The 569161-nt window shown below is 39.0% G+C and overlaps 1 protein-coding gene, 2 long non-coding RNA genes and 1 other non-coding gene across 10 annotated transcripts; 2 read left to right on the top strand and 2 right to left on the bottom strand.

Moving 5' to 3' along the window:
• The first annotated feature begins 225306 nt into the window (after positions 1 to 225306).
• Positions 225307 to 479810, top strand: APP (amyloid beta precursor protein). 7 transcript variants are annotated; one of them, XM_003364172.5, is made up of 18 exons: positions 225307 to 225898; positions 284556 to 284723; positions 303783 to 303912; positions 333952 to 334064; positions 336770 to 336963; positions 364808 to 365010; positions 381602 to 381769; positions 384090 to 384146; positions 396345 to 396478; positions 402764 to 402838; positions 403531 to 403689; positions 419568 to 419696; positions 420589 to 420688; positions 452737 to 452958; positions 460796 to 460849; positions 466803 to 466903; positions 469662 to 469808; positions 478855 to 479810. In XM_003364172.5, the coding sequence occupies exons 1-18, from the start codon at positions 225842 to 225844 to the stop codon at positions 478954 to 478956; spliced, it is 2313 nt and encodes a 770-aa protein (XP_003364220.1). In that variant the 5' UTR covers positions 225307 to 225841; the 3' UTR covers positions 478957 to 479810. The 7 variants fall into 7 exon arrangements, with proteins under 7 accessions (XP_003364220.1, XP_001499900.2, XP_003364222.1 ...); XM_070252098.1 differs by having other exon boundaries at positions 225705 to 225898; positions 284556 to 284744; positions 303649 to 303912; XM_001499850.6 differs by lacking the exon at positions 384090 to 384146.
• On the bottom strand, positions 265151 to 292647 carry LOC138920854 (uncharacterized). Its single transcript, XR_011432784.1, has 3 exons — positions 292537 to 292647; positions 271901 to 272023; positions 265151 to 265834 (listed from the first exon to the last, which is right to left on the bottom strand). It is a non-coding gene; the product is annotated as an uncharacterized lncRNA (long non-coding RNA).
• On the top strand, positions 431373 to 431476 carry LOC111770860 (U6 spliceosomal RNA). The gene has a single exon (XR_002804296.1). It is a non-coding gene; the product is annotated as a U6 spliceosomal RNA (small nuclear RNA).
• A 39999-nt stretch (positions 479811 to 519809) lies between the features above and the next one.
• On the bottom strand, positions 519810 to 521315 carry LOC138920939 (uncharacterized). Its single transcript, XR_011433000.1, has 2 exons — positions 521066 to 521315; positions 519810 to 519952 (listed from the first exon to the last, which is right to left on the bottom strand). It is a non-coding gene; the product is annotated as an uncharacterized lncRNA (long non-coding RNA).
• Between the last annotated feature and the right edge of the window lie 47846 nt (positions 521316 to 569161).

Here is a 569161-nt window from a genome sequence, read left to right as displayed (position 1 = left end):
TAAGATGCAACATTGAAGTGTACTCTTCCATTATTTCACAATCTTCTTCCCACCGTCAAATGAAAGCAGCACTCACCACCCATTCACACCCGCCACTCATCCACTCTACTCCCAACCTGTCCTTTTTTAGCTAAACCTATTTTACCAGCTTATGGCTATAGATGTGGTAGGGTGCAGCACACATCAGACTGTATATTGAGCCCATCAAAGAGTGGAGCTCTGGGTGCTATTTTATTTTTAACTTAGCTAAAACAACCCAACACCAGAATGCCAAAGTCACATGATCACCTTCCTCAATACCCATGGAGGCTTCTAAGGACTACCCGATTCTCAACCAGAACCTGCTTGACATGTGCAATTTTTATTTTCTGATTACAGGCCCAAACTACAAGGAATATGGCTGAACTTGTGTTAAGTTCAGTGCTGTTTTGGTGAAACTCCACTGTGTGCTGTGGTTCAGTCCAAACTGTCAGGACCTCCAGAAAGGAAAGTGACATAACTAGCTTTAAAAAGATCTCCAGGTGATTCTGATTTCCCCCCCAGCCCCCACCCCAACCTCATGCTTGCCTCTTCTGACCCATTAATGCGGAGGAAGGAACCAAGGCTTCAGAGGAAGAGTTCCTTTGGTTTCTCTCTCATTTCTGTCATCTTCTAGCTATGTGTTCTGAGCCAAGTAACTAAGCTCCCATAACCTCAGTTTTGGCCAAAATATATGAATAACGCTACCTTTCCCAGGTTGTTGCAGTGATTATAAACAGTGTATGGAGACCATCTGTCACAAAGATCCTATCTGGGTTGGTGACTCAGACAGACACAAATGAATATACCCATTCTCTTTCCAACCTTTGTGCTCCCACTAGCAAGCCTTACCACTTCTATAAGTAGGTGTATTAGTTATCCATTGCTGTGTAACAAATACCTGAAAACTTAGTGGCTTGAAACATTTATTATCTTGATTTCTATAGGTCTGGAATCTGAGCATGGCTTAGCTGGGTCCTCCAGCTCAGCAACTTTCACAGGCTGTAGTCATCTCAGTGAGCAACTGAAGGAAAATCTGCCTTCAAGCTCACTGGCGTGCATGGTTGTTGACGGGATTCCATTCCTTGCAGGCATTTGGACTGAGGGCCTCATTTACTCACTGGCTGTCGGCCAATTCCTTACCATATGGGCCTCCCCATAGGGCAACTTGAAATATGTCATCTTCCTTCCCCAGAGCAAGGAGAGCCATAGAGTGAGAGAGCAGGTTAGCAAAAGATAGTGCTGGCAAGAGGGGAGTCACAGACTTTTAAAACCTAGTCTTGGAAGTGACATCCCCTCACTTTTGCCATATCCCATTCCTTAGAATCAGATTACTAGGTCCAGCTGCACAAAAGAGGAAGGGATTACAGGAGGGCACAAATACCAGGAGGCAAAGAGCATTAGGAGCTATCTTAGTAATCAGCCTATCATAGCAGGGATATTTCATCTCATCCTCCTTAAGTTCATTATTTGGAGTTTAGGCAATTTTCCCTCTAACAGGAATGTACCAGTTCAATAGCTGAAAGATCCCAGGGCCGTGCTTGGCTATGATCAAATCGCTTTTAGCGAACAGACAGGAGTAGAATGGAGCCAGCAACTTTCCGAGGGCTGTGCTAACGGCGTAAGAGCTGCATTCCTAAGGAATATGGTAGTGAGACATACAACGTTTGTGTTTCTCATGAACTTCATTTATGAGCTTCACTAAAGCACATCTCATTTGGGCAGGAAATGAAGTATAGCACATGCCACATACCTTATAGACAAGTCTTAACATGGCCCCAGTTCTACCCTTTGTTTCAACTTCGGCCAAGAAATTTAATCTTCATCAGAAAAGAATTCCAAGACAAGTTTCCAGGTGAGTGTTCAGTGGATCAAGTTGCTACCTCACCTAATCCCGAATACCTTCACTAAAAATGGAAAACAAATCCAACGAAATGTTGGTAACTGCAGAAACATGTACTGGAATGTTTGCTTGCTCTAGAGACTTTAGGGGATAATTGGTTTAAAAAAGTTGTTTACAGTTAGACTCTTTGATGCCTATTTCTGCTCTGCTTCCCATCTTCTAGCCCAGTCAGGAGCAGTTTCTAAGTGTGTGCCACCTGCCATTTCTTAGTGTGAGGAGAAGACGTGGGAATCATTTTCTGAATCCCATTTGGTCGTGGGCGACAAGTGATTAAGACATCTCATATTGATTCCATGGCCTAAAAGATGGATAATTTAATTTTTTTCTGACTACCATCCAAAAAGAACCAAGTGATCTGATTTTCCCACTTTTGTATTTTATTATAAGTAAATGTCTCCATTATCACACATCTTGTGCATTAACTTCTCTGTTGACTCAGAACAACTTAAAAGCAGTTGAAGATTAAGGAGTCGGTGTTCCATTCTTTCTGTTTTGCCTGTGAAAATGCCTTTGGAGACCCACAACCTGGGTCTGTCACCACCACCTGAACACACAACACAAACTCCCTCATCTCCTTGCCTGGGGATGGGTGTCTTGCTTCTATGGATCTTCTGCTCATCTTTCCAGATGTAGGTAAAGGGCATGTACTCTGAGGAGGGGTCTGATAATTTCTCCAGCCAGAATTCATTTCTTCCCACCTCTGCCATTTTTGGTATCTATTTTGTACTCCTATCATATCCCTTGTCACAGATTTGTTAAATGTCTGTCAACCCCAGAAGACTGTGTAAGCTCTTTGAGAGCAAGGACAGCCTCTGGGACATTTGTAGTCCCCAGGAGGTATCTATATGATATTGGGCACATGAAACAAATGATTGAATATATTAAGTCAGCAAATCATATTTGACATTAAAGAATGTTAAAATAACTTTAAGAATTAGAGGAAGGGAGTTTATGATGAGGAGCATATTCTTAGTGGGGTCCATAATCCAAGATATGGGTCAGAGAACTGGAAAAAAGGCTATCGTTTCATAGTTTTTAACTGATGATTTATTCAGTCCAGATACAGTTGGATCGTGTCATTAAGCACAGGATTAACACATGTCCATTCAAGAAAATGAGCCTGCTCATCCTGACTGACTCAGTGGGAATGAGACAAGGTGCCGGTTCGGGAGAGGCACTTTTATAATTCTTCAGATTAAAATTGAGCTTCTCGTTTTTTACATAAAAAGAATACCAAGCAAATATCAGAAAAGAATTGCCTCATAAATCACATTTCCATAGAATGAATTCTAATGTAATTTAGACTTCAAAAGCTGTGTCCAAAGGATTCACTAAAGACCGTTTGACTGAAATAAGATGCCGCAGTTTGCACGTTATCATTTCTTCAGGGTGTGTTGAAAAACCACTGCGTATCCTGAAATGAAACAGAAAAGACTAAAACTGCTGGAAATGGATAACAAAATGGCTACCAGCTTTTGTGCTATTATTATTTAATATGTACAGAGAGCAATAGTGCATTTATCCAAGTTCTGAAAAGCAGTAATACCATTGTAAAAAAAATTGATTCTCAATGAAATATCCCTAGAAATATATTACTTTAAATCATAATAATAACAACAATAGTTTGGGGCGTTTGTTGGTGCCAGGCACTAGTCTAAGAACTTTACGTTTATTTACCCATTCCATGGTGTAGGTATTATTATTATCACCATTTTGAAGGTTTAGAAATTGTAAATGTATCACTTCGTAGTCCTAGAAAAATATCTTTCAGTGAGAATAAACTGCTCATGCTGCAAAGAAATATATCCATATTTACTCTTTACTTGTAAGAGCTACCTATGGCGATCTTGGGACTGATTCTAGAAGCTGCCTTTCCATGGCTTGAGTTCCAAGTGGATGATTATACGTGTTTGAACAATCTTAATGACTCATATCCTTCATTTTGTCCTTTTGCTGCAATTCGTCATCCAGCCTCCACCAGTTCCAGTTTTTATGTACACCGTGGATGACAGAGAGTGAAAGGACCCTTTTATCTCTGATCCAGCACCTGGGCTCTGCAGACACGTTCACCTGATTGTCTCCCAGGTCATGACTTCACCTATACAGAAACCACATTGAATTTTCCACGGATGCCCTCTATGTCCTTTTGATCAGGACAAAAGAATGAGTCAATATTTATGGAACAGGGATGAGGAAGGAGACATATGCTAACTGTTGTGAACTTTTAACTAATTTTGAAGGGACAGTCATGAATGTTGGTAAGTATGAATGAGAACTGTAAAAATTGGTGTCTACTTTGTACATACCTCAATATCCCCGTGGAATTGGTTGTTGGTTTTCTGTTACACGTTTTTGTAGAAGCTCAAGATCTCTGCAGAATTTTAAAATAAAAATACGTATAAGCAATAAAATATTAAACTAGACAATAATCATATGTTAGAATAGTTAGGGAAGAATTTTAACATGAGAAAAAGGCAATAATAGTCTTCCTGATGATTCTGCATAAATAGCAGAGTTCTATAGTAATCAAGGAATAAAATAGTTTTTGCCCAGCACAAAGTTATATATGCATGAATGTCAAAATTAAAATATTTATGAAGTCTGTGTTTCTGCAGGTCACAACAATCTAATAAATGATATTTCTCCATCTTGGGGCTCATTTGCTACTGTAGGATTTCTAGACTTCTGCAAAGTAAAATCTATTACATTTGGGTGTCCTCAGAGGTTTTTTTTTTTTTTTTTTTTGGTGAAGAAGATTGGCCTGGAGCTAACATCTGTTGCCAGTCTTCCTCTTTTTGCTTGCGGAAGAGTGTCACTGAGTTAACATCCATGCCAATCTTGCTCTATTTTGTATGTGGGATGTCGCCACAGCATGGGTTGATGAGTGATATGTAGGTCCACGCCCAGGATCTGAACCTGCAAACCCCAAGCTGCCAAAACGGAGCAGGCAAACTTAACCCTTATGTCACCGGGATGGCCCCATCAGAGGGTATTTTTATGGCCTCTCAGTTAGCAGGTTGCATCTTCTAGTTTCTTTCTCTCCAGCTCCTCTTTAGTGATGTTATTGGTTGGACATTTGCCAACCACTAGATTGCATGAGCATCATTTGGCATGCCATGCTGCTGAGGTCCACTTGAAGATCTCTAAATTGGTTTGCTGTGCCCAGCCACCAATATCGCTGCTATGGCAGGGGGTTGTAGGTTGCAGCATCACTGCCTACTATTGCAGTGGCAGCAATAGTATCACGGAGAATGATCATGGTGCTGTGTCTGCCTCTGGCTGTTGTTGGAAGCTGTTGGCCCCAGATGCCATCAGAGTTAGGACACACACACCCTGAGGCCTGAGCCACTGAAAGGGTAGAGTCTCCAATATACTGGAGCTTCCCATAGTCTCTCCATCCCTCAACAAGCTAAGAAAATGTTGCATTCTGAGCTAAATGGAAAAATGCCTCTTTTTCTTTTACTGAAGGCATTAGGCTTAAAGCAGCAATACTTTATGTTCCCAAAATCTCAGGGGCTATTTTGTATAAACAGTTCTTCCAACTTTGACCTAATAGCCTCTCCTCTCCCTCAAACTTAGACATGGATCTATAAGGAAAGCACATTAGCCAAATTCTAGTGATAGACATTGTGCTTTTATTATTAAATATATATATTACTCTCCACTGAAGACTGGGATATTTTTATGGGAACATAATTCTGGCTGTTTCCTCCCTTCGGATGAACCTTGCTCAGGAGACTTCATAGTCCCTCATGCAAATAAAATCTTGGTGGACCTGCTCCATCACTCAGTCTTTTGGAAATGCCAGGAGTGAATATTTTAAGCTCAACATGGGCACTGCTTTCTGCACTACATACAAAATACAATGATTTCAATGACTAACCCATTTCTCCCAGTAAAGAATAAGCAGCTGTAAGGTAGTACTTAGCTGAAACTATTGTTAGCCAAATTCAAATGAATTAAGAGAATAACTTATCAAACTCTTTAGATAAACTCATTATTTATTTGAATTTTTGTGTGAATTGACTGTCATTTTGGCCATCTGTAGACAAATTCTTAAAGATATGTCAGTAGAAGTCAAAATAAAGGCTGATTGTCTCAAATGATTTTTGAGTAAATATATGGCATGACATAAGATACCTAAAAGTGTTGGATGATGCCTGGGCACTGCAGGCGCTCAGTGAAAGTAAATATTGAATTTGTTGTTGAATGTGTTTTACAGAGCTACAAACTAGGGCATAAGATGTAGTCATTCGAATTCTCTAATAAGAGAAGAGTAAAGTTAGATTTAAGCCCAAAGTTCTTAAATTCGACATGATCATCTCAAGAAACTATCTCCCTCGCCCTCTACTGCTTTCCTATACTGCCTTCACTAACAGGCATGATTCACAATGAGAAGTGGTACCCCCACCACCACCCAGGCCAGGGGGGTCTTTGGAACAGTGTGGTAGCATTTTGGTTGACACAATGCCTAAGAAGATGCTACTAGCATTTAGTGCACCACAAAAGACAATCATGTAAAGTACAGAATTTTCCTGCCCAAATTGCCACATGGGCCAACATTTTCCCCAAGATTTTGCTCCTTTAAGTACCTCAGAGTCAATCCAAAAGATAAAAATCCATAATTAAAGGAAGGCATTAATTTTGAAATGCTTCCAATATTTAATGACCCTAACACATGCCATTAGCCATGAATGGCTCAGCCGACTGCACTGGTCGGAGGAACAAGGGAGTATTCATAAATGTTCCACCTCCATTCTCTTTTTTGAACATCAGAGGCCAGTGCTTAAATAGCAATAATATCTCAAGGAGTGTTTTGGCCTCTCTCGCTGCGGTTTTGCTTCGACAGCTATGTTTTACCCAAATAATGGCCACGTGTCACTGCCTCCCCGGGATGGATGCAAATATCCATTGTTCAAATCAGGATATATTTTTACCTGACAGCAACCTGCATTCTATTCAGAGCGAAGCTGCATTTTATTGTTGGTGAAGAGGCAAGTGGTAACTTGTGGACACACAAGTTGTTGGTGTATGAATAATTGATATTGAACATAAGTCCGTTTTATGGTCTCCATTCTGTAGGAGAAAATCCAATCAGGCAGCACTGTTTTCATGTCACCAGGCTTGAAGTATGTCTTTGGAAATAAAAACATTGGCTTTTTACACGTCCTGAGCATGGATTTAAGTAAGTCAGGCCCTGTAACTGGGAGATAACACTAAAATTAAAATATTAGAGGCAACATTTCTACTTATATTAAGGAAAATAAAACAGAAAATTACTAAAATGGGCCAATTGATATAATGACATCTCCGGGCTTAAGTTTAAAAAATAAAATAAGTTTGGTAGAAAGGAGATGATAACCTCTTCCTGGAAGTTACCAGAAATTAGGCCTGATACATTTGGAGACACAGTCTTTAGAATCATTTTCATTCACTTATTCATTTGTGCATTATGGCTTTTATTCAATAAACAGATTTTTATTGAGGACCTATTTTGTAGTCAGGCACTAAATGCTGGTTTGATAGCAATGAACAAAATGGACATGCTCCCTTGACTCAGAGACTACAGTAATCTCTATATAGGATACATGAAAAATAAAAACTCACTACAAAATTAATTGATAGAATTCAGTTGTAGGAAGAGCTACGAAGACATGTCACTTCAAAATGCAACCTTAGAGGTCATTAAGCTTGATTTTCTTACCTCAACGGTGGGAATACTGAATGGTGAGAAGTGAAGGGACTGAGCCGAACATAGACAGAGGAAGCAGCAGGCCTGGGACTCAGACCAGTTAACATAGATGAAATAAATGGGATCTTCATCTACACACATAAGGTTGACAGGACTACAAAAAGGCAAAATACAGCTGTGTATGTGCTTTAGCGAAAATCAGACTCATAGCTCATGTCATCTAAAGATTCTTCCTTAAGAACAATTGTCTTCTAAACCTGAGAGTTCTCCTTTTTCATTGTTTTAATGTGACCAACATTGACTGTTTTCATTCGGTTTTATTTACTAAGCTTATTGCTCATGTATCTATGGTTTGTTTGGGTGGTTGGTTTCAGCAAGGCTCAACTACTTTACAGTTGTAAAAAGCCCTTTAGAGAAGCCAATCTGAAAAGGCTGCACTCTCTATGTATCCAACTATATGACATTATGGAAAAGGCAAAACTATGGAGATACTGAAAGAATCAGTGGTTGCCAGAGGTCAGGAGGGAGGGAGAGATGAATAGGCTGAGCCCAGGATTTTTAGGGCAGTGAAACTACCCTGTATGGCAGTATAATGGTGGATTGAAGGCATTATACATCTGTCCAAACCCACAGAACGTACAGCACGAAAAGTGAACCCTAATGTGAACTATGGGTGATAATGAACTGGGTGATAATGATGTGTCAATGTAGGTTCATCAATTGCAACAGATGTACCACTCTGGTGCAGGATTTTGACAGCGGGAGAGGTTATGCATGTGTGGGGGTAGGCGGCAAATGGGAAATCTCTGTACCTTCAGCTCAATTTTTCTGTGAACCTAAAACTGCTCTGAAAAATAAAGTCTGTTTTTTAAAAAGCCTTTGTAAAGACATAAACATCAGTTTAGTAAACAAGCAGGAGACGAGTAGTGCCCCCTCGTCCTGCTTCTGCTAATATTCCTTCGTTCGTCCAACAGATATTGACTGTGTAGCCACTACGCGTCAGTCATGATTCTAGGTGTTAGAATTTACCAGGGACAAAAACTCCCTGGAGCTTCATTCTAATGTGGGAGAAAGACAGAAAATAAAAACAAATCCATAGTGTATCAATTGTAGGAAAGCTCTGAAAAAAATAAGGAAGGTAAAAAGATAGAGGATGACAGATTTGGAGAATGAAGGGCTTTGTGTTTGATAGGAAGATGAGGGGTATCTTGATTCAGTGCCAAGAAAACTTAAAGCATAGAGGGGTGAGGCTTGCAAATATCTAGGCAAGAGTGTACCAGGAAGAGGGAACAGAGAAAGTTAAAAGCATGAGATGGGAGAACACTCAATCTATTTGAGGAAGAGCTAGGAGGCCATTGTAGCTGAAGCAGAGGGAGCGAACGGAAGATTAGGTCGCGTGAGTACCAGAATAGATAGGGTAAAGTCTTGTAAGCCATGGTAAGGATTTTGGGTCTCATTCTGAGAGAAATGGGGAGTCACTGGAAGACTGTGAGGCAGACATATACATAGTGGCACTATAATGTAAACGTTTAACTCAAATGGCAAAATTGTGTAATACATATCCGTTCACTGTAGTATTTAACACTTGCATATTACTCTTTGGATTTCAAAGCGCTTTCATCCATGTCATGGCATTTTTATCCTCACAGGGATGCTTAGTGGTGCAGTGTGACGGAGAGCTGTGAAACAGAGACATACGGGTTAAGGCAAACACGCAAATATGCAGCCCGAGACCATTTCAGATTAAGCCACAGTTATCTGACCCTTCATAGAAGCATTAGTTTATCAGCACAGGGCTTCATCTAGCACATCTCTAATGAATATTCAAAGCCTGTAGAAGAAATAGAAAATTTTGGAAATTGGGTCACTGCCGTGGATCTCGAGGAAGCTGGAGCAAAGTTGGGTTGTTGGGTAGCAACTCTTGTAGAGAGGTGGTACTGGAATAAAATTAGGAGTACTTCAAAGTGGGGAGTTATGGTTCCCTGAAGCTTTTTTGTACTTCAAAATGTCCCCTAATGCCTGGAGAACACTGGTCAAGACCTATCCAGCCCTTCTAGCCTGCCCAGCAGAGGCACACTCAGAAATAAAACTTCCCATCTCAAGATTGGGTCTCAAAAACTCACTCTCATTTTAAAAAGCCCTTCGTTCTTCCCTCTGAAATATTCTGCTACCCTATTTGTTGTTTCCTGGACTGGAGAATTAGGTTCTTTGTGTGGTTCTGTCTGTGCTTCTGAATGTTTATCCCTATAATACTACACAAAAATACACAGTCAATTTTATTCATTTTATGGCCAGTGGATAGAGACAAGAATGGTTGTGTCAGATAACTAAAAGTGTATGAGGACTGCTAAGTCCTTGGTTCTTAGGAATGTTCTTATGGAATGTTTTACCACTTTTCTGCCAGAACTGACATGTAACATGGGGCCTTTTGCTTCCTAAAGGTAATGCAATTTGTGGGGTATATTTAATATCCTTTGTGCCTGCCTTTGGGCAGATATAAAGTAAAAATGGGAAATATTATTTTACTATTCTTTCCCTTTAAAATGAATTTAAGGAGGGTGTACACTTCCAAAAGTAGAAATTTTTAGTGTCTTGCTATGAATTTCCAATAGTCTCTACATTTCCAATGATGAGCAGCTTGGTGTGTGTGTCTGATGTTCATTTAAGCATTCACAATAGCAGATGGATGTGGAGGTGCTGTCAAAATCTAGAGAACTCATCATATATTTATGAATATAAATCATTGTTCATCCCCAAATTAGTCAATTACAAAATAAAATTTACAAACCAATCAAATGTCTCATGTCAATTACCAGATTTTAATCCCATATCTACATAAAACATTCAAAGGAAGACCTCAAATTTGAAAATAGACACAGTGTTTCTCGTTATAAGATTAGCATTTTCCCTGACTGAATAATTCATGGCATTTTCCAGCTTTCTCTCAAAGCTATCCGTATAAGATGAGTCAAAGGAAAGGAGATAAATGTGGACATTTTAAAGAAAACTGCTATCTGTGTAATCAAACCTCTTTTTCTGAAATAACAATGCGGTCTCGTAACTCAGAGCCAAAACATGATAATTTAGGGGTTGAATGATTATATTCTAATGAAGTAATGCCATTTGATTTCTGACTTTTTAAATTTCCCATTTTATATTTCTGAGTGGCATGACGGAATACACAAGCTCTTCAATATATAGAGAATGAAAATTAGTTGAACTCAATATTGAAATTACCAAATCACCCAATTTCCTAAGATGTAGCTGATGAAAAATAGAATATTGTAATTTTCCTGAAAAGAGGGAAGAGGGTAAGAAAGGCATCTGAAAAGCTCTGAAATGCCATATATATATATATAAAGCTCTAACGTCTATAACAAATTACACACACATCTCTCTATATATAGATATGTATATTTATATACACACACACATCCTATGGTTCTGTTTTCTGGAAAACCCTCACCAATATATTATTTCATGTTGTTGTTAGGAGGATGAAAGGAGAAGTTCCATACACTGCTAAAATATTGTAAGTGTTCAACAAATTTTGGGTTCTTACTCCATTACCTCCACCTCAAAAAAGTTACAGGGAGTCCACTCATGGGGCAGTTCTAAAAGCAAATTGGCTTTGTCCCTTGGGGCTTTGTAGGTGAATCAGGGAAGTGGGTAGAAGGAGAGAAAGTCACAAGGGATGGACACTCCTACAGGAGCTGCCTGGGACAAAAAAATTAAAGTCTGGTGTATCATTAGCTGTCATTCGGCCCAGATCCAATCCAAAGCTGGGTCTCACTCCACCAGAGGAGAGGGCCCTATGCCCAGCTAAAGTCATTATCTTTTAAATGAGAGCTGTGGGCCTGGTTTCTGGAAACCATCTCACATCAAACCCGGAATCAAACTGTGTTTCGCTTGGGCTTGGGCCTCTAAAAAGCAAGTGGAGAAAAAGGATTCAAAAATAACTCCATCAGAAGAAGCACTATAAAGTGAGGCTAAGGTTTTTCTTTGTCACTGAATGTGATAAAAAATAATGCAATACCTTAATACCATCACTGCTTTTTATCAGAATTTCTAAGGGAGAAGCTTAAACCAAAATCAGTCAGCAACAGAGTTGACCTATTCTCATAAGGTAAATTGATAGAGTCTTATTTCTCAATGACCAACACACATTTCACTCTCTCATCTCTCTCTGGAACCCCCGACAACCTTCTATTATGGGCTAAACTGATTTCACCTGGGAAGATGCTGAATTTTATGATCACTGCTTAATAAAACACAATCACAAACTTCCACAGTCAAATTAAACCAATTCAAGATTTCAGAATTGTGGTGGCTTTCTTAATGTGTTGCAAATCTACTTCCAAAGATATGATCGTAGTAAAGATGTAGGGTATATTTGCATTCGTGCCTTATTAGGATGTAAATTGGGCAGATCTTCCTAGAGAGCAGTTTGGCAACATATGCCAAAATGCAAAATATGTATGTCTTTTGACTCCATGTTTTCACTCTGAGGAAATGATCTAAAAGATATAATAGGACAAATGTACAAAGATGCATGCATGAGAATCATAACTGCAGCGATGAATATAACATATAATAACATGACTATAATTATACATCAATAAGGCTAAATGCATAAGGATCATCCACACAATGAAATACTCTGCAGCCACAAGTGAATCACGCAAAACTATTTCACGTTCATGGTATGTTAAGCAGAAAAAGGAAGATTTAGAGTGTGTTTCCATTTTGCTTTTAACAAAAATATTATCTATATATAAAATCCAGAAGAATATATACAAAAGATTAAAAATTGTTATCTCTGAGTTGTTAGATGAAAGAGTATTATTATTTCTTTTTCTTTTATTACTTTCAGGATAAATAGTCCATTGATTTTTATAATCAGGAAACTAGTAATTTAAATTTTTAGCTATAGATAAACTAATAAATACTTTAATTAATAAATTAAATAAGAATTTGTTAACTAATTCACTTGTTTATTAAATAACAATTTAATAAATAAATTTGTTAAATTAATAAAATATTTGTTTTCACACATTTAAGGAAATTTTTTGATGTTCAGAGCTTCAGAAAATTGCTCAATAATTCTTAATGTAAGGCATAAGCAGAAGGGGTTTTTTTTCAGATTCAAACAAAACAGAATTCTCTGAAATTCATGGAACCCACAAGAAAATATTAAATAATGCTCAATAATCCTGCAAATAAGAATGTAGGCTGAGATCTGTGGTAACTACTGAATAAATACATTTGTCAGTGTCTGTAAATCTGTGGAGAAGCATGCGCAGTTTGTCAATGAATGACAAGTATCCTGCGAATGGATTCCAAGGACCATCTATCATTGACTCTATTGTGTGCAAGTTGTTGTCTCAGCTGGAGTTATTTTTACATTGTAAGTTTGCATAGCAATTCCTGAGTATTTTTCCATTGATACTCAAAACAAGCCCATCTTAAAACTAAACTCCAGGGGCTGGCCCCGTGGCCGAGTGGTTAAGTCCGTGCGCTCCGCTACAGGCGGCCCAGTGTTTCGTTGGTTCGAATCCTGGGCGCGGACATGACACTGCTCATTAGACCACGCTGAGGCAGCGTCCCACATGCCACAACTAGAAGAACCCACAACGAAGAATACACAACTATGTACCGGGGGGATTTGGGGAGAAAAAGGAAAAAATAAAATCTTTAAAAAAAAACTAAACTCCAGCCAAAATATGGTTTAACATGTGATTGGTGGTAAGAAGAGCTCAGTCATTTTTGAAGAGGGATGATGTGTAGAACAGAGAAATATATTGTGTTTGTCTATCAAGACAACAAACTAAAGAAAGTAACCCGACTTTCTAGTCTAGGACTCAACGGTGAATTGAGAGGTGTGATGGGCCTAGTTGCTCCTAAGTTGTATGAAGGGGTGACAACAAAAGAAATATAAATAATAATAGACAGATAATAAAATTTAACAATAGATAAGGCAGATCCTGGAGTCCCCTCGCTACACGAGGTTTAATCCTTGAGCTTCTACATAATGGAGAAGTGGGAAATGGGTCATGCGGAGGAGACAGAGAGTGGGAAAAGAATTCGGAGGACTCAGAACAGCATCTATGTAGCAACTGGTATAAATTATGTCCATATTTTAACAATGCTACAGCCGTAAGTTTCTCTGATTTACGCAACTGGCATCGAGACCAGCTCCAGAAACCATGCCCTAAATAGGGTTTCCCTTAAGCCTGCGCTTCTAAAAAATGTGGGCATTTTTGCCTCCCAAAGGACATTTGGCAAGATCTGGAGACATTTTTGGTTGTGACAACTTGGGGAGGAGCTACTGGCATCCAGAGGGTAGAGGCCAGGATGCTAAACATCCTACAGCTCCCACAATAAAGAATTATCTGGCATAAAATGTCGATAGTGCCAAAGTTGAGAAACACTGCCTTAAGCACTGTTTATAAAAGTTATATTAAGGTCTTCTAATAATATGCCTTGACAGAATTCATTGATACTTTAATGGCCAAAATAAAGACTCTAATCCAACAAGACATAATACCGAAATAACTTGGGAGCTACTAATGTCTGTGCTCCTCATAACATGAAGCCTATTATTTCCCTAGCTCTTTTGTAAAAACATAGCAAATCTCAGACACAGTAACGTCCTCAGATTAGTTCAGACATGACAAAGGCATTGAATAATTATATTTATGTTCTATTTGCATAGTCAAAACTACCAAGCACAGGTTCTTCAAGAAAGGCCGCATGTTCAGAAAACATGGTAGCAAGTTATTTCCCCAAAGAACTCAGAAGATTCGACTATTAACATAAGCATGTGAGATGAGTAAAATTTTGTCATAAGCAAAATTCCCAAGACAAAATGCTTTAAGAACTGCTATAGACTGAATGTTTGTGTTCCCCCAAAATTCAGATGTTGAAATGTAAATCCCAGTGTGACGGTATCTAGTGGTGGGGTCTTCGGGAGGTGATTAAGTCATGAGCATGGAGCTCTCATAAAAAAGATTAATGCCCTTATAAAAGGGATGCCAGAGAGCAACCTGGCCTCTTCCACTGTGTGAGGACACAGTGAAAAGGCAGCCGTCTATGAACCAGGAAGCAAGCTCTCACCAGACATCGAATCTGCTGGTGCCTTGATCTTGGACTTCCCAGCCTCCAGGATTGTGAGAAATAAGTTTCTATTGTTTGTAAGCCACTCAGTCTATGGTATTCTGCTATAGCAGCCTAAACGAACTAAGATAGGAACCTTCAATTTTACCCCAATTCTCATAAATTGTTGTGCATGCAAAATGGATAAATGTCTTATTTATAATGAGAAAAGATATTTGACAAATATTTTCTGTCAAGACCCTTGACCAGTGGTTCGTATGTGTGAATGTGTGCTTGTACGCATGCCTGTGTGCGTACGTCTACCAACAATCACAGACTCGACTACTGAAATAAGAGTTTACAAATGTGTAGTGTGGCACCGTTAGAAACAAGCTTCATCTATCCTGGTGCAAGGAAGGCTCAGATACGTCTTGAAAGGAAAATGCTTCACATTCTTGGAATTTATTCGAGAAAGTATTCACGGCACTCGACATAGCCGATTATTGGAAACCATCTAGATATTTTCCCAAGGCATGTTTTAACTTTAAAGGAGAAAAACAGTGCCCAAACTCACTTAAAGGTCGAAAGATACATCTTTTCTAAGATTTATATAATCAAAAGACACACCTTATCTCTACCAGTCATCATCAACACAATCCAAAGTTGGTGTAGTAGTTCATAAAGAGTTTATCCAAGGCCAACTCCTGTCATGGATCAACCAACCACTCTTTTGGCTTAAGAGAAAGATCTTCGCACAGTCTGGTGTTGCCAAGGCCTACCAACTACCAATAATGAGTGTCCAGACACTTCAAAAAAATGGTCTTCTCAAAACAATGAGTAAAATAATGGTCATTTTAAGCCATTTTTGCTCCTGGAATTTTTCAGCCACTTCTGGAGTTTCAGAATTCCAGACACAACACAGTGATTTTTCATGGCATTGGATCTGCAGAAGGCAAATTCACAGAAAGGCTTCAAAGTCATATGTTTTTCTCTTATATTGGGGCTCTAAGTAAAAAAATAAGGCATAAAACAGCAACTTTCAATATGAGTAAAAATTTGAAAATTTCTACCATGCATTTCTTCTACAAAAGCCTACCAGGTTGCACAACACTGTGAATATACTTAATGCTGCTGAACTGTACACTTAAAAATGGCTAAAAAGATAAATTTTTTTTTAAAGATTTTATTTTTTTCTTTTTTCTCCCCAAAGCCCCCCAGTACATAGTTGTATATTCTTCATTGTGGGTCCTTCTAGTTGTGGCATGTGGGACGCTGCCTCAGCGTGGTTTGATGAGCAGTACCATGTCTGCGCCCAGGATTCGAACCAACGAAACACTGGGCCACCTGCAGCGGGGCATGCGAACTTAACCACTCGGCCACGGGGCCAGCCTCTAAAATGATAAATTTTATATTATGTATATTTTACCAAAAAAAAAGCCTACTAGGAAAGCCTAGCATGAAAAGCCAATCCATGGAGAGAAAATTCTCAAGATGAGTCTCTTTCTAGAATTATAGGAATTTATTAAAATCTGAGTTTGTGCTAGAATCTGAGTACCAACCATTGTTTCTGCCCTCTCTTTAATTTCGATGGTCTGGGCATACTCATACCAAAAGGTCTATGTGTTGGACATCTCTTGTACATTTTCTCACGTCCTCTAGGCTCAGCTTGTTTACTAAGCTGTCACTCAAGAGCCACATCAGTACAAGTGTAGCTTTGTGGCCCTTCTCCTCGGCTGTACCACCCACCTACCACTTTCTGCCCCAGGGCTTCCCTGTTGCTACTGCCTGGGACACCTGTGGACCACGGAGCCATTCTGATGCATGCACAGTCTGGAAGTACAAGGGAGTTAGCACCCTATGGGAAACCAGGCAACTGTCAGGCACATTCTACATGGCTCATTAGAGGATCCCCAGCATACAGTATGTCTATATCTATAGATGTGTAGTTTTGTATATGCAGCGTAGAATCTCTGGAAGGATCCCCAGGGAATTAGTGACGTTGTTGTCTCCAGGAAGTGAAACTGGGTGGCTGAAAGGCATGGATGAAGAAAGGATTTTCAGTGAATGTTCTTTTATGCCTTTTGAATTTTGAACCTTGTGAATATATTGCCTATTTAAAAATTAAATAAAATTAAAATTGAAATAAATAAAATTATCCTTCATTAATGTTAGAACATCTTGTTTGATGCAAGAAGACCTAAATATTCAAGCTGATTCCAGTCATACAAATTGGGGAGAAAAAATAATAAATTAGGTATGACAGAGTTGTCGCTTTGAGAAATTGCCTTAAAAAGTCAAGCTTGTCACAGATTATCTGCCCATAAAGGATGCTTTTTATAGAGGAAATAGCATTAGTAGATCAGAAAGTGATCATCATACTATCTCGGTCTCATTTTAGACTGTGCATGTCGGAAATGTTGGAATGAAACTGTTGGTTAGAAGCTATTTCTGGTGACCTTAAATTGATTATATATCAAAAGTAGTGGAAAGGTGTGCACCGTATATCAGACTACTCAACTAACTGACAAAGGCATTTTACTTCTCTGTTAAATTTTATGCAGAAGCCTTGGTCTAGAAGCACATTCAAGTGAATCTGACAAATTTTGTGAAATCATTTCAGAGGAAGAATTCCTTTATTTTGGTCAACTTCTTCTCAAAATGGCCCCAAGTACTTATGGTTAAACTTTGGCTATAAAACAGATTTTCATATCACAAAATATAGAGACTCTATATACCCTCATTAAGTCTACTGCTTTATTGATGGTCTCTGCTATGCCCGAAGCAAGCATGAGATATGAAAATCTGTTCTATAGGAAGATTAATCAATGAAGTTTCAAATAATCAGTTCACCTAGTGAATTAAATTTTCTATTCGCATAATGTAGATTTAAATGAAAACTTTTGGGAATCTTTTTGTGCATAAAACCTGGCCATAATATTTTACATTACTTTAGGCAGTTTTCCTGCTTTTTTTTTTTTTTGAGCATTCTTCTAAAAGTAGCATTAACTACAGTTTTTCCACTATTATACATGGGAAAACTGAGGCTAAAGGATGGGTGCGGCTTACCTGTCCCACACAGTGTGACAGTACAAGAACATATGTAAAAGTTTCCAAGCTTCATTGTGTCCACAAAAGAAGGTGCTGCCCATTTGCACATGGCCAAACCATGGGATGTGTTCTCCCTACTTTCTGTGTTTTACTGATTAGATAGGAATTTATTCTTGATAAAATTACAGAATCAAATTTGGGTTGAATCAAATTAAGGAAAATGATAACAATAGGCATTCTTTTTTTTTTTTTTTTTGAGGAAGATTAGCCGTAAGCTAACATTTGCCACCAATCCTCCTCTTTTTGCTGAGGAAGATTGGCCCTGAGCTGACATTCATGCCCATCTTCCTCTATCTTTATATGTGGGACGCCTGCCACAGCATGGCTTGATAAGTGGTGTGTAGGTCCGCACCCGGGATCCAGCAAACCCCAAGCCTCCAAAGCAGAACGTGTGAACTTAACCACCCTGTCACCAGGCTGGCCCCAACAGTAGGCATTCTTAAGCACAAAAGAAAAGCAAAAGAACCATCACACAATGAGACTATACTAAAAATTACACTATTGATTGCCGTCCCAAGTATTTGCCCACAATAATTCATGGCAAATATTATCACATGCTGGAAGAAAGCATAATTAGGTTTCCCTGCTGGCATTGCCCTACATAATATAACCTGTTTGTTCAGAAGCTCCACTTTGTCTTCCAAAGGTTGATTCAGGAGCTTCTTAACCTGACAAGATATGTTTTATTATGTTTTCTTCCAGAATGAATATTGGAATAGTTAATGTAGGGACTGATTATTTATTGAAAACAATATATTATAGAGAAAAACTCTCACTCTGAGTAAGCAATCTCCTAGTTCCAACGTGGGTTTATTTACCATCTAAATTTGATCTTCTCGTGAAGCTAATTTTTAACTGTCTTCGACGAGTACGTGCAAAATCTTTTACACCAGAAAACAAAGGTGACTATTTTAAGCTAAACATTTATTAAGTAGCAAATGCAACAAACCTCACTTCATTTGTATTTAATAGGCTTTATATTTACTGAAGCCTGAAGATCTTGGCAATTACCAATTATATAACATTGAACTTGGTGCTTATGTAAAAGCATGACAGTGGTGACACCAACCAAATTAAAAGGAAGAAAACTCCTATGAGAGATTATCTACTGGTCCTCATGGGACATTTTAGAACTACCTGGAGATTTGCAATACTAAGGTAAACTTCCAGGTTGGTTTAGAAAAATATCCCCCAGAATTCTAGGAATGAACCATTCAATTTTGAAACATCAATTTCCCTTTCTATGACTCAATGCTATTATGGAGGAATACATTTTTAGTCCCAGATATGTTGTTTCTGGACCTCTGGCAACAACCATTTTCTTCCTTCAATATTCCAAAAATGCGTATTTTTCCTGAGACCAATGAGAAGTTTTTTTCACAAAAATAGTATCTACTCAATTCCAAAATAGTCAGGGCATTTTTTAAGCAAATAAGTCAGCCAGTTCAACCAAATTAAATCTGTGATGTATAAACAAAAACAAAATCATTGATGATGATATGTAATTATTTAACCTGATATTTAATTTTTTTTTCTTTTTCTGAGAAGGTTAGCCCTGAGCTAACATCTGTGTCAACTTCCTCCATTTTATATGTGAGTTGTTGCCACAGTATGGCTCATGAGTGATGTAGGTCCATGCCCAGGATCTGAACCTGCAAACCCAGGCCACCAAAGCAGAACATGCCAAACTTAATGACTATGCTACAGGGGCCCCCTGATATTTAATTATTTAAGCTGTCATTTGGTAATGTTATAGGTCAAAATATGAATTTATATTTTCAAATTTTAACTCAGATCAAATTTATTCTTAATCCAGCCTTGAAGAGGGCCAGATGAAATACCAAGAAACTATTTCAAAGATAGTCTTCTAGAGTAAATTTCAAGGAGTGAAGAATCTGGACTGTTTTTTTCTCCAGAACTCACCTGAAGCACGTTTAAAGCATGAATGTATCTTATCCCTGGACCTCTTCAAAACATTCTTCTATTTGTGACTCTCAGTAGCAGACCATCCCCTAGGAGCTTCTCTGGGTATGTTAGACATGATGGATCTGACAATATACGGAATGAAAAATGACAGGCTGACCCTCCAGTTGAAATCGATCTTTTCCTTTAAACTTTGAGGCTTAAAGAGTTATTTGTCATTTTCACTCAGTCTGCGGGTATGGAATTCTCTTGTAACAGTTTACAGGGTCAAATCTATGGTCACTGGGCAGTACTCTATTTCTTTTCCTACTGCAGGGATGCAAGGCCTGAACATGACTGACAGCTCAGGCAGTAACCAAAACGACAACATGTAGGAAAGAGTAAATTGACTGACCCCAGAGCTAAGTATCCATCTCAGAGATTTACAGTAGAGCCCATGAAGAGATATCTAGCAGCTAAAAACTATTGTTAGGCTCCTTGAATTCTCAGTGTTCTTCATTTCAACCCACCTAAGAAATTGGGGTTGAAACTAACATTGCCTCCTGTTCCCTTCATACTACAGTAATGGTGGCAACGGAAGGCATGCTATTAGTAGTAACAGTAATGATTATCATAGAAACATTACAAACTGGTATCTGTAGAGTTCTATGGTAGATTTTAGTATAACATTCTGAAGGAGGCTGACTGAATCTAACTGAAAAAAAGAACAACTAGCCTTTATGTGGCAAAGGCTCTTTTCTTTCTTTTCTCAAGTTTTATTGAGATATAATTTTTTTCAGAATTTTTTTATTGCGGTAACATTGGTTTATAACATTATATAAATTTCAGGTATACATCATTATATTTTGATTCCTGTGTGGGTTACATCATCTTCACCACCCAAAGACTAATTACCATCCATCACCACACAATGTGCCTAATTACCGCTTACACTCTCAGCCCTCTCCCCTTCCCCTGTGGTAGCCACCAATCCAATTATTGAGATATGATTGACACACAGCACTGTGTAATTTTAAGGTGTACAGCATAATGACTTAACTTTCATATAGTGTGAAATAATTACCACAATAAGTTTAGTTAACATCCATCATCTCATACAGATACAAAAAAGAAAATAATGGGTTTTTCCTTGTAATGAGAACTCTTAGGATCTACTCTCTTAAAAGCTCTCACCAAGAAGGAAAAAGAAGAAACTTTAGGTGACGCAGAAAAAATTGATGTGGCCAAGCAAAGAATTTGGACTCAAGAAATTATGCCCTTAAGTAGCTACCCAAACTTGAATTGTTTGTCTAATCTCCCTGGCTCTCAGTTATATCATTCATACAGTGAAAGATGAAATGATATCTAATTTCCATCTCAATTCTGAAGTTCTAAGAGTCTATGATGAAATATGTCAGTAAAAAGTAAGGGACTATTAGTTTCTCACCAAAATCACTACCAAACCCACATTTTGTATAAACATAAAGAGGTGGGTTTTTTTCATATTTAGCCCTGAGCAACACTTGAGGAAGCATTTGACCAAGACTGTCAAATACATTTCATCATGGAGTGACCAGCAGTTAAAACAGGACTGTCTCAGTCTTACAACTCAGAGGCCTGTGTCCCGGGAATCCCCTTAGTCCCAGGTGAACCAGGGAGGCTGGTCACCCTGTCTCACCACAGCACTACACCAGTCCCCGCTTCCACAGCTCCCACAGCTCCCTTCTCCTGCAGGAATTAGTTCCTTCAACCAGAAGATTCAGTTCCACCCACTTACTGATTCAATCTCAATCAAGAAAGACCTTATATAAGGAACTATAATCGAGAATTGTCTTGATTCCACTTCTCAGCTGCTATCTCATGGACCAGCTGTTTGCCCACTGAGAATTTATTTCTGTACTCTTCTGAAATCTTGCTATAACACCCTTATCTCTTGTGTATGGCCTTGACACCTTGCTATGCCCTTCCCCTATTCTCGCGTGGGAGCTGGAGCTGTGCCTGCCATTCGTATTCTTTGATGAAGGCCAGAGTCCTCTTTTGAACCAACTCAGCTCTCCACCTGATAGTGAGTGCCACTACTCCTTTCATTTCTGTGCAAAAACTCCCAGACTGGACTGTCCTCCCCTTGTTCCAACCCCCGTCCACTCCTGAAAGAGAATCTAGGCCAGCCCAGATCACTCTGAGATGGCCATATCCCTTTGAGCACCATAATTTGTGCCAACATCTGCCTTGGCAACCATCCCTGGTTCCTTTTAATCCTGGCTTCCCCATTCTCCCACTAGCTTACATTGTTGGAGATTCCAGTATGAGGTACGGGGTTCCAGCACAACTTATGGTCAAGCTCACTCACATTGGGGTATGGCCCCATCTTCCTAAACATGGCATTTCTCATATTCAACTCCTTCAGCTTTAATTTACTGCTGAAACCTGTTGTGGGACAGGTGGTGCTAATGCGTGAGGCTCTGCTTCTCTCCCACACTGGTACCAGCTGTCTCAACATTGCTGGAGCACGGCTACAGAAAGGATTGCTAACCCATCTAATTCTCTTCGAATACTTGAGGGGGAACCAGAATTTCATGCAATTTTTTTAATGTCCCTGGATTATATTATTTTAACATGGAAAAAGTGTTCTGGTGAGGAGTCAGGATCCTCACCTTCAAATGATGTCTTCAGAGCATATTGGTTAGGAATCAGATCTGCTGTCAGTTGTCAGTCAACAGTCCAACCAGGAGTTTTCTGTGAATCTAATGCACGCTTCCTGGTGGAGCTCTTGGATCCTTAATAGCAAGCCCCAGGAATAATCAGCAGAAGCCCTGTGAAGAGCTAAGACCTTCCCCATTCAGAAGGTTAAGCTGGTGGCCATGCTGCAACCTTGAGGAAAGTTAAGATCCTCACTCTAAACTAAGACATGGACCTCACAAAAGGCACAGTTATATGTGGGGAGTAGAGGAAAAGCACAATAATTAAGTACTGTCCACTGGCCCTTTCATCATGAGCAGTTTCAGACAATAGGATTCAACTGCCTCAAAAAAGGGGCAAATCTGAGTTAAACAGAGCAAAAATACCTGTACTTGTTACTTGCTAGATAGGAAATGCCATATGGACTGGGAAATCTGGGGTGGAACAGAAGACAGAAACAGAGGCAAATTAAGTAGCAGAAGAGAGATGAGTGGTCATGGGGCAAGAAGCCAAGAGCTGCTGGAGCTAGAAACTGCTGAAGAGGCAGGGTTGGCAGCAGCTCTGGAAAAGGGCAGCAGAGCAGAAGCGAGAGACAAAGAGAACCAATCAAGCCAGAGCAGCAGCCAGCTGAGTCAGGGAGAAGCTGAGCTCCGTCTGGACAAGCCAAAGCCAGACTGGGACTCAAAGAAGTGTCATAGAGGTGACTCACTAATGCGACAGGTGAGAAATGATGGAGATGGGGAATGAGTGGGTCTGCTTTTCCGTTATGACTTCATGCTTACAACTCTTGACAAAAGGCACACATTGTTAAGTTCTTGTTCCAGCTTTTCTTCACTGTCATCATCACTTTCCAAGTGCCAGAAGAATCAGTATGTGAAACCACCCCAGTGACCAACTAAATATTTAAATAGTAAACTAATGTATGTCAAAGACTTGGACAGTCAGGGACAATGGAGGAGAGAAGTGGTGACAGCAACCTGCACCTGCTGAAAATTTATGCAGAGTCTGATGGTGTTGGAATTTGGTCAAACTCACTATGTACCATAGTTCTCACCACTGCCATTGAGTTTCAGGTGTGTGAGATGGAGTATAGGAGAAGCAACCAGCTTAGAAAAGGACAGCGTCTTTCTCTACTAATCCTTCTTTTTGCCACGCACCCCCCCCCAATAAAAAAACCACACTGAAATAAGAAACCCTGAATAAGAGTTAAGAAACCAAAGGTCAAGATAAGGACACGCCACTCATAAATTGTAAAATCTTAGACGTTACCTAGATGTTCAGGGACTCACTTCCTTTATCTGTAAAGTAAGGAGGATGACCTTGCCTTCTCAGTCGTATCATAAATATATATTAAGAAAGTGAAGATGGTAAGGTGTTACAAATGTACATTACAATTATTACTATATAAGGATAAGATGAGACACTTTTCATTTCTATTTTATTTCCATTTAATTTCATTTCTTCGTTTCTCTTTTTATTTGTCTATCTAAACATCCAGGGAATATGCTACTTTCAGATTGAACAGCTTTCCAATCATGGTAAAATATGGTGAAGTACAGAGAAGCCAAAGGGATTTGGAACATCAGGCTCATCAGAAATGTTATTTATTAAGAGCAGTTGTTAGATAATGTCTGCATACTGATCATTCACAGGAGATTAGCATCCACTCAATAGCACTAAGACGTTACCAACAGCCCTTCCTCTCTATTTTCCTTCTCACATTGTACCTTTTACTTTGTTCTCCCTCCAAATTGGTGTCATTTTCCTGATTTTCAGCCAAGTAAGTCTTCTTGTCCTTGTGTACAGAATTTAAAGGCACTTGATTATACATTGAAACACTATTAAAATAAACCTTATTTTAAAATATCTAATACAGTGACAACATCTATTATTTGTCAAAGTCTCTAGCTAATGGAGACAAATTCTGAAGCCACTGTTCTGGCCTTATGGCTTTCTTTACATTATAAGAAAAGGAAAGGGAATGCGGAAAGGGAATTCGAGAGAAATTGCAAGGTTGGGAATATTGGCAATATTTTAATTTAAAATTCTAAGTTGTCCTGTGCTATGCATCAAATATTTGTTTACCCCCAAAATTCATATGTTCAAATCTAATTCCAAATATGATGGTATTTGGAGGTGGGGCCCTTAGGAGGTGATTAGGTCATGAGGGTGGAGCCCTCATGAATAGGATTAGTGCCCTTATGAAAGAGGCCACAGAGAGAGCTCTTGCCTTTTCACCATGTGGGGACACAGCAAGAATGTGCTGTCCATGAACTGGGAACCAGGCACTCACCAGACACTGAATATGCTAGCACTTTCATCTTGGACTTGTCAGCCTCCAGAACTGTGAATAATAAATTCCTGCTGTTTATAAGCCACCCAGTCTGTGATATTTTGTTGTTTCAGCCCAAACAAACATTCTGGAATCCCTCCTCCTCTCCAGCCCCTATATCCAATTGATCAGTAAGCCTATCTTTTAAATATATTTCCATTCTGGCTCCTCCCTCTGTCACTGTCATATCCCTATTCCAAATTCTCATAATTTGAAATCTTACAATACCTCTTTAACTGATTCCTTCTTTCAGTCCTTCACTCCTCCAGTCCAGCTTCCGTCTGTCCTCAGGCTTCTCTCTTTAAAAGCCTCTGATGGTTCCCTGATACATGGACATCAAATCTCCAGAGCCCCATCCCAGATCACACATCCAGTAGACCACATCTTAACCTGTTTTCACCATGCATCCTTCTCTTCAATCAGAGTGAACTATTTGTAAATTATCACCAGGATGTGGGGTTTTTTCAAAATGAGAGCTCATAAAAAATCATTTTTGAATGATTATATAGTTTGAGCTCCAAAGATAAGCCTTTCCTTTAAAAGATCCTTCTGCTCAGGAAATTACCATTGCCCTCATAACACTTAGAGTTGCAGAGAAAAACTTTACCAAATCTAAGTTCTAACGTACTGATGTGGTTGCTGTTTTCTTTTATTCTTTCAACAAATGTTTATAGAGTATCCATCATGTGTTCTCCGTATTGCTTGGTGCAGTAGACCAAGTGAATGATCATTGTCATCTGGGATTATTAAGGAATGTTTTGTAGGAGAAATAGAAAACCATTTAAGGCCCTGTAGATAGCAGGGACAAGGACATTCCAAATGAAAAAGTCACAAGTGCATACCAGTATAGTGGATGGGTTGAAAAATGACATGATTATAATGAGCATAGTGTATTGGAGAACATAAAATCAATATACAACGCTAAGATCTTGTGGCACCTCAATGTTTAGGAATTGTTATAGAAACTTCTGGAGATAAGAGTCATTATTACCTAAATGGAAGTTGACCAAAGTTAAGGATAAGTTTCATGGTATATCATAAATATTTAATGGATCACTTTCAGCACCTAGACATGACAGGTGTTGTACAGAGGATTTTTGGTAAAGCACAAGAATGGAGAAGGATGAAGCAAAAGGAAGGAGTTTCCCAGAAATGGGGTATATGTCAACATTTTAAAGTATTTGGATCTCTTACAGTAGGCAAAATGGCTCCATTGACTGGCCCCTTTGATGGGATCATTTGTTATCTCTGCAATGAGGTGTGTTTATAATACGAATTTTTTGTGATTGGCTGACTTACTGGGTCAAACCATATCACTTCTTTTAGGATTGGAGTTCAGTCTCAATAATAATTTATTTGGATAACATCCTAATTATTTATTCTCACGTTACTCTTCCAGAAGCAGAACATATAGTGTCTCAAATAGTTGAGAAACAGAATAGAGAGTCCAGAAATAGACTCATACATCTATAATCAGTTGAGTTGCAGCCACTTGGAGAAAGAAGAGTAGAATACTACTTAATAAAAAGGACTGAACTACTGACACACTCAAAAACATGAATAAATCTGAAAAATAGTATGATGAGTAAAAGAAACCAGACACAAAAGAGAACATACTATATGATCCCATTTATATGAAGTTTGAGAACAGTCAAACTAACCTATAGTGATAGAAGTCAGTTCAGTGTTTTGCCTGGAGTAGGGGGTGGAGACTGACTACGAGAGACACCAGAGAACCTTCTGGAGTGATGGGAAATTCTCCATCTTATTTGGAGTGATGGTTACATGAGATATTAGTTTCCTAGGGCCGCCATAACAAAGTATCACAAACCAAGTGGCTTAAACAATAGAAATTTATTGTCTCACAATTCTGGAGGCCATAATATGGGATCAAGGTGTCAGCAGGGCTTTGCTGCCACTGAAGACACTAGAGAAGAATCTGATCAGGCCTCTCTCCCAGCTTCTGATAGTTGCTTGGCTTGTGGAAGCATAACTCCAGTGTTCATATGGCAATCTCCCTGTGTGCATGTCTCTGTGTCCAAATTTCCTCTTTTTAGAAGGAAGCCAATCATATTGGATTAGAGCCTGCCCTAGTGACCTCAATTTAATTTGGTTACCTCTGTAAAGAGCTTTTCTCCAAATAAGGTCACCTTCTGAGATTCTAGGGGTTAGGACTCCAACGTATCTTTTTTCGGAGGGGACACAATTCAACTCACGACACATGGCTCATACATTTATCACAACTCATAGAATTGTACACTTAAAGTATGTGCATTATATTATATATCATTGTACTTCAATAAAGTCGATTTTAGAAAAGTTGGACATCTATGGAAATTTTGACACATAAAACATATTATAAAATAAAACTCATGCCCTTCTCTGGGTACAAGACTGTGCTATAAGGAGAAACCCTGATTTTGTCCTATATTCTTCCCAACCATATTAAATCCAGCATATTAAATTCAGCAAAAAGACACCATTTGTCCAATTCATCCTCATGCATAAAATTAACTAACTCTTGTCGAATGTTGCTTATATCTTATATAAGCCAAGTGATTTCCTGATAAGAACTGACTTTTTTTTGGTAATACAAGGATATGAATACAGTTAATGTGAAGATAACGAAAAAAATAGTTAAAATTTAGGATTCCAAGTGATTTTAAACCTCTTTACTTTGGTCTCATCAGTGGAGTGCCAACGTTGAAGGGGAGTGACTTTCATTGGGAAAAAAAATCTCACCCTGGAATGAATTGTTGGGAACACCATAAATCCAGAGACTTTTAGAGCAAAAACCCATTTTAGAGGCCAAGAATACCCTCTTTTTAGAGACATAGAGAGGTTAAGTGCTTTGCCCAAGGTCATGTGGCTAAGGAGAAGGTAAAACAGGGACTGAAAATCATGTTTCCTGACAACTTAACCCATGCTCTTTCAAAACCCACACTCTGTTGTTGCTACACTCTGCATAAAATGCGAAGGAGAGAAAGAAGAGATGAACACAATCACCACAGAAAGGGAAGGACAGAAGTTCATGTCCAAGAATGTCAAACTTTAATGTCTTTGTATGACAAAAATGTAAGAATGGAAGACTACACCCATCCAAAATTGAATGAATTGTATTACTTATATTTCGATACATCTTTATTGTGGATATGTGGTTTTTCAAGAAATTTCTGTCGTGTTGAATTGATGTGTGAAAGCTTGAAAAACACAGATAATTTTTGTCTTGAATGGTTCTCAGACTACAATTTAAGTATACTTTTAAAAGTTCATATCTTTGGTTAATTAAAATACTCTCATATTTTTCTTTCAATTATAGAAAGTTCTTTGCCTTTAAACCCAGCTAAACCATAGAGAATGTCACAATTATTCTAATACTCACATAAAGCAAAGTGAAATGTATTTTATTTGCCTCATTAAGTTATATTCTTAACAATAGAGGCACAGTTGTTGCAAAATAAGAAATTATCTGAAGATCTAGTAATTTGTAACATGATCTCTGTGTATCTCACATATATATACTTATATTCATCCCCTCCTTTAATTCATTTAGCAAGCAAAAATTTGTTGAGCACTTATTACAGGCCTGGCTCACCACCATAAGGTTTACAACATAAAAATATAAATTATTTAAAATGTTCTTTCTGTTTCCTTATCAGAAATATCCACTTAGACCATAATACCTGTTAGAACAAGATAACTCCAGACCATTGGTCAAATGTTTATTATCAAAACTCTCCCTGGAGGAAGCTGTAATTGTGGCTCACCTCACCAGCAGCAATTTAATTTTTCCTAGGTTCTAAGGGTTCTAGTTGCCCCAGACACAACAGAGGAATAAAATAAAGTCCTTGAACCCAGGAAGCTTATATTCCATTGGAAGAAACAAAAATAAACATATAATATAATGGATAATATAATATCAGGCAGTACAGAATTCAAAGAAGAATGATAAAGATAGCAAGTAATATGAGTGAGGAGTTAACCATTCAAATAAAATGGTCCAGAAAGTCGTCTCTGAGTGGATGACACATGCGCAGAGACAGCAATAAAATAATAAAGCAAGCCTGTGTATATATTGGGGGAAAGCATTGTATCCAAAGGAAATAGAAAATATTTAGGTAGAAATATTTAGCACATTCAAGGAACAGCAAGGAGACCAGTGTGGCAGGGTACATGGGAAAGGGGGAGCATGATAGAAATGTAGAACCTTGTCCTCATCTTTTATAGTCAATGTGATGCAAAGTCCTTTGGAGGGTTCTGAGATAGGAAAGGATGTAATCTGATTGGCATTTCTGAAAAGGTCACTTTGTTTTCTGTATGCAAATTAGACTCTAGGAGAACAAGAGTAGAAGGCAAGTTATAAGGCTTTGGGTGGCAGTCCAGGTAAAGGTTTTGACAAGGGCAATAATGATGAAGAGCTTAGAAGTAGTTGGATTTTAGACATATTTCAGAGATGCAGCCAAAGGACTTATAAATGTATTTTGGCTACAAGGAATAGAACCACAGTGGTTGGGCCTGACCGACCAGGTAAGTGGCAGTACCGTTCACTGAAATGGGGAAGGCTGGAGAGAGGAAGATATCAGTGTTCATTCTGGTGGCCTGGTAAGTTTGAGATGCCCACTAGTCATCTACAGAGATGTCAAATAATTGAATACTTGAGTCTGGAGTTCAGCGAGAGCTCATGGCTAGAAAGAAAGATTCAGAAAATACCATCCTATTGATAATTTTTAAAACCAGAGGACTGGATGAGAGCACCTGAGAAATGAGTGTCAATTAAGAAAGAGGAGGGTCAAAGACTGAATGCTCAACATCTTACGGATCTGAAAGAGAAGAAGGAGCCAGCAAAGGAGTCTGATGAGGAATGGCCAGGTGAGAAGCAGAAAATCCTGGAGAATGTGGGATCCAGGAAGGCAGTAGAAGAAAATATTTCAAGATGGAAAAAGTTATCAACCGAGTCAAATGTGGTGAGAGAAGGAGATGAGGGCTAACCATTGACCACATGGAGATCAAGATGGAGGCTTAAAATTGACAACCCAGAGACTGTTAGTGATCTCCATGAACAGCATAAGGAGAACATCTTAACAGAGTGGGTGTGAGAGAGCATAGAAGGTAACGGTAATGTAGCTAACAGGTATAAAAACATTTTCCAGGAATTTGGCTATAAAGAACAGAGATATTGGCAGTAGCTGGGGAAGAAGCCTGGTTATATATCCTAGATTTTCTGGTTGCAACTATAGTTTCTGCCCTATAATCAATTGAATATTCATAGGTGGGGGTTTCTAAATGCACAAGCCTTTTCTTAAATTGTAAATTTTAATGTCAATAATAGCCATAATAAAACAAATTTAAGCTCAGGATGCACTTTTGATATTATCTGGAAATATTCAGCAGAAAAAAATGCTGAGAAATGCAAAGCGATAGTTTCATTTAAGCTAGCAAGCATCTTAGAGCTCTTCCACCTCTCCCAGAGGACAAAAACTACTGTGCACACAAAAACATTTGATAAATACAAGTTGGATTGAATTTTATGCCCCCAAATCCAGAGAAATTATAGTTTAAAGAAACATCAAAACAAAATATTTGAGGTTGCCTACAGATCAGGGTTCTGCCAAGAAATCTTAATGGCCGTGTTCACAAAGTGTAGTACAAAGCAACTACATGGGCAATTTAGATGAGAAATATTTTTTTTTAATTTTGGAAAAGCTAGAAAAATGAAAACAAATTAACCAACTAAGAGATAGATAGTGGGAATTCTGCTACAACTTTATTTCATTGTTTATGTTTTATATACCAGAAATAAGAAGTGAGTCTTCTCCAAAATGTTCCATCAATTCTCCATTTAATCATTTGAGTTTCTTTTCCTCTGAGCCTGCAACATTTACAAGATCTTTTCCTTTAATGAAAACAATTTTGGCTGTGCACTCTGAGTTAAACATCCTCTCTCCATACACTCAAGACTCCATTTCCAGGAGACAGGAGAGAGCCTCATGTCCTCAGAGAAAGACCACCCCTCCCTGGCCTCCACACATCACTCAGAAGCCGTGAAGGGGGTGTCCTCACTACCTCTCAATAGTCAAAGACTCAACAACACTCTCTGCTTTGATGCCACCAGGATTCACCAAATTATGGCCCTTTCCACTATTTATATGAGTCATCCCAAGAAACTCCAACTCTCAGGTGACACTTCATCTTCTCTAATCTCCCACCTCTCCCCGCATCCCTGAGACTGTCTCAATCCCTGATATCGCCCCACTGAAACTCTTCCACTGTGCCCTCTGGACCTCAGGTTAGACATCCCCAAAACATCCAACTACCTCAACCTCTCCTCTTGGGCTTTACTGTTCTTAATCTAACAGATATCTGGATCTCCCTGAGGGTATGCTGCCGCTCAAACCCTCTCAAGAGGTTGTTGTTTGCTCCCACAACCCCGTATCCTGAATGGGGAGCTTGGGAAATGTCCTCCTTGCCTCTCATTGCCACTTCCACATCATTCTATTCTTCTTAAAAAAACAACTTTGAATCCCTCTTGTTTCTCAAAAACCTTAGCATCCAGTTTAGTGTTACTCTGTTTCCAAAACTACTTCTGTCTTCAATCCTAGTGATTTCAATATTCCTATAAATGATTTTCCCAACATCCCAGACTCTTGGATCATTAAACACCTCTCCTCCATAATCTTGATCTGAACAATTCCTCAACCACAAACTCCCATGGTCTTAACTCAGGCCTTGTCATAGTAAATAAATTCAACTCCTCCTTAACCTCAAATTCAAAAATTCTATTCTCTAACATACAACAATCCTGGTCCAATAAAATCTTCACTCCTGTGATCTTTCACCCTTTCCATTCATTCTCCTAATGTCTTTCTTTTCTTCCTTACCCAAACTTAAATTCCATTTCAATCATTATAAATCCTCCCATGTGAGCACACTCAACCCCTTGGTCCTCTCTCACTTTGTAATATACTTTTAGCAAAACTTGAACACTGGTCAAATTCATCTCCCTACTTTCTCTACCCTTCATCTATGCAACTAAGAGTGGCTAGAATCAAATGAATAGACATGCTGGTTGGTCTTATTTTAAATTACTGACTTCCAACTTCAAGTGGACTCTATTGTTGCCTGAAAATTGTGCTACATTTCCTTAGACCACTCACACTCCCATTTATTAAATGATTATAAGATACTTCTCGTCTCTCCTTTAACCCCCAACACCTTCCCTCTCTTTCATACTCTCAAATTATGATCTTGCTTTCCACTTCACTGAGAATAATTAAATAATCAGAAGAGAACTTCCTCAAGTTCTGGCCACCACTACATTGACCTATGTACAAGCATTGGCCCCCATACACTATAACTTTGCTCCTATTACTAAACATCAGTGATCCTTAATGAGTTGTCCCTAGCCCAGCAGCATCAGTATCACTTGGGATATTAGAAATGCAAATTCTCAGATAGACTCAGACCTACTGAATCAGAAACTCTGGGGTGAGGTCCAGCAATCTGCATTTTACCAAGTGCTCTAAGTGATTTTGGTACATGCCAAAACTTGAAAGCCATCAGGGAAACATTTTTCAAAACTGTGTTGGGTCCTCTCCCAGACACAGTGTCTTAATTTTTAGGGGATATCAGGAGTTTTAAGAGCTCCCCAGGTGATTCTAATATGCAAGTTTGAAATCCATTGCTATGAATGAACTGTCCATGTTCATATCTAAGGACAACTTCTCAATCTGATTATTAACTTTCATCCCCTCTTGCTAACTCAAAGCCATTGCTCCGCAATTCTCTTCTCTCCTCTGTCTCTCTTGCTTGCATCTTCAATTTTTCTTCTTCACTACATCATTCCCATTTTTTAAAACATGCTGCTCTAGTTCTTGTTAAAAAAAATCCCTCTTGACTGCACCTCTCTCCAGTTACAGCCCTATTTTTCTACTCACCTTTCCAGCAAAAACACTCTCTTTTTTTGAGTATTATCTTTTTTGATACAAAACACTTAAGAGAAATCTCTATTGCTCATTTCCAATGCATATCTTTCCATCCCCATTCTCATTAAACCCACTGTAATCAACTTTCCCCCAACTAGTCTATGAAATCTGGACTTGTCAAGGACACTAATGACTCCATGCTGCTAAATCCAATGGTTAAGTCTCAGTTCTCATTATACTTGATTTATCAGCAATAGTTGACACTGTTGATCACTCACTTCTCCTGGAAACACTTTCTTCACTTTGTTTTCAGGAAACCACCTTGTCTTCTTTTTAATTCTTTCTCCCACTGGCAGCAACATCTCTGACTCCTTTGTTAATTTCTCCTTCGTATTAGAATGCTCCATGCCCCAGTCCTTGGTCCCCCTCTCATTTCTCTCCACACTAGGTCCCTTGGTGATTTTATCACATTTGATGACTTTAAATACCATATGACATGAACATTTGCAAAATTTCTATCTCTCAGTAAGACTTTCCTCTTAAACTCAAGACTCATAAAGCCAACTGTGTATTCACCATGTCCCAACAGACACTCAAACTCAACGTGTCCAAAACTAATTGCTGAGCTTTCCTCAAAAGCAGTGCTCCTTCCAGTCTTCCCAAAATCAATCAATGGCAATCTATCCTTCCAACTTGGAGTCATCCTCGATTCCTTGACTCCTCTCTTTCTCTCTCAAACACACACTCCAATCAGTCTGCCAGCAAATCCTGTTGGCTCTACATTTAAAATTTACTCAGAAACCCACCATTTCTAACAGCGTCCTCTGCATCTATCTTTAAACAACCACCTCTATTGCCTGAAATAGGCAAACAGCATCCTCACTGATCTCGCGATTCCACCCTTGTCTTACCACAGCAGACAGATTTTAACTCAGCAGCCAGATATGTCAGCTAATGTCATCTTTTCACACAGAACTCTCCAGTAGCTCCCTGTTTCACTCATAGTAAGAGCTAAAGACTTCACAGTCCCTGACAATGCCCAGCAAATTCTAGTCAGCTATTTCTCTGATCACATTTCCTAGTTCTCTTCCACTCAATAGCTCCTCTACAATCACAGCGATATCCTTGCTATGTCTCTTCATGGCAGCCATGATTTCACTTCAGAGCTTGTGCCATGTCTTCAGTCTGCCCCTCCAGACCTACTCTCCACTCTTCTCAATCCTGCTATGTTCCCTGGAAGGATGAACTCTATGATGGACCACAATGGTCTCCCTGCTTCCAGGTGGATTTGGCCAATGGAGAGCCCAGCAGAAGAACTGAAGGAAGGATGGGAGTGAGGTTAGAGTCTTTCCTTTCCTCTTCTTTCCAGTGCTTCCTTCCTGTAGTGTTGGTGCAGGTGCTGCATCTCTCAACCTAAGGTCACAGCCCCTGTCAGGCAGACTCTCAACACAGCTGTCTCTGACTCCAAGTCCCATTAACCACTTACCAGTCACCCACTCAAGCCTAGTGATGATTATAGTGTCCCACTGTCTCTAGCTTTGGAACACTATACTGTCCCTTGTCATTTCCCCACCACCTGCCAGCATCTTTGTAAATGATCACTTTTTTCAACTCTCCTCAGAATATCCAGTCTGATGGTGTCATCGGTCTTCTGCTCTGACTGATGCAGGTCCTTTGCACTTGTTCTTGCCTCTACCTGTAGCACCCTTTCCCAGGATGTGATGCCCATCACTCACTCCCAAGCTTCTTTCAAGTCTCTGCTCAAATGTCACCTTCTCAGCAAGGCCTTCCCTGTTCTACCCATTCAAAATTGCACCTCAATGATGTCTCAATAAAAAAAATGAAAAATAAAATTGCACTTCTCCTTGTTCTCTTTTCCTGTACATCTTTCCTACTTCTTTATTTTCCATGGCATTTCTCATCCTTTAATATACAACTTATTCACTTACTTGTTTTGTTTATTGCTTATCTCCCCCTCCCCCCACTAGAAGCTAAATGCCTGGAGGACAGGAATTTTTATTTGGTTTTATTCACTGCCATATCATGAGTACTTAGAACAGTGCTTAGCTGCATGTGGCCAGCATGTAATAAATGTTTCTGGAACGCACGCAAAACAAAAACAAAAATAGAACAAATGAAAAAACCCTCCTAGACTTTCTCAAAAAATTAAAAATACAAATATCATATAATCCAGCAATTCTATTTCTGGGTATTTATCCAAAGAACATGAAATAAAAAATACAAAGAGATGAATGCACCCCTATGTTCTATGCAGCATTATTCACAATAGCCAAGACTTGGAAGCAACCCAAGTGTCCATCAAGGGATTAAGGGATATATATATACAATGGAGTACTACTCAGGCACAAAAAAAGACAAAATCATTCCATTTGCCACAGTATGGATGGACCTTGAGGGTATTATGCTAAGCAAAATAAGCCAGAGAGAGAAAGACAAATACCTTATGATTTCACTCATATGTGGAAGATAAAGAAACAAACAAACACATAGGTAAGGAGAACAGATTGGTAGTTACCAGAGGGAGAAGGGGTGGCAAATGGGGTAAAGGGGCACATATGTATGGTGACAAACTAGATATTGTTCATCATTGGTGAGCACAATGCAGTCTATACCAAAGCTGAAAGGTAACAATGTACACCTGAAATTTACACAATGTTATAAACCAATGTGACCTCAATAAAATAAGTTTTTAAATAAATAATTTGTTTTAAAGACCTCCTAAACCCCTCGAAGGTTAAGAGAGCTTGACAATCTTGCCAAGTTTTAGTGAATTACTCTGTGATCAGTTTAGCCTTATCCAAACCCAGGCAAATTGTTATCTAGAGATTTTATTGAGTCTCACCACTGGTGACTGAAGATTCCTATTTGAACAGGTAAAGTCTAGGAAGACAGATATGCCCTTCAAAATTCCACTTTTAAAGTAAATGTTAAAGTCCATAAATCATTTCAGTTGCTTAATTAAACATAAAGCTGGGTCTCAGAAGTGTACTACAGGAACAGCTTTATTTTGATGTGTGTTATTATTCAGTGTTATCTATCTCCTGGCAGTTTATTGATCCCTATTTTGTGAGTTCACAGGAGAAAGTAATTTTTTACTCAAATAATTTTCTATGGATGAATTCCCAACACCCAACGTACTTGTTCCTGAGAGATGTACAAAAGCCAACAGCCCCGCATTTCTCTCAGCCTTTGGGTCTCTAATTCTCTTGCTCCCTCAGTTCATCTTCCACTCATTGAAATTAGGAAATTTTTGTTCTTTTGTGAATGAAGCCCTCTTGACACCAACCTACCTGGGATGCGGGTGCGTAATCCATAAATAATTTAAAGTTAAAAGAGCCGTCACTCTGATGATTTCACTTGCATCTTGTTCTTAGAAGCTTCCTTTCATGTGAGGATCTGACAACTTTTAACAGCATTATTGGATAATGATAGCTGTCTTCCTGCTTCCATCTTTGCCTGCTCTGGAAGTCTCCACCATTGCCTTAAGCCTGCTATAAGAACTCTATTGTTTCAACCGAATTAAGATGATGCTTTCCAAGGTTTGTGTATTGTGGTTAAAACATCTTTGCAATGATCCATCCGACTGCCTTTTACACTCTGTTAGAGACATAGGACAAAACTAAAGTAGGCAATATCTAAAGGTGATGGCCCTTTCATATACCAATATCAAAGCAACAAACATCAACTAATAAAGCAGAACAATCATTTTCTTTCAGCTTCACAGGAGGATTCGTAACCCCTTGATTTATGATGATGAAATGTGTTTACTTGGTAGGATTCTGCATGTAATAATCTGCAATGGATATTTCATAAGTAAGTAATTGCTCAACAGTTATGATTATTGGTTTCCATGTATTATAATAACATTCTTTTGTATTAGAAACTCACTTTTATTCATTGTTAGAAATGTGGAATACACAGAAATGCAAACTAAAGGAAAATAAAACTTACCCTTATTCCCGTGAGGCAGAAATGGAGATTCATCACTCATTCTTGTTCAAAGAAGGAATCACTGGCCAGCTTCGAGGAGTGTGCCTGGCTGACAGCCTCCAACTGTTAACTCCTTCAGCATCTGCTTCAGCTCTCAAGCTGAGGTCCCGCTCATCTCAGGGCAGCCTGCAAACAATGACTGAGTGAGGCCATGTTCGTCAAAGTCATGGTAACCAAAATCAAGAAAGTGATGCGAAGACCTAGCTATCTCCACACACTGTGGCCCCTTTTAATGGGCAATCTTTGCTCCTGAGCGCCTATGGGCCTAGTTGAGACTGTCAGGTCTACATCGAAATCTGATAGTTGCCCTGCCTAATCCTCCTTCCTCCCCTTTTCTTTCATGGGTGGTACTCTCCAGTAATCCTTTTTGGTTTTCTTGGTTTTTTGGGGGGGTTTTGGTGAGGAAGATTTGCCCTGAGCTAACATCTGTTGCCGGTCTTCCTCTTTTTGCTTGAGGAAGATTGTCCCTGAGCTAACATCTGTGCCAGTCTTCTTCTATTTTGTATGTGGGATGCCGCCACAGCATGGCTTGATGAGCAGCGTCTAAGTCTACACCTGGGATCCAAATCCACAACCCCAGGCTGCCAAAGCAGAGCCTATGAACTTAACCACTATGTCATCAGGCTGGCCCCTCCTTTTGTGTTTTATTGTGGTAAAATAAATATAACATAAAATTTACCTTATTAATCATGTTTAAGTACATAATTCAGTAGTGTTAAGTACATTCACATTGTTGAGCAACCAATCTCCAGAACTTTTTCATTTTGCAAAATTGAAACTCTGTACCCATTAAACAACAATTCCCCATTCTCCTCTTCCCCAGCCCCTGGCCACATCCATTCTACTTTCTGTGCCTAAGAATTTGACTATCTAGATAGCTCATGTAAGTGGAATCATACAGTATTTATCTTTTTGTGACTAGCTTATTTCACTTAGTATTATGTCCTCAAGGTTCATGCATGTTGTAGTATGTGTCAGAATTTTTTCTTTTTAAGGCTGAATAATATTCCATTGTATGTATACACCACATTTTAATTATACATTCATCTGTCCATAGACACCTGGGTTACTTCTACTTTATGGCTATCATGAATAATGCTGCTCTGAACATAGGTATGCAAATAACTCTTTGAAATGCTGCTTTCAATACTTTGGGATATATATTCAGAAATGGAATTCCTACATCATATGGCAAAAATATTTTTAATTTTTGAAGAACAGCCATATTGTTTTCCATAATGACTGCACCATTTTGCATTCCAACCGATGGTGTGCAAGTATTTTATTTTCTTCACATCCTCAGCAATACTTATTTTTTGGTTTTTTTCATAGCAGCCATCCTAATGGATGTGAGGTAGTATCTCATTGTGGTCTTGATTTGCATTTCCTAGTGATTAGTGATGCTGAGCATCTTTTCATATGCTTCTTGGCCATTTGTATATCTTCTTCCAGAAACGTCTATTCAAGTCCTTTGCCCATGTTTTATTATTTATTTATTTATTTTTGGTGAGGAAGATTGTCCCTAAACTAACTGCCTCTATTTTGTACATGGGTCGCCTCCACAGCATGGCTTGATGAGTGGTGTAGGTCTGCGCCCAAGGTCTGAACCTGCGAATCCCAGGCCACCGAAGCAGAGTGCACGAACTTAACCACTATGAAACTGGGCCGGCCCCGTTTGCCCATTTTGTAATTAGATTATTTTTTTTTCTATTGTAGTTGAATTGTTTATATATTTTAGATATTAACCTCATCAAATATATTATTTGCAAATACTTTCTCCCATTCTATAGATTGCCTTTTTGCTCTGTTGACTGTGTCTTTTGATGCACAGAAGCTTTTAATTTTGATATAGTTCAATTTACCTATTTTTACTTTTGTTTCCTGTGCTTTTGGTGTCACAGCCAAGAAATCATTGTCAAATCCAATGTTACCACACACTTTTCTCCTGTTTTCTTCTAAGAGTTTTATGGTTTTAAGTCTTATACTTAAGTTTTTGATCATTTTGAGTTAATTTTTGTATATGGTATCAAGTAAGGGTCCAACTTCATTCTTTTGCATGTGAATATCCAGTTTTCCCAACACCATTTGTTGAATCTCCAATAATCCTTTTACACAACTCTGTCACAGCGTCTGCTTCCCAGCACATCCCTGAACCAGAGGTGGCAACTGCTAAGATTCTCTATCTATCGTCCCAGTACTGTGCCTTTCTCTCTCCCTCTCTCCTTTCGTAAATACACACACACACGCACACTGCTGTATATATTGCTTTTTTAACATAACAATATATTGTGTATGTGTTTCTTTTTCATTAGATATTTTCAGCACCATCAAGTTTAAAAATGGGTTATCTCTGTGGTAACCCATTGTGTGTAAATACCATTATTTACTTAACCAATACATTATTTTTAATGACCATATATTAAAATATTACTTCATTTTTGAAAAATCCTGTTTCCTTTAGAAGATTGACCTACAAAAAATTCTATGCTTGAATTATAGAAAAAGCTTTATTGGTAACATATTGGTTATTGTTCCAATTATTGTTATTTTTATTCTTCCTTTACACACTTTTGTATAAAATATGCAAAAGGAAATATTTAGGCTTCTATGCCTTATATAAAAATACAATTTTCCAGACCTTCATATGATGCTCCATGAGACCTAAAAATGCACTTTATCCAAGTCTAGCTGGAGCTGATGGGGTTTTAATTCCTACAGGCACAAGATGCCCTGGGATGGCAAAGATACTTAATGTTACTCTTATTGCATTTGACCTCAAGGCTGAACAATGCCCAGAAACCCATTCTCCAGCAGCCTCCAAGCTCTTTTGGCCCTAGAACTTCTAACCCTGGAAACCTACTGACTTCAAAGACTGCTAAGACTCTAAAAGATTCCTGACACCAGGGCAGAAGCAACTACAGGCAGAGCAAAACCATGGAAGACAGGACATCAGGTTCCCCCTGGCCTCCTACTGCCTCTGTGACTTTAGTTACAGCACTTATGCATTCAGAGCCTTGCTTTCCTCATCTCTAAATTAGCAATAGTAATTGCCTTCTGCTCAACGTTGTTATGAACTTCAAATCAGGTAACATGTGGGAAAGCAATTTATAAATAGAAGGCATAATACACATTTCAGTTATCATTCTTAATAATTAGTGAGTGTGCTGCAAGTGTGCAAGTAACCAGTGACTTCAGTGCCCTAGCCTTCTTGGGAAAGCAGGAGGGTAGTCAAACATCAATTCTCACATGTAACAATTTAACTCACCGCAGCTGGTCACACTTTTGCCAAGTTGTGCTAAGGCTCCCAAACACTGCTCATTGATTGACTGACCTGAAGCTTTCAGCCTAGTCAGCAGCAGCTTTTCAACTTCTGCTGAGTAGCCACAGCAGCCAGTGTTGGAGATTTTGTTGAGTCCTTAGACATTCAATGGTGCCCAGCTGGTCTAAGTCCTCTTTATCAGAACAACCATAGATTCCAGGTAGAGTTGGCATGATCCGCTGGCAGAATAGGCAAATGCTTTTGGTTCCGGGCCATTTGATATTGCCCAAGAGTGAAGTCACTGGCACTTGGATGTGAAGAAAGTACAGATTGCCTCACCTATCCCTGGGAAAATTTAAAGTCTACGTACAAGTACCAAAGAGCAGAGCCAACTGGGAATTCCATCCTCCAGCATCCTCAGTCTCTGAGGTATAAAAAACAACTCCATCTGAGGAAGTTTCCCTACCCGTCTTACCCCCACTATATCCGCGCCCTCCTCCATCCACCCCCACCGCTGTCAAACCCTTCTGAAATCAATGAACCGAACTTTATTTAAAGTCTTTACTTTGGAACATAAATATGAAGAGAATGTTCATCATGGCCCCTCTATATGATTATAAACACCTGTGCCTCTGCTCTAGTTAAGAAACTGAGACGTTGTTTTCTGATTCTTTTATCAAAACACCTGAAACATTACATGGTTTAGTCTTTCAGTCAAAGGAATCTAAAGCTGAAATGGGAGATCCAGCCTGCTTCTAAGGGAAAGATCAAGACGTAAGGAAATAGAAAGTTGGTTTGACATTGTTGCTAACTCTGGATACAGCACTGTGTCCAACAGGCAGCCTAACCCAGCTCAAAATCTTCCCCTGGCAGCAGTATAGTAGGGACTGTTTATATTAACTTACCGAAAGAAAAAAATTACTGGCAGTGAATTAAAATCAGAACTTCTCTTCTCCAAGCACCTGCGCTTCAATAGGTAGAAAAAGAGGTAAAGATGGAGGAAAGAAAGGAAAGAAACTAGTTTATACATAAAGAGGCAACAGTATTTATGCAGGTTGCACGCCTGGATAAAGCTAAAAGGACATGTAAAAATAGTATCTCTCCTCCTCTACCTCACACGCACATTTGAAACAAGTCAAAAATCTATTTCTGAGGTCTCTCAACATAATTGTTATTCAAAAAACTCTTTCCAACATGTCCTTGGATTCTATCCCCTCCCAGATCACTTATGCAGCCCCTCCACAAAATCCTTTCCCAGACTCCCATGCTGTTCCAGCCACCGTCCCACACCTCCCTTAGGCTTCACTTTGGCTGCTCCAATCCCTTGCTTTCCATGTAATCCTCCATCCACCACGTGGGTCCACCTTCCTTAACACTGAGTAGATTTCTTTTCATAGGTTGAACAATGACCCTGATATTGTCAAATAAAATAGACATAGTTCTGTTCCTACCTTACTTGTCAATATTGTGATATTTTTCATTTGACCATCACCTCGCTCTGGAATGCCCTCCCCTCAGTGTCTGAGATCTCTCTCTCCTGGCTTTACTCCTATTTCTCCTTCTGTTCCCTTTCACACTCCTTTTGCAGATTTCCTTCTCTTGGTAATCTACTAAATGTTTAGGTTTCCACAGCTCTATCCTAAGCCCTCTGCTCTAATCAGTCTACCAACCATCCCTTGGCCAGCTAATCCATGTTTATGTGCTCATGGTTGTCCTCTACTGGGCTTCAATCCTGTGTATCCAACTGCCCATGTCCCACAGTGCCCTCAAAGTCAACACAACTGAACCCTTCCAAGCCTCATCTTCCTATATTTCTGTGAATGGCTCCCCTTTCCCCCCAGTAACCATGGCCATAAACCTCACAGACATTCCAAACACTCTTTTTTTTTTTACTTGCTATTCCATGTCCAGTTAGTCACCATCCTACAAATTCTATCTGCTTCAGTTGTCTCAAAATCATCTTTTCCCTCGATCTCCACTGCCATTGTTTTAGTTCACACTCTCACTTCACTCCAGGTTTAATGAAATAGCAAACTAACTAATAGAAAGAGATAAATAATGATGTCTTCCTGTGTCAGCAATGCCACTCTCCACCTTCAACCTCTATTCTAGCCAACATCTATTATAATAGTGATTAAGAATTTCAAGATTTTGGAGAGGATGTGGAGAATAGGGAACTCTTATACACTGCTGGTGGTAACGTAAACTGGTGCAGCCACTGTGAATAACAGTTTGGAGATTCCTCAAAAAATTAAGAAGAGAAATACCATATGATCCAGCTATTCCACTTCTGGGTATTTATCCAAAGAACATGAAAACACTAAGTCAAAAAGATATTCACACCCCCATTGTTCATTGCAGCATTATTCACAACAGCCAAAGCTTGAAAACAGCTTAAGCGCCCTCGATGGATGAATGGATAAAGAAGATGTGGTATATATACACAATGGAATACTACTCGGCCATAAAAAAGATGAAATCTTGCCATTTGTGACAACATGGATGGACCTTGAGGGTATTATGCCAAGAGAAATAAACCAGACCAAGTCAAATACTGTATGATTTCACTCATAAGTAGAAGATAAAAACAACAACAACAACAAACAAATACATAGGTATAGAGATTAGATTGATGGTTACCAGAGGGAAAACAGGGAGGAAGGATCGCAAAAGGGGTAATAGGGCACAAGTGTATGGTGATGGATGGTAATTAGTCTTTGGGTGGTGAACATGATGTAGTCTACACAGAAATTGAAATATAATGATGTACACCTGAAATTTATATAATGTTATAAACCAATGTTACCTCAATTTAAAAACAAAAAAAGAATTTCAGGATTTAGAGGTAGAGAGCTGAGAATTCTGATCACATACTAGCCATAACCCTAGGGCAAAGTTCTCTAAACTTCTATTTTCTTCACTCTAGAAGTCTAAAAATACTTTTTTCAAAGATTTGTTAGAAGAATTAATGAGATACTATATAAGTAGCTCTTAAGCATTGCCTGGCACATAAAAAAATCCTCAGTCAATAAAGAAAACCTACAAAGGTTTACCTTTTAATGTTACCTTACCACAACAAAAATCTGATTAGTTATTTTACTTTCCTGTTTATAATCCTAAAATTACTTTCCAGAGCATCGAGAATAAGTTCAGACCCCTCGTTTTAGTCTCTATGAACCTCATCATTTGGCTTCTGCCTATCTTTAGCTCCACCTCCTCAATCACCCTCATATGCCATCTCTTCCCTAGACACATGAGACAATTGTAGTTTCCAAAACATACCCTGTTGTACCCTCAGCAGATCCACATTGCTATCACTTTTATGTAAAATGCCTTTCTCCTTTTTATCAGCTAGAAGATTCCTATTCATTCTTTAAAACTCAGAGCAAATCTCAAAATCTCCTGGGAAATGTCCTATTTCTCCACAGTTTCATTTGGAGGCTCTTCCATGTAAACAGGAATAACAACTTGGGTACCTACATCTTGATGTAACTACATCAAAGCTTGTATCACCTTGTTCTGTTCGTGCTTCCTAACTTGACTGTCCTCTCCAACCCCCCTATCCAGTACCATGAACTCCACAGGTACAAGGATCTTGTCTGCGTCTTCACCTCCTCATTTGCCTGGTACATAGTGAGTGTTCAATACAAGTAGATGAAGGAAACAATGGAGCAAACAGGAAGGTAAGAATGAATAGATGAAAGAAGGAAAAACAAAGCTACTTCTTACTATGCTGAAGTCCTGGGGTATTATTTCTTCAGCTTCTGAAAGCTCAGAAACGCCCATTTTCCTGCAGCAAGAGGCGTTATAATCTCCCACGTAGAGAGTCTGGCCTTCCTCTCCCTGCAAACTATCTCCCAGGCAGCTCTGCTTCTGTGCTTTCTATTCAACTGAATCCCTGCCTCCAGCCCCTTTTCATCCACTGTGATCTGCAGATCCTCATCCTAACAAATGATCCTTTATTAATTCTGGAGAGATTTATCCCTTTGACTTTTTATAGCTTCCTTACAATGAAAGCAAATAAAAAGACAACCTGTGAAAGAAGCTAGCGAGAGGAATTTGTGCTTTCCTTGTATTACTCCCTGGTAACTCAGGGATTCATTGAACAAATATATATTGAGCACCCACTCTTTGCCTGACAGTGCATTATGCACAGGAAATATAAAAGTTGATAACCCAAGGTCCTGGATTGGTAATGAGCTCATAGATTAGTAAACTCTTTCAACTAAATTGTTTTGCGTGTGTCCTGTGTGCCAGGCACTACACTAGGTGCTGGGAAAATAGCAGTAAACAAAACAGAAAAAGTTCCTGCTTTCATGGCGGTGATACTCCAGTAAGGAAAGCAGACCCTAAACACTTGGGCTGCTTTAAGGATAAAAGAATGAAGAGGAGCAAAGGTGAACACTGGGAGATCAGTTATCCACTTGAAGTTGTCCAGTCAAGAGGTGACTGGACATTTCCTGGAATAGGGTGGTAAGAGTGGTAAAAATTATTGAATTCTGTAGAGCCAGTTGGATCTGCTGACATATTAGATGTGAGTTATTAAAAAGAAGAATGAGGGGCTGGTCCTGTGGCTGAGTGGTTAAGTTCGTGCGCTCTGCTGCAGGCGGCCCAGTGTTTCGTTAGTTCGAATCCTGGGCGCGGACATGGCACTGCTCATCAAACCATGCTGAGGCAGCGTCCCACATGCCACAACTAGACGGACCCACAACGAAGAACGTACAACTACGTACTGGGGGGGCTTTGGGGAGAAAAAGGAAAAAAATTAAAATCTTAAAAAAAAATAAATAAATAAAAAGAAGAATGAGTCAATCCTGATGACAAGTATTTTGGTCTATATAACTGGGAGGAAAGAGTTGCCTTTGCATGAGTTGGAAAAGTCAACAAGAAGAGTAGGTTTTTCTCAGTGAAATAAGAAGCAAGATCAAGATCTGAGAGTAAAGAATGGAGAGGAGATGTTGGAGGTTGAGAAGAGAGGAGAATTAAATGCCTAGGAAAGTATTTAATTGTCTATACTCTGTGGTTTGAAGGTGAGAGGAAGATGAAAGATAAAATGTTTAATTTTAGATGTGGTATGTCTGAGATGCCTAGAAATAATGACAGCAAACATTTATATTGTAATCACTATAAGATGTAATCACTAAAAACTGTATGGTGTGAATTTTTTGTTTTTTGAGGAAGATTAGCCCTGAGCTAACATCCATGCCCATCTTCCTCTACTTTATATATGGGAGCCTGCCACAGCATGGCTTGACAAGTGGTGCCATGTCCACCCCTGGGATCCCAACCCACGAACCCCAGACTGGAAGCAGAATGTGCGAACTTAACCGCTCTGCCACAGGGCTGACCTCTGGTGTGAACTTAAATTAGGATGTGTTGTGTTGGTGGACCAGTAACAGCAATATAACATCATAAAGTAGATGTTCAGGACATCATTCTCCTTCATTAGAGTTAAGACAGGGGAACATTCTGTATTTTAGAAAATAATTGCTTTATTCTTTGTGGACTAGGATAAAGGACCACCAATCCTTTAAGAGTATGATGCTTCTTCATGGCAACAGGAGTTACCGATCATGAGTAATGGTTTATGTGGTAGAAATAAATGAATATTCACAGATGGCAAAGAAAAGTTAACTCCTCTCTGAAGGGACATTGGCCTCTTGTACATCCAGCTTCAGGAAGTATTTAGCCTCAGTTATAAAAACTGTGGAAAGTACAACTCTCAGTTCATATATCAGAAGAAACAGAATGCATCTCAAATGTTTATCATCCGTATTTTGACCAAGGAGCATTTAGCGGATTTTAGTAGTGCTTAATGTAGAATATGTGTTGAGTTCTTTTTTCTTTTCTTTTCTTTCTTTTTTTTTCTTTTGGTGAGGAAGATTGGCCCTGAGGTAACATCTGTGCCAATCTTCCTCTATTTTTTGTTTGTGGGATGCCACCACAGCATGGCTTGATGCTGGGATCCAAACCCGTGAACCCTGGGCTGCCAAAGTTCTGGGAGCACACAAACTTAACCACTACACCTCCAGGCCAGACCTAGTTCTTACATTTTAACTGACAAAATATATTCCCTGTTTAGACAGTTTAAAAAAAAGCATCTTAAGGAGGAAGAAATGATCAATTGTGACAAATGCTGCTGAAGGTTAAAGTAAAATAAAGACTAAAATTTACCTTTGAATTTGACAACTTTAAGTCACTGGTGACCATGATGAGAGTAGTTTTTGAGAAATAGTGAGGAAGAAAGTCTGACAGGAGGACGTGTAAGAAGAATGAAAGGAGAGTAACCAGAAACATTGAATATAGGTAACTCTTCTAAGGGGTTTTTCCAAGAAGGGCAGAGAGACGAAGTCACAGCTGGAGGAACATGTGAGTCAAAGGAGGATTTTTAAAATGGAAGATTTTATGGTTCACTTGTATGCTGACGGAAATGACACAGTTAGAGGGCAAACTGATGATGCAGGAGAAGAGAAGTCCTGGAGTAGTAGAGAGAAAAATGGGAACTGATGATGAAGTAGAGGAAGTGGCTTTGGAGAGAATGATGGAGGGCAGATCAACCGTGGTTAATGGAGCTTAAGGCAAAGAAAAGGTGTAAGTATTGGATTTACTAATGGAACATGTCAAGTTCTCTTTTGATTGCTTTTACTTTTCAGTGAAATAAAAAGCAAAGTTGAGACTGAGACATGGAGAGGTTATGTTGGAGGCTTTAGAAGAGAGCAGAAGTGTGAACGAGTTGCCTGGGAAAGTTTTTAATTATCTATGCCCTCTGTGGAAGGTTTACTGCAGAAACCGCCTATCAAAACCATATGACCCTTTGTTATGGCTACAGGTCATGATGGGAACAGTGAGATCTTGTTATAAATTTGGTTAATCCTGTCTTCTCTAAAACCTCAACCTTCTGGATAAGTCTAGGAGAAAGGACCTCACACAAGATGGGTGAATACTGATTCCTTCCATGTATCCTTAATACTATTCCTGTGCCCCTTTTTGTTCAACAAAGCATGCCTTCATTTTCTATCACATGCAGCTGTAAGATTCCAAAATAATCCACCCCCCACCATGGCTGGCTTTGTGAACAGACACCAACAAATATGAAGTGAGGGATTCAGGAAAGCGAAACTTCTTGAGCAAAGCATCTTCCTTGATTCACCAGCTGTGGTTTATAAAATTCCACAGTGAGGTAGAAGGGAATCACCATTTACAAAGTCACTCCTAGATGTCTATAGTATGTAAAAATATTATCTCATTTAGATAGTCAGAACTTTGACACTGGAGAGAAGCTTATTCTTCCAGAACCCATGGAAGAAGTGTCTCTTCCCCAAAATACATACATATATGTCCAAAATATTATTGTATATACCTTTGCTCCAGTGTTAGGTGGAAGTAACATTAATTATAAATATGATATTTAGAAATATTAAAATCATGATTGAATAAGAAATAAATGCTGCAAGAAAATGTGAATACTTGAACTCGGGACCAAGATACAGGAAATAAGACTGGGGACAGAGGACAGAGGGCAGGGAGTGAAGTGGAAGTCACAAATAGTACAATAGCAGACAGGAGTAAATCAGGATAAAAAGAAAAGCTGTAGGCAGCTGTTGAAAGAAACATGTCCAGACAGATAAAAAATGTCTGGGAAAGAGAGATGGGTTCATGAAAATACCTATTAAGGGAATCAGTTATTGCTCAATCTGTCATATGGGCATTCTCAACTGGATTATAAGGTTTGAAGAGATTACACAGAAAGGAAAAAACATCCTTAGTTATCGGAAGTTCAAAAAAGAAAGATCTGCCGAGATTCAGACCAGAAGTCAGTGGAGAAGAAGAATGTGATCCAGAAAATACTAAATGTCTATAAAAGCCATCTCTCTATTCTTTGGAAAGCTTTTTATTTCCAGTTAGAATAAATAAAAGGATGTTGTACTTACTGTAATTTAGCTACCAAAACAGAGAGATCTCTAACACATATATGTTTATATAATATATATAATATATATTGGATAGCTCTCTGATTTGGAAGCTAAGTTACAAATATATAAATACAAATACAAATACAAATATATATATAAAATGTTCTACCAAACATATTATTAAGGAAAGATTATGGGGAGGGTTCAAGGTCAGGGTGACAAGGTTGTCCTTTGGGGTGGAGAAATCCTTAGCCGTGACTTCAGTGCAGTTGTAAGGGTCAATCGTAGACTCCTGACTCACACTCACTCTACTTTTGGAACCAAGAACTCTACCCAACACTTAGCTAAATTCTCTGCTCTACAATTTTTCTTTTCCAGCATTCAGGGCCTGCTGCAGGATAGCTGCTTACAATCTGTGAAGCGTTCATCCAATTATCTGAAATCCAACTCTCCCTTCCCCCTTTTCTTTCCCTATCTGAGTCTTATTTGAGAGATCTTCCCTTGAGCAATTCTCTAATCAGGGAATGGGGGTAAAAAACATTTCTGAGCAAAAAGAATTGTAACACTGGGGCCAGCCCCTGTGGCTGAGTGGTTAAGTTCATGCACTTTGCTTCAGTGGCCTGGGGTTCACCGGTTCGAATCCTGGGTGTGGACCTATACGACACTCACCAAGCCATGCTGTGGCAGCATCCCATGTAGCAGAACCAGAAGGACATATAACTAGGATATACAACTACATACTGCAGCTTTGGGGAAAAAAGAGGGAGACTGGCAACAGATGTTAGCCCAAGGCCAATCTTTCTCACCAAAAGAAAAAGAACGGATACTTTAAAAAAATAGAAAATCTATTACAAAAATTGTAATTCTTTTCAAAATAGCATATTCACACGTGATTTGAAATGAATAACACAAAACTTCAAAATGTTGACCATCATCACAGACACATAGAATGCTAGATCTGGAAAGGAATTTAGAGGTCATTTGGTATAAAATGCTCATTTTGTTCATAAATAAGCCAAGGCCCAGATAGCTAAAGAGATGGGATCAAGGCCACACTGATCAGATCACACAGCTGGAAGGAGATCAGAGGTGTTCCACTCCCAGCCCCAGCTTCTTTTGAAATATACCTTCTGGGGCTTTTTAAGAACTTGCGTAAACTCCTGACAGCATCTGAATCCAGACATTAATAGCTAATATAAAGAAGATCACTAAAAAGACAATTAACTACTTCTAGAATCTCAACAGCACATACCCTATTTGTGAATGAAACTAAGCAATTCAGCAAAAATTGGAAGGGGAGGGAAAATTGCAAATAGTAAAAATAATGCTCTAGAAAGTTACCCATGTACCATATAGATGATTACCATAAAGTTACCCCAAATCATATTCACTATAAGTTCACCAAAAATAACTCTGGAAAAAAAGACGCTAGACTCCTGGAAGGAGTGGTTACAGGCAGAGGGTATCCAACTGAGGGCGTCCTGGTCCTTTTCCATCAAAAGTGTTGGCAGCGGAGCACAACATGTCTTCATCCAAGAAGAGAGCTGAGAAAATACTAGGCTAGTGGGACAGGTATGGCAGAACTGTGAACTTGCTCTATTAAATTCAGAAACTATTCTAAAGAGAAAAGAAGGTTTGTTAAACATGAGAATGGAGGCATTGACTAAACAGACAAGTGAAGGAGGTTTCACTGAAGCTACTAAAGATTCAGGGGTGGCAGTCATTCCAGTCCAGCTCCAGCCCCTCCTCCCCCAAGACAGGGCAGTAGTCAGAGATGGAAGATGTCACTTGACTGGAGTGAGGTCCAGAAACTTAGGGGAGGTCTTTTCCAGGGCAGTTAAGGAGGGGTGGAGAGATAGGAAGCTCAGTGTAGGAAAAAAGGTATAAGATGAACCCTGTGGGAATACGGGGGAAATGGGAATAAAGTTGAATCAGGCACCAACAGGGACTGGTGTCTAGAAGCTGATCAAGGACACAGTTGGATGAGTGGGCTAATGGGTCATCAACAGCTCTTCCCAGTGGGCAAGAGACCCAGCGAGGTTCAGGCAGCCATCTGGGTTGTCTTAAAGGACCCTTTGATGAGTCAACCTGGGGCCTTAACTTAACCCAGACCACCAGTGACTATGAATCATGTGTTCTAACATTAGGCCATTTTAATATAATGCTAAATGAAACTAAAGAAAACAGGATGCCTGCCCAAAGAAGCAGAAATGATGGACCTGCTTTCCCTTTGGTGTATTAACCTTCAGGGAAGAAAACAGCTTTCAGGACAGAGGAAGCAGCCTCTTCTCCGGCATTAAGAAGATTAAGGGAAACAGTATTGGACTGGAGCAGAGAGGAAATTATTTGTCTGTCTCAGAGAGGACGTTTCTGTTGTTATTGCCCCTATAAACTATCTTCACCCTCAGTTCCAAATCGGGCAGGGCTGATGGGATTTTTTGAGGCAATATATCAAATTAGTCCTGCTAAGGAAACTCCAGAGGGAGGCCTGGAACCAAGGAGTGCCCTAAAATGTATCTAAGTGACAGGACACTTGCAGGAGCAAAGGGAGCCCCCAGCTTGCCACTGTGGACACCACAGCCAAAATGATGCTAATTCGAGGAAGGCCTTCGCCTTCAGTTCCAGGGAAGAAAGGAAGATTTGAAGAGTAAACTAATGACCACCTAAAGTCTTTATTATCAGGCTTGAACTTGGGAAAAAATGAAAGAAAATGTCATGAGCATAATCAGAAGTTCAGAGATTTCCAGCCATGTTAGGAGAATACATGAAAGCTATGATGATGCACACCTGTCCCATTTGTTGGATTAAGAATGATCAAGATCACACAAATATTACAAAAGCCAGCAAAGTGTCTACTTAGCTTTAGAGGAAGAGGATGTGGAAAGATATTCAGCAGGTGAGTGAACCCTAAGAGGCCTCAAGAGGTCCTGAGGAGCCCCCTCCAGCCTGTGCAGCTTCCCTTTTATCATCCCAAGGGCATAGGAGCCATAAATGGTGCTCAGCAAAGCCACAAGACACATCCAAACATTCTCTGTGTAGTGCAGTCACCTTGAACAGGTCACAGCCAAACACATTCTACTTATTTCTGTTCTTGAGGGTTCATAGAGCGTTTGTCTTCTTTGCAAAGACGAATAAGCCCTCCCTCCCTGCCACCCCCCACCAACCTCCTCTGTCTCAGGTTGGGTACTGCAGGAAGCAGATTCATTAAACAGAGTGTAATGTACAAGATGTTTACATAGGAGAGCCCTGCGTCCCCCAACACCTAAGGAAGGAAAATAAAGCAGAAGTCGATTCATGAGGCAGTCTCATGACAGCCTCAATCATCTTCATGGGCAGCTCTGATGGAAGACACCTCTTCAAAGTTGTCCTGAATTGAGCCATGATGGCTGGGACTTTCAACACTCGCTGATCAGTCACTGGATGTGGGCCACTGCGGGAAAGGGTGTAACCCTTGAACAAGGCAGCTCACTGTAGCTCAGGCAGTCCCTGAAGAGCTGAGAGCTGAAGGCATCCCAGCAGCATCCCAACAGCTGGAGCAACAAATCCTTCCTTAAAAGAGGATCTGGACTGCACATCACAGTGTCTACCACATGCTCTCCACGTATTTTCTAAATATGCACAAAACTCCAGGAAGTGAACATGAAATTGAGACTTGAACCTCCTAACCTTTTTCAACACAGAAACTGTAGAAGGGAAAGAAAAATTGCTAAGCGTGAAAAATGCTTTGATGCCAAGCACCCTGAAGAATTAAAGGAACAACAGCCTCTGGTACTGCAATTGTGAGACAAAGATAGAAAAGTTGCTCTGCTTTAAAACAATGTCCTCTCTTTGTCTCTTTCTAAGAAATGTTTATGAGTTTCATTCACTCGGTGACTTCTTACTGAGGGTGTGCTATGTGCTCAGCATTACACTAGCTCTAGCTGAGGAAGATGCCAGAGAAATACACAATATGGTCTCTAACTTTGAGGACGTTATGGTCTAGATGGGAAGGAAAATAAACACACAAGAGCAAAGGAAAGAATATTTTTGCTTAACTGCATGCTCCTGGGCGGTCAAGGTAGCATAGTATAGCAAATTTTTACTTATTTACTGGACACGGTTGGTCACCTTATCGACATGAGGCTGGTCAAGATACCTATATCTCTGAGGATTCATTTTCTCCTTTTTAAAGTGGATCTGCCATACCTAACTTACAGGTGTGTTGTGAAAATTAAACAAGGCAAGTGTTGTAAACACGCTTAGTAAATTACAAGGAACAATGCAAATGTTTGCTGCTGTTTTTGTACCTGACTCTTAGTGTGTCAGAGAAGACAGAGAAAAACTGATGAGAGTTGGAGAAGTCAGAGATTTCAGAGGAGGGGTCTTGAAGTTTTGAGCAAGGGCTGCGAGCTGGCGATGCTCTACTGGCCCAGCATGCTCGTAGCCTCTGCGAAGTGTCCTGCACAATGTTACACTTTGAAGATTTCTTGTATTATTATTGTATATGGAATATTATTGCATTATTTGAATAATATTTGTGTTATTTTGAATACCTTTTGAAGGAGGACATCTTTTTGAACATATTCTAGTGTTAAAGCCAGGCACGCCATTCCTACTGTCTGTAGAGCCCCCTGATGAAAGAGCGTTGGGTACAGAGCTGGGTCAAAGAGTCCCCCTTATTGAACTTGCTTCTGCATCACAGGAGACCACATGCCCGAGAAACCTCGGCATCTCAGGGCAGTCAGAGGAGTTAGGAGGAGCTTCTTACAGGATGTGGAGCTGTGTGGAGAATTCCAAAGAGGATTTAAGGAAGCCAGACCAGATGCGGATTGGAGACTGTCAGGAAGTGGGGCTTTTCATGACTGGTGAGCTTGTTAATTTTTATCTGGGAGGCAGGAGGGATAAATCAAGATTTGGAGTTATGTGTAGAGTAGCAGACAGAAGAGGGGGGATCTTTAGTCATTCTTCTGTTTGCAGCATGGCCTTGTTTCTGTCTTGTCCCAAACACAGTCGTGGTGTAGCCCTGTCTGAACAATGTGCATATTCTGTGAACGTGATTGTGACCCATTGGGAAGGTCGTGACCTAGCTGCCAGCGTGGACATTTTTGATTTTTCATGCCGTACACGTTACCAAATGCATACATTTGTATAACTCTCCAGGCCCCTTTAGATATCTGAGTTTGCTGCTCTTATGGGCTGAACTGTGCCCCCCTAAAATTCATATGTTGAAACCCTAACCTAGTACCTCAGGATGTGACTATTTGGAGATAGGGCCTTTAGAGAGGTGATTGAGTTAAAATGAGGCCATTAGGGTGGGCCCTAATCCAATCTGACTGTGTCCTTATAAGAAGAGAAGATGAAGACATACAGACAGACATCACAGATGCATGTGCACAGAGTGAAGACCATGTGAGAACGCAGCAAGAAGGCGGCCATCAGCAAGCCAAGTAGGTGGGCCTCAGGAGAAACCAAACCTGCTGAACTTTGATGGTGGGCTTCCAGCCTCCAGAACTGGGAGAAAATAAACATCTGGTGTTTAAGCCTCCCTGTCTGTGGTACTTTGTTATGGCAGCCCAAGAAAACTAATACAGCTCCCCTGCCTTATCTGAGGTAGGGCATCTTGTGAGTGAGAGTACAGGCTGAGAGAAGCCTAACTCTGGCAGAGGGAAGCTTCCATGGAACAGGTGATATGGAGAGGAGTCTTGAAGGATGTGTTAGAATGTGGCAAAGTAGAAAAGGAGGAAAGGGCATTCTCTACAGTAGAGATTCTGGAAGTGTGGTCTCTGGACCAGTAGCATCAGCCTCACATGGGAACTTATTAGAAATGCAAATTATCGGGCCCCTTCTCACACCTACTGAATGAGAAAACTCTGGAGTAGGGCCCAGACATCTGTGTTTAACAAGCCCTCCTCCAGGGGATGCTGATGCAGCTAGAGTGTGAGAAGCACAGCCCTGCGATAGATAAGAAGGCATACAAGTGTCCTCATGAGTAGCTCAGTGTGGCTAATAAATACAAAAAAAGGGAAGGTTTACAGGGGGAAGTGGGAGTTGAGTTGGGCCTTGAAAGAGGTGGAAAAGTGAGTGGGTGTGAGGAGGAGAGGCAGTTGGAGATAGGGAAACAAGAGTGGAGGCTCCTGCCCCTGGCCTAATCCTTAGCTTGGGACTTGAGGTCCAAACATCGCAGTGCACTAAGGTCAAAACAACCTAAAAAATAAAATGCTTAAGACTAATGGCACATTATTCTGGATTTTCTACCAAAAGAAAGTCTTGATGAAGTACTTTCTCAACATTAATCTGAAGCAGTGAAAAACACTTAAAATAGCTCATCCGGAAAAGTTAAAAGTTATCAGAGAATTATGATCATTGAAAGAGATATTTTAGAGCCAAATTGAAGAGGATGTAAAAGTTACATTAATCGTCCAGAAGACATCCTCTGTGTTGAATATGAGAGTGCAACCTCAGCCATAGGCTTTTAGTGAAATTAAATCTCTTCACACCTCGCCCAACTTGTGACTTTCCTGGATGAGGGACTGGAGCCCACCTCCCGGAAAAGGATCGCCAGAACGCTCACCTGCCAACGCCTAACCAGAGGGGGATGTGATGCAGAAGCTGAAAAAGACCAAAGACCATGATCCCTGAGAAGAAAAGACAATCTCCATCATGATACTTTCTACTGAATAAAATTCTGTTAGCAAATTGAGTCATTCAAATCTAAGATTGGAAAGGTTTAACTAGTCTTTCATTCATGCTGGGTTGGTTTCATTTTCCATTTTTACAGAATTGCTCAAGTTGCTTTTGCCTTTCCACACCACATGAATGCACCTGACCGATTATTCAGCCTTTCTACCCCTTTGACAGGGATAAGTTTGTGTTCTGTAAATTACCACCTTCGTCAGCTTATTTGCTTGGAACTTAGACTTCTGCATTGACAGTGTGTGACTAATTTGCATGCTTCTATCTCCTCCCTTTCTCCATACCTCACACAGATGTTATCATTTATGCTTTAGCTTTTTCATATCCCTTTATAGCATGAACCAGTTTCTTCATGTGCATTTAACTGCACCCTGAGAAATTATCTATCTACATACTCAGTGGCAAAAGACAATAGCAGATGGCTCTAGAACTGAAATAGGAGTTCTTCTGGAAACTTAAAGGGAAAGACTGTGTTCAGAGACTGAATTATGTGCATTTCGTGTTTCCATAAAAAAGTTGACTTCCTCAAATCAGATATAGATTTGACAAAACCATTTCTTCAGCAATGGTTGACTTGCCCTTCTTCAACAGTGATATAAAATGGCTGGCTTCAGAGAAATACAGCATTTTCCTTCCTCACTGATAAGAAAAGTATTCAAATGAACTGTCATAACATTTATTTAGTTAGGCTGCTGAAATCTTCCAGTGGAGAAATAAATGCAATTCTTTACTCTTTTCTCTTTCGACCTATAAAATAAAGCTGACTTCCAGTACTATAATATTTTAGTGTGATTGCAGTCTTCCAAAAGATGAAATTTGGAAAATACAAACTTAAAAGAAGTCTCATATAAAATGTACTGTTATTTTAATCAACACTTCTATTCATTTTCCTTTTTTTACTTACCAGCTTTCCTTTTGATTGTATCATAATAACTGTCTAGACTCTGTTCTCAACTGTGATGGATTTTAGGAGACTTCATACAAATGATGCCAAAAAAAAAAATAAATTAGCAGTGCTGTGCATTAAAGTGCCATGGCTTAAAAAGTTCTGAATAGAAAAATCATTGACTACTTGCATACTACCCAAGATAGCCTGTTATCTATTCATTTCCTCAAGGTTATAGCTTGCGATTAGAAAGTTCTTATCCACCGTGCTGTCAAAATGTATAATAAATAATGATCTACAGCAAAAGGTAGGTTTCCATGTTCCTATTTAATATTTTGTTTTATACTAGATGCAAAAGTTTCATGGGAATTTTGATTTGGGGCTAAGTTACAGCTATCATTATAATTGTATTGGAGACTGGTCTTAGGAGTTTCTGGGATTTGAGGGTCTGCCATAAGGTTCAAAGCCACAGTAAAGAAGGTTTTCCTTAAAGCAACACAACAATTACAACAACAACAAATAATATCAGAAACAACTCTCCTCAGCTGAAATATGGTCAGCAGGAAGTAGTATAGCCATATGAAATACTTCCCAGCAGGTTGAAAATCAGCTTATGCCCTGAGCATCCCTCAACCCAGTGTCCCACCACTCCACCTTTGCTGCCTCAGCCCCTCCTCCAGCAACTCCATCTCTTAATGACTCAACAACTGAAGGTTAACACCTGGCCCAGTACAGAAGCTCCATCCATGGTATGTGCCAATTGGCTACTATTGATTGATAAGCATATATGCCACAAATATTTTTGATGTCATTCTTGATTAAATCTTTTCCATTACCATTTTAGCTATCTCGGCATCCAGTAAAGCCAGATAGGAATGGGTCTTAGAACAACTCCTGGATGTGTGAAGTGAAAAAGAAGGAGGTAGAGGAAGTCCTGAAGGGGCAAAAGAGAGGATAGATAGGTAGAGGACTTCTGACGGGAAGCTTCCAAAGTCTGTTCTACTTACAGGCAAACCTCTAGTTCACAATTTTCTTTCAAGTCAACTTTATCTATGCTATTTATTTAATTGCTCTATAGGATTTTCTCAGCAACAAGATGATTTACTGTGTTGTGCAATGTGATAAGACACATATTCAACCCCTGAAGTTAGAACTTGGGAATATTCATAGGTGGGAAGGATTCCGCTACAAGCTCACATCTACCTAGTAGATGTTGTGCTCCACCCAGATCTCCATTACTGGGCCAGTGCACCCATCCCCCAGCTGCTGGTGTTGGTTTCTAGTGGCTCACAGACGCACCCTCTTCTGAATAACTTCCATTAGCCAAGAAGAGCCCCCTTGCCTGGGGATACCTGGGAGACGAAGGATGGCCTTCATCCTTAACCCCCACCACCTGATCCAGTTCCTGGCAGTTCTGACTGTGCTATGCATATTGTTGAATGACTAAAAAAAAGCTTCCGCCATCACCAGAATAAGCTGCTCCTAAAGACTAAATCTATGCCTAGCCTTGTAGGAGAGTTTTGTGATCCCTCATACTCTTTGGCTCCCATGGAATCATACTGAGGCCTCGTAGCTTTAACCATATCTTTGTTTAGCTTCTTCCCCTGCACTATCCTGCTTTATTCATGTCCTTGAAGATTTGTCCTGAAAGCACTTCCTAAAAGAATCCCTGGATCAGATTCCAGTTTTAGAGAATCCAATGCATTTTTTTGAAGACTTTCTCTCTCTAAATATAAATGGCAAAAAATCACATGAACAATTTTTAGACCTTTTATCAAATGAATTTGAGGGCCATTAATACTGTTTAACTTTGATTTTCTACAAATTATACCATTAGGAATCTAAAATAGATTGTACTGTTTTTCTTTTCTGTTGCAATACTTTTTTTCTTTCTGTTGGACTTCTGATTATATTTCTGATTATTCTGTATATATAGAGATATGAAGGAAAGTGTCGACACTTTGTAGACCACAATTAGCCACCTAAGCTAATAGAGAAGGCATCTGGGTATTTTTGGTTTGCCCCTCCCAACCCACCCTCCATCCTTCTCCACTCTGCTCTGAGCCCCGAGACTTTAAGCTCTAGGGACTGTACCAACAGGCTTCCTTGCCCTCTACCTTCCACTTGAGCCAGTGGAAGACATTTGCCAAGATATTGAAAGATTAGTGGAGAATGAGACAAGCATTTTTATTCCAACAGCAACCTCTCTGCCAGATCATCACAAGTCAGTTTTGACTCTCTGCCCAAAGCCACAATTCCTATTTGGGCAGCCCTCTCCAAACAGCTACTCTCTCTATATTCCAGTAACTAACTTCTCTGGGCTTCCCACAGCAGCCCCCTCAGAATGCCAGCTTTTGCTGGCTCTAGGGTACTGCACTATCCTTTGTTGTGACAATACACTTACTCATGCCCCATCATTGTAAGCACACCTTTCATTAAACTCTCTTCAATGTCCTCTTTGAGTATGTTGTTTCCTGCCTGGACACTGGGCCAAACAATAGGATATCCTAAACTGGCTAATACTGGAACTGAAAATATTTCTTACTTGGAAAACATATGCAATCTGGTAAAGAATATTTAAGTTATTCCTACAGTATCTGATTATCTGCAATTTCTATACTCATTATTGCCCATTGATTTTTGAGTTATAGTCATTCACTCATCCCTCCATTCAATTATTACCCAGCCAGTTTTTTTTTTTTTTTTTTTTTTAAACATTTTTTTTTATTATTTCCTTTTTCTCCCCAAAGCCCCCCGGTACATAGTTGTGTATTCTTCGTTGTGGGTCCTTCTAGTTGTGGCATGTGGGACGCTGCCTCAGCGTGGTCTGATGAGCAGTGCCATGTCCGCGCCCAGGATTCGAACTGACGAAACACTGGGCCGCCTGCAGCGGAGCGCGCGAACTTAACCACTCGGCCACGGGGCCAGCCCCTACCCAGCCAGTTTTTGATCACCAACTAGGACTGATGCTCTGTGAGCTCTGGTAACCATGCAGGGCACAGGATTATAGTGTTGTGCACTACATTGTAAGTTTCTTCCTGTGAACAATTTCCAGGTTACCTTTGAACAGTGACTGTAGGCAAATAAAAATGCTAAAGAATGGAAGGAAAACTTTCTGACCTCTGATTGGGATGGAAATGAGAAAACCCATGGATTAAAGGAATAAAAGTGACTTGTAAGACCATTTCTCTTACAATAACCAACTGAAGTACCACTCTGAAGAGGACTCAATGGATAAAGAAGGTGACCAGCTCTTTGGAAAAGTCTGTGCCCTAAAAGATGCCTGGGAGCTTAGTGGATGGGTCTTGAAGCTGTGCTGAAAACTGGGGTGAAAAAAGCCATGAGTCCCAAATGCTTCAGAAACAATTTCCCAGACTGTCCTACCTAAGGGGTACATCATTCAATGGTGACTAAACAGTCAATTTAGTGAAAAGCAGTCAAATAAACTGCTTGATATTCCCAAGACTACAAAACCAATTGTGTGACTGAATTTTTCATTTTTCAAGGCAGTCATTGTAGAGAGAATCTAAATTTTGCAGATGATTGCTTTTGGAACAACACTGATGTTTAATCTCCGAGTCATTCTTTCTGCTACAGACATCTTGAAACAGAGGAAATAAATGCTGCAGAATAAAAAAAGGTCCTCAGGGCAAAAACCCAGTTTAAGGCACCACTTACAAAATATCTCTAAACTTTAGCTCATGTTGCTATATTACTGAATCATAACTAAAAATTTATTCTAAATGTTTTTCTTTAAGTGAAAGGAGCTGAGAAAATGCTGATATAATCAGGAAAAAGTATTGAGCTTAACAAAACAATGAAGATTGGCCTTCATCCTTAACCCCCATCACCTGGTCCAGTTCCTGGCAGTTCGGATTGTGCTATGCAGACTGTTGGATGACTAAACAAGAGCAAAAGTTACTTGTAGATGGGAGTACTCCCATCTGTCTTAGAAGATGAAGAGAACTTTGACAAAGATATTGACCAGTATAACAAATATTTAGGATCCACGTTCTATAAATTTGCTTGAAATCATATTATGTGGACGTCTGTAAGCCCGTATTGAAATACAAAGATTTGCTGATATTTTTGTGAAATACAGTCTTATTTGTAGCATATGCTGATACTCATCACACCTGCTATATGCATTCTGAAGACATTGATGGGAAATTGAAAGTATTTACTGTTCCAGGTGCAAATTTATCTTCAAGAGAAACGAGACTGATGAACATGGCCTTGGCTAAATATTCAAACGCAGAACACTGTTGGCTAGCCAATCGCTGTTAAATTCAAGGGTTCCCTCAAAGGGTAAGAAGTTTGGGAATGAAGTAGATTGTCAGCACAGGGCTTATGAGTACCTTGGGAGCCAGATAATAAGCCATTTATCTTGATATCCCAAAACCTAGGTCAGTGCTTGGTGTATACTAGACACGTGTATTTAAACATTGGTTGTAAACATTTGTGGAGTGAATCAGTGCATTTTGAGTTTTAGCAAAGGGTAATGTTCACTGCAGCTCTCTAAGGGATGAAGGTGTCAAGATAATGAATGACCTCATTTAGCAGGGTAGGAAACAGATAGATTATGCGGACAATTTGACATAAAGTAACTTTGTAGGAGATAAACACAATAAGTGTGATGTATTTATCTTCCTAGGAAACCAACGGCTTCCATTCACATTCAAACAGAATGGTTTGGTTCTTTATGTATAATCCTCAATGGTCCTCTGTGGTAGAGATGAATTTAATCTACACTAACTGGAAGAAATACAACATCTTTATTTCCTTAAATCAACTTAATTCAACTGTGACCCACCCCATTGGAATTCCCACTCATGCTTGGCCACATCCTCCAACCCCCACCCACACGCACACACACACCCACACACACACACACACACACACAGAATCATGGACAAGTGTTTGATGAGCAAAGATAGGAATAAAATGAAGTTCTAGTCTTTGGAAAGGTCCTTCTAAGATCCTGTGATTCTCACTCTACTTCTAAGTATGCTTATCATGGGATCTTTTTGTCTTGTAACCCAGCCCCTGGTCACACTTAGGGCATAGGGGTTTGTGTGAGTCTTGAAAAACAGAACCACTCCTTTTGAAGATTCCTCATTCTCCCTGGTGCTGCCAGACTACAGGGCTTGAGTCCACAACACAATAAGCAGCTCGAGTCCTTTCTCCCCTTCCCATTCTGACTTAGTTCTTTCCTTGCTTTCAAATCCTCTTCCCCCTTCCTCGCCAACTGTGAGACTCCATCTCTTCTACAGAGCTGAGATTTTCAAATAAAACAAAAAAGAAGCTTTGGATTTGGGATTGCTTATGTTTTCTGCCTGGCTAATATCATCCATGCAGCAAGGAATTTCAAAGCCTGGATTCTGCCTTGAAATAGAGCAAGGAAAAAGCAGAGGTAGAACAAATACAATTTAATGCCTTAAACTGTCTGCTGCAACACAAAATCAGTGTTTGGGTGAAATTTCAGGGGAGAGTAAATGGATATCTGTCATACCAAAGTTGGCTGAAAATACAGGCTCATGAAAGATGAATTTAAAAACCCTATTTTAGGAATTGTTTATTAATTAATCATTATGATTTTGAAAGAATCACTTTCATGCTACATTTTTACTCATTTCACTTGAAATTCTAGTAGACTATCGAGTTGTGGGATTACCCTCAGTGTGGTCTGTGAGGGAGGATCTGTGTGTTTCCTTATAAACACTTACCTTGTAGTATAATTTCTCTCCCAGGAGCTTAGCTGCTTTGAGAAATAAATTTAGAACTCAGGTGGGATGTCTTTTAAATAAAACTACAGAAGGCCTGGGAAACATTTTTTTCTAATACTGGAATCGATCGCCAATTGGCACGATTAACCAGAACGTTATTTTGACTTTGACTCAAGCTCTCCATACATATTTTGCATATGTGTCATATTTTGTCAGACATTTTCTTCTAAATAAAAAGAAAATTTCTTTGTGAAAAAATATATGAAATCTTTTTTCTAGCTGAGATTTTGCTTTAAAGCAATTTTTAAAACGAATATAGAATTCCTTATTCTTTTTACAAAATCACTAAGATTAATCTTTTCTTAAGAAAGAAAAAAGGAATGTTTGTAGGAGGTAGTAAGAAAATGGATGGATAGATGCATTTTGCATTAGGAAAGAGTAATAAATATTCAAGACCCACAGGCATATCACTAAGCTATGCTACGTGAGTTTGTGTGGAGTATTTTCCTAAAATTTTCATCACCCACCATTTTTTGAGAAAAAGGTCCAGGTAATGAGGTCACTAAACAGACAATTAGATATCTGTTTTCATGGATAATTACACATATGGTATGTTGCACATGTTTGTCAAATTTTTCCAAAATGCTTTGGAACCAAACACACTCTAGGAATACCAGAGTATGACTCTCAAAAATGTCAAGGGCTCTACAGTTCCCAGTAATAATCTGAATCACAGGCCATTCCTGCATCCCCAGCTTGGCTCAACATCTGTTCTGAATATGTATTTACTGGTGAACACGTTAAGAATTGAGAGACTAATCTGGAAGGACCAGATCAACTTGACCTGTGTTTTAACATTCCTGTGTTTAATGTGAAATGTGTTTAAACTCTTTTTGTTGTATCTTGACACTTTTTCCTTGAAGTTTCTGTCTGCTATTGAAGAGAAAAGGTATGGGAGGATCCTTTTTTTTATTATTTGTTTTATTTGCTTAACATATCTAGTTTCACAAAGAGTAAGGAAACTTCATAGGTGAAAACGGTCTCAGATGTGGGCTCTTTCCTTGGCTCTACAAACTTTATCACTGCTTCTAAAATGGACTCTCAACCTGTTATAGGCAAATATATGTTACTACATGACATAATGAGGAGTGTTGGTTGTCTTCAGGGCTTTTATTTGGCTGGTATCGCTGGTTATTAAAATACTGAAGTCCTTGTGTATACTTAGAAGTAATCCAAAACTCACTTGCCCATCACTCCTTCCATCACCAGTAGGTCCTTCTGACCTCCCCATAATCTGGCAAATACTCTAGCTCTATGACTGTCTGTTCTGATTGCTTGGTGGCCATTCCATCTAGCTGTTAAATATTTTTCACATTATCTAGTTTCTCTTCATTATACTTGCTCATCTGTGCTTGGAGATAGTAAGTCAGATTGATGGTAAGGTTACCAGAATATTCTTTGTTGAGTGAGCCATTTTCCATTGTGAAGTGACCCTTTTAATTCAAGCAGTGTGTTACTTTGGAAACCCTACTAGCATTATCAGTAGAGCAGGCAGGAGTTGGAAATTAGATCATGTACCCAGTGCCCCTCCACCCCTAGGTTCTCATGATGACCCGTGGAGCTGGCACTCTCACCTCTCTTGTTCAGTGTGTGTGTCTTCTGCCCATTCCACCCCCCATATGCCTCATACTCAAATTAGTTTTCCTTGTTTAACTTGCCTTACCCGGGACATCCCATGTTCACCTTCATAAATTCCTCCCATCCTTCTTACATACTCCCTCCATCCATACGGCTCTATGTTCTCATCCTTAGGACTCTGCTTTTGGCATTCAAAGCAGTCAGTTAGCTAAATACTTCACTGCTGTTGTGATCATTACTATTACCATGAGAAGGAAGGACTTGTACCTAATAAACTGTGTTCTAATTGTGACATTCTGAAGGCAGGGTCCTCATTTTTCCTTTGTTAGCTAACCCAAAGGACACTCTCAATCAGTGAGTCCTACCCCTGGAGAGGGATGCTGACTCATAAGAAGCTAGCTGAACCGTGTGGGGTCACCATTACTCATGTCTCCTTCCCATCTGTGCAAACCTTTCTAGGAGAATGAGTGTTTTCCAAAATTGTACTTATACAGCCCAAATGAAGCAGAGTTTTTTACACCATTATTTAGTGAGTTTAAGAGACTGTTCACACTGCCTGCCTGCTTGGGTCAAACAAGGAAGAATAAATCTGTCTGCTTTAATTTTTCAGAATGGCTGGATTGGATCCCAGATAATCAAGTTGTTATGGCACCTTCGTCTTGTTTCAGCTCTGGAGTCACTGCTGGGGAATACTCTCTATCCCAGTTTCACTCATTCTTCTGTCAAGTCCTCTTGAGTTCACTAAGGATAAACATTACTCAATGGTATATTACTTTAAAAAAATGTTTCAAACACCATGAATATGAAACTATTTCCTCTAGCAAAATCCATTAGCCATCTCTCACTGCTTGATACTTCATATCTCAAATGTTTAAAATCTATTCTCTATTTGCTCATTCTAATTCATCTAAGAATCCATCGTGCCAAACAAAATTTAGCTCATCTTATGGGTTTTCTGTGCTAGAGTCCTAATATTCTGCCTCTGTCTATATTCTACAAGGGTATTCATGAAGTACACTGCTCCTGTTCTGATATTTAAGAAAAATCATCAGAATATACAGGTTTGCTAAAAATGACCCAAACCACTTGAAGGAGAAACAGTAGCCAAGAGCATGGGGGTGGAAATGGCAAAGATGTTGCTAGTTTTCAGAAATATCAAGACCATCTGCTATGTCAACAACATTTCTGCCACAGTCAAAACCAGCTGGTAAGAATACAGTCTCAGCAGGATGGCAGCCCCTGAGATGAGAGAGGATGGCCCTCCTGACAGAGGAGAGCTTGCTTTGGAAGGAGTTTGACAGTTAGTTAAGGGAGACAGTCAGTGGGGAGCTGCAGGCCACAACAAGGTCTGTGTTTGCAAACAAAGCCTAGATCACACTACTGATGAGGGCTACTTTGTCCTGGGCACATCTCAAGAACACATTAGTTACCCATTTGGCATTTATAGAAGTGAGGCACTAAATTACTCACTGGAACTCCATGTCCACACCTTGACTGGAGACCTTATGGGGCATCAATAAATTTGATTCTCTACTCTTCTTGTAGTTGTCCTAAGAGAGCATGAGAAAGGAGCAAAAGGAGGCCAGGCACGATAGAGTAGGAGACTGTCTTAAGAATATTCCAAGCAGTGGTGCATTAGCATACATAAAGAAGTAGTGGGTCAGATGACTGACTAGGAGAAAGGAAGAGCACTTTCCCAAGAGAACACTCCTCTAAGCTATGTTTATGCAGAAAACAAGTCATTCTTGCCACCTGTTATTCCCTTCTGGCCCCAAATATCCATCTACTTATCACCAAAAGGTCATGATTTGGGTTAATCTAATGGCTTAATAAAGAATACCACCATCATTTCAGACACACTCAATGTAATTTGATAAAAAGTATAATAAAGACCTGCATTAGATCATGTAGGTATATCATTAACGTCTGATAAATAAAATGGAAAAGATGTGAAATAGTGTAGAAAGCTGGTGTTGGTGTGATCTCATCATTTATAGGTCTAACCTTTTACATCATAATAGTAGTTACCTGTAGCCTCTTTCAAACATCTATAAATATAATAATTAGGAATATGTTGTGGAGGCTTTACGTGTGTGTGTGTATGTGTGACTTTGTGTGTGTGTGTGTGTGTAAATGTTCCTTGGGTTTTGAATCCAACTATTGCCTGGTACTGTTTTGTTGTACTGTACTATGGCAATGATTTTTCAAGAAAATAAGTGGTTGGTGTCAAGACGTCAGTGTAGGCAGACTCTGAACTCACTTCCTCCCATGGACTCAACAAATTTGCAACTACTTTTGGAACAAGCACCCCTGAGAGAGAACTGATAACTGAATAAAAACAACCCCTGCAACAAGGGACCGTCCTGACTGAGGTGGAAGAGGCAGAAATTCCTTTCTGGAGAGAAAACAATGCCACCTTCCCAAGCCATGGCACTTCATGGTTGGTGGGGAGTAATCCTAAGGTATGCAGCCTTCCCTGGAGGAGTGGGGGATCTGAGTGGAACAGAATTACCACAATAAGCAGCTGTTGGACTCAGAACAACCAAGGCGAATGTCAGAATATCTGGCTTTCCCAGTTACTAACAACAACAGGGAATAACTCCAGAAAAGCTATTGGACATAAGAAAAAAGAGGCCTGCTCTTAAAGGCCCATGCACAAAATCACTCATTTCAGAAAGCAACCTAAAATCACCAGAAAGAAAGATGCACAGTCCTTTGGTGAAGACACTCACCTAATAGGCTCTGGGTGCATCTCAGTGAGAGGTGAGACCACTCCAGGGACTGAGACACTGGCAGCAGCCATTATTGTGACCACTATCAGTGTGCTGACACAGACACTGGTGGAAGCCATTGGAGTTCTTCTGCTGATCTGTTAGCCCAGGGCCTGCCCCACCTACCAGACCACTGATTTAATCCAGCTCACCCCAGGGCAGGCAGCCTGCCCTAGGGATGGGCCCCACCCAAGAGCAAGCCCTGAGGGAACTTATGGGCCTACATAGGTAAGGTGCCTGGATCCTCTGCAGCTTGGCTAGTGGGTCCACATCTGCAGGACAGGCTGTGCACAAGGAGCAGGTGGAGTGTGTGGGGCATTGGTGGAGGCTGTGGGGCCCATTTCAAGGGGTCAGGGCATGCACATGGGGCAGGAGTGTGTTGACAGTGGGTGTGGACTTGTGAGCAGTGGGGCTTGTCAAGTGCAGCAGACTTCTGCTTCTCAAACAGCCAGAGAAGGGATCAGCCCCACCTTCCAAAGCCTGAAACAATTGGGTGCTCCTGTGCATGGGCCAGCCCCACTCAGCTGCAATCCTGAGAGAGCTGACAACTGCCTTGCAGGCTAGAGGCCAACAGCAATTGTAAGGCCCTGAGCCTAGAAACCAGCCACACTAGAGGCCTACTCACTTAACAAAAAAAATGCAATAGGAATGTGCTATTAGACCTTTCATCCAACTGGCTGGGGCTCCCCACACCCAAAAAACGTGACAGAAGTGTCCTTAGCAGCCCCACACAGCTGTTCATTACAACCAGCCTGCCAGGGGGGTCGTCTAGCCTCCACAGGCACCTGCAGCAAGAGAAACATTGTCACAACAGAAGGACACATGTAGCCCACCCAGAAAACACTCCTGGAACATTTGGAACTGGTGGCAAGACGGAAACACACTGCTGGGCCTTATAAGGTATCTCCTACATAAGGCCACCTCTCCAAGATCAGGAGACATAGCTGAACTACCTAATACATATTTATAAGCTCAGAGAAAGAGGCAAAATGAGGAGGGAAAGGAATAAGTTTCAAGTAAGGGAAGAGAACAAAACCCCTGAAAAAGAACTAAATGAAACAAAAATAAACAATCTACCTGACAGAGAGTTCAAACAAAAGAAAATATATATATATAAAAAAAAACAATCAGACATGAGAATACAATACCAGAAATGGAAAATTCACTCAAGGGAGTCAATAGCAGAGTAGATGATAGAGAAGAATGGATCAGCCATCTGGACAAAAGACTAGAGGAAATCACCCAAGCTGAACAGATAAAAGAAAAAAGGTTTAAAAAGAAGAAGAACAGTCTAAGTGACCTCTGGGACAATATCAAGCACACTAACATTCATATTATAGGTGTCTCAGGAAGAAGAGAGAGACAAAGGGGCAGAGAATCTATTTGAAGAAATAATAGCTGAAAACTTTCCTAACCTAAGGAAGGAAACAGACATCTGGATACAGGAAGCAAAGAGAGCACCAAAAAAGATAAACACAAAGAGGCCCACACCAAGCCTTATTATAATTAAAATGTCAAGAAGTAAAGATAAAGAGAGAATCCTAAAAGCTCCAAGAGAAAGGCAACAAGTTACATACAAAGGAAACCCCATAAAGCTATCAGGTGACTTCTCAGCAGAAACCTTATGGGCTAGAAGGGAGTGGCATGATATACTTCAAGTGAAAGGATAAACCTACAGCCAAGAATACTCTACCCAGCAAGGATATCATTCAGAATGGAAGGAGAGATAAAGAGTCTCCCAGAATAAAAACTAAAGGAGTTTATCACCAAGAAACCAGCCTTACAAGAAATGCTCAAGGGACTTATTTAAGTGGGAAAGAGAAGACCACAAATAGGAATAAGAAAATTATTTTTAAAAAAAGCAATAAAATTATTGGTGAACACAAAAATACAGTAAAGGTATCAGATCAACTACCTACGAAGGTCAAAAGACAAAAGCACTAAAATTACCTACTTCCATGATAAGAGGGAAACAGATACACAAACACACAAAAAAGAGGGTAGATGTGATATCAACAACATACAATGTGGGACGAGAGGAGTAAAAGAGTAGAGCTTTTAGCAAGAAGTCTAACTAAAGAGACCATCAACTTAATATAGATTGCTATATACATGGTTATTATATATGAACCTCATGGTAATCGCAAACCAGAAACCTAACAATAAATGCACAAAAAATTAAGAGAAAGGAACCCAAACATAATATCAAAGAAAGTCATCAAACCACAAGGGAAGAGAGTAAGGGGAGAAGAAAGGAATAGAGAAGAACTACTAAAAAACCCAGAAAAAAAGTAACAAAATGGCAATAAGTACTTACTTATCAATAGCTACTTTAAATGTCAATGGACTAAATGCTCCAATCAAAAGGCACAGGGTGGCCAATTGGATAAAAAAAACAAGACCTATATATATGCTGCATACAAGAGACACCCTTCAGACCTAAAGACACTCACAAACTGAAAGTGAAGGGATGGAAAAAGATATTCCATGCAAGTGGCAATGAAAAGAAAGCTGGGGTAGCAATGCTTATATCAGACAAAACAGACTTTCCAACAAAAACTGTAGCAAGAGACAAAGAAGGGCACTACATAATGACAAAGGGAACAATCCAACAAGAGGATATAACACTTGTAAATATCTATACGCCTAACATAGGAGCACTTAAATATATAAAACAATTATTCACAAACATAAAAGGAGAAACAGACAGCAACACAATACTAGTAGGGGACCTTAACATTCCACTTACACCAATGGATAGATCATCCGAACAGAAGATGGCTAAGGGAACACTGGCCTTAAATGACACATTAGACCAGATGGACCTAGTAGATACATGCAGAATATTCCAACCAAAAACCACAGAATACACATTCTTTTCAAATGCACGTGGAACAGTCCCCAAGATAGAGCACATATTATGCCACAAAACAAATCTCAATAAATTCAAGAAGATTGAAATAATGCCAAGCATCTTTTCTGAACACAAAAGTATAAAACTAGAAATCAACTACACAAAGAAAATCAGAAAAGCCATAAATATGTGGAGATTAAACAAAATGCTACTGAACAATGACTAGGTCAATGAAGAAATCAAAGGAGAAATCAAAAAATTCTTGGAGACAAATGAAAACGAAAATACAACATGCCAAAATCTATGGGATACAGCAAAAGCAATTCTAAGATGGAAGTTTATAGCAATACAGGCCTACCTCAACTAACAAGAAAAATCTCAAATAAACAATCTAACAGTGCACGTAAAGGAAGTAGAAAAAGAAGAACAAAGCCCAAAACCAGTAGAAGGAAGGAAATAATAAAAATCACAGCAGAAGAAATCAAATAGAGACTAAAAAACAACAGAAAAAGTCAATGAAATTAAGACCTGGTTCTTTGAAAAGATAAACAAAATTGATAAAACCTTAGCTAGACTCATTAAAGAAAAGAGAGAAAACTCAAATAAATAAAATCAGAAATGAAAGAGGGGAAATTACAATGGACACCTCAGAAATACAAAAGATTATAAGAGATTACTATGAAAAGCCATATACCAACAAACTGGATAATCTAGAGGAAATGGATAAAATTCATAGAAGCAGACAACCTTCCAAAACTGAATCAAAAAGAAATAGACAATTTGAATTGACCAATCACCAGTAAGGAAATCAAAACAGTAATCAAAAATCTCCCATAAAATAAAAGTCCAGGACTGGACAGCTTCCCTCGTGAATTCTACCAAACATTCAAAGAAGACTTAATACCTATCCTTCTCAAACTCTTCCAAAAAATTGAAGAGGAAAGGAAGCTTCCTCATGCTATGAAGCCAACATTACCTTGGTACCAAAACCAGAGAAGGATAACACACAAAAAAGGAAATTACAGGCCAATATCACTGATGAACACTGATGCAAAAATCTTCAACAAAATACTGGCAAATCAAATACAACAATACATTAAAAAGATCATACACCATGATCAAGCAAAATGAGGAAGATTGGCAACAGATGTGAGCTCAGGGCGAAGCTTCCTCATACACAGACAAAAAACAGAATAAAATTCCTATGAGGAAACTTAACCAAAGAGGTGAAAGATCTGTGCACTGAAAACTATAAATCATTGTTGAAAGAAATAGAAGAAGACACAAAGAAATGGAAAGATATTCCATGATCTTGGATTGATAGAATTAACATAGTTAAAACGTCCATACTTCCTAAAGCAATCTATAGATTCAACACAATCCCCATCAAAGTTCCAACAACATTTTTCATAGAAATAGAACAAAGAATCCTAAAATTTATATAGTACAACAAAAGACCCCAAATAGCCAAAGGAATCCTGAGAAAAAAGAACAAAGCTGCAGGTATCACACTCCCTGATTTCAGAATATACTACAAAGGTATAGTAACAAAAATAGCATGGTACTGACACAAAAACAGACACACAGATCAACAGAACAGAATCAAGAGCCCAGAAATAAACCCAGACATCTATGGACAGCTAATGTTCAACAAGAGAGCCAAGAACATATAATGGGAAAAGGAAAGTCTCTTCAATAAATAGTGTTGGGAAAGCTGGACAGCCACATGCAAAAGAACGAAAGTAGACCATTGTCTCATAACTCAAAATGGATTAAAGGCTTGAATGTAAGACCTGAAACCATGAAAGTTCTAGAAGGAAACATAGGCTTGATCTTCAACATTGGCCTTGGTAGCATATTTTCAAGTACCATGTCTGACCAGTCAAGAGAAACTATAGAAAAAATTTAAAAATGGGACCACATCAAACTAAAAAGCTTCTTCACAGCAAAGAAAACCATCCACAAATAGAAAAGACAATCCAACGATTGGGAGAAGTTCTTTGGAAACCATATATTGGATAAGGAGTTAATATCCAAAATATATAAAGAACAACAAAAAAGCTAACAGTTAAAAAATGGGTGAAAGATCTGAGCAGACGTTTCTCCAGAGAAGATATACAGATGGCTAACAGACTCATAAAAAGATGTTCAACATCATTAACTATCAGGGAAATGCAAATCAAAACTATGATAAGATATCAACTTCTCCTGTCAGAATGGCTATAGTTAAGAAGACAGGAAACACAAATGTTGGAGAGGATGTGGAGAGAAGGGAATTCTCATAAACTGCTGGTAGGAATGCAAACTGGTGCAGCCACTATGGAAAGCAGTATGGAGATTCCTCAAAAAATTAAGACTAGAACTACCATATGATCCAGCTATTCCACTGCTGAGTATTCATCCAAACAACATGAAAAAATAAAATAAAATAAAAAATGAATGTGTAAAGATATATGCACCCCTATGTTCATTGCAGCCTTATTCACAATAGCTTGGAAGCAACCTAGGTGCCCATCAAGGGACAAATGGATAAAGAAGATGTGGTATATATACACAATGGAATACTACTCAGCCATAAAAATACAATGAAATCCAGCCATTTGTGACAACATGAACAGACCTTGAGGCATTACACTAAGTGAAACAAATCAGAGGAAGAAAGTAAAATACTGTATGATCTCGCTCATAAGTAGAAGATAAAACCAACAATAAACAATCACATAGAGACAGAGATTAGATTGTTGGTTACCAGAGGGGAAGGGAGCAGGGAGGAGGATGAAGGGGGTGATCAGGCACATACATGGTGATGGATTGTAGTCTTTGGATGGTAAACATGACATAATTTACACGAATCGAAATATAATGATGTACACCTGAAATTTATATAACTTTATAAACTAATGTTACTTCAATAAAAAAAATAAATGAAAAAGAAAATAAGCAATAATCTCCATTTTAGTATATCTTGAATAACCTCCTAAAAACTAAATTGACTTTTCCTATGTAAAAAGAGAATGGTCTCCCCTCCCCATTTGACATTATTTACATAGGTAATTCTCAGAATCACCACAGTAGCCAGTTCCCAAGACAGTTCCTTTGAATAATCCATAAAACCACCTTGATTGCACTGTAGTCCAAATGTGAATCTTGCTGAGACTTTTTTCATGGCAGTTCATAAATATTCTACTTCCTTTTAAGCTAAACTTGTCACTAACAAAGCACTTACAGTCAGCATTTGCAAGGTGGCTATCAAGACTTCGTTCTGTTTCTCCATACCAAAAATATTTATGTACTTACAAAAACAACTACTCAGGTTCATTAAGACAGCTAGAAATCTTTCTCCTAAAATGGTGATTCTGCTCTCTCCAGGTCTCTGAGGTAAGTATGGTGCTAACTATACAATAGGATGATGTTTAGCCTGCAGGCAGATTGCTACTGAGACATCATGGTCTGCTAGATGGAGTGTGAAAATAATCCACTCCTCCATTTGGCCCTGAGGTCCCAGGCGACCTTGAGCAAGTCATTTGGCCTTTTCTTTGCACTTCAGAGTTTCTTTCTACAACAATGGAAAAATCCTTGTGTCATTTCTCTTTTCAGGGATCATTGTAATATCGCCTTAATTTCTTCCTACTTTATACATGCTTTTTAACATTGTTTTTCTATTTAATATCCCTTATGGTATGACCATCTGACATTTGTGGGTAGCTGTGTGGCTATGTCAGAGTCAGAGGAAATTTTTGCTTTGGGCAGAAAGTTGAGTTAGAATGATTAGGTAACTGTTAAGGCTTATGATTTTCCTTCATTTCTCATTCTTTACTGAAATCTTATGTACTATGAGCTATATTTTCTTCATTGTCTTTTTTTAATATCTGCTTCATGCCCCTTCCTCAATCCTCTTTTATATATTCCACATTTGTTTTTAACATTCCAAACTTCCTAAACAAAGGAAAGGGCTATATATTACCGAGTTCTAGTGTATGGGAGATGATTTATTCATTCTGCAAGCATATCATCAATAATAAAGTTGAAGGACCGTCAGACAAAAACAGAACAAAGTTAGGAGAGTTTCAAAGAAATAAATTTTGACTCAACATAAATGTTTTTCTTCCCATGTAGACTTTCTTAAATGTGAGACACGTAGGATGTAGAGAATTGCATTACTAGAAGAATGACATGTGCTGAAAAGGAAAGGAAATCTGGTCACCACAAAGAGCTGCTTTCAACTACCCAAGTTGCACGGCTGGGCCAGCAGAATCACTGGCTTATCCAATGGGATTGTTGGAACAGGCTTGATGGAAGTGTGGGGGATCAGAACTGGCCATCTCAAAATGTGCCTCTTTGGCTTGAATATTTTTAAGAACAAAAGACTCTGAAAGAAACTTTGACCTTCCCTCTAAATGCCTAAAAGTACTTAGATAAAAGTCCCCAGGACAGGCTAACTCTGGGTATCAGTAGCCTGTGAGGGTCCTTGCTAACCACATCCTTATCAAAGTTCTGTCTACCAAACATTTGCTTTTCCATCTCCATGTGAATTGCCTTCCTCCCCTTTGAAGCCCCAACCCACTATACCCAACACCCTCCTCTGTCTTTAGCTGAAGATAGTATTTAAGGGAACAGCCTCCGCCTTTTTGGAAAGTTGCTAGTTTTTCCTGAGTGTCTCCCATGTATACACATTATAAAGCTTTGTTTGATTTTCTCCTGTTATTCTGTCTCATGTCAATTTAATTCATAGCCCAGCCAGAAGGACCCAGAGTGGGTAGACGATTTGTCTTCCTCCCCTACAGAAGCAAGAGGTAATACCAGTGGACCCAGTTCAGTTATTAGGATGGAAGCTTGACAAGGAGGAGCCAAGGTGTCAGGCTATGCTGTGAAGTCAGATTTCAAGATTTCAGAACATTACCCCATCCTCAGCAGCACCACAACCAGTGGTAGAGAACCACCACCACCACCACCATTACTACACTCACTCTCAGTAAAAGGAACTGCCTAGAAATAGACATAGTATTCACCCCTACATACCTGGGTCTGACAGTGCCCTAGTTTTAGAAGGAAACTGAGATTCTAGGCAGTATAACCATGCAGACTACCATGAAAGGAAAGAGAAAAAAATAGCCCCTGACATCCAGAAGCTGACCTCACATGCACAGCAAGGCCATGTTACTCTCCTGTTGGACATAAACCATCTCACAGAAAACAAGGTTATTGTGTGACTAGGATAAAGTGAGACAAAACAAGTCTACTTCATCATTTTCTCTAAGCACAGATAAAACCAAAGTCACTGTGCCACCATAAAATATCCAAAACCCCCTCTCTTAGCCAAAATGAGTGAGTACTACTTCTTTACTAGGGTGCCCTCTATATAGATACGATTTATTGACACCCAATCACAGAATTGCCTCTGCTTTCTAACAGCATCCAATCTAGAGTAAACTCCTGCTTTCTTAGATCCTCCCCCATGTCATTCAACTAAACCCCAAATATCATAAGAAGGTCTTTCTGATACCCTCTTCCGGTAACACCTCATGGTCTCCTATGCTGTGTGCTCCCCCTTGCTGGAACAAGTAATAAACCCAACATGTTCAATTATTCATGTGTTCCTGGTGATCCTTGGCTGGAGGGTATTGCCACTGCAAAGTTGGATTCAAGAAAGAAGCCCAGTTCTAAGGAATGGGCCAGCATTTAGGGGATGAGCACTTATTAAAGCTGCAACAAGTTAGGAGTTACACAGGCAGCCGAGACTTGTCTCAGGGCCCTGGATCTTGCAACCAGTTCTCACCACAAGGTAATTCCAAACCACTGCAGAAAGAGCTGATGTCACAGTTCTGGCTGAAAGTGGGATCTTTAGGGCAATAGGAAACACTTGGGCCTACAGTAGGGAGGTAGGGAAAGAAGCAAAGAGGGAAGGCAGCAGCAATTAGGGAGCTGAGCCATTTTTATAAAGCTCTAAAAGCTCTGCAACATTATACACCAAGACCTTTGTGATCACAACTGTCAAATCTGTCAATCACCCAGAGACACAGTAAAGAAAACCGAAGTTACTAGAATCCAGGAAAACCTTAAAGAAGTCTAGCTATGAGGCCGTTTATACCATCTCCTTTTTATTTAGTTCATGCTGCCTCTCTCTCTCACATACACACACATGCACACATCTTGTTATCAATATATCTTTATTCTTTTCTATTTCCAAGCCTTTTATACTTATTCCCAAGGCTAGATGTTCTAACTTGTTTTATTCTCTGCTTAAAGCAGTGGTTCTCAACTTTGGCTGCACATTAAAATCTCCTGGGGAGCACTAAACAAAGAAAAATTCAGCGTCCAGGATATACCCCAGACCAATTCAATTAGAATCTCTGGAGTAAGACTCTGATATCATTTTTGTTTGTTTGGTTGGTTGGCTCATTTTTTGTCTTTTTCCTTATGTTCAGATGACTCCGATACGCAGCCAAGACTGAAATCCACTGGCTTAGCATTTCTTCCTTAGCTTTGACAAGAGTCTTGTTATTTAACTGGTGAATTTCTTTCCAAAGAACAGGCCATACCCTTCTGCTATGTCCCTCTAGCACAATAGTTCTTAACCTGCCTACAGATCTCACTGGAGGGGTCTTAATTTGAGAGTTCTGGGGTAGGCTCAGTCACCTGTAATGATTCTAAAGAATAACAGAAGTTTGAGAACCACTGCTCTTCCAGCAGGTGCACAGGAATAATACTTAAAATAAGAAGAGGTTGGCACGAACCAATCAGAATAGGCGATGGTGATGGTAGTTGTGCTGAGTTAGGGGGTGGAGGGTCAGAGAGACCTCCAACTGTGCCAAATGTCAAATCTTAATTGCTGAATGAAGGTGAGACACAGGGGATCCTAAAAAGGGATCTGGGAAGCCAGGGCAGTGAAGAGTCATTCAAGGGAGCTGCAACAATGACCGTCGACCAGTAAAGAAGTATTTTAATGTTTTAACATCTGGTGCAGGCTTTCCTGAGAGGCCCACCAGAATATCAGCTCTCCATGAGCCTGCAGCTAGGGTAGCACCTATCATCTTGTATTGCGACTATATATTTGCATATTCGCTATTCGAGAACACATATCATGTGCTCAACAAATGCCTGATATATGAATCAATGAATTATGTCTAATGCAGAGAGCCCATTTAGTCTTTCTCACAACCTGTAAAAATATCTTCTCTTCCAGACCATAGCCACCATCTTAGTGTCTTTATAATTGCGAAGACTGTGAAGAGTTTCATAACTGCATGTTTTCCAGTATTGAGCATACTGTGCACTTACCATAATGTTAAGTATTATAAGGAATAGAAGAAAGTATGAGATGAGATTTCTGAGTACCAGGTGCTTATGGACACCTGTGCCTCCAGGTTAGACCCTGGTGCCATTTCATCTTGTGGTCCTACCAGGCCCTATGGAATCAGCACCCAGAGGAAGTATCTACAATGACAGCATCTCAGGTACAAGTCTGGTTACTGGAGAAGGACATTTGAGGGCATGAAGGGTTTTACCCTATTCCTTACAAATAGCTTCCTACTCATAGGCATAAGAGATCAAATTTTATGATCCATATAAAGCTATATGTTGCTTGATGTATATTATTGTAAGAGATGCCTCTTGGTCTAAATACTTAAAACTACAGTGGGAGCCAAAGTTAAAATATTCAACTCTCCTAACTCTAGTATATCACTGCTTCACATTCTTTCTCATGTCTCCCTCTTGAAGAAAATTAAACCACTAACCACCAGCAGGTAATGGAGCAGAAAGAAGAAATGAATTTTATGTCATAGACAGAGCCCATAGTGGACAATGAGCATATATTTTAGCATTTTAGAAATCTTAATGTGGTTTATTGATTCCAAAAATGTCCTAATTTAAAAGAATCTAGGCATATAAATTTTCTTTATATTTTTAAGTCTATAGCTTAATATTTCACTTGGTTTAAATATTTGATATCCTCACAATGATTCAACAGCATGCATGCATTTTCATCAGTCTTGAGAATTAATAATGATTATGCTCGTTATCATAAAATATCCACCCAAAGGTGCTCTTGTGGGCATACAGTGTCAGAAACAAGTGTGCCTCTTGGCTAGGACTGTAACTTTAAAAACTACTTTCCTGGTCTTTCTCCAAATGGTGCTTCTATAGATAGAATGACTATCTTGACTTTTGGTACAATGCACCATCTGTGTCCTGCTACCTTAACTCCAATCTGGCTATGGGTTTTCTCCTCTCTTTATCTTAGGGTGCTTTGTTGCTACAATGCCATTAATAATTTTCACAATTAGTTAATAATTAATATAGATCTATGAAGATAAATACTGGCCTATCCTATCAGTGACCAAAATAAATTATTCAGTTTTCAACTCCACAGGAAAAGCCCATTTCATCTCGGGAACAGAATGAAGGACCATAATTTAATCATGTCCCTACAGAGTATTATAGTAGGCAGCTCTTATCATTCAGGGACTTAATTTGACAGTCGGTATTCTTTATGATAAATGTCTGCATAATATTAGGTTTTTACTTCAGTTATTTGAATACCCAATAGAGTCAACCTTCTCAAAATAAGCTGTGTTTTAAATTCTTTTAATGTATTCTATCTTTGGTATCTCTCTGCATTTGATTTCTACGAACACCTGTTTCCATAGGAGATGGTTGGATGAATTTGCAGTTGGAATAATGCACAAGCAGGAAACTATACTTGGAAGAGATGAAGATGAAGAGATGGAGAGGAGAAGCTTTGAATGAAAGGCGTAGCTAGTACTGAAGTAGGTGAATTTGAGAAATGCTAACTCACAGAAGGAGAACTGACTCCATGCAGAAGGAAAAAACATTTAAGTAAAAAGGACATGGAGTAAATTCAAGCACAGACCCAGCCAACCCCATTATTGAAGGGGTCTGAATAGAGGAATCAAGATGGAATGAGGCACTGAGAGTTGTCTGCAATGCTAGCTGTCAACCAGTCAAGTGAGACCAGGGGATTTGCAATTGGAGGCAAGGCACAGCAGGCCAAAAGCAAATACCCAGAAATCTGAGGTATGGATTAGGATGAAATGAAAATAGTAGTCTCCCCAGCCCACCAGCTGAGACATCAGAGTTAGCACTGCTGCCCACACCCCACCCAAACCCCAGATGGGTCACACAGAAAGGGCAGTCACTGATGGAGTTGGAACCAGATGCTCTTGTCTGGCCTATAAGGTTTCATTTACCTCCAGAACACTGAAACGTCAGGAATGGCAGCACAATGAATATTTCCAGACTCCTTTGGCTAATGATTGAGGGAAAAGCCAAAAGATACGTATAAGAAATAAGTTATGAAAGGGGAATGGACAGGGTGGTAACAGGAATAATGCAAGGTCCCAGGACTTACTGTTTTTTGTCTACTATTAGTAAGTCAGATCAGTTCTAGAGCATATTTGCACTCCATCAAGGCCAAGTTTTCAAGTGGAAATTAGCTTTCAATAAAATTAAGCCATACTCAAAATAAATCAGACTTAAGATGACAAAATTTTTTAATTAAAAAAATTGAATGATACAACTAGATGCAATGCCATTCCAGCTCACTGCTCTCAGATGCATTAACTCATTAATTTATTCATTGAGCAAACATTTGTGAGCAAATAACATGTGACTAGCATTGTTCTAAGCACTGGTGGATAAGACACACAGAGCTGTTCTAATTGGATGGGGGCCATAGAACATTAACAAGGAAAATACAAAATAATCCCAGATACTGATTGTCACAGGATGGGAATAAAGCGGGTCCATAAGATAGAGATTGCCTCCAGAGGGGGAGTGAGGGGACTTCTTTAAACAGAGTGGTCAGGGAAGGCCTTTCCTATAAGGGGCAGTTTTTAACAGAGACCTGATGGTGGAAAGAGACTAGCAGAGGAACAGAGTTTCAAGCAGAGAGTTAAGTGGCATCTGCTGCTAGGGATCAAGCACGTCTGGGCATGTGTGATGAACTGGTTTCCAGGACCAAGAGATCTAAGTTTCTATGATTTAATTTGCCCACAGGCCTTTCTGTTTGTCTAAAAGAGACAAAACAGTGTTGTTATCCAGCCTGGATCCAAAGACCACACCTGAGATGAATGAAAAGAGCTGTTCCAGGCAAAAGATGGAAGAAGGTGTTGTTTCCTAAAAGGGTCCAGGGGACAAAGATACAAGGGTCCAGAGTAGAGGAGGGGCATTTCTTTGGGAAGCTTAGTATGATTCAGGCTTGTTGTGGACAAATGGAAGAACAACATCATGTTGATACCTTGAGGGTTGCAGAAAGTGCAGATATCAGCATACTCATAGAGGGTACCACCATTGAGATGGTGGCAAGTGCAACATTCAAGGAACCCTGGGAAAGAGGAGACTCCTAGAATGAGCTAGGGTAGAAGAGCATGAGAGGACTGCTCACAAACACATATATGATATCCTGATTCCTAGAAGTATGCAGGGTCTAGAAGAGAAGCAGGGCTCTAAGTTAGTAAAGCATGAGGTATGTTACCATATCCCCTAGAACTTCACCCTCTTCTCTGAATTTCCTTTCACTTCTTTTTGTACCCCTGAGGATACAGTTTTCCCTGCTGCCCTCTCTAGGGGTGGCCTTGATAATATTGGGTCTAGAGGTAGGGTAGGTGTTCTCATTGTTTTTTGATGCCCCTTTCAGGCAATTTTCACATCATTTTCCTTAAACTCCCTCTCTAGCTTCAAAGCTCACTTTGTCAGTGCTATGTGCTGAATTCTGTCCCCTAAATTCATATGTTGAAATCCATACCCCCAGTACCTCAGATTGTGACTGTATTTGGAGACAGGCTCTTTAAGGAGGTAATTAAGGTTAAATGATGTCTTTGGGATGAGTCCTAATTCAGCATGACTGGTGTCATTATAAGAAGGGGAAATTTGGACACACACACACACAGAGTAAGACCATGCAAAGACAAAAGGGAAAAGACAGGCAACTAAAAGTCGAGGAGAGAGGCTTCAGAAGAAACCAACTATGACAACATCTTGATCTCAGACATCTAGCCTCCAGAACCGTGAGACAATAAATGTCTGTTGTTTAAGCCAGCCAGCCTGTGGTATTTGCTATGGCAACCCCAGTCGACGAATACAATCAGATACCCATCTTCCTTGCTGCTGTTATCTGCAGCCCTCTTTGAAGATTTTCACTCTGGGTTTAGTCTTGTTCCTCTCTCCTATATAACCTCTGTCATAATCCTTGATGATTTCTATGACTATGTACACAATCCTTCCAACACCTTGGCCTCTCAGGTCCTTGTTCCTCACTCTGCCCCAGCCACTCATTCCAACAGTCATATCATCGATCAAAACTCCCAAGTAGTGAGCTACTCAGCTGTCACAGAGGTTGAGAAGGGTGCAAGCTTTCAAAGCTCCCAGCCAATCACTACTGGCCTCTGGCACTCTCCTACAATTACTATACACATATGCTCTAAACTGTTATCATTTTCTATGTGTACCACAGCAGAAAAAACATTGAAGGCACTGCCCTAGATATTATAATTTCCAACAACAGCACCCCATTCACAACCTCACTTCAACAATGACACTTTTCCCAATCACTGTCTCCCATTGTTCCAGCCTCCCTTCTCTAGTTGTCTGAATCCAGAGATTTTTGACCCCATTAAGACCTACACACCATTGAGCCTTCCAAAATAAGTATTTGTTGACTAAATGAATCAATACATGAATTTTCTTTAGCACCTTGCCACCCCCCCCTTTAACCTTTCTTTTCCCAAAAATTCACAAGATTAGGGCAGGGCTATTCATATTTCACTGAAGAAAATGTGACTTTCCTGATATACAAAGGACAAAGAAATTATTTTCCAATTAAAATCATAGTCTGACCCAGTCTGAGAGCTAGTAGCCCCCACACCACCTCATATCACACTCCTCATCAAGAAGGCATGGGAGTTTGTTTTTAAGGTTCTGAATTTTTTTTAGATGTTGTTCATCACAGCTGTCAACCAAAGCAAGTATTTATGCACTTGTCTTCAAGGACAGTGTGAAGCAACTGCTGATATTCTGCAGAGGGTTGTCTATGTTTTATTTAAGGATTAGATGTGACAGTCTATTTTGAAAAAAAATGCACTCAATGTGGATAGGGAAACATTCAATAGTCTACAGAAAATGTCACAATCTGCTCAGAAGTCCTATTATTACTTATCTATTATCCTCAAAAATGTATAACTTCTCTCTTGTAAAGGTTTCTATTTGTATCTTCACACTCTCCTGCTCAACTGATTCCACTGAGCCATGAAATTATAACTGTCGGAAAGACCATGAGACTTCACAATGCCTGCATCTTCCCTTCCAAGATCAATGCTCTCTGTCTTCCGGTTGCCATTGACTAGAAGCTTTTCACCCACATGGCCACATAAAATTCTATCTTTAATTACCTTCATCTTATCTCCACCTCTTCCAGGTTACAGAGATGTCTCTATTCTTCTTTTTCTCATTGCTCCATTCTCATAACTATTTTACTTTTAATTCTCGAGTCTAGACAATATATGCCTTGTAGAGAGGATATGTTCCAAAAATACTAAAAAGCTTTACTGTATATTATTTTTTAACCTACTGGGGTTTTTTAAAAAAGAAATTTAATGTGTAGTCATGTCTCAGAGCTATGTCTATATATAGCTAAAACTACATATGGTTTTACGGCTGTTACTAGCACTTTGTTCTTACTTTACAACACTTATTATTGTATATTATGGGTAACCATTTAGGTATGTTTCCCCAACTAAACAATTAGTTCTTCAAGAGCAAGTAGCAGATCTCATTTATATTTATATCCCCAGAATCTTGCCAAGGGTCAGCCACTTAAAATAAGTTGAATAACTTTCAAGTGGAAAAAGATGAAATGAATTTATTTAATTTTGTGTGCATGTTTATGGGGAAAACAAAAAGCTGGCTGTTGAGTTCTACCTACAAGAACACAAATAAATAAATAGGATAAAATTTTCTTTTAGGAATTTTTGAAAGAGACCTACAACTAAACATATTTCATTGCAAAAACAGAGAAGCTATCATGTATGTATGTATCAGTCACTCTTTTTTTTTCTTTGCTTTTTGCTAAGGAAGATTTGCCCTGAGCTAACATGTGTTGCCAATCTTCCTCTTTTTGCAGGTGAGCCACTGCCACAGCACGGCCACTGATAGATGAGTGGTGTAAGTCTGCACCCAGGAACCAAATCCAGGCCGCCAATGTGGAACACACTGAAACTAATCACTGGGGCTGGCCCTATCAGTCATTCTTAAAGCTGCTTTGGATCCTGAGCTTTGATATCATTGACAAAACTGCATTACCACCAAGAATAGAACAAGAGATCTGAAGTTGCCAGAAGAGCATAATGTACAATTAATGTTTGAATCACTATTCTTGAAGTCAAAACATTTCTTTTCTAGTTTACTATACATATATATGTGTTTGTGTGCTATATACATGCTTCACACACACACACACACACACACACACACGCTCTCCTAATTCCAAGTCCAGCCTTCATGTCAGTCACAAAAATTATGCCCAACTATCCCAAGTCCCTTTGGGAAGAAAAATAATTGATTACATTAGTCAAACAACTGACTATTTTAATAGCCAACTGATTCTAATCAATTTATGAATAACCACTTATCTATTGTAATGAACTGTTTAGACAAATTCAGCAATTTTGATTTTATTTTTATGGAGTTTATCTGGGAAGAGTTTTATTGCTTCTCCCCCCAATCATAACTGATCCTGTCTTATGGATTATTTGTCATTTACCAGACACCATCTGAGAGAATTGAGGACTGACAACAAATTCAAACCTTACAGTGACTATACAGAAAAGAGATTTGCTAAATAAAAACACAGTCTCCTACAGGAAAAAAGCATTAATAAAATGAGATTGGTTCTCTTCAATTTTGATGGTGAAGGCATGCACATAAACCCACATGGAGCATTTATTAGCAATTGTCAGATACTAAGACATCTTGATGAGAAATCCAAAAGTCTACTATGAAGCTGCCCCACATGTCATCTTAGGGTAAAGAATATTTAGATTGCTTGTTTTGAGCAAGAACACGCACATGAGGTCTACATGGAAACGCAAATATTTAAAGTGTCCAAAACCAGTGAAGAGATCAGCTGTAATGAATGGAATTTTGGAGAAGAAATTAAGTAAAACATTTTGATATTTTAAAATAATCTTTTTTATAATGCATTGTTCAGATAGTCCTTTTCATTGTTTCCAAAATGCGATTTAAATTTAAACATATTAGAGTTTGAAATAGATGGAGCTTAATTTAGTTAAAAATGACATAACTTATTCAATTTACATATAGCGATTTAGAGTACAGAAATATTTACAAATATTACTGCTTTAAGAGACAAGATATGTTTTAAAAGTATAACCTAAGAATAAGATATAATTGGACATTTTATTATTAAATGGGACAGACAGTTTATGGGAGATATCTGTGGAGATGACCCAGTTAAATATATTCTCCTGTAAAGACCAGCTAGATATACTAGTATGACATAATCTAAGAAGTCCATACATATTTAACACAAAAATAAGCATGACCAATGCCAAAAAAAATTTACTTTATCCAGAAGTAACCCAGTAAAAACTATTCATATCTTAGGAAAGGGTTACTTCAGGCCAGACAGACCTTAAACAAAAGCAGATTTTTCGGGCACAAAACTTGAGACTTTGGAACACACATTCTAAAGAGAAAAATAATATTTTTCTCCAGACTTAAGTGGGTTGTGAGTCAAGTCACACACTGGCTTTCCCTATGCCCAAAGAAGCACTGGTATCTATGTGCAATTTGGGTCAACCTGTAAGACTTCCATCTTGAATATACTTCTCTTTTATAGTCTCCTTAGTGAAACCTGAGTTGGGGGAAGTGCCACCTCGAGACTTGTTTTTCTCCCCGACATTTCTTGCTAGAATGAATCATTGAGGCAATAGAATGTTAGCAAGAAAGTTTTTCTTTTGGTGTTTTGGCTCCTTCAAATGATTATGACTGATTCCACTGCTTTTGAACTGATAGTCTTGCTTCTCTGTTTCCTAAGAGGTGGCTATGTTCAATGCATTCATTTTGTGAGAGACTTTCCCTCCCCCAGAACATTTTTCAGTTCTGGCAACTTTCCTGGAAGCTGGAGAATTCACAAGAAGTAGGTTTTCTCAGTAGCTTAATCACAGCCTGGAAAGAAATATGCTAATGTTTTCACATGCTTTATCTACCTCACACAACATTACACAGATTGATTTTAGTAGGAAAATCACCCCAAAAATGGAGTTGGAAATGGAGTTAGGAAAACAAGTGGGTTTTTTCTTCACTCTTTAATGTCTTCATTGATATGATCCCCCCACATTCCAAAAGGAAGGTGTAGGAGAAACATTAAATTCCATCTTTATACTTAGCAAATACCCCTAATTTTTTAAAAAATGCTGCCACTTTATACTCTGGAATTTTCATTAATAATTAAAAGTATTATATTTTGCATTTTTGTAGTACACTGTATTATTCCAATCTATTATCTCGATTGATTCTCACAACAAACTACTGAAAAGACTAAGTCAAATATTTCTATTTATATTCATAAATTAGAAGTTTAAACAATCTCTCAAGTTCACAGTTCTTACTAGAGTAAAACCAGAACCTGGAGCCATGGTCCTTAAAATATTTATTCTACACCACCAAGGTTCATTGTTATTGGGACAAATATTTAACTAATATTAACTTATCATCTCCAGAGAAAACAATAGGCAATGCAGTAAGTGCAAACACACAGTATTTTGAAAATATACATGTTCATATATTTATTCATATTTCTTCTGAGACCTTTAAAGTCTAAGAGATTCATCTTTTCCATATGACATAAAATCAACCATCAAGCCATACAGATGGCAAGCATACTTTTTTGAGCATTGCATAAGGCTTTATGAAAATATTATCGTAATTATAGACATCTTTAAAAATACATAACACATATTCAAGAGAAGAAATTCAGAGAAATGTGTTAAGTTCTAATGGTAGTACTAATAGTAGAATTTGACCTGGAAGGAAGTAAGGAAGAGGAGGGAGGGAGGATATCTAATCCACTGGACTTTTTCCAACATCCTAGAGTTAGAGAAAGTGGAACTCTGAATTGAACTCAGTCTGGAATAGATGGAGTGAAGAATATATCAGTGAAATATATTAGACTGTGAATAGCAGAAAACCCAATATGTGGTTGTTTAAATAATTTACTTTTATCCCACAGAAGAGGATGCTCCAGAGCTAGTGTATTTGTTCAATAATGTCATCAAGGAACTAGACTCCTCCTAAATGCCAGCTCTGCCATCTTTAGTGTGTGACTGTTGTCTTCAGGGTCACAAAGTGGCTTCTCAACCTACTAGTATCATTTGTACATTCCAAGGAGAAAGAAGGAGTGGGAAAAGAAGGCAAACAGCTTCTCTTAGAGTGACTTTCCTCTATATCTCATTAGTCCTCACTTTGCCACATCACCACTTCTAGCTGTAAGGGAAACTGACTATTCCAGTATTCCTCTTTGAGGCCTCTATAGAATAGAAAGGCAATGAGGAGGGTGCTGTTGGATGAGTCAAGCCACAGCATCTACCACAGAATGTTAGACTGCATAGTCTTTCCAGAAGAGGAGCACTCTGAAACACATCCTGAAAAATGTCTAGAATTTAGTGAGAGCAGGGAAATCAAGAAAGAAAGAAGCACACAATGAAAATTCTACAGGGTGAGAGTTGTTTTTCTCTTTGCCCTTGTAAAATGTTACAAGTTAAAACGGACCCAGGTAACATTCAAAGTCAGGAACTCTCTAACAAACCCATCCAAGTGCATATTATGTCCTTGATAAATGCTTATTGAGCAATTGAATAGATGAATTGTAGTCTTGCTTCTTCTTTTACAAATGTCAAATGCTTGTTTAAGGCTTTTGTTATTTTGTTCACGTTTGGAAGCGAATCCTTTGAGTTCAGCCCTCTCTGGTAAAGGTAAAAGCTTGATAGCATGCTTTTGATATGATCACTAGAATTAAATCTGAAATATATTCTTACAAAAGCCATTAGTTTTAGCATTTGACGTCTAGAGAGAAATATATTGTTTGCTTGTTTTACTCCTTGATGAAACATTTGTAGAAAATACTTGGTCACAAAATCATCATTACTTGCATCAATCTTCGCTTTATTTTTTAATCTTCTTTAAAGTAACTTCATAATGTATCAAGTAAAAAAGTAAATTTGAGCTTTTGCAATGAACTGGACAAACCAGTGGTTTTTGGGGAGGGACTTCATCCCAACGATCTCACTTGAGCTGTAGAAAATAAAGATAGACAATATAAAGCACAAGACAGAGATTCACACTTTTTCACAGGAAAAAAATCATAGGTTTGGGCTCAAGCAGCAATCTGAACAAGATGGAAAATTTTCTTGCTAAAAAATATGAAAGAGGGCCAGCCCTTATGGCCTAGTGGTTAAAGTTCAGCACACTCCACTTCAGCGGCCCAGGTTAGTTTCCCAAGTGTGGAACCACACCACTTGTCTGTCAGTAGCCATGCTGTGGTGACAGCTCACCTAGAAGAACTAGAAGGACTTACAACTAGAATATACAACTATGTACTAGGGTTTGGGGGAAGAAAAATAAAATAAAATAAAATAAGAAAGAGAAGTTGTGAGTACACAATACTATTTATTTCTCAAGATGAAGAAAACAGCACCAACTACATAACATTCTTCATTTCAGGAAACTATCGTCCTAGAAGATGGATTTTGAGTGCTGACCAGGAATATGCAATGATGTAATTCCACGTAATCTGCATCTATTGGGTCCCCACTTTGTGGCTACAAATTTTCATAGGCCCAGGGGAGCAGACATGAAATTGTTTGACCTCTGCCTCTACCTTATATATAATCTTGTGAAGAAGGCAGATATATACAACAAACACACAAACAAAATGCAGAATGTTATAAGGGCTTTCACGGAGGCATCAGAAAGATAAATATAAACAAATCTGCCTTGGGAGACAGGAGAAGATCACAGAAAAGTCAATGGCCCTTGGCACAATCTGGACTCCTGGCATTCAAGTTCTTGTATAGTTTCCTTCCACACTGATTCATGGCTGAACTTGGTGACCAATAGACTACTGAGGAAGTGACGATGTGTAGGGTCCAATATTAGGTCATAAAAGGTATTTCCACTTCTGCCTTTCTCTCTCTTGAATCACCTACTCTGGAGGAAGCCAACCTCTGTGTTGTAAGAATACTCAAACAACCCTAAGAAGTAGTCTACAAGCCAAGGAACTGACCTCCTGTCAACAATCAACACCAACTTGCTAGTCATGTGAGTGAGCAATCCTGGAAGCAGAACCACCAGCTCTAAGCCTTCAAATTGACTACCTCTTGAAACAGTTGTGTCAGAGACCCCCAACCAGAACCACCCAGCTAAGCCAATCCCAAATTCCTGAACTGTCTGTGAGATAAATGTTTATTATTGTTTTATGTCACTAATTTGGGGGTTAATTTGCTGTGCAACAATAGATAACTAATACAGGTCTTAGCGAATCACCTGGAATGAGCTAGATAGAGGAGTGGTAAAATTCATTCTAAGAATAAGAAACAGAATATGCAAAGGCACAAAGATAAAACCGTATGATATCTCAATAGATGCAGAAAAATCATTGGAAAAAATTTAACACCCATTCATGATAAAATCTCTCAACAAAATAGGTATAGCTAGAACTTTACTTGACACAATAAAAGCCATGTATGAAAAGCCCTCAGCTAATATAGTCAATGGGGAAAAACTGAAAGCTTTTTCTCTAACATCTGTACAAGACAAGGATGCCCATTCTCATCACTTCTATTTAATGTAGTTCTGGAAGTCCTAACCAGAGAAATTAGACAAGAAAGAGGAATAAAAGGTACCCAAATCAGGAAGAAAGAAGTAAAATTATCTCTGTTTGAAGATGACATAATCTTATATATAGAAAATCCTAAAGATTCAACAAAAACAACAAAATGTTAGAACTAATAAATGAATTCAGCAAACTTGCAGAATATAAAATCAACTTACAAATATCAGTGACATTTCTATACACTAACAGCAAACTATCCTAAAAGGAAATTAAGAAAACAATTTCATTTATGATAGCAACAAAAACAATAAAATATTTAGGAATAAACTTAACCAAAGAGGTGAAAGACTTGTATGCTTAAAACTATAAAATAATGATGAAGGAAATTAAAGAAGACATGAATACATGGAAAGACATCCTGTGCTCATGGATTGGAAGAATTAATATTGTTAGAAGGTCTATTCTACACAAAGTGATCTACAGATTCAATGCAATCTCTATCAAAATCCCAAAGGCACTCTTTGCAGGACAAATAGCCAAAGTGATGTAAGCAAGAAGAACGAAACTGGAAGGACCACAATCCCTGATGTCAAAATATATTATAAACTACAGGAATCAAAACAGTATAGTACTGGCATGAAAACAAATATATAGAATAATGGGAACATAACAGAGAGCCCAGAAATAAATCTACATGTTTATGATCAACTGATCTTCAACAATGGAGTTAAGAACGCACAATGGGGGAAGGATAGTCTCTTTAATAAACGGTGTTTGGAAAACTGGATATCCACATGCAGAAGAATGCAAATAGAGTAAATAGAGTTTTACTGCATATCCTATGCAAAAATTAACTCAAAATGGATTAAACACTTAAAGGTAGAACCTGAAACTGTAAAACTGCTTGAAGAAAACACAAGGGAAAATCTTCTTGACAGTGGTCTTGGCAATGATTTTCCAGTTATGAAACCAAATGCACAGGCAACAAAAGCAAAAATAGACAAGGGGATTACATTAAACTAAAAAGCTTCTGCATGGCGAAGGAAACAATCAACAAAATGAAAAGGCAAGCTACAGAATGAGAGAAAATATTTGCAACTATATATCTGAAAAAGGGTTAATACAAAAAATATGTAATTCATAGAACTCAACACCAAAAAACACACAAATAAACCAATTTAAAAATGGGCAAATAACCTGAATGGACATTTCTCAAAAGAAGACACACAAATGGCCAAAAGTACATGAAAAGGTGCTCAACACCACACTAATCACCAGGAAAAAGCAAATCAAAACCACAAGGAGATATCACCTCACTCCTCTTAGAATGGCTATTGTCAAAAAGACAAAATATAAGTGTTGGTGAGGATGTAGAGAAAAGAGAACCCTTGTGCACTGTTGGTGGGAATGTAAATTGGTACAGCCATTATGGAAAACAGAACTACTATATGATCCAGAAATTTCACTTCTGGGTATATATCTAAGGGAATATATACCTGGAAGAGAATCTTGCAGAATCTTGAAGAGATATCTTCACTCCCATGTTTATTGTGGCATTATTCACCATAGCCAAGATATGGAAACAACTTAAACGTCTGTGGACAGATATAGGGATAAAGAAAATGTGGTATAGGTGTATATATATGTATATATATGAATATTATTCAGCCATGAAAAAAGAAGGAAATCCTGCCATTTGTGACAACAAGGATGAACCTGAAGAACATTATGCCAACTGAAATAAGCTAGATACAGAAAGACCAAAACTCCACAATCTCTTTTATGTGTGGAATCTAAAATAGTCGTACTCTTAAAAGCAGAGAGTAGAACCGTGGTTGCCAGGGGCAGGGCGTGGAGGGGGAAATGAAGAGATGTTGATCAAAGGGTACAAAATTTCAGTTACACAAGATGAGTGAGTTCCGGAGGTCTATCCTACAGCATGGTGCCTACAGTTAACAATACAATTGTACACTTGAAATTTGCTAAGTGGGTAAATCTTGATTGTTCTCAGCACAAAAAAAAAAAAAGAGAGAGAAAGAAAATGGTAACTATGTGAGGTGATGGATATGTTAATTAGCTTGATCGTGGTCATCATTTCACAATGTGTACATATATCGAAATATGTAGTTGTACATCTAGAATTCCTGTGTGTTAATTATACTCCAATAAAGGTGAAAAAAAGACCAAGCCGTGTATGAGCCTAGAAGTCCCTGCCCACATCAATCTTAGTCAGTTTGGTAGGGTAAAATGAACTGATAGAAGAGTAGAATCAAATATTGCATACAGAATAACTCTATATAAGATGGGTAACCATTTTGGTATGTACAGTTAACAGCCAATCTGCAGGTTTATCACTTAACCAAACACTGAATCATACTGATAATGGCAAATATTTATTGAACGTTTGCTATTGTTATAATGATTAATGGATGTAACCATAACCAACAGTCACATAGAGAAAATCTGGTTTATCACAAGAAGACTTCTCTCAATGATATTTTTAGGGTGGCTATAAAATGATCACATGACCTCACTTTTCTTTTCTGCAGAGATTCTCAGGGAAAACTCCCTCTCTAAATGGAGGCTGTGATTTTTGTCACCTTCCCACTGGGAATTCTCAGTATCTTTGTTTTTATTTCACAAGATGCTTTAAACTCCCAGGGGGAAAAGGTGTTGTGATGTTACTATTATTAGCCAACTCCTGTTTCCCTCTGTACTTACTTCTCTGCTAAGTCCTATTTGTGCTTTCTGTAAGAGCCAAACACAGAATGTTACTTTGGGGTGTTAACGAACCATTAAAAATCAGCCAGAATTGCTTCTGAAGTGAAAGTCAAGCACAGCAAAAAGACCACCTAGAAAGAAAATCAGATTGAATACACTCATCATTTAAAGATACGCATCCTTTTAACTTTCTCCCAAGATGTTTTTAAATAATCAGCTAAAGACTTACTTTATCATATTGATAGTGAGGTTCCATCAAAAACCACTCCATCTTAGTTGCACCATCTTATAGAAAAGAATATGAATAGAGCCAGCACTAGCCGTCTGAGGTAGCTCGGTTCTCAACAACGAGGTTTATTATCAGTTTAAGTTCTTAACTCCCTCCTCCACTTGCCCACACACTGTTTACATACCTTATTACAGCACTTATAATTTTGCATTGTGATTGATTCTGTTCTTGTCTGTTCTACATACTTCTCCTTAAATTCATAAGAATCTAACTAACTCTGATTCATTTTGAATCACTAAAGTACATAGCAGAGTTTACAATAAAAGAGAAGTAAATGTTAAACTAAATTACTCAATTGATCAATTCTACTCAAAGATCAGTATGATTGCCTACCATATGTCAGCTCTATCTTTTATTGAAAACTGTCTTTCTAAAACATGAAAGGCCAAAGTCAAAATTAAAGTGAAAAGAAGTGTTAAATAGAAAAGAGTCTGAGCGAGCAGAGCCTGGAATATGCTAACAGGAGCCTGAAACCCACTGATGGGTCAAGACTCCTTCGTCTCATTTCCTCTATGTTAGCATGTTCCATATTATATTGGATATGCTAATTTGTGCTGCACTAGATTAAAAGTTTCTTGAGGCCAGCCCGGTGGCGTAGTGGTTGAGTTTGTGCACTCCATTTCAGTGGCCAGGGTTCACAGGTTCTGATTCCAAGTGTGGACCTACCGCTCATCAAGCCATGCTGCAAGGGCATCCCACATACAAAATAGAGGAAGATTGGCACAGATGTTAGCTCAAGACCAATCTTCCTCATCAAAAAAAAAAAAAATGTTTCCTGTGCCTTATTCATCTTTGTACCCCAAGTGCCTAGCAGAGTGCTCGAAATGTGTCTAATAAAATTAAACTATTAAAATTTCAAGCCCTGAGACTTAACTGTCTGAGAAAAATAAAGCTCTGAACACTAAAATAGATGAGATTTACATATTTTGATCCATCTTTAAAGAAATAACTTTCCTTCTCTGATTCTCTCCTCTTGAGTTTAATAAACTCATTCAAGTTTCTGTTGAATTCTCACCTGCTCCAAGAGGGCATCCCTGACTACTTTTTCTAAAGTAGTTCCCCTTGGTACCTCCCTATCTTTTCCCACAATTTCTGTCCTTTCTGTTGAACTTAGCGCTATGTGACTTCATCCTATCCAGCTGTTTATGGTCCTCCTTTTTCACCCCAAAAGGTAAGTTTCCTGAGAGCAAGGCCATCATCAGTATAGTTTGCCACTGTATCCAGCATCTAGAACAACTATGCTCAAATCTGCTCTATACTGGAAACACAGAGGAGCTTTTAAACATACACGCCCAGGCCCAATCCAGAACAATTAGACTCTCTGAGGCAAGAGACTCAAGCATCACTGTTTCATCTTGTTTTAAGACTAGTGAGTAATTGTAATTTGCAGCCAAGTTTGAGACCTAGAACATATTAGATGATTAATAAGTTAAATGAGTGAGTGAATAAATGAAAGAACAATTGACTACCACTCAGTGCTCATTGCTTGCTATCTGATTTTTTTCTTTTTTTTTTTTTGAGGAAGATTAGCCCTGAGCTGACTACTGCCAATCTTCCACTTCTTGCTGAGGAAGACTGGCCCTGAGCTAACATCCATGCCCATCTTCCTCTATTTTATACATGGGACGCCTACCACAGCATGGCTTTTTGCCAAGTTGTGCCATGTCCCCACCCGGGATCCAAACCTGTGAACCCCAGCCACCAAGAAGCAGAACAAGCAAGCTTAACTGCTGTGCCACCAGGCCAGCCCCACTTGGTATCTGATTTTTATATAGGAAATGTCCCTTTACTTTGTTTCAAAGTCACAGCTGTAACCCTAAATAGCTGGCTTGGAAATGATGGCTTTTGATTTAAGCATCTTCCTTTTACCGCTACTGGAAACGCTATTAGTAGTGGGTCAGTAGCAAATTCTCTGTTTATTGAGGGCAATGCATTATGGAACCAGAACGAGTAAAGGGACTCCTGGAAAAATCTGAAGATAAGCAATCCTGTACATGACAAATGGATAGATGTGATAAGGGAATTGATTAGCACAAACCAAGCCATACACAGATTTTGAAAACTGGGAGATGTCAGCTTTCCACACAAAATATATATACAATATCCAAAAGTACTATACTGTGAAATCTTTTGAAAATATTCTTGGAAAATATTTATTTTACTCTGCCTTCTCTCAATCAATAAACTCCTCATGCAGTTCTCAGAGGAGGAGATATTCACAATTATATCTTGGCCTTCGGTGAGCTTCTTGGACTAGGTGGGTTTATTCCTGCATCATGTAAGTTATTCAATCACCAGTAACACTCGCCTCAGCCAGTAGAAAAGAAAACATTATAAATCCTATCACTCCTGACCCCTTTTAACAGTCATGATTCTCTCTTTGGGCAATCCACCTTTTTCCTTAGTCCTTCCCATCAGCCATGGAATAGCCAAGCAATAAGCTGTTTGAAAAGATTTAACCAACTTACTGGAGGGGAACCTTTTCTTTTCTTTAAAAAACTCTATTCTTCAAGTACGTGGTGCCAGGCCATATGGATTTTGGCAAGGATCATTTTATCTGATTTCCAAATTGTTAAGGTTCCACAAGTAACCACTAGGAATGGTAGTTATTTAATAGAACCAATAATTCATCAGGGTGGATACAAACATGGAATTAACTTTGGGTTAAATATTATTGACTAAACTATTTCTTTCTAAAGTGAGAATGATTTACCTGACTCTAGGTAACACTCAAGAAAATAAAAGAGATAGAAAGGAATCCTATAGTTTAAAAGAGATACCAACAAATTGCAACATATGGATCTTAGTTAGAACCCAATCCAAATTAACTAAAAAATAATTATAAAGTTCTAAAGGACAATTGGGGAAATGTGAACACTGACAATATATTTGATGATACTAAGCAAATATCAACAATTTTTGTGATAATGGTATTATGGTGTGGCACATTTTAAGAGTTCTTTTGTTTTAGATATACATACTGAAATATTAACAATGAGATGATATGTCTGGGAGTTGCTTCTAAATAATCTAAAAGTAGGAATAGGTGGGAGTATTGATGAAACAAAAATGGCCATCTATTAATAAGTGCTGAAGCTAGATAATTAGTATGTAGGGTTTATTTTACCCCTCTCTCTCTGTATATTTATATGTATATATGTGTATATATATATGTAGATATATATATGTATCTATACTTTTTTATTATTGGAATTGAGTATACACATATTTGAAAATTTATGTACTGGATATATATATTTGAAAATTCCCATAATAAAAGTGTAAATAACAACAACAAAAACTCCAGATAATAGTAAGGCCAATGATTACAACAATTAGATACTTCTTGGTCTGACAATGCCAGAAGAAAATAGTAAATACAGAAATGTATATAATAAACTTTTATATACTTACACCCCACTTTCCTATCATTGAATGAAGAGTAGACATCAGTCCAGAACAATTCTATCTAGAACTCTATCCAAGGACATTTAATTCTGAAAGTAACGGAGTCTTCTTATGTAAGCTAGCCCCTCACATAGACTAGAGAGTGAGGCTCTAAGGTACTTTGTTTAAATGTTATGCTGCCTATTTAAATAAATATCCCTTTATCATTCATCCCTTCAGTGAATGTCTTCATGGTCTGCTATGTCCCAGAGATTGTTCTAGGCGCCAAGGAGGCAACAATGAATTATATGGTCTCTGTCCTGTGGGAGCTTACAGACTATTGTATAAAATCTATTGAACAGATAATCAAACAAATATATATCATTGGATTTGTGATAAGTGCTATAAAGTAGTAATCACAGGGTAAAATGGGAACATATAACAAGGCCTTTAGGAGCCTTTAGGGGGTGGTGATGAGTGGCAAGGGGTTCATAGAGGAAAATTCCTTGAGTCTTGCTCCTAACAGGAATAGGAAGCAATTGCAAGGTTTTAAGCAAATACGACATGACCGGTTTTTCATGTTTATAAACAACTACAGTATGCCAGTAGAGGATAGACAGTAAGTACATGACAAGCCCCGGTTTTGCACTTACTAGCTATGTCACCTTCAGTGTCCAAATCTTTAAAGCAGTAAAAGAATCATCCCTCCTCTGAGGATTGTGTCAAGGATTAAAAGAGACAATCCATAGCAAGCACTCAAAAGTATTACCAATTTTTAACAGAAGAGAAAGAAGAAGGAACTTGGATCAGTCTGGGAAATTCCAAGGGTTGGATTTGATGATGAAAGAAAAAACACATTTCCTTGCCATTAAGTATGCCTTTTTTAAAATCAATAATTGCCTTTTGAAAGTCTGTAAAATTATAACCAATTTTTCAAAATAAAAATAGTCAATTTTCAAACTGGCGATTAATGGAGAATATTCCCGTGTTAAAAGATTAATAACACTTCTAAAGAATCTATCTTATGTTCATATCCTACACTCATTGCTCATTTACAAGAAAATCAATTCTTCTAAAGTGCGTTAATAACACCAAAGTATTCAACCACAGCAACATTTTCCTAACTTCATCATCAGGCTGTGTCATGTCCACAGCCATGAAAATTACAGCTTGGCTAAGCTAGGAATTAGCTTGCATTTTATAACTCCTACTTAAATATCTCATCTTAAATCATTCAAACAATTTCATATTGTTATAAATCCCCAGATTTTTCACATATTCTATCATCACTACCACTGTAAACACACACACGCGCATGCCTACTGTTCTTTGTTCAGCGACAACCTTCTTCAGGCAAAAAGAGGAAGGTTGGCAACAGACATTAGCTCAGGACCAATCTTCCTCACCAAAAAAAAAAAAAAGACAAAAGTTAAAATTGCTCTTCTAATAACAGCTATGTTTAGAATTCTGTTTCTCTATTTTTGTTTTTCTTGTGTAATAAGTTTCAGTGCTTGTCTAGTCACATATGTATCTAAAAATGAAGGGAAAGAGGAACCATTCCAGTCCCTACTGTCTGCCACTTTCACTACACTACACATCAGGATCATTCCCATAGCAGAGGCTACTTCGAAAAGAGAACTGTGCAGAAAGTGAAGGCAGATGGCTTCCAGGGGCCTGACTTTGAAATTGTTAGCTCTGCAGTTTTGGCAAACTTTTCACTGATGATGGGACTCTGGTCCTATCCGGAAAATAAAGGCAATTGACTACATTGGTGATTACAAATTGGGTGTCTACGGACCAGATTTCACTGAAGCCAAATCTGTTTTTTTTTTCAGCCTGTAGAATGCTATACAGGTGGGATATTTACTTTCTAGTACACCATAGCCTACTCCTTTTCTTTAATCTTTTTTAAATTAATAGACTTCATTTTTTGAGCTGTTTCAGTTTACAGAAAAATGGACCAGACAGTACAGAGTTCTCATATATCCCCTGCACATAGTTTTCCCTGTTATTATCCTCTTATATTAGTGGGATACATTTGTTACAAGTAATGAACCAATATTGATACATGATTACTAACTGAAGTCCATAGTTTGCTCGAATTTCCATACTTGTTGCCTAATGTCCTTTTTCTGTTCCAGGCCCCCATCCATGATACCACAACACATTTAGTCATCAAGTCACCTTAGGCTCCTTTGGGCTGTGACAGTTTCTCATATTTTCTTTGTTTTTGATGACCTTGACAGTTTTGAGGAGTACTGGTCAGGTATTTTGTAGGCTGCTCATCTGCTGGAATCTGTATGATATTTTTGTCATAAGTAGACTGGGGTTGTGGGTTTGAGGGAGGAAGACCACAGGCGTAAATTGCCTTCTCATCACATCCCATCAAGGGTACACACTATCAACATCATTTATGACTATTGATGTTGACCCGATCACCTGGCTGAAGTAGCGTTTGTCAGGCTTTTTCACTGTAAAGTTACTCTTTTTCCCCTCTTCACACTGTATACTTTAGAAGGAAGCAAGTATGTGCAGCCCACACTAAAGGAGTGGGTCATCATGCTCCTGTTCCTCAAGGCAGAGTATCTATATAAATTATTCGGAATTCTTCTCTGTGGGAGATTTGTCTCTTCTCCCCCTTTATTTAGCTATTCCATCAATTGTACCAGTATGGACTCATGGTTATTTTATACTTTGGGTGCTAATCCAACACTATTTTATTGCTCAATTGTTCTAGTGTTTGCTATTTGAAGCTTTTGCAGTTGGCTCCTATTCTCCTTTGACGTACTCCCTTCGATGTGGAGTTTGGGGGAGGGGCAGTTAGCTCCTTTATACTTTCTGGCACTATATGATGCTCTGGATTCATATTTTATATTTCCTGCCCCAGTCCTATAATCATCCGTTTCTCCAAGAGCCCTTATTCCTTTTACTGGATAATGGTATTAGAAACCAAGATATAGGTGGTAGGCATGCTCATTGCTACGGGCGTGTTGTTTCTTTTAGGTCGTCTCAGATGTCCTCCCTTTAATTTTACACCTGATCAAAGTCACATATTTAGTTACTAGTCTGACCATCAAAGATATTTGAGTTTTCCTGACCCAGGATCTAGTTTACCTTTAAGGTTCCTTCCAACTCTGATATCCTTATTAGGATGTGATCATGCAAAGAAAGGATGGCCAATTATGAGCCCAAATTGAAATGCAAGAAATGAAGATGGGGAAATTTCAGGACAAGCTTTTTATGGGCTCTACCCAATCAGGCACATACTCCCAAGGGCTCATTCTTTTCAGTGACTCTGATATGTGTTCCTTCTTTTATTTACATTTCACCCTAGTCCAGGTCTACCTCCTCTCCACACAACTTCCTAATGGAGGATTTCTTAATGTGAGCACTATTGACATTTGGGGCTGGATCGTTCTTTGTTGTGAGGGGCTGTCCTGTGCAATGTACGATGTGCATTCACAGGGTCTACCCACTAGATACCAGTAGAAACACCATCCATTTTGGTGTGACAACCAAAATTATCTCCACTGACAATCTCAACATTGTCAAATGTTCTCTACAGGGCCAAATCAGCCTGGGTTGAGAACCACTGCCATAATGTGGAAAGTTAAATTTTCAACACCTGCTGCCAAAACCTTCTGACACCACAGTCCACCTGCCTACCTGGACAGACATGTTCCCTGAGACTGGAGATAGTACCACAATCAGTACTATACTAAACTAGCTCCAACCGCCTGCCTTGTCCTGTGATCACGGGGTTCTGGTTTTCATACGCTATGTTGGCCAATGACTGAAGGAGCTCTGGCTGTGAACAGCTCATTGCCTTTATCCTCTTAGTGTTTGTAACCATAGAACCTTATTCTATTATGTCTGGACATGAATGCTTCTATCTCTACATCTAAACAGTAAACACTTCAAAGTCAATGACTGTAATTTGAGCTTCTCTTTATCTCCTACATGTCTAGAAATGGCTACAATATATAATTATTGGTCTACTGAAACTTTCTCTTTATTATTATTATTATTATTTTATCCTGGTAACATTGGTTTATAAGATTATATAAATTTCATGTGTACATCATTATATTTTAATTTCTGTATAGATTACATCATGTTCACCACCCAAGGACTAATAATCCATCACCACACACATGTGCCAGAGCACCCATTTTGCCCTCCTCCCTCCCTACTCCCCCTCTAGCGCCACCAATCCAATCTCTGTCTCTATGTGTTTGTTTGTATCTTCTACTTATGAGTGAGATCATACAGTATTTTACTTTGTCCCTCTGACTTACTTCACTTAGCATAATGCCACAAAGTCCATCCATGTTGTCACAAATGGCCAGATTTCATCATTTTTATGGGTGAGTAATATTCCATTGTGTATATATACCATATCTTCTTTATCCATTTGTACCTTGATGGGCACCTAGGTTGCCTCCAAGTCTTTACTATTGTGAATAAGGATGCAATGAACATAGCGGTGCATGTATCTTTACACATTCATATTTTCATGTTCTTTGGATGAATACCAGCAATGGAATAGCTGGATTGTATGGTAGTTCTATTCTTAATTTTTTGAGGAATCTCCATACTGCTTTCCATAGTGGCTGCACCAGTTTGCACTCCCACCATCAGTGTATGAGAGTTCCCTTCTCTCCACATCCTTTCCAACACGCATTGTTTCCTGTTTGTTAATTATAGTCATTCTAATAGAAGGTGATATCTCATTGTAGTTTTGATTTGCATTTCCCTGATAGTTAATGATGTTGAACACCTTTTCATGAATCTGTTAGCCATCTGTATATCTTCTTTAGAGAAATGTCTGTTCAGATCTTTTGCCCATTTTTTAATTGGATTGTTAGTTTTGTTGTTGTTGAGATGTATGTGCTTTTTATATATTTTGGATATTAACCCCTTCTCTGATATATGGTTTCCAAATATCTTCTCCTAGTTGCTAGGTTGTCTTTTCAATTTGTAGATGGTTTCCTTTGCTGTGTAGAAGCTTTTTAGTTTGATGTGGTGACATTTGCTTATTTTTTCTATTGTTTCCCTTGCCCATTCAGACATGGTACTTGAAAATATACTGCTAAGACCAATGTCGAAGAGGGTACTGCCTGTTTTCTTCTAGAAGTTTCACAGTTTGAGGTCTTACATTCAAGTCTTTAATCCATTTGGAGTTAATTTTTGCCTATGGTATAAGATAATGATCTACTTTCATTCTTTTGCATGTGGCTTTCCAGCTTTCCCAATGTCATTTATTGAAGAGACTTTCCTTTCTCCATTGTATATTCTTGGCTCTCTTGTCAAAAATCAGCTGCCCATACATGTGTGGGTTTATTTTTGGGCTCTCCATTCTGTTGCATTGATCTGTGTGTCTGTTTTTGTGCCAGTACCATGCTATTTTGGTTACTATATCTTTGTGCTATATTTTGAACATAGGTTTAAATTTATTCCTATGTATTTCATTCCTTTTGTTGCAGTTGCAAACGGGATTGTATTCTTAATTTCTCTTTTCGCTGTTTTCTTATTGGTGTATAGAAACGCAACTGATTTTTGTATGCTGATTTTGTATCCTGCAACTATACCGTATTCATTTATTATTTCTAAAAGTTTCGGGGTGGGTGGATTCTTTAGGGTTTTCTATATATAAAATCATGTCATCTACAAATACTGACAGTTTCACTTCTTCCTTTCCAATTTGGATGCGTTTTACTTCTTTTTCATGACCAATTGCTCTGGCTAGGACTTCCAATGCTATGTTAAGTAAGAGTAGTGAAAGGGGGCATCCTTGTCTGGTTCCTGTTCTTAGAGGGATAGCTTTCAGTTTTTCTCCATTGAGAATGATATTAGCTGTGGGTTTGTCTGTCATACATGGCCTTTATTATGTTGAGGTACTTTCCTTCTATATACATTTTATGCAGAGTTTTTATCGGAAATGGATGCTGTAGCTTGTCTCTGCATCTATTGAGATGATCATGTGATTTTTATTCTTCATTTTGTTAACATGGTGTATCGTGTTTATTGATTTGTGGATGTTGAACCATCTCTGCATCACTAGGATAAATCCCACTTGATCATGGTGTATGATCTTTTTAACATATAGTTGTATTCTATTTGCTAGTATTTTCTTGAGCATTTTTGCATTGATGTTCATCAGTGATATTGGCCTATAAATTTCTGTGAGCATGCTGTCCTTGTCTGGTTTTGGTATCAGGGTAATGTTGGCTTTGTAGAATGAGTTAAGAAGCTTCCCCTCCTCTTTAATTTTTTGGAAGAGTTTGAGAAAGATAGGTATTAAGTCTTCTTTGAATATTTGGTAGAATTCATCAGGAAAGCCATCTGGTCCTGAACTTTTATTTTTTAAGAGGTTTTTGATTACTGTTTCAATCTCCTTACTGGTGACTGGCCTATTCAAATTCTCTATTTCCTCTTGATTCAGTTTTGGAAGGTTGCATGATGCTAAGAACTTATCCGTTTCTTCCTGATTCTCCAATGTGTTGGCATATAGTTTTTGTAGTATTATCTTATAATATTTTGTATTTCTGAGGTGTCCACTGTAATTTCTCCTCCTTCATTTCAGATTTTATTTATTTGAGGCTCCTCTCTTTTTTTCTCAATGAGTCTAGCTAAAGGTTTGTCAGTTTGGTTTATCTTTTCAAAGAACTAGCTCTTAGTTTCCTTGATTTTTTCTATTGTTTTTTCAGTGTATTTCATTTATTTCTGCTTTGATTTTTATTATTTCCTGCCTTCTGCTGATTTAGGGCTTTGTTTGTTCTTCTTCTTACAGTTCCTCTAGATGCACTGTTAGACTGTTTATTTGGGATTTTTCTTCTTTGTTGCGGTAGGCCTGTATTGCTATAAATTTCCCTCTTAGAATCACTTTTGCTGTATCCCACAAATTTTGGCGTGTCGTATTTTCATTTTCATTTGTCTCCAGGTATTCTTTGATGTCTCCTTTGATTTCTTCTTTGCCCTAATCATTGCTCAGTAGCATTTTGATTAATCTCCATATATTTATGGCTTTTCTGATTTTCTTCCTATAGTTGATTGTTAGTTTCATACCATTGTGGTCAGAAAAGATGCTTGGTATTATTTCAGTTTTCTTAAATTTATTGAAACTTGTTTTGTGCCCTAATATGTGATCTATCCTGGAGAATGTTCCACGTGCATTTGAAAAGAATGTGTATTCTGTGGTTTGGGGATGGAATGTTCTGTGTATATCTACTAAATCCATCTACTCTCATATGTAATTTAAGGCCAATGTTTCTTATCAAACTTCTGTTTGGATGATCTATCCACTGGTGTAAGTGGAGTGTTAAAGTCCCCTACTATTATTGTGTTGCTGTCTGTTTCCCCTTTTATGCCTGTTAATAATTGCTTCACATATTTAGATGCTGCTATGTTGGGTACATAGATGTTTACAAGTGTTATATCCTCTTGTTGGATTGTTCCCTTTGTCATTATGTAGTGCCTTTCTTTGTCTCTTGTTCCAGTTTTTCTTTGAAAGTCTATTTTGCCTGATAAAAGTATTGCTACCCCAGCTTTCTTTTCATTGCTGTTTGCATGGAGTATCTTTCTCCATCCCTTCACTTTAAGTTGTGAGTGTCTTTAGGTTTGAAGGGTGTCTCTTGTATGCAGCATATACATGGGTCTTGTGTTTTTTATCCAATTGGCCACCCTATGCCTTTTGATTGGAGCATTTAGTCCATTGACACTTAAAGTAGCCATTGATAAATATGTACTTATTGCCATTTTGTTGCTTTTTTCTGGGCATTTTAGTAGTTCTTCTCTTGATGTCTTCCCCTGTGATTTGATGGCTTTCTATAGTATTATGTCTGGGTTCCTGTCTCTTAATTTTTTGTGTATTTACCATAGGTTTCTGGTTTGTGATTGCCGTGAGGTTCATATATAATAACCTACATATATAGCAATCTATATTAAGCTGATGGTCTCTTTATTTTGACCTCTTGCTAAAAACTCTACTCTTTTACTCTGCTCCTCCCATATTTTATGTTTTTTATACCTTATCTAACCTCTTTTTGTGTATGTGTATCCATTACCCACTTATCATAGAAATAGGTAATTTTAGTATTTTTGTCTTTTGTCCTTCATATTATCTTCATAGGTAGTTAATCTGCTACTTTTACTGTATTTTTGCCTTTACCAGTGATTTTATTGTTTGTGTGGGGGTTTTTTTTTGATAATTTTCTTATTCCTATTTGTGATCTTCTCTTTTCCACTTAAGTTTCTTTAACATTCCTTGTAAGGCTGGTTTCTTGGTGATAAACTCCTTTACTTTTTGCTTGTCTGGGAAACTCTTTATCTTTCCTTCCATTCTGAATAATAACCTTGCCACGTTGAGTATTCTTGGCTTTAGGTTTTTTCCTTTCACTTTAAATATATCATGCCACACCCATCTAGCCTATAAGGTTTCTGCTGAGAAGTCACCTGATAGCTTTATGGGGTTTCCTTTGTATGTAACTTGTTGCCTTTCTCTTGGAGCTTTTAGGATTCTCTCTTTATCTTTACTTCTTGACATTTTAATTACAATAAGGCTTGGTGTGGGCCTCTTTGTGTTTATCTTGTTTGCTGTTCTCCGTGCTTCCTGTACCCAGATGTCTGTTTCCTCCCTTAGGCTAGGAAAGTTTTCAGCTATTATTTCTTTAAATAGATTCTCTGCCACTTTGTCTCTCTCTTCTCACTGGGATATCTATAATATGGATGTTAGTGCACTTTATGTTGTCCCAGAGTTTCCTTAGACTGTCCTCATTCTTTGTTATTCTTTTTTCTTTTATCTGTTCAGTTGGGTGATTTCCTCTAGTCTTTCATCCACCTCACTGATCTGTTCTTCTATATCATCTACTCTGCTATTGAGTCCATCTAGTGAATTTTTCATTTCCAGTATTGTATTCTCATTTCTGATTGGTCCTTTAGTATATTTTCCAGTTTTTTGTTAAAGTTCTCACTGAGTTCATCCATTCTTCTCTCAAGTTCAGTGAGCATCCTTGTGACTATTAATTTGTACACTTTGTCAGGTAAATTCTTTACCTATGTTTCATTTAGGTCTTTTTATGGGATTCTGTCGTGTTCCCTTATTGAGAATGTATTCCTTTGTCTCCTCATTTTGCCTCTTTCTCTGTGCTTATATATATATGTATTAGGTAGGTCAGGTATGTCTTCCAATCTTGGAGAGGTGGCCTTATGTAAGAGATGCCTTATAAGGCCCAGCAGTGTGCTTCCTTCTCGCCACCAGTTCCAAATGTTCCAGGAGTGTTTTCTGGGTGGGCTACATCTGTCCTTCTATTATGGCAGGGTTGCTGTTGCTGTAGGTTCCTGGAGAGGCTAGGCTGTCCCCTTGGATGGCTGGTTGTAATGTTCACCTGGGTGTGACTGCTATGGTCTCTTTAGTCACTTTATTGGGCATGGGGAGCCTCAGCACAGTTGGCTACAAGGTCTAATAGCACATAACTGTTACAGTTTCTCTGTTAAGTGAGTAGGCCCCCAGAATGTCTAGTTGCTAGGCTCAGGGGCTTACAAGTGCTGTAGGCCTCTAGCCTGCAAGGCAGTTGTCAGCTCTCTCAGGATTGCAGCTGAGATGGGCTGGACCCAAGTATGGGAGCACCCAGTTGTTTCAGGCTTTGGAAGGTGGTTCTGAGCCCCTATGTGGCTGTTTGAGAAGCACAAGTCTTCTGCAACTGACAATCCCCATAGCCCACAAGGCCACATACCCTGTCAATACAGTCCTGCCCCATGCACACACTCTTACACTTTTAAGCTGACCCAGCTGCCCTGCTGCAGAATCCCCAGATACTCCACCAATAAAGACTTACCCCTGCACAGGCCCTGCCCCACAGAGGCAAGCTCATTGCCTGGCTTCAGAGGTTCCAGGCATCCCATTTATGTGGGCCCACAAGTTGCCTGTGGGTTTGCTGCTGGGTTGGGCCAGTCCATAAGGTGGGCTGCCTGCCCTGGCTGAGATGTATTACATCACTGCTGTAGTTGGTGGGGCAGATCCCTGTGCTAACAGGGCAGGGGAAGAACTCCACTGGCATCTTCCAGCATCTGGTCAGCAACTCTATACTAGGTCACAATAATGGCTGCTGCCAATGTCTCCGTCCCTGGGTAGGTGGTCCTGGCCTGGGGAGGTCTCACTTCTCACCGAGATGTGTCCACAGCCTATCAAATAAGTCTCTTTTCACCAAACGACTGTGCACCTCTCTTTCTGGTGATTTTAGGTTGCTTTCTGAAGTGGGTGAATTTGTGCATGGGCCTTTTATGAGCAGGGGTTTTTTCCCCTTATGTCTGACAGCTTTTCTGTGGGTGTTCCTCACTGTAGTTAATATCCAGGAAAGTCAGATATTAAGACACTTGTCTCAGTTGTGCTGAGTCCAAAAGCTGCTTATTGTAGTAATGCTCCCCTGCTCAGATCCCCACACCTCCAGAGAAGTCTTCGTATGTTGAGATTGCTCCCAGCTGGCCATGAAGTGCTGCGCTAGAAGATGGCTTTTTCCTCTCCAGAAAGTAATTTCTGCCTCTTCCACCTCAGTCAGCACTGTCCCTTGTTACGGAAGTACTTTTTATGCAGTTTTCAGTTCTCTCTCAGGGGTAATTGTAGAGTAGTTGTAAATTTGTTGAGTCTGTGGGAGGAGGTGAGTTCAGAGTCCACCTACACCACCATCTTGACACCATCTTCTCCACTGATCCTTTTTCAACTCTCTACACTAAGAAAGCTCAGTACATCAAAAGTGTTTTTGAAAAAAATCAATAATAATTGGGAACAAGAGTAAAGCAAGTTTAAGTTATCTTCTTTGCCAAGTTAACAATATTACTTTAATGGAGTAATAAGCTTTTATTGTTCTAGATCCTTATGCAAAGGTTTATATTGGGCATTTGGGGAATTGCTTTTCCCCTAAATTGATTTTTTAACTCCTCTGAAACCTTTGTTCCTTGATTGTGACAAAGATTTTTTGTGTAACTGTGGGACTAGAGGAGCAAAATCTTAAACAAAGAGAGAAAAATTCATCCTTTTTTTTTTTAAAGATTGGCACCTGAGCCCACAACTGTTGCCAATCTTCTTTTTTTTTTTCTGCTTTTTCTCCCAAAATCCCCCCAGTACATAGTTGGGTATTTTAGTTGTGGGTCCTTCCAGTTGTGGCATGTGGGATGCCACCTCAGCATGGCCTGACAAGTGGTGCCATATCCGCGCTGAGGATCCAAACCAGTGAAACCCTGGGCCACTGAAGTGGAGCATGTGAACTTAACCACTTAGCCACAGGGCTGGCCCCAAAAATTCACCTTTTTATATTGTCTCTTTATACTCTTGGCTATGACATTTCAGTGACAACATCTCTACACACAGTGGGCATCTTTTCTGGTCTTCCCAGGACCTGTACAAAATTCTAGCAACAGCATCCTCTGCCCTCCTTTAGGGAAATACTCCTCCCCTACTGAAGACATGATTATGGATGAGCTGAAATCTCAGTGTTCTTCTTTTAACCATGTAAAACGGACATATGGATATGACCAGTCAGCCACGTTACTGTAAAGCAAAAACTCCTTCTAACAAATCAGTCTGTCAGGGATGTTCAAAACTAATCCCTGGAGAGAAGTCCTCCTGCTTTTTGTTGCTAATTAGGGGAGTGTAAACCTAAGATTGCTGTTGACTTCCTCCTACGTTCCACATTTGGAAAGAATACAGCTAAAACAGAGAGAAGCAGAGATGGTTACAATTGTGCCCCCATTTCTAGGCATCTCCCCATCTTCATTGATCTTTCTTATCATCCATGGTAGATTCTACTATTATTCACACTGATCTGTTGTCCTCTCTGTAAGAGGACTCTACGTCCCTCCTATGGTCTTGTCACTTGCAGTACCTCCCTGTGGGAGGTGATAGTTTCCTCACCCATTGACATCAGGCTTGGCCATATGGCTTGCTTTAACTGATATAACATGAGCAGAAGTAATTTTTCATACACCCGAGCAGAAACTTTAAAAGTCACCTCCTGGCTATGTGACTATGTTTTTTCTTCTTCTTCCTAAAGACTGAGATAGGGGCTGCTCCTTCAGCCCAGGTCGCAGAATGAGGAAGTATGTGGCGCAGAGCCACAACCAGAATGTAACATAAACAAGAACAAAGCTTTTGTTATTTTGTTATTGTACAACAAAATCTCCTTCTAACAAACCAATTTCTCTCTCTCTCTCACTCTCTCTCTCTCTCTCTCTCTCTCTTTCAATCTCTCCCAGAAGATGGTTTCACATAGGTTTCTATCCCTGTAACTGGAAGCACTCTGACTAATTATCTTATGATTAATATATTTTTTATTCCATTACTAATACATACAATTCAGTAACACATTTACAAAGTAAATTACCAAGGTCAACACGTATGAACAAGTATACATTGAACTAGCCTATCCCAGAAATGGTTATTTTAATGTCTAATAAGAAATTATCTTCAACATTAAGCATATGCTCAGAGATGCTAAACAAGGTTTCACACTAACACTAATTTGTTCTAACACTCATATTTACATTAAAGCTAATGTTTGTTTTAAGCCTCTTATTATCAAATGCAATAATTATAATTTCAACATCCTTTAATAATTCTTTCAATGTATTTTACTATATATGTTTCTTTTTATAACTTGATAAAATTTAATTAGCTCTTAAGAATTGTTCAATTTACTTTGAACATGCAATATTATTTGTTTTATGTTAAAGTTGAAGAATATTAACATTTTCATATATGTTTTGATATACAAGCAGTAAAATGATGAAATTTCTCCACTTCCATTAGCTAACACATTACAGACTACTAGTGCATATCTATAGCTGGTTCTCCTCTCCTTTGTATAAACACAAGAAGACCATTTTTCCCCAACAATCTTGCAGTTAGAGCTAAATGACTAGTTCTAGTTTAGTGATTTTCAACCAAGAGCAATTTCTCCTCTCCCCCACCACCAAGGGACGTTTATTAGTGTCTGGAGACATTTTTGGTTATCACAGCTGTAGGCGGTGCTTCTGGCATCTGGTGTGAAGAGGCCAGGGATGCTGCTACACATCCTACCAAGCACAGGACAGCCTGCCAACAACAAAGGATTATTCAGCCCAAAATGCCAATAGTGCAAACATTGAGAAACCCTGTTCTAAGCAATAAGATTTAAGTGGAAGTAATGAAGGTCACTTCCAAACTGTGGCCTTCAAGAGCCTATGTTCTCTTTAGGAAGCAACTGTGGAAGCCGTATGTTGAAATGGAGGTAACCACAAGAAGCGAATGGCCTGGGTTCCTGAGTCATCACATAGAAAGGAGCTACCCTGGAGGCTTGCCTGAGCCTTAACAGTCTTTACATAATCATTACATAAATCTCTTTTTATCTTTAACCTTTGTTGTATGTCTTAAGCCAGATTTCAAGGCTAATGTGTTACTGCAGCATAATCCATCCTATCCTTACTAATACAGCTAGTTTTACAAATTTTCATTTTTGTCATGTAAATATACTACATTTTTATAATGCCAACTCATATCAAATGCAGCATTAAGTAGCTTTGAAATATAACTTATTTTTCAGACAACTATCTTTTATTATTCCAGTCATTAATATATGCTGAAGATAGGGATGACATTATTCAAGCAAGAACAGGATTTGAGAATGTATTTTAAAGAGCAGTTGGCAATACACTCAATAATCTTCAGAATGTAGAACATAATTGTATTTGCATGAGAAGATGAGATCACCCAGGTCTGAAAATGAAACTAAGAAACTATAACTTCCAGGCAGTGTAGAATGTTTTTGTCCAAAAGTCATAAGAATATAAAGTAAGAGGTTTGAAAACTATTTTTTTCTTCAGCAGAGTGGATATGATGCTGCATTTCACAGCTGCCTAGCTACAGTGAGTGATGTATGTTCATAACACAGTGGATGGTGGCAAAAATCTATGCTGGAGCCAACAATAAAATCTGAGGAAAATGCCTTTAGTTAATCAACCTAATCACTCCTCCTGTGTGCCAGAGAAGGGCTCACTTTGAACTCAGTCTTACTATAGATTGTTTAAATTAGCTATAAGCAGCACTATAAGGCTAAGGCGCCCCCAAATTTTACGTTAAAGGCAAGAGTTATCTATTTTTTTTATGCTTTCCCTTTTTCCCTTCTCAGTTAAGAGCATAATAATAATTTGTAAAGCCTTCAATTTATGCCTCAATCTTTAATGACCATCTTATTATGAGACGTAAAGTTATTTGAAAAGAAACAGAAAGGAAATAAGAAATGTGAGTTCTACTGTAAGGACTCAGTGTGCAAAATATTGATGAGGTCCAAAATGGCACTACCTGCAGCAACTGTGTATTTCACTTCAGATTTTCCCAGTGGGAGCATTTTATTGACAAGGGGGCAAATAAAACTAGAACTTATCTATACTATTTTTTAAATCTGAAATTAATTCTATATGAGCATGTCTCATGGCTTGAGACCTTTTGGTTGTAAGCAAAGGAAAAAAATTCCTTGTCCAATAATTTTGACCTTGTGACATTGCTCACTTCTTTAATACAGTCCTGTGGAAGTAACACTGTATATTTGGGGAGGTGCACTTGACTGGTAGCTCTGGGATTCAAATTCTGATAATAAAGAACTTTTAAAACTTCAGACTATCATGCAAATATTGCTGAATCTCAGACAAGCTCCACCACAAAACACTAGGATCTCACTATCACCTAGAGAGGGTAAGACGAAAAGTCCACATTTGAGATCACTGGATACTCAACTCTGTTGTAGGAGTAGCCAAGAAATTAATATATTTTGCTCAGTGTCATGTAGGGAAGTCAGCCTGGTTCACACAGGTATGACTACTCAAGAAAGTCCAATTCAAAGGATAGGATGGACCAATAGGAGCGCATGTGACAAGACTGGCTCCCAATGATACTCAGAGAGGCATGACAATCAAGTAGCTGGTACTACAGGAAGAATGACATAGAATCACAGGGGAAACATAAGGTCCTTGGCCTCATAGATTGGAATTCAGGGCTGGGTTCCAAGTGCTACTGGAAACTGGAGTGCTAAAGACACATATGCAAACCCAAACCCACAACCGGGGCTACCTCAACTGTGGGATGCACAAGTTGCCCAAGCACAAAGCTTACCAGGACAATGTCTATAATAATTATATCACATTCTTTCTCCTGGTGGAACTAAAATTCTCAATTTATTCCTTACCTTAGTCAGAACTGGTGTCAATACCAGAAGTAAAGGTTGTTTATTGCTGCTCACTTCAGAGTCAGGGAAAGGCAATGACTGAAAAAAAACATAAAGAATGACTAAATTTAGCTCCCGAAATGTTTTTGTTTATCTTACATTTAAAAAATGCTTCTGTACTTTCCTTGGAAGTACTAAGGTAATCTCCTTTTGATTCAAATGCTATTCAATATATAAACACTCAAACTGGGCATAAATGGAGCCAGTGTTATAATTTTTCATTGACAGTACATAAGAAATTAGAAACTCAAGGATTAATATTAAAAGAAAACACTCAGTTGTTTAGAATTGTTACATAATTAGAAATCAAAATAAATACTGAAATCAGTTTGTTCAAAGTATAGAATAATTTATCTTTGTATGAAACACGTTACATTACATGACCTTTATTTTCTGCCTGTATTTAAATTGCATCCACCAGGGCCTTCACTAGACTGTGAAGATGGATAATGCATATTGTTCATCTTTATAACTCTTACAGTTACGTGACTCATAGTAGGTACCCCTTTGATTAATATTCTCCAAAGGAATAGGTTCAAAGCAAGGCTATGACACTGATGAAAGACATGAGTTTTATGATGTCAATGTTGACAGTAGGTTTACTGCACTGAAACTATGGCTATTCTACCCACATCGTTGATCAATAAAGCAATAACATTTTAAACAAGTACAAAACCCCTTGAGATTTCATGCATTCAGTTCTAATTTTGTCAGTAGGGAAAGTCATGGTGATTATAGCTCTAAAGTACAATTAGCAAATTGCAGCAACAGACCTCCATGCAATTGATCGGAGTTGGGTAATAGCTCCCCCTTTAACCAAGCATGAGCTCTCTGGCTTCTCATAGTCACAGCTATTTTTGACTCTAAGATCTGTGTTATTTGCTATTTGTCACTCAATTTGAGTTTTTAAATTCAGCCTGCCCAGTTCCTTGGGCATTTGAGTTTGCCCCTGCTGTTTAGCCTTGACCAAAGAAAGATCCTGCTTTATCTTGCAAGTGTACTCTCATAGCTCCTGATATCTCTCTTATCTCTTGCAAAGCTTTGGAAAGGACACTTGGAGCTATGATGAAGGCAGAGAACACTCACATAGCAGCCAGACCAACTGTCTCAACCCACACTATCAATGGGAACAACTATTACACTTAAGATCATGCTCCATGTGCAAATATACATGAAGTCAATATCCTACTTTTAAATGCCTAGCAAGAGCGATTTCCACTATGTATTTATAAAATGTCAAATGTATCAAGAACCAGTTATTCTATTGTTTTGTATTCCAACAATTTTTAAAGGCAAAACTTAAAGAAGTTTTCTTGGTATCATGATGTTATCATTATTTATCACAACTTCACAGGCTAGGTATGGAATTGCCCAATAAAACTCAAAAGATGAGGTCCTCATAAAATAAAGAAAGATAACGGGCCATTGAGGATATATTATTTTGCTGAAGGTCCTTAGTCATCCACTAGGTTCATTTTTCTGAATGCCTACTTTTCTACTTCAGTGGCTTTGATTAAAATTCAGGAAATAGATGCAACTCTCTGGCAACATAGCAGGCACAATGTAAAGCAGACCATGTTAATTTGTCACTAAGCTTTAAATATTCCTTCTCTTGTCTCGTCCAAAACGAGCCTCATCTATCATATATTTTCATTCCTCTAGCTCCTTCAGGATTATTGATCTTTGTGTTATTTTGGCAAGCATATATGTAGAAAGGTTTTATTACATGTATGAATTAAATTTTTGATGCATAGAGGCTGCTTTACTCAGCTGACTATGTCTTTAATACACTTCAAAGTGAATCTTTTAAAAAAAAATCTTCATTAAGAGCTGTTTCCCATTTTAACTTCTAAAGTTACCTGATAGCCTTGTGCAGTTTTACAACATGCACTAAATATAAATGAAGAGCAAATAAAAATAAATATTACACATCAGGAGTGCTCATAAAACCACTGTGTAATTGTTCTGTCCTCTAACCAAGCCCAAGAAAGTAGCACCTAAAATCCTATTTTTAATGTTCTGTACTGACAGCTCCCAAGGTAAGGCCATGTGCTTAAAACAACATTAGGCAATTTTTCTTTTTCTCCTCATTAAAATAACAAAACAACACAAAAAATTCGAGAAGCTAAGCAAATCTTAGCTTTAACTTTTTAGTATCGACTTTTTTTAATTAGGAAGATAAAGCATTTTAATATTAAAAGCAAATTATTTATTCTCCAGGGATTTATTTTTCTATAATGTGTAATACTAAATGTTCTAAAAACATTATTTTAAATAGTGGATGAGTCTCTTGGCTCTGGGGCATAAATGTACCCCATGATGTTCTAACAACAAGAAACAGTTTATGCTCTTAATCACTTACAATGGTTTTATTATCTAGTAACATTTATGATGTGTTAAGAAAATAAATCAAGAACAATTTAAAAGTAGAAAAATATGGTACAGTCTCTATAGAGGTCACAAAATATAGCTGAATGAAAAATGGAAATCTGAGTAGTTGGGGGCTCTTTTACCAATTTTGGGTGTCCAACTTGATATAAATCAATTATTCCCTCATTAATTAATATTATTATTAATATTCTCGATAGATAATATTCTTAATAGAATATTAAGAATAATATAGTAATTACATTAGCATAAATTAATATTTAATTAATAATAAATCTGTAGGAATATGTAATTTGTATACCCATCCAGAAGATTGTGCCTTTTCATAGCAGACAATATCAATAGCTTTGTATTCAGAAAGCATTTTGGGGGCTAAAATTTAGATAGGAAAACTAAAGAAGCAGAATCAAAATTCACAGTGGATACAAAGGTGAACAAAAAATGCAGCAAAGTTGAAAGCTCTTTGGAAATATATCAATGCACAGAAAAATTAAATTTTTCCTATGAAGGAGTGACTGACTATTTCTGCCCTCATTTACCCAAGTAAATATAGAAGGGAATTTTTGATAAAAAAAGGAAAAAAAATTTTTAAAGGGCAAAAGACTTGAACGGGCATTTTATGAAAGAGACTATCCAAATAGCCGATAAGCATATGAAAAGATGCTCAACACCATTACTCAATAGGGAAGTAAAAATTAAAACCCATAATAAAACAGCACTAAACATCTGCTTGAATGGCTAAAACTAAAAATGCTAACAATTCCAAGTGTTGACAAGGACATGGAGCAAGTGGGACTCTCATACATTGTTGGTGAGAATGTGAATTGATAAAATAACTTTGGAATACTATTTGATAGTACTCATTAAAACTAAACATGTGCCTACTATGACCAAATAATTACACTTACCCAAGAGATGTGAATGCATATGTCCACTAAAAAACAAGACAAGAATACTTAGAAACTTTCTTCATAACACCAAAAACTAACAACCCAAATGTCTATTAACAGTAGAATGAATAAATAAATATTCTATGGAATATTCATCTACCTAGCAGTTAAAAATAAAAAGAACTATTGCCTAACTCAATTAACATAAATGATTTTTATAAACATAATCCTGAGCAAAACAACAGAAAGGAGTACAACCTGTATTCCCTCCCCAAAGGGAGGGGATTGTGGATAGATTGGTTTTGATAGTGTGCGTGCGCACGAGTGTGTGTGTGTAGAAATTCAAAACACATTCATACATAAACACACATGCAAAAATCATCACTTAAGATTTGTGTACTTTACAGGGTGTGTGCGATACCTCAATAAAAAACTATTAACTAAAGATTTTACATCTTGGTAGCAGAGGTAGGTATAAGTCTTAGAGTTCTCCTTTCAGTGGAGCGCACAAGAGATGAACATTCCTGGTGACTTTCATAATAAGACTCCATATAATAAAAAAAAGATTTGCTGTGGTAACCAGAATATATACACTCATCACCTCGTCATTTATTTAACCAATGGGAACCCTACTAGAGGGGTACGGTGTTGAAAGTTTTAGCTTTAATTTATAGGAAAGAATTGGTTTGAGTTAATTTTACAGAAGGGGAGTATGACATTTAAGTTCTAACTCACCAACTAAGGAAAGGGTTCAAAATTACTTCAACAATAACACCTTATGGAATGTGACGGCGTGTCATAGATGACAAAATTCTTCATGTACAACTTCCTAAGACACAAGTTGAACACTACATAGAAATGTTTGACTAAAAATATAAAGCGGATCTTTAACTAAAGCTAAGAAGCTCTGTTTTCTTCTTCTATGTTTACTACCTTTTGCCACCTTAAGCCATAATGCCACATTATTTCCTGTAATTCAATACATTTATTTTTTAAATACAAAACATTATATTTACAATTCTAGACACATCACTGTCTTTCACAAACATGCAAGATTTATTTTCTTCTCAAAATTGTTATAACTATGTATACTTACATATGTACTATATACGTTCCTTTTTTAAACAAATTCGCTACTGTAATTAAGTCACTGGATTCATATCAGTGAATATTGAGCAATTATTTATCTAAAACAAACGTTTTACTAACAGAAAAGTGTCCTATAAGTAATGTACGGGTATTGTATATTTAAAATGTAATTCTACTTACAAAAATCTGACTTTCATACAACTATTTATCTATGCATAGAATGAGACTCATCTGTGTTACTTATTTAAAATGCAGTGGTTATTGCATAATAAAATACAACCTTCGCTTTCACCAACAGTGTAAATGATTATCTCAAATCAAATATCCTTAACTACTCTTTTGTTCTCTGAAACTTAAAAAGGGAATTTCAATTTGCTAAATAGCTCCAAGGAAATGGAGAATTGCCTTTTATTATTGTACAAAAAACAAGATTCTATGAAAACTGCTAAGAAGCATTTCTCTGCAATAGCATATTATGAGGTGTGGACTTAAAAGCATTTTCCTATTACCAATATTGCAATTGGGCAGATGTCTGCTGCATATACCATGTCTGCATTAAGAGCCAGATTTTCCTAAGAGTTGATTATTGGAAGCATTTTAGATTATAGCAGAAAATGCTTGTTGATTATTTTGCAAATGAAAATTTTAGTCCCTCTGACAATTTTTCAGGTATTTTAGAAGATAGCCTTTAAAATAGAAAAATAGGCAGCAGGACAAAACGTAGCAAGCCAGATACAAGAATAAAGGAGAAGAGCAGAAGCTGAGGTCTAGACCTTTTACAGGAGCCAGTGGTTGTGTCCTATCATGGAGGCATTTTCCACGAGAAATGCTGGGATTCCAAATGGTCTGGCAAGATCTGGAAGGATGCTGGAAACTCCTACCTGGGTTATGAAGGACGACTTGGTTACAGATACAAGCTAGGGGAGAAGAGCTAACAGTATAGCCTAATGGCTAAGGTGTGCTTAAGTTTCAGGCATACCCAAATTCAAGTTCTATGTCAGCCATTTAATAGTTGTGTGACTAGTCCCTAATCTACTCTAACATCCTAAGACTCAGTTTTCTTATCTGAAAAAATAGGGATAGAAGTAGTATCTACCTTGGAGAGTTATGATTGGCACTTAGTGAATAGTCAATAAATGGTATTATCTTTCTTACCATTATCACTATTATTTTTTATTGCATAGGGAGGGCTGCATAGAATTTGTCCCACAATATCAAGAGGGACAGACTCTGCTGCAGACAGGTTGTTATGAACTAAATTATGTCACTCCAAAAATTCATATGTTGACGTCATGACCCCACTGAAGTAAGACTCAATTTTAGTTGTTAGAATTTGATTAGCATCTGAGCAGTGATTTTGTTGCACAAACAGCAGTTTCAGGAAGATGGTGTTGCTTGTTACCACATCAGTGGTAAAGCTGGTCACCCGTTTTGGTATGAGACCTCAGATAACACTTAGCAGTAGGGGAAATATTGGTATTTAATGAAAGATATGTATCAGAATCTCATCTGTAGTGTTTTTTGTTTGTCTGTTTCAATAAAAGTACATCTTTTCTATTCCTTCTTTTCTGAAGCAGCTCAATAGGGATTTTCTTTTTTTTTGAGGAAGATTAGCCCTGAGCTAACTACTGCCAGTCCTCCTCTTTTTGCTGAGGAAGCCTGGCCCTGAGCTAACATCCATGCCCATCTTCCTCTACTTTATATGTGGGACGCCTACCACAGCATGGCTTGCCAAGTGGTGCCATGTCTGCACCCAGGATCCAAACCGGAGAACCCCAGACCGCCGAGAAGCAGAATGTGTGAACTTAACTGCTGCGCCACCAGACCAGCCCAATCAATAGGAATTCTGATGCTCAATCCCAGAAGAGCCTCCACCCAAAGGAAAGAAGACTATCAAGAGCTAAGCAGAATATCCAGTCACCACCCATGCAGATTAAGGTACAGGGCAATTAGAATACTCACTGAGAAACCAATGGAAAGAACTAGACATGCAGATTTGGGGAATTCAGTGGAAATTTGAGAAGATCCCGCCTCTGTGGACATGTTGTCGGTGTTGCAATCTAATGCACACATCAGGATAGATGCGGAGAGGGCTGATGGCCACTCTGAGTTTATTATAACCAGCATTTCAATATATACATAGCTTACATCTGTTAAACATACACAGGTGTTCTGGACAATGTAATTAGCGAATGCCAAGAATTCTTAGTGATTTCTCGAGGAACCCTCCCTTGGCCTCTGTTTTGATATTATCATGTTATTGCTATGCTCATATATTTTTATCTCGGAGCATGCAAGGCCTCCTAGGCAACGGACGCACCTGCTCCTGATATTGTGTCTCTATCTGTGCCCCCAGGTGACCGTGCCTGGCTTAGGTTGCCTCCCCCTGGAGATCTTACCCATCATTGGCTAACTGGCCTTCTCACCTCTGGGTCACAGTTTGTTGGCAAGCCTTTTCCAGTGATTACTAACCCTTCCTGTGTCAGGGGCGGCTACACATGTGAGTCTTAGAGTCTCAGCCCAGATCCACTTGCTTAGGTAAACCTCTCATGCTGATGGGGCTATGACCCTTATTCTATCTCAAGGCTTGTTTAGAATTGGTTCCACGAAATCAAGGGGACAGACTTTGCTGGAGACTGGTTGGTATAGGCCAAATTGTGTCCCCTACCAAATTCATATGTTGAAGTCTTAACCTCTAGTACCTCAGAATGTGACCATATTTGGAGATAGGGTCTTTAAAGAGGTAATAAAATCAAAATGGGGCCATTTGGGAAGACTCTAATCCAATATGACTGGTGTCCTTATGAAAAAAGGAAACAATCCTCTAAGTACAGCCTTATAAGTATGTGACCACAGTCACATACAGAGGGAAGATGGTGTGAAGACACAGAGAAAAGACAGCCATCAACAAGTCAAAGGAGAGAGGCCTGGAGCAGATTCTTCCTTCACGGCCCATAAGAAGAAACCAAACCTGCAGACCGCTTATCAAACTTCTAGCCTCCAGAACTGTGAAAAAATAGTTTCTATGTTTAAGTTACTCAGCTTGTGGTACTTTGTCTTGGCAGCCCTCACAAACAAATACACAGGCTGTCGTGGGCTCAAGAGGTACTCACAGGCAGGGAAAATGGAAGTGTTTCTAGTTGGAAGACAGTGACTTCTGGTCATGAGTTCTTGACAGAAATAAAACTTAGGGATCGAAAGAAACAAATGACCTCTTAAAAGGGGAAATTCCAGGAAGAAATGTAAAGCAAAACTATGGTCTCAGGTTGCCAAGGCTGCTGGGGACGTTCGTTCCCAGCCCTCCTGTGAGGCGTCCTTGAGCCACCACCCAGCATCTGGTATTATTTGGGCACTATTGACCAGATAATGTCAGCAATCTCAGATCAAAGTTAAGACAAAATTAAGACTAAGAAAAAATATCACCTAAGTTGCTTTTTGACACTTATCTGCATTCATAAAGAGGACACTAGACCTAAAATGATTGGCTTTAAAAAATTGCGAGGTATTTTTGACGTGATTTTCTTTTTTCTTGAGAAAAAAGGATGACTGGGTTTTTCTAATGTTTTCTTTTTTTTTTTTTTTTTACTGGGGAGCTAACATCGGATGCCAATCTTCCTCTTTTTTTTTTTTCTCCCCAAAGCCCCAATGCATGGTTGTATATCATAGTTTTAGGTCATTCTAGTTCTTTTACATGAGCTGCTGCCAGAGCATGGCAACTGATAGATGGGTGGTGTGCTTCCATGACAAGGAAACAAACCCGGGCCGCCAAAGCAGTGAGAGCACTGAACCGTAACCACTAGGCCATCAGAGCTGGCTCCCTAATGTTTTCTTATTGCAGCCTTTTCACCTGTCTTCACACAATCTTGATGATGCAAACACACCCACACAAACACATCCTCACAAGTTAGCCCATATGATGGAGCAGTATTTTATTGAGTAGATTCTGAGTTACAGAGTTTCCACAGAATCAGGAAAGTTTGCTGTGACCATACATCAATGACCATGAGTCCCAGGTATTTGTTTCCCAGGCATGAATGTTTTAGAGCCATCTGCACTTCTGATTCTGATCCTCTAACCCCCATCACTACCAAAAAGTTAATGTTACTTCTAATTAACTAGGTGTGTTTTCAAGGTACTTTTGGGTGGGGCCTCAAGCAGACATGCAACTGTCTATTTTTAGCCAGAATGAAAAACAATATTGCTTATTTCTTTTCTTTTACAACCATGAGATTAAAAAAAGATGAGTTGGGTTATTAAGACACATGATTCTTAAATGGAAGTGTTTAAATTATGGTGATTCTTCCTTCATACAACACACATGCCATTATAGGAACTGTGCTGGGCATCATGAGTACCACTATGAACAGGACTGATGTGGTCCTTGCTGTTAAGGAGTTTACATTCAGGTAAAGTAGACAGGAAAATAAACAAATAAACAAGCAAAGTGTCAAATAATTAAATAACTATGAATAGTGGTAGCTGCGTGAAAGAAACTAACAAGAGACTGAGCTGGAGAATGATAGGGGAGAGTAGCTATATTAAAGGATGGTCTGGACAGACCTCTCTGCTGACGTGGCATTTCTTTCTCTCTTGACACTTGGGCCATAACCATGGTAAATTCTGTTCCATGATCAGAATCTGAACACTTTAGCCTTAAGGACAGTGCAAAAATCACAAACCTCTTCGACCAAACCAAAGTTACATGTCTCCTGTCCCTTTAAAAGCATTAAGATCCCTTGGACACTAAAAATGTCATGCCAAAAAGAAAAAGATACTTGAGCAGACTCTGGTGCATTGTCTTCTAGTTTTATGGGATTCCAAACTCACTGTAAACAGCTTACAGAAATAGGAAGTTCATTGAGTTCAGTCCCTGACAAGATTTAGCACACAGCACTTAATCCCAACCAGAGCACTCTTGTACATTCAAGTCTACAAGAGAAATATATCTCAGCATTCAATTATCAGCTTAGTCACAGTAAATAGAAAAAGAAAAAGATGTATTTACCCAATGTAAGAGTAACTTGCATACTCAAGCACGTTAGCTGCTTTAGTAAGTTTTAATAAATTACTAAGTACGTTAGCCAATGGGATAGCCAAGTTTTCAATGATTTCAATCTGCGCTAATTTTGAAATGTTCTTATTAAACAAGCTGTAAATGTTTATTGTAGAAAGATCTTAAAATGCAGAATGGTAGAAAATGAAGAAATAAGAAAAATTACCCCTGTGGTAGATCAGAAGTGATAATGGCCCCAGTCTGTCACTCCTCCTTATCTCTATAACCTTTGTCTGTAACTCTACAGTGCTCTCCCACCCTGTGCTCAGCTATTTGACTTGCTGTAGGCCATTGAGATTCTGAGCGGTGTGACACAAGCAGAGGCGCAAAAGGCATGGGCAAGATTGAGCTTACTTGCTCCTACTCTCTGCCACTGCCATGAAAAGGGCATACCCAAGCTGGTCCTCCTGTGCCAGGAGGAGAATGAGAGACACAAGGACCAGAGCTGACTTGTCCCAGTCATCCCAGCCAAGGCCATCTAGAAGCCACCCAGACTTGTAAGAGAGCCTAGCCCAAATCAGCAGAGCCACCTACCAACCTGCAGCTGACAACAAAGACATGGGATGAGCCAAATCCAGCCCCAACTGGCTGAACCCTGTGGACTTGGAAGTTAAATAAACACTATTGTTGTATCCCGTTGAGATTGTGATTGTTTATTAGGGAGAATTATTGTGACAATCAATTTCTGATACACACACAACCTTGAAATTAGATGTTGCTCTAATTTTACTTTCACATTTTGTCTAATTTATGGACTTTTTAAAGGTTAAAGATAGCTCTCTACATCAACATAGAGCAGGATGTTTGGGTTCTAGTTTCCTGGATTTAATCATCACGTGGAGCTAGAAGAGAGACTAGGAGAAAAAAAATCCAGCTGAAGTTCTGATAATGAAAGTTCACTGTAGTAATCAGAGCAATTTCTGATTTGCCAACCAGGCTACCAGCAAGAAAAAATTATAGGGGGGAGAAAAGGACACTATCCCACCCAACTCAGGAAAGTAAAATAGAGTAAGTGAGGGAAATAAAGCTAGAAGTAGGGTTGGGTTGGAGGGAGGCATTCTAAACGGAAGGAACAGTGTGACACTTAGGGCTCTTTCCTTGCAGGCAACTCTGGCCCATTTAGGTAAACAAATTACTTATCAGAAAGATTCTGGGTAGCTCACAGAATCAAAAAGAAAGCCAACCTAGCAAGCTTAAGTAAGGATAGGAAAAGTGTACCTCTAGAGAACTCAGTAGCAGTGTCATGTCTGTTTTGGATGCTTCCTCTAGAACAAGTCAGTTTTAATCACCTTTAGCCTAAATTGTTACTCTGCTCAGAGTCAAAGACCTAGCAAAGATTATCCAAATGGGCGAGGGTCACACATGCCCTCTCCCCGGCTTAGTGAGCTGAGGAAGGAGGGCGGGGCTCTGTGATTGACAGCTACCCCAGATCCGTGGAGTGAGTAGGAGAAATATCCATAAAGCAGGAGGAAGTGTTTCAAGACAGGCAAAACCAATAAACTTCTACTAGAAACAAGAAGAGCAAGTGAACAAATGTTCCAGTTTATGTGAGACAATAAAAGGGAATCATCTACCTACTTTAGATTGGCCTCCAGCCGAGAAGGGAAATGGTCCATTTGCATTAAAAGACAGATCTCTCCAGGAAGGTCTCTCCATCCAAAGAGGGGCTGCTTCAACTGACTCGAGTGGGTAGAAATGAATATGACCATAATTCTTAAGAAGAAATTCTGTATGCCCCATTATTTTTCTCTAGACTAAGTAGACTTAAGTATAACATGAAAAAATTGAATTTCAAAACTTCAGTTGGGAAAAATTTTACTTTACAAGGTGTGCCAAAGTGACCCTTGTGCAATGCAAAATTTACTGCAGAATTTATCTAGAAATGATCCAACAGGGATAGGTGACCAGCCCCAGCCGCCTGCCACATTTGTGGGGCTCAGGGCAAGAGTGCAAACAGAGGCCCATATTCCACCCGTCTGAAGAGTTAAAAAGATTAAAAGCAAGCTCATAAACTGTTAAATGAAATAGATTCTGCTCTTCTGCCCTGAGAAATATCCGTACATAACAACCTGGGAGGCCAGGTTCGAATTTAGCATTCTCTGGACCTTTGGGGTTCCGTGCCAGAACACAGAATGCAGGGAGAGCCCACCTGCAGCCTCTGGCCTGAGGCCTGCTCCACTTTTCTTCCTACCCCAGCTCCAGCCTGCACCTCAAAGGCCAACATGAACACATATATGGAAATTCCAGCTCATGAATTGAAGCTCATCCTCAATGTCCCACATCCCACAATCAGCCTCCCCTTAGCCACACTTGTGAGCAAGGGTACGTGTACCAGAGAAGTTGTCTCCTTTTATGATGACAGACCCCAGGAAGGCATCTGTTGAAGTGAGCCCTGTGATGTGACACCAAGATCCCCCTCAACGAAAGGCTTCTTGCCTATCTTATGGGAGCACTGTTTGCTGATAGATAGTTTTTAGTCATTAGCCCCTTTAAGACGGCTTCAGCTGCAGAAAGCTGCCTCACCCAAGGTCAGGCTCATTCCAGGGGCAAAACACATTCAGTGACCAATTTATGTGAAACTGTAAAGCCCTGCCCACCTTGGCCCAATCTGGGACAACTCAAAAATGTCATTCTAGTTCCAGAGCTCCCAGGCAGTGAGCAAGACCTCCAGTCAGCAAGACATTCGCTGGACCTGCATCATAGCTCAACTTCACCTCTGCTCAATCCTGCTTCCTTCCCTGAGCTTCCCAGGTGTCCATCTCAAGGTCATTCCTTTCTAAACATGCTACATGCTAAACTTCTCAGAGTCTGCTTCCCGGGGAATCCAACCTGAGCATCCACAGAAATATTGGAAGCAGGGTCAGTGCTATATGAGCAGGAATTTCAGGATGCTGTGATCCAAAAAGTCATGGAATAGGCTCAGATGGGCATATCCCTTCCACCCAAAGACCTTCATCCTATGGTGAGAGGTCCTCCAGGGTAGGGCCTCTAAAGAGTGGGGTCTAGATTAGGGGTCCTCTTGATTGGATCCAAGTGCACACTAATCAGCTCTACTTTTTTTTTTTTTTTTTTGATGAGGAAGACTAGCCCTGAGCTAACATCTGTGCCAATCTTCCCCTATTTTATGTGAGATGACACTGCAGCTTGGCTTGATGAGTGGTGCTAGGTCCATACTTGGGATCCAAACCTGCAAACCCCGGGCCACTGAAGCAGACTGCATGAACCCAACTACTACACCATGAGGCCAGCTCCCAGCTCTACTGCTTTTTAAAGTACTCTACGGTTTTCCCCTTATGTCATCATATTAGCTGTATCAAATGGTCACAAATCTAATGGTTCAAAAGAACATAGTTCTGGAGGTCAGAAGCCCAAAATTGGGTTTTAAAGAACTAAAATCAAGGTATCAGCAGGGCTGCAATCCTTCTGGAAGCTTTAGGAGAGAATCATTTCCTTGCGTTTTCCAACTTCTAGAGATGTCACCTTCCTTGATTCATGGTCCTTTCCTCCAACTTCAAAACCAGCAGTGTAGGATCTTCAAATCTCTCTTTGACTTTGACATTCCTGCCTCTCTCTTATAAAGAGATTTGTGATTAGGGCCACCCAAACAATCCAGGATAATCTCCCCATTTCAAGACCCTTAATTTAATCACATCTGCGAAGTCCCTTTTGTCATGTAACGTGACATAGTCACAGTTTTGGGGTATTAGGACACAGACATTGGGGGAGGACATTACTCTGCCTACCACACCATCTTAGAGTGGGAAGTGTAAATTTTAATTAATTTTGTGAGTTTTGCTCCATGTTCCAACACTTCAGTGAATTCACCAGCATGCCCATCTCCATTCATAAGGCTTGAGGTCAAAGCTACAGCATGATGTCCCTAAACAACGTTTTAAAAAAATCTTTGTAAGTTGCCTTTATTTCCTCCCTCTGATTTCTCTTTCCTTCCTTTATTTAATCTTGAACCCACTCCCATCAAGTTCTCATCCTCATCTCTTAAAGTAACCAACCAATGATCTCCACATTTCTATATTCTATATTCATCCTCAGTCTTCATCTTACTTAACCTATCAACAGTCTTTGCCATAATTGATCACTTTCTCCTCTTTCCATGTCCTCCAACTTTCTTTACTTCATATGATATCTTCTATTTTTTCTCTATCCTTTCCATCTAGTCTTGTTTACCCATTGGTTCTCATCTCCCCACCATCCTAACTTCAGAATGTCCCAGATACCCACCTGTTATGGGCTGAATTGTATCCCCCCCAAAATTTGTATGTTGAAGGCCTACCTCCTAGTGTCTTAGAATGTGACTGTATTTGGACATAGGGCCTTTAAAGAGGTAATTAAGGTTAAAAGAGGTTGTAAGTGTGGAGCCATAATCCAATATGAGTGATGTCCTTATAAGAAGAGGAAGAGACGCCAGGGATGCACACACACAGAGAAGAGGCCATGTGAGGACACAGAGAGAAGGCGGCCATCTGCAAGTCAAAGAAAGAGGCCTCAGGAGAAACCAACTCTGTGAACATTTTGACCTGGCACTTCCAGACTCCAAAACTGTGAGAAAATAAATTTTTGTTGTTAAAGCCAGCCAGACTGTTGTATTTTCTTTTGGCAGCCCTAGCAGACTAACATACCATCCTTGGATCTCTTTTCTATCTATACATACTCCCTTGGAAATCTCATTCAAAAGGGTTCAAGTGATCATATATGTACCAGTGATTCCCTAATTTATATCTGCAATTCTGACCTTGTTTCTTAAATCCAGACTCATATATGCAGCCACCTATTTTCCTTGACATTCCCCATGGGGGCATCTCATACTTAATATGCGAAAAATTGAGCTCCTCATAGAGCCCTTCAAACCTTCCCTTCTCATTCACTTCTCCAACTCAGTAAATGGCAAACTCAATTCTTAAAGTTTTTCAGCTCAAACATATTGTGACTATCCATGACTCTTCATCTCTCTCACACCTCACATCCCAACCATCAATTAGCAAATTCTATCAAGTCCAGCTTCAGAATATACCCAGAATTAAACATTTCTCCTCACCTCCACCGCTAAGACTCAGCTCCAAGCCACAATCATCTTTCTTCTAGATTATCTCAATAATCTCCTGTTTGGTCTCTCTTTCCACCCTTGTCCTCCTAAAGATTATTCTCAGTACAGCAGCCAGAACAATTCGTTAGACCATGAGATTTTTATGCTCAAAACTCTCCAGTAATTTCCCATCAAACTCAAGACAAACACCAAAGACCTTCAAGTTCCTATGTGATCTAGCATCCTGTTGCCTCTCTGACAATGGTCCACCACCTCTCCTCCATCACCCTGCTTTAGCCACTCTGCCCTCCCCAATACTCCTTCATGTTCCAGGCATGCTACCACCTTAGGACCCATGTACTTGCTATTTCTTCAGATGGAGTAATTTTTCCTACAGATACTGGCATGACTCACTCCCTCACCTTCTTCAGATTTTTATTCAGATAAGACCTTCTCAATAAGGCCATACTATCTCAAATTACAACCTACCCCTTCCCCCAGACATTTCCTATCTCCTTTATTTTTTTTCTCCTTGGTACTTATGAAGTCTATTATCTCATTTATTGTGTTCATTTTCTGCCTGCTTCACTAGAATGTAGTTCCCTCATGGCCAGAATCTGAGTCTGTATCCCCATCCCTTGCAACAGTACTGCCTGGTACATGTCAGCACTCAATACATGATGGCTGAGTTAGTTAACTGAGTGTTCTACAGGGGAAGGGGAAGAGCTCAGCATTACTGGGGAAGAAGGAAGAAGGATGATGTCTCAGCTATGGTTCCTTTAAGAGGAAGGCCAAGAATAAGGACATTGTTACAGTTAGTTTATTTGGAAGCTGATCCTAGGAAGCAGGAGTGAGGGAGGAAAGAGAGCCAAAGAAGGAGGAAAGCCATTGTATGGTGCTGTACTGAGGTCTCCGCTATAGTCATCAGGAGCGGGATTCTGCCAGAACCTGAGAAGCATACATAGTATGCTTCCCATATTGATCACCTGAAAGATGAGAGACTGGAACATTTTTCCACTGATTCCCATCTCCCTTTGGTTGAGGGCTCCCCCTGGACATGAATCCCTCCTCCATCCCTGCACCATTGGGCTGTCCAATGTGCGCCTCCTGGGAGACTGATACGTTGGAGAAGGCTCTGAGGAAAACTGCAGAGACAGATGCAAGTGCTTGCAGCAAGATCCTGGCAGGGAGAGAAGAGTCTGAGCTCTCATGGTCTGTCCACCACAGCTGTAGCTAAAATCAGAAGAGAGCTGAACAACTGCAATGTGGGCACTAAGGGCCTCTGTTTCAGATGAGGACAACAAAGCATGGGGCACATTATTTGCAATTGATTATCACTTAATGAAGATTTTTCATTCTTGCCTTAATGGCTTAAAAACAATAATTCCTAATATTTACATAGCTCTTTCATATATATTTGTGTTTCTCAATTTCCCCATGGGGCACGTATTATCGTTATTTTTCAAGGCTAAAAGAGGGAAAAGAAAAAGAATATTTCTTATGGAGCTACCAATATGGCAATTAGAGATAAAAATGATTAAAACAATCAGAGACAATCTTGCTCAGCAACTTGGCAAAGTTGTTTTTGGCATTATATTCCCAAGCATCAATGAGAATACAATGAAATAGCATGCTTGTACATGATGAAGGGAGAAACTGATACATCTCTTCAGAGGAAAATTTGAAAGTATGCACCAAACATCATTTAAAAGTAGTCATTCATGACCTTTGGCCCAGTAATTCCCTCAAAGGTGAGTAGAAAACTTATACACAAAAATATTGTTTCTAATCTTATTATTTAATAACAAACAATTGGAAATATCTGAAATGCCCAACATCATTGGATGGTAAAATAAAATATGGCGCATCCACATGCTCTGATACTCCAGATGCTTGAAAATTCATGTTTTTGAGGAACGCTCAATGACAAATTTTTAGGTGACAAAACATCACTTAAAACTCCTTATCCAGCATACTACAAATTTGGTTTAGATATAAACATATGCATGTATACTTATATATACATATATTAGCGCATATTTATATTCATATATGCACTAATTTATCTGAATAGAAAAAACACTAGAAGGAAGGAGAGCAATATACAAATAGTGGATAATTTGAATAGTTATCAGAGCAGTTATATGAGTAGTAGTAGATACATCAAGGCACTTTTTATTTTGTTTTTATACTGTTCAATGTGTTCTAAATTTTTAGGCATAAAATTCAGAAATGGTTGTTTTTCCTTAAATATATAAGAGAATCGGTACCAGCTTTCCCAAAACGTATAACCTAAGGGAAAAATCAAGATAGAATTACCATATCTTTAAAAATCCTAAAAGTGCTGTCAGAAATTTATACATAAATTATTACACCTTAATGTCAATGATTCATGGGTTCTTTGTTTAAAGAAAGAGGATGCTAAGTTTCTGTAGATAAATAAGATACCAAATAATCTGTATTCCTTTAATTTGGACCCCTTGCATTTTTAATTGACTGTTCTTGCTGTATTTGAAAAGACTAAGGACTAACTTCTCTCTGCTAAAACTAGAATTTTAAATAAATAAATGTTAAGGAAGCAAAGTGTTCTACTGAGTCCTTTTGGGGAAAAGGACTATAGGTTATATTGATTGTGAAAATTCTTAAGGGCAAATGAAAGGCAAGGCAGCCAACTTTATATTAGTACAGATTCTTGCCTCTAGCTCTAATATAGAGTTATCCAAGCTACTTCACTTCAGCAAGATCACGGGGGAGTCTGTCTGCAGAATTCCTCTAAGGTCGGGAGCGGTCATTTAATCTACCTGGGTTATAGAATAAGAGTTAGCCTTAAGCAAAATTAGGAAAACAACAAATTTTGTCTTCTGTACTGTGTGTCACACACATGTGGGCAAACCTATCCTTCTTTGGAGTTCCTCCTTCCACTCTATGCCTGCAAAGTCCCCCTGTCCTGTATCTGAACACACGCTCACTCTCTCCCCAGCTATCGGAGTTGATCCATCACAATTGACTTCCTAGTAGTAGTTCAAGCTACGTGACTTTTCCCACTCCTTCCTTTGTCTGTTCCCAATCTCCAATCCATCTGGAGAACTACCTTGCCCTTTAAAAAAATTTTAATAGCTGATGGGACACGAAAATTAGTTACGGGCTTTCCTTCTTTTGGGCAGCAGACTCAGATAAACAAGACCCATCCAGAGGTCATGAATAAGACAGAAGAATGGCTGCAATAGTGAGGACTGCAGACACTGCTGTCTGACCAGTGGTAGAAATAGTCTGGGACAGACTAGCCTTCTGAGTCACACCATACCAACAGCCACCCATTCTGACTGGTAGTGCCAAGCCCTGATCAGTGGAGTAAATGCTGACAACTACAAAATTAGTTAAGCAGCATTTTTTTGGTGTGAGTGGGAGCAGTAAAAAGGGAAGAAAAAAGAAAGAGGAGAAATGGGGCAGAAGTCTAGAATAAGAGCTGACGGAAGTGCCCAAGGGGCTCCATGGAAACAGAAAGATGAATATTCAACGCAACAGGTCATCTGCTGTAAAGCTGAGATGTAACCTCCCTTTCCATTACCCATGTCTTCAGTAAAGTCAGCAACTCACACAAATGCCTGTGTGCTGACTGGTCCTCAGTGGAGGCAACTAGATGAGGAAAGGGATCACAATTCTCAAAAGGACTAGATGAGCCGTTTCCTGAATTTCTTCAGCAAAATCAGAGTCTCTGAGACAAAAAAGATTAAGAAAAACATGAGCCAGCTTCCCCCTGGGATTCCTGTATGCTGCTCAGTCTCCCGGTCTTCCACCACCATTGCAAGGGGTTCTAGCCAATTTCATCTGATTCTCAAAGGTCTCAAATGACATCTGAGTTACAGAAGCTAAGTTAAAACACGTGACACCAGTGCCACCGCATAGTCTAAGAACATGGCCAAGATACTGGACCATGTATTGCCTATGAAAGTTACTGAGCGAAAGCTAAGAAGTCCTGAGTTTCTTTGTTCTCTGTAATTTCACTTAGGTTTTCCTGGACTAGAAGTTCTACCAAGATGTGTCTGAGCAAAAGTCTCCTAGAAATGGTGAACCCAGGGCAAGCTGGTTAGTACCTGTTGTCTAATTACTTGAGATAATTTGTGCAACTGATCATTATGCTGCTGCTTCATGTTCATAATGAAGCTAGAGAAAACAATCACTCAGCTTGCTACTTGTTGGTTGGTTCAAACAGACAGCATCAGCTGGTAGCACACTAATATCTTTAACTCTTCCCCAGTCAGCTGCCTTTCCTCTCTCTTCCCTCTCCCCTCAATCCAAATAAAAGTTATCATTTTCCTGAATCTCTCAATCCAAATGTCACCCCCTTAACTCACGAATGATTCACTTGCAACATAAGTAATAGAGTTTATATATGCGTCTCTCCTACTTCTCCAAAATGCCTTGTTAGATCAAGGACATGACTTTTACATTTGACACTAAGCTTGGCATGTAGGAAATGCCCAGTAATACCTGGCAAATAAATGAAAGGTTCCTTCCCCCTTCAGGGGTTTTGCTCTTCCCCAGGAATTCATCTCTCATGGCTTTTTGGATATCTAGCACAGTCTTAGGCTTAGTTCTTTGACTCAACTATAACTTCTTATTGACTCATTACTTTCTGTAAAGCAGGCTTCTGTCCTGGTTACTCTCTTAGGCATCACCTTGCTGATTTCCTTCATAGCAACGGTCACAGTTTGTAATTCTTATTTCTGTCTGTGCTTTTTCATTAATATCTGTCTTATAAGTTATCTGAGAGAAGGAGGTTTGTGTGTGCTATTTACAGCTTTCTCCTTAACACCTAGAACATAGAAGGCATCAAATTGCTGTTGAAGGATGATTATAAGGTTTGGGTTGACAACAGAGTTCTGTATTGGAGCTTTCGGCCCAGGACACAAACTAAGAAATACCAGATACCCTGGCAGTAGTTTCTGAGTGTGAATGTTTTCACTTATGTGCTAGATTTGCACTTACTTGTGAGGCCTGTGAGGTGTGACACTGGATACAACAGTATGAATCTTACCCGCTTATTCATGCAGATGTCTATACACAGAGCACCGTTGCCAATGGCAAGCCATTGGCAGAGGTCCAAATTCATGTTAGAGCTCTTTACCAGCCAAGTGCTACAACGCTGCAAAAGAATGCAGAAGATTTTTCTCTTACACACATATAAATCTTTTGTGGTCTTTGGCTTTCCTTTGTTCTGATATATCCAAGCTTTTTCCCATTTTTTCTAGGAGGGCAGGAGGATTTTGTTATTCAATCAAAAATATTTCTAAGTCTTAAATTAAAATTAATTTAATCTTGTTCCATACTTTCACAAAAACAGTGATTTCTTGGGAATGAAACTTATATTCACATGTGACAATTACTTCCCACTGTACATATTTGAATAAATTTGCCTCTAAAGCTCTTCATGTACACATAAGAGCCTTTGAATAGCTAGAGAAGCACATTCCTTTTTCCTTTTTAGAAAATTCAATTTATCTCATTCTACATGCTTTGATTTTTCCTAATCATGGCAAATCTTTTATGATGTAATTAAAATTCCAGATAATGTGATCATGGAAAAACTGGCATTCTTCAAATTCTCTTTAGGACAGAATTATGGTTTTGAAATATATGTTCATTTCCCTTAAGAGTATAACATTTCTTGAAAAAAGAGAAATTTTTTTTCCATGAAAATATCCTGCTGCTTCAACTATGTATAAAGTATTTGAATAATCCACGACAATTTTCTGTCAAAAGCTAATGTGGGAAAAATATTTTGTTTTAATTATTTTTATTTAATAAAAACATTTAATAAAAAATAAAAATAAAATTTTATTTTATTTCATTTTATTTTCATTTTATTTTACTCTTTGTGTGCAAATGTCACGAAATTGGCCAGTCAGGAGAAGTAAATTTGTGAGTATTTTTAAAATAAACCATTATCTTCTTGGAAGTAAAAAGCAAATTACAGGGCTGGGGGGAGATGAAAAGCTATGTCATCTAATATAAAATAAAATTTAAAGTAAACATTTTTTTTGGTGAGGATCGGCCCTGAGCTAACATCTGTTGCCAATCCCCCTCTTTTTTCTTGAGGAAGAGTGTGGCTGAGCTAGCGTCTGTACCAATCTTCCTCTATTTTGTATATGGGACACCACCACAACATGGCTTGATGAGCAATGTGTAGGTCCACTCCCAGGATCCAAACCCCTGACCCCTGGGCTGCTGAAGCGGAGCTCACGAATGTAACCACTACATAACCTTTTGTCAGTAAACATACCACATCAAGTAGATATTTTTGACTGATATATTTTTGTTAATCAAGTTCAGTACTTGTATCAAAACCAATTCACAATTCTACTCACCAATGAGAGAGAAACCATTCATGATAAAGTCTCTCAACCACTCTCCTTTCTACATCTCATTCTCTTCCTTTCCCATAAAGTAAGGACCCCTCAGCCTGGCATCCAACGTCTTTACACTCCAGTGCCTGGGTCCTCTCACACCTCTTTCCCACACCTTATTTTCCAGGCATACTAGGTTATTCTCTATCCTCAGACCATTGGCATGAACATTCAGACTTCTGTGCTTTTCTACACGATGTTTCCTCTTTATCCTTCCCAACCATCCAGGCTGGAGAAACAGTTAATTCCTCTGTGTTCCCATACAACTTGATATATCTATAGTTATTAAGTTAATTGTTCAGACATCTGTCTCCCCATCTTCCCACCTCCCCAACTCCTTCAAAACAGAAATAGTTTCTTATTCATTTTTGTATTCCTAGTACAGAGCATCATGCTAGCATACTCTGGCCTACATAAACACTCAAAGGTTGTCTCAACTTTGTTAATTATTTAAATCTGTGTGTATATATTTCTGCTTAAGTCTGATTTTTCCAACTATTACCAAAAAAAAGTTACAGTTAATAAAAATATTGTGAGTTAATTTTTGGTGATTTAAATAATGGTCAAAGAAAATGGTAGAATTTATAGTGCTACATATTTAAAAGAAAATCCTATTGGCAGACTCTTATATAATATTATCTGAGTGAGCTGTTCCATTGAATATCCACATCTTCCATCTTCTCTTTAAAACAGAGGGGAAATTATGTGCATTATTCTGAGAACTAGGGGGAAATGTCAAGATTACTTACTCTTTAATAATTCTTACTAATTTAAATAATTCATATTATGTGATTAAGTCACAGAACCACAAGTATACTGGGATAGCAAATGAAGAAGAGCATATTTGCTGAAAGCCCTGATGAAAACGTTAGAAAAAGGATAAATCTACACCAAGAAATGATGTGCCTATTATTAGCAATCTATTTTATATCAAAACAAAATCACCAATCATATCAGCTGTCTCTGTCAATCTCCCAACATAAATTACCTTTCCATCTTTGTTGAAAATAAAATTTTTGCTTTTCTGATGCAAATGGAGAATTGCATACAATCCAGCTCTTTTTGCTGTAGTCAGATATATTAATATATATAGAAGTGATTGTTTTTTATGACCATACCTTCATCTTTGACTTCATTGGATTATAGTGACACTGGTGAAAACACTAAGGCTGAGGGTTTGGCAGTGGTGTGGAAAGTGAGGTTCTTTGAGGCCATGTGAAGAGATTGTCTTTACAGCCAGTGTAATTATAACTGAAGGTCACTCTGAGACTACCATTACTATGTGTTTTCCAGCACTGTCATATTTACTGAACACACAAAATACTAGAACTCTTATTCTCTACACATGTGAATGTGTACCAAGATTCCTTTTGCTAAACGTCTGTTGAAAGAATAAGTTGCATGACTCCACCAAACTCTGAAAACTCTCCTACTATGACATTGTGTGCATCCTTAAATTAAACCCAATCTTTAAAACTTGGCTTTAATCAAAGAGAAGTCTTAAAGAAAACAGTGAAGAGTTAGATCACACTAATGCCTGACAGGATCTTTTTCCCATTATGGAACCAACAAATTAGGGAGTTCCTTTCAGCAAAAATTATACAGATATGTGCATACAAATACAGACACTGACACGTATGTGCGCACACATACACATACAGGTATAACATAATGCCCTTCTTTTAAAAAATAGTTTAAAATTATAGGGGCAGGCCCCATGGCCGAGTGGTTAAGTTCACGCATTTCACTTCAGCAGCCCAGGCTTTTGCTGGTTCAGATCCTGGACACGGACGTAGCACTACTCATCAGGCCATGCTGAGGCTGCGTCCCACATAGCACAGCCAGAAGGACCTACAACTAGAATATACGACTATGTATTGTGGGGCTTTGGGGAGAAGAAGGAGAACAAGAAAAAGAAGACGAGGAAAAAAAGAAAGATTGGCAACAGGTGTTAACTCAGGTGCCAACTCAGGTTTAGATCCTGCCTCTTCCATTAAAGGTGTATGAAATTGGGAAACATCTAACTTCTCAATTTCTCAGTTTTCTCACATGTAAAATGAGGATAACATCTACTTCATATAACTGTTGAGAAGTAGCACATGAAATATGAAAAACTCAGCACACAAATATTAGTATTTTAATTAAAGTAACACCTTTAGTTCTGCTCTAAAATATTGTTCTTCCAGTTTTCTTGAGATACAATTTTCATATAGTATTACGTAAGTCTAAGATTTAAAAAAATGACTTGACTTACAAATATTGTAAAATGATCACCACAATAAGTTTAGTTACCATCCAACATCTCATACAAATACAAAAAGAAAAAGAAAAACAATATTTTTTCCCTTGTGATGAGAACTCAGGATTTACTCTCTTAACAACTTTCAAGCATACCATACAGCAGTGCTAACGAGAGTCATCATGCTGTACATTATATCTCTAGTACTTATTTATCTCATAAGTGGAAGTTTGAACCTTTTGACCACTTTCATCCAATCCCGCTTCCTCCAACCCCAGCCTCTGATAACCACAAATCTTATCTCTTTTTCTGTTTGGTTGGTTTGGTTTTTTTTTTAGATTCCACATATAAATGAGAACGTACAGTATTTGTCTTTCTCTTTCTACCTTATTTCACTTAGTGTAATGCTGTCAAGGTCCATCTATGTTGTTGCAAGTGACAGAATTTCCTTCTTTTTAATGGCTGAATAATATTCTATTGTATATATATACCACAAATTCTGTGTCCATTAATTTTAGGTTGCTTCCATGTCTCGGTTATTGTAAATAATGCTGCTATGAACATAGGGGTACAGATATATCTCTTCAACATAGTATTTTCATTTCCTTCAGATATTCCCAGAAGTGGGATTGCTGGATCAAATGATAGTTCTATTTTTAATTTTTTAATCGATTTCAAGTTAATTTTTGTGAATGGTAAAAGATAGGGGTCTAGTTTCATTCTTTTGCATGTGAATATCCAATTTTCCCAGCACCATTTATTGAAAAGACTGTCTTTTCTCCATTGAGTATCTTGGCTCCCTTGTCAAATATTAATTGATCATATATGTACAAGCTTATTTCTGGGCTCTCGTTTCTGGTCCATTGGTTTATGTGTCTGTTTTTATGCCAGTACAATACTGTTTTGATGTCTAATAGCTTTATAATATAGCTTGAAATCAGAAAGTTTGATGCCTCCTTCTTTGCTTTTCTTTCTCAAGATTGCTTTGGCTATTTGTGGTCTTTTATTGTTCTATATAAATTCTAGGATTATTTGTTCTATTTCTGTGAAAAACGCCATTGAAATCTCTATAGGGATTACATTAGATATATAGATGGCTTTGTGTAGTATGGACATTTTAACAATATTAGTTCTTCTAATGCATGAACATGGGATACCTTTCCATTTATTTGTATCTTCAATTTCGTTCATCAATTGCTTGTAATTTTCAGTCTAGATACCTTTCACCTCCTTGGTTTAATTTATTCCTAAGTATTTTATTGTTTTTAATGCCATTACAAATGGGATAATTTTCTTTATATTTTCAGACAATTCATTGCTAGTGTATAGAAACATTACTGCTTTTTGTATGTTTATTTTGTATCCTGCAACTTTACTGAATTGTCGATTAGATCTAACAATTTTTTGGTGGAGTCTTTAGGATTTCTGTATATAAAATAATGTCATCTGCAAATACAGACAATTTTACTTCTTCTTTTCCAATTTCAATGCCTTTTATTTTTTTTTCTTGTCTGATTGCTCTGGCTAGTACTTCCAGTACTATGTTGAACAGGAGTTTTGAGAGTGGACACTCTTGTCTTGTTCCTGATCTCAGAGGAAACATTTTCAGCCTTTCACCATTGACTATGAAGTTAGCTGTGGGCTTGTTATATATGGTCTTTATTATGTTGAGGTACTTCCTTTTATACCTAATTTTTTAAGAGCTTTTATCATGAACAGATGTTGAATTTTGTCAAATGCTTTTTCTGCATCTATTGAGATGATCAAATGATTTTTTTCTTTCATTCTGTTAATGTGATATATCACATTTATTTATTTGAATATGTTAATCCATCCTAGCATCCTAGGGATAAATCCCACTTGATCATGGTGAATGATGCTTTTCATGTGCTGCTGGAATCAGTTTGCTAGTATTTTATTGAAACTTTTGCATCTATATTCATCAGGGATATTGGTTTGTGTTTTCTTTTCTCATAGTGTCCTTTTCTGGCTTTGAGATCAGGGTAATATTGGCCTCATAAAAAGTTTGAGAGTGCTTCCTCTTCTTCAATTTTTTGGGAGAGTTTGAAAAGGATTGGCATTATTTCTTTAAGTATTTGGTAAAACTAGTGAAGCCACCTGGTCCTGAGATTTTCCTTGCTGGGAGATTTTTGATTACTGTAATCTCCTTACTCATAAGTGGTCTGTTCAGATTTTCTATTTCTTCCTGATTCAGTTGTAGTAGGTTGTATATTCCTAAGAAATATTCCATTTCTTCCAGGTTGTCCAGTTTGTTGGTGTATAGCTATCATAGTAGCCTCTTATGATCTATTGTATTTCTGGGGTATCAGTTGTAATGTCTCCTTTTTAATTTATAATTTTGTTGATTTGTGTCCTCTCTTTTTTCCTTGGTTAGTCTAGCTACAGATTTGTCAAGTTTATCTTTTCCAAGAAACAATTCTTAGTTTTGTTAATCTTTTCTGTTGTTTTCCCATTCTCCATTTCATTTATTTCTGCTTTAATTTTTATGATTTCCTTCCTTCTGCTAACTTTGGGCTTAGTTTGATCTTATTTTTCTTATTCCTTGAGGCATGGAGTTGGGTTATTTATTGAGATCTTTCTTGTATCTTAATGTAGGCATTTATTGCCATGAACTTTCCTCTTGGAATTGCTTTTGCTATATCCCAAAAGTTTTGGTATGTTGTATTTTCTTTTTTATTTGTCTCAAGATAATTTTTCATTTCCCCTTTAATTCTAAAATGTTGTTAGAAATTAAATGGTAGAAAAAATTTTCATTAATTATGTAAAAAAGCACAGCTGGGTTATTTTCTTTTTCCAGAAACTAAGTTGATAAGTTGTATTAGAAGTGATGTTTTCTGTAAACAAGTTTGGTCTGTCACTTATTTTATATGTTCAATGCTTGCTAATTTATTCATTTATTAACTTATTTGGAGAGGAAAAAATCTCTACAAATAAAATTTTAATTTAATTTTATCTTCACAAATATGCTCAATATTAATAAATCTCAACTCCATACACATCAATTTTAAAACATAACATCATTTCTAAAATAGCTACATTGTAATTAAACTTTAGAATAAAATATGCTATCTTTCCTTCATAACTTACCAGTTATTCATATGTTGAGTAATATCTTTCTAAAACATAAAAAAATTTTAAGGATGTCTGCATTACATTGTTAGTCAACAATTCAGGTTTTCTTTAATCAATCATTTTAGGATCTATATGGTAATAAGTTGTCTAAATTCCACTTGAAGTAGAAAATATTGGTTCTAAGTAGACTGTGAAAAGTTAAATATGTATATTGTAATCCTTAGAGCGGCCACTAAATAAACTATATAAAGAAGTATGATTGACACTATAAATCAACAATAGGAGGAAAGCTGGAAAATTTACAAGCACGTGGAAACCAAACAACACACTTCTGAACAGAAAATCGGTCGAGGAAGAAATCAAAAAGGAAATCAAAAAATATCTCAAAACAAACGAAAACGGAAACACAACACACCAAAACCTATGGGATGCTGCAAAAAGCAGTTCTGAGAGAGTTTATAGAAATAAATGTATACATTAAGAAAATAGAAAGATCTCAAATAAACAGCCTAACTTTATACCACAAGTAACTAGAAGAAGAAGAGCAAACTGAGCCCAAAGTTAGCAGAAGGAAGGAGATGATAAAGACCAGAGCAGAAATACATCAAATAAAGACCAGAAAAATAATAGACAAGATCAACAAAACTAAGAGCTGGTTCTGTTGTTGACAAGAACAATAGATTCCAGGTATTAAGTACATGCTATGTACTATGCATTGAGCTAGAACAATAGATTCCAGGTATTAAGTACATGCTATGTACTATGCATTGAGCTAACTGCTTCATAATCATTTTCCTGTTTCATCTTGAAAGGAACATATTACTATGTTACCACCTTACAGATGATAAAATCCAAGGGCCAAGAGAAGCTAATTGTCTTGGCCAAGGTCCCACACAGCTAGAAAGTTCTATGATAAGCATGTAGAACCCAAATAAAACACAATTATATTGTGGGGGCCAGCCCTGTGGTGTAGTGGTTAAGTCCAGTGCACTTCGTTTTGGCAGCCTGGATTCACAGGTTTGGATCCCAGGCACAGACCTACACCATTCATCAGCCATGCTGTTGTGGTGACCCACATACAAAATAGAGGAAGATTGGCACAGATGTTAGTTCATAGCTAATCTTCCTTGAGGCCAAAAAAAAGACAAGAGGAAAATTGGCAACAGATGTTAGCTCAAAGTGAATCTTCCTCACCAAAAAAAAAAAAAAAAAAAAAATAACCATATTGCATCATGCATTTAACCTACTAAAATGAATATGCCAGCTATAATAGCAATTAACAAGCCATTTAATTACCAATAATTTAGCTCTCCTTTAAACTTGTAGGAACTTTTTTATGATGATTTGGATGGATCATTTCAACAAAATTATACAATAAAATTTCAAGCCACAACTTATTTTATTGAGTTTTCCAGTAAAATTCTCTGAGGCAAAGCAAAACGTTTACTTCAAAGCCTCTCTCAAGGTAAAAATAAATAAATAAACACAGCTCAGTATCATATTAAATTATGTCAATTTTTTGTTTTGATATTATACTACAGTTATATAAGATATCACTCACCATGGGAAGCTGGGGGAAGGGCTCTAAGGATTCTGTACTACTTTTATAATTTCTTATAAGTCTATAATCATTTCAAAATAAAAAGTTAAAATAAATAAACTTTGCTGCATCCAAATATTGAACGTTTTACAAAGCTAAGATATGAAGTAGGGAGAATTTCCTTCACCCTTAATCTTCCCTATATCCCAAATCACAACTTAGAAACAGCTTTGGAAAAGAAAAGAAGTCTCATATGGGTGTTTGTGTGTGAGAAAGAGTAGACCAAAGACCAGTAAGAGTCCTTGGCCTTGGTGCTGTTGAGTTGTTGGAGCTCTTAGGATGATTCTATTTGCAAGCAATAGAGGACTCAATACAAACTGGCTTTAACTAGAATGCACTGGCACATGCAGTCCAGAGGACATTCAGGCTTCTGGGATGGTTGGATAAGGACTCCAGTCCGTTTCTCTGTAATTCACTGAACTCTGTCCACCCTGGTACTTCAGCTTTATCCTGAGATTGGTCTGCCTCATGGTAACAAAGTATCTGTAGTATTTCCAGGCCTCACATTAACATGCCACATCATCCAGAGGGAGAGAGAACTTCTTTTCTCCCAAGCTTTGAATAAATGCCAGGGGCTTCACTCTGATTGGAACAACCCACATCATGTGACACTGCTGAACCAATCACTGTGACCAGGGAGATGGGATTGTACTATGGGCCAAGCCAAGCAGAGTCTACTTCTGAAGCTGGAGCCCATGTCGGTTATCCAGATCAGTGGCTACTCTTTAATAAGGGAGGGATGGAATTGATGCTGGAGAAGCAACAATAATGTCCACTGCAGACAAACTCACACTTAAATAACAGTGCCTGCCTAACAACCATTTGAACAGTATCAATAAGAAAGCTCTGTTCCTTCTTTCAAATAACAGATTCGTTTAATCCAGGATGCAGGGTGAAAGATATTTTTTGCTTAATTGGTCAGTCAGTCTTTTTAAAAAAATTATTAGAGAATTGGATCATTATTTCACTACTTTAAGATGATGCCTTGATAGAGTGGGTATCCAAGTATTGGTTAAATTTATATGAGTGTGTATTCAGACTGTGTTTACACAGGTCTAGTGCTTTCAAGGATTTTACTGCCAATTTAAAAAATCGATTAATTAAAGCAACCAAGTAACTTACTCTTTTTAAGAGGATTAATCAATAACCAAGTACTAACACAATCACATTTTTTCTGCACAATATAAATTCAACCAGTTGAAAAGTTGAGGAGATCTGGGGAGTAAGTAAGTATTTTCTTTCCTCTGCAAGTTGACATATAACTTATTACTCCTTTCTCCTCCACACCCAAATATACTTGTAATTTTATCAGATCAACTAGTTGTTTTGGCACCACAAAGCCACAATATATATCCAAGTTGTTTGCCCAGTAAATTTACTACAATATTATGGAAGCATTTTTCAAATGGAAATGGGCACTATGAGATCCCCAAATCGAAAACCAACAGCAGTTTGCTCTAAAATTTGAAAATTAACTCTTAAAATTGGTTTTCTTTAATTATCTGGTCATAGTACTACATAACTTAGCAGAAAAATTGTTTCACATGTTTCCTGGCTTGTAAGAGTTTAAATTTCTATTTTTAGTATTTTTCATTAATCTTGTATTCAAAGGAACAGGTAGAGAGGACTAATATTAGCATATCTACTAGGTAAAGCTCTGACAACTATTGCGTATATATACTATTTTTGATCTTCTGGAATTGTTCTTTTTCTCATATTCTCACTCAATATTTCACTCTTATTCTTGTCTAACCACATAGTCCTTTTTTTAAAAAAATGGTTTTATACCTAAAAAAATATATTTCCATTCTTTTGCTTGATCTTCTTATCGTGACTGATCCATGGTCATCCCTCTCTTTTATTTTAATTATACTGTGTCATCCTCTACTGATTCTCTTTATCCTACTAAGTACAAAGGACCAGGCATATCCACTGAGTCTCTTTTATTTACTTATTTATTTATTTATTTTTTAAGATTGGCACCTAGGCTAACAACTGTTGCCAATCTTTTTTTTTTTTTTCTGCTTTATCTCCTCAAAGCCCCCCTGTATACAGTTGTATATCTTAGTTGCAGGTCCTTCTAGTTGTGGGATGTGGGACGCTGCCTCAACGTGGCCTCACGAGCGATGCCATGTCTGCACCCAGGATCCGAACCCTAGGCCGCCACAGCGGAGCGCGTGAACTTAATCACTTGGCCACAGAGCCGGCCCCCCTTTTATTTTTAAAACACAATATAAACATTATTTCTTCCATGATTTCTAGATCAATGCATTTTTAAATACTCGAATGCTCTTCTTCATAAATTCCCAAAAAGAAATTTTGCTCTTCTGTTTCTCTCAAGATTTAGTCCTCAGGGATAACTTTGAGACTTCCTGGAAGAGAAAAAAGATCCAAAGCCACTTTATAGAAGAAAAAAGTCTGTTAACTGAGGAACTGTAAGAAGAACTGACCAAATGTAAGATTTTAGAAATTTCAAAACCCATATTTATCTTTTTCACTCTGATCTGAATGTAGTTTTATTCCATATTATAGTTTTAAAAAATGCAAGCTAATTTCCTAAATCAACATAACATTCTGCAGCAGAAAAGATTAGAAGCAGGTCTTCAAGAAGACGATTTTCACCACCAAAGCTATTTCCTTTGGCTATTTCTTCTTCTTTCTCCAAATATCCATGAGAGAACTACAAAACAAGATGTCTTGAAACAAAAATATATTGATTCCCTGTGGCCTCTGGCAAACATTAACACCTTTTCTTACTTATATAACTTAATCTTAACCAGCAAAAAAGAAGAGAAAAATGCTGTTTTGCAAGGATACAAGGATAGCTTTGTCTTATATTCTTGGGGAGACATACACCAACAATTTAATAATTAGTGACCTGAGAAATTTTCATACTTTTTGTTCTACTGAAATAACTAACTAACTAACCCAAAGATAAATGGTCCCAGAGAAGGCAAAGCGAATGGTTCTGCTGTCATGAACTGACGCCAGGAGAAACACCTTTGCAGCTGGTCACAGTGAGGAAAAGACTCTGGCTATCAGTATTCTGCCCACACATCGTCCAACTTCAATTGCACTGCAGGGCACCACCAATCCACCCCACCTCTGACCCAGCACTGCAGTGACATGCAATAATTTAATAATAGTTCAATACAGAGAAAGCTAGTTCCTACTTATATTTTTCTTCAAAAACACACAACTGAACATTGTAATAGCTATCATCTATAAGGCACTTCCTCTCTGCCATGTTCACATATTAGTCATTTAATCTTTAAAACCCTCACACAATTATTATCATTATACTCATTTTAGAGATGAGAAAATTGAGTAATAGAGAACTTAATTGTACCAGGGGCACCAAGCAAAAGAATGGTAGAGCTGTGCTCTGAACCAAGCAGCATCTAAGCTTTTAACTACTACCTATTGCCTCCCCATGGATGAGATTCTGTGATTGGGCCATTCTGATGTCATTAATGCCTAGCACTTGTTTCCTACAGGATGTAAACCAGCTCTTTCCTAGGAGACATCTGTGATGCCCTTCTTGAGATGGCAAGTTGCAAATTTTCTATTCAAAGTACATAAAACAGTACATTTACAACACAGCTGTTTAGCTCTAGGCCCTCACAATTGGGCCTTGAGCCACAGGACAAAGGGCCTTGAAAATAAACATCTTTGATGATTTAAACTATCTTTATGGTTATTAACAAAATCATCCAGAATGCCTTCATTTTCCTCTTGCACTCACCATTTAGCATGAGAACTGTTGCAAATCTGCAGAAACTTGAAGCATTTTTCAAGGAAACTTCTGGAAACACTACAAATCTAACATGTTACTGCCAAGTAACTAATTAATATCACCTGGTGATGAGAACTAGTCTGAGGGATCTTGGGCTTAATTATGATGGCTTTTGAATGGCAATTTATTCCCTCAAAATAAAGCTTCCTTCATCATCTATATTTGATAACCTAGGTTCTATGGTGATCATGGTGTGTCCCTCAGCAGCTCAAAATCTTTTTTGTTGTGGATGCCGTGGTGCACCACCTTCAGACCTGAAACACTTATTCCCCTAGCTGCTGCAAACATCAATTGCCGAGTCTCTCTCCAGGAAGTGTTTGTGTCTAAGGAGAGTCACTTCACCCAAAGTTCTGGCCCCTCCTCTGGGTCAGCCCATATCCACTGATGGCTAACATTGGGATATAAGGCCCTTGCCCTTTGCATCTGTTTGATATACTCTAGGGCATCCCAGCTCCACCACACCGCATGGGTCGGCTGAGGCTTTTGTTGGAACTGCATCAAAGTCCAACTTCACTCTGCCCAATCCTACTTCCTTCATTCTCCCAAAGCTATTGACCCCAAGAACACTCCCCACTTAAACCTCCTGCCACAAACCTGTTTCAGAGTCTCTTTCTTAGGAAGCTGTCCTGCAAGAATTGTTCAACAAAAGAAGTCTATATATTTTCCGGGGCAAATATTTCCTGCCTTCTGCAGACCACACTGGCCTCCTTCTCTGCCTTCATATGATGAATAATATTTGTATTCTGTGATATACCGGCACAGTGTTTCCAGCAAGGACATTTTCTCAGGTCAATATAATTATGAAAATTACTTCAGTCAAGGGCTTTCATGGAAGGACTTTATTGTAAATTCAACGCACAAGTTAATCCCATAGCACCATCTAAGAATTCCTTAAAATTTAATGTTGAAACAGCACAGTTTGCAAAATAGGCAGTAATAACTTTACTGGACAGCTGACTCAAACTGTGAAATTCAAATCTCTTAACAATGGCCAACAGTCCAGGTGAAAATTATGATTTCAATGATCATAAAATTTCATAAACCACTCACCACAGGAGAATATTAGAATAAATAGGGAGAATATTCAGGGTTGGGCCCATGGCTGAGTGGTTAAGTTTGCACACTCCACTTCAGTGGCCCAGGGTTTCCCTGGTTCAGAGCCTGGGTGCAGACATGGCACCGCTTATCAAGCCATGCTGAGGTGGTGTCCTACACAGCACAACTAGAAGGACCTACAGCTAGAATATACAACTATGTACAGGGGGTCTTTGGGGAGAAGAAGAAGAAGAAAAAAGGAAGATTGGCAGCAGATGTTAGCTCAAGTGCCAATCTTAAAAAAGAAAGAGAGAATATTCTTTTGGAAAATGCTACTTTCCCCCAATTTTTCAGGAGTATACATGCATCTCTTCAGAGTTCCCCATTTTGTTTACTCAAGATTGAGAAGTTTTCACTGTAACAAATGGAGAGAGATCATATCAAAGCAAGGTGTGCTCCACAGCAGGGAGCTTTTTCCAATTACCAACAAATACCAAAGTGTCTTCTTTACATACTATGATCTTGTCTAGTTTTTTTCTCAACAGATAGATTTCATAAACAGAGGGAGAAAAAACTTTCTGTCAGACTACAGCTTAAAAACAGGCAAAAGAAAATTAGCATCTCACTAACAACAAAGCCTTTTTTTTTTACAAAATTACTCTGGGTTTAGGGCACCCTACTGGCAACTATAAAATCTTAAATCAACCTATACATTTGGGATGTCCGTGAACCTAAACAATTTTCCCAAGAATCTAAAATCTGAATCTAAGACTAAGATTCATATATTATTATTGTATTTACCAGCCAAGTTTCCTAGAATCTGTAACTTTTCACCCACTGATTATTTTTTATTAACTTAACATTATCTCTATATTTAGAGATATTTTTACATAAATGCTATATTCATTTAGAGTTTTATCTCTGGTTCAAAAAAGAGAAGTGATTTAACCCCAAATTTGTATTGATTTACTCTTGTTTTACTTAAAGCCGACCATGTTTTCCAAATATGGCTACAACAATAGCTCCCATCCTACTTGTTTTTTGTTCAATGTGATCTTGACACCCTTCTCTGAAGTTGTAGTGCCTATGTCATCCTTTCTTTGAAACTTATGACTTGTGACTTGTGACTGCCTTATTTAAAAGTATGGCAGAAGTGAGGCAATGTGATTTTCAAGGCTGGATCATAAAATGTCATGCACTTTGGCTTTAGTCTCTTGGGATTTGGCTCTTAAACCCAGTTGCCATGCTGTAAGGAAGCCCAAGCAACCTGAGCAAAGGCATCTCTTCATAGGAAAAACTCTCTTTGAAGGCCAAAATTGGGTTAGGATCTCCCTTAAACACTTTCATAATACTGTGTATTTTTCCTACAAATCCATTAAAACAATAGTAATTAATTAATTACTTGAATATTTATTCATTTACAGACATCTTCTCCCACTAGAATTTAATTCCAGGAGGACATCAACTGCATCTTATTCTTGTCTCCCTTATGTCTAGAATGCCTGCCATATAATGGACAGTCAAAAATGTCAACTGAAATAAAGAAGGAATAAAACTGTCACGCAATTGGCAATACCTTACATCAGGTATTTGACCTTAAGGATGAGGTACAGCTCTTACAGAGGATTTGAAAGCTTACAAAGGGACCATGACTATTAACTAAAAGTTATACGCTGATAAAGCTTAAATCTGAACAAAGCTAGATATGCAGGAGACGCTTACATGCACCCCATGTTTTCCCAGACCACAATTATCTGGCTCCACACCTCTCTTTCTTGGCGGGAATACCTTCCCTTTGAAGCTTTCTCTCAAAACTCTGGAGTCCCCATCAGGATGTTGCACATGTGCCTATGGAACAGATTATCTCATTGCCCAGAGACACCTCCATTTTTCTCACATTTTGTTGGAAACCACTGTAGTGATATAGTCATAGATGCGAGTTAGTCATAGATCTTTGCACTATTGACATTTTGGACCAGATAATTCTTTGTTTTGTGGGGGAGGAGGAGACTGTCCTGAGTATTGTGGGATATATAGCAACATCCCTGGCTCCACCCACCAGACGACAGTAGCAACACCTCCACACCCTCCACCTCACCCCCCTGAGTTGTAATGACTAAAAATATCTCTGGACATTGCCAGATGTCCCCTGGCAGGAGAAAATGCATCTAGTTGAGAATCACGAGTCACAGAGAAAACACAGAGAAGCTGCCAGGCAGCCATCAAGGTTCTGACTAAGATCAGTGCCATTCGTGTCGACATCAAGGGTGTCAGTGCCCACACAGTGTGGCTGATGGCCTTTCGAGCTTCCCATCATAGCCAGGTCCAGGCAGTTCTGGACTGATGCTATCTCATCTCATTTTGTACTGTATAGTGCTTGTGTGCCTAATGACCCTCAATAGGCAAGTATTCTTCACCATCCTCTAAGGCTATACTCTGCAACAAAAGCCTCAGAGGAATGCTATTGTACATTAAACACCTTCCAGAAGTTTTAGACAAACAACTCCCATATATGTATTCTATCTTCTATCATAATCCCTCTTCATAGGGTCTGAGATAAAGCTAAATGGCCCATCCAGAGTACAAGTGATAGACACAGGCTATACCGAGGACCACCTTACCTTCTCAAAGGGCTCCTTCAGGACTCTGTTTACACCCTAACATATAAAAATCTAAAGATGAGCATGGCTGAGACTCAGCCTGGTGCCTTTACCATAATCGTGTATGAAATAAGTAATGCTCATACAGGATGGAGCAATAAATAAATATGCTGAGTTTCTGTTCACATTTCTAATCCCAAATCCTGTTGGAAAAAATTAGCTAAAAACCATTCACTAACATTTGCTTTATAAAAATGATGTTCACTCATGGGAATACCAGGCAAGTGAGTGTCATGAAATGAGTATCCCTCCACATTCCTTAAAGTAGCCAAGCTTTTCCAATGGTCATGTTCCAAATGAGATTCCCTTAAAGACAGTTCCACATTTCAATGCATTAAAATTGACATTGTCTCCCAAGTCCCAGGCAATAGAGATGCGATAACTCACATGGCTTTCTGCTTTCCTACTGGTCTTTTTATAGAGGAGACAGCCTTCTTACAAATGGTGGAAACAGAAAATCAGATAATGACATGTTTTGAGAACAGCCACAGAAATATTGCTTGTGCTCACTCCCTCTTGTGTTTCAGGGCTGTCTATATTCTCTGGCTGAGAGTTCTAGTTTAATGGGTGTGATGCAGCTGTGTCCCAGCCCCACATAGCTCTTTTTAAAAAGCATAGAGGGCCCTACCCTCATACACTGCTGGTAGGAATGCAAACTGGTGCAGCCACTATGGAAAACAGTATGGAGATTTGTTAAAATATTAAAAATAGAACTACCAGATGACCCAGGTATCCCACTACTGGGTATTTATCCAAAGAACTTGAAATTGAAATTGAACTTTGAAATCAACAATTCAAAGAGATTTATGCACCCCTATGTTCACTGCAGCATTATTCACAATAGCCAAGATGTGGAAGCAACCCAAGTGCCTATCAACTGGTGATTGAATAAAGAAGATAAGGTATATATATGTATATATATATATATATATACAAGGGAATACTACTCAGCCATAAAAAAGACAAAATCGTCCCATTCACAACAACATAGGTGGACCTTGAGAGTATTATGTTAAGTGAAATAAACCAGACAGAGAAAGACAAACACCATATGATTTCATTCATATGTGAAAGAAAAATAAACACATGGACAAAGAGAATAGATTAGTGGTTACCAGAGGGGGGTGGGCACAAAGGGTAAAACAGCACATTTATATGGTGACTGACAAATAATAATGTACAATTGAAATTTCACAATGTTATAAACTGTTATGACCTCAATACAATAAAAATAAACAAATAAATAAAAAGCAGGGATCCCTCTGCAGAATATGGACAATCCCAGGAAACATGTGGAGGCCACCATCTATGACTTTAAAGCTTATGATTACAAATATTGTCACCTAAGATTGAAAAGTTAGAAGGAGGAGAATTCATCTTCCTTCTCAATATCGCCCAGTGCCCTGAAGATGAATTTAAAGATGGCTTTCAAGACTGATTGGATCACTACCTCTTGCTTCAGTTTCTATGTGGAATGTTTGAAAATTATTTAACGTAGTTTAGAAGTTCAGAAAACTCTTTACCTTCAATGGAGTGACGCAACGTTGGAAATCATTTTTTTGGCAGCTAGAAATTGAAAGTGAAATTTGAGGCTATTTTCCACTACAGAAAATAGGCGTATGTGTTGTTCTTATTGAATCCGTGAATAGGAAGGTTCTAGAATCTCAAGTAGTCTAGGACATGAATATTCAGGTTTTTTACGGTGAAACAGAACTCATCATTCACATAGATGCCAATGACTCTGACCTACCTGGACTGAATAAGAGGGAACCTGTCAGTGAAGCATTTGGGATGCAGAGCACGTGCTACAGAGGGTGATGCAGCTGAGCAGAGCAAAGCCCCAAGCAGGAAGAGCACTCTGTGCCTTCCCAAAGGGGACAACTGAATGGGGAGTCACAGGTCACTGGCCAACAGTCTTTAAGAAGTGCCTGTATCATAAACAGCGTCAGGCTCATCAGCTTTCATTTTAAGCAATTATTTCTGTCAACCAATTAAAATCCCAATCCAATGGGAAAACTATTTCAGGCAATAGTGTTCTTTGATTTATCAAAAGAAAAGAAATGGCACATTAAAAATAAAAGATCATGACAGACCATGACCTTACCATAATTTTGAACGGAAGAAAATATCATCAAATATAATAAAATATATAATATATTTTATATTTTATATAAGTATTTTTTATATAGCATATGTATTTTATATGATATAATAAAATATCATCAAAACTGCATAATCAATCGGCAGAGCAGATTCTAAGCCAGCTCAACTAGAGCTTTCATTTGGGATGAAACTTAACAGCTTCTCTGTCTTATCCATTAGACTTTCTGTGTACTTGACAGCGGATGTTAGTTTTTGTTTCAAGACTCTCTAGGGCAAGAATTGCTGACATTTTCCACCTAGACTCTGTCCTGAGAACCAAAGCAGGTAAGCCTCATTAGGAAGATAAGGGAGAGAAAATGCAATGCAGAAGTCATGGTATTTGAAATCACTAACCCACGCTTGGGAAAGCATTTGGGGTAGATTTCGGAGCTCTTCTGCTTCTATTTATATTGTCAGCTAACTGCAGAAAAGGTAAATGTGGTGGAACAAATGAAGTAAAAATGACAGAGAAAGGAAATTAAATAAGCATATTCCGAAATACTCTCAGGACAACAGGAGCCATGCCAAATAATAAGCATAAACAAAAGGTTAAACTAAATGTGGTTAAAACTGTCAGAACTTTCAATATTTATTTTAAGGTCCCATTTTACCATTGCTGTGACCAGTGTTGGAATGTCTTTGTTGCTACTTGGAAATATCTAGTCTGTGAAGTGAAAATTGACATGCAAGAGAAGAAAATGTTCAAATTCTATTGTTCAGATGTGTCCCTTCTAGCTCATCTTATGCATTCTCAGTAAGACATTAATCTCAAGACAGCATTTTGGCTATAGCGCTGTGGTGCTCTGTCCAGAGCCTCTTTTGAAGGTGGTGAACCCAACTCCCAGTTGCTGAGGGCTCACAGCTGTACCCCACACTGGGAATTGCCCCTGCCACTGAGAACTGCCTTGCCCAAGGTCACACCACCTGGGAAGGGTGGTCCCACAGCTAATGACTCGCTGCCTTGGAGATATAAAGGCCAAGCCCCCTTGTCTTAATTTGCGAGAACTTAAAGGACCATCCCAGATCTAGAACTCCCCTTGGGATCAGCTGAAGTCTCATTTGCAACTGTATGGGAGGGCAGCTTCTTGGTCTTCTCAATTCTACCCCTCTGACTTCCTTACCAGTGGATTTCCCAAGAACGCTCCCCAACAAACCTTCTACTTCTGCCTGAAACTCCTTATCTCAGAATCTCTTTCCAAGGAACCTAATCTAAGTGAATTGATGCCAGGAATTGTTCCAGGAAGAAGACCTTAAATTAGGATTTTGGAATTGAACCACTTGCCAGCTGGCTGGCGATGAGGATCCCACCACTAGGGGAAGGTGGATTATAAATAGTATCTGGCATGCTATAGCAGTGCAATTGTTAAAACTTTGCAATGGATGTGAGACCGGTGGAAGGGAAAGCACTAGCTAATGCAATGTATCTGATGTTTGAGAGATACGAGGGAAAAGGAAATTATAAGGGTGGAATTGGGTGGCTGTTGAGTGCCAATGATTCATAAAAAGAAGTAATGACTGACTAAGGGTGACTAAGCACCAATTCAAGGCAATAGTAAAAGCACGTACAGTGTGCAGGATCTGGCTAACATATACTACCAGGAACATGGAAAGTATGCTGTGAATATGGATTCTAAGAGAATGTTGGATCAAGGGGGAAAGCAGAGGAATGTGAAGTTGGATTGGTTGTTGTTAGTGCCGTGGAGTGGATTCCGACTCCTAGTGGAAGCCTGCTGGGTCTTTTTGTGCCATCCTCTCACCTTCCAGTGCTGTATCAGACAATGCTCTGCTGCCATTCATAGGGTTTGCAGAGCCAATTTTTTTGGAAGTGGGTGGTCAGTTCCTTCTTCCTAGTCTGTCTTAGTTTAGAAGCTCTGCTGAAGCTTGTCCACCATGGATGACCCTGCTGGTATTGGAAATCTTGGTGGCATAGCTTTCAGCATCACAGCAACACACAGTCACCACAATAAGACAACCAACAGATAGGTGGTATGGTTCCCTGAGAGGAAACAAAACTAGGCAGTGTCCGTGAAAGCACCAAATCTTAACCACTGGACTACCAAGCCTGGATTTGAAGTTGGATTAGGGACAGTTTACTAATATGGGAACATTGTCTCAGAATGCAAATTTAACACTCTGGCAAGGACCCTGGGAAATGATGCCTATACACTGTTAGGATGGCTCTTGGAAGCTTAGACAGAACAATAGGCCACACCAAGTAAAGTATAAATGCCAGAACCAATATAATAGTGGGTAGGATAAGGAAACAAAAGACTCAGAAAGGTAGGCATGGTAAAGTGGATAGACTACCATGTAAAGCCTACTATTTTCTCCAAGGAGGCACACACAACATTCCCTTTGCTGATGCAATAAGAATGCACAGGTGAGAAGGACACCAGCACCACGGAGAAGCTCAGTAGTGGCCATCCTCTGAAGAGCAGGGCCAGGATCAGCAACATAATTTGCAGGGGCAGTGCAAAATGAAAATGCAGAGTTCCTTACTTAAAAAAGAATTTCAAAACTGCAACAGCAGAGCGTTAAACAAAGTTCAGGGCCCTTCCAAGTGTACAGCTCTGTGTGACAGCGCAGGACACATGTCCATGAAGCCAGTCATGAGTAGGTTAATGGTAAAACTTGTTGTTGCAGAACTGGGCTCCCTCATGACAATGGGGATGACAGAATCCTGAAATAATGAGACCACATGGCAGCACTTAACCCTCAGAAGCAAGTGAGCACAATTATCACCATAAGAAGCAAGGCTGGAATAGCAGCCAGGAAGCCTGACTCTCACAGAACGATGAAAATGGTCAATGGAAGACAGTGTTCCTAGAGGCAGGATAGACAGGCAGCAAATGAGAGTAGTTCTTGACTTAAATACTAAGATGATCAGGAAGCTGAGAGCAGCCACCTCAATAAAAACAGGGTATCCCTTGCCCAATTTCAAGACATGACCCTGTTCCGAGGTCCAAACCCATTGATTAAAGGAGAGACCAATTTCCTTTGAAGAAAGATTCTGAAACACCAAAGTTAATATAGTCAGTAGCTAGTTCCCAAGTCCTTCTTCAAAGGGGCCTAATGCCCTTAAGTAACTTAAGTAACCATCTGTTGAGGACAAGGGAATGCTCAGACCTTTCAAGAAATGAAAGAATCTAAATTGGCCCTAATACCCAGGAACTCAAAGCACCACCATGGTCGCCTATGTTGGGGCACATAAAGACCAGTAACAAATCGAGTCCTAGCCTAGCTTTATCTCACAGTTCATTCACTAGGTCCATGAACCCACCCAGTGGTCATTTCTATCAGACTCCAAATACATCATTGGAAATAAGATGATAGTTGCTAGCGGACAAAATCCTCACATTGTTTCCTTAATACGTGGTGTAAGAGTTGTCATAGTAAAGTCAGACAAGTGAAAGCTCTGAAACGGCTCAACCTTGACCAAGATAGTAAATCAAACCAAAAGCACACGGGGGTGGGGTGGCAGTGCCACCTTCACAAACTTAAAAAAAGCAGAGATGGTGGTCTCTCTGATTTCCCAACTTAATTACCAGTCAGTTTCCTCCAACACCAAATGGACTGTGGTAGAGGATATGGAACTGCCTCCAAATTAACCAAGTATTAGCCCAACTGCAGCTGCTGTGCTAGATAGGGTGACTTTGCTATAACAAGTTAACACGGCTTCCAGCACAGGGCAGTCTACCATTACTCTGGCAATTTTGCATTCTTTTCTCTCCCTATCATAAAGAGGATCAGAAGTATTTTGCATTCACATAGAACAGAAAACAGTATACAGTCATGCGTCACTTAACATTCTGAGATTAAGCGTTTTTAATCTCAGTTCTGAGAAATGCATTGCTCTGGAATGGATGTGTTCTAAGAAATGCATCGTTAGGTGATTTCATCGTTCTGAAAACATCATAGAGTATACTGAAAGGGAACAAAGTTTGTCACCTTCAAACATGTCTCTTTAACATGAGGATTATTTTCGGCTGATATTTTTAAGAAACAAAAGATTCAGAAGGTTTATCTTGTTACTTCCTCCTTAACTGTCTAAAAGAATTCGGATTTAAAAACTTGTCTCAGGAAGCAAGCTATTACATTAGCATAGAACCACATGATAGACAGGGAGGAACCTAGAAAAGCCTGTTTGTTGGGCTCCCCTCTGTGTTCTTCTGTTTCTATGTGGCCAAGCAAACACTTGTTCTCCAAACATTTGCTCCTTTTCACCTACCTGTGAATTGCCTCTCTTCCCTTTGAAGTCTCTGACACTCCCTACCCACAACACCTCCTTTTGTCTTTAGCTTAGAATGGTATTTAAGGTGAAGCCTCCTGCCATTTTGGTGAGTTACTCAGTTTCCCCAGGTTTCTCCCATGTATATATGTTATTAAACTTTTGCTTGTTCTTCTCCTGTTAATCTGTCTTGTGTCAATTTAATTCTTAGACTAGCCAAAAGAACCTAGAAGGGTAGAGGAAAATGTCTTCTCTCCCATAGTACTTACACAAACCTAGATGCTATAGCCTACTACACACCTAGGCTATATGGTACTAACCTCGTGGGACCACCGTCATGTATGTGGTACATGAATGTACATCTATGATTTGCCCCAGGGCTATATTAACTCTCTCATTCTTGTTATAATATGGTCTGAAGGGACCTGGACTATCTTTTTGCAGAACATCACATTGGTCCACTATATTAATGACTTTATATTATCAAACCAGATGAACAAGAAATGGCACATACTTTAGAGGCCTTGGTAAGGCATGTGTGTACCAAAGCATGGAACATAAATACTATGAAGTCTCATGAGGCCACCATATCAGTGATGTTTCCAGGAGTCCAGGAGTCTAGGGTTTGCCAGGACATCTTCTCTGAAGTTAAGAGCAAATTATTACAATTGTTGAATCTCCTAAGACAGAAGCATGTTGCCTTACAAGACTTTTCAGGTTCTAGAGGCAGAACATTTCCCTATTTGGGAATACTATTTTGACCTATTTGGCAGATGACATGGAAGGCTGGTATTTTTTAGAGAAGCCAAGAGCAAGTCCAGTCTGTGGTTCATATAGTCCTGTCTCTTAGGTCACACAACTTGGCAGACCCTATGGTCCTAGAGGTATGTGTGGTGGGAAAAGAAAACATGTAGAGTTTATGGCAGTTCTGAATAGGAGAATCACAGTGTCAGCCCATGGAGTTCTAAAGAAAGCCATGCAGTCTGAGGTAAAGAACTATACACTATTCAAAAAGCAGCTTCTAGCATGCTATTGGGCCCTAGTACTGTCGACCATGGGACCTCAAGTGATCGTGTAGCTGGACCATCAAAAACCGAGTTCTATCACATCCACCAATTTAAAAAGTTAGGCAGGTCCAGCAGGAGTCCACTGTAAAACGGAAATGGTAAATCCTGGATTGGACGCAAGCTAGGGCAGCAAACACAAGTAAGCTGCCGAATCAGGTGACCTGGACTCCTATGTAATCCACAATTACTACTCCATCACCTCTCCCTCAGCTCACACCTTTAGTCACGTGGAGAGGTCCATTATGACCAGATGATAAGGGAGGAAAATGGCCAAGCCTGTTTCTTGGACAAACCAACTCAGTAGGTTGACTTTTATGTTGGCTCCATGTTGTTCCATATGATCTCACTCAATCCTCATGACTAGATTGATTGAAAGCTTCATGAGGTCAGAAAATTTGTTTGTCTTGGGCCCAGTACAGTGTCAATATGGTAGATATTCTTTCAACAAATATTTATTAATCTCAAAATACATATATGCCAGGTCCTGTGCTGTGTACTAGGGATACACCAGTAAACACAACAGAATTTATTAAGTTATAGTAGATTCAACAAATATTTATTGAAGAATAAAAGAACAACAACCTTTTATCATCCAGGGTCCTGCCAGGAATCAGAATCCAATTCAAATGGCTAAAAATTTGTCAGAGACCAGAAATAGTGAGAAGCCTTTATCACCCCTAGGCCTAAAAGCATGAGAGGTGGGGATGGCATTAAGAGTTAGATTTAGAAATACAGGGGCCGGCTCAGTGGCCGAGTGGTTAAGTTTGCGTGCTCCACTGCGGCAGCCCAGGGTTCGGATCCTGGGGGCAGACATGGCACCGCTCGTCAGGCCACGTTGAGGCAGTGTCCCACATCACACAACTAGAGGGACGTGCAACTAAGATATACAACTGTGTACAGGGGGGGTTTGGGGAGATAAAGCAGAAAAAAAAAAAAAAAAGATTGGCAACAGTTGTTAGCCCAGGTGCCAATCTTAAAAAAAAAAGGAATATGAAGCCAGGACCATGAACAGAAGCTGGAGTTGAGGGACCCAGACATTGCATAAAATATGGCCCTCAGCAGGAAGAGGGCCTGGAAGAGACACCCCACCTCTCTCTTCCTTTACCCTCTGATCTCCAGTGGTGTCTCTCTTTGGCAACAACCAGAAGCCAACTAACTGGTAAAGAAACCCTGGTGATGTGGCCTGCAGGAATCTGCCTCCCAGAGAATTGATCAGAGGAGAGCAGATGAAGCAATGGATATGGGATTGGGGGAAAGAGGGCAAATGGAGAAAACAGAATAAACACTTTGAGAGAGGTATCCTTTTCCCCATTTTAACAGATGAGAAAACTGAGGCTACCTCTGACCACACAAATAAAATTGCAGAGACAGTATTCAAACCGAGGGCAAATGATTCCAAAGTCATGGATTTCTGGAAAACTTGAATCTGCATAGTTTGCATAAATTACATTTTATATTCCCACAAGCATCTACAAATTAGAGTCTCGGTAAATGTTAACTGATAAGATAATGACATCCTAATGACATACCTGGGAATTTGATCATAGAAAGTCATGTAATGGCCAACTCATTTCAAAGGAGAGTATGCACTATGTCTGGGGGTTGCTGACCCTTACAAAGGACAGTCCTTGCCGTACTGGCCTTCTTGATTAGCTTGGCATGAAATGGCAATGGAGTGTATCATACTTCCTGCCTGTCCTCTGCATCTGGATTGTATACTCCTTGGCAGAGACGTGAAGACTTCCCAACAAATACGCATCATGGTGGTTTTAAGTGAATCCATTTCAAGATCCTCCACTTCCACATGTACGCTTTCTGCAATAAGTTTGCCCAATAACGTGCCTGCAGGCTGCTAGTTCTCCTCTACCACTTCTCATCTCATAATCATTGTTCTTCCACTTTATAAAAGAAAGGCATCCCTCTCACTCAGCCTGAGACCTACCATGGTCCCTTGCCCCATAGTCTACTAGCCTCCCTGGCACCAAACCAAAGAACAATTGGAGAACACATCGCTCTTGAGGGCCAATCTTTTAAGAACAAATTAATAAGTACAGGCAAGCTCCCTGCTTTAGTTAGCTAGCTAAATAGTTTTCTGTTAGACAATCACCGTTAGCTAACTAATCAGTAGGGTGATTAACTAATCACCTTAGCATTAGTACTCCAAAATGAAATAGTTGTCAACAGGTTTCACGTTAACAAATTTATTTAAATAAAAAAATAAAGTCAAACTTTTCTGCTGAAAAATGTCTGATTTGACTGACTGACTTAACAATGAGAACTGGCTTTGTTAATCAAATGATGCGGTGACATGTACCATAAACTGAATAAACTGAAATCCACAGCTCCACAGTTTTGATAAAAATGTATTAAAATCCCTCATCTGATAGACAATATGCTGGAAACTACACCCTTTGAAACTACACCCTTTGAAACTAAACTTATGACATATGGACTTTAAAAAGGGGGGGTATGTGCTTGTTTAAAATTCCTTTAGGGAGTACATGAGCAAAACCGTTGGAGGATACTATTCTAGATCCTGTAGTAGAGCAAATTTTAGATCTGGAAGGGATCTGGTTATTTGGTACAACTTTCTTTATAGAGAAGCAAACAAAAGAGAGAAATTAAACGACCTGTGACACAGCTGGGATTAGAACCCGTTTCCTGGTCCCTAAGGAGTGTTTCCACTTGACACACTTCTCTCCTAGAAGTCTGCCCTCTACCCCACCCCCACCGGGCCATCAAGAAGCCCCTAATGCAGAAAGCAGACATTAGTTAAATAAATGAACAATTCCCTTCAGAATAGAAGTGCCAAAGTAGGCAGAATCTGCTCGATTGCTTACCCTTAATGGACTTTAGCTGTGACACCAATGGGAAGAAGTGGGATGAAATCCCTGGAGTCTGAAGGATTAGCATGAGTCACAAAAACATCTTGATTGGCCACAGGTTATTTGACAGTCCCGGGCCAGCCATTGAACTGGAAGATCAATTTCATCCGAGCCTCACACAGTGATCACATCTGTCTTCTGAAATGTGTGTTCCTTGAGCTTACCCAACTCCTCTTCCTCTACTGCCAGACCCCAGCCTGACGCCTGGTAGCTTCCCAACATGTCTCCCTTTCAGATTTAATTAGCATGATGTTCTAGGGGAGCCCGTCACAGAGGTCCAGTAGACCATGTCCCTGAGCACATTTGATCACGATTTTGCCTCACAGGGAGTGAAATTATATCCCCCGTTGATCCAATCATAACTTCTCTATGACATACTTCATGTTCTCTGCTTTACTTTCCTGATTTTGATTTTTGTGCATGTGTATGTGTGTGCTATTTCAGAGAATTTCTATTTTTCTCTTCAGCTTAACTGAAGGTGTTTACCTGCTTTGGGCTCAGAGGAATGAGGGGATATAAATTATCTCTGGGAGCAAGTGAGGGAAGGCATTCAAGTTTGTAAGATTCTACTGAATTTTTGCCATGACTATTAGTGCTAACTAGACTAAAATCAAAAACTGTATATTAATAGCAAAAGAATCGTCCATGTTAACTGGGCATACAATTACAGTAGAACATTTAATAAGCAAAGTTCAAGAGCCAAGAGCGTTCACAATAAAAATCATTGCAAGAAGTTCAGTGACCATTGATTTTGAAGGGACGGCATTAATATATGAGCAATCAATACTCTTTTAATTGGAATTTTGCCGTCTCTGGGTACATACACAGTACAGTCTATTAAAGCAAATGATAAGTTCTCTTTGTTTCAGAGCTTACAGCAGGGAATTGCAGATGAGATCTTGGATAGAGCCTTATTCCACTTGCTAGTATCATTTAGCTATGAAATAAAATCAAAGAAGCAGCTCTATTTACACCAGAGACTTCAAATCTAAAGAGGCATTCTCTCCGTCTGTATATATAAAGATGGCTGCTCAGTCCCCACCCTGCCTCCTTACTATCCACTATTTCAGAGAAAGCAAGGTCATGTACTTTAGAGATGGGGTTTTTTCTGCTAGGGAAATTAGATACTAGAAAAATCTATAGACCAGACTGAGAGCTCCAGATTTCATTCAGATGCCATCACTTATCACATGTGCAACTTCTCTGAGCTTTAGTTGCATCATCTATAAAATAAGGATAATAATATTTACTTCCTCAAGAAAAAGTTAAGGATTAAAGGGCAGAAGCACTATACTATGTCAGTCGGTGTGATGGCATCTGCAAACGAACGTCTCTGGATGAGTATTCCATTTGCGAGGTTAAATGGTCACCCGCTATTCAAAACAGAAAAGTGCCCAAGATTCTAGGAGACCAGGTGTTTCCACGGACAGTGCAGCACGATCACTTACATATCATATTTTCCTGCCTTCTCTGCACCTTCAAAATTCACATCATTCCACAGGCCATTCCCAGAAAAAAACAACTGGCTTCTGAGCTGGTCTGACCTAAGCTTGTCGACTAATGTCAAATCGTCTGCCAATTTCAGACAAACTGAAGGACAGGTGGGCTGTTGCCCTCAAAAGGAGAGAGAGGAGTGAAGGAAAATGCTAGAGGCCTTTGCCGTCTTGACTGTCCTGATTCCAAGAAAGTCAGTCCTGAGAGGACATTTTAAACATAATCTCTCCCCTCTCACGACTAATGTTCAATGGAGAAATATGTGAGAGGAAAAGCCCCTTAAAAGGATAAGTCGCAGCAAAATTCTAAAAGCCTTGAAAATGAGGGAGAAAACTGCCATAAGAAGAAACTAGGAGCGTGTTATACCCAAATGCATCATCTGTTCTGACAGGCGAATTTCACAAGGAGCCAAAACTTGACAATTCCCCACCCCTGTTTTTTAAAAACTGCTTCCCTGGCAACCCCTTACTAAGCTGTGGCAGTCACGCTACACTGCAGGTGCACACTTTGCTGTCATCTCCCTCTCCGTGAGGCTAATTTATTCAGATGAATGGCGCAGGTGGAGGGTGAGGGGGTGGGCAGAAGACGGGAGCCGCCGCACGACTCTACTGTCCCCCAGGATGAGTCCTAGGCTTTGGGGTAAGACAGCACATCTCCCCCTTGCTCGGCTCTCATAATTTATCAATTTTCCATCTCTGAAATGCGATTGAGGGGTAACAAGTTAGATTATTTGTTTGGGGGCATTTGTTTTATTTCTTTGATAGTACGTATGAGAGCAAAACAATGCCAAGTCACCATAGGGTGTGGACATATTTTATAAACATCACAGAACAGCTAGCAACACAATGGCAGTGTCTCGCACAGTGAGGGTTTTGTATATTCAAATTGTGCTAGTGGGAGGGAATAAAGAGGAAGGTTCAAAATAAGTAAACAAAAACTATATTACAAGCGTGGCCGAGATGACTGTATAAGATGTGAAGTGCACGCGCGCACACACACACACACGCGCGTACATACAACTAAGTTTAGCAAATAGTAGAACACCACAGAGAAGGGACTTTATCCTTAAAATCTAGTATTTTAGCAGAAAAGAGATAGAGCTCTGAGACATTTTAATAAATATTGAGTTAATGTGGCTATCTGAGGTCAAAAGAGTGAAAGCAACAGGAAGTTTGCCTTTGGGCATGGCTGAAATACTACAGGCAGGTGCGAATTCCATTTTCCTGGACATTTGCCCCAATAATAGAAGATATACCTCTCCACTGACCTATGTGTTTCTATTTTCAGCTCTAAACTATCTCCATTGTCTTGACCCAGAGGTGATTTGGGAAGTTGAACCAGAATATCCCACAGAACTGTATCAGTCCTTGAACCTCTTAAACTAGCTTGCTATCTGTCTCAAACGATAACTCTTTTCTTAAAAGGACAAATGCTAGATTGATGTGTTTACCTGATAAATTCAAGTAAGTTACATCTTTTGCTCCAAATCCCAATTCCTCTCCCCAGGATGGCTCACTTAGTCCAGAAACATTTATTTACCATTCCAGACCAAGATGGTGAAATAGGAGGCTCCTGAATTTCCCTCCTCCCTCGGATGCACCAAAGGTACAGCTCCTCACAGAGCAATTCACCCTGAGAGAAATTCTGAAACTAGCTGAGTGACTCTTACACTTGGGGTGACTGAGAAAATACCCACAGGGAAACAGGTAGGATGGGCTGGGATCCCTCCTCTCCATAAACCCCAGCCCAGCACAGCAACAAACAGTCAGGCAGGGTCTCCAAACTCCCAACTTCTCCTCGCGGAGAAAGGGGTTTGGACCCCACATCTACCTCCCCAACTTTTAAGATTCTCACTAGATGGACGAGTCTCCAAGTCACCAAGCTCTCACAGCCAGTGCGGCTTTCATTCATCAGTCCCACAGGACTATAGCAAACCAAGAAGCGGCTATCGGCAGAAGGGAGTGGGAACTCACGGCAGCTCTCACAGCCTCAGGGCCCAGTGCAGAGGAAGCAGGCAAAAACGTCCATCTCCCAGTCCTTCCCTGAAATCAGTTTGACGGCATACTTTACAAGCTGCTGCCTGAGAGTCTGGCTGCTAATTAGCACGCACCTAGGTGATGACCACAATCCTCCCCAGAGCCTGAACGAGCTGGTGAGCGCTTCCCCATCCTTCTCCCTCTGGCTCACTCCAACAATAAAACTAAGTCCCCAGTATCTCCCTGGAAGGAGCTTGTCCATATATCCAGTGCTCCAACTTGTACAGAAGCCCCCTGAGGGCCTGGTCTCAAAATGACCCAGCTCTGATAGCCAACAGGGCATGCATTCACAAGTCCCACAGGACTATAGCAAAGAAGCAGCTTTTAAACAGGTGCAGGAGCACACACATACCCCAGTGGCTATACCCCTGGCTCGGCACAGAGAGAGCAAGCAAAAGTGCCCACCTCTCAGTTTCTCCCTGGAAAGAGACAGACTACATCCTTTCCTGGCTACTGCCCAAGGGTCCAGCTTCTACTCAGCCTGCATCATCAAGGAAATGCAAATCAAAACCACCATAAGATATCACCTCGCACCTGTTGGGATTTCTATTATCAAAAAGACAAGGGCTAATAAGGGTTGGGGAGGATATGGAGAAAAGGGAATGCTTTTACACTGTTGGTGGGAATGTAAATAGATACAGCACCATGGAAAATGGCATGGAAGTTCCTCAAGAAATTAAAAATAGAACTACCTTGTGATCCAGCTATCCCACTCCTGGGGATATATCCAAAGGAAACAAAATCACCATCTCAGAGATATCTGCATTCCCATATTCACTGCAGCATTATTCACAATAGCCAAGGTATGGCAACAACGTAAATGTCCTTGATGGATGAATGGATAAAGAAAGTGTGAAACATAGATAGATAGATAGATATACACATATATAGTGGAATATTATTCAGCCTTTAAAAAGAGGGAAATCCTGATGTTTGTGACAACATGGATGAAACTGGAGGACATTATGCTAAATGAAATAATCCAGACAGAGAAAGATAAATACTACATGGTATCACATACATTTGCATTCTAAAAATAAAAATCAGACTCATAGAAACAGAGAGTAGAATGGTGGTTGCTGGGGGGGTGGGGGAAATAGGGAGAGGATGGTAACAGGGTGCAAACATTCACTTATATGATAAGATCTGAGTATCTAATATATAACATGGTGACTATAGTTGATAATACTGTATGGTATCATTGAAATTTGTTAAGAGAGTAGATCACAAGTATTCTCGCCAAAAAAAAAAAGAAAGGTAAAAATGTGAGGTGATGGATGTGTTAATTAACTCAATAGTGGGAATCTTTTCACAATACATATGTATATCAAATCATCATGTTGTACACTTTAAGTATATTGCAATTTTATTTGTCTATTATACCTCAATAAAGCTGAAAAAAACCCCACTTATTTACTGAGCTTCTGCTATGTGCAAGACATTGAAAAGCTACGTGAAAATTTAAAAACCCAGAACTTGTCCTTAAGGAAATTTCTATTTATTAAAAAAGTTAAGACAGTCAATGAATTGTTATAATTCCAGATTGAAAATAATACACAAAGCAAAAATGTAATAATAAAGTACTATAATCATCAGAGAGAAGAAAGACTATTTTGCTGAAGTTAACAGGAAGAATTTTGCGAAAGAAATGACATTTAAACTGGATTTTGAAGAAAGATAAAAGTTGGACATTTAAATCTGGAAAAGCAATTGAAGAAAGGCAAAAGCTTGCGTAAGGTAGAGAACAGTAGAGAACTGTGTTAAATATGAGGATAACAACTAGTTCAGTCTGGCTGGAATATAGATTTCAGAAAGAGACAGAGAGAAATAAAGTTGGAAGACTGTGGAAGGCCCTAAATGCCAGGATAAGGATTTTGAGTGAAGACTCTGTAAGGTACTTTGAGCAACAGTGTGGCGTCATCAAATGCTCTGGAATGATTGATGCGGCAGCCATGAGTCAGACAGATTGGTGTAGAGAGAAAGGAACCAATTGAAATTGTTTAAGTAAGCAGTCATAAAGAGCCAAAGTAAGGCAACGAGAATGGGAATGGACAGAGGGGAAGAGAAGCGCGATCTAAGAAAGCAGAATGGACAGGAGTTGGCATCAACTGGAGGGAGAGAGAAATTAACAAGGCTCATGAGTTTTAGAGCCCATGTGATTAGAAACACCACAGCATCTTTGAAAGAAGACAGAGAAGAGATACTGAGACATGATTCCATCTGGAAGACACTGGCACGAATAAGTGACGTCAGTGATAACCACTGCCAGGCTTCACTGATGGCTGCCTGTGGGGAGAGGGTTATAAGGCCACTGAAAGCAGAAATAGCAATTCTTTACACATAAATATGTACACGTATACACAAGGAGCCATGGTCAGGTGGAGGTAGGTATTCACATGACGGTCACAGTTTGCTTTCAGGAAGAAACGGTGGAGCTTTCCTGCTGGGGACCAGTCAAAATGTGTCAAGGGGATCACAGAGAACAGACTGAACAACGTTAACACGCTTTACTACCTGGTGGGAATGCATATTGATCCAACCCTTTGGAAAGCATTTTGGTACAATATCCGTTAAAAATTTCATAAAATGAGGCCACAATTTTTCACTTCCAGGAGCATCACCTAAGCCAATAATCCAAATACAGGAGAGCTTCTTATAGATATTCATCACCACATTATTAAAACGAGTCAAGTAAATATTCTATATCTGGTCGGGGCCGTGGTTACTTGAATGTAAACATTTATCAAAACTCATAAAATTATCTACGATCTGTAGATTTCACTATAAACTTCACCTCAAAAAATTAAATAATAAATACATATAAATAAAATTTCCTTCTTAAAAATAAAAGAGCCAAATACCAAATTAACCCAAATGACCCATCACAGGGAAATATTACCCTTGGAGAATCTATTGGATTATATCTTATGATATTATTAAGGTAAGGATTTAATCATGAGTGTTTCTAACAACATAGGAAATGTGTTAAGATGTAAATTGAAAAATAAATACAAAATGCTATAAAGAACACAATCACAAGAATGTTAAAATATGCATAAGGAGAAGGCTGAAAGCAAATACATCTAAATACTAATGGTAATCATCATAATAGGATTATGAATGATTCTTTTCTTCTTTTTATTTTTCTGTATTTTCTGCATGTTATCTAAAGAAACTTATAATAAGAAAAAACATCATTTTAAATAGTGAATAAGGTGCTGCTCCCGGTCACTCCCTGTCCCCTCTCCACTCAATTCTTGAGCAAATCAGCAGACTTGGATGGCACCATCCCTAAACAAGGATAAGAATTAATCAAAAAGGATCTCACACAGGCAGGCCCAGTGGCAGCTTGGTGGTTAAGTTCGTGTGCTCCAATAGGCAGCCTGGGGTTCACAGGTTCAGATTCGGGGTGCAGACCTAGCACCACTCATCAAGCCATGCTGTGGCGGCATCCCACATAAAATAGAGGAAGATTGGCACAGATGTCAGCTCAGCCACAATCTTCCTCAAGCAGGAAGAGGAAGATTGGCAACAGATGTTAGCAGTTCAGGGCCAATCTTCCCCCCCACACACACACAAAAATCTCATAAGAAGTCTGTACATAAATACAATCCAACGCCCCTCCAAAAAGGAAAGAAGTTAGCAAATTTATAACAACATTGGGAACAAGGTACCAGCAGGCCAGAACAATGAGGGGTTTCTCGAAGTGATAGAGCAATCACAAATAGACCAGCAATATATCCCAAAAGAACTGAGGAAACTCTCTCAGTGGACAATTGAAACACCCCCAAACAATGCTCTTTCCCAGCAGAACTCCAGAATGACGCCACAGTCAGAGGCAGTTGAGGCAGGAAAGAGAAGTTTGAGGTAAATAACTGAGGAGTGGCACAGATAAGACAGCAGCCCCCCATTCCCTCACCTAGTGTATTTGACCCCAGGTCAGAGTTATGAGTCCCCTCTCCTGAGAACTCTGACATGTGGGACTACCAGGGTGGCTGTTGAGCAAAAGAAAGGGAGAGTTGCCGTCTGCCAGGAGATACCAGGAGCCTCGTTCCTGGAAGTCAAGCCTCCTTGACACCTTCCTAGATGAGCTTGGTCCTCTTCTCCCGCAGACTCACAGAGGTGACTAGAGTTTCATCAACTGCCAGACAAACGAGGATCCTCCTTAGGCTGAGAAAAAACGTTCGAAAAGCAATGAACTGCCCAGTCTAGAACCTCAACCACAAATAAGAGCAAACAAGAAACACTAAGTGTTTAAGGAATTTAACACTACAAAAGAGACATCTAAACTCAATAAATACTTATTACAGGAAAAACGTATTTTGCTGAAAAAAAGTTAAAATATTAGGAGAAAAAATAGGCATAAACATTGGAAAGGAAAAGACAAAACTATTACTATAATCAAACAATGTGAGTGTCCATCCAGAGCACCCAAGAGATTCAACTAATAAAATTTTAGAATTGAGGATTTTGTTAGGTGGATACAAGATCAACATATAAGAATTAATAGTAGCTTTTTTATGCTGAAATAACCAATTAGAATGTGTTTAATGATCCCGTTATAACATCACAGATGACAACATATTCATAATTAAATCCAATGAGATGTACATTTATGAAGAATGCTGTAAAATTTTACTGAAGAAAGTAAAAGAAGCTCTAAATTGATAGAAGGACAAACTGTTTCTGGATGGGAAGACTCAATATTAAAACATACCAAATCTCTCCAAATTTATATATAGATGTGAATAAATTCCCAATCAAAATTCTCAAAGGATGTCTTATGAAATGAAATAGCCAGTGCAATTCTCAAAAGAATAATATGGAGGGCCATTCTGAATCTGAAGAACAGTGTGGCATTGTTCCAAGAACACACAAATAGATCAATATGAAAAGATAAAGCATGCGATATTTCAAATCAGGAGAGAAAAGACTAACAATCCAAAAAATGATATCGGAATAACAGGCTACCTATTTACAGACAGATTAAAAACTAAGCTCAAAAAAAGCATTAAAAGTGTTAAAAATGATATAAGTATTAGTAAAAATATAGGAGAACTTCATGTCTTAATCTTAAAGTGGAGAATAATCTCACAAGCAAAGACACAAAAGTCATAAAATTAGAAGATTTCATTATAGAAAAATTCAAATATTTTAAATAATGTAAAGATTATAAATAAAATTCAAAGATAATATACTGACTGGGAGAAAATATTTCAAACATCTTAAATAAGTATTAATAACTAACATAAAGAACCCCTAGAAGTAAATAAAAACTGAAAAAAAAACCTACTAAAAGCAAAGAAATTCACAGAAGAAATGTGTCTTATGAATATTTTTAAAATATGCTGAAATTTCACCGTCATTTGGAATATGCAAATTTTTAAAATAAGTTAAAATCTTTAACTTATTTAATGGGCAAAAACAAAAAAGCAGAATAATATTCTATTTTGACAAGGGTGTGTGTAAGGAAACAGACCCTCATTAGTGAAACAGTAAACTGGAACAGACTTTTTAGAGCTTTTACACTCAGAAAAGCTGTAAGTACTAACCAAAGTAAATAAATAAATTGGTCATTGAAAGTAAATGTACACTTGATGGTAGTGTGAGCACTCTTTGTGTGGCTGAGCTTATTCAGGCAGGTGGGGAGGGGTCTTACCACTTAGACCAGCCTTGTTAGCTTTTTTCACACTCAGTCTCTTTTTCCTACCAGTCCAGGAAGTCACATCCTAGCACCAATCCCTACCTTACACAATGGGGCACGCCCTTGTCTCTCCCGCCATCTAGATCCATTCTTCCTATTATTGATGGCAGATTGCTAGCTCTCCCATCTAAGGATTGCTGTCAAGGTTGCACAAAGACTTTCCAAGCAGCAGACCTGGTCATGGTATACCAAAGCATATATAATTTACCACTTGTATAACTCTTGAACAAAAGGGAAAAATGCTTCAATAGAATATACATCAGAAGAATCACCACAGGAAACAGAAAAAAAAAAAACTTAGACAAATAATTCTCTGTATTTTCAAAGAAAATAAACAAGGAAAAGAACTCTCTGAAAAGGAGAGCTTTGTGAGGAGGGATATGAAATTCAAGAGGAAATAATAAAAGTGGTGAACAGGAGCCACTGTGAGCTCAGGAAAGATACCAAAATTAACAACGCAAACACCATAGAGATAAAAATGATACAGAAACATAAAAACAACATGATAAACACTATGTTTGAAAAGAAAGGGAAACATAGAAAAATGGATTATAAAAGTCAAAAAACATAAATAGGAAAGGACAAAAAAAACAAAGATAAGTAGGAAGATAGATATGAAAGAGAGACCAAACATGGCCAATATAAGCTTGACCAATGATGAAAGTCAAACAAATGGATCCAAAAGTAATACTCAAATGTTAAATAGAACACATTTCTGAAATAAAGGGAGACCTGAATCTTAGGATATTGGGTTCCATACCATGTTCTGGGGAAAAGTGATTCGTTCCAGTAATCAATGATATATTCTGGTGAGACTGCTTACCTTTAAGAACAAAAAACAGGGGCCGGCCGGTGGCGCTGCGGTTAAGTGTGCACATTCTGCTGTGGTAGGCGTCCCATGTATGAAGTAGATGTTAGCTCAGGGCCAGTCTTCCTCAAAAAAAAAAAAAAAAGAATGAAAAACAGAATTACATGAGCATTCAGTGAGAAAAAACAATTTACCTACCAAGGAGGAAAATCAGATTTCTTCACAGCAACAGTTAGTACCAAAAAAAATTGTGAGCAAGAAGTTTATAGACAGCCCTTCTTGGGGAATGAAAAACTACTTGATAAATCCTCAGCAAACAAGTGCTGTGGTGAAAAGCGCTGAGAAAGGAAGAATGAATGACATAAAAGTATTGTGATTTGCACTGAATTGATTAGAACAAAGACGTAAGGCTGAAAAATTATGCAAATTTATAAACATAGAAATGTATATGTAAGAGTATAGCTAAGAAAAAATGGGCAATGGCAGAAAAAGAGGATCAGAGAAAAAGAAGAAATATGCTAATTTCCAAATCTTTCATGTCAGGAGTTAAAAGATATTATTTATTCCTGATGTTCCAAATTTCCTTCTGATATTTCCCTTCTGTCTGAAAAAGTTCCTTAAGCAATTCTTCAGCAGTAATGTAAAGTTGGCTTAATATTAGGAAAAAAATGAGTCATCACATATTCATAGACCAAAAATGAACAACCATATGATCCTCTCAATAGATGCAGGAAAGAGTATTTTACAAACTTGACCACCCATTTGTGATAGAAACACTTGCAGCAAGCTAGGAATAAAACAGAACCTCTTCCATCCAGTAAAAAGGCATCTATTAAAAAATCTAGAAACAGAGAACTACTGAATATTACTGAGAGGAATTAAAGAAGACTAGGTAACTGGAGAGATAGACTGTGTTCATGAATCAAAAACTGTAAAATTGTTAAAATAAGATATCAGGTCTCCTCAAATTGATCTGCAGAGTTGACACAATTCCAACAGTGTTTTTTTTTTGTGGAAATTACAGGTAGATTCTAAAATGCATATGGAAATGCAAAACATCTAAAATAGCCAAAGTGAAAGAAAAGGAAAAGTTGGTAGACTTTTGAAGCAGAAAAACAAAGTTGGAAGTCTTAAACTCTTGCTTAGTATAAAGCTTAGACTTGGAATAAAGCTACAGTAATCAAGTTAGTCTGGTATTGACATATCAATCAATGGAACAGAATAGTGACCTACACACATACGTAGTTCATTAATTACCAACAAAGGTGTCAATGTATTTCAGTGTGGAAAGGATATTCTTTCCAAGAAATGGTGCTAGAAAACTAGACATTAACATGCAAACAGCAATACAGGGAACCTCAACTCTCATCTTCACATCACATCCACAATTTAACTCAAAAGGGATCATAGACCTAAATGGAAAACTTGAAAACACCCAGAGAAAAATATAGAAGAAATATTTTGTTACCTTTAGGTACACTAGATCTCTCTAAAAGCATAAACCACAAGAGAAAAAATGAGCAAATTGGACTTCAAAAATTAAAAAGTTTGCTCTTCAAAAGCTACTGTTAAGAAAAGAAAAAGGCAAGTCATAGACTGGGATAAAACATTTGCAAAACAGCTAGTAAAGGATTTGCTTCAAGAATGTATAAAGAAATCTTACAACTCGATAAGACGAACAATCCAATAAAAAAATTGGGAAAAAATTTTGAAAAGACACTTCAACAAGTAAGAATGATAAATGGTAAGTGAGCATATACAAAGATGCTCAACATTATTACTCATCAGGAAAATGCAAATTAAAATCACACTGACACACCACAAAACACTTGCTAGAATTTAAAAAAAAAAAGAAAGTAACTTACAATACCAAATGTGGGTGAGAACGTGGAGCAACCGGATCCTTCATATGTTGCTGGTGGAAATGCAAAATAGTATAGCCACACGCAAAAAAGTTTCTCAGTTTCTTATACTCTTACCATACAACTCATCTCACTCCAAATATTTACCCCAGAGAAATGACAGCGTATGCCAAAATAAGACATGTATTTGAATGTTAACTTTTTTCGTTAATAACTGAACATTTGCAAACAGCCCAAATGTCCATCAACTAATGAATATAAACAAATTGTTGTATATCCATATAATGAAATACTAAGTGAAAAAATCCAGACACAAAAAACTGCATATTATATGACTCCATTTACACAAAATTCTAGAAAGGGCAAAATTACGATGACAAAAAGCCATTTCGTGGTTGCCAGGGGCCAGGCATAGGGAGAGCAATTGACCCGAAAGGAGCAGGAGGGAACTTTCTGGAATGAGGGACATGTTCTATATTATCATTGTGGTGGTAATTACACAACTGTAATATAAACCGTATTTTTCTGTAATTACAAATACAGTTTGTAGCACAAAATACAACTGTATAAATTGTCAAAACTCAGAATTGCAAACTTAAAATTAGTAAATTTTGATGTATGTGTATTTACTTCATTAAAGGTGCTATTTTTAAAAGCAGGAAATTAGAAAGAAGGTGATATTCTGCAATAAAATATATTCCATAATTAAAGTCTAATTTCATAGGATGCTTTATATCATTGGTAATAATTATCATAAACTTGAAAAACCCAGAAGAATCCTCCAAAAATTAACAGAAATAATATGAGATTCAGGAAGATGATTAGCTATGAAATTAATACACAGAGATTTTGAACTTTCCTATAAGCAAATAATTGGCAGTAAAAAGCTGTAAGGGGAGAAACGTCCCATTTAAAAGTTCATAAATATATAAAACACATATGCAACACCCATCTGAAGAAAGTTTTAAATAACTCCTGAGGAAGAAAGAAAAACTGACTAATCATAAAGATGTTCTCTGTTCTTGGTTAGAAAAACTTTATATTGAAAGTCTTTTTCTCCCCAGTTAAGCTATAAATTAATTTCAATCTTAATCAATGGAATGGAGTCTAGAAATAATCCCAAATATACATTCTAATTTTGAATAGGATTAATGAGTTACTTAAAATGATTAGAGAAAAGACAGATTATTTACTAAATGAAATTGGGATAATTTTAAGCTTTTGGAAAATATACATTTACATGCATACTTCACTCCTTAAGGAACAATAAATTCTGTTTACATCAGATATTTATATGCTAAGAATAAAACTATAAAGTTCAGGAGGAAATATGAGTATTTTTTTAATTACTCTAGGGTTGAGAAGGTCTATCTAAGCTTACATAAAATACAAAATTCAGAAAGATAAAAACTAATAAATTTAACTGCATAAAAATTTTAACTGTGATGCCAAAATTTACTGTAACTAAATTCAGATGATCAATGACAAACTGGGTAAAAACAAATTGGCAACCAAATGACAAAGGGCTAATTTCTTTAAAATTAAAATTGCTCTTACAAGTTAATAAAGAAGAGACAACCAACCAATACAAAATATGGCAAAGATCATAAAGAAGTAGTAAGTAAAGGAGAAAAAGTGCAAATGGCCTACAAAATGAAAAACATGCTCAACTTCACTTAAAATTGAAAAATGAATATTAAATAGCAATGAGGTGCCATTTTTCAGAAAGACAGGAAGCCAAAATTTTGTTACTATTTGGCAATGTCCACTGTATGCTTCTTTATGCAATAGGAAATAGGACACAGAGCTTAATAACTATGGGGCAACAGGAGTCACCTTTTATGGGAGTAATTACTCCACTGAGTGCCAGTGTGGCCCCTGCCCCATCCAAATGGTATGAGATGCAGAGAGTTGCAGCCCTGGGCACCTTCAGCCTGAACCAGAGAATTCCAGGTTCACCTCCAAGAGGCATAAAGAAGGCATTGGGAAACTGCATTCCCACTTTTTTTTTTTTTTTTTTTTTGAGGAAGATTAGCCCTGAGCTAACATCTGCTGCCAATCCCCCTCTTTTTGCTGAGGAAGACTGGCCCTGAGCTCACATCCATGCCCATCTTCCTCTACTTTATATATGGGACACCTACCACAGCATGGCTTGCCAAGAGGCGCCATGTCCACACCCGGGATCCAAACCCACCAACCCCGGGCCACCAGAGTGGAAGGTGCACATTTAACCACTGCGCCACTGGGCCAGCCCTGAGTTCTCACTTGTATTAAGGCTTATTGCATGGCTCTCAAACTTTGGTGAGCATCAGAATCACCTGGAAGGCTTGTTAAAACACAGATTGCTGGGCCCTACCATAAGAATTTATGATTCAGAGGTCTAGGGTGGAACCTGAGAACTTGCATTTGTAACAAGCTCCTAGGTGGCGCTGATGCTCCTGAACCACGGACCACACTTTGAGAACGTCTGCTCTAGTGAATACCCATTGCCCTGCTTGCTGTTTCAGTGGTAAACTGAAGTAAAAGCAACATTGATCAGAATCCCATTCTTCCATGCGATCTTCAAAGCCAGACCCGCCCTCTGTGGCTTGGCTTAGCTTACCAATGGGTAAAGACGTGAATAATAAAATACTTTCCCACAGCACTAGTGAGAGAATAAACATATGCAGCCCTTTTCAATTTGGCAACGTTATTGAAAATTCATATGCATATATCCTTGGCCCAGAAATTTCACTTCTAGGTATTTATCCCGTATGTATGCTCCACCCAAAATGCAAAAAGATTATATGTACAAAGATGTTTATTGTAGAATATTGATAATAGCTGAAAATTGGAAACAATTTAAATGTCAGTCAATCAGGAATTGTTTAAATCAATTAGGGTACATCTCAAGGGAATCCTTTGCAGCCATCAGGATGAATGTGGTAGATTTATCATAGTGAAATGGAAATGTGCCCACAATGTATAATTAAGTGCAAAAGATAAGTTGCAGAATAGTACATAGAATGTGATCCATTTTTGTCAAAATTTAAAAGATACATCTTATATATGATATGACATATATATGTATAATGTGATATATATGAAGATATGATTGGTACCTATGCACAGTGTATGTATACACGTGAGCATATGCACACGTGTGAACATGCAAAGGTTTCTGAAAAGCTCCTTACAGACCTAGCCTAGGGACAGTGAGCTGGACCCTCAAAGGAAGTGACACTGCATAGCTAGGGGGAGAGCAGGGATAACACTGAAAGACATTTAATTTAAAATTTTCCTGTTTCAATTATTTTACAACAAGCACATACACCTTGTTTAATTTATTTTTAAAACTATTTTTTAAAAGTCAAAGCAAGAGGGGCCGACCTGGTGGCGTAGTGGTTAAGTCTACATGCTCTGTTTCAGCAGCCCAGGGTTCATGGGTTTGGATCCTGAGCACAGACCTAAACACTACTCATCAAGCCATGCTGTGGTGGTGTCCCACATACAAAAAAATGAGGAAGAAGTTTGGCAACAGATATTGACTCAGGGCCAATCTTCCTCACCAAAAAAACAAACAAATAAAAGTCAAAGCAAGAGCAATAACTTTACACCTCTGATGCCTCAGTGTTAAACAATGTTTATCTATTGATTATAGATGATTTGCCAGGGCCTCTAATTGGGAAACTTTTTTTTTTGCCTCACTTTTAATCACTGTGTAGAACTGAAATTAATAAAACAAAGCCACATGAAGAAGATAAAAATAAGATAGGAAATAAATAAGACACACTACAAACAGAGAGGGACCCAGCAGGGCTACACTTCTGCCATGCCCTGTCCTTTGTTCCCGTTTTAATTCTCTCTCTCCAAAGTCTTGAAGAAAATTTAGCATCATTACATAATTGAAAATGTAAATGTTTATCTTAAGCATCTGCAATTTCTCTGTTGACTCAATAGTTGCTTCAATAACCATGAATTGAGTTGGTATGACTCCTGCCTACTTTATGTGGTTGCCATTTCCATGAGTTCTGGAAAAGCAACAGTAGTGACAGCATATGACGCCAGTATATGATGACAATATATACACTAGGATATGCTAAAAATACTGGGGACCTGGAGTATCCTCCTGGCAAAAGAGTACCTGAAATTACTGTTCCTTAGGAGAAGAACAGGAAATCAGCAACTTCTAAAGAGAAATTAACGAATTCTGTTGTGGGCCTGACATTCAGGCCTTTGAGGCAGCTAGGTCAAGCTGGCATTTCAATATGCAAACCTACTGCTCTAAGGCATAAGGCCAGCTCTCAGGGGAGAGAGAGCAGGACGAGAGGTACAATCCAATCTTAAACTTCTCTTTAGAGTCATGAAAGCTTAAGCCTTGAGATAAATATTTATATGCTCTGGATTTGTAAAATAAAAAAATTCAAAAAGCCATAATGGAGCAGTATCTCACATTATTCCTCAACCTGAAAGAATAAAATAAGATTTGGAATTCCAAAGACTCACGCATTTTCTGATTCTCCCAAAAGCATATGGAGGAGGCCCAGATGCACTCTGTCATAAAGAGGCGCTGATATTGTCTGTAAAGGTTGTATCTTTTGGTGGAAAATTCTGTAAAAATGGATCACTGACATCAAAAGACACCCAAAATTGTATGTAACAAACAATATGAGCTAAGAAATTTCTTTTTCTTTTTCTTTTCCTTCCCTTCTTCTTCTCCCCAAAGCAGCCCCAGTACATAGTTGTGTATTCTAGTTGTGAGTGCCTCTGGTTGTGCTATGTGGGACACTGCCTCAGCATGGCTTGATGAGTGGTGCCATGTCTGCGTCCAGGATCTGAACTGGCGAAAACCCTGGGCAGCTTAAGTGGTGCGCGCGAAATTAACCACTTGGCCATGAGGCCGGTCCTGCAGAAATTTCTTTACATGCTGGAACCAGCTGTCCTTTTTCTTTGGCATGACAAAAACATCATGTGCTATACGTCATATGTCACGTGCCAATGGACACAACATTTTGGGTATGTAACTGTTTCGGTCATTCACTAATAATCTTTCTCCACTCAAACCACCTGTTTTCCTTAGTCACCTAAAACAGACTCACAATCCTCTAACTCTTCTAACTGTTTACATCTACCCAACAGGTTAATTTGATCAACGCACCATCTTTTGGGATACATGATAGAATATCATTGCACCCTTGCAATTGTGTAAAGAGAACTAGGCTGGAATTGCAAAAGCCGCAGGAAAGCAGTTGAATTACAAATAGGAACTGGAGACTCAACCAATGAAAAAAAGGCTTTCTAATAATCCCAGTTAAATCTTTTGTTCCTGGCTTTCTCTAAGGAACCCCAAGTGCTTTATAGCAATTATCAAATGAATCACCCAAACATCCTTGCACATCAGCAGGGAGAATGTACTGTAACGGTCACTTAATGGATTGGAAAAATTGCACGGCAGAAAGGTTAAGTGATTTACCAAATATTACAAAATGTGTCACGATTAGAATAGAAAACAGTCCTCAATGGCCCCAATCTGGTCATCGGTCCTAGTTGAAGAAGCACCTTTGTTTGTCTGTTTTAACTTTCTCCATGTGATAGTGACTCGCAAAGGATTTAATCTTCTCCCTATTGACTGCTATTTGTTGGTCCTCTTTTGTTCCTCTTTATTTTTACTCCATAGCAATGGAAATGATGCTAGTAATATTTGAAAAACATCATATCTCACAAAATGATTTTACATTCATCATCCCCTCTAACCAAGCAAACAACATCTCTACATTCGGCATTTCTCCAATCCCGGACACAAGCAGACTTGAAATCGCCAAAAGACACCATATATGGAACTCAGTAGGGAGCAAACATTCATTGGGCATCACTGTATGTGAGACAATGCTAAGTACTAAGGATCTGAAGATAATTAAGATAGTCCTTAAATGAAGGAGTTTATGGTCTAAACATGGCAGTAATTTATAAATATAATATCACAGGTGCCTTAGTGGAGCATGAATAAAATGTTCTTGGAATATCAATGTGGGAGAAATGAGTTCTGCTTGGGAGAATCAGAAAAGGCTGCTGTGCTGGATTGTCTTCATTTGTCCCACCTCCTCCCCATATCTTCTCTCCACCTGCTCTGTACTCCAGGAAGCTAACCGTTGTGAATAGCATTGCCATGCTCCCTTGCTTGCCCTCTAGCTTTTGGTGCACTTTGTCAATGGACGATTCTAGCAAGAGATCAGAGGACATGCACAGACAGGTTGGGTGTCCATTTTCCCAGATCTCTCCCTGCCTAGTTACAGTCTGGCAGTGGATGTATTCCTCTATCAAAGGCCAGTACTCTTGTCCTAAAGTCACAAGTCACTCTGGGTCACTGTTCCCTTACTTGCTTCCTCAGGCCTGGGGTGGTAGGCTGCCATCCTTCTTCAGCCCCAGGGAGCTTCACCATCTTTGTATTATCTTAACCCTTGGTAAATAATTTCTACATTAACATTTTTAAGCAGGAGAAAGAGTTTAGAGTAGGGAGTTATTAAGTAAGAAAGACCCTGGAAGCAGGGGTAGTGATTCGAAAGCTGCTGGGATCTTGAATTCATGCTAGAACGTGAATTAAGGCAAGGCAATGGTCTCTCAAGGTGGAAAGGAGATAAACGACTTGCAAGATATTTTTGGAAGTTGAATTGCTAAGTGAGGTGACCAAGTGGACACTGAGGAGAGGAAGGGAATGAGTGAAGCTGAAGATAGCATCCAGGCTATTAAAAAACAATAAGTTCCTTAAAAAAATTTGTAAACTATGTGGTGCTACTTGTGATATATTTTTAATTAAAGATCATTTGGCAAAAACACTGCTATTTATTAAGCGTCCTGCCCTTGCACTTGGTGTGCAATCAGTAGTCACCTTCAAGAGGGCTTGCACAGCACACTGTGCAACCTGATCTCATGGATCCTTCTCAGGTGCTTCCTCCCCCTATTGCGCTTGGATGCAAGCTCCAGGGCCTCTCGTGGAGGACTGATAGCCACGCAAAGCCATGTAGGAGAGCACAGAAGATCACTCGCCTTTGGAGGCCAATCTTTACACGAACATTGAAGTCAATATCTTTTGACAATGTGGACACTGAAATTATCCCTCAGTCTAACTACACTGGAATGTGGATGAGAGCATGCCACATTCTAACATTCCTCTGAATGGCAGTAAGCCTGGTGTTATTATGCTAATTGAAATAAGCCAGACAGAGAAAGACAAATACCATATGATCTCACTTATAAGTGGAATCTAAAATAACCAAACTCATAGAGACAGAGACCAGATTTGTGGGTAACAGAGGGGGCAGGGGGCTGGAGGAACTGGGTAAAAGTGGTCAAAAGGTACAAATTTCCACTTATGAGATAAACAAGGTCTGGGGATGAATTGTACCATATAATGACTATTGTTAACACTATATTGTATATTTGAAGGTTGCTAAGAGAGTAGGTCGTGAAAGTTCTTATCACAAGGGAAAAAATTGTAACTATGTGATTTGATGAATGTTAACTAAACTTATTATGGTATTCATTTCACAATATACATATATCAAATCATTATGTCATATACCTTAAACTTATACAATGTTATATGTCAATAAAATTGGAAAAAAACTCCACCTGGTTTTATTGTTACTTTCTCTCCAGGGCTCTGCTGCTATTGGAGGAGGTCATTAAGAGGACATGTGACCCAAGAGCTGGCCCTGGGCAATAGGAGTCTCCTTATCCCTCCCCCATCCTTAGAATGTACATTCTGCCGACCATTCCCATAGCTGGAACCATTTCAAGGACATAGCCTTGAGAAAGCACTGTGCTGTTGAGACCATCTGGACTGAATACATGACTAAGCCCTATTCAGGTCTCTATATAAACTTTTAAGATTCTGGCAGGTGGGTGTGGAGATCTACTTGTCTTGCAGCCACCCAAGACCAGCCTCCTATGTAGACTCCCTTGCTTATTAAAACTGCCACCTGCCAATCTGGAGTGGTCTGCCTCTCTCTTCAGTCTCTCCTTGCACCTTGTGTATGGGAACCAGTTTCAGCCAGGAAGCTCCCGAGGGCTCGAAGCAAAAGCTGCCCATTTGTACTTCAAATTTCCATTAACTTTAAAAGCACAAAGTGCAAATGAAGCCTTCTTTAATTTTGTCGTCAGACTACTTCCACATGGTCGAAATTCCTACAGAAATACTTGTAAAATATATACTTATAAATGGGTATAGACCTGGGTAAGGTGAAATCCCAGGTCATCAAAAATACCTCCTTCTTTCTGGGATATCAATAATTAGATATTACAACCATATTGTAAACACCCTCCAATTCTATCAAAGATGGAAACTGAAACTTAACAATATTCATACTCAAATAAAAACAGGTTCAAGTGATCTTAATATTCCATCCATTTATGAAATCAGCGAGAAAGAATTTGTTAAGTCTCTATAGGGAAATCCTTTTCTTCAAACAAGATCATGCTAAGTCCAAGGAAGCAGCAACTTTTCTGGAGATACTCTGGCACAATGCAACATTTAAAATGTGCATGGAAAAAAAGATGACTAATGTGCAAAAATGCATGTACAAGGATATTAATGGCATCATTCATAATGGCTAAAACCACATGCATTAATGTTCAACAATACAGAATTGGTTTTGTACATCTCCTTGGACATCTCCAAGGACATAGTTCTTTTCTTCAACCCTTAATCCAGCAGCACAGGTACAACACTGGGTCACTGGTACAGTATCTTCTCAAGGTGAACTCTCTGGAGTTCTTGATGTTCTTTCTCATCTGCAGCCCTTGATCATTGCAAAGTTTCCTTAACACCAAATTTTGAAATAAAAGATCAGTGTCTCTTCCAGAAGGCACTGGGGCTTCTTATGCAAATTATCCCCCACCACTACCACCTAAATCTGCATACTAAGAGAAAGGGCAGACTTGAAAAGTGACACTGTCCTTTAAAAGTGGTTCAGAAGGAAAACATGTGTTTATGTCTCTGTTCTCTCTTAAAACACTGCTAAAATGATGATTTAAAAAAAAAAAATTTCACCTGCGAAAACAAGGAGATGAGGAGAGGAGAAAATAGTAATCAAGCCTGGATGCCAGAAGGTAGATGGCAAAGCTGTAACTTAAAGAGAAAAAATAGGTCATATCCACAGGTCAGGAATCGGAGGGGCATCTGCCTTCTTAGCAGAAGCCCTGGATGCCAGAATACAATAAGGCAACGTCTTCAAATCCCTGAGGGAAAGTGACTTCCAGCTGGGAATTCTATATTGAGCTGTCACACTCTCATTAGAATATGAGGGTAGGATAAAGATTTTTCCAGACATTCGAAATTTCAAAATATTTTACCTCCTTCACAGCTTTACTCAGGAAGCTACCAGAAGAATAAGGTAGCTTATTCTCCCTCCATGAAATGAGAGGGCTTACCAAGAAAGCAAAAAATGGAAACCAAGGGGTTCATTCAGGACCAGGCACATAATTTGTGGGGCCCAGTACAAAATGAGAACTCAAGGCCCCTTGTTCAAAATCTATCAAGAATTTCAAGATGGTGACAGTAGAGCAATAAACCAAATTCAGAGCCCTGCTAAGTAGAACTGCACAGGATACAGACTCCATGAAACCAGCCCTGGGTCCAATCCAAGAGAGGAAAGAGGGAATTCCTGGGATTATGGTGAAGGGAGACTGCAGGACAACAGCTGTACAGCAACTCGAGACAATCACTAGTCCACACTGGAGCTAAAAAACAGAGTGATCCGAGGATATCTTCAAGGAAAAGAATGGAATACAGAGATTACCTGATGTGTTTTAATGGATTGAGACGACATTTCTACTTCTTGGGAAAAGCACATGAAAGAATTAGTGATGGGTACAGTTAAAGCAACTTTCCAGACAAAGCAATTACTGGCAAGTGTCAATCATTTATGACAATCTTGCTGCAAAAACAAAAGCACAGTGCTCTGGAACTACGAAGACGTAGAAGCAAGAAACTGACCTCCAGGCAGCCACACAGTCTTGGGAGACATGGATGTGAATGAAAGCCAGTCTTGACAGAACAGTGGGACTTTTCTAGGAATTCCAGGTGGAGAGAGGCCTTCTGGCCAATTACAGAGCAACATGCACAAAGGCATGACAGAACACAAACAATTCTGAACAAGCCTGGAGGAACTGAACCCTCTTAGCTGATGATCACTGTCAGAATGGGGAAATGTTCTAGATTCCTCTCTCATCATTCCCCACAAATTTCCATTCAAAGACCGATGTGCTAGAAACATATGCTAGTAAATGGTTTCTATTTGAGATCCTTTTACGACCTGTAAAACAAGCACATTTTGTTTTGTGCATATTGATTCCAGCGTATTGATTTTAATTTATTTGCTGTAATTAAACTTGTGTAATTATTGCAAGGAAATTCAATGAAAACAGGCTCAGGCATTTCTGGTACACCAACTCTCTGTATTGCTAGAGTTTAATGGGATTCTCTTACACCGTGAAGGCAGGAATTCAGGGTCAAAGTGGTATGCTCTTCAATATTAAGGGGAGAGAGAAACAGGCACAGGTCAGAGAAGAATTAATTCTCCTTTGAAAGCAGCTTTATTGCTGTTCTTGTGATACATGCTGATTTTTTTGGAAGTTTTAATAGTAAAGACAATCTCAAAGGAGAAACAAAAAAGTAATCTCAAATCCCACGACTTAGAAGTAAGCACTGTTCACTCTTACATCGTCCTGCTGGATATCTCCCTATGTACATAAATACACAGAGAGAAGAAGGTAAACATTTTCACACAAATGGTAAAATGGCACGTTACTCTGAGATCCACTTTGTTCATTCAACTATATATCATGAGTACTTTATATGCCAAAATATTTATTTCTACATCATTTTTAATAGCGACATACTAGACCATCTTTGGTATACTAATACTTCTTTTAAAAACTTCTATGCTAAATGTATTTCCAATTTTTCTTTATTGTAAAAACAATCTGCAATAACTTGAGCACACATTATTTCATACTTCTGTAATTATCTCCTAAGGGAAATTCCTATAAGTGGGTTTCTTGGCTCAAAAACAACAAATTGCCAAGCTGTCCTCCAGAGTTGGTTATTTTTAATCAACTTACACTTCCACTAACAGTTTAAGAATATTCAAATGACCAAGAAGCACATGAAAATGTTTTAGGCATCATTAGCCATCAGGGAAAAGCAAATCAAAACCACAATGTGATATCACTTCCCACTCACTAGCACAACTATAGTCAAAAGGATAGACAGTAGCAAGTATTGCTGAGGCTATGAAGAAATTGGAACCCTCTTCCAGTACGAGTGGGAAGGCAAATTGGTGCAGCCACTTTGGAAAAACAGTCTGGCAGTTCTTCAGAGTTATCATATGACCCCAGAATTCCACTCCTAGGTATACACCCAAAAGAACTGAAATCAGGGACTCACACAGATACTTGTATGTCAATGTTCACTGCAGCATTATTCACAATAGCTAAAAAGTAGAAACAACCCAACTGTCCTTCAACAGATAAATGGATAGACAAAATGTGGTATATTCATACAATGGAATATTACTCATCCATAAAAAAGAATGAAGTTCTGATGCATGCTGCAACATGAACCTTGAAAACATTATGCTGGGCGCAATGAACCAGACACAGACAGACAAATATTGTATGAGTCCACTCATTTTAAATATCTAGAATAGGCAAATTCACAGAGACAGAAAGGAGATTAGAGGTTATCCCAGAGGGGGGATAAAGAGTTATTGCATAATGGTCACAGTTTCTGTTTGAGGTGATGAAAAGTTTTGGAAATAGTTAATGGTGATTACTGCAGGACATTGTGGGTGTAATTGGTGCCACTAAATTGTACGTTTAAAAATGGTTAAAATGGCAAATTTCATGTTATATGTATTTTACCACAAGAAAAAATAATAAGTTCTAAAGTTAAAAAAAAAACTGACACGGGCTGCAATATGGATAAACCTCGAAAATATTTTGCTAAGTGAAATAAGCCAGTCACAAAAGACAACACATTGTATGATTCCAATCTATTGGATTCTAAAAGGTCCAGAACTGACAAATCTATAGAGACAGGAAGTAAATTAGTGGTTGCCTAGGGCAGGAGGCCAGGGGTAAGGTGGGCTGAAAAGAAGAGTGGCTACTAAAGGGTGTGGGGTTTTTATGGTGCGGATTAATATGTTCTAAAATTAATTGTGGCAATGGTTGTACAACTTTGTGAATATACTAAAAACCATTGAAACATACACTTTAAATGGGTGAATTACCTGTTATGTGAATTAAATCTCAAGAAAGCTGGGATTTTTTAATTGTATATTTTTCTGATGGACGAGTTGGACCATTTTTCCATATTTATTGACCATTTGTGTTTATTGTGTTATAAATGGTTTGTTCATGTTCTTTGCTCTGGTTGTCTTGCTGGCTTTGTTTTTAATAATGCAAAGATCCATTCAGAGTCTACATTGACAAGTATTTTATAAGTACATTATGTTCTTGAAGTTGATGCAGATACTGCAGGTGGCATGACTCGAGCCAAAAGAGAAGGTCAGTTCTGAAGATGCTGACACTCTAACAGGTTGAATTAATTTTACTTGTCACAGAGTAAACACAGCATAGAAAGGCAGTGCAAAGAGAATACTCCTTGAGTTTTCAGCACCATACTAGGCGCTTTACAAATACGATCTCCTGTAATCCATCACACCCATTTGTAAAGGAGAGAGGTCAAGTTCCTCACAGTTACACAGGCAGCTGTTGCAACTGGAATTTGACCCTAGTTCTCTCCACCTCTAAAGTGCTAGTCCATCTTAAGTGCCCTCTGAAGAGTATTGATCACATATGCATGACCAGGAGGAGCTATGATGATGCCCTTGTTCCTGTATGAGTTCCAGACCCCTATGATTAGGATAATGCTGAGCAGCCACTGGCATTATGAAGTTGGAGCTGTCAGAATATACATTTCCTTCATTGCTCCCCAGGAGGCCATGTAGAGAAATTTACCAACACAAACATAAATTCTTTGAGATCCCTTGAATGTCCCTGGGAGAAATTATGAGCCTCCCTGGGTCATAAGGATTGCACTTGGACATCTCTGCTCAGCCAAAGCTCTGACTCAGGATGCAGTAGTAATAGGTCACATGTCACATGTCACATGTCACACAGACCAGGAAATGTCAAAGGCACACAACAAACAAACAGCCATCAAAATAGTTAATGAATATCATACTTGGGAAATTAATTTGTAGATTCCACAGAATTAGATTACACATCTGCGTAATTTTGGATAGTGTCAAACGAGGATTATATATTTTTTATTTGAATGAGATCTTAGATTTTATCTATTCAAACCTGTTACTTTACTGATATAGAAACTGAGATTCTGAGATTTTAATTAACTATTTTACTTAGAAAAATGTCAGTAGGGGAAAACAGCATGATTTCTGCTGACTCTAAACTCTAGATTTCTTGCTCTTCCTCCTCGCTCTGAAAAACCTCCAAAGTCAGTTTTCAGTGACAAAACCTTAGCCTGTGAATTTAATATTTTCTAGCTCTCTGTGCTGCACTGGGAATTGTTCAACTCAAACTCCCCTAGCTATGAAGACTGGAAGAAAATATAATTCTCAACACTGCTCATGTTTTCAAGTCATGTGTCCTCAGGTTCCTAAAAATTTCTAGTCCGTGAAACATGAAATAAAATGCCAGGATGCTATTTTTGATTGACACCAAACTCAAGGAAGCAGACTTCTATCCACTGGCAAAATCTTATGCTGATAGGGAGAAATCACTGATGATGAGATATATTTCCACAGTGCATTGATGAAGATTCTATTTTCCTATTGACTGAGATAAGAGTGCTGCCCTTTGGCCTTCGCTTACTAATATTCCAAAATTAGACATTGAATTTCATTTTTAAATTTATTGTAAATGTAATTGTATCATAAGCGTCATTCAGCAAGAAAGAGTAAAAAGAACCACAAATGGAGCTCAGGAAACACTTGTTTTTTGTCATCTTCCATTTTACCTATGTTTTCCTTCACTTGGAAATTAATTGTTTTAGTATAAGTTAATTTTTAAAAATACTTCTATAAATGGGTATGCTCAGAAAATTTATGTGAATTAGTTTTTCAAGTAGACGTTACAAAGCCTAATTCAATAACTAAATCTGCTTTTTAATCTCTTTATATAATCTAGGACAGTAGAATGGGTTGCTCTAAAAGACAGAAAGTGTTCATTTAACTTTTTAAACAATATTTCCCATATATTTTGGTATCAGCCAACCCTGTGCCACAGTAGAAGGCAATTCAAGATAAGCACACTTAAAATATAAGGAAAGTTGGGGCTGGCCCCGTGGCCAAGTGGTTAAGTTCGAGCGCTCCGCTGCAGGCGGCCCAGTGTTTCGTTGGTTCGAATCCTGGGCGCGGACATGGCACTGCTCATCAAACCACGCTGAGGCAGCATCCCACATGCCACAACTAGAAGGACACACAACAAAGAATATACAACTATGTACCGGGGGGGCTTTGGGGAGAAAAAGGAAAAAATAAAATCTTTAAAAAAAAAAAAAATATAAGGAAAGTACTTAAGATGTCGATGTCTGTGGCACACTTACACAGCAATATAGAATTCTGCTTCACTCTTTAGTTAATGGACGTAATGGTCAGACTTAAGTACAAATATTTAATATATATGAATCTCTAACATTTATATAATATTAAATAATATATATATTTAATATATTAAATAAATATTTGAGAATGTAATGCAATTGGAATCAATTGGAAAGTTCAAAATATAATTCTGTGTATATATATATAGTGAATTAAATATATATTATATATACAAATACATATCAATAGAAAATTTATATATACATCAAACAAAAAGCTGACACCTTCCTTTTTTCCATCCGATTAACCAATTGGTCACTTATTTTCATAGCATGTATATATCCGTACAAACAAGGATAGGTACTTATAGAGCCAAGAAACAACCTGTACTAGTGTCTTGTTATTTTAACTCTTCTTTTATTGTCCCTCATTTCCTAAGGGATTTGACTACTTCCAGACTTCAGTGTTTTTATGGTAGTTTTTACCAAGTTGATTTTGCTTTACTCTTTAAGTTCATGCTCTTGTTTGCTGACATAGTGAAATACGATTTACAGCACAAAAACCAGTCCACTGGAGAACATATAATCTGGAAACTGGGAATGCAAGCAGTAAAGAATTTCAGGATCTACTAAAAATAGAAAATTTCATACTTCCAGTTTAGTCATCTTTGTTTGGTATAAAAATCTCTTACTTAACCTCATCGTGAGTTTTGGGGGTTTTTTTTAAAAGCATAGTAGAGGGAACAATTCAATGTGAAAGTTATTTTTCAAAAACTGTGTTTTTAGCCCATCAAATTTCAGTATACGTGGTTAATAACCACTTCAAATTGCTATGCCAGGAGAAACTACTCTTACCTAATTGCCTGCCAAGGCTCGTAAAGTGCCTCTGAGTCATTGGCAATATTTGGTCTATTGATGTCATAACTCATATTGATATTTTCTGGCTCTCATTTTTCACTCACACTGATGCTCACCTCCTTTGATTTTTTTATGTCCAGTAGTTACAAAATTAAGGAAAATGCCTTGGCTAAACAATTTTTAGTAGGTTCTATACAAGTTCTCCTAAGTGGATTTTCTCTTTCTCTATACCCCATGCATGCACGCACACACACATACTTTAAATGCTTGAATATATTCTCCTTCAAGTGGAATTTTTTCATTAGACTGAAACATTTCATTTTCATATGGGTCTACAGTGCCTTTTAAAGCTACTCCAAAGCCTCCTTATGTGAAATACTGGTGATCAAAACACTTTATCTCAAGATGCCAGAATTTTTACAAGATCACAGCTAATGAGTTCATTTCCAGCACGGTATCATAAGGCTCAGTTCCGAGAACCAATCATATCTGTCAGTCCTTTTCACAGTAGTGCACATTTTCTCTGTTGGTCTAGTGTCACGCAGTGGCCAGCACAGAGCGAGGGGAAACAGCTCATATCAGGACATCTCCGTCATTTTCCCCTACATGACTCTGCCCGATGTGAAGAAAGAATGCTCACACCTGCCAATTCTGCCAAATTTCATCCTCTCGTGTCACACACCAATTAGTTTTATATTCTCTCGGGGATGGCGAGAGTGAGAAAAGCTGTCTATGGCAACGACATGACTGTCCTCCACAACCTCCTAGGAGGGTAGCGTTCATCTTCACTTGTAGAATGGTGAAAAGTTTAAGATGCGATGGGAAATTGTTCCTGTAGGGAGGAAAGTTTCCTTTGATGTGTCAATTCACTGTTAGCTTAGTAAACATGGCAACTCAGCTCCAGGTGAGTCAAACTCTTCATTCCTCTCAACACCACTTCCTGGGTCATTAAATGACCCAAGCTAAGGCTGGAAATTTGGTCCATGAGGGCTGTCTAACCCAAGGCTGGCCAGGTGAAATGACACAAGAAAATTAGAAAATTGTACAGAAAACAGTCCACTTCAGCCATTGGGCTGCCACATCAACCACAGCTCACAATTCCGATTGAAAAATGTACATTTGGATCATTTTCCAGAAAGTGTCTAAGACATTACACATCAATTGCACTTCCCTTTGAAAAAAATTAGTCCAATATTTTTTAAACTGTACAGGTTACAACGATGAGCTATTGAATTTATTGCCTACATCTACCTCACAGATGTTAAAGTAACTCAATAGAGCCACTTGAACTACTAAATAGTAATCAAAGAACAGTTTGAAAATCATTTTTACCATCAAAAGTCATCTCCTCAACCCAGTTCCTCCCTGGATTTTTCAGCCAGGACTGCTACTACTTCTGCCACATTTTCTCTGACAGTTGAGTGAATTTTTTTTTTATTTTTCTAGTTGTTGCTTCATTAAGGGTCATATTCTTGAAAATTCCAAAAGAAACATTATTGCTGTCAAGCCAGCACTCAGCATTCGTGTAAGTGATGTTGTGATATCCTGATTTATAATAAGAAGTACATATTTGGTTTTCCTCCCCATTTCTGGTACACAGCTCCTAAAACTCTGGGAATTTTCTAAAGGTATCTTTTGTTATGTCAATGAGGTGACTTTCCAAAAGCACTTGAGGATGGGGGGTGGTTGCCAGGGGAACCAACCAGGTGACAGAGGGCTGGAATTCCCAGTCTCATCTCCCCCATGTCCAGGGAGGGAAGAAGGGCAAGAGATTGAGTTCAGTCGCCAATGGCCAATCAGTGATTTAATCAATCATGCCTACGTAAGGAAGCCTCCATAAAAACCCAAAAGAACAGGGTTCGGAGAGCTTCCAGGTTGGTGAACATGTGGAGATTTGGGGAGGGTATCACACTGGTAGAGAGCATGGAAGCTTCTTGCTCCTTCCCCATGCCTTGCCTTATTCATCTCTTCCATCTGGCTGGAAATCAGTAATTCAGTAAGTAAAATGTTTCTCTGAGTTCTGTGAGCTGCCCTAGCAAATTAAGTGAACCCAAGGAGGGGATCATTAGAACCTCCTATCTATAGCTGATCAGTCAGAAGCACAAGTGATAAACTGGACTTGCAATTGGCATCTGAAGTGGGGGGTTGGGGGGTCAGTCTTGTAGGACTGAGCCCTTAACCTGTGGAATCTTCACTCCCTCTGGGTAGATAGCGTGAGAATTGAGTTGAATTGTACGATACTCAGCTGGTTTCAGAGACTTGCACACACATACACCTTGAAATCAGATGCGGAATCAGAGATGTGCCCCAAGGGAAGAAGAATCTGAGACCTAAAACTTGTGAGCTTTTCTGTATGGGAATGTGAGCAGTGGAGGATGAATATAAGCGTGGTGGGAGGGCATGGGGAAAAGAAAACATGAGTGAAAACAATCTGTGATGAAGGGCCAAGCTTTCCTCCGATTTGTATTTAAAAATAAAATAAAATAAAAATAAAATCTAAAAACTCCAAGACATATACAATATAAGCCCACTGATTCCACACATAGATGTCATAGCAATGCTAAATTACTATCATGTTTTCTCAATGTTTACTCTCAATTACTTGCCTAGGACCTAAGAAGCAATTCACAGGCCAAAGTCCTCAGCTTGCCAGTGAAATCGGCAGCCAATTCCCTTTGGCCTGCTGGTTTGAAAGGTCTGGCAGAATTTTAGGATCTGAGTTTTCAGTCTTCTCACCCGCTGTGGCCCTGAGAGAGCCACTCCTTTGCTCTGGGTTGCCGCATTTCAGCTGCGCAGCTGCTCTAGCCCTCTGAGGAGTCCTGAACCACTGAACTTCCAATGAGAAAGCCTTTCCCAATCTTTGTCTACCTCTCTTTCACTCATTTAGAGATCTCTGTGGTCCTGGGGCCCTCAGCTGTGTCCTCTCCTCCTGGCTAGTGCAGCTTCCTAAAATATGCGCTTTCTCTGTTAACGGTTGCTTTCACTGCTTGGAGAAGCTCAACTTCTTCCCTATGCTTTTGGACACACTGAAATGCCCATTTTATGTGGAATAAGATGATAGACTCCATGATCTTAATTCCTTCCTCTCCCTTTATGCCTTAGACACATTCTAGAGCCTGCTCCAGGGCCCACTTTGATCCTACTGCTCGTTGTGAGTTTTCAGTCTGAGAAATCCAAGCTATCCACAGCTTATTTGCAGAGTTTAGGTTATTTACATACACCAGACAGATCAATGCTGGCCTTTACCAGTCCCAATCTCTAATTTCACTCCTAACTGCTAACGCTTGCCACCCATGATCTTGGCACACAAATTTGACATCAAAAGCCCTCGCCACGCATTCAGGAATGCTGGCACTTGTCAAAACAGGAGAGCTATTCTCTTACATCTGTTTAGGAAGGAAAATGGAAGATTTATGGACCTTCAGTGGGATTTTTCCTGAGTCTTAGTGATTGGCTAGACAGAAACAGGGAAGATTTATTTTCTGACTGGCCCTCAAATATGCAAGCTCAGTCATCTGCAACCCAGCTAATTAAAAAGGTCAGTGGTACCTTTTGAGCAAAGCAGAGAAATAGACCTGAGCCAAACTGCAAATGTACATATTACTGATGACTGTGCCACAGTGGGAGGCTAAGAATAATGCTCATGCCTAGTGGAGAACCTTTGTGGGAAATTTTTTAAGGCAAAGGAGTGATTGTTACTGCTGGAGAGGTCACTATCAGCAGGCTCTGTGCAAAAATTGATAACATAGCATCATTGGTACTGTGTTTCTTTGTTCCCGTCGAAGGGAGTGGCTGCATTATGAATAAAGAAAAATTATAAGGATAAGAAAGAAAAGACGAAATAGGAAATATTCCCAGCTCAATAACAGAGCATAGCTGAGCATAAAGAAGCTACAAAATGTCACCTAACTCCTTCCCGGAGTGCAATGAAGGGCACTGTATTTCTTAAGCATCTGGTATATTCCAGACACTGTAGTAAGGTCATTTTCTTTATTATAGAAGTAATATACTATTGTACTCTTCTTACAGTTGAGAAAGCAGAGACTCAGAGAAGTTAAATAATATGTCCAAGGTCAAATGACCTGCAAGTGGAAAAGCGGGGACCAATTTCTGTCTGAATCCAAAGCACCTCCTCTATGTACCAGTCGCCACCCGAAAGCAGATGGGTAAAACGTCTTTGATATCAGACCACTAGAAACACCATTGCTACTTCAATTCTACTCTTCTGTCAAAATTCAATAATAGCATGGGGCTGGCCTGGTGGCATAGTGGTTAAGTTTGTACGCTCTGCTTTGGTGGCCTGGGGTTTGTGGGTTTGGATTCCGTGCGCAGACTTGCACACTGCTCATCAAGCCATGCTGTGGCAGCATCCCACATACAAAATAGAGGAAGACTGGCACAGATGTTAGCTCAGGGCCAATCTTCCTCACAAAAACAAAATAATAATAACAACAATAGTGTGAATTAATGTTACATTACATTATATTTAAAGCACTAAGACAGTGTCTAGCCCATGTTTGTTAAATAATATGACATCGAAATAATATGCAAAACTTGAACCTGGAAAACTTAGTATATAAGTACACGGACAGAAATCCACTTGTCCTACTATGTTATCCAAACAGCTCAATGAAGTTTTATTCTATTAGATTACATTTCAATGCAAGAACTACAAGTACACAAGTGCCTCAGCACATTTATTTATCTGAGAGAACTTGAAGAAAAAGTGAAATTTTTCTAGAATGTGTCAGAATTTGAGAACAACAGGAAATTATGCCACTCATGGAGGCTGGAATATTTTAGGAAGCCCTTTGCTACTGATGTGACTATTGTTTTATTTATAATAGGAAGCTCTACGAAAAATACCCCATCCCATTTGAGCTGTGGTCTCAAAGTTCTACCTTCATTCCCAAGTGGCGGGTTTCATATACCCCCAGGGATAAGTGTCTGCCCTCAGTGCGAATAAGCACTTTCTAGTATGTTTGTGAACATGTAGATTCTTAGATCTCACCTCATAAAACTTTAGCTCCTGTCAGCCTGACATCGGGCCCAGGAATGTGCATTTTAACGTACGTCAATTTCTGACACAGATGATCTAATGCCTATTGATTGAGAATCACTGGACATGAGGATCCTTCACGCCAGTCTGGAATGAGTCCCTCAGGTTCATGTTTGTACTCACAGTAAGGCTGTCATAAGGTTTTTCCAGCTATATCCAAGGTGTTCGAGGTTTTCTCAGATTCCCAAACTCCTACACTACCCCTCAACTAAATGGAGTCTACGTATGACAAATCTCAAGGACATACCTGCATGAGACTGGCCTTTACAAGCAGGATTGTTTAAGTTCTGTTCAGATAAGAATTTACTTCCTTTTATCTGCTCTGAGCTGCTCGCAAAACAAAGCTATGAACAAGAAGAATTTGGCCTTTGTATCCTACTTCCTGTGCCTTTGTCACTTCTAGCTTCAATATCCAAACCAGATGTAGGAAAGTACAGCTTCTTGCTACTCAAGGTCATCAACTGGGGCATCTAACCAAAGCAGCCTGGCCCTCCTTCCCATGCTCTGGATTTCTATTTCCTCCATCAAAATATACTCCATCCATTTCCTATCCGGCCAGGATTCTAGCATCAGCACAGTGACAAGTCTTTAACACGAAACACTAAAATCATCTAACGGATTAATTCTTTATTTGAGAGCCAACTAGAACTAAGAGAGGCAAATTTTATCTTGGGTCTCACACATTGCAAAATATAGTTAATGAATAAAGTCAGAAGGGTGGTGTCAGGTGATATGGAAATGCAAAGACATTCCTTCGTCCACTTTTCTGTTAGAATAAAAACATACTTAATTTATCAGTAATCTGCTACTCCTTTTGACAATTCAACAAGATCACAGAAAGACTTAGCCAATTAATAGGACTTGAAATTCAACATGACAAAACCTGAACTCTAAATAAGTTTTAATTTTTTACACAGGGAAATTCAATATAATTTATTAGAATACAAAATATAATCAAAATCAATGATAAGGATCATATACCAAAAATCACTTAGTTACACATCAGTTTCCATGGCAGTGTGCAAAATCACAGTTCCAACCTGACACCGACTACTGTAGCATTAGGACAGACACAACAGCTGAGCAAAAGTCTCAGGGGAAAGCAGAGACGAAGATCAATTCTCCTATAAAGCTCTGAAAAGGAATCAAAGTCTTACTCTATTTTAAACCATCTTTGATGACCTCAGAGTATCTGGCATGATTCACACTTAAATATATCATGAAATGGTAGCCGTCTAGGATAAGATAAAGGAGAAGAAGGGAAGATCCCATAATTTATTGATATTTTTGCATCACTAGAATCATTTGAACTTTGGCTCTGTCCTCAGATTCAGACATACCTAGAAGCCTTTGGCTTCTTAGTAATAAGTCAGTTAGCCATAACTTTTAAACTTCAAGATTATAATTAACACTAAGCCTTAATGGATGCTAATAGGTTACTTTTTTAGGTAGCATGTTATTTTAATATGGGCTTTTTACATACAAGTCCTTACAATTCCAAGGAATGACTCCATGAGGAGAAACTGCAGGCACTGTAATAATATAGGAGGAAAGATATCAGGGAGGGAAGTAAGTGGTCATGTAACCTCTAAAATAAATAATTCCACATTGTTACCTATTATCCCCAATGTATACAAAAAAACTCTTGCTTTATTACAGGGCTTACTACATCGTCCAATTTCAGCACCAATCTCTATGGTGGAGAGTAGAAATATGATTCATATTGAAAAAGAGATCCATCAGGAGATAAAGCGTAAATCTACCTCAAATGAGCAGAATTCTTAACATCATCAATACCTTTAGGGCAATTCATTTTGCTTTGCCTTGGAAATCTCTCCTTTGGACTGAGCTGCAGATCTCTGATGAGATCTTGGTTGGCTTTGGAGAGCAGAAGAAACACAGAGAGCCCTCCACATAACCTCACTTCCTGGATTAAGTGAGGTCCTGGGAAGTTGGTATGTCTGGATTGTATATCTTCTATACATGAGCACATATCTGGGGCTCAAAACTGACACAATGATAGTAATAAATGGTCCTTGCTGCCCTTGACTTACAGCCAAGCTCTGCACTCAATTCGTCACTGCGTCAATGCAGTGCAACTCTGTGTTTCTCTCAGCCTTTGCTTCCACCTCCAGACAATGGATATGAAAATCATACAGATCTACAAAGATACAGTGAGATGAAATGAGATTGCAAGTAAAACCACTTGACAAACACTCAAGCACTGTGCAATTCATAAACAATTGTGATACAAATTCAGCAGCTTCCCTCTTCTATGCATATCTTTCCATAAGTGAGTAATGACCCTACCCAAATACAGAGAAGCCTTAAGAGGAACAAACAACTAGAATTCTAACACTGGCTCTAGGGTTTGGAATTCAGCATGACAAAACCTGAACTCTAAATATGTTTTAATTTTTTATACAGGGAAATTCAGAATAATTTATAAAACAAAATAGAATCAAAATCAGTAATAAGGATCATATACAAAAGATCGCTTTGTCTAACACTCTTTAGAAGAGCTTCTGGCAAATACAATTGGCAGAATTATCAAATGTGTTTTAGAGACTTGTGAGAAATTTTGGTGCAATCGAGGTGGAGAATGGCTGAAGAGCCAACATCCCTGGCTCTTCATCTGCTGAAGAACTGATATGAAGTGGTTAATTCCCCAGTGTCATCCCTCTCTCCTGGTGTTCCCAGCCATATTGACCTTGTGTGCCCTGGTGCCAAATATGCCCTCACTTCACTTAGGTAATATCTCAGTTCAAGGTCATTTTCTCAGGGAAAAGTGAACCATTGACTCTATTCCAATCTAAGTCAGACCCTTCTGTTATACCCTCCCACATTTAGTGTTTTCCTTCTTAGCACTTGGCATGGTTCGTGAATAACGCTGATTTATGTGATTCTTTGATTAATGTCTGCCTCTTTGCAAGTATAAGCTCATTAGGGTAGAAAGTATGACTGTTGAACTCACTATTCTATCAGCCCAGAGCCTTGTGCAGGGTCCGGGACATGGCAGGAGTTACAGAAATATTTGGTGCTTTAATGGAAAGTGAAGACTTGAAGCCAGATCCTGTGACACCAAAGCCAGGGTTCATTTACTACCAAAGAAATGGCTCTATCTAAGTATTACCTGGGGAGTCCAGTAAAACACAGATTCCCAGGCCTCGCTCCAACCCTGTAGAATCAGAAACTCCCTGGGTCAAAAGAATCTGTGTTTTCTGTGGATGCAGCCAGTTCATGGACCAGCTGTAGGAACTACTGCACTACACCCACACACGCATCAGCTATAACCCCAAACAGTGTGCTCACAAATGGAGGATCCAGAATCCTGGTATTTTCATTTCCTACCTTCTGCTCAGTGCTGGAAGGGAAAGCCCTCCAATCTGCCCCATGTTGCGTCAAGGAAGCCAAGAAATATCAAAAGCAGCATGTTCTCACATGGAACATGCACTGTGTAACCCTTTCCATTAACTATAAGTCACATGCATTTTAAAAAGTGCAACTTCAAAGTATATTGCTAAGGGAAAGAAACCAGTCTGAAAAGCTACATATTATATAATTCCAACTATACGACATTTTGGAAAAGGCAAAACTATAGAGACAATGAAATGACCTGTGGTTGCCAGGGCCTTTCGGGGAGGGACAGAGTGATGAATAGGAGGAGCAAAGGGGATTTTTAGGAGGGTGAAATTGTTCTGTTTGAAACTGTAATGATGGATACATGACATCGTGCATTTGCCAAAACCCATGAAACTATATAACACAAAGAGTGAACCCTAATGTAAACTATGGGCTACAATTAATAATAACGTATAAATACTGGCTCATTAATTGTAATAAAGGAACCACACTAATGCAAGATATTAAGAATAGGGGAAATAATGGGGGAAATGGGAGGGTGGGAGTGGGTGGGTCTGTGGAGTGCTAAGTACTATCTGTTCGATTACTCTGTAAATCTAAAACTATATTTTTTTAGCATAAAAAATCAAAACATACAAAAAATGATTGTGGGAACGGATCACAATAGGAATCATTGAATTCATATTTACTGGGTGATCATTGTGTGAGGAGCACCAAGCTAAAAATTTTCTGAAAATGGCCTCATTTAACCACAACACCACTGCTCTAAGGTAGCTAATATCAATATCATCACATGCACTTGAGGGTTGAGGGAACTGAGAGGAAGTCAGTTAAGTCCTTGCCCAAGGGGACACAGCCAGCGAATGTCACCAGCTTTCAAACTCAGGTCCAGGCTGCCCCAAAGCCCACACTTTAACCCACTGTGGGAACCTGCTTCAATTTACTGACTTGTCCTTGCTTTTGCCCATGCAGAAAACAAGTGGGTTACTATGAAGCTGAATCAATAACTCTAAGCCAAAATGACTACTTGGAATATTATAACACAGAGTCATATGAAAAGATTCTCAACAATCAAGCAATGCCCACTGATAAGCCAGGGACACACACACAGAAAAACACACACGGCCCTCCAGGAGCATGGGATGGTGGAAAAGCAGGTGTGGTGAGCAATGGCATAACGGCATCAGCACAAAATCATATTTCAAATATTGAGATAACTTCCTAGGCCCACGGTGGAGCCACTCTTGCTCAGCCTGCACATAGGCAAATGGAAACTTAGAAAACGTTTGTGTCCTCGTAAATGTTCCACTTGACCAGAAACAAAGTATCTCTTGTCCACCAATCCCCAAACGCCAAGCCAACTCTGGGCTCCATACTTATTTTCTTGTTCCTTCTCACAAACAAGGTTGACCTTGTGACCACAGCCAATCAGGTATTTTCTATTTGTCTCTTCCTTGTTCTTTATTCTTTCTCCTGTAGAAGCTTCCTGCCTTCTACCCCATTTTGCAGTTCTCCAAAAGGAGACTGTCCGCTTCAGGAAGTGTTAGGTAAAGTTTGTGTATAGCATCTAAATTGTCTTCGCCAATCGCGATAACAACGATGTATAAACTTAAATGACAGTGTTCTGCTTAAAACCTATTGTTTAATAAGAACAATAACAAAAAGGCCAGGAAAAAAGAAAAAGAAAGACTGGGAACCATCACGGATTAAAATAGACTTAAGGGCCATATCAGCCTAATACAATGTGTAAGTCTCATATGGATCTTTATTCAAACAAACCGACTATGGCGAAATTAGTAAAATCCGAAAACAGATTAGACATTAGCTGATGCTAAGGAATTGTGAAGTTTTAGGTGCAATAATTGTATTAAATTAGATTTTCTTTAAAAAGCTATTCAAACCATTAAAGATAAATCTAATATAGATGAAGTATTATGTCTGGGATTTGCTTCAAAATAATTTGAGGATGGATGAAGAGTGGGTACAGGTCAAACAAAATTGGCTGTGAACTGATAATTGTATAATTGTTGGAGCAGTGATGGGTACATGGGGTTCATTATACTGGTCTCTCTCTTTGAATACATTTGAAATTTTCCATTATGAAAGGGTTTTTTTCTTTTTTATTGAGGTAACACAATTTTTTTTTTCTTTTAAGTTTATCATCAAGCATTAGTTCTGGCACTTATCAACTTTGTGCATTGTTTCACTCAATAAAAATAGGAACATTAATTATAAAAATAATAATTGAAATTAAAACAGAGAGTACCATATACAAGCATTTTCATTCAGATTGTTTTAATAAATCATGCCCTACAGTTTCTGTTAATCTTTCCAGGAAACAGTCCACATCAGTTTCATTGTTTTCGTGGTCCCTCTGTCCTGGGCCTCCCATGATCCATTTCCCATAAGTGCCTGTGACCAGAAAAGGGCACTCCTGGCAAAAGGAATGAGTCCAAGGGGTGATGTTACCTGATATTTTCCCCTCAAGAGGAGGCCAGAATGAACTCTCAGGGCTGCTTACTGCTCCTCTGAATTCAGTCGCAGGTCTCCTTCATGCCTGGGCATCACCTACTGCCACAGACACCCATCAATGGACCTAGGTGATCTAGAGCATCTAAAGGGAGTCTGTATCATCCCCCCCGACTTTGGATTAGTTTTTCACTTGCAGTACCCAGGAAGGATGATTCCAAGGACTCTGAGTGATTCATAGGAGATGAATAAAGGAAAATGAGGTTCTATCTCCTTCCCAAACAGTGCAGGAAAAGCCCTTGGCTAGCCACAGGGAGACATTAGCCTGGGGCTGGTGCCAAACAGGAGGAAACAGCGGAAATTCCATTACCCCATCAACAGGAGGAAAAGCCAAAGTCATGAAGCATCTTTGTGAAACCCAGTTACAAAGGTTGAAATTATTTTGTTGCAGAAATGTCTTTGAAAGTCATGCTCTAGGCCTTCACGGACATGGGATGACCACAGTAGTCTAGACCCCACATCCTGGACCCCTTTGGATGATAAAGTTGAGTTTTGTGTCATGTATGAATAAATATGCACCACATTCTGTTTCCAGCGGTGACAAGAGATGACTGTGCTTTCCTGTTACCCTCTCTTTTCCAAGTTCTCCCTCACTTTGAAGAAGAAAAATTCCACAGACAAATCAAATGAACCTTTCAACTTGGTTGATTTATTCAGCCAGCTGTTAAAGTATTCTTTTTAAACTCTTGTCATTTACTTTTGCAGTTTTGGCTTTTGGTATTCAAAACATTCCAAATGCCTGCATTCATATGCCTTCCCACAAGTTTTTAAAGGTGTCTGGGGAATACCACTAAGCCCAGTGATTTAAAATTCTAAAGGTCAGGAAGTGTATCACTCGCACTGAAACAATGACCCCGCGAGGTACAAAAGTGAAATATTGATTATGCAAATTGACAAGTGGATATTATCCATGGTGCCATTGTAGAATATTGAACTGAATTCTAGGAGGGGTAGGTTCTAGTCCCAGCCTGTGCACTCAAAAACAATTTGATGTCAGGTAAATTATTAAATTCCTATGAGCCTCTGGAAAGTAAGCAACGCAGATTAGATGGGGGTTGATGATCATTCAAAAATCTCCAATTCAATGAAATGCTTATTACCCTAATAACCCTACAATTTACAACTATGTGGTTTTCTCAGAGATGATAAGAATTTGAAACATGCTAATCAGCCCCCGGGAGACTGCCTCAAACCAGAACTCCAATATGCTATTCTACGTATTGGGAGCTTTATCTGAAAAATGGCCATTTGCACAGGACACTCCCTTCCTGAGGGTAGGTCCATCTGGAACACCAAATTACAGATCAGATGTGGCTTAATGAATTTAGGAGGAGAACATACGACATTGTGTTTCTGAAAACCTGCTTCCTTCAAACGAAAATAGTTTGTTAGACTTTAGGCATTATAGAAATATATCAGTTTAGATACTCTGCATTAATCATGAGAATCACAGAATTCTCTCTTCCGATGAATACTAGAGAAATGCCTTTAACACTCAATTTCCACTCCATATAGCCTGTGACCGTGCAACTACGACATTACCTCACTTCTATTATAAATAATTAGATAATGGCTTCTCTATACTATTTTCTTTTTCTTCTTTGTAGAAGAAACTTGTAGTGCCTCGGCCACATCCCTTGACCCTACGGATTTCAGCACAGCTGTGAAGGACAATTCTGTGCAAAGGACCAGCATTCCACCTCAAGCCATGCTGTAGGGCCTCTCAGATTTAGGACTTTCTTTGAAGTCACTGAAGGCAGCTCAGCCCACAACACTTTCACACAGACACAGCTTGGAGGTGCGTGGTAGAAAAGTGCCTCTAAGGGCAACCGTCAACCAATAGGAGACAGGAATCAGTGGATGGGTGTACCAGCCTCCCTCTCCTTTACTGAAACATCTCTGAGGTGAATTCTACAAAGTTCCTTAAAAGGGCTCCAACAGAACTGATCACCAATTATCCAAAGAGGTACCCAGCTCAACCACATGCCATTTCCCCCACTTCGTGTCTCACTCCCTGTCTAGCTTACTTCTGTTCCCTGGGATTAACTCTCAAGTAAACTACATGAGCCCACATCTTTGTCTCAGGCCTGCTTCCAGGGAGAATCAAGCTAAGTTAATCTTGACGACAACTGGAAGACACTTGCCTCTCAAGAGCAAGACCCCAAGGGCATGGAGCCTTAAGGGAAACATTTTATGAACCTTTCCCCCAACTTTGGAATTGCCTCCTGTGTGGTACATGCATCCCCCTGAAAGGTATGCCAAAATATGCCTCTTTGGCATAAGGGTTACTTTGAGCTGGTAATTTGAGGAACAGCAGACATAGAAGAAGCTCTGAAAACAGAGTAGAAGTTACCCTTTTGTAAGAGACATTTACATTTATAAAGGAAATGTCCATTCGTAAAGATCTCTTCCTCTCTGTAACAGGAAGAGAAGAATGGCTATAAATCTCCAGAAACTCTCATCAATGGAGAAGGCAACGATTTAACTCTGTATAACAAACCTTACCCTTAGTTACCATGCTTTTCCTGGTACCCTCCCATAACTGGCCTACTCCCTCAACATCTTGCTTTTGCCCTTAGCTGAAGATGGTATTTAAGGTGGTGGCTTGGGTTTTAGAAAGTTACTCATTTTCCCTGGATATATCCCATGCATACATAAGGTATACATGTTAATATTAACTTTTATTTTTCTCTTATGTCTCTTATTATGGGAGTCAGCTAAGAATTTAGAAGGGTAAGAGGAAAAATTATTTTTCCTCTCCTACACCCCCTATGCAATTCCAAATATTTCATGACCTTTTCAACAGCATCTCATTATCTGACTACCTAATATGACTGTATGATTTCAACAAAATGGTCAGTTGTTAAATTGCTAAAAGCCAAAACTAGATTATAGGGCTATATTCCCATGCACCTAAGGAGAGGTCTGCTGCTGGGTTTTCAAAGTGAATGCCAAGATTCAATACAACTTTTTTTCATATATATTTCATATCATAAATATAATGATATTTAACAGGGGAATTAAAAAGACTTTGCTAGGACTTCGAACTGTTTCAACAGGATTTTTTTAAATAGAAAAATCAGTATTAATTTCCAATTGTAAGACATAAGCATTTAAATATAATGGGCAATTGTTTCAAGGAAAATTAAAAAGAGATAATATAGAAGATAGTGAAATTTTTACAACTGTAGGGGAGGAAGAACTATTCTACCCTCCAGGTCCTTCTGGCTAGTCTAAGAATTAAATTGACATGACACAGAACAATAGGAGGAAATCAAACAATGTTCTGTTTATTTGTTTGTTTGGTGAGGAAGATTGGCCCTGAGCTAACGTCTGTTGCCAATATTTCTCTTTTTTTCCCTCCCCAAAGCTCCAGTACATAGTTGTATATTCTAGTTGTAAGTCATTATAGGTCTTCTATGTGAGATGCTGCCACAGCATGGCTTGATGAGCGGTACTAGGTCTGCGTCCAGGATCCCAGCTGGCAAACCCCAGACTGCCAAAGTGGAGCGCGCAAACTCAACCACCTGCCACACAGCTGGCCCCCAAACAAACTTTAATAACATGTATACATGGGAGAAACCCAAGAGAACCAAGTAACTCACCAAAATGGTCAAAGCCACTACCTTAAATACCATCTTCAGCTAAAGACAAAGGAGGATGTTGGGGGTAGTAGTATGGGATGTCAAAGGGGAGGAAGACAACTTACATGGAGATGGAAAAGCAAGTGTTTCATAAACAAATGTTTGCTGGACCATCTATAGGCAACGTGACCTCAGAGAGAACTTTGATAAAATGGACCTACCAAAGATCCTCCCAGTCTATTACACCTAGAGTTATCTATGGTGATAGATCCTTCTTGGGACAGGCCTTCTATCTTAAATTCTTTTAGGCAGTTAGGGGAGAAGTCAAAGTTTCTTTCTGGATCTTTTGTTCTTAAAAATATTCAAGCCAGAGAGACACATTTTGTAGTGGCAAATTCTTATCCCCCACACAACAAATATATATATTTTTAATCTTGAACTTTAAATTGCAACCAATTAATAAAAACGGTTCTATTTTAATTTAAAAAATCATCATTTAAAAAATATTTAATTTTTTAAATTGTTTTGATTATTTAGCATGATGGCAATCAAAATACTTCTTCCCTTTGTCTTAAATACCATGTTTGTTTGTGGGAGATAAATGTCTTCCAGTCTGCTGGGGCCAGCACTGTTTTCCTAAGATGGAGAATTTTAACACATTTTTAAGTTAGCACTGACTGAAAGAGTTGCAATTTGGCCCTTTTTATGGTAATATCTGATTGTGTCTTCTGGGGTCTCTAAATCACTGTTCCTTATTTTCATTGTCTAAGAATAGATGCTGGCTGACTTGGAATCAGCTGTTCAATTCATTTTGAATAAGATTTAACACCTCCCCTTATATTAATAGACTCTTAAGATTTATTGCTTAGAAATGGTTTGGGGAATGAACAGCTATATAGTCCTTGAAATTAAACTTACTTTGAAAACAAGACAAAGACTTTTTGGAATTAACATTTTAAAAACTTGCTGGAACATATGATAACTACTTAAACATTAAAAGAGTAAATCTATTTGCATTTATTAAGTTCAAAAACAAATTTTCACTTGCAAAACCAAAATTCTCTCAACAGTTCTTAAGATAATTTTATTTATTACTTTGCTTTCATTTGGATTTTTTCTTGATGAATTGCTTTACCTTTAAAGAAGCGGCTTTTTACAAAACACGAATAGTGCCCTATATTTGCATGGTGCTTTCAAGCATTGGAATGACTTTAACTTGAATTTTTTTTAACTAAGGCTCAGAAAAAACTCTGTGAGATAATGTTAACACCCAGTTTTACAAATAAGGAAACTGAGGCCATGTTGCTGAAAAGTAGCAGTGTCAGCATTCACATCTAGGACTCCAAGTTCAATAACTAGCTATTTGTCTCATGAGTATTAACATTTCCATGAAGAATGACTTAAAAATCACTTCAAGCATTTCATAGCGTGAAATAGAAGCACACTTCCCTGCATGGTATTTGAAAAAAAGTCAAAAAGTGAGGTCTTTCCATTGGAAGAATGGAAATGAACAACAGAAGGGAATAGAATGAACAACAGAAACAAGTAGCTACACCAGTTCGTCAATAAGACACACTGGTCACTTCCGAGCTATCTGGATTCTAGGAAAGACAGTTTCACCAAGCGTGCAACCCTGATAAAACCAGCAGCCTGATAAAACATGAGAACTTTAAAGGATCCATTTTGATTTATCAAATCAATGATCCACAAATTCAAAAGTCTCTCTGAAGTCAAACTCGACATAATACACTGTAACATCCCTGTGGGAACTGTTAGGGTTGATCACGTTAATGGCATTCTGCATTTGCCTGATAGACTAGAGCAAATCTTAGAGACATGTTGATGCTCAGGAAAGACGCAGCCGCTGATGAATGACATGATGTGGTAGGCTGTTAACGCTGGAGCCCTAGACAAAAGCCCCCTGTGGTTTTAGCTGGATACCCCATGACCTGCTTCTGTGTGGTGATGTCAACTTTGCTATGCTCCTGTCTTACTCTCTAGCAGTTATATTTTGAGGAAGTGGATTCCCATCCCTCATATAAAATGCGTTAGGTACTCTGTGACTTCGTAAAGTAACAAATGACTTAACACCTCCAAGAAAATATTATTTAAGAGTGTTAACGTTGATGGTACAGAAAGATAAATCCCTCGCAATTACAAAACCCAGGACCATTTCTCAGTAGCAAAGAAATACGAAAAAGTGTGATTAAATGAATCTTGACTGAAGGAAGGGAAATGGGTCCTAAAGCTTCATCTTTGGTAGAAATTATATTTGGTCACTCATCTCCACTACCTTTAAGCCACTAATCAAGGCTTTCTCTTCCACAGTGCTGCAATTAACTTTGTGAGCAAAGCTTATTCTTCATCCAGCCCTTTTTTTTATAAACTGAAAGGAAAAAAAAAAATTCCAGAAATCCACTCTATCCTTCTCCTTTTTTTTTTCTTGGTGAGGAAGATTGACCCTGAGCTAACACCTGTTGCCAATCTTCCTTTTTTGCTTGAGAAAGATTGTCCCTGAGCCAACATCTGTGCCAGTCTTCCTCTATTTTGTATGTGGGACTCTGCCACAGCATGGCTTCATGAGTGGTGTATAGGTGTATAGGTCTGCAGCCAGGATCCAAACCTGCAAACCCCGGTCTGCCAAAGCAGAGCATGTGAACTTAACCACTACGCCATCAGGCTGGCCCCCCTCTCCTTTAATAATATACTGAGTTGCTTAAATATTTTAGAAGTTTGGAATTTAATTTTAAAGCCTAATGAGCTGTTGTCTCCTTTCCCTTCCTTTTCTTCCTGAACAATTTAATCATAAATCCAATAAAGTAGGCAAAGAGACCAGCAGGGCTTGGGGTATGGGGAGCTGTATGGCCCAGCTCAGGATACCAGAAACTGAGGGGAGTGAGAAGGACATCTGTGTAGGAAGGCCACCCAGAGTTGGGTGTCAGAGCCTAGAAGAGTGAGAGGTCATCCTCATGGGAGAGTGGTCTGCACCGGCAGAGTGAGGAGAGCATCCATGTAGAGCAGGGAATGGGAGGGGCAATGGAAGCCTGGCTACATACAGGGGGTATCAAATAAGTACATATGATCAGTACAATTGGAGCCAACACTGTCAGAGAAGGAAGGTACAAATATTGAAATGGAAAAAAAATGGAAAGAACTCAATGGTATTGGATTGAAATTGAACGTATTGGTATGAACTCATGGATTTCAATATATATTTCTATCTAGATATAGAAATATATCTAAATAGCTAGATAGATAAAGTAATAAATAAATACATGTATGTACATGTACATAATGTGTGTATGTGTACATATTATCAGATATACCTTAGTTTTCCCCTCTAAGACAATCTGGGAGCAGTCATCCTCAAATAGCAATGAGCACGTCAAGCACCCAAATCTTGGCTTCTAAATACTATTCTCACTAAAAGGAAACAGGACTCCTTAGAAAAATCACCAACTCTAGGGTGACAGGAAAAGTATAAGATGAGCCTACAGTGTTTTGTTGTGCCAGAAAGTAAAGCAATGCTCAAAGAATAATAGAACAAAGAAACATAGAAAAAAAAAGAACATAGAAACAATCAAAGTGTCACCTACAATAATTTTAGCATGAAAATAAATAATGATAGCAGTGGATTTTAGTCCATTAAATAAAATAGTAGACTAAAGTCTATAAAGACATTAACAAATAAATGAATAATTTGAAACTTTGAAGAAGAATGAGATGTTTGGTTTTTTTAAAGTACCTCATTATGAAATACTTATTATTTACAAAGGAAGAAAAAGTAACTTTACTGTGAAGAAACCTGGCAGACGTCTAGGTTATTTAGATACCTTAACCTATGTATCAAAATGAACATCATCAATAACTGGACAAGTCGCAATACTGTGCCACAGACAGGATTCAAAAGAAGAAAGCAGGATCACTTTTGCAATATTCCTGCCAAAGATGCATGAATTTAATCATGAGGTAAAATCTGAAAAATCCAAATCGAAAGACATTCCATAAAATAACTGGCCCATAAGCTTCGAAAGGCAAATTTATGAAATTCAAGGAAAGACTGAGGACTTTCCTAAACCTACAGAAGCGAAAGAGATATGGCAACTAAATGCAGTGCATTATTCTCAACTGGATCTTTCTGTTCTAAAGGACTTAATTGGGACAACTGGCGAAACTTAAAAGGGATTGAGGATTAGATGATAGTACTATATTCATGCTGATTTCCTGATTTTGATGGCTATATTACGGTTCTGTGATAGAGTGTCTTGGTTTGTAGTCTATTGAATTATTCTGGGATCACAGCACATCATGTCAGCAACTTGCTTGCAAATGGATTTGGGGGGGTCAAAACTGCTTCATACTATTCTTCCATCTTCCTGTAATTTCAAAAAAATTTTTAAGCCTAAGGAGTTGTTGTAAATATTTGATATATATTAATGAGAATACAAAATACATGAACTTTAATTTTCATAAAATAAAATAAATATGTAATACCTGCAAGAGACCCCACACCTTAAACAATGTTCTCATTCTAAACCCTATCCTGAGTTTAGATTAAAACAAATAGAAAATGGATTAATTTATTATAAATATAAATAATAAAGAGAAAGGGGAGGAATTAAACAAATTAAATTTGACTCAGCTATTTTCTATCCTTCAACCCACACTCACCGAAGAAGTTGAGGATATCATTCAATCAAATAAATACAGTTCTATGTAGCTTCAAAGCTTTGCAAAGTAAGATCCATTAAATTCCTTGTTTTGACCTCTCTGGGTTACTTATACACAAATTTGACAATGAAACAAGCTAGTCTCACATCATATCAAAAGGATGAAGGAGAGAATTTTATGGCTGAAGAAAATACAACCCCTTTCCCTTGTATAAGATTTAAACGTGTATAATTTTCAAAAATTTGATTCAATAATTAAATTTCACTGGTAGCATTTGCCTCATTATACCAGTGACTGATAACCAGTAAAAATAAAGTTGCAGATTGTCATTCCAGCTTGCCAAGTCTGAGATGGATGTTCCAGAATGGTGTTTCCTCTCCCAAAGAGTCTTGAATATACTAATGTTATTTCAGGCCGTATGTGATTACAGTTCACGATTTTTTCAATTGTTTTTTCTTAATCCATATAATTAAGTGGCATAGGTCCATCTGTCATAGAAGGCAGTGTCGTGCAATGAAAAGGAGACTGTACAACCGTCAGGAGTCAGCTCTGCAGAGTCTAACCAGGACTTTAGATAAATCACTTAACCTCAATATGTCTGTTTCCATTCCCACAAAATTAGAGTACCAAATAAGACAATTTGGACTTGTCTTATGTTTTCTTCATTTGCATTCAAGATATTATGTTAATTAAATTGCAAATGACCAACTCTAATTTCTTTTTCATTTTTTCACCATGCTTAGTGTAGTTTTTTGCTTGGTTTTTGATTTTTGTTTTGTTTTTTGCTTATCACAGGCCCTCATACGTGTCAACAAACTTTCAGTATCTTGTCTTAAATTTGTAGAAACTTTTTACAGAAAAGTGCAGCAATTATCTACTGTCAGCAAACATGTGATTTCAGTGTTGTTTCAATTTAACGGCTCCAATTTTGCACCTGCTAAGAAAATGTATCTTTTATTGGGAGTGAGAAAAGCCTGCTAAATTTCAACCATCTCTGTGTTTGTCTTCTGATATGCATACCTGAGGACCAGCGCAATAATATGAATCATGTTAAAAATTCAAGCCTGGTGGCGGAGCAGTTAAGTTCGCATGTTCCACTTCCGTGGCCCGGGGTTCACCGGTTCAGATCCTGGGTGCAGACATATGCACTGCTTGGCAAGCCATGGTGTGGTAGGCGTCCCACGTATAAAGTAGTGGAAGATGGGCATGGATCTTAGCTCAGGGCCAGTCTTCCTCAGCAAAAAGAGGAGGATTGGCAGCAGATGTTAGCTCAAGGTTAATCTTCCTCAAAAAAAAAAAAAATCCAAGCTATTTATAGGATACCAATGAATCAGTAAACACAGTAGAAATGGATGTAGTGTAGAAGTCATGAATGCAATCTATAAAATGGAGAGTTTCTATAAAACATACCTTTACTACTTCAATATACTCCTAAATTACTTTGCTTATTAAGGCTTTTCTCAGAAAAAAAACACTTCTCTTAGAAATTAACAACTTAAGTATTGATTTAGAACAAATGAGCTATGAACTGGGCTATAACTATTTGAATTTTTAATGTTTCTTTCTTTTTTTTTTTTGAGGAAGTTTAGCCCTGAGCTAACTGCTGCCAATCCTCCTCTTTTTGCTGAGGAAGACTGGCCCTGAGCTAACATCCATGCCCATCTTCCTCTACTTTGTATGTGGGATGCCTACCACAGCATGGCTTGCCAAGCAGTGCCATGTCCGCACCCAGGATCTGACCCAGCGAACCCCGGGCTGCGGAAACAGAACATGCACATTCAACCACTGCGCCACCGGGCCGGCCTTAATGTTTCTTAACGTATATAATTTACACCCATTGTTTCATTATGTGAAGTGTTTGCAGAATATAAGCTTTTAACAATGTGGTGAAATGAATAGAAGATTGCTAAGTAATATAATTTATTCCTCCTCATAAATTAACTTTCTCAGAGATTGAATGTTGAAATGAAGAACTCTTTGTAACATCAGAGAAAATATTGCTTTTCTTTTTAATTAGGTATCTACTCTTCTATAGAGAATCTACTTGATTCAAATGGATTTTTTAAAATTCAACAACACATAAAGTCCAAGAGGCTCTATGAGCATTAAGTTAACAAGGCACAAATGCACTGGTAAGATTCCAGTGATGAAGATAATTAGTATAAAGAATTTGTTTATACACTAAATTAAGGCACAATAGTGCAGAAGTTCTTCTCAGTGTGGTTTGACAAAAAGGAAGACACTTGTGGAAATTCAAAGTACTTGGTTTTCAAAGTCCAAATTTCATTTACATATTTCTACTTAAGAATTAAGATACAAAATCCTTACAATCATTAAGAGAAAAATAACACTCTTCCATTAACAGATGAAAGAACCATCATAAATAATTTTCTTTAAAGTACCTGGGAAATTTATTCCTATCAATTGATCTCAGAATTTAGTAAAAACACTCATCAAAAAATGTAACAAGTCTACATTAGCACAATAAATAAACTCCTGTTCTCTAGGAGGTTACATTCCAGCTACTTAGTCAGAATCCTAACTGCTGTACTCAGCAAAACTACACACAGTTAATATATTTCATTTACTAAAATAAAATCTTCAAAGTTGTGACAAATCAGATGTAATGAAAAGATATTCATTGGGGGCCGGCCCAGTGGCGCAGCGGTTAAATTAATACATTCCGCTTCTCAGCGGCTTGGGGTTCGCCGGTGCAGATCCCAGGTGTGGACATGGCACCACTTGGCACGCCATGCTGTGGTAGGCATCCCACGTATAAAACAGAGGACGATGGGCACGATCTTAGCTCAGGGCCAGTCTTCCTCAGCAAAAAAGTGGAGGACTGGCAGTAGTTAGTTCAGGGCTAATCTTCCTCAAAAAGAAAAAAAAGAAAAGAAAAGATATTCACAAAAACTAGTCTCTAGGATGACCGAAATACACACGGGTTGGGGACTGAACAGAATAAATAAGTTAAGACACTAAACTCTAACGCATGATGCAAGATGTACTCATCTCTCAGATGTGGCGCTTCCTGGGTCCAAAAGTCTTAAAAAATTTTACAACTTGGATGCTAACACTCAGCATAAGGTTCCCAGAGATATAAGTAGCATTTTCATTTTTTCAGGGAAAAATAATTAAGATATAGAATGTTTAATGAAGAATATTTACTGATAAAATTATCACTCTAGGATTGTTGGGGGTGGACAGGAGGAGCTCCATTTTTCTCTGTGACAATTCTGGAATAGTAATTAATTGAAGAGTTTAAGGCAATGGGGCAAAGCTTAGACATTGTTAAATATCTGAAATCCCTAGGAAACCACACAAATGTAGACAGAGCCTATAAACTCCAGAAGTCATTTGCAAAAGTATAGTCAGACCAGGAATGATTCCAATACAGCAGACTTGGCTTGGGAGGTCATTTCTGCCTTTTCATGTCTGTAACCACAGCAACAAGCACAGGAACTCAGCGCAGAAGCGGTGCTCTCTAAATATTGGCTGAATCAATAAACGAATGAGCCTCAATCTCAAATCTGATCTCAAATCTGTAGTCTTTTTCTTTTGAAAAATCAGAACAGAACTTCTTGTCCAGTGTCTGACTCAGCATTTGGCATTTCTGTTTCTGCTCATTTCTGAGTTTTGTGTTTTTCTAGACTTACATAAATTCCCCTGGCCATACCAGCCACGTAAGTAGAATATGATGGAGAGATGTACATTCTACCCCCTGATCATTTATGGTAAAATATGATTGTTCTGGTTTTGCTGCCCTTTGGGAACCCTATTTAAAACATTTGTAATCTTTGTCCTCTCCAAACCAACAGTTTTTAGTCAACACTTAATAAAATGTGTTAAAGATTGTTTTTACATGATTCATAATGCTAATGAATTCATCAATCCCATTATCACACATCTTTCTGAAAATGTCAAACAGGACGTAGCTGACAAGGTCATGACCATTAAATATAAGTTCATGGACGTCCACATTTGTTTTTGTCAGGAGTCATCTATGGCTGACCTTTGACTTTCAATGCCTCTATTACTTGAATGTCAATAATTATATACAATTTGCACATTACTCTGTCATCATATGTCAAAATTTCCAAACATCCATGCATATTTTTATATATTTAAATGAATATCCTTTATTACTTTGTCAATGTCCGTTTTCTGAAAATGGTTTACATCACTTTAACATTTTTCAATATTTATCCTCGTTTGGGACTAACAAGCATTTTCACACAGGCTTAGTTGGGGTTTCCTAGAAGCTGAGCCCAAGATAGGGATTCTTTCGCAAGTGATTTATTAAGGGAGTGTTTCAGAAGAAACTTGTAAGGACTTGAAGGAAGCAAGATAGGGCAGGGACGAAGCGAAGCAAAGATGTGCTTTCGGCTGAAGTCTAATCTCAACCAGGTCCCATGGGAAGTGTGGGAACAAGACTGACACCACAAAAATGGTCCTACCTTGAGGTAAAGGAATCAATTGCGAGTGTGCTGCCCCTTGTTGGGGGTGGGGTATATCTGCCAAGCAACTTCCGGTGGGGTTTCCCCATCTGTTGAGGTCAGTTCTCCAGCAAATGGGGCAGCCATGGCCTTTAGCAGCTAACACTCACAGTGTCTCCGGGGCGGGCACACAGGCCTTCCAGAGGGTTTCTTTACTGATATATAATTTTACAATAGAAAAATAGAACTTTCTATGGATTGATGGTTTAGCTTTATTGTCTTAGTAATAGATGCATGAATCATGTATTCAATAGGTAAACATTTTACTTAAGACAATAAAACTGCAGTGATTTGGTAACCCATCACTGAACAACTAAAGAATTAGGAAGCAGATGAAAACAGAACGCTTCAGTGGTGCTTGTAATAGTAGCATCTTAAATTTCAACCATGGCCTTATCCTAGGAATTGATTTTTGGAAATTGCAGTCCATGAACAATAGTCATGGTGCCAATTCCAGTACATTATGAAACTTTCAAATTGTGATGTCACACTTGGTGTTAAGTTAGGAAATTTCTGTACCAAATAAGTCAGCAGCAGCTTTACCAGTACTGGTGGAAGTTTTACTTTCACAAGGGTAAGGTCTCCCTTCATTAACGACAGTGGCCCACTTGAGCAATGGCCCTTCTGAAGGAGCACCATAATGGAGAATGCATTTCTATATGGTCCTAGAGCAACTTGAGAATATAGGCTTTAGTTACTTAATTTAATCCTGTTCTCTGATATCGTAGCGTGCCTCCATTTTTTTCTTTCCAAGCCCCTTACATTTAGCATCTTGCAGGTTCCATCATGCCTCCTTCTCTCTTCATTTCCCATGCTATCGATGGCTTGTTATTGTTTCACAAGGATGACTACAAAAGAAGCAAGACAACCTCCCAGGTGGATCAAGTGGGCAGAAGAATCAGAAACAGCCCTGCCTCTTTCCCTCTTGTGCTTGGCTCTATGGATGACTGAGCCCATCATTTGGGGACGGTAATGGGTGGGCCTCAAGGCTACTCCCTGGTCTTCCTTATTGATTTATCCATATGACGTAATGAAGGAAATCAAAGGCTCTGGAGGCTGGCACATGCCCAACCTCAAAGGTCGCTGTGGTGCTAGAACTAACAGGCTCTTTCCATTCTATTTGCTTGTGTATGGCTGCCTTGAGCTAGAGGCAGTAAATGAAGATCAAGGATGAGATGTATAGCTCCCAAAAAGGAAGAGGGAAACCAGTGACCACTGCTAGTAAACATCTAAGAATAAAATGTGATGCAGTTCCTGCAGAGCCTCCTGTATGACATGAAAGACTAGGAAATATCCACGTTTGACAGGAGAACATAGCAACCACTTTCTCTATGAAGAAATGAGTACAATGGGATATCTACATAGGCTTAGAACATTATAAACAACCAAGAATCTGTAGAGACACATTCAATGTTCCAAAACAACTATTAGGAGAGGATTTGAAGTCAGATCCAAGGTGTGTTCTTTTCATGAATCACGGAGGGTGGAGTTGGGGAAGGATGAGTGCAGACTTGAACTTGGGGTTTGGGAATTTTCTATGCTATGCAATCAGCATCACTGGGCCACCAAACCAGGTTCGAAATTCATCTGCTTCTTTTTTTTTTCAGAGTTCTTCACTTCAATCTGTTTAATCTGGAATTTAATCTATGACATGTCTCCTTCATCTTATATAGTTTTATCTGTCCAAGCCTTGGCTATATTTGAGACAACATTAGAAAGTTTTTTATGGCTTTAATTTAATTTTATTTTTTAGCAATTTGTGTGTTACTTTAGAAAGCAGATACTCATGAAGTCTATTTCCCACTCAACATTTGATGACAAATGAGGCACAGAGAGGTTAATGGCTTATCTGATGTCACAAAACTATTTAGTAGGCAGTTGTAAATCATTGCATTGCATAATCTTTCTTCTCTTAATCATTAATCCCCACAGGCAGGCTACATATTAAGCAATTATATTTCCCCTTTGAAGATTCTTTATCCCAGAAGCACTTTATGACACAGAAATACTAAACTGCTTGTACTATGATATTGCCTTCTTTTATGTCTGTTTACACTGTTCCCTCTTTCTGGAAAGTTCTCTACCCCCACACCAGTCTGTCTCTATACTCACACTCTACGTTTCTACCTTTCAGGAAGCCTTCTCCAGTGACCCTAAGATGGGTTAGGAACATCTCATCAATACCATATCGTATTATAACAACCTATTTTGTATATTTCTCTCCAACAAGAAGTGCATGTCCTATATATCTTTATATCCACCAAGTCTAGTACAGTGATAGACAGAGTGTAGGTGCTTAATAAATTTGTATAGAATGAATGGATGAGCAGATTAATGAATATAAATACGAATGCATAAATAAGCAGTGTGAACAAGAAGCTTCTGTGAGAGACTATGGACAGTGTTTATAAGAGAAGCTAATAAATGATGATAGTTTATTTAGATAACCAAGAAAGATGCAGGTTAAGTGCTATTTTTGTTTTCCTGCAAAAGGTAGACTATAATTATGTCTGCTACAGATAAAAGCAGTTACGCTACTGTCAGGTTCCATCTAGATCGTGAAGAGACTAGAACCCAAAATGCCCACTGAAGTTGCCCAGGGCTTAGAACATTACCCAATTTGCAGTAATTGCTCAGTGATTATTTACTAAGTGAATAAAATCCAGAAAATGCAGGATTATCCCAGGAAAGTGTTTTAGGGAGGTGAGGGGAAAATCAGTAACTCTTGATCTTTACCATGATAAGAGCATCTAGAGAGGCAGGTATCCAGAAATTCCACTCCTAAGTACATACCCAAGAGAAATAAAAACCGATGTCCACACAAAAAACTGGACACTAATGTTCATAGCAGCATTACTCATAATGGACAAGAGGGAAGAGACAACTCAAATGTCCACCACTGACACATGGATAAACATATCTACATAATGGAATATTTGGCCATAAAAAGGAATGGAGTACTGACACATGCTACCACATGAACGAATCTTGAAAATATGATGCTAAGTGAAAGAAGCCCATTACAGAAGACCACATATTGTATAATTCCATTCGTATGAACTGTCCAGAACAGGCAAATCCATAAAGATAGAAAGTAGATTAGCAGCTGCTTAGGGCTGGAGGGAGGGAGAGACGGGGGTGAAAGCTAAAGGATACGGCATTTCTTTTAGAGGTGATGAAAATGTTCTAAAATTGACAATGGTGATGGTTGCACATATCTGTGAATATACTAATAACCACTGATTGTAGGTTTTAAATGGGTAAATTATATAGTATGTGAGTTATACCTCAATAAAGTTGTTTAAAAGTGAGAGAGAGAGAGAGAGAAGGTTGAAAACATCTCATACTAAAAGCTGTCCATCAGAATCCTCAGTATGTTAACAAGCTTCGTTTCCGGCTTTTGCTGAAGATGTCCCAGGCTGGGCCCTCATTCCTGCCTTGCGGATTTCTGAGGCCCCGACCAGAGCTCATTAATACTTAGCCTGTTTTAGCTGACTATCGCATTGCGAACTCTCCTTTTTTGTTGTTGTGTATAATAACCAACTGAACCAAATAAAAAGTCCTTGTCCAAGCCACATCCATAGTTTCAATACCAAACTGACATTTACTGAATGCCCATTATGTGCCAAGCACTTAGCATATATCATCTCTAAGCCACGTAATCATCTCAGGGAGTAGGCTGTTTTATTTCATTTTATAAAGAAAGCTATGATGAGCCGAGCTTAGTTAATTGCCATGGTGTCAGTGGGAACTGATAAACCCAGGTTAGGCAGCAGGCCTGGTGGCACAGCGGTTAAGTTCGCACGTTCCGCATCTCGGCGACCTGGGGTTCGTCGTTCGGATCCCGGGTGCGGACATGGCACCGCTTGGCATGCCATGCTGTGGTAGGCAACCCACTTATAAAGTAGATGAAGATGGGCATGGATGTTAGCTCAGGGCCAGGCTTCCTCAGCAAAAAAGAGGAGGACTGGCAGTAGTTAGCTCAGGGCTAATCTTCCTCAAAAACAGAAAAAAAAAAAAAAACCCAGGTATGTGTGTGATTCACAATATCTGTGCTGTATTCACTTGTGCCCTCAAAGTCTAGAATGGTGGACAGGAATGCATAAAAGCAGTACAAGACAGGGAGAATGAGAGTATGGAATGTCTGATAAAAATAAATAACCCGATTCGGCGTTCCAGTGTGGAACAGTGATGTGAGAATCCTGTTTTAAAATCCTGCCCTAACGGCCTGGGGGCAGTGACAAAGAGTTCTCCTGGGTCCGGGACTTCTCGAGCTGTCTGCATGAAGAGGGAGCTTTTAAATCGTGTTCTAGCTGAGTAAGCAATAGCAGACTCCCAGGTCAGTTTCTTTTGAAAAAGACCTATGCTTTTGTTCCTAATTCTAGTTGGCAGTCCAATTCTCCCAACACTTGGTGCCATCCCTAAAGCCATATTTACTTCCCTCTGTTCAAATATCAGATTGCATATGTCATACACCATGAGCGTTGGTACACAGACATCAGAGACATCGCTCCAGTTTTATTCCTGAATCTCCATCCTGTGATTTTTATGTGAGGATGTCTGAGGACACCTTTTTTCCTGCTGCTTCTTTCTCTCTGTCACACCCCTTTGTCATCCTCCTTGGTGCACTATTATCTAAACGTTATCTTCCACCCACTCCCTGTTGGCAATTTTGAAAGTAGACTGGCCAATTTTCTTGTCATTTGATCCTCCATGAAATGCAAACTCCTTCTTGATTGTAGTATTCTAGAATACTAAGATAGGGCCCAATAAATCAAATCCAGCTTTGCTACCACCTATATGGCAAGTGGTTGCTCACCTTCTCATCTTCCTTTCTCCTCCAAAATCAGTAACTTCAACTCTCAGAGAATAAGAAAAGACTACCTCCACACAAATGAGGGTAAGCATGTAGATTAGGTTACTAAAAGATTGGCATAAGGACACACGGAAAAAGAAGCAGGGATCTCTGGAAGCTGAAGCTGGCACCGATTCGCCAGGAAATGCATGCCAGACCAACAGCTATTAGATAAGTGTGGCTGGCAATGAATTTTTGGACTTTAACAGAGCATATGACTAAGAGTCTCATGATCCTTTTATGGATAGGCTATGTTGGGTTAGATAAGAACATAGATACAATCATACCTGGCTGGACAATCATCTTAAAAACATTATAACTGGATGGATACTCATTAGTCCTGCCTTCACAAACTTACAAAAAGATGTCCAAGGTAAGCATATCAAATTTGGGGACGACTGCAAAGAATACTGTACATGAAGTAAGATTTTCAAAGCATCTTAGTAGAATGGATAATAACAATGTTATTAGCAAAATAATTTTAAAATTGGTTATATTTTATATGTCAAGTGAACGAAGGGTTATAAATATATATATTTAAGATCGAATAGATTACGATATGTTTGTGTTCTGAAAAGAATGTCCCATAGAAATCACGCAACATTTACATCCTCATCATTACCATCCAGACCCACACTGTCCACTATGGTAGCCACCAGCTACATGTGGCTATTGAGCACTTGAAATGTGTCCACTCTGAATTGACATGCACTTTAAGAGTAAAATATAAACCAAACTTTGAAGACAAAGTATAAAAAAAAAGGATGTCAAATATCTCATTAATAACTTTTATACTGATTATATGCTGAAATAATATTTTATATATATTAAGTAACAGAAAATATATTATTAAAATTAAATTCACTTGTTTCTTTTTCTTTTTTTTTAACATGGCTACAAAAAAACTTAAAATTGCCTGTGTGGTTTACGTTATATTCCTGTTGACTGCCCTGATTTACACCAGCACTGGCAAATCTCACTGTGCTCTTGACCTTGTTTGTATTAGTCACCCAAGAAATCCTGGATTCCCAGCTCATCCCTCGTCACCCAACACCCTTGAACACCCCCAAATCTGATCCCATCTCCCATCCTCCACGAATCCTGAATCCCTTTCATTGCACCTTGTGGAAGCCATGGTCCACCATTAGCCAATTTCCCCTATTCCCCATGTCTTCTCTGCACATTTCCTTTATCTTCATGTTCTAACTCAGTGGTTCCCAAACACATCTAGGCATTAGAATCATTTTGGGAGCCTTAAATAGATCAATGCCCAAGTACCATTTTCAAAATGTTTAATCAGAGCCTCTGCTATGGCGATAAGGCTCCTGAATTTTTTAACAGCTCACCTGGATGACTATAATGTGCTGCTGGGACTGAGAACCACTCATTAAACCAGCTTCCATTTTCTACCTCCTCCAACACTGCATCTGTGCTAGTGAACACGGCTGGAGAACAATACACAGTCTCCTTAAATTAAAGACCACTAATCTAAAGTGGATCTTTAAAGCTGTCCATCTTTTCCTTGTCCATTCACTATCTTTATCTCCTAGAGAAACATCGTTCTCCTCCATCCTTACTCTCAGCCAATGACCTTGCTTCCTATTTAAGTGAGAAAATAGAAGAAATTAGTAAAGATCTTCCACAAGCTCCCTTCACCATATCCACCCACCTGTCTGCTGATGTGTCCATGCATATATCTGCCTTCCCCCATCACAGTCACGTGCCGCGTAACTACATTTCCACCACTGATGGACTGCCTACATGACGGTGGTCCCACAAGATTAGCACCACACAGCTAGGTGTGTGGTAAGCTATACCATCTAGGTTTGTGTAAGTATACTCTATGATGTTCACACAATGACAAAATCACCTAATCATGCCTTTCTCAGACTGTATCTCCGTCATTAAGTGACACATGACTGTATGATAGCTCAGCTTGTCCAATAGAACTTTCTGTGATGATTGAAATGTTCTATGTTGGTGCTGTCCAGTACTGTAGTCACTAGTCACACGTGGCTATAAGCCTAGCATAAACTAAGGAAGTCAATTTTAAATTTTATTTAATTTTGAATTTAAATGTATAGCCACATGTAGCTAGTGGCTACTGTAGAGCAAGTAGCTATATAGTAACTCTGTCACTTGTATTCTGTATGCTGGTCCCTCTTATTTACTCTAGGACATTGTTTCAGCAATTACCCCTTTTCTGCTGCATCATCAATTTTCCTTTGTTCCTGGATCATTCCCCTCAGTATAATATATTGTAATATCTTCTACTAAAAAAAAATCCCTCTTTTGGTATTCCCCTTTACTACCACACAATTTCTTTGCCCCTTTTACAGCAAAAGTTCTCAAAAAAATATTTGTGTAATTGCTGACTCAAAGTCCTCTTCCCGACTCTCTCTTGAGCCCATGCCAACCATACTTCTGTCTCCATCACTTCCTAAATCAGTTCTTGGCAATGTCACCAGTGACCTCTCCATCACCGTTGGTTCCTAACCTCAGGAGCTCCCTGGCTTAAATCTGAAACTGGCCCCCATAAACGAAGAGCAAGGAGAGGCTGAAGAAAGAGGCAGCTCATTCTAGATTGGTAGGCGGAAGGTTTGATAAGCAAGGGAACTTACATACAAGGCCTGTCTTGGGTAGTTGCGAGATGAGTAGATCTCTGCACCCGCTCACCTCAATCTCAAAAGTTTATAGCGAGGGCTTAACAGGGTTCAGTCACGTATTCAGTCGAGATGGTCTCAACAGTACCTTACTCTCTCTAGGCTACATCCTTTAAGCAGCTCCAGCTATGGGAACGGTGGGCAGAAAGTGCATTTCGAGGACAAGGGAGGGGGTGAAGAGACTCTGATTACCCAAGACCAGCTCGCAGGTCAACTGGTAGTCATGTCCTCTTGATGACCTCCTCCAACAATCACTAAATCCAATAGGGTCCTTGTCTTACTTGATGTATCTGCAGCATTTATCCCAGTAATCATTGTCTCCTCATGAAACACTTTCTTGACTTGGGTTCTTGAAAAGCACTCTCCCATTCTCCCCCTACTTCACTTGCTCTTTTTTCTTTGCATACTTTCCTAGTTCCTGCTCATCTTACCAACCTTGGAATTTCCGAGTACACTAGGGCTTAATACCAAATGCTCTCTTTTTGCCCTCATTACACCCTAACTGATCTCATTAGTACCATCTATATCTTTACCCTAACCATTCCTCTGAGTTCTCAATTCATATATCCTAGTCAGTATTTCAAACTCCAAGATGAGTAGGCATCTTAAAATTAATGTGTCCAAAATTGAACTTCTGGTCCTCCCCATTAAAACCTGTCCTCCCCACTGAACCTTTCTACTCCTACAGTCTTTCCCATCTCAGTGCATATTAACTCCATTCTTCCAGTTGCTATGGCCAATAGCCTTGGGTCATTCACCTTAGACTCCTTTCTCTCTCCCATCCCAAATCCAATTCATCAGAAAATCTTTTGGCTTGAACTTCAAAATATATTCCAAAACTTCTCTCTTCTCACCACCTCCATTCTCATATAAATTTCTGCAATAGCCTCCTGACTGGCTTTCCTTCTGGGATTGCCTCTTTATGGACTACTTTCAATACAGAAGCTAGAGTGACTCTTTTGAAACATAAGCCAAATTATGCTCTTACTCTGCTCAAACCCCACATTGGCTCCTATTGCACTAAAAGTACTTAAAATGATTTTCAAGGTCTTACATTATGTGACTCTTTTCACCTCTGTATTAGTTTGCTAGGGCTGTCATAACAAAGTACTACAGATTGGGTGGCTTAAACAATGGATATTTATTTCCTCACAACTCTGGAGGCTAGAAGTCCAAGATCAAAGTGTCAGCAGGGTTGGTTTCTTCTGAGGCCTCTCTCCTCGGCCTGAAGATGGCTGCCTTATTGTGTCCACATATGGTCTTCCCTCTGTGAGTGTCTGTGTCCTAATCTCCTCTTCTTATAAGGATACTGGTCATATTGGATTAGGGCCCACCCTAAAGACCTCATCTTAACTTAATTACCTCTTTAAAGACTCTGTCTCCAAACATATTCACATTCTGAGGTACTGAAGGTTAGTAGTTCAACATATTAATTTTGGGGGAGTGGAGACACAATTCAGCCCATAACAACATCCCTGACCTCACTATTCACCTCATTCCTTCCACTGGAGCCTCTAGGGCCATGTGGCTCTTCTTTAAACATCAGGCTTATTCTGGCCTCTATGTCTGCATCTGCTTACCCCAAACAGTTGCAACCCTCCCCTCGTTTCCTTTATATATTTACTCGAATGTCGCCTTATCAGTGAGTCTATTTCTGATCATTCTAAGTATAATAGCAAGCCTCAGACCTCCTGACCATACACATAATCTCATCTCTCCTTACCCTGCTTAATTTTGCTCCATAGCCTATATCATTATGTACCACACTATATTTTTTCTCATTTACTTGCTTTTCTGTTTTTTTTAAATGTCCCTCAACTTAGTAGATGCTCATTGAATATTTGTTGAATGAGTGGACAAATAGAATATATTCATTTGAAGAAAGGAATACACCCAAAGTTCTACATCATGAGGGATCTGGCAACTATATCCTATAAGCCACAGTTTAGATAACAAGATGTTTAGCTTTGAGAAGAGAAAAGAGGCCTAAGGGAACACTGGATAAATGTTTTAAAACTTCTGAAGGAGTGTCCTGTGGATGAAAACAAAGTCACTCTTTGCATTTAACCTTACGCCACATGGCAGAATTGGGACTAAAGGAGAGAAGTGAAGAGAAGGTAAATTTTAGCTCACTATAACAACAAAAACATTCCAGTGAAATGTTTATGTTTCCTAAAGATGGCTCCCAATAATAGAAAATAAGGAAACAGAAGCCACATTATTGTCTTGAGAATATTGCAGGTAAGACACTCACATTCATGGGAGATCAAGCAGGTGATTTCCAAGTTGGGTTCCAAATCCAACTTTCTAGAAAGATAAACCAACTTTAGATGACGAAAAATAGCACCACTTCATAAAGTATGGCTGATCTCCATGCCCACTGTTTTCATGAGTCAGGTCTGCTGAGATTGCCAGATCTGGGAAGTATCAGAAGATGAAATGAGAATGGGAAGTCAGCGCCAAGCTTTGCTAATCAAATAGTCATATGACCATATGCAAGTAACACTAATTCTCTGGGTCACCAATGAGTCCTTCTTCAATGAAAGGCTTGGTCTCAATGAGCTCTACATCCACTTCAGTTCTAAACATTGTAATTCTAGGTTCTTTTTCAATTGACAGGAACTGGGAGAGAGCTGGAGATGAAAGAGTTCAGGCAATCACAGGGTATTGTGGGGTGGAGGAGGAGGCACCTGGCATGTTTAGAGCAAAGGAAACCATGTTAAATCGAATTCTTCCTTACCAGAGGAGTTCAGAAATGAAAGAAGTTCCTCTGGGCCAGCCATCCAACATCTTCTCTTCAAGTGTGTGAAAGGTGAGAGAACTCTAAGCTTGAAAAATCAGGATGAAACTGCTACTTATACAGAGAGCTGCTTCTTACTCCCAAGGGACTAATAAAGCTCTAGGTTGTGTTTGGTGCATGGAGACTAAATGTTATACTGAATGATTACCACTGAAGACTAATTCCAAAAAGCAGTAAGCCTGTGCACGGATGCACATCACTGTGCTTGCCTAAACTTCTTCATCTTGGTTGAAAAATGTCTCTTGTGGATGTTATCTAGGCATTCAATTATAGAGACAAATCAGATAGCATTAAAGACTTGAGTTATTCTAGCTATTTCTAATCTCTTGGTCTACCTTCTTCTAGACACAATCTACACATGGCTTTTGGCGTTGTTTAGAGATTTTGGTGGAAAAACACCAAACAATGTTGATAGAGCCTGATCAAAAAAAATTTCCCAGTAGCTCCCAAGTAGTGGAGGCTGAAATGGTACAACTGAGTTTAACCAAATCTATGACCTGTTTTCTTACATAGGCCAAAAATTAGTACTGAATTTGATATTTTCCAAGATTTAAGCCAACGTTGACGCTAGAGCTCTAGAATTATCTGAAAACCAAGACTTGTGTGTTCATCATTTTTCCAGTTTATTTCCATCTCATTTTACCCGTCCTCTGCAAAAGGAAATGGACCTGCCTGGTTCCTATTTTTATTTAGTCAGTTTCTCTTATCAGGCCTCACAAACTCACCAGAACAAGGTGGTTATTTGGACCCTTGGCCCTGTGAGTTTGGATAACAGAATCTGTTTCACTGATAGTTGGAAAACAGAAATGACAACATTCCTTTCCAGACTAGGCTCCCTAAACGTTTGCCTTAGTTTTCTTTGTGGTACAATAATGGGGGCTGACAGGGCAGCTTGATGCCATTAGCAGTAAATGAATTTTTCAATGAAGACTAACAGAGAAAAACTATGGAAACACAGATTTATTTTTTTGACACAGAGAGTTCTATATCCCTCACCCCTGCCTTCCACGCACACTTTATGAGAAATTTCAGCAAAGACTTCTTCAAACGAATCCAATAACTGTCTCCTTCAATTCTCCTTCCCGGAACTCCTCCCTCATCTCAGTGGAGGTCCAGGCTACTTCTTGAGGGCCCGTGTCCCGGAAGATTAAAGGCAGTGCAGTGAACTCAAGTCTTACGCGGAGGTTTATCTTTGTAAACTTAGCAACACTTCTTCGTTTTTACACAGGAAAATTTAAAGAGAAGCAGTCTCAAATGTGAGTTAGAATCTGTCCCATTTCTCCCCCAAACTGGGAAGAAGCTGGTCATATACTTGCACATTTGTATGATAAATATTCAAAGACTCTAATCCAGTATCTTCCATATAACACACATTTTAACTCCTATTTTAAACTTTCAGAATGCTTTTTATGGCATCTGTTATGCCCTACTTTAAAATGTCTGTCAGCCTAATATTTCTACTTTCTTCTTTTACTAATTTATCTTCAAGGTCATGCATGGAAACACCTTTCAGTGGAAAGAACCCATCTGCTTTGACAAAAATGTACACTATAAACCTTCATTTCTACCAGGGTTTGAAAAAAGAAATCCAAGAGTCCATTGGAATGGATACCTTCAAAACAGAGTTCCCTAAACTTTGCTTTGTGAAACGCTGGTCCCAGGATTTGATGCAGTAAACAAAAACAAAAGCAATACAGGAGAGAGAGAGGGATGCTACATAAAGAGCCACCATCTTTAAAATTCAAAATGCATGTCAGCATTTTAAAGGGTTGTAAGCATTCTAAAATAAAGATGTTTGTTTAATTTTAACTGTTTACTTCTCAAACTTATTTGATTACACAACTCTTTTCACGTAACTATGTAATACTTAATAACATACTGTTGAATTAGGGTTCCACAGTAGGCAGTTTGGAAATTGTACTAGAAGACGTTATTCTTCATTTTTCAAAAATTATCATTCTCATGCACACAAGTACTGTAAAATAACCTTGAAATATAAATATAACTCACTTCTTACTCATTGTATTTACAGGGGTGTTTAGAGTTCATCTCACAAATACTAAATCTCCAAGTGACTATTTGGTTCTTATAAGTAAACACAAAACATATCTGCCTTTTCGTAACATCATGTTAACTTCCTTTGAATAGTTTTCTGCTCATCTGTTGGGGATACATCATCGATTATCACAGAAAACCACTGCAGCCACATCTCTAACATTCATCCCTCATTCGCCTTCCATTCAGTCTTCACTCACCATAATCAAGTTGCTTCCTATTGTATGTACTTCTCATCCCTAAATACAAACTAAAAGTCAAGCTTATTATTTCTCTCATTTAAAAAATCACAATTAATGGTGCCCAGTGGAGACAGAACCGGGCACAAGTGCTCCCTGCTCCACCCTTTCCTGGCTGAGTTACTGTCTCTCATCTCATTTGTGGCACACAGCAATCCTTGGTCTTATTAGTAAGAAAGTGTCCTACCATGACTTTGTCACAAACTTTTTACTCATCCCATCTATGATCATCCCTGGAGCCTCTGGCATACCCTTCTCCCGCTTCTTCCTGATCCCAACTTTTTCATCCTCCAAGTTTCCCTACACCTTCCCCACGGTGAGACCTTTCTCTAGGAAAGTTAGACCATGTCAGTGTGATTAGGAAACCTGCAGTGAGTGGTAGCCCACTGCTGCCCATTCCATCTGACCTGAATTCCTCAGCTTCTTAAACATTAACACGTCCCCCACAGCTAACTCCCACATACCAGCACCACCACGAACATTCTTGATGTATTTACCTGGTCCTTCCCTAGAACATCCTCCTTCTCACCCTCTTTCTTTTCTCTTTAAGGTTGCTAAAAAATCCCCTGCAAAAACCCTCTTCCTGACATCCCTAATTTATTCATCCCAGTGCTACAGGTGTAACTCTAATTTTCTTCTGACGAATTTACAAATAAACACACAATACTTTAGACCAAATTGTACTCACTGATACATGCTTTTTCACTGTCTTTTTTTCCCAGATATTTTTTCTCGCATAAACATAAGCTTTTTTAACAGGAGTGAATGTATTAGTTTTTTACCCTGCCTGCAGTGAAGTGTAAAAATTTTGATTGATCCATCAATACTAAACACTTCCATTCCTAAAATTCATACTTTAACTGCAATAAATTACACATAGGACAAAAAATGTTAATTGAGGGACATGGCAAAGTTGGGTGTTTGCTTAGGGACAAAAGTTGTATACTGAATGACTATGGAGCTTTTATTTATTTGTTCGTTGGTTTGTGTGTTTGTTGTGTCATTTAGGATATTTATTTGTAAAATATGTTTATGAATGCTCAAGGCTTATCTGCTTGGAATCTTCGCATTAATTTTAGGTTTTAGGTTACACTTCTCTGCCTATAGCCTTCACTCGGATTTTGAAGGTTGAGTTACTCATCAAACACTCTAGAATTTCTCTCTTCTTAAAGAGGAGAACGTAAAGGACAATCGCTAAGTATGGGATGTGTGGAGACAAAGAGGTCTAGTTACCTTGGAGCATGACATCCCTCAGCCTCAATATTTGTCAACAGTGTTGAGTGCTGGCAGTGGCCCCAGGGCACAGCATCTCCTGGTGAGAGCCGTGGCTTCCTGCAGCTGTTCTGGGGAGTGACTCTTCTTGACCACGTGATGTGGTCCTCCATTCTGCAGGAAGTGGCCAGCCCCATGTAATCTTCTAAGCATCTCTGGCAAGCAGCCTTTCCAAGGACTGTGCTACCTGCAAACAGGAAGCGTATCTTTCATATACCTGGCACACGCCCCCAGGAGTGGTCAGGGTTTTGCCTAATTCTACAGCTCCATCCCTTTCTCTCTCATTCAAGACAGCATATTGGCATACAAATGAATAGTCTGATATAAGGATAATCTTCAGGTTGCTCTCATTTATGTTTAAAAAAAAGTAAATCATTCACAAATTTGGAACTTTTATTGGAAGCATATTACTTAAGGATCCACCTAAGCAACACTGGTTTGACAGCCAACATGACAAGTGGCAGTCCCTGGCAAGGGCAAAGTCAGGACTCTACTGCTCACTTGAGTGACAGCTATTGTGGGTTCCTGTTCTCGCAAGAAAAGAGAATTGACTTCTACTGTAAATTAGTCACTGTGCTAGGTACCTTCTCAGTTTGTCACCAAACGATCTGATGACGGGAGCATTTTCAGAAATGGAGGCTGAAGCTGGGTATCTGAGGACTACTATAAATATTCAGTGAGAACATGATTACCCTTTGACCTTGTTCCCAACACAGTCACAGACGAAAAGAAGCTAATCTTGTTAATTTACTCTTTCCTTGTTTAACCTGAGAGGTGACTCAAGGATTTATGAGCTTGCTTTGCAGAAGAAAAAGAATGCCTTTAAGGAAGATACCATCCCCAGATAACCAGCCACCTGCTGTTCTTGATGTCCACAACTCTGATTGCCCAAGGGCTTATGTGGAGGGAAAGAAACACAGATTTCCCCTCTGTTTCTCCAAAACTCCTCCTGCCAAGTCCCTTAGCTCTATGAAACTCCTTGCTTTCTTCTTTTGTTAAGGCAGATTTGAGAGAACCTATCCTCCCCCTTCTTGTTTTGGCCAATTTGAATAAATCTTTCTCCATCTCCAAGCACCAATGTCTCAGGGATTGGCTTATTGAGTTTATTGTGCATGGGCACACAAATTTGAGATTAAGAGGTTTGGTATCAAGGCTCTGGTAGGTTCCATAACTATTTCCACACTGATACGTAGTAGTGAAGCTTTCTCAAAGCCTGAGTTCTTTTCTACCATTGCATACTGCTGCCTTATTACTAAACTTTTCTAAAGAAGCAAACCTGTAAAATGCCCATATGCCTCCATTAAATCTTCCTGCTGCTGGATTGATTTTCACACTTCCTAACTCTGAGGTTGGCATGTATGGCCTATTTCTTTCTCCTTTCTTGTTCTTCCTTTTTATCCCATAAAATGTAGAAATATTCTTTTAAATTAGTCCTTGCGGCAACCTTGGAATTGCCATCATTCTTCAAACAAGTTATGTAAGCCAGCTGCCAACAGTGCTCCCTGGTTAAACATTTAATTTTGCTGTCCCATAAAGTTGCTACTGAAATACATTTAGCCCATTTGTAAAACTATTATTTACTTGAATCTGAAGGATGTCTTTGAAGTAGTTATGTGTAATGACTGCAGAGAAGGACTAATTTTTAAAGTATGTATTGTTTGAAAATAAATTAACACTTCGTAGACACACTACTGGAGTAAAGACCCATGCATGAAGCAGTAACTTAAGAAAACAGACAAGTAAAATGTCACATCTTCTGTCTACATGCAGGTCTATTAGAAACGTGTGGTTAAATGTAGGTATGTTAAGTGCTAATTATTAATTTCAATGTTTCTTTGTGTCTATTCATTACAAAGAAAGAAAAAAAGTCTTATGTGAAAAACTGTGCCCGTCATTGGAGAAAGGATTTTATTATAAAAAGCCTGAATGCTATTTACAGTTTAGACTTTTATATCTATTGAAAGCTGCAGATGAGATAAAGAAAATAATAATTCCCTTCTGTCTTAGAGAAGGTAGAATGAGAAGAAAGAGAATGCAACTCAGGATCTACTTCTGGTCTAAAATGAGGAATCGGCATGATGTTCTCAAAGGAAGGACAAGTTAAGAAGCAGGTGAAACTCTCCAATATGGTGCTGTGTCTGCCATTACAGCTAATACTCAGCAAGGTAGCACCTCTATAGAAGGTACCATAATTCTCAACACTATTGGAAGTGTGGAGTCACCAAGTAATGCAAATATCCAACCAGGAGGCAGCTAAAGAAACCACTCTGGGTACCTAGAGGTATTCTGGTTTCAAAAGGATATGAATAAAAGGTGGAGAGAATCCACTCTGAAGGATGGATATGAGGGAAGCTTAAAATGTAAAAATAATTTTAGGGGTTCTGTATCGGACTGAACAGTGTTCCTCCAAAATTCTTCTGTTGAAGCCTCACTCCCAGTACCTCAGAACGTGGCTGTATTTGGGGATAGGACTTTCACAGAGGCAATTAAGTTAAAATGAAGTCACCAGGGTGGACCCTAATCCAATCTCACCAGTGTCCTTATAAGAACAGGAGATTAGGATAAAGAAAGAGACGCCAAGGCTGCAGGCTCGTGGAGGAAAGACCAAGTGAGGACACAGTAGGAGGGCTGCCATCTGCAAGCCAAGTAAAGAGGCCTCAGAGGAACCAACCCTGCCAGCACCTTGATCTTAGACTTCTACTTTCTGGAACTGTGAGAAAATAAATTTGTGTTGTTGAAGCCACCCAGTCTGTGATATTTTCTTATGGCAGCTCTAGCAAACTAACTCAGATTTTAAATGTCAACACAAGTTCAAGTTTTGATAAAATTTTCTAAGGAAAAATGTAATGGACCATGTTATTTATTTTCAGTGCTGGATGATCTTGAGAGGGATAAGCTAGCTGTTGGGGAGTGTCATGCTGTGGTGATGCATGACAGAGAGAAAGAACTCTTCCATTTCTATTTTTTTCTGTTGAGCTGAATGATCGTCCGACTGAGAAGGGCAGAAGAACCATTGGTCATTGGTCATAAAGGTCAGAGATTAGCAGAGAATAAGTCCGAGCTGCTCCAAATGAGGCCCTGTTATGGGCTGAACTGGGTTCCTCTCCCAGATCCATATGTTGAAATTCACAGTTGAAATCCTAATCCTTGAGACCTCAGACTATAACTATATTTGGAGACAGGGTCTCTAAAGAGGTAATAAGTTAAAATGAAGTCATTAGGGTGGACCCTAATCCAATATGACTGGTGTCCTTATAAAAGGAGATTAGGACACAGACACACACTGAAGGACAATGACCATGTGAAGACACAAGGAGAAGACAGCTATCTGCAAGGCAAGGGGAGAAGCCTCAGAAGAAATCAACCCTACTGATGCCTTGATCTTGGAAGTCTAGCTTCTAGAATTGGGAGAAAATAAATTTCTGTCGTTTAAGCCACTCAGTCTGTGATACTTTGTCATGGCAGCCCTAGCAGACTAATACAGGGCCCAGCTCATGGCTGAGATTAACATTGCTTTTGGTGACATTTGCGCGGCACAGATAACACCTAAACCCAAAATAACAGAGATGTGGCTCACAGCGCTAGGCATAAAATAGATTTGGGAGAACTGGTAGCGAGTGTGACCAGTCTGAGTCCACAAGGTCAAATGCAACGTTAGGCATTTGAGGTGGGCAATAGATTACTCCACACTGCAGTGGTCAGAGCACTCTTAGGATACTGTAAACACATACAGACAAACTAGAACACGTTTGGAGGAGAATGGTCAGGGTGTGGAAGGAACCAGAAACCGTGCCATTTGCACAACTGTTGAAGGAAGTGCTGTTTCCTTGAGAAGCAAGGACTGGAGGCAGAAGCAGCATGAAAAGTGCTGACAAATACATGAAGATGTGTGGTGTGGAAAAGACCTGATCTGCGTGGTCATAGGGGTACAACAAGGACACGTGAGTGGGAGGTTAAAGGAAAGTGATGTGGGTTTAAATGGGCTAGGAACTTTCTGGTAACCAGAACAGCTCAAAGACAGAATGCACGGTTTAAGGGCTAGTGAACATCTCACAAGTTGAGGTATTAAAGCCGAGGCTGGAATGCCTGGAGATTCCAGCCGGTGGGTGGTCGGTCCGTTCCCCAGCGTTGCAGGATTCTAACAAGGGATGTAACTGTATTTCCTGCTTGGGGATCCAGAAGATACCTCAGGGCAGGCAATGGTATTAAATGCAGAACAGAGATAGCAGCTGAGAAGTACAAGCCATCAGGATCCCTGAGTGGTGATAGAACAGGCGGAAATGTAAAGAGTGTCCATCAATCTGACACAGCAGCTAATCATCTTCCCCCAGGGAACATCTTGTCCAGGGAATGCATGAGTGTGGTGGATTTCAGGAGTAGAAAGGGAACCTGCTAAATTGAAGAACCTTTATTTTACAGATTATAACCTCACCTCTGTATTTTTTAATTTTGCGCTCAATAAAAGTTCTTTACTCTTAAAAACACCTTCCTCCTTCCTAAGACTGGTTTCATGGGCAGGCAACTGTGCAGTCACACAGGGCCCTGTGCTCAGAAGGGCCCCACGGTTGGTTTAATATTCTGCTGTCGCCAACTTAATATTCTTAATTTTGAAACAAAGGGCCCCACTTTTGCATTTTGTATGGGGCCCGCAAAATTTGTACCTGTTCCTGCTCTCTCCCCATCTTCGAGTCATCCTCCCTGCATTCAGATGCCTTCAATTGCTCACACAAACCTAGGATGCACAGGGAATTATGGTGGTGGGTAAATGGATTTGGGAAGCAACTGGTTTTGCTGCCACTTAGGATTTTCCTACAGTCCCAACTTCATGTCACTTACTTGTCGTCAGATTTCGAAGAAGTTCCTCAGCTTCCATTTCCTGACTTATAAATGGGAATAATAATACTAAGGGCCGCACTGGCTTTTGTAGGAAGTAAATGACGGATAGCATGTACAGAAATACCGCATGAGAACAAATATTTGTTCTTATTTGTTGAGGACTTTCCAAGGACATTCAGAGGAAAAAGTAATCCAAGGACCAGGATTGGATGCCCAGAAGGGGAAAAGATAGAGGAGAACATTTAGGGGAGCTGGCAGATAAAGGCGGACTTCTCAGGAAGGTAGTGCACATCCCCCTGGCTGGGCCATGGTCCCACCACCAGAGTCCCTGGCTTCACTCCCTCCCACCAGCCCCACTGTCGACTGAGGCTCCGTGCCTGGTGCTCCTTCAGGTCAAGAGCAGAGGATACATCTGAGCGGCTCTAGACCGTTCTAGACTAAGTGGACACTACCTGGGCACTGGAGGATTTGTGTTTAATCTAGGAGAAGGTGGCTTCGCAGCAGGTTCATTTCTGTAATTTAGGACAGACACAACGAAGAACAAGGACAGAGTTTGAGGTCAGGAGTTCTTAGTTCTGGGGGCCAAATAAGAACCCTCTCTCCAGATCCTTTGCCTCTTAACTTTCACTTCGCCCTCAGCTCAGATGGATGTTACATCCCTGCCTGATAAAAACCCCATTGACTCCTTTCTAAAAAAAACCCCACCCCACAATAAATAAACAAAAAACAAAAAATCCTTCTTTCAAGGAGAAGTAAATGGGTCGCCAGCTTCTTCGCTAGGTCCAGTGCCTTTTTCCTTCGGTTCATTCTAAAGATAGAAATTGCTGGCTGCTCGTGGCTGCTTTTGACTGGAAAAAATGAGGCTTTTTCTCTCTCAACAAGCAAACAAATCCTATTTCCTTTAAGCTTGTCGTGTTCCCATTCTCTACCAGAAACGCCTCCCCCACCGCTCCAAACCCAGACAAAAAACGAAATGCGGATAAAAACGCATCCCAGCAGCAGCCTTTTATACGACATCCCTGAGAGGCCTGCGGGGTCGGATGAGTCAAGCTCACGGGAACGAGCGGAGAGCGCTCTCGACTTTTCTGGAGCCCGGACGTCCTACGACTCACCTTTCCCTGAGCCTGCACCGTCCCGCTCCTCGCCCCAGCCTCTCCCTCCTGCTGCTCGCGGAGCCCAGGTGGCCGGCGGCCGGGGTGGCTCGGGGGACTGCAGGAGCCGGGGGCGCTGCACCTGCGGGCACCGGGGCGCGGGCCCCTGCCGGGCCGAGCGCGCGCAGCTCCCCAGCGGCGCCGCTAGGGGTCTCTCTCGGGTGCCTAGCGGGGTGGGCCGGATCAGCTGACTGGTCGAGCTCCGAGCCCCGCCGCCGCGCTCCTGCTCCGTCAGTTTCCTCGGCAGCGGTGGCAGAGAGCACCCGGAGCAGCGCGAGCGTGGGGGCCACCAGAGGCGGCGGCGGCGACGGCGGTGGCGGCACGGACAGAGCAAGGGCGCGGCGGATCCCCCTCGCACAGCAGCACACTCGGCGCCCCGCGCAGGGTCGCGATGCTGCCCGGTTTGGCACTGGTCCTGCTGGCCGCCTGGACGGCTCGGGCGCTGGAGGTGGGTGCTGCGCCTCAGAATTGGGGACGGGGGGCACGCTGGGGACCCGTTCCTCCCAAGACTTTAATCCCGAGAAGCCGGGGGCAGTCAAGGCGACCCCTCTCCCCTCAGCGCCCTACGCCCCCGCTTGCAGGCGCCCTGCGCATCCCCGCCTCCGGCCCAGCCCTGCCCCGGGGACGCGCGCTCCGGCCCGCGGAGAGGCAGAGGGCGAGGCGTCCGGTTCCCTGGTCCGCGCCAGTCGGGGGCGAGAAGAGGAGGAGGCGATCCTGAGCTTAGACCCTGACTCAGTTCCTCCTGCGGGGGCCGGGGGCCGAGGGAGGCGAGAGACATCCAAATGGGGGGAAGGGGGAGGGAGCACGTGGGGAAAACTGAAAATGCAGCGTCCCTGGATCCTGTCCCCAGCTCTTAATCGCTGTCCTTCCCTTTCTCTCAGGCCCTGGGGAGAAGGAGTCGGGACAGTTCGGGAAGCTGGGCGTCCCCCCTCCCCCGCTTCCCTTTGCCTTTTCTGCCCCGTTTCACCTTCACTTCGCATTCCCAGCGCCCCTTCCCCGCCCGACCTCCTCCTCCTTTCTCTTGGCCGCTGCTCGCGGCGGCCTCCGGAGGGCGACCCCAAGCAGGGTCGCGCACTACCTTTCGCAGGCAAACTTTGTACATTTCTGCGTCTCCCTTTTGTGTAAGTTGCGAGAGATGGGAGGGGTTGGAGACCCGCAGCCACCGCGCTCCTTCCCCAAGCCTGGACGCCCCTGCCGTTCACTCGCACCTTTAGCTAATCCCGGGGAGGGAGAAGGTCCCCGGGAACAAAAGCCGCGACACCCCGCCCTCGCCAGCCCGGGGCGCGGTGGCTGAGCCGCGTTAGTCTGCGCCACCGAGGTTCCCGCCCGACTCCCTTCCCGGCGCTGCGCGTCTCTCCCGGAGGGGGCCAGAGCGGAGCCTCGGGGCCCCTCAGCGTCCCACCCCCATCACCTCCGAGGCTTGTTAATTCTATGCTGGGATGTAAAGTCCTTGGGGAGAAATACGCGAAGAGTAGGGCGTGCATTGGAAAGGGCAGTGGCGGGTGGTGGGGAGGCACGAGCTCTCCCCTCCTGTGCATCAAAGGAGGTGTTTGTCTGATTAAGGCGCGGCCTCTTCCTGGCGGAGCTGGGCACTCTGGTTTAGCCCTCCCTGGGGGCGCGGGCTGCTGGGGAGGGTCTTCAGGGTTTTCTTTTTAGGGTGCAGATAAAAGGATTGAATTGAGTGAAGATTAAGACGGAGAAGATGGCGCCTCTGCAGTGCAGCAAAGAAAAGCTGTGTGGAGGCTGCAGCCTGGTGAAATCCACCCACCGCTAGGTGTATATAACAAGTCTTCCCCATTCATCCAACTCTCGAACATTCAGCCAACGCCTGTGCAAAATGACTATTTTTCTTTTTTATCTAAAGATGCTTAGAAGTTGTTTGCGTGACGGTTGGGCCAGAGGAGGTTGTATTTCGCATCTTTTGGGTTCCCATTCTGCATCTTACTATTTGCAACCTCCCCTTCCCTTTTTTTTCCCTCTCATTTTCCCCCTACCTCATGGTAATTTTCCAAAACGATTTCCGGACAACTGTTTTCCTGTAATTCCGCTGAGGTTATCACAACATTACAGTTTTTTAGTTCCTAATTTACAAGGTCATTGAACTTTTTTCCCTTGTGGTTTTTACCTACAAGTGTGGCTTAGGAATCACCTTAGGGCTAGTTAAAACAGATTGTTTTAAGAGTTAAAGAATTCAGTTTTCCATATTTTTAAAAAATGCATTTAATTAAGGGAACTCTAATTTTTCTGATGACTTACATTTACTCCCACCATTATTTCAGTTTTTCTGATTATCTTACCCCACATTGAAAAACACAAATTAAGTTATTAAAAGCAAATCATAACCTTTATTTGAAGTGTTCATCAAAACGTAAATATTTAACTTTTTTGAGCAATATTTTTTTCTGTATGAAAAGAGGCAGCATATAGGCAAATATGATTCAGATTTATTTTTTGGCCTGTTTGGTTGCATTTCTTTGCTCTATCTGTCATCCTTTTGGACATTTTCACTGGTTATTGGCACCTCCTTCAAAGGATGGAGGTGAGATTTGCATTGGTCCGTTTTGCAAGGTGTTGGTGGAAGGATAGGCAAATTCACTCTAATGAGGTTTGAGGGGGGTTTATCCAGCTCTATCTGTGTCCACTGAAAAGATGTAATTGTGAGTTGACTGCCTTTTGTAGGGCTTAGAAAATAGGTCTGCTGCAGGTGGCTCTCAAAAAGAAATGAATAAGGGCAGTGATGACGGGGCCTCGGCTTGGGGGAAGTGAGGTTACCTGAGTTGGTGATTTTGCCTGGTGTATTGATAGATTATGAGTTTAAAAGACCCTGACATTTATGTATTTAAACTCACTTCCTCTTAAGTTTTATTTTCCTCCATGGAGGAGGGCTTAACCTAATCACGATTATCTGCTTTGATGGTGGTGCTCATTCACAGATTATCTGTACCTACTTGTACTGACTAGTACTGCCCTAATGGTAGACACTGGCGCACAGAGTAGTGAAGCTCAGACTTGCTAGGGATCTGTAAGGACTCACTGTTTCTTGCTAATTAGTGGGAAGCCATGATAACTGGCAGGGCACAGAAGCTTCTGTCTTGTCACCCTAACCAGCAGAGGCGCCTGACGGCGTTGGGAGGCTGTTAGTACCGCAGGAAAGTACTCCAGATAGAATTAGGATCCCTGGTGCTGACTGGGGAAATGAAAGGAATGTGCAACTTAAATAGATGACAAGGTTAAATGCGGAATGACTGAAAAAAATGAAAAAGAAAGAATGTGGTCCATTGAACGTGGGTTTGAAGGAAAATGGGAAGGTTGTCTCTATGGATAAGGCTTTTCTCCATGCTGCTAGAGCATCCGTGTTTCACCGTTTATGGCATCCTCGTGACTTGTATACAGATATTTGTATGACGATGAAGGTTGTCAGGCATTCTAGAAATAAGCATAGCTATTATGTGCCTTTCACTGAAGAAGTGTAATAAAATTCAGTGGAAATGTACATTCTGTTTCTGCAAATTGGATCTAGGTAGGGACTTGTATTACCTTAAGAGACTTACAAGGCATCTATCATCAGTATATTTCTTCTTTAATCTCTGCCTCGTTATATCAGTTACAAATGCAAAGGTAAACCTTATAAATGTACTTTAAATGTAAAGCTCCAGCATGTAAGGTTTAGTTTGGCTGTATCCACCTCATTGCCTCCCACCCCTACTCCTCTGCTCCCAGGAAGTTTGCAGAGTAAATAAGACAGGCGCATGCTTTTGAAAGAAAATAGAAAGTGTTAAGTACCAAGAGGAAAGTACAGATTAACTGGTATAATGAATAAAAGCCTTACAGTGTAAACATCTATATTTAAAGAAGAAAGGAACAATGGGATGAGATACTGCTGGAGAACTTCCGGGGAGTTCGTTTCAGCCAGATTTGGATCCCAGGTCTGGGAAGGGGAGGTTAAGTCTTTGCATTTACAGTATTTGTTTGCATGCCTCTCCCCAGCTTTTCCCTTCGAGACAGACAGACACACGCACACCTGAGGGTGTGGGTGGTGCATTTGTGGCGTTTAATTTTCGTAATCTTTCCGTGTCTTCATTTGGGACACTTTTATTGATTCCCTTTTTGGGCCAACCTCTGTTCGCAGCTCTGAAGATATTGTGGTGAACAAAACAGTCTTTTCCTTCGTGAAGATTCCAGTCTAGTGAGGAAGACAAATAATAAACAGATCATTAGGGGCTGGCCCGGTGGCGTACTGGTTAAGTTCACATGTTCTGCTTCTGTGGCCCCGGGTTTGCAGGTTCGGATCCTGGGTGCAGACCTATGCACCACTCCTCAAGCACTGCTGTGGCAGCATCCTACATACAAAATAGAGGAAGATGGGCACGGATGTTAGCTCAGGGCCAGTCTTCCTCAGCTAAAAGTGGAAGACTGGCAACAGATGTTGGTTCAGGGCCAGTCTTCCTCACCAAAAAAAAGTTCTAAAAAATAAAATAAATCATTATAAATGCAAATTCATGAACTGTGACGGATGCGACGAAAAGGACAGGTGCAGGGTACACTCTGGAGAGGAGGAGGGAATTCGGAATAAGGAGTTGAGAGGCTGAAGGTAAGGGCCTGAAAGAAGGATCTGAGAGTTCTGATATGATTTCTTCAGTAGGACCTTGACTGAGGGAGTGAGTATGCGACAAAAAAATGTGATTCGCTGAGCTACAACGAGGAAGGTGGGGAAGATGTTTCCTTTGTGTTTTGGTTTTTTGCTGGTAGCTTTTTACCTCTCTGTATTCTACTTGACTGTGAGGTGGCATCCTTTCCTAGGGGGATCCCAGATACAGATGTACTGAGTGGGGATTGATGCTCAATACCATCTTCTTCAAGTCTTTGGAAACTCTGTCACCCTGTGTCACCCAGCCAATATACAGATACACCCTCATGAGGGGCTGGAGGAAGCTAAGGTGAAGGAATGAGGACACCCCTGGGAAGAAAAGAAAGTTTAAACAAGAAAATATCTTATTTCTTAATTTTTTTGTTGTGCATGAAAAGAAAAGCAAATAGTACCTGAACCCTCAAAGCTGAATTTGCAAATGAAAACCGTAGTGAAGGGGAGAATGTTATGTAACTGTTTGTTCAGTTTAATGTGGATAGCTTAAGAAATAGCCATTTCAGTCAAGCTGCTGGTGTTTTTCTTTGGAAAAAAAATCTGGTGAATTTTTCCCTGCAGATTAATCCTGATTAGTAGATATGCTTTACTGCTACCTTTGTCGAAGTGGAAATCCACCAAAAACTGGATGAGAAGGCTGCTTTAGGAATAAAGTAATTCATTAAAAAAAAAGTCTGGACATGTTCATCAGTTAATGTTTCTATGAAAAAGTGGTGCTTGATAAGTTAGTTAGCTGCCTGTTCAAAGTGGGATGGAGGGGCCGGCCCGGTGGTACAGCGGTTAAGTGCGCACGTTCTGCTTCAGTGGCCTGGGGTTCGCTGTTTCGGATCCCGGGTGTGGACATGGCACCGCTTGGCAAGCCATGCTGTGGCAGGCATCCCACATATAAAGTGGAGGAAGATGGGCACGAGTGTTAGCTCAGGGCCAGTCTTCCTCAGCAAAAGGAGGAGGATTGGCAGCAGATGTGAGCTCAGGGCTAATCTTCCTCAAAACCAAAACAAAAAAAAAACAAAGTGGGATGGATACAGACAACTCAGGATCACATGTGTGAAGTCTTAGCTACAATAGGGAACTCAGAGCCCATTTTATTTAGATTTAGTTTGTGTGGCTACATTTTGAAGAAACATGTAATACGGATTTAGCTTGAACTTTGCTAGGATTATAGTGTTTTGTGAAAGAAGGTAGTGATTGAAATGGGGAAGATGAGAGGTTTGTAAAAGCCCAGCTCTATTGGGGCTGGCCCCGTGGCCAAGTGGTTAAGTTCGCACACTCCGCTGCAGGCAGGCAGCCCGGTGTTTCATTGGTTCGAATCCTGGGCGTGGACATGGCGCTGCTCATCAAACCACGCTGAGGCAGTGTCCCACATGCCACAACTAGAAGGACCCACAACAAAGAATATACAACTATGTACCGGGGGGCTTTGGGAAGGAAAAAAATAAAATCTTTAACAACAACAACAACAAAAAACGCCCAGCTCTATGGAAAGTAGTGGAATTGTTCCTGTATTTATATTGTTGATTTCCACATCAGCGTGAGGTTAGGCCCGCAACACCCAGTCATTGAGTTTCTCACATGCTCAGGGAAGGCAGGACCATACTGATCAAGAGCCTGCATGGGGGCAAGATGGCCTGGCCTTAAATCCTGGCTCTGTCCGTTTTGAGCTGTTGACAGTGGCTAGCTCCACGCCTCAGTTTTTTCCTTTGTAAAATGGGGATAATAATGTTATGGTTGTTGAGGATCAAGTGAGTTAGTATATACGTAAAATGTTGGAAACACTATATGAATTAATATATATGTATATAACATAATGACATCTTATTAGCATTATGTGTTAATTTTGTTGTTGGTGCCGTCCAGTCAATTGCGACTCCTGGTGGTCCTGTGGACAGGAAAGCAGAACCCTGCTCAGTCTTTTTGTGCTATCCTCTCACCTTCCGGCGCTATATCAGATGATGCTCCATTGCTGTTCATAGGGTTTTCATGGCCTATTTTTTCGCAAGTGTGTGGCCAGGTCCTTCTTCCTAGTCTGTCTGAGTCTGGAAGCTCCACTGAAGCCTATTCACCATGGGTGACCCTGCTAGTATTTGAAATGCCGGTGGCATAGCTTTCAGCATCACAGCGACACGCAACCACCACCGTGTGACAACTGACAGACAGACAGGTGGTGTGGTTCTGTGACCAGGAATGAACCTGGGTCTTGGCATTGAAAGCACCAAATCTTAACCGCTAGACCCCCATGTATTAGTGTTACTACTACTGTATATGAGGATGATAATGTAAAATGATACATTTAGGTCTCGCACATAGTTGAAAGTTAAAAAAAAAATCTCTGTGATGTTTCATTTACTGACTAATGTGCTCACTGACCAGCTAAGACTATTGCAGGAAACAGGCAGTTTGTTCTCTATAAGAATGAATGAATTTGATCTAAATTAAAAAAGGACATTGCAGATAAAATTTTTAGAATAATACATTTCATTTATTAAATATTTAGATGTATTTTATATTTCAATTGGCTTTTGGGAAAACATTAAAATAATTCATGCTCATTGAAAAATTTAGACAGTATAGAAATGTGTAAAAAGTATAAGCAGTTTTTACATAAGTAGGAAAGACCTGTTTTAAATGTGTGCACACTGGCAGCTTGCCACACTTGTCTAATACTGTGCAAGTGTGTACGCTGGCTCGATTATTAACTTAGCTATTAGTTGACGATCAGCTATGTGTACGGAGCTGTGAACAAGCTTGGTTTAGTTTTCAGCAAAACCTTTTCTAGAAAATGAATAAGCAAGTTTTGCCAATCTAGACAGAAATGGAAGATTTCAAATTCCAGCAAAAGAATTTCGGTCCTGTGAAATTATGGTCCTAGGCAGAATGGAAACTTGAAATGATCTTCACCAGAGGAGGAAACCAAAAAGCAGACTACTTGAGAACGCAGCATTTCTGTAAGAAATCAATTTTCAAAATAAAATGAATTATATTACCAGCCAGAGTGTGGTAAACTTTATAGTGATCTACTGCTTAATTAAAAGCATACATTTTTTTAATCAGCGTATTTTGCTCTTTACAAAATAAAATAGTTTTGATCTCAATTTCAAAATTAGGCTTAGATTATTGGAGAGTATGTGAAATTAGTGATACTGTGGTTAAAGTGTGATTAACACATTGAAGAATCAATAGGCAAAGTCCCAAGAAATCTATGTGGATTTTTGTTACACCACTTCATGGATTGATCATTGTCTTACTCAATCAAAAAAAGTGGGTTCAAGAAGGAGGATGTGATTATTGTAGCCATGTTTGGAATAAACATTCTGCTCAGAGTAGATAACAGTGAGGAATGAATGAGATGGTACCACAACCACGTATGTAGGGTCAATGAGCAGTGACAAGGAATAAGCAAGATTAACCTTACAGACAGGGAAAAGAACAAGTCTGTTTTGTAGATGAGCAAATTCTAGAATTCTTAAGGTCTTCTTAGTGAGAGACCCCCAAGTAGTGTTTGTATTTCCTAATTTCCAGATGGTCTCTCAATTTTTCTTTTTCCCCCCAAGTTCAGATGACTTTTAGCTGAGAAATTTGATTGAGCAAGAAAAGTTACCCTTTTTTTGGTAACTTACTTTGTCGCTGTGAAATTGTTCTTTGCCTGATTCTTTCTTAGAGAATCTAATAATTTGTCTCATGCTCTCAATTCTCTTCCACAGAAACCCACATACTATCTTTAGTGAAGAATGACAGGCATCCCTGATGATAGAGACTGATAAATTACTTTTCAGCCTTAGATATTTATGAGAATAGAGATCTGCAGGATCAAGAAAATCATTTGTATTAAGTGAAGAAATGCATGATTACTCTTATTGCTTTGTGAAATTTCAGAGCTGTAATGACTGTAATATATTTTGACCCCACAGAGGCATTTTACAGGAAGAAAAACAAGAGGTTCAATCCCACCCTTGAGATACATTTGTGTACTTTAGACCTGACCCCTTATTCCCAGTTACCACAAACTCATTTGTTTAGTTTTTTTCCATGTCTGCACATGCTTGATTGCAATAAAAATAATAAGGCAACATAATTCTTATTTTGAATCAAAAACAAAGAAAATAGAATTGTCTATTAAGGCTTGGTTAGTCCAAAAAAGGATTTTTATATGTGCTCTTCCTATTGGATGAATTTTCAAAAGCATAATTACTGTTTTGTAAATAACGCTACTCAGTTATTTTGTAGTGGAATTAATAGGCATACATGATAAAGATAGATATCCACTATTTTTTAGCCTTATGTATTGACTTTTTTTATCTTTCAGAAAAAAAGAATTTTTATCTACTCTGAAGGTTGAGCCTTTAAAACTGAGGCAGTTTTTTTGAAATCTTAGCTTAACTCTTCAGAGACTAACATTAAAACCTGTCATATGAAAAGTAATAGTCAAGAACAAATATTCCTCATACTGATCCTCTTAATTGCTTATTATGGTTTTTTTTAAAACAAATATAAGAGGCTGGCCTGGTGGCGTAGTGGTTAAGTTTGCGAGCTCCACTTTGGCGGCTTGGGGTTAACAGGTTTGGATCCTGGGCACCGACCTAGCACCACTCATCAAGCCATGCTGTGGTGGCATCCCACATGAAATAGAGGAAGATTGGCACAGATGTTAGTTCAGCGACAATCTTCCTCAGGCAAAAAGAGGAAGACTGGCAACAGATGTTAACTCAGGGCCAATCTTCCTCTCACAGACACACACACGCACACCCAAGTTTTAGGGTGACTCAAAAATAAAACCCACCCATAAAAATTAAATAAATAAAACAAATATTTTTGTCATTGCTGTATATTGCTTTGAAGATAGAACTGATGAGTTCTTAAACTCCCACAGAAACTAGCAAATATGCAGACTAATCATTCTAAGAATAATTTATCCGCAGATACTTACATATTAAATCAGTTAGCAATTTAAAATTAAAATAAAATTTCTATAGAAAAGTGGTTAGCTTATTTTCATACACAGAGAAACCTAGATTTTTATGGGCACACCCAGAAAGGGAAAATGCGCTCCTTCATTTAACAAATATTTCTGAGGTCCCTGCCCGCAAGAGGAGCTTACAGTATAGTGAGGGTAGACAGAAGAAACAGGAAGTAGTCAGGTACTTACAAAAAATTAAGTTGGGTAAAGGGGATAGGGGAATGCCATGTGGAGGTGTGTTGTGGGTGTGACACTTTATGTGTTATTATCAGGAAAGGTCTCTGATCTGGTCACTACCCAAAATGTAAACTTAGATATCTGGAGGAGGGAACTATATGTTCACTATGATGTAAAAGAACTGTGGCCAGGGGATCTGCTTAGAGCGGTTAAATATTAAAACCAAAAATGGTGGTGGAGAGAAGTTAATGTTGATTGTGATCACAAACTGTTTCTTGTAGTTTGTTCCATCACTCACCAAAATGCCTTCCATCTGGTATTTACTAAATATTTGATAGATATTTTCAGTGAGTACTCTAGAAATTTTGTATTGTGGTGATAAAGAGTTATGTGTTTGATTCTTGACAGTTGAATTAACTTCTCTTAAGTTTAGAAAATTGTGAATGACACCTCACTCCAAGCGTTGAGAGCAAAATTAAAGCCTTTTAAATAAGATTTATTTTGCCCCCTTTTTTAGAACATTTTATTGTGAAAAGCTTTCATAAGTGCTGTCAATAACTTAAAAATGTTCAGTTATTTGCAACTCTTTATTTCAGAAATTCAGTTGGCCAGTAAAAATTACCTCATTCTTAAAATTTTTCATCAGTTGTCTAATTGAGACCCTTTCACTTGAGGGTGCCTAGAAATGATTTTGTTTAAATGAGATAGTGGAGCTTAGAAAGAAAATGTGTATTGGAATTAAATTGAGTGGCCATCCAAATGAACATTTCATCAGCATTGTCGTTTTTCAGTTTACTACTTTTTTTGCCATTTTACAGCTCATATTAACTTATTACCTTAGTGTGAACCAAAATCAAAATTGGCCTTTTAAGAAAAAAATTGAATTGTTATTTCTATTCTCTTAAAAAAAATTGTACTTTTCAAGTTCAAGGGCTTGAAGCCAATCCCACTTTATGCTATTAACTTGACAGGCATGGAAAATCTAATTGAGGTCATTATGATTAGCTTTGTATCTGGCTAGTGTTTTCTCAGGCTTGTTTTTAGTGCTTTGTGTCAAGTATTAAATCCTCTTACACCACAGACTCAAGAAAATGTAAGTCTAATAAAAGTAAACTGAATTTTAAAATCCTGTAGTTGTTTTGTGTGGGGGAGGTTCTTGGCTAGCTGAGAGGACGTTCAAACGTGAAAGCAACTTTCGCATTGCTGGTAGTTTGAGGATTTGTGAAGGGATCCACTTTCAAGAGGACATTTGTGACAAAATTGCAGTTTTTGGAATCGCTGCATACTTGTTCAGTGGGATATGAGAGGAGAGAGTCCTCTGAGGGAAGCCATGTGACCAGATGGCTGAAACTGTAGAAGCAAAGGCTGCTGGATAGAGATGTCATTCAGACAGTGCAAGTCCCGGGAACTGGGGGGTGAATAATTTATCAGCACGGCCTTTGGAGATACCCAAGACAAAGATAATGAACATTCCCAGGCAGGGAGGACATCCTTCAATAAACAAGATAGGAAGCCGACCCACCTTGTTTCCAGGCAATTCTTTTTCTTGTCTGTATTTGCCATGTGACTATTTCACTTTACTTTTGTGAGCTGGACTCAAAGGTTAAATGTGTATCATTGTCAATTTTCTGGGTCGTGTTGAAAGGACACAGATGGGAATTATTCAGTTCATTGCAGTATATCTTGTTAGTTGTATTTATTGATTTCATAAATAGCCAATAAAGAGATAAGAAAAAAATTTCAGTGTAAGTTTTTTTTCCTGGAGGAAAAAAAGACTTCGGTTAAGACATCATTCTAAGGGTTTATTACTGTTGTTAAATTATTTATGCTTTAAAAAATTTGGACATGTGATTTCATTGCTTGTTTGCTCATTCATCTCAGAATTGGAACACATGAAATGCTACCTGGGCCCATCGATCAATTCTTCTGTTAGCAGATGAGGGAAAGTTTTAATGCAGGATGTTTAATTGGATATTTGGATTATGTGCTCACCTGTTTGTCTCTATTCCAAATTTTCTCAAGACTTGAGATTGACTTATGTGATATTGACACTGACCTGGAGTTACGTTTTTTATTATTACTTATTCATTATCTTACTGCATTGTTCTTCCCCTTACTTTGAATTTTTTTTCTCAAGGAAGATTGGCCCTGAGCTAATATCCATGCCCATCTTCCTCTACTTTATGTGTGGGACACCTGCCACAGCCTGGCCTGATAAGGAGTGCATAGGTCTGTGCCTGGGATCTGAACCGGCAAACCCTGGGCCGCTGAAACAGAGTGTACAAACTTAACAGCTACACCACTGGGCCAGCCCCCGCTTACCTTGGATTTTTAAAAACATTCATTTTATGGGCATATACTGGATGTATTCTGTGTTTTGGTCATGACAGGAGCCCTAGTGTCTTTGTGGGGCTGTGCATAAACAGAGAAGTAACTCAGTTTGTGTCTTGAAGGGTTTTGCAGCCTGATGGGGAAAGAAAGAAATGCAGAAATAATTAGGCACGGTGTGCCAAAGGCTACAATGGAAGAACGAATAAAGTCTTCATAGAGAAGGCAGAATTTGAACTTGGTTTCAAGGGCAAGTGGAGGTTAACTGAGGCATGGTAGGGCTTTCCAGATAGAAAGAACAGCAAGGGTGTAGAGGTTCAAAAGAGGAAGGCATGGGAATGTGGGTAGGGGATTAAGAGCTTTGGATGCCTTGATGAGTTTGAACTTCTTCTCAGCAATAGGGTGCTCTTAGATGTTCCTAAAATGAGGGTGTCCATTGATACTGTGGTTCAGTTAGGTTTAGGAGCCTTTGCAGAAGTCCTTATCAATGTCTGCTTAATCTCGTTAGCCAGATGGTAGCACCTAGCTGCAAGGGAGGCTGGTACACATGATCCATTACCTGGGAGTATTCCCACCAGGAATACATTGCAGTTTCTCTTAAGGAGTAGGGAGAGGCAGCATACTGGGTGGCAACTGGCATTGTGGGATGCAGAGTAAATACAATACGAAGGAATGTAGAAGAAAATGGGTAGATTGATTAATAAATTAATAAAATTCTGATCCAAACCAAAGGAAAGATTCTCCATGAGCAGTTGGAGTAGGTTTTTGGGATTTGCCCACTTCTTATTTGCTCATTAACCACATAGGAAGCACATCTTTTGGGAGTGATGGAGGAGGTGATAGGGAATGCTTTTTTATTTTTATGGCAGGAACACCCAAGAGCTGAGCCTTCACTCTGGCTGATTGTACGTAAGATGATTTAGACTGTTGTTCCTGGAAAGTCCTTCCAATCAGAGTGATGGAAAAAGATATAGTTCTAGTGGCTCTGTGGATAATAATGGCAGTGTCAGTTCACTCTCCCTATTGGTAAACTAATGTTCATTTGATCTCGAGACTTCCCTAAAGCAATTTTATTGTACTTGTTCTTTGAAAGGAATAGCAGATAAAACAAGCTTGGAGGTTTTTAGAAAAGAGCATGATACTGAGAACCTCTTTTGCGCTACATTTGCCTACCATGTTCAGCTTCTTTTCCATTGCTACACAGCCATTCAGATCTGTTTATTGCACCTGTGTTATTAAAATAGAATGGAAGGGAGATGGCCCTGTGGCCCAGTGGTTAAGTTTGCACGCTCCCCTTTGGTGGCCGGGGTTTCGCCGGTTGGGATCCTGGGCGTGGACATGGCATTGCTCATCAGGCCATGCTGAGGCGGCATCCCACATGACACAGCCGGATGCACTCACAACTAGAATATACGACTATGTACTGCGGGGCTTTGGGGAGAAGGAAAAAAAATAGAATGGAAAGATCTATGGAAAAGAAGAAAACAAACCTTAATATATTTATATCCATAAAAATAGGGCTGCCATTTTAAAGTTCATCTTAGTTACTTATCTGTTTTCTTACTCATTTCAATTATTGTAGAAGTGGTCAAATGAAGATATTTACCAGAAAGTATGTGATGAAATAGAGATGTGGGAAAAACCTAGAGTCCTGAGCAGGCTTGATATAATCATCAACATTAGGAAGTGTTTGGCGTTTTACAGTAGGCATTTTATCAGCCCCTGAAGATTTATTTAGATATGTCCCAGTAGTTTGACGTATTATACATGGTTCTATCTTAAGGAAATGTCTAAAATATCAAGGTTCCTTGAAAACTACTCTTGGTTTTATTTTCTGCATTATTTCTTTTTGAACCCGTGGTTCTCTTTAAGAGTAATCAAAAGCGTAGTTCAAGTTTGATCATCTTAAATCTTGGCATTTCTTTTCTTTTTTTATTTTGAAGTATCTATCAAGGAAATATGACTTCTAGATACTGCCTTCAGAAAAATAGATGACGATTTGTCTGTGTATGGAATAGTTGTTGATTGATAATGAGAATCAGAAAGAGTAGCCAACATGTGTCTGAATGTATATTTCTCTCATATTACCTTGGCCCTATTTTGAAATTATACTTTTTTTCTCTACAAAAAGAGTAGGTGGTAATTTACATCATGTAAATTTGAAAATTTGTTTTACTTCTATTAGATAGAATTTGAAAATATAAAGAAAATCTTGTTCTTTAATTTCTGTGTAATTTTCTAATGGCTGTATAGTTTATATAATTTCAGAAACTTTATTATTGTTATTTTTTTTGGTGAGGAAGCTTGGCTCTGAGCTAACATCTGTTGCCACTCTTCCTCTTTTTGCTTGAGGAACATTGTCGCTGAGCTAACATCTGTGCCACTGTGCCTCTGTTTTATGTGGGATGCACCCACAGCATGGTCCGACAAGTGATGCTAGGTTCGTGCCTGGGATGTGAACCCATGAACCCTGGGTTGCAAACCCATGAACCCTGGGCCACCGAAGTGAAGTGTGCAAACCCAACCACTACACCACCAGCTGGTCCCCAAAACTTTATTTTTTTTAATTTCTCCAAAGAACTTATATTTTATTCTGAATTCTGTTGTGCTTTCATATATCTGAAAATATTTGACATAATTACTCCTCACAATTTAAGCGCCCCCTGAAATGGGTATGCCCTAGTTGGCCCTGGATTGCAGAGTTGGGGACATTGCTTGCTTTACTGACTTTAAATAATTGGTAGTTGATCTTGCAGGCAGTTAGATGTATGCCTTTGTTTAAGATCACCTAGTTGGAAAAGTTGGCAGTCCAAGAATGTGTTGAGAAGAATACTTGAGCATTCCTTCTCGGCTTACTTGAATCTTACAAGTATTTTGTTGGTTTTGTTCATAATCTGATGTATTTCTAAGTAAACAAACTCTCCAGAAACAATCTCTGCTTCTCTGATCGTTTAAAATACATTAAATAGATGCACACTGCAAAAATTAGTGGAAAAATTTCTAGTTAGACCTCAATGACATGTGGTCCATCCATGCAAGTTCATTTTAGTTCTTATTAAATTCAAACATGAATTTTAAAAAAAAGAAGATTGTGATCATCTTTATGAGGTAAACTAAATTATTACTTTAAATATATATTCACTTCAAAGGAAACTGAAAACAGGCTATAAGTGCCTGTGTAAAGATGCATCCATTTAGGATTATGCTTAAAGCCTACAGTTCATAAATACGATTTAGCCTTAGAGTAAAGGAAGTGATATTGGTTATTTTTGGGTCCAGTGTTATTTGCTATTGATTCATTGTTGGTGAACAAAATAAGAGAACAAAAGCATGACTTTAAAACAGCCATTTATAAGTATTATATGTAAATTATAAGCTCCAAGTCCTAATGGTGAGGAGCTTGGGATTGGTAGCGTTCCTTTCAGATGCTCTCCTGGTGTCATTTCATCTCAGAATTCCTCTGGCCTTCACTTAATGCCCAGACCTAACTCTAACGCAGTGCTGTCCAGTAAGAGTATAATGAGTATAAAGTATTAAAAGTAATTTAAAATTTTCTGGTAGCCACATAAAAGGGTAAAAGAAAACGATGAAGCAGACTTTAATGTGTTTTATTTCACCCAATAAATCCAAGTATTCAACATGTGGTCAGTATAAAAATTAATGAAATATATTACATTCTTTTTTTTCATTTTATGTCTTCAAAATTTTACTCATAGAGCATATTTTAATTCGGACCAGCCACCTTTCCAAGTACTCAATAGCCATGTGTGTCTAGTGGCTACCATATTAGATGCTGCAGCTGTCTAGGAAAAGAATCATCGGTTTTGGAACAGGTAGTAGCCATAAGACCTTTCTAAGCCCCCTCGTTTTACAAATAAAGAAACTAGGATCTGGAGACATTGAGCTGCCAGTATCACTCACGTATGAAGGGTCAAAGCCCAGTCCTGTCCTCTGAGTTCTAGTCTCTTTCTTCATCACCCTGGTTCTTCCTTTTTCTGTTGCATGTTGCTCTGTCCCCTTCAATATGTACTAATGGTAGGTGGTTGCTATCAGTGAAGTATGGAGCCAGGAACCTTAAGAAAATCTGGCCTTCTTGAGAAGGCCGGGCCTGATCTGGACAAAACTCTCCTTTGGGGCAGGGTAAATAAAATCACCGGGCATATCTAGAATCTTTCTGCAGGATGGTAATAGGAGATGGTCAGTTTGTCTTTTTTTGGCGTGGGCACTGTCGGAGTAGGAATTGAGGGGACTGTTAGGACCCAGGAGATGTGACTCTGAACACTGGTTGAGATGTCAACTGTGCAATGAAAGGAAAGATTGACAAGGCATTTCTATACACATTTTGTTGTGTGTATGGGGTCTGTTCCTGGAAACACTGATGTTAAGCTTTTTTTTTCTTTCAGCTTTTGGAAGACTGCTTGTGTATGTCCATAGTTCTTACCCAATTAAACTTAAAGCATGATATTTTTTGACAACTTAAGCCCAGTGCAGTCCTGGCCTGTTATTTTCAAAATGTAAGCAAATGTGGAAAGCTGTCCACATGGCACGGTGGTTTGGTAAAGGCAGACGATTGGTATGCTCCTGGGATCATTGCTGTAAAGTATTTGTTTTACAGTGTGAAAATGCCTGATGGGTGAGCTTTCAGAGTTGGAAGTTGTTTTTCATTTCATTGCTAAAATATTTATCAGCCTGGGTGTTGTAGGTCGTGTAAGAGTGCTTTGGAGAGAGTTTAAGTTTATTCATGTGACTTAGGTTTAGTGAGTTTAGATTTAGTGTTAAACGTAACCATTTTTCTATTTGAACCTTAGGACTTCTCATCTTTGGCTAGGCTTTAGCCACAACGACACTGTTGATCTTTAAGTTAAGGATGCGCTGTATTTTCTTCATATTGTATGATGAAAATCATTGTGTTTTGCAAATGCTGATGTGTAGGACAATACTTAGAGTATTCACAGCTTGCAGGAATGAATTAAAAGCCCAGGGACATCCATATTTCCTTTGGCAGTTGTCTATTAAACTTAAAAAAATTGTCTTTAAACTTAAAAAAGCCACCATATATCTTTAGCAGTTTTCCCTATATTTTTCATGGTAAATATAGCCAAGAGGAACAGAAGTTCAGAACTTTAAAATGTTCGGGGGAGTCATAGTTTTTTATTATGTTTAAGTAAGATTTTTTGAATTAGAAAAGTATTATAAATACATTGTCGGTAACTTAGAGAAAATTTAAAAACATGCATAATCCTACCCCCCACCAATGTCTGTTTTACGTCAATTTTTAAAACATTTTTGAGATCATTTTATATCCTGCATTTTATTCCTTAACATTAAATCTCATGCCATTATTGGCTCTTTGTAAATATAATGTTGAATGGATGTCTGAATCTGTTTAGGGTGACAGGAGCTATAGAATTGTGGATGTGTGCTTTGTGATTTGGCATTTCCAACCCGAAGTTAGGCTGGAAGTAATGATGTAAGGAAGGATCATGTGCCAAATCCCTATGAATATTTTAAGTATTTATTGAGTGATCTACATTGCTGCTCTCAAGTAGCATTCAACATGGTGGTCCTTCAACTGTAATGTAGTACTTTGTAGGGGAGGAAGACATTTCCTCTACCTGCTCTGGGTCCTTCTGGCTGGAGAATGAATTAAATTCACATGAGATGGGATAACAGGAGAAAATTAAACAAAGCTTTATAACATGTATACATGGGAGAGGCTCAGGCAAACTGAGCAACTTGCCAAAATGGCTGAAGCCACCACCTTAAATAGCATCTTCAGCTAAAGGCAAAGGAGGATGTCGGGGGTGGGGGGAGTCAGTTACGGGAGGTTACCAGACAAGTACAGTAAACAAAAGTAAGATTATTATGCAGATGTAAATCCTTGCCTTCCTCATTGGTTAAGAGTTTCTAGAGATAAGGTCATCCCCCCTTCTTCCTGGTACAGAGAGGGAGACACCCTTACAGATGGAGATTTCCTTTACAAATGTAAATGGTTCTTAGCAAAGGGTAAGTAAATTCTGCTTTTCAGAGTTTCTTTCCTGTCTGCAGTTTTTTTAAAAGTAACCAGCCCCAAATAATCCTCATGCCAAAGAGGCATATCTTGGGGTGGCCAATTCCAGTCCCCCACAACTTAAAGAAAATGAGATGAACCAAAACCATGGAGATTCACAAAGATATAGAAATAAAGAGGGGGCTGGCCTCATGGCTGAGTGGTTAAGTTCGCATGCTCTGCTTCGGTAGGCTGGGGTTTGCTGGTTCAGATTCTGAGTGTGGACCTACACACTGCTCATCAAGCCATGCTGTGGTGGCATCCTATATAGAAGAGCTAGAATCACTTGCAACTAGGATATACAACTATGTGCTGGGGCTTTGGGGAGGAAAAAAAGAGGAAGATTGGCAACAGATGTTCGCTCAATGCCAATCTTCCTCATCGAAAAAAAAGCAAAGAAAGAAAGAAGGAAAACTTGACCTAGTAATTCAAACAGGCTCTTATTTAATGGTTTCGTGATCACTTGTGTTGGCAGAAGTTTGACTGTAAGAAGGTGTTAGACTTAGGCAATCATAGCCAGGGCTCGAATGTAGACATCAGTGAAATTGTGGTTTTGGTTTACTAAGGCCATTCATTGGGAGCATTAATTGGGTTAGATCCTCCTTCCTATTTCCCTACTTTTAAGTCTTTCCTGATTTTATGTTGTTAAAAAATAAGTCAGAAACATTTATTCTATGAAGTTCTCAAGAGTAAGAATCTTTAGCCACAAAACAGAACTAGATTTGTCTTCAAATTTAATAATGTGTGATGAGATGCTGCTTCCTGAGAACCCTTTGTAGGGTTATGGAGCCCTTTCAGCCAGAACCATATAATCTGATTGTTAACTGCTATTTACATGGTCGGTTAATCAGTTTTATATTATTATATTTCATATTGTAGGTTTTTAGAGGAAGGACTATGTCATTTATTTATTCTGTACTTATTATTTATTTTTTTTGAGGAAGATTAGCCCTGAGCTAACTACTGCCAATTCTCCTCTTTTTGCTGAGGAAGACTGGCCCTGAGCTAACATCGTGCCCATCTTCCTCTACTTTATACGTGGGATGCCTACCACAGCGTGGCTTTTTTGCCAAGCGGTGCCATGTCCGCTCCCGGGATCCGAACCAATGAACTTCGGGCTGCCAGAAGCGCAATTTGCGAACTTAACTGCTGCGCCACTGGGCCAGCCCCTATTCTTTACTTATTTTAAATAAATACAATACTGTATATATATATAGTGAATAAATGTCACGCGCTGAAGCCCAGACCTCTTCTCCTTTGTCGTGTCATGTCTCCACAATTTACTGCTCTTTGTTAAAATGCAATATAAGCCCTCAGGCCTAACTCCTCCTTTGGGGCTTTCACTTCTTTTCTCTGAAGCTCCTCCCAACCCCATGTAAAAATACTAATTAACATCAAATAACATTTCTATGCTTTTTCTCCTGTGGACCTTTTCTCAGTTTAATTTGCAAGGCCCTAGTTACTGAGCCTAAGATGGTAGAGAACAAACATTTTTTCCTCTCCTTTAAGTATTCAAGCTCGAAGGAACAGTAAATTGAAGTGGGGTGGGAAAATTCCCACCAATTATGTGTATACCATTTATCGGTGACAGTTCACATTGATGAATCATGTATAAAAACTAATGGGAAGTATCTTCCATGCTGAATTTACTCAGTCTTGGAGAAGAATGTATGTTTTAATCAGGAGGAATTTATGGAAGACATTTTGTATTCTAAACATTTAAAAGAGCTCTTAGAGTATATAATAATTCATCTTTGCCTCTGTATGTTAAAAATTTAAGACAGGAAGAAATACTGTCTCATAGTTATTTTAGGTTTGTTGCTTTTTGGGTTTTTTTTTTTTAGTCCCAACCAAAAGAACTTGCATTAGAAACTTGGCAGTCAGTCACGTCATATCGTCGTGATTTATTAGTTCTGGAATAAACATCTCTATTTCAGGCATCTGTAAAAATAGATGCTTCCTTGGCTTTTATAATAATAATAATAATGATAAACAGGTATGTAGCTCTTTCTATGATCCAGCCATTGGTGGAAGTGCTTTTCATGTAATCCTTAACACCAGCCTATGAGATATCCTCATTTCATCTATCAAGCTGGTCAAGTATAAGCTGGGAGGGAGCTCACAAACCCGGTTCAATGGCTATACTCCCAACCACTTCTCTCTCCTGCCTCCAGCAAAATGAAATGATGGGTGGAGTTCACCCATGTTTCCTGTTAAACTAGGCAATTCACTCCTTGAGGAAACAAGCCATTACAGTAGCTGCTTGATAAGGAATAAGACTAAACTGTTCGGGCTTCACTTCCTGGCTGCTTCCCTTCCTTCCAGCCTCACCTGCGTGAACTTGTGAGCACTGGTGTCTCTACATGGCATCTTCCCCCGATCCTACTACACTCCTTCCATGCCAATCCTATTCCTTTTTTTTCTCTCAACCTCAAATAAGATTGTCCAGACTGTAGATATTGGAGTCATTCACACCTTGGATTTGAGTCACAGCTCTTTGAATTACTAGGATTACGAGTGCAGGAAAATTATTTTCCCTAACCCTAAATTTCCACCTCTACAAAGTATCTGGAAATAGTTTGGTCTGGAGAAAAATTGAATTAAGAATAAGGTACAAAGCCCAGAGCCTGGCCAATAGTAGGCCCTGAATGAATAATGGCTCTGATTTTCATTTTAAGCCCCTTTGTAATATCTCCTCTTCTTGGACCCTTCGGAACAGTCCTTGATGTTCAGGTCGGCCACCCTTTACCCCTATGAAAATGCAGAGACTGGGGAAGAGGCCCCGTTGCCAAGGGAATGGCACCACTTAGCTTCACATTACCATGCTATCAAATGGCTGGAAGCCTTTGGCATCTCAACATTTCATTGATAACATTTTTGATATCTGAAAACAGAAATGACACTTAAATTCTGCGTAAACTTTGTGGTCAGGTTGTTAGAGTTTGAAATGCCTGTGAACCCAGCAGAGAAGCCACTTGGACAGGAATCTAAGGAATGCTTGTCCAGGATGCAGCTCTCCTGCCCGTCCACTTTCCTGCCCCTCCTTGGCATTTTCAGCAGTGACCCTGCACAAATGACAGCCTTGAGTGCCTGGACCAGCTGGAGACAGCCAGGGAATTCCTGGCTGCTATCTTTCAAAGATCTCTGCTAACCCCTTTGAAAACAAAGGGATTGTTTACCACACATCAAAGGGGACTGAGAAGGAGATAATGGAGAGAGCTTTCTGAAGGGACTTGTGGCTTCTAGCACCTGCAGAAGCTTCTTGAAATGGTAGGTAGAGCTCATTCCTTAGGTGGAATCAACTTCATCTCCTGGAGACCTGCTCACGCATAGCATTGACTGTGTGTTAGAAATGTGCTTCTCTATTCAATTTTATTCATGTATTTCTGTGCTCTTGTCATGCACACATTAGATTTAGGGAGAAAATCACCATGTACCTTTAGTGGTTTCAGATGACTCTTGAATGTCATTAATTCACAAAATGAGAATTGAATGGATCAGTCTGCTTTTTGTATTTGGGAGGTTTTATTTTAGGGTCAGGAGTTCATCTGGATGGGAGGGGGATTAAAGTTTTCAAGACAAACCCAAAAGACTCTGGGGCGGGGACTCGATGTTTTGATTCTAGAAGGATAGACTTGCCCTCCTCCCCATTTCTTCCTTCTGACCTGGCATGAGTAAGCGCCTATCAGCTGTTAGTCTGTGCGATCCTCTTAGACTCAGATCCTGTAGCTGCATCCGGTGCTTTGAGGCCAATTTAACATGGATCAATTTAACTGTTGCTCTGTGAAAACAGATGCTCTTTTCTACTTATTGCTAATCAATTGATCAAGCCATAAAAAGATACTTTTCGCCTTTAAGTCGTCACATCTTCCCTATGAAACTATAAACCAGTAAAGTAAAACTAAAATGCTTATGACTAGAATTAGTGGATTATATTTAAAACCCTTTGCCTCAGACTGATGATGACATGCTCCTTTATTGAGTTTCTAGTCAGGTGCTTATTTATAAAAATAAGACTTATATAAATGGGAGTGCTCAAATGTTACACCAGTCTGTTTTGGCAGTTTGACCTTTCACAGTAGCTAAATAAATAGTTTTTACACTGAGAAAGGAATTATTTAACATTTGTTTACTAGTGATACATCAAATGAATTCAGAGTCTGAATGCAACAGATGAGACCCTGGATAGAAACACGAAAGCATACTGATGTAAAACAGAAAATCATGCTATGTTGTGTTAGAGAGGCTGCTCTGCGCGAAGGGATGTTTATAAGAATAATAGACCCTTAGGAAAATTAACACGATTATTCTCAAAGTCATCTGGGAAAATCATTAGGATTAGGTAAGAATAACCAGAAAAAAAATCCAAAGAAAAATGTGAAGTTATAGAAATTAAAACTGCGTGGCACCTGGAAAGGCAAGTCAATGGGACAAAAAGGAAGTCTAGAAATGAACTTTATGTATATTGGAAATTGGTTCAGGATAAAGATGGCTTTCCACATAGAGGGGAATAAATGATGTTGGGATATCTGTCCATAGAGAGAAAGAAGCTGGGTGATTGTTGATAGTGTCTGTAACAAAGGGCAAGTTTGTTTATTTCACAAAGCGTTCTTACAAATCACTTAGAAATATTAAACGTGAATGTATTAAGAGGAATATGAGCAAAGCATTTTAGAAAACTTTTATTATAAGAAAATTAAAACAAACCAAAGAGAATATGATGGATACCCAGCTACCTGTTACCAAGGCTCAGAAATTATAAACTTACTACCATCTTTATTATCTACCTTGTTTTATCTGTAACTCCCCCCATTCTCCTTTTCCTCACTGGGTTATTTTGTAATAAATTCAGTCTTATAGTTCTATCCATATGTATTTCAGTATGAACCTCTAAAAGAATTTTTTTGTTTTTTTGAGGAAGATTAGCCCTGAGCTAACATCTGCTGCCAATCCTCCTCTTTTTGCTGGGGGAGACTGGCCCTGAGCTAACATCCATGCCCATCTTCCTCTACCTTGCATGTGGGATGCCTACCTCAGCATGGCTTGCCAAGCGGTGCCGTGTCCGCACACGGGATCCGAACCGTGGAACCCCGGGCTGCTGAAGCAGAATGTGTGAACTTAACCGCTGCGCCACAGGGCCAGCCCTAGAACCTCTAAAAGAATTTAAAAGAAATAGATGCCCCCCCCCCCCAAAAAAGCAAATAATTTAACAGATCATATTCAGGAAAAAAATAGGCATAGCCAATAAACTTAGGAAGGTATGCTCAGTCTTATTAGTAGTTAGGGAATTGCAAATTAAAGCAGTGAGATAACTTTATTTTTTAACCATGTGATTGGCAGATACTAAATAAACAGTCTTGCCAGAGTTGGCAAGAATGTGAAGAACCACATTTTTTTCTACCGTGAGTGGTACGAAAGTTTTCAAGAAGAGTTATTCAAAACTTTGTGCATATCCCTCAATTTAGCAATTCTAGGAATTAGTAACATGATAATTGAAAAAGCGCCCACAGGTGAGAACATCATTGGAGCATTACTTGAATCGATTAAACAAGTCTGCTTTTTACTTTGTTGTACCAAACTGGAATATTATGCCGTCATAAAATAAAAATAATGTTAAGTGAAAAAAGGTTTTGAAGAAAGCAGGCATAGTGAATAATTACGTTAAGTAAAATTTTATATATGAAACAAAATTTATGCATATAGAATATATCTGAAAGATTCAGGTAAATCTAACAAAATTTGACTCTGGATGGGGGTGGTAGAATGGAAAGGTAGTCCATATTTACTTTTTATATTATCAGCTTCTATATTATTTGAACTTCTTAACTACAAGCAGATAGCTTACATGTGTCCCACGACAATGGCCCCCCCATGTAGGAGGTGTAACTCCCTGGGTGTGTCATTCCTCGTAGGCCATCAGCCAGCTTCTAACAGTTGGTCCCAGGTAATTCTTTCCACAGGCAAGCTCTCCCATCCCATTCAAAACATCTCTAATTTTAGGGAGATGTGTAGTTTGATGTATTATCTAGAATCCTTCCAGTTGTTCTTCTATGGAATGCTAGTTTTATAAAGTTGAGAATAGCAAGTTTTATTGTCTCATAAAATGAGGTCATTTCAGTGAATTTCATCTATTTATTTTCATGGGTAACTGACTCATATCAAAACTCGCTTTTGAAACTACTGGAAATGTAAATTATTACTTCAGGATCATTTGCTCTACATTGAAATTCAAGAACTCCTTCAATCCAAAATTTCTCGTGTTGGTTCTTGTAATATCGTTTCTCAAATTGACACTAATGCTAGCTATGGGATTCTCATGCTAAGGCAGAAGGAAACAATTTAATGGAGGTATTCTCTCCCATTGAATTCTCCCCACTGAATTTTATACTGAGATTTGTTATATTGTCTGCATTTTAACCCAGAAAGCTATTGGAAAGAACTGACTATGATAAAATATTTCTTCATCTTATTTTTATATTTTCTTTACAAGTGGAAACAATAACTGATTTTTTTTTTTTTTTGAGGAAGGTTAGCCTTGAGCAAACATCCGCCACCAATCCTCCTCGTTTTGCTGAGGAAGATTGGCCCTGATCTAACATCCATGCCTGTCTTCCTCTATTTTATATGTGTGATGTTGTCACAGCATGGCTAGATAAGCTGTTCTAAGTCCACGCCCAGGATCCGAACCTGCGAACCCTGGGCCACCGAACTGGAACATGCAAAACTTAACTGCTACACCACTGGGACGGCCCCTATAACTGACTTTTTAATTTAAGGTTGGGTGTAGGACCTCTTAACTCAATAAAGAATCTTTTAATGACTCCTTTGTGTATGGGAAATTATAATAAAAAGCACTTTGTGTAAGGTAAAAATATTTGTGTGGTAACACATTAAAACAAATCGAGATTGTATCAGGGATAATGTAAACCAAATTTGAAACATGGAGAACATTCTTTCCAACTTAGCAAGATGTTTGTATTACAAAGATTTGTTGACTAATTTGATATTCTTAATAGCTTCATAAGAAAGGAGGAGGGGACAAATGCTATCTCAAAATGAAATTTGAACAAAATTAGATTCAGTGAGGCTGCATAATTTGCCCCAGATGGCAGTAAACAATAGGGCTGAAGTTGGAACCCACTCCAAGTGACCTAACCATGGCATCTATCTGTAGTTCTTAAAGTCAAAAAGGACAGTAACCAATAACTTCTGATTTTTAAAACTTAATTATTTTTGAAGGCATCTTCATTACTCATCTTTTTTTGGTTTAAATATTTAACACAAGCATTTTTTTAATCTTACATTGAGTTTCCCACTCATTTTATGGATCAACACTATTATCAGAACCCATTTCTATTCCACATTGGTTATAAAAGTTGGAGGTTGTGGCAAGTAAAGTGATACTATATTTTCTAAAGTTGTCTTTGACCTTGAATAAAGATTTTTAAATTTCTTATAATTTCAGTCTTTTTAAAAAAAAATTCAACCTCTTTTAATAAAAATCTAGTATTGACTATTTCTTTATAAATTTTGCCTTAATTAATGAAATATAGGTAGGATTTATTTTATTAATTTTCTTAAGTGATGCTGAGTGACATTTTCTTAATTTTGAATAGGGAATGTCTAACAGTAGTGAAATAGTCCTGCGGAAAAGTGGTTATGAAGCTTAGTGAAAACAGAGCACACGATGCACCCATCTTGGAGAAGCATTAGTTACTGCAGTCAACTGGCAGCGACATTCTTAGCAAAGCCCATTGGAGGCATCAAGCTAGGACTGGGCGTGGTTGTGCAGCTTCTTCAATTTCCCTGGTTTCTCAACACTCTCAGCTTGGTTGCCAAGATATTCCACCTGTCCAGGATGGGTCTCTCCAGCTTTAAGGAAGCCCCAGAGGGTATTTACCAAGCCACTTATACCCGCTAACGTGTTACAATGAAACCCCAGCATAATCATCTGATGGTTGCAAAAACTCCCTTTGCAGCATCCCATCATTGGGACCTAACATCTGGATTCTGGTCCCATTTCTTATCCTTCCATCTTGCAGCCTTGTCCGTAGGTTACATAGTGTCACCAGGCATCACACATGTGCAGCCATACACAGGTGACCTAACTGGGCATGCACAATGAGTTATCTATGAGGTGTTGGACATCTGTGCAGGTCAGAGACCTTCCACAGTTCCAGCAAAGCAGTTCATTGCCTTTCTTAATTCTTGAGTGCTTTGTGAAACTCTTGATATAATAACTTTATATATATATGTTTTTCTTTTGAAAAGTTTCCTTGCTCTTCTCAGTTTCTTTATCTGTAAAGTAGAACTAATTAGAAAAGCACCTAACTTCTAGGGTTGTTGTGAGGACTGAAAGAAATGATGCAGCCTGTAGGACATAATATATGCTCAGTAAATATTTATTATTATTGCTACTGCTGTAAGCCAGCATTGAGGATTGGCTCATGACATTTGCCAGACATTTCCCGTGGCTTTGCTCATGTACACACCCATGTTGATAAGGGACAACATGTACTCTTAACCCATTGCCGTGTCTCCAACATAAAAAAGAACTCAATCATCCACAACCCTCTCTTGCAAATGTATTTTTCAGTAAAAAATTAAAAGCAGGTCTATTATCTTTGCTTTGGTTTTGTTGCTTTCTTTCCTCTTGTAACGTGACCGTGTCCAAAATGAAGGTAAAACCAGGAAATTGTAAAATAAACTATCAGGCTATTCATAAAATATGAAGTAACGTTCAGGTTAATTTGTGGCTTTTACAAACTTTGGAGTCTCATGTAATGGACAAGTATCACGTAATTTTATGAAAGGTTTAGATTCTTTGTGTTGGTATTTGCAACTTCAGATTTCCTTTTCATCATTAGCATCCTTATTTTTGCTTCATAAGCCATCTACATGCTCATTTAAATTCGTACTCTGTTCCTATGATGTGGGTACCATTTTATTCCCTAATTTGCAGATGAGGAGCCCAAATTATAGCCTTTCAGTTAGGTGTTAGAATTGCAGCCTATAGAATCTCATTCCAAATCTGCTATCTTTTCTATTCTAGAATGTCTATGTAAATAAGTTGTTTTCTTAGACTTGTAGCTAAGAGTTAAAGCTAGAAAGGAATTTGAGAACCTCTGCCCCAACCAGGCCCCATGATGTTTGCAATAATTATTGCCATTCTTTCAATAGATAATTTATTTGAATTTAAACTAAGAGAATGTATAAATTTATACCAGCACCAAAATGCCAGTGAGAAGATAATGAAGGCTATCACTTTTTTTTTTAAGCCAGGTTCTTTTAATTGATGTCATAATAGTTTATAACATTCTGAAATTTCAGTTGTACATTATTATTTGTCAGTCACCATATATATATGTGCCCCTTTACCCCTTATGCCCACCCCCCAACCCCCTCCTCCTCTGGTAACCACTAATCTCTTCTCTTTGTCCATGTGTTTGTTTATCATCCACATATGAGTAAAATCGTACAGTGTTTATCTTCTTTGTCTGGTTTATTTTGCTTAACATAATATCGTCAAGGTCCATCCATGTTGTTGTGAATGGGACAATTTTGTCTTTTTTATGGCTACATAGTATTCCATTGTATATATATACCACATCTTCCTTATCCAGTCATCAGTTGATGGGCACTTGGGATGCTTCCACTTCTTGGCTATTGTGAATAATGCTGCAGTGAACATAGGGGTGCATAAGTTTCTTTGAATTGTTGTTTTCAAGTTCTTTGAATAAATACCCATTAGTGGGGTAGCTGGGTTGTATGGTATTTCTATTTTTAATTTTTTGAAAAGTTGCCATACTGTTTTCCATATTGGCTGCACCAGTTTGCATTCCCCCCAGTAGTGTATGAGGGTTTCCTTTTCTCCACATCCTCTCCAAGATTTGTTATTTTTTGTCTTGGTTATTATAGCCATTTTAAAGGGTATAAGGTGATATCTTAATGTAGATTTAATTTGCATTTCCCTGATGATTAGTGATGTTGAGCATTTTTTCAGGTGCCTCTTGGCCATCTGTATATCTTCTTTGGAAAAATGTCTATTCAGATCTTTTGCCCATTTTTTGATTGTCTTGTTTGTTTTTTTGTTGTTGAGTTATGTAAGCTCTTTGTATATTTTGGAGATTAACCCCTGTTGGATATATGATTTGCAAATATTTTCTTCCATTTGGTGGGTTGTCTTTTCCTATTGTTCCTGCTTTCCTTTGCCTTGTAGAAGCTCTTTAGTCTGATGAACCCGTTTGTTTATTTTTTCTTTTGTTTCCCTTGCCCAAGTAGACATGGTATTCAAAAAGATCCTTCTAAAACCAATGTCAAAGCATGTACTGCGTATATTTTCTTCTAGGAGTTTTATGGTTTCACGTCTTACCTTCAAGTCTTTAATCCATTTTGAGTTAATTTTTGTGTATGGCTAAAGATAATGGTCTACTTTCATTCTTTTGCATGTGGCTGCCCAGTTTTCCCACGACCATTTATTGACAGACTTTCCTTTCTTCAATATATGTTCCTAGCTCCTTTGTCAAAGATTAGCTGTCCATAGATGTGTGGTTTTATTTCTGGGCTTTCAATTCTGTTCCATTGATCTGTGTGTCTGTTTTTGTGCCAGTACCATGCTATTTTGATTACTGTAGCTTTGTAATATATTTTGAAGTCAGGGATTGTGATGCCTCCAGCTTTGTTCTTTTTTCTCAGGATTACTTTAGCTATTCAGGGTGTTTTCTTGCCCCATACGAATCTTAGGATTCTTTGTTCTATTTCTGTGACAAATGTCATTGGGATTCTGATTGGGATTGCATTGAATCTGTAGATTGCTTTAGGTAATATGGACATTTTAATTATATTTATTCTTCTAGTCCATGTGCATGGAATATCTTTCCATTTCTTTGTGTCATCATCAGTTTCTTTCAATAACATCTTATAGTTTCAGTGTATGTTCTTTCACCTTCTTGGTTAAATTTATTGCTAGATATTTTATTCTTTTTGTTGTGATTGTAAATGGGATTGTATTCTTGGGTTCTCTTTCTCTTAGTTCGTTATTAGAGTATAGAAATGCAACTGATTTTTGTCACTTGATTTTGTGCCCTGCAATTTTGCTGTAGTTGTTGATTATTTCTAATAGTTTTCTGATGGATTCTTTAGGGTTTTCTATATATAGAATTATGTCGTTTGCAAACAGCAGGAGTTTCACTTCTTCCTTGCCAATTTGGACCTTTTATTTCTTTTTCTTGCCTAATGGCTCTGGCCCAAACCTCCAGTACTATATTAAATAAGAGGGGCGAGAGTTGTGAGCCAGATTTTTGAAGGTGTTAATTCAGCTATCTTCTACCTAACAGATTTCCTATATTGACTAGCTTAAACTATTCTCATTCTGGTGCAGCTGCAATAGACTTTGAATTTGTTGAAATCCAAGTTGTCATCTTGACTCCAGCTGTTTCTTAGAGGCCTGATTTGGAGGAAGCAGTTAGTGGGGATTAAATCACTGGTAAACCTTCGATGGAGTTTTGGCCAGCAGTTCTTTAGGATTCTGTTCCTCCTTCCCCACTCTGACACTGGGCTGTATGTTAAGAAATTTACAAAAGGAAATTGATTTGTTATACCCAAGCTGCAGTTGTCCATTGTTGGCTCTGCATCACCTCTTCACTTGGCTCCAGTGCCTGTATCCACACCTACACAGCACGGCCTTGCTGTGCCTAATGGAAATGGGGTTAGTTCTGATGCTCAGCTGACTCACCTTGTGGTCACAGCAGCAGCAGTTTGTTGATCTCAGGGAGCATTCCACAGCTGCCGATGCGATTGAAGATGATTGGAGCCAGCTCTCCTTCAGATCCAAAGGGACCAATGAGGCACTGAGTGTACCAGCTGTTAAAGTGAGTTTTGTGAAGGAGGCATTGTTTGAAGACTGTCTTTGGATAAGATGAACCTCTGTTCTCAGATCTTAGTATCTTTTTGTAAATTACAACATTATAAACATTTACAACTACCAGAGTAGGGATGAGGTTTACAAACTATTTGGTACCTGTTCAATTTGTTAGTCCTTGAAATGCAATTCTCTAACCAGGGTGATAATTCTCTTTGTAAAACATTCTTACTCTGCCTGAAAATTCTGTTTAATAAAATGCTTCTTGTAGAATGTGTACTGAGTTTTTAAAAATCGTGTCTGCTTTTAAAAAAAGTGGTAATTTGCAGGTATTGATCATGACATAAGTCCATAGTTCTCAAAGTGTGGCCTGGGGGTGGGCCCCACAGTCTATTTAACACATCCCTCCAGTTGATTCTGATGGAAGCTAAAGTTGAGAACCTCTTAGGTAAACTTAACGTAGAATCACAAAATGTTGACCAGATTTGGAGCTTCTAGAAGAAACAACCCCTTGTCTCTTTCACAAGGTAAAGGATGATTTTTATACAATTATTTGATAATAAGTTAGCTTTGAAATTAAGGTATGTCTACAGGATAAAATGCATTCTTCTCAAGGTCAAGGGGGATGCATCTTTGGCTCTTCTGTCCTTTTCTTTCCAATTATTTGGTTTTGTGCATTAACATATCATCTCCCCTTACTTATTTCTCATCTCTTGCTTACGTTGCATTACAGTGTTTCTTGTTGGCCCTCTAGTTCAAGACATTGGTCAGCCTTTTCTACTGTATTAAAGTGTACAGACTCCATCTAAAATCATGGTTCAGAATAATGCGATATATACAAAAGTATAAGAAAGGATGTCACAGTCTTTTCTCCCAGTCTTCATAAAATTGCAAACACCTTATTCCTTTCCAAGAAAGTAGGCAATAATGTTGAAGAAAGTCTTCCTTTTCCATTCCTTTGACCAAATAGCAAGCAAACAAACATCAATTTGCTTTTCTGAGTCACTTAGACTTCTACTTTGTGTTTCCATTGGATAAATATTGAGTGACATACTGTATTGTTGTATCCATTGGAAACCATCACCTGGCAAATTATTTGTGAAATTGAGAGAACGAGGTTTTATAAATTCTTTTAATCCTTTGGTTTAACCCCATATTTTGATCCTGTGACATGTATGATATTTGTGTATAGTTTAAATAATTTGCCAACTTTCTAAAAGGATTTTTGAAAACTTTTTATTATGGAAAAATTCAAACATGTATCTCATCCAGCTTCAACAATTGACCACCTTTTACAGTTGCTGTTTTAGCACCCCCCCCACAGTTCTTTTGTTTTCTGTAGTATTTTAAAGTAAGTCCCAAGCATCATATCATTTTACCTGTAAATGCGTCTGTCCACAGGTTTCTAAAAGAATTTGATGCAAGATTTTATAGTTAGAACAGTATAGACCAGAAAAAGGCCACCAGATATTAGTACGTTTGAGTATTAATTTAGCCAATCTTCATAAAATACATTAAAAGTCTTAGAAGTTTTCTAAAATACTCATTAAAGCCACAAAAAATACCTATCTGACAACTCTCACTGAAGAGGAAGATGGGTTCCCTAGGGAAGCCTTTTGTTTATAGAACAAATGTGTATTTTGTTTCATTGTAAAATCCTAGGGACAGCCATGACTCATGCCCACTGAGTGGAGAAACAGAAATAGGACCCCCCCTGTCTTTTTATTTATCCCTGGCATGGGTGACCAGAATATTTTTACATTTATCGCTAAGTAATTTTTTTAAAACTCTAATTTATATTATTTGAATTTTAGAAATATGTTTAGAGGTTGTTTTGTTTTTTTAATTCTTTCCAGAGTTTCTAAATGAGAGGTTGAAGCTCCTAAAATTTGTCTGATTTTGGTGTCCTGCTTTCTGCTCTCACCCTTTACAGTTTCAGTAATTCCCAGTAGGGAAGGGGTCCTGCTGGGAGTGTTTCCTTCTTAGGAACAACACCCTCCTCCCCCGCCTGCTCATCCCCCACCTACTTGTTTTGTAACAGTGGAAATTATCTTATACTTATAGCAACTTGAAATCTTGTGAGTTCTACTTCTAATTGTAACATTTTTAGTTAAATTATAGGGCACAAGTTTTCACCTGGATTAGAAAAAAGGCAGCACAACCCATTTTTTCAAATAAAAATATACTTTGTGTAGGATCTTAATCTATAAAATAGGTTTAAAAAATCCCACTTGCTTTCACTGAAAACTTAAAGTTACCCCTTCCCTTATTTGGCTTCCTCTCAAATACTGAGGCTCCTCTAGGAATCTTAGGGTTCCTCAGAGCACAGTTTGAAAACGAAGGATCTATGGCAGCTAGTTTGTGGTTTCTCAGGGGAAGTCGTTCTAGTCTATAGATACAGTAGGGGAAGACAAATTTGCCTTGGAGGCAGGGCCAAGGCTTGAACCTAGGTTAGAAACCAGCTTTGTTTTTTCAGAAAACAGCTGCCCTGTGTTCTGAGTCCAATGTCTGCTTTATAGATTGCCCAAAGCTTAGATACAATAGCAGTCCTGAAAAAATACGTTAGGTGGACTGAGGAAAACAAACTGCTCTTTAAAAACCTACATTTTGGGGCCAGTCCCAGTGGCCTAGTGGTTAAATTCAGCAGCCCAGGCTTGGTTCCCCGGGCACAGACCTACACCAGTCTATTAGCAGCCATGCTGTGCTGGTGGCCCACATAACTAAACAATAGAGGAAGATTGGCATGGATGTTAGCTCAGGGCAAATCTTTCTCAGCAAAACAAAAAGACAAAAAAACAAAAAAACCCACTATATTTTGAAATTATTTATGAGTCAAATTGGTGTAGCTGCCGAAGATAAATTGTAGAAGTCAGACTTCTCTCTTAAAATACAAATTTCAGTTTTTCTTAGGGGGCAAAACATTGCAGTAACCTGACTGATAGCCTAAACAAGCTTGTGCACATTTAGAAAATTATAATCCCTAGAGCCTGATGGCTCCAGGATGGAGTAGAATCATCAGATCAACTATTTGTATTTTAAAGATTTACCGTGACTGCCTCTCGATTGCATATTACATGTGTGAGGTTCGTGTGTAGTAGAGGTGTGGTGTGTATGTGGGGGTACGGTGTGTTCTCATTCAGAGAGGCAGTGGGGTGCAGGATGGGAGGATCATGGATGTGTATGTGACAAAACTATTTCTAAAAGACAATTTGAGATATTCCTATCAAGGATCTCTTTTATTCCTCCTGAGTAATATGCAAAACACTCCTGGTTTAATGAAGTTGGGAAGTTGGAAGTCTGGGATGAAAAAGAGGGAAAGGCAGATAGGACTCATAGTTCCAGTATCTTCCAGGTGGGGTTTGCATTTATTTTAACTTCTGATGGAGGACTCACCATTTGGCAAATGAAGATACTTACTTAAGAATGAGTTTGAGATAATAACCCAACTTCTCTAAGTTGTTTGCATTTTTCCTGATAACATGTCTAAGGAAACTGAAAACGAAAATTTGAGATGGTTAAAGTGAAAGAGGTCTTGTGTATGAAATAATAGGATTGAATTTGCACCAAATTACAGTGAAAGCTTTTATTTTGCATGTTTTTCATGTTTCTATGTTTACTAGTTAGGAAGTGGTATAAAATTAAATTATTTATGTTTGATATGTACTTGAATGTCTTTACGTTACAGAAGTCATGCGTGTGGTGTGGCTTGTTTTCAACCCTAGCTTTCTGATTAATTGCAAAGGTCTTGAATTCTGGGGTGAGGAAAGTCTGGTGCAGCTGTCCAGGTAATCATGTTCACCAGCTTTACCTTCTTGATAAGCTAGGAATTTAAGAAGGTAATTCTAATCCTGGCTTTGTCTTTGGCTTGCTATCTGATTATGCACACAGCGTAATTATAATAAGGGATAATATCTCTTGTGGTCTTTTCACTAGCAATCGTTTGAGCGCAGGGCTCTTTAAAAATATTAGGATATGGGCACCATTGTTTATTCGGAGAGCTGTGATGAAATGGTAAAACGGTGGAAGATTTTGAGTGAGAATCTTATTGAAATTGGAGTGGTGAAGATTTTATTTTTAATCTTGTGGATACCTTAGATATTTGGAAACATATAGATTATAAGAAATAGTAAATTACTCCAAGAAAATAGTCAGCAGTGTTTTTTAGGGGGCAGTTTTTATAAATCTTGTGTTAAAACATACAGTCTCATTCTGAATTTTGACTTATTCACAATAGATTTTACAAAGTAATCATGGAAAATTATTATCACTGTTCTGGGGAGGGGGTTGAAGGGAGCAAATGAGATGCTCTGTGTTTTCACCTAGAATCACACTTAGAAAATTGCTGTGAAAAGCAAATTGTTTTTAAAAGAAAAGCATTCATACTTTGTGTTAACTAACAAGGGCTGAAAATTCTCAAAGAATTTCAAGAGTGGATGAGCCTATTTTTTTTAATTCTGCTTTGGAAAATGGCCTTGATCTTATAAGTCCATGTTGCTTGATTATCTGTTTAAATTAATTATATGCTTTTTTAAGCTGGCTTTTAATTGATTTGCAGCCGTGGCTGTCTTATTTGCAGATATTAATAATAGTGATGGTTTCATATTTATTGTTCTCGGTAATTTTCTTTGCGTGTATATCAGGATGATGCTTCTTAGATTGTGTAAAATATGGGCAGACCCTGAAGCAAATAAATAATAATCATAAGTGGGCAAAACATTGCTTTTCCTCTAAATGCTGTACTTCTTGAACATCTTCGGAAATTCCTGCAAAGGCATTGCAACATCAGAGAAGTCAGTATAAAAGGCCGAATGTCATTTTGTAGATGTCTGAAATTAAACCAAGTTAAGTTCTAGGTCAGAGCCAGAAAGAGGGATTTATTATCCAGTCAATTGTAAACAGATCTCTATTTTGCTGGAGGAAAATTTTATTCTATTGCTTCTGATTGGTTTGGTTTTCAAAGGGGAGTATTTTCCTTTATCCTAATTGTTAAATCAGCCAAAAAGAAATGTGGAACAAGATTGTGCACCTAATCCATAGTCTAGTGATTGGTCTCCCTAGTAATTGTAATGAATTATTAAGACATTCAAACTTAATTTGGCTCTAACATCACACAATTGTTAGGCCAGTCCTAAAATCAAGATGGTGGCAAGGGTGTTAATAAAAATTGGCATATTCAATATTAATAGGTTCCTTCAATTACTCAGGAACTATTAGATTTTTTATCTTCTCTTTGACCTTGACTGTCAGCAATGAAGTATATATAGTGAACTTCGAGTGTAGAACGCATGAACGAGGAAGACCACTTACCCATTTTTTCACTTTTTTATGTCAAATAAAGCCAGTTCTTAATTCATTTTGACCTTTGGGGTCTTTGCACTTAGAATTTAACAAAGGCACTAAAGAAAGGTTCTGTTGTGAGTCAGCACAGATTATTTTCCTTACAAATGGTTTTAAAACTCAAAATACTATATTCTGTAACATAATTTACTAGTGTTTTTTAAAAACTAAGTTGAAATAACCAAATATTTCTGTGTTCTTTGGGCAAGCACCATGTCAGCGGATTCAGGACTTGTGGAGGTAAATACATGCTGTAGATGCTAAACAAATATCCAGGTAATAAGGCAGATAGCATGTACTGCACAGTGCAGGTATAAAGTTCTGTGGTAGTTCAGGAGTAGGAGAGATTTTTTTTTTAATGTGGGGGAAAATTAAATTAATTTCTTAAAGAAGAGTGACTGTCTTATATATTGGACTTTAAAAGTCTAATTCAGTGCACTGGGCCTCGTTCTTTTTGTAGATTCGGTTGGAATGAGCTTTACTTTGCTGACTTACCTAGTGGGTGCAAGGTGCAGATTTAATTATGAGGCTGCAATCTGAATTCAGGCAATGGCATATATAACATCGATGTAATGTTATTCCCCTAAACTGGGTCATTTCTGATGAGCCTCAGATGCCATATATGAGGCATCACTTCCAACTATGGCAAGGCAATTTTATCTTGAGTTTGTTTAACTGTCTCTGTTTACAGAATTAATCCTTTGTCTAGTGGCAGAGCTAGGTGGATCAGTTGTCATCTAAAAATTAGATGGGCACCTTGTTTATTTATAGCTATTTCATATGGTAAGGAGTTTGTTGTTGTAGTTTTTTTCCCCTTGTTTTACAAAATAAGATCTGGGTGGACAAGCTTATTATCCCCTGGGAAGTAGAGACCCATCTGTATAAATTGGTTGTCAGCTCTGAGTTTCATGGTTTATCATTCTGAATATTGAGACCCTAGATGATGCTATCTTTCAACCGTATGGTGTTATATATAGCATATTATGTAATATTTCTCATTGATGAGGACAATTGGGTGGATCTCTTGGATGACTTACAGTAGGCATTAGCTCACGTCAGCTGTCAATAATTGGGTTCTAATTCAGAGGAGCTTGTTACGATTGGGTATTTTTCTCAATTATTACTGAGTAGCTCATTTTGGCTATAAAATAGTGTCCTTCAATGCTTATGTCTTACTTGGGACAGTAGGCGTTTTCTTATTTCCCTTACTATTTGGAGATGCCTCCGTTGCGCAGTTGATGTCTCTGCAAGAGCTGAATAATCTTTGTTTTGGCTTAGTAAAAGGAACCAACAAATATTTTGAGAGACTGGCTGAGTATATTGCTCTAGACTCAATTGTTTTTAGGAAAAAAAACCTTTATAGAACCACTGTGAACTATAAAATGGTTACATTTGGCTAGAAAAGCCTTCGTGCTCCGGTAAATAATGAAATGTTTTATTTTATGGGCCTTTTCACTACTTTATTGATGACATAAATTTATATTACTCAGGAATAGGTATACTCAAAGGAAAATAGTAGAATTTATTCTTAGTCATGAACGCCCATCTAAAAGATGGTTTGGCAGTTTAAGTAGAATTTTTTTCCCTGCTTTGTTCTTTTCTTTGTTCTTTTCTGGTGAGGGAGGAAGGAAGGGGAGACTTACTGCTAAAAATATGAATTGCTAAATAGAAGTCAAGTCTCAGTTTGCGCGTTGAAGCTCACATGTTGTTGCTGTCCAGACCTGACACATTTAGAAACAGGAATTTGCCTTCAACATAATCTTAGCCGAACAGTTGAGTCATTTCTAAGTATTTTAATGTTAAGGAATGTTTTATGGAATATTCTGGATATCTAAAATAGGTTTTCTTGAGGATTTCATGTAAAATATGGAGAGGTACTTGATTCTCAGAGCTTGCACCTAAAATTCAAAGACAGTTGTTAGTTGGTGTGCTTTTCAGCTGTAAGCCACCACCGTCATGGTCAATCACGTCCCCCTGTGAAGAGTCCCTGTTCTTTTCTGCCGAGATTTTCTTGTCTCTTGAAAAGGCAATGCAATGCTACCTCCAGAGAACACTAAGAAACTTGGTGGTCTTCAAGCAGGAATTTAAAACAAGAAAAGTTTTCTTTCGTAGATGTTTTAAAACTGTTGGCTAAATCTAATCTGTGAGTAACTATGAAGCGCCTAATTAATAGCATTCATTTTTAAGAACAATAGAAATTCTGCTGTCTTCAACATTACAGAGTGGTGCTCTCTGTCTAGCCTTGTTTGTGAATGTAACCTTCATATGAATTACAGTCTATTTGTTTCTTTTTATTTCTATTTTTTATTATGTTTTTATTTTATTGAAGTCACATTGGTTTATAACATTATGTAAATTTCAGGTGTCCATCATTAGATTTTGGCTTCTGTATCAGTCTGTTCATTTCTAATTGGAAGCTTGACCAGTCTGGCTTTTATGTAATGTTGAACACTTTGTAACTTCATAGTGAAAATTAGCACAACTTTTCAATATAAGATCTGAGAAAAACTTTATTTAACAAACAGGGAGGTTCTGGGTATATGTTACTTACTTTTTACTTATCTAGTCGTTTTTACTTGGCATCATAGATGAGCTCCCCAATGTCAGAAAAGTGTGAAGGTCTGTAAAAATGTTCTAAAGGTCTTCCCTTTATAGAAAGGGAAATTGAAGAGTTGGGCTGACCTCTCTCTCACTTGTTTGAAAACGGGAAAATTAGAAGTAATTTGTATTCTCTATTGTGAAATCGGTAGTAACTGATTCTGTGTATTGTGGAAACAAGAGCACTGATTCTTTCTCCTTTTCAATGTGTGCTTCAGTTCAGAGTTATAACATCTATGTCTGCCTTTTCCTTTTTTAGTTCTTAGTCACCAACTGTTTTTGCTTAGTATCGCTTTATTGAATTTTACAAATGTGATTTTGAAATTCAGGGATATGATATAAGTACCTGCACCTGGCTTTGTCATATTTGTTTCACTCAAGGAAAATCTAACTTTTCTTTTCACAAACCAGCTTGATTCAATTTACCTGTATAGTTTAAAAAGGCAGAAGACCTGGAATTTTGCACTGTATTGGGACCTTGTAAACGTCTTGATTTTCACTTCTTGGCGTATTTCTGAACGCTCATGATTTGCTTTTGAAGTATTTTGGGCATTTGGGAATACATCGTCATTCTCATTGCTTTTCTTGCTCTGCATTCTACATGTCATATAATTATTTTGCCTAGAGCCAAATCTGAAGCTTTATTATAATCAGTTCTGCAGGCCCCTGGTCACACTGCTCTTCTTCCCTCTAAGACTTCTTTTTGGTTTTATTTATTTTGTTTTACTCAAAATGACTGGTTAAATTTTGCTTGATCATCCATTTCAGATCTTCAGATTTTGTTCCAGATGTGTTAAATGTGCCACAATGGCAGGGTCCCACGGCCAATATGTTTGGGAAAACTTGGTATAAAAAAGAGTTAAATTGGCTTCATTGTTGTAGGATTTTCTCAAAGCCTCCAATATCCATCTTGAATGATCCATTTCCCCTATGTGTTTGACAACGGAATTCCCCCTCTCCACCCATAACTGTTATCATCCTTTGGAAACTGTTTTTGAGAACTCTGATTGAGGAATGGGGTGACGTGTACATTTATACTTGAACACGTCTTAAACTCCATTGGGCCATTTTGAGTATACACTATTAGTGATATATTTAATAATTTATTGGTATGAGCTTGCAACAAAAAATTTCGTGTGTAAAAAGAGCTCTATAAAAAGTGAATTTACTAAGTGCCCATGAACTGATGATTGGATAAAGAAGATATGGTGTATATATATATATACAATGGAACACTACTCATCCATTAAAAAGGATAAAATCGTCCCATTCACAACCACATGGATGGACCTTGAGGGTATTATGTTAAGTGAAATAAGCCAGATAGAGAAAGATGCACTCTGTATGACTCCACTCATAGGTGGAAGTTAAACATGTAGACAAAGAGATCCGGTTGGTGGTTACCAGGGGAAACAGGGTCGGGGGTGGGCACAATGGGTGAAGTGCTGCACCTACAACATGACTGACAGTAATGTACAACTGAAATTTCACAAGGTTGTAAACTATCATAATCTTAATAAGAAGTGAAAAAAAAAATGAATTTAGGGTGCCAGCCCCGTGGCCGAGTGGTTAAGTTTGCGCGCTCCACTGCAGTGGCCCAGGGTTTCGCCAGTTCAAATCCTGGGTGTGGACATGGCACCGCTCATCAGGCCATGCTGAGGTGGCGTCCCACATGCCACAACTAGAAGGACCCACAACTAAAAATACACAGCCATGTATCAGGGGGCTTTGGGGAGAAAAAGGAAAAATAAAATCTTAAAAGAAAAATGAATTTAATACTGTGGCTAAACAAATAAACCAAAATTTCTTAACGTCTTGAAATTTGCTCCAGCTCCTTCACTGTTTAGAGTTGTGATTCGCTCATAGTAAACTGTCAGAGTGGACTTCATGAACCTTGTATTAGACATTGTGAAAAGAGCTACAATTGCCATTAAGCTGTGTGAATTAAAATATCGTAGATGGTTTAAAAATACTGTGAAGATTTGGTGAGTCAGGTCTGCCACGTTGAGCTTACAGGTGGCGGCTGAGACTGGGTTACAGTGTCATTCCTAGTCCGCAGGCAGACATCTGGCAGGTAAATGAGGAAAGATTCTCTATTTCAAGTGGCCTAAGGCATTCTTTAAACCAGTATATCATATCTGGTTATGTAGTCAGCATCTGCTTTAGAGCAGGAAATCCTCTCTCAGGACTCCTGAATAAACAGCAGACATCTTTGAAGGGACTCTCAGGAGATTTCAAGTGCTCTGTATTCGTTAGTTCAGTCTCCAGATGTCTCGAGAAGTTTCTCATTCTGGAATTACTTCTTTTCTTTCTTCTTGCTACATAGAACCTGAGTCAATATAGCTAGCTCTTAAAACAAATTGCTTACTATCCATTTTATGTATATTTTTGAATTTTAATCCTCATCGTAACTTGTGAGGTGAAGTGTTAATATATCCACTATAGGGAGAAAAGAAATCAAGAGTTAGTTAAGAAATTCCCCCAAACAGCTGGTAAATGCTAAACACAGAACTTGACTTTTTCCTTTTGATTCCGAGGTTCATATTGGTACCTTCAGGTAGGGGTTCCCTCAGCCAGTTTCCCCTACAGGTACCCTGAACCAGCTGTAAGTCCACTGAGGTCTCTAGAGCTCCAGGAAGTGATGGATTAGACCAGGTTCATAGTGGCAGGTACAGGACATAAAGAAGTTTCTGGAAACGAATTTTTTTGTCATGTCTTTACATAGAGTTTTTGATTTATGTGACCTGTTGGCATACACTTGTTATTCTAGTAGAGTTAATTATTCAAAGAGATTCCAGTGGTTTATCTTACTCTCCCTTTCTCTAACTTGTTCATTATGAAGTCACTGGCTAGAATTAGAAAGTCTTTACCCAGAGAGATGATCTGGCCAGATTGCTTAGTCTTGAAACCCTAATTATGAGTATGTGATCCTGCTTTTGTGTGAATTTTGCTCAGAAGTAGTTACCACCCCTTTTGTGTGTGTGTGTGTGTGTGTGTGTAGGTTGGATAATTAATCCTCAAGACTTCTTAACTGATAGATTACTGTTGTAGATCTACCCACAGGAAGTTAATACAATAAAGTCATTTTTTATTATTGTATACAAAATAATTATAGGCCAGTCTTGAGCGGAGGGGTTATTCTGCTTAATGTTTAATAACTTTTGATATCCCAAGTACCTTTAAAAATTAACATAGATGTATATATTTTTGCATCTGTGGAAGGCAAGCTGTATTTTGTCAGATTTACGTAGTTACGCTGTTTACATTATTTCTGCTAGATTATTTCAGTGTGTTCTGGAAGGATATCTATTTGGTTCAACCAATATTTGAGTGCCAATATTCTTCTGAATATTTTCCTAGAAATATAGAAATAAGTAAGATGTAACTCTTTCCCCTTAAGGAAAAAGCTTAGGTCAGAGCTTTCAGCCTAGGCACTATTGACATTTTGAGCCAGATAATTCTTGATTGGGTGTGAGGCCGTCCTGTGCATCGTAGGATATTTAGTAACATCCCTCGCCTCCACCTACCAATAGCACCACCCAAGTTGTGACAGTCAACTTTCCCAAGAACCTTGAGCCTCCACCTAAAAACAATTCATGGTGCTCAAAAAGCAAGGTGGGGGCCGGCCCGGTGACACAGCTGTTAAGTTCACACAGTCGGCTATGGCTGCCTGAGGTTCGCTGGTTTGGATCCTGGGTGCCGACATGGCTCTGCTTAACAAGCCATGCTGTGGCAGGCATCCCACATATAAAAGTAGAGGAAGATGGGCACAGATGTTAGCCCAGGGCCAGTCTTCCTCAGCAAAAAGAGGAGGATTGGCAGCAGATGTTAGCTCAGGGCTCAGGGCTAATCTTCCTCAAAAAAAAAAAAAAAGAAAAAGCAAGGTGGCTTGTGATCCATGTGGGTTAACAAGCTTTCCCTGGTGGATAATCACTGCATAGCTAAACATCACAGGCAAGACTAGTGCCACGGTAAAGCAGCTCTTTACTAAAGATCTGCCATGCTTATAAAAGAAAGTGAGAGCATGTGGACATTTGAGAGTTTACCTTCATTGGTTAGGCCAGAATAGTTTAGTGTTAGGTGTACGCCCACATCATTCCCTCTTTAGAAAAATGCTATGCCTATAAAACACCTTTGAGCAAATCTGAAAAGGTACCTCCATTCCAGTTACTTAAAATTCTTACTGCTTAGGGTTGTATACCATGAGCACTTGCAGTAAGGTAGGAAGCCTGAATCCACATACTGTCTTTTGCATGTGTGTGTCTGTGTGATCACAGCTGTGTACTTCTCTTGGTTTATTTGAACAAGTTTGTTTAAAACATTTTGCTTACGTAATCACTCCGTGGTTAGCTTTCTTGGTAGAACTTAAATTCCAACACAACATCATGCCTCTCTTCCTCAAGGGAGGATAAAGATTGTAGTACATGTTCTATCTCTATTTTAGGGTTTATTTCTCTGTAGACATATCAGTAAGACATCCCTGCAGATCAGGATCGGATTAGCAATGCAAGATTCCAGATCATTCTTTCCCCAGGTTACATGGGAACAGTGTGCAAAGGCAGAATGGCAGCCCTGCACAGCTCTGTTAAACATCTGCTCGTTTTCAAAATTAAAATAATTTCCCATCACTCAAGGCAATGAAATGTAAATGGATTGATCTACCAGATTGACTTTGAGAACTCCTGGGTGTGATCTGGGGTGCATAACGATAGTGGTGGAACAGGATGTTGACTAATAAATCAGGGAAGTAGTGACTAGTACCACTTGTTTCCTTCTTTCTTCCACCCCTTTGGGACAAACTCACTTCTCTAGCAAGACAACTATTGTTGCTAGCCGAGAAGGCGTTGCAAACTCATATCCCGCTGCCACCACCACCCCGTGTGGTCTCATCCTTGAAATTTACAAGCCTCAGAATCTTCTCCACCTCCACTTCCATGTTCTCCCTCACTGCTCTTGTTCTGATTCTGGTGCTTTAGCTCATGCTCTGGTCTTGGCTGTGCACTTCTCCCTTTTCTCTACGCCCCAGGGCCAACTTCTATATTATGCATAGTAGGCACAGTGCCTTGGCTTATGATACTATGATACCTTTAGGAGCCCATGAAAATGTTTCAATCTTAATTTCTTTTGAAATCAGAAGAAAAAAATCAGCCATAACAATATATAATAATGAATCCAGCTTGAATTACAGTCATCTTTATATCAACTCAGCCCTAAAATGTAACTTTTAATATATTCTTAGTGAGGAAGGGACCCATGAAAGAGTCGTGCACCCATGCATCCCCCTCATGCACAGATGAGTTTCGGCTCTTGCTCTCTTTGAACTGCGGCAGTTACTCCCTGTGTCTTCAGACGTATATTACAAATTCAAGGTCATTCACACCTAACCCTATCCTGCCTTTCACCCCGCCTCTTCCCACACTCATCCAATGTCCATTCTCTGCTCCAGTCTTCGGTCTGCCTAGCGCACACTCCAGCCTCCAGCCTCCTCCAGGTCAAACCAGTCTGCTTTATCACTCAGCACCTTTTATTAGTGAGTGGGGCCACCTCATTTTTGTCTCCACCACTATATGTCCGTTGAAGTCAAGGATGTTCAGGTCACCCCACGACCCCCAGCCTTGAATGTGTTCGGTACTTGGGAAATGTTTATCTTACTATTAGGCATTAAGCCAGAGCTTTGCTGAAACTTAACCCAGGAATCAAACAGCTCTGAAACCTTGTCTGTTTGAAGTGGGAAGGACAAGTATTTGATAACTATCGGCATATGCTGTTTGGCTTAGCTGTTCAACAATCAGTTTCTGTCTCTTCTCCATAGTATTTTCAGGTGTATTTTTTTTACACTAGCCTTCACTTTAGGTGTTAGGTTACACTGAAATCTCTGAGAATCTGTTCCCTGCTGCTGAGGGCTTTTAGCTGCAGGAATTTTTTAAATGGTTGATTGGATGCCTTATTAAAGGAGTCTGGCTGCCTACACTGTTTGTGCAGTTCTAGGAGTCTAGTCGGATAATCTGATTTTTTTTTGACTCTGCTTGAATTACAGAATGATGCTCTGCTCAGGAATGTGTTAGCAAAGAGTCAGGAAATTAACATGGAAGCTGATTGAGCCACATAGATCATAAGCCACCTTGCTTTTTGTGCCCTTTTGTTTTTATTCTAAGAGGAGGCTGAGGTTTGTGAACAAGTTGAACTGTAGCTGGTGTTTGGGAGTTGGTAAAGATAAGGGCTCGGGTGCTGCCCTTTCTGTTCTCCATATTAGGAAATGACTCTCCTCGTGCCACCATCAAAAGTCTCATAGGTATCTACATTGGAATTATTGTTCCACGCCTTTATCAATAATTACGTTTTCTACATTCTAGTTTATTATACTTGTTATTTTTCATGCCAGGCATTCCTTAATGCTTTCCATAAATATTTATTGAGTGCTTGTATGTGGGAGAGAGAGCTGACTGGTGAAGAGTAAGGAGGATCTTGGGCAAACAGTGAAGTAATAACTCTCATCTTGTTTGCATTTACATAAAAAAGGGACTAGGAATGCTTGTTCCACACACTTGAAATGTTTAGACATTATCCTCTTCTACTGTAACAGATAAAGCTTAGATGAACACTTACAGGTGGTCCCATCAGCTGCATCCTCATAGTGGTAGCCCCCCACATTCTTCTACCATTGTCGCTTTGAAATTGCCTTCATGTAGGTCATATGTGGGCCCCCAAACACCAGTTTGGTTCTATCCTCACTTAGAGATAAAGAAGCTAAGACTCAGTTGTTGTGTCATTAACACTGGCATTAGAAGTAAGCAGAAGAGTAATTTTTACTTCTTGGTCTTCTATTGTTTCTGCAACAATATATTTTTGTAGCCAAGAAAAGAGAGAGAGAGTCTTCATTTTTACCTCCCCTTCAGAATTATTTTCTCCTAGTATTGTAGTTCCTAATAGTCTTCCTTCTGATAGGAAAGGCAATTTGAAAAATTCTTATTGTGAGTCTTAGGGCTGTAGAGAGGGAAAGCTTCTTTGAGAAGTGCCTTGGGGCCTTATTTAAGAAGGATAATCTATCCGTGCTTATCAAGCAAATAGCCTGAAACTTGAACCTGGAGTGTTCTTCAGTGTTGTAACGCTGGAAGAGGAGACATAATCTTGGCTTACACTAAAATTGATACGTTAACAGAATACAGTTTGAACAGTGAACAGGAATGCTGTTTGAAAGTTAGTGTAGATTTCTCACATCAACTTAATACTCTCTCTGAATTTCTATTATGTTTGCAAAGCAGTTTTCACCTTTACCGGAAGTGCTAGTTATAAAAACACGATTGTGTGAGTGTTTAATGCAGGCCAAGAAAGGTAGATAATTAAATATTATGGAACTTTGAACAGATATAATGTAAATAATCCTTTCTGCTTATCAAAAACAAAGTACCTCTTGTTCTCTTCCTGAAATAGTTCGTAAATATTCTAAAAATAGAGAAGTGAAGTTCTAAGACCATGAATTCTTTGATGCCACTTGACTTATAGATATTTGAACTCTTCTCCCATATAATGTACTTATTTATACTTTTTCTTATTCCAACAGAATCTAGGTGGCTTTTCACTATATACATAAATGTGGACATGTGTATGTATGAAGAGATAAGAACAGATGTAAATGGTAAATATCTGCCTCTGTCTCAATTACTTTTCATGGAGTAAATTCTTTTATTCCCTCTTTTCCCCCTTCCCATTCACCTGATCTCCTCTAATATGACTAGCTTTAAAGACTTTTCAGAAACTTTTTCATAAAGTTTGTTAATTATCATTCTTCGCTTATGATCTTCCTCATACTGTTGACTGGAAGCCATCTATTAATGGCGAGGACTGGTTGGTACCATTTTATAAAACACAAGTTCATGGGCCCATGCTAAAACATACAGGTGCCTTAAATTTGGCACTGATAATGACATGCCAACTGACTCTCAGAGTGTTCTGAACTGTCTGCCTCAGGCTGGTAGGAAGTCAGAGGGCAATGACTTCCTGGGGAGAGTTTATTAGGGTTCTGAGGTTGATGTGTGCGTCCCTCATCCCCCTGAGAGCTGCTCTGAGATTTTAATATGCACTGAAGGACAGTATTATATCTTCACTTACCTGGAAAAAGAGCATCTTTGTAAGGCTTTTCAACCTTGCTAGTATTTTTGTACCATTTTGGTACTAGAAATTATAAAGATATGAAAGGATATAGACATTCTGGAATGTACCAGGCCTTGATATGGGTGCTGACTCCCTCACTGAGTCCAAGACTAGGAATCCCGTTAACCACCTCTCCCCATTCTAGTCCTAATTGTCTCTCCCCCTACATTGATTTCACAGTGGCCTGAGGCCTGAGACCAGGTAGAGGCTGTTAGGGAAATAGGAATGAATTTCTGGGCTGACAAAGGGCAGACAAATACACCCTTTTTTCCCCCTTGTCCAAGTAGTATGGACTCTTGGACAGAAGTGTGTTCTAATTAAATGATAAACTGGCTCCATTTACAAACCCATTACCTCTTCTGGAAGCTTGTTTTCCATTTTTTTTCCCCACTTGCAGCTTGTTCAAAGACTTCTTGTTCTCTAACGATCCCTTAGTGCTCTATTTCTTCTCTGCTATACATTCTGAATGGGCCAACGCTGCAGTGGGTAAATGAGAAGAAATAAAGAGAAAAAAGTAAGAACTAAAAACCTTTTAAATTTGCACTTATTTATACCCTAGGAATATTAGCAAAAGCCTTACACTCTAGAAAATCTATTGTAGTGCTATGGCTAAAGTGCTGTTGATAAAAGTCTATTTTAGAGCTGTGTCATTAGTATATAGTGCTGAATGACATTGCATATCTTTTATGACATTGCATAAAAGATACGTGCATCTGCCTAGTGATGAGTAGGGTACCACAAATATCCTGGCAAAATGCAAAGCCTCATGTTCCGAAGAGAAACGACCCAGCGAACGGTCATAATGAGTTAGCTTGCAAATTACATGGGGATAATATTTTCCAAGGCAAACAAAATAAGTTTTATCTAGAACTCATTCCTCTTCCACTTGCTTGGCTCTGTCTATGTGCTAAACCCAGGTGATGTTGAGGCTGTAACTCTGGGATTTGTTTCGTGCCACATGGGTGAAGTCTGGTATGATCTCAATGTGTGGTATCAAGTGACGGAGTGCTTGACCCAACATTCCGGAACTCCGCGCGTCCCCATTTGTCACCCCACCTTCTTTTGTGCACACCAGAGGGCTGGGCCAAGCCTATGTGTGGCAAGAACCCTCATTGCTTGTGTTACATGGATTTCAACAAGCGCATACTGCTTAGTGGACTGTGATCTTAGTAGCATGAGTATTTGCTAATGTAATTTGCATGTCCTTGGCTGGGAGAAGTGTAATTAGAATAAGATTTTATATGCACACAGCCACATGTAAAATGTGAGCCAGAAGGATGGCCTATTTAATAGTATTAGACTGTTTTCAGATTTCAAATATTTCCTTTTAAAAACATATCGAGTGAAAACAAAATACATTTCATTAAAAAAATGAAGCCTGTGTATTTAAATAGGTTGTCATTTACGGAGGTATAAAGAGAAAGGAAAAGTAGTTAAGTCCACAAAATCAGTCAGATTTAAAGATCACAACAATTGATTGCCATCTCCTTAAAAGCTTCAGTGCCTGTGTTTGGAGCATCATCTAATTTCCCGCTGATCTAATCCTTCGCTTCCAGTCCTAGGAGATAAAACCAAGAGAGTATTGATCATATACCATAGCTGAGCCATTTTCTTATCTGATCCCTACTTCATATAATATATTAAATATCAAATATTTATCAGGTTTCTGGATATAAATGTGCTGGTCTATGCCAATTAAACTAGATAACATCCTCACTTTCCAAGAATTGATAAAAAAGACCATGAGACCACGATATGCATGCCATAAGATTAATAAAAGACAAACGGGCCACTTGTTGACGTGAACTTAATTTATTATTGTGTTGTAAATTTTGTACTGGCTTATGTCTGGCATGTTTAGGGCAGCACTGTTCAATGGAAATAAAATGTAAGCCACGTATGTAGTTAAAAGTTTTCCTGGAGACATATTAAAAAAGAGTAAAAAGAAACAGTTGGAATTAATTTATTTAACACAATTATTATTTCAGCATATAAAATTATTATGGGGTATTTTACAACATATTTTTCATACTAAGTCATCAAAATCTCAATTGGGACGCTGAATTTTCATTGGAAAAATTTCATAGAGTTCATAAAATTTACAGTCAAAAAGCAGATTTGCTTACCCAAGTTGTTCTAAACATGCTTAAAAGTTTCTCAGTAGTAGGATTGAGTAATTGAAATTTACATTAATTACAGTTAAATCAAATGAAATATTCAGCTCCTCAGTTGAACTAGCTACTGCTCACCTTTCCCAGACAGTCCAGGTTCAGGGTACTCAACAGTATAGTCATTTTCTGGAGAACTACGTAAGGGAGCAGAGTTTTCAAGAATGCAGGAACCGAAAGAGCAAAGGCTTTTGAGGGTGCAGAGTAGTAAGGCCCATAAGCTAACAATAGAAAAGGGAGTAGAAAAATAAATTTTCAGGGAGACCATTGCTTCAGAAGCTGTGTGAGGCTGAAATCCAGCTTCCGAGGAGCTAAGTGCCCAGCTGTGAGGATTTCACACAAAATTTTATTTGAACACAAGGTCCTACTGCTTACAAACTTTTGAAAACTGTTAACCTCATCTAACTTCTCACACATTTCAGCGACCTCTTCTGAAACTGTAATGGACGGGTATCCATTTAAGTGGCCCCTTGATGAGGGGCACACCATCTGATGATGTTCCTTCAACACCACTCTCCATCACTGTTGGTCATATTTATAGGCTCTTCCTTGTGATTTTTCCTTCAGTTGTTTTCTTCCACCCTTATTTTTTCCTGTTTTCTTAAAAGTACCCTGATAAAATTTTGTTTTCCTCCAAGGTAGCCTTTCTTTAACGTTTTAGTGTTTAGCTAAAAATGTGAATACATCATTCTAGATGGGATTTGACACAGCAAGATTTCTCATGATCATCTGGGGCCCTGTATTTGTAAAGCATAAGAGTGCATTAGCTTTTCATTTTCTTTCATTTTCATTGCTTAAAGCCTTTGGGACTTTTTCTTATGGAGCTGCTACCCAGCTATGCCTTTCCTGTCCTTGACTACTTCAAAGAATTATTTCAGGCAAAATACACGTGCTTGTATGTACTTAAAAAATTCAATTAGAAAAAGTTTCTACCTTCTGAAATAATTTTGAGCCCTGATTCTATCACTTAGTATTTTAGTTATTCCTATCAAATATATGCCTGTATTAGTTCTCTTGCTGCAATGATGCTGCAGAGCTACAACCCACCCCAAAATTCAATTAAAATAATAACTTATTATAGCTCTTAGGCCTATGGGGTCAGCTGATCTTGGCTGAGCGTGGCCAGATTTAAAAGAAAGCAGTAAAACTTCAGAAATTGAACATCTATAGAATATCTCTTGTATCTACAATGGAGAGGAGTAATAGAATTTGATTTTTCTGTGTTGCATTATGTGCTACATGCTAATCGGCCCTAGCTGTCAGAACAGTGGAAATCATACTGGAAAACTGTACATTTGTTGCCATCAAATTTCTTTAAAATGACTGCCATTCAGACCAACATTTCTGAGGAGCCCAATTTCCAACTCCTCCAGCTTGTTAGCAACATGACTTAAATGCAGTAACTCTAGAATGAGATTTCAGCAAAGCACTGCCATTTGAGAGTTGGTCTAATTGATCTCTCCCAGTAAACTGTGTGTGTGCATATTACTACCACTTGCACCACCAGTACATACTATACAGATAGCCACATAGTAGGTATGTATACTGGGATATACATATGCAGGTATATGCTCACTGTTGAAAAATTAGAACATACAGCTTAAGTAAAGTAATGGTTGGTGAAAATGCATTAACAGTTGGGATGTTGGGGGTTTTGGACCCCTACTTTGCAGATTCAGGTGACTGCTTCTGATTTAAGGAAAGAACTAATTTAGGAGAAACTTTTGCATTTGCATGTTAGGGGCAGAAAGCTACCAAAAGTTAGTAGATATTGACATTTAGTGATTTAAATTTAAGGAATGCAAATTAAACATTTATTTTATTTTATTTTTTGCTGAGGAAGATTTGCTCTGAGCTAACATCTGTTGCCAGTCTTCCCTGTTTTATTTATTTATTTTTTTGTATGTGAGCCTCCACCACAACATGGCCACCAACAGAGGCATGGTGTAGGTCTGCGCCCGGGAACCAAACCCAGGCTGCTGAAGTGGAGCAGGCCAAACCTAACCACTAGGCCATTGGGGCTGGCGCAGATTAAACATTTAAACTCAATTTGCACCCCCTTTTACTTGCTCTAAAATTAATTTTTTTTTAAGCCAGTAACAAAGAACTGCAAAATACTACTACCATAGGGGGAAAAAAGTTATTTGAAAATAATATTCAAGATTTAAAAATAAGAAAGCTTGAGAACTAGTAGCAGGAATGCCAGCTGGCTTAATATGAAAAAAGCACACATGGACTATGGAGTAAACAGCCACCTAGGCAAGTTTTGAGCCCTTCTGATTATCTAAGTAGATGTGGAAGTAACTTATCTTGTTTCTTTTAAGAGTCAAATGAGGTAATGAAGGGAACGGCCTAAGTAGATGCTTTGATTTTTGCCTTAGTTCTTTTCCTATCTCCATGTTCACAAGGTCAAGGCTGATAAGATAATAGCAATATTGAGAGAGTCAAATAGTATAAAGATCATGATACTGTATATTTTTGTATATTAGCTATATGACACGTCAGTAAAACTTATGATTAAAGACAAAATTAAAGAGATAAACTATTTCTTCCTCAAAATGATGTTGAAAAGAATTTGACTGTTACCAATGCAAGAGCACATTAGACACAATTACGCGTGGTACAGTATATATATATTTATATGCATGCAGTTAAAATATAGAACATTCACTGTTTAGAAACTAAACGGGCATTAATTGGATAGGAGACTATTTTTTAGGCAAATAGTGTGTTTGCCATACATGAGGCTCTGTTTTTTAAAATTCTGGTTTTATGTCTGTTCTAGGCAGTGGACATCCCTCTTTCTTGGGCCTGCCTAATCTTCATGCTTTAGACGTCGTAATAAATTTCGTGGGTGTTGAATAACAAAGCTTTCTATTGTAAGAACTACTTGATTTCCTACTGGGCACCAGCAGCAAGAATTATTTACCAGCCTGGTTATGAGATGGAAGGACTTTTGGGTCCACTTTAGAATATCTGTCCTTTGAGTACAAACAAAAGCTTGCTATTGTCAATGGCAAAATTAAAACAATTTAGCAATGAGTTTGATGTCCTTTATTCGAGGGATAACAATCTAGGGATTGGGGGAGTCCAGGGCCTCACAATCAGTGGAGCTCTGTTCCTGAGGGGTTTGGGGCAAGAAGGAGTTGTATACAGCGGTAGAAGAGGTGACATGGGAACAGGGCGTGGTTGGCTAAGAGGTCAGAGATTTCCTTATGAGGCCAAGGAGGTCCTGTTTTCCAGGATCAGGTAAACTAGCTAAAACTGAATTGGTGGAGTCTGACTGGTGTATGTCAAGTTTCCTTGACAGCTGTCAAGGTTTCCGTTCAGTGCAGGTTGACTAAGAGTTAGATTTGTGATGTGGGCTGCACCACTGGGGCGGCCTCCATTTTGTGGGTCAGTATCCGAATTAACTTTATCAACAAAGGCCATGTATTTATCCAGGAGCAATAACTTGTAATTTGAAGCCAGGTCAACAGTGCCCCCAAAAGAGTGTCAAATTTCAAGCAGTGAAATACGTGGATTAGTTTTCTCAAAGGAGTTTTTTCTCTCTTTGCTCACTTTTGTGGGAAATTTTTAGCCTGAAACTCGAGCTCTGAAATAATTGTACGGCAAAGAGTGGATGGGAGGAATGTGGCCGCCTCTCCACACAGGTAAACTGAAGCCGTGTACAGTTTCAGGAACCACATTTCATTTTTCTGTATGCTTTAATTAGCTTCTCCATTCTGTCTCACCACAAATATATGCAGGCACACACGGGGCAAAACCTTCGAAAATTGCAATTTTCCGTTTTAATTTGAGAGTCGGCCTGGTCACATTGATGAAAGCCTTGATGGAGTAGGTCCAACTCCCATCTCTGCTTCTTCGTAATTCTGTGGCCTTGGACAAGTCCTTATGAGAACCTTTTCCTTCTGCTTAGAGTTGGGGTGAATGATTTTCCCGATTCTTCCAGTTTTGTGATTCTAATTTTAGTTTCACTTTTCCTCTGCTAGAGATAAAATGGGCAATTGCAGATGTTCTGGTTCTGTTTATGATTTTTTGGGGGGGGGGGCATTTAAAGGAAAACCTCACAGATAGTCTTTTCCTTTGGAGAATGAAAATTTGCTTATGTTAAGCATTAAGCGATATATTTAATTCCCCTTTAAAAGGAGTTCACTCTCAAATCTCTACGTTATGATTTTGGAGAACAGTTAATTACATTCAAAATGGAAAATTTGAATGTTTTAAAAGTAAAGGCATTTTTGTGGGACATAATTGAATTATGCCCAAGTTAAGGGAAAACTGTATTTACGTGAGGAAACCGCGGATGTGATAGAAATAGTATCACTGTGTGCTTTTAAAAAGATACTTACTATACAAGAATCTGACCCTGAGGAAATTGGGAACTGATTAAATAGTACCAACTACTCCACTATATGAAACCAGCTATTCAGACCAGTGAGAAGTCCGTTTCAATGCAGAAACCAGATGGTTTTCATTAGCCACAAACCTTCAAATTACATAAATCCACGGATGCAGCTAAGCTATGGATCTGTGCCCTCGCCTTGCCAAGCAGGACTTTTCAGCCAGTGAAACAGAGAGTCCCTTGTTCCTTTCCCCTTTAGCTGGGGCTCTGTGGGGAGGAATCCTGCCAAGCCTGCTCTATAAGGAATTTTGATCTCCTTGATGATAATAGAGAGAAACTTTTTGGGGAGAGGGAACACCCAGTTTGAAAGACAGCAGGAGAGCTTGTTAGGAAGTTCTAGAAGCCAGTTTTGCACTTGTAAACTGGATTGATTCTAGGTGGAGGGCTCCAGGTTCACCTCCAAAGATTGGCCCAGATTAGGTATATATTTTTCTATTTGTTTACTTTAACTTCTCCTTAAGCCCTTTTAAAGCCGTTTGCTAGCAAACTTGCTTTGGAAAGTCCATTTTCACTTTTACTTTGTATGCTAAGACCCTGAAATATTTTTCTGGCAGCAAAGGATCATTTCTAAAGGATTTGCAGCATGTTTAGGTGTCTGTAGCTCAGAGCGCTCTGTAAATAGCCTCTAGCTTTTGAGACAGTGTGTGGATGCTCCATTGTTTCAGCCAGTTGTTTTGTTCATTGTCACTGAACACTGTTTTCCCATGGGAAAACATCTCTGATCTTATGATGTCAGTGGAAAGTCATTCCATTTACAAGAATTATCTTCATCTTTAGTCTCGCAGAAATGCACAGACCATGAATGGCCAGCGATACCAGGCTTCCAATCTTTTAGGTGTTGTCTTGGATTTCTGCAAAGTAACCTTAAGTTATCTTAGATCATGTTAAGATGAAAACAAAATCAAAATGTAATAGTTATTTAAGTGGTTATATTTCCCATCTACTAAAGCTTTTGTGTTTTCTATTAAAAAGAGAAATATTTATAAAAAGTTAGGGCTAATGATCTTTAGGATGACTTGGGCAGAGTATGCATTTTCGCTGGCAGCAAATAACTTACTCTAGGACCCAAAGATTCCAGTTTTAAGAGGGTCCATGTTAGCAGGTCCTGAAAATAAGCCATTTCTTTGACGCTTCATTCAGAAGAAGGGATTTGAGTAAACCTGTTGTGCCCTTGGAAGATTAAGTATTATCTCCTGTGTGGCCACCTTGGCTGGTAATGGTTTCCTTCTGGCTGAATGTCAGTGGGCTGCTGCTAGCAACCACGTTTTGTTTCTTAAATGGGTTATTTGATGCAGGTAAGGATCCTGTAGGTTGTTTGTCTTGTTTTAATTAACTGAGCCAGGATATGTTACTTAAAATGTGAAATTATTTACAGGTGGGCTTCAGTAAGACTAGAAAAGCTTCTTGTTCAGTTTGTGTCTCCCAGCCCTTTGCTCCAATCTTTGTGTACACACCTGGTGTTGGTTTGGGAAAGAATTTTACCGAGATGTGGTTTTGTGATCTAAGTATTTATTTGTGAAGGGCCTCAGATGTATACATACAGCCAATTTTACAATTTCTAGTATAATAATTTGCCCTAATTATTAAGGAGTCAAAGTTTGAACTATTATACAATCTCCACTCTAAGAAAATGGGGCCTGTTATTGACTGTGACTCTCTATACTTATTTTTTAGAGTTAATATTGGATCTCATCTGGTGGAAAATCCAAAAGGAACTGAAGCATGTGCATTCTCATATTAACTCCTATTAAGAGATCATTAGGCAATTAAACATGTTTTCCAGTAATATGATAGACCATAATCATTCATTTAAAGAGATCTGAGGGCCGGCCCAGTGGTGCAGTGGTTAAGTTCACATGTTCCACTTTGGTAGCCTGGGGGGTCACTGGTTTGGATCCCCGGTGTGGACCTATGTACTGCTTGGCAAGTGGCAAGCATCCCACATATAAAGTGGAGGAAGATGGGCATGGATGTTACTTCAGGGCCAGTCTTCCTCAGCAAAAAGGGGAGGATGGGCAACAGCTATTAGCTCAGGGCTAATCTTCCTCAAAATAATTAATTAATTAATTAAAGAGATGTGAGAAAGATCCACCACCATGTGGTAGTTGGATATACAAACATACAAACAGATGGCATCAAAATAACTGTAAAGTCAAGAAAAGGGAAGGATGACAAAGTGAAGAGTAGAAGAAATAAAAAGAAATTAAGAAGTCAAGATAGGAAAAAATGAAGAAGCATTTAGAGTAGGGTGACCTACCCTAGGTGATCCTAAATGGTAGGTGATCCAAAAAAGGCAGGGTGATCAGTAGGGTGACCAGTTTCTCAGCTTGCCAGGGACTTTCCCAGTTTTAGCACTAAAGGGCTCACATCCTGGAAAGCCCTCAGTCCCAGGCCAACTGGGATGATTGGTCATCCTGCTGTCAGGGCAAAGACTTGGCCTGATTTACTGCTTTGTCCCCAAAATGACATCAGTGCCCAGCATGTGTTATATACTCAAACTTTGGAATGAAGAAAGAAATGTTAGCTGCTGCCATTTATTATTGTTGTTGTTATCTTGGAGTTGCCTCTCTGCAGCTAAGGGTTGAAAGAGTGAGAACACCAAGACTTTTTAAAGTAGGTAAATGGGAATCAATGGCCCCATTTTTAGGAATGTCCTATGCTGTGGAATAGAAGGATTGTGAGTTAGTAGTTAGAGAAGTAACGAGAGCCAGGATAGTTCATTGCGACAGAAGACAGATGCCAAGGGAAAAGACTTGCAAGGAAGATTCTGCATGGCAAAGTTGAAGAAGGACACAGATAGTGAAGAAAAAGCATATGTAGTTTCTCAGGAGGTTATGTGGAACCTTTGAGAAAGCAGTTTGAATCAAGTGGTGGGAATGGAAACCAGATTACAGGGGGCTTAAGAAGCAGGGGAGAAGGTGGTTATCAGTGAGTGTTTATTAATTCACCAGCTGGGGCCAGTACTGGTTGGGTTTGCGTGCTCTGCTTCAGCTGCCTGGGGTTCGCAGGTTAGGATCCCAGGTGCAGACTTAGCATCGCTCATCAAGCCACACTGTGGCGGCACCCCACATAAAATAGAGGAAAACTGGCACAGATGTTAGCTCAGTGACAATCTTCCTCAAGCAAAAAGAGGGAGATTGGCAACATAGATGTTAGTTAAGGGCTCATCTTCCTCACCAAAAAAAAAAAAAAAAAAAAAAATAGAATTCCCCCCACCCTCAAGATAAATAAATAAATCACTGGCTGATTTAATTGATTTAATTTGTTGCCAGAAATGGGAAGAGGATAGTTCCTCTAGAGCAGGGATAGGCAAACCGTGGCTCACTGGCCAAATCTGGCTTACTGCCCGTTTTGTAAATAAAATTTTATTGTAAAACAGCCACATCCATTTTGCATGTTGTCTGAGGCTGCTTTTGCATTACAGCAGAGCTGAGTAGTCACAACAGAGACTGTTTGGCTCATAAAACCTCAAATATTCATCTGGTCCTTGACAGCAAAAATTTGCTGACCCCCTGCTCTAGAGGATAATACAATGGAGGGCAGTATTTTTTATGTATTTACTTTTCTCAGTTGAGGAGATCAAAGGCTATTTGTGGCTGTATTATGGAGCTGGAGAAAAGGAGGAGCGTATTAGGTATCTGTTGCTGTGTAACAGTTTACCCCAAACTTAATGGTTTAAAACAGCAGACATTTATTATCTCAGATTCTGTTGGTCAAGAATTTGGGAGTGTCTTCTGGGTGGTTTTGGCTCTAGGTCTCTGAGGGCTTCCAAGGATGTTTCCAGGCTCCTTCACCATGCAGTTGACAGGAAACCTGGTTCCTCAGGATCGGGGCCTCTCCATAAGGCTGCTTTAGCATCCCCACAACATGGCAGCTGACCTCGCCCACAGGGAGTGATCCCAGAGAGCAAGGACAAAGCCGTGGTGCTATTTATGACTTTGCCTTTGAAGTCACCTATCCTTTTGGCTATATTACAAGCCCTGATACATTATGGGATGGCGCTGACAGTGACAAGAGTGTGAATCCCAGGAGGCTGGGATCCCTGGGGGCCTTCTTAGAGGCTCTCTACCACTGGGAGAGAAATTGGCATGTAAGTGTTCCTTAGGGGAGGATATGGAATAAAGGGTATTTGTATTGACAAGGAAATAGACACTGTAAGGAACAGAGGTACAGAGATCATAACTCTGTTCTGTTAGGGGTAAAGTGCCAGGATTCTGCTAAGACTGGAAATCTCTAGGACAAGAGTGAGTTTGAGCAGAATGAAGTACCGTAGGGAATACAATGGTGATTCCATTACTGGGTTGTAAATTCCTTGAAGGCATGGCCCATATTTTATAAATAAGTAAATTTATATATTTATGTAATAAATATATTTCATATCCTCCATCGCATCTAATATAGGGCCTTATCTGTGGGTATCAGATTATTATTTGACTTCCTTGCAGTGTTATTATCTTACTACTTATTTCAATAAAATTGACAAAATTTGTATTCTGATTTTTAGGATCCAGGCATTGAATTTCCTCTTGCTTGCTCAGGAGAGCTGTGAAACTTATGTTTATAGAGCACTCCCCTCAGGTTGCTTCTTTGCATCCATTGGAGAATGAGCCCCTCAGTCTCTGGCTTGGAAGTTGTAGGAGGTGGCAAGGGACCCAAACTGGGGAGTTGAGGGGTCCCAGCTGTTCCTGCTGACCATCTGATGCTGTGGCCTCAACTGCTGTTTGTTACATCTGGCAGTGTAGACGTAGAATTTTGTTAATTAAATATACCTTACAAAGTCAAACTAGAAATGTAGGAAATGTTACTCGAGACAGGGTTTTAGAGATTTTGCCAGGAGCTTTTGCATCCAGTTCTGTGATAGGTCTCAGCTGGCTTCAGTGCAAAATTTTTTGTTTTTTGGTGAGGAACATTGCCGCTGAGCTAACATCTGTGCCAGTCTTCCTCTATTTTGTATGTGGGATGCCACCACAGCATGGCTTGATGAGTGGTGTGTAGGTCGTGCCTATGATCTGAACCAGTGAACTCTGGGCTGCTCATTCAGAGTGCATGAACTAAACTACTACGCCACTGGGCCAGCCTCAAGATTTTTTTTTAGTTTTTAAAGGACATAAATCCACTGTTGTGGTTGGACAAAATATATATGAATATGACTAGAATGGACAGATGTTTGATCTATTTTTTATGTTTCCGTGGGAAGAAGTGTCAGGAAGCTATTTCTTTAACTCAGCTGTCTCAGTGCAATTTTAGTGTTTGTTGTTTTTTCGGCTGTGAACACTTTTTAGAAATGATACAAGTTATTATAGAATCACCCAGTTCTCGACTGCGTGAATAGCTTCTGTTGGAAATGAACTTTTGGCATCGATATCACAGATTTCCTCAGCAGCTGGGATTTAACAAGGGAGGAATTATTTTGCTTAATGTGTCTTTTGATTCCTTGGTTTCCAATCACAGTTTTACTCCTCTGGATTTAATTTTCATCTCTTGATGATTTTTTGTTTTCCTTTTTTGAGATAAAAGAACCTGTTTCAGTGAGGTAGTGTACGTATTTCAGAACTTCCATTTTCCCTTTTAAAAATATTGATGTGAAGGTAATACCTGTGCACAGAAGGGTTTGGAAATACAGAAGGGCACCTTGTCAAAGTTATTTTCATGGAATGGTGTATTGCCTGCGGTGGGAATAGCTAAGACCTATGGAGAGCTTCTTACATGGCACGGACTCTGCTCGGCTCTGAGTGAGTCCTTGTTGCCTCCTGGCAGTGTGGTTGGGGAGACGGGACACCAGCACCCTTACCATACTCTTCAGAGCTGAGAGATACTGGAGAATGTTCTGGCAAAAACTGGTGGAACAGACAACATATTTCAGTCACATTTGTGCCTGGTAAATTCTTCAGTAATTTTTCTGTTCAAAAAATCGTAATGCAGTCACTTGCTAACTAATGCACACTAGCATCGTGCCCTCAGCCCTAGGAGGTGACACACAACATCACTCCCAGACCTGGTCATCATGCAGGAACTTGGCGTTGTCCTTTGTGTGAGTCAGATGGAGTTATTATGAGAATGTGGTTTCCTCCAGAGCGATTATATTTATTTTAGAAAAGCATCTTATTTTATTTTCAGAACCTTTCAGCAGGCACTACAAAATCTGCCATGGGGAAATGTATAAGCTTTGCAATGAATAAGTTCTTCTCAATATTACTAATTTCTTCGTTTCAGTGTGAAAAAACATACTGTGTTATGGGTGGTTGGAGACGTATGTGGCATACATAATATTTAACTCAAAGGAATGCTGAAGGCAGGGCTAATTCATAATTGAGAATTAGCAGGAATACAACTATTTTGGGTTTTGCTCTGTGCCATGTTCCTCTTTACAGCCTTTCCCCCAATCTCTGCCTCAGCGCTATGGATTTCTATAACTAACCGAAACTTCTTTTTTTAGGTGCCCACGGATGGCAATGCTGGCCTGCTTGCAGAACCCCAGATCGCCATGTTCTGTGGCAAACTGAACATGCACATGAATGTGCAGAATGGGAAGTGGGAGTCAGATCCATCAGGGACCAAGACCTGCATTGGCACCAAGGAGGGCATCCTGCAGTACTGCCAAGAAGTAAGTCCCCTCTGGTGGCCGGTGGTTCCTGTTGGATCACACGCATTTATTTATTTTTTTTAATTTAACTGCTTATTCATTTCCATTTTATCTCTTGCAGTGAAAATCTTGGTCCCTAATGCTTCACCATACCATTAATATATTTGCTTGCTTTACCCTACAATGTTTTTTAAAATTATGATGTCTTATTCCAACCGTCAATAAACCAACTGGGTTAAGTTGAAGGAATCTTGGCGCTTCTTTTTATCTTTAGATTATATCTCACCATGGCTGTATGGTCAAGGTATTGTGTTTGAAAGTGACTACAATTAATTTTTTCTATTTATGTTACCAGTTTGATATAGATTAGTTCATTTATTTGTATTCAATTTTAGCTTTTCTCTCCTTATTAATTTTAGTTTTTGAAAATGTAAAACATTTAAATTGTTAAAACATTGAACCTTTGTAAAAAGTTGCACTCAGAAATCTCACTTGTCACCCGTCTTCTCTTGATAAACATTTCCATTGTTCTTTATTTATCCTTCTTGCAAAAGAGAAGGTATTTGTCCATGGGTATCCGTGGGAGTTTGGTTCCAGGACCCCCATGCTCAAGTCCTTTATATGAAATGGTCTAATGTTTGCATATAACCTATGCACCTCCTCTTTTATACTTTAAATCATCTCTAGATTACTTATAATACCTAATACAATGTAAATGCTATGTAAATAGTTGTTATCCTGTATCGTTAGGGAATAATGACAAGAAAAAGTAGTCTGCACATGTTCATTACAGACACAACCATCTAGACCTTTCCATCCAGAGTTGGTTGACTCTGTACATGCAGAACTCATGGATGCAGAGGGACACCTGTTATTTTTTCTTTTTTTTTTTTCTGAGAAAGATTAGCCCTAAGCTAACATCTGTTGCCAGTCTTCCTCATTTTTTACTTGAGGAAGATTAGCCCTGAGCTAATGTCCATGCTGGTCTTTCTCTGCTGTATATGTGGGTCGCCGCCACAGCATGGCTGATGAGTGGTGTAGGTCCACGCCTGGAATCTGAATGGGTGAACCCGGGCTGCCAAAATGGAGCGTGCTGAACTTAGCCCATAGGCCACCAGGGCTGGCCTGCTTTTCTTCTTTTTCTTATAAAAAGTGTGTAGCTTACAGTAAGCACTGTTCTGCACTTTGCTTTTTTAAATTTTATATTCTGGAAATCATGCCCTCACCATTTATAGAGATTGTCATCCTTTGTGCATTTTTTCCTTGTTTCTTTTTTTTTTATATTTTCATAAAAATGTTATTATTTCATAGATTATTTCTTCCTTATTAATTCAGTTTAAAATAACTGGGTCCAAGACATTTTATCCACACTTCTAGGCAGTGATCTATTCCAGGATATGTGGCTGTTTGTGTTTTAAAAATGTTTAAAGCAATTAGTCTTATGCCTGTTGGTAAAGTGAAAATTCCTCACTCTGTATAAAAGACAGATAACCTGGCATCATTTTCTTTGTTGTAATCTTTTATGTACTAGAAAATTTCCTTTAACCTTTTTGAATCCAAAATTCGCATTTAATGAATTATATATTATATAAAACATATACATACACACATATGTATGATATTTTTTTGGGTAGCACTCTAAGAAAGGACAATCTCTAAATATCGGCTTTTGTGTTTTGAGGAGCAAAAAGGCAACCACATTATCATGATATATTTTTATCTCGCAGGAGTATGAACCACGTTGTGAAAAAATTCTTCATATTTAAGTAGAATTCACTAGTATTTGTCTGTGATATTTTTATTTAAAAACACTTATTAAATAGGATTGATAATAAACTTACTTTTGCCGAGCTATGACATTTCTAAAAGATGCATTTTGGAAATAATATTCACATCGTACTAAACAGCTCTTCTAGTACAATTCTGCAGATATGTTATAAGTTCAGTAAAATTGAACTCTGCCTACTTATAGGTTTTTGATACCTGGATTTCACTTTTCTGGATATGCATGCGGATTACGCATTCTGAATATTAAACAAAATATTTTTTGGAAAAGGCCAGAACTCCTAGTTCATTAATGATATTGACCATGTCCTCCTTCCCTGTCAAGCGGCTATTGTGATATGTGTATCATAGTTTGCATCTAAGTTTTTCCTCCCTTAGTTTCACTTATGAATAAGCAGATGTTTTTGCATTTGTATGATGACCTTATAAAAAATTCCTTTTCTCGACCCTGAGAACAACCCTTATTCCCACTCCACTTAGAGATCCCACTAATTTCTGAGTGGCTTCACCTCCTGTTTTAGTCTGTTTTTGTCCTGGAGCTGAGCCACAGAGTGGTTCTTCCAGGTCCCAGACTTTGCCAGATTGTTGGTGGCCATGAGGTGGGAGGGGAAGAGAGTAAACCCCTAGCAATTCTGGTATTATTTGTCTGTCTCAGCTCGCCATCCACAGAAGTCTTATAGATAATGCATACAGGCCAGAGTCTTACATGGGTTAGAAAAACACTGGACTGGAGAAGTCAGAAAAGCCCAGACCATCAGGCCTTGTGAGCCCTTTTAATAAATTTGGTCATTATTCTATAACAACAGGAAGTCATTGAAAGTGTTTGTTTTTTTTTTTTTTTTTAAAGAAAGACAATGACTGTAGATTTGCATTTCATAAAGTCCCCCTCTTGCTTTGTCACTTTGACCTCATATCTACCTTCTGGGTTCCCTGGGGACCTACTCTGCTGGAGCCTCTACTCCTGTCTGTCCGGCACACTAGCCACATATGGGTATTGAGCACTTGCAGTGTGGCTAGTCCAAATTAATGTGTGCTGTAAGATAAGTACCATATTTCAAGGATTTACATGAAAAAAGAATGTAAAATATCACGTTAATAATTTTTATATTGATTTCATATTGAAATAATATTTTGTATATACTGTTTTAAACATCATGTATATGTTACTAATGTGAGTATGTATGTCATTAAAATGAATTTCACCTATTTCTTTTTACTTTTTAATGTGGCTACTATGGAATTTAAAATTACATAGGTATTATATTTCCATTGAACAGTGTTGCTCTCTCCCTCTGCTCCATGCCACGCGTGACTCTGGCCTATAAGGGTGTTAGATCCCATGATGTGGCAAGTGGGAGAAGGAAGCAGAAGTGAGGAGGGCCCCCAGACCTTCCACCGGAATTTTACTGGTGGTTGGGAGTCAGGGAAGAAGTCTTGTTTGGGACTCTCTTAGTACATCTTTTGTTAAAAATATTTTAGTGCTCACAGCACAACCGAAAGGACCTGCAACTAGAATATACAACTATGTACTGGGGGGCTTTGGGGAGAAGAAGAAGAAGAAGAAAAAATTTAGTGCAAGATGATTACATGAACACCTTCCTAGAGCCCAGTGGTTCTTTCTTCCTTCCTCAAACATATATCTTGGGTGCTAAGGATGCAGTGATGAGAAGACAGGACCTATTGTTAAAGGTCAATCTAAGGGGAGAGAAAGGTGTCAGGGCAAGGGAAAATCCCCTTTCTTCCCTTCTTGTGTTCTTATGGCTGGACTAATAATAACATTGACGCAAGACCAGATTAACAAGAGAAAACCCCAGTTTAATGCGTACTTCTTGGAGATCTTCAAGAAATGATGCTCAGAGAGTGAACAAAGCAGTCAGTATATTTATCTTTTGCACAAAGAAACAATATATTCGTGAGGAATGGCAGGACAAGGAAACTTAGATTTGAGGTATATAAATAGGAATTTAAGCAGAGTTTAGACTTGAGGTGGTAAATTAGCAAGGTTTGTTGCTGTGGCTTCTCGGCCCTGAATTCCTAGCTCTGGTGGTTGGGATGCAGGAGAGCACCTTTCACATGAGAGATTTATTTCCTGCTTTCAGGAGGAACAGAAACAGGAGGCTCAGAATGCCCTTTCTGCTTCTCAAGTAACTTTACTTCAAAATAATCAGTATGCTATTGTGGGATAGTTTGGGGTAGCCTACCCTAGGCCCCAACAAAGGCTTATAAAATAACTTTAGCAACATAAAAACTGATGCTGGTGATGATGGTGCATGGCGATGCTGCTGCTGCTGCTGCTGCTGCTGCTAATGCCAGCTTACTTTTATTGAACATTAACAAAGTGCCAACTACCTTGACAAAACATTCTTCTAATTTGGCAAATAAAAGGTCATTGTTCATCTTTGGGATAGCAGTTTCAATGGAATAGGAGTCAAATTGCAGTAGGTTACAGGAAGAAGAACATGAAAGGATGGTGAAGACATCTGTGGACTTTTTGAGCAAAGACCTAGAGGCAGAGAGCTTGAGGGCAATTCAAGGAAAAGAGAAAGGCTTTGTTTTTTGTTGTGTGTTTGTTTTTTAAAGGGAAGGAACTCAAGCTAAACTGTGGGAAGGGTAGGTGTCCGTCATTAGAAAACTAGGCTCTGGTATCTGTCAGAACTAGGGAGAAATGTGATCCAAGGCATAAGTGAAGGAGAGGAAAAGATGGGAAATAGTAGTAGGGGTTGGTTAATTAGGCAGTTTCTCTTGCCAGGTGACAGAAACCCACTAAACAACTTACACATGGAGAATATTTTCTCCCACAAGTAGGAAGGATCTTGGGGTGCGAGTAACTTACAGCATTTTAATAAAGGCATCCAGAACTGGACCCTCAGATATTGGAACTGAGACTCAGTGCTTCCTGGAATTTCTCTGCTGTGGTCTTAGCCATTCGCCTATCTGTTCACCTCATTTTCTTCTGCTAAGATGGGCTTCCTCTAGGAGACCAGGGAAGATGGCAGCCAGAAGCTATGGCAGTATGTCATCCCAGCTTCATCCTGCCAGTGTGCATTATAATTTCAAGGAGGGATTCTGGCTGGCTGTGCTTTTGATCACATATCTACCTTTGGACTGTCACCATATCCACAAGGACTCTGTACTGGGGCTGGCTGGCCTTGGCCATGAGGGTGTGTGGCCTGTTTGACAGCTAACCAGAGCCGTGTGGTCTGGGGAGAGGGACCCTAGCCAGAAAAGGGATGAAGAGTGGCATGGGGTGACATAGGATAGTGACCACAGCTCAACACAATGGACTTAGAAACACTCAGTGGATTAGAAATTTTTATAGTTCGGAGAGTGGGTAGCTGAGGGAATTTATAGAGCTTCGTGACTCTAAACCAGCTTTTGGAAAGGTATGGGGAGCAGAGTGATGTTCACGCAGAACTTATGTGTTTGACATTTTCTATTGAATGGTGCATCTTGAACTATCTAGAACATTCCTTATTGATATTTTAGGGTCTTCTTGCCTTTTCTCACTTTGTAGGTATTCTGGTATTTTTCTTTTATAATTATAAATAATGAGTACTTTTTATTTGTAGAACTGAATTTTATGTGTGTGTTGTTGGAAAATGTCTATTTTCCTTTATTTTTTTTTAACTCCATGTTTTTAATTTAGACAGTATTGATTAATTTCCTGCTAGGAAAGCCAAGGAAAATAATATTCACAATTTTTCCACCTCCCCTTCTCACAGATTTTATAAGTTATATAAATATATTTTCAACATTGTTATATTACGGTCTATTCTGTTGCCAGAATTCTCATAGTTGTAGGTTCTGTCTTTAACTGGATTCATCGTTTACAGCCAATCCTTTCACTAAAGCATCTCTATTCCTATAAGTATTATTTATTTAGATTCTACCTTTTTTTTTTGGATGGCTCTCATCTTAGTTATTTCCACAAGTTTTCTTCTTATTGAACGATGGCTTCAGTGTAGCATTCCAGGTTGACAAGCATATTTTTTCAGTGCCATGAAGATATTTATCCGCTATATTCTGTGATCTATCATTGTGCTAAGTCCTTTTTAAAAAATTGATATAGAAATTATTACTGTTAGTTACCATGTACAGTGCTTCTCATTTACCGATTATTTTTCTCCCAATAGTGATGAATAATTTTTTTCTTTATGTGCTCACTCACTGCGTCTTGTAACCAAAACACAGATGTTTTAGAGAGGCTGGCTGAGTCAGAGAGGCAGCTGTTAGCAGCCTGTGGTCCTGGGACAGAAGGAAGCCGGCTAAACTCATGACTGTGACCTCATTTTGACCTTTTGCTAACCAGTGTAACACACTTGTTAAATTTGTTTTTCCAAAAGATTGCCTCGTATTATAGCTGCACATTGTATCTGTTGGTGCTTAACTTAATATGTGTCAAATGTTATTATTTTGATGGTAATTTATCTCGTCCCTGTCTTTTGTAATGTCATGTTCCTCTCAATTTGTATTCCTTGTTATTGGTTGTTTTGTTGTTATTATTATGAATATTGTCATTCTTTTGCCGTGTGATTTCTTCTGTCCTATCCTTGGTCAAGGGCAAGGTTAGAGAGAAAAAGTAAAAATTGAGTCTTTTATCTTTGTTCCTGGTTTAAGCCCTTATAAAGTTTGATTTGAAACATAGGCTGAAACTTACGGTTTAACTTGAGTATTTGTATAATCTGCATTTTATCCCAAATCATCCAAATTCTTGGTGCCCATAAATTCCCTTCTCTTCCGCAATCATATTAGTTATGCTTCTGCCTAGTCATCATTCAAATACTTGTCTTTCTTTGCATTTTTCTTTTTTTTATTAACACAGCACCATTTGAGGATTTCCTTTCATTCTTCATCAAATATGTTTTGAGGACTGCTGTGGACTGAATGCTTGTGTCCTCCCCAAATTCCTGTGTTGAAGCCCTAAACCCCGACGTGATGGTATTTGGAGGTGGGGCTTTTGAGAGGTAATTAAGGTTAGATGAGGTCATGAGGGTGGGGCCCTCGTGATGGGATTAGTGCCCTTATGAGAAGAGACACCGGAGAGCTTACAGAGAGTTCATTCTTTCAAAGAGGCCATGTGAGGACACAGGGAGAAGGTGGTCATCTGCAAGCCAGGAAGAGAGCTCTCACCAGAACCTGATCATGCTGACATCCTGATCTTGGACTTACAGCCTCCAGGATTGTGAGAAGACAAATTTCTGTTGTTTAAGCCTCCCAGTCTATGGTAATTTGTTATTGCAGTCTGAGCTAAGACTAAGTCTTGCTAGAGTAGGATTTACTGTGGCTCCTGCGGGCAGAAGGATTACAGGCCCAAGGTGTCGCTAAGAATTCTCGTTTCTCAGGATCACGCCTTACAACACATTTTATCCAGCGCTTAGCTCTGACCCAGAGTACGCTAGTAGTCATTTTAGTAACTGCTTGTGGATGGCTTGTTGGCATGGGGATTAGAGCAGTATAGGCAGGGTTTCTGCATTCTTCTCTGCACTGAGAGAGCATACCCTCGAATGGAGCTTGTGGTTTTCTTTTGCAGAGACTGTTTCTTCTCACTGATAGAATTCTAGAGAGATTTTTAGGCAAGAGTTGGGGTAATGTTGGCCCATAGTCCAGATTTGGCCTCAGTTTATTTTTACCTAGTTAAGATGTGAATGCCATGATACACACTGAGCGGTAGAGGGACAAACATATAGCACGACTTTAGATATACTAAATGATCACTAAGTACACTTCCTGAAAACGTTAAGCAAATCAAATCCCTACATTGTTCTTTCCGTGTTCCATTGTTGCTGTTGATGCGTTATGCCTTCCGGTAGTTACCCTCCCTCGGAATCTTGGTTGGACCTGAGACTTGCTTTAACCAGTAGAGTAGAATGGAAGTGACGCTGGTCTAGTTCTGCGTCTAAGCCTCAAGAAGGCCTTTTGTGCTCTGGGAAGGCAGCTGCTGTGTAGGAAGTCAGACAAACCTGAGGCTCCCAGGCTCTGAGAAAACCCGAGCAGTCCTGTGGAGAAGCCCAAGTGGAAGAGAATGGAGGCTGTCACTCAATAGTCATACCTGAGCTTCCGGCCAAGCTGCCAGCACCAGCTGCCAGCCCTGTATGCACAGCCAGGTTGGAGTCTTCCTTGCAGTACTCTGGTTGACACCACCATGTGAAGAATTGCCCAGTCGACTCACGGAATTGTGAGAAATTCTAATCATTATGTGGTAGCTAGCCTCCAAGCCAGCCCTGGTGGTCTAGTTGTTAAGATTCAGCATTCTCACCGCTATGGCCTGGGTTCACATCCCAGTCAGGGAACTACACCACCCACCTGTCGGTTGTCATACTGTGGCAGCTGCATGTTACAGTGATACCGTAAGCTATGCCACCAGTATTTACCAACAGGGTCACCCATGGTGGACAGGTTTCAGCGGAGCTTCTAAACTAAGACACACTAGGAAGAAGGACCTGGCCACACAATTCCGAAAAATTCGCTGTGAAAACCCAAGAATAGCAGCGGAGCATCGTCTGATATAGTGCCAGAAGGTGAGAGGATGGTGCACAAAGACCTGGCAGGGCTCTGCTCTGCATAAAAGACATGTGGTTTCTACCTTACATACTTTTGCTATGGTGGAAGCCAGCTGCCATGTCCTGAGGACACTCAAGGAGCCCTGTGGGGATATGCATGTGGTGAGGAACTGAATGCTCTGCCAGCAGCCACTGGCAGTTCATTCACACCACTTGAAAGTAGATCCTGTGGCCTAGTCAAGCGTTTGTGTGATCACCCCTAACATCTTGACTGCCCCTTTGTAAGAGTCAGGATCACTCAGCTAAGCCGCTTCAGACTCCTGACTTGCAGAAACTTTGTGAAATAATAAATGTTTATTGTTTGAAGCTACTAAGATTGGGGATAGTTTGTATATAATAATAGATAACCACAACAGACACATCCTCAATTATTATTGTCCTCTTTTGTCCTTTGATAGAAAACACTTCCTTTCCTTCATTCTATACCACATTCAGAAAGTGCTGCCATCACAGAAACAACCTGAAAACAACTATACAAATTATGCATTATTTAACAGCCTAAAGTGGCCACTCGCTTTAATGAACTCTTACGTCACCCAAACATTGGCCTAAGGAACGTAGGAGTCTTATAAATAGAACGAAAGTAAGATAATATTGCCCTTGAAATGTATTAAAGCCTAGGAAGAAAAGTGAGAATTTTCAGATTTTGTTATCTTCTTTTTTTTGAGTGAAATGAGATTTAAAAAAATACTCTTCTATTTAAACCAAAGGATTTGGGGTCAGAGAAGGAAAAATTGGAAGTGCATTTCAATTCTTTGTCTAAAGAATCTTGTTCCTTCCCAAATATAATTCAGGCCAATTTAGCAAATAGTTATTGAGCATGGTTCAGGATAGGATTTTGTGTCACATGTTGCTGAGTGGCAAGACACCATTCTTGCTTCATAAGGAGCTTATAAATATACAATTAGATAAATTGAGAAGAGAATTTAAAAAATTGAAAAGGTGGCATGAGGCTGTAAAGTAGAGGGTCTTGACTGTGAATCTAGGGATTTTGGGTCTAATTCTGGAGGATAGGTAAGAGCTATGGGATTGGTTTTTAGCATGTGTGTTTTCTGGTCATGACCCTTTTAGAAAAATGAGTCTGTATCCAAGGATAGGGTGGAGTGGGGAAAGAAATGAATTCAAATCTCAGAATGCTAGTGTGAAAAGGGATGTGAAAGATCATCCTGCTCATCCTCATTGTATAGAGGAGGGCGTACGTGATACCCCAAGATGCTGTGATAAGGGAGCCCTTGGGGTTAACAGCAATGAAGGGGGAGTATGGGTTTCCCTATGAAACAGACCTCTGTTCAAATCCAGCCTTTGCTCTTTGAGATCTGAGAAATCCAGAAAGGCTGCCCAACCAGTCTTACACCATGTCCACCTTTTATGCTAGGAACACACAGGTGTGAGCTGTAAAAGTTAAATATTGCCAATTAAATGAGAAATTAAGTCCCAGCACCGTTCTTCCTCCTCTTTGGAGAAGAGAACTGAAAACACAGGCTCCGCCTCCCTCTGCATCCCTAACATGCAGAGCGCCTCGGGTGAGGTAGGGGCTTAGAGCAGGCGTTGATGGCTCCACTAACTCTCACTGAGGAGCAGGTCTCTGGAGGGAGTTTTGAACAGGTTAAGCCTCAGACGCTGGCAGAGATTTCCAGCTGAGAAAGTTAGACTGGGGAATGTGGCTTTGCGTCTCATCTCTTCTCTTCGGTTATGGGTATATTCTCTTTTTCCAAAGTGTTTTTCCCACAGCTGGCAATACGTGTTCCCTGTTTTTTTAACCTTCTTGCTCTAAATGAACGGTGGTTTTGTCTGTGATTCACAGGGTCACCGAACAAAGCATGTCAGTGCCTGAGCCAAACAAAAACGGCCTGTTTGATGGCTTGAACTAAGCCACTTCCTTTGCCCAGTTTTCTGCTCTAAAATATATAACTGAATGTGGGATTCCCAGGCGAGAATTGTTTCTCAACCTTGATGTTTTCATTCCACAGTAATGTGAAATTAAAAAAAAGAAACAACACGCGGTCTTTTTAATCCAAAACCAACTTTGAGAGTACACTGTATCCACGGTGCTGGGGTAGAAGCCTGGTACATTCTTGGCCATTGTTATTTTGCTGTTTGCACTGTCCACTGTTGTAGGCTTAAAATTAACCCACAAATTACAGGCACCTATTGCCGTCTGGTTTTAATATTTGAAAGATCCAAAAATTCAGATTACATGAAACAAATTTTGAGTAGAGGTATCGGCTCCCTATATATGAATACGGATATATTTTATGAATTAATAGTCTGTGTACTCAGAAGGGTTGCTTGCATAAACCATAGCATTTAGAACTCAAAGAGATGAAAACAGTTTGGATATATATTTTTTCATATAATTATCATTTAATCAAATTAATGTTTGATTTAACATTTGACCTTGTTACTGTCTAGCTCTTTCCTAAATGCATACTCAATTTTATGTATTTGCAGTAATACTGTGGACTTTGGTATTTCACTGTTTATTTATTTAAAAATTTTTTTCCTGTAATATATTTTCTTTTTTAGCTTTATTGAGGTATAATTGACAAATAAAATTATACAGATTGAATATTTTAAAAATAAGAAAATTAGCCATAAATTGACAGAGGGAATGAGAATCTAGGGTAAATGTGTACACATGTTGTATCTTCACATTTGTGTCCTGTCCTATTTATTTTGGTGTTCCCTCCCCCTCCATTTGTTTTTATATTCAGCTCTTTGGTATAAGAGTGACTTATACATCAAACAAGATTCTTGGACAATATTTTCCAACTCTGATTATGAAAATATGTAGATAACAATATATTTATAGACAATGTCAGAAACAGACTGGGGCCAAATTATTGGGAAATATGCTAATGCCCTGCAGCCTTTTACATCCCTTGCTCTTATGTAAGGTCATCATTGTGAAAACATAACCCTGCTCATACTTCCCATTATTGCAGTTGTGTTTCATCAGCTGTGTATTGCTTCTCAGCACCTCATTAAATTGTAAGCAGAGAACATTTTTTGGTTTCCAGATCTCTTTCTCAATTAAATTATTCTGTTTCCAATATCCCTCATTATTAAAAGAATTTATATTGACAACAGCTTGAGCTAGGATTTTTCCATATATTCAGAAAATTTTAAAGGAGAAAGAATGTTGTTTCAATCCAAAAACAGAAATATATTCTCTAGGACATGCTCTGTTTTGGTTTAGGCACTGAAGTCGAAGTCGTTTAAAACTTGTAGTTAATACTCTGAATGTTCAGAAATGACACCGACTTTAGTTATGTTTTAGCTTCATCAATTTCATCTTCTATGAACATATCCCATGATTAGGCTAACGCTATACCATTCTACTACTGAGTTTTGATGTTTTTTGTTTCATGTGTATGTTATACATGCTACTTACACTTATGTGTGTATAGTTAGGGTCTTGATTTGTTTATGTGTTAGTTTTTTCTTTGTAAATTAAGAAATCTGCCTTTGTTTCCGCTGGACTCATCTTTTTAACTTTCTTTTTAATTCAAAATTTCAAGAAAATGTAAAAGTAGAAAAAATAGTATAATGAACACCTCATATACCTATCATTCCAATATTTATAAAATCTAGTTACTCTTGTTTGTAGAATGTAAGTTCTCTGTCTTGCCTCCTTCAGAGTCTGCATTATTTCCGCCAGGCTGCTTGTGCAGATATGTTTCTCATCCCTTTTGAAAAGCTGTAAGTTGATTAAGACAAACTAAAGCATCATATGTTATTTATTGACTTCTGACTTTATAGGTTGACTTTATGTATTGACTTCATGTGTTTAAAACACCTTTTTATTAATACTCTGTAATTTCTAGCCTATTTTTCCAAAAAGAAATATCCTTGAGAATTTGCTTAAAAATTGATTTCAAAAGTGAAAGACTAGAACAGTAAGCAAATTATTTTCAGATTTAGTAGCAGTTCCCATTACTCTGACCGTTAACCTTGTTTCCTGGCCGCATTTGACTTGGTGTTCATGAAATATCCTTGGTCATTTGGAATTTGTGTAAATGAGACTTTTGGCATTAGTCACTCGTCCCAGGTGGCCTGATTACAAAAGGGCTTCGAGGGCTCCCCTATTTGCCCTTAATGTTGAGAACAGAGGAAAGTTTCTGTAGGACTCTGACAACATATGTCTTAAAGAAATATTTTTATATTTCTGTAGATGTAACTACGTGTTCTTGGCCTTCTCAAATACCAATGTCTTTTCTAGCTTTGCGTATTTAGCAACTTAAATGTCATCTTGTCTGAGATTAATATATTTCTAATTTGGATAGACAGAGAGAAAGAAAGAGAGACTTTAAATTTTTTAAATTTAGAATGAAAATGTTCTGATGCTGACCAAGTTTTAAGATATTTTGCTGTAGTGAGAAAAACCACTTAGGCTACCAACTAGAACCTTCTAATATGGATGTAAGATTGTTTCTACTCTGCCACTCTCCTGGCTGTTAGTTCTTTGGAATTGCTTCAGCTCTTTTTTTTTTTTTTTTTTAAAGTTAAATTTATGTACTAATACATTAGCTTTTAAAGATAAAACGTGTTTCTATGGCTAGAAGAGTAGGCTCGTTTTCATATTTCTAGAACAGCCAGATGGGCTTTCTTAGCCTCAGTGAGAGCCTGGCTCTTAATCCTTCCTAAGCATCTTCCTTATACTAACATGTTTTTAACCTTAATCTATGGCTTCTTATATAAGATGCTATTATTTGTAAAAGATGCCATTATTTGCCACATCCTACTTGGAAGAATAATACTAGAAGTCATTGAGATGCTTATTTTTCTCAAAAACTCATCATCCAACTATATTATTATACTATGTAGGTCATGCTATTTAAGAGATACATTGATAATGCCCAGTGGGAGCATCACATCTACTGAATTTCCTTGCAATTAGTGGATTCTGATCTTAACCAGAAATATTCATTAATATTTATCAGGCACTTATTGTGCTGTCACGGTGTTACAGACCGTTGTTGAGGGAACACAAACATGAGTCATATGGTCCCTTCCTTCAAGGAATGTGTATTCTAGTAGGTGGGAAGACACTTCAATGATAGAAGGTAGAAAGTGGTCGGATAAAATGCTTTGGATTCAGAGATTGAAGGGATCGGGGAGAGAGTATTAGTGAACTGACATTTAAGATGGGCCTTTTTCTCGGGTTTTGTTCAATTGGAAGGAAAATAAAGCTACCAAAGTAGCTTATGTTTAAAAAGGGGCTTATTCAAGGGACACGCCAGGCCTTACTAGAATTATGGGTAATCAGCCGTCCCTGTCTGATCCTCTGTCTTGTCTGTCTGTTTTTGTCTAGAGTACACAGCTCTCTCATCTTCGCTTCTCTCTCTGCACATCTTCCTCTTTTCCTCCCTAGACCAGCTGCGTCTTCCAGATGCTTAGTTCCCGTTCATGCGTCGGTTTTGACAGACACCATCTCTGGCTGTGACTTATCCTGCCTACCAGTCGGGTGTCCCCCTCATCTAGCTAGAGCCTGTATGTGTTGGTTCAGAACTCTTGAGGAAGAGGATGCGATTTATAGTTTGTTTCCTCTGGCTTTAATCAGCTATAGGGACAGAACTGCAGAGTTAAAATATGGTCACTAATGAGGACTCCTTCAGAGGGCTGGGGGCCACAGGACTGCAGAGAGGGTAGGGGGTTGGCAGCCTCCTGACAGCATTAAACCAAAGACAATGAACGTGGAGTGCCATGGGGAGGCCACAGGGTGCCAGATTGTGTTTCCTGCTGTCTAGGAAAGTGCATTTTCACTGGGAAGGCGGTGCACATATGTACTTAATAGAAATGTGAGGCACACTGTGATAAATACCATAAAGCATTCCTAAAGTAGGAGAGAGGGATTAACATTATATTACACTGTGAGTGGAGGGGGCTTGTCGATGCTGGGGGACCCTAATGGGCTTGGGCATTTGATGTATTTGGTATAAGGGTCTTATGTAAGAGTGTGTTTGAAGCACAGTGTATGTATTTGTACAGTGGCTGCTCTGTGTAGCTGTAATTTAGAAAGGGTTGTAGGAACTGAGGACAATTTGCTTTTCAAGTAACTGACACAGGCCTGGATTTGCTTATTTAAGTATTTAATAATATAACTATAGTTGTCAAAAGTCTTTTTATAAAAATAATCAAGAAAAGAGTTACTCGTAATTGGGGTTCACATAGGAAACATGCTGGAAAGGAGGGGACGATATAAGAGTTGGGATTTGCTACTGCTTGCTATATTAGCAAATTATTGGCAATACTTATGTTAGTAATACATATATTACGTGTGTTGGAAAAGATGCAAATGAAATAGCTAAAGGAACTCCAGATGTGTTTATTTCCTATGTTAAGATTTGAGATCCCACAAAGAAAATACAAAACCTTGAACTGATGCTTGTAATTAATTATGGTGAAGAGTCAGGGAGTTAACTAGCCCCGAGGACATTTGCATGGCTAATTATTTTAATTTTTATTCTTGCCTAAAACTATGAGCCATGCTGTGTTTTCAACATAAAATGCTCTTTTGTCTCCAGTCATATACTGGAACTGCTTCATAAAAAATACTAGGTATGGTCCTCAGAATTTTTATCAGAAAGATTAATATGTTTTTTCTTGGGTTTTTTGTCTTTTTGCTTTCTGAGTGGAGGGTTGCTTGTGTATGTGGTAGTCACTGTGATTAACTGGGACTTGCTGTGCTTGGAAGAAATTTTGTTACCTTGATTGTTGGTGTTCCTCACCCTTATTAAATAAACTGCCTAACTGATTGATTGATGATTGATTTTAAGGAAGATTGGCCCTGAGCTAACATCTGTGCCAATCATCTTCCTCTATTTCGTATGTGGGATGCCACCACAGCATGGCTTAATGAGTAGTGCATAGGTCCGCACCTGGGATCTGAACCTGCAACCCCCAGGCTGCTGAAGTGGAACAAGCAAACTTAACCACCATGCCACCGGGCCGGCCCCAACCTCCTGTTTTTAGAACAGCAAAATTTTATCAACTTTGACAAATCCAAATTAATAACCCCTTGTCTCTGAATAAAAGTAGGTGAATCAGGTTGAAGTTACTGCTTCCATTTTCATGGGTTGGGCATGGGCAAACTCTGCATGGGATTTACGGGGTTCAGATTTCATAATCTCCTCATCCATCTGCATATTAACAATCGTCATGGTCAGCATTCTGGAGAGAGAAGTTGAAGAGGAGATGACCCGTACGATGTAGATTTCACGGTGGGAACTGAAAGTAAATTCTGTGTTTGGTTGATCACTTTTTGAAGCTCTCGTGCTCTTTAGGGGAGAAGCCCTGTCTTCTCTGATGTTTATTTGTCAGTATGCGCTTCTGTCTGCTGGAAAATTACCAACTGGATAAGTTACTGCTCTGTTGCATTGCGCCAGATAGTGCCATAGGAAACTGAAGGTGGTACATGATGTGAACTAGAGATCATTTTTTCCTACTTATCAGTTTGCACCCTACAAACAGTTTTCTGGTTTTGAATTGAAAAGAAAAATGTGTGACTTGACTGTGGCTGCCACAAGGTTTATAGAAAACTGAACGCTCCTGAGAAAATTCTCAGCAGGGTAGTATTTCTGTGAAGTGGCAGCTAGAACCCCTTTAGAAAAATGCTGTAACTCACACTTTACTGCACATAAAGTCGCGTCCCTCAGGGCAAGCTCTCTAGTGTCATCGAGTTTATGACTCATGTGTGCTGTACTTTTGTGATGTAATAAACAAGGAAAGGTGGTGGGAGAATTATATTCCTGCACAAAGAGCCACTTTACCTTTCATTATATAGAAAAAAGCCATGGATATTAAACTTTTAGAGTCATTTTCAAGTTGAGCATTGTCTGTGACTGAAATGCATGCACGAAGGTGTTAAGATACTTAAGAACAAAATAACATAAAGTGAAGGTAGCTGTTCCCATTTGGAGCTAAGTTACTGGCAGTGTTTTTGAAGAATAACCCACTCTAGGATTCTGATTTATTCTTTTTCTGTGTTCTCATAGCGTATACCTCCACCACTGAATTTACCCCACACTATACTGATCAGTGCCTTATCTTTTTTGTTTAAAAAAAAATACACTAATTTTTAGAGCAGTTTTACATTCACAGCAAAATTGAGAGAACAGTACAGAGATTTCCTATATTCGCCCTTCCCCATCATATGCATAGTCCCCCCCCATTATCAACATCCTCCATCAGAGTAGTACATTTGTTACAATTGATGAACTACATTGACACACCATTATCCCCCAAAGTTTATAACTTCCATTAGGATTCACTCTTGGTGTTGTACATTCTACGGGTTTGGACAAATGTATAATGACATGTATTCACCATTATGGTATCATATAGAATAATTTCACTGCCCTAAAAATCCTCTGTGCTCCTCCTGTTTATCTCTCCTTCCCTCTCACCCCTGGTAACTACTGATATTTTTACTGTCACCATAGTTTTGGCTTTTCCAGAATGTCATATAGTTGGAATCATCAGTAGGGAGCCTTTTCAGATTGGCTTCTTTCACTTCGCAACATGCATTTAAAGTTACTCCATGTCTTTCCATGGCTTGATAGCTCATTTCTTTTTAGTGCTGAATAGTCCATGGTCTGGATGTACCTTTTTTCTTTTCTTTTGCTGAGGAAGATTAGCCCTGAGCTAAGACCTTTTGCCAATCTTCCTCTTTTTTTTTTTCGCTTGAGGAAGATTGTCCCTGAGCTAACGTCTGTGCCAGTCTTCCTCTATTTTATATGTGGGTCATTGCCACAGCATGGCTGTCAAGTTGTAGGTCTGTGCCCAGGATCTGAATCCTTGAACCTGGGCTGCCAAAGTGCAGTGTGCTGAAGTTAACCACTACACCACAGAGCTGGCTGGCCCCGTCTACATTTTTCATTCGTTCTCAGTGCCTTATTTTTTTTAACTGATTTATGTCAGGGCTGGGACTAGATGAGTGATGCACTCACGAATCAGGATAAATAATATTGTAATGCAATATTTAAAAAATCAAAGTGCCAAAAAATCCACCATGTGCAAAATATCAACATTTTAAATAAAGACAGGATCATGGCAAGCCCTCTCTGCACATCACTGACAACCATACGCAAACTTCCCTGAATCCGTAACCCCCACTGGACATTATCATCTTGCTCTGAAACCTGGTTCTCCCTCAGAGGCACTGTTTCACCTGCCGCCTTCTTTGGTAGAAATTCTGTTCTCACAATCCTGTTAGCATTGTGCCTCGAGGTGACGATGTCCTCCCTCATTTTCACTTCCAAATCATTCTTCCCTTCTCCTCCCTAAACTGCCCCTCATCGCAACTGTGGAATATACCCTCTTGAACTAGGTCACCTGTCTCCTCTACCTTCTGGGGCCATCTGTAGACCTCTTTCCACCCCAGTGGCAAACCCGCTCAATCTTTGAAGATTTTAGCTTCCCACAATCTTGGAAGGTTTTACCTACTGGCTTTCTGTCATCCAGACAACTGCTCCTTTCATGATTCTTAAGTGGTTTTAATATCTACTGTGAGGATCCTTCCAGTATTTCACTTTCTCAGTTCCTTGAGTTTTATTCCTCCAATAATCTTGCCTTCATCATTCTTCGTCAGCCAGTCTCTTCATTGGTCATATTTTAGTCCTTTCAATTACCAATGACTGTAACTCCTCCACAATCTTAATTTCAACTCTTACCTTCCAAGTACTACTTCTCACCTCCTCACTTTCTGTGATAACCTTTATGCCAAAATTCTGGAGCCCATAGCAGGACTCTTTGATATTACAGCCTCTTAACTGTGCTTCACTCCCTTTCATGTTCTCACTTCGTTCCCGTTTAGATTTCATGGCCCATCATTAGAACCATTCCTTTGCCTACACTCTCAATTCTTTTAAATGCCTCTCTCTTCATTATCTGGTAACCCAGTAACTCTGTGAAATGCAAGATTTATGCAAAGGAAAGCCCATTTTAGAAATAAATTTTTATGTTTATATTTTTGTTTCAAATCTCTACTCGTTACTAATCATTAGAAGTGATTTGGTATTTCACACATATATTTTGGTTGATCCAGTTTCACATTTCATTCCAAGTGCTCAGTAAACACCATGATTTACTGAGAACAGTAATCACAGCAAAGGGCTCTAGTTAGTTACCAGGGGAAGAGATTCATGCATACAGATTTTTTATCTAAATGACACTCGTAATAGTGGTTGGATAATTTATTCTTATGTAAATTACTTTGAATAAAGAGAAGGGTTTTTATATAGAAAGCTTCTATGTGTCGTATCCTGTATGTAAAATGTTTACCTAATTGGTGAGATAGGGACGTGTTGAATTTAAGTAAAGGTAATATTATAAGTAATTAAGTAAGTAAAGGTATATCTACTAGAACATTTATTTAGGACATTACAGAATATCGTCCTCGCGCCAGTTTACTTTGCATTGAAAATGACCCTTTGCTTGTAAGAGGGCCCCCTTCTTCTTATCTATTTTACCTCCCCTGAAAAAATAAACAAACCTGAATGGATGCTTTAAAATAAGATAAAAGTCACGTCACTTAATGTTCTGAATGATTGATTAGGTACTTGTCACTTGCAGCTTTTTGTTGACCCTGAGTTTCTCAGGCTTGATCCAAATCAGCAGGCTTGAGGGTTGGGGGGATAGCAGGACTTAGGATAACAGCAGTGGTAGATCAGGTGCTGGCACATGCCAGCCCCTGCCGCACATAACAGTTTATCCTTTTTGTGTGCTCTCCCAGGTCTACCCTGAACTGCAGATCACCAACGTGGTGGAAGCCAACCAACCAGTGACCATCCAGAACTGGTGCAAGAGGGGCCGCAAGCAGTGCAAGACCCACGCGCACATTGTGATTCCCTACCGCTGCTTAGGTGAGCCGGCCAGCCGCGGCCAACCGTGTAGCTGGCACTGATGCCCTGGCCTTTGGGGATGAAAAGAAAGGATGCTCTAATTAGGTCAAATACAGTCATGTGCCGCATAAGGACATTTTGGTCAATAATGGACCACATATACATCCGTGGTCCCGTGAGATTAGTACCATATAACGTAGGTGGGTAGTAGGCTGTACCATCTAGGTTTGTCTAAGTACACTCTATGTTGTTTGCACAACAAGGAAATTGCCTAACGACACCTTTCTCAGCACACATCCCGTCATTAAGCGATGCATGACTGTATACAGGCTCCTCTGTCACTACATTGCTACTCTGTGCTGGACTCTATTTTGGACTGTTAAGGTGGCCTGTGTTCTGATAGTACAGGAGTAGTATTTCTGAATTTCCTGGCTCAGAATGAATTTACCCAGTGTGTGTGCTAAAATTACAAATTCTTGGACCAATCCCAGGACTGCTGAATGAAAATGACTAGTGGTGGGGCCCAGGAGTCCTAATTTTATCAAATTCCATAGGTGATTCTCATGTACGCTAACTATCTGGACTTGTAGAATTAGGGCCTTGTGTGTTTCTTCACACAGACATTGTAAAAGAAGGAACCTAATGTGGAGCTCCAACATTTTGCTGATTTTTTAAAAATCTCTTTCTGAAACAACTGGCTACTCTATTTGGCGAGAGTTGGGGTATTGGAGTTGGTGAATTTATTTTTCCTGCTTAATTAAACTGGAAGAAACAGTTTGATTTCTAATGTTTAAATGTATGTTTCTCTCATAGCCCTCAAATTTTACTTTTTTATTTTAACAATTGAGTTTTATGTGGTATCATACTTTCTTCCTCTGGAAACAGTGTCATACTCCGTATTTAATCTGACTTGGTTATTAGTCTCTTCCTAGTTGATATTTTTATCTGACCAGGCTTTGTGGATATTGGCAATCATTGATTGGATAGCTATCATCTACATGTTTTCCATAAGTTTATTCGTCAGTAAGATGGTTGTAAATAAGGACATAGAGATCCATGTATGGAGGCTGTGGACAAATGTTGATGTATATTCCAATGACTTCTTGTAAAAACTAAAAGGGATCTTTTAAAAAAGTTCCCAATAGCAAACTGAGAAAGTAAGGGTAATGAGGATTCTAGAGATCTGTATAATGCTTGCTCAAACATGTATGTCATAGAGCAAACTGATTACTCTTCATGCATGCACGTAATTTGAGACATTGATAGAAAGCACTGGGCATTGGAATGAAGATTTCCTCTGTGGACTTACTGCTCACAATGTCATTGATAGAGAGAGTGGAAAATCAGATTCATAAACTTTTGATAATTCAAGAGTTTCCTTGTTCCTCCTTATTCCTTATTCCTAAATACTTTACAAAGCCTCTCACCCTTTTCTGTCTGACTGGTCAAGAAGTGAAGATTTAATAAGATGAAAATAAATAATGTTTAAATACTAGATACAAAGCTCTGACTTCAAGAAAATATAGGGATCAGCTGTCTGCAGGAACTGCGTATTTCAAACCAACTTAGTCGCTACACCAAGAGACCATATAATTCAGTACAAATAGGAAGTAGGTCACAAATCAGTTAATCAAGTGGGCCAGGCCTTGTTAATGATTTGTGTCTTTAGTTCTCACTTGCCCACTCTATGAAATGTTTCAAATACATTTTCTTTAGAATCTAAGCTCGCTGGAAACTGGTACTAGATCTTTGGATGAGCATTATTGCTAATGACACCTGATATGACAGTCATAACACCTCATTTTGCTTAGATCCTCCAGCTTCATAAATCTATTTCAGAAGTGTGAGAATTGACTAAAAGGTAGAATCCCCATTAAGACTGTAATTCGTTCCCATAGCACCACTTAGTTGTGTCAGTTTTCCTTTGACCCCAGATCACTTGGATCCCTTCTGCCAGCCACTCTCCCTGCCCCTACTCCACGCCTCCCCATCTCTGAAAAGTACATCCCCGTCTACTCCTGTGGCAAGAGTGAGTTGAAACTCCCAGGGAAAAACCACTGCGAAAAGGAACAAGAAATGTATCTGATGTCTTTAGATCTAAATATGAAGTCTGAAGATTTTATGCTAATGCTATGATTAACTGTCAAAATATTTGGTTTTATCGTGATAAACTGCTTTATGGAACCATTTGGGAAAATTCCATTCTAAGCAGTCTCACTTCACGGGCACCAATATTGAGAGTCAGCGAGGTTGGATGTAACTCACACAGGGACTTAGTAGTAGAATCAGGACCGAAGCCCAAGATCTTTCGATTCTCAATCCAGTGCTCCTTACGGTATTAACGAAAAGTTGTTTTAGAGCAAATAACCACGTGATTTACAAAATCGAATCACAGAGGAAAGACTGTGAACTGGAGGCAATCAATAACACCTTTTTAAAAACTCACAGTAGGGTCCTGCCTGGTGGCGTACTGGTTAAGTTTACATGTTCTGCTTCAGCGGCCGGGGTTTGCGAGTTCAGATCCCACGTGCGGACCTACACTGTCAGGCCCCACTGTGGCAGCATCCCACATACAAAAAACAGAGGGAGATTAGCATGGATGTTAGCTTAGGGCCAATCTTCCTCGCACTCACACCCACACACAAACTCACAGCAGATGTTGTGTTCATAAAGGAGACAACCATGACCCTGAAACAGGATAAATCTCCATGTGACAACATTTTCTACTTTATGGTAGTAATAGGCAGCGTTCTTATATATTACTTGCTGCTCGAACTGAAAATTACTGTTTAGCATTGCCACGAATACCCTCTGACCTCTCTGGCTGTATCCAAATATATCCTTTACACAAAAGAGATTATTTTCCTGAAGATAATTCTCAGAAAGGAGATACCTAGAAAGCAAAATAAGCTTATCTTAGACATTAAGCATATTAAAATTCAAAATAGAGCTTGAAGAGAGAAAAATGCCTGTTATGTCTAGCATGCAATCTTCTTGTCTTTTCTGTCAGATGCAGGATCCGGTGTTACACTGGGTTATTTTCTCTAAATCGTGTATTTACGTTGGGCATACTTGCTCTACAGTATCTTGCATTCCTTGTCTAGATGGAGAAAGTATATTAGGTTACTGTTGAGACTTTCTTCCCATGGAGCGGATGATTTCCCTTGAGAGCGAGTTGGTTTTCTCATTTCACCCTTTGCTTTTGATTGTGCCTCTGGAACCACAGTGTAAGATTTGTCTTAATCATATGAACATTTTATTAATTATCGCATTTGCGATTCAAGCACCTCATTATCCTTGCTCAAAGAGAATATTTTCTTTGCAAAGCTTTGACTCCTTTCTTGCAAGGGAGTTGAAACTCCTTTCCACTTGAATAACTTGTCTTCATGGCGTAATAGATCCACTGTTGAAACTGACACTTCTGCACTTGTCTATCCTGTAAAGGCGAGGTACATTGCATAAGATAAATTACTGTTGACTTATGGGGTAAAATCGGGTTAATAACTTAATCCAAAACAAATAGAAATTAAAGAGTTACTACCTTAAATGTCACTCTGTTTCATTTTAGATTCAAGACTTTTCAAACAAAGAAGTAGTAATGACCAGGAAACTATTCAGATAGGATTAAACGAGAAACTGAAAGTAGTCAAATCATCTTCTTTTTTATTTTTAATTGTTCTAATAAAAATTTTAGGACAAGCATACATTGTTTTTTGGTGACTACTTTTGTCTGAATTATCTACAGCTATCTTAATCTTCTTTAGTGTGAAAAGGATATATTAGGTATTCTGACAGATATTGTACCAGAGTAGTTTTTTGGATTTATACCAAACAACCATTCTCTTTTTTTTTTTGAGGAAGATTAGCCCTGAGCTAACTGCTGCCAATCCTCTTCTTTTTGCTGAGGAAGACTGGCCCTGAGCCAACATCCATGCCCATCTTCCTCTACTTTGTATGTGGGATGCCTACCACAACATGGTGTGCCAAGTGGTGCCATGTCCACACCTGGGATCTGAACCAGCGAACCCCGGGCTGCCAAAGCAGAACGTGCGTGCTTAACCACTGTGCCACTGGGCCGGCCCGATGATTCTCTTGAGATGCATCATATAGCAGAACAATGTTCAAGAAGGTTACATTAGACTTTGCCAAATTTTAAGAATGGGGATCCTTGAGGGACATTTGGTCCTGTCTAAAATGTCTGTAAGACATTTGGGCCACACCAAAAGGTCCTTGACATTTGGTCCTATCCAAAACGTCCATGAGCACATTTGGTCCACACCAAATGGTTTTGGACAGGACCAAATACTAAGGATCTTTTGATGTGGACCCAATGTCTCCATGGATGTTTTAGACAGGACCAAATACGACCAAATATCAAGGACCTTTTGGTGTGGACCTAATGGCTTATGAACGTTTTGAACGGGATCAAATGTCTGCTGATCATGGGGGTGGGGATGGGAGAAATTTGTGTTGTAGACTTGAAGGAATCTTGTAAATGTCCAGCCACATTAATCCAGTGTGACAGCGAGTCAGTGCCTCTGGCTCCTCCGGGGCGCTCCGACCTCTGTATTCTCTAGATCCTACCGCTTATGAAGTCCTGGGAGATGCATGTGCTGGGGTTATATACATATATATGATGGGAATGATGCTTGATGAGCCTGGCATCTGCACACAAGGGGGATGCAAATTCTTAAATGTTCTGTATTTTTAAGGATTGTCTACATCATGCTCTCATAAGGAATGACTAGAATCCCTAGGCGTTTCTTCTTCAGGGAAGGCTAATTGCTATTCTTGGAGAGACATCAGACTCCTTTTTCTGTGGCTTCCACGTGGGACCTTTGAATATTCCAAGTTAGTCATACTTCAAAACCAGTATATAGAGTCTGATTCTCAAATGTGTGAAAGAAAATATGCATGGAAGAGAAGCCTTACCAGTGTTTCTCTCCAAACAATGGGATTACGGGTGATTTTGATTTTATTTAAGCCTTCCTCTATGGACTTCTAGAATAAATGAGTTGCTTTTATCATCAGAAAAAGATGGACTAAGAAATCAGTACATGATTTTTGTATCCACCATCAGGTAGTAATGGTTGAAGAAAAGTCAAAGGCTTGAAAGGGCACCCAGAATGATTGTTAATTTGTTTTATTTATGGGTACTTGTGCTTTTTTTTTCTTCTTTTTTTGAAGATTGGTTCTGAGCTAACATCTGTTGCCAGTCTTCCCTTTTTTTTCCCCCTCCCCGAAGCCCCAGTACGTAGTCGTATGTCCTAGTTATGCAACCTTCTAGTTCCTCTGTGTGGGACACCGCCTCTGCATGGCCTGATGAGTGGTGTGTGTAGGTCCGCGCCCAGGATCTGCACCGGTGAACCCCGGGCCACTGAAGCTGAGCTTGGGAACTTAACTGCTACACCACCAGGCTGGCCCCTGGATGGCTGTGCTTTATGAGCTTTATAAAGTAATGATAACTTCTTAGGGGAAAACATTTTATTTTTAAAAACACCGTGCTGCCAAATTAGAAGAGTATGTGTCCATTCTTACCTTCTACCAAATTTAAGCTTCCAGCTTGATTTGCTTTCTTAAGTTGAAAGGCTTGTGTTTTGTTTTTCATAAATCAAATTTTAAAAAGAAAAACTTACTGGTTTTTGTTGACCCTAATTCTAATTTAGATTCATTTTCTTATTTTAACGATTGTACCTCCTGTTATGTCTTCTTTCTGGGACTTTTAACACCTTTTGTAAGGTCTCTGATAGCGTGAATGATTTACTTAGTTAAATGTTTAATTTTGTCTGTTTTTACTGCAGATAGGTTTCAAGAGTCATTAAGTCTCATGAGTCATTAAAAAGAGAAACAACAACTTTTGAGAATTTGCTGTCATGCCCTATGGGTGTGCTCTGTTGTCAGTGTTTCACTGCAACACAAAATTTGTGAGCATAGGTCTTAGATGACAGATGAAACAAGGGAATCTCAGTTTATTTGACCTGATATTGTTCCCGTGCTTCTCAGGAATGCATTGAAAAGTGAATGGTCAGGTTAATAGGCATCTCATTTGTAATACGTGCTAAGAATTGCAATTGTGTACTTCAAATTCTCTGATTACAAAAGTAATACACGTTCATTGTACAAATTTTAGAAAATGGGGCCACTACTAAGAAATAATAAACAAAACCATTTGGCTTCCTTTCAGTCTATATTTTTTTGCATATATATTGTGCTTTTATTATTTTTAACAGTTATATAATTCTGTGCTTCCTGTTTGTGACCTGCTTTTTTTCGCCTAACACTCTTTTGATGCTTTGTTTATGAAATTAAATATTCTTTAAAAGCACAATTTTTAATCTAGCATTAACAGCAGACAGTATAATGTGTTTATTCCTTATTTTTGGCAGTTAGATTGTTTCCTTTGTTTTGTTGTGGTGGTGGTTGTAAATGATACTGGGATAAACATCATAATAGATACATTTGCATCCATTTGATTTTTACAAGCAATTATTACCTGAAGGCCTTGCAAATGTTATAGTTACTTTAATAAAATATATGTGCTGTTTCATTGTATATATTAAAACATGGAGAAATTTTTAATACTGATTTGTGATCCCAAGTTTAATGTAAGGATAGATACCTCTGCATTTAGACCTGATGTTTTTTATTGATAATGAGTAAAAAGCATTCATGCTTTCTATTATTAATAATAAAGGGACTAGTTGAAATATTTTTTTCTCTAAATTTCCAGCTTGAGAAATAGTCAGTTGACTTCATGGAGAAATAAGTCCTACAAAAATAACTAATAAAATATGTAATTTATATATTCATTGCATAAGTATTTATTGACTACCAACCTGTACTTGACCCTGGAGGTAGGTGAAATGTGGTCCCTCCTTCAGACTTTAGTAGGTATGGGGATTCTAGCTGAGGAATTTAAGGAAGACTTGGCAAGAAGTAGTATTTGAGCCAAGATTTCAAGGACAGGGGGCAAGAATGGAGATGTATTTTAGTTATTTAGACAAAAGGTAAGAAAAGTCCTGAAGGTGGGACCTTAAAGAGTGTGTATAGAACATGGCTCACTTTTTTCAGGAAGAAGAGGTCATTGGTCATAATAAGGGTAGTAGTTTTTAAAAAGCATTAGTGTTTTTTCCATTCACTTAGAATAGATACTGTGTTACCATTTTTAATCTAAATAATTATTTTCAGGCTGGCATTGAATATATACCTCGTTTCTTTTATGTATATACACGTGGTACTTGACTTTTTTTTTGGCAACTGAGGGTAGAATTTTTGAGAATAGGAAACATTTTTAAGCTAATCATTGAATCATTAAAAAAAGGTGAGTAGAAACTCAGGACTCACCTGCTGCTCTGGTTGCCATTTTTATATGAAATACCAGCCCTGTTTGAGTTATGTATATGTATTGTGGCTCTCTCCAAGAGTTACTGGGATACTAAAACCAAAAAAATGGAGATTATTACAGGTACTCCATACAAGTGAGTTCTGATCTCCGTAAGTTATTGTTTGCTTTTATAATGAATAGCTAAACTCATGAAAAGCATATTCTCTGTTTAATTTCTTTTATATTACTTTTAGATTTTTTTTCCATGTATAGAGAAAAGAGAGAGGGAGACAGACCAGATGCTGACATCCAAGAAGCAAAAAAAGGCCCATGTAACTTAAATTTCACATGGTCACATTTTCACCTACTTTATAAAAGAAGACAAAAATGATTTTAGGTTTAATAACATGTCCGCTGAATAGAGTGGATATATATTATCTTGAGTTTTTAATTTCTCTCTCTCTCTGTTTGAGATTGGTCCCGTTTTATCGCGTCTCATGGTCTGAAACATTTACTTTTCTGTGCCAACTAGTGAATAGCTACTTCCTGGTTACATCCGCCTAGTTCAGTCTTGGAAATTATTAGCTTGCTGTTTCCACGTAAATTTAACATGAAGAACCATAATGTTTCCAGCTAAGCTCAAGCTCTGTCTTTTGTCATGGAATTTTCTCTTTTTTTCTGGTGTAGATAAATGATTACAAGTGAGTATGGTGGGGAATCAAGAAAGAAATTACCTTTCATCAAAGTTCTCTTCTTATTCTGGCAACTTCTGAACATCTTTTTCAGGCCATGAGTTGCTTGCCATGGCCTCCTACCCCCAGTAGAGAAAGGAAACTGATTTTCCCTTTTGTCTTTAGAACTCATTTCTCATCATGTTATTTCCCAAAACAAATATAACACTTGAAAGCTTTTCTTGATTGTGTTTACTCTTCTAGCCAGCAGATAGCTTTCCAAAGGGCTATAGTGGAAAATACAATTTGTGTATGACAATTATGCAAGATTTGTGGGGTTTAGAAACGGCCCCATGTTTTATGCCACGTGGATAATTATAACCAGATGAAGAATATAAAATGTAAGGGAAAAGTTTAGAGTAGTACAGACAGCTCTAAATTAAGGATTTAATTTTAATTTTAATTTCTAGGGTTTTTTGGGGCAGGAGAGTAGCTTAAACTCAGTATAAAAACTAGAATTCACTGAAATTAACTTATGCTCTTGCCATGAAACCCTAGTTTTCATTATATTTTAATTAGTGAACTACATTTTAAAAGTTATGTAAATAATATGTTAAATATATTAGACAGACTTAATGCCATCACAAATTATAGGAAATTTTTTGTTTTGTTTGAGGAAGATTAGCTCTGAGCTAACTGCTGCCAATCCTCCTCTTTTTGCTGAGGAAGACTGGCCCTGAGCTAACATCCGTGCCCATCTTCCTCTGCTTTATCTGTGGGATGCCTACCACAGCGTGGCTTGCCAATCGGTGCCGTGTCCACACCTGGGATCCGAACCCGTGAACCCCGGGCCGCCGAGCGGAACATGAGCACTTTAACCGCTGCACCACTGGGCCAGCCCTAAATTATAGGAAATTTTTGATGTATTTTTTCCCTCGGAAAAGGACTGAGAAATGCTTTTTGTGGTCTTAAAAATTTTCAGTTTTAATGCTGTGAATTAGGTACAGCATGTCTTCATAATATCCGCAAATAGTACCCATTAAAGTATAACTGTATGTATTACGACGGGAAGAGTTAATTACATCAAGAATACTGAAGTCAAATTAGGGAAAATAATTTTTCTCAGATACTTTAATACATTTCAGAAAAATAATTTGACGTGTATGTTTAATGAAAGAGGACTAAAAGGCATTGAGAAAAAATATGCATAAAAAAGCATCATGAATGTAAGAAATGACATAAAGATGACAGTGAATCTAAAGCCTGAGTTAAGATGCATTTTAATTTCAGTATCAAAGGATGTTATGAAATGTTCAAATTTTAATGCTTGACATAGAAGGCTCTCAATATGTTTTGCTGTGGAGTCTGGGGATAAATTCTGTTTTCTTTCTTTTTTATCAATGTAGTCACTGAGTGGCTTCATTTCCCTCTCTTCCACATCCCTTGATAAATTTCAGCTCTTGCTGGTGAGGCATCCCAGGAGTCTTTCTTTCTTTTTTTTTTTTCCTGTCAGCGAGTCCTCAGCTTTAGCTTTGAAACCTGATGGTGAAGGGAAGTCCCCAGGCAACAGCTGTGCAGCCGTCTGGAGAGCAGCCAGTCCAGATTGGGGAGGCTCCCAGGAAGGAGGTCTCCAGGAAAAGAACAGCACTGATACATTACCTGATGGCCCTGCCTGACCTTAGAGTGGTTTCGGAGTTCTGTTGCAGAGTAAATGAAACGAATTTTAAAATGGGGCAAGTATTAACTTGAGAAGAAGAAAAACCAAAATTTAAAAAATGAGAAAAAGTTGTAAGATGAAAAGAAAGAATGCATTATTGCCCAAGTCTCAGCAATATTGGCATAGTCATGATACAGATACCATATACATGATAGAACTATCCTGGACGGATGGTGGGATTGGGAAGGGGGCGGGGTCAAGTGTGAAATTTCACCTTCCATTGTAGGAAGACCTAAAATGGAAAAATGAAAAAATTACTATGTAAGCACAGTTTAGAAATATGGGGGTATGTAACAGAAGAGACAGCTTCATGAGATGGCAGTGAATGATTTTTATTATTTCTTGCTGTGGAGAAATTTATCAAGTGGGTCTATGGCAGGAAGAAGTTGAGTTTCAGGCTTCCAGGCATTTTTTTTTTTTAAATTTCTTTAAAGATTACAAGTTGCAAGTCAAGTTGCTGTTGAAGGAGTGTCCTTATTTAGCTGTCTCACTGTGAGTTGTATAAACCAAAACAGACAATCGAGATGAGCTTGTTGTGTATTACATGTAGACTTTACAAGATGTTTGCTTTTTCTTGGGTGTAACCTATGACTATTAATATATAAAATTATCTTTTTCACCTATATATCAGAATTTGGGGCAGAATTTCACTATTTTAGATGTTGTCCAGGTTTGTAGTTGGGGTCATTTTTACTCTGGAAACTGTGATAGGTGTTTGTTTGGGGACCCAAAGTCGACATGATCAAAATTAGACACCTGTTCCCTGGAAGTTCTTCCCTAACCACAAATCCATTTAAATTCCCAATCCTGACTCATAATTCATTTCTGACCAGATGGTATGGACTTTTTATGTAAGTAAAATGAGGGATTGCTGTAAGAATAGGAGTTATGGAGACGGAAGTGTGAGCTAGAGCATACAGTAGAAGCTTCTTGAAAGAGGGTGAGGCATGGTATGGATCCTAAGGTGTATGTAGAGAAGAGGAAAAGATATGAATTAGAAAATATGTATGGGGATGTTCCAGGGACAACAGTTTGTGTTGGTAGTGTTGGTACATAGTGTTGGAAAATCAGAGTGAACTAAGGTGGTTGATTATTCAAATTTGGAATAGTGTAGAAATCACATTTTTGATTTGGAAGGACATTAAATTCATTTGATTATTTTTTTTCATGGGGTGTCCAGAAAAATACCTGAACATTCAGTATGGTTTTATTTATCTTGCACGTCATTAATATGCTAAAATCACCTCTAAGATAGACCCACTTTCTTAATCCTTGTATGGTGCACAGTCTGTGTGTCAGGATAAATCCTTTTATTATATCAGTTCTTTTAATAGATGGTACAATTGGATTAGAGAAAAAACTGCTTAGACTCTGGAGTAATATTTCCATAAACTGTAGTAACCTGGCAATACAGCTCCTCCTCATCTTTTGAATTTTAGTAGTAACCTGGAATACAGGTTACTGTATCTTTTGAATTTTAATAGCAAACCCATTAGAGGGTAATAGATTGGGTGAAAGTTTTACAGTTATTGGATTTCAGGGCATGATGAGGGGAAAGAATAATCATAGAGCTCTATTGGGAGTGAACAGGAATGGTGCTGAAGACTAAGAAGGCTTTTATGCAATGCCTGCAAATTTGGAAATAATTGCCTTTTGTCTAAAATATAAGCTCCATGAAAATTTGAACTTTTGTTTCATTCACTGAAATATAGCCCCAGAGCTTTGAGCATGTCATGGCACATAGTAGGTACTTAATACATGCATATCAAATGAATGATTTGAGGATTTTGCTGAATATTGTAAAAAGGAAGGAAAACTGGGGCTGACCCATGGCCTAGTCGTTAAGTTCAGTGTGCTCTGCGTCAGCTTTGTGGGTTCAGAACACCAGGCGTGGGCATACTCCACTTGTCAGCCATGCTATGGTGGCGACCCACATACAAAATAGAGGAAGATTACCACAGATGTTATCTCAGGGTGAATCTTCCTTAAGCAAAAGGAGGAAGATTGGCAATGGATGTTAGCTCAGGGCTAGTCATCCTCAGCAAAAAAAAAAGAAAATAAGTATTAAAAAAAAGGGAAGGAAAACTAAAAGAAGGAATAGCTTAGAGACTAGAAAGGTGAAGGGCATAGAACAATTTCATGTGCCTAAAAGAATCTCTAAGATTATGGTAAATGCCATTTACTTAGTCAATTTTGATCAACAGAGGAAGGATGGATTGTATTTAACAACCAGGAAGTAATAGAGTTTCTGATTAGGACAAAACCAATTTTTTTGGATCTGGATAAGAGAACATTAAATTCTTATCTCTAGGAAATAGAGTCTAACCTATCCTACACATGTCTAGTTTAAAGCCAGTGTATACCAGAGGCCTCTGTGATTAGAGGTAAAACATGCCATTAGATTAGTTTAGGATAGTTTCATTATCCTTAGCTTTTAATGCTAATGATAAAGGATTGTTTTAACAGAAAGCCACTTCTAAATATCATTTATAATGGTAATGGAGTTTAGCAACTTATTTCATATTCTTATTTTGTACCTTAAGAGTTAGGGTCATATTTATGTATGCTCTTAATTTCTTTCATATTTAAATGCCTTTACTAAATGATGAGATGAATGTTGTGTTTAGTAGGTGTTTGATGTGTAGATGTTAAGTACGTCCCTTCTAGAAGTTTAAGCCTTTTTATGACATTAAAATTGGGGGGCATCCTATTGATTTATTGATTAGGTACATGTATTTTCAAGAATGTTACCCAGCTGGAGTTCCCCTAAATCTTTCCCTTCAGTGTTGACTACTTTGCCAGAATATGATACAATCTTGTTTGTATTTATTTCTAAAGGTTTGGCTGTCACTGAAGATCCCTTTCTTTATTGCAGGGTGTTTTTATCAGCTCAGGGTTGCTGGATTCCTATAAGTACATCGTGTCTCTTTCCTGATGCTTTATTGAAAACTTAGAATTAATTGTCAGTCAGGGGTTTACGATATTCTGTATTCTCTAAGCATAGTTAATACAATAAGCTCATGTTCAGGATGCCAAGATGTTATCCTGTGTTTTACCATTTAAATATTTTGAGCTTATTTTCCTCTTTCCGCCTTTGTTTCTCATTTTGAGTTTTTGGTCAAAGTTCTCTGTTGAGTCTAAATTCATGGGTACTGATGCACATATTTTCTTGAGTAGATGCTGTAACCTGGTTGTATCAGAACTTTGACTTCATAAAGGCATTGGTCCATAGTTCCTTTACTTCATTTCATGTATTAGTAATTTTTAGCTTTCTCATATTTCTCTGTTCATCTGAGGACCCCTGGGCCGTCAATGCGAGTCACTTGACCCTCTCTCTTCCTCTAACCTCCACCGTTGCTCTACCGATGCACAGCTGTGCTTCTTGGTATGGTAGTCAGCCATTCCTGTTTATCTTCCCAGCCTCCACCTCCCTCCACGGTCAGCTCTTATCAGGCATCCATCCCTTCAACTCCAATGACTGAGCTCTTTGCTGGCTTTCCCGTTGTCAAATCCACTTGTTCTTTTCTGTCCTCCTTAATGTCTCAGTGGTCTCCAACGCCATTGATCACTGCTTTCTCACCACATCATTAGTACGCTGCTGCTTCAGTCTTTCTGCTGACTCTCGGTCTCCTTCTTTGGCTCATTTTTCTGCAGCCTACGTGAGAAATTCTCAATATTGGTGTTTTATAGGAGTCCTCCTGAGTAGTCTATTTTTTCACAATGACTAGGAAACCTCGTCAGTGCAATGGTTTCCCAAAGGCCTGGCTTGATGATTCCTTAGTTATGATATCCAGGCCAGGCCTCCAGGTGTTTACTGGTCATCAGACTCAATGTGACTCCCAGAGTATTGATAATTGGTCTTGTCCCTGAAGGGGAAGAGCATTCAGAATCCTGCTGATAGTGCAGAGTATTGCTCTTGGCTTACATGGACATTTCGTCAAAGATGCAGGCCAGTTTCCTTATCAATCAGTGAGAAAGTTGGGCTTCTCAGGTTAAACAGAGAACACGTGAGCATGGAATATGCCTCTTCCATTTTATTATTTCTTGGTTTATTGGACCATTTGGAATAAAAATCTGTTTCAGGCAAAGGATAGGATTGTTTTCAGCTTTTATTGGAGTCTCATGGACTCATGATTTCATGCATAAGAATTAATTGCATTTGAATGAGCTTAATGTAGAAACCCTGCTATTGATGCAGAAATATGCCTCATAATGGGCTACCACCATAATCAAGGGCTTTTGTTGTTGTTTCGTTTTGTTTTGCTTTTCCTGCCAATTAATGACAACTAGTATGCAAGAATAAAATGAATCAAGCTTAAACGCCCAGGAAATATTCATGTATTCATTTTTCACATTTTTGAAGAAATGAGGATATATAGTTTAGCATAATCCTCTCAAAACTTGACTTTAAAAAGCATTTTTGGGGGGGGAGGGCACAAAGGGTGAAGCGGTGTACCCACAACATGACTAACAATAATGTACAACTGAAATCTCACAAGGTTGTAATCTATCATAATCTTAATTAAAAAAAAAAAAGTATTTTTAGATGCTTTACTTAAATATACGATTTCTTGCAAAATATATATATTTTTTAAATATAGAGATGATCTCAGTGTTGAAATTGGCATTGTCCACTGTGAGGAGATCTTATATTTCTAGTAAAATTTGTAACTGGGAAGAAGAGAATTAAATCTTCCAAAAGCAAAACATGGAAAACTGTCCTAATGTAGGAATGTCAGCTAAACAGCTGTCTGAGTCGAGAACAGTAAGGCAGTCTTCCCACGTGCTCAGAATTCCAAGAAAATACACATATTACCTATTATTTATTGTTATAGTGGGTGAATGTTCATTTGCACATGAGAACTGTTGTCAAAGACGTCTTTTGTACTTACTTGATGTGACAGTTGGCTTTTCAATACATCAGCCCAGTTGTCCCAAAGAGGTGGCCGCCTCCTATATATTATGGTATTAAAAGTACACATTTTCTAAGGATTTATAAGATAGCCAGCTCCTGTGTTAGAGAAATTTAAAAGCTAAGCGTTTGAGATATCCAGACAGTTCGAACATCAAGCAAAAATGAAACATCTAGAATTGTCATGTGATGGCATGAGTGGAGATGATGTCAGGCCAAGAGAGGGAACTGATCTTCTGCTTCTTTTGACTGTGAGAAAAGTAGACACGCCCTCTTTGTGGGTGACCTTGAGTAAACACTATGAAACCATGAAATAGGTCACCTTAGCTTGCATACTGGAGTTCCCAGGGCCTGTTAGCCTGATTCCATTGTTAGAATGTCTGCCTTTGGCCAGAAAATGGCAAATCACTCACACTTTTCTTAGAAAATTCTGATATCCAGATATTCTTACCAAAAATCAAAGTCATTCCTCAGCATTTTTCCAAAACCACAACATTTCTGGGTTAAAACAACTGAGACCCTAAGTATACTTTTCCTTTAATCTACATTTTAATCATCTTTATAATTTTAAGCAGAAGACAGAAACCCGTATTATTTGGAATATGAAATACCCTAGCATTATCCCCTGTAATTGAAAACCCTAATCACACACAGTTTCCTCATTTATACAAATGTTCAATCTCACATGAGAGATTTGCCTCCTACAAACACCTTCTACAAACACCTTTCTATGTGTGACAGGGCCTTACTTTGAAGAAGTAGTTGAGATTTAGTTTGATTTAAAGGCTGAGCTTTGCATGCTTGGAATGCTTGCTCTTCAAAATATTTGCTCCCTGGAGAGGTCAACTGAAGATGGAGTTTTCATGTGACTTTGGGTTGTTGACCCGGAAGACATATGGGTAATGGAATGGGCCTTGGCACAGTTCCACTGCTTTCTGGTTGAGCATGGCCAGGAAAGGAGGGCGGGGCTGACTGCTTTCGGATGGGAAGAAGTAGTCTCAAGATGTTTGAAGCCTGAATGCGCCTTCCTTTGATACCTTTGCTTTATTGCTTAAGAGAATTTTAACCTGCAGCATCCATAAATGTGCTGCAGCTTGTAGTGATGCGTATTTAAATGGTTTTGCATCTAAACAAATGCATGCACTCTGCCGGGTGTGTAAAATTTGAATGGCACTTGTGCTCTGAAGGAAAGGAACTGACGTTTTCGTTATAAAATTCAGTCAAGCAGAAAAGTAACAAAGTGAGCAGAAATTTTCATTTACATCCATGGCGGAAGTTACAGTGATAAAGAAAACACCAGCTTCAGGAATAGCCTTGTTCTCATTCTGTTATATGACACAGGGGATTTTTGTCAATATGGAAGTAGTTTTTAATACTTGTGTTATTGAGTAAGGCTCTGATCAGTAGTCCCAAGTTGTGTATATCCTTTAACTGACCTTAGATTTTCCCAGAGTTTTTTGGGTTATCTTTAAACAGATTCCAGTATCCCCTTATCAAGTCTATTATTTATTTACAATAATATAGGCCTTATGTTCTGTTACCACAGAGATTCACAGTGATTTCTTAGCTCTTACTTGTGAGTATCAGCCAGTGTAGATAATTCATTTGGGCCAGACCTAGAAACTGTCATAAGACACTGTATTAGCGAAGTAGGATCAGAATTTTCTTGGGGTAATTTTTTACTAACTAGTTGTGATATACCTTTTGGAAGCCTTAATGTAGTAATTTTCTGCCCTAAACCCTCTTCCTTACAAGTCCAGAAATTCAGTTATTTCCATTCTCTCAAGAGTGATAAATCCTGGCAAAGTGATTTATGATAATGACACTAATCCATGTGTACAAATCTGAGTGGCAATTTCTAAGTCCACAGTAGAGTGGTAACATAGGGAGAGATTATAATTTAGCTGGGATCCATCCCCATTGAAAGAATCACATGATTTTTGAAACATAAGTGAAAGTGGAACTGGGTAATTTCTAAGACGTGTTTTTATTGAAGAGCTTGGTCAATCATGTATTCTTATTATATTTTTTATTCTATTAGATATTGTGTCCCTCTTCCTTAGATGGTGTTGCAGGTACAAGGACAGAACTCTAATCCTTTTTTCTGTTTAACAAAGCCTTGAGAACTTAGAGCAATGTTCTCATACCAGTAAAAGGTTGTGTTCATTCCAAGTACCATATCCCAATTATTTCTTGGCTAGCTCTTTAGTTAAATGCTGCAACATCCTTATTCATTCTCTCTTTATCTACTTCCTTTTCCACTAAATAGTTTTGCATCTTATAATAAATTCTTTTTTTTCTGAGAAGTTTTGAGTTGGAAAACCCCTGAAATATAGAGTGATATTTGTTTCCTTGATTGTTGGAGACAACTACATTGTCTCCTAAAGCTAGTCATTCAAGACTAAGCTGTACATCAGAGAATCTAGAAGGAACATTTAATAAAGTCTCAAGAGGAGAAGTAGGCCAAAACAGCTGAGTCTGGGCATCCTGAGCATGGTGGTGGTAGTTGGTTATCAGCAGGGATGATGAATGTGTGTGGAGATCCCTAGGCTGGACTGGTGGGGAAATGGAATGAAGACAGTGAAACCTCCTCTGCTAACCTTAGCAAGTGACGAAGAGTCTAGAGACCTAAGGTCATGATGAGTAGCTGTAGTAGATAAAAAGGAGAGGACAGAATTAGAAGGACAAGTTTCTGCTCAGGAAGTGGTTTACTGGAGTGCAGAATTTTGGAACATTTCTACGTGTGACATGGTCTGAGGTCCAGCTTTAAGAATGTAGATACAATGGAGTAAAGGTACAGCCATGGGAATAAGGACATTATTGAGAAAATAGAAGCATTGCATAGTGGGGAAGGGGACATGGATTTTACAACCAAATAGAATTTGTTCAGCAGGTGCCACCATTTTTGGCTCTCTCAAAATGTTGAGTGTCGGTTCTATTCCTTTCTCTTGCTTCCACATAAGATAAATGTTGACCCAATGAGGAATTGCTTATTGTTCTTTGGGTATAGCTCCAGAATTCGATGGTCAGTTGGTACTTAATTCTAGTACATTTGCTAAAAGCGATATCCTCTAAGAGAGTGTCCAGCAAGGGACCAGAAATGTCAACTGAAAGGTCAACATTGAGAGAGTAGAAGAGGTTGTTGGATCCCTAGGCATGGATGATATATCTGAGTGAGAAAGTAAGAGCAGAAGGTAGAAGACAGTGTTACTTTATAATCAGAATTATTAAAAGATGGGTCAATGAGAGGAAAAGAATGATTAGCTTAAGGTAGAGAATGGGAGAACAAGTGCTGTCTCGGTTGGTGGACAGCTGGAGAAGAAGACTGAATTTAAGGAAGAAACTGATACAGTAGAGAAGCGTACTGTGAACATGAGGGCTGAGAAGAGACATTTGTTGCTGTTGACCTTGAAAGAAGATTTGCAGAAGATTGTGGGAGCAAGGCCAGATGGGAATGGGTTGGAAAGAACAAGTCATGGGCTTGAGAGTGACAGTCCACAACTCTGTTGAGAAGTTTATCTGTGAAAATGCCTCTTCCTGTCTTGATTATAGCCTCCTTCACACATGGTTTCTGAATATGGTATGTGGAAAGAACGTACTGTGTATTCTTACTTCTCCGTGTAATTTAAGGTTTTGGTAATAACTGGTGGTTCTCTTGCCTCGCAGTGGATCAGCCTGATTGGTATTTTATTAGCAATTATGTGGCTTTTTAAAAGCCCTATATATAACCATAATTAATTGCATCTTTAAACTCCATCGGGCTCTGAATTTTTTAATGTCAGAAAGAAAAGGAGTGTTGGGAGCAAGCGGCCAGTGAGGATACTTGTATTGTCAAGAGACAAATTAGAGAATTTAGGAGGATATCCCTATAATGTCTGCTTTTCAGCTCTTCTCTCAGAATACTGAAGACTGAACTAGGCTGAAGATAAGTAGGTTTAGGTCTAAAGGAAACCGCACATGAATTTCCACATCTTATTTAATCGCATACTCGTAAATACAAATTATAATCTGAAGACTGCCAAGAGGAACAAGGACAGTTTGTTGGTAAATAGGGTTAGTGGTAGTAACAAACTGAATGCTAGTGATGATATTCCTTGCAATGATGAAAATGTATGGTATTTTGATAGCACATCAAACTGGGTGTGCAGTCTCCTCAGTGTACTCAAATTTGAGATTTAGTTCCCCATTTAGGCCTCTATCTTTGGATTCAGATTTTCCCCCATAACCTCAACCTGTCCACATTCAACTCATCACTCCTTGAAAGATATTCTTGATCTCTAAAATTTGACGCTAATAGTACTGCCCAAGGGTGGCCAGTAGCCACATGTGGCTGTTGAGCACTTGTGGCATGCTGATCCAAAGTGATGCATGCTGTAAATGCAAAATATACACCAGGTATCGAAGAGTTAGTCTGGGAGGGGAAGAGAAATGAATGTAGACTGCCTTAGTAATAATTTTGTACATTGATTGTATATTGAAATGATAAAATTTCAGATAGACTGGGTTAAATAAACTGTATTACTAAAGTTAATTTTACCTATTTCTTTTTACTTTTTTAATGTGGCTACTAGAAATTGAAAACTCCATATGTGGCCTGCATTATATTTCCGTTGGACGGTGTTGCTCTAAGCTCCTTTGTTGCAGGACCACGTCTCAGATTGTATCCAAAAGGTTGTATCATTCACGGAACTGGGTACAGAGTGGTATTCAGAATTACTCAGTGGTAGTAGAGAGGATATCTTAAAATTCAACCCAGTTGTGTTGGGTTTTCATTTTTATTCTTCATCCTCATCCTTTTTGAACCTCTCTGGCCAGGAGGCATTGTCAGCCTCACTTTTTCGTAAACGGAAATTACTACATCCTCCAGAGTCACTGTGTTGTTTTCTCCCCTTCTGGGAGAAATCAAATCTAGAACTCTTTCTACCTTGTTTTATAACTTCTAGGATTAAAGAAACAAAAGACAAAACAGGTGCAACACGTCTCTTAAGGATGTGTGAAAAGGCTCTCAGTCCTTAAGATGGTGCCAAAGTGACAAATCTCTGGGGCAGGGTGTAGGTTTATGGAAGGAAGGCAAGGAAGATTTGATTATATTTTTTAAAAAGGACAAACCAAGGCAGTCACAAAAATACAAACTGTATGATTCCACTCTTATGAGGTACCTAGAGTAGTCAAATTCATAAAGACAGGAAGTAGAATGGTGGTTGCCAGGGGCTGGGGGAAAGGGAAATGGAGAGGTTGTTGTTTAATGGATATAGAGTTTCAGTTTTGCAAGGTGAAAAAGTTCTGGAGATTGGTTCCACAACATTGTGAATGAACTCACCCTACTGAACTTTACACTCAAAACTGGTTAACATGGTATATTTTATGTTATGTGTATTTTACCACAATTGGGAAAAGACAAGCCATTCTAAAAACTGTTTTCTAATGCAATAACCTGTAACCAAAAAAAAAAAACCCAACAGCTTAATAAGATTAGTTATAATGGATTATCTTAAGTAGACCCTTGCTACCTGACAGCTGAATCGAATCACCTGGGAACTTGTTAGAAAGGCAGACTCGGTCCCGCCCTAGACTTGTCTAATCAGAAACTGCATTTTAACAAGCTCCCCAGTGGATTGGGGTGCACCTTAAAGCTTGAGAAACCCTGCTCCAAACATCGTTTCTCAAAGTGTGGTCCATAAACCACCTGAATCAGAATCCCTCCGGGGAGGTCTGTTTGCAGGCCTATCCAGCGCGCCTCGATGGGGGCCAGGTGTTGGGACTAAAGGCAGGACAGAGCTGCATGCTGGTCAAGCACACCAGGTGTTTATAAAGCGGATCAGAGTTTGAGAACCCCCTGATCTGGAAAGCTTTAAAAGCCATTCTTTTCATAATTACATCTTTTAACTGATGTTGGAATTATTACAAATATGACTAACAAAAAAGGCCCATTTTGATAAAACCATCTTGATTTCTCTTTGATAAAATCAAGCATGTGAGTAATCACACAAGAAAAAAGAAGCAACAGAAAAGCACATATAACAACTAATCTTGGTTTGGTTAGTGAGGAAGTGATTCAGAATTTGTGGAAAATTGTAACACTTTCCTGGGGTGCTGAGCATTACAAGAGAGCTGAGCCTGGTTCTCTTATTAGCTCTGCAGAAACCCCACCAAGCCTGAGATTCGTCATTTGTAAAGGGAAGTGATTCTATAATCAGTGATGTTTACCTTTCTAAGACCAGGTTAAGCTTGGAAAGCGCAAAGAATCTCCTTTACTGTTGACATGTGGGATTATTCTGAAATTCTTGAAGTTTTTAAAAGAATTTAAATGCCGCACGTCACACAAACTGTTAAGAGATTTGGTAAGACAATCTAAAACCAAGCTATCTAGTTATTATACATGCCACAGAAGAGAAAAGAGAGAAAGATCTTTCTAACCCTACTTCTTTTCAGCTGCAGTAATTTCATGGACTTATTTTGAAGGCCAGATTGTCGATACAGAAGCAAATAATTATGCCCTTATTATATGAAATTTTATATGGAGCCTCCAAAAAAGTAATTTTTATATATTATTTGTGTTTATATTAATTATATTTAATTATATGTTATAGTAATTATAAGTATTATATCCTATTATCATGTTTGATACTTTTATTAATTATATACTAATTATTTATACATTATTATTAATAGAATCCATACTTTGTTCAGATTTCCTTCGTTTTTACGTAATGTCCTTTCTCTGTTCCAAGATCCCATATCTAGGAAACCACATTACGTTTAGTTGTCAGGTCTCCTTAACCGTCTCTTGGCTGTGACAGTTTCTCATACTTTCCTTGTTTAATGACCCTGGCAGTTTTGAGGAATACTGGTCAGGTATTCCGTAGGACTTCCCTCTGTTGGAATTTTCTCATGCTTGGACTCAGGTTATGGGTGTTTGGAAGGAAGACCACAGAGTCAAGTGCCCTTTTCATCACATCAAGGGCGCATATTATCAGCATGATATGTCACTGTTGATGTTGACCATGATCACCCGGCTGGGGTAGTGTTTTTGTCAGATTTCTCCCATGTAAAGTGACTCTTTTGACCCCCATTTCGTGATGTACTCTTTGGAAGGAAGTCGCTGTGCATAGCCTACCATTCAGGAGAGAATTATGCCTCACCTCCTCAAGGGCAGAGTATCAATGTAGATTATTTGGAGTTCTTCTGCACAGATTTGTCTCTTTCCACCCATTTATTTCTTATTCAGTCATTTAGACTCATGGATCTTTATTTTATACCTTGAGTTATAATCCAATACTACTTTATGTTATTACTCAAATTATTCCAGCTTTGGCCATTGGGAGCTCTTTCAGTTGATTCCTGTGCTTATTGTGTTTATTTGACATACTCTCTTTTTTTTTTCAACAAGATGCTCCAGACTCATCTTGTATATTTGCTGTCCCAGTTCTAGAATCATCTATTTCTCCAAGGAGCCCTGGTTCCTTTTATCGGAGAATGGTATTAAAAATGAAGATCTGAGTGCCAGATGGGCTTATTGCTACCAGGTTGTCTTCTTTTAGGCCCTCTCAGCTGACAAGCGAGGCAATATATTTTTGTACACTTACCCTTATATTTTACATATCTGAAAATATTTCTTGAGCTATCCATCTATATCTATGTTAAACTTAATACAAGTTCATCCTGATGTCTCCAACTCCCATTTTTACCACATGGATCATTCTACCTCCCCTTGCTTATCTGTAAATTCTTAGTCCAACAGTGAGAAACTTGGCATCTGCCCTCCACCATCCATATACTTAACTGTTCAATTTCAGTACATACCGCTCCATAGCAGTATCAGAATTAACTTGTACCTATGTGAGGCCTTTTTCAAAGCTGCAAAATTGCTAAAAAATATTTATTTTGTTCCTATCTTTTTTATATATGTCCTTTGCACTATTTTCATTATTTTAAGACCAGTGTTATTCAGAGCCTTGGTCAAACATTGTGTTTGTTTTATACCCAACCTGCTATTTATATGTTGATGTGAGGCTGGGCTCCATTCATTTGAAGAAATTAAAGAAAGCATTCAAGGGAAACTTTTAGTTTTCACTTCTTTTTGCCTTTACCTCTGATCCATTTGGTTTCTGCCATCTGGCAAATAGTTCTGATCTTAAGAATGCCATCTGTCACTATTCTCTGGTAATAGTTACAGTGAAATGTTGGTGGTAGCAACAGTCACTTCTTAAAGTGACATGTAATTACCCTCATGTCCTCTTTAAAAACCCGGTAACTTCCCACTTTCTGAAGCAAAAACCATAACCATTTTATCACATGGACAGTTTGTTGAGAAGTGTTTTGGCTACTTCTGTAAGTATTGTTCCCATCTCTTGAGCACAAATGCCTCCCAGAAAAATTTCCCAGCATATTTGTTCATATGTGAAAGTTATAAAATATCAGTATGTAATGAGCAAATTCCAGAAAAAAATGTTCCTGAAGTAAGAGTCTGAAATGGCAAAATAAAAAATTGCCTGAATAAACACTTGCCTCCAGTTCTCATTTGATATGTACGTATATAGTAGTGCAGGTTAATAAGCACATAAATCTGGAATGTTCTACTTCTCTGCATGTCTATGAGGAAAGATTAGGAGAGTCCTGTCCAATCGTTTTCTGTTGTCTTTAGTTTAAAGCATCTTCTAGCTACTGGAATAGGAACAAGTTAGAGCCTCGGCTCCTCTCTTTCTCTGTACCCCTTGTTTAATTCTTTAAATTCTGCCATCCAGCTATATCTGGAATCTTACTACTGCTCACTGTCTCTACCACTATCATCCCGGTCTAAGACATTGTCATCTCCCACCCGGATTATTGCAACAGCCCCCACCTGCTCTTCCCACTTGCACTGTTGACCCCTAGGGCAAGAATAATTCACTTAGAAAACTACTCCAGAGTCTTCCCATGTTACTCAGAGTTCTGGCCAGAGTGTGGCCCATGTTCAAGGCCCCGCCCAGTCTGCTCTCACTCACTCACCCACTGACCTTCCCTCTCTGATTCCTCTCTGACAACACTGGTCTCCTGGCTGTTCTGTGAACTCACTAGGCATGCTCCTGCCTCAAGACCTTTGTGCTTGTTCCTTCCTCTGCCTACAGTGTCCTTCCTGCTGATATCTGGATGGTTTGTTCCTTCACTTCCTCAGGTCTTCACTCACATGTCTATTTTTAGTGAGCCTTTCCCTGACTGCTCTATTTAAAATTCCACCTTCTCCCCCTGTTCTCCCCCGTCAGCCCCTAAAGTCCCTATTTTTGTCTCTGCTTTATCTCCATAATGTTTATTACCATCTGACATTCTTTTTTTTTTTTCTTGTTTTTTTGGTGAGGAAGATTTGCCCTGAGCTAACATCTGTGCCAGTCATCCTCTGATTTGTATGTGGGTTGCTGCCACAGCATGGCCGCCAATGAGTGGTGTAGGTCTGCGTCCCAGTACCAAACATGGGCCACCGAAGCGGAGCATGCTGAACTTAATCAGTAGGCCATAGGGCTGGCCTCTTACTTGTTTTCTTTATCTTTTCCCACTAGAATCTCATTTACTTCCATCTCTTTTGTCCACTGCTGTATTTGCAGCACTAAGAAAAATGGAAAATACGCAGTGAAGAGTTAGTGGATGAAGGACTGTGGCTGCCAGAGGAGATTCAGGAAACCCCCTGTTGCTACCAGGATGCAGCCCAGGGCAGAAATTGAAAGGGTTGATCATTCGGATTCCACATTTCTACAATCTAGCCCACCGTATTGGCCCTTATTATTTATTCATCATGTCATAAGCGATGCTCAAACATAATACCATTTTATCTATAGAACTATAGCTGGATAGTGATAATGTAATGAAAATAAAGCCCCATTGCCTCCAGTAGGTGCATAGTAGGTGATCAGTAAACAATGAAGACTAGCTATTACTGTTCTTATTAATTATGATTATTATTAATATTAGAAAGTAGTGGTTGATGGATGGATACTGGGGAAAAGGATAATAATAATAATAAATAATTTATTGAGCACTTTTATTGTGGGCACTGAGTTGAGTGCTTTATGAGTGTTAACTCATTTAATTCGCTACATGTGTGATCTGGGCTGGTTATAGTCACACATTGCTTAATGACAGGGATACATTCTGACAACTGTGCTGTTAGGTGATTTTGTTGTTGTGAGAACATCATAAAGTGCACTTACACAAACCTAGATGGGATGGCCTGCTACACACCTGGGCTGTGTGGTGCTAATCTTATGGGATCCCCATTGTATATACAGTCCCTCATTGACCAAAAGGTCGTTATGGGGTGCATGACTGTATATAACTTCTCAGGCTTATCTTCTTCTCTTGTAAAGTGAGATCATTGTAGCTGCTTCAGTGCATGGTTCTGAGTACAATATGAGATAATATACATGAAGCATTTAAGGCAGTGCCAGGCAAAGGGTCCAGAATTACTGAAACTATCAACATCTTACCTTCGAGAGCCAGCTCTGGTCCGTGTCTCATCTCTCATAGTAGAGTATGCCACAAGGAAGGAAACTGAGGCTTTGCCATTCTACAATTCCATTGCTAGAACATTCTTACCTCTGCCCCCCACACCCCTTTCCTGAGTCTTTGTTAACTCTTGAGGAACAAGAAAGGGAGGACATGCCATTAGCAGAAATCCATAGACCTCAGACATTTTTGGCCCTTTCATTCCCGTGATTCTGGTCAATACCACTTTAGTCCTCGCAAGGTCGTAGAATCATCATTTTTAAAATCTGAGATCTCTGTGCCTTGAAGTACCTATGTATGGATCTGGAACCTTTTAATCAATCGATTCAATCCCACTCTGACTCTCAAATATTTAGCAGTCACAATTGTGAGAAATTTTGCTCTTTGCTGTAACATTCTCTCCTCTCCCATTTCTCTCTGTGCCGTGGATTCAGGTCCCTTTGTTTTAGATGTAGCACTTTATGCTCCTAATTCCATCCTCTTCCTGGAGTCATCCGTCTTTTGGAAAGGCAACATAAAGAAATTGAAAATCACATTCCTACCTTTGAATTTCATAGTGTGGGAGACTCTGCTACCTGCCTGTTGAATATTCGTTCCCACTTCTTCCTTTCTAAGAGAATCCCAGATTTTTTCATTCCTGATGACAGTGTGCTCAGCTGAAAATACTTTTGCAGATTCCCTTGCAGCTAAATGTGGCCAGCTAACACGGTAATGGCATATAGGATGTAGATAATGGAGAGGGCATTCTTCCCATATGAAACAACAGAGCTTCATTAGGGTAAAAAACAAACAGAACCTACATCCCTTGGCCTGTTCCTCTTGTTTCCTGCCTGGAATTGACATGGAGTCTTAAGTTTCTGTGGACATTTTTTGACCACAAAACATGAGAACAAAGCCAACATTCTAAGGATGGCAGTGCAGGAAGTATTAGCCTGATGCCGGGCGGCCTCATCGAATATCTGCAGCAGCCCCAGCTTCAGTACCAGACTTCTTTTTTGTGAAAGAAAGAGTCCCATTATGTCTTTAAGCCACTTTATCGTGTGTTCTATTCCATGGAGCGGAATGCATTCCCGACTGTTTTATATGTGGCTCACTAGCTAATTTCAGTCTAACGTTATTGTCAAATTGACTGCATTGTAGATTATAACATTAAAGCATTTTATAATCTAAAAGTGAATCTATCTTTATACAAGCCAAAGGGAATTGGCCAAAAAACGCATTTCGCCCAGAGTTTAAATGACAGTGAGTTGAGTTACCACTCTTGGATGGAGATCCTGGAGACCCAGATTTTCAGGCCGGTTCTATCGCCAGTTGGCTCTATGGGCAAGCCACCTGACCTGGTTCTTTTCCTCCTGTCTGCAAAATGAGGTAATTTGAGCGAGATAGTTCTCTCAAAGACCACCAAGGAGCCAGTGGATTGAGGCCCACAGAGTCCCAATTCAGTTCAGCATCATTGTTCACCTTGCCAAGATTTTTTAGCCAAGGAGCCAAACCCAGATCTTGTTCATTGGTTTTGAAAATTCCTTTTCAATTGGAGCATGTGTGTGTGTGTGATATAAACTGTGAATTTTTAAAACAAGAAACCAGGTTGTATGGTTATCAATAAATATGCACAGTGTATATCAATGAATTTATCCACCACGATTAAGTGGTGCCAAATTTCCTAAACTTTGGCATGAACAGGAACATGATTTCTCATGATACTTTGTTTTGGTCTCTTTCACTTGAATTCTGTTAAGAATTTTTTTACCTGAAGGATCAAACCAAATAAACAAAAGGTTTGTTTTTAAAATAGAAGTGCTCATGGTTCTATGTGGAAGCTAGGTACATACTATCAGATTTTTTTTAATTAAAAAACTTTTTTAGAGCAATTTTAGATTAACAGCAAAATTGAGTGGAAAGTACAGAAAGTTCCCATATGTCTCCTGTCATATCATAGATTTTTAAAAATAATTCTTTTAGAGTTAAGAAGAATTAAGCTAAAACTGGTTTATGGGTTCATTATATTTTTACCTCTCCTCTTTAATTCTTTATTAAAAGTTTTTAAACAGATTTTTGTGGTTTGAGTACTTGAAATTTCTGATGCATAGCATTCTAGTATGTTTCATCAATTTTAAAAGTAATATAAGCAGAGCTGTGAAACCACAGAGTCATTGCTAAATTTTATTTTAATGTTAGAGTACAATGAGTTTTCTATTTTGCCATTAGTCCTGAGGGCTTATTAAATAACCAGTATGAATCCTTTCAAAAAGCAGTCTCATTTGGGGGCGTGTATTTCTTGGCTATGTGCAACATTAGAAACCTAAGAGCATCTGTACAATGCGAAATGAAATGTCACTTTGCCAATTAAAAAAAATTCAAATAGCCTTTTATAAATTAATGCAATACTTATCCTTTTGGTGAACATTGGATTTTACCTAGGTAAATATCTTTCAGTGACTTTAGCTTTGCATTAAAATCTAGTCCTCTGCAGTTTGGCCTGAGGGCAAGTAGAACAAGACACATTGTTGTCTGGCAGCTATTATTCAGTTTATGCCACGAGAACTCTAGGCCGGGGTTGAGAGTATCTGATATCTGCTCCTGATTGTCTCATGAACTGAGTTGAAAGCCTTGGGCCAGGCACTTAATCTTTCCAATAATTACCTGTAAAATAGAAAAACATCACTTAATATTTCGGACATTTGTAAATATGGCGATATGGCTTGACTAACCAGAGCTAATAAATGAGGTAGGTACCCTCAGGCCCCTTGGTCACCTCTGGCCTCTTGTGGCCTTGAAAATTAGGATGCTGGAAGTATCACGTGTTCTTGGCTACAGTTGATCGTCTGTCCTGAGAAACCATGAAAAGCCCACCTGAAGAAAGAGTATTGATTTTGGATGAGATTATTTTTATTTTCTATTCTCCAACTCATCTGGGTTTTAGTTTGGTTTTTTTGGTTTCATTTTGTTTTATAGTATTCTATATAAAAGAAAAAGAAAAATGTAACATCACTTGCATTATTATGTTATTTCTTTCCTGCTAATTTATATCCTCACCCTTATCTCTGGGGCTGGATTATCATCTCCCGAGGATAGGTGGCCTTGGGCACATTTCTTACCTGGGAAGTGAGGTTTCGAGTATAAGAGATCCATCACACAGCTGTTGTGGAGCTGAGATACAGCGATGCACATGGAGCACCAGCACGTGGAGCACCAGCCGCTGCCAAGGAGTCGGTGCCCGGGGCTCAGGGGTTCCTTCCCCACCAAGCACCACCCACAGTCCTTGGGGGCACCATGTCTCATAATTCTTGCATTCTCTATAACTTAAAATGCCGTGGGCATCATCAGTTGTCTTAAAAATTTAAGGAAGGACAAGATGAGAGGCTCTTTATCCCCTATGATTTGCTTAGATTTTTACCTAAATGTTATTTTATCTAAATTTATTTGTAAGTAGATACTAAATAGCATGAGACATGTTACATATTTGAGCTAGAAATAGCTTAAAGTTTAAATACCTTTACAGAAAGACAGTTTTAAAGAACCTTTTGTATAAAGGGAATGAAGAGGTTTTTTCTTCCCCTTTTTAGGGCCTATGTTGTTCTTTATGTTGCATTTCAGAAAATTTCATGTAGCACACTATAAAAGACAAAAATAAATTCTTGACTTTGCTGGTGTGTGGACATCTTGTGTTTCTTGCTTATTTGGAGTCTCTGGGTTAAATCTGTTCTTGCATGTCTTGCCTGAGGGATTGCAGTGCCCTCCTCAGTGTCTCCCAGCTTTCATGATCTCACTGTGCTAGTCCATCCTTCTCTTGATTAAAGAGTATATCTGAAAAACAAACTTGAGCATGTCATTCCTGTTTACAAAATCTTTTGACCTATGTTGTCCCCAAAGTGGTTAGCAAGACCATAGGCTCTAAAACTGGAGTCCAATGTATTTTCTGGTATCATTTGCTTCTGGAGCCTCTTTTCCACTTAACTTGTGTTTCAGCCACAGTGGATTTCTGCTGCTTCTGCAAATAAGCTTTGCTCTTTCTTTATTCTCTCTTTGCGCAGGAGCTTCCCTCATTTTGAAGTGCCTTTCACCATCCTTCCATCCTTCCACTCTTCCATCCATCCATCCATCCATCCATCCATCCAGTATGTTCCTGTCTTCCAGAACTGGGCCAGGGATTAGGAGTAGAAGGTTAAACAAGATAGATACTGTCCTTACATCTTGGAACTTTCTTTCATTTCGTACATGACGTACTCCTGCTCATGACTCATCTCTAGTGTTGTTTCTGCTTTGAGGTCTTTCCCAGTGCACCCAAGCAGATTTGTTCACAATGTTGGCCCAGCACTTTCTTCATCTCTATGATAGCTTTAACTTCTTCATTCATCAGGATATTTATTACCTGCTATGTGCAGAACCTCTGCTAAGAGCTGAGGATACTGTATTGAACAAACAAATAAAAATTAAACTCGCAGCTTACATATTATTTGTAATTATCCCTCTTTCACTCTCATTAGAATGTGAGTTTATGTAGGACTTTACATAATATCTTTGTATCTGCAGTACCAGCAATGTTAGCAATAATTTGCATGATACTATACATTTTTGTTAAAAATATAGCAAAAGTCTAAGGATCACTTTTTATAATTTAATTGAATTAAACTCTCTATGTGTATGTATTTTGTATATATAACATAAATGTGTAATACACATATGTGCATATATAGATTTCTGTTTACAAAGTACAAAAATGCTAAAATTTCTATTAGTTTACAAACATTAAAATGTCCGGTACGGAGGGGTAGACAATAGTTTATATTGATTCTGCTCAGATGATTACCTAGGAATGTCAATCTGTTTTTTACTTGGATTGATGACTTTGTCATTCAGAAAGCTGTATAACTTCTCTGAAGTCTTTTTAGCCTATCTTTCCTTGCTAAGACCACTGTGATCCAGGCAGAATAACATGAAGGCTTTTCCTTTCTTGCAGTTGGCGAGTTTGTAAGCGATGCCCTCCTTGTTCCCGACAAGTGCAAATTCCTACACCAGGAAAGGATGGATGTTTGTGAAACCCACCTTCACTGGCACACCGTCGCCAAAGAGGTACCAGCTCATATGCTCTTTCTTCTTTTAAAGTAAAGATTTCCTAGGGACATGCATAATGACATTTTAGAGGGTATTTTGAGACAACTACTGCACTGATAAATAAATTCTCCTTTATTTATCATTAAAAAAAAATCCATGAGTGTTTTTTAAGGCGTCAAAGATATAGAACCTATTTAGTTAGAGTCATTAAGTGTCTATGCCATGTTTTGTAACTTAAAAACTATAATTTTATAGTATCTATAAACCTTAAAATATACCTTTTTTTCAAATTATTTTTTATTTACCTATTTTCTCTTGTCACAATGAAGGTTTTTTTTTTTTTTTTAAAGATTGGCACCTAAGCTAACAACTGTTGTCAATCTTAATTTTTTTTTTCCTGCTTTTTCTCTCCAAATCCCCCCAGTACATAGTTGCATATTTTTTAGTTGTGGGTCCTTCTAGTTGTGGCATATGGGACTCCACCTCAGCGTGGCCTGATGAGCAGTGCCATGTCCACACTCAAGATCCGAACTGGTGAAACCCTATGCTGCCAAAGCAGAGCACATGAACTTACCCACTCAGCCACACGGCCAGCCCAATCACATAGGAATTTTAATAATTTAATCTTTTTTCCTTTAATCTATTGGGAATACAGAGGTAGGACAGGAAGTAGCTTGTCCAACACCAATGTGAAAACAACAATAAGAAAACCCATCCAATTTTGTGTTCACCAGGCCATGCTACCACCTTCATTTTTTCATTGTGGGTGAGTCTGTGGCACCAATCCTACTAGCCCTTACTAACCCCTGCTTTTGGCAAAGCTGATAAAAGATATAAGACAATTGGCATAAAATGTCACTTTTTGATATTACCACCTTCAAAACTGCTCTGTCCCTTTGATATATTATGAAGTTTTTCTTTTCCTTTTTTTTTTCTTAAAGATTGGCACCTGAGCTAACAACTGTTGCCAGTCTTTATTTTTTCCTTCTCCCCAAACCTCCCCCCCAGTACATAGTTGTATATTCTAGTTATATGTCCTTCTGGTTGTGCTATGTGGGACGCAGCCTCAGCATGGCCTAAAGAGCGGTGCCATGTCTGCGGCCAGGATCCAAACCGGCGAAACCCCAGGCCACCGAAGCAGAGGGTGCCAACGTAACCTCTCGGCCACGGGGCTGGCCCTATTATGAAGTTTTTCTAGTAAACTTATATAGCTTTTTTATGGTGAGATCAGTCTTCTAGAATTAGGCTCCTTTATCTAGCTTAGTGGTTCTCCAGTAGGGTCAATTTGCCCCCTATCCCTCCCCAGGAACATGTGCCAATGTCTGGAGACATTTTTGATTGTCACAGTTGGAGGCGGTAGTCCTACTGGCATTTGGTGGCTAGAGGCCGGAGATTCTGCTAAACATCCTTTAGGGAACAGGGCGGCCCTCTTCCCCTCCCCAGCCAAAAATTATCTGGTCCAAGCTGTCCTTGCTGTCAAAGTTGAGAAACCCTGATTTAGCTCAGCTTAACCGTTGTAGCTTTAAAACTGTTAGACAGAAAACACCACGTAAGATTTAGCATTATTTTTGCCTTTTATAAAATAGTATATTCTGATTTACTGTAAAATGAAATTTTCTTCATATAAAAATATATTTTGGAGGTTGAAGAGATTATCGAGCTTAAGAAAACAAAATAATTTAAAGCCCAGCTACCCATCTGATAATCTCGTTTTTCATTACTTCTTGAGTTTTCAAACAAAAAAAATTCTTCGTTACTGAGAAACAAAAATGACTCTGATTCCTATGGGGTCAAAATACACTCTAATATTTTCATCGTTTACCCATATGTGTTGAATTATTAATCTTTCCTCTGTCACCAGTGGATGCTTTCAGAGCTTTATGTTAATCTAGATTTCTGCAAATTTAGCAAATCCCAGGAAAGCAGAAAGATATTGAAGGAGAAATCTCTAATGACTAGAAGTTCTGGTTCATAGCAGAGGAAAATTTGTCCCTTCCCAAGATTGTTATTCTGGAAGTGAGCCAAGAGAGTTAGAATTCTGGAATAAGATGGGTCCAAGTGAGAGAAGCTGCCATCTACAGATGGAGCTTCCATCTGTAATGGAGGTCGAAGTGAGTTGGGGATGCACATGGAGCCATCACTACTTCCTGATACTCTAATGAAGCCAGCAGGCATTGAGTCTCTGATATCTGTTCACAGTGCAGGCTTCTTCTACATCTTACTTCCCAATTAGTTTCCATTCCTATTGTTTTTATTAATTTCTATAGTAATGACATATCCTTATTAAATAAATAATAAAGTTAAAACATAAAGGTACCAAAGGAGCCTGTGCTAAAGAAACTCTTATAAATCCACTCAAAAAGTAATGAGAGGGCTGGCTCTGTGGCTGAGTGGTTAAGTTCCTGTGCTCCGCTTCCGAGGCCCAGGGTTTCGCCAGTTCGGATCCTGGGCGCGGACATGGCACCACTCATCAAGCCATGCTGAGGTGGCGTCCCACATGCCACAACTAGAAGGATCCACAACTAAAAATATACAACTGTGTACCAGGGGGCTTTGGGGAGAAAAAGGAAAAATAAAATCTTAAAAAAAAAAGTAATGATCTTTTCCATTGTAAAATTGGTTCTTGATAGATTGGGTCTGTGTGTTGATTCTTATATTTGGGATTTTCTTACAGTGAAGCAACACATCTCCTCTAACACTCTCATTCTTTTCTCCTTTTGTAGACTTGCAGTGAGAAGAGTACCAACTTGCATGACTACGGCATGTTGCTGCCCTGTGGAATTGACAAGTTCCGAGGGGTGGAGTTTGTATGTTGCCCGCTGGCCGAGGAAAGTGACAATGTTGATTCGGCAGATGCAGAGGAAGATGACTCAGATGTCTGGTGGGGTGGAGCAGATACAGACTATGCAGATGGGAGGTAAGGTGACCATTGTGTACAGTCTCTCATAGATGCTGAAACATCTACCATGTAGTTTTATTTCTTCTGTAAGTGTATCTTTCTATTTCTCAATGAAAGGATCCCTGCCCACTCCCTTCAAAGTTTACTTTTATGGAAAAAAATCTAACCATGAAGTCCTGTTATGGGTTATGGCATGCTGTTTAATTTGAATGTAATTGATCAACTATCACTGAGTTAATTTTAACTATTTTATTTAATTAATTATTTTTTTGCTAAGGAAGATTCACCTTGAGCTAACATCTGTCCCAATCTTCCTCTATTTTATATGTGGGTTGCTGCCACATTATGGCTGCTGACAAGTGGTATAGGTCCACACCCGGGGTCTGAACCTGGCCACTGAAGCAGAGCATGCCAAACTTAACCACTATGCCATGGGCCTGGCCCCCTAACTATTTTATTTTAATCTCAAGAGTGGGGACCAAAATTCCCCTCATATTATAATAGGTCACTGGTAGTTCTACAGGGAATTGAAATCTGAGTGAATGACATGGCATTCCATTTGGTCTGTAATTTAGAAATATTTTTTGAACATTATTTTGGGATTATTTTGTCACTTATTAGCTAAATGTGAATTTTTAAGAAAGCTTTGGTTTTGGGTGTGTTTTTCATTTTAATTTTTTTTGCCTTTTATCATGTTTTCCTTTGTGAACCAAGTCAGAAGCATTCATAAATGTTTGCTAAAGTTCTTTAACTGTCTTTGGTTTTGTGATTGTTAAAAAATATATTTTAGCCTCCTTTTCTTTAGGATCTTGATCCCATAACTTATCTGATTCTTATTTTTAATTAAAGGCAAATATCTATATTATAGTCATAAAATTATAAAACCAGAATCTGGGTTAGAAAGGCCATCTGGTTCCGTCATCAATCTCTTGCTATGTCGTTCCTCAAAAGGTGATGATTATCATATCACTTCTCTTTTTCCTTCAGTTGTCTTTCATATATTCCCTAGTGTTACACTTTCTGAATGGAACATTAAATATGAATTGCAAGACTTATAATTATCAATATAAAGTTTTCTGACTTTTATATAGTCAGACCCAGAGTTTTTGTTGTTGTTGTTTTTTTGTCATTTTTTGGGGGGTCTTTCTGGTTTTTTTTGAGGAAGATTAGCCCTGAGCTAACTACTGCCAATCCTCCTCTTTTTGTGAGGAAGACTGGCCCTGAGCTAACATCCATACCCATCCTCCTCCACTTTATATGTGGGACGCCTACCACAGCATGGCTTGCCAAGTGGTGCCATGTCCACACCCGGGATCCGAACCAGTGAACCCTGGGCCGCCAAGAAGCAGAACATGCGAACTTAACCGCTGCACCACCGGGCCGGCCCCCAGACCCAGAATTTTTAATAATATATTTTGTAGATTAAAAAAAATTAGTTTTACCAAAATACAAATATGTAAGAATCTGTGTGCACTGAGGAGCACTACTTGCCATTTCTTATCAGTTAATAGTGCTAGGCTTCCCTTTAGTGGCTATTGCTTAATTTTAACAGGACTCTCTTTTTGTTGGTTAAGTTCTTTTGTGTTCCCTCTTTACCAAGTTTAGAAAAATGGGGCTCAATGTAACAGGGCATAAAGCTAAACAAACACATAAATTATAAAGAACGAGAAGAAGAAATAAGCAAAAAGTCAACTGTATGCTTACACATATTTCTCTATGTTTGTAAAACTTGAAAGTTAAATGGTCTGAACCATCCTTGTCCCAGGGCAAGAAATATCAGTGAGAGCAGAATGTCCCAGTGGGGAAACTTCTAAGCTTTTTTTCCTGTGGAATTAGTTGTGTTCTGTGCCATGGCTGGTCCCCATTCCTCTGTTCCATGTGCCAGATGTAGAAATGTCCACTGGTTTGGGTTTAATTGCCGCTTTGTCTGAAAGTTGGAGTTCCCTAGTTCTTATTGCTTTTTGTAGCTTCTTTGTATTCTTCATCACTCCTATATAGATTTGAAAGTTTGAGAGTGATTTCTTGATACCAATGCAATCAGCATTAAAAAGGGAAAATTGGAGTTGGTTGAGCATTTTCTTTGTTCAGAATCTGTTGGGTACTTGATTTGGTCGTTTCCCATTACTGAATTGACTATGTACTGAGTAAACAACCCAAATGATGGCGAGTAAACCAAGAGAGCCCTGTAGCTGGTTTCTAAGTTATAGGGAGCCAGCTGTGTACTTATAACCCTGTGTCAAGGTTAGTGACCTACCATTCATGATCATTTATATAGGAAGCACTTCTGTAACTAAAAATAGGTATTTTTGGTTTATCCTGAGAGGAACAAGCTTTTGCTAGGCTCTCTTTCCCATTTAACACATTTTTTACGTCTTGTAAAACCTCTTTTGTATTGGGAATAGGTTTCAGTGTGTCTTGATCTTTTCCTCCTACACCCCTGCCAACTTACTGACTTAATTGAAAGCATTACTAACATCATATCTTATGAAATCCTCTCAGTGGTCCTTTCTTTTTCTACACCCCTTCTCACCAGTCTTGGAAATCGATCCACAGGGCTTCCCGTTCTGGCCATGAGTCCCTCATTTACTTGTTACTGTCATCCAGTAGCTGTACCTTCTTTGATATTTATCTCTCTGGTTATATTGCCACTATTTATCCTCTTTGTTACAATCACCAAACTGTAGGACACTAGTATACAATTCTTCAACACTGCTTTTTTCCTTTGAATTTACTGTGTTACCGGCTACTAGGACAACTAGACAATTTCTTATCCAAACCTGATTTGACGCTAGGACCACAGTCATAAACTAAAGGACCCAGACAAATGAGGTCATATGGTCACACTACCTATCTCTGTCTTCAGTTATATCCGCATCCAAGTTGACGTGCATTTGAAATGCTAGCCATCTCCTTCTAGTCACCTTCATTTATGTTCCATTTCTGCTCTCTGCAACACAGTCATCCCTTGGATTCTGTCATCACTTAGAAATACTGCACCCATAGGGTTTCCAGCTTTGACATTCCTCTCTGACCATAATCGTCTGATCTTACACCTAAAACACTCATCAGTTACTACTAAATTTCACCCTTCCCTCATAATCACCTCCCAGTTCAGGCTTTTAGTCTATTATCCTCTTTTTTTGTTCTTTTTTAACAGAATGGGCTCAACAGATAATCATTTTTACATATTTGAATGTTCTGGACTTGTTGATATCCTTCACATTTTCCAAACGTATTTTTGTCAGTTAATTTGTCCATATCTAGGAGAAGTTAATTTGTCCCTTTAATTTCTTCTGAGTTTTCTAAGGTTGATGTATCATGTCATGTAACCTTACCAGTTAATTCCATTTCTTATTCATGCTGTAACATCAGCTGGGATCTTAATGTTACTAGATGCACCTAATTCTCATTACTTGATGACCTATCACCTTCCACATAGCCAACCCCATTCTTCTTGGTTCCTAGCATCATTGTCCTTCATGCTCCACAGGTGACCCCTTCTTCATCATCCATTGTGAATTTCATGGTACCTAGCATTTTGTAGGCTCTCGATACATGTTGGTTGAATACATTATGAATTTTCTCCTCTACTTCAACAGCTCTCTGTACCTTCATCCATCCTTTTTGTTTCCCATTCTCCCTCTTATGTGTATGTTCTATCTGAACTCTTGATCACCACCTCCTCCTTTCTTGTATTTATTTATTTAAGACTTTTGTTTTAGAGTGGTTTTAGGTTCATAGCAAAATTGAACAGAAGGTATAGCGGTTTCCCATATACCTCCTATTCAACACATGCCTAATTTGCCCCATCATCAGCAACCCCCACGAGAGTGGTACATTTATTATAATTGATGAACTGAAACATTTATACATCATAACCACCCAAAATCCATAGTTTACATTACAGTTCACTTTTGGTGGTGTACATTCTTGGTGGTGTACATTCTATGGGTTTAGACAAATATATAATGACATGTATCCATCTTTATATTGTCACACAGAATCTTTTCAATGTGTTTCCTCTAAAAATCCTCTGTGCTCCACCTCTTCATCACTCCCATGCTCCCAACCCCTGGCAACTGCTGATCTTTTTATTATCTCCATAATTTTACCTTTTCCAGATTGTCATATAGTTAGAATCATATGATATTTAACCTTTTCAGATTGGCTTCTTTTACTTAGTAATATGCATTTAAAGTTCCCCATGTCTTTTCATGGCTTGATAAATAATTTCTTTATAGGGCTGAATAGTTTTCCATTGTCTGAATGTACCACAGTTTCTTTATCCGTTCGCCTACTGAAGAGCGTCTTGATTACTTCTAAGTTTTAGCAATTATGAATAAAGCTGCTATCAACACCTGTGTGACCTGAACCTATATCCAAAAACTCTTTTTGCACAAACATCATAAAATTTGTTGCATAAGCATCGTAAAAGAGGAAAGAATACTGTCACACGTCTTTTTTAGCAATTGCAGCAATAGTTCTTGTTTTTGTTGCAAAATATTGAATGATGTCGTGCTTCCTGTTGGATGACTAAGTAGACATAGAGTATTGTATTTCCTTTTCGTTCTTAGAAATACATTGCTCACTTTTAGTTCGTGAGCTGGAGAAAATTTATCTAGGATATCATCATCTGAAGATTGATGGTCTGAGGTTTTACTTATGTGACCATTTTCATTCATCTTCTGATTTGTCTGGTAATTGTGAAATATTTCCTGTCAGTTTTCTCCCATTTGCCAATGTGGAAAATGAAAATTTTTGATTTTCAATTGTATTCAATTAAAGTCTCTAGACTTTTATATCAGCTTGAAAGATGTTTCAATATTTGGGAAATACAATATTAAAACTGCAATAATTTCCCTGTTTCATCTTCCTTCATTCTTTCATTTTCATATTATTTGATGTTCCTTAACACAGTTGGAAGTAGCTAATGAGTAATGATGAGATACTTCTTGAAGGGATAAAAATCTTAGGTATATGAAAAGTTCTTGTGGACTGATAATGGTAATTATAAAATAGAATGAGCTTTTTTTATTCTATAAAATAAAATTTCTCTAAGAAAGTATGTCAGAAATATTGACCCTTACCAGTAAATAGAACTGCTCAAAAGGTAAAACTGTGTCCAGTGGATCCTAGTGGTATTCTGAGGGTTAACAGCTTTTCCTACATACCAGGAGTTTATATTTATTATGAGGCTTTTGCGACTTTACACATTAAAAAACACTTGACACAATTTTCTACAAGCCAGATGCTCAAGAAATATTTGAGTTGAATTGATTTGACATTCACATCAAATACTTACTCAGGCATAACTGGTAACTCAAGGTTAAACTAATTGGGCTTTAAAAAAACTACTAAGGAATATCATTCCAGACATGCAATAATTAAGTGAAATTGCATCAGAAATCTCTAAAGCTGGAAAAAGAATTGCTGGGACCTCAGGAATATTTGTAACATCCTCTTAGCACCTTTACTGTAGTAACTACTTGGATATCTTTTCATTGCTTCAAAAAGTGAAATAAAATGAAATGAAATTTCAGTTACAAATGAAGGTAAGCTTCAGCTGTATTTGAGTTTGGGGATAGAAGTCCATTCTTAGAGTGGCTTTCTTATTTGAACCAGCAAGCCTTTCCTGTTCCCTAGTGTCACATTGGAGCCCTTTAATAAAAGTAACAGTAGGCAAACATTTCAGAAAGTACAAGTTATAGTCATGAGACGAGCTCAACTCCATTAGCTCTTGGCAAGCATTGTGTGATTTACAAAATGAATAAATAAACATTGTCGAGAGCAGTGGTTCTCAACGGGGTGAGATTTTGCAGCGCAAGGGACCTTTGAAAATATCTGCAGATATTTTTAGATGTCACAACTAGGGGTGTAGGCGCAGCTGGCATTCGGTGGGTAAAGACCAGGGATGTGGGTAAACATCCTACAATACACAGGACAGCCCCACAGCAAAGAAATGTCAATAGGGCCAAGGTTGAGACACTGGTTTAGAGGTTTCTTCAGCATTGGGGCAAAGCTAGGGAAATTATTCTTTCTTAAAAACATCTTCCATCTGGGCTTTTGCCTCACCACAACCTCCCATGGACAGAAAAGCACACACCCTGGGAGTATGCCTCTTGAATGCAGCTTCTGCCCAGATGAAAATGTTTGAAATCAGAACAAACCTTCCAAACATAACTGCATGCACAGCTTCAAATACTATTGTCAAAATGTGCTGAAATGCAATGGATGATTAAGGCTTTGTATTTGTACCCAATTACTTTGTAATTCTGATCGTTATGTCAACTATTTTTCCTTTTATTAGTATCACTACTGTCCATTTTGACTACAATAAGTATTAGCATATTTTCTGGGGCAAATTGATCGTGTTTTGAAATATTTGGTGTATTTAGAGACACGGGAGGCTGTCTCCACTTAAAATATTTTTCTGTTGCATGTAATTTAAAAAAAGCTTAAAATATGATAATTTTTCAGAAGGTTTTGGGTCAGGGAAAATCACCTGTAATTTGACCTTAGTGTAAGTTTTGTGTTTCTATCTGGTCTTTTTTTTTTTGCCCCCATTTGTATATTTTGTGGTTAAAACAGAGAATTTTCATCTTTTAACTACTATTATGCATTTTTCATTTATCTCTTTAGTTGTGTGTCTTATGTCTTCATCAGTGTCACCATTGCCAGACTTTTTCTTTTTTTATCCTTTTTTTTTACGTTATAGAAGCCACAGTTTTGAATTCCTAAAGGGGTGTAGATCTACCCTCCCCACCCCGTATTATATATAATAATTGCTTTAAGGTAGATCTTTGACAGTAGGATTACTGGATTAAAAGGTATGAATGTTTATCAGCACTTAAAATTTATCTCAATACTGTTTATGCCCATTTACAGTGCGTATCAACAGTGGATGAATTTATTTTGTCATTGCATAATGACCGTACTGGGTGACATACTGTTGTTATTAATAACATAGCCCCTTCCTTATACTGCCAAGCTTTCAGGGTCTTTTAGACTATGAGTTCATGAGGGTGTGGAGTGGGTTTAATTGCTTTCTTGACTGTGCATGAGTTGTAATAATCATAATAGATATTACATAGTCTGCTATGTGCAAACCACTATTCTGAATAACTTGCAAATAATAACCCATTTAATGTTCACCACTTTTTTAATATCTGTTAGTTATTTGTAGAATGATTTAATGAGTTTCATTTGGGCTTTTCCAAAACTAAGAATAGATTTGTATTGATGTATCTGTTCTAGAAGTTTTACGTTTTTTTCTGTGCCAAATATTATAGGTATTTCAAAGGTAAAATTTAGCAGAACCCTTCTGTGAATTCTCATTCCATTAATTCTTCATTAATGAAACGAATTAATAACCTGTACTTTTCTCATTCAATTACATCTCTTCCATTCTACCTGAAGAGCACATATAAACCACAACTTTAAAAATGATGAATTCATTCACATTTGATCATAAAAAGTTTCAGACCAATAACTAATTTTGACTGAATGATTCATGTATATATGAGGGAAGTTCAGATGCTTGAGTTTTACTGATAATACAGTGCATGTTGATTCCATGTTGTTTAATCTGCTCTAGTTATGAGCTTTCAGGGTGGGGGGGATCCCGTGGGGAGGGAGAGTAGAGTCTAAAGCTTTAGGTTAGTTTAATACAGATGGGAAATATGAAGAAAAAAAGTATATTGTGACATATGCCTGGAAAAAGGCTGGAATCTGAAGAGGGCTAATTATTCCACTTGAAAAACATCGCTTTGACATAGAATTCCTAAAGTGAGTGAGCTATTTCTCTTAAAGTTCTTGCCTTTTATTTATTTGTTTGGGGATGGAGGGCTGGGATTAATGGAGGGACAAAGGGTTTATAGATCTTACTTCTACGTTAGTAGAAATCTGTTCAATCTAATTCTCGTGAAAAGGAAAGAAAGGCATCTTATGTATATTTTTGTGCAAAAGGTTCTACAGGTATGGCTTTTTTGTAGAGAATGGGTTTATGAACATAGAGAATTATACATAAAAATTACGTGTCCTGTTGATCAATAGCTAGGCCATAATGTTGTCATTGTTGTTTTCAGGTAAGTTGGTCGTTATGCGAATCAAATCAGATGGAGATGGAGCTAATAATAAGCTTGTGAGCCCATCACATTAAAACTAACTATTTATGGAGGGAAAATGATAATCCAGTAACCTCAACCGAAGGTGACATACCAAAATATAAAACAACAATGGTAGGCTCACTCTGATTTGAGCAGAGTCGTGTCCATGGCTTCATTTGAAGCTGTTGATGGAGTTCTAGTGTAAATGACAGGAATATGGTGTCACAGTGTATTGATCTGCATTTCTTGTAAGAACTTGTGGCACAATAAGTACATTGGCAGAGCCAAAACTGTTGAGAACATTTTTTCATACCCTATACATGAGCACAATTATGAGATAGTTTAAATCCATTTATCAAGCCTTCTAGCTACTTAGAAATTACCTCTTCCAGAAACACGGAGGGGATGCTAAGAATGCTGGGTGTGGCTCATTTCCCAGAAACTTGAGCAAAGACCCACACGAGCTGGTGCTCAACGTAAGGGACGAAATCTTGATCATAATTATTATTGCACTCTGCATAGAAAGCTCTGGTAAGGCCCAATTTATGAGTGGCACAGTGATAAATATAGTTGAAAGCTAATTTAATTACTGTCTCTGTGCCCCAAGAACTTTTCTCAGAAAATAATCACCAGATGGTAGTATGGAGGGTCACAAATACATGATTTGTCATTTGTGAAAACTTGTCATTGAATCATAGAGTAAGTTATGCACATATTGTCTCCCCATTAGCCCAGCGTGTGGACATAACCAAACATTCCTAGCCATACTCGATCTCAGGCTGTTGTGAGAATATGTCTGTTAGTGGGTCAGGACTGTTCTCTGCCTTTAAAATTGGTTATGAGAGAGAGACACAGGCTTTATTTGACTTTATATCTTATTTGGATCTCTGGAGTTAAAATTCTTTGACGATAAAATTTTGCAGCTGCTTTTCTGGCTTGCATTTTAAGAAAGTGGTATTCAGTGCTCAAGGGGGCAGTAACAACTTTAGAAGGTCGCAGAGTAAATCATGCAAATGATAAATTACAGACTTAGATCTTTGCCAGTGGATGAGTCAAGTAAGAACGGATTTGATGAAACAGTTTATGGCCTTGAGAAAGGAACTGTCGCAATGCTGGGTTGGCAGCCTCTACCACTGTTTGAGACAGTAACTGTGTCACTGATTCTAGTACTGAAATAAGGGAACTAATTTGAAAATGATGAATAGGAGAGTAGCAGAAGAAGCTTGCATTTTCTCTTGAGAGAACTGGCTGCCAGCTCTGAGGTCTTAGGAAAAATGCTGAATTTCTGTATTTAATAAGCTTGGACCGCATGTATGTCAAGAAGAAAAACAAAACGCTTTAATAGCCTTAACCAGATTACAGATGTGTGGCCAAACCAGTGGAGTTTGTTTTGGCTTCCAAGAAGGTGATGGCTGGAAGTGGAGATGCCTTTGAAGTACTGGGTGGGTTGCTACCATCCAAGCTACATCTGGCAGTGATCACCAAGCTTGCTAGGGACCTTGTGTCACAAGCTGCCCCGGTAACAGGATATGACTGAATGGGAAGTACTGGGGAATGATTCACTTGTAAGAGTCACTTGGAGGGTTGGATTATTGACTGCCGAGAATTTTACGCCATTGAGACACAGAAGGTCTCTCTTTATCCTTCAATGTCTTTTAATTAAACTGTCCAAATTTCCTGGATTACAAAATAGTAGGAAAAGAGGAAGAAAATACAGATCCTTATGGTTTTAACTGGCTTCTGGCAGTAGTACTCCCAAACGTGAATTTCTTCCTGAAACTGACATCTGGATATAGTTATCTTCATTGTAAAACCCCTGGTTTAGATGAGATTCACCATTGCTCCATGTAAAGGTGGCCCTTAAAATTATCTATTTTTTTTTTGTTTTTTCCTTTGGCCTCAAAATCCACATATTAGCATGTCATGCCCAAAGAGGTTTCCTTTACCTGAGCTGTGTAGTTCATCAAATCCTCAGTAACAATACATCACATGCTGGAACTGTATTTGGAAGTTAGTTATATAGAAGTTGGCTTCCAGGAGCCCTAAAATAGGAAGTCAGCTGTAGTACATGTTGTCTCCCCTTCTCAGTCTAAACTAGCACCAAGAACTTAACCACAAAGAACTCTGCAAAATTTATTTTTATTTATTTACTTTTTGAGAAAGATTAGCCGTGAGCTAACATCTGCCACCAATCCTTCTCTTTTTGCTGAGGAAGACTGGCCCTGAGCTAACATCCGTGTCCATCTTCCTCTACTTTATATGTGGGACGCCTGCCACAGCATGGCTTGCCAAGCAGTGCATAGGTCTGCAGCCAGGATCTGAACTGGTGATCCCAGGGCCACCAAAGCGGAACACGTGAAGTTAACTATTGCACCACTGGGCTGGCCCCAACCCTGCAAAATTTTAATAAGCATGTTTGTTTTGGAATGAAGTCAATCATATAGAAAATAATTTAGAAATACTCAAAACTGTTTCCCAGGATTAGAGGTAGATAGTAAAAATCTTTCCTAGGTAGGAGCTAACTTCAGCTTCCTTCTCCACCCTCCATATATAAAAAGTAAGATTTTGAGTGTTTTCTTGTGAAATTGTAGGTGGTGGAATTAATCCTACATAGCTGACTTTTATATATTTGCCATCTTCGTGATCCACTGATGCTTCATTTGTTGTAAACTGGTCCTAACTGGTTTTCTGTACTTTAGTATTCTTTCCATCCTTCAAAAATAGGCTAACTTATCTGAGAATGAAACTGTTTTCTCAGTTAACCTGCAGCAAGTTTCCTATATGGGGTGAGACATTAGTAGAACAATCTTTATTAGTTAAAAGTCTACAATGTGCGGTATTTTTTTTTTTAAGATTATGGTAGTTTACAGCCTTGTGAAATTTCAGTTGTACATTATTGTTAGTCATGTTGTAGGTACACCACTTCACCCCTAGTGCCCTCCCCCCATCCCCCCTTTCCCCTGGTAACCACCGATCAGTTCTCTTTGTCTGTATGTTAACTTCCACCTATGAGTGGAGTCATACAGAGTTCGCCTTTCTCTATCTGGCTTGTTTCACTTAACATAACACCCTCAAGGTCCATCCATGTTGTTGTGAAGGGGACGATTTTGTCCTTTTTATGGCTGAGTAGTATAGAATGTGCAGTATTTTTAAAAAAATAGTTTATTACAATCAAATAAATATAGTACAAACTAATTATTTTGTAAAGTATTCACGTTATTAGTAGTATTTTTTCTATCATTTGTATTTTTGTATATGTATATTATATTTATTTTATACTACACACTTATTTATACAAATAAATTATTTTTGTAATTAAGCGAAACAATACGAGCACATTAAGCCTACCATTGGTGTTGACGACATTATTGGCTTAAACTCCCTCTTACTGCCCACTCCCCTCCGCCCCAAAGTGTCATGTAAAGGCATATCCTTTTCTTTTTTTTAAACTTTATCACTGATCATATTTAAGTGAGTATGATTTTACTTGCACCCGATATTTTGGTTGTCTTTAGTCAATAAGATCATTGTAGGAAATGAAAACATTATACATGCAAAATTTTATTTTCCCCAACCTCTTTCCCTAATTTCTTAATTGTATACGTAAACCAATATCATGCTATTTAATAGCATTGCCATATATTTTTTGAAGGTAGCTGAAGGTAGGAATTGTGAATGTTTGTGTTTTTAAATAATCCTAGTAGTAGTAGTTCCTTCACCTCTATGTTTTATTATTCTCTATGCATTTGTTATCAAATTAAAAAATAAGTAAAGGCCACCCAGACCATCTGGTTGTGCTGTCTTGAAGATACAATGGATAGATGTTCATTCTTGTCATTTGTGTTCTGTTTTCCACCAAACGTGTTGTGCTATACAAATAGTTAGAAAGAGAGCTGAATATTGAGCACATAGTAGGCTATAAATGCTTGTGTATTGACTAAATTGTTTTAGTAAATTATAATGTGTAATTCTGGGAAAGATTTGGCCAAGGATATTCAAATATATAGTATAGAATTTGAAGTTACTTGAAAATATAGGAGAGCACCATTTTATTGAGAGCAATAGTAATTCAAACTATATAAATGATTTGCTATTATTTTAAGTATCTCCTTGTAGCATATAATTGACTTTTTTTAATTTGCAGTTGAGACCATTGTTTACTGTTGGTTGAATTTGATCTTCCAAAATTTTCTTTTTAGCAACGTATTGCCAGTCGGATGTGAAGAGCTTTTACTGTATTATTAAAGTATGCAGTAGATATTTGCCATCTCTTTTATGTCAGCTGCTCCAATACCAGTAGTCATGAGATTAATGCTGTTGGGTACTAAAAATGTTAACACATGTTTCACTACCAAACTGTAAAAGAGATTATCACCATGAAGGAAAGGGCAGTACTGGTCATTTAATGATGGTATCACTGATATGCGTACAAAGACATTGGGTAGAAACAGAAATCCAATGTAATAGATGCACCCAAGTAGTTTAGGAAAGAGAAGACATGTTAGTAAATAAGACGATCTTTGCTTCAAAAATGTCTCCAAAGCTTTAAAGTGTGCTTTGAACCTAATAACATTCTCTTGAGACTGTTTTTTACATCCTACATGGGGAAAATTGCAATAATTTTATCATAGTGCTTGCTTTCAGAACTGACTCAAATAATAAATATGGAAGCCAGTTGAACTGAAATGTACAATGGACTTGTTTTAATGCATAGATTGGAATTGTAAGCAAGGGCAGGCCAGCGTGGGACTGATGTTTTCTTGGTCTGTCCATTTACCACCCATTATCTCACACTGTCAAACAGAAAAACTCTCCTTAGGGCATAATGACTAATCTCCCACCTCTGGTTTGATAATCATGGCTATTATAACATGTTCCTTTTTAATTAGGTCTTTAAAAAGTATTGTAGGCCTTGTAATTATTATAATCAATAATAACAGATAATGACTTCTTAAGCACTTCTGTCCTAGATGAGGTTGAGAACATTATTAAAATAGATTTTGGTAGTCAGCAACTAATAATATTCTTTTTTTTATGAATTTAAATGTGTAGGAGTCCTTTTTATTTTAGAGAAGCAAAAAATATTAGAAAATATGATTTCCTAGAATTGGAGAATGGCTGTAAAAGTTAACGTGGAATTGATGTGAGCTCTTTTAGACATTTTAAATAGAAATTCTGTAGGTATTCAAATAGCAGTAAAGTCATTCTACAACTTCTATATGTTTGAAGACCTTCAATTTTATATTTAAATTATATTACAGAAACAGTTTTAGAAGAATTATGGTATCTTAAACTTTACTAATAAGTAGGGTAGGATATATCAAAGTTTTCATCTTTTACCTCCTGGAACATGCTGTTCATTTGTTTCCGTTTACGGGTTTGTACATCCTGTGAGTGTTAATCGCGTAGCTGCAAGTGGTTCTTTGGAAAATTTTATAGTTACTTTTATTGCAAATTTGGAGCCAAGGAGTCATACACGTGTGGAAGGGGTAACGAAGCACTTTGGGTTGTGCAAATGTTTACAAGGTAGTCACAGGACAGCCGCATTGCGTTTAAAATAATTTCATGATGGTAGAACCAATCACAGAGGAACAGGATTATGAGGCCACGCTTTATAGCATCTCTGTGTACCTCAGCCACTTAGAGTCCGAGCTCATATACAGCTCACTATCGGTGCTGAAACACACTTAGCAACACTTATGCATAGACCGTTCATGACAAGATAGACTTTCTAACTTCCTTCCATTGGAGAATATTCTTTCCCGCCATGCACATTGGGAAGTTGAGTCTGTATGTCCCATCTCTGTCTCGAATACTATATTTAGAATATCTGTGATCTTTGGCCATGACTCCTAAGTAGGACTAAATATGCTTTTGCTGTGTCATTGGTATTAGTTGACACATAAGATAGTACTTTTCCTCATAACCTCTTTATCTGCCTAATTAAGGTACCAGTACAAACAGTCCCAGATGGCCAGGCTCAGGAATCTAAATATTCTTAGGTTAGAAATTTTGATATAAAGCACCTTAAGGGCTTAAGGTTAATAAGCCCTTAGAACCGATTTATCTTTGCTATTTCTCAGAAGCCCTTTTTCTTATGTAACTTGTCTGTCATTGTCATTGCCAACCTGTCTTTCCTACATATTCTTTGCAAAAGGCTTTGGAGATTTTTTGTTCTTTTGTTTTCAACTATCCTGCCATCACTGTTTTTGTTGTTGTTCTTGATTTGTTTTTCTTTTTAAATATTGTTCTTTAAATTTCTGACTCTGGTTTTCTCTCTTGGATTACTATAGTATTTCTTTTACAGACCCTTTGTCCCCTGGTTGCTGTAATCTATGCCCTTGATTTTAAATACCACTTATAAGTCTAGTAGGCAATGATTTATTTCTCCAGCCCAGACTCTGTTTGGTTATGTTATAGGCATTTGAACCCTAACATGTCCAAAAGAGACTTCTTAATTCCCACCCACCAACCCCACCTTGGTTTTCTCAAAGCTGTTCTATCTCTGTATTGGCCCCATACCCTCTCCTAGGAATTATAGTCAAGAACCTGGCACTCCTCTACACCCTTCCACAGATCCTGCCGGTTCTGGATTCATGCATTTCTCTCCATCTTTTCCAGTACAATCCTAGTCTAAACTACCCTATTTCTCATTGGAGTTATTATAGTATCCTACTGATTCCTGCTCCCATTCTCTCTCCCCTATACATTCACTCTTTCCCACACTCATCTTAAGCCAAGCTCTATACAGCAGCCAGGATGTAGATGGTATGTATGCATAAAGTTCATCAGTGAACTCCCAAGATTAAGATGTGTTAATGGCTTTCCAGTACACTTAACACAATCAAATACACAAAGGAAATACAATGAAGCCTTTTGTCGGGATGCTCAGGATGATGTTAATGGGTAACAGTTATTGAACACTTAATTTATGTCAGGCCCTTGTCCCAATATTCTCAATCTTAGCAGCCTATTTATTTCCTCCTGATACTAATTACACCTTTTAGTATAGTCATGCACCACCAGTCAACGACAGACCACATATACGACGGTGGTCCCATAAGATAGTACCATATAGGCTAGGTGTGTAGTAGGCTATACCATCTAGGTTTGTGCAAGTACACTCTATGATGTTTGCACAGCGACGAATTTACCTAACAACGCATTTCTGAGAATATATCTCTGTTGTTAAGTGATACACGACTGTACTTTATTTATCATCTTTCTTTCCTCCCGCAGAACATAAGCTCCTGAGAGCAGGGACCGTCTCCTTTTCTCTTTTAGAGCCTCAGATCTAGCAGAATGCCTGGTACAGAGATACCCACTAACACTTGTTGAATGAATGACTTTTCTTAGACTATTGTTTTAACATAGTAGAATGTTCCTGATTAGGCTCTTTAATCGATACTAGAAAATACCTTCTCAGGATATTTTTCATGTAGATCTCTGAGTTGGGAAGCAGTCTTGAGTTGTGGAGAAAGAGGGGAAGGAGGGAGGAATGGCATAATTAGACTTCAGAAAGCTAGATTCTGTTTGTAGTTACATATGGCATCAGAAGTGGACATATTAGCAAGGCAGAAGGTGAGTGGCCGGGTGACCCGTTCCCTGTGGTCTTTCAAGAATGGTGGTTCTTCACTTTTAAAAAACAGCAACAAAAAGGTGCAGTGCTATTTACCTAATGGAAATAGAAAAACAGTACCTCCTAGATCTGTGTATTTGTGGCCCAAGTTTCTGGTCCTTCATTTCCAACTGTCTGCCTGAGGGCTCTCCAACAGTGTCTTACAGCATCTGACATCCATCATGGTCAAAGCTGAACCCACTTCTATTACTCATTATCCATTCTTCCTGCCGCATCCTCTGTTACCATTAGTAACCGTGCTCTACCCAATCTCTCCTTGAAGCATCAACTTCATCCTGTCACTAACCCCGTTCATCCATACAGTCGCCAGTTCTGTCGTGTTGTTTTCTCAAAGCTGTCACTTCCCTCATCCTTCTTGGCCAGGCTTCTCGAGATCCTTCTCCCCTTCCATCCATCACTCGCCCACCTATCTGTCCATATTTCTGCCAGCTCATACGTGTTGAAATACAACGATTCTTACCACCCTTCTTCTTAAAGCATTTCTACTAGGCTCTGACTCACTAGAAGCATAAAGACAAACTCCTTAGCCTTTCAAACTAGGTCCTTCTTAATATATCCATAGCCTGCATTCTGCTCACTTCCCTGTGCCCACTCCTATCTTCCAGCCATCCTGAGCTATTTGCAGTTCTTGAAGACACTTCCTGTATTGACAGTGCTGTTCCCTGCTTCTGCAATGCCCCTTTGCCCCATCTTCTCTGTGGTTGCACTTCCCAGTCCACCTGTTACCTCCTCAACCCGTCCCTCCCAGGCCCTCTGAACAGACCTTCTTTTTTTTAATCCATTGCAGTGAATCTTACAACACTGTTTTATGTTTCTTTGCATGTCCCTCTCTGCAGGACTCTGAGCCTGTGATCAGCAGTTGAGACTTGACCTAATAAAGAATAGGTCTTCATAGATTTTTTCTGAAATAATAAACCCCAAGGAAAACATTGTATATGAAAAATAAATGATACTTTTATTTATACCATTTTCAAAACCTAATAACGTGAAAAGGAAAAAACCATATGTGTCATATATAAATTTAAGCCATAGTCTAATAACAGCAAATAGGTACAGTATTTTTCCTTACCATGTGCTTTTCTAAGTGCTTGACATGCAGTAACTGCCCACAGCATCTCCTGGGGTAGGAAATGTTATCATCCCATTTTAAAGATGAAGAAACTAAGTCACAGCAGGGGTTGGTCACTTGCCCACAGTCACACCAGAGCTGGTAGGTGGCTTCCAAAAATGTGCCTTTAATTACCACACTGTACCCCTCTCTGGGACCCAGAAAACTAAACTAGAACATTCAATTAACTGTAGTATATTGCGGTGTAATTTTTTCCTGGAGAAAGGGAAAAGAATTAACAAGAACAGCTGTTATCAGCTATTTAACCTGAAAAGTAATGCACTTCCACATTCATTTCATTGCCATGTACCTTCTACATATCTTGCATTGTGCAAGGAGTGTCAGTATGTGGTATTTTGACTCTACAGATTTCCCAGATAGCAACTATAGATACTTTTAAAAAACATACTTCACAAGGCAAGAAAGTGGGCTTATTGGAAGAGGAAAAAAGTCTGCTCACTGATGGAAAATGAACCAAAAGTTGTGTGTCTCCAAAACATGCTTATCCTGAATATTCTGGCTAATCTAAGACTTTCATAACAGTAGCCAGCTACGTGTGTCTTTCCCTCTTGTCTTCACCTCTACCACAGAGTTTTAAATACTTATTTCAAGCCCTCAGAAAACGGGGATAAGGGATACCCTGGGTTATAAGCCCTGCAGCCTGAGCCTTGTGGCTTGTTTTCCTTGGGGGTAAATAACACTTGGTACCACCCGAGGATGGGGGCAGATGTATCCAGATGTATCTATTTCTTCCTGGGAATGGGGCCCCACTTGAGAACCTGGAGCAGACATGGTACTGCTACAGTTTCTGCATTATGCTAGAAGAAAGAGCAGAATTTGGTTCTGGTGTTGCTTCCCAAGTAGAACCACTTATTTTTTCACAAGAGAGGTGAGGGAAGCCCACAGAACCGGGCAGCTTCCCTTCTTTCTAAGGAAAAGGTCCTTCACAAGCTGTCCCCACCAGGAAGGTTAGGCTGGTGTCGTCCTTGTTACCTTTCTAGAGGGCTTTGGAGACATTTTGTACACAGACCATCTATAGCTTTTTATGAGCCCCTATGTGTAGAGACATAGTGGCAAAGGATGTTAAACACACAGTTTTGGCTGAAATGACACATTTTCAGGCATATTGTCTTACTCCTCTCCTTTAAAAATTGTAACAGCCCCCGAATCCCCACTCCGGCATGTCTTACCCAGCTCTCCTGCATTTATCTTCTCCACAGCAGCTGTCACCTGTAACGTGCTAGTTTAGCATCTTTGTTTTTGTTTTTTTACCTCTCTTCTCCCTCCCGCCAACAGAACAGAAGTGCCAAGAGGGCAGGGGAATTTTGTCTGTTTTATTCCCTTCAGTAACCTCAGTCTCTGGAATAGGGACTCTAGAAGCTAGTATACACCCAAAGATCATATATCCCCAACTTTCCACCCCAAATGTACACAGATTACCTGTTACTTAGCAGCAGCCAAATCTTTGGATATGAGGAATTGACTCATTTAAAGTTTTCTGGCATCGCATCTGAATAACCAAGATTTTGTTCCACATATCAAGATTTGAAAATGATGCTGAAACTTTTTATCACCTTAGGTGCTTCTCATTAACCCTGGTTGGTTCATAAAGCTGTCAAGAAAAGAACCTGCTTTTGATTATATATGACATTTCTTGCCTCCCAAGATAGTGTTTAAAAAAGCAAGTTAGCTTTTTACCATAATTATATCCCAAACTTAATATTTCTTAAATCTTGCCAGAATATCATTTTCCCCTTTTCAACTTTCATACTTTTTATGATTTAAAGTATAGTTCAGACAGCAATTGTACCAAATATTTCAGTCTGTATCTCAAAAATCTAAGGACATTTTTCTACAGAGCCCAAATGACACCATCTCACCCACAAAATTAACCATAATTTTTAAATATCATCATATAGCCATAGTCACATTTTCCCTGGGTTCCAGAAATGGCCTTTACAGTTTTCTGTACCAGATTCCACCCAGTCCAAGGCCCAGCATCTTACATCCTTAACTCTGAGGTTTGAGAACATCCTTCTTTATATCATGACACCAATGTGCTAAAGAAGCTTTGCCAGTTTTCCTATAAACTGCCCCATCCTTTGATTTGTCTCATGTCTTCAGGGCATTATTTAGATTGTTTTTCTCTCTTGCTGGAATATTCTTCTTGCTGTGAGGGTGTACTGAGATAGCGGAGAAAAGAGAAATTGTTTTTCAAATGTTCTCCCTTGGCTTTTGGTTTATACCAAAGCTTGGCCATGCTTCTCTTATCTGTTTGTTTATTTCAGCCTTATACTTTAGAATTTCGCTCAGTGAAACAGGGTAGAATTTACAAGCATGGATGAAGAGAAGTAGATTGTATACTAAACTATCATTTTTATAATCTTCCTTAAATTTTCTTTCATGCCTAGCCCCTTTTAGTGAATACAGTTAGTTTTATTCTTAGAATTGGCAAGAACCTTAATAGCCAACACACACATGAATTTAATACCGGATTCTGTAGTATTTGATCAACATCGTTGTTCCATGTGGTACTAGAATTCTGAAAATATACTCTGTAACATAGGTGGGATTTTTTGTTTTTCTTACTTTAAAGATTAAGTAATTTTTTGTTCTCTTTCTTAAGCTCTTTTCTAGGACTACCTAACATCTGACTCTTTTATGTTTTCTCATAAGGAAGAACATCAAACTTTGTATGTCATTGTCATAGAGTACATCAGTTCTGGGTGATCTGGAGACATAGCTCAGTGGTATTTAGCCATGTTACCATTCATTCATTGGACATATATTTTTTGAGCATCTTCTGTGTCAGGCACTGTGTCAAGTGCTATGCGCATGGCTTTTCTCTTTTCATCTCTCGTGGTCCTTACTGTGGGTCAGCTGCTGTCTTAGGTGCATTGCAAATACTAACCCATTTGTTCCTCATCACACCCCTGTGAATGAAGGTACCTCCTATACGTTTGCCATTTCACAGGGAAGCACAGAGAAGTTAAGTAACTTGCTCAAGGTCACAGAGCCAGGATTCAAATCCAGGCAGCCTGGCCCCAGAGTTCAAACTTTTAACCACTCCGCTATGCTATAAGACCCTCTGCCTTGGACCCTGAGTTCTGCCACCTCTGACAGAGGCAAGAGTCAGGGGTTGCTGTTGTTTCTGCTCTAGAATTTTAGAACTTGGACATCCTAGAAGCCTTTCACTTTGTTTCCTAATATGTGTTTTATTTCAAATCAGGACAAAGCACAGCCCCCACTCTTCCCATACCCACCCCACCCCATAGTCCACCCTCTGTGCCTGGGGTTAGCAAACTTTCTGTAAAGGGCCAGGTAATAAACATTTTAGGCTTTGCAGGCCACATACCATCTCTGTTACATATCTTTTTTTTTTCTTTTCTTTTTACGATCCTTTAAAACTGTAAAAACCACCCTTAGCTCACAAGATGTATAAGAACAAGTCATGAGCCATTGTGTGCCCCCCGCCCCATGCCATTTTTCCTTTGCTTTTTGAGCACTCTTTATGTTCTTGTCAGAGGATTCCATTTCAGATCTCAGGTTTTCCTTCCTGTTACCACAGGACTTTTGCACAGCTGTAGCCACTCCGCCTAGTGCAGAGCTCCCCGACTTCTTAACTTTGGGCCTTCTTTAGGTCACATTTCGGTCATCCCTTCCTCTGTGGATATCTCAACATACACCCCAGATCTGGTCAGATCTCATTTTTTTGGGTCTCCTAGCCATTCATAATTATCTCAGTAGTCATTTCACATTTATATAGTGATGATGTCATTGTCCTTTTGGCTGTTAGCCCCGTGAGCTACCCTTCCTCCCCAGTGTGTCTCTAGCTCCTGACACAAGGTCTCTAACCAGACTCCCAGCATCCACACTTGTCTCCCTAGGGTCCACTCTCCACCCAGCAACCAGAGCATCCTTACAACCTAAATTCGATTGAGTCATTCCTGTTGCATGTAAATGAAAATGCTATTTCTTGCCATAAGCAGCATGGCCTTACTGGGTCACATCCTGCCTGTCTGTCTCCACCAACTGAGCTTGCATTTCTCCGTGCCCCAGTTCCCTCCCCGCTCAGCTCGCTGGCTCTCTGTTGTTGTTTTCTCCTGCCCATGGGAAGCTTGCCCTCATACCAGAGCCTTGCTCGTAACTGCCTCTACCATCCACTCACCCTGATGCTTTCCACATTCCATGTCTCGGTTCCCACGACCCTTTCTCAGTGGCCTTCTCTGACCACCCTACTTGAAAAGCTACCTCCATCCCACACACACGTCTTTGGTACTCTACCTCCATCCCACACATTAGTACTAACAGTTTTTTCCCCATTATTTATTTGCTCATATTGTGCCTCCCCGACTAAAATATATGTTCCAAGAAAGCAGAGGCCTTGTCATGTTCTCTCCTCTTACCCCCAGTGCCTGGAATAGCACCTGGCCCTTGGGAAAAGCACAACAGACGTTGTTGATTGGATGACTAATGTGTGGCCTGGAGAGGCACCTAACAGAATGGTTTGATGGTTGGGTGAATTAATGCATTACCAGTTTTTGCTCATTGTCAATCAATGCGTATTCCTTTTCAACTCACATATTTAACTATCCGTTGACTAAAGAAAAAACATCTGAACACTTGGTCTTTGCAGTTTAGCATACCTCACTGTTAAAACTCAGTATCTGTGTGAAATTCTGTTGTAATTAAGCTTATGTACTAATGTTATTCCTGAGTGTGAGTTATGTGGATATCCCTGCGTCTTCCTCACACCCACTTTTCACATCCTACCAGCTCACACACCTCTAGCTCACGAGAATCACTTTCTCCTCTGAATTTCTAAAGCATTTAGTATGCAGTACATCTGTTAGTCATGCAGTAAATAGTGTAGATTCTCTCACCCAGAGTAGGCATTAATTCATTAATTAAATGTGTAAGAATGATGATACATCCTAATTTCAGATTAAGCTTGTGACCAGTAGCTCACCCTTAATGCCTGTGTCATGAATTTTTGCTCTCAGTTTTGTCCTCATCCTCCTAAAGCAGGAATCTGTAACCTGCAGCCCGGGGTGAGCTCGTGATTCATCTGCAAGGAGTGCCTTTAGCTGCAAATAACAGAAAGCCCAGTCATTGGTGGTAGGGAGCCCTGGGCTGGTGCAGTGATGCTGTGATGCCGCCTTTTTGTATCTTTCCACCCCTCCATCCTTATCAGCTTCCTGTCTGCATCCTAGTGTTTATCACCTGATGCTGGACAGATGGCTGTTGCTCTTCCAGGCAGAGAGAAGGAAGAAGGGCAGATGGGTAAAGGAACAAAAGCCCTCTGACCACTCAGTATGAACTTTCTCATCTGGAAAGTAAAAACCTTCCTCGAAGGCCACCAGGTGTCCTCTGGCATCTGGTTACCCAGAAATGTGTCAGTCATCTGGCCTTCCCTATCTGTAAGGTTTCTTACTTTCTCTGGTGGAAGAAGTGATGGGAGAGAAGGATTAGGAATGGCTTTCGGGTGGTTTACCAACAATTTCTGCTGCAGGGGCTTTTTCAAGTGTGAAGGTTTGGGGGCCAGCCTGGTGGCGCAGCGGTTAAGTTCACATGTTCTGCTTCAACAGTCCCGGGGTTTGCTGGTTCGGATCCCTGGTGCTGACATGGCACCGCTTGGCAAGCCATGCTGTGGCAGGCGTCCCACATATAAATTAGAGGAAGATGGGCAGGGATGTTAGCTCAAGGCCAGTCTTCCTCAGCAAAAAGAGGAGAATTGGTGGCAGATGTTAGCTCAGGTCTAATCTTGCTCAAAAAAAGGAAAAAAGAGCTAAAGTTAATCAAAATCTCAGAGATCCTTTAGCTGAAAAATTAATAGTACCCACTACCTAAGGAAGGTCATCAAAACAACTATACAGAAACTCAGTAGAGTACTGAAGAAAAATCTATGCGGATCAGTTTTTAGATGATATTACCTATAGGTCACTTTTTTAAAGTAGTCATCAACATATTGTTGAATACTCTGAGCATCAAATTCATTCACAAAATATCTGAATTAATGAATTAATTAATTTAGAGGATTAGTTACTTAACTATTTCGGCCTATTTAGTGAGGCCATGACTGAAGAAGCCATAGATTTATTTATATATTATATACTATATACTATATATATATATACACACACACACACCATAATCTTTTTTTTTTTGCCCTCAGTCTCTCATAATTTGTGTTCTTATGGGATTGGGGGTTTTGAGTGGAGGTCTATCTTTTCAGATTTGGAAGCCCTGCAAATACAATTTTATCACTTCAAGCGCTCTTATTCTAGATCATTCATTGAGGGTATTTGAGAAGAGTGAGACTTGACGGTAGCGGTCTCCCCTCCTTTTAATCCTTCTTACTGAACTGTAATGTTTATAAAGAGAAGCGCACATAACACAGGTGTACACAGCTCCGTAAATTTTCAAAACTCAACACAACCAGGTAGCCGAAACGCAGATCAAAGCATGCCGTTGCCAGCCGCCTAGAAGGCTCTCTCCTGTTCCTTCCCAGTCGCTAACCTTCCCCTTGCTAAGTCCAATAGCTCCTCTGAGTTATGTCAGCGTGGGGGAATGCCTGTTTTCATAGTTGATGTCAATGGAACGGTATTGTGTGTCCTCTTGTGTGTTTGACTTCTAATGGTGCCTCTTGATGGAAGAGAGACTGGCTTTTTCTTACTTAGCTCTCCCTGTCTTCAAACATTTACTTGGAACTGTGAAGAATAAGCTTCCTTTCTTTTATATTTTCTCACTTTTTCTGGCAAAAATCTTCTAATTTTCCTAATTTAACAGCATTAATTTCAGATATTGCTTCCCTCTGGGACACACTGACTTATGCAGCCATCGTAACTTCCACGTTAAACTCTGAGAACTGGGGCAGAGAGGGAAAGAGCTGTCTAACTTTTTGAAAACATGCTTTCCTTTCTCTCTCTATTCCTGACTGTGGGAGACTCTTTCTTCCTCTTTCTAGATCAATAAACATATATGTGTCTGAGCGTCTTCCTGGTGAGACTTGTCCTCTGGCCCCTGGTTGGTGGTTACATTTTGGGAACTGACGGGTGTTCTGTGTTCACTCTCGTCTCATCACTGCGGTAGTTCAGGTCTCAGGATTGTCCAATTCACAGAAGCCGTGGGAATCTGAGCTTTCTCTCTGCCATTTCCTCTCCTTTGTCCTACAAAGGAAAAGAAAAACGTCAGTCCTAACGGACACTATGAAAGAATAAATATAGCTTTTTAAGGAATGCAAATGGTGAATTATTTTGCATGACTTAAACAAAAAGGAGTTAAACTGGTGCATGAATCAAAATCTTTCACTATCTAAAGGGAATATCAAGAAGGCAACCGCGGGTGGAATTCTATCAAGGTCAGCCTTTATTTAGAAATACAAGAAGAGTCACCTTTGTGATGTAGTGTATCCTTCACCAAACCAAAGTCTTGCGTGCTGACACATAAAATTTTATCTTCAGTGATTTATTTCCTCCTAGTAATGTCCCTTTGACCCTTTAACCTTCCTATTAAATTCAGATAATCCTGAGGTGATCAGCATTTTCAGATAGTTCCTTCATTCTTTAGAAGTGTTTCTCATTACTAGAATTTAAAAACAAAAACACTTAAATTTGTGAATGTAGTATGAACATTCCACTGTGTTGCCACGGGATTATTTTACTGTGAGTTGTTTGATTGTTTATAGGGAAATTGCTTTATGATGCTCAGCCTGACATTTGCATACACTGGCCCCTCCTTGCATTTTCTTGAACTTTGATCAGCTTTCCAAAACCGGCTCCCCTTAGTCACATCACAGAACGAAACTGTCCAGCAATTGAAGAGAAGGTGGACAGTAATTTTTTTCTCCTTTTATGAAAATTGTGATTGGAAGTTGGCACATTGGCAGGTTTGGCATTCTTTGGGAAGACCCAACGTCGTTAAAACATAACTGTGTGCTGCTGTTTTAATAGCATTCAAATAGATAATTAGATTCGTGGACATCTAAATTTAATTCCAGAAATCAAAGCTATGGTAATAAGAGCTGGACCCCAGTTCTCTGAGGCCTAGTAATTTAATTCCTCTGCCAGCTGAAGTATTACATATCTCTGTTCCTTGTATTATGCCGGTAAATTGCTTAGGCAGATGCAATGATGGATGATGGGCATACATGTCACTCTTTTTCATGGCCAGACACATAACAGGATGCAGATCACTTTAAACACAGCTGTTTTGGTAAGCATGTTTTCTGTTTGCAGGTTTAAGTACAACATTCAAGTCATAACAGAGAGGGTTGAGGGAGGTTCCTGGGGGTACCCAGGATCGTGTTTCACCATCCCACCTGGAAGCACAGTGCTGTCTTAACCCTGGATCACATACTTGGACCCTGTCCCTCCATTCGTGCTCCAAGACAGCATGCACACTTCATGGTTTAAGGAGAATATTGGTTTGACTTGATTTTTCTCCCTGGATTTACCACTTAATTAGGAGAACTAAACAGTGTTGGTGCCTATGATTTGATTCAATGCAGAAGAGAGCTCAAACACAGTGAACTGACTAGTGACATGCATCAGTTATCTTTCTTCTCTAGTACTACAACATCAAGATTCTATAGAAGAATAAAGAGGAAGCATACCGGGTAAAGTTGGGGCCATCTGAGCACCTATTAAATTTAGGATTCTTTTGAAATGTTGCCTAAAGTAGTAGACTTTTGTGCGGGAATTCAGTCAGTCAAGAAGTCAGTGACTGCACGCCGTTTATGGCTAAGCACATGAAGCCTTATGCCATCTGATTGTCAATGCCAGTTTTCTCTTCCTCTTCTTACCTATTCATGGTCTTGTGGAAATGTTAAAATAACTGGTTAGGACCTTCTCTCTATTAACACTTCGTTTATTAACACACTAATAAGTTTGTATTAATGTTATTCTGCTTAATAAGTTTCTCCTTATTCTTTGGCCACGTGCTTCAACTTTTTTGGATGTGTTCATTTATTATCCCTTGTCTCATATTTAATCAGAATTAGAAAGTCATTCTTTCTGGGGTCATACATATTTTTATAGACGTTTTATATATAAAAGTCCTTTAAGTTCTGAGCTAAAGGGAATTCCATCTAGTGCTAGATTCATGTCTTTATATATCTTTTCCTTTTTCGCCCTCAGAAAAATTATTTGTGGCTGTCCTGGCAGAGTTTCAGTTTCTGAAAGCCTTTTACCATCTTCCTTCCTGTCTTGCTAGACCATGGAAACCTATTTTCTTTCCCTGATATGTTTGACATCTGATCTCCTATACAATGTTGAACTCACACTAGCATTCCAGGCCTCAGGTTGTGTCTGACACAAACTCTCCAGGTTTCTATGCCTGTTCCCAACAATGTGCTTTTCCTAATAGGCAAGAATCAGCCCTTGGGTAATAATTCTCCTCTGCTGTGTCTTTTTTCTGGGAAATTTAAATGTCAACATGGCAGCCTCAGTCTTACTCCTGTGGTGCTTCTTGTCCAATAAGGCCTGGGGCAGGTGCTCTGGTGATTTGAAATCCTCCACCGCATCTGGATCTTTCTTCTGTATTGGTTTTGTAATCTGATCAAAGATGTAACATTTATTTCTCCTATATGGCCACATGGCGTGTGATACACTTTCACTATTTAACGCTGACATTCTTATCTTCGTTTATCATCCTTCAGATGCTCTCGACCATGTCTGCGCTGGCAGGTACATGATTTGCACAAGGATATCTTACTGGGACTTTGTAATTTTGTTCCAGACATGCCTTTCTTTTGCCATCCAGATTTGCTGATTTATTACTCAGCCCTGTGCATAAGTATATACATATTTAATGTCATAAATATTATTTCTGATCCCCTTCCCAATTATACTGTGACTCACTGGCTATCTGTTACCATTATTCTCAGTATTGCATACTGTGTGGTTCTCAGAATGTTGTCCCCTGACCACCAGCATTGGCATCACCTGGGAACTTGTTAGAAATTCATATTCTCAGGGCCCATCCCAGACTCGCTGATTCAGAAACTCTGGGGGTGGTGCCTGGTGATCTGTGTTTTAATAAACCTTCCAGGTGATTCTGATACTCGCTGAAATTTGAGAACCACTGAAATACCAGATACTCTACAAAACTTACACAATTAGCAAGAGTAGAGAGCACAACCGTGTAATTTCATAGGCATCCCTGATTGCTGGGTATTGCAGACTTATTTAAGCCAATTTCTTCTCTCCACTCTATTTCCAGTTTAAACTTTCAGTAGCAATGTTTGAACCAGTTTCCACTTATTGTTATTGAGTATCTGCTATGCAGATACTGTGTGGTATTTTCACATACATTATAAGAAATCATCCCCATAATACAATAAACTCCATTTTGGTATCCTCCCCTCCCCACCTATTTAATAGATTTCGTTTTTTTTAGAGCAGTTTTCAGTTCACAGAAAATTTGAGTGGGAAGTACAGAGAACTCCCTTCTCCCCCATTTCTGTCCCCTCTCCCCCATTTCCTCTGTTGTTAACATTTTGCATTAGTCTGATACATTTGATCCAGTATTGATGTATTAGTATTAACTAAAGTTTATAGTTTAAGTTAGAGTTCACTTTTTGCGTTGATAGTTCTGTTGGCTTTGACGAATGCACGGTGCTGTGTATCCACCATTACAGTATCTTACAGAGTAATTTCACTGCCCTAAAAATCCACTGTACTCTGCCTTGTCATTCCGTCCTTCCTCACCCTGAACCCCTACCAACCATTGGGCTTTTTGTAGTCCCCATGATTTTACCTTTTCCAGGATGTCATATAGTTGGAATCATGGTATCCTCTTTTTGCAACTGCCTAAACTAGGAGGAGTTGTGCCCGAGGGTAAAAGGTGCTGGGATTCATATGTTGACCTGCTGGCTTCAAGCCTTGTGTGTGTGTTTAATTCAAGGCCATGTTCTCTCTTGAATTTACAAAATTCTTTGTCAGTAATTTTTTTTCCCTGTCCTAAAATTGTTTAAATGACCGTTACTGTTATTTCTATTTCCTGCTCCAGTGAAGACAAAGTAGTGGAAGTAGCAGAGGAGGAGGATGTGGCTGATGTGGAGGAAGAAGAAGCCGAGGATGACGAGGACGATGAGGACGGTGATGAGGTAGAGGAAGAGGCTGAGGAACCCTATGAGGAGGCCACAGAGAGAACCACCAGCATTGCCACGACCACAACCACCACCACAGAGTCTGTGGAAGAGGTGGTCCGAGGTAACCCACTGTTTGCTTTCTCAGGGAAAAGGAAGGCATCTTACCAGTATTTGGCATTTCTATCCAGCTTAGCACCACTGCCTTCCCCAAACAAAAGTAAAAATTCAAAATAACAAGTCTTCTCATGGTTGTTGAACTCTGCAGTTTAACAAACAATCCAACAATTCATTTCAAACCACGTGAAATCCTGATTATACAGTCTATTCTGTATCTTGTGTATGCTGCTGGCAAACCCCAGCTTGTTCTGCAAAACTCCACCAAACCAGTTACCATGTCACTGAACAAAGGCCAACTTAGGTGACCTCTTTAGTATCCCCGCCCCCTCACCCCCACCATGGGTGTTTCTTGCACTCCATCATCTCTTGCCTCTTTCACCACCTAGACTATGAATTCCTTGAGGCAAAGACTGGATTTTACTTAGTGTCATTCAGAGTGCCTGGCTTATACAAAGTTTTCAATAAATCTTAGTTGAGTGAGTAGTTGCAATTAGGTTTTATTAAAAAAGAAGAAGGATATTTGGTGAGTTAGCACATTATTTTTTGCCATGGACTTTAACTTGGATGACTTGTATCTTTATGTTATTTTCTTGGGGGAGGTGACAGTGCCTTCTTTGAGAGGTACATGTAGGGTTAGACTTAAGACTTTCTTTTTCTGTTTAATTAATTCCTCTGTTGAGAACGTTGTGAGCTGAAGGACTTTCTTTTAGTCTCCGTGAGATAAAAACGCAAGCATTCGGTTGACATTAAACAGCCAAATGTTATAGGAGCTAGCGAATTGTTGGGTTGCCTTTCTTAAAGGTATGCATTTGTTTTACAAATAGTAAAAGGTGGTCCTAGAATTAGATTGAATGAATGTGGATGGAGTTATTGAGTTTTTAAAGTCTATCCACAAATGTTACAACATTGTAAGTCTTCCTCTCACTTTTTATTAAGGTAGAATGATTTCAGCTCTGTGGTTAAATTGGAGCTTAAAATGGGTTACTTTCTCTGCCTCAAGTAGATTCCTAATGATCACGCTAGTATCTTCTTCCCTTCATTGCATTTTTTATAACTTTATTGAGGTATAATTTACATATAAAATTCACTTGTTTTAATCGAATAAATATATAATTCACTGGCTTTAATAAATACACCAAATTGCGCAACCACTACCATAAGCCAATCTTAGAGCATTTTCATCATGCCAGTAAGATCCCTTACACCCATTCACGGTTGATCCTTGTTTTCACCGCCAGCCCCAAGCAACAACTAATATACTTTATATTTCTACACATTTGCCTTTTCTGGACATTTAATATAAGTAAAATAATTGATCTTTTGTGTCTAGCTTTTTTCACTTAACATAGTGTTTTTGAGGTTTTGCATTTCTTTAACTTGAAGCTTTTAAAACTGACATTATTCTGAATTGAACACTCAGAGTTAGCTTAAAATCCATTGAAAGCATCATATATTCTTTTTGAAAAGAATATATAGTACAAGATGGATTGTTTACCTTTATCATTCCCTATTAATGACAGCTTATTCAATTTAGCGCAGTAGTGCTTATGTAAGTAGATACACATTTAAGTAAATGCTTGTTTTGGTTGAACCACTGTTTTTCAAATATCCGAGACATCCTTTCCCAGGTGTTTTTCCTGTGCTTCTTAGGACCATTTGTGGCAGATCTGGCTAAGCGAACTTGTTGACTTCCATATTCCTAGCAGAGAAAGACAGATTTTTCTGGAAACATAAAATATATGTGACTACAAATTACAGCAGTTAGTATTCTGTGGTGGGACTGATGTTCTTGTGATCTCCATCAAGATAGCTATTTACGTAATAATTAACATCCACTTATTCGACATTCGTTTTTGGAGAACCTGTTTGGTACAAGCCATTTTGCTAGACTCAGTGGACCATCTGATGAGAGCACAGAGGATAGCTGACCCTCATGGATGTTCAAATCAGGAGGAAGTCAAAGATACACAATGTGACTTGTGTTGTAAAGTACAAGCTCAGAGCCTACTTCACGGAGTAAGAGATTGAGCAGAGAAGGACCTATGGAAGAGATGGCATTTGAACTAGAAGTGAAGGGGCTAGTGGTGGGTCTGCCAATGGATTGTGCTACAGTGTACTTTAGAGTCATTCAGCATAGCAAAAGAAATTTGGTGCCATGGGAAGGTACATGGCATGTTTAGGAGATAAAATCAATCTGACTTAAACAAGAGCAAATAATCTTACTTAAGAGAGTTACAGGAAATTAGGTTGGGACTAAAATGTGGAAACCTTCAATGGCAGGCTGACAAGTATGACCATTAGCTGAGGGTAGTCAATTCAGGACCTACTGTGTGCTGAGGATTTTTCTGGTAGAAACAATGAAGAGATTTTGGTTTGATGATCTTGCGATTAAGGAGATGAGAAAACCGAGAGTGACGTAATTTAGGCAGTACAATGAGAGAATGTCACATAAACTCCATGCCCGTATTCCAGACCAAGACAGAATTCTCTTGAGATAATATGGTCTTGCTATGTTCTGAATAAGTCCAGTTCTTTCTGCTTCAGTCTTTTTCTAAGTGTAGCATTATTAGATACTAAGAATATAGAGGGTCATATATATTATAGTATTTTCTATAGAAAGACAAAGGCAATTAAAAGAGAATTTAAAAAAAAGATCTCCAGCATAGAGATAAAGAAAAGAAGCTAGTCTTAAAAGATGACAAGTTAATAATGTTGGTGGCAAGAAGAGCAATAAAAGTGAGCTTCTAAAAGCAAAATACCTGGTCATTTAGAGGGACCAACTAAAAATGCCAGAAATGGAAGAACCCTTAATGGGAACCCATCTATCCCATATAAGACTCTGGAAATGGACAAAAGCTATAATTGAGGCAAGTCTTTCTGGACAAAGAGGCATAAGAGAAGAAACATGATATATTGTGTCCACGTCAGAGAGTTTGCTGTGTTCTCGCTAATTCCAAGAAAGAAGTAGAAGTTTTAGATGGTAACATTAAAGGAGTGAGCTACATTCCCTCCACATCTCTGGTTGTAGAAGATGAGTTATGGTTCTTCTCTGATGAATGAAGAGCGATGGCAGTGCCAGAGGTGATTGCTAACTTTGTAAAACTCTCATTACAAGTAGCTGGCTCTTGTGCTGAAAATAAAAATGAGAAGAGACTTGCAAAGAAGAGATATTGAAAAGAGACTTATAATCTAGTTTTCAATGTTAATGTTTCAGTGCCTGAGAGAAAATGTAATTTACAACCATACTTAATAAGAAAATTGTTTCTTCATTACCAACATATTGCTACAAACACGAATCCTTAATGCACTTCATAAAAAACCTCAATACTTTTGTAGCCTGTTAAAATTTGAAAGTACTAGGCAGACGGAAGAAAAATATAGGACATTTCAGCATGGTCATAAAACTTTCAGCCAGGGGCTGGCCCCGTGGCCGAGTGGTTAAGTTCGCGCGCTCTGCTGCAGGCGGCCCAGTGTTTCGTTGGTTCGAACCCTGGGCGCGGACATGGCACTGCTCATCAGACCACGCTGAGGCAGCGTCCCACATGCCACAACTAGAAGAACCCACAACGAAGAATACACAACTATGTACCGGGGGGCTTTGGGGAGAAAAAGGAAAAAATAAAATCTTTAAAAAAAAAAAAGATTGGCACCTGAGCTAACAACTGTGGCCAATCTTTAAAAAAAAACTTTCAGCCATTTTGTTTTAGAATCAGTGGTATTAAAGTGGAAGATACCAGTTCTGTGTTACTGATTCCAGAGGAGAAAGGTATTATTTAAATGTGAGCACACTGCAACATCTATTTGGCTTTAAGATTTATTGTTTTGGGTAATTAAGAAAAACTTAGATATTGATCTAGAGGAATAAATCAATACCAATTTGAGTAAAACAATAGTATTTTAGACACTTGCTCCTAATTTTCTGTGATTTCAGAAGGGATTACACTTCATAAACCCAAGATATCAGGGTAATTTCTGACTCAACCATGAGTTCTTAAACTCTGATTAAACATGGGTATTTCAATAAATGACATAATCCTTGATTTAGTCTAGCCTGTTGGGTGCATCCAGAGTAATTCTGGATTTTTTCCTTATGCTCATTTCTTCAGGAAATATTCATTGTGCCCCTGCTAATTGCTAGGCGTTCTGCTGCTGTGGAAGGTGTAATAGGGAGTTAGCTGTTCCTGTGTTGGGCTGAAATCCTTGTGTTTTCAGGATCCCCACTTTCCTTGCTCTTTAGGGCGGTGGTTTTATCTTTAATCCTTGTAGCTTTGCTATGAGGTAGAAATTTTACTTCCCCATTTAAAGCCAAGGCAACTAAGATTAGAGAACTTTTTTTAATTGCCCACAATCACAAAGCTGGTAACTGGTGAGAATTTGGACCTGCTCGGACCAGGGTATTTCTATGACACTAATATCAAATTTTCCTTTTCCTTTTGTTGCTAAATACATGCTATTTCCATTTAACCTGTGCTCCCTTATAAATGTGCATTCCTTTGCTATAGGCATATATTGATCTTATTATTTCACAGTGAACATTTCCTCAATGTTAGAAGTCTTAATAATAATAATGATCAGGGATTGGCAGACTGGACCATGGGCCAAATATGGCCTGTCACCTGTTTTCTAATCAAAAAGTTTTATTGGGACACCGCCAATCCCATTTATTTACCTATTGTCTGTGGCTGCTCTCATGCTACGGAGGCAGAATTGCGTAGTTGCGAGAGACACCATATGGCCTGCAAAGCTGAAAATATTCACTATTTGGGCCTTTATAGAAAACCTTGGATATTGATCATTATAAAAATACTAGGAAGTTTTTTATATTTCAGATACTACCTACCATACGACATTAATTTCATTAATGTAGTTTTATTATGGTTAGAGGCAGACTAGTAAAGTGTTTGAGAGAATTTTTAATAATTTTATGTCCTTGGGCCAGTTAAATAATCTTGGTGAGTCTGTTTTTTCATGTGTGTAGTAAAGATGCTGATATGAAGTGTGTTCGCTGTACGAATTGCTTTAGATGATCCATGTTCAGCATTTACCATAATACCTGGCACGTTGCAAGTGTTCAGTTTGTTTAACAAGCACAGGCTGCCTGCGCAGAGTCAACTCCGGGCTCTACAGCCTACTATGTAGTATTGTATCAATCAAATAACCTTTAAGTTGCCTTCCATCCCTCTATAAAAATAGAGTTTAGTAATACCCACCTCATTTTAATCATTTTGTGAAGATTAAATGAAGTAATCGATGGGAAACACTGAACACCGTTCCTGGTGGACAGTAAGTACTCAGTTAACCTAAGCTGCTGTCATTGCCATGGTTACAAGTATCATTCTGATCCTCCAGAGAATTAATGTTTACTAATTAAGAAAGCCAAAAGCCTGTCTTTTTAATGATAAAAAGCCTAAATGAGACATATCCATTTCTGTTGGTATAATAGAGCTGATACATATAGACATATGTTAAGAATAAAAAACAGCTTAAACTTGGTTTCTTGATTAAAATATTTTTTGTGAATATCTGTATATTAAAATACCTACAGTTAAATTTCATGTCTGGCTGAAAATTGAACCAAGGTAGTATTAAATGCCACTGCATTTCAACATAGTGTTTCATTTCCTGCTGGTATTTTGATCCTCTTCGAAGTTCATCTGTTAAATGGACAGAGACACTGATGTAGGTGGCTCCGTAAGCATCCCATATGATGATGAAGTTAAATTTTCATCTACGTGTTGCTTGCCTTGGGCTAGTTGACTGAACGCAGCAGAATTAAATTACGGTTCTCCTCCCTCTGGTAACCATTAATCTGGGAGAAGCACCATGTGATTTACTGCTGTACATTCCACCAGCGTCACCCAGGCACTCCTAGGTGCTGGCCATTGCAATGGTTGCTGGGGGCACAGGGATATGAATATGGTGGCTCGGTCAGGTTGCTTCTGGCCAAACCTGCACAGCTTCTTTCTGACCTGCCTGGGAAGGAAAGTTGTCCCCACCAAGGATGGAAAGGGCTCAGCCTGAAGACAAGTGTTTCAAATAAGGCTTTGCCGAGAAGTTGGCATTTGAGTGATTTTTAAATGAGAGTAGGGATTTATCAGTTAATGGAGCACCAAATAGAATGACAGCAAGTATCATAAATATATCAGAGGGCTTGTATTGATCTCAAGGGTAGAGGAAACAAAGCCTGGCCTAATTCTCATGTCTCCACTGTTACCTGTCTGTAATGGATGTGATACTTACAAGGTATCCTGTAACTGACTAATTGGATTCTTATTTATCATTCGTATTTAACCTTTCACAAAGTTTGGGGACAACTGTGAACTTGCTGCAAACATGAAAAGGTACTCACGTACTTTTGTTGGAGCTCTCATAGCAGCACACTGCCCCACAATGACAATAAAGCTCCATGGAGTGTTTGGGAACAGAGCAGAGTAATGATGGCTCTGCCCTTTCAGGCCAGCCTTTACCTCTGTGTTATGACTAAGGGCAAATGAGATCCACGCCTGTTCCTGGACCAGAATGTAGAATGTCGAGAGAACCAGTGTCAGCACTGGGCATAGATGTGACGTGTGGCAGCCCGTTATTTTGTGCCCCATGGCACAGCAGCCTTTGATTTTGAGGTATTTGATATCCATTTTGATAGAGGCAGAGTGAAACATGGCACTGACAAGCTTCTTTCCATGTAATTTAACCATATCAATTTAGGAAGCCCAGTCGGATAGTTAGCTTGCTTAAAAAGTGAGAATGAGGAATAGCCGTACAAAAGATTGTGTGTGTGTATATACATATATAATTTTCTACTTTTTAGTAGCAAATTTATTGAGATACAATTTGCATAACAGAAAATATAGAATTTGATAGTTTAGTGTATTCACAAAGATCTGCATTGCCGCATGGAAAATTATATTTTTTAACTTCATTTGCTTGAAATTTTACACGGCTAGCAGTTCGTAGTTACTTTTCCTCTTCCATTTCTACACTGTCTGATTTCTGTCACGGTACTTTTATTCCATGTTAGAATAGCGGGAATTACCAACTAAAGGTATTTTAATACAATTATGTCTACATTTATTAAAAATAAAAAACATTTTAAGTCCAACTTAAAAGGCAGAAATTTTTTTAAAAAAATACTAATTCTTCTCATGTTTTTCCCCAAATTAGATGCTGTTCAAAAAATCCCTCAGACACAAATGCCTCCGACACAACAATTGTATGCATCTACACAACACAAAGTTTGCAATTAAGAAAAAATCAAAACTAATACAAGAAGTCCAGCAAATGAGAGACCGTTCATTGAAACATGCATGTCGTTTTCATGAGCATGGCTTTTGAGCTAACACATATGTCTAACTGAGTAGAGGCTCAGATTCCTTGGGCAGTAACAGAGTTGTGGATTTTAATGGTAACCTTTAGTTGCTTTGTAGAAAAATGCTTTCTGGAGATTTTAAGCAGGGCGAATTACAACCTAATTCTTTCTCTCAGCCTTCAGCCATTTTTCCCTCCTAAAAATTCATCTTTGGGGCCGGCCCCATAGCCGAGTGGTTAAGTTCATGTGCTCTGCTTTGGTGGCCTGGGGTTTGCTGGTTCAGATTCTGGGCCCGGACCTACACACCGCTTATTAAGCCACACTGTGGTGGCATCCAACATAAAAGAACTGGAATGACCTACAGCTAGGATATATAACTATGTACTGGAGCTTTGGGGAGGGAAAAAAAAAAAAGAGGAAGATTGGCAACAGATGTTAGTTCAGAGCCAATCTTCAAAAACAAAAAACTGGGGGGTCATATAAAAATGACGTTCAAGAAAACTCCTCAGCCTTCAAGACAGAAGCACCCCAAATTTTAAGAATTAAAGAGACTCTCAAAATGGTAAAAGGAGTAAATGGAAGAATTGTTAGAGGCGCACTCTACTTAGTTTATAATGGCAAGCCTGTTCAGGTGTTTAACTATGAGGATGGGGTTAGCTCTCAAATTTATATATGTTCTTATTGGATATAATTTTTGAGATAATATGAAAATGATACAGGATATGGACAGAAATTTCATGTTGCTTGTGTGTGACTTTTAAGTTCCCGATGTTTCATGATAGAAGCAGAGAAAGACTTCGTTGGCCAACTCTCATGATTATATCTATTCTGGAGTTTAATACTGTTTGTTACCCAGGATTTCTGACGTGTTGGTGACTGCCACATTGTAGCCTCAATCTCATGAGTGGGCAAAATTACTAAAATGCAACATGAATCCCTCTGGTGTTTGCTTGGGCGATGGCAGATTTCTCAACCTCAGCATTATTAATGTTTTGGCCGGACTGTTCTTTGTTGTGGGGTCTGTACTGTTCATTGTAGGATGTTAAGCAGGATCCCTGGCCTCTATCCCCAGTAGCAGCCCCCAGTTGTGACAACCAAAAATGTCTGTAGTCATCACTAGATGTGCCCTGGGAAGGGATGGAGGCAGAATCTCTCTGGTTGCAAACCAGTGGGCTATGACATTGGGATCTACAGTGATGTCCAGCTTTAAATATATGAGCAGAGAAATAACCCCTACAATGCTGTGTCTCATCTCAGTGTCAGCTGTAACACCTAACTAAGTGCTTTGCACCAGTGAATATTTTATTTGAAAAGAATAAGTGAGATAAAACATAAGCTGAAATAAAGTTGATAAATTCTCATTTAGTAAGATAAAAACAGTTATCTGATGAGTTGTGTAATGTAGTCTCATAGCTGATTAGAGACAAATCAGCATACAATTTTTATTTTTTAAATATTGCATATGCGTATTTGCCAGATAGGCAGTGAGAGATGGAGGAAACTGTGCCTTTTAAGTTTTTTTTTTCATTCTTCCAAAAGAAACTCACTTTTCCCTGGTACACTGTTATAAAACAGCAAATGGTGGTTCGCATCCGTGTAGCAACCAGGGGCACTGATGTTCTCAGCTGGAGGCTGCCCAGTCTTTCCTGCTGGGTACCGTGAGAAAATTATTATATTGGTATTGGATTTAAGGCAGAAGTATTGAAGTGACTTTAATGTCACTTAACACAGAACTTCTGAGAAAAAGAAATATGTGTAGATAATTTCTTAAGACTGAGTTTTGAGATATATATACTTGAATCTTACAACTCTACTAAAGTATGTTATATCCCTCCTTTCTCAAATATATGTGCACTTCTTTTAATAAGCCAAAACCTATGCAACTTTTTACTAATCCTTTCCCTTGTCCTTTTGGAAAATGATTGAATCTTATATATCTACTTTTGATACTTCAACTGTACATAAAAGATATGGTTGATCATGGTGCTTCTCAAACATTCATGCCTGTTCATGTCACCCCCAAGGCACTTGGTAAACACGGATTCTGAAACGGTAGGTCTGGAGTGGGTCCTGAGTTCCACGTGATGCTGGCCCTACTGGTCCATGGATTGCACTTTGAAGAGTCTTCTCTAGTAGCATTTCATGCCCCCCATACTGTGCAAATTTCAGAGATTGAGACAGAGTAAAAAACTGAAAGGGAAAACCATCCTTATCCATGATGGTGGTATTCTTAATATATTATCAAATGTCACCAAGTGTGAAAGAATCCTGATATGTCTACTCAGTGAATAATTTTGTAAAAAATTCAACTCTCAAGTTGCAACTTGGAAAACTCTTACAATTTCCCTATCTATGTAATTGTTCCTAGTTCCACTTGTGCCCCTATTTTCTCTCATTGGTGTGGTGTTGCTGATTCCTGTTAGCCTGTGAAGGCTGACTGTTAAAGTATTGAGGAGTTTTGTGAGCCATGACCATTGGAAGCTTGAAATACCATGGTGGGAGTATTTACACCATGGAAATTGGCAAGCGCTATAAGTCAGAGTATTTTCTTTTTTCGTTTTTCTGGAGGCAACCAGTTTCCCACCACACCCTGCCTCAGAGTCAATAACAAAAATTACTTCCTCTTATTTCCAACAAAGGACATGACATCTTGTCTTATTCAGAGTTGAGTACCTCTTGAAATAGAGTATTGCACTTCAGGCTAACCACATGGCTTAGTGAAAAACAAGGTTATTCCCATCAGCAACAGGAAACAAAGGCATCCGGAAAAGTCATACTAGCCCCCTTTTGTGAATGCTCACCAGCACCACCAACACAACTGTACTGATGAGTCTAAATATTTTACAGTTAGATCTCCTTCAGGTGGCATTTTATAAATAGTCTTTCATCATGGAGAGATGTGAGAATCAGGTCAGCTATAATTGGAATGACAGATGTATTGGATAGCCTTAGAGAATCAACACAATTCGGTAAAAGGCTAGCCAACTGCAGATATCTTCTAGAGACTTCCGTGACAAATTAGCACCCGTCATTTCATACTGAGTCAGTGATTTCATAAGCATGCACAGCTGTTCTCATCATTTGTTTATATATTTCAACCCATATTTGGGACTTAAGTGAAATTTGTCATTAACATTTTAGTTCGAGCTTGCTTGCCTAATTTTGCATGCCTCTATTTAGTAAAATATGATTACTAGGTAATAAATATCTGGTCATTTATTGCCCTGATCAGAGTAATTTTCTATTAGACATGTTTTTTGATGACTGCTTGCTAATATTTGCAAGCACATTATGAATTCTCTTTTCCATTAAAAGTACATGTATCTGTTGTTGTGAAAAATGCATTCTTAAAAAATATTTCCTACTATGTTGACTTTTTAAAATTTTCATCTATAAGAATCGCACAAATTGTGTACTTATTCTTCAGCAGAATATAAGATCAATTCTATAACTGAGGCTCATCAAATTTCTCTCTATACAGTAGTCATATTTAGAATTGCAGCAATTATTTTAATCAGGCTGAAAAGGAAAGTTACTATAAACTGCATTGAGGTCAACCGTTATCATTATTAATGGACTAAATGATTAGGCAGATAAATCAACAATTATTTGAAATATTGAAGATAAGTATAGTTAGTAGATTGTAATACTTCTGTCCTTGTTTTTATTTTATTTTACTGTTAACATTAAACAGGTAATTTATTACAAGGTCAAACTATATTTATCTTCTTATATTTATCATTTCTACTTACTTAAAAATTGCAAGATATGTAATTTTTAACTCAAAGAGAGTAGGTATATTTGTACTACTTATGAAATTTAATTGAGCATATATCCTTGCAGTATATAGAGAAATTATGCTTCAAAGATTTTTTTTTACAAAATCAGAGTAGACGCTTCCTAATTTTCTATAAATAACTCTCTAGTTTGATAATTTAGTTTGACTATTCAAATGGTTGCTTTCTCAAAATTTGTAAGTTTAAAATTTATGCATTCTATGTAGTCCGAAGTTTTATTTTACATACATCCCTATAGGCTGAGAATAATTGAAATTCAATTATTAAACATGAAATCATAATCAAAGGTTCACATTATTCTAAAATTATTCCTTAGTGCTTTATTAAGAGCTAATCGTTTGCTAATCTGTTAACTTAGCTTTTTAAGAAGGCGTTATAATTACTGTACGTTTGAAAGTGGGGATTTCCTCCCCATCCTAGTTGCCACTTGCACAGCTGTCTTCATGCTAAATCTTTTAAAAAAATGTAAAATTAGCTTTCTAACTTTGGTCATCCACAAAAGACTTGCTACAATTTGACATCGATTCAGAGTTAATTTTTTGTGGTTAAGCATTATTTTTGGAACAGTGAATTGCATAATCATTTTATATAGTGTAGGCAGAACTAGCTTTGCTTCTAAAATGTATTTGTACAATATTGATTTTTAGAAAATGGAATTTAGTGTTAAAACCAGCAGAAATTGCAGCAAGGGCCTAACCTACAAGGATATAAAATGCATAGAGCTTGTTTTTAGGCACATAAACTCTTTGACACTGCTTCGTGTACACTAGTGTTTCAGTTTATTACCTGGTCTTTCATTTTGAAGGGTGCCTAGACCTTTATAAAAGAAGAAATAAGCCTTTCCACTAGCAGAATTCAGCGAGATGAATATTAGGAACCCTAACTGTGATCTTAAAAGTTTAGGAATTAAATATGAATAAACAAAGATTAGCATTCCTTCGATGTCCATGTAAGCCTGTGCCTATGTTTCTGTCTAATTTTAAACATTCTCTTTGAGAGATATACCTGCTTCTATTATTCTGGGCAAATTTCCTCCTTCGTTATTATATGTAACATTTACTTTGAATAGAAACAAAAGTGGATTGGAATTCAAAAAATAGATTTAGCAAATGGTTTTAAAATGTTAGTCCTTTCATTCATTGTTTGAGTTTTGTAGACGAGAATTGAGGAAGAAAATGCAGTTTTAATTTTCAGATGAATTCTGTTTGGGGTTACAGTTATATAAGGTCTAACTTTACATGCTCTACATTGATTGGGTGATATTGTAAATAATTTTCCACTGAATGATTATAGTAATTAATATGAAACACTTCGCACTGAACTTTTTTAGTGATTTCTGTAGATTAGGAAGGAATTTTTCTATTCAGAAAAATTAAAATGTAAAGATTTTTTGTAAAGAAAATGTAAAGAAGCATTTAAAATTTCTTGAGATTTCTTTTTCTCTGAATCTAATCATATTTCAAGACTCAATGCGTTAAAAACTCTTACTTTGTTAAGATCTTGATTGGATAGATTTCCCGGTAACTTCTCATTGCTAGAAATGAATTTAAAGGAAGGGTTCTCAAATTGAGATTTGTAGCCCTTTGGAGGAATTACTCTGAAACAGTAAGAGATTCAAGGAAATAGACAAGATTAGAATTCGAAGGCAAACTGAACTACCAACATTCGTGTTTTATGTTTTTTAATGTGGGATTTTTGTTTTTTCATTTTTTGGAGATACTTGTAGATTCACATTCAGGGAAAAAATTAATACAAAGATACCCTGGATAGTCTTCACCCAGTTTTCCCCATCTCTAGTACAATATCACAACTATGAAGTTGATGTTGATCATTGAACACTTTTTCAGCCCAAGTATGTGTGTTCCTTCTCTCCTCAGAGAGTCATTGGCCATCTCCTTTACACTTATTATTACCTTGCATAAAAGCATTAGCATAAATACTTCCCCAGTGCTGATCCTGTGCCCACCCCTCACCTCTCCGAGACTAAGCAAAGGTTTTCTTTTCAACTAGATGGACGATGTTTCTGGAATGATGGAAGTTTAGAGAAAAGGTCAGAGAGAGCAAACACTTGTGTGCCCTACAGTAGAGTAGCAATATAGTTGTGAGTAAGAGAAGAAAAATGACCCATTCCACTCAGAGTCCTTTCTGAAATGAGCTTTCTTGCTCTGGGAAGTTGCTGTTCTAGTCACAGCCAGAAGGAAAGTGATGAGAAGTGGCAGGTTGGGACCAACTTGGTGGTGTAGTGGTTGTTCACTCACTCCACTTGAGTGGGCTGGGGTTCACGGGTTCAGATCCCAGGCACAGACCTACATCAAGCCATGCTGTGGCAGCATCCCACATACATAAAATAGAGGAGGATTGGTACAGTGACAATCTTCCTCAAGCAAAAAGAGGAAGATTGGCAACAGATGTTAGCTCAGGGCCAGTCTTCCTCACCAATAAAAAGAAAGAAAGAAAGAAAGAAATACCGTTGATGGTTGATCAACAGTGCTGATGATTGGAGGGTACCCATTCTTGCATGTCCGTGCTAGCTCCAGAGCAGCTGGAATGTGCTCTTCCATGTCAACAGATCAGAACCAGCTGGACAGGGTATTTGTCTTTGAGAGGTTCGAAAGTGGCAGACACGCATTATCACTCCTGTTCTTTTAGGTTCACATATGTCTACTCCTCGATACATATGTATTTGGCATTGGATTATCATACACTATCATACCAACTCTAATCACGTTATCTCATATATCATTGTGTGAGTACCATGAGATTTGATCACTCATCCTCATTGTGTCCACTTACACCAAAGTCATGAAACTATTTGGGGCCATTCAGTGTCAGGAGTGCAGCAGCCCTAATGTCAGGAAAGACAACAAAACGTGTCCCAAATGGAGATTACGTCACTCTTATTTTTGCCTTTTCAGATTGATGGGTCAAGACTCTTAAAACTAGAGACTCTAACAAGAATTACTGGCTCATCATGTAGTTTATTCTATTTAGTTGACATGTAACTGGATTTTGAGTCCTGAATGCTTCTTGTTGATTGGTGCTCTACGAATTTAGCTGTATAGCAGAAGGGTTTGGTAGCTGTTTAGAATGAGGCAGAAGAAAAATAAAATGAATAAAATAAAATAATGTGCCATTATGTTTCACTCAGTGTAGGAAAACAACAATATGTTGTAATGTCATTTCTGGACTGGGAGGTTTTGCCTGTATCAGAAGTAAGAAATTGTTCCTAGGTCCCACACAGGAGCAAATACCTGTCATGGATAATCTGCATTGATGGTCATTCTTTCATATCGTTACTCAACTTGTGCCCAGCTGAAATTCTACCACTTTATTGAGTACATGGCAGATATCATAAAGACATGTTTCCTGCCCCTGTGTAGCTGTGATGTGTGCCAAAGGGCCTATGGCAGACAAGTATCAGAAGACACCTATTTGGTGCTCTAAGAGGTATAAAATGTGAGGATCACTGTGAACTGTTGGGGTGTGGTGAGTTTTTTTGCCCATGCTCCTGTGACCTAGGGTTGTGCGATGGGGTGAAGGTATTCTGTGTCTTCCGCGGTGGCAGTGGCCATTTGTAACTCCAGTCCCAACTCCATCCACAGTGTAAGCTCAGAAGACACCATTACCTTGTAGTCTTGTTGGAAATACTACAGCCCGAGGAAGAAATTAATGATGAGTATTATCATGTCTTAGAAATAAGAAAAAGCACGTCACATGGACATGTACAAATTGGTGAGGGAGATGCAGAGAAGGAGGGAAAAGCCAACCTGTAGGTGTTTATTACAACTGAAGATAAGATCGGGGAGTGGAGACCACTGATGGCTGTGGTTGGCGGGGACCCCACATCTGGGGCCTTTAGCTCTACAGCCCAGAAGCTGCTGTGTCAGTAACTCAGAGATGATCAGACCCTCCAAAAGTAATTTACCCTTTATAAGTTAGAATGCTAGTCCTTTAATTTGGGGGGGATAAATCAAATTGCTAAGTGGATGGGATATTGTGTCAACAGGTTGGCAGATTTTCCTCATAAAGGAGAATTCTATGCAGAAAGCTAACTAAAAACACATCATGGCTTGGTGAGCGTGGACTTTTCAAAGCAACTGTCCTGAATGAGCTGACCGTAATGATGGGTGACATTGACCTTGATGCTCTGGAGCCAGATGTTTCCATCTGAAAACCATCTAAAGAGAGCAAGAATCATCTTAGATATCTCTTACACAGGGCATTTCTCCTGCAGATTTGACACTCAGCTTCTGGACTCAATGCTGACCGTCTTTCCCTACTCTGTTAAACACCATCATGATGGCAGCAGGTGTTTATTACCATGGTTTTGCCATCACATCTTTGCCTCAGTTGGAAGGAGCAGTGAGTGGTGTGCAGAGGGAAGTAATATAGTAATTCCCTTTTACATTGACATTGTGGATCTCTGTCTTGGAGTGATTGATTAGAATCATTCTGTTGAATATTCCTAATTTGGAAGCTCTCGGTTGTGCATGACTTCTGTCTTTTAGAATGGTGCTTTCCCCTGGCATGTTTCTAAAACTAAGAATGAGCAAGACGTCTGTGTGTGCTAGGGCATCTCTATAAGCCTAGGTAAGGCAGGGCAGAAACCCAGAGGGAGAATTGTTTTACTTCTAAGAAAAATGGCATATACATAGCAGGCAGAGTCCTTATTCTAATCACGGTGACTTTACAAATGGAATCGGACAGGGTTATGAAACTGATCTTGAGGAGGGTGGCAAAGCATGTGGACAGGTAAGATATGTTTTAATGTAAAACAATGCATGGTATGTATTAACAAATTAGAGTTGGTTAACTGTGTTTTATTGTTTGGGACATTATTGTCCAAGAGACTGGTAAACATAAAATCAAAAATTGTCTTTAATTAAAGAGTTCATGTAATCGACCGTAAGGCGCACTTACAGATATTCCGTATGTTTTCAAATATAGTCAGTCAGTGGACAAGCTGGCTCTCTGAAAACGGGATCACACTCAAACTATGTGTAATTATTTTATGCTTCAAGTCCAGGCAATCGTTTATTAAGGAAAACAATCAGATGTTTGTGAGAGGTTAAATTTTTTGCATCATAACCAGACACAATCCTTTTACCTTTAAAGCTGATTAGAAGTTATCTTAAAAGAAGTTTATCTTTTATAGTGAAGAAATGTTTTGATATGCAGACACCTTGAGGCATCTAATATTAATCTAAAAGCAGCTAAAAGATCTGTTCACCTCTAGCTGGAATCCTTTTATTACTACTGAGAGCTACATTCATTAAACCAGCCGAGAATGCCCTGCTTTGTTTCAGAGGTAATTCTAAAACTCCTGGTAGGTAATTAAATTCCTCAGTAAATGTTTGGCAGATGCTGCTAATAAACCCAGCCCGAGTTACCACTGGGAGGGCTAATGCGTAAGAAAAGTAAACATGTGTACATGAACAGCGAGCCCGTGCCTTTTCATGCTAAATGTGGTTCCCCACATCTCCTCTGATTAGAGGTGTGCTCTGAACAAGCCGAGACGGGGCCATGCCGAGCAATGATCTCCCGCTGGTACTTTGATGTGACTGAAGGGAAGTGCGCCCCATTCTTTTACGGCGGATGTGGCGGCAACCGAAACAACTTTGACACAGAAGAGTACTGCATGGCCGTGTGTGGCAGCGTCAGTAAGTGGACCTTCCTCCAGCCTGGCCACCTTTCGTCTTTCTCGCCACTGATTCTGCTCTTTGTAACAGATTGGTTTTCCTGGTTAATGGGAATGGGTCTGTTGCTACCACTAACCACATTTCTGTCAATTTCTCTAATTGCCGGGCGTCTCCTCCGGTCTGTTCAATCGTGAGCGCACATCTCCCTCTTTCTCTAATAAAGCATGGCCACAGATGTGTTCTTTTACTAGCTGTGATGCATACGTCTTGCAATCTCTAGGGTCCTCTGAGTGCTTCTCCTTAAACCAAGCTGGAGTTGCTGCTTTGTTTTCTCGGCTGTTTCTGCAAATGTATTCTTATGTGTTTGTCTGCGTACATATGTGTTCGGGTCTGTGCATGTGCCACTTCGTGTGCAAATAAGGTTGACCACTCGAAGCCTGGCTGATGGAGCTTTGGTGGACTGGCAAGGCGGATTGCTATGATGAGTACTTTTAAGTTATTTCATAATACGTGACTTTTATTGTGGTGGCGAGGGAATGTGATTGAATTGAGCACATGCATTTCAAACGCCACAGGGTAGAAATGACCCCATGGCCCCTGAGCTCACACATAGACATTTGCAATGTCGAGTTTTCATATCTTCTCTTGGAAATAGATAGAAGAAAAAACTCAACATTAGAAACCTTCCATGACATAAGGCTCAGGGAATATCATTTTCAAAGGCTCCTCTCTTGAACTTTAAGCTTTTCATAACTCTGGGGGATAAATAAATGAAGTCATGATGACCTAAATTTGAGTTGAAACTTTTTCCACAGAAGTAGTTCTCAGGAGGCGATGCACAGACATATGGGGCTTCTGTTCTTCACAGCCTTCCACGCTAAATTCCCAATTTTATTTTACTTTATTTTTTATGAGTAGGAAGTTTGAACTACTCAATTTCTCAACTTGATAAATTAAAGATAAAACAATAATTGTGTGTTTCTTTTTTGAGCGACTCCTGCCTTTTCTCCTTGTTCTTGTGAGAGTGACAGACACCATTTCCTCCCTTGGATTCCTAGGAATTAGATGAATTGTTTTCCGGTATGATTATAGGATTATGCAAAACAGCAAAAGTACCTGCATCATTAAGACATTCTATTGTGAAGCCCAGTATCTAAGTGGAATCTAATGGAAAAGTTCCTGTTGGTCTCTTGTGTAAGCCATGACTCCACTCCGAGCCTGTGAGAACAGGTGTAGGAATTGGTAACCCCAGGGGCTTCTTTTCTGGCTCTGATTGGATGATTGCAGCGTCTAGCTCGAAAGACTGCTTTCTTCAGTTTCAAACAAAGATGTTAATTAGGTCAGGTAACATGGAAAACAATAGGCGATTCTGTCGCCTGGAGCCTCTTGAACAAAGGGCTTTTGTTAGAGTGATTCTAACTGGTTTAGCTGCTGGGGGAGATTTCCTGGTAGATTTCCAATTTTTTTCTCCCTTTCCCTGACTTAGATTTAGTTTTGGGAATATAAATATGTCTATGTGTATGTGTATATATATGTGTGGTGTGTGTGTGTGTGAGTGTGTGTGTGTGTGTATAGATATATATAATAAAAAGAGGGTTTTTAAAAATTAATAGCAATGACGAATTTGCCTCGAGAATCAGAAATTACCCCTCCCCAAAAAACCCCTACTACTCTCCCCACTACTCACACCTTCTCTGTTTGATTGGTTTGATTTGACTTGGGCTGGAATCAAGAGCAGAGGGCACTGCAGGTCAGATGGAGCCTCTGGGGGTGCTCTTGATGGCACACACTTTGTTGAGAGATTTGCAGAAGGAAGATGCTCCCAAGAAAGGTGTAAGGGCAAGCTGGGCAGTACTTCGTTTCCAGGAAGGTGTGTTACAGAATAATGTATCAAGAAGGCAAACCTGAGAGGCTGAAGGTTAGTTAGAATAGTGGACAGATGTAAGTGGAGAATAAATCCTCAATAAATAGAGCCCGAGGCCGTACCACGAATGTGTGAAGCGAATAGAGATGCTGTGAACAACAGATGGATGGGAATTGGTGATGCTTGGGACCAAGGAGGGAAAATAGGAGCAAGAAATCCGTCAACAAGGCACTTGGATGTACTGTCGGAGACAAAATATCCAGCATCCTAGGACGTCGCTGTGGAAATAGGTTTATATGTTTACTCTGGTTCCATGCTGGGGCCAAAACTCAGGATATTTGTTTGGTTTTTGTTGTCAATTCAATCTTTTTGTTTCTGTCTTTTCCTTTGGTCAATGGAATTGTGTGAGTGAGTTTCACCCCTCATTCCCATGTTTCTATTTTTGTTTTTAGTCATGCTCTCTTATTTTCTCCATAGTGTCCCAAAGTTTACTCAAGACTCCCCAGGAACCTCTTCCCCAAGATCCTGTTAAACGTATGTTGTAATTCACTTGAGGGAGGGGAGGTGTACAATGCATGGCTGGATTCTAACTCCAGCATCATCACCTTCTTTGCATGGTTTTGTGTTTCTTGAACACCTGTCTTTTAATAAAATGTTTATTTTCATTGCCTTACTTGTAATTATGTCTGATTTTGCCAGATAACTTCAGATGTCAGGCTAAGAACATCAACTAAGCTTCTATTTCTGATCAGTTTTTTTTATTTATTTAATGTGGTTCTATAAAATACTGTATATAAACGTTAGTATTGTATTTTATTTGGCGTCACTATTTTATTTCCTAAAGCTAACAAGATGCCACGATTTAATGAGAGGCCATGTATATAAGTGACTTGTTTCCCAGAAAAACATTTAATATGCATGCATTGTACTAACTACATGGACTAATGCATATGCACAGGCTTCAATTATGTGTCTTATAAGACAGCTGTTATGCTTTAGGAAGTGAAAGGTCACTATTAGAATTCAGGGCTACCTCTTCCTCCTCTCCCTGACTGTACACCAGTGGACCAAGATGCCCAACTTCTGATTTTATCATTAAGATGCAGAAAAAGACCTTCCTGTAAGGAAATGTTATATCAACCTACCTTACAGTTTCTGTGCTTTGTGATGATTTCAGTTGGCAAATCAGTCTAGCTTGGTTTAAAAATGTGGTGTCGAACACACAAATACTCATCTTTAAATTTGGATTATAACCAGAAATAGATTTATCCGGTATTAGGTTAGAAATGATATATACTGTTGCGGCTCGTGGTTGCTGGATGAAGAGACACGGTTTCAGTTATAGCTTAGATATAATGAAAATTAACATTTATCCATATTAGTCTGAAAAAATCTAGTCTTAAAATTGATGAAACCATTTATATGTTTTTTTTTTAAAAATTAAAGGATAGTTGGAAAATTATGTAATTTGCAAAAGATTTCATCATAAACCATAAAATTTTTAATGGCCTCTTTATGATTCAAATTCATTAAAATTATGTATAACATTTTGAAGGATGTGGTTTGTACCACAATAAACATGTTCCCTGCGATTATGAAAAAACTTATTTTCTGAGAACATTGAAAGTGTGGCAAGTGGGCAGACACAGAAGTACTCGGAAAAACTCTAGATATTAGAATTGATAGTGCATTGATCTGTGGGAGGTGTTGCATTTTATCAGGCATTTTCACAGATCATTTATTTTTCTCAGAACTACTTTGTGGGCACTTTCCTCATTTCCTTTGTGCATATAACAAAATGAGGCTTAAAGAGCCTAGTGACTTGTCCCCAGCCGTCAAACGTGGCAGGACCAGATTTGAAACCTAAATGATATTGTGGCTATGCTCCACACTCCAAATGGCCAAGAATTTGGTTCTGACATTGAGGTTAGGAAAATGATATTTGAGGTTTAGAAGTACATCATAAAAATACAGAAAATAGTGGAAAGTGGACAAAGAATATTAAAAACGTTTTTTCCTAAATACCATGAATATAGCATGCATCAATAAATTAAATGTCTTTCCCACCCTTTTACAAAACAATAACTATTTTTACTTTGTTTCATTTCATTTTAGCATACAAAAGGATTTTTTTAATTTTTGTGAATTAATAGAAATGAGCATCATCATTTGATAAATTTATTTTCATGAAGTACTTGCTTCCTCAACTCTTCCAAACAGACACTGAAAATCTCTTGTCATTTTCTCTTTCCCAGTAATTTTCTCAATCTACTTGTAATGTAAACACCTTTCCCTTCTAGAATGGTGAGGTGATTTTGGCAGCTATATTTTCTTGTCTACCTACAGAGACTATTCAATCATAGGAAGTGAAGGGTTTTGCAGTGCTCGTACAAACAGACTGGAGAAAGTCTATAATTTCTAGTTATTTATAGCCTGTGCAGCTATGCTATCTTATTTATAGCAAAGCTGCACATTTGAATTGAAAAAGCCATGGTCATCTGGAGGTCAAGTGCAGATCGCAGACGGGAGTCAGAGAAAATGAACCAAGCTAGAAAGGAGAGCAAGCCCGTTTGATTGGGCAACTTGTACTTGCACTCCGCTCCTCCACCAACCTAGGTAACCAACCTAGGGCTAGTTGGAGGATATCTCTTTTCACAAAGGTGGGTGGTTTTATGGGTTTCTCAATCTGAGTTGCTTTTAGTCAAGTAATATATGTGAAATGAGATAGAAAAAGCTCTTCAGTTAAACTGATATAAGATTATATATATGGAGAAAATATGTGATAGTCTGCTTTACAAATACAATAATTTTCTTGTCAAGACATTATTACAATTACACATTTCTAGATTTTAAATCTTTGTCATAAAAAAGCCAATTTTGAGTATTGCAATTTTAAGGGACACCGATTTTTGTTTTGGTTTTGTCATCATAGATAAGAACCTAAACCACAAATAGAAAAGATAGAGACATGAGGCTAAGAGCTTTCATTTTACTCATAAACTTATGGATTTGAATCCTTTAAAAAAATCCATTGCCATTTGGGATAAAGTATCTTGGGAGACCTGAGTTGTCTCTGACATTCATTTTGTGTCTGCCCATTTGGGTTTAGGACAATGCAAAAGTTTCACATTCATTCTGCCCAGTGTAGTGCTTTTGAACAGTAAAATTGCTATGTAAATATTTATTGATTGTTTCAAATATGAGAGTATGATAATCTTTTCTTTCATCTCAGAAGGCAAACAGACCAAGTCCTTAATGGCATTTCATATCACAAAGAGCATCGTGCCAATTTTTAGTCAGCTGACTGCGCCAAGGGGTCTGGCCAAAGAGAATGACAAATGACCCATCTTTGGATCCTTCACTTGCAGTGAATTATGACACAAACAACATCTAAACCAAGGTCTTTCAACCTCAACAGTAGTGACATGTGGGGCCAGATTGTTGTGAGTGTTGTCCTGTGCACGGAAGATGTTTAACAGCCTCCCTGGCCACTACCCACCAGATACCCGTAACAGCACCCTGGCTGTGATAACTAAAAATGTCTATAGGCTTTGCCAAATGTACCCTGAGGGGCAAAATCACCTTTGGCTGAGAACCTCTGATCTAGACTAGTAGTTTGCCCACATGTGATTCAGAAATATAGCTAAGCTGGTGTAAATAGGTAGACTTTCCATAAACTTAGGGCATGCTAAGGTGTTAGAAGCCTCCAATTCTTAACATATGTTTAAGAAATTGAATTCTTCAGACCACTATTCTAGCTCTCAGCATTTACAAGTTAAGGCAGAAGTTGCTGTTGCTCTTCTGACTGCAGTATTAGAGGTCTCTTCGATTTTCTGCTCTAACGTAAGTGCTGCTAGAGAAGCAGAGAATAAAGCAGCAGTCCCCTGGGTTGGAAGTGCCTGGTTCACCTGTGTGCCACCCTGTCCTCTGTCTGCTTCACCTCAGTTTCGTGGAATCCCAGCATATGCTAAAGAAGGACCATCTGTGGAGAGGCCACATAGCTTGCTACACAGCTTACTTGGGCATCGAGGATGTATTTTGGGATCATGTTTATGGCCATAGGGTCTCTGCAGAGGTTCAAGTCTAGCCTCATGCAGGATTGGGGAAGGGGTGAAGATTGATTTCTGTTCCCATCAGAATGGCCCAGATAGAATAGAATAGAATAGTACACTTCCAGAGAATATACAAAGAATTGGGACATATCAAATAAGACCAAACCACCACCCCCAAGGTCTAAGATTGTTGCCTCAGAAGCTCACAGTTTGCAAACTGTACATGACTCATTGTGTGACTTTTGAATGGCATGTTCCACCTTAGCCCCAGAGTCGTCATATCCTGTCATAATGCCAAGGCTATCTTGTCTTTGGCCAGAATTGAACCATTGTTCTTAATCACACTGTACTTGTTCTTCCAATTGTGCAATAGCAAGTATTAGTTCCCGTTAATACATTCTCTTAACAGTAATGGAACTGATATTTTTATGAAACTGCCAAGCATTATTTAAAACAATTAAAAGCATTAAAAGATGTGGTGGTGCATTAAATTACATGTCACATCAGTGCCAGTAAAATCTATTAGATTGGCAAGTATGAGAAGCCACATCTTTGGTATCCAGAAATGATCAGATAAAAAGAATGGCTTTTTCCCCTGAGCTATCATAGTGAGAAACCCTAAGACTGAAAAGAATTGATTTGCTCAGCAAACTAGCATTTAAAAAAAAAATTTACTAAGGACAGTAAAAAAATGCTCATTGTATATGTGCTTTGCTCTTTAACTATTTCCAAGAAGAGTAAGTAGATAGTTTAATTAAAGGGTCAGCAAAAATTTTCCATACGAGGCAAGATCGTCAATATTTTAGGTTTCACAGGCCATGTGGTCTCTGTTATAAGTATTCAGCTCATCATTTGTAGCATGAAAGCAGCCAAAGACAAGAGGTAAATGAATAGATACAGCTATGTTCCATCCAATAAAACATTTGTTTACAAAAAGAGACCAGTAAGCCATCCCTTGGTTTAAAAAGCTGTTACTTTTGAGCCCAGAATATGCTAGTGCTAAGCTTGTTATTTTGAGGGACACCAGCAAAGTAAACCAAATACCCTGCTTTCAGTCACTTGCCAGTTTTGTTGATGAGATGAGACGAGACCCAAGTATGTGATGGAATTAAACAATAATATAAAATGAAATATACAAGTGTGGGAAAAGATTGCTGTGAAGGGCCAGAGTAAAATGAAATTGGTTTTATCCTTAAGACCTCCATAGAGGTTAACAGTTACATCTGGCTTTTACGGCCACAATTTCTATGAAAGTGGGCAATATTGAAGATTTTGACTTTTTGAACTCATCTGTTGAGTGTTGAGCAACTGTGACAGGTCATCCCTTTATGATCCACCATTAGTGAAGTTGAGAGTAGCTTCCGACAAATTGACAAAAAACAATAACTGAAGGTTAAGACATTCTAGATGCCAGTTATTATTGCTGTTGCTTCACGTATGTTTTTTAGAATCAGACTTGAAGATGCTTTTAAATTTTGGTGCATAGTGCTATGTAGGATCTAGATAGTAATAAAAATAACACCAGCATTTATTCTTTCACACTCATTTCATGTATTTCACAAAATTCCCACATCAGTACGTGTCCATAAGACATAAAAAAGAAATGTAGCTTGACTAGAGTAAACACAGCATAGATTACATTTTTACTACCTTATGTCCGCACATCGCATTGATAGTCTGCCAACTGTGATTGCACTGACTATAAAATAAGTGTGATCAAGGACATGTCAGGGGAAAGTGTCTTTGTTCTTTTTTTTTTTAAAGAGTCTGATACCACATTTAAGGGTCACAAACTTTATTTTCACAGTATAAATGGCTCCTCTAACTAGGACTCAGAGTGATAAATATTTGAGTTGAGAATCCATTAGGGATTTCAATTATTTTGGAATGAGAGAAATGGAGAGACTTTTTTTTTCCTTTTCTTAAAGTTAGGGTTGCAGTCTGCAAGCTCTGCCATGTTTTGAGATTAAATTTTCACATAAAATCTTTCTTTACAGGTTTGTATTTCACCTATATATAAATTATCCTCATTGCCACCTCTCATATAAATCATAGCCATTTCAAGTGACAGTATTACTAGCTCTGTAGAAAATAGCATTTTCAGTGGTAAGGCCATGACTTATATAGGTCTTAATTTACTTTCATCTTCTGTTGTCAATGCTATAGAGATAAATTGCCTTTCTGCTGATGAAAGGAGACTAACCAAGTGTTCTTGTTAGAATCTAACAGTATATCAACTAAATGCCATTCACGGGCCTCTATTTAGGGAACCACTCTGCCTCATGGCCTGGTGTAGATGGTCGCAGTTGTTACTGTTTGAAAGCGAGGTTATTCCTCCTCTTGCGTCCTGAACCCATTACGACTGTAAAATTAGTCACCCTAGAGATTGAGGAACAAATATCAAACAAATATCAAAATGATGGGAGCAGTTTTTCACGATGTGTCTCTTTTTGACTCCACACTCTTGCTGTCTTTAGTGTGAATATGAAATGCACTAGTATGCAGTGACTATACAGTCAGAATCAAAATGACTATTTGGTGCACATACAGTTAAATTAGCTGGTATCTCTGATACTGAGATCCTCCAAATGGGCAAGAAGAATGATTTCTACCACATTCTGAAGATAATACCAGTTTTCACCTTGTTTTGAAGTAAATTCCCTAAAATTATGAAGTTTCCTCAGGGGAAATGCAAGAATGGAAATGTTGCTTTGGCCTCATGTCCCCAGTGATGGTGGTGTATGAGATGTTGGATCCAGCACCAGGACTTTTAATGAACAGAAAGCAAACCTGCTCCCCCCACCCCCAAAAATAGAGCTTTGGCAGGTACTAAGAGAGTAGATACCATGTGAAGAAGAAGTGCTCTGACAAGCATTGGTGCATCGTTATTAAAACCGAAATGAACCCTCACAGATATGTGAAAACAATGTCTCCCTTAGTATTTGGTCACCTATGGTTTAGGTAACAGAGTTTTGTGAGGAGAGAAAGAAGTGGGTCTGTGATCCTTCTCTTGCTGGGGTAGGGGTGGGTGTCATATGTGGGGACCTTCCACGAAAACTCTTCACCACCTCCCTGCTGTTTCTCCAAGCCACCCTCATCTTTATCTTTTACTCTTAAAATTGTCGCTTAGCACACAGGGTGATCCTTTTAAAACACATCACTCACATTTTTCCCCTCCTCAAAACAACCCACAGTGGCTCCTCACAGTCCTTACCCGGACTTCAAGCCCCTTCTTGATCTGTCCCCCATTTTCTTTCTGCCTCTCTTACTACTCTCTCCCTTGCCTCTTCAGCGCTGGCCACACTGACCTTGCTCGTTCTGGAATTTTCCAGGCTCATTCACCTCTTAGGGCCTTTGTACCAGTTTCTTCATCTTCTTGTCATGTTCTTCCAGCAGATAACTGGGAAGTGGGGCTTCAGCTCTTTGTCTAAATGTCACCTTCTCAATTAGACCAGCCGGGCACCTACTTACTACTATAGGCTCTCTGCCCCCTTCCCCAGCAGTCCTGTTTCTTCTTAACCCTGCTCTCTTTTTCTTTTTCTCCATAATACAAATCATGTTGTAACAAAGTGATTTATCATTGTGTTTTTGCATGTGTGTGGTGGTTGTTTTTCTTGCTAGAATATAATTCCACGAGGACAGGGTCTTTGTTTTGCTCCTTGGTGTCTCCCATACGCCTCACGTGTACTAGGGGCTGTAATAGTTGTGTGGAATGGCTGAGTACAAGAATGAACACGCACACACAAGGCAGCAGGGTCTACATCCGAGCTGCTGTCTCAGCTTCTCACTTATCTCTGACCTCCCAGGGTTGCCAAAACAAAGAATGAGGCTTATATCGAAAGCATTAGTCATCCAGAATGCCAGGAAATTTTTGGAAGTGGAATGTTCACCTTGAGGCAGTAATGTGCTGTGAATTGAAACTCCTTTTCTGTTGCACTTTCTCATTTGGTATTACATTTAGACACCCATTCTCAGTATTAAAAGGTGTACATCTCACTTGATTCTGCGAGCCTGTTAGGAGACTGAACTAAGAAAGTCAACATGAAGGTTATTTGAAAAGTGAAAAGCCCATAAATGTGATGGTGGGAGTACCGCTCATGACTTGGCAGCTTGAGGTCAAAACCTAGAGCTAAAGATGTTTAACCCTGAGTTTTAAGTCTAGTTTTCTGCAGAAAGGTGAATATGCCGAGGGAGCTTGCTTGCAGAAGGCATGAATGAGCATGTTGGACTGCAGCAGGGGCTGAAGGCAAAAAGATCATTCAAGTTCACGTTCTGTGGGCTCTTTCACCTGACCCCTCTTTCATGACCCTGCTTCTGCTGAACATCGGTTGGAGGTCATTTAACAAATAGCATTCAGGGCAAGGACAGCCATTTGATAGAAAATAGGCTGAGAGACATCATAACAAAGCATATTTTTTGCCAATTCATGTTGTTCATTAGCAAAACAAAACCCTTTCCAGTGCCCCGGACATGTTAATGAGTTAGCCCTTTACTGCTCTAAATATTAACTTCAGAGCCTCTTCGTGGTTTACCTAATCCTAAATTCAGACTCATTTGTGTGTGCCTGGGGATGTGAGAGTGACTATGTTAAATGATAGTATTTCCCCTCTATGCACTATATGGAATAGGGTAATTTTCTCTTCTCCCACATGAAATGAGAGCACATCTGAAGTGCCTAGCACAGTAGATGCTCATGAATAGATGCTATTATTATTTGGCCAACTTGGAAATCTGAGCCCACATCACAGGACCTAAGGAACCTCAGAGGTGTCTCAACAGGATAAACTACTTTGCAGTAGCTTGAAAACAAAGCAAAAATAAACCCTCCTAAAGCCAGTTTATTCCCACTTTCTAAGTGGTTAAAATGACCTGTGTTTTAAGTGACCTGTGACATACAGCTTCCTGTTCCTTTGTACCCTAGAACATACCTTGACATTCCTTGAGCCTCTTATTTCCCAAAAGGAAGCACCTTGAAAGGTAGGGACATAGGGCCCAGGTTTTCTCCCCCTGCCCACCATCCTCATTATCATGTCTATGGCCTACCATAGACTTAATCACAAAATGGCAGCCAGTCTTGGTATGACGGTGTCTTTAGGATGTAGGAATATTAGAAAAATAGAAGCTGAGCTATCTGTACAAACTCCTCCTTAAAATATGCTGCCCTTCCTCCTCACCACCTGCAGGGAAGTGATAATGAAATACCAAACTCAATTTAAAATATCAAGAGGTACCATCATTCTCTCCTTGACTGGACAGTGCTCTCGTTTGCTGGTTGGTATGACTACAGAAAAATGTCACTCACTCCTGCGAATTGAGATGGAGGGTTAGTATGAATGGCTAAAAAAATTTAATTAAAGATTAAAACAGAGACAGCTGCCCTTAACGTCTTCAACTGGAGGAAGTACAGAGGTCACTAATAAGGATTTACTTGAAGAGAAGCTTTTCTTGCTTAAATGGGATAAATATGTAATGTAGTATTTGTATTTATTTCCATGTGCCTAAAAAAGAAGGTTTAACACTTGAAATATTCTTAATCCTGTTAAACATACCTCACATGCTCATTTCTTTATTATTATTTTATTCTTAACATTGCAAAGCTACATTTCAGTTTAGGCCAGTGAGATTACAGTGACTCAGATTTTAGTGTTTATCTCTTTTAGCATAACATGATAGACAATACTTGAAAATCATAAGAGTTGGAGAAAACCATAAAATTTGCAATAAGAGTTGCATTAAAAGAGTTGCAATAAAATTTGCATAAGAGTTGAAGAACCTTCCTGCTTGTATAGTGACTTTTATAATTCCAGTTTTCCAGGGAGGTGGCCTGCCCTGGTTACGACACTTACAATCGGATGGCTATTTGTATCTATGAATATCACCCTCAACATTTATACATTTTCATTTGTTCGAAATGTAAAATATGGTTTGCCTAATTTTGTCATTCTGCCAGGTTATACTATGCCAGAAGAATTTTAACTTGTTCTCTTTTGAGCTGTACCAGTAAAGATGAAAAAATGATTAAAACCCTGGGAAGCAAATTTAAAATGCTAAATACCACTTCCGTTTCAAGTTGGGAAAATGATTCCGTTAAAAATACCTCCATAGTTATTTGCTTCAGTTTATGCAGAAAAAAAATCTACCTTTGATTTTTTTGTTTTTTCTACAGAAAGGATTTTAAATTGGAAATTATTGTTCAGTCTTAAAAATTAAGGGTTTGTTTTCAATTATTTCAGCCTTTTATGTGTGTTATACCAAAGATTTTCTTTAGAAATCCATATTTTCTTATAGGTGGTACTACATGGTCCTGTGTGTAGTTCATTTTCAGTGGATTTGAAATAAAAGGAGCTCATTTTTCCCGTGTTTAGCATAAGCGCTAGATTTGAATAGGATATAGTAAGCAAAAGAGTCAGCCTTGATGGTCTCATGGTTAAGATTCACACTGCGGCCCGGTTTCTTTCCCAGGCAGGGAACCACATCACCCTCTGTCAGTTGTCATACTGTGGTGGCTGCCAGTTGCTGTGATGCTGAAAGCTGTGCCATTGGGATTTCAAATACCAGCAGGGTCATCCATGGTGTACGGATTTCAGGGTCATCCATGGTGGACGGATTTCAGCAGAGCTTCCAAACTAAGATAGACTAGGAAGAAGAACCGGGCCAGCCTCTTCCAAAAAATGGACCCTGAAAACCCTACGAACAGCAGCAGAGCATTGTCTGATACAGTGCAGGAAAGTGAGAGGATGGCGCAAAAAGACCGGGCAGGTCCCACTCTGCTGTACACAGGGTCACCAGGAATTGGAATCAACTCCACGGCACTAACAACAAAAGAAGCAAAGGAGGAGGGAAGACTGCTAATATGCATGAAGTACCCTGTGGGCCACACTTTCTGGAGGGTGACTAACACGTGGTGTGGCATCTCGCTTTCTCCTCATTCCTAGTAGGTTGTCATGTTATCACCACCTGATAGGTGAAGAAACTGGAACTAGAAGAAACTAGAGTACTTAAGTTGCTTGCCCTGGGGCACAGCTAGTCTAAGAAAGACTAAGATCAAGATGTGATTCAAATCAAGTTCATCTAATTGCAAAGCTTGTGCTCTTTGCTTCCTTCTCCCTTTTGCTGCTGAAATACACTCTCCCTTGTCCACTACACAGAAGATGGGAGCAGATGTTTTTTGATTTGCATGCCCTGTGCCAATCCCAGACCAACTGACTCAAAATCCCTTGAGGGTGGGGGAGGGGAGGGGCGGGCACACAAGCATGTTAAAAAAAATTCTAGGAATATACCCTTCCTCCTTCCTTCCACTTGAAAGCAACATCTGGATAGACATCTAAACTGTTTGGTTTTTTTTTTAAATAATTATAAACAGTGATTGAAGTAAAAGGGAAGAAATCAGAATGAATGTTTCTCTTTAAAATTAAACATATTATTTAATTATGTAACAAAAAAGCCTTCCAGTTTTGGTTCAAATCTTGGAGCCTCTGGATAGGTAAGATTCCAGATGTTTTCTTGAAGCATGTGTAAAAGACATTTGCATTAGAGTTTAGTTTCAAAATGACTTAGCCATAAATTCTTTTCATTCAAATCCTCTTTGGGATATTCTATCTCAAATATAATACTCAAATAATCCAATAAGATTATTGGAGAAGAATACTTAGGACATTGGTGATAATTGAATATTCTTTTGAATAAAACACTTAAATTGATTTGACCTGAGAATATAGTGAAAATACCTAATTTCATTTTTTTCATTGCCCTGCTTTCTTCTTTAAATCAAAATCTGTTTTTCTATTCATTTTTTTTTAATAAGCTCATAAATGCTCTGAATTCTCACAAGTCATTACTGATCTTTTGGAAAACTGCTTGTATAGACATTATAATTCACTCAGTTCATGAGTTTAACATTTTTGTGTTATAGTACAAGCTTCAATTTTGTGGGTATTTGTTTCCACATAATATAGCAATATATGTTGCAACTCAGTAATATTGCTCAGCAGTGTTAGGAGAATTCAAAATAGAAATCACTTTCTTTTTGACAGCTAGTATAATGACTGGTTGACTTGCCAAATCTGTGAAGGCAAAAAGGTCTCTTTGTGATTTCAAAAATGCATTTATTGACCTTTATGAGTCTTTTGGTAGTGTTTCAAAGACTTTCTCACAAAAGATGGCTTTGTAATCAGCTATTTAAAATGTATAATGTAGGATTTACCTTTATTCTGAGGTGCAGTTATTCTGCAATAAACTAATTTTGAGATTTCTTAGGTTTTTGCATGAATCTTAAGGTTTGATATTGGTGATACCATCATTTTCTTTCAAGATTACAAAAATTAATCTAGCAAAGTATAGGGATTTGGAGCAACATGTCTGTTTTAAACACCACTGTTTTTGCTCTATGCATGCTTGTTTCACAGAGAATTTGAAGTACAATACTATAATCGCAAAATGGACTGTTTTCAAGATTTTCCTTCACCCTGCACTTTCAAGATTTCCTTCACCCAAGGGGTGAAATATATATCCTTACTGTGCTGTGAAATGTCTCGTGGTGTTCTCTTAAACAGCATTAACATCTTGTATGTGCTTCTTTCCTAAATTCTTTCTTCTGGAACAAACAGAAAAATATGGCTTTCTTTGAAATGACTGGGTATTCTGTTTCTCTTCTCAAACCTCCTTCCTTTCTACTTTATAGTTCCTACAACAGCAGCCAGCACTCCTGACGCCGTTGACAAGTACCTCGAGACCCCTGGAGATGAGAACGAACATGCCCATTTCCAGAAAGCCAAGGAGAGGCTGGAGGCCAAGCACCGTGAGAGGATGTCCCAGGTAAGTGTGGTTCTTCCATCCTTCAGCCCTACAATATTGGAAAATCTGGACTTGTCTCTGCCTTCGGGAGTCCCAGGGGCCTGTTGGCTAATGAATGTCTATGGGTGGGTGAGGATCTTTAATTTTATCCAGATGTTTAAAGACATAATGTTTTAATTTTAAATGTTTGCTGTAAGGGTACCAATTTGGGGTTTTCTGCATCCTCCTTGAGCATGCCACCTAGGAAAAATCCGAGTATAGTAAGTATAGTAGGATTTTGTCAACACAAATTAAATTATGTGTACAACATTCTCAGTGGTTGTATTACTCTGTGTCTAGGGTAGTCTTGTAACCAGGATGTTGTAAATTAAAATTCCTTAAAATGTTCTTTAGTAGTGATGTATGTGTGTATTAAATACCAAATTATTCTAACTTTGAACCTAACATGTCTACGCAGCTAATTCATAGGAACTTAAAAAGCAAAGTGAACCACAATGATCATTTCATCAATTCCCATAAATGATAGATAATGCAATAGCAGTTCAAGAGATCGGCTTCGCACCCCAGAACAAAGCCGTATAAATAACACAGACTCGGCACTTGGAACCCAAGCCTTTCTTGCTCCTAGTACAATACTCTTTTCACTTTGTTATGCTGCAAACTTTGTTTTTATAAAGCCAGTTCTTTGTGAAACAAGTTGACCAATAACTTGTGTCCAAAACATGGCTAATTTATATATAATACTATCAACGACAATTTAAGCTATGCCTTCTACCAGGTGCTGGATGTTGTATTAGAGTTAGATAATACCGAGAATTTTAGCCATTTTTCAGATTCTTCATTCATTCGTTCAGGAAGTATGTATCTAGTGCGTATTTGCCAGTCACTGTTCCAACTTGCAGTTTATGCACTTGAGGATGAACGTGAAAAAACAATAGGAAAAGTCAGATTTAAAGAAACATAAGTGAGTGAATGAAGAAAGCTTTCAAGTTAAAGTCAACCATTCTTTTTTGGCGTTAATATTCTGTGAAAGTATCAGAAGGTGTGATTAATTTGCGTCATATTTAGCATAAATACTTAAAGGTTCTCATGATAAACATTAAACACGACTCATGAAATAGTCTGCCATGTATTTTTGAAGATCGTAAGTCTTTAGTAGATTGCGTTAATCATATCTTTTTATTTTCTGAAGACTTGACATCTGGGACCTTACTAGCCCTGGAGAGACTGCTCCTCCAGGGTTAGTCAGTTACTAGAGGTAGCAAATGAATGGCCTGCGAACACACCTTTCCTTTACAAACCCACCAATCCAAAACCCATACTCCCCAACTATCTCCTTTATCAGGCTCTTACATTCTGGGCCACTATCTACCTGCCCTACTCACCGCAAACCAGATACTAGACAACTCAAGACAGCCCTTCTACCCCAAAGCGCACCAAAATTATTCAAACTAGCCAGTCCTAAGCCTGCTTACTCTGCCTCGCTCGTTCCTTCCTGCAAAAACCACAATAAAGACTCCTGTCCATTTTCCCCTCACTCCCACTGCCTCTTGACCAATTCTGGTGCTTACCCTTGTGTCCCCCTGTCCCTCCCATGGCATGACCTGCTACCTCCTCTTGGGAAATCTAACAAACTGTCTTTTCAAAAGTAGTCCGCTCCTGATCCCTTGGCCTCAGCATACCTGAATAATAATAGAACCAATATTTTAAAATGTAGGACTATGAATGTATCTAGAAACATACAACACAATTACTTTTTTGTTTTGTTTTGTTTTAAAGATGAGTAACCACAGTACTTGAATCTACTTGGAAATAAGAACATTAAGGGCAGGGGCCAGCTCCATGGCCGAGTGGTTAAGTTCGTGCACTCTGCTTTGGCGGCCCAGGCTTTCACCAGTTCAGATCCTGGGTGTGGACATGGCACTGCTCATCGAGCCCTGCTGGGGTGGTGTCCCACAAGCCACAACTAGGAGGACTCACAACTAAGAATATACAGCTGTGTACCGAGGGTCTTTGGGGAGAAAAAGGAAAAATTTTTTTTAAAAATATTTAAAAAAAAAAGAACCTTAAGGGGGAAAAACCTTTCATAATACTTTGGCTCTGGAATATAATGTGCAGTTCTAATTTCTGTCCATGATGAAAACTTAAAAGAAAGTTGAACTAGAAATCTCATAGAATAGTTGAGGTTTCACCTAAAAGCCAATTCTTTTGAAAAATGGGACTTGTCATGAGGAAAGACACAAGCTGATAAATAATCGTGGTTAAGAAAGCATAGGATGACTATGAGTCCTACTTATTGCCCCTGCAATGATGTCTTTTAAACTTAAATCCTATCTCAGTACTTGTTTCTGAAGCTTTCAGAGTCATCTCACTGCTCTCAAAATCCATTTGTGGGACAACGAAGTCCAAAAAAAGAATAATAGCAAAAATAAACACAATGCTTAGCTTGGCATTTACGGTGCCTACTCTCATACTCCAACCACATATTCCATGACTCCAGTCCTCTTGCTTCCTCTCCCACCTCAGCTGCTACCATCATCATATCGGCAACATTAAACTGCTGTTCTTGTTCAACCACCCCACTCAGCGTACGCTGAACTCATCTTGGACTTCTGTTTGCTCTCTGCATTGACTTCTGGAAAGATCTTACCAGTCTTCTTCACGTTGGCAATCTCACCCATCCCTTATACCTCACAGTTCTCAGAATGGGACAGACGGTCATTGCTCTTTTCATTTATCTCAAATATTTGTTCCTCAGCTTTATTAGTGATTTTTTGATATATGTCTTATCTCTCCACCTGGATTTTAAACTTAGTCTTTCTAAAATAGCCTTTCTAGTCCAAAATAGTCTTTCTAAAATAGTCTTTCTTTCTTTTTAATACAAATTCAGAATGTTTTTTCCAGTATATTTTGGTCATTTTGATCCTGAGGATACTGATTTCAGGGGCTGGCCTGGTGACGCAGCAGTTAAGTTTGTACATTCTGCTTCAGCGGCCCAGGGTTCGTCAGTTGGAATCCCAGGTGCGGACATGGCACCGCTTGGCAAGCAATGCTGTGGTAGGCGTCCCACATATAAAGTAGAGGAAGATGGGCACTGATGTTAGCTCAGGGCCAGACTTCCTCAGCAAAAACAGGAGGATTGGCAGCAGATGTTAGCTCAGGGCTAATCTTCCTCAAAAAATAAAAGAATACTCATTTCAAATACTCCACCATTCAAATATTATAGATCTCTCCTAGAATAACGTTCTTTTAGCACATCTATTTATCTCATGACTTAGTTCATATAAGTTTTGATAGATTTTCTCAATTTTTAGTCATTAGCTATATCTGAGATGACTTAAGAGATGTTGTCCTGGAACAGAGAATGTTGTCTGCTAGATTCCCGTGGTTATAGGAAAGTGAAATGCCTGAGATCAACATTTATCTTCATCATCTTTGGTGCTGAATTCTGGAGACTACTTGACTTTGAACTTGCCTGCCTCTTAAATCTCTATGTATTAGTTGTCATTTTCTCTGCGTGAAACAGCCAAGTCTTTGAAGACCCATAAATCTAGATGATACTGATACTTTTGTGCATGCAGTGGAAAATTGCTTTACAAAAATATACGGAGCAGCTGCAAAGTCCAGATCCTGAGAATTTTTAATTAAAAAGCTGTAGTCTTTTAAATTGATTTTTAGTATAGTTTTTGTTATTTCTTTTTTTTACAAATACAGAGGATTTCAGGGGTTTTTTTTCTGTATTTTAGGGTTTTTTGTTATTGAGGCTCATGAGTACTCTAATAGATTTCTGTTATGTTATGATAGTATCTAGCAACTATTAGAATCTAAACAGTCTATAAATGCTTATATTATTACATATTGATAATAATTATGTAATATATCTATAATTATACATAACTTATTTATATATTATATATTTAAATATATATAAATACAATATATATGAATTTAGCAGTTTTAACATATCCTTAAAATGAAGTTCTTCAAAATGAAAGTTGACCTTTCTCTAGATTGACGATTTTTAGTATATGCATCAGCATCTTAGGAACAGCCCTTTTTCCTGTCACCAAATATAAATACTTAGTTCACTTGTTGGATCTGCCAATTTTTAGTGGGAAATTGGGCCATAGGGGGCAAAAGTATGGTCTTTAGAGCCACAAAAATCTTGGTTTATATCCTTCTTTCTCTGTTTTTTCCCTTCATGACCTTGAGCAGGTATCTTAACCTGGTCCATAAAATGCAGTTGACCATGGCTGATCTCACAGGCTGTGATGACAAATCAATTAAATGAGACAGATTTTATAAAGCACTTAATACAGGGTGGTATTGCACGTCAGCGGTAATGTTATCTGTTATCAGTGTACCTCAGTGGAAGCCATCATTCAGAGAGAGATGTTGAGCCTCTTTCACTAAGTGGGCCTAGAGTGGTGGTACAGGTGAATTGTTTAACTTGTGAGGGTATAAGATATTAAATTTCTCCGAAAATCACAATTTTAATTTCATTTCTATAGGAATGCCTATTTTCAATTCGTTAGCTAAATACATCTCCATCATTATTCCGTGGGTTCCCCTGCTCACACCTGAAAGTTCAGGTTCTGAATACACAAAGGGAGAATGTAAAATTTAAATATAAGACAAGAAATCAGTTTTTCACATTCCAATTAAGACATTTAACTTCTCTTTCAGTCCAATTTTGAGATTCTTTCTCTGAAGAATTCATAGGAGAATACTGCCACTCTGAACATTCTCGAAGCAGGAAATTGAAATATTTGTATTGCAAGACTTATGTCATCTATAAAGCAAAAGTAGTCTTCAATAGCTCCTTCCCCACAGATGCCCTTTGTTATTAACTGTTGGAGACCCCAAAGCATCTTGGGCAATATGTTTCTTTTCTTCTGTATTTTGTTCTTGTTCATAGCAACAGGGCATTTTCCCCGATTTTGCTGTGAACTTTTTAGGTTATTTTTTACATTCTCTTCAAATATAGTAGAAAATTCATTCCATCTTATTTTCCCCATAATTTCATGAAAACAGCGTGGGGAAGCTTGTCTTGTATCTTATACTATGAATTAATGCTAATAGACAATAAAGTATCTAATTAAAAACCCACATGGCAATTTGATGTAGTATTTTCTCATAGAACTTCTCTGTCAATAGTGCTTTATTCCAAGCCTCTTTTTTTTATGTGATCATGAAGAATGTCAGAAAAATCAATTCCTTCGGGATAAATAACAGGCTCTTAGAGTACAGAAATCAAGTTCTCTCATGTTTTGGAAATCCACAAGGTATGCAAGTCCACATCTGTCAATGCACCGATATTTTGCTTCCTTGATCTTTCTGTTCTTTATTTTACCTAGCTCAGGTATGAGCTGCACTTAAAAAATAAAAGCACCTTGACAGCAAATTGTACACTTGAAAAGGAAAAGGCAGCCATAGGTAGTAAGAATGTAAAATCGTTTTCTTCCAACAACAGGCACAGCTGCAGACTTTTCCTCTTGCATTCGGATCAGTGCATGAACTTATCTCAAGGAAATCCTGGGTGGACATCAAAGATGAGAAGAGGAAGCTCTATTTTCCTACAAAACAGATTAGCCTGGTTACTAAATTAGCATTACTTGCCAAGAATACTTTTTGCTACATTCAAAACATTATAATGTATACTCTCTTGGGATTTCTAGAGGGATTTAGGATATTCTTTGCTATTCGTGATGTGGGTTGGCCAGCAAAAGGCCCTGATTACCTGTGAGTTCTTTAATGGGATGGATCCTACCATTTCTGACGACAGAAGTCTTCTTTTCCTTTCTCCATTATGTACTTATTTTTGGCACTGTGCTTATGGCATGTGTACACAGGCATAAAATGTTATATATGCTTTTTCTCTCATACTATTTGAAAAATAGACAGTTTGAAATTTTATAACTTGCTTTCCCAAAAAACTAAAACCAGTGTGTTGAATTTAATGTTGGAAGACCTGGTTCAGGAAATATATGCCTTTTACAAATCATTGACATTTGTGCACATTAAATAAAATGACTTTCAGCCATTTCTCAGGAAAAGAAAAAAGACCAACTTCGTTTCACAGGGCCAGATTCCTGCAATAAACATGAACATTTATGTTTAACATACTACTGCGACAGATTGTTTGCATCTTAGTGAGAAGTCAAATATTATTGAGATAGGATGGAACATGATAACTTTGAATGTTTAAAATGTCAAGTATAGAAAAAACCCATAAAATATCTTATTAAATCTACATTTTAAAAAAGAACTGGTGATTTTAGATTCAAGTGTTTTTTCATTTTGTAGGTCATGAGAGAATGGGAAGAGGCAGAACGTCAAGCAAAGAACTTGCCTAAAGCTGATAAGAAAGCAGTTATCCAGGTAAAACCCGTTCTCCACCAAGCAGCATGAGCCAGCAGCCCCTGTTTATTGAGTGTCTACAAGTTTTCCATCTGCTGGATTGTTCATATTCCCATCCACTTGCACTGTTGCTACTCATTGTCTAGTAACTGAATTGCTTAAACCTTGCATTGTATCTGCTCCCAATTAACTCAAGTAATAATTCATTTCCATAAAATTCATATTGTTACTTGCAGTTTACTTTTTATCAATAATATATATTTTTCATTGCCATAATCTTCTGCTACTCCTTTCCTTTGCAAAAATTGCATGATAATTAGAATTTTTGACTGGAACTCCTCTCAAAATTGCCTTAAGTAAAGCGCCAGGTTATAATGGTCATTTAGTTAAAGTAGTTAAAGAGAGGAGTTTTTTTTAAATATGGAATGTAATTTAGAGTTTCAAGAATACGTAAATTTATACTGTGTTGTGGTTAGTCAAATCAATCTCCAGCAACCATATAAAAGAATGATTTGCAATGAGAAATTAGGGTTATGGGTGGAATGCAGGAAAGAGAGGTAACCCATAAAACATGCTGAATTAGTCAAAATGTTGAAATGACCATGAAACTTTTTAATAAAACAGCCTATCATCTAATTTAAAAGACTTAAATTTACTGCCTCACCCTACTTGTTCAGTTCCCAATTGACACGTGCCTGTATCTGTGTTGTCAGCATTTCCAGGAGAAAGTGGAATCTCTGGAACAGGAAGCGGCCAACGAGAGACAGCAGTTAGTAGAGACGCACATGGCCAGAGTGGAAGCCATGCTCAACGACCGCCGCCGCCTGGCTCTGGAGAACTACATCACCGCTCTGCAGGCTGTTCCCCCTCGGGTAGGTCTTGCCTCACTGCTCGCTTCAGAGCACAGCACAGACAGTAGGGGTGGGGGCATTGGAGACTGAAGGCCATGAGAAAGAAATCTGGAGAAATGCTGTGAGCACCATTATTCACAGGTTCGACCTCCTTCCATTCCCCTTGCAAGTTAAAGGGTCACTGGCAGCTGCCTCCACAGGGTCATCCCAGCACGACACATACTCCTACTTCTCCACAGAGGAGTTGGACGGGCGTACAGGGACTTACAATGCAAGACCTAACTTGATTTGATGCTCCTGAGGTGCTGACAATTCATGACATAGTTGAAGTCATGGCACCATAAAAGCTGGAAGGACTTTAGACATAACCTAGCTCAGCCCCCTCATCGTGTAAGTGATGTAACTGAGGTCAAGAAAAGTTGAGATTTTGCTGAGTTACAAGGCTTTTTAGTGGACCCACGGGAACTAGAAGTCAGATTTCCTGCTCAGAGCAGTGGCTAGTATTCTCTGTGGGGAATGACATGACGTCAGCAACGAGGACGCTTCTGTGTGGTTTTTAATGATTAATGCCCAGAAAGGCTTACCAAGCACTGCAGGAATAAATTTCCTCAGAGGCTTCCTGGGAGAGTTTACTGTGGATGTAGGGAATGTTCAGAGTATGAGTGTGGACATTGTGTACTTGTTCTATCCATTATTGAGCAAGGGATATTGAAATCCCTGATGGTAATTGTGGATTGGTCTATTTCTCATGTGATGCTATCAGGTTTTGTGTATTTTGAGGCTGTTTTTTGGTGCATAAACATTCAGGGTTGTTATGTCCTCTTGGACCCCCTTATCGTTATGAAATGGCCTTCTTTGTCCCTGGTAATATGCTTTGCTCTGAAATCTACTTTGTCTAATATTAATAAAGCTACTCCAACTTTCTTTTGATTAATGTTAGCATAGGGTAGCATATTTCATCTTTGTACTTTGTTTAACTGATTTGTGTTTATATTTGAAGTGTGTTTTTTATAGGCAGATGTAGTTGGATCTTGCTTTTTAATTGAGAAGACTGTATATTTAATGAAATTATTGATAGGGTATGTCTAAATCTATCATCTTGCTGTTTGTTTTCTTTATTCCATCTGTTCCTTGTTCCCTGTTTCCTCTTTTGCTATCTTTTGGACTAATTGAATATTTTTATGATTCTGTTTTATCATCTTTGTTGGCTTTTTAGCTATACGTCTTAATTTTGTTATTTTGGTGGTTGCTTTAGGGTTTATAGAAAACATTTTTAACTTTTCACAATGTTACTCTACCAGTACAAGTGATATTATACCGTTTCACATATATTACAAGAACCTTACGATAGAGTTCTTCCATTTCTCCTCTTCTAGTTTTTGGGCTGTTGCTGTCATACTTCCCTACTGCATTATTGTTATTTTTCCTTAAAGAGTCAGTTATCTTTTAAAGAGTTTTAAATAACAGGAAAACTATCTTATTTATTCACCCATGTAGTTACTATTTCCAGTATTCTTCATTCCTAGTGTAGATCCATTTGGAATCATTTTCCTTCTACCCAAAGGACTTCCTTTAAAACTTCTTTTAATGCATGTAGATTGGTGAAGGGTTCTTTTGCTTGGTATGTCTGAAAATTTCACCTTTGCTTTTGAAAGACATTTACGCTGGGTATAGAATTCTAGGATGAAGTTTTTTTGTTTTACTACTTTAAAGATGATTCTCCATTGTCTTATTTGCATTGTTTCTAACAAGAATACTGATATCATCCTTTCCTTTATGTCTCTGTAAATAACCTATCTTTTTTTAACTGACTGCTTTTAAGATTTTCTCTTTATCACTCTTTTCTGAGCAATTTGATTATGATGAACCGTGGTGTACTTCAGCCTGCTGTTAATCCCATTTGGCTATTTTTCATCTCATACATTGTAGTTTTCACATCTAGAAGTTCAGTGTGGGTTTCTGTTTGTTTTTTCAATATTTTCCATATCTTTACATAGCTTTTTGAACCTTTGCAATGCGTTATAGTTACTTTTAATATCCTTGGTTGCTACTTCTGACATCTGTATCACCTTTAGGTTGATTTTGATTGATTTTTCTTCATTATGTGTGGTATTTTCCTGCATCACTTCATGCCTAGTAATTTTTTATTGGATTTAGGACATTGTGAATTTTACCTTGTTGAATGCTGCATGTTTTTATACACCTATAAATATCCTTGAGCTTTGTTCTGGAATGTAGTTAAATTAGTTGGAAACAGTATGATCCTTTTGGGTTTTGCTTTTGAGAATTGTCAGCTGAGATCAGAGCAGTTATCAATCTCTGGCTAGTTATTCCCCGCTACTGAGGGAAGACCCTTCTGAAGTAATCTACCACAAAATGTTATTTTCCTGCCAGGATGAAGGGAACGGGTACTGTTCCTGACCCTTTGTGAACACCAGACACTGTTACCTCTAATACTTTTGGACGTATTTTTCCCCTGGCCTTCGTCAATTTCTTTCCCATGCATGTGCTGATATTATCACTCAGCTACATTCTCAAGGGGTACCATCTGCAAATATCTGGGCTCTCTCTGAGCCGCTCCCCCACCTCAAGTACTCTATCCTACAAACTGTTGCCACCTTGGTCTCTTCAGACTCTCATTCCACATCCTCAACTCTGGGAGTCCACCAGGCTCTCACTGGTTATCCCCACCTCGAGCCACAGCACAGAAGCTCAAGGCAGTAAGCTTGGGTAATCATAGAGCTCACCATATTGATTTCCCATTTCTCGGGGATCCCTGTCCTTCACCTGATGTCTGATATCTTGTGGAAACATTGTTTTATATATTTGGTCCATTTTCTTGTTTTGTTTTAGGCAGGCGGATAAATCTGATTACTGTTACTTGAATCTTAGCTAGAAGTGACAGACTATGTGTACATTATCTAACTAAACCAAAAGCTGCCCACTTACGCTGATTCTCCTCACCATTTTGATTTTTCTTTCTATGTTAAAGTTATAGCACAGAAAGCTGTGAGAAACCGTAAAAGAGCTTCTGGTACTTTTCCAGATAGTGAGATAGTATTGACCCTGTTCTACCAGTGACGTCACTGAGATTGGGTGGCTGGTCCAGGGTAACACTGCTAGTAAGGGACAGGATGGAGCTGTGACTCACAGTTGACCACTGTAGTGCCTTCTTGCTTGACCATACTTCCTCTCTGAACAAAAAGCTTTTGAAAAAGAATATTCACATTAGCATTTTAATTTTCTATTCAGAGAAAAATGTCTGTCTTACCACTGTTCAGTAAAATTTTGTTTATATCTCTTTGAGAAAAAAATTCCTTAGTTCTTCTCTTTTTCTACAGGATCTGCCTTTCAGGGTGTGGCCATTTGGATCATTTTGCCAGAGCAGGGCAGGGTGGTGGGTGTTGAGGCCAGACTCTTAATAGCTGACATTTAGTGAAGGGTTCAAGTTGGAAGTCCAATCTCTGATAGATCTTTGCTAAATGGTCATTAGAAGAGCTAAAAATAAGATGAGGACTGAATGGAGTCTTTACCAATTGCACATTTCAGATCTTTTGGTTTAGTCCCATCAGCCATGACAGGAAAGACAGTGACAAGAAGAAGGTTTGCCAAAGCTTCATGTATTATCAAAGGGACAATTTCAGAGTGCTCATAACCTTGCTTATTCTGGGCCTGTTGATCACTTCATATAGAATTAGACAACATATTTATTTGAAATAAAAATTTAAACCTTGGTTAGGGACAACTATTTTACTGTCCAAAAAGGTCAGATTGTTGTTGATTGATCCAAGCATTCCTGTTGAATTCTTACCTAGAAATGCATAAAACCTCTCCTATGTAATAAAAACTGGGCCTAGATAGTCACAGGCCTGCAGTCTTGTCATTACCTGCCGTTTTTATTAAGTTAACATCTTTGAGAGTTTTATTTAAATTTTCACGTATAGCTTAATATGACATTTAGCTCTGCACCTTGGAAAATGTGAGAAAATCCTAAATCCCTTCTTGAGGACTTTTATATATTGCTTTTGAAAGACATAAATCAAGAACTTGCCAGTTATTATCTGAGAAAGGTCTTACTTGTGCTGGAGCCATAAATAAATATTTCTGAGATCTCCCTCATACATAACACACTGCCTGGAAAATATGAAATATTCAGTAAATGTTAGTTGCCTGTAAGGAATGAATTAGTCAAAGTGTTTTTTCTATAAATTCTGTAGCTGATATCATGTCCAGAATAATTAACCCCTTACCCCAGACCAAATTCTACCATCCAGTCCCAGACATCCCAAACATGGGACTCTAAAACAACATGGACTATTTTCACAGTCTCTTTGAAGCTCAGATTTAATCCATGCTTTTATCTATGTTTTTGAACCCAAGTTTGGAAGTATCACGAGATGATGTTTTTGTGCAGCTAGAACTCCTTGCTCCACTGTGAATTTCATTTGTCACTCCTCATGTCTATGTGTGCTTTCTGTTCTGAATTTCCTTTTTAATTAATTACATGCCTACTGCCTGATATACTGAATGGCCAAACTGAAAGTACATTGTTTGACTCATAGTTAGAACTATATACCTATTTGGTATAAATAAATATTTCAACTATTATAATAGTTAAAACAGCTTTACTTTCTCCAGGAATAAAAATAAAATAGTTATGTCTTTGTGCTCAAGATAAACTCTTACTCTCTTGAGGGCGGGTGACTCTTCTAAGGACCAGCCCCTTCGACTTTTTCACTTCCCTGAAAGTTTCCTTGGAAAATCAAGGCTTTTTGTTTTTTCCCAGAAAAGTTAAAAATTTCTTTCCAGAGTTACATCACATGTGCTTAACTTCCATCACCCTTGGAGCCTCTGGCCACCAAACTTTACTACTTAAAGCTAAACTTGTCGTTTATCAACCAGCTCTCCATAGTCGCATCCTTGTAGTTTCTTACTTTATCTGAGTTCATATCCAGGCAACTCATGGCCTCATGAAATTTGAGCTAAATACTATCAGAGCCTCTTGTAATTGTCAGGGTTCTACTTCATAGATAGGGAAACGATCTATGCGATATGCCTGGCTAGTCAATATTCTCTGTAATCTGAAGAGAAAAAATAGACTTAAGTAGAATCCTGTACAGTTAAACCAATGTCTAGATAGGAATTTTCTGTTTAAAATCAACTTTCCATTGTTGGCTTAGGTCTGGAAAAGCTTAAGAGCTCCTAATTAGTAAGAATTGAAATGTTTTAAAGATGAGAGAGAAATAACCAAAATTTTCTTTGTAATTCTAAGATTTTTGGTGTCTTTACAAATACTTAATCTAAATCTTCTATTAGACGACATCGTATTTTCCTGACTTCAGCAACTTTTAAGCATTTTCTAAGTGGCAGTGAGCATAAAGGAACATTTTCATGTGTATCCATCCGTCTGTGTGCCATTAGTGTTGTTTGGCTTTTCCAATGTCTTATGATTGTATCCACTTGATCCACACTAAAATTAATTTCATGCTTATATCTACTGCTTCACACTCAGACTCTCTACATCTAACTGAGCAAAAATAATTTTGGCAGTTTCTTTAGTACCAGCACCCTTTCCTTTCTCATTTCTGAATAGTTCAGCCCAATGTTAAATTTTGCTGAGATTCCTGACAACTTCTTCATGGACTTCTTTGGTGGAATATTAACATCATGATTTGTGAGCTTATCATTAAGGAACATGATTGTTCCTACACTGAGATTTTGGTGGCTTCTCTTTGGTGAGTTCTAGTAGGTATTTGGTGAATTCTAGCAGCAAGGCAATAAATGTTCAGTAAGAAGCAGCAATCATTGGAGAAAAAGAAAACAGCAATTATTGGATGTTCAGTGGCAGGCAAACTAGTGATGGCCTGAGGAGATGCCAACTAAATCAGTCTTCAGCCAATGTGAATGTTGGTGTAACTATGTTTTCCAAAGCAAAACGAAATTGAGGTGCTAAACTTGGCTATTTTAGTTTTTATATGATATTGCTAACTGCCCTTTTCCCTACAACCCATCATTTTCTACTAATCACTTTTGGGCGCAAAATAAATATGAAGCATTTATGGAATGTATGTAGCTAGCATATATCTCTGAGTTAAATACATCTACATGTTAATATAATGGATGGTAAGTAAGTTAAAAATTATTTGTGATATGTGAAGGCATTGAGAGAGATGAATACTAAGATGTTTAAGACATTCTACCCTCAAGTTTTGAATATAATCAAAATTCTGTAACGCTGATCACAGTGTACTTAAAAGTTAAACACTGCTAGGTTGAAAATCATCAATGAGAAATATAAATAATTATCCTACACCTATGTATTTATTATTCACTCATCATTCATTTATTTTTAGTTGAGACTTGTATAAGTTAGTGAGTGAAGGGAACTCATTAACTTGAAAGCTTTTAAGGACAGACCCAGTAACAAAAGAGAATTTGCATTTATTGAACAAAATCCTATAACCTATGCTAAGTGGTTTGCATGCTATTTCGGTAAAGCCTCTCAGTACTTCCTCCTTACCTTGCTTTGAATCTTTACCAAGTTCAATAGACAGATCTCACTAGAGACGAGCAGGAAGTATGTAACCAGAGACACTAGTGTTTTCTGTTTTAATTGAATTAAGTTAAATGGAAAGTTAAGAAGTAGGTAGGAAAGGCATTAGCTTGAAAGCTGTCCTGTGCCTCTGAGACCATACTAATCACTCAGATTCCCTCTACAGCAGAGGCCCACCAAGTTACCACCTTCCAAGTTGAAATAACTCTTCATAGGATGCTGTCAAAACATATGACACCAGCATGTCGTGTTTCATTTCAGCAAAGATTGCATGGACATATTCATATGTTGATCTCTCTTTTCATTTCATCCTTGAAAGTGAAAGCCCATTATGAAAGTATAAATATTTAGTTTTTGTAGGTAGATGCATAGCACATGATTTAACAATCCAGTGGTGACTTACCTGTCCAACGTTACAGATATCTGCCCTATAGAACACAGGGCAGCAAAGGATCTTCTCCCTAGAAACATGTACGCACGCACACAGGATTACGCGTGGGTTTCAAGGAGTTCACTCAATTTGTGAAGCTCATCCCTGGGTCAGTTTAAAGATCCTAGGTTATACATGTATTTTTATAAGCTTTACCTTGAGTTTCCTTATGTTAATGTTTCTAAAAGGTCAAGGCATCGTCATTAGGTAGCGTATGAAGAGAGTGTGAAATTAAAAGAAATGTCAATGTACGTATCTTTGAACATGGTAACCAGTTAGAGGACTTGTGAAGCAAAAATGCCAAAATTCAAGTATGAATATGCAAAATTAAAGCATATTGTTATAAGTCTCTTTTAAAAAGTCAAGAATATGTCACAATTGGCATTTGTCGGATGATCAAACAATTTGACCCATCTTTCCAAAGATGTGTGGTGTTTGAAAACATCTTTTATTTATGATTTCTTCTGCAGTTCTGTAGGCTTTGCCTTCTGGGTTGCATTAATAATCCTGTTCATCGTTAAGAGCTTCAGCATGTTTTGCTGGTTGACTAAACAAGAATTGAAGGCACCCACATCCGAACAATTTCTGGGCCTTCTTTGGTGTCAGATCGGCTGAACTAAGCTCTGTATCCAGTGTATGCTAAAGTTGGTCCAAAAGCATAAATCATGGGGTTTGAGTCAGGTCCTAAATTTCAGTTTTGTATGCTGTCTTCACTAGTTTATAGCTGTGGTCTATGAAACTGAAGGAAAAATATTTCTTCTACTCTCGGTATTCTGACACCAAATATGGGGAGGGTTTCCCTCACATTAAATAATTCTGACACTAACTACCCATAGTTAGCGTAGACCCCACAGGTTATAGGCTCAGTCCTACAAGACTGCCCCCCACTTCAGAAGCCCATCACAAGTCCCAGATTTTCATCTCTACTTCTGACTCACCAGCTGTAAATCGTGGTTTCCCAGGACCCCCTTTTGGGGTTTGATAATTTATTAGAATGAAACTCACAGAACTCAGATAGGTGCTTTACTTAACCATTAGCAATTGATTATAAAGGTTAAAATTCAGGAACAGCCATATGGAAGAGATGCATAGGGCAGGGTGTGGGGTGAAGGGTGTGGAGCTTGCTTGCCCTCTCTGGATATGTCACACTCCTGGCACCTCAGTGTGTTCACAGGACAAGCAAGCTCTCCAAACCTCATTGTTTAGCATTTTTATGGAGGTTCTGTTAGGTAGGCATGACCAGTTAAGTCATTGCCCATTGGTGATTGAACCCAATCTCCAGCCTATCTCTCCGCTCTGGAGGTTGGAGAATGGGGCTGAAAGTTCCAACCCTCTAGTCACATGGTTGGTTCCTATAGCGACCAGTCCTGCTCATCCAAGAGTCACCTTCTGAGCATACAGAAAGACACTGGTCCCTCCAAGGGGTCTTAGAAGCTCTTGTGTCAGGAACCAGGGATGAAGACCAAATATAACAAAAGATGCTCCTGTCACCCAATCACTCACAAAATTACAAGAGTTTTAGGAGCTTTATGTCAGGAACTAGGGAAGGAGACCAAATATATTTCTTATTATGTCACAGTAACCAAAATAAATTGTTTCTGAGAACTAGAGAAATATCCCAGAAAAAATCATGAAACCTACCAGATTTGACAACAGGTCACTTATTTGTGAGTGACAAGATTAAAGCCACCCTTACTTTCTATATTTTATAGTGGAGTATAAACCACTGTCCTTAATGCCCAGGTTTGCCGTTTGTATAACCTGTAGCTTGGGCCAAGTGAGTTAATTAGAAGGATTCTTCCTCCTCCATCTGCAGTTTGAGGTTTCTTGTTCTAGTCTTTTACAATGAACATTCTTCTAGCTTTTGTTAGCCACAATTAGAGAAACAAAAGGAGTAATTGAAGGTTTAGATGAGATTGTGAGGTAGAAAGGACACCTTCCTCCCTATGAGAGAAAGATTATTAGGATAGCATATGTGGAAGCTTTGGTCCCATGTCCCTGTTAGGAAGTCATCTGCTTCCTTGTGGAGGAGAGAGAGGATGGGGGATAAATTTAGATTTGCCTCCATGCTGCTGTGTTCTGTTACAACACAAAGCTGGAGCCAAGTAGTAATCTGGATATGCTAGGAAGGAATGGAGAGGCAGCTACATCATCAAACCTTGAGAAACACTGAATGGGGGCAGGCTCAAGAATCTACTGTCATTTTCTCTGTTGCTCCCTCAAGACTTCTAGGTTCAAATTGGCATAGAATCGTCCTTTCCCTTCATACTCATTTTAAACTACAAAAATTATTTGTGTGCTCTTCTAAAGAAAGGAATGTGGATGAATTTTGCAGTGGACTTTAAAAATTAGCTCAACTCCTAGCTTTAAAGATGAACACAGCTGGATCCAAAGGCTCCCATGGAAGATTCCCGAATGTCAATTTTTTTTCAGATTTTTCCTGCAGCAGTGAGGGAGCGTGTGAAATGCTGGGGCCAACATGGAAAATAAACTCAGCTGAGACCATCTCAAGCAGAAAGGGGTTTAACTCTCTTAAGCGTGTTTTTTAAATCTGCACACAGGGATTTTTGTACATTCTGCATTTGTATGCTCAAGATTTCCTGAAATCTAACGTGTGGAACTGTGAAAATAATGGCCATGAACCTATTTGTGAAAACAGAGAGAATTGCTTTTTCTTGATAGGTGATTAACTTCCCCAGTCACAGGGTTGGAAACCACAAGGGTGCAATTTAATGCTCCAGGAAAGGGTTTTCTGAATAAGTCCCTTGTGACCTGGAGAGGTTCGGGTGCTCCCCATAAAACGACTCATTTACTTCCTTCTTCTTGGCAGGGTTATGCCCAGGGCTTTTAACAGCTCTTGACAGATCATTCCCTCCCATCAGGAAGTGGTTTAAGGCACAAGTGTCTATTATGATAAGTTGCCAGATTTCTAGATGGAGCATAAAGCTATGGAGTGGGACAATACAGCTGAATAGTCAAGTTTTAAGATACCTCTCACGTGAACTGGGGAATAAAAAGCTACACATTCAGACGTGATTGGCATTGAGTCAGTCAAATGTGTGTGATTGATCCTAAGTCCAGGGACACCAAATTTTTGAGACTGCATGAAAGAGCCGAGTGAACAAGGCAATACATATGAAAAGTGGGGAAATTAATTTTTTTTTAAATTACTTTCTAAGGGAAAGGCCATGAAATTTACTTCAAATTTACCTACATTAACCTGACAGCAAACCCAAACCATGGCACCTTTTGAAATTAGTTAAATGAATCTTCTTATTGACGCTAGTTTGAACATGCTGTAGAGTCTATTAAAAATTTTCTGGAAGGTATTTCCCATTAAAACAGCTCCCTAAAGGATCCCAGCCGTCTGGATGAATAGATCAAGTGGAGTTGTAAAATCAGTATATTTCAGGAAAATTGGGAATGCATCTCTTCTTAGTAGAGAGATGGTTATTTTCAACTCAGATCCCGTGAAGGATATATTGTACTGCTGGAACTACTTCTTAAATTATATTCAGCTCTAGGTTATTCATTAATTTAATTAACAAACATTTTTTAGCAACCAAATTGTGCCAGGAACTGTGTCAGCAGTTAGAGGTATGTTATACTCTTTTCCAAGAGGGGAAAATGGTTAATCTTCCAAAATGTAAGTCTTCTATTTTCTGGTTAAGTCTAAACCATTTTGGAAATACCTACTCTTAATCCTTTAAGAACTTTCTCTTGGAAATGATTTTATATAATACAGCATGATTGTGAAGTGAATTGAGTGCAAATTGAAAACTGCCACGTCCAGTGCAAATAGATACTTTGTAATTACAGGCTAAACACTCTTTCAGAAACAATAGTGACAATAAAAAGGATTGGATATAATTAGTCACCCTGGGACAGATCTTTTCCTTTTGTTGTCTCTGTTTTTTGCTATACGTTTTAATAAGATTGGCATCCAAAGCCACTATAAACGGTTTGTAGTATTAATATATACAATATCAAAATTATGAAATCAGGGAAATTGGGCAGGAAAACAAATGTTACTAGTGACAGAAGATGTAAAGACTTGAGAATGACTGAAATTATATGCATGGAAGTTAAACACGTTTCTTAATCTTTACTTACTATTAGTATCTTTATGATGAGCATGTGAATTCTTATGCTTATTTTTCTAACCATATGAATAATCCTGTCTTAAATATAAGTACTGTGACAATAGAAATAGCAGTTACTTTTAAGAGAACATATTTCATAGGGATACCAGGAATTTCTTTTCCAGTCATTTCTGTATGAATGTTTCTGTGTTTTTAATTAAAATTTTAAGAAGTTCATCTTTGTGGTAGCATAATGAAATAAAACTCCCTAAATGAGATTCCCTTTTATTCTGTGGTACAGGATACAGCTCTAGAAATAACTGGTTTTAAACCTTGGGAATTTTGTATTCTGGCCAGAAGTTGTAAAGGCAATTAGTTCTTTATTTGAATCAAATATGCACGAATCATATGCCAAAGACAGGGCTCTTTTTTTTTTTTTTTAACCTAATGCAAGTGAAAACATAAAAGCACAGGGAAATGTTTTCTGTTTTTCCTCCTTAACTAAAAGTAGTTTTTGTTTCAGAGGTGTAGACGTAACCGCCATTTTATTTGGTATGGTGTATCTGCCTACTCCAACATAAGAGCTAATCTACTTTTTTTTCATTTCTAATAATGATTCTTAGAAATGTGTTTACATGAATAAATCAACGAAGCAGAACCCTTTAATTCATTGATTGAGGGACCCTGTAATGTCTTCCTGAATTATCTCATGTCCCGGGGCATCGCCATTAGGAAGAAAAGACTTCTGTTTATATAGATGCGCACACAGTGTGTATCTGAGCTCACATAAACAATGATGAGGTCATAGCTTACTCTGGCCTCCTAGGACTCATTATTCTTGCAGGAGCTTTGTTCCCTGGTAGAGAGCGCAAAAGCCAGGCTGAGGCCTGGGGGCTCATGAGAGCCTTGTGTGCTCCTGTGTCATTGTCGAGCTCCAGAGATTCTGCGGGGAAAGTTAGGAATACATTTCTGAAGCTTATAAATAAATGTTGGTATTAAATGACATAAGCAATTTTAAACATATGAACACATTCACTATTTAATTATCCATGGATTTAGAACCAGAATCCATGTGTGTCACAAAAGCCTAACTTTTCACTAATACCTTTAATCTTTTTCCAGTAATCCTAAACAGATTAACGGAGTCCCTTCCTATCTTGCTATTTCTCCTCCCTACATCTGACATTTGAGCTAACGCAGAGCAGAGTGCCAAAAACCAAGGACAGTAATTGAGAGATTGAACAGGCTAAATCTGGTGGGTCTTCTACACAATTGAAAAAGCAGATATTAGCATGTCCCAAAAGAGTACTGTCTGAGCTTGTAAGAGCTAGAAATTCAGGCGAGAACTCCTGGAAGAGTTTCTTTTCTAACCATTCAGTCATTTCTTTCTATTTTCAACTCTCTAAGTTACTGCGTAGAACTGTCTTTACCTTGGTCCATTGTAGAGTTTCCTTGAAAGGCATGGTCACCCAGTGATTGGGACAATGGGCTGTGGGACCTGAGAGCTGGACTATCTGTTCTTGCTCTACCCCTGACTAGCTCTGGAACTCGCTGAGTCACCAGCTACATAGCCTTCAACCTCCTTTGTGCCTCGTTTGCTCTATCTGTGAAGTGGGAAGAGCAGCTGTACCTCTGTCGTAAGGTTGGTAGGAAGACTTATGAGTTGTTATTGTCGGCTGAAATAAAGAGTCTAGGTGATATTAGTGAAGGAGTTTATTCAGTAATCAGCGAGAGGAGTTCGAACCCCAGGAAAACGTTTCAACAGAGCGCTCTGATGGAGCTGCTCGGAGGGGTGTGAGGTTAAGTGCAGCTTATCTCTCTTCCACAAAACAGTGCATGTGCAGGGAAGAGGAAAAGAAAAAGACTTACAGCTAGATTTCATATATGTCAATAAAAAAAGGGATAGAGAACATCTGGGCTTTTCTCTAGATTACACGTTGAAGGTAACATAAACAAGAATTCCTTGGTTATACATCAAACAAGTTCGGAGATGCTGATATCTGTGTGTGAAGGGAGGTAAGAACCAGGGTCCTTAATTATTCCCTCGATCTCTAAGAAATGCAGCTGGGAAATGTGAGAGCAGGTACCCTATATCTTTTCCTGTTGTGGATCTGTCCAGCTGGCGTCTTCGTCATGAGATGTGGGGATGCAAGGTCATTTGACACAGGCTGAAGATGGCCTTCGCAGCTGCTTCATAACAGTGTGGATTTTATTATACTCACATAAAGCCTGTGCAGTTTACTTGTTAGATTTGCCTGTTAGACCAGGAAGAGGGATCCCAAAAATCTGTCCACATTATGCATAAAGCACTTAAAACACGATCTCGTTCATGTAAGTAGTCAGTAAGTTTTGAACTGTTACTGCTTAGAGGGAAGAAAAGGCAGGAGAATGTTGGAGGCGAGGACTGAGTAGAAGAAATGAATGTGTACTGAGTACCTGCTATGGACTAAGCATTATGCTGGGTAACTAACACAGAACATTTTTATCCCCATGTTCTCTATATGAAAGATAATGTTGTCTGAACTGCACAGGTGAGAAAATGCAGGCGTAGATAATTTTGAGACTCTCATTCATTTTAAAATTGATGTTTATGTTAATAATCAGCACATGGGAATTTATGCTGTTTGTAGGAGTAGTGGAAGAAAAAGGGAGACCCAGCTGTTACTTAAGAGAAATTACCTCCCCATTCCGTAATTTAAGATTTAGCTTAATGCAGTAATGCCAAGGCCAGTGTGGAGCCATTACATTCTGATGCTCACACTTGGTTGTGACAATCCTTTAGGATAAGATGCCTTATAGAAACATTCATAGGTGATTATCTGCAAAAACACGAAAAATAGAAGAAGAAAAGAAAGTTATGATGAAAAGTACCCTATGTTTTCATTGAAATACTTTTTCTTTTATGAGCTCTTTAAAAAATTTCTTTTCTTCAAAACAATAAAGCCTTTTCAAGAGAGCAAAATGAAATAGAGCAACTAAGAAAGCACATTAAGCCAGTCAGCTGCACAAGTAAGGGACAGGGACATCAAGGATAATTGCAATTAGTCGCAACCCTTTCTGTTTCCAACCTTGGAAGTATAATTGCAATAGAACTAGAGGGAGTTTTTAGGCTGGTGTTGAACAAGGAGCAAGCATCAGGGGTATGTAATATCCTGATTGTACCATCCTGCATATAAAATATTTGTCACGTTCAACAATAGGCAGCCTTTAGTTTCTGACCTTTTAAAAATTACGTTTTTAAATTAGTGTGTATAAACCTATCATTTTTTAAATATATATGTTATAGATGTAGCTTGTCAGTTGTTCTCTCTCTCTCTACTCTTCTTTCAAGATTTAAAAGACCATTCTCTCATTTGTAGATTCAGCCAGATTTCCTAGCACAAATGAGAATTATAATGATGTACTGCCAAAAGCTACATTGCAAGCTGTGATGTCTACCTTTTCTGAGATTATGGAGAAGGACTTAGCTTCTAGGGTAAAAGAAATAGATAAGGCAGATGAATGCAGGTTTTTGGGGGTTTTTTTTGGTATTTATTTATTTTCTGAAGTATGAGAATGTGGCCTGTGAAGGGCAGAAAGCAAGCAAGTACAGATCACCCTTTCTGAGTCAGGCACTGTGTCCTGTGTGATTCCTGATAAGAAAGACCAAATCTGGCCTTCAGGGATCTCAAAGTTGAAGAGGACAGTCAGAAGTATAAATAAATTAATAGATTGTGTTAAGTGCAATAATGGGGATTTGCATGGCATTTCATGGGACCGCAGAGAAAGGGAACCACTTCCGCCTGGGATGGCAGGGAGGTGGCCTGTAAGTTAAGCAAAAGGAGAAGTGGAGGGACACCCTATAAAATATTGGACCCCCCACACACACACACCCTCCATCTCTGTGAATAAATTCTCTACCTTCCAACTGGTTTTCAAGGTGTCCATGACTCGTAGATTCATAATAACTAGATTTGCCCAAATGGCCAAAATTCTATTCTGACATGAACTTCCACAGCTGATTTTTTGTTTGTTTTAATGAAGAAGAAATGTGTATCTTTGGAAATCATTTTACAAAATCACACAGTAGAATGCATATAGCAATGGAATTGTGGAAGACAAAGGAGCCTTTGTCCTTTTTTATTAAAATGAATGTCCTCAAGACTGGAATAAAAATGAAGTGGAACCAATTAGAAAAAAATGAATGCACTTAAGAAAAAGCTTAATTGTTGCTGAGAGAATTAGAATCTGATGGCGTAGAAAGAATTTAATTAAATTTCAAAGTAAAATAACTACAGTTTCGCCTTGGTCTTTCTCCTAGAAAATAAAATGTCTCATCGCTTATCACTTATTCCTTGGCCTACAAATTAGTAGTGGTTAAATTGCCTATTATTTTTCTCATTTTGATTGTTATACTGTTGTATGCTGCTGCTGATGGGTTTATTTGTGTGCATGACTGCTAAGATAACCATTAACACTGTGCATGTAGAAATATGGTCTTATATATAACGCTGTTATATGTGGGTGAAAAAAGGGAAGGACCTAACTTAAACTTGACAAATCCAAAATCGCCTCTCCTTCTAGAGTGGAATGCCACTATTTAACAGGAAAACGTTGAGGAAGGAGAACAGTCATTATATATGTGAGTGCTAAATGCTCCTGTAGAAGTAAAAAGTGGCCAAGTGACTAAGTAATTACCCATTAAGAAAGGAGTAGGAGAATTGGGTTAGAAGGGAGAATTGCAAAAAGATGACTCAATGCTTTCACATCAAGGGATGGATCCATGGGACTTCTGACCGAAAGAAGCAATTTTGGGCACAAACCTAAAAGCATTTTTTTCCCTTTTTCCCCACAGCCTCGTCACGTGTTCAATATGCTGAAGAAGTATGTGCGTGCTGAACAGAAAGACAGACAGCACACCCTAAAGCATTTTGAACATGTACGCATGGTGGATCCAAAGAAAGCTGCTCAGATCCGGTCCCAGGTAATCATCTGCAGCGTGGACAGCCCAGTGTCCCTGGGCTTTGAGTTGGATCTTTAGCTATCCTAGAGTAGCTATGGGTGTTATACTTCTATAGCAAGAGATCTTTAATACCTGGTAAATTCCAAAGGCTTATCTTAGAGCAACATGTAGTTTGGCATTTTCTGAGTTATGAAAATAATAAGGAATATAAAAATCTTAAGGGTCTATGGCTACTGATTCTTAAGGAACCATTTAAAACTCTGATGGCTGAAATAAAACAAAAGTTGTATAAACCAAAACCTCTAAAATTGTTTCAACTAAATTGTAACAAGCTATCATAAACGGCATCGCTACTCCAATACTTGGATATAATGTGAACTTAAATGAAACCCCATAATAATATGTTTTATACTCCTTCATTCCCAAAGGTTGAAACTTGAGATCTACCTCTGGAAATCTGAAATTTTACATTTCCTTGAATAGAAAAATATATATGTATACACACACACACACACACATCTCTCTATCTATATATCATGAAATATCTAGTCAAATTAAAATATGTTTCTATCTATTGTTAAATTTGCAAAGAAATATATTTATCATCAGTAGTTATTTTAGGGAGCCTCAATATTAGGAATCAAAGTTGGGCAGAAATGATGTTTTTAATTAGCTTTATACTTTATAGTTACAAGCATACAATATAATGGGAAATCGAAAGCAGCTTCTAATTTAGGGAGGAAAAAAATGAGAGAACAAGAAAAATAACACCGCCCTTTCAGGTTAAAAGTTCCAGCAGCACTTCTGTCAGTTTTATTTTGGAAGTTTGTATCTGTCTGCAGTGCTTGGTGAGGAAAATAACTAGTCCTTACTCCAGAGATGGTTTACCTGGAACTGTCCTCGTTTGACGCAGGTTATGACACACCTCCGTGTGATTTACGAGCGCATGAACCAGTCTCTCTCCCTGCTCTACAATGTACCTGCAGTGGCTGAGGAGATTCAGGATGAAGTTGGTGAGTAGGCTGTTCTTTTGATGCTGTACATATACACATTTTTCTCCTGTAGGGGAAAATCAGAGAAGTGAGTTCATCTGCATCAGGAATCACCAGTGTTTTAACATGTGGAAGGAAAAAGAACAGATGCCCTTTTAAGTGAAACTCTAGAGGAATGGCACTAGGTCTGACCTTGGCAATTGCATCTGTTCTTAACTATCCATACTTATAAGACTCGGGGGACGCAGATTGATGCAAGGTGTACTTGTGTAATAATGGGCCACTTGTTATTGGATTGTACTTGTCAGCAATTTTCTTCTAATTTAGTCAGTCTTATACATTTCACCTTATGATGCTTTGGTACTTTACAGTTTAAGAAAAACAACCCTTCCTTCATCCTTTAATTCTTTATTCCCATAACCTGAGGAGTGGCATGATACCCCATTATACACGGAAGGAGCTCAAACTTAGAATTTAAGTGACTTACTTGCCCATGTCACACATATCTGAAGTAGCACAGCAAAAGTACAAAACTGTGACTTCTGACTGACGTTATTGTTACATTCAGTAAGCCGCAAATTTCTTTGATTCCCCTACCCCGCCTACAGCCATGCACATTCTCTGTTGTTGAAACTTAATTAAATATGTGCCCACTATCTTTCGTTAAACTTTTATTTTGAAATCATCATACACTTAGAAGAAGTTGGAAAAATAATTCAGAGAAGTCCAGTGTACGCATCTCCCACTTAAGCTGTAATCCATGATCAAAACCAGGACATTGACGTTGACATTGTTGCCCAGTATCTTTTGTGTCCCTAGTTTTCCTAATGACAACTTTAATATTTCATATGAGTAAGTTCTCCTTTTTCTCTTTTTCTTGGAAAAGGAATGAAGTGTTGCATAACATAATTCTCTGTAAACCCCCAAATTGCCCATATTTGTTTGCCTGTATCTCACAAAGTACAGTTAACAGTTATGCTAATGAATCTTTGAACATAAAGCTAATGTGTGTGTACTGGAGATATGGTGCATAAACTGTCAGCAGATAAGCAGTATGTTTGTGGTGTATCCCTCCCCATAACGAGCCCCACCCTTCGTTGATTGGGTTGGAGATAGATGTAGGTTATCTGAAATCAGAACACCCGGGATGTTAGAGATGGCTGTACCCGTTATAGGAATTCCTCCTGTCAAGTGCCCGAAACACTGCTTGGTTTGCTTTTTACATTTTCTGCCAGTGTTATCCTACTCCTTCTTTTTTAACTTAACACTGCCTGTGAGTGTTGTTTGTATTCTCAAGTATTAAGCGCGTACCAGGTGATGATGCTCTGTTCCGTACTGTGTATTAATGGATGGAATCAAGTAGACTTTAGGCTGCATGCTTTGAAAAGAAATTTCGTGTGTCTCCCAAGCTTTTATTTTAAAGGGAGAACTAGATGTTGAGCAAGATCTTATGAGCATAGTATAGTCAGTAGCGTTTTTAGTCTACACCATAGATTGAAGACAGGATTTCCAATTAATATTTCCCTCTATTAAAGTTTCTTTAAGAAATGAATATACTTGTTAGATATATTTGTAAGATAGAAATTAAATTAGTAAGGAAACTTTAAAATAATGTATATTAAATAAGTATAAGAAAATTCTCCAAAAAAGTTGTAGAAGGGACGAAATGAAAGAAATCATCATATTCTCAATGAACTGAAATTCAGATCTTCTGGATAAATGTATTTTTGCTTATAGCTGTCTTATCAAGCTTATTTTCATGTGCAACTTCAATTGAGGTCTTGTCAGTAAGACCAAACTATAGAGCCCTTGCAAAGGACTAGAAAGTTGATGACCAATAATTCAGTCTCACCCAGTAATTATGGTTGACTCTTTCTAGTTAAATTATCAGAACGTTTTATTCAGCAAGATCCTACTGAAAACAGTGGCCACTTATGAGTCACACTTTCACAGCACCAGATGGTGATTCAGATATCTTGAATGCTGCAAAATGCCCAAGAATAGGGCAACACAGTAAACTTCAAATCTCAGTGACAGGGAAGATATTCAGAGAATTGGAACCATGGAATTTTCTCTTAAAAAAAAAGGAAAGCTCAGCTATTATGTTGGATTAAGAGCACGTTATTTTTTAAAATATTTCTATCATTCTAAATATACTGGATACCAAATTCTGAAAGATAATCTTTTAAAAATCTTTGCCTCCATTTTTAAATGACTGTTTCCTATAGAAAAAGAAACTTGGGTTAATGAACTTCCGTTAATTAGGCCCGTGCACCATTTGGGCTCCTAACCCCGAAGCTGAAACAGAGAGAACTCACTGGGGAGAATGGCTTTTCTGGGTTGAGCTTAGTTGTCTTCTCTAGTTGCTCTTCATTTGAAGGGACGTTTAAAAATAACTCACTTTCAAAGCAGGAATAGAGATGAAACAAGATTGGCCGTGGGTGCTAATTGTTTAAGCTGTGGTGAGTATATGGGGGTTGTTTGTAGTATTCTCTTTACTTTTGTATATGTTTGAAGTTTTCCATAACAGAAATTGTTTCCCAGCTTACTTTCTAAATAGGATCTTCATGGATTTCTTCCAGTGTATATTTTGTGCATCTTAATAGTTTCTAATTGAATGCTTTGTTATTAGTCTGATTTGCATTTATTTTCCTTTTTGTGTATAATCAGCCCTTAGATTTGGAATCAGTTGGGTGCAAATAAGGATACGAAAAGGATGAGATCAGAAACTACCTACAAATGCATGCCTGTAAAAAGTTTGTGCTTATAAATGTGGGCACCTAGGGTGTGTTTAATGCAGTAAAACATTTGGAGAAAAATAAAATAGTTTTATTAAATAGGAATGACAGGTGGTCTTGAGATGAAGGGTTTTCACCAGTCTGGGGAACTGCCGGTATCTTTAGTGACACAGGTGTATCTGCTTCAGTTAATTTTTGCTCTCGTAAGGGTAGAATTCTCTATTGTGGATGAAAATGAGGAAGAAGCTAGCCACACTAGAAGGAAGGTGAAAGTGGCAATTGGCATCACTGTTGTGAGAACAGTAAAGTGTGACTAACGAGAGCGTGGAATTTATCAGGCCAGTGAATTCCGCCCTGCCCTTTTTCACCCATCGTGCTTTCCTGAGCAATCCCATCTGTTTATGCTACTTTGCTATAATTAACTCCAGTAAATCCCAAATCCGTAGTTTTAATAGCCTATCTACTGAGTTTCCGTGATATATTCCACAGTTTCTGACACATTTCCCAAGCTGCAATCAGTGTGTATAAGGAATTCATGGTGTCCTGCTTGAAATTTACTCATTTTTACAATCGCAGTTATGGGTTCTCCCAGTTGTTCTGTACTTATCCATGCTGCCTTCCTCTCCCTCACCCATGACTTCTTAGCAATCTCAAGTCCTGTATAGTCCGCCTCCTATATTCATGTGGAATCCCTGCTCTGCACGTCCACTGTTTTAGCTCAGAGCCCTATCCCTGTCACATGAGTTTCCCTAGACTCCTGACTAGTCATCCTGCCTCCTGTCTCACCGTGGCCCCCTCCTCCCCAAATTCTTCCTCTTCAGGGCTGCCTGAGTTCCCTGCTGAAATACAAATAACACCTGCACGTGGTTCTTCCCTGCTTGAAAAGTAGCACTTCAATATTCAACTGAAATGTCCATGCTCCTAGAAACCCTTGACTAATTTGCATAGAGAACAAGAGAGAAGAGCTAGCATTTGCGCTACAGCTATGTAGCAAACTAACGGGTATGTTACTGATGATGTTGATGGTCCAAGTTCTTTATGAAAGTTCACCCTTGGGGTTCAGGGCCACCAAATATGTGGCAGTGGTTTAGTGTTAGAGTGACAACTGACATTCATTCTACATGCCACTGATGGAGCCAATCCCTCTGACACTGGGCCTCTGACACACGAAGTGGGGCTTTTTGTAATTCACATGAATGCAACATATGAGCTAGTGACAACACTGGTGAATTCAGTGATACCACCCCCAATTTACAAATGAAGAAACTGAACCGTAGAGAGAGGTCACTAACTTGCCGTTAACAGTAAGCTGAGGAGTGCTAGCCCGGTGGCGCAGCAGTTAAGTTTGCACGTTCGGCTTCAGAGGCCCAGGGTTCCCTGGTTCAGATCCCAGGTGCAGACATGGCACCGCTCGGCAAGCCATTCGGTGGTGGGCGTCCCACATATAAAGTAGAGGAAGATGGGCACGGATGTTAGCTCAGGGCCAGTCTTCCTCAAAAAACAATAAAAAACAAAACAAAAGAAAAAAAGCAGTAAGATGAGGAAAGTGGAATTGAAGCAAAGATCTGCCTGAGTCCAGAATTCATGCTCCCTCTGCAACCCATTCTCCTCTCTCAAGTAGAATTTTCTTCTTCTTAACCTCAGTGTCTAAGGCAGTGTGTATTCACCTCTAATGGCATACTGTACTTGGTATTTAATTATTTGTTTACATGTCCATCAACTCTCTGTCCTCGGAGCTCTTCCAGGCCATGTTGTGATCCTTGTTGTATCTTTGCCATCCGACAGAGGACCTGGTACTTTGTAGGTGGTAGTGATCATAGACAAGGTTGAAACGAATCCTCAGGCTGCAAGCTAGCTGCTCCTTAACTTAGCTTGCTCAGGGCGACTCCTCCATAACCCTGAAGACCTTCCCTGAACTCCTAGCCTAGGGTTGCACAAAAGAAACCTCTTCCTTCTACCCCAGCATTCTCTAAAGCTGTCATTGATCATGCTGACAAAATGGGTACAGTTGGCAAAGCTGTCAAAATAAGGGATAAAGCCAAGTTCTAAGGGCTGTAATTAATACATTTTACACCATTGTCCTGTATCATTGTCATGACACGCCACTGTTTGGTTATCTGCCCAATTCACATACTTTGACATTTGATTTACTAAGTATGTTGTCCATTTTGACTGTCTTGTCAACTACAGTCTGAGGCTATTTATTTCATGTGCTTCACCAATAAGTGTGAATTGTCAAAACTACCCTATTAGTTGTTTTATAAAAGCTTGCCTTTTATTATTTTATAATAATTTTTCCATTCAATTTGAATTATTATGTGCTTGCTCCCAGGCACACTCATTTATTATTTAATATTTTCCTTTTTTAAAAAAAAAGTTATTTACATGCAAATTATGAAGTTTTCTTGCAAAGAAAGGCTTAAGGCATTGTTTGTAGATGGAAGAAATCCCCTTATTCATTTAAAATGGCTGTTTAGCACTTTATTTTTTATTCCACAAATGAGGGAATCATTATTTTAATGAAAATTTGCATCCTCTTCAATGTCCGTATTGTTTTAATCATCTTTTAACCCTTCAAAAAGACAGACTTCCGTCATCTCTTCTTTTGTTCAGCTCAACTTTTGCTTTGTCAAATTGCTATTTAGAGATGACTGAATTTTTTGCCCTTGGTAATCTTCCTTAAATCTGTGCTCAAAGGATTCTGTTCTCCTTCTCTTGGCACTGAGGCTGTTTATCGGAGTGCTTCGTTTTGCAGCTACCCCAAGGGTAAAAATATTGTAGGTTTCCATTCGGAGATGGCTGTTTCACAGAATGCTGCAATGACCAATTTATGAGAAAGGCAGTAGGAAGGAAAGGGAGATGGAAGGCGTAATTGTTTCATACTCTGCTTACTTTTTTTTTTTTTTGCGTTCAGAATTAATAAAAACATCAATTATTATAAACCAGATGTTGGAAGGATCTCTGATTGAACAAATCCACAGTGAAAGGAGTAGGGTTGAAATACGTGGCTGGAGATCAAGAAACTTATGCTGGGGAAAGAATGTTTATCGTTTTTTACTACAATTTGACTATGGCCTCTTGATAAAACTTTCTGCTCTTTGGGAAAAAGTACATCATGCTTATTTCAAAGACAGTGTTTCCATTCTCTGTCCCTAATAAACCTATTGGTTTTTGGATTTAAAGCATCCAAAGTAGTGTGTTTAAAATAGAATATTTACAGCACTTGCCAGACTAACAAAATGGGACATTCATTACTACTGAGAATTTTAAGTATCTTTGTTAGTCAAGGAAAGGCATCAAGGAGAAACAAAAAAAGTCATAAAAGTAAATAAAGTGAGAGAGTTCTTCATGTATTCAACTCTTCTCTGTTTTTCATAAGACATGACTTTTAAAGGTATATTGATTTTATATTTTATGGCTGATTTAAGTATTTGAAAACAAGAACATTGATTTGTATGATAAATTGCTAAAGATGTGTTCCTCCTTTGGTTTTACAATAGTCTCAGAGCTCTTTACTTGTACTTTCGCCAGTATTGTTCCCTGAATGTCAGGTATGATCTCTGTTTGTTTCCCTACCACTAAATGTATATCTTTGTCCTCCTCTTAGCAAGACAGTTACTCTTCCAAATAGAGCCACTCATTTTATGATGAGAGCATGAAAATACATTAAGTGAACCTGTTTATAAACATCTTAATCTTTAAAATGGGAAGTATCGTATGACAGTAACACCTCAGTTTTCTGACAAATTGATTTCCACGTTGATATGTCTCTAAACAGGAAGACAGAGATGTGGCAACACCAGTGCGGATCATACCTCAGACCCAACCGGTCTGTAAACAGTCTCAGGAGGTTACAGCCTGTAAGCGTTTAACTCAACCATAGTGTGCTTAGTTTAGTGCTTGGTAAACATTTGGCTCTTTACATATCATATCCAAAAAACATATAAGCTGTCTTTTTCTTTCTTAAGAGTTGACTGAATCTATAAATATAGTGTCTGCGTCCTCTAGGTGATCTGTGGAAGTCAGTGATAAGGTCCTTTAAAAGTTGACGTATGTAACTTGACATGTAAATTATTGACATATAAATTATTTGGGAAAATGACATCAAATATAGATATTTTCTTTTCTGTGTTTTAATCCAAAATTTTAAAGGAAAAGTCAATCCTTTAGCAATATTAAAAAGAATATGCTTTCTGGGAAGAATGAAGGTCAAAAAGGTTTCATTTAAAACAAAATAAAGTATAATCTCTACCATTCTGGCAGACAAATTGTTGACATTAATATGTATAATTTAGTGCAGTATATTGATTTTATTTTTTGTGATCCAAGTGGACACCTTCAGTCATTAGATGACGTAAGTATCAGCCACGTTGTTCACTTCATGCCATTGCAGTGGCTCACTGTGGATTATTTTTTCAGTCTAAATAAATATGTGGTGTCTGTTGAAGTCCTTTGCCCATTTTTTTAATTAGGTTGTATGCCTTTTTATTATTGAATTGTAAGGGTTCTTTATATATTCTAGATACTAGACTCATCAAATATATGATTTGCAAATATTTTCTTTCTTTCTGTAGGTCTTTTCATTTTCTTGATATCCTTTGAACATGCAAAATTTTTAAACTTTGATGATGTCCAATTTGTCAATTTTTTGTTGTTTTTGCTTCTGCCTTTAGTATTATATCTAAGAACCATTGCCCAATTCAAGGTCAAAGGGTTTATACCTATGTTTCTTTCTAAGAGTTTTATAGTTTAGCTTTTACAGTTAGATATTTGATTCATTTCGAATTAATTTTTATATGTGTTATGAGGTTAGGGTCCAACTTCCTTCTTTGGCATTTGGATATCCAGTGTCCCAGCACCATTTGTGGAAAAAGACTGTTCTTTCTGCCTGGAGTGTTCTTGGCACCCTTGTCAAAAATCATATGGGTTTATTTCTTGACTCTCAGTTCTATTCCTTTGTATATGTCTGTGTTTATTACAGGACCTCACTGTGGTTTTTTGCTGTTGTTGTTTTTGTTTTGTTTTTTGCTGAGGAAGATTAGCCCTGAGCTAACATCTGTTGCCAATCTTCCTCTTTTTGTTTGCAGAAGATGGTCCTTCAGCTAACATCTGTGCCAATCTCCCTCTATTTTGTATGTGTGTCGCCACCACAGCGTGGCTGCCGGTGAGTGGTATAGGTCCACGCCCAGGAACTGAACCCGGGCTGCCAAAGCAGAGCACACTGAACTTAACCATTAGGCCACAGGGCTGGCCCCCACCATGTGTTTTTTGGTAAGGAAGATTGGCCCTGAGCTAACATCTTTCGCCAATCCTCCTCTTTTTGCTTGAGGAAGATTGTCGCTCAGCCAACATCCATGCCAGTCTTCCTCTACTTTGTATATGGGACACCACCACAGCATGGCTTGAGGAGCAGTGTGTAGGTCCGCACTTAGGATCTGAACCCACGAACACAACCAGTATGCCATAAGGCTGGCCCCCACACTGTGTTTTAATTACTGTAGTTTTGTAGTAAGTTTTGGAATCAGAAAGTGTGAGTCCGTCACCTTGTTCTTTGGCAAGACTGTTTTGACGGTTTGGGCTCCTTTGCTTTTCCTTATGAATTTTAGGGTCTTTTTTCCCTCATTTCCACAAAAAAAGTACTTGGAATTTTAATAGGGATTGCATTGGGTCTATAAATCAATTTAGGGAGTATTACTATTGTAATTTCTTAAATGAAGCTTTAAAAGCACTATAACCACTTGAGGAGATGTCCACCCTGAAATGATTCCACTTTGACCCTATTCAGGAGGATGAATGTTTAGAAGGAGCAGGAAAATGGATTTAGCACACTGTCACCTTTTACTCCAAATTTTGGTGGGATTCAAGCAAATTTCTTTGTGAGCTTTTCCTTTATTCGTGATGACTTTGACACATCAGTGGTTTTTGTCTGTTTTCTTGCTGTTCTCTTGTGTGTCGGGGGGGAGCACCTCCACCAAGAGGGTGAAGCCTGAGGCAAGGCCTCCCACACCAGGCTCTGCTGATGCCTATGATGATCCATTGTGGTTCTAAATTTTTTTCTTAACTCACCACTTATGTATGGCCCTGTGATTTGAATCAAAGCCCAAAAAGAAATCCTAACGAAAATGACTGGGGAGTGAAGTCAGACCACAGGGTGGCTGCTAGACTGCTTCCTGGCATGGAACCCTACAGCAGATGTGTCCTGATTTTTTTGGTAGAATCTTGGGAACAACCAATGATTTTAGAATGGAACAAGAGCTGGTTATTTTGTTTTTCACAAGCAGCTGCCTTCAAAGTTCATATTTAAAAAGAGGAGGAAAAAAATCATAGTATATTTGCCACCCTGAATATAGAGATGCATTCAAATTGAGGTTAATTTTGAAATACATCTCCACAAAGTCTAAGTGGGAATGAGATGAATGTGTTTGCGTGTGAGACAGAGTTTGGAAGGAATGTTAATTTGCCTCTTGCTGTTCAACTCTGAAACAAATTTTGCACTGTATTCCCTGAGTAAGCTTCATTACTCTTTGTTAATGGTTCTCCTGTCATCTACACTGTGGGCTGCTTTAGAAAGTAAATTATAGAAAGTGAGGTAGACTATCTCATCAAAAATAGATCAGTCTGCTAACTTATTCCAAATTATGAGGCAGGTGTCCAAACAAATGTTGACTTGGTATGAATCAAAACACTCTTCAAAAAGAGTTTTGGACTTGGAGCGAGAAAGAGGTGTTCAAAGGGCCAACGCCAGGATGTCACTTAATTTCAAATACTGTTGACAAATCCATTGACTGGAGACAGTGGCTTTAAAATAGCCTATTTAATGTGTTTACTTTTTTATAATTGTTACTTAGTTACATGTGCTTGTGAAAGCATGAATTAAATCTTATTATTTCTTTGAAACAGCAGTGGTTGGCTACTTGTATTGTCTTGTGCGTGTCTCTGTGTCTGAGCTTTTGGTTGGAGTGGCATTTAGATGAGTCTGCCCATCCCCTCAGAGCAGACAGAAGATCTATGTTCAGCTCCCTCTATAACATCCAACTTGGAAAAGCTGCTCTTAAGGCCAGTAGAGACCAGAGACATCCCATCTTCAAGAAGGAAGACGGGGCAGCCGTAGGTTTCTTGCCTCTCAGAAGCAATAGCCTGAGCCAGCCTGGCCTTGCCAAACCATTTATTTCTCCTCTTTCACAGGCTGTAACAGTGAAATTCTTAGGCTATAGCAAGTTGCTTCTGAAGCTTTGCCAAGATATGAAGGAACCTCCTGGGGTGTGAGCAGCAGAAGCTAGGAGTGCCAAAGGGAACCTATCATATTAATGTGATTATACTTAATTAGCATTTCATACTGTTTTTTATTTAGAAAACTCTAGAAGCAAACCAAATTTCGCATTTGGGAGGGAGTTGAGAGAGATTGCTATTTGAAATTCTAAATTAGTTATTCTTTTTCAAAAATCTGCCTTCATTTTGTTGATGATTATTGAACCTTGAAAAATTAAAGTGGGTTTACTCTCAAATGATAGTTAATATATCAGATAGAAAGCAAAGATGCCAAACATGCCCTTTTTGATACGACATACACTATAAGAAAAGTATCATGTATCTAGCTGCATTGTAAACTTAATAATGTTCATAATATGACCTCTCTTTATTATATTAAAATTTTTTCTTAAAATTAAAATTTTTTCTTCATTAAAATTTTTATTCATCTCATAGCTATGACAGATAACACGTGCTTCTTGCCATTTATAAGTTTCCAATGATACCAATAAGCTGTTCTCTAAAATTTTTATATAAAACTTTAATAGTAGTTATAATTCTTAAATTGTTAGAGTTTTCTCATATCAAACAGCTTTTGTCAAATAAAAAACTAACTTTATCATTGCCTCTGAGATATCATTACATAAATGCCTTAGTTCTCAGCCATCACTCTAATAATTTGTAAGGGAGTCGTGGAGAGTTTTAAAAGTGTGTATAAGGTGTTCACTTTGGCAACTCATATACTCAAATTGGAATAATACAGAGATTAACATAGCCCTTGACCAAGTATGACATGCAGATTTGTGAAGTGTTTCATATTTTTTTATTCCGCTTATATGAGGTACCTAGAGAATAAATTCAGGGACTGGAAGTAGAATGGTGGTCACTAGGGCCTGGGGGGGATGGAATGGGGAGTTTGTGTTTAATGGGTACAGAGTTTCAGTTTGAGAAGATGAAAAAGTTCTGGAGATGGTTGGTGGTAATGATTGCATAGCACTGTGAATGTACTTACTACCACTGAACTCTAGACTTAAAAATGGATAAAATAGTAAGATTTATGTTAAATTTTACCACAATTAAAAAAACTATGTATATATTTCATTTGCCATTATAAATAGCAAGGAGATCTAAAAATTAATTGGGGATGTAATAACTTTAATAAATACTTATTAAACACCTACCATCTTCCAGATTCTGTGCTTATCAGCAGATATATCGCAGGTATAGGGCACAATCTTTCCTACTCAAGTAACCTAGAATCTGCTTGGGGAGACTGGATAAACAGAGTTGAGCGAGGCTGCACTCATTAAGCTGAGGGGTGTTGCCTTGTCTCTTGGCATTAGGTAACATCATCCAACAGCAGTTCTTTCCTTCCACCAGCACTCACTAAAGATTATTAGAAAACGGGGGAACCTTGGTTTTCAGCTGGTTCAGCCAAGTCATTTCATAGGCTCAGAGAAACTGTGATACGCCCAAGGTCATACATCTGATTAATAGGACTAAAGACCAAATCTCTTCTGATGTCTCTGTATCCAGTGGTATTTGTTCTGCCTCGCTGCTGATGCCAAGTTAAACAGAACGGGGCTTTGGAAGCTATTTATTCAACTTCGGCAACTTTTCTTTGAAAATGTTATGGTTGCAAGAAATGTCCCTCTTTTAGCGTTTGTGACTCAGTAATGAGATGCTTCCCAAGCTCAAAGACTCAAGACCCTTGATACTAAGTCAGTGTTAGGATCCTTATAGAGGGCATGAATATCAGCCACATTGTACATCTTGCTGGATTTCTATCTTACCTTTGTATTCTATATCTGCTTGGAAATCTTATGCCAACACATGGAACATGACAACAGACATGCCTTTTTCTATGTGATTATTGACGTTAGATTGTTCTGTGCAGGATAGACAAACATTTCTCTGAAAGCATAAAGTAACAATCCTCAGCCAGGCCTTGACCATTTGTAAGGGATCCGACGTAGAGAGTTTGGCCCTGTGACGGTTAGTGGCTAAAGCTCTTCCAATCAGACACATCATTCGGTCATCATCTCCCAAGCCAGGGCAGGGAATCATTTCATCATGGTGAGGCGCAGTTCATGTGTTGCCACTCCAAGCTATTTAAAAAAGGGACTAGAAGAGGAAAGATAAAGAATTTAATGAAAGATTTTATGAATGTCTTTTCTAAGTTTATATTATTACTCTGTTGTCTTCTTTTTTGATGACTTTACTCTTTTTCCTTTTTTTAAAAAGTCTTGTTTGATTTTCAAAATAACCCTGGACAGTCAAAGCAGATTTACTCCCTTTATTCTCCTTCATGAGCTTAAATTTCCGGGGAAACTGATCTTATGTCCACAGCCCTGGATGTAGTTACTTATGCTGTTCCATCTGTTCTGTGCCTACAAGCCCACGCCTGATCTTGCCTATTGAAATCCTAGTGAGCTTTCAAAACCCCAACTCTCATGTCACCTGCCCCTTTAAATCTTTGTTTAACACAAGCATCTGTCCTCTCATCATATAGTTTATGTATTACATGTGTCTACTGTTGCTTTGATGTATACATGTCAGCTGATTGCCACATACTAATTTTAAACTCTTGGAAGTATGACTCTAATCTCATGTGCATGTGTGTCTCTCAAAACAAAGTACTAGGTATTTATAAGTAATTAAAAATACCTGCCTTCAGGAGCTGGCCCCGTGGCCGAGTGGTTAAGTTCGAGCGCTCCGCTGCAGGCGGCCCAGTGTTTCGTTGGTTCGAATCCTGGGCGCGGACATGGCACTGCTCGTCAGACCACGCTGAGGCGGCGTCCCACATGCCACAACTAGAAGAACCCACAACGAAGAATACACAACTATGTACCGGGGGGCTTTGGGGAGAAAAAGGAAAAAATAAAATCTTTAAAAAAAAAAAAAAAAATACCTGCCTTCAAAGACTTTTTCAGTTGGAGCAATGGTTCTAAAAGTGTGGCCCTTGGCCTAGCAGCGTCAGCATCCCCAGGGAACTTGTTAGAAATGCACATTCTCTGGTCCTACCCCTGACCTCATGACTCAGCAACACTGGGGTGGGAGATCAGCCATCTGTGTTTTAACAAGTTTTCTGGGTGACTCTGATGCATGCTAAACTGAGAATTACCAATTTAGAGAATATTCAATTTGCAAAAAGTTAATAAATAAGTGAAGATCTGTTTTGGCACCCCAACAAGCCAATTAAATTTACCTATACTATTAACTTCTAAATCTACATGATAAAAACTATATGCCACAAAAAATGTTTGAGGCCAAAACCCAAATGAATTCATGTGTTAGATTAATTCATAAAATACAACAGCTCCAATTCACAGACAAAAATACATAATTGGGAGTAGTCACAGGTGAAAAGATAACACAACTTCTCATGAGTAAATAGTACGAATCAAAACACTTTTTTAAATTATCGAATTTGTAATTTTTAAAAATCCGTCATACTACTGTCATGACAAGGGTAAATGAAAAGGAACTTTCGTAAGCTACTGATCCGTATATGGGCATAACCTTTTAATGGGATTATTTGACTCTATCTAATAAATTAAAATGTACAGTCTTTTCTAATTTAGCACCACAGTCCAACAGATGTACCTTATTTTATATTTCTATCAATTTGGGGTTCAATGCCCTTAAAATTATAGGGAAATTACAATATGTGTTGCTGGCTAGAAATGCAACATTTCAAAACACTGACGTGAAAATGGTCTAAGCTACCAATCTAAATGGTCAGTGGAAATGTTAGACTGTCTCTGTTTCCTTCTTTCAAGATTTTATCCTCTACTGTAACCCTAGAGCTCTCAATTTCTATGTAATTCTGGTAAAAAGGAAGGAGATACTGCCTAATACACGATTACTGCCCTCCCCTATTTATTAAGGTAGTTGATGTTAGTCAAAACAACTTCTAGAAGTTCTTGGCAATTTTTTTTTAATGTTGAGGAGAAAGAGTTGGAGTAAACCAACCAATTTTAACTGTTTGGAGGACAGTAGCAATAACAGGAAGAGCCCCTCAATTTTCTGCTAAGAATCAACCTAAACAGTTTTCAAACTGCTGTTGGCAAGTTATCATGAGGAGAATAGAAAAAAGAAGCTTTTCAAGAAAAGTAGGAGTAGGTGGAGGCTGAGGGAAGAATCTTTTCAAGCCAGTATTTAGCCCTGCCAGATGTGTTTCCATTTTATAAGCTAAGTCTCTGCTCCTTTTCTCTTGCTCTCCTTTTGTCAGAAAACTAATTTCTCGATGCTTCAGTACCTTCTTTTCCATCTTAAGGGAGAAGCTGCCTTATACCTGAAGTATAAGAAGAGAAATTAAGGCAAGGCTGTGGATTTACTAAAACAAATTTATCAAAACAAAAAGGGGAGAGGGGGCCTAAATAGCCTGTAGATTAACATGGCATCCATAAGTCAGTCAAATATTGTATGAAAGTGCGAGAGAGGTTTTGCTTTCTAGATCTCTACATGTTTTGCCAAAGCCCTTCAGAAACCAAAGCAGGTCTCCAAAACTTGGGTGTGAAAAAATATAATGCTTTTTCTTTAAAAAGAAAAAAAATAGAGCGGAATTGGGAGCCCTCTGTGGAGGGCTGAGTCTGGGTGTTCTAGTTTTATGTAAGGCTTTATTAATCTGGATTTGAGGTTCTTGGAACCCGCTAATTGGGAAGCTAGTGTGACTAGCTCATTGACTCCAGTCATAGCTTGAGCTTTCTTTGCTGCCCTGTGTAATTTCTGCACCTCTGTGCTATCAGCCAGCAGACAGAGAAGAGTACTGGCATTTGCTGATGTCATCAGTTTGGTTGCTGTAAGTCCTTGGATGTGAAAGCCACCTGAGGGCTCATCCAAAATTCTCTTGGGAAAAAATGCACTCTCTTTGGAAATTGTTATTTTGGAAGCCATTGTTTCTTAATGTGTTCTTGGGGTGAAGTGAAGAACAATAATTTGGAGGAGGTCTTGTTAAAAATACAGATTTCTGGGCCCCACCTCTGACCTACAGAAACCTGCATTTTCCTTATCTCCCCAAGTGATCCTTAAATATTCAAAAGTTTTAAACCCATGCTTATATGAAATAGCAAAAACATAAGGATTCTTACAGACTTAGATTATGTTTGTATTTCTATTGGTCTTGAACATAGGAGAATGGCAGTTGTTGTCATTGAAAATTAATATATTCTGGTAAATAGCCATGTGAATTTCTAGTGGTGCTTATTTCCAAAGGGGTGATTGTATAAGATACTAAAGTGAAGAATCATCAACCTTGAAGTTCAAATGCACTGAGAATTTGTTTAAGTGTGGCAGAATGGATGGCCATGTTTTATTTATCCAAGTTAAGTCTTCTTATTAGCTGTGAAAAGGGATTGGCCTCAACTGCTTAGTAACTTTGATTAACTACATCTAAAAGGAATAAACAATACAAACACAGGGCAAGCTTCAGTCGGAAAATGCCATCTTTCATAACATTTTTCCCATTTGCTGTTTTATTTATTCTTTCAGAAATTGTGAATCTGCTACTCTATTTACCACAGTCCTTTTCTCCCTCTTTAGATTCTTTACTTTCTACTATTTGTACCAGCATTTTACTTAAAGAAATTATCCATTTAGGATCTCTTCAAATCCAAAGTGATATCATTTTTATAAGGGATGAAAAGGGAAATTGATAAAATACGCCAGGAGTTGTCAGCCTTGTAAATGACAAATGGTAAAAGCATAATCGTAGAGGATTGTCAGAGAGCCAAATGTTAGCTCAGGAAGGATGTGTCTTCTTAGAAAAAGGACCAAAAAATTACCAAGGAAAGACATGCTGAGTACCAGCTCCAGGTGGCAAACCTGAGAGTCAACTCGCTCCATTAAGCCTAGTATATGTATTTTGTAGCTTATACAGGAAAGCAAATTATATTCCTCTGCTTCTTGAGGTATCTCATGCAATGACTTGACGTAGAAATCACATACCTTCTCCTCTTTTGTTCCCCCAAAGCAAATAGACCACAGAACTGCAAATGTCCCTGACATGTGGGCAAATTGTCATTTGGATTTTTCCCTTCACTTGGAGTGAAGAAAGGTAGCAGAGGGGAGCATTTGAGAACTTTCTTGACAAATGGCCATAAAAAGTAAAGAACATTGGAAAGCCCCAGAGGTCAAGTACACTTTCAAACTGAGTCACATCTGAAAAGATCACTTTCTTGTCATTTCTGTGAAAGGAACAGGACATGAAATTCACTGCACACCCCTGGAGACCCATTGGTAATTTTACACTACTCTTCTCATCTTCAGCTATCGCCTTTTCAAAAAAACTAGAAGAAGAAAGATATAAAAAATCCCTTAGAAAAAGCTGTTCTGACCTTTGCTTCCCTTTTATCTGGGTATCACTAAGTGGGTGTCTCAATCAGCTTGGGTTGTCGTAACAAAATACCGCATACTGGGTGACTTAAGCAACAGAATTTTTTCCTCTCAGTTTTGAAGGCTAGACATCCAAGATCAAGGTCTCAGTAGGTTTGTTTTCTCCTGCGGCCTCTCTCTTTGACTTGCAGATGGCTATCTTCTCCCTGTGTCCTCACAAGGCCTTTTCTCTGCGAGAGTGAGAGAGTTCTCTGATGTTTCTACTTCTTAGCAAGGACACCAGCCCTATTGGAATAGGGCCCCATCCTTATGACCTTGTTTAACCTTGATTACCTTCTTATAGGTCCTGTCTCCAAATATAGTCACAGTGGGGGTTAGGACTTCAACATATGAATTTGGGGGAGAAAGAACAGTTGGCTACATTGTGCTTTTGTATAGATCCCGTGTACCCCCTCTTCAACATTCCTCAACTGTCATCCATTTAGTGCACATGGGTTCTTTATCCTGAGAAAGTCAGGGGAGGCCACAAAAGACGTTTTTCTGCTTCTGCACCCTAAGTCATTGAAGCTAGTTTCCTCTTCAACAGCCTTTATGAAAGTCAGATATAAGACCTCCTAGATATATAAAAAACATACACTTGACATGGACAGTTTTGATGGAATTTTAACGTTTGTTTTTCACTAATTTAGCCACACTCTGATCTTTGTCTCTGGGTTGCTAAAGCCAAGCATTCTCAGTGGTAAAGCATAAGGACAGACCAGATAGTATAACAAAGGTTAGCAGGATAAATCCATAACCAGGTATTAGTAGCCATGTTGTCTTATATCTTGAGCCAAAGGGTCACAAATAACCTAGAAGTTCCTATTAAACACTCATTCTGGAAAAGATTTACTCCAGTTATTCATATTTCATACAACAAAAAGTGAAAAACTTGCAGGCTACTGGAGAAGTTTTTGTTAATATCTAAGTTGTCGAATGTGAACTCTGATATGCTAAATTTCATAGATTACTCCAGCTGTCCCAGCTTCCCTCAGTTTAATTGCTGAACGTAGGTATGACAGCAGACTCAGTTCTGGCATTAGAGATGGTAGTGTTGTCATCTGCCTGGAGTTAGTAAAACCTGAAACCTGCGAGGCATTTGCCACGCATTTGGTGCCAGGGACAGCTCAGCTTCTGGCTTCGTAGAGAGGATGTGACAGGACCTCTGTGTTGACGAGGTGTTTGAAACTGAGTCCCTTCCACTTCCTTGCTGAGCTTAAGGGTTGACATTGGCATCCAAAATTCCCACGGTCTTATCAGGATAAGACATACACCGTTGAAGGTCAAGAAAGGGAAATGGCTGGTATTCCCTGTAGAAAGGAAGAGAGGAGCTGAGAGCTGAAAGGAAGGAACCATTTATTTAGTCTCCACTAAAACTCTTTCTGCTGGTCAGAGGGAAAACATCTCTGTACTAAGGGGCTAGATTAGACTATTAGATTACAGAGTTCTTTATTCTTCTCCCCAATCTACCATCTCAGCCTTGAATAAAGGGCTCACTAAGAAACCACATTCTACTCCACTGTGTTTATTATAGCCGGAAATGGTTATCATATCAGCAGATGGTTAAGATTCACTTATATGGGTAGTGTATTAGTTTTCTAGGGCTGCTGTAACAAATTACCACAAACTGGTTGGCTAGAAGTCTGAAATCAAGGTGTCCACAGACCATGCTCCCTCTGAAGGCTCTAGGGAAGAAGTTGGCTCATTTCTTTCTCTTGCTACTGGTGCTGCCGACATTCCTTGGCATTCCTTTGACTTGTAGCTACACCACTCTAGTCTCTGCCTCTGTCTTCACATACTGTTCTTCCCTTGTCTCTGTCTCTGTGTGTCTTCTCCAATATGACCAAAAGCCACCTTACTCCAGTAGGGTCCTCCCTACTCCGTACTGGATTGAGGGCCTACCTTATTCTAGAATCATCTCATCTTTACTTGATTACATCTGCAAATACCCTATTTCCAAAGAAGGTCCCATTCGTAGGTACTGGAGCTTGAACGTCGGTATATCTCTTTGGGGAACACAATTCAACCCATACCAGGCAATTTTTTTTTCTTTCCCTTGCCTTCTACAAATCCAAAAAGTTGTCCAAGTTTCTTTCTAAAACACTATCAAATTTAAGTTGTAGGACTGCAGGTCTTGAATTTATGACCTCTTCATTTAAAAAACATAATTTCCATATTTAATTGGTTCAAATTGTGAAAGTCTTTAAATGCTTTTCATTTGCTTGAGGCTGATTAATGAGTAAACTTGTAAACCATGGCTGTTTTAATTAGCCAGGGTTAATTAATGTTTACTACACTTGGAAGATGAAAAGACATGGATAAATGTACCATAATGTGAATCATTTTTTAATTTGTTCTTGAAGCTTAAAGTATATCTCAATAGAGATTGCTTACATCACACACACAAAAAGCTGTTGGAGCACTATTGTAATTAGTACGGAAGGCTCTAAATTTTGAGGTGAATTAATTACATATTATTGAAGATGGTCATGTTTTAATACTGTATATTCAGAGAAAGGTAGTTACATTTTTTAATCTGATTATGTAAAAAAGGAAAGAGCAGAAATCTCAGACCAAATTGATAACTCTTTATATAGTATATCATAATTCGAGACAAGGTCTGTTTTTTGGGGTTTTTGTTTTGTTTTGTTTTAGATTAGCTCTTAGCTAACATCTGTTGCCAATCTTCTTTTTTTTCTTTTCTTTTCTTTTTCTTCTTCTCCCTAAAGCTCTCCAGTACATAGTTGTATATTCTAGTTGTTGGTCCTTCTAGTTGTGCTGTGTGGGACGCCGCCTCAGCATGGCTTGATGAGCAGTGCTAGGTCCATGCACAGGATCCGAACTGGCAAAACCCTGGGCCGCTGAAGCAGAGCGCGCAAACTTAACCACTCAACCACGGGGCCGCCCCTGTTTTTTGTTTTTGTGTTTTTATTTCTGAGTTGAGATTTTTTCCGTGCAGGGTAGAGGAGAGAAAAGGTTAACTGTGCTGAAATGAAGATAACATTTTTAAGCAACTTTTTTAAAGAAAGGAAATGACTAGAATTCCATGTGAATTTTCAACAGGAAAAGCATCAGGGGCTTGGATGCGGTCTAGAGCTGAGACTGGGACGTGTGGAGATTAGAAACAGTTTGGAAGGAAAGAACTGGGGCAGGATCTCCCATTTGAGGCCATAAGCTGGCCATGCTGGGAAGCAGTTGCCTCAGGCAACAAAATGGATGTTATCCATTCTTGGTGAGGAAGTGGCCATCTGGGGTAATTTTCTGACACATTCAGTGGAACACGCCTTCTGGCACCAGGATTCCTTCTGGCACCAGGATTCGTGGTTTGCTAGGGTAACTTAAAGCAGAGCTGGCCTCAGTGCTCCCACCGCCATTTCACTTCATCATCGTCTGAAAGGAGAGCGTATCTAAAGTCAAATTAACAAAAAGGTTGGATCTACTTTATTTTACATCTCACACATAATTTTCTCCTTTGTTCTCTGTGAACAAAGAAAAGAATTGCATTTTTTTGTGATCTCATGGATGCGACTATCGAAATGATTTGATTTTTTTTAAAGCCATAACTCTTTATTTGGATAAGAAATACTTTGCTCCTTATAGGTCTTAACAGTAACCACCAATCTGATGTTATTGTTAAACACTACAGTTAGACACTATAAAGAATTTTCAGCAAGGATGTGGCACTTCATTGTAGGTATAACTGTTTGCTATCTAGCAGAATTCAATATACAGTAAATCTGGGGGGAGGAACCTAATGTGGACTTTTTTCCCAAAACACCTGCAGAATTCTGCTAAAGTCTGGAAACTCCCATTTTCCTGTCCCTGCTTCCCTGTGGGCTGTTTCAGCATAGACATGAGCTCTCCATGCCCGTATTTCTAGTGGCTCCAGGACATCTCCACCATGATGTGTTGTAATATCGCAAATTCAGCATGTCTAAATAGAGCCTGTGTTTCTCCCCTTATTTGCCCTTCTGACAGACAAAACTCAGGTCAAGAATAAAAACTATTACCAGCCGTCCAATGGCACCTCTGCCCTGTCCTGGTCACAACCTCCCCTCGCACCCTCCCCCACACCCCACCAATGTAACACTGTCCTTCTTTGGATCACTTTCTTAAATGTCTTCCTGGTTTTATCACTTTAGTGTACATCCTTAGCCACTATCCTCTTGTCCACTTTTTAATGCTGACATGTCTCTTAAGTATCTTATAAGCCCCAGGTTTCCCCTCCATCCTTTTCTTTTCACAATTTACCTATTTATCAACTGCAGGCCACTCAACCCATAGAATTCCATAGTCTGGACTGTGCTCATTGCATACTCCTGGTGCAGGATATCCCTCTGCCCTCTGTATCCCACAAACTAAAAGGCCCTGGCTTCTGTCTAAGCTGCTTCCCTTGTCACTTCCCTTGTGCCTCCACAGACTGAAGAGTGACAGCCCTGGGCAGCCCATCCTCTGTGCCTTGGGATGTGCACCTGTGTCTACTAGGACAGCATTCTCTTTTCCTCAGGAAATCTATAATATCATTATCCCCAGCCCCTAAATCCAAGCTTGTTTCTTTCTCGCTCTGTCCATACCCCTTAGCGTAGCACTTGTGTGGGAATTATTTTTAGGCCCATCTTTCCTCCAGATCATGAGCTCTGAGTAAAAAGAAATTGCCTTGGTTATTTTGTACACTGGCCTGGAGGACAGTAGGATTACCAAATAGTTGAATGAATGAATGAGATCATTAATGAATGATAAAGTGGTTTTATTTGTCTTGGCTCCAGATCATTTTCCTTCAAGTGAGTCCTTTCAGCCTCTCCCCCTCCTGCACTGTTAGTGCTTCCCTGAATACAGATACTCCTTCCATCTCTAAGCCCCAAATGCCAAGCACTTTCCATCACCAGGCTCGGTTTGCCCACACATTGTTAAGGGATGGCGTGAACAAGCTAATGCAGAAGAAGAAAAAGGACCATTGCTCTGTCTAGAAAGGTTCACTGGAGAGCAAATTTTGTGTTAAAGAAAACACAAATAGGCCAGTATGCGGAGGAGCACAGAGGGTTCGGTGTGGGTTTTTAAATCTACATAAATAAATATTTCAAATGAGCGAGCATGTCTACAGAGATGGTGTGCTGTCTGCAGGAACAGAAGCTCATCTCCCATTGTGATGATATATATACTGTGCTGATCTTATCCACACCTGACTGTTCCCTTTAAAATTATCACCATAAATCTTTTAGGCTCTTTGAGTGAAATTAACTATAGGTGCTGAAAATCTTCCTTTCTACCTTGAGTTAACCAGCTTTGCCAATCAATACTTTACCTCCTTCTAAATGTAGAATTCTACCAATTAAGCATTAATCAGATATGAATCAATTAGAATGCACTTTCTTCATAGCATAGCAGAGAATGATTGCTGGCTGTTGAGAGGGGCAGTTTTTCATTCCTTTGATTTCCTCCCAGTCTGCCCCAGGATCTCTTTTATCCAGGTAGGAAAGACTTCTCTTACAAGTTTAGAAGAGAATGCCGGTCAGGCAGAACCACTACTGACAGTGTGCAGGTTGGACAGGACACCGTTTTAGGGCATCATTCAGACTCTCTGTCTTGTCATGTCCAGCTGAGGGTACAAGTTGGATCTGAAATCCAGTCTACACACAGCCTGACAAGCCAGGTGCCCTATATGTGATTTACTTCCCAAAGAAAGCATCATGTGGGCTAGTAAGGGCCCAGCCTTATCAGAAATAAGGGTGATGTTTTAATCTCTACCTGGCGTTTGTTAATTGGTTCAGAGATCAGAGCAAGAAAAGGAGACATCATTGGCTCCCAGAACACCCCAACACCAGCAAGCGTGTGGGCTCAGGTTGTATACAGTGGCCAGAATGACTTCGCCTTTTTAAAAATATATGCAAGAGCAGTAAAACTGTCCATTGGAGTATTATCAAATAATAATAATCATCTTCCTCATTTTACTTTGGTTTGCTCACTAAAAGAATTAGCAGTTGTTGAAAAATGAAATATGATAGTGCAGATAGAGCAAACCTCAGGTTGCATTTTTCCAATTTACTTAATATCTAAGAGTTTACCTAGAAGTAAAAACAAACAAAAAACCGTCCCAACTATGCAAAACAACCTACCAGAAAATCAAGAAATATGTACTGTAGAATGAAACTGGAGAAAAATTCGCCCTTGCCATTCCACCTCTCTCTGTCCTCAAACCGGATCATTCCACCGCCAAGGGCCTTCTGCCTGCTTCAGTAACCTTGCAAAAACGTATTCCCATTGACTATGGTCATGAAAATTAGATAATAAAGTGATAGTGGGAAGAGATGAAATAATCAATTCTGTAAAGGATAAAACTATCTTTTAAAAAATACATCATTCTTGTTATCTCTTGTGGTGAGATTGCAAGTAAATTACTGTATTTCTTTTGTTGTCTACATTTTTTGTGCTGAATTTGTTACTCTTGTAATTAGTGCCAACTGTTAGATTTTTTAATAAAGAAAGAATCACAGTAAAGTTCTAGCTTATGGTGCAAGGGTTAGGCTCTTAAAGACAGGTTTGAAGAGAGAATTTCACATAATCATAATTACTTTGAAAATCCTTGATCCCAGCCGTGAAAGTACACATCTCTCAACTGGCCCAAGACAGCCAATTTTTCCTCCAGTCTGTGAGGAGACAACTGTTTCAATAATTGACTTAAGGGATATGAGACATAAAAGGGATTTGGGATATGAGACATTAATATAATAATAAAAGGGATAAGGGATATGAGACATAAAAATCACCTTCATTTTTATTTTAATTTGCACAGGATGTGTAGTTTGTATCTGTTTACGTTAATAGTCATATATGTGTTTTCACTATATATTGACTGCACAAAAACATCCAGATAAATACAGATTAAAGTTGGCATTAGAGTTTTAATGCCTCCGTACTGAACTTTTTGTTTTAATGTAATCCCAGACTTAAAAGTTCTGAAAATATTACATAAAATTTCTTTTTTTGAAAGTAACTTGTGGACATATTGGCCCTTAACACATAAATTCTTCACTATGTGTTTCCTCAAAACAAGAACATCCATTTATATACACAAACTGTAACCTCAACACAGCACCCTTTCAGAGTTCTTTCTAGAATATGGAAACTTGTTTTTCAGTCTAAACTTTAGGAGATTTTTCCCCTCAGGATTGCTTAGGCTCCTGACAACCCAGGCAGGACCAAGACTCCTAATGTGGTTTGAAATAGGATCAGGACTTTGGCACAAGTTCCACAAGTAAACAAGAAGAAGGAACTCTTTAATCTGTTTTTAGATGCCAGGGAGCCTGGATGACTTTTATCTTGATTTCTGACTGATGCCATTGGTAGATCTCAGTTGTTTGATCTACGTTGTTTGAAAGTCAAAAGGAAATTTGTCTTAAATGCAAAGGGACTTCTTCTGTACCTTCTGTCTTAAGCCAGACAAGTGATTCTTCAGGAAAATGTCACTTGCAATAAGGAATATTCTCACAATTGATGTGTAGCCATGTTTGTGTCCCCTCCAGGGGCAGTTTGTTGCCATCAGTGGACAAAGCACGCTCCATTTAAAATCTGTGCCCCAGAAACTATTAAAGAAAAACAAACCAGATTCAGCCGTGGAATCTGAATTTTGACTGAGAGATTTTTCAAGACTGATAGTTTGAGTAAAACTAGAAAGACTGACCCAGTTTTCCAGAGGTCAAAATAAAAATTAGATTTGTGGGACGGCATTGCTTGTGATATATGTCTGTAATCTTTCCCCCAATTTGGAAAATGTGTCAGTGTCATACAGGGCTGTTTCACTCTCAGCCATTGAAGTGTTCTGGTTATTGCACCGTTGGTGAAAAGGTATATTTGGGACGACTGAGCGTGCAGAATCTACCTACTGTTCAACCATTCAAACAGCTCAAAATCTAAAGGAGTCTAAATTATTTTAAATTTGACTGAGATTTGGTGAAACCTAATGGCAGGTCATGTAGCTATCATACTTAGGCCACTTTTCCAAAGGAAGAGAAAATCTAAAGTGGGAGTTAGGTGTTCAAAGAGGAAACCACTGTGGAGGATGGACTGTCAAAGCGGAAGTGACAGGTCAGGCCTCCCTTGGAGGAGGGAGCAGCGCACTGATGCTCCTGGGGACCACCTGGCTTTTCAGCTCTGCCCCACAAGCAGCTCTGTGACCTTGGACTGTGTCTTTAACTCTTACTTTGGGTTCTTCCTATAAAAAAAAGATACTATTGAATTCTTCCCTTTCTAAATCCATCGAACATAATGTATACAAAACAGGATGCTTATGATGATAGATGGGTCTATGTTTCTATATTATTAGTTACTAATCAAAGTTAAATAACCATGTCCTCCACAAAATGAAATTTTTCATGGGATCATGAGACGTTTGCTCTAGGAATCAGGTACTTGGGTTTGGATCCCAGTTCTGCCACTTGCTGGTTTTAAATATATTTCTCAAGATGGCTATCACAATTTGCTTAACTATCAATAGTGGTAGTAATCCCACTGTAAAGATTGTTGTGGGTGTCGAATGAGCTAATGGATATGACAACACCAAGAAATGGATGGTGTCATTGGTACAGTTGGTCTCATGCTCTCGTGATGTCATAGCATGACACAATTTCATCACAGCATGGCTGTCACACGAGCTGTGTGCTGATCAAAACATCCCAACCATGTACAATAATCAGTCACTTGAAAGCCACAAAGATTCTCCCCCAAATCAGCAGCTCCAGCAGCTTCTGTTCCATTGAACTATAGGTAAGTCCATGCTTCGAAGTAAATTTGCGCGCCAGCTGGGGCTGGTCCTCAGGAGGGGAGAGCACAGAGATGAAGTGTGTCCTCTAGTGCCCTCTGCGCTTTTAAGTACGTTCTTTTTCCAGAGTCTGAACAACACTGACCTGTTTCCTGAACACTTCCCTCCTCTGGCTTCTTTGTAGTTTCCTGCCTGACAAATGGTCTGGCAAAAAAGGAAATTCGTAACTAGTCTTTCCTGTGGCTCTCTGGCTCAGAAATGTTCCCGTGAATGATAGCTTCAGGGCAACGGTGGGGGTTGGGTTCTAAGAACACGACTTGAAGGTGTTTTGGAGTAAAGCTTCTTCAATATTGTTTCTTGGCCGTACTCATCTTTCACACCTTGTTTTGTTTTTGTGTTTTGTTTTGAGGCTTGTTCTGTCTTTTATGAACTGGAGAACTGAGGCCATTCTCTAGTGATGCCTTTGTCCAATTTGTGGCAGTGATCAGACTAATGTGCTTAAAAATCACCCGGGGATCACGTTAACATGCAGATTCGGATTCCCTCGCTCTGGGTGGGACCGGAGAATCTGCATTTCTAACAAGCTCCCAGAGGACACCCATGTAGCAAGAGTATGTAGATAACAGGATTCAAGTGAAGGAGCTGCACAGACCCTCCGTCCAACCTCCTCTCATTTTATGGACAAGGAACACAAAGCTTAGGGAGTTTCAGAGGCCATGGCAATGATAAGGATAATGGACAACGTGGCAGTTATCTGCTGAGCCGTGAATCAGACATGCACAGAACGGCGATTGGAAAATTAAATCTGATCTCATAGTCCTCGTGTGGGCAAAATGCCTAGAATGGATGACAGCAGATTTATAGTGGAGCTTCTTGAAAAAATTACTTCCCTTTTACAAATACTTCCAATGCAGCTGTGGCAGTTGGGGGTGGGGGCAGAATTGCGTTGTGCAGAGGTGTAATCCTCATTCCTTTCAGATGGGTAAGTAAATGTTTATTAAAAAAATAAGAATTAGTCATATGAGAATCCCCTGTTAGGCCAGTTTGAAAGGAAATTTCCATTCTGGGGAGAGGCTGCAGATAAATATACATCTTTCTACCAGGAACCAGAAGAATTAGAAAATAGAAAAAAATAATGATAGCAATGCGGGTTTGATCCTAGACAGAAGAAAAACCAGCAAGCCTTAGGGGACCTCTTGTTCTCACCAGTCGCCAAACCAGACCCTTAATTGTGTGTTTTACGGGGGGGAAAGGCTCAGGCTGAATGTCCTCTCTATGAAAGAAATTCTCCTCCCCACCCCAAATATGTTTAAAGTATGAAGGAAGTAGTTCAGTAATGACAACTGAAGCTTGTAAAAGAAAACTGATTTAATGTTGATAAGCTTTATTTTCTTGAAGCCTCAAATGTAGCAGTTAAATTTTTAGGAGTCTGGCTAGTGGATTAATAATTAAAAGAAGAATATTAAGTGAATTAGCTGGAATTCCTCTGTTTCTCATTCAGCAGTCCTTTTATGAGGCCATTTCTCTCAAAATGAACTATTGTGAAAGTCTGTTGCTTCTACAAAAAAACAAAATATTATGGCCATTTGGAATGAAATCACTGTTGGGTATCTCTTGATGTTGCTTTCTTTAAAATACTTTAAATGTTTTCAATGATAGCTAAGGGGTGAGGTGTTTGAGGGTTTTCCTGTTTATTATAAATATGCCTAATATACATCTTCAAAGCATTTTTAAAAGGGCAAGGTGATAGGGTTCATTGTATGTTTAATATTTGGAATTAAATATCTCTGTTTTTGTTTAAATGATAGGTTATATATTACCATCCTTGAACTTAGTTAACTATTTCCACTTACTTAATCGCAAGGCTCACGTGGGTGGGGATTATAGAAGGAGATATTTGACTCCAGAGGTAACTGCTGCAATTTTGGGCAATAACAAATAGCTTTAAAAAAAGGAGTCTTGGGGAAAACGAGCCTGGTGTCTTACTTTAATATGGCACTTGGCTAATGTAGACGCTTAAAAGCTCTGGAAACCCCCAATATATGCCATCAAAGCATTGTAATAAAATATTAATTGAGATAAAAAGATAATCCATCAGGGCCACCAACATAATAGAAGTGTGGTTTCTATGTGACTAGTCTCATCTCAGAAATCAAAGATAAAGTCCCACTCAGAATGAGCAATGAAATAATCACATTTGGCCCTGGATTTTTGTTTTTTATCACAGGTGGAATTGCCTAGTGCCAGTCATGTTAGCTGTTGGTAAAATCCTGAGCCCTTAATTATGTCAAAGCAACTGGCTGCATTATATGTTTTATGATCACAAAATCAAATCCTAGCCCAACTAATGCTAATCCATCATTTCCACCCTCTTTATGTCCCTTAAAAACCACACTGAGGGGCCAGCCCGGTGGAGCAACGGTTAAGTTTGCATGTTCCACTTCAGTAGCTCTGGGTTCACCGGTTCGGATCCTGGGTGTGGGCCTACGCAATGCTTGTCAAGCTATGCTGTGGCAGGTGCCCCACATATAAAGTAGAGGAAGATGGGCAAGGATGTTAGCTCAGGACCAGTCTTCCTCAGCAAAAAAGAGGAGGACTGGCTGCAGATATTAGCTCAGGGCTAATCTTCCTCAAAAAAAAAAAAAAAAAACAAAAACCCACACTGACTTCATTGTTTCCAAATGAGATAACCAGAGGTGATTGTTTCTAAATCTCCCGTGTTAAACTGACATAAAAACATGGATTTCTGCTATTTTGTACCCAAAAAAAGCCTAAGTGCTTTTCAGTCTGCCAAAAATGTATCATTTCTTAAATATTTCATTCTCTCATTGTCTGAAAATGAATATAATAAACCAGGAAAATTAACCACCATGGGGCTCAACATTTGAGTGGCCATTTGGAGAAAATTTCCTGCCAACAGTATAAGAGATAAAAGAGAAAAGAGGGTGCCATGATTTGCTGCAACCCAAAATGCCCTGAATATTTTATGAAATAGAGATGTAAAGTTTTCCATTGTGACAATTCCCTACTCTGCATTTTTTACTGCTGCAGGGTGAGATGGGTACAGGACTCCCTCCAGCTCTCATGCCTGGGAAATGCCTATTTGAGAGGACAAAACCAGTAACTATTCCATGGGGGTATGGGTGTTTGAGTCAGCTTGTAACTCCATGGGAGTGGCAGACGTTATGGAACAGTTACACTTGCAATGCCTGGTTTCTGCATTTACTCTGTGAATGAGCAATCGAATGACGACACTCGGGTGAGCTCCTCCTCTGGTACTGTGGAGACTGGATCGGTAGGGGTGGCACTGGGGGAGGTTGGTGTTGGACAGCCCAGAATGTGGATTTCAGCCCTGATGCTTACTGGCCATGGGACCTTGAAGAGATTCATCCATCTCTCCCAGCCGCAGTTTCCTGTCTCATAAAGTTGTTGAGAGGAGAATTGCAGAGGAGGGGGCATTTGAGCTGGGCTTTGGAGAGTTCCTATAATTAAGATAAGCAGAGATGGGCTTCCCAGGTAGCAGCAAGAGAGAGCAAAGGTGTCCTGATGGGAATGAATGGTCCCCTCTGGGGATAATCTAAGTCATTCAGTCTGAGAGGTGTGGTGTTACGATTCTGACACCAATTCCAGTCTGTGGTTTTTTTCCCCATACCACCAACCAGTTCTCCACCATCAGCTGAGTGTCCTACAATTCAACCCAGTTGTCACACTATCCACCAGGAGGTAGCATCAGATCCCACAGATTAAGGGCTCAGCCCCACAAGACTGCCCCTACTCCCCGCCCCACAGCCAATCTCAAGTACAGGTTTTCACCTGGGCTTCTGATGACCAGCTGTACATCCGAGATTCCAACCATCTCCTCCTTAGATTTGATTAATTTGCTAGAGTGGCTCCCAGAACACAGAGAAACATTTTATCTACTAGGTTAGCAGTTTATCGTGAAAAGATATGACTCAGGAACAGCCAGATGGAAAAGATTCATAGGGCAAGGTGTGGGGAACGGGCTTGGAGCTTCCATGCTGTCTCCCAGTGCTCCACCACCAAAGCTCTCTGAGCCCCGTCCTTCTGGGTTTTCATGGAGGCTTCGTTGCATAGGCGGGATTGATTAAATCACTGGCCATTGGCAATTGAGCTCAATCTCCAGCCCTCTCCCCTCCACGGGGCTGAGGAGGCGGGACTGAAATTTCTACCCCTCTAATCACACAGTTGCTGTGTCTGGTGACCAGCCCCCATCCTTTGGTGACCTAGGGGCTTTTCAGAAGTCACCGCATTAACATAATGAAAGACACCCGTCACTTAGGAAATTCCAAGGGTTTTAGGAGCTGTGTGCCTACAAAGACCAAATTTCTATTTCTTACTGTAAATCACAATATCACAGGTGTATGTAGCAAAGAGCTGTAAGCCTCTTGGTTAGAAAAATAAGGTGGGCCCAGATCACAGAGGGCCTTTAACCTCTGCAAAGGAGTTTGGGATTAAGTCAGTAGAAAATGAGGAGCCACTGAAATGGGGCGGAGCCATTCCTCAGTATCCGGAAAAGATCTAGGGAACAGAGAGGGATAAAAATTGGAGTAGGGACAGCAATGAAGTGACCATCCCAATTATCCAGGCAAAAAGTAATGAGGATTCAAGGGAGGTAGGGAATGGAAAAGGGGAGTGAGAAATAAATAAGAGAAAATCCAAAAATGGAATTAAAAAGGAGTTGTTGGTAATATAAGTAGGGGACACAAAGAAACCCAAAGAGTCACAGATGGTTCTGAAGGTTTCAAACCTGTGGCTGGGAAAATGGTTCTAATATCATTAGAAAACTGAAAGGCAGACGTGAGATCAAGGAGCTCTGAGCACAGTGTTGTACAAACTAAGTTCGTGGAAGATCTAAGTTAATAGATCCAGCAAACTCCTAGAAATACAGAAATTAGAGTGGGAGGGAGAAGTCAAATCTGGGGAAATATATTTCAGATTCATCCAAAGGTAGGAATCCTTAGAGTTTCAAGAGTGGATGGGATTTCCAAATGAAGAATTGCTAAAAGAGATGGAAAGAAATACAAGAAGAAAATGATAGGGACGAAGAGACTTTTTAAAAGGGAACAAGAAGAGTTATTCAGAAATGTCATGGGGAACAAACTCAGTACTGTGTGTGAGAGACAAAGAAAAAATTTCCAGAAGGAGGAGGTGGGTAACTGTCGGTAAACGCCACAAAGACACCAAGAACAACATGGCGCCAGGTGGGGCCAAGAGCAGATCATGCCAATGAAGGTTATTCCCTCTCAAGATGAACGTGTGAGCCAGTAATTACTCCAGAAGATCCACTCTTTAGTATAGTAAGGGCTGAACAGAAGCATAAGATTTATCTAAAAGAAATGCCCATTTAATTTATTAAAGCAGACATTGGCTAAGTTATTAACCATTACCTATGACTATAAGACATGAAAAAGTTGTAAGAAATCTAATGGGGGCTGTTCATCTGTATGGGAAAGGTCATTGCAAGCATCAAATATTGAATTTTACAATGATGCCACAGTAAATAGATATATATTATAACTCAAATTAGACTTCAAGAGGACAGATTTGCTTGGGATTTCATTATTTAAAATAATATCTTGCAGTAAAACTCACTCCATAGAAGGACATTAATCTCATGCTTTAATGCTGTTCTGTCAGATTGTTTTAGTATATATATTTGAACAGAATTTTAATTTTTCAAATTTTTTTTTTGTGGATTTAAAAGAGAACGTGAAGGATGCTAGTAAAATGTTACAAATCAAATTTAAATCCTGATTTTATTTTCTTCATTCTCTCTAGCAATAATGCTAACCAATCATTAGTTTGAAATATATCATACAGTAAACTCTTGACAGAGGTATGATTGGAAAATGAGATATTCTGGTTAATATTATTATTAATAGCACATATGCTATTTATGGGTCTCTAATTAAAAAAAATATATCACACAGAAAAAGCTGGTGAATCTTTGGCAACATAATAGGAGATTCACGAATCTTATGATACCCTGTTTTTAAGGTAATAATTATACTTGATACAAGGTTATGTTCCAAGGTCTTTTTTTCCAGTAAAAATGCATTTCAATAACTTGGAAATTTTCGCTAGTCTACAAGAACTTCAGATAAGTCAATTAGGTTCCGTAAAGTTGATTTTGTTTAGTTAGTTTTAAAAAGGCATAACTGATAGCATTTTTTGAAAAGAGAAGTAGCAGAGGAGAAAGGCAGGCTTTTTGGTGTGAGATCACATGAGGAGTGTTGGGAGGCGGGGATGTTAAGAAGAGAAGGCTGGAGCAGAGCTTCATGTCTGCAAAGCCACAACTGAAGGACAAGGAGACTGTTTCTTTGTTGCCTCCGAACATAGATCACGCAGCACCCGGGGAGCCTATGGGGCAGGCAGATTTGTTCAAGGCAACACAATGAGAACTGTTCAAGAATGGAGCAGACTGCCTGTCACTTGTGCTTTTCCTATCCTTATACATATTCAAGGGAAGACTAGGGATTCACTGGATGTGTCCTTCCCCTTGAAAGGAATTGTACCTTGCATATTGCTACCACTCTGCCACAAACACCGCACACTACTGATTCATCTGTGATCACAGGAGCATCTAACTGTGTCAGAGGAAAAAATCGCGATTTAGCTCTTGAGGTCTTTCATCTCTGCAAGGACTGGTACAGCAGTTCAGAGATCAGTCTAGGTCTAAGCTATTCTTCCTGGGCTCAAATCCCACTACAGGCACTTTCTAGCTGTGACTTTGTATAAATGGCTTAATTGCTGTGTGCCTCAGTTTTCACATCTGTAAGACTGAGATGATAATGGTACCTACCTTGTGGCTCTAAATGAGATTGTGCACATAAAGCAGTTAAAGTCATGCCTGGCAGACAGTAAATGGGAGCTGCTGCTGCTGTTGTCATTATTGCTGTTGCTCACCAAAGGCATGGCTTTGTTTTGTTTAGATGAGCTGTTGCAGAAAGAGCAAAATTACTCAGATGATGTCTTGGCCAACATGATCAGCGAACCAAGAATCAGTTATGGAAATGATGCCCTCATGCCATCTTTGACTGAAACGAAAACCACTGTGGAGCTTCTTCCCGTGAATGGAGAGTTCAGCCTGGATGATCTCCAGCCCTGGCATCCTTTTGGGGTCGACTCTGTGCCAGCCAATACAGAAAACGAAGGTAAGAGGCCCAGGAGAGAACAAGAACATGCTGGTATACATACATCTCTCTAATGTTTTTGAGTGGTATTTTTTTATAGGAATTTTAAAAAATACTATTTTGTTGCTTTGGGAATGAAGGAACAGTATTCAACTTGTGTTTATGAGACAGTGACCTAGAATGCTCATCTTTGAAGAAAACAGTGTGGTGATAAAATTATGGAAATCACAGTTCACTCTGGAGAGAGAGTTTTGATGGGGCCTACACAAATGGAGATTTGAAAGGCACAAAAATAGTCATGATTGGTTATTTATTTTGGTGCATTAAATTTCAGATTGCATTAAAGATGTTGAAGGCAAACGTAGAGAACCACTTGTAAATAAAATGTAACTTTGCTTAAGATTTAAGCAATTTTGTATTTAGAAAGTTAAATTTAAGGCAGCTGTCAAAATTAAGAAACACATTGGTCTACATGCTTTTTCCTGTGATAGATCAGAGGAGTAAAATTTTTTCTGTCAACAGATTTGTACAATGGATGATGTCTTTTCTTTCACAGGGAATTCTTAGCAGAAACTTTCAAATAATATCTGCTTAGGAGAGAGCATCTTTTAGTTCTTTTATTTTGTAACATTTTTACATGTTTAGAAGTATAAAATTTTGAACACAGGCACACCTAGATGTGTCGATCTTACCATGTTTTTCAAGAACACAACAGGATTTTACCTGCGATTTTTCTTTGTAAAGTGGCAGATTTTGATGATGGTAATACTTGTAATATGGATATTTGTAGTATGGATACCTCAAAATGCAATCAGTATACTCCTCGGACTAAAATTAAGTCCAGTATTAGACTTAAGTGCACTGGAGAAGCTTTTATTTATAGAACCATTGCAGAAAATCTTTATATAGACTGTTTTCATACAGTGAGTAATCACCCCAGATTTGTTTCATTAATTTCAAAATGGGCGTCTAATAGTAAAACTACCAGATACAAACAACAGTGTTATTAATGATATGAAAATAATTAAGACTTTATAAAAATAATTCTTACAGAGAGGATAAAAATTTAAGACCTGGGTAACTTATTAAATTGTAATAGAGTGCTGGCTGTGTCATTTTTTTATAGGTAGGTACCTTTTGGGCATTTAAAATGCTCACTACTCAGTCTCTAGGGAGAATTGCTTGTGAGAAATGTCCAATCTCATTTTGTAAGTTGAGTGCACACAAGATTTCCTCATTTCCTTGAGGACGTTAGGTTGTTTAATTGAGGGAGAAATAGGTAACATGTCTGAAGTCTAACAAACTGTCTTTGGTAGAAAATTACAGTCCTTGATACCTTTTATACCAAATAATGTTAAATGTGTAATTTACCATTTATGTCCAAGTCTTAACCTTTTTATGAAAAAATTTTAAACCTCTATTTTTATTAAAAAATTACCTCAGCCTTTGAGAATTTATTCCTCTGCAATGAGATTCTAAAATAATAATTTAAAAGAATTTCCTACCCATTTCTCATAATTTAAGGCCTTTTCACATATCTTTCAATGATATAGTTTCTATAAATAGAATGTTCCCATTTAATATTTAACATTTTTTATTGGTTTTGGAGATGTCGGATGAAAGATACTTGAGAGCTCACCTAAATCATTTTTATGAATACACAGACAAATAGTAGAAAGTAGAAATGATTATTTATTTTTGGTAAAGTTTATGGAAAGAGATTTAGAAAGCCAAGATAAGCTAAATTAGCAGCAGAGTAAAATTAATTTATACAAAAATTACTGTGTGTTTGTGGTAAAACTTATTATTTGTCTTAAATGTTGTGAATCCTTTTAAAATGTGGACTGTACAGAGTTTAACGGAGGTGGAAGACACTCAAACTCTGTTTATCTTAACTCTTCAAATTTAGTGAATACACTGAAATGCACTGAGCTTGGTGCCACCCAGCACAATATGGAATAGCAAAACATTATATATCGTCCTAGAAGGTGTTGCATTTTCTGAATTTCAAATTTTCCCTTTACTTTCTCACTCTATCAGAGCTTAACTGCTCTGTATATGAATATCAGCCTGCATATTTCCTTGGTGTCTTTAATGAGGTAAATTTAACTTTGCATTTATCATGTTAGTGGTATAAATAATACAACAGTTAAATAAATCTGCTTTTATATGCCTTAAGCATTTTATCTTGAATTTATATGTATTCATATGTACATATATGATCTCCATTAAAAATTATATGCATTCTATTAAGCATGCTGCTTATATTAAAAATTTTTAAATAGTAGCCAAACTGATCCATTTAGGATCCATTTAGGAAAAAAAGATGGAAGGATACTGAATGCTTCTTTTAAGTAGAAATATAGGAAGGAGCTATGTCCCCAGAACAGCTTCCTGAAACCCAAACCCTGATGCCATCGTCAACACATCCACTGTCTCCTGGTCTTCTGCCCCTTAACAATCCCCCCAAATCAAAAAAGAGGCAAAGATGTCTTGGTCCAAGTTAGGAGGCAAACTGATTCCCCCGCTCCTCTCCCCCACCCCTGCCTCTCGCCAAATAATGCAAAGAAAAAAGACTGGATTAACTATACTGGGTTTCCCAAAGTGATCAGTTTTGGAAGGCCAAGAACAAAACAGTTGAGAGGTCCCTCAGAACAGCAGTGACTAAACACCTCTGCTCAGGAGTGGACTCCAAGAGTGGCCTGTGACCATTGGGCTCAGATTCCTAACAGCCCCTACTGTAGCATCAGCCCTGGGAGACAGTCTGCACATCCTTGGACATTCGTGAGTATGTGTGCATGCGCGCTCATGCACACACCCCCGCCCAGACCCTTGCCAAGATGCCCAGTTGGGCAAAGTCCTTGACTGAGTGCCTCTGGACCCCTGACCAAGATACAGTTCTCATATTACCTAGGCCTCATCAGAAGAGCTGGTATTCTTGTTAAATAAAGATCTGTTATTGATAAGGAGCAAAATCTTATATCAAAGTGTTGGAGGCCATCATATTTAAGATCTCAGAATTTGAGTTCTGGTTCTCACCATTATCAGACCCAACACCCCTTTTATAACATATTGAAAAGCCTCCTTAATAGTGAATCTTAAAATAAAATGGACTGACAAAGTTTAGGGGGGGAATCAATCTCATGGATGTAATTTATAATAAGTGTTTCAACGTGGAAGGCTCCAGGCTCGACGACTACTGGAAACAATGGCATGGTCAGGCATCATCCTGTACGGATGTGACAAATACAAATGCAGACTGATAACAGGCTGATTCCATGATTCAGGTTCTATGAGCAGCAGTGAAGGATTTAATAATATAGGGAATAACTCTTGGGAAAGCTCTAAAAAAACTATCTTCTCTCAGTTTACCCAGTGGTGAGCTCCTGGAAGATCCAGGTTACAGTAAGAACTATGCAAAAATGTTTTGTGTTTATATATAAAACTGAGTTCGGTTCTGCTCTCACATAATCATAAATACATGAATGTCCAGCAGGAATTTAGGAAATCATGTAGGGTGCAGGACAATTTTTATTTGTGTAGGATTGCCCTGTGCACAGCATCTAGCATCCTCGGTCCCCATCTACTAAAAGTCCTTAGTGTCCTCCCTCCCCTTCCAGTCATGGTGACAACCAGAAACACCTTCACATTCCCCACCATCCCATAGGATAGTGCGACCCCACACTCCTGAATGATGTGGATCAGCGTTTATATCCCAGCTCTGCTGTGTTTTGTGGGCAAGTTACAGAGCCTCTCTGTTTCCTAGTCTGTAAAATACAGTTGATAATAATTCCTAATGCAAAGATAGAAGTGAGCATTAAATGAGATGGCAAGTAAAGCTCTTAGCACCACAACTTAGTAAATGTTTAGTAGTAGCTTTTTTTTTTTTAATAGAACCAGGATTTTATTAGAGAGGTTCCACCAGCTTGTCTCAAGGAGAATCATCCTATGGCCCAAACAGAATATCCTTAAAATTAATGAATATAACAAACCAAATAATGATACAGTTGTAAAATCTTACCCTTTCTCCTCTCCCCAGAGCCTTGTTCCTTTTTAACCTTACAGACATGAACTCACACACAGAGCTATTGAAAATACCTAAAATTCTCAGGATTTCCTTTCATTGTTCATGCAATCCTTATCATTAGAGCTTCAAACGTTTACCAGAAATTTGTTGTTCTTAAGAACAATCAGTCAAGTCCAGAGAGAGGTCAGGTGTTCAGGCATTTTTTAAATTTATATTGAAAAAATAAGCATATCACAAACAATTTTCCAATATTTTAGGCTCTTCCATCAATGACGATTTGCCTTAAGGGATTTTTATCCTGTGGTTTTTTCGATCCACAAAACCTAACTGGCGAAACTCAAGTGAAGCTGTTGTTTATAAAACTGTTGTTCTCATGGATCGTGAAATCATCTGGCTGAAAGCATTTGTGTTAATAGCATTTGTGTGTGTTCTGCTTTTTCATGAGTGTCTGAGCAGGCCAGCCATGAAGATGGAATGCAGTGGCCACCAGGAAGCTTTTGTGGCCAACACTCAGCTTCTTTGTCTATAATACATGTATAAAAACCATAATATTCTTAAAGAGGTGCAACAGCTCTTGTAAGACTGGATGTATATAATTGCAAAGTGAAGTTGCCCTCTGGTCTATTTTTAATTAGCCATAAAACTTGCAAACCAGTCCTTTTTAGGACTCTCTTATCTCTGTAAAACTGGTTTCCTGCTGATTCCACCTTTGGCCTGGTGGAGGGGTTGTGCTAGGCAGCATTTAGCTTAGAATTGGTCTATTACAGGGAATGCCAGAACTAACCAACTCAAAAGTGCCAGAATTTGGATCATTTCTGTTTCTCTCCTCCTGTAGGAAAGGACTTGATCCAAAGCTACTGAAGGCAGGGGAAGAATAGTCCATTTCTGCTAGAATTTTATTTTAACTCTTCCAGATGATCTGTTTCGTATTTTTGATTTACTAAACAGCCAGTGTAAAATGTTTTGAACTCTATGTTGAAGTTACCTTCTGGTTCAATGAGTAATAGTCCATTTGAAAAATTAGAAAGTATTTGCGGCGGATTGGGAAATAATGCACTACTTTTCTTGTTGATGTGCGTTCTTTTTTTGCTATGATGTCATGGTAGTCTTCTAAAAATATTTATTGATGTCTGCTCACTGAACACAAGAGTTACTTTTTTCTTTTACTATTAATTCATGCTGAATCAGCTTCAAACTGTTAAAGCGCTCTATGGTTTAAGTCACTAAAACTATTATCGTTTTATTTTCTTAAAAAATAGAAACAGGGGCCGGCTCCGTGGCCGAGTGGTTAAGTTCACACGCTCTGCTGCGGCGACCCAGGGTTCGGATCCTGGGCGTGGACATGGCACCGCTCGTCAGGCCACGTTGAGGCGGCGTCCCACATCCCACAACTAGAAGGACCTGCAACTAGGATATACAACTGTCTACAGGGGTTTTGGGAGAGATAAAGCAGAAAAAAAAAGTAGAAACGGTTTTATTCCTATTTTCAAGTAATACACGCACATTGGGGGGAAAAAAGACGGAGAAATTTATAGAAACAATCTCCTCGCCTGGAAATAACTGACAATAGTTTTTCGTGATAATATTTCTCAGACTTTTTTCCAGGCACAGTTGATGCTTTTCAGTATTCCCTTAAGTAATTGTGGAATAGTACTTGATCATTTGTAAGGTTCTTTTGCATATGTGTGCACATTTGAGCCCTGGAAAAATCTTGTGTACTTGTGACAAAACTAAGGATCAGAAAGAATGTGGCTTGCCCAAGATCAGAGAGAAAATAAGTGGTGACGTTAAAGCGGATCCTGAGACTGACGACCAGCTCTTCAGCCTGCATTTAAAGCACGGATCCCGCTGCTTCCCTCTGAGTCAAATATGGTTTTTGATGATTGAACCATTGATGGACGGAATCACCACTTAAAGTGACTTTTTTGCTCTGTGAGTGTGCCTTGGTATGTTCTTGGCTTCCACTGAAGTACCATTTGGGGCCCTTCTGAGGAAAATCTCAAAAAGTACCGTTAACTCCATTTTACAAGGACTGAGAAAGTCCCTCTCGGTAGATTGTCGCAGATGGGGAAAAAATGAAAGAGAGAGAAACTGTGTTGTTCAAATGTATTTGTGAGTGGCAGAAGGAAGTGTGTCTTAATCTAATATTAGAGATGGGTCATCCTCACAGCAGTAGTTGTTAAAAAGTATTTAATAAATGCAGTTTTATAGTATTTGGGAGGTTCTGAAACAGGTTTTAAAAATTTTTGGTTCCTCACTGCAATTAGAAGATGCAGATATTATTATTTCTGTTTTACATATGAAGAAACAGCCTCAGAAGTGGTCCTTTGCCTACAGTCACTGACATCTTAAATGTTGGGTTTAGATGCCTCCACAGCCCCTTCTTCTCCACTATGCTGCCAGTCTCTGCATGATAAAGGACCAAACCACGCTTCTCTTTTGATGCATCACAATGTCTTAGTCTTCTCAGAAACATTATTTTCTCATATTTTGAAGACTTGGCTTGCTGCCACTCTCTTCCCCCTCACTGTTCCTGCCAACGTGTGGCATTCAGAATCATTTTGGTCTTATAATCCCACCTTTGAATGCCTGGGCCATATGCTATAAGCTGTATGGTCTTACTGAAATTGCTGATCCAAAAGCCATCCCATCGCACACACCTTGTCTTCCCATCCACACCTTCGCTCACTTTCCTAACCTTCTCACCTTTGTATTTCCCAGGCCTTACCAAAGGGGCTTCTCTCCTCCCTCAGCTTTATTTGCCCCTTCTCCATTTATTAATCCTAAAAGCTTTGTTTCTCTCCCTTGCCTGTTTCTTCAAAGACCAGTGTCAAGTTGAAGTTAATATTTTCTGATAATCAGAAGCACTTTGGAAATACCAACTCATGGTGGAATTACCAAACAGTGGTGGGCATGTTTGTGTTACCCGCACTGGTTTTCTGGGTCCAACCCAGAATAGTCACAGATGAAAAACTGTGAAAATCCACAAATATGAAAGGAAATATCTGCATTTGATACATCACAACTGTATGTCATCTATTCAGTAGAAACCAGCCTTTGAAAATAGAAAAAGAGGGGCCAGCCCAGTGACATAGTGGTTGGGTTCATGCACTCTGCTTTGGTGGCATGGGGTTTGCCAGTTCACATCCTGGGTGTGGACCTGCACACTGCTCATCACCCACGCTGTGGCAGCATCCCACATATAAAATAGAAGAAGACTGGCACAGATGTTAGCTCAGCGAAAATCTTCCTCAAGGGATAAGAAAGAGAGAGAGACTTCTGGTTTACCTTTCTTACCCTCAAACTGGGAACAATTTGATTCACTACATGGCAGATTTGAAACTTTCCTCTCCTGATAAATCCATATCTGCATTTCCCCTGGGGATTTAATGGAGTCTTTTTGTAGTTAATTAACTGTAAAATAAGATAACATTGGGCAGTTGTAAAAGGAGATATCTTTAAGACTTTCCACTGGGCTGGATATAATATATTTTATTTCTAATCAAAAGCCAAGAAACTATCTCTAAACTCACTGAGAGGAAAATCCACACTCCCATCCCCTCTTCTTTGATGTTGCTGCGTTTCCTGGTGAGTGCTTTTATTAGAAAACCAAGGAGTCGGCTTGGCGCATCAGCAGAGATAAGCCTTTTGAAGTGGTACCCCTCTCGTTCCTTGGTGCTCAGGATTAACTCACTGTGGGTCTTTTCTAGCTGCTCCGTTTTGATAGCTTGTGTATTGCACATGCTTTTTCCTGCTCTGTGTTCAGGAGCCACGACTCACCATCTCGATTTGTCTTGTTTGCTTTCTGTGTATCTTGCTTCCTGTGCCCAGTCGAGCCTGTTGACGCCCGCCCTGCTGCCGACCGAGGACTGACCACTCGACCAGGTATAACCCGGTTACTCCTACCTCTCAGCATCTTGCGCTTGAGCTTGAGCAGACGCCATCCTCTTTCTTCATTATTAGCCTCTCTAGATTGCAAACATTGGGAAAGGATTTGAAATGACCATGGAAACCAAACTTTCTAAAATTCCCCTTTGCTTTTCCTTGCACTTCATTTCCCAAGTTCTTAATTAATCTTTTTTTTTTTTTTCCTTTCTGAGCTTTCCTTTTGAAACAATCCACCCGAGCCCTTCCAACTTTTGGTTTTTCCTTTTTCTTTTTTAGTGAAGAGGCCTGTATAGAGCCTGTCTGTCCTCAAAAATGGAAACCCACACAGATGCAGACTCTATCTGGTGGTGACTTAGTTACTGCTATGAACATCTCATCTTTCCTTTCTTGTTTGCTGTCTGGATGCCTTCTTTTCTAGCTGACTGGGCTCAAACTTCAGTCACTTCCCCAAGTAGACGTACCTTCCTAAAAATATCAGAATTGGAATCTCTCTAGAGCCCAGAAATATTTACATTTTCTCTTTTCTGGGTTGTATATACTTTTTCTCCATGAGTGGCTAATATGACACAACAGATGTACATGCATAATTTTGCATACAAGTCCTTTATTTTTTATACTACTTAAAATTCCCGTTAACCCTGAAATAGGCACTTTTTTTTTGTACTGTTTTCCAAGCATTAAGAAGAAATGAGTTTTCACCCTTTGTTCTGTATTTAGCCTATATCTCAAATTTGGTTTTAAGAATAATGTCAGAGCACAACAGAAGCATGTGCATTCCTGGTTTTGAGCCCATGCACAACCTCTCCCAACTGATAGCAACCGATGTTTGCAATGAATCAAAAAGAGAAGAGAAGTTACTGAATTGACAAATCTGTATATTCTGGGGAGATTTTACTCCCAACAGTGCATCCCTTCCCTTATTTATTTTCTTCTTTATCCTCATAATGTCCCCGTGCAGTAATCAAGGAACAGAGAGTGGACCTCGTTAGAAGATGTTAACACATGGAGGTCGACCTCTGCTCCCTGGTTCAGGTACAGTCGGCAGTGGGGCCAGGAGAAGACCCTGCCCCTCCCCCCGCCTGTGCAGGCTCAGGTCACATCTGCCTCCAAACACAGTCCTTGAAGAGAACGCAGTCTGCCCTGTGGCATTTTCATGCCTCTGCACTGTGATTAACAGGCCAGCAGGGACAGCACAGTGACATGTCTTGACAGGCGATCTCATTGATTTCATGAATCTCTTTCTGTAGGGCTCTTCAGCGGAACTTAAATTGTAGTAAGTTAGACACAGTTTCATCTTTCCTAATGTCTTCCTTATTGCCAGTGTCACACTAGTGAATTTCAAGGAGCCGGCAGTTGGCATCCCCGTCTTGCTCAGCTGACTGGTCGGGCCCCAGGCTGAGGATCAGTCAGTTCCATTCTAGCTGCAACCAAGACCAGCTCAGGTTGATCCTTTGGCCTTTTTTCATGGTGCTTCCTCCTTTGTTTTTAAAGGAAGAGATACATTTCATCTACAAGCCTAAAATGTGAATTAGAAGCACTCATGCAACCAATTTTATTAAGTTCCTACGCTGGACATGCTGGGCTGATATGTTCCTATTGAAATATCCAGGAAGGGGTGACACTGCCAAAGTTGATTTTTTTTCCTTTTTTAAAAAAAATCTAACATGAAAGGGACTTTTCCATATATTCCCAAAAATAATATGTTTTAAGGGAAGAGCTACAGAATAGTTAGAGATATTATATAGATGTGAAGAAACCATCTAAAGTCTTTGTTGTAACAATAGCAATATTGCATTTTGATATTTCACAAAGGCCTATGCCCTAAATGCTGTGGAGGGTCGAAAGAAATAAATGATAAGGTCCTTGCTCTCAGGAGCTTCAAGTGGAATAGAAGGAACACAACAAACACACTTTGCGTATTTAGAAAGATGAGATGTAATTAGAAAGGAGAGAAATACAAAGTACACCAAAGGTAAACCAGGATGTCTGTGATGTGAGCAGATGGGACACTAACAGCGCTTGCTGGAAATGAGCTTGGAGAAAGGTTTTGAAAGATTTGAGTCACAGCCGTTGGCATAAAAGAGGGGAACAAGTCTATACAGATGAGAGAATGGCCTAGACCAAGCTTCCTTTCTTATACTCTGTAAGGCTTGGGTTCCCCAATAGAAGAAGGCCATAAATGGGAAAGAATGCTCAGATATGAAGTGAGAAAGAGTCTAGCTAAGGTATATTTATGAATAGCTGTATTTACTGAACATGGATTAAAACATATATGCTCTATATTTTTGTGCTTGTAGTGAGTCTGTCAAGCATTTGGACGAATTTCCTCTCAATGTTTTATAGCATTAGTTTTTATTCTTCCGTAATCACACTTTGTGAAACTACATGCTTGAGTCTAATGTGCCCAATAATATCTTTAGACTTTCCAAACTTAGAAACCCTTCCCAGGATTGTCCTATCATGTCATTAAATTGATGGCTTTGTTTTTGAATAATCACTGTTGTCACTGTGAGACTAGTAAAGAAAGGGTTTTTGTATAATCACGACTGAGGAAAATGACCTCTCTTTATCTTTCATATCTGAAATACCAGGGCACTGTAACTTCTAGAACATAGTGTCAAGTAGGGGACACAGTAGTGTCAGTGGTGATTTCTGGGCATAGTGACCATTACAGCTACTCTCCTGGCTTATTTCCAGGGAAAAATAGACACTGAAGGACAGGTTATATATTTGACCAAAATGAATAAGAAAAATACGTTAGCAGGCTCTTCACAAGGGTGGAAAGCCACCCTTTACGCTATAATTTATTACCACTCTTCTCCAGTTCTAATAAAGGAAACTAGGTTCTTGACCCCAAGCCATGTAAGAGGTTTCATGAAGGACGTGCCCCTCTCCTCCCTCAAGTGAACAACAGACTGTCCTCACGCACCACCGTGACTAGAGAAAGGAGTCACACCAGGGCTTGGGATGAATCAGCACAACTCAGAAAACATGTCTGATGAGCCTATAAATGAGGGTCCCTGCAATTTATGTAAATCTCCCCTTCACATTTCATTGCATGCAATATCAGCTTATTATCGATGATGTTTCCATATGTGCAAGCTTATTTTTCTTCCCTTTTACTGAGATTTGCTTAATGTATTGCAAGTCTCTTCACTAAATGGCGATATGTACTATACAAAAATGAACTAGCAAATGCTCTTTCTGCTGAGAGTCTTGTAAACTATTAAGCTATGATTAATTATCTGTTATTCTGACTTGTTACATGAATATGAATTTTTTTGAGCATCAAAAGTACTCTTCATCTCCTTTCAGAAGTAACGTGAGCGTTTAAAATTTTGAGAGGAGACCTCATTCTTTACTTATCTTTTGATGTAACTATTTGGTCCCACAAATCTAAAAGAAAAGACTGTTGAAGAGAGTTTTCTTAAATCTCAGAAATGTGATTTTACTATTGCGTTGCTGGATCCTGATGACGGAAAAAGGGTGAGGTATAAGGAAATCACTGTGGTTCTTCAAGGATCTCAGATTTTAGAGGGCTTGTAGGAAGGAAAAAACAACCAATGAGAAATACAAGAAGATAGTGTCACAGCCCAACAAAAATTAGTGTCAGGGAGAGTAGAGGTCAGAATGAGGTGAAACTTAGAAAATGCTAATAATTTTAAAGCTCTCTGGATGGGGTTAGGGGTCAGAGGTCCATCAACAGGTTTTTATGTCTATATCAAAGAGAATGGTCTTCTGATAAAAGGAAATTAAAGCCCAAGATAGCTTAAGATGAGAAAAGAAGGTGCTAGCCCCTTGTATTAGTTATCTATTGCTATGTGACAAATAATCCCATAACTTAGCAACTTAAAGCAACAAGCATTTATTTTCTTATAATTACTGTTAGGCTCAGGATTTCAGGCATGGTTTAGCTGAGAGCTTCTGGCTCAGGTCTCTCGTGAGGTTGCAGTTAAGACTTCTGAAGGCTTGAAGCTCAGTGGCTGGTGGGTCTGTTTCCAAGATCGCTCACTCACATGGCTGTTGGCAGGAGACCTCAGCACCTCACCATGTGAACCTTTTTATAGGGCTGCTTTTGTGTCCTCACAACATGGTGGCTGGTTTTCCCCAGACCGGGTGATCCAACAGGGAGAATAAGAAGAAAGCTGCAGTGCCTTTTATGACCTAGTCTCAGAAGTCATACACCATCACTTTCTCCACATTCTATTCATTAGAAACGAGTGATGACATCCAGTCCACACTTAAGGAGGGGGATTAAGCCACCTTCTTGAAGGGAGAGATATTAACAAATTTGTGGATATATTTTCAATCTACAACACATCTCTACCCAAGTCCAAATCTATGTGACCCAGACAAATTGTAGGCTAAGAGAACTTGAGGGTAAAATCATAGAACCACTCTCCGTGATCTTGGTGGAACTCTGGAGAACAGAAGAGCTGGAAAGATATGGATAAGACAAAGCAGAAAGGAGAGAAGATAGCTGGACAAACTGCAAGCCAGGTGTAGATTGACATTGATCTTTGGTCCATTTTCGAATATGTTATTAAATGGAAGCTTTGAGAACAATTGGACAAGGAATGAGTGAGATGTCACAACCAGCATAGGTTCCCTAGGCCTTGTCAAATGATCCTTCTTTTCTTTTGGTATCAGCTGTGCTGTTAGATGGGCACGTCATATACTGTGGCCATTGTACTTTTCCGTTTCAGCTAGGTATGTGACAAGTTTCACAGCGCCTTGTAGACCAGACTGTAAGGGTGACTAGGCGAAAAGCAAGAAATTAGGTCCCGTGGGAGCTGAAGGAACTGGTCATATGCAACTGGAGGAAGAGAAGACTCATCAGGGATGTGATTCCTCTCCTTGGGTATCTGATCTGTTCGAGGCTGTAATGCGGAAGAGAGCTAGGCGTGTTCTGTGAGGAACAGACTCAAAGAGTAGAAGTTAAAGGGAAGCTGATTTAGGCTTAAGAAAGGCCCTTCTTGTAGGCAAAGCTGTCTGAAAATGGAGGCAAACTGACACGTCCCTCTCTGTTCACTCGGGAGCTGAGAGTTTGCCCCTGAGTGGGAACACCACAGAGGAGATGATTTCAAAAGCCCCGCTCATCCCCAAATTCTGACGTTGGCTATTTAATGGCTACAACATGGAAACTGACATTTATACTTGGTACTTTCATTTTTTTGTTCTAAACATGACTTTGCATTTTATGTTTAAGCTTCAAATTATTATTTGAAAAACGAAATTCATTATAACAATGAGTGGAAGAATCATGTCTAGAGAAGGAAGAGTTAGTAAGTTATAAATTCTGTTAGTCTCAAAGTTTTTTCAAAATTTATAGACTGCAGCTCTTTCTTCAGCAGATGAACCAATTACATTCTGTATCTATAACTAAATCACGCAACTGAAAAAATGATACAATTTTTACAATGCTTCACTGCATAGAGACACGATCATAATTTATCTGTAATTGAAACAAAGCCCAAAAGTAGCGCTTTTGCTTTACCAGGTAATTAATGCTCATTTTAAAGCCTTTTATTATTTTTTTCTAAAGGAATGAGAGTGCGTGAAAAAAAGACAATAAGCTGAACAATAAGCCCCTAAACTAAGCCAGCATATTCTAGAAACAAATCCTTGCCAACCTCCCAACTAGCATTTAACTTCTGTTTTGCCCTATTTAAAAAAAAAAAAATTATAGCGTGTGTGTAAGGCAGTAGAAGCCTTAACTTCAGATTTCTTTACACTTTAATTTCTTTTTGTTTAAAATAGGTAGTGGTTAAGGATTTAAATACAGGGTGTCATTTTTCTTGAAGAAAGTCATTAATCTATTTTCCTCTAACTTCAGGCCTAGAAAGTGCTTTTTGGTAGCCTTTGTGTTGGAATGGTATTGTTTACAGATAAAACGAATTGACTGTCCTGTGTATTTTAATTATGGTGTAATGCTTATGGTATAATGCAGGTTCAGGGTTGACAAATATCAAGACGGAAGAGATCTCTGAGGTGAAGATGGATGCGGAGTTCCGACATGATTCAGGATATGAAGTTCATCATCAAAAATTGGTACGTAAAATAATTTACCTCTTCCTGCCGCTCTGTTTGTCAAATGACCTATTAACTCTGTTCATCCTGTGCCAGAAGTCCAGTTAAGGCAAAGAGAAAAACAAAAATAAAACACTTGCCCATTGGATCATCATGAAAACAGGAAGAAAAGAAAAAGAGGGTCTTTACGTGGTATAGATGTAGTAGTTCTTTATGTCTAGAAGGCAGCTGAGCGCGCGCAGGGATTAGAGTAAAATTAATTTGTATTATAATATCCATTTTAATTAACTTCCACTCTATTTTCTAGGAAAATAGCTTTATAATAGGTTTATTTGAAGGAACAAAATCTCAAATGAACACGTGCAAACACTACTTGGTTTCACAGAAGCCTTTTCATGGTTATTCACTTAAGCTGACATTTGTAACTATCTCCCTGTGCTGCTTCATCTCTCCCTCTCGCCCTCCTTCCTGTCCCTTCCCCAGATCCCACATTTTAAGTTCTCCAGCAAGAGGAGGATCTTTGGGTCTCTACCAGTGGTTGGAAGCAGGAGGTGAGCAAGACCCCATGCTGTTCCGAGCAGTGTAGTTCATTGAAAGGCTTTGGGCAAGGAAGACAGCACCTTCCTTTTCGGATGAAATCACCCTTTTTTTTTCTTTTTCAAATGTTAGAATTGGAGTAAATCAAAAAGCATCCATCTCTTGTGCAGGCAGCTCTAGTAGTTAGATAAAATCCTCTCCCAAAAGCTTCAGATAAATCAAATCCTGCATTATGTTAGGGTTCCTTCCCTCTTATCAGTAAGCACAGGAAGGGGGTTAAATTAATAAAAAGGCAAATTTATTGCACATTCAGTAGTGAACAAAAATGGTAATAAAATTCTTATAGCAATAATAATACTTGAGAAGCAATCGCTCTCAGGCACTTATTTTGTGTGTGTGTGTGTGTGTGTGTGTGTTTACTCTTTTTCAAGGGAAGAATGTCTTTCCAATATTCATAAATAAAATTTATGAATCCAAGTATTAAACTCCAAAAGAAATGCTGGTATTGTGTATGCCTCTTTTCACTCTAAATAATTGGAGCAAATCTAACTGACTTGAGGTTCAGATTTTCATTTGAACTCCCAGGATCTTTTTGGTAATAGCACAGTTAGCTGTTTGAAGGATGGTTTTCATTGGCAAGTTAATCCAGTATCAGTTATTATAGAATCAGGAGCGCTCTTGATCTGGCTGATGCTGAAGAGGTTAAAAAAAAACCTGGGGGAACCACTGAAGAGTTGGGAGCTAGTGGGGCGTAGAGCTGAAGATTAATGTGTGGATTTGCATTTTCTGGTGCCTGTGTCATAAAAGCCCATCTCTGCAATTACGCTAACTCCTTTAATGTGACAGTGACTAATGGCGGCAGCCGAAATTAAGAGAATCAGTTCCCTCTACTGAACTAGTTGATAAGATAATGTCCTATAATTAGTGCAATGAATATTGCAAAATTACAGTATTTTCTTAAAGACATAGCAAGATGTCCAGACTTGGCATTTGTTCCTGATTACCTCACGCTTGTATCATTAGCTAATTAATGGTTTGCTTTTTATAAATATGTTGAGTTAGCATATTTGTTTGGAAAGGGGAATAATTATGAACAGTTTCTAATTTTGTTGTATATATGCTATGAGTAAAACTCTTTGAGAAATTTGCTTTATTTGCCATATTTTTGTTGCCTTTTCAGATTGCTAGGATGTTAGTTTTAGCTGTGACACAGGTCATTTTAGTATTTTGAGATTATATTAAAAGAATTATTTAGGGAGCTATTTTCATTAGCTTATATAACAAATATGGTGTGTGTTTAGTAGTAACTAGCCAGATGATCTGGCCTAGGATCATCTCTGTACATAACATAAAGATGATAAAAGTTGCCTTATGCTTTTATAATTCCATTTAAAGGGTAGATAAAGTTGAATAATAATGACTTGCTTTTATAAACAATATGAAGGATTGTACTGCAATAAATTTATCATGTTGAGTAGATTTCTTCTTTACAGTGTTCTCCAGATTTTTTTTATGTTAAATCCAAATAAATAAGAATAAAACAACATTTTGGGTTGGATTCTAGTAATCCAAGTATGTAGTATGTCTGGAGAAAACATGTTAAGAAAGCACGAGTTATGTGTGGCTGTTAAGATTCTTGTTGCCTCTGCTTCTTCCTTTGAAATAACTGTATTTTAAGCATTATGCTTCTCATAGTTAATTCGTGTCCTGCTGAATTTTTGCAGCTAAAAGTAGGTAACAAGATGTTTTTTTTCTTCTGTTTAACTCCTTTGTTTCAGAATGCTTATTCCTATGTATTAATGTCCCTCTAAGAAAATTAGGACATCTGTGGGTTTGAAAAGCACCTGAGGCATAATGGTCGTGGATGTGACCTCCTTTCATAGTCCGTGCCTTTACAGCTTTTGATAGATCCAAGAGCTACCATCCCACCTCTCACCAAATGTTCCACCTGCCAGAGGCTTTCAGGTCCCTCTTGGCTTCTGTTTTGCCTTTCTAGTGACATGTAGGGGGCAGTAGACTTCCTAGGACTGGGGAAGCCACATGTCATACATCATTCTGTAGACTACAAACGTCCTTCTAAGTAGAATGTTTGATTTTTTTTTTCAAGTATACAACCAAATAATGGAGTGACCAACAACTCAAACTTTAGGCATAAGATATATATGAATAGACTGAAACTTTTCACATACCTCATCCAAATGTCACCTGCAATTACAGTCCTTTTTCTTGATTTGTTTTCAAGGTGTTCTTTGCAGAAGATGTGGGTTCAAACAAAGGTGCAATCATTGGACTCATGGTGGGCGGTGTTGTCATAGCAACAGTGATTGTCATCACCTTGGTGATGCTGAAGAAGAAACAGTACACGTCCATCCATCATGGGGTGGTGGAGGTAGGTAAACTTGGCTGCATGTCTGCAAGTGGGAGTTAAAGAAAGACTACAGGGGAAATTTTGCTTGGCGTTAGACTAAGAATCATCCAAGTATCTCTTCTTTGAAAAAAAAATCACATTCCTGCATGATGCTCAAGTTGTAGTTCTTTCCTTGCTTTGGTTTTCATTCATTCTGACTTACAAGTACTATGATCAACGCATTGGGGTTGTATGCTGCTGCCTCAACTTCTTACAATGTGTATTGAAATATCAAAATAATACTAATGATAATGCCTGGCTTAAAGATATCGTGATTACCCTCAAACATTTAAAAGAAAAGAGAAAAGCAACAGCAGAAGTTAAAAAATGAGAAAGGAAGTGGAAGGATACATTTTCAAAAAGAAAAAAACATAAACACATTTGTTCCTGGATTTTTTGTTTTTGTCTTAAATAGTCTGACTTCTAACTAAAACCAGGTAATAGTAAGTAATACTGATTTTGAGTAAAGAGTCTTCTCTTTCAAGCTCTGTAGAAGATCACATTATACCAAACACCCGGGCAAACAGACAAGGTTATTTGAGATGGTCATCCTGTTGCCTGCACATCCACCTGAGATATCTTTGTTTCAAGCTGTTACTGCAGTCGCACTGAAGCCGAAGAGAAGACCCACAAAGTGACAATCACAATTTTTGCACAATTATGCTTCCCTGAGACTTTCTCCCCACAGGCCAGTATGTGACTAACATGAATGCGTACAGCACGGAAGTCGTCGGTTAGACCAACAAAATAGAATAGTTGCAAGGTTCAAATATGACTTCTTAAACCCTTTATGATGCATTTTAAATAGTATGATACAAAATAATGAAAAATAAAGTAAAATTTACCGAAAATTCTTTTTAATGCATTTAAAATGCCGGTTTTGGTGGGGGAAACCTTATAGGATATGTAAATTTTTAGGAAACTGTTACAGAAAGTGAATTAACGTATCTTGAACTGAAAGAGATCTCATGATCAATCAAGTGGATCTTCTCATTTTTCTAGATGAGAAAACAGATCCAGACAGAAGTGTTTGCCCAATGTCAAACTAAGTGAGGCGAAGGTCAAAGTACAGATTTCCCCACATCCTATGCGTTGCTTTTTCCATCAGAGAAAAGTCCAGATATTTCCAGTGAGCTAAACTTCTCACCAACCCCAAGGAAATGTGCTCCAAATCAGTCTTGATTATGGAAGAGCAAGGACAGTTTAAATAAATTCCATGTGTGGTGAAGCCAGAAACCTCATTTTGTTCAGCACTTAAAATCTCCAGGAGCTGCTGATGGAAATGGGCATCATTTGAGTCCTGTTTCTCCTGTCCGTACTAGTGTGGATGTGCTAAAGGGCAGTGAAAGGAGTGGACCCAGGAAACAGGTAGCATGGTGGAAAAGAACTGAGTGAGTGACAAACTGGTGGGTGAGCACATGACATAAGCAATGACAACATCATCCAGTTTGGGTTGTTGCTCTTTTCATAATGGTATTTCTGAGCTTGTGTCCTTTGAGACAGTGTAAGTTGTATTATTATTAGCATCAGTTTATCTCATTTCTGTTCAAAATTTTTTTTTTTTTTCGTTTTAATTCCATGTTGGGGCAAATGTGTTTTCATACTTGAATAATTCAAAAGCCCGTTTTAATTTCTTTAATATAATTGTATGTTTTAATTGCCTTGGACTGATAGCTTCCTTTTTATCAGTTAAAGTATCTGGGTGGGGCCAAAGAGCCTATATTGTGCTTGCTCAGACTGCCATAACAGGGCCACAGACTGAGTGGTTTAAACAACAGAAATTTGTTTCCTCACAATTCTGGAGCACGGACGTCTGAGATCAAGGTGTCGGTCGGCAGGTTTGGTTTCTTCCGAGGCCTCTCTCCTTGGCTCGTGGATGGCCTCCCTGTGTCTTCACATTGCTTTCCCTCTGTGCATGTCTGTGTCCTTATCTCCTCTGGGAAGGACACCAGTATTATTAGATTAGGGTCTACCCCAATGACCTCATTTAACCTTAATTACCTCTTTAAAGACCCTGTCTCCAAATACAGTCCTATTGTAATCTACTAGGGGTTAGGACTGTGTCAATTTTTGGAGGACACAGTTCAGCCCTAACAGAGCCCAGTGATGGTGGCAGAAAACGGGGGTCTCTTACAGGGACTCTGCCATGGTTGTGCGTGAGACTTACAGGAACTTAGTTAAAAGGGCACAGCCCGAGGTCCCACCCCAGATTACGGAAACAGAATTTTTAAACAGGAGGCTGGGAATCTGAGTGTTGAAAATTTTCCCCACTGAAAAGTGCATTCAGGTTTGAGAATCACTGATGTATGATATTATTACTTCTTCATTTTAGTTGTCTGTCTAAGCAAACCTTAGGGAGTAGAAAATATCTCTTGTCTTCAAGAAAACTAGTTGCCTTTTAAGCCCTCTTACAGCTGCTTGGGTTCAATGTTTCTTTTGGTTAGTTACCAAGAAAAGTCTCCTTGGATTTGGAATGTCAGAAAAGTTGACAGTTTAACACAGATCCTGAGAAAAAGAAATTAATTTTTAAGCCAGGAGACATTCTTAAAGGAGCAAAATTCGAAGAAGGGCAGTTAGTTATTCAGCTCTTGCTATTCACTTTGCTCGCTACTTGAAAACATCTAGAAACCTCCCCAGAGTGACTGCCCCACCTAGTTTTGTGTTTCTTTTCTTTATTTCCTCTAACTTGCTTCTTCCTCAAGGTAAGGATATTGTGGAAAGCCTGGAAACCATCCCTTTTTCCCTCTCGAGGCCTCCCTTTCTCTCCATTCCATAAGCAACCCTTTGTCGAGTTCTGTGTTCAGCTGTGGACAGCAGCGTGGGAACAGAACTTCATCCAAGGCGCTGTTTACCATCCCTGCCCTCAGGAAGGTTATAGTCCAGCTGAGATGGTAGAATTTGCACACAATTTGCTGTAACCCAGGCTAGGCACCTAAGCTATCTCACCTGGCCTGGGTGAGAGAGAGCGCTGTGGGGTTTCAGAGCACGCAGAGTCTACACTGTATGAAGTGATGCGCCTGTGAATGTTCTCCGCCTGTCCTAGCAGGCTCTCTCACACTCGAGTACGTGGAAATAGGTGTGTTTCCAGCTCTGGTTAACCTGCTTCATTAATGAGTAACCCTACTTCACTAAAAACAAAAACGAGTAAAAGAGTATTTCCAGTTGGACTGGCCTAAGTCTGTCAGGACAGAATACAGTCATACTTCACGCCACCAATACATGAAGAAGAAATCACAAGGAAAGCATTAATCTCCAGGAAATCTCTCATTCTTAGAGTGAAAGATCCTTGCAGAAGACCGCAGAGATTTGGAAATGAAAACAAGTATAGTATTTTTATTAATAGAGTTGTTACCAGGTGGAATGAGCAGTTAGTAGGTTTTGTTTCTTAAAAATAAGCAATAAATATTGATTTAATGATTTGCTTAGCCCTGGGGCTGGAGATTCATTCTGTAAGCCATTAGCCACACTGTCATTAGGAGATGACTAAGCTTTACAGTCATGCGCCACTTGACAATGTTTTAGTCAACAACCGACCACATATACAGTGGTGCCCGTAAGATTAGTTCCATATAATGTAGGTGTGTAGTAGGCTATACCATCTAGGTTTGTGTAAGTACTGTGGGGGAGGAAGAAATTTTCCTCTTCCCTTCTAGGTTCTTCTGGCTCGTCTAAGAATTAAATTGACATGAGACAGATCCACAGGAGAAAAACAAACAAAAATTTAATAACGTGCATACATGGGAGAAACCCAGGAAAATCAAGTAACTTGTCAAAATGGCCAAAGCCCTCACCTTACGTACCATCCTCAGCTAAAGGCAAAAGATGCTGGGGGTGGGGAGAGTCAAGGACTTCAAAGGGAAGGGAGGCAATTCACAGGTAAGTGAAAAGGAGCAAATATTGGGAAAACAAGTATTTGTTTGGCCACATAGACACAGAAGAACATAGAGAGCAGCCCAACAAACAGGCTTTTCTAGGTTCTTCCTTGTCTACCATTAGCTCATGTTATGCTAAGGTGGTAGCTCCCTTCCTGAGACAGATTTCTTAATCTGAATTCTTTTAGGCAGTTAGGCGGGCAGAAACAAAAACTTTCTTGAGTCTTTTGTTTCTTAAAAATAATCAGCCTAAAATAATCCTCATGTTAGAGAGACACATTTTGGGGTGGCACATTTTGTTCCCCTTCAGTACACTCTATGATATTTGCACAACGACAAAGTCACCTAATTACGCATTTCTCAGAACATATCCCCGTCATTAAGCGACGTATGTCGTTAAGTGACACGTGGCTGTATTTATGCCTCAAGCAGTGACATGATATCCCTTTATACTGCTTCCCAAATGTGCCCACCATCTCTGGTGGCCGAGGATCCTAGCATCACTGAATGGTCCACCACGGCTCCTCCTTTACCGTGGCCCTGCACATCCCCACTGATCCCAGGCTCTGTTTAGTAGCAGATGGGCCTTTTCTACGCTCATAGCCATTGACATCAGATATTTGAAAATAAACATTCTAGCTCTTTCCACTATTCTCTTTATTGTAGGGCATAAATAAATTTTCCTGTCACAGATCTGATAACTAGAACATCAGAAGTCTCCCCACCCCAAGTCATTTCATTAATGATCTAAATAAGAAGAGAGTTGCTTATTTAGTTTTTTGTGGAGTTGTGGCATATGGCTTTTCCTGACGACTGTGCCATCATACTGGTGACGTTCGAAGAATATATCCTTAGAGGTACTTTCTTCCTGGCAAGCAGTTGACCCACCAGGACAGAGGCATCGAGCAACCACTAACGCGGGTGTTCGAGAGCAGTCAGAGGGAATGGTCGGGTTACATAGGAAGCAAAGGGAAGAAGAAGGGAGGATGGACTCAAAATCAGCTTGTGGCTCCAGGCAAACAGCAGGAAGGGAAATTGGAAGGTCAAAGGAAAGCAGCAAAGATGGTTACGAAAGGATAGCAAAGGAGTTTCAGAGCCTGCCTGAAGAATTACTTGTTGTAGGCAATAAACATAACTGAACTACTTATGAAAACAGGGAATTATAGAGGCCGGTCTGGTGGAGTAGGAGGAGAACATTAGCCAGAGTACTCAAAAGTTCCACTCAAAGCTGCGTTAGGACGAGGCAGACCAGGCTCCTGAGGCTCCGCTCTTCACACTGCGCATCAGTGTCGGTAGCCAGTTGAAGCTAAGCTGCAGTGCGGTACGGTACAGGGAGCCCCGGGGTCCTTCATGGAGACACAGCGCACCGAGAGCCACGTGAAGACTCCACATGAGTTATAGCTCCCATCTAATCGAAAAAGTCTGGAGAAGGAATATTCCGAGGCTGTGTGCGTGTCTGTTTTCACCTCAGCAAGTGAGAGATGTCCCTGCCTGATGGGCACATGGGCATTGTCTCTGACTTCATCGTTCTATCGTTCCTTCCAGAACAAGCACCACTGGCTTCGACTTCCCCCGACTCTGTTTTACTGGAAATAACAGTGAGGTGTTTGTGCAGAGACCCTGTCTGCACAGGGTCACAGTGAGGTGGCCTTCACATGGTGGCCCACACCAGTGCTGCCACTTAGCCGTGAGTGACAGGTCACTGAGCCCCGCTGGAAGGGAAGGCTCCCTCCCACCCAGTGCTCTTCCTTTAGTGGTAGGTTTCTCCATGGATGTGACTATTCATTGTTTCGTTTTTAGCTTTCGATGGGTTGGGGATAAAAAGATACAATCCAGACTACTTGGGTGCCATTTTGTTAAGATAATCCGCTCTCCTGTAGCTCCTGACCTTCTGCGGTCTCCAGGCCGCCCCACTGCAGGAATGGGGAAGTGTGAGCTGCCCTCCCAGCGGCAAAGGTACTGAGGATTAGCAAGTAGAAAAGAGGCCAAGAAAAGACAGGAAGGTTAGACGCTTGGCGTGAATACCAGCCTCTGAGCTTCGCATTTCTGACAGGCCTGTCTTAAGCTTTTGGCTTTGGCCTTTCAAGAGGAGAGAAACTGTTAAATTGCCAGGTGTTCCCCTGTCCTTGATGAATGCAGATAATTGTTGACAGCCAGTGTGAGGGCTGATGTGTGCCCTGGAGGAGATACAAGTATAATATTCCAACCATCAAGCAGCTGTGTGGTTTTCTCTACATCCAGAAACATAGCTTTGTGCTTGATGTTAGCAAGACATTTTTTTTAACCTTGACATCTTTGAAATTTCAGTCAAGAGGTGGTACAGGGGCCGGCCCCACGGCCAAGTGGTTAAAGTTCCCCATGCTCCACTTCAGCTGCCCAGGTTTGCAGGTTCAGATCCTGGGTGCAGACCTGCTCCACTCATCAGCCATGCTGTGGCAGCATCCCACATACAAAGTAGAGACAGAGTGGCACAGGCATTAGCTCAGGGCTAATCTTCCTCAAGCAAAAAGAAAAAAGAAGAGGATTGGCAATGGATGTTAGCTCAGAGCAAATCTTCCTCACCAAAAAAAAAAAGTGGCGCAGGGCAAAAAGATGCCCCAGTTTGAATGGCAGACTGCCTCAGACAGGCTGTTTCCCAGCAAGCGGATTTGGAGAGTGGATGAAATCTCTCATTATTGATGCTAATCTTTAATGATGGTGTTTTAACTTACAAAGTCTGTGGCTAATTACACAACTGCCAATTTAAGCAAGATGACCTCATTTGTTGACAATAGAGTAGAGCAAACGAAGAGGAGGGGAGGGGAAAGACATCTGTGGTTCTTTCCATAGGGACAGTGACGCTGAGCGTCCGTTTGAGCGATGTCCTCTGAGTACTGACTCTTGGTGAGAGCTTGTTGGTGGCTTTGTTCTAAGGAGAGATGCACAGGCTTGTGAGCGGATGAATCTGAGGACTCGCTTCAAGAACGCAGGCGGCTCTGACAAGACGGTGGAGTGGGAATGATGTATGGATGGGAACTTAAGAAGCAGGGCACATAACGAACATATGAGGGAGCTGTGCATCTTCCTAATCCAGCTGCCTTGGGATTGACCACGGTGGTTATTCCATTTCATACGCAGACTGAAGGAAGTCCATCAGTCCACGAGATGGGGTCTTGCAGAATGACCGTGGGGGAGCCAGATTGTATCGACAAATTTTTCTCCCAGTTTTATTGAGATATAATTGACACATAACATGGTGTTAAAGTGTACAACATGATGATTCAATATATGTATATATTGTGAAATTATCACCACAATAAGTTTAGTTAACATCCATCGATTCACATAGTTACAATTTTTTGTTCTTGTGATGAGAACTTTGAGACCTATTTTCTTAGCAACTTTCAAATATACAATACAGTATTGTTAACTATGGTCACCATGCTGTACATTACATCCCCAGGACTTATTTATTTTATAACTGGAAGTTTGTAACCTTTGACCCCCCTTCTCCCATTTCACCCATCCCCAACCCCCCACCTCTAGCAACCACCAATCTGTCTCTGTATCTATGAGTTTGGGGGTTTTTTAGATTCCACATATAATTAATATCATAAAGTATTTGCCTTTTGCTGTCTAATTTTTTTCACTTAACACTGTTCTCAAGTTCCATGAGTGTTGTCACAAATGACAGAATTTTAGTTTACTGAGAACCCTCCATATTGTTTTCCATCGTGACTGCACCAATCTTTTAGTCTGAATTACTCATTAGCCAGTGTGGTGTAGTCATGGCGTATCAAGCTCTCTCCCTAGACCTGGTGTCTTAGCACCAACACACCTGCTCGCTGGGGTTTTTCCTTCATTGGTTTCAGGGCACCACTGCAGTGAGATAGCTGTGTGGGGTCAGAACCATACCAGACTGGCTGTGTCACGGGGACAAGCTGCATAAGAAGCTGAATGTCGCTTTTCAACACTCAGCAGTGGGGAACGGGCCTGCAGTATTTTCCTGGAAATGATGTGGGGAGCCCAGCTTTATCATGTGTAGAATAGAAAATAACGCTTTGAAGGAAAACCCATCTTCTGCACAGTACGGCCTAACTTTTCTATGGAAAACATGCCACTTCGTTCTGATTCAATTTGTGTCGATTCTCTTCACCTTCCAGTGTTTTTACAGAAATATTTTTTGGCAAACAAAATGAAGCTTTGATTCATTCAGCAAAGAGTTAAATACTTCCTCTCTTCTGTGCACTGTGAGAGATAACAGCAGATGTGCTAGAAACCTGAACAGCCACTCCCCACATGATAGGGATTAACTTACCTTGCAGAGAGGAAATGCTCCACACAGCTCTGTCCTGACAGTGACACTGCTGGGGGGGCCGGGGGGCAGGGGGTGAGGGGGGTGGGGGGGGCGGGATACATTTACAACTGCTGGCCTGATCTTAGAGATGAAGCACCGTATCAGCAGCGAGGAGCTGTTCTCAGCCCTTTACCAGGACATATTTCTATAGTATCTCTGTTCAGTTTTAAAGAAAAGAAGATCGTCTAGAATCTAGAATGGCATGTCCTTGCTGTGTTTTTCCTTTTCCCCTAAATAATAGCCCGTTTAATATACATATATCATTGTTTTAGTTAAAAGATTTTCAGACCTCGCTTAAATGTATTAAATTTAGTGTAAACAGGAACAAATTCAAATAAGCCTGCAAAGATAACTCAATAATTCAGATCTGAGGGTCACCCAGTATACTTTGCTGAATCTCTCTTCATGATACTCCTGGATTTTTTCCCCAACTTACCATCACAGTTTAAAATAAAACAGTCCTCCGTCATGGCTTTGTGTCCTTTATTGAACCAACGGGGAAGAAAAAAATATTTATCATACTAGGTATATCCAGTTACTGTTAAATTCGGGAAGCAACCAGTGAGCGCTTTGCAAGCCCAGTCAGCACGTCAAGGTTTTAAGCGCCACCTGGTGGCTAGATGGAACATCTGCGTGCCTGGTGGACACAGGCGGACTGCTCTGAGATGTCAAAGTGGGGAAGAAAGGAGAAAAGATAGTGGGTGTTCTGCAATCTTGATGAAAGAAGAGTACTGTGCACCTTATCTTTTTGTTGCTTCTCCATGTGCGCTCTTAAAAGGTTGATTTTTTAAACTCAGTTTTCCTCATCCTTGCTTTTCAGGTTGACGCCGCTGTGACCCCAGAAGAGCGCCACCTCTCCAAGATGCAACAGAACGGCTATGAAAATCCAACTTACAAGTTCTTTGAGCAGATGCAGAACTAGACTACCGCCGCAGCAGCCTCTGAAGTTGGACAGCAAAACCATTGCTTCACTACCCATCGGTGTTCATTTATAGAATAACTTGGAAAGAAACCCTTCTCTTTTATTATTTACTCATTATCGCCTTTGACAGCTGTGCTGTAACACAAGTAGATGCCTGAACTTGAATTAATATACAAATCAATAATGTATTCTCTCTCTTTACATTTTGGTCTACACTACGTTATTAATGGGTTTTGTGTCCTGTAAAGAATTTAGCTGTATCAAACTAGTGCATGAATAGATTCTCTCCTGATTATTTATCACGTAGCCCCTTAGCCAGTTGTATATTATTCTTGTGGTTTGTGACCCAATTAAATCCTACTTGAAATATGCTTTAAGAATCGATGGGGATGCTTCGTGTGAATGTGGGAGTTTTAACTGCTTCTCTTGCCTAAATATTCTTTTCCTGATCACTATGCATTTTAAAGTTAAACGTTTTTTAAGTATTCCAAATGATTTAGAGGATTTTTTTCCCATGATTGCATTTTACTGTACAGATTGCTGCTTCTGCTCTCTTTGTGATATAGGAAGTATGAGGATACACGTTTATTTCTTCGTGCCTGTTTTATGTGCACACGTTAGGCATTGAGAATTGAAAATTTTTTTGTCCATGTATCTTCGGATCTTTGATAAAGAAAAGAATCCCTGTTCATTGTAAGCACTTTTATTGGTGGGGGGGGGGGGGTGCTCTGCTGGTCTCAAATTACCAAGAATTCTCCAAAAAAATTTTTTTTGCAGGGTGATTGTACAGAATCATTGCTTATGACCATGATAGCTTTCTACACTGTATTACATAAATAAATTAAATAAAATGACCCTGGGCAAGAGTTTTCTTTGAAAGATGACCATGGACATTGAATATTCAAAGTACTTTGGGGCAGGGAAAAAGATCCAGTTTCCTTTAAGCAGTCTAAAACCTTTTGTTTATGATACCCAAAGAAGGTGAAGGGCGAAGAGGCAAAACCAGGGGATGGAGAGGCATGCCTGGACAAACCCTTCTTTAAGATTTGGCTTCAGTTTGTATAAAATGGTGTTTTCATGTAAATAAATACATTCCTGGAGGAGCGCCATTGTACTGGTGTGAATGATTGCATGGTAACCACCTTTTGCTTATTTAGTCATCTAAACGCTAGTGAGATGCCTTCTCATGTTGGGCATCTACAACTGTTGTGTCTTAGCTGCACGTCTATGTAGGAAGTTAGGGCCCACATGCCTCTCACTGCTAGTAAAATACTTCACAACCTCCTTCACGATTTTACTCAGTCCAAAGTATTTTGCTGCCATATCTTGGTCCTCAAGTTTGTCCCTGTCATAGTCCGTCCAGGCTGCTATGACAAAATACCACAGATTAAAAACAACAGAAATTTATTTTTCACAGTTCTGGAGACTGGTCAGATGAGGGCTCTTTCAGGTCAAAGATTTCCTGTATCCTGACATGGTGGAAGGGGCCAGGGAGCTCTCTCGGGAGCCTCTTTTATAAGGGCACTAATCCCATTCATGAGGACTCTACCCTCATGACCTGATGACCTCTTAAAGGCCCTACCTCCCAACATCATCTCATTGGGCATTAGGATTTCAACATATGAAGCTGGGGAGGACACAAACATTCAGAGAGAACATAATAGTCCCAAATAAGCTAAGAAGAGAAAAATTCTAGGGAAATAGAAATTAAGATCAGCTGATAGTTATTTATAAAGCAGGACTTCTCAACCTTGGCACTATTGACAGTCTATGGGGAATAATTACTTGTGTCAAGGGGCTGTCCTGAGCCCTGTAGGATGTTTCAGAGCATTCCGGGTCTCTACCCACTAGATAGCAGTAGCACTCCCAAGTTATAGTGAAAAATGTATGCAAACATTGCCAAATGTCCCTTAGGAGGGGGGCAAGTCACCTCTATTGGAAAACCAATGCTCTATCTATTTTAAGACAATGTCATATGTACATGATTTTTAATTCAAGAAGCCTATCCAACTGCCCTTCCGCAAGTCTGAGAACGCATTCACCTGGTGTTTTTGCTGTGTTGTGCTTGGTATCAGTTGAACATGAGAATCAGCCAGCCCCTTTTAGCTTCAGACTACAACTTTTTAAACTAAAACACTAAACAGAAAATTCATCAAAATCGTTTCATTGTGTTGCTGTGCAGTATGAACAGACTCAAAAGTCATCAGAATGTGTCCTATTTTCAGGAAAACAAAATAGTTATCTCCCTTGACCTGTGAAGGGCAATTAAATATGACTGCTATATGAAGATGTGTAACACATGACAGTTTATAGGCTACAGTTCCATTTTGCCTGACCCAAGGAGAGTCTGCTAACAGGGAAAACTAGCTCTGATACGACAGCACGTTTCCAATGACGCTAATGAAATGAAACCGAACTTTCTCAAACGTTTGGGATGTTACTCCCAGGCCAGCCTTCAGTCCCAGCAACTGCAACCTTTAACTTTGATCATGTCAGAGCTAACGAAAAAAATTTAAAGCATATGTGTAGAATTATGAAAAAAGATAATGTCTTATAAACTTGGTTCTCAAATTGAAGTATATTGGAAGGATTCTCCAGATGGTCTGGGAATTAATCAATAGATAATTTACACAAAACTGAAGTGTTACCAAATAGAATGATAGTAGCAGTTACCCAGGCCAAAAATCAATGAGATTTTGAGGGAGTTCAACACAGCCAACCTGATAGGTGAGAAACAGCATCTCAATACAGTTTTGGCTTGTATGTATCTTATTATGAGTAGAGTTGGATATTCTTTCGTATGTTCAAGGGCCATTTTATATCTCTCTGAATTTTCTGTTTATGTCTTTTGTTTTGGGCTTGAAGTCTACTCTGGTATCAGGATTGCAACCCCTGCTGTCTTACTGTTTCCATTTGCCCGATAAATCTTTGTCCACTGCTTTATTTTTAGCTTTTTCAGTTGCTGCATTTTATATGTGTGTCTTGTATACAACACAGAGTTGGGTTTCTGCTATATGAGCCAATTTGAAAATCTTTTAATAGGCAAGTGAGACCCATTCGGTTTTATGATGATTGCTGTTGGCACTCCATTCTCTTATATCTCCTGTTGTAATTACCGAGTGTATTATATTTACTGTGTCTCTCTATGGGGGGACGGCTCTTGGTGTTGGTGTGTGGTTTATAGGAAGCTCTTATTTTTATCCTACTAGTTACTTTTGTACTAATGCATTTTGTGGTGCTCTTGATCTTTTTTCTTAACCTTTCACTATCTGTCTTTTCTACATGATGTTCTTTGACTCCTACCTGCCACTATACGACAGTCGATGGTCTTACTCTACTTTCTCCATTTTCTTTCCCTTCCCATTTTTTTCAGTTGGATTTGTTCTACTTTATCCATACATCAGTGTTTACATATTTTTCTTCAACTCATGCACCCGCCCTATTGTAGCCTTTGCTCTACCGTCGAATGAGTGAAATGTTCTCCATCAGTCCTTTGTTCTCAGACATCTTTTGACTGGTTGGAGCTCACACTCCAGTAAATTCCTCAGCAGGAACATATGCGCACAGTACTGGGCAGATTCAGACTGATTTTCTATGACCTTGAAGCTTGAAGGGCAGCTTGTTTTTCCTTAAGTTTCTTGAAAATGCTACTCTACTGTTTCCTTGCTTTATATGTTATTTTTGAGAAATCTGAGGCCAATCTACTTCTCTTTCTTTTGTAATATTTTGTCATGTTTTTGCCCAGAGGTGCTGAGATTTTTTTTTTCCTTAAAGTCTAATGACTGTACAAGGCTATGTCTCAGAGTTGATTATTTACGGTCAGTTTTTCTAGGTACCCTCCTGGGCCCTTTCATAGATTCAGTTCTTTTCTTTCTGGAACTTTCTGTTGGATTAGGGTTTTAAATATTCTGTTCCATTATTTTTATTTTCTTCAGCAACACCAATCATATGAGCATTCGACCTCATTTGCCTCGTTTCTGTTTCAACCTCCTTCTCTCTGATCCTTTTTACTTTCTTTATTTCATTTTATTCTTGGTTGTTTTCCTTCCTTTGTTCAGTGCCCTTTCTGAAGTTTTTATTTGAACCCATTCTCCTTTCAGCGCCCTGTAATCTGTTCTTCATTACTCATACGATTTTGTGATTTTCTTCCATTTCTTGCCTGAGTTCCATCAGCTCTCATTTGATTTCTTCCTGGTTTTTTCTTGATTTCTCTACTTAGTTTTTGTATTTCTGGTTCAGGGTATTTTCCCTATTCCCAGATGCATGGTGGAGAATATTTAATTAACGTGGAGTGTTCTCCATCAGTCCCGTTCTCCCAAGAAGCTGTGCTTCTCTCAGTCTGCCCCTCTGTCCTGCCCACGTTCAGGCTTCCTCTGTGTTGCCAGGCTGTGAACTACCAAGTCCCCCTCTCTGTTCATTATTTGCATATATTGTTTCGCTTTCTCTTTTGGAGGTGGTTTAGTCTGCTTTTCTCAAAGTCCCCTGCTCCCCTCCACTCTTTTTCCCAGGATGTTCAGATTCCTCTCCCCGTATTTCTGCACCCATCCATTGTTTTGCAGTGGCTGCAGCAGGCCAGCAGTGGGCACTCTGTGGGAATTTGTTTTGTGTTGTTTGTTTCCTCTACTTACACATAATTTGAAAGTTGTAGTTTCTCTTCCTCAGGTAGTGCTGAAGAGGGAGATTTAACCACCATCATGAGGATAACTCCACGCTTGTATGTTTTAAAACGCATTCCAATATGCAGTGAGAGTGGAGAACCACTTGTTGTATCACAATGAGCTTTGAATTTGTTTTACACATATTATCTCAGAACTCCTTTAGCTTCCTGGCCATGACTGGTTTTCCTCCTACCTGACTCCTCCATGCAGTGCTGTTCTTCAGATCTGTGTTTCTCCAAGGCCTCTCTCACCTACATCAGAATTACCTGTCAGCCTTGCCAAAAGACGCAATTTCCTGGATTCCATCTTGGATTTACTTAGATAATCTCTGGGGACCTAGGACTCTTCATTTTGTTTTTTGGGGTTTTTTTGAGGAAGATTAGCCCTGAGCTAACTGCTGCCAATCCTACTTTTTTTTTTTTTTTTTTTTTTTTGCTGAGGAAGGCTGGCCCTGAGCTAATATCCATGCCCACCTTCCTCTACTTTATATGTGGGACGCCTACCACAGCATGGCTTGCGAAGCGGTGCCATGTCCACACCTGAGGTCTGAACCAGCGAACCCCAGGCTGCCGAAGTAGAACATCCGCACTTAACCACTGTGCCACCGGGCTGCCCTGGACTCTTCATTTTGAATAAGCACTCTCTCCCATCATTACATGAGCCACAAAAGGTCATGAGAATCACCGCTTTGGATGTTGAGGGACCCCAAGGCTCTGATTTCTTTCCTATATACTGTTTCTGAGTAATCTCAACCACAAGGAAAATATTAGTTATGACTCATGTGCAAAGCAGGAGCTCAAACCTAGACCTGTTCCCTGAGTTCCGGACCAAGATTCCTATTCTTGTTTCAATAACTTGCATTTTGATTATAAATGCAATGCATGCTTATTGTAGAAAATACAGAATGAGGAAGAAAAGGGATTCACTCAGAATCCTGCCATCCAGAGAGACGTATTATTAAGACTATTGCATATAGACTTCAATATTTTTAAATCACATGCATTTACTTCATTCGGCATTTTTTTCTTATCTTGTTGCCCATATCCTGCTTTTTCACTTGCTTTAATATGTGCATATTCTCATGTCACTTAAAAATTCCTTAATATACCCATTTTTAATGACCACATAAGGATATTTAATGCAAATTTTTACTATTATCAACAATGTGTGAACCAATATCTTTGACCACAAATTTTTGTTTAGCTTGTGTTTTTTTAATAAAAGGCAGTTTAGCATCTGCTTCAAAAGCACAGACTTTTGAGCCAAGCTGTGCTTTGGTTGGGCCTCAGTTTCCTCATTTGTAAAGTAAGATAATGATAGTACCTCATACAGTGGTTGTGAGGATTAAATATGTTAATATCTGTAAAGTGTTTACGACGTTGTCTGATATGTAGTAAATGTATGTAAGTGTTAACTACTTAGGAGATGTCCAAGAAATCAATGGGTATTTTTAATTCTTATTTCTTTATTCACAGTACCAAATTTATTTCCAAAAAATGAAGTCCATTCCTATCAGTAATGTATGTGGGTGGCCTCTCAACGTGCCACAGGACTACAGGGACTTGAGTAATGTCAGGTATCACCACCAAGTTGAAAGGAAGAAAGATAGACTAATTTTGGCCTCACCTGAAACACCATTTTCCTATTAGGCTGGTTGCTCAGCGATAATTCTCTTGTAGAGGATTCTTGTAAAGTCCCTGAGGCTATTCTCTTTGTATTCCCTCTCCTCTACCCACAAAAGTAAGGGCCCTACAGCGGTAGGATTTTCTACATATAGAAAAAATTGGAGCACAAATCACTTATGTAATGCTCTTGCTTTGATTACGTATATTTGCTTTGTGGAATACATTTGCAGAGAAAATCAGAATATGAAACTCTGTTGGAGCTGTTAAAGCAACAAGAGCTGTCCTCTATCTTTTCCAGCAACTAGCAGGCAATGTCGTGTTTCTAACATCACTCTGTTTGAAGAGGTTTCAGAGTAATTCCCAAAGTAAATGACTTAATTGTCAGTAAGTTTGCTTAGATATCTAAGTATTCTTGGATAACCTGGTTTATACTCTTCAGAGCATGCTGTCATTTTTAACCACCTTGAACTGAGGTTTTCTTAAACTGAACTCTGTTTCTCCAAATGAGGAAACTTTCAGAGTGATCCCAAACTTCTCTCCTTCATTTTGTGAGATGGCCAGAGCTGCTTCAGCTTGGGTTATTCATTCATGTAAAGCAGTTATAGAATGCCTACTGTATGTAGTCAGACAATGCCAGAGATAGGAGATACAGTGATTAAAAAAAAAGACATGGTCCCACTCTCAAGACCTTACAAGTTAAGTCTCCAAGTAACCATTATTACCCCGAACAGTGACTGTACAGTAACAATTTTTATTTTGCCACAAATTTGCAATCTGGGTAGGGCTCAGTGGAGAAGTCTCATGTCTGCTCCACATAGTATCAACTGGGCCAGCTCAACTGAAGGCTGGAGGATCTGTTTCCAAGATGGCGCACTCACATGACTGGTGAGTTGGTGTCAGCTGTCAGCTTGGGAGTCCAGCTGGGGGCCTCGGTTGCTCTCCACATGTACCTCTTCATTTAGCCTTGGCTTTCTCACAGCATGATGGCAGGGTTCCAAGGGTGAATGTCCCAAAAAAGAGGGCAGAAACTGTACCTTCTTTTATGTCCTAGTTTTGCAAGTTCCATGACATTACTTCTGTCATACCCAATTGGTTGAATCAGTCATAAGGCCTGCCCAGGTCAAAGGGAGGGCACATAGACTCCACGTCTTGATGAGAAGCATGTCAAAGAACTTGTGGACATGTTTTTAAACCACTGCATTAGGAAAAAGATAGATATTGTATTGGGATAAGTAGAGGTGGCAGCCATTCCCCTTTCTTGATCTACGTGCATAATTAGCTAGTAATGAAAGACTGTTTGAGGCACAAAAGGATGTGGCTTAATTCTCTTGGGTAGGGCAATTTCTTTTTGTATTTTCCCTTCTGGACCTGTCTTGTGAACTCCAGATTCCCCATTGCCTGCTGATCGCTCCAGTTGAATATTTAACAGAAATCATACACTTCAAATGTTCAGCATCAAACTCCAGATGTCTTGCTCCTCCTTGAGCTTTTCCCTTCTCAATAAAGGACAACTCTACTCTTCCAGTTGCTTAAGCCAAAAATCACAACCCACTGGTTATCCATTCACCTTATTTCCTTGTCTCCTTTAGGTCTTTAATCAAATGTCATCATTTTGATGATGTTGTTCTTGACCATGCTGGTTAAAAATAAACTCCCTCCCTACCCCCAGTATTTCCTACCCCCCTTGTCTCCATCATTTTTCTCCTTGGAGGATAGTTCTGATTCATACGTCTTACTGTTTTGTTTGCTTACTGCCTCCTCTCATTATAATATAAACTCCACAAAGGCAGGATTTTGTGTCCATCTCGTTCAATGATGAATCCTTAGTGCCTAGAGCACTGCCTCAGATGCGATCATCAGTTAATGAGTACTCATAAAATAAATGCATGAATTTGAGTTGTCATACTTTGGCAACTAGCACAGAGAAAGGATTGGGGAGGAAGAGAAATAGGAGGCAGGGAAATAACTTACTCAAATAACTTAAATATTATATAAAAACTAGAGAGAACCAACTGAGCTGTACATCTCATTTTTCTTTCTCAAGATCCAGTCATAGACTAAATAGTTTTAAATATTCTTCATAGTATGTTGGCTGGGCCTAAATAAAATCTCTAGGCCTATGTCAGTTTTCTGTGGAAGTTTCTTCCATGTGGACATGGAGGAAATGGGCTGAGAGGGCCTGGCAGAGAAAATACGCTTCTGATAAGCTTGCCTAAATTGCCTCCATCATTTTTATTCATCCTTTCAAACCAGAGGGTTTTATCTATGGCCAACAGCCCTTCCACATCGAATGACAGATTTCCAACAGTAAGAAAAGGAAAGCAATCGTTTGATGAAAATTACACCTATTATTGAAGAATATTACTTGATCTTAGAAATTATGATAAAAGCTTTGGTGAATTGCTCCATGAAATATAGATACTTAAGAGGAAAAAGGAAAACGACAAACTCAGAGCAATAGAAACACCTCAGGATTATTCAGCCAAAGACACGTACAGCATAGAATCTTTAATAAGCTCTACACACTGAGGAAGCAAAATCGTCTACAAGGAAATGGGCCCAAGAGAGATGAGTTCCTGGAGACTACACCTTGCCAATTTCAGTGTGTATTTATAATCTCATATCTGGTCTCTCCTGGCCCATTTTAAACTTTGGCTACCCGTAAAAGCTCTGCATATATGGAAGGAGATTCTTCTTCAAACAGAAAGATAATCCGGAAAACCCTGGAATCCCAGGAGAGACCCCCAGCCCTATCTTCTCTAAGCATTCCCTGACAGAGGCCAACATGCATGCAGGGCCTGGCCTGGGGACTCTTCTAAGAGTCTCTGAAAATGTCTCTGCCTAAAGATGTTGTATCTTTACCTGCAAGAGAAGAGGAGTGTATTACACTTGACTTCACGGCTGTCTTGAAAAAATGAATGAAGAAATAGTCCTCAGGTCTCCAAGCCACCTGTCTCACTCTAGTTACCCAAATTTTGCCCAAGTGTTTAAAGTAAAAAATATTAAAGTTTCAGGGACATTAGCAATCATTTAGATGGATCCCCTTATTTTACTGAGCAGGAAACTAGGGCCCATGGATGTAGGGCGTCTTACCCAGCTCATGGTAGATAAAAGAAGGACTCAGCTCAGTTCACTCCTCTTACCACCAGCTCTCATGGACACCCTTTTTTCCCCCTTAAGACTCCATGTTAGGGGCCGGGCTGGTGGTACAGCGGTTAAGTGCGCACGTTCTGCTTCAGCAGCCCTGGGTTCGCCAGTTCGGATCCTGGTTGCAGACATGGCACCACTTGGCAAGCCATGCTGTGGTGGCATCCCACATATAAAGTAGAGGAAGATGGGCACAGATGTTAACTCAGGGCCAGTCTTCCTCAGCAAAAAAAAAAAGAGGAGGATTGGCAGCCATTAGCTCAGGGCTAATCTTCCTCAAAAAGAAAAGAAAAAAGACTGCATGTTAGAGTTTGCAATACCTTCCCTTAAAATGAAGTTTTGGTTCCCCCAAAACTCTCCCCTGTCTTCACACAGTTCCCAGCTGCTGCTTCCCCATGCCTACCCAGTGGTGTGGTGCAGAGGATCCCCCTGAAGGGATCAGGGAACTTTCCAAACAACATTTAGGGTAACCTCACCAGGAAAGATGACACGTGGGAGAGGGAGCCAAAACGTATCACTTGGTTTTTCTCCCAGGTACCCCATGTTGCTTAAGGGATGTGCTACTTTTCACAATGGTAAATGTCGAGCTGCCAGGGCCAAGTTCATCTTAAATGCTACAGCCAAGTTGTATAAATCCATTATGTATTGTTTTCAAATTATGTCAGAAAAAGACTAACTTCAAGGTGCTAATAAGGTGAAACAGAAAGTCACCTCTCAAAAGGCCACAGAGATAGGGGACTGGGATAATTCTTCCTACATTATCGTCATGTTGTGAAGATACCCACACCCTGCCCAACAGTTAAGTACGTATGTCTGATTTCATTGGGCCAGAAGAATGAGTTTACATTCCCAGTTTTCACTGCGATAGATAGCAGAGCATGAGATTATTGAAGGAGCCAAGGAGACCAGTTTGGGACGGAAAATTGCTAATGATAACCAGCTAGAAGCAATTTTAAAAATCCTCTCATGCGGGCTGGCCCCATGGCTGAGTGGTTAAGTTCGCTCACTCTGCTGCAGCGGCCCAGGGTTTCGCTGGTTCGCATCCTGGGCGCAGACATGGCACCGCTGGTCAGGCCACATTGAGGCGGCGTCCCACATGCCACAACTAGAAGGACCTGCAACTAAGATATACAACTATGTGCCAGGGGGATTTTGGGGAGATAAAGCAGAAAAAAAAAGAAAAGATTGGCAACAGTTGTTAGCTCAGGTGCCAATCTTAAAACAAAAAAAAGAAAGAAAGAAAGAAAAATCCTCTCATGCTAATAAGGCAAAACTAAACTCTAGAAGGCAGTTATCTAAAAGGCAAAAACTCAGGAACAAATAGGTAAGGAAAGAAAATACATGTCATGATCGTATTCTCCCCTCTCTTCTTTCCAGAAGAAGGTTAAAGGAAGAATTTTGTTTTCTCAGTTAAAATGAAGCTGCATGTGCACCATGGGACTCAGCTGCCAGGGGCAGAAGGACACCTGCGCTGTCCCTGAACTGCTGAGAGGTGCTTCCAGTCATCGCTTTGCCTCTGGACGTCAAGACTGGAAGGGAGCGCTTCTCAGCAGTTATCTAAAAGGATGGAGGCAGAACCGCAGCAGCAGACAGCCTAACGGCACTGTCGGAGGGTCATTTTCCTGGCAGCACGAGCTTTGGTAGAAATGCTCTGCAAATTCTCTCACTCACTCAAAGGAGAGCGAGATGGAAATTTTTCTTTTTGCTGTCCTAAACAGTAGACAAAATTCTAACATCAGAAAACTTGGAGGAAAAGCAAAAAAAAAAGTAATGGAACACAGATGTTTTCTTTTTTTTAAAAAAAAAGTACAATAGCCATATATAAAGAAACCCAGAATTAAAGTCCAAAAACAGTTCAGTCTATGATGATGCAAACTTCTCTGACACCAATGGTCTCGTTATATCTGCATTTTACTGAAATAATTTCAATGCTATCGCTCTGTCATCTGACCATTCATTTTTTATTGTTTAGGCTAACGGGCTTTGTGGGTGCTGGATTAGTTGCATTTTAATGTCCAGAGGCAAAAAGATGAAAATATTCTGATGACAGTAAAGGATGAAAAAGCACCAGCTGCTTGCAGTTTCTGACCCAGAACTACATGATTTTTTGTTTTAACATATGTTCCCTTTGCTGGTTTAACCACTTTGACAAGAATAGCCCTCACTTCCACAGAGACTTTTCCCAAACAGTCCAATGTCTCTTGCATAATATTTTTCTCTCTACCATCCTCTGTCTTTCCTAAAATTACAGATAATTCTGGCAAATGTATATGGTTCACTATACATAAATCCATTTCATTTTCATATGTCAGAGTGAATTAATTTAAGGGAAAGGAAATAACATGACGCTAATAAAAAGAATTCTTCATTAAAGGTGGCAAAGTTTTGAGGGGATTAAGGTGAAGGTTCTGGGCTTGCAGACCAGCCAAAACTTGGAGAATATTTACTCTGGCTGCCCAGCAGGTGAGGCTCTCTATCTTAGCGTGATAAAATACTGGCTCTTACCCACAACCAGTACAATGTTTCCTTTCCTGAAAGAAAGAAAAACTTGGCAGTCACAGATGACCTCGTTAGATTTTTCTCTCCCTGTGGCAAAGTGGAATCTTCAGAAAGCAACACAAATGACACAGATACTCCAAAAGCTAATGAAGTAATGCTCTGTTCTCAACTCCCAGCATGGAATAAATTTGGACGGGCCAGAGGTGCACGCTGTACCTATCACATAAACCTGGTGAGGTTCAGAAGGATGTTTAAGCAACCCAGACAACAGACTGTAAAGGGTTTCTCTCCCTTTTTTTTGGAGTAGGGAGGAAGTCGTATGGTAACATAAGTAGAAAGATCTTAGAGATGCCACAAGTGATTCTTGTAAATAAATCTTTTCCAATCTGAATGGCAAATTGATCCTTGAACTTATCATGGTTGACTTTCTCCTTCATTTCTTCAACCAAGAAAACCAAGTTCCTGCCGACAAACCTCTGTAAGCAAGAAAGGTCAACATGAAACTTGTAATGGATTTTTCTTGTACTCCCCATTGAAGAACATCCCAGGAGGGGTTCTTCTATTGCACGGAGAACACGAAGCCACTCTTCTATTTGTCATTGATATGGGAGAAAGCAGAGATGGATGACACTGACCTCAAACCAACAGCTCCTGATAAGATCCCACACACATTCCCAAAACACACACACACACACACACACACAGAGCAAAAAAAGCCTAGAGAAGTACACTGACAAGGATCCATGAGTTAGAAATGTGATTCTTCAAATGAATCTTCTTGTGGTTTTATTTGTTTGTTTTTACAAAGAAAAAATATTTTTTTTATTTTTATAAAGAAATATTTATATTTCTCTTTGCCTCCGGTCAAAAATTGTCACCATATCTAAGCCTTATGAAAATCACTAAAACAAAACAGAGGATAGAATTTGGAACCAGTTTGAAATAAATGTCCAGGCTGAACATATTATCTCCATTATATTTATATATATATATATACATATATATATATAGTTTTATAGTTATATTATATATATATGGTTTTTGATTATAAAAGAATGGTATTAACTGAAAAGGAAGGAAACCTCTTATCAAGTAGAGAGTATGCACCAGCCTGAAATGGAGATTTGGGTTGTTAACACGAGCCCCTGGCAAGAAGTTTCCTGGAGTTCTTAATACAGGAAGAACAAGCCAATCTTCTGAGCCCCAGGGCTAAAATGATGACAGTTGGCATTACAGAGCCCACTGCTGTTGAGAAAGGAGAACCCGGCTAAAAGAGCACAGGGCTAGAAAATGAGTCCATTCCCCAGGGCTGCCTGGGACGAGTGGACCTCTCTCTAGAATTCGGTTTTACTTTTTCTGAAGTGGAGATCTAATGAGATAAGAAAGAAAAATGTAGAAACAGCACCATCAGTTAAGATGCATTATTTTAAATTTGAAACAGTACTATATTCCTGACTTTGATAATCGTGCTATGGTTTTATGTAAGATGCTAACGTTAGGGGAAGCTGGGTGAAGGGTCTACGAGTCTTCAGTTCTACTTTTGTGCCTTTTCATAAGTCCAAAATTATTTCAGAGTAAACAATTAAAAAACAGTATTATACGGTACAATACTTTTTTAAAAAGTTAACAGAGATGGGTAAAAGTCCAGACAGTCTGTGTGACCTTGTCTCTCCTTTGGGCGATTATCAAGATAATTCTGCGGCCACTGTCATTATTTATAAATAGTTAAACACTCTCATGGGAACTCAATAGCTATTGGCAATGAAAATCTCAAGATGTCCCAATTCGAATCAATTTAGATTGAAATGACACAAAACATAACCTAAGGAAGAAACAATTCATCAAGAATGATGAAATTTACCGGATAATCCAGAGACTGAGAAAGAAAATTTAAATTCACTGTTAGCATGTGTTTTATTAGCAGCCTTGTAGGGTAAATTTGGCCAAAAATGGAAGAAAATAGATACCCATGGGTCCCTATACTTTGTACATGGTCTCTGTAATTTGCTTCTGATCAGTTTGACCCCTTTTGGCCACCCCACGTTTCCCCTTCAATGCACTGATTTTGAACTTTCATTAATGTTTACCATCTCTACAACATGGCAATAATGTTAAACAATTTGCTTGGAGTATTTTAATACGTATTTTTAATTTTCTTTACTATTAGTCTTTTATCATCTTTAAAATAAAAAAATGAATAAATTGTATTTACTAAGAAAAAATGCATTTTATTCAAAATACTCATACAGACTTGCTGTGTTCCTCGGCATTCTCAATTTTTTTATTATTAAAATTTTATAACTAGCACTAAATGCATGTTCTGTTGCCCCAAATTGCGGTACTAAAAGGCATCTGGGAACAGGAAGAGATGAGTGCAGAAGTTGGAGGAAAAACCCCAAATTTCCTTTTATAACAAATCCTTGAACAGCAGAGGAGTCGTTACATACTTGTTGAAACATATGTAGGCAATAAATGAATAAATGGATGAATGAGTGAAATTTCAAAACGTTTGCCACAAGGAGGCACTCCAGGGGCAATCGGAAGAGGAAGGGTGGCTGAACTGCTTGGTTTCCTCCAGACTTGCAGAAACTGAGAAATTTGCAAGTCATTACAAATGAGCAGGTAAATTGACAAATGAGCAGGTAATCAAAGTGAACCAAGAGATTAAATTAAATATTAAATATCAGTTAAATATTTGAAAAATTAGAGTTTCTAGCCATTCAAATATTCTGCTCATTAACCTTAATCAAATTTGGATCAGCAATGAAAAAAAATAGAAATCAACAGCACTTGGTTAAAATTTGACAAAATTTCGTCTTTGTTTAAATACTTCATAGAACACCAAGATCCTAAAATGCTTTTATGTGTTTCATTCCTTCATTTAACATATATTTATTGAGTACCTATGATGTTCCAGGTACTGGGAATACAGCAGTGAACAAAATACAACGCCTGCCCTCATGGCCTTACATTCTAGTGTTAGTGTGGTAAATATCCGTTATCACACATAGATGTTTAGACAAGCCTGTCTTAATATGTAGCTCATGGACCACTTGAGAACATATTGAAAACTGCAGGCCTTCTCCCTTTAAAAAAAATAAAGAAAAAGAAGGAAAAATGCATGAACATAAGCATCCAATTTGGCTTATCTCAATATCAATTGTAGCAGTTGTTGCCATGCCCACTGAGATTTCAGAGTTTTTGCTCTGTTTGTTGAGCCCTGAACCTATCGTTCACAGATTTATTGGAACAAGACAAGACAGACAAAAATTAGGCTACGTTAGCTAATTCTAGATTATTTCAAAGAACTGCTGAGCTGTCCTCTGGAATACTAACATTTATATACCATATATAATGATAGAAACCCACTGGTTTTTGTTTTCTCTGAGTCATACTGTTGAATCATTGGGTATATGCCATTGATTGTTCATGCCTTGGCATGTTAAACTGGGTTAAATTCCATTCTAATATACAAAGTCATGCTTTTTAACAAAAAGCAACTATGAATTGCACCAAGAGAACACTGGCTTCAGCCAAAAGATGAAAATGCATCATTAACTTATTTAGCTTTCAGGAGAGACATGTTTAGAAAGCTTAACTTTGGGTTACTAAATATGCCATTTTTAGCCTAAGAAATCAGGACAGGCAACATTCAGCTGAAAGGATAATTAAGAAAAACACTTGGTTGCTGAGTTGTTTTGTCATGAAATTAGACACTCAGATTTCCATATCCTCAGCAAAAGAAATTTATTTACCGCTAAAACAAATTTATTCACCACTAAAAAGTCATCTACATTTTAAAGTGATGTATAGAAAAATGGGCTATCTTTCCATAGGCTATGTAATCTAATCCTGAGTCAGTTTCCCTTGATGCAAATGCAAGTCTTAACTTTAGATACCAAGGGCAGGTGGAGCGGGGAGGTGAAGAAAGTGAGATCACCAAGCACTAAGGTACTGAATTTTAAAATAGTCTGCAAATCACCTTTTACTGTGGTAATGGTCATCACCATAATCACAAGCAAGTATTTTGTCATGCTCAAAACAAATGGTACGAAATAACCAGCTCAGCATCCATCTCTCAGTGGGGTCACTAACAAAAAAATTCCTTCTACTTGGGTCAAGTTTTGAATGGGGTAAGTAAGGCCTTGAGAAATGTTGATGACTCTAAGTATGACTTTGACACCAAGTGTTGTCTGAACTGTGGTGGTCACAAAAATAAAGCAAAGAAAAAAATCAGAAGAAAGGAAGGTAAGTAAGGAGAAAAGGAGAGAGGGAAGGAAGATTCTTGCTGATCTATATAGACTAAATTATAACTTTTCCCTCCTGAATAAGGAAAGGAAGTGACTGGCCCAACTAAGCCAGGAATTCCATTACTTTTATAAAAATTGTCACTTTAACTTATGATCCCTATAACCAAAGCCAAGTCCTTTCACGTCATTTTTTAGAAACTCCTTAACAGTCGATCTATTACATTCCTCATTAGACTCCTTGACTTTTGTTTTTGTTGTTCAGCTTCTTTGGCTTGAATGGATCGTTGACTCTTAGGAGAGTCCTAATAGACACAATGCCAAACTGTTTTGTTTGATCAAATCGTGATGAGTTAACGACCTCACAAAAATTTATTCTGATCCAAGCCTTCCTGGGTACACATTTTCAAATGAATAATATTTTCATACTTGGAGGAGAATAATCACAACAGAGTTTTAAAAATATTGGATTTCCTTCCTTATCGTCCTAGCTAAAAGCACGCTTAATTCTCCGTAGAGGTTTTAAAAGAAATAAGCAAGTATAAATCACCTGCTTGACAAAATTTAACCTTCACACACTTAGTGGACTATAGACTATAGTCTGTGGACTAAAGACTGTAGGTCTTTTCTGAATTATACCGTACATTTCCCCTGAAGGGGCTAGTCAATAATGAGCCGCTGGAAGTGAGGCAGAAAACCCATGTGCAGGCCCTGCTGAGTGACCTTGATGAAGCCTTACCTTTTGGTTTTAGGTTCTGTGTCTCTAAAGCAGAGCAACTAAACTCCCAGGACTTTTCCGAGGAAGAGGTGACTGAGGCAGAAGCAAAAGAATGTCTGCAGAGGTCATTAGAGGCAGGAAGTTGAAGATCAAAATGGATTGCCTGCTCACAAGCTAGAGTAAGGCAGAACTACAGGGACTCAAAAATATTCGCTCTTTTTCAACAACGGATGAAACAAGAGAAAGACTGTTGGAAAAAATGCTCTATAGTCAAGGTAAATATAAATTTCAGTTATGGTTTATCATTGTTAATGTGAAATGTAAGTTATGAACTCAGCAAATGTAACTGTTTTTCAAAATAAAGTTATCCATCTTGATTAAAGAATAGGGGAAAAATGAGTAATTATGGCTGTATTGGTTAAAAACAGAGTCTCTCAAACAGAACTACTGAGATTTTCGGCCAGATAATTCTGTGTTGGAAGTACGGTCCTGTGCTCTCTAGGATGTTTAGCAGCATCCCTGGCCTCTACCCACTAGATACAAATAATACTTCTTCCCCTCTCGTGACAATCAGAAATGTCTCCATACATTAGAAAATGTCCCCTGGAGATCAAAGATCATCCCTGGTTGGAACCACTGGTTTTGTTTTTGTTTTAAACATAAGGAGCCACTTATGATATTTCAAAAGCATCTTTAGTTCTTGCATGGAACTCTCAGGTCCAAATTTCTGATGCTTTAAATAAGCTCATGGAGGACACCAAAAGCTCCTCATTTGAGGGCCTATCAGTTTAAGAAAGCCTTCCAGCCATCGGGGAACACGATTTTGGGGGGGCAGAGGGGGGTTTGTTGTTGTTGAGGAAGATTGGCCCTGAGCTAACATTGATTGCCTATCTTCCTCTTTTTGCTTAAAACAGATTTGCCCTGAGCTAAAATCTGTGCCAATCTTCCTCTATTTTGTTTGTAGGTCACCACCACAGCATGGCTGATGAGTGGTGTAGGTCCACACCCAGGATCCAAAGCCACAAACCCAGGCTGCTGAAGCAGAGCATGCCAAAGTTAACCATTATGCCATGGGGCTGGCCCCTAGGAATAGCTTCATTACACTAGGCTTGAATGTTTGGAGAGGCAAGACTGTTCTTTGGGGCAGAGATTATGTATTTCCTATTTACACTACATACCAGCTCCTATCATGGTGCTAGTACATAGTAAGCTCTTAGTAAGTACTTGGATGGATGGATGGTTGAATGGATGGACACATGGATGAATGAAAAAGTAAAATAAGAGAGAAATCAACCTAGGGAGATATGGATTAATTGCTTTGGTTGTCTCTAGGTGAATATCAGATCTCCTTTACCTACACCAGGGTACTGCAAAGAGCATCCCAGTGATCAAGGAGAGTTAAAGTATCTGACTCTGAAAGTAAATCCCACTGAGCTTCTGAAGTGGTACTTAAAGGACCAGGAACCCACTGTGATACTTTGGGTCTTTCATCCTTTCTGTAATAAATAATGCTGCTAGGTTGAGAATTAAATCAGTCTTGGCCCAGTCTGGAAAAGTAATGCACACCAGTAGGCACATAAATGTAGCAAAGTGTAAGAGTTTCTTCTACGACCTGTGTTATTCTGTTCCTTCCCTCTGCAGTTTGGGAACAAAGAGCTTTAAGCGGGTCAGCAGTCAGTGTTATAAAGACACAAGCTTCTCAGAGAAAGCTCTCAGCTCAGACTGCCCTTGAGGTTCCAGGGCTGCTTGAGGTCTATAAATTCCTTTTCCACAGCAGTAATTTAATATGCCGTCTTTTATTGTGGTTGGCCAAGTTTGCCTAAATTACCCCTTCTGTGATGCTGAAACTTGACCTTGTAGATTTGTTTTTGGAAAATTCTTTTTGTAGTCTGAAATCAGTTGGTTTCCAGTTTGAAGATATCATCTTTATACTATATAAATAAACAAACTTCTGACAAAATACAAAATATCTCAGTGGCTCTGTGTTTTCTAAAAAAACAAAGTTAGGGCCAGAGGGAGGCTGGGGATGGGCAGTTCCTAAAGTTTCCATTTTGTGGGAGGTGTTTTTATTGCTATAGAAGTAAGCAGGCTATCCTCACTGGTCCCAGTTACCACGGCCCGTTCATTAACGGGTCCCGCCAACACCTCATTTCTTCTGTGAGAAAAATGGCTCGTTCACAAAGCCGTTCATGGTCCAACTGTTTGGCTCCCCCTGACAAATGTCCCATAGTGGTCTGCTTCCTGGAAATCACTCTCTTTCTAACTCAGGGGAGAGATTGTTCTTGACTGTTTTAAGTGCCACCCTGTGCTCAGCAGGCTAAGCAAAGAAGAGGAGTTAATCATCCCTTTGAAGGATCCAAAATGAGGCAGAGATGACAAAAAAGGAAAAAAGCTTTTAGAGCATTGGGAATGTAAAGAAAAATAATTTAAACATCCAATAGTGTTAACTTCCAGTACTTCATGACCCAGCTGTGTCCCCACTTTTCTCTGTGCGTAGTGCCCAAAAGTCAAAGATGAGTCAGACCAGAAGATTGGTCCCTGATCCTCAAAGAGTTCAAGTCCAGATGTGCAGTGAGGGGGAAATGAGAAATATGCACAAATAACAACAAAAACAAGGCAGAATATGATGACATGAATGCAAAATGAGTCTAAGATCCGGTGGAATGAGAAAACATTCATTTTGTGGGGGATGAAGAATGACTTCATGGTGTATGAGACGGATCTTGAAGAATGGATGGAATTTGGATGGAAAGAGATGAATATATGTGTGGGGAAGGGAGGACTGTATTTCATGGGATACAGACAATGAGCAAAGTACAAATGTGGAAAAGGGCTCAGAGTAAGAAAGAGAACAGGAAAAAGTGCATTTTGTACTTGAAAGTTGCATTGTTCATGGTCCATTCAGGAGAGAGAAATCACGTCACTTATTTTAACAGAGAAGTTAATATAAAAAACAGTTAACTAATATAAAATTCTGAACAAGGTAAATAGAAAGGCGTTGCTGTGCTGAGCCATATTGGAGCCTGAAGCAAAAGGAAAAATTGTGCACCTCTGTATATATAATTTGACGTATTTCTTTAATGGTGAATTTTTCCAGAACAGTAAAATAGTTAAAAAAATACTGAAAAGTTGAAAAGTAAGTGTATTAAAATTCACAATATTATTTTAAGTTTAAATATTTTACTTATCCCAAAACCTAATTTATGATAATTTTACATCAGCTTAAGCTAATTTAAAATTATTCAAGATCATCCCTTCGACAGGAGAAATGGTCAAACAGGGTGATTCTCTCAACTGAAAATGAAATAAGCAAAAAAAGAGATTTTGAAAATACTTCCATGAGTTTGTTTCTATTAAATCCAGTAGAGCATATTTTTCTTTTTAAGTCAGGCTCTAGTGTGGCTCAGCGTGGCACTGGTCTCTACAATTTTGATATTTCATTCATCACAGTTTTGTTGCATTAAATTCAGATTTTCTAAAAATAGTGCATTACACTCTGATTTATCTGGATTCCTGAGTCTTTTGGTGCTCCCTCAAATGTTGTGCCTGAGGTGAATGCCTTACTGACCTGATCCTCATCCCTGCCCTGTGAAAAGGGAAAATGAGAACTCTAAGTTATGACGTGAGGAAGTGCTGCTGGCTCCTAGGAGCAGACAGCAGGAGGGAAGCTCCCAGGCCACAAACAGGAAGGAGGAGTCCCTTCTTCCTCCTCCAGTCCTGCAGTCTCCCTCTACCGCCCCCTATAGGTAGAAGCCTGCAGGCAAAGCAGAAATGCAGGTTGTGGAGTCCTGACCCCAGCATTACAAAGCCAACTACAGAAGGGTGAGTTTGGAGCTAAAAGAGAATAGACTAATAACTGGCACATAGGTGATTTCCCTTGAGTTGAATCTTGAAGGATAAGCAGAATATTAATAATCACTTTTTGAACATGGTGCTAAGCTCTTTACAATGTCACACAGTTAATATATGAAGGTGTCCTGGATCCAAACTTACTTCAGTCTCACCCCAAAGCCTGGACTCTGAACCACTATGCCTTAGTGAAGGAGAGGCTATTTCAGGCAAAGGAAAACAGGGCAGACCAAGACAGAGAGTTAAAAAATAACACAGCACGTGATGGAAACAAGCAGTCCAGTGTTAATATAACTAACATAAAACATCTACTAGTTGCCAGATACTTTACTAAGTGTTTCATAAAAATTATTTTATTTGATCCTAACAATCCTCTGAGTAGGTGCTCTTTTTATTCCCATTTTACAGATGGGGAAACTAAGTCTTAGATTATTAATTAATTTTGCCCAGGGTTGCTCAGCTCATACATAAAACAACCAGAATACAAACACAGACACTTTGACTCCAGAGACTTTGCTCATAGTCACGAGCCATACTGCCTCCCACCGAACATAAGATAAACAAGAGGCCAAAGAGATATGGAAAAGTCAGGTCATGGAGGCCATCCTAAGGTACATGGACTTTATTCCCTCTTTAAAATTCTCCTAAACCAAGGCCAGCCCCGTGGCTGAGTGGTTAAGTTCTCACGCTCCACTTTGGCGGTCCAGGGTTTTGCTGGTTCAGATCCTAGGCGCAGACAAGACTCCGCTCGTCAGGCCACGTTGAGGCGGCATCCCACATCCCGCAACTAGAATGACCCACAACTAAGATAATACAACTATGTCCTGGGGGGATTTGGGGAGAAAAAGCAGAAAAGGAAAAAAAAAAAAGATTGGCAACTGTTGTTAGCACAGGTGCCAATCTTTAAAAAAAAAAAAAAAAGTCTCCTAAACCATTTTAAACAACTTCCGCTTTGTATTTTGGGTGGATCACACTGGTCTGAGTCCTGTTTGGAGGATAGATTTTAAATGTTCAAATAGGAATTGAGAAACCAATTAGGAAGCTATTGCAATGATTTAAATGAGCAATGAGTAGAGTTCTGATAGAGTTAAGAACAGGGAACATATCTAAGAAACCAGAGATATTTATGACACTAATAATTAGATTGAATGAGGAAGAATAGGGAAGAATAATGGACTACCAGGCTGTTTTTTGACTGGCCAGTAGATTAGAGTGCCATTCACTGATACAAATACCAGAAAAGGAACAGCTAGTGCAGTAAATTAGTTACTTTCAACATTTGAGTTTTCCGCAGCTTTGAGCATATGTAGAAGGGTAAGGTAAACCAAGTCATATATATTATCTTGGTTATTGAATGCCAGCTAAGGAATTTTAACTCAATCTTTTGGGAAATGAGAATCTCAAATTTTTTTCTTACTAAAATGCTCTGACCACAACTGCAGTGCAAGAATTCCCAATTTTCTTCTCCCTGGGTATAAACTTATGATATCTCAGGCCTCTAGAATCTCTAAAATGTTTCCTTAAAAGAAACATATCTTGAAGACCAATTTTAAATATGTTCCAACACATGTACCTACTGAACTAGTGAGCATCAAGCTAAAAAGAACCTGACTAGAACTGTGAAGGGTCTGATATTTTACCCTACTTTCCAACCAACAAGTTATTCTGCCACAGTTTCATAGATATGGACAGAAGACACAAGTTTCTTGGGTCAGAGACAAAGGACTCAATTACTCACAGTAATAGCAGTAGCCAGAACATCAGTATTTGTACTCGTTCCCTGAGAGCCAATTCCCACAGGATAATCTGAAGAGAGCCAGAAGATACCTATAGAAGCAATGAAGTGTGTTAAAGGAGTAGAACCCCAAGCTTAGAGAATCCATATATTTTACAATGAACATTAAACAAATTGCTCCTTTGTTCCAGAGAGAGAAATTGGCTTTATCTTTCCAGGCTTAGCAAACTTTCCCTTTGCTCCAGCTTCGAAGACAAACATCCTTGGGAAGATATCCTGGAACGAAGAGTGTAGATTCAAAGGAGTGATTATAATGATGGACTCTGCTTGCAAGACATGTAGAAAAATGAGAGGCCTAAAGATATGTGTCTCCCAACATTCAACGTTTTTACAATTTTCAAGTGACTTTATAGAACTTTTGGCTTTAGCTTGGCAAGTGCATGACACAAAGGTTTTGAAAGCAGAAAACATAAGAATAATGAATTAATGTGGCTCAAAAAATAGAATATGCAGTAGTACCTAAAATAAACAAACTAGGTAGTTCGAACTCACCGGAAAGTAGAGAGGCAATCACAAACACAGATTCCAACAAATCAACCTTGCAGTGATTTATGGAAGTGAGGGGGGGCAAGAACAGACTACAAAACAGATGCCACTTATCTCCAGAAGAAAGAACAAAAGAATTTAAGGTGTGATTCATTTGCTTGTTGGGCTTACATTTGCAGTCCTGTCTGAAGCAGAATATACAAGAAATTGGAGGCCAGTGATTCATATCTTGGCTGCAAAGATACTGCACTAAGGATTTGGGGATTAGAATGGGTTTAAATGAGACGTAATAAGCCTATGTTGTATTCACACTTGACTGTCTGAGAGATTCTTACATATATCATCTTATATGCTTTCTGTCAGTCAGAGAGCAACATAATAAGAGAATACAAGAGGCTCACAGGGAGCTAAGAGAAAAAGAAGTTCTCCCTCCACTCTACTTAGAAAGCCACAAATTTGTGCTGGGAATGATGTTGCTAGGCAACCACTAACTTCTTATAAGCTCTGGGACTATATGTTCTTGCTTTCTAGTAGAAAAAACATATCAGATTGAAGGCACAGGACAGAGAAGAATGCTTTGCTTACTGATGGTGGTGAACTTGCCTATACTGTGAGGGTCGTTGGTCATTGATTTAGCTCCAAGGAAAGTCATGGGTCCAAGGCAGGCCTCACACATACCAAATTTTAGAAATTTTTTAAAGAGCTTTTCTAGACAGCAGTAAAATGTATTTTGCCTTTCAGAAATTATCAAGCAATCAGTCAAACATAATTACAGCATAGCCTCTGGAGAAACTTGTGTGGCAATGTTGAAGTGATACAAGACCAAAAAGTCCAGCTCCCTCTCAGGTGTCCAAGTTTTTTATTACAATGGAGAAGAACAGAGAAAGAGAGAAAACAAAAGGCCAAAGACCTCTGGGTCACGGATTACTTAAGAAAATAAAAGGGGTGAATATTAAAGTAACTCAAAACTCCATCCAATAATATTAAATTTAGCCCTGTTCCATGATTTTCTTTCCCAATAATATTCAGCAGCATGTATGCAAGTAAAGAAAAAAGGGATGGTTTTCTAGGGCTGTAGATTTACTAAGTGATGAAGAGAAAGAAATAGAGTCAGTGAATTGAGTCCTTATGGTAAATAGCAACCTTGGTCACAATTCTTTGCATCTCCTCTCAAGAGGTAGAATTTATTTTCTCACTTCTTAAACCTGAGCAGGCATTATGACTTGCTTTTATCCAGAGTATGGCAGAAGTACTGTGCAAGTTTGAAGCCTCTACCTCAAGATCCCTGAATGCTTCTTCTTTTCTTGCTTCTGGAACTCTTCCAACTACACCTGAACAAGCCCAAGCTGGCCTGAGGAGAAACACGTGGAGAGAGACTTCAGTCATCCCAGTAGTCCAAGTTATCCCAGTTGAGACCATCAGAAACCAGCTAGTTCTAGCCACTCCAACTGCTGACCACAGATGCATGAGAAAGCACAGCCAAGAGATTGGCCAAGCCTGGCCAAGAATTGAAGAACTTCCCTGCTAAGCCCAGCCCAGCTTGTCAACAGAGAGAATCATGAGCTGGATAAATGGGTTCTTGTTTTAAGTCACTAAATTTTGGGATAGTTAATTATGTAGCAAAAGCTAACTTTTACGTTATAATGAGAGAAAAAAATTGTTTCCATGGGTTTTTTAAGCAAGTGAGCTATAAAGATGGGTAGTTGTCATTGGAGAATAGGATGTCTGAACTTGTGATGTTCTCAATAGTGTTCCTGTTGAAGACAAGGTCCAGACTGTGACCATTCTTAGCCATGTGGCTAAGAGATAGTGGATGAAAAAATCTTTGGGAGTGGGGACGTAAAGAAATGTAAAAGTTAGGGGGATTGATGGCATGTTGACAGCGCCAAGGATGATGACAGGAGTAGGAATAGAGAAGAAGTTTTGGTGTCACATGCAAAAACATTAATGAACAACCAATGTGAGAGCAAATTAGAGAGTGGGTGGTAGAAGAACCAGATGCCACAGGCCGAGAGGTGTTTGATGAATGGGCTGAGGAGGAATGGTTTGAGATGGGCTTTGGAGAGCAAGAGGACACTGACTAGCCTGAGGTATGGGGAAAATACATATCCTGCACTTGAGAAGGATGCAGATGAAACAATATCCTCAGAGGACACAATCAATGTTGGGCAGCAGAAATCAAGGAAATGAAGTAGATGAAGATGAGATGAAAGAGATGGGAAGGAGAAGGACATGAAGGCAAGAAGAGTTTGAAGCTATATATGGAGTCTGTTGCCCACTGAGATGGAGTTCCCAAGGACCTGATAAAATAGGTTCAGGGAGTTGTATGTGGTGGGTAGGGAGTGGTGTAGAGAACAAGGCAGAATAGGGTGAGATTTTGGGCTATAACTAACTGGATAGAGTGTAACAGGGAGTTAGTCCCTGCAGTCTCAAATGGAATGGTGAGAACTTGGGCTTAGCAGTGAGGTCCGAAAGGTGTAAGGCAGTAGCTTGGTGCTGAAGGAGTTGAGATGGTTTATCCTGTGGGGGATGCAGGCAGCTGTTTCAGCAGGCCTCCTCAGAAAGGTGTCCTTGGTGGAGCCCTTTTAGTAAAACATCTCTGTTTGGGAAGCAGATACTAACTGGCTATGAGGGTCCTGCTCAGCTGCAGGGGAAACCAGCCCCACAGGAAGGGATGGCAAAGCCTCTCCTGCTGTTTAAGGAGGTGAGAAGTATGGGATCCAGGCAGAGTTATGTCGCATGGTCCATGGCTGGACCAGGGGTCCCAGAGCAGTGTGGGTATGGTCAGTGGCTGCAAGGCCATGGGGACCATACTATATGGTGAAGATGTAAGGCCGTTAGCCTAGTGGAATATAGAGGGGGCCAAAGGGGAAAGAGGTGTTTCTGCTGGGTTTCAGAGATGAGGTCTATGAGCCAATAAAAAACCGGGTATAGAAGTGAACTTTAGGACAAGGGAAATAACTACTCTTATAGAAGCTTAATGTGAAAAATGCAGGTTTGGAGAATTAAAGGATAAAATGTGCATGTAAATGAGGTTTTTATCCAGAGAAAGACTGAGAAGCGGGCCATGAGGCCTCTCTACAGGATCTCAATCTATTAGGGACACTAAAACATGACTGAGGAGATGAAAAGCCTAGCAGATGTGAACTGAGATGGAAAAAAAAGGTACTTATTAGTATACATCTCAGAGGATGCTCCACGTGATGGGGAAGCATACTTTGAGGTGCTGCTGTTGATGGAGTGAAGCCCAGAAGACAAGGCCCAGGAGAGAAGGCCCAGAATCCACCTTCGAAGCAGGGACGATGTGGTAAACTCCACAGTTTCTTTAGTGCTGTGGGTTACACAACTTTGGGGCCAAATCTGAGATGTTTGAAGGAATGGCGAAGAAACTGAGCATTAGGGCCAGCCCAGTGGCGTAGTAGTGGTTAAGTTCATGTGCTCTGCTTCGGTGGCCCAGAGTTCACAGGTTCAGATCCCTGGAGCAGAGAGCAGACCTATACGCCACTCATTACACCATGCTCTGGTGGCATCCCACATACAAAATACAGGAAGATTGGCACCGATGTTAGCTCAGGGCCAATCTTCCTCACAAAAAAAGGAAAAAGAAAAGGAAACTGAGTGTAGACCCCCATGTCCCTCGTTCTTTCCATTCACAGCACTCAGCTTCTCCTCTTTACCCATGTTGGAAGAAGTTTAAAGAATTTTTGCTTGAAAGGGTGCCAGACACTGTAATTCTGCCTGTAGTATCCCCATCTCCTTCTAGCTCTGACTTGTGGCAGCTTGTTTTCACAGCCAAATGGCATGTTTAAGTCCATTAAGGGCAACTCCAAATACTGAGCTGAGTAAACTCTGGAGAGCTTACATCTGCCCTGGCCCTTTACAGTCTGAAACAGAGATCGTCAATGCACTGTATACATGGGAGGTGTAAAATGACTCTTTTGAGGAAACGTGCATGACAGATTGGGGAAGCCAGCATCACAGAGGCAAGGCCACTCGTCACTTTTTACATTATGTCTGCCTCATCCAAGAAGAGATTCTGGTGATGAACAATCCACTGTTTTCCAAAACTGAGTAGCTCAGGGAGCAAGTAAATAATCCCTGATCCACTTACAATGAGATATTCAGCTGGTCGATCTAAATTACAATGCTGTAATGACTAATCTCATCAGAGGGATCCTAGGCTGAACCAAAGAAAGAAGAAAAATAATGCTCTAGGAGAAGTGAGACTCATTAACCATTAATTTAGGGCAGGTTTCATTGCCTAGCCTCCTCTATATCTAGATAAAGATGCTTACACTCCAGAGCAAGAATTTTGAGATAATGAGCATATTTTTTAACAGCATATGATAATCAGGTTATGTAAATAGTTAAATGCAAACAAAGACCCATTTGTTAAAACCAAGTTGACTACCAAAATCACCAGCCACAGAGCCAAGAGTTTCAGCTGCCCATCTATAGCATCTGCACAGCAGGTGATAAGACAAATGTTGAGAAATAAAATGTATGAGAGGTCTCAGCTGTAATTTTCCCCCTAGTATGGGCATTTGTAGACACAGGCATATATTTATAGATCTTCTATGGGTAATTTTTTTCATCATTAGCTTAAAATAACTCAATGCTATGTGTGCTAGATTCTGGGGATATAAACGTGAATCAGTAAAAGATGGTCCCTGTCCTCAAGGAGCACAGAGAACAGTAGAGGAGAGAGACATGTGAACACATCATTGCAGTATCAAAGGTTAATGACTAGGTACAGGGGGCACCTGAAGGAACCGGAGCAGTTTGCGGGCGGAGAAGACATTTGATATTGGTTTAAATGGGTGGACCATATCTGTGAAGCATCAACAAGCACAGAATCTCCAGGCAAGTCCTTTGTGAAGAGTTGAGTAGGGACCTCAAATTGCAGCTCTTGATAAATGTGGCATATATGACATAGTCAGAGACTCCAGGAAAAAAATAATCATCTTGGCACTCAGAGGATAGCAGAGGGACTCCTTGAGCCAAGCCAGACCTCGGATCTTAAGTAAAAACATCAGAATTAAAACCTGATCATCATCGCAGAGATTTACTTTTGTTTGACCCACAGTGCAACTTATACATCTGTTTATGGTCTGCTTCCTCCATCAGGATGCCAGGTCTGGGAGGGCAGAAGTCACTGAGGTGTCCCCCAGAGCTAGACCAGAGCATGGCATTTAAGAGGTGCTCAGTAAATATTTGTTGAAGGAATGAGTAAAAAACTCAAGTGAATAAGACAAAGCTAGTTTTTGAGTGTCTTCACCTGTAAGATACCTCACAAACAAGTCTAGTGAAGACACTAAGATGACTCGTGTAAAACTAGTCTGTCTAGCACTGTGACTACTGCATAGAAATCACTCAGCGTTAGCTCTTATTTTCAAGAATGCAATCTTCATCAATACTCTCATCTACAACAAGCCAGGCACTGAGTGAAGTACTTTACAGTCATTATAGCTTATTGTATCCCTAACCCTTTCAAGAACCCCAAAAAAGTGAGTAGTATTATTTTCATTTTACCAATGAGAAATTGAGATTTAGAGAGACTGACTAATTTGCTCAAAGTTATGGAGAGCAGCTGATGGATGAACCATATCTCCAATGTGACCATATCTCCAGGATTGTGACCATAACTCCAATGCCCACTGTCTCATTCATGATACCATGCTGCCCCCCAGGGTCTACCTTACTGCTATTAAAGTAACTATCACATTGTATGACAGCTAGTTGTGTGTTACCCACATAACTTTCCTCCATTCAACTGTGAGCTCCCAAAGGAAGGAGCTGTAGTCTATTCATCTTTGTGGCTTTCCGGCTGAACTCTGCAAGTCTAAGAGGTTTTCTGGGAGTCCCCTAGGGACCCCCACAGGGAAGGAGAGCAGTGGAGTGCTCTGATCCGCCTTCTCTCATCTCAGTTATTTGTTTTCCCTATTGGGTTTCTATACCATTTCCATTGAAGAAAGAATTCTGCTGCTTAAAACAAATCAGACTCTAGAATTTATCAATGCCTGAACACTCAGTGCTGTTAAATAAAGACTGGTTAGGGGCTGGCCTGGTGGTGCAGTGGTTGTTTGCATGCTCCACTTCAGCAGCCTGGGGTTTGCCAGTTCGGATCCTGGGCTAAGACCTAGACACAGCTTATCAAGTCATGTTGTGGCAGGCGTCCCACATATAAAATAGAGCAAGATGGGCACAGATGTTATCTCAGAGCCAATCTTCCTCAGCAAAAAAGAGGAGGATTGGCAGCAGATGTTAGCTCAGGGCTAATCTTCCTCAAAAAAGAAAAAAGACAAGGTAGAAGCAGAGGACAGTCTCTAGAAGTGAGGAGTATGGAAGGAACTAGTGATCACACATTGGTCATTTCCATGTTACTTACCTGAACAAATCTAGAAGTTAAATTATCTTTCCACATAAAGGACAGGCAAATAAGTGGCATATAGATGCAAGAGATGCACGAGAGAGATTAGGTCTCCTACCTCAGCCCCTGATGTGAGGCCACCTGTTACACTGGACAAGAAAAGGGAGACATGAAAACTGATAAAATCAAGCCAAAAAAGCACATGGAAGTGTGCTTATATAATTGAGAGACAATAGACCCAAAAGGGAGTGCAAATTTAGTGTCACCCTCCGATTTTAGACTGGGAACATGTTGAAATACAATAGAGCAAGGAGAAGACACAGTTCTCCATGGCAACGACCTGAAAACTCAGCTCCATTCTCATTACCAGAGACCGTTTGACAGAGAGACCTTGAGAGGCAGGTTTTCCCCAGGGATTGATCAGGCGGCAGAAAGGGAGTGTGGAGTGTGGAGGAGACATTGAAGAAGAGCAGCCCCAGGAGACCGAGTTAGCATGGTGTAGGAGGGGCTGAACAGGAGAGAAACGGAGAGGAATCCACAAAAGTTATTTCAAAAATTCAAAAACCTTGATGCCACATAGAACGGTTGATGAACCCAAATCCCTCTGTGCCAAAGCAGGGAAGCTGAAAAGCAAATTACTCACTCTTGACAAGGAGGCAACAGCCTGTCGCTCAAAAGGGACAGAGATGTTGGACTAATTTGTCCCTGGATACGCCAAATGTTGATTCCTCCAGATGGGTCCATGCCAAGGAGGATCTGACCCACAAAGCTACTTGAGGCACTGTGCTGAGATGCAATAACTTTCAAAAAGCACCTCCAGCACAAGAAAGAACATTAAAATGCCCAGATGGCCACTTTTCATGCCAGTCTGAGCAACTCAGTCAAAGCCTGGGTGAAAATCCATTAATTCATTCAATTCATTTAAGAAGCATTTATTGAGCAGTCAGGCACTGAATTGGATATTCCAGGTCAAAGATGAATAACAAGGTCCGGGTGCTCAAGGGCCCCATCTGAGAAGGCATTTGGTGGGTACAATGATGAAGGGTTGAGCAGAGGATGGGCAATGGGTCCCTGCAGTCAGAGAGACCTGGATTCAAGTTCTGTCTGCCACTTCCCAACTGTATACACATTGCTTTAATATCCCCTGGCCTCAGTGTGAAAGGGATCATTCCTCCTGTGCAGGCCTGTTTTCAGGACTTTTGTGCTAGAATACAGAAGGTTCTCAGCACTGCCCTGAAAGCCTTGTAATTGCTTAAAAAAAAAAAAGGAGGGGGTAGATTTTGTTCTTTACTACCACATACAGTGCATTAAGAACACAGAAAATGGTCATGTAACTTGTTTCTCTCTCTACTCTTGGAGATTCTGTTCTCAGACTATAGTTAGCAGCTGCCAAGATACACATAGTAAAGAAGGATTAAACTACCTCCGTGGATTTGAACAGCAAATACACAGTGGCCATTGCTAGCGATAGTGCCACAGCAAAAAACAACGCACCACCCAGGGTAACACCAAAGTAATTGGCCAACACTCGCTGCGTGCATTCTAACAAGTCTCCGATGTGTGTTAGCATGTCTTTTGCCACATCATCCAATTCTATCCTAACTCTAAGGCTTAAGGAGCACACAATTGAATTCTGCTTAAATTAAGTCTATTCGCTTCCTTTGTCACATCAAAGTGTGAAGGAAACTTCCCAGAGGGAAAGTTTCAAAAATACCCTCATTGCAAATCACTCCAGAAGAAGGCAAGAGAGGGTCTCAATAAGCAACTGTAACGAACAGCAGCCTCTGGACATGCTGTCAAAAACGTCATCTTCTGATGACATCTACCCCTGTTCACTCTCAGTTCATTATTTCTCAGTCTCCAACGGAGACTGAATTGAATTTCAAGGGATCTCTGAACGAGTAATGTGCGCAGAGAATAAGTAATGAGATCCCAAGGCACTGGCTCTCTCAGGAGGTGCTGACCCCACTCAGAAGAGAGTGAAGGGACCCCTGGATAGACAGTCAGAGAAGCAGGCTCTGATTGAGCTGGCCACACTCTGCTGTGTGCCTTGGACAAACCCCCACTTTGCTTTCTGTCTTAGTTGTGCCACTTACAAAATAAAACCACTCCCAGCTGCCTTCTCCCTTCCTCACAGAGGGTGTTGTATCTGTTGGTTCCAACAAGCTGAGTTAAACTAAAATGGGAAGTCATTGGTAATATTCACAGATAGCAAATCTGAGCTTCACAAGAGAATAAAACATAGAACTGGAGAGTGAGGAGCCCAAATGATTTTTCTCCATCTCTCTGGGTTGCTCATCTCTGCCTCTCTCTTCATCTTTACTCCATTCCATCCTCCCTCTAAAGACCTGCTTTCTTTGCTCCAGCATGCACAAGCCAAGGTCGATTTATCACAAAGTTAATGAAGCTTAAGTTTCAGGATCTCTTGCAGGGCCTTGTCTTAATAAGTATTCTATTCCACACTTCATTTTGTGTGTTTTGTTTTTGTTTTCCCTGAAGAGGACCCCTACATTGTCTATGCCTCAGAAATTGGCGTCTGCTCTGGCCCACGAAGCATGTGTTGCCATAGCTTACAGATTTCATGCTTTACATACCTTTCGTTTATGATACATAGCCCCAAATTTAAGTGGCTCCCATATCTGCAGCCTAAAAGAAGGTGGCTAGGGCTGGCCCGGTGGTGTAATGGTTAAGTTCACGCACTCCGCTTCTGCAGCCCGGGGTTCACGGGATCAGATCCCAAGCACGGACCTAGCACCCCTTGTCAAGCAACACTGTGGTGGCATCCCGCATAAAATGGAGGAAGATTGGCATAGATGTTAGCTCAGCAACAATCTTCCTCACAAAAAATAAAAATAATAAAATAAAAGAAGGTGGCTAGACAGTGTTTTTTGTTTTTGTTTTGTATGGAAGGATTCATCCTGAGCTAACATCTGTTGCCAATCTTCCTCTTCTTTTTCTCTCCAAATCCCCAGTGCATAGTTCTGTATCTGAGTTGTAAGTCCTTCTAGTTCTTCTATGTGAGCCACTGCCACAGCACGGCAACTGACAGATGGGTGGTGTGGTTCTACGACTGGGAAATGAACTCGGGCCACGGAAGCAGTAAGAGCACCTACCTTCAACCACTAGACCATCAGGGTTGGCTCTTTTGTTTTTTAAATGAATGGATTTTATTTTTTTAGAGCAGTTTTAGGTTTACTGAGAAATTGAGCAGAAAGTACAGAGAGTTCCCGTATATCCCCTCTCCTCCCAAGCAGTTTCCCTTATTGTTAAAATCTTGCATTGGCATGGTACATTTGTTACAATTGATGAACCAATATTGGTATGTTATTATTAACTAACGCTCATAGTTTATTCTAAGGTTCACTCTTTGGGTTGGATTGACAGTTTTTGAGTCTCAGTTCCAGGTTCCTAGATGAGAAAATCTACTGGGTAGGTGTTTACCACAGCCAAGGGCTGAGGCTGTGGGATCTGCTGCCCACTCAGAAGGGCTGAGACATGTTCTTTGAGACAGGAGTGTGGCCATGACTGTGTAAGTGATAGGCAGGGTGTGTGCTGGGCAAGGATTTCCATGGGGGATCTATTGCAGAAAGATAAGCCAAACTATACATAATAAAATGATTGGCCATCTCTATAAAAAGAGCATTATAGAGAGAGGGGATGTTATTATCATACGTCTTTCTCTTGCGATGCATTTGAAAGAACTTTCCTTCCAGTCTCCACTGCTGTCTGAATGGGTCAAAACTATTTCTAAGAATCAGATTTCTGCTTGATACCCCTCTTAATATCTTTAGATTTGGTATTTAAAATCAAAGATAGATTAGCTAAAGGAAAAGACTACTACAATTTCGTGCTCAGATTTAGGGGAGATGGTAAAAGTAATAAGGCAAAAACTGGGCACAGTTTGAGATTTGAGTTCCCTTTCACTCCACCCAGTGCCAGAATGACTCAGTAAAACATATTTACCAAACAGGACAGTTCTAGACACAGCCACCTACTTCTTTGATTGCAAGAGGATACATAACCGACCTTTGGTGTATATTTGATTCCTGTTGTAGGCTAAAGAACGGTCCTCCAAAGTTGTCCGTGCCCTAATCCCCAGAACCGATGGATATGTTAGATTAAGTGGCAAGAGGGAATTCATGTTGCTAACAGCTGTCCTTAAATTAAGATTATCCTAGGTTACCTGGGTGGGCCCAATGTCATCACAAGAGTCATTAAAAGTGGAGGAATGAGGCAGAAGAAGTCAGTGTCAGACTGATGAGACATGAGAAAGACTTGATCAGCCATTGCTCGCTTTGAAGACGGAAGGGGGGACATGAACCAAGCAATGTGGGTGGTCTCCAGAAGATGGAAAAGGCAAGAAAACGGACTCTCCTCTAAAGCCGTCCAGAAAGAATCCAGCCATGCCAACACTCTGCTTGAAGCACAATGAGACCCACATCAGACTTCTCACCTCCAGAACTCTAAGATAATAAATTGTGTTATTGGAATCCACTAAATTTGTGGTACTTTGTTACAGCAGCAAAAGGAAACAACACACTCGGGACATTCTGCTGTTCCCACAATTGGTTTATTTTTGAGAGTTGAGGCAGTGAGATCCCTGAGGACAGGGATTCTTTGGAGCCTAGATCCTCTGTCACATCTCTGTCTTGCTTTTCACACACCAAGCCTTCAGGAAATAGGGACTGAGTCCTAACTTCCACCTAAATGCAGATCAATGTGAAATGGGAATGCGGAAAGCACTATTTATTTCCATTACTTACCAATTTTGTTGGCATCCCAAAATGTTTTAACTGGAATTTTTGAACACTGAGATAAGGGGAAAAGAGTGATATTGAAAATTCTTTTTTCAAGGGACTGCTCACTGATTCTGCCAATGTATTGGCGTTTACTAGACTGAATTATTTGTGACAACTGGTGTGGTGAAAATTACTAGTCCTAGCCAGTTCCAAAACATGCAGTTCCCCAGTGAGAGAAATTCACTTCCGGAAAGAGTTCTGTCTGCTGTGATATCTTTGAGACCAAGGAAACTAATAGCACAGATGCACAATAATACAAGAATTTTAAAAATTATAAAATGAAATGAAGCCAAAAGAAACCTAATGTAAGGCATAACTCTGAGGGCCCAGTCATTTTAATTGTAAGAAAAGAAGAAATATTTGGTTTATTTTGAAAGATCTGAATACTAAGAATACTATTTATCATAGAAGTCACACAAATACAAAAGGCTGAGGTCTGGCAAATTTCCTAAAACAAGCTAACAAATTCTGAAGAGTTGCAGATACCATGGGGGTCATCAGGAAAATGGCTTTGTAGCCTCAAAGCACATACATGGGCAGTCTGAGAGTGGGAAGTTCAGATTAAGGAGAGGCTACTCTCCCAAGGTATAGTGTATTGAAAATGACTACAATTATTTACTAATTTTAAGTAGTTTTTAGAATTTTAAGAGTGTTTTCCATTGGGCTTCCTAATTTCCAGGCCAGACTTGCTGCCTTTGAAGAGAGGGAATGTGCTGTTGGTGCTGGACAGAGTGAACTGATCTGTTTTTTGCTACCAAAAATTTCAGGATATAGGAAATCTGTGGGATTTTTAATTTTCCCAGAGAGAGCCGAGCTTTGACCAAAGCTTGAATACCCAAAAGTCATCGTTTGTTACTCCATACACCAAATTCACTCCTTGCATGCTAAGTGCGGACTCTTCTGCTGAGCTCATCTAAATACCTATTTCTCAATAGCTTTCTGTTATTGATTGAATAGAATCCCTCAAAAAGATGTGTTGAAGTCCTAACCTCTGGTACAAATGGATGCAAATCTATTTGAAATTTGCAGATGTAATTAAGTTAAAGTGAGGTCATATTGGATTAGGGTAGGCTCTAATTCCGGTGACTGGTGTCTTTATTAGAAGCCCATGTGAAGACACAGGGATGCAGAGACACACAGGGAGAACACCTGAGATCATGGAGGCAGAGACCGGAATGATCCAGTCGTAAGCCAAGGAACGCCAAGGATTGTGCGCAACCGTCAGAAGCTAAGAGAGAGGCATGGAACAGATTCTCCTTCAGAGCCTCGAGAAAGAACCAACCTTGCTGACCCTTTGATTTTGGACTCTGGCCTCCATAACTGTAAGAGAATGCATTTCTGTTGTTGTAAACCACCCAGTTTATGGTCATTTTTTATGACAGTCCTAGGAAACCAATACACCTTTCAGTAGGGGTTGCTTCCAAATTACATCTCTGCTTTTGCTTTAAGTTGGTTTTCATTTCCAGCAAAGTCCTCAGAAGGAATTAGTATTGTTATTACTCTCAGGAAAAGTAGAGCTCTCTTATGTAATTGCTGACAAACCAGTAAGATCATAGATGCACACTCTCTAGTCTTATGCCAGCACACACATAGGGTGTGGTTGCAAGAGCCCAAAGAAGAAAGTGTGGGCCAACCACTGGACTGATTTCCTCCGCGCTCCCAAGTCCTCCTGCCTCGGATCCTCAGTGCATAACACATTATATAGAGACATTTCTCACCACCCCGGATCTGAGAAATTATTATACACTCACCGTATTCTATGTATCAATGCATACCATCAGTATTCACAAAAAAATGTTAAGACAGTTACCAAGGCTCAAATTGATAAAACAAAGTTCACTCCTTTAAAAATTTTTATTATCCCCCACTCTGGTAATTATTAGAACTTGGTTTGCATGTTTATCTTGGGGACTCTGGGATATACCAATCTGTCCATTCCAAGGATCTTATTTGAATATGTGGCCTGGAGCTTGTAGGAGGGACATAAAAAGAGGAATATATGAGTCTTTGCAAGTTCTTTAGATATCAGATCTGCAAAATTAGAGAGGGGGACAGATTCCACCCAGTAACAAGGGGGTCATAGTTCAGCCCTGCCCCAGAGAGCAGCAGGAAGGTCCAAGGTGCTTCAAGCATGTGTCTCAAAAGAGTGTTTCCTCAAAAGGTTTCTCCTACCATCGCTAGTGCCAGACTCAGCAGAGACACCTCTGTGGACCCAGATTTGCTCAATGCGGAGTCTGGAAATGGTCCCCATGTAGAGTGCAGAGGCCTTCCAAGTGGGCTCTGAACTCTGCCCTCGGTGACAATTGCTCATTTCCAGAGCCACGTGACATGTCAAAACATGTCATCTTTTTTTTTTTCACAAGTTGTTAAGTGTTTTTTTGTTTTTCTTTTTTTTTTTTTAATTGAGTTAATGTTAGGTTACAATCTTGTGAAATTTCAGTTGTACATTAATGTTTGTCATTCGTGTTGTAGGTGCACCACTTCACCCTTTGTGTCCACCCCCCACCCCACCTTTCCCCTGGTAGTCACTAATCTGTTCTCTTAGTCCATATTTTTAAATTCCTCATATGAGTGGAGTCATACAGAGATTATCCTTCTCTAGCTGGCTTATTTCACTTAACATAATTCCCTCAAGGTCCATCCATGTTATTGCAAATGGAATGATTTTGTTCTGTTTTGCAGCTGAGTAGTATTGCATTGTATATGTGTATCACATCTTCTTTATCCATTCATCTGTTGATGGGCACTTAGGTTGCTTCCATGTCTTGGCTATTGTGAATAATGCTGCAATGAACATTGGGGTGCATAGGACTTTTGGAATTGCTGACTTCAAGCTCCTTGGATAGATACCCAGTAGTGGAATGGCTGGATTGTAAAAACATGTGATCTTTTAAAAAAGCGATTTTCTTTCGGCCCAATCTCTCTTTTAATCAGGAAATCTCTCTCCTCCTTTCAAAGAGATTCATCTTGGAAAAGAAGCCCATACTTTGCCATCTCTTATTTACTCCTCAGCCCATGGCAATCTGGCTTTCCACAAAGCTCTCGTTCCATCATCCCGCAAGAGCTTTCACCAGCACTGACAAAGCATCCCTAGTCACCAACCAAAAGGGCAGCTTTAGCCGGGATCTCTCTGGACCTCCCCGAGGCATTCCATCACTTTTCCCTAGACAATTTCTCCTCCCCCTGCTTCTGAAGCACCACTTCCCTCCATTCTGATGCTCGTTCATAATCTCCTGCAAAGTCCCCCTTGTATCTCTCTTTGATATTTGTGGCTGTGCAATTTCATCCCGACTCTCCTCTCTTTCTGTAAACTTTTCCTGGGTGTTTTCTCTAAACCCACGAGTTTAATCAAATCTAATTCAGCTAACTACATCTCTCCCAGTAGCTGCAAACTCCTATGTCCCCAGCTGTCAAGCAAGTCCACAGGAGCATCCAAAGTATAATTCAAAACTTATGCTCAAAACTGATATTGTCTCCCTCCACTGCCCACTGGATCCTTCTCCTGTGATTCCTAGTTCAGGAACTGTTCCAGGTGATGGGGATAAGACAGCAAATGAAATAGCCAAAGCTCCTACCCTTATGCAGTTTTATTCTAGTTGGAGGAGATGAACTATAAATAAGCACTAAGTGTGTAGAACATCAGGTGGGAGGAAAGTGCTGGAAAAAAATGGAGCAGAGTGAGCAGACCGAGAGTGAGAGAGAGTATGTTTTACATGGGAGCTGAGGAAGTAGCCGGTGCAGAGCTCCTGAGAGCAAAGCATGTCACGCTGGTTTGACTGGAAGACTAAGGTGTTCTGGGTGGTTGGGACAGAGTTCAGTTAGGGGACACTGAACAGTCAGAGACGTAGCACAGATCCACATGATGCAGGACCTCGTGGCCTAGAGCAAGGACTTTGGATTTTATTTTTATTGATGCCAGAAGCCATTGTAGATACGATCTGACTTATGTTTTAAAACTCTTATTCTGCCTGCCTCGGGGAGAAGATACTCAGGGAATTACATCAGGGTCTAGTCAGGAAATAGAAACCATTGTATGTATTTCAGGATGACTCTGACTGGAGCAAAAGAGGAAAAAGGGAATCTTTTCTCCTTCCTCCTACTTTCCAGTGTCTCTCTACTGCCTTCCAGTATGAGAACAAGCTGGAAGCCAGGGAGCAAAGAAGGGCAGTTTGTGCAAAACGGAGTCCAGAGAGGGTTTGTATCACATACGGATGAAATAAAATGCAAGTCAAAGAGAAATCCATTAACCGTGGCTTAAACAAATAAGGACTGGGGTTTTTTTCCACAGAAAGAAATGTGGAGGTAAGTGGCTGTGGGCAGTGGTTCAGCTATTTAATGAGGTCAGAGCGTGTGTCTTGGAGATTCTCTGGGCCCCTACCATTCCAGGCACCACATTCAGCGTGCCTAGAAGGAAGAAGGGACAGCGTCAGCTCCCAGAGACCCTTAATCGTAATTCTTCTGACCTCTCATTGGCCAGAACAGTGTCAAATGGCCACCCCCAACCACAAAGAAGACTGGGGAAGTGAGTGCTAGTTTTCTTGCTTCTCTGGTAGATATTGGCAAGGAAAAGAGGTGTGAGACATCAGTGTTGAGATAGACCTAGTGACCACAGCGGGACCTAAGGGGTTAAGCTTTTGAATCCAAGAGTAGAGAATCCTGTGAATAACTCAATAAACAAGATTACTAAAAGATGTTTCTTGAGTAAAAGAAGTTCCTACTTGGCTTTGGCCAATGTAGTAGACTCTAGCAGCCACACGTGGCTAGTGAGCACTCGAAATCTAGCTCATCTGAATTGAGATGTCCTGTAGACAGCAGATCCCAAATTTGTAATACAAAAAAAAGAATTTCTTGGTATCTCATCAGTCATTTCTTCTGTTGATTGCATGTTGAAATGACATTTTGGATATATTGTAAAAATTTATTTCACCAGTTTTTTTTTTTTTACTTTGTTTAATGTGGCTGCTAAAATTTAAATTACATATGTGCTCACATTATATTTCTGTTGGGTAAGTGTTACTCTAGATTATTGGATGACCTTTTCTTTTTCTCAGGAGAGTCCATAATTTCCTGCCTCTAAGTCAACTTCTCCTCTCCTGAGGTTGCTGGCTGTCGCGGTTTTCTAAATCTGGCAAGGTCTCACCGGAAGTGCATCTCTCATGATCTCTGTTGGTCTGATAGCTCAAAGAGGTATTTTCTAGTGATGGCTTAAAAAAACAACCCTAATTCTTTTCATAAGAAACTAGCCATGACCATTGTATATATTCCAAGCTGAAGTGGTTAAGAACAATTATAAAAATGACTGATTCAAGGAAAAGATTCAAGTGAGATATCAAATTATCCAACACCAGTAACACTCCAAGGCTATCAAATTAGATAACTTAGTCCTTTACTCGATCCTTAACTTTTTTCATTGGATGCAAGGAATAATGAAATTCTAATTTGCTACAAGCTTCTCCACGACTTTGCACTAAAAAATTTCTTCAGTGACTCTGGTGAGAAAATGGTTGACTTGGAACGTGAAATCTATAGCCAACCTGTGGTAGATAGAACAACGCGCCCCGCCCCCCAAAGATGTCCATATCCTAATGCCCAGAACCTGTTAATATGTTATCTTATATGGCAAAGGAACTTTAGAGATATGATTAAATTCATGACTTTGAGATGAAGAGGTTATCCTGGATTGTTTGGGCAGGCCCAATCTAGTCTCATAGGTCCTTAAAGCAGACAACCTTTCTCGTCTGGTATTAGAAGTAGATGTGACTACAGAAAAAGGGACCAAGTGATTCAACATTGATGACTTTGAAGATGGAGGAAGGGGGCCATGAGCCAAGGAATGCATATGGCCTCTTGAATCTGGAAAATGCAAGGAAATAGATTGTCCCAGAGAGCCTGCAGAAAGGAACACAGCCCTGTGACCCCTTGATTTTAGCCCAGTGTGACCCATGTCATACTTCTAGCCTCCAGAACTGTAAAATCATAAATTTGTGTTGTTTTAAGACACTGAGTTTGTCTTAGTAATTTGTTCCAGCAGCAATAGGACACTAATATATAACCCAAAGGATCAACATTAAAACAATAATGAAAACACTGATTTTTGAGAATAGTTACCCATAAAACATTTTACCCTCAGAAAATTCTCACCAGCCTCCCTGCCAGCTATCAGAAGCTGGAAGTAATGAGCAACCAGTTTATGAGAAACTATTCTAATGTGACTCTCTCCTTTGTCCATTAGCGCCCCCGCCATGAATGCACAAAACACACACATAGAAGCCTCATTAACATTTCCCAGAGGATTAAAAACAAATTTCCCTCTGGTGCTGTTCACTCTTTTCAAATAATATATAGCACTAAGTTTCGGGGAAGAAGGATCTTTTTATTTTCATGTTTACATCTTATTTTTACTAGCTTGTAATTGGCTTCTTTTGCCTTATAACTTTTCTTAGTTTCTTACTTACATTTCAGCAGTCATTCTATCCATCCCCCTCAACTGTAATGTACTTAAACTGCCCTGTCTTGCTCAACATCTTTTCTCTGTGTAAGGAAATATGGTCGTGAAAGAGAATTTTGGTGTCAGCAAAAGGAAAAAAAAAAACTTCTATTTACTTTGTATTTAGATTTGATGAAGTTGAACAAAGTCATAAATGAAGAAATACTACCTGCTTCGTTAGCAAGAGTTTATTGGAAATTCAGCTCTGTGCCAACAATAAGAATCACAGGAAACTGGGAAAACATAATCAGGCGGGATAATGGTAAGGAGATATCCATCTGTTAGCCAAGTTTCCTTCCAGATTCGTCTTTCAGATCTGCAGGAAGACATGAGAATCTTTAGGGTATCTCTCACTAATGTCCCAAGAAGTCCTTTAGTCTTCTAGTCATTAGATGGCCCAGATCAAATAACTCAAGGCCCATGCCTGTAAGTGTGGGGATTTCAACACACTCACCTATAATTCCAAGGAGGCCCAGACCACTCCTCCATCATGTCTGACCCTAGGAATCTACCTCCTGATGTTGCTGTATGTCTCTCTGACCTGCCTTCTTCCTCAGCCCCAGAATGTGACCCACTAAAACAAGGCTATAGTGTATGAGGGATTGGGATTGTTAAAAACAAGATAACAGGCCCAAAATGGAGTCACTTATGCTAAGTCCCACATCACCAAATTGACACTTTACAGTTTCAGCTCTCCCAGGATCGGACTCTTTTTTTGTGTGTGAGGAAGACTGGCCCTGAGCTAACATCTGTTGCCAATCGTCCTTTTTTTGCTTGAGGAAAATTGTTGCTGAGCTAACACCTGTGCCAATCTTCCTCTATTTTATGTAAGATGCTGCCACAGCATGGCTTGACCAGTGATGCCGGGTCCACAACCAGGATCCAAACCTGTGAACCCCGGGCCTCCAAAGCAAAGCACACAAACTTAACCGCTGTACCACTGGGTCGGCTCCCAGAAATGGGCTCTTAAACCAATTGATCAGGAATCACCCGATCAGCACTAGTTAGGTAATCTGCCAAATAGACTCTTACCATCCCCTAAAGGGAAGTAACCCTGCATTAACCAATCCACTTTTTTGTCTAATAAAACCTCCTTTTCCCACTCACTTCTGCCTATAAAAGTCTTCCATTTTGTCCAGCAACTCAGAGCTCCTTTCTATCTGCTAGATTGGATGCTGCTAGATTTGGATCAATTTTTGCTCAAACCCTTAAAATTTTTAATATGCCTGCGTTCATCTTTTATCAGTTTCAAAAAGAATAATTTTCAACAAACAGAATCAGATGGCGCTAATCCTAAAGTTGATCCACCATTCCTCGCCCCAGGGACTCTCTTGCTGACTGTCTCTCCTCACACCTCCCATTCTTCCATCACGTCACTTCAGCCCATTCCCTCCCTGTCTTCTTTAAGTTCCAAGGATCTCAAACCTACTCCTTCTGGAGCCTGGTCAAAGGAAGCCCACACAGTAGTTGTCATCTTGGGTCATTCTCTCCGTCCCCGGGGACAACGCCATTTCAGTTGGTCACCAAGAGCAGTTAAGCTTCCTGGGTCTCTTCCTCACTAATCCAGACCGGTCCAGACCTTTTTGTTTTATAACCAAAGGGCCTACTAAGTAGCTTTTCGAAACAAAAGCATAAAATTTTCCATGAGGTGAATTCTGCTATCCCTACAGAATAAAAATGTGGCTCGTCAGTTGAGGTTTTTCTTTAATAATAATATTTTTCTTCCCACTGCAATCTGGGATGTATTTCTTCATCAATTTTTGCTGTGTAAGCCCACAAATAGCTGCATGGCCATGGGACATTGGTTTTAACAAAATGCTATCGCAGCACGTTGGAAAGGGGCCCTGCCCATCCAGCAGGGTACGAAAGTGCTTTTAAGAGGGAGAAAGCATTGGGTTAGATACTAATTGCATGTTATGCCCTGGGATGATGCCAAAAGGGAAATTCAAAATGAAATTTTCCTCTGCTCCAGCAAAACATAAATGGAAATGGCAACTTCTGAGTGTATCCAGAATTTCTTCATTTCCCTTTACAGTTTGGGTCTGTTTTCTTGAAATGTATGCAGTCTAGAGAGCAATGGGTTAGAACAACCTGTGCTTAAAAACATAGGCTCCTATCCGTGGCCTCCCTGTACAAATGAATCAAATCTTTGTGGCGGGGGGGAGGGACCAGGAATGTGCATTTTTATAGCTGCAATGTGATTTTGTGGTCTGTTAGGCTTAAGAACCATATCCAGGGAGTCAGCTCAGTGGTGAAGTGGTTAAGTTTGCATGCTTCACTTCAGCAGCCTGGAGTTTGTGGGCTTGGATCTGGGGCACAGACATAGCAGAGCTCATCAACCCACACTGTGGCAGCATCCCACGTAAAGTAGATGAAGATTGCCACAGATGTTGGCTCAGCAACAATCTTCCTCAAGCAAAAAGAAAAATATTGGCAACAGATGTTAGCTCAGGGCCAATCTTCCTCACCAAAAAAAAAAAAAAAAAAAAAGGAACCATACCCAGAGTAAAGTAGCTTCAATACATAGGTTAAACCATTGAGTGTTCCATGAAACATGTGATATCCCCTGAATTCATAGTGCCCTAGAATAAAAAATAGGGGTCAAAATAAAGAGCAACTTTATAGTGGGGATACTTGACAAATACTTTCCCAACCAGATGATTGAGGTTAACATTGACAGTAACAAATTATGTTGATAGTATGTAACTTGATGTGATATGATGAAAATGGTACTTTACCTCTCTGCTCTTCCCCTCAAAACTCATAACCTCAGTCTAAGCATGCGATAACAAGCAGACAAATCTCAACTGAGGGACACTCTCCAAAATCCTGACTAATTTTCCTCAAAACTGTCAAGGTCAGCAAAAACAAGAAAAATTTGAGAACTGTCACAGTCAAGAGGAGCTTCAGGAGACATGATGACCGAATGTAATGTGGTTTCCTGGACGGAATCTTGGAACAGAAAAAAGACATAAGGGAAAAACTAAAGAAATCCAAAGGAAGCATGGACTTCAGTTACTATACTTCTATTTAATTTTATATTTAATATATTATATAAATAATTTTATATTGACGATATTAACATTGGTTCTCTAATTGTGACAAATGTATCATATTAATGTAAAATGCTAGTGACAGGGGAAGCTGGGTGTGGAATATATGGACACTTGCTGTACTATCTTTACAGCTGTTCTGTAAATCTAAACCTGTTCTAAAACTAACAGCTCATTTAAAATATTTTTTAAAACGGGAACCAAGACCAAGAAGATTGATCTATGCTGGTGTTTTGCCTGTTCCCTCTAAAAAGCGACTACCTAGGCCGTCAATTAAAACTCCATTCCACACAGGTTCCTATCATTAAAATGAGAAAATTGATTGAATGAGTGACATCAAGGTGTATATAACCAATAGGTTTAATTCTTCTATATTGTTTACACACAGGGCTCCCATGTTGTACAATTCTGGAAGGTTCTATTCACACAAAGTGGGAGTGAGGGAAAATCATTCCTATAGAACTGTGGGGGTGTAAAGAGTTTTCCTCTACTCTCTTAGGTCCAATATCTGGGTCTCTGAAATAAACTGAAAACAGGTAGATTAACATAAGAAAAGGTTTGCAAATTTATTATCCTTTTTTATTATATGTATGGAGGCATCATAGGAAAAAAAATGAATGCTAAAAAATGGTGATATTTGAGAGTTTATATAGTGTCTTAATGGGGGGAGGGGGTGATGTAGGACAGTTAAATGAGAGTAAATGATTTTTAGGAAAGTTAATGGAATCTTAGAAGAGTAGATGGGAGATGTGATAGTTTGTGACAAAGCTTGTATGAGTGTGGTGTCCACTTCTAGCCTCCTGTCCTGTAATAAGAGCTAATCTTCCCTGGTTGATGAAACTCCTGGAGAGGGCATTTATGACAATTGAGTTCCTTTTGGAAGATCTGTCTTTAGGCAGGTAAGGAGAGTTCAGAGAAAGCCTTTCCCCGCATTTGCTGTTTTTCAAGTGCCTTTAGTTCAATATAATCAATATACCAAAGCAACATAATTTGAGGTGACATGTCCTGAACTCCTTCAGACCACCATATGAGTATCTCTGGAACTTTTCTAACTGCTGGCCTGTTTACACATTGCAAGTATAGATTATCAACCCAAGTGAACCTCGGGGGGTAAGATGTATACAGGGGATAGATACATTCATGTAGGGGACCACCGGTGCACCATATTTATTTTTCAAGTGACTCCACCAAGAGTAAAATAAAGAGCCGTCCCCCAGTATATCTGCTCCCTACACCACTAATCTTTACTTATGAGTGAAAACTCTATTCACTTTCTCAACGTCATGACAGGACACTGCTTCCCTCCATCAGTGGTTATCCACTGCTCTCTTTCTTCCTTACTCCTTTTTAGATAGGTCAGTCTCCTCCAAATGAAACCCACTTCTCATCACTCAGGTCAAAATGGAAAGAGAAAGAGAAGGGAGAAAAATCTTTGAGGATCTTTCTCTTCTCAACTCCTAGTCCATCTGTGGTACAGTAAAGCAAGCGTTTCTTGCAAGCATCTGTTGTTAAATTTACAGAAATTTTCTAAATTGGTTGTTAAACTATTAGTAGCTTTAAATCATCATGGGGCGTATTTATACTCGAAAATTGGAAAACGCTACAAATCGGGGCTCTTTTTTTCCCAGCATTACCCACCACGTCTTATTTCATAAATGTATCTACAGACTTCAGAGCCCTGATCCTCCTCAGTTCCTGTAAAGGCCTGTAGGTAGTTTCCTCTGAAATGGAGAAGACAGGTTTTTTTGATCTTTAAAGACCCATTGTCTTGGAAAAAAACCCTAGGTCCATTGTCTTGGTCAAGGTATTTTGTCCCCAAGAAACTGAGTCCCAGTCGTGATAACTCAAATAAAGATATAAGAGTTGGGACAGTCACTGAAAACACACAGAAGAATCTCCAATAGACCGAGGTAGGAAGTACAGAGTCTGACGTTAGGGTACACTGGAAACCCAACAGATCTCCACCCCTGGGAGTCACCTGATTGGCTGGTCTACAGCATAATCAACCACATACTGGGAAATCTCTTGGTAAGTACAGCTGCCCCTCTCCATACAAGGCCAAGGTTCACACTGGCTGGCACAGTGAAACACGGCCAGCACATCTTCCTATAAGATTTATAGCTTACTGTCTTTCCTTACTGAGTCTGGATGGAAATAGATGCCCTATTTTCATTTAAGTGTTGGCAATGAAATTCACAAGATGCATCAAAAAGCTGAATTCTTACTTAAGAGGTAGGAGAGAAACTATCAGATTATACAATTCTCCTTAACAGATAAGGAAAGGGTAGAAACTGGAGGGATTTCATTTCAACAAGTATATAGCCCCTAGTACATGGCAGACAATGTGGTTAGACAGTCATGATAAAGGGTTAATCAACAATCAGTCTTCTAGGAACTCATCATTTAATAGGAAGCTAAGGATCTAATTGGACATAAAGGATAATAACAGTAGGGTTTGTAGCATACTGTAGATCAAGCTCTGGGAGCCTCAGAAAAGCCAGATTATGTTCAGAGGTTACCCTGCAGATGATTCTTGTCTTCCAGGGCTCCATGTTGTCCCCTGATTTCTCTTTCTCATTCTCTGTCTGGTCCAGAGGAGCCACGTTCTGCTTACATAGAGACTGGAAGCATCATTACTTTCAAAGACAGCAAGTGGAGGGTAGAAAGAAGTGTGGTCCCTAATTTCATTTTTAAGAAAAATGCACTTCTAGGTCCCTAAATGGAATGTCTGAAAACACTGCATACAAAGATCACCACAAATAGTGGCTGGATTTCCTAGTACTATTCATATCGAATTACCTTTCATGGACAGTACCATTAATAGGATTTCTTGGGCCGGTTGTGGAACCTAACACCTAATGTTGTTACTCTGGGAAAATACACTTCAAGTTAAACCACCAGATATAAGCTGGGCTTTTAGAACAGAATGCATCCAGCTGGCAGAACCAGGACTGTTGATCAGAGTTCATGCTCAACTCCACTGACCCTCCCTTCCTCACCTTGCAAGGATGCCTGCAATTTTAGAGAAACAGGAAGTTAACTCCGAGAAGGGGGTCATAAGGTATTGCAGCAAAGTAATTGAATTCTTGACTGGAGACTTCCCAAGGGTTTCCTCTACACACATGGATATATTTCTGTTTTTATTTTCATTCTTCAGTTGTAAGAGTAAAGAAAATCTTGAAGAGCATGGCTGTGAAAATTATGGATTTACAGTCAATCTTTTCCACATCTAACACTCCAAGAATAATGTTCTAAGCACTGTTCATTGATGAAAACAGCTCATGTGGAAATAAACTTCCATCATCTAAGCTGTGGTGATTACAAGACATTGCTATCTCCCTCTAAGACCTGCTGAGCTCTTTTTGTGTTTGGGTTATGAACACAAGCAGCCAGCTGCTCCTAATCCCTAAATTATAGAGTTTAAGGAAAACAAGAAATAAGCAGGGCAAGGAGTCACTCCATGTATTCATTCAATTGCCGTTAAGTCACTCACAAACATTTATTGAGCACCACTATTTTTTTTTTAAAGATTTTTTTTATTTTTTTCCTTTTTCTCCCCAAAGCCCCCCAGTACATAGTTGTATATTCTTCGTTGTGGGTCCTTCTAGTTGTGGCATGTGGGACGCTGCCTCAGCGTGGTTTGATGAGCAGTGCCATGTCCGCGCCCAGGATTCGAACTCACGAAACACTGGGCCGCCTGCAGCGGAGCGCACAAACTTAACCACTCGGCCACGGGGCCAGCCCCTATTGAGCACCACTATTGACCAGGCACTGTAGTCTGGCACTGGGGATACACTGGTATGCAAAAAAGATAAGTTCCCTGCCAACAGTCCTACGGTAGTAACGACTAATATTTGTATGGTGTTTACTAGTTTCAGGGTTATTCTAAGCATTTTCTTATATTAAACATTTAATTAGACTTATGAAGTAGGAACTACTATTGTCTCCAATTTAGAGAGGAGGAAACTGAGGCATACAGAGTTTGAAATGGTAATCTTATAATCTCACTAGTGAATATGTAATTTCAAACCCATCTAAGGTCTCTGAAGGAAAGTAACACTGGTGATCCATTTCAAGCAGTGGATCCTGTGATCATACATGATTCCTTGAACAGTTCTGTGATGAAGGGCAGATCCAAAAGATGTGTCATTATGCAGGTGGCTTTAGTGCTCAAAAAAAGAGCAGTCTTAAAGATAGGGGCATTGTCTCTCAGATTTAGAATGCTAAACCTTCATTCTGTATCTCTGTCATCACCCTGTGATGAAATGTCATAAGCCTTGGACTTCTTGTTTTTTGGAAGAATATCTCCTACGAGATTGATGTCTGAATGAAGTCATTTCCAGATATTATTGTAAAAAATGTTTTCTGCAGGAAAATGAATTTCATATCATCAGAGATGCCAATCAATACATTTGAGTTTTGTCCTGGAGCAATGATGGATGAGTACGCCTCCACCTGGTAACCCAACAGCACACATTGGTAACATGTTAAGTGGATCAAGAGTTCTAATCTGACCACGAGGGAGAGAATTTTTCCTCATTAGACCTAATTAGTACCTTTGTCTCATCAGTACTGTGCTCTCATCAACCAAGCTTACTGCGCCAGTTCAAATACTATTGCTTTCAATGACAGAGTCTATCTCTCTGAAGAAATGTGGCTAGCTTTAGGTTACAATTAGCACCACTTTGCTGTGCTTTTATGATTTCAGAAGAAGGAAGCAACACGTGTTCAAAATAGGGAAATGGCTAATTAAATTAGGACACAATCATTTGAAATGTATGCATTCATTAAAAATTGTAATAGACTACATAAAAATGTTACCATTAAAATGATAATATAAAGACTATATAGAAACATAATTTGTGATTTGAACTAATTGGGAAAAGATAGGATCTAAAATATGTGAACTACGTTTATAACTAAATGAGGTAATGAAGTACCAAACACTAGAAAGTCACAAAAAAAACCAGAGGTCAAGACCGTATCAGAGTGAAGAAATTACGACCCTTCCTACATCTTTCTAGCTTTCTCCAATGGGTTTTGTCTTTTTAAGTTGAAAGGAAAAGAATGCAATGTTTATTTGCTATTTTAAAATGTCATAGGCCTTGATTTACTGCTAACTGCTCTTGTCAAAGTTGAAAAATGCAAGCTATACAACATTAGAGGTATAAATCCACAGAGTTAGCATCTCCTCCCTCATCAAAACAGAAATCCAAGAAATAAATAAATAAATCCGTCCACATGGCTCCAGAGCACAGAAAATCACATGATGGCTTTGCTTAGTAAGACACACATAGCCTTTTTTTAGTTGGGTTCTGGAATAATGCATATTTGTCTCCAGTCTTGAACACGTGTGATGCTCTCTTGTTAAAGAAAAGAAGATCTCGTAAGGATGTTTCTGTCCTGTCCAGGCTGCTTCTGCAGGTGAAGCCCCGCAATTCAGGGCTATCTGTGTTAGACAGAGCATGGGTTTGGGTGCCACCCTACGGGCTGAGCCGCAGTCAATCTCTCACTCTCTTGGGAAGGATATGAAGGAACCAGCAATTCTGAGTCTCTGACACATCTATATTTACACACTTGTTGCAGGTAGTTAATGCTATTCCAGTGGTTCTCAAAGTGTGGTTCCCCGACCAGCAGCATCAGCATCATCTGGAATCTTGTTGGAAATGCACATTTTTCAAGCCCCGCCCCAGACCTACTGAATCAGAACCTCTGGGTAAAGCCCAGTAATCTGTGTTCAAACAAGACCTCCAGGTGATTCTGACACACACTGTCAAGAACCACTGTGCTGTTTATAAGGCTAATCATAATACATTTCAACTTAGATACAAACACAGCAGCAAGAATATATTTCTTTTAATTTCTAAGTTGCTATCATAATCACAGATTTTACTAACGTTTTATTTCTGAAATAATTATAGAACTACAGAAGAATTGCAAAAAATGGTGCAAAGACTTTCTATATACCCTCTACCTAGCTTCCCCTAATGCCAACATTTCATTTAGTGATGGGACATGAATCAAAACCAGGAAATTACCTTTGGTATAGACTTTTAACTAAACCGCAGTCTTCATTAAGATTTCACCAGTTTTTCCACCAATGTGCCTTTGCTCTTCCAGAAGCCAACCCAGGATTCCATGTTGCATTTAATTATCACGTCCCCTCGGTCTCCTCCAATCTATGACAGTTCCTTGGTCTTCCCTTGCTTTTCATGACCTTGACATTTTTGAAGAGTACTAGTCAGTTCTTTGTAGAATATCCCTCAATTTGAGTTTATCTGATATTTTCTCATGATGAGATTGAAGTAATGCATTTGGGGGAAGCATACCACGGTGGTGACCTGCCTTTCTCATTGCATCATATCAGGTGGTAGAGTACATTGATATATCTTATATCAACATATATAAGATGATGTTTTGGTGATATTACCTTGACCCCTTGGTTAAGGTGGTATCTGCCAGGTCTCTCTACCATAAAGTTACTATTTTTCTCATTATAATTAATAAATATTTATAGAGAGACACTTCAAGACAATGCAAATGTCCAGTTTCTCTTTAAATTTTTACTCATTAATTTTAGTATTCATTGGATAATCAATATTTTAAAAATATTTTCCTAAATCCACATCACTAGAGTTTATGTGGCTCTGGCTAAGTCTGGTTGAGTGGGGCATATAGACCTGGTCTGTGACAATGATGTTTGGGACATAGTTGATTAGATCAGAGACAGAAGACCTGAAGAGGGAGAGACAACAGGATCACAGTTCTCCATGCCAGTCCCAGGAATATATCTGGTCCCCTATAGAATTACCACTAAAGGGAATGATTTCCCACGGATATTTTAAGAGATGTGCACTATAAGCTGAACCACTCTGGGGCTCAGATGATAAAATGGAGCCCTGACGTGGGAAGAGTGGCATACTCACTTCTGCATGGAACACCAGAGGAACAGCAATAACTGAAAAGAAAATACAAGGAACTTTCTAGCAAGAGAGCCATGTTCTTCCTCAGGGCAGGGGTGATGTAATGCACTCTGGGGTAACACATCCACCATCAGCTAGGATGCCAGAGCCAAAGAAAAGAGTGGTCTTTTCCCAGAGCGGGGGAAGACTGTGTGAGCAGGCAGTGAGGAGGTTGGAGGCGGGAGGATGAGGCAGTGAGTAGCCAGGTGAGTGAATAAGCCAGAAAATTAGGGTGATTAATGTGATGTCACTCCATCTGTACCCAGAGACTATGGTGGAGGCACAGAGGACGGGGCTGGGCATATGACTATGCAATCATACATTCATGACATAACCCAACTCAATTCTATTTTGAGAAAAGCCAATGATATTTCATGGACCTGGCTGGTCAGTTCAGTTACAATGAATTACAGAAACATAATCCTGAGGTTTGTGTGAATTCCGTCTTATTATTGGCCATGTCCTAGTCCTTTACTACAGATCAGATCCACAGCATCCTCTAAAGTCTGTTGCTTCTGAACCTTTCCAAAGGCCATTCCTTACCAATGACACTAGAATCATTTTGGGTACTGAGACTGCATGAGCCAACAAGACCACAAGGGAATATCCGGTATCCAATTAGATGTCATTTTAGTATCTAGTAGGAGTTGTGACCTTACAACATTAAAAAAATATGAAGAGGATGCAGAATGCTCTCAAGTTCAAAGGGTTTAGACCTATCTGTGAAAATGTTTAAATATATTAAGCACCAAAGAAATGTAAAATCCAATCAAGTGTAGTGGTATCCTGGGTTCAGGTTGCAATTTTTTATTAGTCGATGGAAGAAGTAATGATATTGGGCAAACTCAGTTAATTTTTATGTGTCAACTTTCCTGGATCGGGGATGCCCAGATATTTGGTTAAACATTATTTCTGGGTGAGTCTCTGAGGCTGTTTCCATATGAGATTAGAATTTGAATTGGTAGACTCAATTTGGGGGATCATAATTGGCCACCCCAAAATGTGTCTCTTTGGCATGAGGATTATTTTGGGCTGTTTACTTTTAAGAAACTGTAGACAGGGGAGAAGCTCTGAAAAGCAAAATTTACTCTTGTAAATTTAAAGAGACATTTACATTTGTAAGAGAAATCTCCATCTGTAAAGGTGTCTCCCTCTCTGTACCAGGAAGAAGGGGGCATAACCTTATCTCTAGAAACTCTTATCAAGGTGGAAGACAAGGACCTAAATCTGCATAACAGCCTTACTCTTATTTACTATACTTTTCTGGTAATCTCCCATAACTGACTCCCCCCACTTCCAACATCGTCTTTTGTCTTTAGCTGAAGATGGTATTTACGATGAGAACCTCTGCCATTTTGGCTAGTTGCTCAGTTTTCCTGAGTCTCTCCCATGTGTACATGTTATAAAGCTTTGTTTCATTTTCTCCTGTTATTCTCTTGCATCCCAATTTAATTTGTAGCACAGCTAGAAGGACCTAGAGTGGGTAGAGGAAATGTTCTTCCTCCCCTACACTCAGTAAAGGAGATTGCCCTTCCCACTGTGGGTGGGCATCATCCAGTTCATTGAGGGCCTGAATAGACAAAAGGCAGAGAAAGGAGAAATTCGCCCCTTTTCTGCCTGCCTGTTTGAGCTGAGACATTGGTCTTCTCTGCCCTTGGGCTGAGACCTACACTACCAGATCCTCTGATGCTCAAGCCTTGAGACTCAAAATCAGCTACAGCACCAGCTTTCCTGGGTCTCCAGCTTGTGGATAGCAGATTGTGAGACTTCTTAGCCCCCATAATCATGTGTGCCAATTCTTCACAATAAATATATACCAATATATATAAATATTACATTTATATATACAATATATAGATATAGATATCTTATTGGTTCTGTTTCTCTGGAAAATCAAGCCTAATACACCAGGGAAATGACAACCACCTTCCCTAACTTTGGAAAACATGACATAGTGGCTGTGAAAAAGCTTGGCTCAGCAGTTAGGATTGGGAAAGAATCAAGCCTGTCAGCATCCTGGCCAATATTTCTGCTCATTATGACACCTCAACCAGTTATTTTCTGGAAAATTTTAGAATTAAGTCCAGAAATGTTTAAGAGATTCAAGCCCATAGGATTAATATTTTTTTGTACTGTGCTGAAGAAAAACACATATAGTATTTGGTACTTACAAACTTGCCATGCTTAAGAGAATTTGGCCTATTACAGAAACTGTTCAGACTTGTGATTTCAACTTAAAACATAATTTGATGAATTGATTTGAACTCATGACTTTAATGGAAAAGAAGGAGAAAAATTCTTACTGCATTTATGACATTGAAGTTATAAGAGCATTTAGGATCTATCACATTAATAAATTTTATTTATTAGAGTTATAAGAATTTAGGTATCTTGGAAGCTTTATTTGTCAGATAATTGAAGTATTTTAAAAGGTAGTCAAATATTTAAACTGCAGTTTAAATTGCTGAAAGGAGTTTATGTTTGTAAACGAAACCAAGGACTAAAGTCCCCTATTGGTGTCTAGGGCTGCTGTAACAAGTTACCACAAACTGAATGGCTTAAAATAACAGAAATTTATTGTCTCCCAGTTCTGGAGGCTGGAAGCCTGAAATCGAGACGTCAGCAGGGCCACATTCCCTCCGAATTTTCTAGGAGAGAATCCTTCCTTGCCTTTTCCAGCTTCTGGTGACTCCTGGCTTTCCTTGGGTCTTGGCAGCATCACTGTAATCTCTGCCTCCATCTTCACATGCCCTTCTCGCTGTGTGTTCCGCCCCCCCCTCCCCCTCCACAGGGACACTCTCATTGTATTTAGAGCCTGCCCTAATCCAGTAAGATCTTATCTTTATCCTTACCCGAATTCGGTCTGCAAAGATCCTATTTCCAATTAAAGTCACATTCTGAGGTTCTGTATGCACATGAATTTTTGGGGGAAGGACACTATTCTACCCACAACACCCCCATAGGAGTGATTGTTAAAATTTGCTAGACCTATAAGTAGAAGGATAAGATTGCAATCTAAAGATTGCTCAGAACAAGGCCTTTGGAAGTGTTTCTTTAACAAAGTGATTATAAATTTGAAAACCAAGGTAACCTCTGAATAATCTATTCTGTACTCAAGTCACTCTCAAGGTCACCAGAAAACTCACATTAACACAAAAGAATCCTTTCACTAAAGAGGCTCTGGCAAGATGACTTTCCTCATTCTTATTCTACTCCAGCATTTCTCTTTGATGAGAGCAGAGTTTCTGCCTGACATTCACCTAACCTGACTAAGAAGTCCTGGGTGAAATGAACACCTGTCATGACGAAGCAGCTTATGAATCGGATTCCCCTTCAAAGGCCAGAAGAATATCCAGAACACCAAGATGAAACAGTGCTGAAGAACACAGCTGCAAAGATACAGTCTCATGGGGAGCCAAAAATATTCTTTAGCCGATTAAAGGAAAGCAGACCACAACAAAAACATAATTCATCAATTTTTGCTATTTTCAGAGTCTTTAGAAAGCAGAATTATAAGGCAGAAATGATTTTCAGATAAAAACATCTTGGCTAACTCCAGCAAATCTTCCAAAAGTCAAATGATCCTGAGTAGAAATGAACTCTTTCCAGACTTGTTGGCTAATGGCTTTTCCTCCACTGCCTGCTGCTGAGAGTTCAAGGCAGGGGGTTGCTGGTCTGAGGCCTGCCCCCCGGGAACATTCCAGATTTTCATTACTTACTAGAGACAACCTATAGCAAGAGTCTAGAGGAAATGGTGTGTAACATGGCTGTCTCCAGGCGCTGGTCTGCAACAGGGCCAGGTAGGTAATGAGGCAGAGAGAGAGATCAGACACCACGCAGACGTTCCGCTCAACTTAGCTTTACGAACAGCAAGAGAAGCGAAGGTACCAACAGCAACAATTCCTGGAGGTTGATTTCCCAAAGGAAGTCTGCATAAAACTGTAAGAATACATAAAATCGTACGAAGTAGGCTTCTTTTTTAACATTCACTTTATGTAGTTTTCAAATGTAGATCCTTTTCAGACAGCTATGGCACTTTTCTTAGCAATATCCTCAATCTTTAAGGAGACTGGATGACAAATCTTTTGATTTACAGGTGTAGTTCCACGTTATCTCTTTAGAAACATTGCTATTATTTATTAAACAGCCCCAAAATGAATAACGAGCACTCTTGAGACTGGTACTCATCTCCAAAGAGCTCAAAGCCCTCTAATTCATCACCAAAACAGATTCCAGATGGGGAGGGAGGGGTAGAAGAATACACAGAAAATAGAACTTTGATATAATCATGGGCAAGAATTTTCTAAGTGTAGAAGAAAAAAACATAAGATGCCATAAACAAAGTGAAAGACAAATAACAGACTAAAAAGATGTTTTTGAATAATAAAAACAATAACAAAAATGGTTAGGCTTAGTTCATCAAGAGCTCTAAAATCAATGAGGAAATCTTAGTGGGCCAATGCAATTTTGTAAAGGACATGAACAAGCATTTCCCAAAAGAAAAAAAAAGACCCAAAACATATGAATAAATATTCAACATTATTAATTTTCAAAGACATCCACAATGGAAACCATTATCAGTTATCAACAGGCACAGATACAACGTGTAGATAGCACTTATTAAGTACTAAGTACTGTCATATATTATTATATATAATATAGCATTATATTATATATTATGCACTATTATATAGCATTATTCTGTGTTTTACTTCTGCTTGTCACTACATCCTTGCAACAACTCAACATTAGTAGGTAGTATTATTATCCCCATTTTACAGATGAGAAAATGGAGACACAGAAATGTAAGTAATTTAACCAAGGTCGTGTGGTTAGTAATTGGTTGAGCCAGTCTCTAAACCCAATAGTCTGGCTCCCTGCCCATGTTCTTATAACCACTGTGTTTTACTGCCTTTCTGAGTACTTGCAACCAACTGAATGTTTGTGTCCCCTAAAATTCATATGTTCAAATCCTTACCCCCAATGTGATGGCATTAGGAGATGGGTTGTTTGGGACGCGATTAGGTCATGAAGATTCAATCTTCACAAATGGGATTAGTGCCCTTATTAAAGGGAACCTAGAGAGCTCTCTCATCTTTTTTCCAACATGTGAAGAAACAAAAAGATGTTGGCAGTCTGCAACCCAGAAGAGGGTCCTCACCAGAACTCAACCATGCTGCAACCCTGACCGTGGACTTCCAGCCTCTGGAGCTGTGAGACATAAATTTCTGTTGTTTATAAGCCACCCAGTCTATGGGATTCTGCTGTAGTAGCCTGAACTGACTAATACAGTAGTGCTGGGTGAGTGAAACTCTCTCTCATATGTTGCTGGTGGGCAGGCAAGTTTGTACGATTGTCATAACAGGTACAATTGGTAAATGGAGCAGTGGCTTTGTGTAAAAGTTCGGAAATATCTTTGTACACAATCAGATTTTTTTTTAAAGGGAATGAAAGCCTTGATGACAATAACTAGCATATATATGGAATGGACCCCACTGGTAACTACGGCACCAGAAGTGAACACAGAGAAAGGAGTCTCTTCCCAGGGCTAGTTTGCTGGCAAAGCTGGAACTGCAGAAGCACAAAAAATGAGGGATTAAACTAGTGTGACTGAAGGAGTCACATTTGATGCCTCATCTTCATAGTAACACTTGAAGCAAAGTCACTGGCAGAAGGACGAGTTGTGGGAAGGGGGAGAGAGAGGATGCCTGGACCAATCACCACATGGGGGGCCGGCCTGTTGCACAGCGGTTAAGTGAGTACGTTCCGCTTCTCGGTGGCCGGGGGTTCGCTGGTTCGGATCCCTGGTGTGGACATGGCACCGCTTGGCATGCCATGCTGTGGTAGGTGTCCCACATATAAAGTAGAGGAAGATGGGCACGGATGTTAACTCAGGGCCAGTCTTCATCAGCAAAAAGAGGAGGATTGGCAGCAGTTAGCTTAGGGCTAATCTTCCACAAAAAAAAAAAAAATCACCACATGGATCCTGATGGGAATCAGAGGAGACGAATGAAAATTTTTTCTGTGATGCAGAAAGATGAACTTTAAGCCAGGCAATGGGAATTTTCAACGGACTTGGATTTGGTGGTGAGTTATCTCAGCCTCTGTGTTACTCTGGACTCAGAAGTTGGATTGTAGACAGAGACAGGGATCGAAGGATTGGAGCTGATGGGAAGTCAAGGGATAAAAGATATAGCATGACTGAGAACATCAGCATCATGCTGGACCACTAAACCTGATTCAGGATAAATGTCAGTAAATAGCACTCAGGAAGACCACACACAAACTCTGCAGTTTCATATTTGTGAATCGCTTCAGTGGGAGTTCTTCAAAGCACCTAACTGAAAACGTCAGGGAACAAATCAATATTCTTACAGAAAACCAAGCATTTAGGAGAAGAAAATGAAAGAATATTTCTTACTGTCTCTCGCCGTATCTATGAGAATCTGGGTATCTGGTTTCACTTACCTGACGGAGAAAGAGCATTGCTTGCTTCCTCCAATACTAATTGCAGATATGGCCACCAACACAATCAAGATAAAGAACAGGGGCCAGCCCCATGGCCAAGTGGTTAAATTCACGCACTCGGCTGCAGGCAGCCCAGTGTTTCATTGGTTCGAATCCTGGGTGCGGACATGGCACTGCTCATCAAACCACGCTGAGGCAGCGTCCCATGTGGCACAACTAGAAGGACCCACAACGAAGAATATACAACTATGTACCAGGGGGCTTTGGGGAGAAAAAGGAAAAAAATAAAGTCTTTAAAAAAAAAAAAAGATGAACATTTCCATCACCCTAAGCAGTTTCTTCATGCCCCTTGCAGTCAATTTTCTGCCCCATCCCTCCGGCCCAATCTGCTTTCCACCTTTATAGATTAGTTTTGCTTGGTCTAGAAATTCATATAAATGGAATCATGTAGTAAATACTCTTTTGTCTGGCTTCTTTCGCTCAGTATGATGTTTTAAAAATTCATCCCTGTTTTGTGTATCTATAGTTTGCTCCTTTGTATTGCTAAAAAGGTATTTCATCATGTAACTATCACAATTTGTTGATCCATTTACTTATTGATGGATATCTGGGCCTTTTCCAGTTTGGGACTAATTAATTAAGCTGCTGTGAATATTTATGCACAAGTCATTTTGAAGACATGTTTTCACTTCTCTTGGCTAAAAGTGTAGCAGTGGAATTGCCAGGTCCTACGTAAAATGTATGTTTAACTTTATAGGAAAGTGCCAAATTGTTTTCCAAAGTGGTTAGACCATACTAATTTTTAAATTTTTCTTTATTTTTAATTGTGGTAAAATACACGTAACACAATTTACGACATTAACCATTTTTAAGTGTGCAGTTCAGTAGCGTTAGTCCATTCACATTGTTGTGCAACTAATCTCCAGAACTTCCATTTTGCAAAATTGAAACTCTTTATCCATTAAACAACTTCCCATTCCCCTCTCCCACTGGGCCCTCAGCAACCACCATTCTACTTTCTGTCTCTGTGAATTTGACTACTCTGGGTACTTTGTGTAAGTTGCATCTGGCTCATTTCACTTAGCATAAAGTCTTCATGTTTCGTCTGTGTTCCCTTCACTTTTGAGGCTGAATAGTATTCCATTGTACGTACATATCACATTTTGTCTATTCGTCTCTTGATGGATGCTTAGGTTGCTTCTACTTTTTGAATATTGTAAATAACACTGCTAAGAATACGGGTGCACAGATATCTCTACAAGACCTTGATTTCAATTCTTTTGGTTCTATACCCAGAAGTGGAATTGCTAGATCACATGGTAAAAATATTCTGGTTTTTTGAGGAACCACCATACTGTTTTCCACAGTGGCTGTACCATTTTAAATTCCCACAAACAGTGCTCAAGAGTTTTAATTTCTCCACATCTTCATCAACACTTGTATTTTCTGGTTTTTTGATACAAGCCGTCCTAATGTGTGTGAGGTGGTATCTCATTGTGGTTTTGATTTGCATTTCCCTAACAGTTAGTGATGTTCAGCATCTTTTCTTTTGCTTTTTGGCCATTCATGTATCTTCTTTGGAGAAATGTCTATTCAAGTGCTTTGCCCATTTTTTCACTTGGGTTATTTTTGCTGTTGTTGAGTTGAAAGAGTTCTTTATATATTCTGGATATAAGCCTCTTATCAGATATATATGATTTGCAAATATTTTCTTCCATCCAAAGGTTGCTTTTTCATTTATTTTAATGAGACCTTCAGATGATTTACATGCAAATTTCAGTTTGAGAAGTGCTAGTCCAGATCTTGCTTATAGGCTAATTGGAACTCATGGCCAATCTTCTTTTATCATTAGAAGCAAATCCAGACACCACATCTTTATATCTGTAAATATATCAGAATGCACCCATAAAAAAAATGACTCTTTATAAAAACATATCCATGCTATATTATCACATTTAAAACAACTAACAATAACTACATAATATCATCAAATATCTAATCAGTCACGTTGATAGTTAAAGTTACTGGGCATTATGACAGGAATTGATATGGAGATAAACGTTGACAGCCAGCAGTTGATTTCCAAGGCATGAGGACAAATGACAGAGATGTCACCAGATGACAGCAATAAAGAGGGGAAAGGTCGAGGTCGGCCCAGTGGCACAGCGGTTAAGTGCGCACGTTCCACTTCGGTGGCCCAGGGTTTGCCAGTTCAGATGCCGGGTGTGGACATGGCACCACTTGGCAAGCCATGCTGTGGTAGGCGTCCCACATATAAAGTAGAGGAAGATGGGCATGGATGTTATTTCAGGGCCAGTCTTCCTCAGCAAAAAGAGGATTGGCAGCAGATGTTAGCTCAGGGCTAATCTTCCTCAAAAGAGAAAAAAAAAAAAGAGGGGGAAGGTTTTCAGGTAGCCTAAACCTCAAATGTGCAGGTGAAACCCATCCCTAACAGAAAGGTGGTGAAATGGTTTGGAAACAGCAATGGGAAGGAAAGAGGAAAGCTTTCGGTATCATATTCTCACCCTGAGATACAAGGAGTCAAAAAACAAAAGTGGTCACCACTTGAGAGATTTGAACGGAGGAGACTATGTACAGGGAGAGCCAGGTTTCAGCTGAACTCAGGAAGCAAGAGAAACATTCATCAAAGAGGCAGAAGGCGTGAGGATCTGCGGATTGCAGGCCTGGAGGGCACCGTGAAAACTCTGGGTGTGAGTGAGGATGAGGGGTGTGGAGGATCAAGGTAGATTTATGGGGGCGATGCTCTGGACGGTGTGAGTCATAATCCCTTCCCAGGTTTCCCAAGACTGTCCCAGTTTATATCTGTTATCCTGACATGCAATTTAGTATATGTCCAGGTTCAGACATAAATTACATGATCTCTCTAGACGTAAAGGTGGACTGAAGAAGTCTGTCCCCAGGCAGCGACTGAGTGGCAAGGATGTGAATGTAGTGGGGTTGGTCCTGAGACCCAACCTTTTCTTGCTCCATGTACCCCTAGAATGACTACCCCCCTGCAGTGCTAGAAGCTGATGTCTGGGTCGGTCTTTTCTCCACCAGTGAGACTCCTTGGAGGTGAACAATGCTAAACTTTTGACCCCAAAATTCCACAGCTGAGGGTCTCTACCTAAGGAGGTAATCAATACTGCAGACAAAGACTATTTATCAAAAAATGCTTGTTGCAGTATTATTTATAACAAGCTGGACTCCTCAGGCTAAATTAGAGACTAATTAACCATCTTTAAATAAACTAGCTCTACTCCTCTCCTGGGGAACAAACTACACAGAATTATCCACGCATGAAATGTCTGAGTGTCAACTAACTATCTGTAATTCCCAGCATCTGCTATTGTGACCTTGGATTTGAGACTTATATTTGACACCATCTAAATACCTATCAGGATGAGCTTTGATAATACCCGTGAATTTAAAGTGCTTACTAATTTTTGAGTTTTTCTGTTTTTCTTGAGCTAATTTTAATGCATGTTTTTTTATGATAATTACAAATGTTGCTTAATTTTTCAAATGTATTGATATAAAATTACTCACCCATGATTTCTAAATTCCTTACATTTTATTTGTTCTCACTCTCTTCTAACTTGATCCAGCTCTAGCTTTTTGATTCTATCATTTCTTGTTTTATATCTCATTCATTTCTATTCCTGCCTTTATTTCTGTCCTTATACATAGCTTATTTATTTATCTAACTCCTGAGATAACTTCTTAGTTCATTTCCTTTCAATATTTCTTGTTTTTTTAATGAATGCACTTAAGTTTATAAATTTACTTCCAAATGTGGATATTTGATTTCCACACGTTTTGATATACCATACTTTGATTATCATTCAGTTTTAAGCATTTTATAATCCTCTTTCAGAAATTCTCTGAGGAGTAAGTTTTTAGAATTGCAGCCACGTGAGTATTTTAAAAAGTGATTTTATTGTTGATTTACCATTTAATAGAATTATGATGAGAGTGCATGGTCTGTATCATCTTGACTCTGACATTTGCTAACATTTCTTAGTGATCCAGTGTGTGGTTAGTTTTTGAAATGTCCTGTATAAATTTTGCAATGTACTCTTAAAGTGTATAATGCTACTTGTTGGAGGCAGAGTTTAGATATCTGTTAGATAAAGCTAGTTTATTTTGTAACTCTTCTGCTCCTTACCAATTTTTGGTCTAGTTTATTACATTCTGATAGACATATATTAAAATTTATCATTATGATTGTGGCTTCTCCTGGTAATTCTATGACTTTCCTTCATATAATTCCAGATTTTGTTATAGGTATTACATTATGATTTATAGATCTATTATATATAATATATTATATGTTATCGTAAATATTATATTTTCTCAGTGGATTGTTCCTTCAATTATTAGGGATTGATTCTTTATCCCTATTAATTTTTGTGGTCTTATTTTTAATTTTTTTTGCTATGCTCCTTCTTTTTGATTGATATTTGAATGGCATATCTTTTCTCCATTCTTTTTTTCCATATAACTTTTTACTTTGAAATAATTACATATTCATAGAAATTTGCAACAACACAAAAAAATGTACAGAGAGGTCCCATTCACGCTTCACTCAGCCTCTCTGAATGTTCACATCCTGAATAACTATACTTCCTTTTCTTACAAATTTCTAAATTATGCTTCTTGCAAGCAAAATACAGCTAGATTTTGTTTCTTTAACCAATCTGATAATTTTGCTCATTTAAAAAGGTGAGTTTAATCTGTTTATCTTTAGAGTTTTTAATGTATATAGCTGGAATTGTTTCTACTTCCTTCCTTTCTTTCTTTGCTTTTTTTTCCTTGCTCACCACTCTTGTTTCCTTACTTTTTCTTTCCTGCTCTTTCATTTTGTTTTTGCTTAAAGAGGTAATTTTATTTTTATAGTTAATCTTTCACCAAACTATCAAATCTGTTTCCATACTTACAGATATTTCGTATATCCCAACGCCTTGTCTCTGCGTTCAATTTTCTCCCTGTAGTACATCCTTTAATAGTGTTCTTTTTTTTAATTGAGAAGATGTGTGCGATAAATTCTTAGTCTCAATATATTCATCATTCTCTGAAAACTCTAGGTTGAGAATTATTAGCCTTTAGGACATTTAAGATACTATTCCACTGTGTCCATGCACCTATCTTTAGACAACAACTCTTTAGTCATTAACACATAACCTATCTTTCTCCCTGATAACTTTTAAACTTTCTGGGAGAATTTTACTATAATATATCTTGTTTGGATTTATTTCTGTTCATCTTCCTTGGTACTTTGACTGCCTTTTTAATTTAAAAACGTATGTTTGGATTCAATTCTGGGAAAGCCTCCACTAATCTCTCTTTAAATATAATTTCTTCCCCACTCCCTCCATTTTCTGTCTCTTTCTTTATCCATCAGGGCTAAGAGGAAGAATTTCAATCTAATCACTATTTCCAGGGAAATTTTTTCATTAACTAATTTTTTTCTTCCATTATGTCCAATAGTTTATCTCCTTTCTTAAGGCATATTTATGACTACAATTTTCATTTCTAATATTTCTAATTGGTTATGTTTCATATCCATCCATTCTTGGTTCATTTATGCCTGTTTTGTTTCATAATATTTTCTCTGCCCTGCACTTTTTCTTTTTATGAGGCAGCTATTTCACTGTATTTTCCCTTTAAGTATCTTAAAATATTTATTTTGAAGTCTTCTTTTCAGATAGTCCTACATTTTTAATTTCTCTGAAGCGCATTTACTTGATGATTTTGCCAGTTCTCTTTCTTGGCATTATATTTCTACATGCATTCTGAACATTTGGTGTGCAGGCTGTTTGGGTGGTGTTTTTGGGTTTTTTGTTCATACTTTCTGGGTGCTCACGCCCAGCGTCCGGTGTTTGGCCATTGCTTGCATCCACTCCCTGGAGGCCCAGTGCGGAACCAATCCGTCCCAGGGAGATGCAGCTGGAGACACTGCAGTTCAGCTACTCAGCCGCTAGGCGGCTTGTTTCGTGCAGTTCCCGCTCCTGAGTCTGTGTCCTTGCTCTGTAGTTCTGCAGAGTCACAGAAACCCCAGTGTCAAGCAGGGGTCAGCAGCAGAAATGCTGCATTGTATTTCAGAGGCAGAGGATTCACGCTAGCCTTTGCTTCAATAGTGAGCTAATACTGGCCTCTGTCTTTTATGAAGCAATTTACCCGTCAGAACCAAACTCCCAGCGCTTTGCCGGTTCCAGAACCACAGTCCTGGGTCCTCAGCTCACTGCCCTCTTGCTGGTTCCTGGTCTACATCGATCTTGATTTTGTTTTTGAGCATAACTATGTCTTTTTATTTTTCCATTTGATACTTTATCTACCACTGCTGTGTGTCTGGAACAGAAGGAATGTTCCAAAGAGTGAAGTTAACTCCACTTGAATGGAGATTCTGTATTAATTCGGGATCCAAGGACTTCAAAGGAAAAATGTGGTTTTAACAGTTGGAATATTTTATTGTAGTTTTTCAAAAGTGTTGCAAGGCATAGTAACTATGGGCTCTGATGAATGAGTTTGTAACAACCCTGTGTGCAGGAGCTAATAAGTGGTATTTTAAAAGACTCTACATAGAAATAGCCCACCAAGCATTTTATTAAGTATCTTGTGATTTTTAGTTTGTGAAAACTGACTTTTTCCAAATTTATGTCCAGACTCATAGTCTTTTCACTTTCTCGAGACCTGAGAAATTTCCAATGAGGAAAACAAAAGCCTGAAAGGGCAAATATTTTGCCAAACCAGTAATGGCAGGTACAGAAAGCAGCGGAAAAACAGAATATCGGAAGCCGGAGTGGCTTCATCTTCCTAGTTCCATTCCGTGCTGGAAGCATGATCTCATTCCTTGGGGGGTTACTAGAAGAATGGAGGGGAATCTGATTTCTGTATAGCAAACAGTTATGAGGAGGAGAAAAAAAAAATCTATGCCACAGGGAATAATTTTTTTCTAAAATTGTATTTTTGGTTTTAGCTTCATGCTGTTTTTAACTCTGTGGATCTGATGCCCCTGACATTTTCTTCAACAAATTTCATGCTGAAGTGGCGGCTTTTCTTCCTGTATGTGTTTCTTACATTAAATTTAAAGAAATGTGAAGGTCCTAAATTTTAAAACATTAATACAATAGAAATGGCTTGCTCATAACTTAAAGCCTTAGATTTGAGGAATTTTCAGGCTGGAGATCATTGTATTGATTTTTAGCTTATTAGTATACCAACGATGGTGTGCGAGTTTAATCTAAATATATTAGGCAAGTTACTACTCAAGTTACTGCTACTAACAGGAGACATGGAGTAGTGAGTAAAATCATTGCATGGCTGTTGGTCCCAACTCTCAAAGAGCTGATATCATCTTAAACTCTTTCATTTTCCTGTAGTGGGTTTAAGAGTTTAATTCCAGCAATAAGCTATGTTTCTATATGTTGCCAATTAGAAAGAACTTTGGCACTTTTTTCAAAGGGAGTTTTGTGGATCTTGTGTGTATGCATGGGAGTCTAAATATACACACAAACACATACATACAACATGTAATCTGAGAGAACTTTGTAAATGAATGTCCTAAACTCCATTTTCTTAGGACAGCCTTTTAGATTTTTTTAAAAGATCTGTTTTTAGCTATAGAATTGCTAATTGTGCAAAGAATGCTATAAAGTTTCTTGCTTAATATAAAGAGGAACAGTAACATCCATAAGCCTCTTATATTGAAAGCCAAACTATAGCAGCATTTTGGGAAGGAAGCATGTTGTGAGGGAGAAAGCACTGGTTTTGGAGCGAAGTCGTCTAGACTGGATCCTGTCTCTGCCACTGATTCACGGTGTAAACTTGACTTTGTGACCTTCTTTCCATGCATTACTTTACCTGGAAAGCGAAGATGATCTTTGGCCTGAACACTTGTGTGAGTCAATGCTCTTCGACCAATGACACATCCAGAAACTAGAACAGGGATGTATCAGAATAAGAAAACATGAAGATGTATGAATATGAAAGTAACATTTCAAAGCACGCGGCATGCAATATAAACTAGATATCGGAAGACACATGGGCTGTTGTCTTCCTGTCTAAGAACAGTAGTCTTATCTGATGTAACTTAGCTTTAAGCTAGTGGATACTGGTCATGAAATTTTGTTTCCTGAACTCTTCCATTGTTTTCCACTGTTCAAGACCCCCTGGATGTAATCTACTAAATCTCTTGCAGATTATTCTCTATTCAGATTCTCTCTGACAGCATCAAGGGAGGGGCACTTATCCCAACGTTCATTAGACAGAAGATTAAGAAACAGATAGCATATCAACAAATTTTACAGGGTTAGGAGCCTTTTAGTAACCACAGCAAGGCATCCTTTGAGAAGCTTTAGAAATAAACTTTAGATTGAAAGGGGCATCTGGAAACAACTCTTAATGCAGGCAGGCACAGCAAAACTTTGCTATAAAAATGTCTGACAATGGTAAAAACTCACAATACATTGAAAACCAAGACTGATATACATCCAGTTGCCTGATGATTCTCAAAGGTATACCACGATTTGTAAGAAAGATGAAGCTGAAGGAGGAAAATTAATCAGAAGTCTGCCCTCTGCTCCAGCCCCAGAGGGCACTTGTGGAATCCTTCTGGAATCATCTCCCAAACTATCTTACTCTCAACCCTTAGCCAGTATCCGGGACACAAAACAGGATATAAACCCAGTCCTGCCCAGAGTTAAGTTCTGTCCCTAGTTGTGAAACTTGCTTTTGTCCCTCACATTTATGCCCAATCCATTCTCCACTCAAAGTCTGAGTAATAGTTAAAATGATGAGGGTCATAATCATCACAACAGTACTGTTGTCATCGATTTTACAAACGAGAAACCAAGCCCTGGTCAATCTGCCTCCAAATTTGCTATGAGAATGAAATGAGCTTTTTGTCTTGTTTAAGCCACTGTTAACTGGAGTGTTTCTGTTCCTAGAAGCCCAAACTAGAAGATACAGCAAAATAATCCTTCATGTTTTCCTAAGCCCATTTTCTGTGCTCCATGTTCCCCTTACCTTTCTTTCAAAATTAGTTTAAAAAAAAAAAAAAAAAAGAAACTGGCTCTTGTTAACCTAAGCAGTTTTTGCAAGTCTCTGGTCATGCTGAACATCCACTTTTAAATGCTATTTCCAGAGATAACCTTTCTGTCTTTTCCCTATGTGACTGCCTTTGTATCCCTTTATATATGATCTTTCAAAAGCTATAGGCTTATTTATATCCCACCCCTTTTGGAAATGGATGGGAGGTGACTGCTTGGAGATCTTAGACAATTTCATACTCAAGGAACCTAAAATATGACTTGCCTGAGCCTTAGCCAAGTCTGATCTGAGCCATCCCAAATACACAGATATTGGTGTTATTCTCCCAGCTCTTTAAAAAAGTGAGTTCTGCAGCTTGCTTAGCAACGAGGTCACCTTCTCAAGACAGATATTTAATTTTTTTAAAAAAACTTTATTTTTATAACAGTTTTGGGTTTACAGAAAAATGCAGAGACAGTACAGAGTACTCAGTGAGGTCCACCCACCTCACACCCAGTTTCTCCTGTTACTAACATCTTACGTTAATTAGTATGGTACATTTGTCACAACTATTGAACTAGTAGTGACATAGTATTGTGAATTAAAGTTCAGCTTTTCATTCAAACAGCTTCATTGATTTTCTCTATTGATTTCCTGTTTTCAATTTCAATGACTTTCAGTTTACGTTTTATTTTTTTCTGGGGCTTCAGCCTTAAATAGCTCTTCTTTCTCTAGTTTCCTAAGGTGGGAGCCTAGATTTTTGACTTCAGATCTTTCTCCTCTTCTAATATATGCACTTTATGCTATAAATTTTCCTCTAGTCACTGCTTTCACTGCACCCCATGAATTTTGATAAGTTGTATTTTCATTTTCATTTAGTTCAAAACATTTTGCTATCTCCTGAGACTTCATCTTTGACCCATGAGTTATTTAGGAATGTGTTTCTTAATTTCCAAACATTTGGGGATTTTCTGACTTTCTGTTGTTTATTTCTAGTTTAATTCCATTGTGATCTGAGAATATACTTTGTATGATGTTTACTTGAATAAGATTTTTTGAGGTGTGTTCCATAGTCTATCTTGGTATGTGTTCCATGTAAGCTTGAGAAGAATGTGTATTCTGCTGTTTTGGATGGAGAATCCTGTATCTAACAAAAAGATCCAGTTCATCGATGGTGCTGTTCAGATCAACTTTTTCCTTACTGATTTTCTGCCTGTTTGAGCTATCAATTACTCAAAGAGAGGAGTGTTGAAGTCTTTAATTACAATAGTGGATTTATTTGCTTCTCCTTGCCAGTCTATCCCTTTTTGCCACATGTGTTTTGGCACTCTGTTGCTAGGTGCATAAATGTTAAAGATTGTTTTGTCTTCTTGGAGAATCAATGCTTTTATCTTTATATAATGCCACTCTTTAGCTCTAATAATTTTCCTTACTCTGAAGTCTGTTTTGTCTGAAATTAATATAGCTGATGCAGGGACGGCGAGCTGAAGAGTCGAAAGAAAGATTTCTTGGACTCTCAAGGTCTGGCAGTGGTGCTCTTTTATTTAGAGAATAGTGTGGAATAGCGTGGGGACAGGACCCATGGGCAGTGAGAGCTGCTGCTGCTCCATGGGCCCTGTCCCCACGCTATTCCACACTATTCTCTAAATAAAAGAGCACCACTGCCAGATCTTGAGAGTCCAAGAAATCTTTCTTTCGACTCCTCGGCTCACCGACCCCGCATCAATACCATAAAAGTCCACCGGGTCATATAGTTCGGCATGTAGGCCAGGTCACCTTGGGCTTCTCTACCTGGGTCAGTCTTAATCCACATCATAGCTACTCCATATTTTTAAATCTTAATGATATCATGGTCTATGATCCCTTTGTTTTTACTCTGAGCCTTTATATTTAAAATGAGTTTCTTGTAGATAATGTATAATTGAGTCATTTTTTAATCCACTTTGAAAATCTTTGTCTTTTAATTCATGTATTTAGACCATTCCCATTTAAAGTAACTATTGACATACTTGGATTAATATCTGCCATGCTTGTAACTGTTTTCTATTTGTTCCTTTTGCTTTCTTTTTCCCTGTTTTTCTGCCTCTTTTGGTTTTAATTGGGTATTTTGTATGATTTCATTTTACTTCCTTTCTTGGCATATCATTTGTACTTCTAATTTTTTGTGATTGCTCTAGAGTTTGCAATATACCTTTTAAATTAATCTAAGTTGATTTTCAGATAACACTATACCCCCGCACATCTAGTGCAGATACTTTATAACAGAGTATTCTCAATTCCTCCCCTTCATCTCTTAAGACATTTCTGTCATTCATTTCACTTACCCGTATTACCACTCAAAACATTGTTACTATTACTACTTATAATAAATCGTTTCTTTTAGCTCAATTAAGAATAAGAAAAATAAAAGATTTTATTTCACTTCATTTATTCTTTCTCCAACACTCTTTCTTTCTTCATATGAATCTGAGTTTCTGACCTTTATCATCTTCCTTCTCCTTGAAGAACTTTAAACATTTCTTGTAGGGCATGTCTGCGGGCATCGAATGCCTTCAGTTTTTGTTTGTTTGAGAAAGTCTTTATTTCTCCTTTATTTTTAGACGATAATTTTTTAGGATATAGAAGTCTAGGTTAGTGAAGGGTTTTCTCTCAATACTTCAAATCTTTAACTCCATTCTCTTCTTGCTTGCATGTTTTCTGATGAGATGTCCACTGTAATTCTTATCCTTGTTCCTCTATAGGTAAGGATTTTTTTTTTTTTATCATGTTTCTTTCAAGATTTTCTCTTTGTGTTTGGTTTTCTTCAGTTTGAATATAATATCTTTACATGTAGATGTTTTGGTATTTATCTAGCTGATGTTCTCTAAGCTTCCTGGATCTGTAGTTTTGTGTTGGTCATTAATTTGGGGAAATTCTCAGCTACAGTTACTTCAAATATTACTCCTGCCTCATTCTCTTTCTTCTCCTTCTGAGATTTTAATTATAGGTAACTTCTACCTTTTGAAATTGTTCCACACTTGTTGGATGTTCTGTTTCATTTTATTCATATTTTTTACTCTCTGTATTTCAGGTTCAGAAGTTTCTCTTGAAAAAATCTTCAAGCTCACTGATTCTTTCTTTTGGCATGTCCAGTCAGTTGAAAGACATTCTGCATTTCTGTTACATCACTTTGTATTTCTAGCATTTACTTTCAATTTTTCCTTGTTTTTATCTTTCTGATTACATTTTCCATCTGTTATTGCATGCTGTCTACTTTACCAATAGAGTCCTTAACATATTAATCATTGCTATTTTAAATTTCCTGTCTGATAATGCCAAAACCTATGTCGCATCTGAGGCTGGTTCTGATGCTTGCTTGTTTTTTTCAGGCTCTGTGTTTTCCTTCTTTTTTTTTTTTCTTTCTTTCTTTCTTTTTTTTCCTTGCCTTCCAGCATGTCTGGAAATTCTTTTGTTGAAAGCCAGACATGATGTACCAGGTAATAGGCGCTGAGGTTATAGGGCTTTAGAGTGAGTTTTTACATTAATCTGACTAGACATTGGGCTGTGTTTAAAATTTGCTGTAAATGTAGTTGCTAAATTCTTCAGATCCCTCCAGTGTCCTTGTTTTCGTCTCCCCTGCTGACTTGGGGCTTCCTTAAGAACTCCTCAGATAGAGTCTGGAGCTTGCGTTTTTTATTTTCTAAGAAAGGAATCAGAAGGAAACGTCAGGAATCAAAAACGTTGAGACAGCAAACTGCCATGACAGTGGAGCACTGCTGGTGTGGTGGGAAGGTGTGGGGGAAGAAAAGCATACTATAATCTTATGCTTAAATCCCAGTATTTCTGTGGGCCTGTGTCCCTGCGCTATGACCTTCACAACTGTTTCTTATCTTGTCCTCCTTCTTAAGAGAGAAGGCTGGCGGGGGGCCGGAGTGGGAGAAATGTCCTTCCACAGTTGAGATAAGGCTCTGGTAAAGTCTTTCCCCCTGAAGAGTTCTCCTTTGTCATGGAGAATGCTCTGGGCATGTTTCACAAGGGCTACTCTTTCTCTCTCTCTATCAGAGCCAAGAGAGGATCTTTCTTGGCTCTTCATCTTGAGAACCTGATGAGATTCCCCAAGATAGAAACTATGACAGAGTGGGAGTCCCCCTTAGACTGGGCCCCAAGAGTTTTTAACTCTCAAGCTAGTCCACAGCAGCCTCCAGCAGTGGAAATTACCAGTTAAGTGTTTCTACCCGTTTATAGCTCCACCATCTTCTGCTGGATTTGAGCAGATATTGGCTATGACTCTGAATTCATGCACTGTCTCTCCAGATTTCAGGTGGCACTTCATCCTGTAACTTCAACTCTCTGATGGGTCCAAGAAAAGTCACATATTTTCAGTTTGTTCAGCTTTTTCTTATTGTGAGGACAGGAGTGACAACTTTCGAGCTCTCAACATGTTGGAGCTGAAACCAGAAGTCCTCTAGATGTTTAAGTTTAATTCTTATATTTTTCTAAACTCTAGATGCTGTGAATGTGACATAATATTCCCCAGAAATGATTTATCTCAAGTGTGGGTAGAAATATTTTCAACTTGCCCTAGTACTGTATCCAAAAATAGGCATAAATACGTCATATCAAAATGCACAGTTTTAGGCCAAGAATTTCATGCTGCCAGTGATTTACTGACGTGGTTGTCACATTTAGACTGCTGTCGCCAGTCCAAAAACTGTAGTTTTTCCTTGCTTCTCTCTTTTTTACTCCATACCCAATGTTGAATATCATTTACTAAGAAAGTTTTTATATATATTCTGACAGCTCTTAGAGTCACGAAATACTTTTTTGTGTTTTGTTAAGCTTTTTCCTACTGTGATATAAAATCTTATTGTTACGTATCTTGTTTCATCTTCTGTGAACTTGGAAACTTTAAGACCTTGTCTCCTTGGAAAACAGACCTTGGAATTTTGGAGTTGAAAGAATCAGAACTGATGCTAAAGTGCAAAATTTACAGAGGCACCAAAAGACCCAGTGATTGAGGTAAACAATATTTTGATGCAATATTTTCTAAATGAATGCAAAAAATCCATGATGAACAAAATATAAAGGTTTTAAATGACATCAGGATCAGTATATTATCTTGTCTAAAGATTACAAATCCTTCATATATGGGCCAAGCATGGAAGCAACTCTTTAATTGCTCACAACACACAGTCTTTAATAAGACTTTACTTAAGTTTCAGGGGTTTCAGAAAGTAATTTCAATGCAATAGACAAGCAGTTTTATTTTAGCTATCAACGGATACTGCTGCTGTCAGAGCTCTTCAGACAAGAATCATCCTTGCTGGGTGCTTTGGCCCAAGCTACCTGAAAATAGAGGATATCTTACCATTCACTGAGCATATCCTTGAGCTTGTCTCCTGACATTAGTGTTCAATCCTACTAGCAGAAGATTTACACAACAGAACTAGGCTCTATCTACTTTCTCCTTAAACCTTTCTCTAACATGGCTCAGTTCCCATGTCAATCTAAGGACTGAATTATCAGTCTAATTTCCTCATTTAGTTTGCACTTCTTCCTGGGATGACTGATGGTAAGAATATTACCTTTATTCAACAAAAACCTTGCCTAGAAGGCTTTGGATTTGTCATAGGAATTCAGTAGGGAATTGCATTAGAACACATTACCACAACATCAGAACATTTCTCCAAATATGGATGATTCTGTTTTAATAGCTTCACCATCAGGAGGTCAACAGCAGAGGCTGAATTCCATCTTAGCTGTTCAGTTCCCTCTTCATGTGCAAAGAAGATCAGGCTTCACATGGTTTCCACCAACATCCACATCTCAACTCCTGATGACATGAGCAACTTCTCAAACAACGGAAGCAACAACAAGGCACCCATGCGCACGCGCACACACACGCGTCTCCAGAAAAAGGAGTAGCAGCTCAGGGGCATACTGGAGTTTAAATTCAAACAGAGAAATATGATACACTCTCTACAAATGCTACCCTATCTTAACTTCTCCCTCTCTCTCTTTCTCTCTCTCTCTCTTTCAAGTATTATCACACAGACCCTTCTACCTCTTTAGGAGCTCCTCTTCTGGTTTAAGTTATCTGCTTAGTGTATGCATAGCCAAATAATCCTTGCTGACTGTTCCCCCAAAACAGAGGCCACAGGATATATTCAGATCTTTACTTCCTGCAAGGTTTCCACCCAGCATGATTAAGGTTTTGAAAATATTGGAACTAAATCTTAGTTACAGCATCAAGTTACAATAACTTTGTCTTCTATTTTGACAGATCAATTCCAGTCACTAATAAAGATTTCAAGATTTCACTGGTCCTAAAAATAAAGACAAGTCTATGAGATGTTTATAAAATTAAATGTGTTTAGAGGATATTGCTTTGTTCTTTGATTATATCTTTATTATTTCTTTTTTAAGTTAATAAATTATTTCTTTTATTAAATTATGATAGCATCATATTTTGGTTTTCTAAAATTCCTGATTTGGCAAAATAAAAAGTTTGAAACCAGGTGTCATCTACCTAGGGTTGTTGGTTTGCGGGTTTGTTGTTTGCTGTGGGCTGAATTGTGTTCCTCCAAAATTCATGTTTTGACATCTTAACCCCCGGTACCTCAGAATGAGACTGTATTTGGAGATAAGGTCTTTAAATGGATAATTAAGTTAAAATGAGGTCATTAGGGTGGATCCTAACCCAATATGACTGGTATCCTTATAAGAAGAGATTAGGGCCCAGACACACACAGATGGGGGGACCGTGTGAGGACACATGGAGAAGACACCCAAGGAGAGAGGCCTCAGAAGGAACTAAGCCTGTTGACATGTTGATCTTCGACTGCTACTCCAGAGTTGTGAGAAAATAAATGTCTGGGATTTTTTTTTTGTTTAAGATTTTTATTTTTTCCTTTTTCTCCCAAAGGCCCCCCGGTATATAGTTGTGTGTTTTTAGTTGTGGGTCCTTCTAGTTGTGTTATGTGGGATGCCGCCTCAGCATGGCCTGACAAGGGGTGCCATGTCCGTGCCCAGGATTCGAACCGTCAAAAACCTGGGCTGCCAAAGCAGAGCGCGCGAACTTAACCACTCGGCACGGGGCGGCCCCTACATTTCTGTTGTTTAAGCCCTTCAGTCTGTGGTCCTTTGTTAAAGTCACCCTAGCAAAATAGTATGTTGTTGTTTGTATTGTTTTTGTAACTTTATCCTTCCATAAAATCCCAAAATATTAAGGAATCTCATCTTAGTTTATTATAGGTCAGTTTTGTCTTGCAAAGGGGTGATAAATGCTACTTTTGTATCTCCTAGCACAAAGCAGACATTTCATCAATACTTGTCAAAAGACCTCGAGATACAGAAAACATTCCCAGAAAGATCAGTGGGGAAATTCTAGATTAAGAAAATGCTTCCACACACTCCCAGCAGACCAACTGGCCACTGTCTTACTGTCAATACTAAACCCAAATTTGAAAAACAAGATTCATTTTGACAGAATTTGCTTTCCAAGGACCATTTCCCTTAATAGATTTTATTCCATGAACAGGAATCATCATTTCCTCTCTCTCTCTTTTCCATTCTCCATTTCACCCTTGGCATTATTACTGACCCACTCCAGGGGATTTTTCTCTCTGCTCCTTCTGCCCGACAAATTTACTTCACAGATACTTTCTAGGAACCAACTGCGTCTTCCTGGCCATCTGTTCAAGGAATCTCATTTAAGGCCCATTTGCAATCAAGTCGTACTCAAGGCCGTGGAAACCCGGGTCCTCTCTGTTCCTTTAAAACCCATTTCAATGCTGCAGTGCTTTTTTTTTTTTTTTTTGAAATACTTATAAGAGCATTGAGAGAGTGATTTTTCCCCATTTCTTCATCTCAGATCTGAGTGCCTTCCCTGTGAAACCCTGCCTCATCTCTCTCTGAGTGCTGTGACCCTCACCAATAGAGCACTTCAGCATCCAAAGCTGTTGATGGTGATAAAGAGCGGCACAGTGCTGATTTTCTCCAGCAGAATTCCAAATATGCGTTGTCCTCCGTGCTTGTCGTTACTGGTTCATAGGTTTAAAACAGAAACTACAATTCTTAGTTGACATGTTTAGCTATAGCTTGAGTACCAATGACATCTCATAGTCTTGCCTTGAATTTCCTTCCACTTTGCAAAAACCTTTCTTCACTGCGGGCATCCAGTATTTTGATATGGAAAATTGAATGCTAAACAGGTTAGGTTTCCTACTTTTAGGTAGGAAAACAACAGCCCAAAAATCCAGAATAGTCATTCTTTGAAACAAGGTAAAATGCATCTTTATTGTTGTCTTAATTAGAAAAATCACCTTTCACGTCAAGCACAACAGCAAGAAATGGTCTAAATGAGATTCTCCTTGAAAATCATGGTCCTGTGGAAGTAGGTTTCAGAACAGAAAACATTTGTGGAACCTCAGCTCGAGCACTTTCCTCTTGAGAATATCACAATATGCTCTGTGGGGAGTGTTAATGAATACATCTGTTTGGCTCTCTGCACAGCTGAGTAATATCTGAAAACAGATCTATTTTCCCGTTTCATAAAAATACCCAGTAAATGCTTGTTGATGAAGAGTGTTTAGTTACATAAATTCCTTTACCTTGCCATTTAAACTAACACTAAAAGATGCAAGAGTCCCTAAACAGGTGCTAAAACGCGAGGACATGTTATTTGCTTTGCAGCCATAAGGTGCTCAGGCAGACATTTTTATCCCTACTTCTGTTAATTTTCAGACACTGAACCATTACCACTCCTTTTAATAAACAGTGTTGTCCTTGCTTTGGACTTCTGTTATCTGTCCTGAATTCCTGCAGGGAGAGACAGTACACCAGCCCATTGCCAGACAATCAGCCTGCCGAGGTCTGTTTATCACTTTCTAAAGAGCATAGAACTAAGGGCTGTGATCGCTACCCCAATGCATCACGGCAATTCAGAGCGTGGGAAGATTTATCTGCTATGTCACTGCAAAGAGCAGCAATTTCAGCAGCTTCTAAACTCATTATAGATTTGTTTGTTTGTTGGCTGACTCATGGAAGAGCAGATAAATGCTTTCACTCAGCCGCTCTGATTCCAAGAACTGAATTCTGATATTTTGCCCTGTTCCCCGTCCCCGTTTTAGCTGCATCTCCCAAATTATGTGTCCTCTTGATTCAGCCACCTTATTAGATTTGTATCCTCTACTGCTTTATGCCAGATGTTTGAGATACCTTTGCCATAGTGACATCAACTGGAAAAAGTTGGAACTGGAACCTGTAAGAGTTGCAGAAACCGCAAATTCATATGTTTCTACATTACTTAAAAGTACTACTCAAATCATCCCTAGATAAGGACCACAAAAATAATCCTAGCTTGATTGGAAAAAGGACTTTTCAAATTCCAATATTGATAATAAAAATAATTTTTTATTATAAAAAATGCCCATAAGAACAAACTAGTTCATATTTTTTGACTCATATTTTGGAAAACATACTGGTAATCATAATATGAGTGATTATTAAGCTGGCCTTCACATTTTTAAACAGTAGATTTCTCAATAAATTCATCATACAAATTAATAGGCAATTAATACTAAATACTTTTGGATAGATTTTATTGGAATAGTCATTCATTTATTAGGCAAATATATATTTTGAAATCAGATTATACGTAAGGCATCCACAATGCAATAGAGCTACAAATATGCATGAATTTTGGGTGTTCTGTCTCCTGGGAATTTACAATACAAGTACCTAAAACCTGTTTACAATACAATTGGATGGAACCCATAAAATACAGGCTGTGTTAATTGCTATAAAAGAATGCTACAAGAATTTAAAGGAAGAAAATCAGTTAGCTTTTTAGTTGGAATTTGAAGAATGAGTAAGATATTTTTTAATAATGCAAATAAGCAATACTTTATTATTTTTTATTCCTATAAGTAATCTTAAGCATCATCCTGGAGCTAGCCTTGATTTTTAAGCTTTGTTAGGTGAGACCAAGGCAGCCAGAGTCATGAGCCTTCTGAGAACTCTACTTGATCTCTCGTGAGCTACAAGATTTTCCTCTATGGCTGGTGGAAGGTCAACTATTCCCGGCCCTATGCGAACTCCGAGCATCGTTCCCTGTGCTCCTGTCAAGTGGCTCTTTCCTCAGCCTTGGCTAGTGTCCTCACGTACATACACATCGGTACTCAGCTGAAGACCCTCGGGGAACCCCCTGTAATTCTCCCAGGCTCTGTGTCTGCAGAGCCCCCTTCTCTCTGGTATTCTGCTCTGCAAACTCCAGCTGTCTTGGCTTCCCAGTTGGTCTCTCTGTAAGTTCCCTGGCCACGTAATACACGCTGGAATCTCGGTCCAGGCAGTAAGCTGGCGCAGTTGTAGGGCTTACGTTAATTGTTTCCCCCTCTCAGGATCCCTGTTGTGTGCCGCCTGGTATCCAATGTCTAAAAAATGTTGTTTAATATTTATGGTTTTACATTTGTTTAAGGAGGGAGGGTAAGTGCAGTCCCTGTGTCTTAGCCTGTTCAGGCTGCTGTAACCAAATACCACAGCCTGGGTGGTTTATAAACAACACAAATTTATTTTCATAGTTCTGGAGGCTGGGAAGTCCAGGATCAGGGTGCCAGCACGGTCGAGTGAGGGCCCTCTTCTGAGCAGCAGACTCCTTGCACCTCACATAGTGGAAGGAGCAAGGGAGCTCTCCCAGGCCTCTTTTACAAGAGCATCAATCTCATTCATGAACACTGCCTTCAGGACCTACTCACCTCCCAAAGGCGCCATCTCCTAATATCATCATATTGGGCCTTAGGATTTCAACATATGAATTTCGGGGGGACAAAAACATTCAGACCATAGCACCCTGTTTCTCCATCTTGGCCATAAGTATAAGTGTGACTACAGAAATATTTTTATTGTAAAAAATTTGGAATATACAATGTTTTTATTTTATTTTATTTTTCCTTTTTCTCCCCAAAGCCCCCCGGTACATAGTTGTATATTCTTCGTTGTGGGTCCTTCTAGTTGTGGTACAATGTTTTTAAAAACCAAAGAACTCATAATTCTATCACTTGGAGATAACAAATGTTTACATTTTAGCGAATTATCTTTCAGTTCTTCAAAAGTCATACACAGATGTACTCAAATGTACACACACCCCAACACAGTGCCATCTGGAAGACTTTTCACTCCTTAAGATGCTGTATTTCTCAGTTAATTGCCTCCAAATCCACCTATTCGATGCATTTGTGTGTGTGGGTGCAGGTAGGGGATAGAGAACAATATATACTGTAGCCATGCCAACATCTTATATTCCACATTTGATATTAATCTTGCGAGGATTCTGCAACTCAGTCTTTACAGACACATTGCTCAACTCCCCTCTTCTTCTCCCTTAGTTTCTGGGTCAAAAACAACAACATAGTCTTCTGTTCTTAGAACAACTCAGCTCTCTTCAAATCCTTCCTTTAAACCCAGTTCTAGGCTTTCCTTCACATCCCCAAAGTCGTGAAGATTCTGAAGAGAATAAAAAGGTCTTTTAAGGAACAGCATCACATTTCTTAAAAGTTAGCTGTGGTGTAAATACCACCTATACATAAATACATGCAATTTACATGTCAAGACATAGATGTACGTACACCTCAAAGGGAAATATTTGACTACTGTCATAACCCGTTTTCCCTTTAATAAAATGTTGTTTATATGTTCTGTCATTTAATATGCAATATAATTTTTAATAGGTTGAATTTTTATGGGTTTCCATAATAAATTCAAACAATACCCTCCTGTGAGAAATTTGGGTTATTTATAACTTTTTGCAATTACAAAATGCACTGTGATTAATATTTGAGATTAAACAACTTATTTTGAAATAATCCAAGGGTTGCAAAAGAGGAAATTATAAGAGAACTTAGAAATATGTTTGAACTTAATTACCATCAGACTGTGCTGCATAGCAACGTTTTGGTCAACAATGGACTGCATAAGGGTATAGTAGGCTATGCCATGTAGGTTTATGTAAGTACACTCTATGATGTTCCCACAATGACAAAATTGCCTAAGGACGCATTTCTCAGAATGTATCCCTGTTGTTAAGCGATTCATGACTGTATAATGAAAATACGACATTCTAAAATTTGTGTGATATAGCCTAAGTCATGTTTAGGAAAAACATACAGCTTTAAATATTTAGAGTAAAAAAATATATATATATATAAAATGAATGACATAAGTTTCCACCTTAAGAAGCTACAAAAGTATGATTACATTAAACCCAAACAAGAGGGAAAGTAATAAAGAGCATAAGTCAGTAAAGTAGAAAACAAACAGTAGAAAAATTTAACCCAGCCAAGAATTGGTTCTTTGAAAAGATTAGTAAAATTGATAGATTCCTGGGGCTGTCCCCATGGCACAGTGGTTAAGTTTGGCACACTCTGCTTCAGTGGCCTGGGTTTGTGGGTTCAGATTCCCAGCACAGACCTACCCGACTTGTCAGCCATGCTATGGTGGGGACCCACATATAAAGTAGAAGAAGGTTGGCACAGATGTTAGCTCAGGGCTAATATTCCTTAGCAAAAAAAAAAAAAAAAAAATGGGGGTAGGAGGCTGGCCCAGTGGCACAGGGGTTAAGTTCACACATTCGGCTTCGGTGACCCAGGGTTCACTGGTTTGGATCCTGGGTGTGGACCTATGCACCGCTTGTCAAGCCCATGCTGTGGCAGGCATCCCACACATAAAAGCAGAGAAAGATGGTCATGGATGTTAGTTCAGGGCCAGTCTCCCTCAGCAAAAAGAGGAGGATTGACAGCAGACATTAGCTCAGGGTTAATCTTCCTCAAAAAAAAAAAAAAAAAGGATAGATTCCCAGCAAGAAAAAAGAAACAAACCCAAATTATCAATATCAAGAATGAAAGCAAGGGGCCGGCTCCGTGGCTGAGTGGTTAAGTTCGCATGCTCCGCTGCGGCGGCTCAGGATTCAGATACTGGGCGCAGACATGGCACCGCTCGTCAGGCCACGTTGAGGCGGCGTCCCACATCCCACAACTAGAAGCACCTGCAACTAGGATATACAACTATGTTGTATTTCCCAAAAGCAGAAAAAAAAAAAAGAATGAAAGCAAGGTATCACTATAGATTCTATAGACATTCAAAGGATAATAGCAACTTTATGCCAACAAATTTCACGACTTAGATGAAATGGACAAATCTCTTGGGAAAAAAATGGTTTTGCAATGGCTAGATGGTTTCAGTGGTGAATTCTACCAAATATTTAAGGAAGAAATAATGCCAAAATTATCCAGAAATTAGAGAAGAAGGAAACACTTCCAGCTTATTTTATGGGGTCAATACAAACCTTATACCAAAACCTAATTAGAAAAGAATATTACAGGCTAATATCCCTTTGAACATAGACCAAAAACAATCCTTAACAAAATACCAGTAAACCAAATACAGCAAGATACCAAAATGGTAATACATCAGGACCAAGTGGGGTTAATACCAGGAAAGGAAGGTTGGTTTAACATTCAAAATTAATCTACATAATTCATCATATTAAAAGAACTTCTTCCAGAAATCCACATAAGTGCTTTTGGCTTGGACAATGGGGTTAGCAGTGGCGGAGGTGGAGGAGAGAGGGTGGATTTGCGATAAATATCAGTGGTAGAACATTTACTGATAGGTTGGTTGTAAGAATGAGGAAAATAGAAGAATCAAGAAAAATTTGAGGGTTTTTTTTTTTGGGGAAAATGGGTGGGTAGGGGTGCTGTTTACTGAGAAGAGAAAACTCAGAAGAGCAGAAGTGAGTTGGAAAGCACCGTGTTTTACATATTTAGATTGGCAGCGTCCTGTTAGGCATCCTTGTAAGCAGTTGGAGATATTATTCTTGGGTTCTGGGAGAGGTCACGGATAGACATGAAGATTTGCAATTGCACAGATGGTTTGTAAAGTTACAGTCACTTAATGTGAGGTCAGAGGAAGAAAGGGGACAGTACTGATCCCAGAAAATAGGGACCATTGAGGTGGGAAGATCAGGGGTGTGTAATTTCAAAGAAAGTGTGTTCAAGGAGGGGATGCCCAGTTCAGGACAATAAAGGATGATGAGATTTTTGACAGGCGGAGAAGCAGGAGGAAAAGGAAGAATAGAGAGAAAAAGTGTTTCAATCAAAGGGAGGAAAATGAAGAAATACAGTCCCTATTCATGCTCTACCATAAAAAGAGACACTAGGTTGATCTTCTAGCTGTCAATTTTGGGAGAATGGAGAAATTATAGAAAGATTTGCTGTAGGAAACCAGCATCCTATGCCTGGAGTAAAGATTTCCAAGGCACAACATTAACTCCTTCAGGTTTCTAGGCCATTAAGCTGAGAGAATTTTTGACTTTCAGAAGGTGTAGATTGAGCTTCCACAATGTGTCTAATTTATTCTCAACAGGTCCCACAGGGTGACTCAAGTTCGATTACTTCTCAACTGAGAAAGAACAGTCGGGATCATTCTGTTTCAAAGATATTGTTCATGACTTGAAAACCAAATAGCCGCAGGGAATTCTGGTATCTTCACTAAGAAAGGGAAAATGTAGAAAATAATCTTACTTTGATTTATCTTCGCAAAGATACGTGGAATTATATACTTCTCAACAGGAATGAGAGGAGCCAAGTTTTATGCAAGAAATAAATATAAGGGAGAATTTTTTTTCCGGCAGTCTGAAAGTTTATCAAATACGTATCATGGAATATTTCAGCCCTAAATCCACCCAGGTGAACAATTTCAGCTCTGAAAGCTCTCTCACTTCCTGTTTGCTAAATTCTACTGAAGTTCCTGCTCTCACAGACTTCATTGCTTTCCTTCATTACTGAGAGTTTGACAAGAACTCGTCATAAGAATTCTGCTTGGCAGCTGCTTTTCCAGCTTGTGGAACAAAAAAGGTTAGTATGAATTTTGAGTCCCTGAATAATATCCTAGCTGGAGGGTAATCCCACCATTTCCAGAACTCTGCACCAAAAATCTTGATGTGAAAAATAAAACACCACAGATGGTCTGATCTCCTTCACTTTTTCAGACCTCAACCACTGGTCTCAGTCAATACATTTTCGTAACGAGATTTGAGATCAATCAATGCAACAACCTAAAATTTCTTTTTAGGAGAAAATACTTGAATGCAAAATAGTTTCTACTAAGTTACTTCTCACATTGATTTTAAAAGGCATATAAAAATCAAAAATATTATGGAAAAGAATGAGCATTAAAGTGGCGCAAGGTTGTTTTCCTTGTGAGTATTACCCAAATATGAATCACTCCACTGAGCGTGTCCTGTACTACTACCACGGCATGCTTCTAAGAAAAAAATAGAACAATTTCTACACAAATTTTATTGTGTTTTATGTCAGAAAGATAAAATATTTTAATATAAATGTATTTTTAAAATCGACAAGTGGACATGATTTCCCTATCAAGTGGATAGACATATTTGGTCAATAAGATTATTTCTGATATTTTTAATCAATTTCTTTTTTATCTATTTCCCTATGTATATTGATGCTGCCAGTAATGTGTTTCAGCAGAACCAAGTTTTGAAGAAATTGTCTCCTAAATAACCATACAAAAAAAGCACTTCTCTAGTCCAATAATTTCTATTTATAAAGTAAGTGATGTAAGATGCCACTCACCATGTAGTCTGAGGATCAGTGCGGCAAATAAAGCATTTCTTATACACTGAGGTCTATTTCATTCTTGTTCTTCTCTCATTTACACCTAAACTTATGCCCCAATTTTCTATTTATTGAAAGACGACCCTCCCGTCATATTTATTGCCTGTAACCTTCAATCTCCTTGCTCTCCACCAGCACCCTCCCCTCAACACACAAACACTGCCTGAACAAAAACTAAAACCATTTACATCAAAGAGAAATGGTCTTAGATTAGGAGTCAAGAGATGGGTTCTAAAGGTTGGTGGTCACCAGAGGGGCAGGAGGTGGGGGGAGGGCAAAAGGGGTAAAGAAGCACATTTGTACAGTGTTTGTACAGAAGTTGAAATATAATGATGCACATCTGAAATTTACACAGCATTATAGACCAACGTGACCTCAATAAAAAAAAGAGAGATGATTGCTAGCCCTAAGTCTGCCCCAGCTTCTATGTAACCCTCATCAAATTGCTGAACCTCTTTCAACTTCATTTTTCCCTTTTAAAGAAATGGAAATCAAAATGATGAAACAGAATTTATGACCTGTTATTTATAAGAATTTAAGCGTTTGATAATATGTAGCATTGGAGAGCATGTTTAGAAACAGACATTCTCACCCCTTGTTTGTGGGAGTATAAATAAATTCAGCCACTACGTGGGCAGTTTGGCAACACGTGGGTAGGGGAGGGGGAAGAGAGGGGGCTGGAATGGGACGTTCGTGTAAGGAGCATATATTCGTTTTGTATTGCTGTGTAACAAATTACCACAAACTCAGGGGCTTAAAACAACACACATTTATTACTTCCCATTATTAACTGAGTCCTCCACTTGGGGTCTCATGAGGCTGCAACCACGGTCTTGATGGGCTGTGTCTTCATCTGGTGACTTGATAGGGAAAATTCCGCTTCCAAGCTCTCTCAAGTTGAAGGCAGAATTCACCTTCCTCCAGTTATAGGACTGAGGTCTCGTTGTCCTGCTAGTTGTCAGCTGGGCACTCCTCCCATCTCCCACATGGCCTTCTCTATAGGCTCTGCCACACTTCCAATCTCTCTGCCTTTAGGAAAGTCTCAGTCCCTTTTAAGGGCTCACCTGATGATATCAGGCCCCACTGGATAATCTCCCTTTTGATTAACTCAAAATCAGCTGATGAGCACCTTATCATGGGATGATATCCTGTCATATTCACTGGCATGGCACGCCCTCAAAGGGAGGGGACTGCACAAGGCACAGATGCCAAGGATGGGAATCTTGGGGCCATCTTAGAATTGTGCTTACCACAGGGAGGCAGGAAGATGAGTCCTGGAGGTTGACGGAAGAAAGGGAGACTTGTGGCGGGGGGGCAGTCCAGGCTGGTGGTGTAGCAGTTAAGTTCACATGCTCCACTTCAGCGGCCTGGGGTTCACCAGTTTGGATCCCAGGTGTGGACCTATGTACCACTCATCAAGCCGCACTGTGGCATCATCCCACATACAAAATAGAGGAAGATTGGCACCAATGTTAGCTCAGGGCTAATCTTCCTCAGCAAAAAGAGGAAGAAGATTGGCAACAGATGTTAGCTCAGGGCCAATCTTCCTCACCAAAAAAAAACAAAAACAAAAACAAAAAAAATAAAGGGACATTGGGAATGCCAGCCAGGACGGAGAAATGTTTCACCAAGGAGAATGATACCAGTGGATCTTTCCTCACAATTTCTTCCCACAACTCTCCACTCTCTTCCTCCTTTCCCCCCAAATAAAATATTATCTGAACTCGCTTTCTACCCAAATAGTCCTTGCTTCTTCTCTTCATGGCGGAGTTTCTACCGCCTTTGTTACTTTCCTCTACTAGTTGGGTTAACAATCAGAATATGTTTTGATATAGGTCATGAAGACATTAAATCTGTTGCAGAACCCTACTTCCCCTTCCCCCCGCCCCCAGGACATCAGAGACACCACCAGGAGCTCCACCTACCTGGCAGTCTCGTCTCCCAATATCCACCTACCTGGGAATCAGAGAGAAATGTCTTGCTTAGATATGTGGTAAGTCAGAGTATTGACCAAAATTAAACAGGTTTTACTCAATATTTAAGGGAAAAAGTTATACAAATTTAGAAACTGCTAAGAGAAAAGACAGAAAGGGATAATTAATAAATATAATAAAAATATAATATTCTAAGATATAGCCTACTTAATTTCAGGAACTTTGTGAAAGAGTAAAGTGCTAAATTTTATAGAACTTGGCATTTTGTTTACAAAGTCAAATTCAAACTTTCGATGTATTCCTGATATGATAGGATTAACACTAGTTCATAGTAAATCAAAAGGAATATAATCACAGATAAAAACTCCTTCTTGATACAAATTGGCATGAGCTACGTCACAAATAACTACGAGACAATACTCAGGGAAACAATTCTGCCAGTCTGCCACAGTTTCTGCCGGACTTCCTGGACCAGAGTGCTGCTAGATTTCTCTCACTCTTTTCTCAGCTGCTTGCTAATCATCTGCAGAGCTCAGATTTTAAAATGCACTGCTCAACAAGAGAGAATCGAGTCCTGAGCTCATGGCTTCCAGTCCGATAGAGAGAGAGAGCAAATGACTATAAAGCACAAACCTGAACCCTGGGCTAATGTTTGATGAGCAATGCTTCCTGGAGGAAGGGGCATAGAAACTGAAGCCTGAGTAAACATAGAAGCCAGCTCTAACAGGAGGTCCTTGTACACCATGCTAAGGAGATCGGACTTTTTTTCCAAGAGCAATAGGAAGCCATGAAAGAATTTTAGAAATTTGTGTGATGGGATCCAATTTCTAGGTTAGTAAAATGTGTTATCTCGTGGTAATTCGTGTCTGTTGTTTCTCATGAAATAGTTGTAAGTTTCTGGGTATACTTATTGTAGTTGCAGTTTCCACTTACTAAATGTTTTTCAGGACACTTCTCCTCTGTAATTGAGGTTTAAGTCTAAACTTTTCTTCTCTGATATTTAAGAATTACGAACGCATCCTTTTTTTGAGCAAACTATGAAAAATACTGTGCGCAACTTTCTTGAGCAAACAGTATATAAAATACAGCAAACAATTACATTTATAACATTTTATTTCTGCATACCTTTCCAGAAACTCATTTGTTGCAGAGAGCATCTCCCATTTGATGGGAAGAAATTAGTATTGTTCACCTGGTGACACAGTTTTTAAAACGTGATATGATTTTGCAGATGACATTACTGCATTTGAGATACTTGTTTTGAGAAAGCTTCTGATGATAGTGTTTTTTATATTACGGAAAATTTCACATACATACAATAGAGACAATCGTATATATAATGAACCTCCATGTATTCATCATTTTCTTGTAACTAATCTTTTTCTTGTAATTTTTTTCCCTTGGACTTGTATTGTTTTCATTGGTATTTTGCTGATTGTGTCCACGTAACGACAGTTTTTCCACCTCCCATATTTTTTATAAACTGGTACTTATATCTGAGAGATTTATCAGATTCAAGTTCAACTTATTTTTTTGCAAGAATAGTGCGAATGCATCATATCAAGGGGCACACATCTGGTTTTGTGATATTAAATTGATCAGGACATTCAGATCTTGTACTTTATCAAATGTCTCACCAACTTTTCACCTAATGATCTGAGCAGCTGTTGGGGATGATTGCCTAGATCCATGACCTTACTAAGGGTTGATTGTAGGATAGTATTTTATTAAACTTCATTGCCATATACATTTAGAGATGCATGGGCTTTAAAGAAAAAGTTAGTGTAAGCTTCCCACTTTGGATAAGACAGAATAAAGCCAGGAGAAATGAGAAAGGTACCCAGTGTTTGCAATTCTTTGTTAGAAGGATTAAACACGTCCCGCTTTCATTGACTATAGGTGTTACAGCAATCTTCTATTAAGGCGGACCTACTTCATGAAAAGCACCAGCTCTGGGCTCAAGTCTAGCTTGGCCTTATACAAGTGACCTTGATTGACTTGTCTGACCACTCTGTGCCTCAGTTTCTTCATCTGTAAAATGGGTAATACTCATATCCAATTCAAAGAGTTAGGAGAAATAAATGAGAATGCAAATAAAGTGCTTGACATAAATGATCAGAATTTGTCGTTATTCATTTAGTCACTCAGTCTGTCATTCCACATTTCATTTTTATAATATGTTATCATTTTACAATATTTTATCACTAAATGAGATGAGCACCAATTTCAATGATAGAGAACTGGATTCTTTGGAGGGTAGTTTTTCATTTCCAGACCCTTGCACTTAGGTAGTGTTACATAGTTGTAAGATGCTTTTGCATGCAAGATTTCATTTAATGTTCTCAATAGACCTGCACTGACGGGAAATGTGTCAGCTACCCTAGTTTAGGAAGGAGAAAATGGAGGAGAAGAGAGGTTCAATGACTTTCCCTGTTTCATATCTAATTAGTGGCAAAGCTGGGACTATAGCCTATTTCTTCTTGTTCTTTCCTTGACACGGTGCTTTACATTTCCTCCACAATTACGTACTCTGCGTTGGTTTAAACAAATAATCAATGAATTTCAGGCCAACAGAGCAGATTTTAGCAAAGAATTTTCTTTAAAACAAAATATCCTCTCCATTTTATAATCTGAGAGCTGAACATAAGGACCCTACCATTGGGTTTTTAATGCATAGCTTTTTCCTTTAACGACTGAGACAAACGAACACTCTGGTTCAACTTCACAATGATAAGTTGATCAATGTACTAACGGAATGTGTATTATACCCTTTCATTCATAAAGTAAAGCCAACATTAGAGAAAGGAGATTCTACTTTTCCTTTCAGTATGGACAGTATTTGAACAAATCTTTTGCATAAATGGAGTTCTAGGCAAGTGAATTAAAGAGTTGCTCATAGATAGGATCAATAATTTATTGTGTTGTTCTATTCATTCATATCTGCTTATTGTTATGTCACCTAGACAAATAGCATAGGTGTTAATTGGATGTTATTTGTGTCACAAAGGCCCCCAAGTCAATTACCTTGTCAGCAGATATGAGGAAGTGCTTTGCCCAGATTACAGAGAAATTTTCATACACCATTTACATTGCCACAATCATTCAGTTAAAACTGATGCTCATCATTTAATGACAAAATATTCTAAATCAGCGTGATCTGCAGATGAGCATCAGTCTGTGAACTGTTTATCAGCCCACGGGGAGATGAGGACAGACATCAAAACGACCATAGCAATCTGACAGAGTAATCTTATGTCTGTGGAACCCAATAATTTTGATAAAATGGGTATTTTTATCTTTTTCATTTTTCTAGCAATTCAATTTTTAACTTTACTGAAGTGTAATTTATATAGTTTGATGCCCACACTTTAAGTGTACATTTAAATGAGTCTTGGTAAATTTGACTACCCATGTAATCATCAACAAAAATATAGGATACACTCATCACCCCCCAAACTTTCATTGTACCCAATCCAGGAAGTCATTTCCCACCCTGGTCTGCCTTCTGTCCTTACAGATTAGATATGCTTTTTTAGAGCACTTGGTGTAGCACTTGCTTACTCCTGTTCCATTGCATGGGTATCCCAGAATTTGTTTATTCAGTCACCTATTGACAGAACATTTGGATTTCTTAGTTTGGGACCATTATGAACAAGCTGCTATAAATATTTCAGTGGATATGTTTCTCTTAGGTAAATGCCTAGGGTTGGAATTACTGGGTTGTAACAAAAATGCGTTTATCTTTTCCAAAGTAGTGTGCTATTTTACATTTGCACCAGCAATGTGCATGATTACCATTTGGCCCATGTTATCACCAATGCTTGGTGTGAGACTTTTAATTTTTAGCAGTCATAATGGGTATTTAGTGGTACTGAATTGTGATTTTGTATTTCCTAATGACAATAATGCTGAACAGCTTTTCCTACGCTTATTGGCTATTTGTATGACTTCTTTCGTGAAATATCTGTTCAAAACCTTTGGCCATATATTACTGGATTGTCTGAGTTGAGTTTCATATATATTTTTGAAATAAGAACTCTGTAAGTTATGTGTATTCCAAGTATTTTTTCCCAATCTGTTTTGCCTTTTTATTTAACAGAGTATTTCAAAGAACAGAGGTTTTAAAAACATGTTGATGAAGTCTGTTTTACTGATTTTTAAATGATTTGCTTTTTTGTCTTATCTAAGAAATCTTTGCCTACCTCAGGGTCATGAAAATTTTCTTGTTTTGTAAGTTCCAGAGTTTTAGCTTTTATGTTTAGGTCGATGATCCATTTTTACTCATCCAATTTTTTTTTTATTGATGTCATAATAGTTTGTAACATTGTCAAATATCAGTTGTGCATTATTTGTCAGTCATCATACTTATGTGCCCCTTTACCCCTTATGCCCAGCCCCCAACCCCCTTCCCCCCTGGTGACCACTAATCTGTTCTCTTTGTCCTTGTACTTGTTTCTCTTTCACATGAGTGAAATCATATTGCGTTTCTCTTTCTCTGGCTTATCTCACCCAACATAATACCCTCAAGTTTCATCCATGTTATTGCAAATACCCGTCTAATTTTTATGTGTGATATGAGGTGAGCTAAAGACTGAGGTTCATTTTTCTTCATAAAGACTTCCAGTTGTTAGAACATTTGTTGAAAAGAAGACTATCCTTTCCCTAGTGAATTACCCTGAATCTTTGTCAAAAATCAATTAGCCTTATATGAGTCTATTTCTGGACTCTATTGTGTTCATTGGTCCAAGTCTATCCTTATCTCAATGACACAACATCTTCATTACTGTAGCTCTGAATAGCAAAGCTGCGTACGGGTAGTGCAAGTTCTTCAACATCATCTTTCTCAAATTATTTTGGCGATTCTAGGTCAACTTGCATTTACATATAAATTTTATAATCAGCTTGTTTACAAAATGGCTGACAGAACTTTAGGTTAAACTATTCATAGATCAACTTAGAGGCAAATGACATTTATAAAATTGAGTCTTCCAATTTACAACTATGGTCTCTCTCTGTTCACTTAGATTTTCTTTCATTTCTTAGCAATTTCTGTGGTTTTCATTGGACAATTCTTGCACAAATTTTGTTCTATTTCCCCTAATTATTCCATGTTTTTAAATACTACTGTAAATGGTAGCTTTTAAATTTAAATTTCCAATTTTTCATTGCTAGCATGTAGAAATAAAATTGAGTTTTGCATATTGACCTTGTATCTTACCTTACTAAACTCAATTAATTCTAGTAGTTTTCAAAAAATCTGTTCTTTAGCATTTTCAATGTTTGATCATGTGTCCTGCAAAGAGTTTATTACAATATGCATGCTTTTTCTCTTTCTGGCATTATTTCACAGGCTAGGATCTTCAGTACAGTGTTGAATAGAATGGTGACAGCATTGTCTCTTTAAAGGCCTTTCCCCAATCTTAAGAGGAAAACAAACCTTTATGAATGATGTTAGCTGCAGGTTTTTCAGATACTCTTTATCAAGATAAGAAGTTCCCTCCGAATTCTAATTTGCTCAGTTTTTATCATGAATGGATGCTGAATTTTACTGTACACTTTTCCTACATCTGTTAAGATGGTCATGTTTTCTCCTCCTGCATTCTGTTAATTTGATAAATTACAACGAATTTTAAAATTCTAGTAATTCATTTTTTAAAAAACTTGTGTAAAATACACATAAAATGTATCTTAATCATGTTTAAGTGTACAGTTACATATTGTTAAACATATTCATTGTTACGCAAACAATCCCAAGAACTTTTTCATCTTGCAAAAGTGAAACTCTATACCCATTAAGCTCCCTATTTTCCCCCTCCCCCATTAACTCATTTTTTATTTTATAAAAGTCTATGACAAGTTGGAAATAAAGTGGTCCTCTACCAGAGAAAGTTTTAAAATCAGTATTCTAAATCAGTTAGTTCACTAGCAGTAAAAAGCCTTTTAAACATGCACTTAGCTTTCAAATTAAGCTTTAAAGTCGTACACAAAAAAATCAGTGTCTTGGGAGAACAAACCAACCTAATTTCCTTATGATTTTCATCACTTCAAACTAGATAAAATTAGTTTGTGTATTTTTTAAGCAATTTACTTCACCCAAACCATAATTTTTTTTAAGCATGTCAGCTGAAGTTTGCTCATTGTTTGACTACAAACAAAAGCACAGGTCATGTTTTTTCTCGCCTCCTTTGATTCCTCTATACTTGTGTCCTGGCTGAAGAATCCTGTTGTTACTCAGCCAACACGGACAGGTAATTTCGTCTAATTAAAAAAAAAAAGGTTTTACTAAGAATTTCTAGTTTAACAGTCATTGGCTTGCCTTTTGACAGGTACCCAATGTTACCATTTCTTCTGTTGCTATTCTAAAACAGTTTGGCTGTGTGGACTGGGATTTCATTTATTTTCTTAAA

Source organism: Equus caballus, chromosome 26 (assembly GCF_041296265.1).
Source record: "Equus caballus isolate H_3958 breed thoroughbred chromosome 26, TB-T2T, whole genome shotgun sequence".
In the NCBI taxonomy this organism is placed as follows: domain Eukaryota; kingdom Metazoa; phylum Chordata; class Mammalia; order Perissodactyla; family Equidae; genus Equus; species Equus caballus.
This window is presented reverse-complemented; position numbering and strand designations above follow the sequence as displayed.

What these genes read in the sequence shown, in the direction of transcription:
- APP (XM_003364172.5), top strand. Translation starts at nt 225,842, where the DNA reads ATGCTGCCCGGTTTGGCACTGGTCCTGCTGGCCGCCTGGACGGCTCGG. An exon ending in GGCACACCGTCGCCAAAGAG is followed by an intron (nt 334,065 to 336,769) that starts GTACCAGCTCAT and finishes CTCCTTTTGTAG; the next exon opens with ACTTGCAGTGAGAAGAGTAC. An exon ending in ATAAGAAAGCAGTTATCCAG is followed by an intron (nt 402,839 to 403,530) that starts GTAAAACCCGTT and finishes CTGTGTTGTCAG; the next exon opens with CATTTCCAGGAGAAAGTGGA.